The sequence below is a fragment of the Pelophylax lessonae genome (assembly GCF_965119305.1).
Source record: "Pelophylax lessonae genome assembly, chromosome: 1".
NCBI lineage: Eukaryota > Metazoa > Chordata > Amphibia > Anura > Ranidae > Pelophylax > Pelophylax lessonae.
The window spans coordinates 438819752-439396467 of record NC_138768.1 but is presented as its reverse complement, the minus strand read 5'-3'; the positions used below and the strand labels follow the sequence as shown (position 1 = coordinate 439396467).

The 576716-nt window shown below is 43.0% G+C and overlaps 1 protein-coding gene across 2 annotated transcripts; it reads right to left on the bottom strand.

Moving 5' to 3' along the window:
* Positions 1 to 99997: 99997 nt before the first annotated feature.
* Positions 99998 to 543028, bottom strand: RNF38 (ring finger protein 38). Of its 2 annotated transcripts, XM_082261799.1 has the most exons (12): positions 542617 to 543028; positions 305118 to 305188; positions 156093 to 156286; positions 135767 to 135980; positions 135457 to 135624; positions 133763 to 133933; positions 129430 to 129591; positions 127932 to 128038; positions 114619 to 114703; positions 112038 to 112159; positions 110228 to 110327; positions 99998 to 101016 (listed from the first exon to the last, which is right to left on the bottom strand). In XM_082261799.1, exons 1-12 carry the CDS (start codon positions 542900 to 542902, stop codon positions 100954 to 100956), a joined length of 1743 nt encoding a protein of 580 aa, XP_082117925.1. In that variant the 5' UTR covers positions 542903 to 543028; the 3' UTR covers positions 99998 to 100953. The 2 variants fall into 2 exon arrangements, with proteins under 2 accessions (XP_082117925.1, XP_082117926.1); XM_082261800.1 differs by lacking the exons at positions 305118 to 305188; positions 542617 to 543028 and adding an exon at positions 191042 to 191266.
* Positions 543029 to 576716: the final 33688 nt, after the last annotated feature.

Genomic DNA, 576716 nt, shown 5'->3' with positions numbered 1-576716 from the left:
AATGAAGAGTTGACAGTCATTGCATTGGTGAAAATGACACTACTAGAACCTGTTCTAACAACCTTGCCATATCTCCCCCTCTAAAGCAACAATATCTTTAGCCCATCCTTTCTTGCCAGGAAGCAGTAGATTACCAAGGAAACTATCTAGCAATGATCTATACAGGGAAGAAATAAGGCCATTTTTGTCTGCGTAAATATGATGGACCAGATCAGAGGTAGCCTTAACTAAACAGACAGCATAGTCAGTTTACACCTGGCCATTCATGGAGCACAGCGGGGTATGCCCGTGTCCACTCTGCATAGACTTAGCTGGCACGGTTGTGACATCTGTCCCACTCTGCTCTGATCAGTAGGAGATCTGCTCTTAGATCCCTTGCTGATAGGAGTAGGATCTGCTCTGTGTGGAAAAGGCCCTAAATTAGATCAATAATGGAAACCATCTAAGGGTTAAAGTCCTCAATCAAATCAAGAATTGGCATGCACAATCAGGATACACCAGGGATCTCCAAACTTCGGCCCTCCAGCTGTTGCGGAAAACTACGCGTCCCATGAGGCATTGCAAAACTCTGACATTCACAGACATGACTAGGCATGATGGGAATTGTAGTTCCTGAACAACTGAAGGACCATAGTTTGGAGACCCCCTGGGATAGACCATAAATAGTCAGGCACTCCCCACAAATTATGAATAAATAACTTCAAAAACAAGTGCATAAAAAATAAATCCAAAACACTTAAATTAAAACACCACCACACATGGTAAAAGTGCAAACTCACCAAATATGAATGACCTCTTAACATAAGAAGGTCAATCCTTGCTTTATAAATTCCAGCAATGTGGTGGTATTTGCCCCAGGATAGGAAGAACAATGAAATCTCAAGTATAATACTTCTGCATGTTGTTGGGCCTCCTTTGTCCAATTCATGGACTTTTAGTTTGAATTTAAGTGATTTGTATTTATTTTTTATGCATTTGCTTTTGAAGTTATTTATTCATAATTTTTAGGCATAGTGACTGACTTTTTTTATGGTTTATATAGTTTATAAGTGTTAATTGTTCATTTAAAGGGGCAGCCAAATCACATGTCACATTTCAGATTCACTTTTGATTACTCACATTTTAAAGTGAAACCCCTTTATGGATCACTGCCTTGCCGTAGCGAAGAGGCTTGCGTAAGTCAGTAAAGCTACGAGCTATGCTGTGTATGCTCAGCCAAGACTAACAGGTCATAGCGGAGAATTCTGACAAAACGTGATACACTGGAGAAGAAATTGGCAACCCACTCCAGTATCTTTGCCATAAAACCTCATGAACAGAGACAAAAGTCTAAAATGTGCAATGTTCAATGTGCTACTGGGGAAGAACAGAGGGCAATTTCAAGTAGCACAAGAACTGATGAAATGGCTGGGCGAGAGCCGCAACGACTCTCAACTGTGGATAGTAGGAGCGAAAGTAAAGTCTGATGCTGTAAAGAAGAATACTGCATAGGAACCTGGAATGTAAGATCAATGCATCAGGGTAAGCTGGATGTGGTCAAACATGAGATGGCTAGATGGAACTTCGATATCTTGGGAATTAGTGAACTAAAATTGACTGGAATGGGCAAATTAAATTCAGATGACTACTTTATTGACTACTGTGGACAAGAATCTCTCAGAATAAATGATGAAGCCCTCAGTCAACAAAAGAGTGAGGAAGTCAGTACTGGGGTACAATCCCAAAAACGATAGGATGATCTCAGTCCGTATCCAAGGGAAATCACTCAACATCACAATAATCCAAGTTTATGCACCAACCTCGAATGCTGAAGAAGCGGACGTTGACCGCTTTTATAAGGATCTACAACAACTTTTAGAACTAATTCCAAAAAAGATATCCTGGACATCACCGGATGGTCAATACAGAATCCAGATTGATTATATTCTCTGCTGTCAAAGATTTAGAAGCTCTATTCAGTCAGTCAAAACAAGACCTGGAGAGCACTGTGGCTCAGACCATGAGCTTTTTTTTTGGCAAAATTCAGGCTTAAATTGAAGTGGGTATACACCAGTAGACATTTCAGATGTGATCTAAATCTGATCCCTTTTGAATACTCAGTGGAGGTTATATGAATGTCCCATATAACCAAGATGATGCAGTCACTGACCTTGAACCAAAAATCCTGAAGAGTAAGTCAAGTGCACTTAATATGCCAACAAATTTGGAAAACTCAAAAATGGCATGAGGACTGGATGAAGTCTGTTTTCATTCTGAAACCAAAGAAGGGCAGTGCCAAAGAATGTTCAAACTACTGTAAAATCGCACTCATCTCACGCTAGCAAGGTTATGCGGAAAATTCTACAGCTAGGCTTCAGCAGCATGTGACCCGAGAGCTACCACAAATACAAGCTGTATTTTGAAGAGGCAGAGGAACTAGATATCAAATTGCAAACATTGGCTGGATCATGGAGAAAGCAAGAGAGTTCCAGAAGAACGTCTACTTCGGCTTTACTTCTGTTTACTTCTGCTTTATCTTCTGAAAAACCTGTATACAAGTCAAGAAGCTACAGTTAGAACAGGACATAGAACCAGAGTTGTATAAAGTACTCGAAACCCATACTTGAGTAAAGTACAAGTGCTCGATCAAAAAGGGACTTGAGTAGAAGTGGAAGTGCTTGATCAAAAAGTGACTTGAGTAGAAGTACTAAAGTATTCAACATTTTTTGTACTTAAGTATTGCAAGTAGTTTTTTAAAAAAAAAAATCTACTCAAGTACTGAAAGTAAAAGTATCAATAGTTTTGAAAAAAAAATTGCTACTCAAGTACTGAAAGTAAAAGTACAAGTACTGTGTTATGTCGTTATTAAAGAAAGAAGTCAAAAGTTTGAGCATCATATTGTTTTTTATTATTTCAAATGCAGCTTTTATTTATACATACAGTAGCATTTATTTTCATATGCGCTGATAATACACATGTTTTGAGCTTCATGAAACCTGCCATCTACTGTTCTGGCAGTGGTAATTTTTATAATAGTAACGAGTAACTATGCAGCACAAAAAAAAAATATCGGAGTAGAAGTATTGAAATCATCAAAAAAATGTAGTGAAGTAAAAGTGGAAGTAGGAGAAAAAAATTATACTCTAGGAAAGTACAGATACCGCCTTTCAGTACTTAAGTACAGTAGTGAAGTAGTTCTACTTAGTTACTATACATCTCTGCATAGAACAACTGACTGGTTCAAAATTGAGAAAGGAGTGCCGCAAGGATGTATATTGTCACTCTACTTATTTAACCTATATGCAGAGTACATTATGTGAAATGCCACGATTGACGAATCACAAGCCGAAATTAAGATCGCGGGGCGAAATATCATCAACCTGAGATATGCGGACAATACCACACTAATGGTAAGGAAGAACTAAAGAGTCTCTTGAAAGTGAAAGAGGAGAGTGCAAAAGCTGGCCTAAAATTGAACATTAAGAAAACTAAGATCATGGCAACTGGTCTCATCACTCCTTGGCAAATAGAAGGAGAAGAAATTAAAACATTGACCGATTTTTTTTTTTTTTTTTTTTCAATAAAAAGCTTTATTGCAAGAATTGTCAATTACAAACATTAGCTTTGCAAAGGAAATGACATTGATACATTTCAAATTGGAATGCTTGGCAAAAAAGTAACAAGAACATGTACATGGAATAGGTCAAAAAGTGCAAAAATGACGAAACAAATGAGGTAACACTCGCTGCATAGACCAAACCATGAAATTGAAATAACATAACTACTAGAATTAACTGCCACTTAACATGGCCACGGCAAGAGAGCCGTAAAAAAGGGGGAGAAAGGAGAAAAGTGACTGAAAAGAGGGAAAATACGAGGGAAAGGTGGGTATCGGGATAAGGACAGGTTGAGTGTGCAAAAACATGTAAATTATGGGAGGGAGGCATAGTAAGCAATCACATAATTATGTGACAAACAGTAACCTTGGACCAAAGATGACTAAATTCAGATTTAGTTGACATAAAATCTTTTGAAAGTATCAGAAAGAGTAAATTCTAGCCAGGGACGCCAGGTTTTGTGAAAGGCAGAATCGCATTCTTTTTTAATAGCAATTATCTCTTCCATCTCAAAGAAAGTTTTAACTCTATCAAGCCACTCCTTCACAGAAGGCCCAGACTGGGCATTCCAATGCAGAGGAATGACTGCCTTTGCAGCATTCAGCAAGTGCCTAGTGAGAGATCGTTTGTAAATCCTATAGGATACATTATGCACATGTAAGAGACAGCAGGCGGCATCTAACGGTAGATTAGTGTTGGTAATAAATTTAATCAGATGTATGATCTCAATCCAGAATTTTTGGATGATGGGACAATCCCACCACAAATGCAGGAAAGTACCTCTCTCCTTTAAGCATCTCCAACATCTGTCCGAGAGTTGCTCAGACCACATCTTAAGTTGCACAGGGGTAATGTACCAGCGTGTCAGGATTTTAAAGGAAGTCTCTTGCACCCTTGTGCTCAAGGAGCACTTATGTGTAAAGACACAAGCTTTTTCCCATTGTTTGACAGAAATAATACGATTTAAATCTTTTTCCCACAGTAGTTTGTTTTTGTCAGGGAGATCGCTACCAGACTGGGACAGCCATTGATATGCTTGTGAAGTGGTTTTGGTGCGAGGTGTCTGTCCGAGGCAGATCCCCTCAAGAGCTGTTAGAGGAATGCTCAATTGCAGTTTAGATTTCGCGTTTCGGAAAAAATTATGAAGCTGCAAGTAATTCCAAAAGGAAAGACAGAAACCTTTAGGTTGCAGAGAGTTAAACTCCTCGAGAGAGAGTAGCCTACTGCCAGACACACAATCACCAACTCGTAGCTGTGCTCCGTGATGATTCCCAGCCCTGTCCCCTAGCCTAAAGTCCAAACCCGGGATGAAATCTGGGTTATGTGAAATAGGTGTCATTGTCCCGAATTTGGTAATCAAATGATGTTTAGTAGCAACACGGTTAACCATGTCTAAGGTAGTGGATATTAATGGATGGTGTTTAATTTCTAAGGGGTAATTCTCCGGACTAGTCCAAAGTAAGTTTTGTGTTTGAAATTCGGTGCAGTCTCTTTCTAGTGCAACCCAATCTTTTTGTGAAAGATGACAATGCCAATCAACCACTCTCGTGATGTGAGTGGCCAGATGATATTTAGCAAAATTTGGTAAGCCAATACCTCCGTCCTGCTTAGCACGATGTAGGATCTGAAGGCTAATTCTCGGTCTCTTATACGCCCAAAGAAATTGTCGCTGGATAGAATTAAGTTTACGGAAAAAACTTGTAGGGATCTTAATCGGCAAAGCATGGAAAAGATAAAGTAGGCGGGGAAGAACTACCATCTTCAAGATGGCCGCCCTTCCAAACCAGGAAAAGTTCTTGGAGTTCCAACTCTTGAGATCTCTACCTATATCCGCCAACAATGGGGTGAAGTTGGCGTCAAAAATCATATCTGTTTTGGGTGTAAGTTGAATTCCTAAGTATTTAAGAGATTTAGGTACCCATCTATAGGGGCAATTGGCGCGGGTTAAAGCTTTCGTACTCTCAGAAAGTGAAATATCCAAGGCTTCAGACTTCGAGTGATTCACCTTGAAGTTTGATAAGAATCTAAATTTTTGGAAATGTAAATTAAGATTAGGGATAGAGACATGTGGTTGGGTGATATAGAACAGCAGGTCATCGGCGTACGCCGAGACCTTATATTCTTTACCTTTGACCCAAAACCCATGAACGGCCGTGTCCATTTTAATATGTCTAATTAACGGTTCTAGTGCTAGAATGAATAATATAGGTGACAAGGGGCAGCCCTGCCTCATCCCATTTTTCAAGTGTAGGGGCGTAGAAAAAACATTGTTAACCTTCACCCTAGCTGTCGGGTTAGCATAAAGCGATCCAATCCATCCCATCATGTTGTCTCCCAACCCGAGGTGTCGACAGGTAGCAAGTAGATAATCCCAAGCCACTCTGTCGAAAGCTTTCTCAGCATCGGTGGACAACATCAAACCCTGTATTCCATTAGTCCTTACAGCATGTAATAAATTAAGAGATTTGATAATGTTATCACGAGCCTCTCGTCCTGGCATAAAGCCAACCTGTTCCGGGCCTATGATGTATTGTAACAAAGGCTTAAGTCTATTAGCCAGGATTTTCGCCAGGAGTTTAACGTCTAAATTGAGCAACGAAATCGGTCTGTAGCTTGGACATAGAGTCGGATCCTTGTCTTTTTTGGGAATGACAGTTATATGGGCGGACAGGAATTCAGAAGAGGGACGCGTCAAATTGGAAAGGTCGTTCAATGCTTTGGTTAGGGGGCCAGTCAGCAGGGGATGTAATAATTGTAAAATAATATGTAAATAAAATGACCGATTTTATCTTCCTAGACTCCAAGATCACGGCAGATGGTGACTGTAGTTAAGAAATTAAGAGACGCTTGCTTCTTGGAAGGAAAGCAACTGCAAACCTAGACAACACTATAAAAAGCAGAGACTTCACCCAAAGACAAAGTGCCATACAGTCAAAGCTTTGGTATTCCCAGTAGTAACCTATGGCTGTGAAGTTGAACCATAAGAAAAGCTGAACGCCGAAGAATTAATGCGTTTGAATTATGGTGTTGGAGAAGACTCTTGAAAGTCCCTTGGATGGCAAGAAGATCAAACCAGTCAATCCTGAAGGAAATCAACCCTGAACATTCACTGGAAGGACAGATCCTGGAGCTGAAACACTTTGGCCACCTTATGCGAAGAGAGGACTCATTGGAAAAGACTGATGCTGGGAAACATGGAAAGAAAAAGGAGAAGAGGATGACAGAAAACAAGATGTATAGATAGCATCATCGAAACAATGAACATGAAGTTAAGCAAGCTAAGAGAGGCAGTGGAGGACAGAAAAGCCTGGTGCGCTATTGTTCATGAGGTCATGAAGAGTTGGACGCGACTAAACAAAGTAAATAGGGGTAGGAGCCTCAGTTCCTTTCTCCAACCTTGCTATGCATAATCAGGAATCATATCTATACACTTCCTTTTTGGCTGTACAGAGATTGCGACACAGCCCTTCTGAACAAGATGATAGAACAGTGACTTCTAAGTGTGCTACTTTCTGTTAACAGGACTTTTGAGCTAATCAGAGTGTCAAGAGTCAAGTCTCAGTACAGTCCAGGACTTTTTGAGCTAAAGTCAAGTTCAAGCACAGGTTCAGCAAGTCAGTGTATTACAAGCGCCAGCAAGCGTTGGTCGGCATTCAGCTGGCGTCAAGACAGTGCTGACAGGCATTTTTCTGCAAAGTGTCCCAGTTGTACCTAGTTGAGCCAGAGGAGTACCCCACTCATTCCCTTCTCTTATCCCCATTATCAAATAAACAAAACAAACCAAAGATGCCGGAATGGTTATTGTTTCCAATCTCACACTTGGGCATTCAGCTTAAATGGGCTGAAGGTGTCAACGGTAACAATGGCAGACCCACATCAGGCCCAATGCCTGGAAAACCTGCTACAGTAATTTTGTACCATCTTGATATGTTTGGACTAAAAATTCCAGTAGCAATGTGCAGTTCTCAAAGGATTAGCTTAAAAAATGGAGCTTGCACTGAGCCAGTCCACACTGCAGAATGTTATAGGGCTTCCAGGCCACTTGTATTCCTCAATAAAGAAGGTTTATAGAAGATCACAACATTAAATGTTTGTCAGCCTCCTGCCTATTTGTGGCACTGCTCCACATGCTTCAATATCAAGAACTGACTGCTTTATTCTCAGCCTGTGTGCTGAACTGATTCTCTGAATATCCAGACTGGACCTTTAGTCTGCTCAGTCACAGACTAAGTGCCAGTTCACACATATGCGATGCGGGAACCCTGCGAATCCGCTGCGGGTTCCCGCATCACACTCAACTCCCGGGAAGTTCACACTGCCATATGCGAATTGCTGGGGGGTTTTTAATACAAAGTTAACGACACCCCCAGATCAGTTTGAACTTTGCATATTGCAGTGCGAACTGTTAATTCGGACATGAATCGGATCGCATAGGTGTGAACACCCATGCGATCTGATTCTGGTGCGGACCAAATAAAGGGTCCTGTGCAACTTTGGTCTGAATGCGATGGATGCAAATTCAGCCATACAATCTGTATGGCTGAATTTGCAATGCACAGACATCGCATGAGATTTGCAGAGCAGTGCACTAAACTGGCACTAAAGCTGTACATACACTAGTAGAATTTCATCTTTTTGCTTTAAGAACGCTCGCTCAATTTTGTGATCATCAGTTGGGTCAAATTGGTGTTTATTTTCAATCGCAGTGACCAGAAAACGTGTTTTTTGTTTTGGAAATTATATTCATTCAAAAATCCAATGTTAAAAGGAAACAAAATCTTCCTTGCTATTGAACGGCATTTGTCAAGTCATCAAATGTAATGAGAATTTTTGTATGAATGTCAGCTAATTTTTGGCCAGCTTCCTCCACTCATACTTTACCAAAACAGTGTAAATCCGCGATAGCTAAGAACAAAACAATTTTTTAGAATATTTGAAAGACGGCTGCTGGCACAGGTCAACAGATACCAACCTAATCAATTATTACAAAAAGTGCAGCTCTTATAAAAAAAAAAATTATGAGACATGAATACAAAACAGAACGTGAAAAAAAGTCCTTAACAAGTCCATAAATAAAATAATTGTACAGAAGAATGAACAAGAAAAAAATATAACTAAAAAAGTCCAAATGTGTGACAAAGAAGATGATGCTTCCCAAAACGGCTCCAAGAGAGAAGACATGCAGACCCAATGACTCCCAACATGTCCAGTGAAGTAAAGGTAAGGAGTGGTTGCTTACCAGAAATCGTAGCCTTTCAAATGAATAAAAAGCCAAACATGCAGTAGAGAATAAACCCAAAGCAAATCCACACTTGCTGTAGTAGCTCCTGGCAACCTCAGATCCTCGACTCCACTCACCTTGCTGCAGTGGTTCTGCTAGATCTGTGATTTCATTCACATGTACGGCTGGCTTCTCTGTGCACCACACACGAGTCGAAAATTCGGCCGGGAATTTTCGTCCGACGACCGATCTGCCGATTTTCGGCTTGTTAGTACGATGCTTCCGACAACCGACTCCGACTTTTCGTCTGAAAAAATTCTGGTGTGCAGGCTATAAAATTTTTGTCCTCCGTCAAAACACATCTGATTTTCGTGCAGTCAGTACAGATTTCGACAGGGAAAAATCTTATGAACAAGACTGGGCATGCTCAGAGAAGAAAGAACACAAAGAAAGCAAACCAACACATGACATCACTTCTGAAGTAGAATTCTGTCGGGCGAGAAAATTCGTGTGCAGTCTAGAGCACATTCCAACCAACAGACACCACTCTGGACAAAAGACGAACGATCGGTCGGCGGAAATTCGTTGCATGTGTACGAGGCTTAACTCATACCTACTGGTTGCCTCTTTCTCTTAAGTCTCCAGGTCTCACTCTCAGACATCTCTCTAATTCAGGTGCATATAGACAAGTCCATCCAGCTCCTAACCCCCAACAGTGCTCATGGAGAGTGCATGGCTATCAGTGAAACTGTTTAATAACTAAAAAATTTAAAAAGTCAGCACCCACATATTGAGCATCCGTTGTTATTGAGGGCTCAAGAAAATGAATGACAAAAAAGTGTAAGAAAACATGTTCCTCCACAAAGCAAGCAAAGAACTATCATATATGAACCTTCCAATTGAGCAAGCTCTCCTTGAATCCATGCTTTTTGTAAACCAGATTGCCACTCATTATTAGCCATGAATTGTGGATAAAATAATACATCCCATATAAAGAAAAAAAAAAAAAAAAAAAAACATTCAATCCTGGTGGCATAACAGGCACTCTGTACCCCAGGTCTATTTTCTCAAACCTTGAGAAAAGGAGGAGCTCTGTGGGGCTGAAACGGTCTAGAAACATGTTTTTAGGCACTTCTTTATTATTCATTTAACAACCAAGGCTCATCATGGGGTGCTGACTTTTTCTATTTTATGGTTCAGGTGGCAATCCATATAGAACAACCTGACCTGGAAACAATCTTGTAGCACTGGTCTCACACACTGGTCCTGGCTGAGAGCAAACTAATCTTATTTATGGGAAATATCTACCTGTCTTTAATCAGCCTTCTCTCTTGGGATGCCTGTGTTGCTCATAGGTGTGAAAGGAGATCTGCTGGAGGAGTAGCCCTTAACCCTGAATAACAAATTATGGCAATTGGTTAGCTCAAAGTATGGAGGGGTTAAAATTACCTGTCCTTTAAAATAAGTAACCACAAGCCTGCTAGTAGTACAGGGCAGCAGACACAAGAATCTCAGATCTTGGTCTCAGTTAGGCCTGCAAAAGGCCTAATACGCAACTTGGGAAATCTGAACCCAAAGCAGCAATTGCACATTTACTCAGGAATCTGCCAAGTGGGACAATAACAGTAATTGTATGCAGTGGGACCCAGCTATTCATGGAATGCATAAATGGATGGCAAGCCTTTTGAGGAATGAAGGTGGAAGACGTGAGCATAGCGTTTTTGGTAAAATGTGCCGAAGCCTATTAGTGGCCTAAAGAGTAGACTTTAATGGCGCTGTCTTGCTTTTCCATAGTTGTGTCATTTATAGGGCCACAGCTACCTGTCAGCCCCTTGAATGTATAGGAATGTAGCAGGAAAACAGACTGATGGAAAGTAGAAGGAAGGAAGTACACAAAGTACCAGAAGATGGCACTTTGAAGATGCAAATGTCAAAAGCACAGAGGTAAGTGTAATTTACTTCATTATACAGTATATCTGCAAATCTTGAATCTTAAATAAGTTCCTTAAATAGAAAGTACCAAAACTGCTGATTAGATGCAACAACAGCACAACATAAAAGCAATTCCTACATTGCTTCATAGTGTTTTAAATTCCTACTATCTAACTTCATATGACAAAATTGCTGTAAATACATGATAAAATAATTTCTAATCTTCTATTTTGATGTAATTTATATATTAATTAAAGGTAAAAATTAAGCTAAACCATGCAGTAGTGTAAGGGATGAAAAACTTTAACCACTTCTGGACCGGAAGGTTTTACTCTTTTAATAACCAGGCCATTTCTGCGATACGGGGAGTATTGGAGTGGTTAGGGTACTGGGGGTGGTGGGTTGTAGACCTAATTCAGCCCACCTACTGGAGTTAGTGCCCACTAAATAAAAGGGGAACCCTAACTTACTCCAGGCTAAAAGGTGAAAATACAACTTAGTTCCAGGACCCATAGGCTGTTGGGGTGTCTAGCCCAGAGTGTGGGTTCCAATAGGAATCTCCCCCACCAGGTTTGCGCTGTTGTTGCCAGCTAACAGTGGGGGTCATGCCATGGCAGTACACCATTAATAACAAGACAGATATAACTTTATAAACAGCACAGTTCACATGAGAAGAGACAAAGCCCCACCCAGGACATCAGGTGGGAAGATCTGAGAATTGCCAACAAAAGAAGGGGCTTTCTCAGGCATCGGCAGTTAGAGTCAATTACTAGTAATGATTGGTGTAAGAAAAATGGTGTTTGTACTGTAACTGGCTGTAAAGCAACATGTGTCCTATGAATAAGGGGATATGGTGGGCCCCAGGTTGGCAGCCTGGATGGGGACTGACCTGTTCCACCCCACACTGTACTAGGAATGGGTGATCTCCCCAAAAGAAAGTGTCCACTTAATGGGGGGAAACATGCTCCTGCATGTAATGAAAACCATTATTAGAACAGTACAAAACACTATGTGGGGGATTTACTAAAACTGGAGCACTCAGAATCTCACCTGTTCATGGTAGCCAGTTAGCTTCAAACCTCAGCTTGCTCAATTAGGGTTTAACAATAAAACCTGCAAGGGGATTGGTTTCTATGCATAGCTGCACCAGATTTTGCATGCTCCAGTTTTAATAACCCCCCCCCCCCCCAATTTAAAAGTCATTAAATAGATACAGCTACTTAATGAAAGGAAGGCAAACCTGTTAAGTCCATCTGGTTTTAAGTTAGAAGAGGAACACTTGTGTACGTGATCATCGTCCCTCTTTCCTTAGAGTTCCATTCCCGGTAAGGGGGGTTTAGGAATAGCTTTTCAGGACATCAACCATCACCTGTCTCTGGCAGTATAGTGTAGGGAAGGCCAGTGAAAGTCTCCTCTATACACTCTGTTGTCAGATCTACTTCATGAAGGGAGGGATTTATAACATAAGGTGTTGCACATGGAGAGGAATAGGGCTCCATCAATTTCAAATTGCCCCCTTGTCCAGGATGTTCTCATTTCCTCTTTAACCATACAAAAATGCACCCGCCAGAGAACCTCTCTGAGAATGGCTAAACTGGCCTGTGCTGTGGTCCTGAGTATATGTCATAACCTCAGGTGTGCCCTTTCGGTGGTTCTCGCTATTGTCTATGCATAACTGCATGGAAATTAAACATTGTTGGTTGCGGGCATGTGAATTTTACAAAGTGGTTACCTGTTCTTGTAAGTCAGCTGTATTTGTTTCAGTGGTGGAGATTTCATTTTCTACTTGGGTCACCTGTTGCTTCACGTCTTACAATTCCTTGTTGCAAGTTCCTCTATTCCCATGGGTAGGACCTGTAGGTCCTGCTTCGTGGTAAGAACAAGAAGAATTTCTCAGAAGTGCCTGTCCTATTTGCATGTTGAAGTTGGTGAGGCTCAGGAGAACTCTGAGCTAGGTGAGGAATCTCCATGCAGGAGGAAAGGAGTTGGGATCCGTAAAGTCAACAGGCTTGAATTTTGAGCTGATGCCTGTTTCTGTGAGGAGTGCAACTTGCCTTGCTTTTTAGCAGGCGTAGGTCCCTGAGTAGTAATGCTTGTTGGCACCATATTGGCTGTTGGTTGTTCAGTCTGCTGTGTGCTTTGATGGGGAAAGGGCTTCTGTAGCAAGTGTCATTACTCATAACATGTACTTTTTAGAAAGTTTTAGGTCGCCAATTGTGTGAAATTTGCAGTAGTCTGAATTGCAATAGTCTTGGTAAAGATAAATGCGGTGCGAGCCTTTCAAGAAATAGAATTAATCAATTTCACCTTGCCACCTTCTGTTAGATCGTTTCTCCTACTGGTTGTGAGGGGAAGAACCAGAGACTGTTATCCAATTCAGTTCGCTGAGTCTGGCTCTATCACTCATGTTTATTTATCACTAAGTTAAGGGTTAATAATCATGTGACATTTTCGGAAGTGTGCATAGAGTATTTGGTAGAGTGTTAGAAAGAATATTAGTGGGCTAAAGAGTGGGCTTAAATGTTGCTATCTTGCTTTTCCCCCACAGCGGTGTCATTCATAGGGCCAGAATTACTTTACAACCCTTTGGATATGTAGTGATGCAGCAAGTAAGCAGACCAGTGTAATTTAAAAGGCACACAAAGTACCAGAAGATGGCAGCTTGAAGATGTAAATAACTTGATCAAAAGTATAAAAAGGTAAGTGTAATTTACTTTATTCTAAACTGCAGTACTGTACTGTGCAAAAGTTTTAGGCAGGTGTGAAGAAATGCTTTAAAGTAGGAATGCTTTTAAAAAGATATATATTTTAATTGTTTATTTTTATCAATTTGCAAAATGCAAAGTGAGCAAACAAAAGAAAAATCTAAATCAAAACAATATTTGGTGTGCCCATCCTATGGCTTCAAACCAGTATTCGTTCTTATGCCTCGTACACACGCAACGATTGTTGGCCGTGAATTTTCAGCCAACGTCCGATCGGCCGATTTTCGGCTTGTTAGTATGATGCTTCCGACAACCGACTGCGACTTTTCGGCCGAACAAAATCTGGTGTGCATGCTATAAAATTTTTGTTGGCCGTCAACAGAACGGCCGATTTTCCATCAGTCAGTACAGATTTCGGCAGACAAAAATCAGATGAGCAAGACTGGGCATGCTTCAGAGAAGAAAAAACACACGGAAAGTAAACCAGCACATGACATCACTTCTGAAGTTGGTTGTTGTTGGCCGAGAAAATTTGTGTGCAGTCTAGGCACATTCCAACCAACACAACAACACTGGACAAAAGACGGCCGATCATTCAGCCGATAATCGTTGCGTGTGTACGAGGCATTACACTTGCACAAAGTCAGGGATTTTGTAGGATTAGAATCAGGTGTATGATTAACCAATTATACCAAGCTGGTGCTAATGGATCATCAATTTCATATGTGGATTGAAACACAGTCATTAACTGCAACAGAAAAGGTTGTGTAGGAGACTTAAAACTAGGTGAGGAAGAGCCAAACTCTGCTACTAAGGTGAGGTTGTGGAAGACAGTTACATGTCACAGGTAATACACCACGGCAAGACTGAGCACAGCAACAAGACATAAGGTAGTTATATTGCATTAGCAAGGTCTCTCCCAGGCAACGTTTTTAAAGCAGACGGGGGTTTCACAGTTGTACTGTTGAAGCTCTTTTGAAAAAGCACAAATAAGCCGGCAACATTGATGACTGTAAATGCAGCGGTCAACCAAGGAAACAATGCAGCAGATGAAAGACACATCATGCTTACTTCCCTTCAACATAGGAAAATGTCCAGCAGTGTCATTAACACAGAGCTGGTGGAAACCAGTGAGATCCAGATACACTCCTCTACTGCCCAGAGAATTTTGACCAGAAGTAAAAAATGATAAATACTTATTATTACTTTCCCTCTGTTCTCAGCTGCATAGAAGCTGGGAGAGGAGAAGCAGCAGCACACTCAGCTTCCCATTAAAAGGTTATGCAGGGGGTGTGTGTCTGGACAAGTCTAATCATTGGAGAAGCGCACGCTGAGTTCCCAGCATAGCTAGAGAACTGACCCACAGTGTTTTCTCTTGTTTAATGTGGTCAGTTTTTAATAGGAAAGCAGAGGGACTGGCAGGAATACATGGGATTTCACACAAAGGAAGCAATACAAAAATAATAGGATACTTTTTCATGCAACTACATAGTACAACAGGCAAATATCAGGAATATGAAATGTTGGGTTTACAAACTCTTTATTTAACTGTCCCTTTTTAGTACATGAACACAGGCTGTTTGTCCCAGTGGTACAAATCTGCTCCCATTGCTATGGGGGACAGATCCCTGCAGAAGGAATGCTGGCAACGTCTCCCTCTCTGGAAGAGGCTATTGCACCTGCCACATGTACATTATTGCAAGTCTCAGCAATCTCCCTACATGTGGAAGGCTCTAGGACACAGGTGCCCGGCAGAAACAGGGACTTCCAGAGAGGGAGTGAGCTCTGGCAGAGGGTCTTTTCTTCTTCTTTTTCTTTCTGCCCCTCAGCAATTTCTCATATAGGCTCCTGTCCCTTCTTACCCACCTCAGATGGTTGCTTGGCTGAACAGATTACATCTTCAGCTGACAGCCTTTCCTTATTCCCATGTGGCTGGAACTAACTCGGGCAGAGCCTCCTTCCTGAATTTATGAGCACAGAGAGGGGGCAGGGCCCAACAGAAAGCCCGCCAAGAAAGATCTGGGAAACAAGCTAACGCTTTCCCTCCCGGTTTGGGCAGCATTCACCACTACCTGTCTATACATGTGAGTGGAACAAAATGTATTCTGCAAGTCTCCTGTTCTCTTTGTGTTGCTTGCTTTGTGTGAAATCCCTGGTATTCATGCCAGTCTCTCTGCTTTCCTATGAAAAACTGACCACATTAAGCAGGAGGGCACACCATGATCAGTACTCTATCTATGCTGGGAACTCAGCCTGCTCTCCTCCAATGATGGACATACTTGTCCTGACCCTCCCCCAACGCACAAACATTCAATGGGAAGGTCAGTGTGCTGCTGCTTCTCCTCACCAAGCTTTTATAAAACTAAGAACGGGAATGGGATCACTTTTAAAAAAAAGGTATTTATACAGTTTTTTATTTATTTTTTTTTATTTTCTTGCAAATATAACTTTATTAGAACACAGAGGCGGGTACAGCAGGGCGAGATGAAAAAATTCCAGAAATACAAACAGAGGAAACCCAACAATCGTACAAAGTATGCATCGTTGTGCCTGCACACTCCAAGAGGCCTATGCGTGAAAATCACAATGAAAGTACATGCAACCCAGCAATGACAGTTCAGTGCTGGCAGTATAGTATTTATATCAATTCAAAAAATGTTTTGCCTTTCATTTCTGTTTAACTGAATGGGTTGATTTACAAGGTGATTGTTTACAATCACTTTAACTTTAAATGCAATTTATATCTTTTTAACGGAAAAATGAAACTAAGCTGAGCAATATTTTAAATTATTGTAGGACTTTAAACAGCTTTCAATGAACATTATAAAGGTTTTCACACAACTTTCTCCAATGATTCTCACATTTTTTCCAGATGAATACAATTAGAAAAATTGTCAAACTGTGGTAGTCATGTGTGAAAACTTTTATTTACAGTAATCCATCAGCTAAAGCATGCCCCTAGAATTTGTATCTGTTATTGTTGACCTTTTCTTCTAAATGTGCCTGTTGCCTTGCTCCCCTGCTTAACCAGTGGCTTGAGTACATTTTGAGACACTGACTTGAAAAATGTATACAAGGAGTCCGAACTGCTCTCTTGCTTTATACTGTGTATTCTTGTTCCTGGTTAGTGATTCATATAATTTAGACCAGTAAAAGGAAGCTTATATTCTGAGGAGGTAGGCAGTGGATGCCCCGTATGTCTCTTAGGAGAAGTTTCCTTTAATACTGTACAGGGACTTGGACTGAACCCCCTGTAGAGTTTTAAATATAGTACTTTGTGAAAATAAGGGCAGAAGGGTGAGCTATGCCTGTACTTCCTCAGCATAGTCAACAGCAAAATACAAGAAGTCTATAGTGTTTAAAAGAAAGGACAAATAAAGAATAGTTTTGAAGCTAGAGTAACTGAAAGCAACAGGACAGCATGGCAGATCAATAAAATACCTTGCTGTTTGCCTTCACCTATGGCTTTTGCCCCACCTGTCATGGTTATAGATTTTAAGGAAAGGAAAGACTACTTATAAATATTGAGAAAAATGTTAAAAATCCTAAACAACATTTAGTAGTTGAAAGCTAAGAATGTCCAGTTTCCATTAGAACATTTTTTAATGTCTTATGATACCATAGACTGTGATTTTGATATGTCTGACAGGGCATGTACTACCGGGGCAACCAGTGAGCAGTAAGTAGTGGTGTAGCGGTCAGTGAGACGCATTATAAGGGCAGGACAGCCAGTGAGCAGTATGTAGTGGTGGAGCAGTCAGTGAGACGTATATAATGGCAGGACAGCCAATGAGCAGTATGTAGTGGTGGAGCAGTCAGTGAGACGTATATAATGGCAGGACAGCCAATGAGCAGTATGTAGTGGTGGAGCAGTCAGTGAGACGTATATAATGGCAGCACAGCCAGTGATCAGTATGTAGTGGTGGAGCAGTCAGTGAGATGTTTACAAGGGCAGGACAGCCAGTGAGCAGTATGTCGTGGTGGAGCAGTCAGTGAGAAGTATACAAGGGCAGGACAGCCAGTGAGCAGTATGTAGTGAAGGAGCAGTCGGAAAGCAGTATGTAGTGGCTGGGCAGTAAGTGAGCACTATGTAGTAGTGGAGCAGTCAGTGAGAAGTATGTAAGGGCAGGACAGCCAGTGAGCAGTATGTGGTGGTGGAGCAGTGAATGGGCAGTAAGTGAGCAGTATGTAGTGGTGGAGCAGTCAGTGAGACGTATATAAGGGCAGGACAGCCAGTGAGCAGTATGTAGTATAAACTGGGATTCTGATATGTCTGACAGGGCATTTAATACCAGGGCAGTAGGTGAGCAGTATGTAGTGGTAGAGCAGTCAGTGAGACATATTATAAGGGCAGGAAAGCTGGTGAGCAATATGTAGATGTGGAGCAGTCAGTGAGACGTATATAAGGGCAGGACAGCCAGTGAGCAGTATGTAGTGGTGGAGCAGTCAGTGAGACGTATACAAGGGCAAGACAGCCAGTGAGCAGTATGTAGTAGTGGAGCAGTCAGTGAGAAGTATGTAAGGGCAGGACAGCCAGTGAGCAGTATGTGGTGGTGGAGAAGTCAATGGGCAGTAAGTGAGCAGTATGTAGTGGTGGAGCAGTCAGTGAGAAGTATATAAGGGCAGGACAGCCAGTGAGCAGTATGTAGTGGTGAAGCAGTCAGTAGAGTTGAGCGAACACCTGGATGTCCGCGTTCGGCGGGTCCGGCTGAACTTGAAAAAAAAGTCCGGGTTCGTGACCCGGACTTAACCCGAACTTGACCCCGATCCTGAACCCCATTGAAGTCAATGGTGACCAGAACTTTTGAGCACTAAAATGGCTCTAAAACAAACATGGAAAGGGCTAGAGGGCTGCAAATGGCAAAAAAACGTCTTAAGAGCATGGCAAGTGCTCTGCAAACAAATGTGGATAGGGAAATAACTTAAAATAACATAAAATACAAAATAATAATGATGAATGATGTAGAAGGAGGACGAGGCCCATATGGAGTAGGAGGTTGAGGTGGCGGTGTAGGTGGAAGCGGCGGCGGTGGAGGAGGAGGACGGAGGTAGCCAACACTGGTTTTGGTTTTTAATTTAATTTTTTTTTAAATTAGGGTACACCCTAAAAGAGTAAGAAAGATCAAATACAACAATGGCTGGGTAAGGCCGGTATACATGTCTATTCTGCAGAAGGTACAGACAAGTCCTGTGGGATCCATGCCTGGTTCATTTTAACCGCTTGCCGACCACCGCAAGTACATATACTGCTGCGGTCAGCCCCGTGCAAGAAAAGTGACGTATGGGTACGTTACTCGCCTGTGAGCCAATAGGGGGCGAGCGCGCCGCCGGAGGCGCGCTCCCGCCCCCGCTCACTCACTGTGATCCCCGCGTGTGTAACCGGCGGACCCGATGTCTGCCGGTCACTCGCGATCGTCCGTTACAGAGGGAGAAAGGCAGGCGGCTAATGTAAACAAAGCCGCCTGTCATTCTCCCTTGTGTAAGTGCAGAGATCATACAGTCCTGCTATGCAGGATTGTATATCTCTGTAGTTACACAAACAGCCACATCCCATAACAGTTAGAAGCACGCCCCTAGGGACACACTTAACACCTCCTTCTCCAATAAAGTTAACCCCTTCCCTGCCAGTGTAATTTTTACAGTAACAGTGCATATGTATAGCACTGATTACTGTAGTAATGTCACTGGTACCCCCAAAAGTGTCAAAAATGTCAGTCAAGGGTCCAATCTGTCCGCCGCAATGTCGCAGTCCTGCAAAAAAAACGCAGATCGCCGCCATTACTAGTTAAAAAAAAAAACAATAAAAATGACAAAAATCTTTCCCTTAGTTAGTAAATGCAATAACTTTTGCGCAAACCAATCAAAATACGCTTATTGCGATTTTTTTTTTTTTTTTTTTGATTTTTACATTTTTTTGGGGGGAATTTCATATAAAAAATGTGAAAAATATTGTTATTTTTGCAAAATTGTCGCTCTTTTTTGTTTATAGCGCATTGTCAAAAAATCGCACAGGTGATCAAATACCACCAAAAGAAAGCTCTGTTTGTGGGAAAAAAAGGACATCAATTTCATTTGGGTACAGCGTCGCACGACAAATTGTCCGTTAAAGTCACGCAGTGCCGAATGGCAAAATACCCCCTGGTCAGGAAGGGGGTAAAATCTTCCAGGGCTTAAGTGACTTTAACGGACAATTGCGCGGTCACGCGACGCTGTACCTAAACGAATTTGGCGTCCTTTTTTTCCCATAAACAGAGCTTTGTTTTGGTGGTATTTGATCACCTGTGCGAATTTTTGATCACGCGCTATAAACAAAAAAAGAGCGTACAATTTGCAAAAATAGCAATATTTTTCACTTTTTTTTATATGAAATTCCCCCCAAAAAAAATGTAAAAATCACAATTTTTTAACATTTTCAGCCAATTTGTTTTATGCTACCTATGTTTGGTAAAAAAAATTGCAAAAAGCGTATTTTGATTGGTTTGCGTAAAAGTTATCTCGTTTACTAACAAAGGGAAAGATTTTTGTCATTTTTGTTGTTTTTTTTTTAACGCGTAATGGTGGCGATCTGCGATTTTTTTGCGGTATTGCGGCGGACAGATCGGACCCTTGACTGACATTTTTGACACTTTTGCGGTTACCAGTGACATTACTGCAGTAATCAGTGCTATACATATGCACTGTTACTGTAAAAGTACACTGGTAGTGAAGGGGTTAACTTTATTTGAGAGGGAGGGGCTGTGTGTGTCCCTAGGGGCGTGCTTTCTACTGTGATTGGCTGTGGCTTGAGCTGTAAGGACGCTGATCAACGGATCTACATAGTAGATCCGTGTGATCAGTGTTTTTACACCGAGGAGAATGACAGGTGGCTTGTTTACACAAGCCGCCTGACTTTCTCCCTCTCCCCCGCCGATCGCAGAGTGGCCGGCGGACATCGGGTCCGCCGGTCACACGTGCGGGGGGGTCCGTGACCACGCGGTAGCAGGAGCGCGCCTCCGGGGGCGCGCGCTCGCTGCCTAGACCCTCACAAGCAAGCGACGTAGCCCTACGTCACTTTGCCTGTGAGGGGCTGACCGCCGACGTAGATAGTCATGCGGCGGTCGGCAAGTGGTTAATGAACGTGAGCTTGTCCACATTGGCTCTGGACAGGCGGCTGCGCTTGTCTGTGATAACGCCCCAAGCTGTGCTAAATACCCGTTCAGATAATACACTGGCTGCAGGGCAGGCCAGCACCTCCAAGGCGTAAGTGGCAAGCTCAGGCCATGTGCCCAACTTGGAGACCCAGAAGTTGAAGGGGGCAGACACGTCATTCAGTCCCCTTTGGGGGCAGACACGTCATTCAGTCCCCTTTGATCCAGTACATGCTTGTTCCTGCAGTAACCAGGCTCAAAGCAATGTGGAATCTCTTCTGTGGCCCTGCTGCGACAAATGTGCACTAATACGGCTACAATGACCTCAAGCACTACTGTCTGTTTGAAAGACTGAACTTTCTACTACAATTTTGCTTCTGAGGTGCCTATCAAGGCTGAACTGTGGCAACACTTTGAACAGATGAAAAACTGGAGGTTCCTGAGATTGTCTGCTGTGTGTATAACGCTGGGGGAGCGCATAGAGCAAGACTACATCCTGAGCAACTGAATATTTCGGTCTGGTAAGGGGCTCAGAGTGTCATTGAGTGTCACTGTTGACGTTCGGGTGTACTCAGGATTCTTCTTATTTTGCTGAATATACTTTCCATCTGGTAAGAGGCTATACAATCGGTGGTGGTTCTCCTTCCTCCCTTAACACTGGGATTGTCATTTGTGTTTTTCCTATATATTTTTCTGGTAAGCAGTTTCACAACTGGTAACGGATATTCACACCTTCTATGTGGTGGAATTGTCTAAGGTTATCATTTAACACTTATTGTTATGTTATTACGCTATGGAGATATTTCTCTTTTTTTCATGATTTATGACACCATAAATTGAGTGTCCAACACAGAATCTTCACAATCAAGTCAGCCTGGCATGTGAATCCTGCAATTTTTAATTGCTTGTCTGGTAAGCATATTACCTAAGAGACTTCGGATTGCTTGTGTGCTGATCGAGTTTTACACCATCATTTTTTTCAACTATTCACGTTCACAATTTGGGAATTTATATGTTTTATGGACATTTATTTGTTCTAGATCACTTAGCGCGACTTATTTTATACATATTGATTTGAGGGTGTGGTCACACTTGAAGTTGCTGCTTCACTTATTTATATTTTTCACCTTTAGTGCAGTTATTATTCCTTTTCACTACGTCATTCAGTACATCTAGGCGTGTGCACACATACTGCTCGACCATGTTAGTGCTGGGTCGTGGTGCTGCTGGTGGAGCTTCTGTTGCAAGGAGAGGAGGTGGTCGATCTTTGCCAGCTACACGCACAAGTGAAACACCTTTCTCAGCTGCGAGTAGGCGACAGAACCTGCAGCAGTATTTGGCAGGGCCTAATGCGCCTCTACAAATGTTGAGGCCAGAACATAGGCGTGCGCAGCCTATTGCATTAGGGTGTGCACCCCAAAGCTCAAACACACATGCGTGTATATATATATATATATATATATATATATATATATATATATATATATATACACATACACATACACACACTATATATATATATATATATATATATATATATATACACACACACATAAACACTTGTCAAAAGTATTGGGACACTAAAAGGTTTTTGCACTTAAGTTAAATTGTATGGCAAATATCTGTAGAGGGGTTCCACCATCACTGCTAAGTTTTGAAAAAGATGTATGCCTTATTTTCCTTTTGATGTGTATTACAGGTGAAATTACATGTGAGGCACTGATATGGACTGATAGGCAGCACTAATAGGCACTTGTTCTCAGCACTGACTGGCACTGATGAGGCTGCACTGATGGGCACTGATTGGCACCACTGAGAGGTGGCACTTATTGGCAGCACTGATGGGTACTGATAGGTGGCACTGATAGGCAGCACTGATTGGCAGCACTGCTGGGCACTAATAGGCATCACTGATGGCTACTGATAGGCGGCATTGGTGGGCACTGATTGGTGGCACTGATAGGAAGCACTGATAGGCACTGTTAGATGTGTCTGATGGGCACTGATGAGGTGGCACTGGTGGGCACTGATAGGTGGCACTGATGAGGCGGCACTGCTGGGCACTGATAGGCACTATTAGGTGACACTGATGGGCACTGATGAGGTGGCACTGGTGGGCACTGATAGGTGGCACTGGTGGGCACTGATAGGTGGCACTACTGGGCACTGATAGGTGGCACTACTGGGCACCACTTATGGACACTAACAGGGGAGAGGGGGAGTTTCACATTCAGCAGACAGTGAGACTTGCAAGAGTCGCTCAGTGTGTGTGCAGTGGCGTACCTAGAGCATTTGGCACCCGGGGCGGATCCTATATCTGGCACCCCCCCCAACTTTAAAATGTAAAAACACCCACAAAAATTTGTAATGTTTTCAGGAATATTTATTGCACAAAATTCACAGCCCCCCCCATCACAGTGCCCCTTGCAGTCTGCCCCCTGTCTCTCTAATCACAGTTCCCCCTTTTGCACTCTCTGCCTCCCCTGCACAGTCCTACCTTCAGCATAAATAGATAGCTAATATTATTAGCAATGTGTTTAAGTTTGAGTAAGAGATTGGAGACTTGCAAAAGGAGATATTCAGAGACTGCAGACAGGATACAGGAGATGGTCAGAGACTGCAGACGTGATACAGGAGATGGTCAGAGACTGCAGACGTGATACAGGAGATGGTCAGAGACTGCAGACATGATAAAGGAGATGGTCAGAGACTGCAGACATGATACAGGAGATGGTCAGAGACTGCAGACAGGATACAGTAGATGGTCAGAGACTGCAGACATGATAAAGGAGATGGTCAGAGACTGCAGACATGATAAAGGAGATGGTCAGAGACTGCAGACGTGATAAAGGAGATGGTCAGAGACTGCAGACAGGATACAGTAGATGGTCAGAGACTGCAGACATGATAAAGGAGATGGTCAGAGACTGCAGACATGATACAGGAGATGGTCAGAGACTGCAGACGTGATACAGGAGATGGTCAGAGACTGCAGACATGATACAGGAGATGGTCAGAGACTACAGACATGATAAAGGAGATGGTCAGAGACTGCAGACAGGATACAGTAGATGGTCAGAGACTGCAGACATGATAAAGGAGATGGTCAGAGACTGCAGACGTGATACAGGAGATGGTCAGAGACTGCAGACATGATAAAGGAGATGGTCAGAGACTGCAGACATGATAAAGGAGATGGTCAGAGACTGCAGACATAATAAAGGAGATGGTCAGAGACTGCAGACGTGATACAGGAGATGGTCAGAGACTGCAGACATGATAAAGGAGATGGTCAGAGACTGCAGACGTGATACAGGAGATGGTCAGAGACTGCAGACATGATAAAGGAGATGGTCAGAGACTGCAGACATGATACAGGAGATGGTCAGAGACTGCAGACATGATACAGGAGATGGTCAGAGACTGCAGACATGATACAGGAGATGGTCAGAGACTGCAGACATGATATAGGAGATGGTTAGAGACTGCAGACATGATAAAGGAGATGGTCAGAGACTGCAGACATGATACAGGAGATGGTCAGAGACTGCAGACGTGATACAGTAGATGGTCAGAGACTGAGGACATGATAGAAGATAGAAGAGCACTAGGGGGGCCGGAAAGCACAGACAAAGCAGAGAGCACTGGAGGAGCTGAAGGGCACGGTGGGGGGGGACAGGAGAGAATAAAGAGGGGGTTTGGAAAGCATTGTAGGGGGGGTTGGAAGGCGCAGGGGGTGGAGAGCACTGGGGGGGCGAGCAGAGAAAACCAGGGGGGTGGAGAGCACTGGGGGGGGGGCAGGGAGCACTTAGGGGGCGGGCAAGGAAAACCAGGGGGTGGAGAGCACTGGGGGGGGGGGGACAGGGAGCACTTGGGGGGAGGGAGATGAAAAGCACTGTGGGGGGCTGAAGAGCATGGGGGTCTAGTGCATATAGATGAATTGATCTTTCCCTATTCTTCCTGCAGGAGGGAGAGGAGGAAAATCAGTTATTCAGCAGCTGCAGAAAGAATAGGGAAAGATGAATCCCTCTATATGCAGCTTCCCCATCCCCCTCCTATCCAGCACACACACTTGAGCAATGGGAACGCACTCACCTTCTTCCCGCCGAGGCTCCGCCCCCTTCTTCCCGCCGAGGCTCCGCCCCTCCCCACGAGGCTCCGCCCCTTCTTACCATCCAGGCTCCGCCCCCGCTAGCAGCACGGACTGAAGGAGCTGCCACTGCAGCTGCCTTCACACTGCTATGCGGGATCTCAGAGAACACCGGCTGACACCCCCCAGTGCGTGCCCCCCCCCATTGGTACCCCACTGTGTGTGTGACACTGTCATGTAATGTAGCTGCTTTCAGGGAGAAAGCCCAGCTGTAAAAAAAAGCAGTGATGTCGGGGGTGGGCGGGATCAAGCAGCTGTCAAACACCAGCCAATGATTGGGCTGCTTAAGAAAGGGGCGGAGCCATATAAAGGAAGCGGCCGCCCAGACCCCATCCCATTGGCTGGTGTTTGATAGCTGTTCGGTCCCGCCCACCCCCGACATCACCCCTGAGTTTTGACAGCTCGTCTTTCTCCCTGCAAGCAGTAACATTACCTGACAGTGTCACACACACTGAGCGGCTCTGACAAGCCTCACTATCTGCTGAAGCCAACAGCACAGCCGCCTCTCCACCAAGTATCTCACTACCCTCAGTGCCAGAGATGGAGATCTCGGGAGACAGCCGCCCCAACACTAACAGACACAGGGTGATTAGGGTGTGCCCAGGCACACCCCGTGCGCACGCCTATGGGCCAGAACAAGTACAGGTGATAGTAGATTAGGTTGCTGACAGTGCCTCCAGTTCCTTCACATTGTCTCCCACCCAGTCTTCTGCTGAAAGGTTAGAGTTGGCACCTGCAGCCGATGTCCATCAATCTTTCACCTCACCCCCTTGCAAATCAGCCAAGCAGTCTGAGCCCCAAGTCATGCAGCAGTCTCTTCTTCTTTTTGATGACTCTGTCAGCAGGGTTTCCCAGGGCCATCCACCTAGCCCTGCCCCAGAAGTGGAAGAGATTGAGTGCACCGATGCCCAACCACTTATGTCTCAAGATGAGTACATGGAAGGACCTTTGCAGCACGTCTCGGATGATGACGAAACACAGGTGCCAACTGCTGTGGAATTCCGAATTGTGGAGACCGACAAGTAGGGCAGGGGTGAAGACTGGGTGGAAGATAATGTGGAGGACGATGAGGTCCTCGACCCAGAGAGGTGTAGCCGCTCAGGTGTGTGTCTTAAACCTGGTGCAGGTCGGATCCGTAATCCAGGAACTTATGGAGGTAGAAAAAGTGAGACCGCACTCCGGTTGAATGGTTTGGTTGAAATCAAAAAATCTTTCCTTTATTCCTCAAGTAAAAGCAAAAAGACAGACAGTGTACAAGCAGACGTATAGGTTGACGCGTTTCACGACATTCCCAGTCGCTTACTCATAGCCACACTGTGAGATTGCAAGGGTCAGCCGAGTATTTGTAGGAAAATCAATCAATTAACATCAATCAAGTGGTATGATACACACATGTTGAACCACCTGAATAGATGATTATGCCGAACTGCTTGCAATAGCACAGTGAGGACATTTTAATTACACATAAGATCCCAATATGGAAAAGTGATAAGAAATTTAAACAAGCATTTACAAAAGAGTAAAACCATATGTGCACAACGGGTTCTCACAGAAAACAGGCTGCATAAATATATATATATATGGAAAAAATAATAAAGAAGTAAACATAAAGTTAAGTAAAATATCACCCGTATATATATATATATATATATATATATATATGTATATATATATATATATATAGGTGTATGAAAATAAAAATATATAAATCTCTTATTTGTGTGGTGAAGTAGTGAACTCCAAGGAAAAAATGGAAATGTATAATAAGACAAAAAAGAAGATTATGAAGAAAAAAGGCCTATATAAAAGGGGGGGGGGGGAAGCCAATATACAAAGTATGTGGTAATCACCGATGAGAATAAAGACTACATATATGTAAAAATGTACTTAAAGAGATACACATATATATAATATGCCTAAATCTTGAAATCCAAATCATTGGTGATACACACATACATAGCTCCAATATAGATGAATAGTGATGTTCAACTAGATACCCATAACGGGTGTGGGGAAGTGCTAAAGTGAAAATAAAATTATTCATATATAGATGTTTAAAGTGACACACGATAAAAGTGTACTAAACACCAGAGGTATTAATCCACAAAAGCTGCAGCCTGTGTAGGAGAGATTCCGTGTGCATAAACATGTCCAAATGTGGAAAAAGATCTCAGTTAGGAAAAGATACATGTTAAAAATTAATATCTAGTACTGGAAATAATCCAAGCAAGCTTAATAGACATGTGTAAACGAGCAGATGTACATATATACACGCATGCAAAAAAATAAAAGGGTCAGTTTCTCAGATCCAGAGACTTGTGTCACTGATACGTCTATGGTTCCCACATCGGACACGTCAATTGAATATCCACAGACGTCCCGATCTGACAACACTTCCAACACTTCAACAGTGTCAAAAAATGGGTCTACCAAGAGGGGCAGGAGATATACCAAAAAGACAAAAGATCACAAGGAGAGGAGGAAGGAAGCACCACAGGGCGCACAGAAAGCCAATACCGCCTCAGAACACATCGGAAATGATGATTGAAGATTTAAATATAAATTCGGCTACTACAGTTTCCAATGTTATCAATCTTTCCAAACGGATTTTGACAGCCGATGATATCAGCCTCCTCTCAAAAGGATTAAACTTCTGACCGCATACCCGTTTTGACCCATTTACAACCATTTTGAATGTCAATAAATTTGTTCGAAATCTGACCTTAAAGAGACATTTCTACAATTCTTCGGATACATTGTCGGGCGATCAAGATTACATTGTAAAGATGGTACAGCGCCACTAAATAGAATAACTAACTAAAGAAAAGGAGGTGAACCAAGATCAAGATTACATTACCCACAATGATTCCAATGACACCCCACTCACGTTCCGGGAGTCGTGTGCCGTCACGGAGCTTGAGGATTTAGCTATGGAAAATGAAGGGCCCACACGTGAATATGATGAGGAGGGTTGTAATAGGATATCTTTTTCCACATTTTCCAGTTTTTACCCTATACAATCGAGATCATCAAACATGGACTTGTTCCAGAAATCAGTGGAAAAGGATGTCTTTAAACTGGCAAACAATACACCATCTTTTGTATCCAGATCTTTGGACAATCTTACCTCCAAGGAGAGAGCCTCACTTAAAAGCTTGAAAGAAGATTCCTCATTTACAATTAGGAATGCTGATAAGGGGGGAGTGGTGGTTGTGCTTGACAGTGAGACCTATAGACAGAAAGCACTCAGACAACTGGGTGACCAATACACCTATCGACCATTAAAAAGTGATCCTGTAAACACCTTTAAAATGGAACTTTCACAGTTAGTCGATGAGGGAAAGGCTATAGGTGCTCTATCTCCTAAAGAAGCTGAAAAGCTCATCCCTGATTTCCCTATTACACCTATATTCCACCATCTCCCCAAGGTCCACAAGGGCCTTAATCCCATCTTGGGCCGACCCATTGTCTCCGGCATTGGGTCCCATTGTGAGAGGCTTGGGGAATGGTTGGATGGGCAACTTCAGGGATTGGTTCCACAACTCCCCAGTTATCTTAGGGACAAGAAACACCTTCTCAACATCATGGACACATTTGTATGGTCAGAGGATTTGGCTTGGATCACTTGCAATGTATCTAGCCTGTATTCTTCGATACCTCACGATCTTGCAATACAGGCTATTGAATCTAGTTTGAAACAATACACTAATTTGACTGATGACCTCCGATCTTACATCCTGAAAGTTTTACAATTTCTTTTGACACACAATTATTTTTCTTTTGATGGCAACTTTTACCTCCAAAGATGTGGGGCAGCGATGGGAGCCAAGTTTTCCCCCTCTCTCGCCAACCTATACATGGGTTGGTGGGAGAGACCCCACATCTTTGGAGGTAAAAATCCTTACAGAGACCAGATCGCTCTATTTTTTCGATATATTGACGATCTGATCTTTGTGTGCCATCGGGATGTTAATTTGGATGATTTTTTGCACTATCTTAACTGCAATTTGCTAAATTTAAAATTTACGGGCCAAAAAAGTCCGGATGACATAGAATTTATGTACGTTACACTGGGCCATTCAGGTAATAAAGTTACATCCAATCTGTATAGAAAACCTTTATCCGGCAATAGCCTCTTACATGCCAAATCCAGCCATCCTCTGCATACAATCAAGGGCATACCTGTTGGTCAGTTTTTAAGGTTACGCAGAATCTGTAGCAATTTGTCTGATTTTAAGATAGAAGCATCTGCACTTTATTCTAGGTTCCTCGAAAGAGGTTATCCACATTTGATGCTTGATAGAGCGTATTATATAGCTCTAGACAAGAATCGCACTGACCTTTTATGCTCAGGGGGCCCAAAAGAATATCCTGAGGTAGATGGTAATGTTGTTGGAAGTGCTGCCCAGGATGTGGACAATTGTGCTACAGCTACCGATAAACATGGCTATAAAAATAGAGTGACTCATAAGTATAGGAACAAAAACAGGAACAATAATATGAGTAAAGTAAAAACATTCTCGTCTGTCACTCTGTCTTTGCCTTACAGCCTAGAATTTAATGAGGTCAAAAAGATAATTCAAAGACATTTGCCCATTCTAAAATCTGATGAGATTTGTGCCGACATACTGAGTAAAGGGGTTAATATAGTTGCCAAAAGGGCAGTCACTCTAGGAAATTCCTTGTCACCCAGCTTGTATACCTCTAAAAAATGCAATACATCTAGCACTTGGCTACACTGTAAGGGCAATTTTAGGTGTGGCATGACGGATTGTGTAACCTGTCCTCACATCCTGCAGAGAAACAATTTTATTTCTACTTACAATAACAAAACATATGACATATGCAAATTTTTCAATTGCAATACTCAGTATTTGATTTACCTTATTACCTGTAAAGCATGCTCCGCACAATATGTCGGTAGAACTACGCGCAAACTCAAGGAACGATTCAGGGAACATCTTAGCGACATACGTACACTCAAATCTACAAATGTAGCGCGACATTTTAATAACAATCATGGGGGTGATTTAACATTGGTACAAGTACAAGTTATAGATCACATCACCAAACCCATCAGAGGTGGTGATGTGTTTCGTCTTCTCTGCAGGAAAAAAGTTTTGTGGATTTTTAGGCTCCACACCCGGATGCCACACGGCCTAAATTGGGAATGGGACGTCACCCATTTTTATGAGTGACGTCCCCTTCCCAGGTAGCTGTTTTTTGAGTCGTTCACATGCCTTGTATATATAGGTGGATGTCCTATGGGATTTTCCCGTATTTCTATCTCTTTTTACATCCACATAGCTGAACCATATCGGTCTGTATATGGCACCTTGAATAGCGTTTATCCAGAGAGAGTTGTGTGCAATAGTTTTGCTCTCCCTGGTAAATTCTCGTCTTTAGAGTTTCTTATGGAAATATTTACATTGTCATGCTTTTTATATAAGTTCAATATAACTCTAACTTTGTGGATTTGGATTTGATATACATTCGATGATATACTGTAATAGGTGGGAGGGTTTTTCTCCATCGTATATTTTTTTTGGTTTCGATCTCATTTAATATCCATGTGTCGACCTTTCTTTTGTTTTGGTCGATATATGTATATGGTATGGACACATTCTATTGTGTTACAGATACATCTTATTTAGATATGTGTATTATCTTCATACATGTGCATGTTCATTTTAAATCTACACATGTGTGGCTTTTGTCCTATATGCGCTTAATTGTAATGCTGTCTGTATTATATTCACTATCTACAAATTAACAGTGATTATATTTTTTTGCATGCGTGTATATATATACATCTGCTGGTTTACACATGTCTATTAAGCTTACTTGGATTAATTCCAGTACTAGATATTAATTTTTAACATGTATCTCTTCCTAACTGAGATCTTTTTCCACATTTGGACATGTTTATGCACACAGAATTTCTCCTACACAGGCTGAAGCTTTTGTGGATTAATACCTCTGGTGTTTAGTACACTTTTATCGTGTGTCACTTTAAACATCTATATATGAATAATTTTATTTTCACTTTAGCACTTCTCCACACCCGTTATGGGTATCTAGTTGAACATCACTATTCATCTATATTGGAGCTATGTATGTGTGTATCACCAATGATTTGGATTTCAAGATTTAGGCATATTATATATATGTGTATCTCTTTAAGTACATTTTTACATATATGTAGTCTTTATTCTCATCGGGGATTACCACATACTTTGTATATTGGCTTCCCCCCCCCCTTTTATATAGGCCTTTTTTCTTCATAATCTTCTTTTTTGTCTTATTATACATCTCCATTTTTTCCTTGGAGTTCACTACTTCACCACACAAATAAGAGATTTATATATTTTTATTTTCATACACCTATATATATATATATATATATACGGGTGATATTTTACTTAACTTTATGTTCACTTCTTTATTATTTTTTCCATATATATATATATTTATGCAGCCTGTTTTCTGTGAGAACCCGTTGTGCACATATGGTTTTACTCTTTTGTAAATGCTTGTTTAAATTTCTTATCACTTTTCCATATTGGGATCTTATGTGTAATTAAAATGTCCTCACTGTGCTATTGCAAGCAGTTCGGCATAATCATCTATTCAGGTGGTTCAACATGTGTGTATCATACCACTTGATTGATGTTAATTGATTGATTTTCCTACAAATACTTGGCCGACCCTTGCAATCTCACAGTGTGGTTATGAGTAAGTGACTGGGAATGTCGTGAAACGCGTCAACCTATACGTCTGCTTGTACACTGTCTGTCTTTTTGCTTTTACTTGAGGAATAAAGGAAAAGATTTTTTGATTTCAACCAAACCATTCAACCGGAGTGCGGTCTCACTTTTTCTACCTCCAGAGGTCCTCGACCCCACATGGAATGAACATCATGCAGGTGACCTGAGTAGTTTGGAGGAAGAGGCGGTGGTCGCACAGAGCCACCAGCACAGCAGAAGAGGGAGCAGGGTGCAAAAGCGGAGCGGCCGTGCCATAGACACTACGCCTGCTACTGCCCAACACAGCAAGGGACCGAGCACACCAAAGCCAGCTCAAAGGAGTTCCCTAGCCTTGCAGTTCTTCAGACAATGTGATGATGACAGGACACGAGTGGTTTGCACGCTGTGCAATCAGAGCCTGAAGCGAGGCATAAACCTTTTCAACCTGAGCACAACCTGCATGAACAGGCATCTAAGTGCAAAGCACAAGCTGCAGTGGAGTAGACACCTCAAAAACCAAGAAAGGTCTCTTCTCTTCTGCTGCTGTAGTCTCGGCCTCTTCACCCACCTCTGTAGTGACAATGGCACCTGCCACCCCGCAAACAGAGGATCTGCCAGCAACACAACCACCTGGGTCACCAACAACCATTTCCACAATGTCCCGTGGAAGCGTTCAGCTTTCTATCTCCCAAACACTGGAGCGGAAGAGGAAGTACCCCCCCCTACCCACCCGCGATCCCTGGCCCTGAATGCCAGCATTTCAAAATTCCGATGAGTGGTGCCAGTGAGCCTCAAGCCCAGCCTGGTGGTGTGCGATAATGGGCGAAATCTCGTAGCAGCTCTGGGCCTAGCGGGTTTGACGCACATCCCTTGCCTGGTGCATGTGCTGAATTTGGTGGTACAGAGCTTCCTTAAAAATTACTCCGATATGTCAGAGCTGCTGCAGAAAGTGCGGGCCATCTGTACGCACTTTCAGCATTCTCACCCTGCTGCTGCTCGTCTGTCAGTGCTGCAGCGTAACTACGGCCTTCCCGCTCACCGCCTCATATGTGACGTGCCCACCAGGTGGAACTCCACCTTGCACATGCTGGCCAGACTTCTTGATTGACTTCTTGATTGACTTATTGACTTATTTATTGATAAGCAGAATAGAACAACAGTATCCAATGGGTGTATCTCACTGTAACATATGCAGACTAGCCCGCAATTACATATTTTTCCCCTAAATGGGTTTTTATTGATAAGCGGAATACAACAGTATCCAATGGGTGTATCTCACTGTAACATATGCAGACTAGGCCACAATTTATTTATTTTCCCCTAAATGGGTTTTTATTGATAAGCGGAATAGAACAACAGTATCCAATGGGTGTATCTCACTGTAACATATGCAGACTAGCCCGCAATTACATATTTTTCCCCTAAATGGGTTTTTATTGATAAGCGGAATACAACAGTATCCAATGGGTGTATCTCACTGTAACATATGCAGACTAGGCCGCAATTTATTTATTTTCCCCTAAATGGGTTTTTATTGATAAGCGGAATAGAACAACAGTATTCAATGGGTGTATCTCACTGTAACATATGCAGACTAGCCCGCAATTCTATTTTTTTCCCCTAAATGGGTTTTTATTGATAAGCGGACAGTATCCAATGGGTGTATCTCACTGTAACATATGCAGACTAGGCTGCAATTTAGTTTTTTTCCCCTAAATGGGTTTTTATTGATAAGCAGAATACAACAACAGTATCCAATGGGTGTATCTCACTGTAACATATGCAGACTAGGCTGCAATTTAATTTTTTCCCCTAAATGGGTTTTTATTGATAAGCGGAATACAACAACAGTATCCAATGGGTGTATCTCACTGTAACATATGCAGACTAGGTCGCAATTTATTTTTTCCCCCACAAATGGGTTTTTATTGATAAGCGGAAAAGAACAACAGTATCCAATGGGTGTATCTCAATGTAACATATGCAGACTAGCCCGCAATTCAATTTTTTTCCCCTAAATGGGTTTTTTATTGATAAGCGGAATACAACAACACTATCCAACGGGTGTATTTCACTGTAACATATACAGACTAGGCTGCAATTTAATTTTTTTCCCCTAAATGGGTTTCTATTGCAAAGCGGAATACAACAGCAGTATCCAATGGGTGTATCTCACTGTAACGTATAAATGAAAAATTTTTATTTTTCCCTTTAATTGGTGATTTTTGAAGAGCAGATTTGAACAGCAGTGTCTAAACGCTGTATGACAGTGTCACAGTAAAGAATGAATGAAAAACTGAAAAATAATTGTCCCCTTAATTGGTGCTTGTTGAATAGCAGATTAGAACTGCAGTGTCTAAACGCTGTAAGTCACAGTAAAATATGAAGGAAAAAAGTTTTTATTTTTTTTAAATCCAGATTAAGCAGACACATATGCACTGAGCTTGCATTACATGACTGCTACACGCCGCACGCCTAACAGGTTGGATACTGTTGTTCTATTCCGCTATTGAATAAAAAAAAACATGAAAAACTGAAAAATATTTTTTTCCCCTAAAAACTGAAGAAAAATTATTTTCCCCTTAAATTGGTGCTTTTTGAAGAGCAGATTAGAAAAGCAGTGTCTAAACACTATATGTAAAAGTAAAATATAAAGGAACACAGGTCTCTGTGTTCATGCAGAAAGCCCATCCTCCCCCCCAGTTAAAAAGCACCGACTATAGGATACATTTAACCCTTTGATTGCCCCTGCTGTTAACCCCTTCCCTGCCAGTGTCATTAGTACTGTAACAGTGCATATTTTTAGCACTGATTACTGTAGTAATGTCACTGGTCCCCCCAAAAGTGTTAAAAATGTCAGTTAGGTGTCCGAACTGTCCTCCGCAAAAAATCGCTGATTGACGCCATTACTAGTAAAGAAAAAAATAAATTAAAATGACAAATCTTTCCCCTAGTTTGTAGACATGATAACTTTTGCGCAAACCCAACAATATACACGTATTGGGATTATTTTTTTTTTTTTACCAAAAATATGTGGCAGAATACAAAGTGGCCTAAAATGATGAAAACATTTGATTTATAATTTTTTTTTATATTGGGAATGTTATATAAACAGAAAGTAAAAAATATTGTTTTTTTTTTTTTTCAAAAATGTCGCTTTTTTTTTTTTATAGCGCAAAAAATTAAATTGCAGAGGTGATCAAATACTACCAAAAGAAAGCTCTATTTGTGGGGGGGGGGGGGGAGGACAAATTTAATTTGGGTACAGCGTCGCACGTTCGCCCAATCGTCAGTTAAAATAACGCAGTGCTGTGTCGCAAAAAATGGCCTGGTCATTAAGGGGGTAAATCCTTCTGGTCTAGAAGTGGTTAATTGACTTGATGCTATACATTTAAAAAGTGTTGCTTTCATTTTTTTTTTTAATTTTTTAGCAGTGTATATTGAATAGGTACCGGTAATCTCCATTTTTCCAGATATGTTAAAATGAAAATCAGTTCCAATTTCATAAATTTTAAAGATAATCTGTCTAGAAGCTAAAAACCCCACACTCACAACTTGCATACCAGTCATGAGACCATCACATCAACTGTGATGATCTGTACACACGATAAGAAAATCGGAAGGAAAATTGAATCAGACGAACGATCTGCCGATTTTCGGATCGTTCGTATAGTGCTTTTGACAGCTGATTACAAACTTTTGTACAGCAATAACTGGATGTGCAGGCTATAAAATTTTTATCGTACGTCAACACAACGTCCGATATTCATTTACAGTAAAACCCCGCTCCATCGCGGTTCAGTTTTTGCGGGCCCGGTATATTGCGTTTTTTTTTGTAATGTTATTTTACTATATAAATCATTAAAAATGAAATATTTTTGTGTTTTCCATAGCTCTTGCTATGTCTCTCAGTATCTTTTATGTGTTTAAATGAGTTTCTATTGTTTTAAAAGTGTGTTTAAAGTCCTTAAAATGCTTTTACACGTACAGTGACAGTAAAAAAAACATGCCTACAATGCATTTTAATAGGGTTTTTCTATTCACAGGATTTTCACTTTTCGCGGCTGGGTCCAGAACGTAACCCCCGCAATGGAGGGGGGTTTACTGTAATTAGTACAGTTTTCGTCCAAAAAAAAAAATCGTAAGAGCAAGACAAGGCATGCTTGGAAATGAAGAATACATACAAAACAATTCAACACATGACATCACTTCTGAAGTTAAATTCTGTTGTATGAGATTTTTCATATGAAAGTAACCTCTTCACTTTCCATATGAGACTAGCATGCACAAAAAAATTGTTCGATAATCTGATCGTGTGTAGAAGGCTTAATACTACAGAATAGGTGCTTCCCTGCCCCAGGATTAGCATGCATCTTGTGAGTCAAACCATGGCAACTTGCATCAAAAATTGAATCACCTTGACAGCACAATAATAACTCTTTATTCAAGAAGGCTAATAATTGTCTTCAACAAATATTTAATATTAGATAAAGGCCACAAGAGTAAACAACCCCTTTTATGTTATATCATTTTTGAATGAAATCATACAATACCAGCTAGCACTGTGTGCAAAATAAAATGCTGCCTTTAGCTGCAATCAGATGCTTCTTTAATTCCAGAGGCGTAACTAGAACCTTTAGGGCCCCGGTGCAAGAAACCATGAAGAGCCCCCCTGGACCCCTGGCCGGGGCCCTTCCCTTCAAGCCTGGGGCTCTTCCCACTGATCCTGGGGCCCTTTACTCTCATTGCGGGGCCCTTTATTATGGTCCTGCAGCGGAACCCTTTCATAAGTTCTGCTGTGGGCCCCCTTCCTGCCATCATGGGGTCTCCCCACGGTGGTGGAATGCCAGGACCCAGTCGCAAGTGTGACCTTTGCGATCCTGGAAGTTCACCCACTGGTGTCAGTAGTTTTTATTTTTTGGTATTTTAATTGTATTATTTTTTATCATTTTTTTTTTTTTTTTTTTTTTACAATGTCACTGACTATGACTCTGTCCATTCAGAAAAGGAAGGAGCTGGTAAATTACATATTTACCGACCCCTTCCTGGCTCTCTATTGTGACACATCCCCTGCAGCAGCCGGAAGGAGAGAGGAGGGAGCACAGTGGTGGGGGGGGGGGGGGGGCCCAGGGAGCACACAGGGGCCCAGAGACATCACAACACAAGTGAACTGGATAGGAAGAGTGGCGGGGGCAGCATACAGAGGAACCAATCTTCTCCATTTTCCTCCTGCAGCTACAGGAGGAAAAAGGAGGACGGTGATTTCTCTACATGTTGCCCCCGCCCCCCTCCTATCCAGGTGTACAGGGGAGCCATACGGGCCCCCTGGAGAATGAGGCCCGGTTGCAATTGCAACCCCTGCATCCCCTGTAGTTACGCCCCTGTTTAATTCAATATCTGCCTTAACGTTGAAGTGGAGAAGTTTTAGCATATTATTCCTTAATTCAGAGACACTGGTAGAAGTTATTGATATGAAAATTTGACAAATATGATCTCATATCTTAAAAAGAACGCATATAAACTGTTTTTTTTTTTTTTTTTCATTTTGATCAATGTAGGGAAGGGTTAGAACCCATGTAAGATATATATTGCTGCCTGTGTCCTTCATGGTGAGCTTCCACAGCTGTTTATCCTGTCGATCAGGAAAAAATCCCCAAATTCTTAACGGATTAACTGATAAATGAATTCCCATCACTTTCTAGATATTTCCTCTCACTTTTTGTTGCATCTCTTGGACAGGAGGTGAAAAGGAAATTCTTCAATGGAACCTAGGGAAAAAAAAAAAACCTGACAGGCATTTTAACCCTTCCCTAATCTACCCAAAACAAAAAAATAGAGTTTTGGAAATACTGTACATACACACTACTTTGGTGTCTGTTTATGAAACTGACATGAGCTGTGAGCCTGATGATCATAGCTCATCTGAAATCACTAGCGGTTTACGTAACTGAGATGATTGACGAAGAACATGTGGTCCTCTGATCATATTAGCACACAGAGAAGCTGTCATTCACAGTACAGCCCCTTTCACACACGGTCCATTTATCCTCTGTCCGTTGACAGAGGAAAAAATGGACACCCATGTATTCTTTGGCCAAGGGGATGTTAGCAGAAGATCATCCATTGACAACCTTTAACATCCTAAGAAGCCTTAAGCCCCGTACACACTTACTGATCGTCGGCCGAACGATCGGCCGTCTTTTTCCAGGGCTGTCGTGTCTGTTGAAAACTGCAAAAGACTGCACACGAATTTTGTCGGCCAACAACAGCCGACTGCAGAAGTGATGTCATGTGATGGTTAACTCTAAAGTCTTTTTTCTTTTCTGAGCATGCCCAGTCTTGCTAATCTGCTGTCTGTCGGCCGAAATCTGTACTGACTGGCGAACAATCGGCCGTTCTGGTGTTGGCCAACAAAAATTTTAATGCCTGCACGACAGATTCTGTTCAGCCGAAAATGCGCTGTCAGCTGTCGAAGCATCATACTAACAAGCCTACAATCGGTCGATCGGTCGTCGGCCGAATATTTACGGCCGACAATTGGTACGTGTGTACGGGGCTTTAGTCTTCTTCTGTTTAAAAACAGAAGCGGACTTAAATGGATGTCAACCGACAAACAGTCTGTTGTTGCATTTGTTGTTAGGAGCCAGCACTCGCCGGCGTCCTGACAACAGATGACTCATCAGCTGTCAGCGGGGTTCCCCCACTAACAGCTGAATGTAAAAACACTTGGCAGCAATAAAAAAAAAAAAAAAATTGTGAAAAAAAACCCAGCGTGGGGGTCCCCCAAAAATCTATACTAGACCCTAACCTGAGCATGCAGCCTGGTAAGTCAGGAAAGGGGGCGTGAGCAAGTGAGCGCGCCCCCCCTCGTGAACCATACCAGGCCACATGCTCTCAACATGGGGAGGGGTGCTTTGGGGCAGGAGCCTGTTAATTGGGACAAGGGCCTCTTCCCCACAACCCTAGCTGATGATTGTGGGGGTCGGGGGGCTTATCGAAATCTGGAAACCCCCTTTAAAATACCGTCCCCCCCTCCCTATGAGAATATGGGGTACATTGTACCCCTACTCTTTCACCAATAAAGTGCCAAAAATAAATAAAAACAGAAAAGGTATGACAATTCCTTCTAAAAAAAAAAAAACAATGTACCCAAAGTAAATCCAGTGTCAATCACGAACGCTGCCGGCCTTGTAAAAAAACAAAAAGGAAGGTCCACATCTGACGAAGGCTTCCGCAATAAGCCTGCTCCACCTAAGGGGCAGGGCCATCCAATTTCGTCCCTGGATGACCCTGTCCCAATTGTGACGTCATTAATCGGGGGCATGCTGAATCGAGGACATTACAAGGGGGCGGGGTCATCGTCCGGTGACGACACCCCTTAGTTATTTAAGGACTGTCAGACACCGGAGCAGACAGACGGGGGAGCCTTTGTCGTGAGTGGACACATTTTTTTTCTTTTTTCCGGTCAGCGGTAGCGGCAGTCGTCCTAATTAGTGATGGACGAACATCGGCCGGGGCAGTTCGCGAACGTTAGCCGCAAACTTTCTCAAATGTGCGCGAACCGCCAGTTTGCAGCAGGCCCCATTGACTTTAATAGGAGGCGAACTTTAAAAACCTTTAGGTCATATTTGCAGCCACAAAATACTTACTAGCTGTGCACAAATAGTCCCACCACATGGACAATGTCATAACAGAAGTATTGTTATTGGAAAAGTTGCCCTAAAAATTTTTTTTTTCCCTAAATCAGCCAGAATACATGTCAAATACATATAGGGTCCATTCACACGTCTGTAAAATGGGTCCACATCACTTCCACAATTTGGCGGAACGTTTACAGACCCATTGATTTTCAATTCCAGTCTGAAAAATTAGGCATTCACAGGATAAAGAAGTAATGCCCCGAACACGCGTGTAGATTGTCGGCCGATCATCCGTCTTTTGTCCCAGGGCTGTCGTGTCCGCTGAAAAGTGCAAAAGACTGCACAGGAATTTTGTCCGCCAACAACAGCCGACTGCAGAAGTGATGTCATGTGATGGTTAACTTTCCCTGTGTTTTTTCTTTTCTGAGCATGCCCAGTCTTGCAAATCTGTTGTCTGTCGGCCGAAATCTGTACTGACTGGCAAACAATCGGCCGTTCTGGTGTCGGCATACAAAAATTTTAATGCTTGCACGACAGATTCTGTTCGGCCGAAAGTGCGCTGTCGGCTGTCGGAAGCATCATACTAACAAGCCGAAAATCGGCCGATCGGTCGACAATCTGCACGTGCATACGGGCCTTTAGTGTCTGTCAGTACAGGCCCCAAAAATTAGCCCACATGCGTTTACCTGACAGCTAAGAACGTTGTATTCTGTGGCTGAAGGTACATTAAGCATTGACAGAAAAAATAATTGTCGGCCATGAAAGGCCCGAAAAATTAGGCATTCAATGGACATCAAATGCCTTTTATGCCACTGTATTTACCGAAGACAAGGACCATGAATTGTGGGTGGATGGCGGTCTGGCGGATATTTGTGGCCTGTCATGATGAATTGTAATCGAACATGGTCTACTGGTCACATGTGTTGAATTCCTCAGAGATCCATGCCTCATTCATTTTTATAAATGTGAGGTAGTCAACACTGTCATTAGCTAGGCGAGTGCGCTTATCGGTCACAATCCCCCCCTGCTGCACTGAACGTCCTTTCGGACAGGACACTGGACGGGGGGCAAGCAAACAGTTCCATTGCAAATTGTGCAAGCTCTGGCCAGAGGTCAAGCCTGCCCACCCAGTAGTCCAGGGGTTCATCACTCCTCAGAGCGTCCACATCGGCCGTTAGCCCGATGTAGTCGGACACCTGTCAGTCTAGGCGTTTCCTGATGCTGGATCCGGAGTACAGCTGTCGATGGGTTGGCTAAAAGAATGATTTCATATCTGAAGTGACCAACACATCTTCAAACCGCCCTCTTCTTGCAGGCGCTGTTGGATTGCTACCCGCAACTGTTTCTCTGTGAGTGGAAATTCCTCTGCCAGCGCACATAAAAGCAGAATGCAGCATTTCTCGAAGCAAGGCCTGGAAGTGCTGCATTCTGACCGCCCTCTGTGATGGTGGTAACATTTTCGCCATTTTTTGTTTGTACCGGGGGTCCAAGTACATTGCCACCCAGTACTGGCCCTTGCCCTTTATGCTTTTTATACGAGGGGGTCCCCCTTAAAACTCTGGAGCATTAGGGGCCCCAATTCACACTAAACTGTAAGCGGTGTAGTGGCCTGGCTCCAGCTCATCATCCAGGATAATGTCGTCCTCGTTCTCTACCCCCCATCCACAGACAACACCAGGGATCCCAGAAAGGTTTAAAGCATGCTCTTCTTGCTCCTCCTCATCCGCCCCGTCACCATTCTCCTCTGACTCCTCTTCAGACTCCTGTTGTTGACTTGTCTCAGATGGAGTAGCACCCCCTGCGAATTCATCCAACATTGCGAGTTCCTCATCTTCCTGCTCCTCGATTACATGATCAATGACACGACACAATGCACGCTCCAGAAAGAAGGCGTAAGGTACAATGTCACTGATGGCGCAATGCCCGTGACTGACCAGTTTGGTGATCTCATCAAATGGCCGCAGAAGTCTGCATGCATCGCGCATGAGCAGCCACTGGTGAGGTGAAAAAAACCTAGGCTGCCCAGAACCTGTCCTGCCGCAGATTTCGTACAGGTAGTCGTTAACTGCACGTTTCTGCTGGAGCAGCCTATCAAGCAAATACAAGGTTGAGTTCCATCACGTCGGGCAGGCACAAATAAGACGCCTGACGGGCAGGTTGTGTCGCCACTGAATGTCAGCAAGGCGAGCCATGGCTGTGTAAGATCTTCTGAAATGGCCCGAGATTTTCCTGGCCTGCCGCAAGATGTCCTGGACCCCAGGGTATTTGGCAACGAATCGCTGCACGACCAAGTTCAGGACGTGTGCAATGCATGGCACGTGTGTAATTTTGCCCTGTTTCAGCGCACTCAGCAGATTGGCACCGTTGTCCCACACCACTTTACCAACTGTCAAATTGAGCGGTGACAGCCACTGATCTGCCTGTGAACACAAAGCTGAAAGGAGTGCAGGACCAGTGTGGCTCTTGGCTTCCAGGCACAGCAGATGCAGCACAGCAAGGCAACGTCTCACCTGGCATGTTGAATAGGTTCTGGGGATCTTGGGCAGCGCAGCGGAAGAGACGGTAGCAGCGGAAAAGTAGGAGTCAGCTGAGGAGGAGAGGGAGGATGGAGTAGGAGGAGGAGGAGAAGAGGCAGGCCTGCATGCAATCCGTGGCGGTAAAACCAAATCTACACGGGTGCCACGGGTTACATGCTTGACGGCCGTCAGAAGGTTCACCCAGTGGGCAGTAAAAGTGATATACCTTCCCTGCCCGTGTATGCTAGACCATGTGTCTGTGGTCAAATGTATCTTGGCACCGACACTTGCCGCTGAACATGGCCATACAGCTCTGGAATGCCCTTCTGCAAGAAATATTTCCTGCCTGGGACCTTCCATTGTAGTGTTCCAATGGCAACAAATTTCCGAAAGGCCTCAGAGTCCACCAGCTGATATGGCAGTAGTTGGCAGGCTATCAGTTCCGACAAGCCAGCAGTCAACCGTTGGGCAAGAGGGTTATCTGGCATCATCATTTTTTTACGTTCCAACATTTGGATCACGGAAGCCTGCCTTTTTCCAGAACAACGTGAGGACGGCATGATGGAAGGTGGAGTGGAGGACAATTGTGAGGAGAGAGGAGAAGGAGAAGAGGCTGGACGGTGAGAGCCTGAAGTGTGGCTTTGTGGGTTCTGATGGCGTTGCTCCCACTGGGCTCGGTGATGGGAGTCCAGGTACCTTCTTAAGACGGTCGTCCCTAGGTGAGTGTTGGGCTTACCGCGACTTATGGGTTGACTGCAAAGGCTGCAGATGGAAACACTATTGTCAGCAGCGGACACATTAAAAAAAAGCCCACACTGCGGAGCCATGTGCCGGCGTCCTGGGAGCGCCAGATGTGTGACCGTACATGGTTGATGGCTCGCTCCTGATACATTAGCAGTCTGCTTTGTCCCTCCTGTGCAATGTAACTTCCGCCTGCTTCTCCTCCCTATCTTCTTGTCCGTCTCTCCCTCTGAACTCCCCTCCTCTTCCTCTCTTGTGGCCACCCACGTGACGTCCATAGACACGTCATCATCAACGTCACCTTCCCCACCACTAACATTAGAGATCTCGGAGTAAGGCGTGGCCTGGCGCAGCATGTGAGAGGACGTGTGTGAGAGGAGCTCCGCCGGACCGATATCCTTCACCGCTAATCCTGCAGCCCTTCGGGCACGATAATCCTTCCTTCACCTCCCGCACATCCGCGGCACTGACCTCCGCATGTCTCCGCCGAAGAAAGGCTCTGAAGCTGCGGCAAAACTGGCTGCATTCCGGAGGCTGGAGAAGGAGGCCCCGATCCAAGATGGCGCCGGCCCGTCGCTCGTGGTGGAGGAGCCTGAGAGCCCTGCTACATCCAAGGTTTTGGAAGCGATTGCTACTTGCCAGACCATGCTGACTACTAAAATCGAGGAGGTGAAGGTAGATATATCTTTGATGCGTCAGGATATGCAGAAGCTGAGGGACAGAGTTGGTGAGGCTGAACACAGAATTAGTGAGGTGGAAGACTCCCTCCCCCCATTGCAAAGCTCCTCAGACAGGCTGCAGCAACAAGTACACCTTATCCTCCAAAAACAAGATGACATGGAGAATAGGCTGCGCCGCTGTAACCTGCGGTTCATTGGCCTCCCGGAGGGCTCTGAGGGTGCTGACCCCTCATCATATTTGGAACAATTGCTCACTCAGACTTATGGCAGAGAATCCTTTTCACCCACTTTTGTTGTGGAACGTGCACATCGCCTCTCAGGGCGCCCCCCCCCTCAGGGTGCACCCCCCCGCACGTTCATCGCTAAATTCCTGAACTATCGGGACCGAGATGCCATATTGCGCCTGGCCAGGGTTAAGGGGAACATTCCATTTGGAAATCACAAAATAGCGATTTTCCCCGACTTCTCTGCTGAGGTCCAGAGGCGCCGCAAGAGCTTTTTGGAGGTCAAACGCAGACTGCGTATCAAGAATATCAAATACTCCATGTTGTATCCGGCCCGTCTTAGAGTGGAGGGCGAGGACCGAGCCCACTTCTTTGAGGATCCGGAAGCCGCCATCTCCTGGCTAGAAGGACTGGAAGCTAGAGCCTGACCACCTTGCCCTGGCGACTTCATGATACTTTCTCCCTGATGGCCTATACCTTAAGCTGCTGCAAGGGTGGAGGAGGGGTTTTGTAGATCCTGTGGAACTCAAGACTTTGCATCCCCCTTCCCCCCCCCCCTCCCCCCTCATTTTCCTGCACTATTGCTCCTGTGTTTGACCGGCGGAGCGCCCTAGCTCCACAGATGGAACTGATTTCTCTGTTCTCTTCCTATGGACTTCCACCTGCCCATAGGCCTTGCTACCCAGCGATACACCTGTTGGTTTTCGCCCCCTACACCCGCTAAGGCGTGTGTTTGTGCCCAACTCCCCTGTTGCCCCCTGCGACTTCTGCTGGACCTGGGCCCCCGGGCCCCCTTGTTTATTCTATTTGTATTTTGCTGTATTTTTGCTGCATACCTTGGGGGTCCCTGGCCTCCTGATCTTGCTCTTTCCCAGTCGCATGTGGGCCTGTTCTGGTTGAGGCACTTGTTTGGGAACATGCCCGCACAAGTTGGGGTTGGTGCAGGGCAGGGAGGGGGGATTGGGGTGTTACCATTGTTTATGGTTTATATTTGGTACAATCTCTATACTGTTTCTGTTTTATGCACATTGACCTCAAGTAATAATTATTTGCTCTTTTGCTGCCGTTTATCGCCGCTGGTGTGTGACCGTGGACTTGTTGGTTCCGCGGCCTTACTGCCTGAGATCCTGGGAGCCTCCGCTCCGCGCTCTGTACTACCCCTGCCATGGCCGCATTGAAATTGTTGACGTGGAATGTCAGGGGTATGCGTGATAAGATTAAACGAACGGCTGTCTTTAATGTCCTACGCCGTGTACGGGCTGATATTATAGTTCTGGTGGAGACACATTTGGAGGGCCGTGTACAACAATCCCTCAAACGTCCCTGGGTTGGTTGGGTGCAGCACTCTGCCTATAGCTCACACTCCAGGGGTGTGGCGCTACTGGTGGCCAAATCGGTACATTTCCAGCTCCTAGGATCTCAGGTCGACCCAATGGGTAGATATGTTTTTCTCAAAACGTCAGTCTATGGGGAATTGATGCTACTGATGGCTTTCTATGTGCCCCCCCCTTATTCTGCTGTGATTATTATGGAGGGACTGGCGTTTGTGGCACAGAGCCCAGGGGCCCCGGTGATCTGGATGGGTGACTTTAACAATGTGCTGGACTCGGGTCTGGATAGGTCCGGTGGCGCCTCCCAGGTGCCGCCGGGGTCGTCCCCGACCAGGTTCTCCCGATTGTTGGAGAGCTTTGGTTTGGCCGACTCTTGGCGCAGCAAATACCCCGCGCAGCGAGCGTACTCCTGTTTTTCGGCTGCACACCACTCTATGTCACGCATTGATCTGATATTGCTGTCTCGAACCCTGCTCCCCAGGTTACTGTCGGCAGGCTTCGCCCCACGGACTCTGTCTGATCACTGCCCTTATTGGATACTGTTGTCCTTGCCCTGCAATAGACCTCCCCCGGCCTGGCGCCTGAATCCTGCCTGGCTCCCCTTGGTGTCGGATGGGAACGACATTGAGGGGACCTGGACACAATTCTTTTCTGACAATGAGGGCACTGCCTCCCCGGCTGCGGTGTGGGAGGCGTTTAAACTGTTCGCCAGATCCACTATGATTTCCAAAATCAAGGCTGTTAGAGCGCGGGCTGCCGAGGAGATCTCCAGGGCAACGGCAAATCTAATTGAAGCTGAACAGGCCTTTATGGGGGACCCGACTCCGGCACATGAATCTCAGTATAAATTGACCTCTAAAGTCCTTTCCCAACTTGACTACGAGAGGGCGAAATCTAAGATGTTTTTTCAGAAGCAGAATCTGTTTGCACATGGTGAGCGGGCGGGGAAACTCCTCGCATACTTAGTTCATTGTGAGGATAGGCCCCCGGTAGTTATTACTTTGAAGGATGACCTGGGTAATGAGATCGCTGATCCTGCTGCGGTGACACAGTGTTTCCGCTCATTTTTTAGTACTCTTTACACCTCTAGGGCTCCCGCTGACTGCACTGACATGCATGACTTTTTGGACTCTATTGACTTTCCCACTTTGACACCCGACCAGTTGGCGACCCTCGAGGCACCCATCTCTGTGGAAGAGATTGCAGCAGCCGTGTCCAAGTTCCCTAGGTCTAAGGCCCCCGGCCTGGACGGCCTACCGATTGAATTTTTCTCCCAATATTCGGAACTCCTTTCTCCTAAATTATTGGCTTTGTTTCAATCTCTATTCAAAGATGCAACCCTACCCCCTTCTATGCGGGAGGCGCTAATTGTGCTCATTCCCAAGCCGGGCAAGGATGTACACACCCCAGAGTCTTACCGTCCCATCTCTTTGCTCCCAGTAGACACTAAAATCCTTGCGAAAATTTTATCCCTCCGCCTTAACAAGGTGATCCTTTCACTCATACACTCGGATCAGGCCGGGTTCATGCCTGGGAGGAACACCTCCTTTAACCTTCGCCGGTTATTTATGAATCTCCAGGCACGGCACGACGGAACGGGTGGCAGGGTGGTGGTCTCATTGGACACGGCTAAAGCATTTGACTCGGTAGAGTGGCCGTTTCTGTGGACCTGTCTGGACCGGTACGGCTTTGGACCTAATTTTATTAAGTGGGTCAAACTTCTATATAGCGCCCCGGTAGCTAGGGTCCTGGCAAATGGCTGGCAGTCGACCGCCTTCCCTTTATCCCGTGGCACTCGACAGGGGTGCCCCCTCTCCCCCCTGCTGTATGCCCTGGCCGCGGAACCTCTGGCGATGGCCATTAGAGCACATCCCGGGATTCGAGGCCTACGTAAGGGACCGTTGGAGGAGAAGATCAGCATGTATGCAGATGACACTTTGTTATATTTGGAAGACTCTCGGGAATCCCTACTCACGGCCCTTTCTTTAATTGAACGGTATGGACGATTCTCCGGTTTTCAGATAAACTGGGATAAGTCACAAATTCTCCCGCTTGACGAGAGCCCACAGGCAATCACCCCCGCAAGCCCAGCCCTACAATGTGTATCCCGCATTAAATACTTAGGGATTCAAGTGACAGCTAACTCAGCAGATTATGTCCCGGATAACGTTCAACCCCTGTTCCCTCTGCTTAAGGCTAAAATTCAGGTATGGTCCAAATTACCTCTGGGAGTGATGGGTAGAGTCAATTTAATTAAAATGATTCTCCTTCCCAAAATACTTTATGTTGTATGGCACTCTCCTATTTACCTGCCACTCAAGCTGTTTAAGCAGATGGAATCACTCCTCAAGACCTTTGTTTGGGGTGCTGACCGGCACAAGATCTCCTGGCGCAAACTCAAGAATCCTACAAACCTAGGGGGATTGGCCCTGCCGGATTTTAATCTGTACTATCTGGCAGCTCAGTTGTCCCAGTTCTTTCACATAGATAAAACGGATAGAGAACGTTTTTTGACCCTGCTCTGCCCTGGGTGGGCTCACCCCCTCGGGGACCCCCTCCTAGTTATCCTTAGGGGTGTCAGGGGCTCGCCGGAGCCCTTGTGCCCCAGATCTCTTCTATACCACTATTGTCGGATCTGGGAGGTGGTAGCGTCCAGGCTTCGGTGCCCTCCATTTCACACGTTCACCCCTCTGTGGCATAACAGCGCATTACGCGAGTTCCTTTCCATCCCTGACCTGTCGATATGGAGCGGGAGGGGTATTCTTCTCCTTAGCCATATCTCCACGACCACTGGTCTGCGGTCTTACGAGGCCTTGCAGGATCAGTTTGCGATCCAGGGCCCCATGCACTACAGATACTTACAGCTCTCCCATGCCTATAGATCTCAATTCCCTGATGGCCCTCCTGAGCTAGAATCGGTTACCACCCTTGAGATTGTTAAAAGTACAGCACCCAGTCACCTTATTTCCATGTTCTACTCTGAACTTCACACACCTTCCTCGACCACCTTGGCTTTTGCACTTAAGACCCGCTGGGAGCGTAGTGTGGGGGCCATGGAGGATGAGGAATGGGAGGATGCCCTGGAGACGTGCCGCAGAGTGTCGCCAAAACTGTCGGATCGCCTAACTCAGACCTTTATAATACACCAGGCTTATCTCACCCCACTTAGACTGTCCAAATATCACCCTGACTTGGTCCCTTCTTGTCCTATGTGTGGAGACCCTGACGCCTCCTTCTTTCATCTCTTGTGGAGCTGTCCCCAATTACAGACTCTATGGCAACAAGTAGTCACATTCCTCCATGACAAGATGGGGTCTCCTCTGCAACTCTCCCCTAAGGAGTGTCTCCTGGGGGTTTACCCAGATGGAGAGATGCCCAAATCCACTGTCATATTTCTTCAGGAAACTTTGTTTATAGTACGTAAACTGATAGCCAGGAGGTGGATGAGACCTACTCCTCCTACTCTAGGTTTGTGGATTAAGGAGGTTAATAGTGTCATCCCATTTCATAAACTTTTATATAAACATAGGGGGTGCCCTCAGAAGTTCAACAAGATTTGGGACAAATGGGTGCAGTGCCCTGATACGGCTCGGTAATGCAGTGGGTAACTATTCTATGTTGACCGCCCCTGGTAAATCAATATTTTCTGTTCGAGGGTTGGATCGACGGAGAGCCACTGACTACTGTTTTGTTTTTTACTATGTCTGTTCTGTCTCTCGGTGCTGATCATTTTGTATATTTGTATTTTTGTACCCCAATGTGTTATGAACCTGATTGCAGTTTCAATGCACGGTTTATTTTTGTATTGTACCAAAATTTCAATAAACCTCACTGTTTTGAAAAAAAAAAAAGAGATCTCGGAGTAGGCAGCAACAGCGGAGCACAACCTCCTTGGGCTGATCTGGGTACTGTCGTCAAGACTGCTGAGTGGTGGCTGTTGCTACCTCCTCTTCCTGATCCGATGCCAAGAATGGCTGCGCATTGCAAATGTCTTGTAATGGATCGGAAAATAATTCCAGTGACTCAAGCAGAGGGTATATGGTGGTGGTGGTGGTGGTGCTGTTGGTGTCGGTGTCTTTGGGGGTGCAAACAGCAGAGAGTGAAGAGGGTGCAGATAGAGAGGATGAGGAGGGTGCAGAAGAGGAAGGCTGAGTGAGCCACTCAACCAAGTCTGGTGCATCCTTTGACGTAATCGAACGCACCATCTGAAACTTCACACTTTGGCTCCGGCCTACTGCTCCTGCCCTACGACTAACCACCCCTGCGTAAGGGCCTGCCTCTTCCTCTGCCTGTCATTTTTTAAATTACCCTGTGACAAAAGTCTCTAGAGAAGCGCAGTATATGTAGAACAAGGTATATAACACGCCGCTTCAATCTGTGGTATTGGGGGGTCACTGGTCTATCACACCAGTTGTACAAAAAATTGGCCAGTAAGTTGCACTGTGTGTAACAGAGTTAACGCAGCAAAAGATGCAATATTTTTGCAGGACACAAATACACTTATAAAAGTATACTCAGATAACACCCCACTTCAATCTGTGGTATTGGGGGGCCACTGGTCTATCATACCAGTTGTATAAACAATTGGCCAGTAAGTTTGGCACTGTGTGTAGCAGAGTTAATGCAGCAAAAGAGGCAATATTGTTGCAGGACACAAATACACTTATAAAAGTATAGTCAGATAACACACATGACAAATCTGTCATTTAGGAGGGCCACTGGTCTATCACATCAGTTATAATACTTTTTAAAAAGTTCTTTTGTCACTGTTTGTAGTTGTAGTATTGCTGCAGAAACGCTCACCACACCAGTCACAATGCTGCACAGTGCACAATACAAATCCACTATAAGATGCTTTCTATATTAGAAACAGTGTTGGGGGTAACTAGTTACAAAGTAACTGATTACATTAACTACATTACTTTTTTTGGTAACTAAGTAAAGTAACTAGTTACAATACTAATATTGGTAACTACACTACTTTACTAGGCTATAGGAAGTAACTACTCTACTTTACTAGGCTATAGGAACGCGCTTTCCTGCGTTACCCAAGCCGTGCGATACAATCGTTATTTCGAAGAATAGAGAGGGATGAAATTTATGACTTTTTGTTGCACTTTATGTTTTATTCAGTTTTTTCAGGTTTTGTTCTCATGTTTCCCAAAGCCTGTGTTTATACAATAAACTCTATGCAGAAAGAGTGTCATGTATCTTCTTCTACACGGTCAATTAAGAAAGAGGAAAGTAAAGTAATAAGTAGTGAAGTTACTTTTCAAATGCAGTAACTAGTAAAGTAATCTCATTACAATTTACAGAAGTAACTAGTAACTAGTTAAATTTTTTGAGTAACTACCCCAACACTGATTAGAAAGTATATTATAAGTGTATTACACCCCTATATAGTGCACTGCACACCAAAGAATAGTATACCTATACCAAATACCAGCCCAGAGGCGTAACTAGAACCTTCAGGGCCCCGGTGCAAGAAACCAGGAAGGGCCCCCCGGACCTCTGGCAGACTGGGGGTCTTCCCACTGATCCTGGGGCCCTTTACTCTCATTGCTGGGCCCTTTATTACGGTCCCGCAACAAGTTCTGCAGGGGGCCCCCTTCCTGCCATCTTGGGGCCTCCCCACGGTGGTGGAAGGCCAGGGCCCGGGTGCAATTGTGACCTTTGCGATCCTGGAAGTTCACCCACTGGTGTCAGTTGTTTTTATTTTTTGGTATTTTAATTGTATTATTTTTTTATCATTTTATTTTATTTTTATACAATGTCACTGACTATGACTCTGTCCATTCAGAAAAGGAAGGAGCTGGTAAATTACATATTTACCGACCTCTTCCTGGTTCTCTATTGTGACACATCCCCTGCAGCAGCCGGCAGGAGAGGGGAGGGGAGGGTGCACAGTGGGGGGTGGAGGGGACCAGGAGAGCACACAGGGGCCCAGAGACAGCAGAACACAAGTGAACTGGATAGTAGGAGGGGCAGGGGCAGCATACAGAGAAACCAATCTCCTCCATTTTCCTCCTGCAGCTACAGGAGGAAAAAGGAGGACCGTGATTTCTCTACATGTTGCCCCCGCAGCCCCTTCTATCCAGGTATACAGGGGAGCCACACAGGCCCCTGGAGAATGGGGCCCGGTTGCAATTGCAACCCCTGCAACCCCTGTAGTTACGCCCCTGTACCAGCCCTTAAAAGGACTTTTGTGGACCTTAACAGAGCGATTTGTGTCACTGACAATCTGTCCCTGGTGCACACAGCAAACCTCTCCCTACACAGACAAAAAGCAGAATGTGAAATGGCCGCCAGGTCGGGTCTATTTATAAGGTAGGGGGTATGTCCATGTGCTGAAATGTCTCACTTGGCTGTCCTGTTCCATCTGATGGCTATGTCATTGGTCAAAGTTCACCCCAATGTAAACTAATATGGCCCCCGTGAACAACGCCATATGTTCGTAAAATCGGCAGGCAGCGAACGAGCAAAGTTCCCCCGAAAACCGACCGCCGGGCGAACCGCAAGGCCATCCCTAGTCCTAATTGATGATGGATCTAAACTGGGGGACTTTAGTTTTTTTTTTTTTTAAAGACTTGTCAAAAACTGCCTGTCTTTTTTTTTTGGTGTAGAGTACCCCTACTCATTTACATGGGGTGGAGATCTGGCTTCCAGATTTCAATAAGACCCCCTGCCTGCCAATGGCCAGGGTTGTGAGGAAGAGGCCATGGATTGGGTTGGGGGGGGGGGGCGCTTTTTTTTTTTTTACAATTTTGTTATTGTCGCCAATGTGTTTTTTTTTTTACATTCAGTTGTCAGCAGAGAACCCCACTGACCGCTAATGACTCATCTGTTGTAAAGAATCCTTCTACTTAGCAACCAGCTGTTCTATAAATAGAATTTGGATCGGTTGTTGCTGTTCTATAAATAGAATTTGGATCGGTTGATCAATTTTCGACCAGTAAGAATTCTAATCCTTTCAAAAATTAGAAATTTGTTAGACAATGTAAAAAATGGATGTACACAATGTGGATGTAAAAGCTTAAAGAGGTTGTAAACCCATATCATTTTTTTTTTTGGAACCTGTAAGAGAAACACATAATGAGCTAGTATGCATCGCATACTAGCTCATTATGAAATACTTACCTTAGAACGAGCCCCCGCAGTGCCGCCCGCTTACCTGTATGACGGGCGACATGTCCAGTCGCCCGTCTTCCGGGATCGCGGCATCCGGCCATCTGATTGGCCGGAGCCGCGGTGACGTCACGCACGCGCGTGGGAGCCGACAGTCACGGCACGGGGCTCTGAAGAAACGGAACGAGCGGCCATCCCTTCAGAGCGCATGCGCCAGTGACGTCACTGGCTGCATGTAAGGTAAATATCTCCTAAACGGTACATATTTACAGTACCTATAGGTAAGCCTTATCATAGGCTTACCTATAGGTACAAGTGTCACAGGAGGGTTTACTTCCTCTTTAAGTCCGCATCCCTTTTTCATCCAATTTCTAAAAAAGAAAAGTACCAGAACAGTTGAAGAAAACAGAACGCCCAAGTGAAAAGGCCATTTCGGAAAACAGAAATGGCCAGTTTATAAAGGTTCCCAGCTTCCCCAGGCCAGAGCTGGGGAATCAGGGAGAGAAGAGAGGATCAGAGAAATGAGGAGGAAGGAAATTCTACCTCCTTTAGAGCTACCACGACAACATTGAAAAATCAGTCTTCCCAATCACACACACCCAAAACCGGTAGAACAGGTTAGAAACCTAGTGTATACTGTGTGTTTGTGTGCAAATATACACTTCTGTGCAAGAGTTTTAGGCAGATATGAAAAAATGCTGTAAATTAACCACTTGACCTCCAAAAGGTTTCACCCCCTTCCTGACCAGAGCATTTTTTGCAATTTGGCACTGCACTACTTTAACTGGTAATTGCGCGGTCATGCAACGCTGTACCCAAACAAAATGTCTTTTTATCCCACAAATAAAACTTTCTTTTGGTGGTATTTGATTACCACTGGGATTTTTTTTTTTTTTTGCGATAAACAAAAAAAAAAAAAGATTAAAAATTTTGAAAAAAAAATATTTTCTACTTTTCGTAATAAAAAATATACAATAAACTCAATTTTTCTCATACATTTAGGCCAAAATGTATTCAGCTATAGGTCTTTATTAATCTCAATAAGCGTAAAATTAAAGTGTCTACAAACTATGGTATATATAATGGAATTTACGCAGCTTTTACTTTCTGACTGCCTATCTCATTTCTTGAGGTGCTAAAAAGGCAGGGCAGTACAATACCCCCTAAATTTCCCCTTTTTGGAAAGTAGACACCCCAAGGAAAATGCTAAAAGGCATGTTGAGCCCACTGAATATTGAATTTTTTTGTTACAAGTGTTTGTATAAAAAAAAATAATTCAAAGTAGTCAATCAAATGATATATTGCTCACACATAAATTACACCCCAAAATACATTCTGCTGCTTCTCCTGAGTACAGGGATACCAAATGTGAGAGACTTTTTGGGAGCCTAGCCATGTACAGGTGCTGAAAACCAATCACTGTCTTCAGAATCTCAAATGGCGTAAATTGCTTATTTCACTTCCTCACTACCTATCACAGTTTTGGAGGCCCTATAATGCAAAGATAGCACACCCCCCCCCCCCCCCAAATGACCCCTTTTTGGAAAGTAGACACCCCAAGCTATTTGCTGAGAGGCATGTTGAGTATATAGCAGATCTTACTTTTTGTCACAAGGTTTTGAAAATTGAAAAAAAATAAAAAGAAAAAACACATTTTTCTTTTCTTAATTTTTCAAAAAATTGTGGCAACAAATGAGATCTGCAAATACCCATGTCTACTTTTCGAAAATGGGTAATTTGGGGTGGTTGTTTTATATTGACATTACATGGCGTCCGAAACTGTAATAGATAGTGAGGAAGTGAAATGAGCAATTTTTGCCCTTAGAAGGGTTTTGTGCTGTCTTGGCATTTCATGGCCTCCGAAACTGTGATAGGTAGTGAGGAGCGAAATCAACATTTTATGCCCTTAAAAAGACTGATGGCAGTTATTGGTTTCGGGGTCCGCTACGTGGCTAAACTGCCAAAAAGTCTCACACATGTGGTATCCCCCTACTCAGGAAAAGTAGCAGAATGTGTTTTGGGGTGTCAGTTCACATATACCCATGGCATGTGTGAGCAATATATAATTTAAGTAACAACTTTGTGTAAAAAAAAAAACGTTTGTCATTTTCCAGAAACTTGTGGCAAAACCTAAAATAGTCCATGGACTCAACATGCCTCTCAGCAAATAGCTTTGGGTGTCTACTTTCCAAAAAGGGGTAATTTGGGAGGTGTTTGAACTGTCCTGGCATTTTATGCCCAGCATTAGAAGCTTAAAGCGGAGTTCCACCCAAAAGTGGAACTTCCGCTTTAGGGAGTCCTGACCCCCCGACATGCCACATTTGGCATGTCATTTTTTGGGGGGGGGAGCGGGTACCTAGTTTTGACAGGTACCCGCTCCCACTTCCGCTCGGAGCGCCGCGGCGCCCTGAGCGGAAGTTCTCCTCTACCCCTCCCTCCCTGCAATCTTCTGGGACACGTCAGAGGTCCCAGAAGATTGCCGGCCAATCACGGCGCGCAGCGCGACTTGCGCATGCGCAGTGGGCACCCGGCTGTGAAGCCGCAAACTGTAACAGCCGGGTGCCCACAGCAGTGATGCCGGCGCCGTGGGAGAGGATCGAGGCTTCCGGCGGCCGCATCGCTGGACCGTTGGACAGGTGAGTAAATGGCTGGAACTCCGCTTTAAGCCACACATCACCCACTCTTCTAACCACTTGAAGACCAAGCCTTGTCTGACACTTTTTGTTTACATGAAAAAAAATATTTTTTATAATGGAAAATTACTTTAAACCCCCAAACATTTTATATTTTAAAGCAGAGGCCCTACAGAATAAAATTATGGGTGTTGCAATTGTTTTTGTCACACAGTATTTGTGCATCGATTTTCCAAATGCAATTTTTTTGGAAAAAAAAATCACTTTCAATGTTGAATGCAAAAAAAACGCAAAATATTGCCCAGTTGTTTGGTAAAATATAAAAGATGATCTTATGTTGAGTACATAAACACAACATGCTTTAAAATTGTGCACACCCATGCAGCAGCAACAAACTACATATATTTTTATAGGTCTACTACTAGAATTACTGCCCTCAATCTGACGTTCGCTGTAAAACCTCACATGAATGGTGCAATTGCGGTTTACATACAACATGAGACTGATGCTTGCCTTAGCCTTTGCACGTGAGCATGGGGGACAGGGGTGCTTTAATTTTTTTTTAATTATTTATTTTGCTTTATTTTATTTTTATCACTTTTATTTTTATCACAGGGAATGTAAATATCCCATATGATGGCAATAAATAGATAGCAAAAACGTAAGGGTCTATTAGACTCTAGATCTCTCCTCTGCCCTTAAAGTGATGGTAAAGGGTTTTTTTTTTAAACAAGCATGTTATACTTGCCTACTCCCGGCACAGAGTGCCTCGGCGGCACTCCTGGCTCTTCCTCTTCATTTGGTGACCCCAGGGAGAGCTTGGGGGCACCAGTGCAGGCACGCTCACGAGTCCCGTTGCTGCGTCCTTTGACACAGACTGCAGGACTCAGCCCCGCCCCTGGCTCCCGTCACTGGATTTGATTGATAACAGCGGGAGCCAATGATGACCCGAGACAGGGGCAGGAGCCGCTGGGCTCGTGCTGGTCCCTGAAACGATCAGGTTCAGGTAATAAAAAGGGGGGTCTGGGGGGCAGCTAAAGCACAAAAGATTTTTCACCTTAATGCATAGAATGCGCTAAGGTGAAAATTCATGAGAATTTACAACTCTGACCAAACCAAGATTCCCAATTTAAAAATGGCATGATTGGGGGGGGGGGGGGGCGTGACGACCACCGAGCAAGATGGCCGCTTGACCCGGGAGCTCCAGCCAGTGCCCAGCTTTATACGGATCTACGGCCCTTCACAGCCATCCACTGACCTCTAAATCGCTGGAATCGTGCGGGGGAATTGCCGAGGCACGCCGCTGCGAGGACCAGAAGGAACAAGGGAGTCCCGCCAGTCCGAAAACTCTCTGAGTTCTTCGGGCCGCTGCCGCCTGGTCTCCGCCAACATAGCGGCGGAGACGTTCATCCATCCGGCCAGCCGCGCCCTCTACTGCCTGAGTCGCGGGTGAATGACGTCGCGTCAGCGCGAACACAGGAGCCGACACAGGTGCGGCTGGCGCGGTCCGCGGACTGCTCTCCCTCCACCCCATCAGCACAGAGCCCGGCGAAATCTCGCCCCAGGAGGGACTCATTTCAACACCTCTGGCGACTGCATCCATGGAGGTGAGCGATACCGATAATGCACCATGTACACCTTGGGCCTACTCCCCGCCACCGGACCCCTTCGCAAAGTTAGCCACTACTGGGCAACCAGTGTCTGACACAACCCTCAAAGAAATGTTGTCAATGCTGCATACATCCATGCAGGCAAATATCCAGGCGTCCATCTCCTATTGCCAGAGGGAACTGCATGGACTGGGGGACAGGGTCCACAATATAGAAAACAGGATGGAGGAATTCACAGTTTCCTATAACACTTTGGTGGATGCTCACACATCTCATCAGGAGGACATGCACCGCATGCAGGCAAAAACTGCTGACCTAGAGGACAGATCGAGGCGTAATAACCTCAAAATACGTGGCATCCCTGAGACAGTCCAACCTAACCAGCTCCCCACCTATGTTCGTGATCTGTTCCACAAAGTAGTGCCTGAACTCTCTAATGAGGACCTTACCATAGACCGCATCCACAGGATCCCCAAGCCCTCCTTCCTGCCACAAGAAATCCCTCAGGATGTCCTTTTGAGGGTACACTTTTTTCAGGCAAAAGAAAAAATCTTAGAAACATTTAGAAGGAGAGACCGCCTCCCAGATACAGTGGCGTCCCTTCAAATACTACCTGATTATTCTCAATACACCCTCCAGTTGAGAAGAAATCTGAATTCCATAACTAAGGCCCTAAGGAACAACAAAATTATTTTCAAATGGAAATACCCCGCTAAACTGTGCGTTACCCACATGGGGACGATGTCCCAAATCACTTCCATGGAGCAGGGCGTCCGACTACTCAAGCAGTGGCACATCCTCCCGGACACATCTGACCAACTCCCCAAACCCCCTGACCAGCCAGTACCACGTCTCCAACCAGAATGGCACACGGTGTCCAGACCCTCCAGATCCAGGTCCTCTCACCGTTCCAAATGAGCTGACATTTCTACCTGAAGCTGGGCACTCTGGCCCTCCCGCTCTTTGTAGCACCTACTAAAGTGCTAGAAACCCCACCGTTCATGCAGCTAAGCTGCTCTTATGGTCCGTCAGGGCCATGCCTTTTTTTACCGTTGTTTTTTTTTTTGTTGTTGTTTTGTACGACTCTTTTTCAGAACAGAACTCTGCTACGAATGTAGTAACACCCCTGGAACGTTGTTCCCCTCCTCTACAATATGTTCCGGACTTCCGTGTCATACTCTCCAACTCCGACCGTCGAATCTCCTATGCAAGAAGCACGATTGGAATCCACTACTCGTCTCTTTGTTGCACTTCTGTCCCACCACCAGGTACCTATGTACACCTTCTCATAACATGCACGATCCATGGACTGCCCTTATTCTTACGCCACAGCGCTACTGTGCACACCCTGAACTTCCACACGAACTGCCATGTCTTTGCAGGTATTGTCATTGAACGCTAAGGGGCTCAACCACCCCGTAAAACGCTTCTCAATGTGGAAGGAAGCCAAATCGCATAAAGCTGACATCCTGGCTATCCAGGAGACCCATTTTAAGCAAGGTTCCGCACCTCGCTGTACACACCAGGACTACCCTCACGTCTTCATGGCTAATTCCCCCGAAAAGAAACGAGGTGTCCTACTGGCGGTTAGCAACTCTGTGACTTTCACCTACTCTCGGGTGGTGGAAGATACAGACGGGAGATATATTATTTTGAATTGTTGTATTGATGATTGTCTGTATACCTTTGTGAACGTATATGCCCCTAACCGACATCAGCTTAAATTCCTGAAAAAATTATTCGCTAAAATTCGTTAACTCACAGTAGGCAAGTTGATTATATGCGGAGATTTTAACCTTGTAGCAGATCCAGCCATGGACACATCTTCCGGGGGCAAGGCCTCCTCCACTTCCATGGCGAATCTCCTACATGCGGAAAATCTACATGACATCTGGAGATACCAACATGCGGAGGAGAGGGACTACACCTTCTTCTCGGCTTGTCATCTAACTTACTCCAGAATTGACATGTTTGTAATTGACTCAGCGACTCTGCCTTTGGTGCTCAACACCTCCATTTCTCCCATCACGTGGTCTGACCACTCCGCCATCCACATGTCCATTTCCACCTCAGCTTCTCCGTCCTCTTCCTACATATGGAGATGCAACAACGCAATTCTATCCGACCCCGACTCCCTCAAACACCTCCAAACCCGACTCAGAGAATTCTTCCAACACAATGCCACCCCTGACGTGAACCCTTTCACGCTTTGGAATGCCCATAAGGCCTATATAAGAGGTATTCTCATTCAGCTAGCCTCCAAACTCAAAAAGAAATTCCAAAAATCCCTTCGGGACACTCTAGAGGAAATCAGAGTCCTAGAAGAGACCAACAAACAAAATCCCTCCCAGACACTGTCCTCCAAACTTTCCGTCTTATGGATGGAGCTTCGCAGGCTCCTGCTGGTTAATCATGATAGAATGTTGGCAAGGCTTCGCCTCCAATACTATTCGGCTCACAACAAGGCAGGAAAGTTCCTAGCCTCCAGGCTTAAAGCCAGGAGGATTAAATCAAAGATAGCGTTTGTAACTCACCCCCACACAGGCAAAAAACACACCCATCCTCAACAGATCGCGGATGCTTTCGCCGATTATTACGGATCCTTGTACAATCTGCGAGACGACACAACAACGCACAACCCAACGCCATCCGATATTCACACCTTCCTGAGCCGCATGAACTTACCCACTCTTACAAGTGAAGAACTCAAGGCCCTCAATGCCCCTTTTACTCCACTTGACAATCAAGTGCTTACCCTTAAACAAATCTCCAGGTCCAGACGGCCTCACCAATGAGTACCTCCGCTCACTCCATGACATTCTGTCACCCCATATGCTGTCGACATTTTCCTCTGCCATATCCCTGGGCACCTTCCTACAAGAGATGCTCCAGGCTAACATCATAATCCTACCTAAACCTGGCAAACCCCCAACCGCCCCAGCAAACTTTAGACCTATCTCCCTGTTAAATAATGATGTCAAGCTGTACGCTAAAATCATTGCCAACCGCATAGCACGGATTCTGCCTACATTGCTGGGGAGGGACCAGATGGGCTTCGTCCGAGGGAGACAAGCCCCTGACGCGACCAGGAGGGTGATCAATTTGATGCACCATGCCGAAATTTCCAAAACGCCTTCTTTGCTTCTTTCCATAGACGCAGAGAAGGCGTTTGATCGCATTCACTGGGGCTACATGGAGGAGGTTCTGGGTAAGTTTGGGTTCTCAGGACCGATCCTATCCGCCATATTGGCTCTTTATTCCTCCCCATCGGCCAAAGTGCTCTCAGCCGGCATGCTCTCAAAATCTTTTGATATCACAAATGGTACGCGTCAGGGTTGCCTGTTATCGCCACTCATCTTTAACCTGCTAATTGAGCCGCTGGCGGAACTGCTACGCACTTCCCCCATGGTTTCAGGCTTCAAATTTGGTTCCTCTGCACATGTTATCACCCTATTAGCGGACGACGTCATCCTGAGTTTGACGAATCCCATAGTGTCCCTCCCAGCAGCCCACCAAATTCTACAGGACTTTAGCAATGTGTCCTTTTACAAGGTAAATTTCGGAAAATCTGTAATCTTGGGCATGAACATACCTGAACACGCTCGGAAGCATCTCCAGACACAATTCCCTTATACATGGACATCTCAATTGCTTAAATATCTAGGGATCCAGTTGGCATTTCCAACGTCCAATCTACTCCCTTCAAATATGAAACCCCTACTCTCCACTATAGCAGCAGACACGAATAACATCAAATCATCCGAATTATCTTGGGCAGGACGGATCGCAGCATTTAAGATGATCTGCCTTCCAAAGATCTTATATACCTTCCGTACCCTCCCGATACATATTACAAAGGCCTACCTCGCATCCCTGTCTAAAATCCTACGCACGTTCACATGGCAGAAGAAGAGAGCCAGATGCTCACATTCACATATAGTACGTCACAAAAGGGTGGGTGGTCTAGGATTCCCGGACATAACAGACTACTACCACGCGACGAGGTTGACCCCCCTCCAATATTGGTTCTCCACAACACATCGCCTCCCCTGGATACCAATAGAAGCGGCGTTGACACACACATCAGACCTCAGTCTGCTGTTAATTGCTGATACCTGGAAACCTCTAGATCTGAGGACATTGCCTATCACCTCCCAAGCGTCGCTGCGTTCTTGGTGTCTCCTTGTCAATCAGAAGTCCACACTCTCAACAGTCATGACAATCCCTATACCCATGAAGGTACTTAATATTCCACTCCCGTATACGGCAACGACCATGTTCACGGCCGCTGGCATCCGGGAAGTATCCCAATTATACCAACACAACTCACTTAAATCCTTCCACACTCTTCAACTAGAATTCCAACTCCCTCGTAAAGCCATGTTCTCATATAACGCCATTGCCAGTTTTTTACGCAAATATCCCCTGCCCCACTTACAGCTCCCAAATCCCCTATGGAAATATCTTACGAATACAGAATCTCCAATGAAGGGTATTTCCCTTTTTTACAACTTCCTGGGGCACAAAACCTCTTTCCAGAAAACCCCAAACATGGTCAAATGGGAGGGAGAATTTCAGACACCCTACTCGGAAAACCACTGGAAAATAGCAATTCAAACCTCCTACACTGCATCTCGCTGCGTAAATCACTGGGAACAAACGCAAAAACTCCTAACTAGATGGTACCTTACGCCGTATCGCCTATCTAAAATCTTCCAATCTCAAAGCCCACTTTGCTGGCGAAATTGTGACCAGGTGGGCACGATCTCCCATGTCTTTTGGTCGTGCAAAAGCATAACCAGCTTCTGGAGGAGGGTGTTTGAGATTCTTTCTGAGACCACGGGTATACTCACCAAACCCACCATGGCCATGGCCCTGCTGAACCTGGGGCTACACAACATACCCCCTAATATGAGAACGGTTTGTTTTCATGTGCTAGTTGCTGCCAGGACACTTATTGCAAAACAATGGAAGCAGACCATAATTCCATCCCACCTAGAAGTGATCAGAATGGTTAACTTTCAGTTCTCCATGGAGAAGGCCCATGCCTACTCGACCCATAGTGGAACAAAATTCCACTCTGCTTGGCGCAGCTGGACCAATAGCAAATATTATACCCCGATCCCATGACCGGAATAGAACTCTTCTGATGTGTTAGCTATAACATGTGGAATGACACTGAACAGTTGTATACTTGTTTACGTTTACTTTTGAAATGTTTAATTTTCACGATGTTTGAGTTCTGAAGACTCTATCCTTGTATGTTTGTTCTGTAACGTTGAATCAACGAAAACTTCTGCAATTTGTTGTATTGTTTTAAAATAATAAAAATTTATTGCAAGTAAAAATGGCATGATTGGAACCATTCCGGTCTCAGATCAGCTCTATGGTCAGCTGGCGGAACCCCGGCTGCATTCTTGGGTTCCCTGTTGCTGTCAGAATAAACAGATCAGTGCTGCAGCTGAATAGCGTACCTCCAAAGCAAACAATAAAACACAGTAACAATAAAACTTTACAGTATAGTACAGTAAAAACAGAATAATAACTCAATAAAACTGCAACTAAGTTTGAATTTAATTTTTTTTAATTTATTTTACACTTTTTTTAACTATAAAAACATTTAAACTTTAAGCGTTCCAAGCTAGGGTCTCTTTCTAGACCCTGTGTAAATGTGTGTCCTAGACTGTGGCGTGCTGTACCCTATACTAATACTCCACTAGTGTGTGGTACTGCCAGAAACAGTTCTGGATACAGAGACCAGGTTGGCCAGGACAGGAGGGACACCTATATCCGCGTTTACTACAGACACAACATCGTTTTTGGGGTGCTCTTTGAGTAGAGGTACCAGGGAGGACATCTGGAAAATGCCTCTCATGCAGCTGGCTCAAAGCATCTGGATTGGGAAAAAAGCCAAGGGGAGTTAAATCTGCTGTTTCTACCTGAATTCCGAGTTGGACAGTGAATGGGGGAAGTATGGGTGCAGCAGAATCTGTGGGCTACCAAATGAGGATTTGCATGTGCATCAGGAAGGGCACTATGGGCTCTGTGGGCCTGTGTTTGAATTCTTTGTGGCTGTGGGACACTACTTGTGCTAGCCACTGCACCAGCTTGAACTGCACTTAAGGGACTCGATACGTCACCAAGTGTTACTGCAGTTTGTCTATGACCAGGATGTACTAGGCTGCTTGTGCTCGCCAGTTAACCAAGAGGTAGAGTGGCACTAGTACTGGCACTCTGCTGAATACAAGAATCATACGATTGCAGCACCTCTGCAACTGGGGAACGGGGTGGGGTACGCCTGACCTTAGCAGGGACCTCTACTCCATCATCCGAGCGATCTGTCAGGATGCCGCGGCTCTGTACAGGTTTGAATACTGAGCCTGATTCTGACAGTGAGAACTCCCTATCGCTCCCATCTGCCATGCTCAGTATCCTGTAGGCCTCTTCACTAGTGTACCTTTCATTTCACATTTTGGCCAGTAAATTTATAGGTACTTAGTGTGACTGACAGGTTAAAAAAAAAAAAAAAGCAACTGGTTGTCAAGGACTGTTTGAACCACCGCAAATAAACTTTACCTGCTAGCGCTAGCAGCAATCAGGCCTGCCTCGGTGCTGTTTTGTGTATTTTGTATCAGAAGTGACAGTGATTTACTGACACTGCACTTGCTGGCGTGTAAGGGGGAGGGGCTAAACGCAAGTGCTGGCAGGTATCAGGGGATCCTGCTAACTCTGCATTTTTGGGAACACTATACTATTGGGGACGCTAGTATAGTACTGATCTGATCAAAGATATTGATCTGTTCAGACTTTACTAGTAATGGAGGTGTATAGTGTGTGTGTGTTAGTGTTACTGGCAATCAAAGGCTTAAAATGTATTAGTGAATATGTGGCGGGCAATCTAACCCTGTCAGGGATTGACGCTAACACTATCTGGCGTCACCTGTGACACTAATAGTGATTAGAATAAAGATCTGTACACTGTACTAATGAAACTGTAAAAGGGCAGTGAAAGGGCTAATTGGGGTGATAAGGGGGGGTTAAAACTTTATTAGGGAATATATGGCAGCTACCCTGGCCCTATCTGGGACAGACGCTATCGCGATCTTGCGTTACCAGTGAAACTAATACAATGATCAGTAAAATATCTGTACACTGTACCTGACACCGACAGGGAGTGAAAGGGTTAACTGGGGGGGGGGGGGCAATCAATGGGTTAAAAAACCTAACAATGTGATATGGTGTCAATCTAGTGCTTGTACTCACAGTAGATGCTCTCTTCTCTCACGCTGCATCCGAAAAGGACTCCAGGAGAGAAGATGACATTTCCTGTGCCTGTGTTACATTACACTGGCACAGGAGTTCCTCCTCAAACTTACTCACCCATGTCTTTATGGAACTTGCTTTGTGCACTGGTCCATATCATTTGGTGGAGGGGAGAATATGGAGTAGGGTGGTCTTTCAGGGTTTGGGATTGGTCCCTTAGTTCCAATGAAGGGGACACTTATGGCATAAGCATAAAAAGACATTTTAGACAATTTCAGGCTCCAAACTTTGTGGGAATAGTTTGGGGATGGCCTCTTCCTATTCCAAAATGACTGCGCACCAGTGCACAAAGCAAGGTCCATAAAGACATGGGACATGGATGAGCAAATTTGGGGTGGAGGAACTTGACTGGCCCGCACAGAGCCCTGACCTCAACCCAATAGAATACCTTTGGGATGAATTAGAGCAGAGACTGCCAGCAAGGCCTTCTAATCCACATCAGTGCCTGACCTCACAAATGCGCTTCTGGAAAAATGGTCAAACATTCCCATAGAGCATAGACACACTCCTAAACCTTGTGGACAGCCTTCCCAGAAGAGTTGAAGCTGTTATATCTGCAAAGGGTGAGGCAACTCAATATTGAACCCTATGGACTAAGACTGGGATGCTATTAAAGTTCATATGTGTGTAAGGGCTGGCGTTACACATACTTTTGGTAATACAGTATCTCAAAAGAGTGAGTACACCCCTCTCATTTTTGTAAATATTTTATTATATCTTTTCTTGTGACAACACTGAAGAAGTGAGTGTACAGCTTGTATAAAAGTGTAAATTTGCTGCCCCCTCAAAATAACACAGATTAATGTCTAAACCGCTGGCAACAAAAGTGAGTAGACCCCTAAGTGAAAATGTCCAAATTGGGTGCAAATTGTCAATATTTTGTGTGGAAACCATTATTTTCCAGCACTGCCTTAACCCTCTTGGGCATTGCGTTCACCAGAGCTTCACAGGATGCCACTGGAGTCCTTTTCCACTCCATGAGGACATCATGGAGCTGGTGGATTTTTGAGACCTTGCACTCCTCCACCTTCCTTTGAAGATGCCCCACAGATGTTTAGGTCTGGAGACATGCTCGGCCAGTCCATTACTTTTACCCTCCGCTTCTTTAGCAAGGCAGTGGTCGTCTAAGAGGTGTGTTTTGGGTCGTTATGTTGGAATACAGCCCTGCGGCCTGGTCTCCGAAGGAAGGGGATCATGCTCTGCTTCAGTATGTCACAGTACATGTTGGCATTCATGGTTCCCTCAATGAACTGTTGCTCCCCAGTGCCGGCAGCATTCATGCAGCCCCAGACCATGACAGTCCCACCACCATGCTGGACTGTAGGCAAGACACACTTGTCTTTGTACTCCTTGTTGCCACCACACACGCTTGACACCATATGAACTAAATACATTTATCTTGCTTTCATCAGACCGCAGGACATGGTTCCAGTAATCCATGTCCTTAGTCTGCTTGTCTTCAGCAAACTGTTTGCGGGCTTTCTTTTGCATCATCTTTAGAAGAGACTTCCTTCTGCAGACCAATTTGATGCAGTGTGCGGCGTATGGTCTGAGCACTGACCATCTATTTCCAAAAGCAACCTCTGGATATGACGCTGAGCATGTGCAATCAACTTCTTTGGTCGACCATGGCGAGGCCTGTTCTGAGTGGAACCTGTCCTGTTAAACCGCTGTATGGTCTTGGCCACCGTGCTGCAGCTCAATTTCAGGGTCCTGGCAACCTTATAGCCTAGGCCATCTTTATGTAGAGCAATAATTCTTTTTTTCAGATCCTCAGAGTTCTTTGCCATGAGGTGCCATGTTGAACTTCCAGTGACCAGTATTAGAGAGTGAGAGGGATAACACCAAATTTAACACACCTGCTCCCCATTCACACCTGGGACCTTGTAACACTAATGAGTCACATGATACTGGGGAGGGAAAATGGCTAATTGGGCCCAATTTGGACATTTTCACCCATGGGTGTACTCCCTTTTGTTGCCAGCGGTTTAGACATTAATTGCGTGTGTAGAGTTACTTTGAGGGGACAGCAAATTTACAGGGTTATACAAGGTGTACGCTCACTACTTTACATTGTAGCAAAGTGTAATTTCTTCAGTGTGGTCACATGAAAAGATATAATAAAGTATTTACAAAAATGCGAGGGGTGTACTCACTTTTATGAGATACTGTATAGTGTATATAATGTACAGTCAGGTCCATAAATATTGCGACATCTACACAATTCTAATCTTTTTGGATCTATACACCACCACAATGGATTTGAAATGAAACGAACAAGATGTTCTTTCACTGCAGACTTTCCGCTTTAATTTGAGGGTATTTTACATCTAAAATCAGGTGAACGGTGTAGGAATTACAACAGTTTGTATATGTGCCTCCTACTTTTTAAGGGACCAAAAGTAATGGGACAGATTAACAATCATAAATCAAACTTTCACTTTTTAATACTTGGTTGCAAATCCTTTTCAGTCAATTACAGCCTGAAGTCTGGAACGCACAGACATCACCAGACGCTGGGTTTCATCCCTGGTGATGATCTGCCAGGCCTCTACTGCAACTGTCTTCAGTTCCTGATTGTTCTTGGGGCATTTTCCCTTCAGTTTTGTCTTTAGCAAGTGAAATGCATGTTCAATCGGATTCAGGTCAGGCGATTGACTTGGCCATTGCATAACATTCCACTTCTTTCCCTTAAACTCTTTGGTTGCTTTCGCAGTATGCTTCGGGTCATTGTCCATCTACACTGTGAAGCGCCGTCCAATGAGTTCTGAAGCATTTGGCTGAATATGAGCAGATGATATTGCCCGAAACACTTCAGAATTCATCCTGGTGCTTTTGTCAGCAGTCACATCATCAATAAATACAAGAGAACCAGTTCCATTGGCAGTCATACGTGCCCACGCCATGACACTACCATGCTTCGCTGATGAGGTGGTATGCTTTGGATTATGAGCAGTTCCTTTCCTTCTCCATACTCTTCTCTTCCCATCACTCTGGTACAAGTTGATCTTGGTCTCATCTGTCCATAGGATGTTGTTCCAGAACTGTGAAGGCTTTTTTAGATGTTGTTTAGCAAACTCTAATCTGGCCTTACGGTTTTTGAGGCTCACCAATGGTTTACATCTTGTGGTGAACCCTCTGTATTCACTCTGGTGAAGTCTTCTCTTGATTGTTGACTGACACACATACACCTACCTCCTGGAGAGTGTTCTTGATCTGGCCAACTGTTGTGAAGAGTGTTTTCTTCACCAGGGAAAGAATTCTTCGGTCATCCACCACAGTTCTTTCCTGTGGTCTTCCGGGTCTTTTGGTGTTGCTGAGCTCACCGGTGCGTTTTCTTTTTAAGGATGTTCCAAACAGTTGATTTGGCCACACCTAATGTTTTTGTTTTGTTTTTTCAGCCTAAAGATGGCTTGCTTCACTGATAGTGACCGCTCTTTTGGTCTCATATTGAGAGTTGACAGCAACAGATTAAAGATTCCAAATGCAAATAACACACTTGAAATGAACTCTGGACCTTTATCTGCTCCTTGTAAATGGGATGAGGGAATAACACACACCTGGCAACAGCTGAGCAGCCAATTGTCTTATTACTTTTGGCCCCTTAAAAAGCACATATACAAACTGTTGTAATTCCTACACCTTTCACCTGATTCAAATTAAAGCTGAAAGTCTGCAGTTAAAGCACATCGTGTTTGTTTCATTTCAAATCCATTACAGAGCCAAAAAGATTAGAATTGTTTCAATGTCCCAATATTTATGGACCTGACTGTGTATTGCCTATTGGGGACACTAGCTCCTCAATAGGAAAAATAGGGTTTTAAACGCTCCTTTATTCTTTGCAAAATGAAAATAAAAAAGTTTTGTCTTTAGTTCTACTTTAACCACTTCCCGGCCGCACTATAGCCAAAAGAGGAGTCCTTTGGAGCTGATCATAGATCTGGAAAAAGGACCTATCACAGCGGCCCTTTAATACATGATCAGCTGTGTCCAATGAAAGCTGATCATGATGTAAACAAAAGTCGGCTATCAGCCGAGGGAAGAGAACCCATAACCAGCTTGTGTTAAAGGAAGATCTACACTGATAATCAAGGCACGGACTATCAGTGCATCCCCAACAAGGCCACCTCATCAGCACACATCAGTGAAGGAGCAGAGTTACCCGTTTGCTAAATATTTATACAAAACTATATAATTTATTTTTTTGGTCTTTTTTTGTTTATCAAAAAATAAAAAACCCAGTGGTGATTAAATACCACCAAAAGAAAGCTCTATTTGTTTGAAAAAAATTATGATAATGTCATATGTGAACAGTTTTGCATGACCGGGCAAATGTCATTTAAATTGTGTCCGTGCTAAAAATTGCGCTGGGCAGGAAGGGGGTAAAAGTGCTCCGTAGTGGTTAAGGGAAATATGAAGGGTGCAATTGCTGACCTTCTCCAGAAAATCAATGCTCAAAAAGGTCACTTGTTTCAATACTTCTGAAATCTCTGCTCTAGAACAAGCATGCAGACAGTTAGGGCCAAACTCCAGATCCCCATACTTGTTGCAGGCCAACTGCTCAGATACTATCAGAGTTATTGAAACCCTAGAACAGCCAGGTAACTAGCATTTTCAGGTCAGCAATATCAACCCCTATTTTGCTTTGCACTGAATGTAAATATAGTAAACCAGCACCATTAAAATATATTTCAAGCACCTAAAGATGTTTTTAAATTTACTTATCTATACCATATATGACCTGTGCAATTTCTACATTTCCACTATAGGCAGATTTATTTGGGAATAACTATGCTATTTCCTAAGATACAGAATTTTTCTCTGCTTACTTACTTAGACAAGAAGACGGCAGAACCTACAGTATCTCACAAAAGGGAGTACACTCCTCACATTTTTGTAAATATTTTATTATATCTTTTCATGTGACAACACTGAAGAAATGACACTTTGCTACAATGTAAAGTAGTGAGTGTACAGCTTGTATAACAGTGTAAATTTTCTGTCCCCTCAAAATAACTCAACACAGCCATTAATGTCTAAACCACTAGCAACAAATGTAAGTACACCCCTAAGTCAAAATGTCCAAATTGGGCCCAATTAGCCATTTTCCCTCACCGGTGTCATGTGACTTGTTAGTGTTACAAGGTCCCAGGTGTGAATGGGGAGCAGGTGTGTTCAATTTGGTGTTATCGCTCTCACTCTCTCATACTGGGCACTGAAAGTTCAACATGGAACCTCATGGCAAAGAAAAAAAAAAAAAAAAAAACCTCAGAACAGGCCTCGCCATGGTCGACCAAAGAAGTTGAGTGCACGTGCTTAGCGTCATATCCAGAGGTTGTCTTTGGGAAATTGATGTGTAAGTGCTGCTAGCATTGCTGCAGAGGTTGAAGGGGTGAGGGGTCAGCCTGTCAGTGCTCAGACCATACGCTTCACACTGCATCAAACTGGTCTACATGGCTGTAATCCAAGAAGGAAGCCTCTTCTAAAGACGATGCAGAAGAAAGCCACAAACAGTTTGCTGAAGACAAGCAGACTAAGGACATGGATTATTGGAGCCATGTCCTGTGATCTGATTAAACCAAGATAAACCTATTTGGTTCAGATGGTGTCAAGTGTGTGTGATGGCAACCAGGTGAGGAGTACAAAGACAAGTGTGTCTTGCCTACAGTCAAGCATGGGGGTGGGAGTGTCATGGTCTGGGGCTGCATGAGGGCTGCCAGCACTGGGGAGCTACAGTTCATTGAGGGATCCATAAATGACATGTACTGTGACATACTGAAGCAAAGCATGATCCCCTCCCATCAGAGACTGGGCCGCAGGGCAGTATTCCAACATGATAACGACCCCAAATACACCAACAAGGCAACCACTGCCTTGCTAAAGAAACCGAGGGTAAAGGTGATGGACTGGCCAAGCATGCCTCCAGACCTAACCCTATTGAGCACCCTCAAACGAAGGTGGAGGAGCGCAAGGTCTCCAACAGCCACCAGCTCAGTAATGTAGTCATGGAGGAAAGTAAGAGGTCTCCAGTGGCAACCTGTGAAGCTCTGGTGAAATACATGCTCAAGAGGGTTAAAGGCACTGAAATTAATGGTGGCCACACAAAATATTGACACTTTGGGCCCAATTTGGACATTTTCACTTAGGGGTGTACTCACTTTTGTTGCCAGCAGTTTAGTTCAGTTATTTGGAGGGGACAGCAAATGTACACTGTTATACAAGCTGTACACTCACTACTTTACATTGAAGCAAAGTGTCATTTCTTCAGTGTTGTCGCATGAAAAGATGTAATAAAATACTTACAAAAATGTGAGGGGCGTACTCACTTTTGTGAGATACTGTAGATCCAGAAGAATATGGTAGTGAAGGTGTGGAGGAACACCTTCAGACACCAACTTAATATAAAGAATTTATTTAAATATTCACAAATGAATACAAAACACAGACATCTCATCCTATCCTAAACTTGGGGTCTCCTCCCATCTCCAGAGACTGGATGTTCAGTTAAAAAACTTTACCACTTGCAGCATAAAGCTGTAGTTGGAAGTATGCTAATGAACATCGAGGAACAAGCCTTTTTCTCAGAGCTAACCTGAGGTTAGAACTTTAGTTGCATCAGGTTGTGGGATATATTATATTAACAGGATGTAATTAAATAGTGTCTGCCAGAGGTGCAACTAGAACCTTCAATGGCCCAGGTGCAAGAAACCATGAACTGTGGCAGCGGTGATGGAGGGGGGGGGGGGGGGGGTGGGAACAGTGGCAGAGGTGGTGATGGAGAGGGGGGGGGGGGTGGGATCAGCATCAGTGGTGGCAGGGCCGGTGCTAGACTATTTTACGCCCTAAGCAAGAGCAGCTACTCGCGCCCCCCCCCCCCCAAAAAGATAAAACAAGAAGGGAAGGGTTTAAAAACTCCTCTGTCATATTCAGTGACCCTGATCTGATGGCTCCTCCATGTAATTCTTTCATATCCAGTGACCCCCATGTTCCTCCATGTCACACTCAGGGACCCTGATGTCCCCCTATGTCAGGGACCCTAATGTTTTTCCATGTCACATTCTGGGACCCCAATATTCCTCCATGTCGTACTGTCATACCCACTGACCCCGATGTTCCTCCATGTCACACCCAGGGACCCCTGTGTTCCTCCATGTCGTGCTGTCATACCCAGTGACCCCAATGTTCCTCTATGTTACGCCAGGGGCCCCTGATGCTCCTCCATGTCATACCCGGAGACCCTGATGTTTTTCCATGTCACACCTGGGGACCCTGATGTTCCTCCATGTCACACCTGGGGACCCTGATGTTCCTCCATGTCACACCTGGGGACCTCAAACCCCCATGGCATACCAAGGGGTCACAATTCCTCATTGCACACCTGGTGACCCCGAACCCCTGTTACACTCGTGACCCCTATTCCCCATGTCATACCTTTATGACTCTGATTCCCCATGGCACACCTGGTGACCCCAATTCTCTTTCACACAAGGGATCCTCCATGTCACACCCAGGGACCCTGATCCCCTGTTCTGGGGACACTCACTGGGCAGTATGAAGAGAGTGGCCCGCACTCTGCCCTCCTTCACTGGGATCCTGCTAAATTCCTTTTCCCAGGACGCTCTTCTCCTGGACCACAGTGCTCACCACAGCTCCAACTGGCTCCTGGTGGAGGGAGAAGCAGCAGTCAGAGAGCTCTGCACATCCTTCATCACCAACCTCCTCAGACCATTCCGGTACCTCGTCGCTTCTGCTCCAGTAAAGGTGCCACCCTCCAGTGCCGAGCTCCGGCTCAGGTTCAGCTCTCCTCCGCTCCCTGCTTAATACTGACCCAGCGAAATGAACAGCTGCCCACCAGAGAATCATGTCCTGCCCAGGGTTTAGGCCGCTCAGCTCCAGATGAAGAGGATCATTATGCAGGCAGCACTCCCTTCCTGCCTCTTGGGGCCCCCCCAACAATGGTGGAAATCAAGGTCCTAGTAGTTCCGCCATTGCCCCAAACACCTGGCATCTTCCTCTGTCCCTTCTTCCTCCCCCACTGCCGCACCTCCCCTCAGCTCCCAAGGATCATTCATGATGGAGAGAGATTGCTGACTCGTGGCTGCGCCCCTAAGTGGCAATGAGCCCTAGGCGGCTGCCTAGTTTGCCTAGTGGAAGCACCAGCCCTGAGTGGTGGTGGTGGTGGGGATTTGATGAACAGTTCAATGAGGGTGGTGGGGGGATGGGATCAGTGGCAGCTGTGGTGGTGTGGGATCAGTCGACTGATGATGGTTGGGGGGGGATGGGATCAGTGAAAGCAGTGGTGGTAGCGGGGGGGGGGGGGCAGTCCATTGAGGGTGTGGGGGGGGGGATCAGTCAAAGCGGTGGTGGTGGAATCAGCCCACTTGGGGTGGTGTGGGGGGATGGGATCAGTGGCAGTGGTTGGAATAAGGATGACGGCAGCGATGGTGGGGATAGGGATGACATCAGTGGCGGTGGTGGGAATAGGGATGACATCTGTGGCAGTGGGGATAGGGATGACATCAGTGGCGGTGGTGGGGATAGGGACCACATCGGTGGTGGTGGAAATAGGGATGACATCCGTGGTGGTGGGGATAGGGATGACATCCGTGGCGGTGGTGGGATAGGGATTTCATCCATATCCTCACCACTGCTACTGGAAGTCAGTCCTATCCCCCCCCACCACCACCACCACTGCCTGATGGGGGAGGATGAGATCAATGACACTGGCACTCATCTTCTCTTAGTGCGAGTCAATTCCCCCTCCTTGCTCAGTGTGTGTTTCTGCCTCTCTGCTCCCTTCACGTGCCTCCAGTGATGCCTGTCCTGACATGGGAGAGCTCCTCCCCCTTCACTCTACTGGCCGTTTATGCTCCAGTCTTCTCCCCCTTCCGACATCACTGGATTCCGCAGCAATAGGCGGCAGACGAGCACCGCCTCCCCTACACGGGTGACCCTTCCCCAGCAGGCAGCCACCCCCCCACCATAGTGGCGGAACATGCAGCCCCCCCCAGTGACGGAACAGGCAGGCAGGGCCCCCCATAGCGACGGAACTCCAGGGCCTGGTCGCACATGCAACTCTTGCGACTCTGGTAGTTCACCACTGGTGTCTGCTTAGCTCAGAGCAAAGGCACAATTTATCGAATTGCTAACACATGACGGACAATACAAATTTTTTGGGGGCTAAAACCAACATTTCAGAATGATAATTTACACAGACAACACTCAAATTATCATAAAAACCACTCAAATGATAGTAAAAACTGCCAAGGTGGGCCCATAGCAGCTATATTCTCACTTTTACAGTACGTAAAATGTAGGCCCTATGGAAATGTAAAGGTACCGCTTACCAGAGCCACTGGACCCCTTAATTATAGGGGGTCAAACACGCTTAGTGATCCACATCAATTCGAGCTTGTACATCCCACTCTCTCACAGGCATGAGTGCAAAAGCCAAAACGATGGAGCATTCAGGAACCAAGTCATAGATAGGGAAATGACAAGACAGGCTCTCATGGTGCAGTATTACTCATAGAGAATCATTTTATTGAAATAAAATGCACTTACTACAATCCAAGTAGATAAACGCCTTAAAAACTGAGTCGATAGCTGGGAATAGGAGACGCCGCTCCACGTCAGCGTTTTGTCAGTCAATGCTGACGTCATCAGACTTCCGGGTCTGAGGAGCGCAGGCGTGGAGCGGCGTCTAAAATGTAGGCCCTATGGAAACCTGGTGTGCAGTCTAAAGATCCACAGGGCTTCTTCCTCAACCAGTTTCCAATGTTGATTTTCTCCTCTAGGATTCAATGTCATCTTCTCTATATGGTGAAAAGAGAAAGAGGTCATATCTCTTACATGCACATCTCGAAAGTGACAAGACATGTTAGAGAACCTTGAGGTACCCTGATCTCCACAGTAGTGCCCACTGATCCTAGTGCAAAATTATCTCATAGTGCATCCATCATACAGGAGCAAGCTATAACAAATTGCATTCTTGGTTCCACAATAAATAGGAATAGGAAACCACTTGTCTGAAACTGACAAAATCACCTCCTTGGTTTTTGATGATAGCTGCAGTACCTACATGTAACCAAAACGTTTTCCATCCTTTTTAACACTATGATCCACAATTTAGGAGGGTGATAGAATGTAACTCAAGTTTGGAACTTTTCTACTAACAAATCTGCAACCTTCCCTAAAGCACTTCATATTACCTTGGAGCTGCATATAGGATAGGAAGGTTCCTTTGAATATAAGTATGTACACTTCAGGTATCCTGCTAAGGTTTTTATTTTTATTTTGGAGAACATTATATTGAATTGGTTCTGCTTTGGACTTTAATAAAGCTTATTTCTTAACCTGGTTAAGAAAACCTTTGGCATACCCTATCACTGTGATACAATGAACTCAGATTTCTGGAATAGGTCATCTGAGGAGCAATTTCAGAGCAGTCTGAGTTTCCTGAGAATAGACCTAATGTTATAATTTGGATGATAACTAATGTTACTAAGATGGTAAAGATCTAGATCAGGAGTTCCCAAAGTGTGGGTTGGGACCAACTGGTGGGTCGCGAGCTGCATTTGAGCGGGTCGCAATGAGCCAGAAATCACTAAGAGCGGACCCGCCTAAATTGTGCTGCTGCGAGCCCATGCAAATTACAGAGAGCTAGAGCAGTCAAATCGCAATGGATTCAGGACCCCGACCACGCAGTTTACGGAAGCTGGTCTGCATTTCCCGCGAGGAGGATACTTGCATCAGTGAATACGTATGTAGGTTGTTATGTAGATTATGTTCATGGGGTGCAGAGCCAGCTCCTCGGTCCTGCTGGCAGCAGCGGTGGTGGCTAGACTGGTGGCGGGATTCTTTCAGCTATAGAGGGAAGAGACAGCAGCCTCGGTGTCATAGGAGAACCAGGTGGCCCGGCGGTGTCAGGAGTTCATGGCAGCTTCTGTGACCCCAGAGGGTCTGAAGGAGAAGAGCCAGGACACCAAGACCAGCATAGAGTTCCTCATCATGGAGACTCTGGATGAGGTGTGCTGGGCCCTGGAGAGGGCAAACAGGGGCTTTACCTTTACTGTGGACCACTGGGAGAGGAAGGAGGGTGAGTGCCATATAGCCTTATATCTATTTATATATTAAGTGTATTCAATACGAAATTGAAAAGTAGTAAATTTATATTTTTAATTTAACACCCACCTCCCTTTAAAATATGCATCATCATTATTAATATTATTTGCATTTATATATAACCAACAAATTCTGTAGCGCTTTACAATATTTAACAACAAGCAAGTGAGTCCCGAAAAATAATTGTATTCAGAAGTGGGTCTCGGCCCAAAAAAGTTTGTGAAGCCCTGATCTAGATCATTAATTGTCATGTTATCCCAAAAACAAGTAAACAACAAGTTTAAATTATTATTATTGTGGGACAAAAAAGGCTGTAATGTAGCCATCTCTTTAATCAGCAAAATGTAATTTATTAAATTGAAATAAATTCAACCAAAGAACTGTCATCTGCAAAAATGTGGAGCTCTCCCACCAAGCCTTATAAAGATTGGCAAGATATATATATCAGAAACATAGACTTGATAGGAGTGATTCTTAAAAAAAGCCTTCACCTCCACACAATCACCCAGTGAAATGTAAAGGTACCGCTTACCAGAGCCACTGGACCCCTTAATTATAGGGGGTCAAACACGCTTAGTGATCCACATCAATTCGAGCTTGTACATCCCACTCTCTCACAGGCATGAGTGCAAAAGCCAAAACGATGGAGCATTCAGGAACCAAGTCATAGATAGGGAAATGACAAGACAGGCTCTCATGGTGCAGTATTACTCATAGAGAATCATTTTATTGAAATAAAATGCACTTACTACAATCCAAGTAGATAAACGCCTTAAAAACTGAGTCGATAGCTGGGAATAGGAGACGCCGCTCCACGTCAGCGTTTCGTCAGTCAATGCTGACGTCATCAGGGGATGATCCCCTGATGACGTCAGTGTTGACTGACGAAACGTACGTCGGGAACGTGAGACTGTACACTTCCGGGTCTGAGGAGCGCAGGCGTGGAGCGGCGTCTCCTATTCCCAGCTATCGACTCAGTTTTTAAGGCGTTTATCTACTTGGATTGTAGTAAGTGCATTTAATTTCAATAAAATGATTCTCTATGAGTAATACTGCACCATGAGAGCCTGTCTTGTCATTTCCCTATCTATGACTTGGTTCCTGAATGCTCCATCGTTTTGGCTTTTGCACTCATGCCTGTGAGAGAGTGGGATGTACAAGCTCGAATTGATGTGAATCACTAAGCGTGTCTGACCCCCTTATAATTAAGGGGTCCAGTGGCTCTGGTAAGCAGTACCTTTACATTTCACTGGGTGATCGTGTGGAGGTGAAGGCTTTTTTAAGAATCACTCCTATTCAAGTCTATGTTTCTGATATTGGCTGTTTGGTTGACCCAATTGATTTGGACACTAGAGACTTTATATACAATTTTTTTACACGATCGTTGCACATTGGAATTTATTGTGATTTATATTTGTTGAGCGCTACAATTTTCCACTTTTCATTAAGCACGTTTTTATGTTTATGTGGCAGCTTGCATAGTGGAAGAGATTTCACCTGAATCACGTTTATGAATAGTATTTTTTATATCACATTCATTTGTGCAGTTTTTAAAGATATATATATATATATATACACATACACACACACACACACACACACACACACACACACACACATATATATATATATATATATATATATATATATATATATATATATATACACACACACACACATAGTTAGGTTGCAAAAAGACAAGTCCATCTGGTTCTGGTCCAAAAAAAAAAAAAAACAGTATTGCAAAACCCAACCATACAATCCCATACACACAATCCTATACCCGCTATATATATATATATATATATAAATATATATAAATATATATATTTATTTTATTATATACACACACCATATTTCACAATACTATGTAAATATTTTATTATACCTTTTCATGTGACAACACTGAAGAAATAACACTTTGCTACAATGTAAAGTAGTGAGTGCACAGCTTGAACAACAGTGTAACAGCTTCTCAGCCGCTCAAGATTTTATTATATATGAGGGTTGTTTAATTTATATTTCTATAGTGCCTCTCTAAGTCTTTCACATAGTGTATCACTAAGGTTAACACTTGAGCAGCAGGCTGTGGGCTAATACATAGTTATTGAATGTCAAGAATCATTAGGTAGTTCACATGCACAGTTTGTGGTGCAGGTAGCATAGATTTATTGAAATCCAAAATATACTGTTTTATATGGTAACATAAAGCTTCTAAAGCAACATTGTGTGAAATTGAAGAATCAAGGACTTTTTGACCACTTCTTGCCCAGCCTATTGTCAAATGATGGCTGGGGGGACATTTGTCACTCCGGTGGATGTCATATGATGTTCTCCCAAATTGTTTCCCACGTGCTGAACTACAGCACGATCTGTAACCGGCTGTTACCACTGGACCCAGCCCATGAATGTTCAGTGTAGTGGACCACTGCTGTGACCAATCACAGCAGATTACATGACAATTGTAAACACTGAACGGCCTTTACTATTCAAAACAAAGCAAGGCACTGCTCTATTCTCCCAACCAAAAATGTATCAATAATAATGCACCTATTAGATTAAACTTTTGCTAAACAATATTTTAAATTAAACATTATGAATACACAGATGAAAAGAAACAAACAGTTCATAATAGTCATGATTTGTGAATGACGAACTCAAAAGGTTCAGAAACAGATGACCAATTACCGTGCTTGTCTGAAAAAAATATTAGTGCTCAAATCTTCAATATACTTTATAGTGCTTCACCAAGTGTGTGAAATAGATATACGCTCACCAGACCCCTTGGGCCAACAGAGTGACCATCAAGCAGATACTAACCAAATCCATCTCTCAGGGGACCAAGATAATATCTTCGGAACAATAAATAACCCCTGAGGATTGGGACTTTCAACGGCAAGAACCAGGACTTGAGTATGAAAATATATAAATTTTATTACACGTATTACAAAGATGAAACATACATAATCACAAATAAAATATATGATAAAAACATGGTCATAGATACGTCTTGGAACCAAGAGGGTCTGAGGTGTCTGGATCGGACTAGACGCGTTTCGGTCCAATTGCCTTTCTCGATAGTCCAGAAAACACCAGAGCTCAGACAGATATGTAAGACCTCCGTGGAATCCAGGACGTAAAACCAAAAGGATGGGCCTTGGTGGATGAAAAAAAGGCCTTCAATTGTCTATGGCCGCAAGTAGTATATGCCAATTTGGCTGGGTCTATGCAAGATAGGCCCAGAACAGTTTATTTATATTGTATGGGCTTCCAAAGGGGATTTGAATGGTTATAAGCCAAATACACAGTGGTTTGGCAAATGACAGTGAAAAGAGAGCTCCCCGATCAGAAATTCCCACGAGGATCTCCAAGGTGAGGTCAAAAACACACAGGTCATCTGTAAATTAGTAATAGAGTAGAGGTGTCCCCCGATGGATATATGGTGCTGGGACGTATCCAGCACTAGATCCCTGTACAGCCCTGTGTGTTTGAATAATGGCGCCGCCATTATTCAAACACACAGGGCTGTACAGGGATCTAGTGCTGGATACGTCCCAGCACCATATATCCATCGGGGGACACCTCTACTCTATTACTAATTTACAGATGACCTGTGTGTTTTTGACCTCACCTTGGAGATCCTCGTGGGAATTTCTGATCGGGGAGCTCTCTTTTCACTGTCATTTGCCAAACCACTGTGTATTTGGCTTATAACCATTCAAATCCCCTTTGGAAGCCCATACAATATAAACTGTTCTGGGCCTATCTTGCATAGACCCAGCCAAATTGGCATATACTACTTGCGGCCATAGACAATTGAAGGCCTTTTTTTCATCCACCAAGGCCCATCCTTTTGGTTTTACGTCCTGGATTCCACGGAGGTCTTACATATCTGTCTGAGCTCTGGTGTTTTCTGGACTATCGAGAAAGGCAATTGGACCGAAACGCGTCTAGTCCGATCCAGACACCTCAGACCCTCTTGGTTCCAAGACGTATCTATGACCATGTTTTTATCATATATTTTATTTGTGATTATGTACGTTTCATCTTTGTAATACGTGTAATAAAATTTATATATTTTCATACTCAAGTCCTGGTTCTTGCCGTTGAAAGTCCCAATCCTCAGGTGTTATTTATTGTTCCATATTTATCAGGGATGTTGGCAAGATTCCAGGTTTAAAACACAGAATCCGAATTTATCTTTTAAGATAATATCTTCAAGCATCAGCTTCCTTACCATGCCTACACTGCAACAAAATGCTCCAGAACGGAGCACAAGAGGAAAGTACAGTGCATTGCAAATGTATTCGGCCCCCCTTGAAATTTGACCTTTTGCCACATTTCAGGCTTCAAACAAAGATGTAAAACTGTAATTTTTTTGTGAAGAATCAACAACAAGTGGGACACAATCATGAAGTGGAACAAAATTTATTGGATATTTCAAACTTTAACAAATAAACTGAAAAATTGGGCGTGCAAAATTATTCAGCCCCCTTAAGTTAATACTTTGTAGCGCCACCTTTTGCTGCGATTACAGCTGTAAGTCGCTTGGGGTATGTCTCCATCAGTTTTGCAAATCGAGAGATTGAAATTTTTGCCCATTCCTCCTTGCAAAACAGCTCGAGCTCAGTGAGGTTGGATGGAGAGCATTTGTGAACAGCAGTTTTCAGTTCTTTCCACAGATTCTCAATTGGATTCAGGTCTGGACTTTGACTTGGCCATTCTAACACCTGGATAGGTTTATTTGTGAACCATTCCATTGTAGATTTTGCTTTATATTTTGGATCATTGTCTTGTTGGAAGACAAATCTCCATCCCAGTCTCAGGTCTTTAGCAGACTCCATCAGGTTTTCTTCCGGAATGGTCCTGTATTTGGCTCCATCCATCTTCCCATCAATTTTAACCCTCTTCCCTGTCTCTGCTGAAGAAAAGCAGGCCCAAACCATGATGCTGCCACCACCATGTTAGACAGTGGGGATGGTGTGTTCAGGGTGATGAGCTGTGTTGCTTTTACGCCAAACAACGTTTTACATTGTTGCCAAAAAGTTCAATTTTGGTTTCATCTGACCAGAGCACCTTCTTCCACATGTTTGGTGTGTCTCCCAGGTGGCTTGTGGCAAACTTTAAACAACACTTTTTATGGATATGTTTAAGAAATGGCTTTCTTCTTGCCACTCTTCCATAAAGGCCAGATTTGTGCAGTATACGACTGATTGTTGTCCTATGGACAGAGTCTCCCACCTCAGCTGTAGATCTCTGCAGTTCATCCAGAGTGATCATGGGCCTCTTGGCTGCATCTCTGATCAGTCTTCTCCTTGTATGAGCTGAAAGTTTAGAGGGACAGCCAGGTCTTCCTAGATTTGCAGTGGTCCGATACTCCTTCCATTTCAATATTATCGCTTGCACAGTGCTTCAATGCTCCTTGGGATGTTTAAAGCTTGGGAAATCTTTTTGTATCCAAATCCGGCTTTAAACTTCTCCACAACAGTATCTCGGACCTGCCTGGTGTGTTCCTTGTTCTTCATGATGCTCTCTGCGCTTTAAACGGACCTCTGAGACTATCACAGTGCAGGTGAATTTATACGGAGTCTTGATTACACACAGGTGGATTCTATTTATCATCATTAGTCATTTAGGTCAACATTGGATCATTCAGAGATCCTCACTGAACTTCTGAAGAGAGTTTGCTGCACTGAAAGGGGCTGAATAATTTTGCATGCCCAATTTTTCAGTTTTTTTTATTTGTTAAATTTTTAAATATCCAACAAATTTCTTTCCACTTCATGATTGTGTCCCACTTGTTGATTCTTCACAAGAAATTACAGTTTGATATCTTTATGTTTGAAGCCTGAAATGTGGCAAAAGGTCGAACAGTTCAAGGGGGCCGAATACTTTCGCAATGCACTGTATATAATGTAGTATTTTTTTTTTTTTTATTAGAAAATGGGGCTAAACAAGTTAAAATGTATGCACTCACATGCTTAAGGATAGGCATTCAACATCCTTCCTAGTTGGTGTATCCCATACAGTTGCTCGCTTCACCCAGGGTCAGCGTGCATTCCACCAGTTGGAAGCAGTAAGGGGATGGCTCTGGCAATAGCGTGTCAGGCTTGTGCTTTAATTGCTTTGATTCATGCCATTCATTGTATACAATTGTGTTGCTAGCTGTAATTAGTCACAGTAATCACACATGGTACAGACAGGGTCTATCACAGCCCATCTGTATCATGTGATTAGCTGTGGCCAATCACAGTTAATCACAACAATACACACTGTATGAATCAGTTTCATTCAGTAAAAATGGTTGCTTATACCAGTGAAATTCATTGGGATAAGCAATCATAAGGTGCTTAATTCCTGATCACTTCCATAGAGTAGTACAATGTTAGTATGGTAACACTGTATTGCTCTGGTCACAGTGTATTAAAAAATTGTAAAAAAAAAAAAAAAACCATAACAAAATTAAAAAAAAATTTTTTTTTTTTTTTTTTTTACATACGGCCACCAGTGTCCCTGATCACCAGCACACCAGTTATATGATGATACTGTCCCAGTGACAGTAGGTTAAAAATTTTTTTATAATTTATTGTCCAAACAATTGTGACCAAAAAATTACAACTTCAAAAAAAACTTGCCATGCCTCTTACTAAATACCTTGGACTGTCTACTTTCCAAATAGGGGTAATGTGGGGGATAGTTGTACTGTTTGGAGTTTTAGAAAGATGATAGAAGACTGGGACAGTGGGAAAGGATACCATTAAATACCCGGATTGCCTAAATTAATACTAAACACACACTGTTTAACCACTTGCCGAGCGCCGCAAGTACATATACTGCGGCAGTCAGCCCCGTGCAGGCAAAGTGACGTACCGATACATCACTCGCCCGCGAGCCAATAGGGGGCGAGCGTGCGCCACCGGAGGCGTGCTCCCGCCCGTTCACTGTCATCCCTGCGCGTGTGACCGGCGGCTCGGATGTCCGCCGGCCACTCACGATCGTCCACTGCAGAGGGAGAAAGGCAGGCGGCTGATGTAAACAAAGCTGCCTGTCATTCTCCCTGGTGTAACTGCAGAGATCATACCATCCTGCTATGTAGGATCGTATGTCTCTGTGGTTACATGAAAAGCCACACCCTTTTACAGTTAGACGCACGCCCTTAGGGACACATTTAACCCCTGCATCTCCAATAAAAGTTAACCCCTTCCCTGCCAGTGTCATTTTTACAGTAACAGTGCATATGTATAGCACTGATTACTGTAGTAATGTCACTGGTACCCCCAAAAGTGTCAAAAATGTCAGTCAAGGGTCCGATCTGTCCGCCGCAATGTCGCAGTCCCGCAAAAAAAAAAATATATTGCAGATCGCCGCCATTTCTCGTTAAAAAAAAAAAAACAATAAAAATGACAAAAATCTTTCCCTTAGTAAACACAATAACTTTTGCGCAAACCAATCAAAATATGCTTATTGCAATATTTTTTTACCAAACATATGTAGCAAATTGGCCTAAAATGTTAAAAAAAATTCGATTTTTACATTTTTTTTTTGGGGGGGGGGGGATTTCATATAAAAAAAAATGTGAAAAATATTTTTTCAAAATTGTCGCTCTTTTTTTGTTTATAGCGCAAAAAGTAAAAATCGTACAGGTGATCAAATACCACCACTCTGTGGGAAAAAAAGGATGTCAATATAATTTGGGTACAGCATCGTATGACCGCGCAATTGTCCGTTAAAGTCAAGCAGTGCCGAATCGCAAAATAGCCCCTGGTCTTTGAGCAGCCAAATCCTCCGGGGCTTAAGTGGTTAATTTACATTGTCTTTTCTATTTCTGTATAAATGATAGCACTGTAATTATTTTAATAAAGAAAAAAAAAAATCTGAGTACCCTTTTTCCTAATTGATATACATATGAGTCAGCTATTTCCCAGCCTACCTGCACGGAAACATAAGCAGGAGGAGCTTCTAGTCCTCTGCTACTAGTCACATTTTCAAAATTAAAAAAAAATATGTTTTATATATTTGAAATCAAATCTTTATTATGTTTTGGCAATAACATAGCGTGGCCCAATTTCTGCCAGTTCCAGGCTGTCACATCCCTCCAGCCTGTCTCTTATAATGAGGGAGATGAAGTTGGCTGCCATTTACCACTGTGTATACACCCCACATGTGTGACTCTATAGTCACATGGGCTGCTCAGATGTGATAGGGAGGAGATGCTCAGCAGAGAAACTCTGAGCATATGTAGAGCTACCAACACTGTTCTGCAAAAACCCCCAGCTGCATTGGGACTTGAACAGAAGGGGGAGATAGAGAACAGCAGGATCAACCAGGTTTTTTTGCAAACTACAGAAAACTAATCTCATAGCGACTGAGTATGCAGAGCATGTAATAAAATATTTGATAGTTTTTATGATGTGGGTTTAGTCACACGTTAAGACCTCCAGTTGGCAACCATATCACATTAAGGCACTAAGTTTACTTTGGAATAAAGGGGTGGGATCCAATTCCAGTTTGTGATAAGTGGCTACCTAGAGGCCTAAGGGCTTGAGCTTTATAGTGACAAGTGTTTATTACTACAACTGATTCCCCCTTATCAGCATTCCTTATCGTGATCTCACTCCTATTTTTCAAATCAACAATTAGCTGCTGATTCCACTGTAGTTAAATTATATTTTAACTGTACCAACTCCCTCTTCACTATAACCCTAATTCCAAAAAAGTTGGGAAGCTGTGTAACACATTATATATATATATATATATATATATATATACACACAGTGGGTACGGAAAGTATTCAGACCCCCTTAAATTTTTCACTCTTTGTTATATTGCAGCCATTTGCTAAAATCATTTAGGTTCATTCTTCTTCCTCATGAATGTACACATAGCACCCCATACTGACAGAAAAACACAGAATTGTTGACATTGTTGCAGATTTATTAAAAAAGAAAAACTGAAATATCACATGGTCCTAAGTATTCAGACCCTTTGCTGTGACACTCATATTTAACTCAGGTGCTTTCCATTTCTTCTGATCATCGAGTCCAGCTGTGTTTGATTATACTGATTGGACTTGATTAGGAAAGCCACACACCTGTCTATATAAGACCTTCCAGATCACAAAGCACGTCAGAGCAAATGAGAATCATGAGGTCAAAGGAACTGCCTGAAGAGCTCAGAGACAGAATTGTGGCAAGGCACAGATCTGGCCAAGGTTACAAAAAGATTTCTGCTGCACTTAAGGTTCCTAAGAGCACAGTGGCCTCCATAATCCTCAAATGGAAGACGTTTGGGACGACCAGAACCCTTCCTAGAGCTGGCCGTCTGGCCAAACTGAGCTATCGGGGGAGAAGAGCCTTGGTGAGAGAGGTAAAGAAGAACCCAAAGATCACTGTGGCTGAGCTCCAGAGATGCAGTCAGGAGATGGGAGAAAGTTATAGAAAGTCAACCATCACTGCAGCCTTCCACCAGTCGGGGCTTTATGGCAGAGTGGCCCGACGGAAGCCTCTCCTCAGTGTAAGACACATGAAAGCCCGCATGGAGTTTGCTAAAAAAAAACACCCGAAGGATTTCAAGATGGTGAGAAATAAGATTCTCTGGTCTGATGAGATCAAAATAGAACTTTTTGGCCTTAATTCTAAGCGGTATGTGTGGAGAAAACCAGGCACTGCTCATCACCTGTACAATACAGTCCCAACAGTGAAGCATGGTGGTGGCAGCATCATGCTGTGGGGGTGTTTTTCAGCTTCAGGGACAGGACGACTGGTTGCAATCGAGGGGAAAGATGAATGCGGCCAAGTACAGGGATATCCTGGACAAAAACCTTCTCCAGAGTGCTCTGGACCTCAGACTGGGCCGAAGGTTTACCTTCCAACAAGACAATGACCCTAAGCACACAGCTAAAATAACAAAGGAGTGGCTTCACAACAACTCCGTGACTGTTCTTGAATGGCCCAGCCAGAGCCCTGACTTATGCCCCATACACACGTGCAGATTATCTGCAGACTTACCAAAACCATATAATATGAGGTCAAACCTAAACACTTTCAATTTGTATGCAATCCGGCAGGCCCTTGCACTACATAGAAAAGGTAAGTCTGCAGACAAAAGTCTGCAGATAATCTGCACGTGTGTATGGGGCATTAAACCCAATTGAGCATCTCTGGAGAGACCTAAAAATGGCTGTCCACCAACGTTTACCATCCAACCTGACAGAACTGGAGAGGATCTGCAAGGAGGAATGGCAGAGGATCCCCAAATCCAGGTGTGAAAGACTTGTTGCATCTTTCCCAAAAAGACTCCTGGCTGTATTAGATCAAAAGGGGGCTTCTACTAAATACTGAGCAAAGGGTCTGAATACTTAGGACCATGTGATATTTCAGTTTTTCTTTTTTAATAAATCTGCAACAATGTCAACAATTCTGTGTTTTTCTGTCAGTATGGGGTGCTATGTGTACATTCATGAGGAAGAAGAATGAACTTAAATGATTTTAGCAAATGGCTGCAATATAACAGAGTGAAAATTTTAAGGGGGTCTGAATACTTTCCGTACCCACTGTATATATAACAGAATGCAATGATTTGTAAATCTCATAAATCCATATTTTATTCACAAAAAAAAACATCAGGATGTATAAATTAAGAAAATGTGCCCTTTTAGGGGAAAAAAATAAGGTAATCTTGAAATTTGATGGCAGCACCACATCTCAAAGCTAGGACAGGGCCACATCAGAGGAACATCCTCAGGATGAGGCAGAGGAGGAGGAAGTTGTTGAGCATCAGGAATCCTATGTAGAGAAATCCTCTCCAGAGACTCAAGATCTGGGAATGTCTCAGACACAGAAAACCACCAGTGGGTTTCCTGGTGGAAGTGGTGCAAACTAATTTGAAGTTTCCCCTTCTCCCAAAGCCACTGGATGGTTTGTGTCCTGGCTGACAGTTTAAAGGATAAGTTCACTTTTTGGAGAATATTACACTTTACATTTGTATATAGGGTGTAATGTCTAAAAATGCTATAACATGCCTGCCTTTTGGCAGTTGCTGGAAAATTTTCTGAGAGCTTAGAGTTTCTCAGTGGATGCCTTAGAAGACGCCATATGGCAACTTTCCCGATGTGGGCACCATGCCTGGCCACATGAGAAGGATCCTTGGGCTCAAATGCTTGATGGTGGAACTTCCCCTTATTAAGAACCTCTCAGTTCTAGGAACTTGGTTGTCAGGAGCAAAAGTTGCCAATCAACATCCTAGAGCTTTGGGCAGTGTGGCTGGCTCTCCTCCAAGAACATTGGTGGTTTATGCCAGTCATCAACAAGAGACAAGAAGTCACACTGCTCAAAAAGAAGTGGACCGGATCTGGTCTTAGGCAGAACTTCACATTCCAGCCCTAGTCATTGTGCGCAATCCCAGCATAGAAATTTGGCAGGTAGACTGAGCTGTCAACAACTGAATTCAGGAAAATGGGCCCTTCACCTGGAAGAGGTTTTGCAGAGATTGTCTGGGATGGGGAATGCTGAATATGGATGTCTTTGTGTCCAGTTTCAACAACCTGGACAGATATGTATCCAACCCCTGGGATCCTCAGGCATTTGTGGTGGATGCCCTGGTGACTCCTTGGATTTGGATCTATCCCTTCCCTCCACTACTTCGTCTTTACCCTGAACAACAGTCAAGGAATAGGAAGGTCATTCTGGCGATCTTGATCACACCTACTTGACCAAGATAAATGTGGTATACATACATCAGCCCTCAAAAATACCACTCACCTGCTCGCATTTTGCGAGTGGAATTTTGAGGATGGCGAGCTGTGCCTGCCGCCGCCATTCACAGCAGCCTGCGATTACTTTCTTCTTTAGAAACGGATGGGCTCAGGGAACAGAGCACTGTGCCCTGAGCCCACCTATTGTGTGACAATAGCGAATGAATATTCGCTATTGTCACAGGGATCCTCCTCCTGATCCTCTGACTGGCCAATCAGGAGGCAGGTGTTTCCTGATTGGCCAAAAGGCGAACAATTGTAACTGGCCGAGGAGGAGGACTCGGGAGACACGGAGGACGCGCAGGATTGATGAGAAGCCGCCCGCTGCAGGTAAGTGCACGTTGGTCTCTCTGCACACTGTGATTGCTCTGCAATGAAAGGGGACATGCTGTGAGCGCTCTGCAATGAAAGGGGACATGCTGTGGGCGCTCTGCAATGAAAGGGGACATGCTGTGATCGCTCTGCAATGAAAGGGGACATGCTGTGGGCGCTCTGCAATGAAAGGGGACATGCTGTGATCGCTCTGCAATGTAAGGGGACATGCTGTGGGCGCTCTGCAATGAAAGGGGACATGCTGTGGGCGCTCTGCAATTTAAAGGGACATGCTAAAGCATTTAACAGTGTAATTTTATGAGATATTTTACAAGGGCATGTTTAGGGGCGGAGCAGGGTAGGGTTTGGGTGGGGCAACAAGTGACCAGTAACTCTTAAGGCCTGGCTAGTAGCTCATGACTTGAAATTTTGAGCCCTGACATACATCATACATTTTTTGCAAGACAAGCTTTTAAGGATCAGTCAGATTTACCATGGCAGCGTTCGAGGTCATAGCTGTTGAAGCCAAGTCCCAAGGGATAAGGTTGTTTCTGATTCAGTTATCCCTACCCTCCTCAAGGCAAAAGTCGACAACCATGAAGGTAAACCACAGAAGATGGAAGGCTTTCTTCCAACTGGTGAGAGACTCATACCTTGCAACCCTGACAGCATGCTGTGAGAGGTGTTTTGGCCTCTCTAGTGTGGTGTGGAGAGGTCTCTTGCTTTAGGTACCAAATAGAGTAATCACCAAGCCCCAATCAAGGGACAGATCTAAGCATTAGTCATTTTGTTTCAAAGACCTATCTCATTCCTCAATCAAAGCCTCTGTACAGTGTTGCATGGATTGTTCCACCTGTGCATTTGTTTTACTGGGTAGATGTTCACACCCCTGAGTACCAATTTTGTGTGAAAGGTCATGCTGGCAGCTTTGTATTGGGGTTTCCCCTTTTCTGTTATGGGTGTGTAGGTCTTGTTGCTGTGTTGCCCACTCCCCATGTTCAGTGCTTTGTGACATCCCAAGTAGACAATAATATGAAGTGCCCTGTGGTGAACAATTAGGATTTTTGGTTTACTGGTAAATTTATTTTCTTGGGAGTACATCACAGGATACCGATATCCCTCCTCTCTTTGCTTGTGCTGCGTTCCCCATTGCTTTCTTCAAAACCAAGGCTTAGCTGAGCTAGGAGGGTTTATACTTAGTTTATTTTTTTTTGCCCAGTTCCCATTCACCTGAAGGTGCAACAAGTCATCAATATCAAGTGCACTGTGATGTACTCCAAGACAAGGATTTAAAAGAAAAACGAAAAATCCCTTTTTTTTTTTTTTTTAAATAAACACTGGTCAAAATAGCATAGAAAATAAAGATTTTTGCAAGAAAATCTAGCCAAAAAAAGCCTAGTATGTTCCCCAAGACATTTCTTGTTCTAAACCAACACCCTCACTGAAAAATTCCCCCACCCCAATCCAGTTCCGGTGACAACCCAAAATTTGGCATATTTTGCTTTCCCTCTTTCACGATGACCAAGTTAAAAAGTCTATACTGGAAATAAAACTGGTTATGTCCATAAGTGGGTAAAAATACAAGAGCTGAAGTGATTAAATATACACACACACACAATTACCAAAGTATTAGGACACTTGCGTTTACACCCACACGAACATTAATGGCATCGCAGTCTTAGGCCAATAGGCCAAAGGGTTCAATATTGAGTTAGCTCACCCTTTGCAGTTATAACAGCTTTAACTCTTCTGGGAAAGCTGTCCACAAGGTTTAGGCGTGTGTATATGGGAATGTTTGAGCATTCTTCCAGAGGCGCATTTGTGAGGCCAGGCACTGATGTGGGCGAGAAGGCCTGGCTCGCAGTCTCCGCTCTAATTCATCCCAAAGGTATTCCATCGGGTTGAGGTTGGGGCTCTATGCAGGACAGTCAAGTTCCTCCACCCCAAACTCGCTCATCCATCTTTATAGATCTTGCTTTGTGCACTGGTGCGCAGTCATGGGGCCAAGCCCAACCCCTGAAAAACAACCCCACACCACAATCTTCCCTCCACCAAATGATTTGGACCATAAAGACCTTGGGGTGGGGGTGGAGAAACCTGCCTGGCGTGCACCTCAAACCAATAGAACACCTTTGGGATGAATTAGAGCAGAGACTGCGAGCCAGGCCTTCTCATCCATCAGTGCTTGACCTCACAAATAGGCTTCTGGAAGAATGGTCAAACATTGCCATAAACACACTCCTAAACCTTGCGGACAGCCTTCCCAGAAGAGTTGAAGCTGTTATAGCTTTAAAGGGTGAGCAAACCCTACAGACTAAGACTGGAATGCCATTAAAGTTCATGTGCATGTATAAGGCAGGTGTCCCAATACTTTTAATATAAAATGTATATACAGTATCTCACAAAAGTACACCCCTCACATTTCTGTAAATATTTTATATCTTTTCATGTGACAACACTGAAGAAATTACACTTTGCTATAATGTAAAGTAGTGAGTGTACAGCTTGTATAACAGTGTAAATTTGCTGTCCCCTCAAAATAACAACACAGCCATTAATGTCTAAACCGCTGGCAACAAAAGTGAGTACACCCTTAAGTGAAATGTCCAAATGGGGCCCAATTAGCCATTTTCCCTCCCCGGTGTCATGTGACTTGTCAGTTTTACAAGGTCTCAGGTGTGAATGGGGAGCAGGTGTGTTAGGTTTGGTGTTAATCGCTCTCACTCTCTCATACTGGTCACTGGAAGTTCAACATGGTACCTCACAGCAAAGAACTCTGAGACTGCGCCATGGTCGACCAAAGAAGTTTAGTGCATGTGCAGATATCCAGAGGTTGTCTTTGGGAAATAGACACGAGTGCTGCCAGCATTGCTGCAGAAGTTGAAGGGGTGAGGGTGGGGGGGGGGGTAGCCTGTCAGTGCTCAGACCATGCGCCGCACACTGCATCAAATTGATCTGCATCACTGTCGTCCCAGAAGAAAGCCTCTTCTGCCTCATTTTCCACTTCTTGATTAGAGTTTGAACATTGCTGACTGGCATTCTCAATTCCTTTGATATCTTTTTATATCCCTTTTCTGTTTTATACAGTTCAACTACCTTTTCCCGCAGATCCTTTGACAATTCTTTTGCTTTCCCCATGAATCCAGAAACGTCAGTGCAGCACTGGATGAAAGATGCAAGGGTCTGTCAGGAGTCCAGAAACTCATTGACCTTTTATACACACACTAATTACAAGCAAACAGATCACAGGTGAGGATGGGTACCTTTAATAGCCATTCAAACCCCTTTGTGTCAACTTGTGTGCATGTTATCAGGCCAAAATAACCAGGGTATGTAAACTTTTGATCAGGGTCATTTGGGTAGTTTCTGTTGTCATTACTCTTTTTAAAATCATAAACACAGTTAATAAATGGCTTCAGCCAAACACTAACCATGAGTGAAAGAAATGTTTTTTGTGATATTCACATTCTTGGAAAAATGGCCAAGAAATAAAATTCTGCCAGAGTATGTAAACTTATGAGCACAACTATACATACATATACACACTCTAGATTATACATACAGTGCACACTGTAAAGAGGATGCTTTAAAAAATAATGGAATTATTATCAACAAATGCATAAACAGGAAAAAAGTAATTTGGACTTACCTGTAAATTTCCTGTTTTGGAATACAGTACACAGGCCCACACTCTCCTCTGTCCCTGTGTCAATCTGTAGTGGTTGCCAAATCATGTAATAATCATAATGCTACAGTACAAGACAAATATTGCATATTCTAGTTGGATATTAATAGACCCTGGGACATCCCCAAGCAAAGAAGGGTGATCGACAACAAGGCAAACAGAACTGTGCCAACAGACCCAAATCAGAGAGCTCCTGCAGGAACCTTGTGGCTGACAGTTGCATCCACAGAAGCTTGGACATCCACCTCGTAGGAGGATGGAGAAGGTATGAACCGAAGGGCAGGCGGCAGCCTTGCAAAGCTGGGCAACAGAAGCTTGATGCTAGAATGCCCAGAAAACACCCACCAATGTGATGGAGTGAATATGCAAGAACACTCAAGGCGTTTTACACTTTGGAATAAAAGCCGTGATGAGTTGTTTATCCACCTGGCAATATTGGATTTTAAAGTAGGGTGTCCTTTATGAGGTCCTGACAAGACAGAGTCCTTCTTTCTAACTGAAGCTGTGGCTTTCAGGCAAACTCTGATAGCTCTGACAACACAGGACAATCTGATTAGAAGCAGGACACAGAGGGAAGGACTACACCTTAAGGTGCAAGATAGATGCCACCTTATGCAGAATGGTACAGTAGGTCTTGCACACAAGACTTTTATCTTTGTGACCAAGTCAGAAAGGTCCTAGAATACAGGACACTGCTTGGTTGTTTATTTCCTTAGTTCAATAAGCTGCAGTCTGGCAAACAGAAATAGAAGAGATAGCTTATTGCAGAGCTAGCCTTTAAAACTGTCAACATTTCTGTACTCAAGTAGTAGTAGACAGAAATGGGGTAGGTGTATCCATGAAACAGTACACAGCAACCCAGATGTCATATAGCAAAGTCTTAGTGGCAGAAGGAACTGCCTTAGTACAACATCCCCCATGAAGAGCTCTAGGCAGAAGCGATGGTAATAGTGGGGCCTGTGGTGTGATGTAAAGCCTACTCGTGCACCTGAAATCAAGCTCTAAATGGTGGATTTTTTTACCACAAAGTTTGAAAGGTTTAATGCTTCATAAGTGAATAATTTTCAAACATGACACCAGGTTTTCCGCTATTTTTAATATAGAGATGAATACAATTCAGGAAACTTGTAATAAAAAAGGGGCTACATATCAGTCCAAACTGTCAATGTCACTGGTGCCCATTTAAAGGTACAGGCTTTGCGTGTCATGGTGGGCATACCCTTTGAGGGCCTGGGTTTTATAAGGATGAACCACAGCCCAGTACCTGTATAGTATCCTGCAGATAGCTACACATATTGTAATAAATGCTAGGCTGGGCTCTAAAGTAGGATCCAGTGCTTGAAGTAACATTATAGGCTGTCCCCACAGTTTGGGGTCCAAGTACAATTCCCAGGGTTTTCCTGAGGTTGCACCAATCTGGATGCACTGCTTCCACTGTCTAATCCAGTGTTTCGCAACTCTGGTCCTCAGGGCACACTAACAGGCCAGAATTTAATTACCTTGGAGAGATGCAGACTAGAATACTGCAATCCCTGAGCAGCAAATTATATCACCTGTGAAGTGTTTCAGTTTTCTTGCAAACCTGCCCTGTTAGTGGGCCCTGAGGACTGGAGTGGAGAAACACTGGTCTAACCCAAAATCAGAATAGTTTGCACCCACTCTCTGCCTTTAAAACAGAATAAACTCTCCTAGGTACACTTGCACACACAGTTTTTGAACTCGGCAGATAGGCAGTTTCAGATTTACTAACCACAGCTCTTTTATGCATTTACGCTGTCCCACGTTTGTTGTCAGGGCTCTGTGACAGCCATACCATCTCCTCTAGGACTCCTTCACACTGTATTCTGGGCAATCCACCCGCACACCTGTCCAATTACAATAAGCAGCTGCCTCAGTATAGAACCAGGATATGTCCCTATACACTTACATCGGCTGTCCACACACAGAATCTGGCAGCTCAAACCACATAAACAAAAGGCCCAGTCATGGTCTGCAGGCCTTTGCACCCATGTGAATGAGGTCTTGCAGAGATATATTTTAAATCTGTACTAGAGCACCTGCTGCTATTTTTATTGTACTCTAGATCATATCCGTTATTTTTCTGTGCACCAGATCTTATGTTTTTATTCATAGGCAAGAGTTGGATAATTTACCTTGTTTCTTTATTAGAGGCATGGTTTTTTATCCCCAAGTTCCCCATGGAAAAAACACATCTGGACCAGACTTTGCTAGACTGTCTGTCCATGGGTGTAACAGGGTCCCACTGGTTTTTGCCAGGCAAAAATATTCTCCAAAGGGAAGTGGGTATGTCTCATTTGCTGCACTTGGACTTCCTTGGCCTGCTACTGCATTTTCAGTCCCTCAAAGTTGCTTCTCTGTACTTCCACAGCACATCTGGAAACACCTGTCTTTTTTAATTTATGCCCATAGAGACCTTATTGCTGTAAGACCACCCTGTCTTTTTATTGTGCTGATCAGTCTCAAATTGTTAGAATATGGCTTTTCCTTATCCAGTTTTATTCCTCCTACACATCAGATTCTGTTTGTTTGTATTTAAACCTATAGGTTTAACCCAGGATTATTAGCAATTTTTTTTTTTTGCATAATTGTTTATTCATGCACTGGAACATATGCCTGCAAAAAAAAAAAAAAAGTAAAAAACCTGTTCCTGGAAGAATTGGTGCGCTTTTAAAAAAGGTATTACAGATAGAGGGCAGGGCAGTACAGCACAACCATGGCACAGTACTTCCTGGAGTTCATTTTCAAAGACAGTCAAATACATGATGGAAGTTGCCTGATTGAGCCAATTTGAGTGTATCCTACATACTAATGTCTATGGGTCAGACGCTTACTGACAGAATGCTCACGGGGGAATAAAATGATAGTATTTAAACTTGTATCAAACGACCTCTCCCCATTAAGCCAGTGAATGCACTGTATCAGCATTGCAGGAAATAAACACAAAAAATTACCATATAAGAAACATGCTAGAAGGCAGTCAGACGTTTCCACATTGTGCTGCCTTTGTGCTTTCAGCTTGTCTGATTTCAGTTAAGGCCAGAAATACCAAAAATTCTAAGACCGATAATTCATGATCAATCTGCTAATTAAAGACATCCTTCAGGCCTGCTTTACGTGTGTTCTGTTTTACAAACACCTTCGAAAAGCAATCTGTGATAGACCTCTACGCTTGGTTAAAACACTAAAAGCCAGCACTATGAGCCTCAACCTCCTGCATGACAAGCAATTGCATAGCAACTGCAGCGTGATCTTGTAAACTTGCTTAGGTTGCATTTGGTAGCCAGAAAAGACAGGTTGTACAATTTTCACAGCAGCAACGTGTACCAACATGGGCTTTGTTTACTTGTGGCTCAGTTGTAGGTAAAACTGCAACTCAACTATGTTTTAGCACCTATTGGCCACCTGTGTAAATGGGGCCTCAAAGCTTAAATGCAGCTTTTATTTTCACTCTTGAACAGTTGTACAGGCTCCTCTTCTGTGCAGAAACAGCTTACTCTGATTTCACTGCACACTACTCAAAGGGTGCATTAGAAGCTTCAGCAAGGCAGAGCCTGCTTCATATTGTGGTTAAAGCGGAGTTTCACCCAAAAGTGGAAGCCCTGCTTATCCACACCCCAGTGCCCCATTTGACACCTTTCAGGGGGGGTAACGTGTCCCCATTTTCTGTGAGACCCTGTCTCAAGGGTTCCTTGGAAGTTCGGCCCCCCTTCTTCCTCCGCCGCTGGGTCAGTTAGAAAGTGCAACAAGCTTCACGCAGGCACAGTAGGGAACCTGCTGTGAAGTTGAAAGGCTTCACTGCCAATTTCACTTACAAACAATAGCAGCGGCAGCACCCGAGAGCCGATCAGAAAATTGGCCGGAATGCCGATATTGTGGGATCTCTGTACAGGTAAGTGTCCTAATATTAAAAGTCAGCAGCTACAGTATTTGTAGTATTTGTAGCTGCTGACCAAATTTTTTCATGGGGGGCGGAACTCGCTTTAAGTATGTCTATAGGGGTGGGCTATAAGATGACAGTGTAATTTTGTCCAAATGGGCAACGCTTGTTTCTCTTCAACCTGTAGGCATATCACAGCCATTAAATACCTAAAGGCAGTAAAAAGCAAAAAATAGCTAAATCAAGGGGGGGGGGGGGGGTGAGAGAAGATGTAATTACCCATGTAGTCCTAGTTCAACTGTAGCAATGGTTTCAGCAATACAAGATGTAAAGATAATAATTTATTAGACAATTCAAGCACAACAAGATAGGTGTACATCATACATTTATTACTGAACAACCCTCTCTCAACTCCAAAATTGGACACAGGGATAAAAAAAAAAATAAAAATAAAAAATAAATCATTGCACTACTTAGTAAAGCATTACTAGTAACTCTCATAAAAAAATGTACAAATTTTGTTAAAAATTTATCAAGCCTTCAAATGATTTGGTTACAGATATTTATAATACATTTAAAACTACATGTCATGTTAAATGATACCATAGAGAATGATTTAAAGAAAAAAAAAATATGAATCCAATAAAATCCATTACGCTTTCATTGGCAAATCTGAAAACACATAAATAGCAAAATGAGGTAACTGTAAATGTACCAAAAGGGGGAGAACAAGCAAAAGGCTCCTTCCTGTAAGGCCTAAAGATCATTCAGTTGAAGCATTTCATTCAGGAAAAAATACTGTAACAGTGACAAAAGCATGTTATACAAACAAAACAAAAAAACTGAACATCTATAGGCCTTAACCAAAAAATATGCAAAAGGCTAAGATGTCATGCAAAAACTGAAAGAAAAAAAAATGCAAACAAAAATGCCAGATGCTGAAGCCAAAATTAGATAAAAGAATGAGGGAGTGGGAGATGACAACCAACATCTGTATTGATTCTTGTGCAGGTCAGGCACTACTGCAGGCTAGGGCTAGAGGCATCAGAAATAGAACATATGGCAGTAACAGCTGAAAGACATCCTCTGTCTCTTAAAATGTTGGCCTCAAAAGTGAGGGGGACATGACCAAAAAAAAAAAATAGTTTGTAGTTGGTCCGAGCTGGTTCAGAACACATGCATGTGTGCTTTTTATAGATTTAGAACATTAACCACAGGAAGCAAGTCAGCATATGTCTGCAAAAGATCCATGCAAGAAGCAAACGAAACAAAAAAAAAAAAAACAAAAAAAAAAAAACAAATCCAGAAGTTCCAGCCTCCAGAGTTCAGCTTGAAAACTGAACAAGTCTACTTGTAGTCCATAAAGCAAAAAGAAATTGCATTGTGTCTGAAAAGTGTGGGGGGAGGGGCTGGGGCAAAAAAACAAAACCAATCCAAAAAAAAAAAAAAAAAAAAAAAAAAAAAAACACAACAGGTGTGTACCCTAGACTTTAAATTTTCATCTCTCTTTTTTTGCATTTCGCTCAGTCTAAGCTAGAAAAAGTGCAATGCTTGCATGCTTTAATAAAGTGAATATTGAGTGTAGTAGTGTTATTAAGTCTATACAAGTAAAAACATTTTCTGCAGTATATAAAAAGTATTTGTAGCACTATAAGAGGAGTCTGATATACAATTTCTGCAATTACATGGTTTTGTTTATTAAAAATAGGTGACGACATCCAGTGGCTGGTTAGTATTAAGCAAAGTTTGATTTAAAATGATACCAAAAGCAAAACTTTTGTCCATTTGGTTTCAAGAAAATGTTGGTGTTTGCAGGTTCTGAGTTTACAGAGATTAAAAAACCAAGCTATTCTGAATTCACTTTTGGGCGATTGAGGCAACAGTGTGTAAAAAAAAACCATAGGCAAATTGTGCTTTTTGTTTTAGTCCACTGAACCACAAGCTCGGAGAAAGGGCAAGCAGCATGAAGTAACAGAATAACACTGTCTGAGACACAGAACTGTGACAAGCACAGGGACAGACATGCATCACAAATTATGACACACACTACTAATTTAAAGCTGGACTTGGCAGCAAAGTACATTATCATTGTGCTGCTTGTGCTATTGCAACCAAAGAAAGGTGAGAAAAAACAAAAGAAAAAAAACACAAAAAACACTACCCAAACAAAGGCAGCATTGCAGGGGATAAAGAAAAAAGTGCATTTAAAAATCTAACATATATTTCTAATGTGCATGCAAAATGAGCACTACAAGTTAGTAATCCTAATATACACAATCAAGACTTGCCAATGAACACTGGAGGTTTGTAATTTTGTAGTCACATATTGCCTCCCATTTCAATAGAATACGCATCGAGCCATGAATTTGCCTACCCCAAGATTCTAGATATGCTAAATATTGCTTTTACCTCCAGAACAGGACAAAAAAATCAATGATATACAGAATATCACAGGAGCCAACAATGAACAGCTTTAACAGTCTATATACTGACAACACATCTCATTGATTGTATGGCTACTCTACATTAATGCTTGTTGCACTAGATTACAGCCTAACTCCTGGTTTCTTGTGACTTTAAATAGTTCCATTGGACCGGGATGGTCCAAACAAAATATTTGCAGCACTTACAGATGTGCTCGCTGGGAGCACTCTATGTAGAATCATGCTACATACAGTATACAGGGCTGTGTTCTGGCTGGGAGATGGAGGGGGGGGGGTCTTCCCATCCTAGTCCAGGAACAAAATTGGAGTCAGGCTGGATGCTGCTAATCCATTCACAGGAAGCCTTGTATTATCAATGTATGCAAGGATTCCTCTGATTGTCTGAGGTGCAGAGGTGGGCAGATGATGTCATGATTTCCACCTCAGCCAGAGGAAGCTAAGCTTAGTCCAAACAGACTTAAGTAACAAGAAACCCACAGTTCGGTTTTAAAATAAATCTATTGTGTTTACTTAGTTGATTTAAAAAAATAAAAGCTTAGCTATAACTAGAATTCCTAATAAACTGACCTGTGACTGACTGAACAAACCACACGGGCCTCAAACCTCCAAGAAAGATTCTGACAAATTTCATGAACAGAAGCATAAAATGAGGAACGTTACAATGGCAGTTTGCGTGTAGGTGGAAACTGTTCACACGGCATCCATGCTTGACTTTTCACTTACTGAGTTTACCTTAATTGTCATAATTATCACTCTCTTTGAAAGTTCCTCAGGTTTTGTGTCCTGTGTACCTAGAACTAAAAAGCAGCTACGGAAATGCAAAATAATCAGTGCTGCAGTGATCAGTTTGACTTTTTTTCTTTAATACTCTACCAATCACATTTTAAATACAGTTTAATCAAGTTCATTATAGTAAAATATCAGAACACCAATGTTTTTATAAACTGGCAGCAGAAAAAAAAAAAAAAGCACCTATTAGATGCCTGAAAGAAAGCTTTAGCTGCTTTACAGAGCCCTGAAAACCGGGACACTAAGGTATGACAAGCCATACATTGATTTCTTTTGAGCAATTTTCTTGATTCCCCATTACACGGTGTTGATAGGGGAATTCCCTGAGACCAAACCATTGTGTACTCTGGAAGGGGGGGGGACAGACTGTATACCAGCCACTAGCGATAATCATATGTATAAACCGGCAGGCTGATTGTACCCAAGTGGATTGATCAACTTGGGTACATCATGCCAATAACATGATGATTCGAAACTCAGTTTTTGATTAAATTCAGTAGGAACCGGCCAAGTTTCGAATCGTCTATGGTAGGCCTCAGTTATCAAATATCAGCATGCACCTCCGATTTTAGAGCTCTGGCCTGCCCTTTAATGTCATATATGGCTTAACTGACCATTAGTGAGATGGGGCAGGCAAAAGGAATTAGGCAAGAGCTCCGATTTGAAATATGCATAATGAAACCCTGGGTTATGGGGGAGGAGGGCTGACACAGGATGACCTGGAGAAAAACAGCTTGTTCTGGTGCCAGTTTATAAAAGTTTGTTTATAGTGTGTACAAGATCACTGTCCTGAAAGGTTATACATTTTAAGCAAAAAATCAGTTTAACTATATTTCCTGTTGGTGGTTCGGATATCACAACAGGACAAAATGAGCCAGTGGGAGCAGGTATTCTGCATGGCTGGAAGGGTCAAATAACTGCAGCAGTCGGGTTGCAGCAAAGTGGTGGCATTTGAAAACAGTCTGCCAGAAGTGTCAGTATAGTTTTTTTTTTGTTTAACAGCCTGAAGTTAGTTTAGATTTAGAAGTTACCCCGTAGTGACAAGAGATTTTACCGATTGTATCACTAGTTACCACACATGGACCAAATTTAATTAATTTCCTGTTGAATCAGCCAAAATGTGATCAGTGGGGGGCCTGGGCAGAACCACCCAGCTTAAACTTTCATGTGAAAATCAAAAGGAGCTGGGCAGAAAATTGGGGGCCAAACAGCAACTGCAGCCAGTCACCTGCAGTTACTGTTCAGGTGTACTTTAAGGCGCAGGTGCCAGCTGTCAGAATACAACAGCCAGCAGGGAGATTCGTTCATCTATCCTGTTTAGTGAGGGTGGAAGAACAGAGGCTGAACAAAAGAAATCTATGAATGACAACCTTTAGAATTAACTGTACTCCAAAACTAAAATTCAGTAACTGTTTAAAGAAAAAGTGCACCCAAAACAAATATTTCAACATTGGGTGGGTTAATGATCCACTGGCTTCTTCTATGTTTTGTAGACTCCGGATAGATTTTTTCCATGCTAGTCTATGTCGCACTAGAATTCCAGTGTTCTATCCTGCTGTTGGAGTCCTTAAAGGTTTCAAGAAGTCAATGTGATAAAACTATTACTTTAAAGGGTAGCTCCACTTTTGTTGGGGAAAAAATAGCCAATAGCCAACTAAAAAAAAAAAAAAAAAAAAAAAAAAAAAAAAAGATATATATGAGCACAATCGTGCCAAGAGTCATATTGTAATTGAATGGTATTAAAAATGAGCTTTTCTTTTCAATCTGCAGCTCTGTAATTTTCTGTAAAATGTTATGCATACCTCGAGGTTTTCTGTAAACAATATGTGTACCGAGCGCCCACTAGAAATGTAATTTCCTGCTTGCGTGATTGGCCGATTTAACCAGAAGTCTGCACTAAAATTCAAATCCAATGCAACAAAAATGTCATTTTTGGTGGAATACTTCCGAAGGGAAATCATGTCTAAAAGGCATGAAGACCCTGCAGGTGCAGCAGCTGATAATTAAAAAAACACATGCACATTTATTTTGCATATGGACTATTTCTTCTGAATAATAAACAGGTAGGAATCTGCAAGAAAGTTTGTTAAAATCCCTGCAATGTCATGATCACACAGATGGGGAATGTTTGTTTTCTTAAAAAAAGAGGAGTTACTCTTTAAAATGAAAACAAAATGTCTGAATTGTGTGGAATGTGCCTTTTCGGATGAGGTGTAATGCCTCTAAATACAAGCTGCACTTTTCTTAGCATAAATGGACAGATTTATCGTAGCCAAGTACTATCATCTTAGAACAGAAATGAAAGGCAATCGCAGTACATGCCCTGTTTCTGCAAGTCTGTGGCTCGCTTACATGATCTGCAACGTGGGACAGCAATCTTCATTCACTACCATGATAGGCTGATACCACTTAGCAAAGAAGAGGATATTCTGTACTTTTATACAAACAACATCGTAGCATGTACTAAGTAAAGGTTTGCCTTGCAAATATGGATTGATTCTGGACCACAGTAAGGCCCTGCTTTCTAGACCTTTTAGGTATATCACAGCTGTATCAGTCAGTGACCAGTAAGAGTCTAAAAGCTTAACCGGTTATCCTAGAAGGCAAACTAGAAAAAAAAAAAAAAAATAGTCCTGTAAAAGCATTAAAGGACCAGTTTGGACAAGCTCCTGTAGTTACTATGATGTCTAGAAGCTCTTTGCTCTCTCAGACAGAAGTTCATATACAACACACTTTGCATGCACAAGAGGAATATGGAAATCATTTGACTAGAAACAAATTTTTTAAGCAACCGCAATGTTAATTTTACTCGTCTCTCTGCAAATGCACTTTTTCCCCTTTCCCAGCAGTGGCACAGAGAAGCACAACATAAAGAAGTCAGTGGTAAATATGTGAACAACAAAACAGAGGAGGCAGGGTAATGAAATGCCTATAGATTGCTACACCCTCAGCATTCAGTGTGCAACTGCAAACACAAGAAAAGAAACCAGTGTACAGTACTAGTACTGTTTAAATAACACACAAGATTATACATTGCAGCATAGGTAATACTACACACATTCATTCTTAGTACATGCTGGTATATAGGTTCTCAACCACACATATTCACGCTCTTGTGCTCGACACAAGTAACCACGCAAAGCATTGTCACAAACACACTCACACACATTCCACTCACCTGCTCTCACAGTATCTGAAGGCTCTATAACAAGGTAGATTGCTAAACTGTTTGGAGCTACCACTGTATCTTGTTTTTCTTTTTTTTTTTTTCTTTTTTTTTATCTTCGTTTAAATATAAAAGCACATGCTAAAAGATCACATCCACGGTAATCTTGCAGCAAAAAAAAAAAAAAAAAAACACTCGGAATGATCACACGAAAACCAGGGAATGTTAGTGCACACACAAAATAAGCTACAGAATATAAAAAATAATAATCTTTGGAGTCCCAATCACACGGTTAGTATAACAATCCCATAATTGTGAAGACTAATTAGAAGCTTTATAATTGATTAAATCACACAGTGCAAAAAGAGGTCCATTGACCCTTTTGTGTAAAGAATAGGCTGGAAGCCACACGGGTTAAGTTCAATGGATATTTTTTTTTCTGCGACTAGGAACACCCGAGCTGGAATTGTGCTCTGACATTGGTCATTCTGAATCACGATGTACTTCTGAAGCATCAGCTCGACATATTGGGCAGGTACGATTTGCCTAGAGGACAAAAACAGGACAAGAAGCCTTTAGTTAAGAGAAATAAACTTATGTGCAATTCAAAAAAACTTAAACATTCTAAAAATGGACGGATAACTAGCTTTCAACTCTCCAAGTCCTGTACCAGTTACGGTTAGTTACAACAAGTAAAAGTTTAACAGCAGAGTATAGAATTTTTAGATTAGGGTGAAGCAAGGGAAATGAAGTTCTTTCTTTCTGTTCCCTGAGACATCTCTGTGATCCTAGAATTTTCTAGCTCCAATAGAAAAGCATCAGAATACACTGATCAGTGCTGCAGCCAACTGGATAGCTACATGTACACAACTGAATGCTTGGGACAGATATCAGATACTGACACGCAAGTATAGTTGTTAAGAAGCAGTCAAGCAAGCAGACAACATTCCTAATTAAAACCCAGCATGTTCTGGGAACAAAAATGTCACGGAGTACCTTTATAATAAAATTGGATTTTTGTACTTACCGTAAAATCCATTTCTCAGAGTTCATCGACTGACACCAAGCTCCATAAATCATAACTAGTGGATTATATTGCCTGCTCCAGGAGTAGGACTGGGCAGAACAAAAAACACCTGGCTATGCCCATGGGCCGTCCTCAGCTGGTATATAAACCCCCTCTCTGCTCTAGGTAATCAGGTTAAAAGCAAGCAGTTTTAGAAATATCAGAACTCTACAGAGGGGTGAGTGCTGTGTGTCGATTAACTTAGAGAAATGGATTTTACGGTAAGTACAAAAATCCCATTTTCTCTTTGGTTCCATCGACCGACACCGCGCTCCATACATCATACCTAGTGGGACATCCAAAAGCAGTGCCAAAAGGAAAACGAGGGGTGGGAAAAATAACCCAAAGCTAAACACAGGAGACTTAAACCGGGTCACGGGAGCATCGTCTGAAAGGCCAATTTTCAGCGCTGTCATATTTTGAACCTCAATTGCGTGGTCATGCTATACTGAACCCATATAAAAAATGTTTTCATTTTTTTCACACAAATAGAGCTTTCCTTTGGTGGTATTTAATCACCGTTGGGTTTTTTCATTTCTTACAAAAAAAAAAAAAGAAAGCAAGACAGGCAGTTCTGGTGCGCCGTCATAGGACGGCATCCCAGAACAATAGCTGCACCGCTCCGCCGTCAATTGACGGTGGGCGGACAGTATGTGGTTAAAACAGCAGCCTGCAAGCCTTTGTGGCCGAAAGAAGCATCTGCAGATGCCGAAGTATCTACTTTATAGAATTGTGTGAAGGTGTGCACTAACGACCAAGTGGCCGCCTTGCAAACTTGCGATATTGAAGCTTGAAGACGGAAGGCCCAAGAAGCACTCAGCGCCCAAGTAGAATGCGCTGTGACAGGGAAAGGTGGAACCTGACCTTTAATGGAATAGGCCTGAGTCACCGTCTGTCTGATCCATCTGGAGATGGTAGCCGAATAAGCGGACAGCCCTTTCCTTGGTCCGTCCGTAACCACAAAAAGTGATAGAGTGTGACCTCCAAAAGGACTCAGCTAGCAGATACACCCAAATCGCATGAACCACATCCCAAGGTATGCAAAGAAAATTCCTTGGGATGAGCCGGCATGGGACACAAGGAAGGCAAAACACTGTTCTCATTCAAATGGAAGTCAGAGAAAGCTTTGGGCAGGATTGATGGACGGGGCGAAGAACCACATTATCCCCATCGACCACTAAATAGAGACTGCGACAGGATAATGCCGCCAATTCCGATACATTGCGGGCCGAGGTAATAGCCACCAAGGATGTCACCTTCTGGTTATCACGTAGGCAAGGGAATCTCCAGAATATTGTCAAATGGAGGTTTCTGGAGAACCAAAAACACTAAATTTAAATCCCATGGCGGCAAAAGAGACCGTAAAGGTGGAACCACATTTCAAACCCCCTGAATGAAGGTACAAACTAAAGAGTGCGTGGCTAGGGGTTGCTGAAAGATTGCCAAGGCAATCTGGCCCTTGATGGTACTTAAGGCCAAGTTCTGATCAACGCCCTGTTGAAGAAAGGTTAGGATCCGAGCAACAGAAAAGGATCGAGGATGAGCGTCAATCAACTCACACCAAGAAATGTACGCTTTCCTCATACGGTGATACATGTTGCTGGAAGACTACTTCCTCGCCTTCACTATAGTAGGGATCACTAATCCAGACAGACTTCTATCCCTCAGTACCTGGCTTTCAATAGCGAAGCCAATAAAACCAGCAACTATAAAGCAGGAAGGTAGATTAGCCCTTGGGACAACTGGTCTTCTCTGAGAGGAAGCCTCCAAGGGACGTTTACAGCCACCAGGATGATTGGAAGATCCTCACTCTTGATTCCTCGCAGGAACTGAGGCTTCTGCCGGCAGACACCGTGACCTCGTCACCAATTGCGGTATCCTCCTGAGGAACTGAACCTGCTAAAGGAGCAGCATGTAAGACTGCAAACAGAACTGTCTTGAAGGTGGATACCACCAGACTCAGAACCTGTATGCAAAATGGGAGAGAGAACGATCTGCGTAACAGCAGCTAGTGAATCACGGCCTGTGGTCCCTTAAATTTGTGCAGCAGAAGGACCACCCTGGTCAGAAATAGAATCAGACCTAGGTAAATCAATTCCCTGGACAGGGATAGGGGGGGACCTTAGGTAGTTCAGACATTACCTGAACCTTTGCAGGAATTAAATCCACACAAGGAGACTCAGGACCTAAAAAAAAAAAAACCTGAAAAAGGACAAGCTTTTTCCCCCCTTCCTGGGTACCCCCCAAAGGAAACATTTTGCAGATCTCTGATGCTCACCAAAGTCTTCCACGGGGCTGAAAACCAGCAAAGATTTACCCCCATCCCCATAATGGGTGAGGGCAGACCTTCATGCTGAAGGAGTCTGTCTGCTGGTCCGGAGAAGCTAGCTCTAGGCTTACCAGACCAAGGTTGCTTGGAATCTAATCGGGAAAGATTTAAAAGATCCATTTCCCTTATTTCCCATGCCAGAAGCACAAAATTATTTTCTATGGGCTGAGGAGGGCCACAGGCCCTGCTTTGTCAGCCGAGTCCTGGAATCATGGTTGCTTTATTCAACCTGGAAACAGGAGGGTTTAACACTGGTGGACTAGCCCACTTTTTTACGAATTGTCCAATGAGCCAGACAAGTCTTATTGCTCAGAGTTCCAGTACATTTTTCTGCAGTCTGGACTCTGTTGAAGTGCCAGAGAACGAAGCCACTTCTAGAGACTGTGGATCCTTGTCCCATTTCACCAGAATCTCTTGTGCAAACAGACCGCCTCAAAGGTGGACACCATCAGGCCCAGCACCTGCATGCAAGCCCGGAGGGATGACCATCTGCTAAAAAACAGAAGCTGAATTGTCTCCTGCAAATGTCTGGAGTTCCTACAGAGGAAGAAACACTCTGGCTGAGGCAGAATCCAGAGTAAGACCCAGATAGTCCATTTTTTTTTTAGGACATAACCAAAAGCAGACTTCTGAAGGTTTAGAATCCAACCAAACAATCCAACCCTCAGAGTTCGCATAGTAATCTCCAGATATCCATCAGAGCAGTCGGAGACTCCTCGCAGAAAATCGCCCAGGTACTCCAGTACCGCCATCCATTGCTGACTCAAACAATGCCAGCACCAGGACCAAACACTTTTGTGAAGACCCAAGGAGCGGAGACGAGACCAAAAGGTCAATGCCACAAACTGATACTGCTTTCCGCAAAAGGCATAACGGAGGAAGCGCTGGTGACCAGCGCATATTAGAATGTGCGCATAGGCGTCCTTGATGTTGATGAAAGTGAGAAGAAAACCCCCTGATGTAGGGATGCCACTACCGTGTAAATGGACTTCATGCAGAACTTCTGTACCCGCACAAAGAAGTTTAACGGCATGAGGTTAAGAATCGGACATACCTTGCCTTCCTTCCTGGGAACTGTAAAGAGGTTTGAGTAAAAACCCCTGAAAAAGTTCAGAAGTCAGGACCGGAAAAATCACCTCTTAAACAAGTCTTGCACTGCCCCAAAGAGACCCTGTAAGCGACCTGGGGACAAGCCCAGGACGGAAAGGAAGAACCTTTTCGGAGGATAAGACCGAACTCAATCTTGTAGCCTGACCGAAAAACTTTGTGGGCCCACTTGTCCTGTACCAGGGAGGTACATGGAAACAAGCTAAGACTCCCCACCCAGATACAGGGGACAAAAAAACATCATGAGCCAAGGAGAATGGGCTCCTTGCCCTTGGTGGGTGCGAAAGAAGGGTACACCCCCCCCCCCCCCCGTGAGATCCTTAACGATGTCATCCAAGAAAGCTCTAAACAGGCAAGGGAAAGATCAGATAAGGCCTTTTTAGAAGTATGGTCCGCAGACTAGCATTTCAGCCAGATAATACATCGAAGGACCACTGCTAATACAGACAGCCTAGAAATCAAAGGAGCCGCATCCAAAGAAGCATCACAGATAAACTGTAGCCCCTGGATCAACTGATCCGCCAGCTCTGCAAGACATGGGGGAAGCAGTTTCCCCTCCAGGTCCTGGTGTAAAAGTTTAGCGCACTCGGTCAGCGTTTGCGACACCAGGGCAATAGTAAATACTGGCCTAATTGCCGAACCTGCCACAGTGAACATATGGTGGGCCAGAGCCTCCGTCCTATCAGCTGGATCTGTAAAGGTGGGATGAAGGCAGCTTTATTCATCCTCGAACTCGATGAGTCCCCTACAGGTGGGACCGTCCACCTTTTAAGCAGTTAATCCTCATAAGGATACTGCAAGGCAAAAACGCAAAAAAAGCTTAGGAACCACTGCGTTTTGGACAACCCCACTGTTTTGTGACAATGTTGTCAAAGTAAGCGTGAAGAGGAACAACCGCGCTGCTTTGGAGGGCATGTGGGCGCAGAAAGGGACCGCCGCCTCCCAATGCAGCATCAGCCACAACCTCCCATTTTTAAAATGACACGCACTAACAGTGCATCAACCAGCGCCTTTTCATGTTGGGCTACAGGAGCAGAGGAACCATCCTTGCTATCTGAGCACAATTTCAGGATCTGATGTACCAATCAGGAGAGGGCTACCGACTGCGATCTCGCAAGGGGGACGTCAACCAAGGGCCCACCAATGGACCACCTACTGGACCTCGCAAAAAGGGGACAGGGGGGGTCGCCCTCCGAGCCCCCCCCCCCATAGACGCCCGCATAAAAAAAAAGCAGGCCCCCCGTCGTGACGCGACATGTAGGCAGGGTACCCTGATGGTCCCACAGCGCTAAAAAGGGGCAGGGTCCACATAATAAGGGGGGCAAGTCTGTCATCAAAAAATGAACCGCCCCCTGAGCGCCACCCACTTCCAAGGGATGCGCCAAGCTGACTGCATGGCCTAGCAGACTTCAGCCACCCTCACAAGGGCCGCCCCGCATAGTTTCCGACCAGTAGGCTGCAAAGCCGCAGCCTAAATTTATGGCCAGATTCGGCCGCATGAGGCATGGACCCGTGGATGCTAAACCATCCACTGCTCCCCCAGCCGAACAGCATCCCTGCCCTAGTCACCAACCCCCAGGGTGGCAGGGAACCCTGCTCAATCCCCCATTGAACCAGGAAAAACCCGGCCAGCACCAACTCCAACAAGCCCCCCTTTAGAGCATGTGGCAAAAGACAGCTCATAACCTCACCCAGGGATGGGGGCAAAGCCGAAAGACCCACAGCGACCACCGAAAGTTTAGAGGGGCTGGGGGGGGAAGGAAGGGAACCCGGGAGGGCCCACATCCACCCCAAAACATTCCAGGAGTAAAGGGGGACAGCTACTTATCATACGAGGAACAGAGTGGGCACCGCTCTGGACAGATCACCGTCAGAATGTAGGTTACTGTCAGCCAGGAGGAAAGATGCGACTCAGGCAGAGGCCAGGTTGTATGCGCATCCAGTTTGTCACCCAGCCTGGCAATTGATTGTGGATTTCCACAGGAACAAAACAACAAAGATAGGGAAAAAAAAATTCATTTAAAAAGAATAAAAAATTGCCAGGACCAGAGATCTCAAGGAACTAGGTAGGTCCTTACTCCTGACTAGGCAGAAAAAAAAACTAAGTGCCTTTAGCTGAGTGTAGGTGCATACCCCCTGGGACTGCCCATAGGTGTAGTCAAGCTTTTTCCTGCCTAATGTCCTACTCCTGTAGGGAGCAGTATAACCCAATGGTTCATAAGAATCAGGAGCGGTGTCCATAAATGAACAAAGAGAAATAAAGATGTTTTACAAATGGGAGAAACCGTTCTATAAAAGATCAGTTTCTAAAATTTGCAAAACATTTACAAGAATCCAAAATAAAATTGACCATAAATCATTAGGGTTCATGCACACTGAGCTTAAAAAAAGCCAGTTTCCTTGATAGAGCGTTTTTGTAAAGGCAGGGTTCATACACATTTTCACCAATAAAATTCCATGACTTTTCCATGACTTCACGTAAATATTCATGACCTAAAGTTTCATGAAATGTCTATGTATACATGTTAAATAAGAAGAAAATCCATGTCACACCCAGCATATTTTTACTAAAATAAATGACAATCTTTGTAGTGTACAGTACCTCTGCAGTTAGGGTTTCGTTTCTGGATACAGTGTGACTCAAAATGGTCCCTTGTTTTACAGTGGATGAGATGGAAGCACCACTGCCGCAGCTGGGAGCCAGTGTCCCTTCAGGCGCATGGGTGAAAAAGCCACCGATCGGATTGGAAGCTGTCAAGCACGCAGCTGCAGACTGGTGCTTTGCACCTTTAGCGTGGCTAGACAGCGCTGCCTCTCCCATGTTCGAAATGTCAAACGTTTTACGACACACACTGTACATTTAGCAGACATGATACAGGAGGTGGTCAAAGGCTGCGGACATGATACAGGAGGTGGTCAGAGACTGCGGACATGATACAGGAGGTGGTCAGAGACTGCAGACATGATACAGGAGGTGGTCAGAGACTGCAGACATGATACAGGAGGTGGTCAGAGGCTGCGGACATGATACAGGAGGTGGTCAGAGGCTGCGGACATGATACAGGAGGTGGTCAGAGGCTGCGGACATGATACAGGAGGTGGTCAGAGGCTGCGGACATGATACAGGAGGTGGTCAGAGGCTGCGGACATGATACAGGAGGTGGTCAGAAGCTGCGGACATGATACAGGAGGTGGTCAGAGGCTGCGGACATGATACAGGAGGTGGTCAGAGGCTGCGGACATGATACAGGAGGTGGTCAGAGGCTGCGGACATGATACAGGAGGTGGTCAGAGGCTGCGGACATGATACAGGAGGTGGTCAGAGGCTGCGGACATGATACAGGAGGTGGTCAGAGGCTGCGGACATGATACAGGAGGTGGTCAGAGGCTGCGGACATGATACAGGAGGTGGTCAGAGGCTGCGGACATGATACAGGAGGTGGTCAGAGGCTGCGGACATGATACAGGAGGTGGTCAGAGGCTGCGGACATGATACAGGAGGTGGTCAGAGGCTGCGGACATGATACAGGAGGTGGTCAGAGGCTGCGGACATGATACAGGAGGTAGTCAGAGGCTGCGGACATGATACAAGAGAAGGTCAGAGACTGCAGACATGATAGAAGAGCACAGGGGAAGCAGAGAGCACTGGAGGAGCTGAAGGGCACGGGGGGGGGGGACTGGAGAGAATTAAGGGGGGGTTTGGAAAGCATTGCAGGGGGGTTGGAAGGTGCGGGGGGGAGCATGGAAAAACAGGGGGATGGAAAGCACAAGGGGAGAGGGGGGAGGACTGGAGAGCACTGTCTGGGGGAACTGGAAATCACAGAGGGGGGGAGCCAGGGAGCTGGAGAGCACTGGGGGTGCCAGAAAGCATGAGGGGGGGGGGGATGAAGAGCACTGGGGGGACTAAGAGCACTGGGGGGGCTAAAGAACACTGGAGGGAGCTAAAGAACACTGAGGGGGGCTAAAGAGCACTGAGGGGGGCTAAAGAGCACTGAGGGGGGCTAAAGAGCACTGAGGGGGGGCTAAAGAGCACTGAGGGGGGGCTAAAGAGCACTGAGGGGGGGCTAAAGAGCACTGAGGGGGGGCTAAAGAGCACTGAGGGGGGGCTAAAGAGCACTGAGGGGGGGCTAAAGAGCACTGAGGGGGGGCTAAAGAGCACTGAGGGGGGGCTAAAGAGCACTGAGGGGGGACATTTTTACATTCAGCATATAGCACTGTTACAGGTAGGTGTCCTTCCGGGTCCGCAGTTTGCCCTTACTGTCAGTCACTGGCCAGCAGCAGTAACAGCCAGGAGATTATCAACCAATGAGGCAGCGGAAGCGTCACTGGAGGGTGGGCGGGCCGGCCGCATGAACGTGATGACGCGGGGGTGCTAACCGAAACGGTTACCACCCCCTTCCACGTCATCATCGCGTTCATGTGGCCGGCCCGCCCTCCAGTGACGCTTCCGCTGCCTCATTGGTTCTTAATCTTCCGGCTGTTACTGCTGCTGCTAGCCAGTCACAGTGTCTCCAGGCAAACCGCGGCCGGCCCTCCCCGCTGCCTGATTGGGTAATCTCTTCGGGTGCTGCTGGCCAATGACAGCACGCACATACCGCAGACCCGGAAGGACGCTAATACAGCGAAATGTAAATACAGTATGTGGCAATATAATTATCATAAAATAATTAAAATAATTAAGCATCCGCTCCCCCACAGTAATTTAATTCCATGACTTTTCCAAAACCTTAGTGTGTTTCCTAATTTTCCATGACCTTTCCAGGCCTGGAAAGTGTCATCTAAAAATTCCAAAACTTTTCCAGAACCGTATGAACCCTGTAAAGGGCAGTTAGGAGTGTTCCACATTTTTTTCTGCCTTTAAATGCTGAGCTTAAAATATGTCTCTAAATGTCCTAATGTGCCTTGGACACAGGATAACATTGAGCTGCTTCTACAAGCAAAAACACAAAGGTCCTGTAGAACCAATGATTATTAAAGCCAAGAGTTCCTGTTAAAATAGTAACTTGATCACTTACAAGGGAAATAGAGATAAGTATGTGTACGTTATCAGAGCTAAAAATATATTATGGATTACTGAATAAAAGAAAAATACTTTTCTAGAAACACTTGACTTAATGATCAGTAATTCAACTGAATAATGGAGCAGGTAAACTTTCGTAAGTCAACCTTGAACATAAATTGGCCAACATGGACACATTTAATTTCAGAAGTACAAAACTGAAAGCGTACGATATACATATCTGTAAATAACTCACTTTTAGCCACTTGTCGACGCACTTGGCGTGAAATTCATGATTACATGGTAAGACTCTTAGAAGCTGTCTTGACTCAAAATCACACATGCATACTACACATCTAGGAAACAAAAGAGTTCTATGTTAGGTTACAATTTCTACTGGTTTAACAAAAACAACAAAGACATAAATAAATAAAAATTGGCAAATTTAACAAAAAAACAAAGACATATTTAATCCAGTTAAACTGTACTTGTTAAAAACATCCTAAAAGTAAACAAAGCATGGTTCCATGGGTGGCCCTAGAACACAGCCATGGTTGAAAATCTCTTTGAAGATGCATATAAAAGAATGCTATCCCCAGCAGTTATTGGTGTTGAGCCTTCTAGGTGTATCTTGGGAGAATGACATCATCAAACTTCCTGCCTTGTGTTCTCCCTAGTACTATTACGTAAGGTGTGCGGTTTTCACTCACCACCTGGCTTTTACAGACATGTCAACTCCTGATTGAATTTTTCCTCTAGCGCCTGCTGCTGCATTGCCAAATCTGATCTAGGAGGAGGCGGCAGCTTACCCTGCAGACATAACATCTGTGGAGCATTCAAACAGTCATCTGTACATTTTCATGACTGGCTAAAAACTGCACTGAGGTTTCAACTTCAGTAAGTTTAGCAGATGTCCACCAGAATCAGCTTGATACAGGTGCTGGATATTGAAAAGTGCCTGGGAGATTGACAAAGCAGGTGCTTTCCTGGTCATAAGCATGGTTGGTGGGTCACTGATGCCAGTTGTGGAAGCACAATTAAAAAAGGGACTAAATTAGGTACAGTGCACTGGTACATCATGAACATATAGGACAGTTCTGAGAGTTCTAAATCAAGCTACATGAAGCACAGGAGATTGGCAGAATCAGGTAGAGGTAACCTCTTACAAAAAAAATAAATGTTATCTAATACACAACCGCACAGCCATGCTGACTTAACTCTTGCCCCATACTTTGTGGGTCACACATTCCCCTATAAAACTCATCTCCCAGGTTCTGTCCTTCCTGTCCTAGTAGATCTACAGCAGACGTGCTGCCATACAAAAATTCAGGGTTTTAACAAGCAGGTCTTCAAATATGGACTCTGACTGCCATATGCATAAGCCTGTGTACTAAAATAGAAATTCGGAGTTCCATATATCTGCAATTTTACACTGCTTTTTTTTGTTCTTTGTTCAAATTGGTCACCCATTTACTTCATCCTCCCTTACTAAGGAGAACACTGGTATAGCTAAATATTATGCATGATAGAGATGTGTGTATTTATGATATATACACACACACATATACACACACACACACACACACACACACACACACACACACACACACACACACACACACATACATATATATATTACACACACACATACATACATACACACACCTTTACATCCACATCGCTTTTTTTTTTTTTTTTTAAATCCTAATGAAATCGTTGTTCTATCTGAAATATGTGCAAAAAATAGCTGTTTATCCTGCTGATAACTTCCTGTGCTGAACTTCGCTTTGTATCAAGTTCTTTGTCAGAACACTTCCCCCTGTATTATGAGAAGAGGGGATGGTATTCTGTAGTCGTAACTCTTCCTATCCTATTGTGAAAACAATGCCCCTGTACAGATAAGTACAGTGAGTAAGCAATGTCACCCTATGACAAAAGTGTGTAACTAGAAGAATCACTAGGTGAAATCAAATGAAAAGCATCCGAAAATAAAACCTATTCAACCACCATGTTCTAAATGACATGCTAAAACATTTTTAATCTCCATTTGAAAACATTAAACTTACAAGGTCTGCTCTGACTGGTGATTGTTTGGGTTAAACCTGTATGACGGAAGTTGCTCAATATCCGCTTTCGTTAATCCCCGTGGTTTTGCTTCACCTAGCCTTTCAGCTAGATTTAGCAATGCCTACAATAAAAGAAGTTAAGGACAGTTAGGAAGAAATATGTATCTATGTATTTTCAATTATAGGGAGTAAAATATTAGGGGACCGTTGACCCTACCCACACACGCTTGGCACATGCATAGCATTATTTACAATTATATATATATAGGAAGTGTACATTCTATTCAGGTTCCTGCATAGCAGCTTGGTGCACTGCGCCGTGGAGCCATCCAGTGTACTGTGGAAAAATACTGTATTTTAATGAATTACTTTGTGGTCTGAACAGGGCACATAGAAAAACTGGATTTTTGACTTACCATAAAATCCTTTTCTCTTAAGTTCATTGACAGACGCAGCTCCATATTCCTCTTGACCATTGGGTTATGCTGCCCCCTACAGGAGTATGACACTAGGCAGGAAAAATCTTTACCACGCCTATGTGGCAGTCCCTGCAGGCACACACCCACTCACTCTGCTATAGGATTCAGTTTTGTTGCAAGCACTCCTGAGAAGGAACCGGCACAATCACCCCTTGCGGCAGCAGATCTTGTACCAACTCTTGCAGATCCCTAACCGATCTGGAGATAGGCATAGATTGGACGGGAAGAATCTTCTGTCCCGACGGTCGAGACCTGAATTCGATCTTGTAACCCGATTGGATCAGTTCGTGGACCCATTTGTCCTGAATCAAGGAGGTCCATGGTTCCGGAAAGAAGCAAAGACGTCCCCCTTCAGCCCAGTTACGGATGAGGGCGCCCCTTCATGCAGACGGGGATTTGTCTGGATTGGCCTGCTCTCGACTTACCCGAACATGTCTTCTTGGAACCCCCGGAAGACCTAAATTGCTTAGATAATTTCTCCTGCGTGCCGGAGGCACGAAAGGGCCGCCTGTGGGCTATAAAATAAGGCCCCCGTCTATTACGTGATGACTTGCCCTTCGGGGATTGAAGAAGAAGAGTACTCTTCCCATCTGTAAGACCCTTGATCAGTTCATCCAATAAAGATCCAAAACAAATGGTCCCCCATAAAGGGGAGCTCTGATAGAGTCTTTTTTGAAGCCTGATCCGCAGACCAGCTTTTTAGCCACACAATGCGTCTAATAGCTACCCCCACTGCGGATACTCTGGCTACAAGAGGGGCCCATCACATATAAATAGTAGGGCTTGGACCGTTAGGTCTGCCAGGCCCGGAGGGAGCTGTTCAGTTTCTAGGTCACTTTTTAGTAACTTTGCCCATTCCGTTATGGTCTGGGGTTTAAGTATTGAGCCCGCTATCACATGTAAGTGGCGGGACAGAGACTCAATCCTTCTATCCACAGGGTCTGTAAAGACCGGGGACTCCTCCACCTGAACCACAGTAGATTTGTTCAGTCTGGAGACTGGATGGTCCACCTTCAGTGGAAGGGTCCATTTTGCGGATACTGGATCCGCGAATGGATAGTGCCTCTTAAACGCTTCGGCACCCACTAACATCTGTATGAGGTGCCCCGATTAGTGGCATTGGGAGGTCGCCGGCACAAATCCGCTATAGCGGCATCGGCACGTACGTCCCCCCCCCCCCACCGGAGGACCCCCGTGGCTGACTGAGGTAGGGACCACTATGACGGTGGAGGGGGAGGCCTTGGGGGAGCCTGATACATACCAAGAGGCCAGGGGGAATGAGGGGTACCCGAAGGTCTGGCCTTCCCAGCGAGGGTCCCACATCCGCCCCGAGACCACCAGAGCTATGTGGGGACACTACTCACCATACCAACGACATCTGGTGGGCTGCACTCTGGACAGACTACCTCCCCACTCAGGGTGGGGGTGCTGGCGGTCAAGGGGTACGCTGCTACTCAGGGCGAACCAGGTTGTGTGCATCCCGGCAGGGAGTTTCACTCGCGGGTCAGCCCCCATCCATTGGGGCTCTGTCGTGGGGAGGCCTAGCGCTGGGCTATAACCTGCACACTGGGAGACCTTAGGAATCTAGGATATCCAGTCCGAAACGCAGTCCGGCTGTTGATTGCAGTTCTCTCAGGAGCATGACTAGCTAAAAAAAAATATTTTGTTTAACAAAGGTTCCCTTTAAAATAAAAAAAAGACAAGCTAAGACTGAAGTCCCAGCCGGGAACTAGGTCCTACTCCTAAACTAGGCAGAAAAACCGAATCCTAGAGCAGAGTGAGTGGGTGTATGCCTGCAGGGACTGCCCCATAGGCGTGGTAAAGCCTTTTCTTGCCTAGTGTTCTTCTCCTGTAGGGGTACACAACACAATGGTCAACAAGAAAATGGAGCTGCCTCCGTCAATGAACAATAGAGAAACACATTATTCTATGTGTCCTCATGGTTACTGGCGGTGATCCAGTGTGGAAAAATGCCAGTCTAAAAAACACCAATGTATAATGAGCCCTAAAGGGGGACTAACTAGTACATTGTTAGCGGCTGGCTAATTGTCACTTTAGCAAATAAAAAAAATAAAAACAGGTTTGTGAATACATACACCAACCTCATAGTTTTCCACTTCCCCATCTTCCACATCCAACTCAAAGCTAAAGGCTGGTCCTACGGTAGGAGGCACTGGAAGCATGGAACTAAAAGGACAAGAACAAAACAGATTAGTGACCATGTTATAAGACATCAAACAAGCTTCAGCCAAAAACCACAATATACACATGTTAAAAACCAGCAAAATACAGCAAGACTACTTTACTATAATGCCTCAGGCAAATGAAGACTTTTGTAAACGCTTAAGAAAAGCAGCTTAGAAAAAAGCAGCCGCAGTTTTGAGCACGTGTCTAGGCTCATCAAGCTCCTGGGTGTTTATTTGGCTAGCATATTTATTTATTCTGGCCATTTAAATGAATAAACTTTCAAATGATAAATGTACCGAGGTGCATTTACACTAATTACATGCATTTGAGTGTTTTTTCACCCAAAACGATCCTCTCTTGAACAAACAAGTGAATTTTTTTTTTTCCTCTAAAAACCCAGAACTTCCTTTAACCATAGGGTGCCCCCTTTCATAAATTTTCACTGTTTATTATGTGCATGTATAGGAGTAAATAAAAGACAATGATGTGATATAGAAATACTATTTTAAAGGCAGGTCAACATTAACACGCACACAGCCCACAAGCAGATTCACTTGTACCTAATCCACGTCGCAATGAATAATAAAAAAAAAAAAAAAAAAAAAAAAAAAAAAATACATTCATACATGTTCTAGACCGTGAATAAATCATTTTTAGTAGCAAGATACAAATAAAAATCCCACTCGCATTGTCAACATATTAATTTATACAATTATTGAAAACCATTTAATTAGTTCTGTTAAAGTTTTACCAAATACTTTAGGTAAAGACAAGCTGCAGCCTTTTTTAATCCTCACTCAAATCCTCAATGACTCAATTCATTGGCACTATGAAAGCCATACCCATGAGACTCCCAGGTACTGCTGAGTCTGCACTAATCAGAAGCATATAATGGATGGCTGCCCAGTATTTCATCTGTCTCTACCTGGTATCGAGAAGGCCAAACCTAACAAAAAAAAAAAAAAAAATAAAAAAAAAAAAACCGAAAAAAACAGAAAAATAAAAAAGCCAAACAAACCAAAAACCTACTTTTTTGTTCACAGGCGTATGACTAACATTGTCATTCACATTGTAAATCTTGCCAAAATAATGAAAGGCTAGTACTTTCATTATACCTATGATAAAAGCAAAGCTAAGTGCACATAAAATTCTGGAGTTGGAAGCTAGAGGGGTTAATACAGCTGAACTCAACACTTGACAAAAGTCAAAGTTTTGTGGTTCTATTCTGGCTGAGCTACAGCACGGCAAAGAAGTGCTATTTTGTGCAAGCTTGCCATGACCTGAATATGCAGAACTGAACAAACCGATATAAAAACAGCCAGCTGCCAGACTAGCTCACTGCAATTGGATGTAGCTAATTGCAAGACATACATGCTCTTATTACACACTCAGAGAGTATTAAAGTGGACACAAGCATCTTCTGTACCAGCAATGCAAAATGAAAGCTTAAATGTTAAGGGCGGTTTAGATTAAACACTGAGAAAAATTTACTCCAACCAAGCAAATGCTCTGAACTGCAGTATTATTAAATACGAACTCTAGGTAAAAAACAGTTTGTCTTGCCTGTAAAATCCTTTTTTTGGAGTACATTACAGGACACGGAAAACATTTAGTGTTAAGAGTGATGCGGGTGCCTTCAGAGGATTGAACACTGGCAAAAAAAAGCTGTAAGGACAGCCAGCCCAGTATAACCTCTTCCTACTCCCAACAAGCCTCAGTTTTGTTGTAGGTAATAGCAGTATACGAGATACAGGGGGGTTGTGTTCTGTATTGTACTCTCAAGAAAATTATTTTACAGGTTAAAGAGGAAGTAAACCCTCCTCTGACACTTGTACCTATAGGTAAGCCTATGATAAGGCTTACCTATAGGTACTGTAAATATCTCCTAAACATGTACCGTTTAGGAGATATTTACCTTACATGCCGCCAGGGACTTCACTGGCACATGCGTTTTGAAGGGACGGCCGTTCGTGCCGTTTCTTCAGAGCCCTGTGCCGTGACTGTCGGCTCCCGCGCGCGTGCGAGTGAAGTCACCGCGGCTCCGGCCAATCAGATGGCCAGATGCCGCGATCCCGGAAGACGGGCGACTGGACATGTCGCCCGTCATACAGGTAAGCGGGCGGCACGGCGGGGGCTCGTTCTAAGGTACGATGCATACTAGCTCATTATGTGCTTCTCTTACAGGTTCCAAAAAAAAAAAAAATGATATGGGTTTACAACCTCTTTAAAGAGGAAAATCCTATATTATGGGACAGCATTCAGGAACAGACATCAAAAAGCAGATTAACTGAGGGATGGGTAACCGTAACAAAGGCCAACAGGCCCACAGAAAAAAAATAGGTTAAAAAGGATAAATTTATCTTTAGGAGCACGTTAACTTGGTGCACTCAAAATTTGGGTGTAACAGGTAACATGCTCCTACGCACCTGCCTCTCCCTGCCAGCACGCCTTGCTCTGTGACAGTGTTCAGGGGATCTTCTGCTCTGCCCACTCTGGCCACACAATTAATTTACAGAGTTCTGTGTATGAAAAAAATACAAGTACTGTATGCCACAGTGGCAGATGTACTTACGGATCATGGGCACAATGCTCTGAAAAGTCAACTTCTCTTTTAACAGGTGGGTCAACAAGCCTGCAGGGCCACCTGATAATTTTAGGATGAATCCTGGCATCAGCAGAGGCCTAAATTTCCACCTGGTAAAACTTTGTGAACTTGTTAACAGAAGACTGTGGAAGCCATGTGAATCTAAAAAACAGAATCCTGATATTGAAAAGCCCAAGAAGCACCAACTGATCTGGTTGAATGAGCTTTCACAGGGAAATGAGGAGCCCTGCCCTTCAGGTCACAAGACTGATAGTGTGTCAAATCCACCAGGCAATAATGCAACAAGAGGCAGGCTGTCCCTTCTGGGGACCTACTAGTATGACTAAGAAAGAGGAAGATTGTCACGCTAGACACTACATCCAAACAATCGAGGGAGATCACCTTAGGAGGTTTTGAAACAGGGCAGAGAACTGGCAGAACAATGTCCTGGTTAAGATTGAAGGAAGAAAGCACCCTGGAAGCAAAGGAGGCCTCGAGCCCCAAAACAACCTCTGTGCAGAAGAAGAAAGGTTTCTTTACAACTTAAGGCTGTCAACACATACCACATATTGCAGAAGTGATGGCAAAGAGAAAGGCCATCTTAAGAGTGGTCCGAAAAATATTTTTAATGGGCCTAAATGAAGGTTTCTGGAAATCCAACAGAATCAGACTGAGATCCCACAGAATCACAGGGAAATGTAAAGGAGGGTTGAGATGAGCAACACCCTGCACAAAGGCCTTCACCAGAGTGTGCGAAGCAAGTGGTCTCTGAAAGAGAACCAAGGAGATTTGATGCTTGATGGTATTCAAGGCCAAGGAGGGAATTTCTAGTTTTTTTCTAGAATTTGCAACAAGCAAAATATGTCTTCCAGGTATGATGGTGGACTTTGTGAGAAGTCTATTATCTAGTTTCTGAAAGTAAAGAGATAACGAATTCTGGAAGGCTTCTGTCCCTTAGGACCTGGGCTTCAACAGCCAGGCCAATAAAGCCAGTGACAGGGAAGAGTGGCAAACTGGTCCCCGAGACGGAAGAAACTTGCTAAAGGAAAACAAAAAGATCTTGATCAAAAAGAAAAAGAAAAAAGGAGTAGCTTCGCTCAAAGAGAGAAAACTGTCCTCTTTACTTGCACACTAGAAAAACAAAATAAAAAAAAAATAAAAAAAGAAGGCTTACTGAATATTTTCCTGTGTCCTGTAGTAACTGGATTCCTAGTGGGAGTATTCTCCCACTTCCTGCTATAGCTCAGTTTTGTAAGAAGCAGTGTCAGAAGAACAAAAAACCCAACTGTTCTGCAGGACAATTTCATGGGTCAGATGGTGAATGCACCAACAAGAAACAATGCGGTACTTGACCTACTGATTACCAACAATACAGCAGACCTGCTCACAGATATAGAAATAGGGGGCAAATTAGGAAACAGTGACCATAGGTCAATTCGTTTCAGTATTAATCATAATAGCAGCAAACATAAGGGTAATATAAGAACACTGAATTTCAAAAGAGCCAATTTCCAAAAACTGCTCTCTGCTAGAAAATATCAAATGGGATAGAACCCTGGGAACAAAGAACACGGAGGAAAAATGGGAGTGCTTCAAGAGCATACTTAAAGGGATTGGCCAGTGCATTCCAAAGGGAAATAATATTTAAAAGGGCAAAACTAAACCCTGGGTGGCTAAACTCCAACATAAAAATGCATATAAATGCTAAAGAAAAGGCCTTCAAAAAATACAAGACTGAGGGGGTCATTGGCAGCATTCAAGCATTACAAAGAGTGTAATAAGAAATGTAGAGACAAAGTCAAGGCGGCTAAAATAGAACACGAGAGACATAGCGGAAGAGAGTAAAAAGGACCCCAAGAAATTCTTTAAGTATATTAACAGTAAGAAAGCGAGGCCAGAACACATTGGCCCCATAAAAGATGACAAAGGAGATTTGGCCACAGAGGACAGAGAAAAGGCGGTAGTGTTAAATAATTTCTTCTCTTCAGTTTTCACAAAAGAATTGGGGGGCTACACTAACCCAGCTTGTAAGGCCAAACTAAATAATACACCTCAGGAAGTACCGCCATGGATAACAGAAGACAGACTTAGAACTAAACTAGAGAAACTCAACACAAATAAATCACCGGGACCGGATGGCTTGCACCCGAGGGTTCTTAAAGAGCTCAGCCAGGTGATTGCCAGACCATTATTCTTGATCTTTAAGGATAGTTTACAGACGGGTATGGTGCCAGCTGATTGGAAAAAAAGCCAACGTGGTACCAATATGTAAAAAGGGCCGAGATATATCCCGGGTAACTATAGGCCGGTCAGCCTAACATCAGTAGTCTGCAAGACTTTGGAGGGGATGTTAAGGGACCACATACAAGACTTTAGTAATAAAAATGGTATTAGTAGTAATCAGCATGGATTCATGAAAAATCGTTCTTGCCAAACCCATCTATTAACCTTGTATGATGAAGTGAGCTGCCACCTAGGTAAGCCTGTGGATGTGGTGTATCTGGACTTTGCAAAGGCCTTTGACACTGTTCCCCACAAACGCTTACTGTTCAAACTAAGGAAGGTAGGCGAGTACCTGGATAGAGAACTGGCTCCAGGGGAGAGTGCAAAGGGTGGTGATTAATGGGGAGTACTCTGATTGGGCGGGTGTGGAAAGTGGGGTCCCCCAGGGTTCTGTCCTGGGGCCAATCCGGTTTAATTTATTCATAAATGATCTAGAGGAGGGGATATCTAGTACAATCTCAGTATTTGCGGATACTAAACTAAGCATGCCAATATCTTCTATGCAGGATGTGGAAACCTTACAAGCGGACCTGAACAAAATAATGGGGTGGGCAACTACATGGCAGATGAGGTTTAATGTTGAAAAATGTAAAGTAATGCACTTGGGTGCCAGAAACCAAGCTACTCAATAGGGGGGGGGGGACCTCTGGGTGAGTCTAGGATGGAAAAGGACCTGGGGGTACTGGTAGACAAAAGGCTTGGCAGTGGCATGCAATGCCAAGCCACTGCAAGCAAAGCCGACAATACTGGGATGTATAAAAAAAAGGGGATTCACTCCAGAAATAAAGGAGATTATTCTCCCTCTCTACAAGACTCTGGTCCGGCCACATCTTGAGTATGCTGTCCAGTTCTGGGCACCGGTGCTGGAACTGGAGAGAGTCCAGAGAAGGGCAACAAAAATAATTAGGGGAATGGAGGACATCAGCTATGAGGAAAGACTACAAGCACTGAACTTATTCTCTCTGGAGAAGAGACGATTGAGGGGGGATATGATATCAATGTACAAATACTGTACTGGCGACCCTACCATAAAGAACAAACTATTCAGGGAAAGGGAATACAATAAGACACGTGGCCACTCACTAAAACTAGAGGAAAGGTGGTTTAACCTTAAGATACGTAGGGGGTTCTTCACTGTAAGAGCAGTAAGGATGTGGAATTCTCTTCCGCAAACAGTCGTATCAGCAGGGAGCATCAATAGTTTCAAAAAACTATTAGATGGGCACCTTAAAGACCACAACATACAGGGGTATACAATGTACGGTTAACAACAAACACACACACACACATCATAGGTTGACCTGGATGGACTGATGTCTTTTTTTAACCTCACAAACTATGTAACTCATAGCTGGTGCTGTCTGTCAGTGAACAGGATGTTACGGTAAGACGAAAATCCAGTTTTCTCTTTCATTCACTGATGGACACAGCTCCAGATCTTTTTGATTCTTGGGACGTCCCAAAGCAGTGTCAATATGAGGGGTGGGAAGAACACAGCAAAAGATCAAGCTTCCCAAAGGCTAAACGTAGCCAACCAGGTAAAAACAGGAGCTCTCCTACCAAAAAAAATAAATAAAAAAATACACCCTCAAAGATGATTAATCCTCTCCAACACCGGCCTGCAAAACCAGCGGCCAAAAGAAGCAACAGCAGATGCGAACACATCCACCTTATAGAATTTTGTGAAAGTATGCACGGATGACCAGGTAACTTGCAAACCTGCACAACTGACACCTGATGATGGAAGGCCCAGGAGGCACTAAGTGCCCCCTCGTAGAATGTGCCTTAACAGGCAAAGGAGGCTCCTCACCCTTAATTGAATAGGCCTGCACCACCGTCTCCCTGACACATCTGGAAATGGTCGCAGCAGACGCAGACAGCCCCTTATGGGGACATCCATAAGGAAAAAGAATCCGATTTTCGGAACGACTCAGATCACCCTGATTGCCCGAACCACATCCAAAGAATGTAAGGCAATCTCCTTTAGGATGCTTAGGACACAAGGAAGGCAATATGTCTTCATTTAAATGGAAACCAGAGACGACCTTAGGCAGGAACGACTGACCGGGACAAAGCACCACTTTGTCTCTGTGAACCACCAGGTAAGGTGAATGACAAGACAGCACAGCCAACTCAGACACCCTGTGTGCAAGAGTAATAGCCAAAAAAGTCTACCTTCTGTGAGAGTAAGCAGAGGAACCTCCCAAATCTTTTCAAAAGGCGGTTTCTGAAGAATCGACCGCACCAAAAATTGAGGTCCTTTGGAGGTAATGGAGACCTCACTGGGGGAGCCAGGTGGGGAACCCCATTAACAAAAGGTGCGAACCAAGGAATTTATGGCCAACGGGCGCGGAAAGAAAATCGCCAAGGCCTAAATCTGGCCTTTAGCGGTACCCAAGGCCAAACGCTGATCTACGCCTCTGAAGAAACTCCAAGACACTGAAAAAAAAACAGGGGGGGGGCTATGCGTCCTCACATGGCTTTTAACTTCCCGTCCACCCCTCTGTCCAGTGGGGCTATGTCGTGGCCAACCCAGTGCGGAGCTAGGGTTGGGTAGTGCTCGCTGGCTGAACTGGGAAGACGGTAAGGATCTAGGATATCCAGTCTGGCAGTTGATTGTAGTTCTTACAGGAACAGAAAAACATAAAAAAGGAGGAAAAAAGTTCTGTTTAAAAGGGAAAAAATGCTAGGACCAGAGATCACAGCAAGGAACTAGGTCCTTACTCCTGACTAGGCAGAAGAAAACTGATGAGCTATAGCAGGAAGTGGGAGTATACCCCCTGGGATTGCCCTATATAGTCTTAGTTAAACTTTTTTACCCCTGGTGTCCTACTCCTGTAGGGGGCAGCATTAACCCAAGAGTCAATAAGATATGGAGCTGTGTCAGTCAGTGAACGAAAGAGAAATACAATATAATATTTCTTTTTTAAATTTTTAGTTTTGGATAGAGTAAGATTTAGAATCTGTTGGGTTTTCATTGCATTCTAAATTCCCACTGGGAAATTTCCCGTCACTGTTCTCCGGCAAAGAGTTACAAAAAGAGCAAGCTGTCACCAGAACAGGAAGACCAAAATCAGCAAGCTATAAAGATTGGTAATATGGGACTGTTAAACACATAATTTATTTCCAGCAATGACAGATGTTGGAAAATGAAAAATCACAAAGGGGAAATAATGACAACTTTGGCAAACAACATTGTGCCCCAGCATGTTTTTAATATGTGAAAGATGGTTGCTGGTCCTACCGGTAAACAGAATTGGGTACAGCATATGCAGTGGAATTTGGTCTCTTGGATACATTAGGGTCCCGAAGAACATTCAACGTATGGGCATTCACACATAGAATGTGGAGTGTGGTAATGAACACATAGGACTTGGCTGTACATCAGTTATTCAGGAGTTTCCTTGTCTTTGTAGAAAATCTGTGGTTTGACCGTGATGCCAATGTGGTTTTTAAACGAGATGACATTTTCCTAGTGTTACGAATGGATTAATTTACGGTATATGCGATAGGTGTAAATACTGAAGAAGCAATTTACTGAACCTAGATGCCACATAAGAGAAAATAATATACTCAATGCATTCATACCCACTGCCGGTCTTTAGTCCACACATGATTATTTATAATTTTTTTGTGTCTTTTTAATTTTATAATATATACATGTGTATATTCTCTTGGTGGCACACACTAAAGTCCCAATAGGAGTGGGGGGGGGGGGGGGGGTGTACAATTTGCACTGTATGAAGGGGTAGTGTCCATGGAGGAATAGAAGAAGGATAGGACATATTCCACCTATTGAGACTTTGAGAATCTGATGATTAGATCCTAGACAGATTCAGGAGATCCTGGTTGTCAGAGGACATGCACAATCACTGCTCGTTAACCACTTGCCGACCGCCCCATGCAGATTTATTGCTGCAGGGCGGCTCGGCTGCGCATAATCACCTAGATCTACGCGATTATACGCATGTGGTCTCGGCAGCACGCAAAGCCGGACACAGCGGGAAGCAGACCGCGGAGGTAGCGGGCGTGATCGTCGACAGCCTCCCGCAATCTTCAGGGAAACTGACAGGAGAGCCGCCTGTCTATGTAAACAAGGCAGGCGGCTCTCCTGTCAGACAGGCACAATGAGATTGTGTGTCTAAGCCAAGCTGAAACACCTATCTCTGTGTGCCTGTCACAGAGCCTTCCCCCCCACAGTTAGCAAGTACAATTTAGGAGCACACTTAACCCCTTGATCACCCCCAGTATTAACCCCTTCCTTGCCAGTGTCATTTATACAGTAACAGTGCATATTATTTAGCACTGATCACTGTATTGGTGTCACTGGTCCCCAAAAAAAAAAAGTGTCACTTAGTGTCAGATTTGTCTGCTGCAATGTTGTAGTCCCGCTAAAAATCGCTGATCCCCACCATTACTAATAAAAACAAACAAAAAAAAAAATTTAATAAAAAAGTCCAAAAATCTATCCCATAGTTTGTAAACGTTATAACTTTTGCGCAAACCAAACATACGCCTTTTGGGATTTTTTTTTAGCAAAAAAATATGTAGAATACAAATTGGCCTAAACTGATAAAAAAAATTTGATTTCTAAAAATTTTTTTTATTGGGAAGGTTTATAATTTTTGGTTAATTGCGCAAAATCTAAAAAAACTGAGGTGATCAAATACCACCAAAAGAAAGCTTTATTTGTGGGAAAAAAAGGACATAAACTGTATTTGGGTACAGCGTCACACGCAATTTTTAACGCAGCGCCGAATCGCAAAAAAATGGCCTGGTCATTAGGGGGTAAAACCTTCCGGGGCTGAAGTGATAAATATCAAGAAATCTTACCAAAAGCTCTTGCTAGTGGTAACAGCTTAACGATGCAGAAATAGCAAAAAAAAAAAAGAAAAATTTGCTTAAACCAATGCTTATTGTGCATGTACAAACAAACTATCTTAGCATTTAAAACGTTCAGTATAAAGCTACATATGAGTTGTTCAAAAACACCTTGCTTTAGGAGCTCACTGCACATTACTCCAGCATATTCTGAAGCTTGCACCCTTAGCACACATTCACATTGGGTCGATTTGGAATGTCAAATTGCATGCCAAACCAGAGCCTAATGCCGGCAATGGCACGGCCCAAATTTATGCGTAATTTCTGCACTACTTTTGACGACTTCGGGGGCGATTTCAATAGACATCTGTGCATGAACCCCCACAAATGTCTGTCAAATCACCCCCAAAGTTGGACTGAAATGCTGGTTTGAAATTGTGCAAGTTTAGCTAAACTCACACAATTTCAAACCCGCCCTCAGTATGAACCTAGGCTTAGAGTAACACCATACCCCCTTGATTGTCCTGTTAACCCCTTCCAGTGTCATTAGTACAGTGACAGGGCATAATATTACCACTGATCAGTGTATTAATGTCACTGGTGATGACAGTGGCAGTTAGTCTCTCTCCCCCCCCCCCCCCAGCATCAGACTGTCCGCCGCACTATCACAGTCCCGTTATAAGTTGCTGATCGCCGCCATTACTAGTGTAAAGAAAAAAAAAATAAAACATTTCAGTATATATCCCAAAGTTTGTAGATGCTATACCTTTCACACAAAACAATCAATAATATATAGGACATGTAGCAGAATACATTTTGGCCAAAATTTCGAGATTCAATTTGCATTATAGCAGGGAGTAAAAAATAGTTCGTTTTTTTCAAAAATTGTTGGTATTTTTTCATTTATAGAATAAAAACCCAGAGGTGATCAAATACCACTAAAACGCTATTTGTGTGGAAAAAAAATATAAATTTTGTTTGGGTACAGCATTGCATGACAACACAATTGTCAAAGTAGCACAGTGCCGCATAGCACAACACTGCCTGGTCATGAAGGGGATAAAAACCTTCCAAAGCTGAAGTGTTTAACCACTTGCCGACCGCCGCACGACTATCTACGGCGGCGGTCAGCCCCTCACAGGCAAAGTGACGTAGGTCTACGTCGCTCGCCTGTGAGGGTTTAGGGAGCGAGCGCGCGCCGCCGGAGGCGCGCTCCCGCTCCCGCGTGGTCACGGACCCCCCCGCGCGTGTGACCGGCGGACCCGATCGCCGCCGGCCACTCTGCGATCGGCGGGGGAGAGGGAGAAAGTCAGGCAGCTTGTGTAAACAAGCTGCCTGTCATTCTCCTCTCTGTATGAGAGCTGATCACATGGATCTACTATGTAGATCCATTGATCACTCTGCATACAGTTGAAGCCACAGCCAATCACAGTTAGAATCACGCCCCTAGGGACACACACAGCCCCTCCCTCTCAAATAAAGTTAACCCCTTCACTACCAGTGTATTTTTACAGTAACAGTGCATATATATAGCACTGATTACTGTAGAAATGTCACTGGTAACCCCAAAAGTGTCAAAAATGTCAGTCAAGGGTCCGATCTTTCCGCCGCAATGTCGCAGTACCGCAAAAAAAAAAAAATCGCAGATCGCCGCCATTACGCGTTAAAAAAAAAAACAACAAAAATGACAAAAATCTTTCCCTTTGTTAGTAAACGCAATAACTTTTGCGCAAACCAATCAAAATACGCTTTTTGCGATTTTTTTTAACAAACATAGGTAGCATAAAACAAATTGGCCGAAAATATTAAAAAATTTTGATTTTTACATTTTTTTTGGGGGAATTTCATATAAAAAAAAGGGAAAAATATTGCTATTTTTGCAAAATTTACGCTCTTTTTTTTGTTTATAGCGCGTGATCAAAAAAATCGCACAGGTGATCAAATACCGCCAAAAGAAAGCTCTGTTTGTGGGAAAAAAAGGACGCCAAATTCGTTTAGGTACAGCGTCGCACGACCGCGCAATTGTCCGTTAAAGTCACGCAGTGCCGAATCGCAAAATACCCTCTGGTCGTTTAGCAGCCAAATCCTCCGGGGCTTAAGTGGTTAAAAAAGGCAAACCTCTTTTTTAAACACTCCTTAAACAGTGCTATGGACTTGCAGGAAGGGAGGGTGCTGTGCTAGGGAATTGACTGTTCCTAAAGGGTCCTTTCACACGGTCCGTAGGCAGATCCGTGCTTCTCAGCAGGGGATCATAAACACAGATCCCCGCTGAGCAGGAAGGCGAAAGGTCCCTCTCCGCTCTGTGAGCAGAGAGGGAGGTGTAAGAGCCCCATGCATCTCTATGGGGGAATCAGATGAGAACAGATCGCCTGTCCACTCTCATCCGATCCGCTGGACGGATGGAAAATAGGGTCTCCATCCGTCCGGATTTCACAGACAGGATCGGATGCGGATGGCAGCGGACATGTCTCCGCTGACATCCGCTGCCCCATAGGGATGCATGGAGGATCCAATCAGATCCGCCTAAAAAACTGACAGGCGGATGTGATCGGAGCGGTCGTGTGAAAGGACCCAAACTTCCACAGATTTGCTAGCAAGGTCAAAGGCTCATTACAGCTTGATACAAAATTTATGGAAATTAAAAACCGCAAGTATTTAAAATACTTGATTTTACTTTTCCTTTATCAGCAATATTTTACGTTTGTGACAGGGTCTTTTTAAAACTAAATCTTTCCAAGGTGTTTAACGATCATTAAACACAGAAACATAAGAGCAAATAAGGATGCATCCATAACTTAAGAATGCACATAAACCTATCCCTTTAAATATGTGCAAATAAATCCCATGACATGACTATTCACTAAATACCTCAATTACACAAATACCTAAATTCTTCACAACAACAAACCGAAATGGCATCCACGTGCTAAAAAATAAATATTTATTTTTTAACATTTGGAGTGGCACTTGGCACATGTTTTTTGCTCCGACATGAGCAAAGAAGGGCTTTGACATCTGTCAATGTAGAATTTTCCCCTCACTACCTGGTTTAGAAAAACCTGTAATCAGGGAAAGTAGTGTATGTGGGTGGAGGGTCTAAATAAAAAAGTGTAACGCACTCAAATAATAAAAAGGTGCTGATTTTGTGTTCCACTGTAATGTAGAATTCCAGCCTAAACACAGCTAGTCTTGAAATGTTCCAGCACCACCCCCCATCCCCCATTTCTTGCACGTATGTTAACTAACTTGGCTGACAATGGCCAAGACCTGGGATCCAATGGGTAACATCACTGCTCCCAAGCATTCAGAGCCAGTGCCAATTGCGCTCTCCTCTGCAGCCCCTGCTGGCTGAGATAGGGGATCACCTTATCAGAAAGAAGCAGGCTTAAAATAGGCAAGTATACACATCATTTTTTTTTTTATACAGGTTAGTAAACATAGGTGTTAGGAGGGGGGAGAGGGAGCATTTTTAACACTAGTTAGATTAAGGCTGGAATTGTACTTTAAGGTATACTATTCTATATTTTACTGTACACTTACAGGACATAAGGTAAAAGGCTCGGATGGTAAGGTGGCGGTGGTATTGGCTGTTGTGATCGGTATCTGCTACGTCCGGTAATTCTTCTTGGCATAAATGGAGGATAAGGCTGCAAAGACAAACAAAACAAAAATAAATATTAGATTTCGGGTTAATAAGGTTGCCTGTTCTTCAAGTGGGACATTTAGGTAGTGATCTGAAAAAAAGTAAAAAAAAAAGTCAACTACACATTTTAAGAATTTTAGGGCATTTTATTGCAACTAATCTGTCACATGGGTAGAAGGGGAAACCTGTGGCAGGTATGAAATGCAGGCACCTAAAAGGTACACATACTTGCAGCATCCACCCAAACCTTGTCAAGGCCACGTTGCAAGCTGCTCTGCCAGGCAAAGCTCCAAAATCATGTGTACAATTAGAATACTGTTAGTGTAGTGGAAAGAGCAGTTGAACGTTTTGGCAATAGTGGATTCAGCATGATGAATAAATTTACATTTGACATATTTAGCCATGTTAAAAGTATCAGATCCTGGATGCACAGAATTATAGGTTTTTTAAAAAAATTTAATTTATCACACTCAAATGCGGGCAAAAAAAAAAAAAAAAGTGAAATGGCACCACTGAAAAAATAAAAAAAAGGACATGCTTGCATATTCATTTATAAAATGTCCTCTAAATGCGTATAAAAACACAGGTTTGACTGTGTCAGTGTGAAGGAGGAAACACTAGGGAACACACATTATGTTTGCAAAAAAATAAATAAAATAATAATCATAAGCTAACCTGAGTTTACTAGAGGACACTTATGTGTTGGCAAATGATCGTTTCCCCTTAATGGTCTTCTCAAATATGTACAAAACAAATTCTCTCATTTCATGTATCCATAATAATTAAAAAAAAAAAAAAAAAATGGACCTTCACAACCACTTTAACATTAGCATTTACTCACTAAAATTCTAATCTGCTGAAAGTATAAATAAAAAAAAAACACATTAAAAAAGCAGGTAAATATTGTGTTTTCACTGTGCCAATAAACCAAGCAATATATTTTTTTTGAACTGCAGAATTATGGGTCTCCCTTTACATAGAATTCCAATCTGATCGAAAACCAGGATATTCATTTTAAAAGAGAAACTGCTGAAATTACATAAATGTTACCTCCTTTTTTGCAAGGCAAGAACATCCAGTATATGGAATACATCATCTGCTATCTTGAAAAATGAGGTCAGTTCCCAACGCATGCATTATATCATGTTGACAGACAACATAGCTTATCAAGGGCTATTTATAATTGTAATCGGTATAATATTTGCCCTACCTAAAAGGAGGCATCATGAACTCTAAAGGGTAATTTAAAAAGAAACTGCGACAACCATCAAACAAACATTCACCTCAGGTGCATCTTTCTAGATCATGTGGTTTAAATTGCAGTGTCTAATTGTGGCAACACAAATATATGGCACAAGTTAGGATTGGCATTTATTTGGTAAATATGGTACTTACAACTCCAAAGGAAACCTCCTGGTGCAAAGGATCATGAGTTATGAACTGTAAAGGGGCAGAGGGCTGCAATGTTGGTGCATGAGCAGGTGGAGGGTAAGTAAATCCTCCAACAGGTAGATGCTCACTTAACAGCTCAACTTCATTCTCTATCCTTTGCAGAGGCTGCAGAAAAGAAACATACATTATTTCTCTGGTTTTACTGGTATAAACAATGAAGAATACCAACTACAGTGTTAAAAGAGAAGAGAAAACAATTTTACAGTTTAATTTGTTTGGAGCAAAAAAAAGATTTTTATACTAACTGTAAAATCAATTTCTTAAGATTTCACACTGGAATTCAGGTATAGCTGGGTTATTATACTGCTGCTCAGCAGTGGATTGGACACTGACAAACAAACACTTGGGGCCAGCCAGGTATAACGCTTCCTACTACCAGCACAAATCAAATTTGTGGCAAAGCAGTAAAAACAGCATGATCATAAATACACAGGGGTGGAAATGTGTCCCTTGAACTTCCAAGTACAAAAATCCCTGCTTTTCATTTATTGAGGACACAGGTATTCAAATACAGTCGGGGCACCCAAAAAACAGCCCAACTGATGGGTGGGCAATAGCAATACAAAAAAAAAAAAAAAAAAAACACAACTACAAAACTTGGGAACTTATAGAACCTGTTAACAGAAGAAGTTCAGGAGGCAGCCTTGAAAATCTGGGAAAGAGTTGCCTCTTAAAAAGCACTAAGCGATCTAGTAGTGTACAGCAGTAGGGGACCCGAAACCCGAAGGCTATTTGTTTTTAATAGTCTGTCTGAGCAACCAAGAAATTAAGGAACCATTTACTAGGGGCATCAGGAGTATCAAAGAGGGAGTTATGCATCTGCGAGGTAAATCCACACAGCACAAACTACATCTAGGCGGCAGAGGGAATTTTCAGATGAACTGAAGCTGCACAGAGGAACAATGTCCCAGTTGCTGTGAAAGCCTGAAACAACCTAAGGAAGTAAAGAAGTTCTGGGTCTCAACACCAGCTTGTTTTTGTGAAAGCCCAGAAAGGGTTCTTTACAGGATAGGTCTGCTCTCAAGACTCTACTCGCAGAGATGAGGACAGTAAGAAGTGCAACCTTGTAAGAGATGGAAGGGGAACTGATCGGTTTCAAGGATCATTTCTGAATTGCGTATGGAACCAAAATTAAGATCCCATGAATTCACATGCAAAACACACCGTACAAAAGGTTTGATCAAAAAACGTGGAGCCAGTGGACTTGGGAACAGGAACGCCCTGAGCCATGATGGCGTTAAGGGCCAAATGCTGATCCAGGCCAATTAAAATTAACTAGGTTTTCTCGCATTAAGGATTTTCTGAAAACAGTTACTTTTGCCTCGCAAGTATGCATTTTATGTACAATCAAAGAAATCTAGAATTAGCTGTAACACTTCATCTTTATTGATCCTTCATGCAAAAGACATCACGGACAGTGGACGGAACAGTAAAAGTTGACGCGTTTCTCGTTGCGACTAGCGCTTACTCACAACCTCATATGCATTTTATTTGCAATTGTAAACTTCCTAGTTTTTAGCATTGTGGGAATCACGAGATTCAGCGATGCCTCTCGCTCTCAGAATGTAGGCATCAACAGCAATGCTGTTAAAGACAGCACCAGGGAAGCAGGGTGACAAACCAGTCCTGGAAACAGAAGGTCCAGATGACTTGCAAGACCCACAGAGCTTCCGCCAGGAGTCTGACCAGGTCAGAGTACCACATCTGTATGGGTCAGTCCATGGCAATGAGGATCACCAAAATGTTCTCAATCACAATCTTGCAGAGCAGATGAGAAAGCAGGGAGAAAAAGGCATAGAACAGACCATTGATCTAACAGAGCCATCAGAGCATCCATTGCTTCAGCTAGAGAATCCCTGTATCTAGAGAAAAAACAATCCACTTTGTTGTTGAACCTGGAGGTCCCACATGTGACAAAGTTCCTGGAACACCAAGGAAGTTGCCTGCCAACTGTTCACACCTGGGACGTAAATGTCAGACAAGGCTGGAATGTGAATTTCTGCCCAGGACAGGATTCTACTTCTTTTACCATGGTGAGGACTTCAGGGTCCTCCCAAACAGATGATGTACACCACAGCCATGGAATTATCTAATTAAATCCTGACTGGGCGACCCTCCAGACAGGGTATACAGCATTGTAAGAACAACCAGATCTGAAGTTCCAGAACTTTGATCAGGAGACGAGATTCCTCTATTGGCGTAGTTCCTTGTACTGACAAGATATCAACAACAACAACTCACCTGACAGGCTGGTGTTCATTGTGAGGATTTTCAAAGAGATCAGAAGAAAGGATTCCTGAGCTACCAAACCAGGCACCACACTGTTCTTCAGTACCATACTAACCAGTCTTGTCCAAGGACTTAGCTGACAAATGTTGTGGTGTGGGAGCCTGGGGTGGAACTGGGTAAATTGGATCTCAAAAAAAGGCTACTAGCAGCCCCAGAACTCTAATGCAGAAGTGAAGAGTCACGGCCCTTTTAGAGTATAGAGTCTGGAAACAGTTTGAAGCTTCAGGTGAAAAACTCTGGCTTGAGCGGTGTCTAAAATTAGCTCCAGATATTACAAGCGATGAGTCGGTTCCAGTGCCAACTTCTGAAGGTTGCTTCCTCATGCTAAAAACATATCTGAGTATTTGGAAGAACAGAAGTCCTAACTACTGTAGGGTTTTTCTGCTGGGGGCGTAAATCGGTATGCTTACCCCCTGTGACATTCTTGATGAGGGTATCCAGAGCTGCTCCAAAAGAGACAAACGGCATGCGAAGCAATAGTTTTTTGCATGCAGGTTTACCAGCCCAACAGTGGCAACAGAGAGTTCCACGTGGCAAATGCAATCAGGAGAAGCAGCAGGAAAGTCCCTCAATGCTGAATGGCAGGGAAGACAGTGGTGAGCAAGTGACATTCCTCCCAGATGTCAGTGCTCAATTCTCCCAGCTGAATTCTTCCAAAAGTAGAAACAAAGTGGGAATTTTAAATGGTGCCTAGTGGTCTTTGTAACAAGGTAGCTCCCAGTTCTTGGCCCACTCACAAAATTAGTCTTCAGGGTCACCCCTGGGGCTGTGCCATGACTCTGGATCTGGAGAGCGATGTGCAACTAATGTAACCAGTACACTGTTCTGGTACACTCTGGTCTGGAAAAGTGCCACAATGCAGAGTCCAGTTCCCCAAAGCTACATTTCAGGGTAGCGCTGCAAAGTCTAGTCTTAGGGCTCTTTCACACAGAGCGGATCGCAATGGTGTTTTTTTTTTTTCACGGAGCGGATGACACTTGTGTCATCAGCTCCGTATGTCCGCATATCATCCCATCCGTTTGCGGATGATATACAGACATAATGTATGTCTATGGGCATTGCGGATGTCAGCGGATGACACCGCTGATATCCGATTTTGCTTCCATTCTGTTTTTTCAAACGGAACAAAAATAGGGTTCTGTTCCGTTCCAAAAAACGGAACAGAACTGAAAGGAAGAAAACCGGATGTCAGCGGATGGTCATCCGCAATGCCATTGACATACATTATGTCCGTAAATCATCCGCAAAAAAAAAAAAAAAAAAAAAAAAAAAAAATCGGATGATTTGCGAACATACGTGTGAAAGGGCCCTAAGGGTTATAACCATGCTTGTTCTGTTTGCTAGTGTCCAATCATCCTGTAGGCAGCAATAAATGAAAAAGTGTTTATTTGCATCACGAACCCCTTCTTCATTAATCAATTGGATTAGTACAGTACTTCAGGGTGAAATTCAAAAATAACTGAAAAAAGCATTACTGGCAGAACTTACCCTTGCACAGAAGTAGCCAAATAAGACCCACTACAAAATGTTTGGCTACGGTTGAAGAAGTGGCTACATAAGGGAATAGGACTAAAAAACTGTAAAGACATATTTTTTTAATGTTAGAGTAGGGAAGGGTTAGTACCTTTGTTAAGTGTCTATGGCTGTCTGTGTCCCCAATGGGGAAAATTACCCCTCTTATGTTCTGGAGACCAATGACACAGAGAAAAGGGTAAATCCAAAAATTGTTTAAAATCAGAGAAATAGGTGTGGGGGAAAATCTTCCAATGTAGACACTTGCTCCTATGACAACACTATAAAATGTGAATTCATTTTTTTTGGAGACATTTTCTTTTAATGTCTGCATAGTCGCCAAGGGAGGAGTAAACAGATCTCCACAGCAGGATACACTTGATAGGGGTTTTAACCTTTCCCTTCTCTAAAACAAAAAGTTTTTTTTGTTAACATAACATTAAGTGGAGTCAAATAACTGCAGAATGTTGCTTACCGATCGAGACTGTTGTGCCTGGAAAGGTACAAACTGTCCAGGAGGGGGCAGGTGAGCATGGTGATGTGGGGAAAGGTGGGGTGGATGTAATAAGAATGGGTCACTGGAAAGAATGGGTGGAAAAGCAGCATAGGGAACTGGTAAGTGTTGAACTGAACATGCTTGAAGCATCTGTAAAAATAAAAACACAAATCAAATTAATAAAAATATTTAGTAAAAAACAAAAACCAAAAAAAACCAAACATTTTAGATTCTTAGAGAAGTCCTAAGAGACGTCATACAAAATAGTTATTGTCCCATACAGGGTATAGATTAAACGTCTTTTTAAGACACCCGTTATAATTTTTTTTCCCTTCTTATCTGCCAGTTCAGCCTATAGCCCACAGTAGTTTTTCCACTTCATAGTTATACAGACTCACACATAAAAGCCTGCATTTGAATACATTTAAGGTTCTAAAGTCCCTAAAGTGATTCTAAACGCTCATCTTTTTTCTCCTAAAACAATAAATACGTCATACTTGCCTGCTCTGTGCAATGGTTTTGCACAGAGCAGTCCCGATCCTCCTCTCGGTGTGCCCCGATAGCAAGACACTTGCTAATGGGGCATACCTGCAGGCTCGCTCCTGAGCTGGGCTGTGCGCAGCTATAGACAGACAGTGCAGCTCACACGCCCCCCCCCCCCTCCTCCCCTACTCGCAGGATTTGACTGACGCATTGCTGCTTCTGTGTCCCTGTGAAAAGAGGAGGAAAGAAGACTGCAGTTGGGTACAGCGCTGGATCGCTGACAGGCGAGAGAGCAAAAAGGGGGGGGGGGGGGGGGAGTTCGAAGTTAGGGCTAATAGTGAATGCATTAAGGTAAAAATTGGCAAACCTACTGACAAAGCCCGAGAAGCCAAATTGCTTAAAGCTGAAATCCACATTTCCGGTCCCTTAATTGTTCGTTTTGGGCTAATATGGCCCAAACAAACAATTTTCATTAAAGAGGAAGTAAAAACTCTCTTTTTACTTATAAGGCTTACCTGTAGATAATGTGAAGATCTTTTAAACTTGCACAGTTTAGGAGATATTCAGAGTGCATGCAGCCAATGACGTCATTGGCACATGCGTTCTGAAGGTCCGGCTTCCTGTGCTGGACCTTCAGAGCTGGTGCTACAAACAAGTGGCTCCCACGCGCATTAACGAGAGTGACGTCATTGCGGCTCTGGCCACTCACAGCACCAGAGCCCACGAACCCTGAAGAAACACCAGGAAAGAGGTCAGCCGTCTCAGCAGAGACAACTTAGTTCCAAGGTAAGTATTATTTCAGAATGAGCTAGTATGCAATGCATACTAGCTCATTATTCCTTTGTCTTAACTTAAATTTTGGCAGACTGAGCAGCAATTGGCTAAAATTTAAAGTTGTATATGGTCAGCTTTACAACAATATGCAGTCCAATTTTCATTTAAAGTGTGCAAAGTTTTCAGAGCTTCTGGGGCTTAAGGAAGCCCAAAAAAAAAAAAATTGGTGTGAGCCATGTTTCAATAGACAAAGACTGCAGTTATTCTGTATTGGAAAATCGATTAACATCTTCAGTATGTCAATTTGCTATACTACTTGCAGATTTTGCAACTTTTGACAACATAAATTAATAGAAAAAAAAAAAAAAGAAAAAAGTAGTAGTAATTGAATCGGAGACCATCTTCTGACAACTTACTGGAGGAGGCACACTGCAGACGGGTAAGTGCTGTCCACTAAAGACCACAGAACAGCCTGGAACCTGCTGTGCGCTACAAGCAGGGATGTGTTGCCCAGTACACAGAGGGATTCCATGTGGTGCTACAGTTGTAACAGTGTAAGAAACCGGTACTGTACCCTGGTGAATCTGGAAGAAAGGGTTCAAATAAACCAATAGTTACATTTAATAACACACCCTATTACTTTTAACAATATGAATTCTTTAGCAGGTTAGCATTGCAAACGGAAGCAAAAACTAGAACAAAAAAAAAAAAAAAACTGTACCATACCTGCTCATGAATGTCAACCATAACGGTATTCTGCTGTTGTGGGTGTGCAGCTGGGTGTAGCAGGCGGGGAGATACATTCGGAGGGTGAAAGGCCCTGGGCTCCTCTACGGTCTGCTGCTGGCCATAGGAAATGTGATGATAATTTTCATCTTGGCTAACAGAATTATGGCGCGACAGCCTGTCCCTTCTTCCTCTTTGCCGTCTAACTGGAGGACTAAAGAAAAAAAAATAAATAAAAGGCCATAATTAAAGAACTTCAGGTACAGATATTTTTACAATTACATCAGTCTAGCTTGGACCAACTAAGCATATTCTATACCTGTGGGATCCCTTCAGAAGCTGGAAATTGTTAGAATACATACCAAAACTGCAGTGATTCCCTTACACTAGCTGCAGGGTCCTGTGCCAAGTAGCAGCCCTGCTGCATTGTGTACACCGGAGATTTATCACTCAGTATGAGTGCTGTTCAGAGACTACTATGCATTTTATCATTGAATGTAAATTCTCTAATTGGGAGATGGTGGAGAGGCAGCAATATCAATTTACTATATTTTGTGGTGTTGTGCTTCACTAAGCATATCTAACCCCTCAACAACCTGGGCTGTGAGTGGCCTGTTGGCAACACCTTTGCTTGACAAAGGTCAGATGAACAGTGAACTGCATCTTATCAGATGACATCACAGTGTGGGTTTTTAAGCAGCTACAGGTGCTACAGCTGCTTAAAAATGGACAAGTTCACCTTTTAGGAAAAAAAAAAAAAAAATTATGAAAATGCAATTTTTTTTGCATGTAAAAAAAAAAAAGTGCATTTGTTATTTTTCTTTTGGAGCCTGTAAAGAATTGCACCAGCGATCAGGAGATTGTTGGTGCCATGCAGGTCTTCTTCAGATCTGTCAGCATACAGTGCCTTGCGAAAGTATTTGGCCCCCTTGAATTTCGCGACCTTTTGCCACATTTCAGGCTTCAAACAAAGATATAAAACTATTTTTTTGTGAAGAATCAACAAGTGGGACACATTCATGAAGTGGAACGAAATTTATTGGATATTTCAAACTTTAACAAATAAAAAACTGAAAAATTGGGCGTGCAAAATTATTCAGCCCCTTTACTTTCAGTGCAGCAAACTCTCTCCAGAAGTTCAGTGAGGATCTCTGAATGATCTAATGTTGACCTAAATGACTAATGATGATAAATAGAATCCACCTGTGTGTAATCAAGTCTCCGTATAAATGCACCTGCACTGTGATAGTCTCAGGATGTCAGTTTAAAGCGCAGAGAACAAGGAACACCAGGCAGGTCCGAGATACTGTTGTGTAGAAGTTTAAAGCCGGATTTGGATACAAAAAGATTTCCCAAGCTTTAAACATCCCAAGGAGCACTGTGCAAGCGATAATATTGAAATGGAAGAAATATCAGACCACTGCAAATCTACGAAGACCTGGCCGTCCCTCTAAACTTTCAGCTCATACAAGGAGAAGACTGATCAGAGATGCAGCCAAGAGGCCCATGATTACTCTGGATGAACTACAGAGATCTACAGCTGAGGTGGGAGACTCTGTCCATAGGACAACAATCAGTCATATACTGCACAAATCTGGCCTTTATGGAAGAGTGGCAAGAAGAAAGCCATTTCTTAAAGATATCCATAAAAAGTGTCGTTTAAAGTTTGCCACAAGCCACCTGGGAGACACACCAAACATGTGGAAGAAGGTGCTCTGGTCAGATGAAACCAAAATCAAACTTTTTGGCAACAATGCAAAACATTATGTTTGGCGTAAAAGCAACGCAGCTCGTCACCCTGAACACACCATCCCCACTGTCAAACATGGTGGTGGCAGCATCATGGTTTGGGCCTGATTTTCTTCAGCAGGGACAGGGAAGATGGTTAAAATTGATGGGAAGGTGGATGGAGCCAAATACAGGACCATTCTGGGAGAAAACCTGATGGAGTCTGCAAAAGACCTGAGACTGGGATGGAGATTTGTCTTCCAACAAGACAATGATCCAAAGCAAAATCTACAATGGAATGGTTCACAAATAAACATATCCAGGTGTTAGAAATGCCAAGTCAAAGCCCAGACCTGAATCCAATCGAGAATCTGTGGAAAGAACTGAAAACTGCTGTTCGCAAACGCTCTCCATCCAACCTCACTGAGCTCGAGCTGTTTTGCAAGGAGGAATGGGCAAAAATTTCAGTCTCTCGATGTGCAAAACTGATAGAGACATACCCCAAGCGACTTACATCCAAGCGACTTACATCTGTAATCGCAGCAAAAGGTGGCTGAATAATTTTGCACGCCCAATTTTTCAGTTTTTTTTATTTGTTAAAAAGTTTTAAATATCCAATAAATTTCATTCCACTTCATGATTGTGTCCCACTTGTTGATTCTTCACAAAAAAAATACAGTTTTATATCTTTATGTTTGAAGCCTGAAATGTGGCAAAAGGTCGCAAAGTTCAAGGGGGCCGAATACTTTCGCAAGGCACTGTATCTGTGGGCCGTACATCCTGCAGATACACTGACAGGAAGAAATTTATGATCTACTGTGGTGCTCTACAGTGCCGTGGTAGTTCATTGAGAACTATAAGCCAACAGCTGTTAAGGACGTCGGGGCTTGTAGTTCATTCACACACAGAGCTGTGAGAATGAATGACACGGCTGTGTGGGCAGAGGTCCACACAGCCGCGCTGCTTTCAAAAAGTGACAGCTAGTTGGGGAACTTCTTCCCTTACTGCTACCACAGGGAGGACAGGTAGTGGGCAGTTTCTGCAGCATTGGGAATATGTTACATGTTCCACCCTAAAAACAGGTGGAACATGTAACATGTACCCAAAGTTGAACTTATCCTTTAAAGCTTAAGTGAAGCCAAAAAAAAAAAAAAAAAAGTTACCCCACTAAAACAGGATCTATGAATAGAGGACAAGCAGATGATTAATAGGTCCACCCCTCCATTCATGCTTCTAAGAATGGCAGAGCTGGGTGAAAAAGAGTGGGCATAGTCAGACTCTCTTGAAAGCCCACGACAGCCAGTTACTTCTATTTAAGTTATTGCAAACTCATTTTTTAACAAACATGCCCCCCTGCTGACGTTTCCGTCTCCTCCTCTCTTGCAAATTCCCCCATAGAAAGCCACTATCAATGAGGGCACTCATGTCTGCATCTAGACAGACAGCGGGACTCTGCCTATATTCTAAATTCCCTCAGAGCTTGGAAAGGAGAAACAACATTACACTGATCTTTCCCAGTGAATGGCTGAGCTGGGGGTGGGGTGTGTCAGCACAAGGAGAGAAGGCCGGGTTCTCAGCAGAGCTAGAAAACTGATCACGCTGTGCTTTAATGCCTAGCGTCAATTTTCAATAGGAAAGCAATACAAAGAACAGGATACTTTTTCATACAAGTACATGGTACACCAGGCACGTCAGGAATATGAAATGTTGGATTAACATTCTTTAATGCAAGGAATGCATTTACCACTTGACCTCTGAAAAGGTTGTACCAGGCTTTTTTTTCTGCTATTGAGCACTGCATTACTTTAAAAATGGCAATTGCTCGGTCATGTAACCCTTTTTTTTTTAACGTATAAATGAAAAAATACTAAAAGTTTGAAGAAAAAAAAAAAACCCAACAAAAAAATGTTATTGCCATCTTGCCAAAAAGGGAAAAGGGTGCCGATAACATAGCCAAAAATGTTACTGTGCTTTTTGTGTGTTTTCAAAATACCGTATGAAAAATATAACTCAGGTACGTGATTGATGAGCTTTCAATGCATTTCAAAGGGGAGGTGTGGTTTTTAACTGACCAAAAATGCACCAAGCATGATTTTTAACACCACAACGGAAGTTCAAAAGACCAGTGTGAAGACATAAAAAGAATTTAAAAGGATACATTTTTCTTGATCCTTTCTTGTGCTAAAGGTGCCAATAATGGCCTACAATGAACTCATATTTAAATTCATGATATTAAAAAGTTGAATACAATTACTGTATATATAAATATGATTTTTAAAAACCTGCATTTTCAGTTGCAGCACCAAAATTTACATTTGGTGAACCTCTACCTGCTGCAATTGAAGATTACAATGGCGGGGATCATGAACGAAGGAAGATTTCAACTACTAAGTTATAGTATGTCCCTCGTCCTGATTTTTCTGCTTTTCATTTAGTCTATATGAAGGCTTTAAATACAATAGATGGCAGTGCAGATTTCTCCATCATGTTTAGCGTGAACTGAGAATACTATTGATTTTTACAGGCTGAATAAAAGGGAAATCTATTTGTGTACAGCTAGTTTTAAGCTAAACACATTTTTACTAGTAGGCTGCAACATATTACATTTTGGTTATTGGTGTTGGGTGAATGTTAAACATTGTAAAAACCTTGTTTTTTATACTGTGAATGGTCCAAATAAATTATATGCAATCCTTTGCCAAACAGGCCTGCAGGGTGGCCAGTGATGTTGAAAAAAATTGGATTTTTGTTTTACCGTAAAATCCTTTTCACTGATGTTCATTGACGGACACAGCTCCATATCTATCTTTTTTGACCCTTGGGTTATGCTGCTCTCCATAGGAGTAGGACAGTAGATGGAAAATAGACTACGCCTATAGGGAAGTTCTAGGGGATATACTCAAAATTCCTGCTATAGGACTTCAGTTTTGTAACAAGCAGTGTCAGAAGAATACATAACCCAACTCAGAGGAGTGGGTGCTGTGTCAGTCAATGAACATCAGAGAAAAGGATTTTACAGTAAGACAAAAATCCAGTTCTCTCTCGTTCATTGATGGACACAGCTCCATATCTTCTTTGACCCTTAGGAAGTCCCAAAACAGTGTCAACATGCGGGTGGGGAAAAAATAAAAAACACATAGCAAAAACATATTTCCCAAAAAGGCTAAAACGTAGCCAACCTGGTAAACCAGGAGCTCACCTACCAAAAAAAATAAAAAAATACACCCTCAAGAGGCTTAAAAACAGTAGCATCGGCTACCAGCCTTACTAGGCCTGCGTACCAAGACCAGCGAGGCCAGTCTGGGGCCACCAGAATGACTGGAATTCCTTCTGCCTCAATTTTGCACAGAAGTTTCGGCAGAAGTTTTAGTGGCGGAAAGGCCTACATTAGCTGATACCAACCCCAAGGGGAGACCAGAGCGTCCAAGGCGTTGGCCAGAGGATCCCGAGACCTTGCCACAAACCTCTGAACCTTCCGGTTGAGACGAGAGGTTAACAGGTCTACATCGGGAGTCCCCCACCAGAGACACAGTTGAAACACCTCCAGGTGAAGAGACCATTCGCCCAGATAAAGCACCTGCCGACTGAGGTAGTCCGCCTGCCAATTTTCCACCCCTGGAATGTGCACTGCAGAGAGGGCTGGAACAAAGCGTTCTGCCCACCTTAGACTGCCGGCCACTTCTCTGGCCGCTAGGGCATTTTTGACACCCCCTTGGTGATTGACATGCCACAGCCATGGCGTGGTCTGATCGAATCCTTACCGCACATCCCCGCAGAGGATCCGTCCACAGGGACAGGCAAAGCCTGATCGCACGAATCTCCAGGACATTGATTGGCAGCCTGGACTGCTTCCGAGACCAAGCCCCCTGAGCCGGATCTGTGCCCAAGACACCTCCTCCCCAGGACAGATTGGCATTCGTGGTAACCACTGTCCAGTACAGGGGGAGAAAGGATTTTCCCTGTTGAAGCACCAGGAAGCGGAGCCACCATATCAAGAACCCCCTCAAGAACCCAGGCTCAACAAGATCAGCTTTTCTAGGAACCGTGGATTCTTGTCCCATTTGGCAAGAACCTTCTTTTGCAGAGGTCTGGTATGGAACTGAGCAAACAGAACCACCTAGAAGGTGGAGACCATCAAGCCTAGCACTTGAATGCAAGTCCTGAGGGATGACCGCCGGTGGGACAACAGGAGCCGAATCGCATTCTGCAACTTTAGAATTTTTATCTCCGGAAGAAACACCTGGGCTGAGGCTGAATCCAGTCAGGCCCAGGTAGTCCAGTTTGTTGGACGGAGTCAGAGCCGATTTCTGAAAATTCAGTTTCCAGTCAAACTCTTGCAAGGTTTGCACAGTGTTGTCCAAATCCTCTTTCGGGACAGTCGGAGACTCTGCACACAGAAGGAGATCGTCCAGGTACCCCAGAATCGAAATCCCCATCTGCCTGAGCAAAGCTAACACCAGGGGACAAAACTTTTGTGAACACCCGAGGAGCTGAGGCGAGACCAAAGGTTAATGCTTGCTCCTCGCCCACAGCAAAACGGAGAAAACGCTGGTGCCTGACATATATTGGGATATGAAGGTAAGCATCCTTGATGTCGCTAGAGGCCAGAAAATCCCCTCGATTAAGGGATGCCACTACCGTAGGAATGGACTCCATCTGAAATTGCGGTACCCACACAAAGCAGTTCAGGGATTTAAGACGGACCTTGCCTTCCTTCCTGGGAACAGTAAACAGGTTTGAATAAAATCCCTGAAAACGTTCTGACTCTGAACTGGTACAATGAATCCTTGTGAGAACAGATCCTGTACCGCCCCGAGAAGGCCTTACAGACAATCCCGGGATAGAAGCTAGTGGGAAAGGAAGAACGTTGCCGGGGGCAAGGACAGAAACTCGATCTTGTAACCGGGCCGAATCAACCCGTGGACCCATTTGTCTTGAATGAAAGAAGTCCACAGGTCTAGAAAGAAGTGAAGATGCCCCCCCCACCCCAGGTACTAGTGAGGGCGCCCCTTCATGCAGAGGTGTACTTGTCTGCAGGACGAGCGGAACTCGCTTTGGACTTACCAGAAAAAGTTACGGGCAGATTTTGATCCCTTATCCTGCGGTCCCGCAGGACGAAAGGGTCAATTGTGAGCCGAGAAGAAAGGTCCTCGCTTGCGACAAGGCTCTTTGCTCTTGGTGACCTGTGGAAGCAGAGTACTCTTACCTTCATTAAGACCTTTAATGATCTCTTCCATTAAAGCTCTGAACAGACGGTCTCCTACAAAGAGGAGATCGGTCAGCACCGTTTTGGAAGCCTGGTCCGCAGTACAGCATTTCAGCCAAATCATACGGCGAAGAGTCACAGCTGTCACAGATAATCTGCAGGCTAAAGGCTCAGAAAGGCATCACAGATATACTGTAACCCCTGTACCAACTGATCTGCCAGCTCAGGAGGATGCTGACCCCCTTCCAAACCCAGGCGCAGAAGCTTAGCCCATTCCGTTAATATCTGGGAGACCAAGGTTATGGCAAACACTGGACTCAAACTTTTTGACCATGGCCGGTTTAATTTTATCGGACCAGAGACTCAGCGCTCTTGTCCATCGGATCTTTAAAAAGGACAGAGAGTCCTCCACCGGCAATAGTGTGACTTTTTTTTAACCTGGAAACCTGAGAATCCACCACTGGCGGAACTGTCAGGTTCTTTAAAAGGAATTCTTGAAAAGAATACCTACTAGCGAAACGCTTAGGTATCCCGACCATGCGTTTTGGGGAACCCCACTGACTTGCGACAATATCGTCGAAATAGGCGGGATAAGGGAACACCTTAGTCCAGGGATGGCGAACCTTGGCACCCCAGATGTTTTGGAACTACATTTCCCATGATGCTCAACTACACTACAGAGTGCATGAGCATCATAGGAAATGTAGTTCCAAAACATCTGGGGTGCCAAGAATCCCCATCACTGCCTTAGTCGCCTTGGAAGGTCTATGGGTACCAAATTCCACCGGCGCAGCTGACCGCATTCGCTGTGTCCTCCAATTTTAAAGTTTCCAGCACTGATACAATCAATGCCTCAACAAGCGCATTTTCATGCGCGGCCACAGTGGAAGAGGATTCATCCTCACTGTCGTAGCATTCAGAGTGCATGGGACGCAGACTCAGTAGGGTGACTCACGTCCCTCAAATCAACCTCAGAATCTGAGGCAGAGGATGCAGGTGAAGGCGGGGGTGCTTTTTTGCTGTGCCTATTCTGAGGGACCATATCAACTTTGGACACCAGTGATTGCAGGACCGACATCATGGCCGCCAGGGCGGACTGAGACCCAGAGGGTCCTGCAGCTCCTGAGAGTGGGTCAAGTGGTGAAATGCTCCAGGGACTCTATAGTTAATCTTGGGACAAACTGGGGGGGGGGGGGGGGGGGGGGAGGCCAGGCCGGGGCCACTAAAATGACCAGAATCCCTTCTGCCTCGATCCTGCGTAGAAGTCTTGGCAGAAGCTTGAGAGGAGGGAAGATGTAAATCCGATGGATACTGATCCTACGGGGCCACCAGCGTGTCTGTGGCGTCCGCCAGAGGATCCTGTGACAGTGCCACGAACCTCTACACCTGATGAGCAGAGATGCCAACAGGTCCACCTTGGGGGTGCCCCACCAGAGAAAACTGATGAAACCACTTCGGATGTAGAGACCATTTTCCCTGGTCCAACGCCTGCCGACTTGAGGTAACCCGTTTGCCAGTTTTCCACTCCGGAATGTGTACAGCGGAAAGGGCTGAAACAAAATGTTCTGCCCACCTGAGAATGCCGACTACCTCCAGAGCCGCCAGGACACTTCTTGTGCCCCCTGGTGATTGACATAAGCCACGGCTTATGTCTTATTGATTGTTATTGGTTGAGCCAGATGGACTCGTGTCTTTTCAACCTAACTATTTAACTACGAATGCGCACTGGCCATCCTTGGAGATAATCCGTCTAATGTTCCAGGCACAGTCTAATCACTCCAGGATATCGATCGGTAGTCTGGACTCTTCCAGGGTTCAGACCCCCTAAGCAGAATTTCTGTAGAGAATACCTCCCTACCTCAACAGGCTGGCATCTGTGGTGACCACCGCCCAATACAAGGGGAGGAAGGATTAACCCTGAAGGAGCACTGGAGAACGAAGCCAACAGGACTGCAGAGTCTTGTCCCCTTTGATCAGAATCTCCCTTGCAGGGACCTCGTATGGAACCGTGCAAACGGGACCGTCTCAAAAGGTAGACACCATCAGGCCCACCACTCGCATGTAAGTCCGGAGGAATGACCATCTGATGGACAGCAGGAGGCGAATTGCAGCCCGCAGTTTCTGGAGTCCAGAGGAAGGCGTACTCTGGCTAAGGCCAAGTCCAGAGTCAGACCTAGATAGTCTAGTTTCATGGAAGGAACCAAGGCAGACTTCTGAAGATTCAGAATCTAGCCAAACTTCCTCGGGGTCCGTATGGAGATCTCCAGGTTTTCCACCAGCACAGTAGGAGACTGCTAGCCGAAGGTGGTCATCCGAGTAGCCCAGGACCATGATCCCCTGCTGACGTAACAATGCTAGCACTGGGGCCAACACTTTCGTAAAGACCTAAGGAGCAGAGGCGAGACCAAAGGGTAACGCTACAAACTGATAAATGCTCCTCTCCCACGGCAAAGCAGAGGAAGCGCTGGCGACAGACACCTATTGGATTGTGAAGGTAAGCATCATTGATGTCGATGGAGGCAAGAAAATTCCCCCCCCCCCCCCCCCCGATGCAGGGAAGCCACCACCATGCAAACAGACTCCATTCCGAACTTCTGCACCTGCACAAGCAGTTCAGAACATTGAGTTCCAGGATTGGATGCTCCTTGCATTCCTTACTGGGGACTGTGTTAAAAGGTTTGAGTAAAACCCCTGACAAACATTCTCAAATTCGGAACCGGGACAATCACCCCTTGAAGTAAAAACGTCTTGCACTGCCCGAAAGAGAGCCTGTAAGCGGACCAGGGACAGTCGCATGTTGGAAGGAAAGAACCTATCTGGAGGGTAAGAATGAAACTTGATCTTGTAGCTGGACCGTATGACTTTGTGGACCCACTTGTCTTGTACCGGGGAAGTCCAGGGATTCAGGAACCAGCGAAGAAGTCCCCCCACCCCAGATATGGGTGAGGGCGCACCTTCAAGCTGAAGGGGCTTGTCCTTGGGTATGAAGAAGCCCGCTCTTGACTTGCCAGAGAAAGTTCACTTGGATCCTCCAGAGGAGGCCCTGAAGGGCTTTGATCCCTTATAAGGGTATCACCCTAGCAAAACCCTTAGGAACACCAAGGGGACGCTTTAGTTGTCCCCACTCTGTAGTGACAATTCTGTCAAAAAAAAAAGGGGAAAGGTTACACCTTGGCCGCTCTGGGTGGCTTGTGAGTGCCAAAGAGGACCTGTGCCTCTGTCGCAGCTGCGTCCTCCATCGTTGAGGTCTCACACACAGATACAATCAGTGCGTCCAGCGCCTTTTCGTGCGCGGTTGCAGAAATGGAGGAATCTTCCTCACTACCTGAGGATAGAGGGCGTGTGATCGCAGACCCATGCAGGGTGACCACGTCCGCAGCAGCTGAATCAGATTCAGGATCTGAGGTGACAGATTAGGCAGGGGGCGCTTTTCTGCCAGCCCGTCGCCTAAAAAGCAACTCCACCCGGGACACAAAGGACTCCGGGACCGCCATCAGTGCGTTGATGCACAGTTGAGACCCGGAGGGCCCCGCAATCTCAGAAGGGATCAGGTGGGGAGATGTGCTCTAAAAAGACTCCATGAGTCACAAGGGGGACCCCACAAAAAAAAAAAGTGTAAAAAACACTAAGGGACACCCCCCACCACTCTGGCAGCACACCCCGTTGCCAGTCAGAGAGGCCCAATCATCATCAGCAGAGAGGGAGAGGTCCCCACCAGACTCACCACCCCGCAGAAACCAGGAGAATCTGTGCTGCACGTACGGCAATCAGGAAAGGATCCAGGAGTCAGCACCAGGGGATGTGGAGGGGCTCCCGCCGCTGAAATTGCATGGCCCATAGTGCTCCACTGCCATGGCTGCCGCTGTGTTCTATGGCAAACCACTGCAAAATGGCTTCTGGATTACACAAACACGGCCGCCGTGCACTGCAGCACGAAGGCTACAAGAGAATGGCGGCCCCATGAGGCTCCCAGGGACCAAGGAGGGATTGCCCAGGCCTCAGAATAGGCACAGGCAGGATGGGGGGGGGGTCCTGGCAGGAGCCCCCGCCAGATACAACCCCCCCTCTCCGCACAGCCGATCGCCCGGTTACCGGCGGTGCAACCCCCCTGCCCCCACCCTAGGAGGTGTACCGTAAAGCTACTCAACATACTAAGAACCAGGTGGGCACCGCTCCAGACAAAACCCCTCCCCTTAGAAATTAGGGGGCTGTCGGCCAGGAGGAACGCTGCGACTCAGGCTGAGACGTGGTCGTATGCAACCTCGTGAGGCATTTAACTCACAGGAAAGCCCCCATCCGGTGGGGCTAGGTCGCGACCGACCTAGCGCGGAGCTGGGGTCTGCACGCGCTCACTGGCCAAACTGGGTTGACCACCGGATCTAGATTATTCAGCCCGTCAGTGCATTGTAGATCTCATAGGAAAAACCAGGAGAAAAAAAAAAAATCTATCTAAAAGAAAAAAAAATTTGCCAGGACCAGAGATCCCAGCAAGAAACTAGGTCCTTACTCGTGACTAGGCAGAAAAAAAAAAAAAGTTCAACACCGTTTTGGGACGTCCCAATGGTTAAAAATATCAGAAGCCGTGTCAGTCAATGAACGAAAGAATATGGGATTTTTGACTTACCGTAAAAGCCATTTCTCTGATGTTCATTGACGGACACAGTACCCACCCCTCTATGGAGTTGCATTTTCTCAGAAACTGCTTGTAACAAAACGGAGCATCTATAGCAGAGAGAGGGAGTATACCCCTGGGACTGTCCATAGGCGTACCCAGACTTTTTCTGCCTAGTGTCCTACTCCTGTAGGGGGCAGTATAACCCAATGGTTAAGAATCTCAGGAGCTGTGTCCGTCAAACGAAAAAGAGAAACTTTTTTTTTTAGGTTGGAAAATGACTAAAGTTGTGAGCTTGCACAACTCAAGCTGACAGTTCTGGCTTGTGTACAGTGAATAGCATCGCTCGCTCTCCCAACTCAGCCAATCACAAAAAGCCTTTTAATCTGTTAATTTGCTTTTCTTTTAATGCAAATTTAAAGATTAAGTTAACCTTTTAGGTAAAAATAAATGCACATATTTTGCATAAAAAAGTGCATTTATTTCCCCCCCCAAAAGCATTGCACCCATGATCAATGGATCGCGGGCACAATGTCAGGCTCTAGCACACAAGCCCTACAACTTATGGCCTATACCTCTGTACAGGCTGTTAGTTTGAAAGCTGCAAAGCTTGTGAATGAACAAGGAGGGTGTTAATGGGGGACGAATCAGGCTTTAGTAGAACAAAATACAGGTGTAACACGCTCCAAAAAGGAGAACTTAACCTTTAGACAAAAAAATAGGATTTTTTCTACAGCTTACCAGTAAAATCCTTTTCTTGGAGTACATTACAGGACACAGAGCAGATAATAATGACTATCTGGGTTATACACTACCTTTAGGTGAATGGACACCGGCAAACAATAGACAGGAAGTTCCTCCCATATAACCCCTCCCATACAGGAAGAACCTCAGGTTTTTGAAGCAAGCAATGAAGATCCCAGAAAAAGAGGGGAGGGACCTCTGTGTCCTGTGATGTACTCCAAGAAAAGGATTTCACAGGTAAGCTGTAGAAAAAATCCTATTTTCTTTATCGTACATCACGGGACACAGAGCAGGTAATGACTTGACTATCTGGGATGTCCAAAAGCAATGCACTTGAGGGGAGGGGACACAGAATCCCATAATTGCCCCTGGGCAAAGAACAATAGGAATTTATAGAGCTGCTTGCAACACGATAATACCAAACTGAGCCCCTTCTCAGGCTCTAACAGCCAGCCACTTGATAAAACCTTGTGAGTGTATGAACTGAAGACCAAGTAGCAGCTTTGCAAACCTGAGCCATAGATACTTGATGATGCACTGCCCAAGAAGCACTCACCCTCCTGGTAGAATGCGCTTTTAACTTTAAGGCGGAACCTTACCTTTTAAGCCATAAGCTTGAACAATGACTTCACAAATCCACCTAGAGATAGTGGAAGTAGTTGCCGCTTGGTCTTTTCTAGGCCCTTCTGGCAACACAGAAAAAAGCATTGGTACTATGGATTAGTGCAGATGACTTCAGAAAGACTAACTGCATGAACCACATCTAGTGAACGCAACTATCTTTCCTCTGGAGTCTGAGGATTTGATAAAAAAACCTGGTTTAGGTGAAACCTTGATACTACTTTAGGCAAAAAAAGATGGATGAGGTCAAAAGTCCACTTTATCCTGATGAAGGATCAAAAATGGCTCCCTACAGGAAAGAACCACTTACTCTGAGACCCTCTTGGCCTCTGAGACCCTCCTGGCCGAGGTAATAGCAACCAAAAAATGTTTCCTTCCATACGACTATGTATGAGGCTGTTGGGCAAAATGGTGGCCTCTTTCGAGGCAGTCCCTTAAGCTCAATTCCACTTCAGATTGTTTCAGAACAGTATTCTATCTACTTGGAACAAGAAGGTCCAAACATTGGATTCCCCTATATCTCTTCCCCCGGGGGTCAGGCAGGATCTGTCTCGGTGGATGGTTTTCATCAACCTAAGCAAAGGAATATCTTTTTTTGCCAGTAACCTGGAAGGTTGTAACCACAGACACCAGCCTGATCAGCTAGGGGGCTGTCTTGGAGTGCCTTTCTGTTCAAGGGGCTTGATCTTGGGTGGAGAGATTCTTGCCCATGAACATCTTGGAAACCAGGGCGGCCCTTTGACACTGTCATTGGACAACCGGGTTGCAGGGGTGTCCTGTCAGGATTGAGTCAGACAATCTGACCCTTGTGGCTTATATAAACCATCAGGGGGCACCAGAAGCCAATTGTTTCAGAAAGAAGTGGACCACGTACTGACATGGGCAGAGAGGTATGTTCCCTGTCTGTCAGCAGTGTTCATCCCGGGTGTGGACAATTGGAAGGAAGACTTTCTAAGTTGCCAGCAATTGTGTCCAGGGGAATGGTCACTGCATCCCAAGGTGTTTAAGCTGATCGGTCAACGTTTGGGTACCCACAACGTAAATCTATTGGCATCCAGGTTCAACAACAAGCTAAACAATTTTGTGTCCAGAACCAAGGATCTGATCCCTATCGGAACAGATGCCTTAGTGACCCCTTTATCACATTTCAGCCTGATGTGTGCATTTCCTCCGATCCAACTTCTGCCACAGTTGTTGAGCAGAATTCAGGTGAAAGGGAAGCCGGTGGCTCCTGCGTTGCCCAGGAGGCCTTGGTTCCCAGAGGTTGTGAGGTTAGCTGTGGGGGAGCCATGGTTGTTTCCATGTCGACCAGATCTGCTCTTCCAAGGTCCCATATTGCATCCTGCTTTACGGTCGCTGAATTTGACGGCCTGGCTATTGAAACCAGAATCTTGAAGGATCGGGAAATCTCGGGGTTCAGTTTTGGCTACATTGATTAATGCCAGAAAACCCATCTCTAGGAGAATCTATTATAGAGTTTGGAAATCCTATCTATTGGTTCGAATCTAAGAAATGGCATCCTCGGAAGCATGTCATTGGAAGAATTCTTGCTTTTCTTCAGGTAGGGGTGCTCTTAAAATGTGGCATTAGGGACCATTAAATGTCAAATTTCAGCCTTTCTTTTTTACAAAGACCTTTAGCGACGCACTCTTTGGTGCGGACATTTATGCAAGGTGTGACTTGCATGGTTAAGCCAATTAATCCACCCTTGTGTCCTTGGGACCTGAATCTTGTACTCTTGGTGCTGCAGAGGCAGCCCTTTTAAACCTATCAGGCAGATTCCCTTGGTATTCCTGGAAGGGAAATTCGTTTTTTTCTCCCTACAAACCAAACCAGACTTCTTGGGGCCACAACCTTTTTTGATGGCAAAAAAACTTTTGCCTGAACTGTGTCTAGAACCAGACCCAGATATTCCAAGACTTGAACAGGCTTTAAGGTGGATTTCTCTAGATTGATAATCCAACCCAAACCCTCTAGAAACTGGAAAGTTCGGGACACGTCTTGACTTAGCCCTAAGCTTGAACATTTCTTTACAAGTAGGTCATCCAGGTAACCCATGACAGAGATGCCTTGGGACCTTAAGGCTAACACCGGGGCCAAGATTTCTGTAAACACCCGGGGAGCTGTAGCTAGATCGAACGGTAGAGCTATGAACTGGAAACAGCAATGCCCTACTGCAAACCATAGAAACCTCTGATGAGACTTGAAGATTGGCACATGGGAGGTATGCGTCCTTGACATCTATGGAGGCCAAAAAGGTCCTCTTTCTAGAGAGGTTACCACCGAGCAAACTGATTCCATCCGCAACGACCGGTCAGGTACTGGTTCAGTGCTTTGAGATCCAGAATGGGTCTTACCTCCCTATTTGGTTTTGCCACTGTAAAGAGGTTTGAGTAAAAACCTGTGAACCTTTTGCTGGTTGGAACCTCCACAATTACACCCTGTACCCGCAGGTGTTCCAGAGCCTGGAACAAGGGTTTTACTGGGCATGCAGGGACATTTGAACCCAGAAACTGAAAAGGAGGAAACTCCCTGAATTCGATCATGTAGCCCTGAGATACAGTAGATAAGACCCATCTGTCCTGAACCACCTTTTCCCAAGCTCTTAAGAGAAAAAGTCTACCCCCCCCCCCCCCAACCGAGTGAGTGGGGGCGCCTCTTCATAAAGGCATATTTGGAGCCTGTTTTACCAGGCTTTTGGACCCAGGGTCTTTTCTGACCTTGACCCTGAATTTGCCTGAAACCTGGCGGCTGAGGCCATGAAAACTGCTTAGAAACTGATACGTTAGAGGAAACAGTAACACTAGGAGCCTTAAAGGATGGACCTTTATTCCTCCTTTTTACCAGCAATAGGGTACCTCCCCCCGCTGAAATCTTTTGGATGTATTTATCCAGATCCTCTCCAAAGAGATGTTCCCCATGGAAGGGAAAGGATGTCAGCAGTTTTTTTACTCTGCTGACAAATTTTTAAGCCACAGAACTCTGCGCATATGGATAGAGAGAAGGGCTACCCAGGAAATCTGATGGATGGAATCTTTGAGGGCGTCAATCGCAAAACAGAAATCATGAGGAATTTCTGCCAATTCTTCCACGGATTCCTCCTGGAACCTTTAGTCAGTTTTTTAATATAGTCTTTAACCTCCCTGGCGGTATGATTATGTCAGGAATTACATACCAAAAGCGGTACAATTGTTTTCATGGAAATTTGGCGTTATGTATTATAGGCCTACAATTCTTAGTAATTACTGACTTAAACCTGACCAAAACAAGAGTCTAGTAGACATCCCAGATGTGATAAATTTGAAACACAAACGCGTGAATTATAATCGAATCAATAATATTTTATTATTTAATATATAATAAAATTATATTATTGATTAGATTATAATTCATGCATTATATATAGATATAAGTGTGTGTGTGGGCATTATTATATATATATATATATATATATATATATATATATATATATATATATATATATATACACACATACACAGTGGGTACGGAAAGTATTCAGACCCCCTTAAATTTTTCACTCTGTTATATTGCAGCCATTTGCTAAAATCATTTAGGTTCATTCTTCTTCCTCATGAATGTACACATAGCACCCCATACTGACAGAAAAACACAGAATTGTTGACATTGTTGCAGATTTATTAAAAAAGAAAAACTGAAATATCACATGGTCCTAAGTATTCAGACCCTTTGCTGTGACACTCATATATTTAACTCAGGTGCTTTCCATTTCTTCTGATCATCCTTGAGATGGTTCTACACCTTCATTTGAGTCCACCTGTGTTTGATTATACTGATTGGACTTGATTAGGAAAGCCACACACCTGTCAATATAAGACCTTCCAGATCACAATGCATGTCAGAGCAAATGAGAATCATGAGGTCAAAGGAACTGCCTGAAGAGCTCAGAGACAGAATTGTGGCAAGGCACAGATCTGGCCAAGGTTACAAAAAGATTTCTGCTGCACTTAAGGTTCCCAAGAGCACAGTGGCCTCCATAATCCTCAAATGGAAGACATTTGGGACGACCAGAACCCTTCCTAGAGCTGGCCGTCCGGCCAAACTGAGCTATCGGGGGAGAAGAGCCTTGGTGAGAGAGGTAAAGAAGAACCCAAAGATCACTGTGGCTGAGCTCCAGAGATGCAGTCAGGAGATGGGAGAAAGTTGTAGAAAGTCAACCATCACTGCAGCCCTCCACCAGTCGGGGCTTTATGGCAGAGTGGCCCGACGGAAGCCTCTCCTCAGTGTAAGACACATGAAAGCCCGCATGGAGTTTGCTAAAAAACACCCGAAGGACTCCAAGATGGTGAGAAATAAGATTCTCTGGTCTGATGAGACCAAAATAGAACTTTTTGGCCTTAATTCTAAGCGGTATGTGTGGAGAAAACCAGGCACTGCTCATCACCTGTCCAATACAGTCCCAACAGTGAAGCATGGTGGTGGCAGCATCATGCTGTGGGGGTGTTTTTCAGCTGCAAGGACAGGACGACTGGTTGCAATCGAGGGAAAGATGAATGCGGCCAAGTACAGGGATATCCTGGACAAAAACCTTCTCCAGAGTGCTCTGGACCTCAGACTGGGCCGAAGGTTTACCTTCCAACAAGACAATGACCCTAAGCACACAGCTAAAATAATAAAGGAGTGGCTTCACAACAACTCCGTGACTGTTCTTGAATGGCCCAGCCAGAGCCCTGATTTAAACCCAATTAAGCATCTCTGGAGAGACCTAAAAATGGCTGTCCACCAACGTTTACCATCCAACCTGACAGAACTGGAGAGGATCTGCAAGGAGGAATGGCAGAGGATCCCCAAATCCAGGTGTGAAAGACTTGTTGCATCTTTCCCAAAAAGATTCCTGGCTGTATTAGATCAAAAGGGGGCTTCTACTAAATACCGAGCAAAGGGTCTGAATACTTAGGACCATGTGATATTTCAGTTTTTCTTTTTTAATAAATCTGCAACAATGTCAACAATTCTGTGTTTTTCTGTCAGTATGGGCTGATATGTGTACATTCATGAGGAAGAAGAATGAACCTAAATGATTTTAGCAAATGGCTGCAATATAACAAAGAGTGAAAAATGTAAGGGGGTCTGAATACTTTCCGTACCCACTGTATATATATATATATATATATATATATATATATATATATATATATATATATATATATATATATATATATATATATATATATAGTGTTTTGTGTAACTTTTTTTTTTTTTGAATTTCCCTCCCTAGTTCCGCTCCCATGCAGCATTGCTGCTGCAGGGAACGGAACTAGGAAGTGATCACACCGACGGAGGAGCGGCGGGACTCTCGGCTGGCGATCTCAGCAATGAGAGATCATCGCTGGATCGCCAGGAGAAGGTAAGAGAACACCGCTGCGCTCTCTGCAGATCCACCCCGAGCGTGACTCGGGGTTACCGCTCCTGCAATTAAAAATCCACCCCGAGTCACGCTCGGGATTACCACCAAGGTGGTTAAGAACTGAGAGATTCCTATAGCTGCCACAGCTGGCTGAACAACAGACCCGGCAAAAGAAAAAGAAGCTTTAAGCAAGGATACCAGCTTTTTATCAGCTGGGTCCCTAAAGACTTGGGCATTGTCCACCGGACAGGTTACATTTTTATTCACAGAGGAAATAGCAGCATCAACAGACGCCATACCCCATTTCCTTTAGAATTTCTCTTCAATTGGATATAGCAAATAAAATCTCTTTGAAGGCATAAACAGCCTGTCAGGGTGATCCCAACATCAACTGCTCTAGTAGAGGGTGTAAGTGAAAAGCCCGGGAACTCTGCTGGGGAAGCAAAGATCCTAGAGAGGAAATATAGGCCTCTGATACCTCCAGGGGAAGGTAATTTAAACCAAGTCCGCACCATTTCAGTAAGGGACTAGATTAGTAACCTCTTAAGTAAGACGCCATAACCGGTACCTCAGAATCTGAATCTTCAGAAGAGGCACCATCTTCAGCCTGCTCCCCCTCCAAGTTACCCATAGCTACCTCCTCAATGCTTTCTGCCCAATCTAGAGGTCCTGGCAAGGTTTTGAGAGCACAGAAGACCTGCTGTATGCTTGCTGGGCCCGTACAGGAGAGGGATCTACCCCGCTTGTTCCCCACCCTGTGAAACAGAAGCAATTATGCCATCCATTCTACCTTCTAGGCCAGCTAAGGCAAATGCCAAATCGTCCTTAGTAACATAAGCCGATACAGAGGCATAGGAGGTAGCAACGATACCCGACAAGTGCAATGGCTCAGATTGGCCAGTAGCTTCAGGTCTATCAGGGAAGCAGACTACAGTGGGAATCAGACTAGGACTGGTCAATCCTTATGTGGGGGACACTAAGCCCCTTCCCTGCTGTGCCCCCCCCCCCACACTTCTCTTTCTGGAAGACAATACTTTTAGTAAAGTAAGACCCAGAAGTGAGGCTCTGTTGCATAAGGGTAGAGTATACTGTGATCAAGCACTAAACAGCTATCACAGAACTACCGTTCTAACCTGTCCCATGGTCATTCCCATGCCCAGACAGTCTGATCCCCTGCTCTGTGTCCCAAAAGATGCCAGTCAGCAGCCTGCTTAAAACGATGTGAGGGTGTCCATGTGCAGGTCCGGGACGTCATCAGCGAGCGCCGCTCTCATAGCCACGTGGAAAGCTGGCTGGGACTAGACTCTGAAACAGGTAAAAATCAAAACTGCAGAACTAGTGACCAAAAACGGAACTTCAGCTAGGAGAAAATGTGCTTATTCCTTCCCTTAACCTCTTTCTAAGAGAGAGAAAAGGAATAACCAGTCCCGCCGCAGGGTTCTGAGCAGGACCCAATCTTCAATCATCACAGCGAGCTTGGTCAATCCGACCTTCAAGGACCAGATCGCCCCTTTTTTTTTTTTTTTTTTTTTTTTTTTAAAATGAGGTCCACTCCCTTGAACCTGTAGAGAACCCTGCTGAAAACTCCTTGGGATAATAAAACCAGGGTTTCATTACTAGGATCCAGTGCCCAAACAGGTCACATTACAGGCAAAACCTTGGATCTTCTCTAGCCGAGGTTCAGGTACCATTCTTTTAGTGCTTAGCCATTTGAATGGATCCGATAGAACGCCCAATTATTGGGACATTTTTTTGAGATTTTGAAGAGCTTTAACAGCCATGACCATCACCTTCAAGACACTGGCGAAAAAAAAAAAAAAATGGGGAGGTTCTTCCTGTATGGGAGGGGTTATATGGGAGGAACTTACTGTCTATTGGTTGCCAGTGTCCATTCACCTAAAAAAGGTAACGTATAACTCAGTCATTATTGACTGCTGCTCTGTGTCTTGTGACGTACAATACAGAAATGTTATTTGGTCAATTTGGCACCATTTAGATATATTCAGGCAATACCAGCAATAGAGTTTACCTCCTTCTGTTACGAGCAGGAGTGTTGCATCTTTCCCCTGAGAAGTGGTGTTGATTGGGTCGAGCCGAAGGAGGCCGCCTATTTGACGTCATCTCCCATGGTCGCATTGGCGGCGATGGTGCAGGAGATGGTGCAGTGTAATCAAAAACTGAATTAGATAATCGCTGTCTTTTCGGGCTTGGACTATCTTCGTTCTGAAAGGCAAAGAACACATAATTGAAACAAGAATGCTACAAAAGGACAAGCCCAGCCTTACAAATTGCCGTTTCCTTCGTCCCAACCTGCACTGCCTATATATTACATTATTAGTTTCAATAAAGTAGGTTGATGGCCAAATTAAAGAGGTATTAAAAAACGCAAAAGCAAAACATATTGCAACTTACCAATTCTTAGCTGTGATGGCTGCATTTTATTTTATTTTTTTTTTAGGCACTCTTTACTTTGTTTTCACCTGGTGATTTGGCCATTAAGGCTCCATGTACACGGGACGTTGTTAAAAGTCCCTTTGAATGCTGGAATTTTTAGGACGTTTGAAACGTCCGTTAGGTCGCGTTTGTACCCGCGTTTAGCGGGCGTTTAGCAGCGTTTGCGTTTAGAAGCGTTCCTAGAGGTCAAAAAAATTATTCCCCTTTAAAATGGAAAAACGCGAATGCTAAACGCGGGTCATCGCGTTCGGACGCGTTTGAAACGCCGGGAAACACACGTTCGAACGCAAATAATTGCGTTCTAAAAACAGTCCCTGAACGCAACTGCCTGCAAATGACTGTAAACGACCTGGTGTACATGGACAGATAAGATAAAATGTAGATGGGTTCAGGGGCTTCTGAAAAAAACGCCCAACTGCTCCTAAACGGCCATTTCCAGCGTCCCGTGTACATGGAGCCTTAGTCTTTCAACAGAACAAGCTTTTTTTGCAGGTGTAGCAGTTACAGATTTGGAACAAACCATTTACCCCTGACAGAAGTGCCTACAGCGGTCAGCTTTTATGTAAAACCTTTATCTCAAAAAAAAAAAAAAAAGGAAAGAACTGTTTGCTGTAACTGATTATACAGTGTTAACTGAAGTTCAGCTTCAATTTAAGTGTATCTAAATCGGCTAGGACATCCAAACACTCCCCTTCAGCTAAACCGCACTGCTGTCCAAAAGTGCCCCTGTGCTTCTTCATCCAATCTGGAGACACCAATACAGCTGGTGTGCTACTGGCTATATCACCAGGTAAAAACAAAAAAAATGAATGCAGCTACCACATCCAATGACTGTTAAGCTGCAGTATATTTATTCTTGGGTTTAATACTTGTTTAACTATGTGAATCACAATGTGCTATTACACATTGTAGAACTTCACTTTAGTCCATTTCAAGTACAGCTTTAAAAAACACAATCCCATGCATGCCTTCTATTCTAGAGATCTAGTAGAAGTCACATGTCGACATTATGACGGCAAAAGAAAAAAACATCCCATCATTATTTACCTATTATACAATCTTGGTTAAAGTTGGGCTAAAAGATTAAAATAAACTAAACTAGATATGGAAATGTGAGGGTAGTAAACCTCAAATTTTATAAAAAACGTCAGGATTGGCATATTCAGCAGCCTGTATTTCTGTATTTACTGACGTTCCCAATGTGAGGTTTTCACAGAAGATACCTCTGAATATGCATTTTTCCCCAATTTGTTCAGACTGCATTTCCCAGGTTTGTGCGATGTACACGATATGAACATTTAAAATCTGTTAATCTGGTCATACACCAGTACAATAGGATTACTTTTTATATAATTAAAAAAAAAGAAGAAAAAAGAAAATTAAAAATATTTTTGAAACATTTGATTTTCTAGTCATAAGTGGAGGTAAGTTGATGTTTGTTTTCAACAGCATGATGAAAAAGAAATGTGAAATCATGAAAGAATGAATTTCTAATTGTGTATATGGTTATTGTTTGGGAAATCATATTCTTCCAAAATCAAAATGTTAAAAATAAAGTTCTGAACAACTTTTAAAAAACATTTGTTACGTTTCTGATGGAATTATCAAATGTACTGATAATTTTCATATGCACCTTTTGTAATGCAGAGCAAATGTGCATACAAAACATGCTTCCCCACCTATCTTGCACCAGGACATGCTGGGAGAAAACCGGTTACAAGACTGACAGGTCATGTGATAGGGCTCGTCTCCTGTCTGGGAGTGTTTGCTGCATAACACTTGACCCCTAAGGTTCCACACTAAGCTCTGAATTTTATGAATAAAACAATTGCGGTTCTATTCTTTGGTATTAAAAGAGCAGTAGCCACTCCTGCTTTAACCTCTTCCTGCACTGCTTTTTAATAAATGACAGCTGGGCGGGAGTCCTGTTATCCAGGGTGGGGGCCCTACAATGTCCTCCTAGGATCGTGCAGCACCCTGGCGTCACCTGTCAGCGGTGTCCACTGGACACAGCAGCTGACAGATCAGTGTACCGGCCCGCAGATCCCATGATAATGGTACACAATGAATGTCTTTGATTCATGCCATTAGCTGTATACTATTGTGTTGATCTCTGTGATTGGACACAGTGATCACATGGTACAGAGCAAATCACATGCAATTACCTGTGGCCAATCATAGCTAATCACAACAATACACATTCAATGAATCTATTTCTAGCAGTAAAAATTATTTATTTTTTCCTCAAAAAAAATTGTGACAAAAAATTACAAGTTCAAAAAACTTGCCATGCCTCTTACTAAATACCTTAGACCAGTGGTCTCTAAACTGCAGCTCAGGGGCTAGATGTGGCCTTTTGCTTACCTTTATCAGGCCCTTGGGACAACATTTCTCCCACTGATACAAGGCACTATTTCTTCCACACCAACAGTGGGTCATAATTCCCGCCACTGATACCAACAATAGGGAACTGTTCCTACAAGTAACCCCAACAATGGGGCACTATTCTTCCCACTGACACCAGTTATGGGGCCTTATTCCTTGCTCTGATATAAACAATGCTGCATTATTCCTCAAACTGACACCAATGATGGGGCAGTATTCCTTATGCCAACAATGGGGCACTATTCTTCCCAACAACACTAGTGATGGGGCAAAAAAAAAAAAAAAAAACCCTGCAGGGATTAAATACCACCAAAAAGAAAGCTCTAGTTGTGTAAAAAAATACAAAAAAAATAAACAAAAACAAACACTTTCATATGGGTACAGTTCTGCAATTGTCATTCAAAGTGTGAAGCACTGAAAGCTAAAAATTGGCATAGGCAGGAAGGGGGGGTCAAAGTGTCCAGTATTGAAGTGGTTAAAAAAAAGGGCCTCAATTTCCCACAGGGGGAAAAAGAAAAAAAACTGTGTAACTATACTGGGAGACACATATTAGATACAGTTTTGCTGATAGTGTATAAAGTATTTTGTGGCCCAAGTAGAAAAAAAATGCCATTTTAAAAAAGGAACAGACAAATATCTGAAAGCTTTTGCTTTCAAAAACAAAAAACATATTTGCTTGGGAAGATGGAAACTGAAAAGGTTATATCATCAACACGCATCGGCAAGATCCATTAGGTTATATCTGCTGCTGGGATTTTTTATTTTTAACTATTCTCAGTGCTGTATTATCGATATGAAATTGAAATAAAACAAATTTGGGTTGAAGTAAAACAAGCAGATATCTTCAGTTTAAGAGGCTGTTAAGGCAGCGTATCCTACGGTCATATCAACTAAGGTCAGCGCCATTTAACCACTTTATTACCGCTGGACATCCTGGGCTTTAGGGATATCTGACTGATGCCTGCAGCTGCAGGCATCAGATATTTTTTTCAGCTGGCAATTCCCTTCACTATAAGAACAATCATAGCTTGATCGTTCTTAAAGGCAGCGGGAGGGGACATCCCCCCCCTCCCTCCGATGCTTCTACCAGCTCGCCTGTGCGATCGGCGAGCCGGAGAAGGAATCGGCCACTGGCAAGTACACCATAGAGAATACTGAGGACCAGATGGTCCCCTGCAGTCTCTTGACTCTCGGAGGCCGGGCGCGACGTGAAGAGGTCACGCCCACCTGGCAGTTTTCAATACTGCACTGATCTCGGCTAAAGAACAGAGATAGTTTTTTTTTCGCCCCCCCCCCCCCCTTTTGGGATTTCAGGCTTTTTAGCCTGTAGGAGAGAGAGGAGAGATCAGGTCTTATTGACCCAAGATCTCCACATAAAGAGGACCCATCATTCACTATTCCTATTACAGGGGATGTTTACATTCCTTGTAATAGGAATAAAAGTGATTAAAAAAAAAAAAAAATAAATAAAAAAAAAAAAAAAAGTGACAGTGTAAAAAACACAGCGTTCAATCCATACATGTGAGATATCGCTACGAACGTTAGAGCGAGAGCAACAAGACCTCCACTGTAGCTCTAAACTGGAAACCTGTAAGAATTTGTAAATGGTCGCCTATAGAGATGTTTTAAGAGCTGAAGTTTGGCATCATTCCACGAGTGTGCGCGATTTTAAAGCCTGACAGGTTAGGTATTTATTTGGCGTAACATCATCTTTCACATTAATTAAAAAAACTGGGCTAACTTTAGTGTTTTTTTTTTTCTTTAATTCATAAAAGTTTTTTTTTTCCCCCCCAAAAAAAAATGCGTTTGAAAATTTTCTGCGCAAATACCATGTGACATAAAAGTTGCATTGACTGCCATTTTATTCCCTAGGGTCTCTGATAAAGAAAAAAAAAAAAAAAAAAAAATAATATATATATATATATATATATATATATATATATATATATATATATATATATATATATATATATATATATATATATATATATATATATATATATATATTTTTTTTTTTTTTTTTATTTATATTGTTAGGGGTTCCGAGTAATTTTCTAGCATGGATTTTTACATGTAGGAGCGGAGTGCCAGATATCGCCCGGTATGGAAGTGGTTAATGGTAGTGCAAGCAGAACACAAGCCATCTATGAGATACGCATTTCCTGTAAAATCTGACTGTTCAAAAGAAATGAAATCAGACTGTCTTCTCAACATAAACAGCTTCAACATGTATGAGCATATATAAAAAGCCTAGCATCTAACAGAACTGCTCTGAAAATGTACAGGCAACATGAAGAAATTACGCCAAGCACAGCAATCTCATCAAAGTTACTCAAATTGAATTTTAAACACCATTTGCATGTCAAAGCCAGAACACTACATGAACTCCTTTTAAATACAAATTGAGTTATGCAAACACCAATTCAGGCCCTTTGAATTCCAAAAAAACCTGTTTGCATTTCCCTCTTCCCTTCCTCTGAAAGAAAATGCATCAATCCAATTTAAATTCAGCTACCGTTGAAACAAAGAAGGGTAAGTGTGTGTTAGATGCTACATTTCATGAAGAGAAATTTTTCAATTAAAAGTAACCTCCCAAAACTGGACCAAATGGCAGAAGGTTCAAGAGCATGCATATAAATGAAGATGTCACAGAAAGCACTGGATTAGGATGCCATCTGCAGTCTATAGCAAAACAAATATGGTTTTGGAACAAGCAATGATGTGCAGTAAATAAACGCAGCACATGCATGCAGACAATGCACACGTTAAACCAAGCAAGCTGGATTGTAGGAGCCAAGGCTGGATTCAGTACACAAAGTCGAGATCCTTTGAAGCAATTCTTCCAACACCTATTCTAAAGCAATGTGTTTTTAGATATATTTCCAATCCAGCATACAGTGCCTTAAAAGTATTCATATTTTCCACCATTTGTCATTTTACAAACAAAAACGTAAATGTATTTTATTGGACTTGTATGTGATAGACCAACACAAAGTGGTAGAGAATTGTGAAGTGGAAGGAAAAATTATAAATGGTTTTCAATTGTTTTTACAAATAATTATCTGAAAAGCATGGTGTGCCTTTGTATTCAGCCCCCTTTACTCCAATACCCCTAACTAAAATCTAGTGGAACCAATTGCCCTCAGAAGTCACCTAATTAGTAAATAGAGTCTGTGTGGAATTTAATCTCAGTATTAATACAGCTTTTCTGTGAAGCCCTCAGAGGTTTGTTAGGGAACCTTAGTAAACAGCATCATGAAGGCCAATGAAAACACCAGACAGGTCAGGGAAAAAGTTGTGGAGAAGTTTAAAGCAGGATTAGGTTATGAAAAAAATATCCCAAGCTTTGAACATCTCATGGAGCACTGTTCAATCCATCATCCCAAAATGGAAATAGTATGGCACAACTGCAAACCTACCAAGACATAGCCGGGCAAGGAGAGCATTAAATCAGAGAAGCAGCACCATGGTAACTCTGAAGGAGTTACAGAGATCCTCAGTTTAGGTGGAAGAATCTGGCCCACAGGACAACTATTAGTCGTGCACTCCACAAATCTGCCCTTTATGGAAGAGAGGCAAGAAGAAAGCCATTGTTGAAAGAAAGCCATAAGAAGGCCTGTTTGCAGTTTGAGAGAAACCATGTAGGGGACACAGCAAACATGTGGAAGAAGGTGCTCTGGTCAGATGAGATCAAAATGGAACTTTTTGGCCTAAAAAGAAAACGCTATGTGTGGCAGAAAACAAACACTGCACATCACCCTGAACACACCATCCCCACCATGAAACATAGTGGTGGCAGCATCATGTTGTGGGGATGTTCTTCTTCTGTAGGGGCAGGGAAGCTGGTCAGAGTTGATAGGAAGATGGATAGAGCCAAACACAGGGCAATCTTAGAAGAAACCCTGTTAGTCTGCAAAAGACTTGAGACTGGGGTGGAGGTTAATTTTCCAGCAGGACAACAACCCTAAACATACAGCCAGAGCTACAATGGAATGGTTTAGATCAAAGCATATTCATGTGTTAGAATGGCCCAGTCAAAGTCTAGACCTAAATTAAATCGAGAATCTGTGGTAAGACTTGAAAATTGCTGTTCACAGATGCTCTCCATCCAATCTGACAGAGCTTGAGCTATTTTGCAAAGAAGAATATGCAAAAATGTATCTCTAGATGTGCATAGCTGGTAGAGACATACCCAAAAAGACTTGCCGCTGTAATTGCAGCGAAAGGTGGTGGTTCTACAAAGGGGGGGGGGGGGTCAAATATTAATGCACGCCACACTTTTTGTAAAAAAAAAAAAAAAAAAAAAAAAAAAAAAAAAAAAACTTTGAAAACCATTTATCATTTCCCTTCACAATTATGTGCCACTTTGTGATGGTCAACCACAAAATCCCAATAAAATACATTTACGTTTTTGGTAGTAACATAACAAAAATGTGGAAAATTCCAAGGGGTATGAATACTTTAAGGCACTGTAAACTCAGCATTTGATATTCCTGATAATATGTGTCTGCTGTACCATGTACTTGTATAAAAATGTATCCTGTTCTCTTTGTGTTGCTTTATGTGAAATCCCTGGTGTTCCTGTCAGTCCCTCTGCTTTCCTATTAAAAAATCTAGCTGTGCTGGGAATTCAGTGTGCTCTCCTCCAATGATCGGGCTTGTGCCACCTCTGCTCCCCCTGCACAGCCTTTAACTGTGAAGCTCAGTGTATAGTGGTTTCTCCTCCCCAGCTCTTATGCAGCTGAGAACAGAGGTTATGAAATAAAAAATAAATGATAGATATATCTATACATACATACACACACACACACACACACACATATATACGGTCACACATATACACACACATACAAATGCATACATCGAACAGTTGATGCAGCTGGAGAATCTGATGGCTCTACAGAAGGTGCAGCACACCAAACTGGTTAGGAGTCAATTGAAGAAACACATGGCACAGGCCCAGAGTTACCAGTGGTAGCTGGAAAAGTAAACAAACAATTATAAGAAGCAGAACATGCAGTGGTGCTAGGTAGTTAGGATATGGAGGGGTCCTGAATCAGTGTGTGTCACTGTATGGGAGAGAAGCCTGAATGATGAAATCAGAGACATCTGGACTGCTATTGCGTAGGCACACAATTTAAAGAAGACTGCATGTAAAATGTTTAAATATACATGAGGGCATGTGCTTCACATTATACTTGCAATGTCAACACAGTGATCACACTTTATTGTTCCAATAACTAAATTAAATTGGGGCAATGGAGGACCAAAAGAAAAAAAAAAAAAAAAAAAAAAAAAAAAAAAAACAGGGCTCAACACCAGTCTAAATTTACCCTACTCCTAATCCATCCAAAAGCTCACGGCAATTGACCAAACCAACAAACATAAAATAGATAAAAAGAAAAAAACAACAGCTATATGCTACATACAATCCTGAAGTTAATAAAGATTAAGTGAGGATCTAGCACAAGCATGAAAGAACATCATGTGGATAGCCCAAAAAACAAATATGCAATGACCTGAAAAAAAAAAAAAAATTATATATATATATATATATTCACTGAAAAACTAAAGACAAGAGTGCAAAACCACATAGTGTAGTATATTATGCAGAAATGTTTTTTAAATGGATAAAATTGCACTCACAAAAAAAAAAAAAAAAGGCATGGGCTAGGCATAACAGTCTGGGTCCCCTGGAAGCTGGGAGTAATGAAATGTAAACCAAGCATACTTCTGGTAAAATAAATCCACTGTTACCGATGCACAACCCCAGAAGTAGAGGCCGCCCAGTGTAGCTGATGTTCATATGTGCAGTAGGATAACAGGGTTGCATTTCCAAGCTTCAAGTTTCTTCCATGGCCATACCCTTGCAGGTGGCCAAGGCAGGGATCCTGGTTTACACTTCATCACTACCGGCATCCAGGGTGCCCACACTGTTTTGCCTAGCACATGACATTTTTTTGTGAATGGAAACTTTATCCATTTAATAAATGCTTTCACACTACGCGTGGTTTTGCGCTTGCTCCTGTTATGTAGACTTTATTGTTCCTCTATCTTACACTGGACCCCCCCGGTCCCACTGTACCAGTTTCTCACAATCCCCCCGATGGTCAGACACTGGGACGCAGCTTTACTGGTTTGGGGATTTAAAATGCTCCTAGCTTGCTTTCCTCTAGCGCTGTCAGGACAGGCTAGATGGATTCCGATTGGTCAGTGCCCTCCATCCATACTGGCTGAGTGGTACAGATAGGAGATTAAGCTGCAGAGATTTCATATCCTGGACTGGAGAATCGGCATCCAGGGATATGATCGTAGGACACGAACAGTTTTCAACTAAAAGATTTACTATGAATGTATTTTGGCCAATTCAACATACATGTGCATCTCAAAAAAATTAAAATATTAAAAAAAGTTAATTTCAGTAATTCAATTAAAGTGAAACTCATCTTATATAGATTCATTACTCACAGAGTGATATTTCGAGTATTTCTTTCAATTTTTGATTATTATGGCTTGCAGTTAGGGAAAACCCAAAATTTAGTATTTTATTTTAAAAATCGAATATTGTGAAAAATTTCAATTTTGTAGACTCATGGTGTCGCACATCAATGAGCTAATTAACTCAAAACACCTGTAAGTCTCCATTCACACTAGTGCGACTTGGTCAGCCTGACAAGTCACGCACCGTCGCAGTCCATAGTGTAGTACAGGAACGGTTCTAATAGGAGCGACACAAGTCGCTCCGACTTAGAAAAAGGGTCCTGTACTACTTAGGGGCGACCTGGAGCGACTTGCATAGACATTCATTTTATGAAGTCCCTGCAAGTCGTGCCGAAGTCGCGGTGCACGCGACTTCACAGGTCACCCCCGAAGTCGTGCCGCTTCAGTGTGAACCGGCACTAAGGGTTTTATGAACCTTTAATTGATCTCATACACAATCGCGGAGAAGACTGCTGTCATTGACACTCTCCTCAAGGAGGGAAAGTCACAAAAAGGTCATTGCCAAAGAAGCTGGCTGTTCACAGAGTGCTGTATCCAAGCATATTAATGGAAAGTTGAGTGGAAAGAAAAAGTCATGCCTGCATACTTAGATGTGCCTGTTTTAATCATCAACCATGCGAGTTGCTAAATGTTGTACCTTCATTAGATTTAACCCTACTGCAACACTTAAAAGGCGCCTCTCCTCTTTTATACTCAGTTGTGACGTGATGCTACTTGTATATCAAGACATTGCCTGTTTATAAAGTCAAAATTTTTATATATATATATATATATATATATATATATATATATATATATATATATATATATATATATATATATATATATATATATATATATATATATATATATATATATATATATATATATATATAAAAAACCTGTCTTGCAAAACGCTCTCAAACCAAATAGAGAACAGTTGTACGAGACAACTGTACATACGTGTGGACTTTATGGACGCATCATGCGACAGGTAACCATACACAAAATAATAAAATAGACATTAGTGCATAATTAAAATGGACCTTTGCACAAACGTATTTTCATACCCATGCAATTTTGAGAGAATATATATATTGTATTTCTACTGTGTTCCTGTCTTATACTCAGTAGTTATGCTCTTTTGTATACATGTTTGGTGAGCTGGACCCTTTTTTTGGTCAGCCTCATCATTTTAGTCTGTTATAGATTTTAATTATGAACCATTACGAACTAATAAATGTCTATTTTATTATTTTGTGTATGGTTACCTGTCTCATGATGTGCCCATAAAGTCCACACATACGTGCAGTTGTCTCATACAACTGTTGTCCTCTAAATTAGGATTATGGCATGCTCTTGATAGCTCCTTTCTTTATCGCTCTCAAACCAAGTTACTCTAAATCCAGGGCTTTAACCACTTTAAGACCAGAAGTATTTGCCCTCTTCCTGACCAGGCCCTATTTTTCGATTCGGCACTGCGTTACTTTAATTGCATGGTCGTGTGACGCTGTACCCAAATTAAAATTGATGTCCTTTTTTTCCCCACAAATAGAGCTTTTGGTGGTATTTGATCACCTGTGCGATTTAAATTTTTTGTGCTATAAACAAAAAAAGTGACAATTTTTGGGAAAAAAAAAAAAAAAACCACAACACACACAAAACAAAGTGATTTACTACCCATTTAAACACGGATTGTAGCCTTTTTTCATACCCATACCATTTTTTCACAGAATTACTACAGTGCAGAATAAAAAAAAAGAAAAAGCATTATATGAACTGTTTGTCACCCCCAGGTTTTTATAGAGCTAGGTGTATTTATGCAATTTTTATTCCCAAAGCAGGTTTTAGGTTTGTCATCTGTAGGGATTTAGGGTTCAGTGGAAATACCACCCAATCCTGAAATGCAAGGTTGTAGTGTTTTTGGAAAGGCTGTACTTAAAGCAGGGAGATCAGGTAATAGCTCCAGCTAAACTGCACAGAAATAGCAAAAGGATAGCATTACTGAAGCCACTAAGGTTTTCATGGAAAGAACAAAAACTGAAGGATTTAGGAGGGTCTCAGAGATTTAAAAAACACTAATCTGATATAATTTTCTAGCAGGGGGTCTGGACAGGAGAAAAAAAAAAAAAAAAATCTGACAGTTTCAAAAAATATGTTTTTCTATTTAGAGTGCATAAGGGAAAGCATATGAGCCAGCTACACACTGTATGCCTGTAATGTATCCAAGACTTTCAAGTAACATGTATAAATAATGAGCTAAAAGTAACTTATACTTCTCAGAAGGCACAGGAGAGAAAACTACAGGCCTGGACGAGAGTAAATAGCAAATAGTTAAAATGCAGATCTCTTTAAAATGCATCTAGGGCAAATCACTACTTTACGCTTAATGTCAAGAGTATGATTTACTTGAAGGGAAATAAAACAAAGCCACTGCAAACGCCAGCTGAGCAACCAATCACTAAGGAACAGTTTAAACATTTTAGGCAATTGTTAAACCGACAGGAAGACTATCTGAGAGCAATGTGAGTACTATTTTATAGTGGATCACCGAAAAGAAAATTTCAGCGAAGAAACTGAAAATTTAGGATGCACTTGGCTGAAACAGAAATTAAGGTTTTCAGTGTTGTACCAATAATGGCTGCCGAAAACGTCCACCATTTTTACATTGCTTATGGTGTGTGTTTGAAAGGCCATGTTACTCTAAAAATGCATCAAAAACAGAACACGGTGCATTTTCCATGTGTTCTTGCTGAGTTTTCAATGCATTGCAAAAGGGGAGGTGCGGTTTGCCAAATATGCACCAAGCAGGATTTTTAACACCGCTACAAAAAAAAGGTGTCAATAATGGCCAACAAATTCATATTCATTTAAATTCATGATAATAATCAAAAAGTTTAAAATACAAATATTCTTAAAAATATATAGAAAAAAAACATTTGTGGCTGATGATTTTCAGCTGCCAAAATGTCAGTGCATCATTACTATTTAATTAAATCAAATGAAGCTACTCTGCACATGAAAACTGGAAAAAAAAAAAAAAGAATTCTAATTATATGTCTGGCGTAGGAATACATTTTCATGGCTTGCAAAGTGACAAATTAAACCAACCAAAAAACTTGAGGCAAATTACAATCATGATACCAAAACAGAACAGAGCATAAGTGTACAAAACGCATCTGAAATGTATCAGTAAAACATACAGCCCAACAGCATGAATCACAGACAAGATTTCTACTCCCTTGTAGCAGCCAAACGAACGATAACAAAATCTACTGGGTGTAAATAGGCTGAAGCCTCAAAGTATATGCGTAGGCGCAAAAAAAGAAAGAATAAAAAAAAAAAAGGTTGCAATTGGCTTGGGTTTTTTTTATTGTAACCCAATTTTTTTAATAAAATTATACCTAATAATCCTTTTCACAAATCCTTTTATTTTGGATGGCAAGGCTATATCCCCCCTCCCGGGGTTGTGCTGGTGAAGATGGGGCTTGGTAAACATGCTACTGATGGCTCCCATACCCACTGACAGCCGATCATAGTAAACCAAGTGTTTACTATGTCAGTTTATGAATGGATAAGAAGTCTTTATATAGACTCCTTATTTCATTCATGTAAAATGGTGCAGAAAAAGGGACTCTAAGGCCTCTTTTTCACAAGGGCCCTCCGTATGTCCGTATATCACCCCATCCGTTTGCGGGTGATATACGGACATAATGCATGTCAATGGGATTGCGGATGACCATACGCTGACATCCGATTTGCGTCCTTTCAGTTCTGTTCCGTTTTTTGGAACGGAACAAAACCCCATTTTTCTTCCGTTTAAAAAACGGAAAGGAAGGAAAATCGGATGTCAGCGGTGTCATCCCCAATGCCCATAGACTTACATTATGTCCGCATATCATCCGCAAACGGATGGGATGATATGCGGACATACGGACCGGGTGACACGTGTCATCCGTGTCCATAAAAAAAAAAAAAAATGGTGCCGGAGCGGATCGAAATACGGTCCGCTCCGTGTGGAAGAGGCCTTAGTCCCTTTCTCGGTCAAAAAAATAAATAAAAAAAAAAAAAAAAATGATATGTGAGCCTGTTTAGACCATTTCACAAAAAGGTGCAATTTAAAATGCACAAATATTTATTAACTCAATATAGGTTTAACTTTTATAGTTAGTAGGAATTGTGTACATTTTGTCATGTATGAATCCATCCAATTCATGATTTTAGTGTATTTTTTGTGAAAATATTGGTTTGATAAACATTTGCAAAAATATTGCGGTGCCTTCAAAATCAGTAGCAACATGTTACTGGTCATGTGCTTTCAGAAAATATATGGTTTGGGGGGGGGGGGGGGGGAGGGTCTTTTACAAAGCTGTGTGAAAAAGGAAAACCTCCAGATTTTTAGAGAAATTTTTGTGCACATGCAATTTTTACCATTTCTCAAAAAGGCGCAATTTAAAATTTACAAGCATTTGTTATTTATTAACTCACTACACAGGTTAAGCTTTTATATTTAGCAGGAATTTTTTAATTTTGCTTTGTTTATATCTGTTAAAAATGATTTGAGAATTTTTAGCAAATATTGTTTTATAAAATATCTGCACAAATATCGCAGGGCATTAAAAATCAGTAGCACCTTCTTTTTATTCTACAAGTCATGTGCTTTCAGAAAATATATGGTTGGGAGGGGGGGGGGGGGTTCTTAAACTCTCAAAGCTGTAAAGGGAACAATGAAAACCTTTAGATTTTGAGAGAAATTTTTGATATTTCTATTTTTGCATATGTTTGATTTTTACCATTACGCAAAAAGGCGCAATCTAAAAATTTACAGATAGTGGTTCTTTATTAACTCAGTACAGGTTAGCTTTTATATTTAGTAGGCGTTTTTACCTGCTAATAATGATTTTAGTGTATTTTTAGTGAAAATATTGTTTTGCTAAACTTTTGCGCAAGTATTGTGCCCTTAAAATCAGTAGCATTTTATTTGTATTCTACTGGTCATGTGCTTTCAAAAAATATGGGTTTGGGGGGGGGGGGGGGGTCTTTAACAAACACTGAAGGCTGTAAGGGAAAAAAATAAAAAATGCAAAAATGGCCTGGCCAGCTAAGTTTAAAAGTGGAGCCCAGGGCCTGGCAGCGAAAGGGTTAAATCAGTTAAGGAGAAGAAAACCACACACACACACACCATGGTGGTTAATACTTCTTATCAAGCAGTTTTGACAAAAAGAGGGTTTAATATCCTTTAAAGCTAAATTCCAGGACAACCCAAAAACGGAATTTTTGTAAAATCTTACCTGTAAAATTCCTTTCTCTGAGTCCTCCGACAGTCGCCGCCTCTTCATATTCGTCACATATGGGGTATTAGACTTTGCTCCGAAGGAGTAGCTAGGCAACAGAATATGTTAACAATAAAGCTTTAACATATCCCACCCTCAAGGGGTGGTCCCCTCAGTCAATACCCTCCTACTTCCTGCAACCATATCTCAGTTTTAGTGGAATAGCAGTAGAGTATACATTCAAACCCCAAAAGAGGGGCGGGGGCGGCGACTGTCGGAGGACTCAGAGAAAGGAATTTTACAGGTAAGATTTTACAAAAATTCCGTTTTCTCTTACGTCCTCCGACAGTCGCCGCCTCTTCATATTCGTCACATATGGGGACGTCCCAAAGCAGTGCAAACATGAGGGGTGGGAAACGCATCCGCGCCGAAAGGCAACGCAGTCTCCACATCAAAGAAAGGAACCTTACCAAAGGAAGGAAACTAGCTGGGCAACAGCAAAAATAAGTGCTCAACAGGAGCAACAACCCAGGAAAAGACAAAAAACCAGGGGATACAAAACTTATCCCAACAGCCAGGAGTCCCCAACAAGGGACCCTAGGGAACAGCCGCACTAAGAACCTTGCGGCCAAAGGAAGCATCCGCCGATGCCTGAACATCTACTTTGTAGAATTTTGTGAAAGTGTGCACGGTCGACCAAGTCGCCGCCTTACACACCTGGGCTACAGAAGCCCCATGACGACAGGCCCAAGACGTACTCAGAGATCTAGTAGAGTGCGCCTTCACAGGCACAGGGGGAACCTTCCCCTGCAAGGCATAAGCCTGTTCAATGGTCTGCCTGATCCATTTGGCAATGGTAGAGGCGGAAGCCGCCATGCCCTTCCGAGGACCCTCTGGAAGAACAAACAAGGAGTCCGTCTTTCGAAAAGACTCAGTCGATTTAAGGTAAACCCTAATCGCTCGAACAACATCCAGAGAATGCAATCTCACCTCCTTAGGATGTTTAGGCTTCGTGCACAACGAAGGCAAAACAATATCCTCGTTAAGATGGAATTCCGAAACTCGTTTCGGCAGAAAAGAAGGATTAGGTCGCAAGACCACCTTATCCAAATGAACAACCAGGTACGGAGACTTGCAGGACAAAGCCGCCAGTTCCGACACTCTGCGAGCCGAAGTGATCGCCACCAAAAAGGCGACCTTTTTGGACAACATAGACAACGAGATCTCCCTGATCTGTTCAAAAGGAGCACGTTGTAACACAGACAGGACTAGATTCAAGTCCCAAGGGGGCAAGGGATCCCTCCTAGGAGGAACCAGATGCCGCACACCCTGAATAAAAGTGCCAACCAAGGAGTTGGAAGCTACGGGACGTTGAAACAGAACGGCCAGCGCAGACACCTGACCCTTTATCGTAGCCAGCGCCAAACGCTGATCGACACCCGTCTGAAGGAAAGACAGCACACGGGAAACCGAGTACGTGCGGGGTGAAAACCCCCTGGACTCACACCAGGCAAAATAGGCCTTCCAAGTACGGTAATAAACCTTTCCCGAGGAAGACTTCCTCGCGTTGATCAAGGTATGAACAACCTCTGGAGAGAGACCCTTCTCCTTCAGGACCTCGGTCTCAACAGCCAGGCCGTCAAAGCCAGCGACTGTAAAGCAGGATGGTAAATCGGTCCTTGAGACAGTAGATCGTCCCGAAGAGGCAGACGCCAGGGGGCGTCGACCGCCAGATTCACGAGGTCTGCGTACCAGGACCGGCGAGGCCAGTCCGGTGCCACAAGAATCACCGTGCTGCGTTCCGAGTGTAACCTGCGAAGGAACCGGGACAGCAACTGAATCGGTGGAAACGCGTACATCAGCCTGTACTGATGCCACGGGGCCACTAACGCGTCCGACGCGTCCGCCCGAGGGTCGCGCGTCCTTGCCACGAACCTCTTCACCTTGTAGTTGAGGCGAGACGCGAACAGGTCCACATCTGGAAGACCCCACTTCGCGCACAACATCTGGAAGACAGCCGGGTGGAGAGACCATTCCCCCTGATCCAGGGTCTGGCGACTCAGATAGTCCGCCTGCCAGTTCTCCACTCCCGGAATGTGAACCGCCGTTATCGCCGGGACATGAGTCTCGGCCCAAGACAGAATGTCGGCCACTTCTCGAGCCGCTCGGGCACTCCTGGTGCCCCCTTGGTGGTTGATGTAGGCCACCGCCGTGGCATTGTCCGTCTGCACCCGAACCGGGCAGCCCTGCAGCCGGTCCGTCCAGCGATGAAGACAGAGCCTTATCGCACGCAATTCCAGAATGTTGATCGGGAGGGAAGACTCCCCCTCCGACCAGGTCCCCTGGGCGGACAGAACGCCCAGAACACCACCCCAGCCCGACAGGCTGGCATCCGTGGTGATTATCGTCCACGAGATCGGACGAAACGACTTGCCCCCGGACACCAACGGGGACTGGAGCCACCACAGGAGGTTTTCCCTGGTGCGATGACTCAACGAGATCTGAAGATCCAGAGATTGAGGTCGCCCGTCCCACTTGGACAAGATCTCCGCTTGGAGACCCCGCGTGTGAAACTGCGCGAAAGGAATCGCCTCGAAAGCCGAGACCATCAATCCCAGACATCTCATACACGTCCGCAGAGACGAGTTCGGAACGTCCCTGAGGGACCTGACTTCCTCCTGAAGAGTCCTGAGTTTGTCTTCCGGCAGGAAGACCTTCGCCTGCACCGAGTCCAGTATCATTCCCAGATAGGGAAGACGAACCGACGGACTCAGAGTCGACTTTGGAACATTTATCGTCCAACCGAACTCCTGCAGAGTTTGCATCGTGACAGACAGGTCCTTCTCCAGACCCTGACTGGTCGCAGACCGAATCAGAATGTCGTCCAGATACCCCAGGACAGAAATGCCCTGGGCTCTCAATAATGCCAGAACCGGTGCAAGCACCTTGGTGAAGACCCGCGGAGCCGAGGCGAGCCCAAAGGGCAACGCCACGAACTGGTAGTGATCCTCCGCAATGGCAAATCGAAGGTATCTCTGATGACCCTCGAATATGGGGATGTGAAGATACGCATCCTTCAAATCGATGGAGGCCATGAATTCCCCCGGAACCAGGGCAGCCACCACCGAGCGCAGGGATTCCATGCGGAACTTGCGAACCCGCACAGAGCGGTTCAGAGCTTTCAAGTCCAGAATTGGACGAACCTTGCCCTCCTTTCTGGGCACAGTGAACAGATTGGAATAAAACCCCCGAAATCTGTCCCGATGAGGCACCGGAACCACCACTCCCTGAGCCCTCAGGTCCCGCACCGCCAGGCGCAGATCCCGCAGGCGCTCTGGAGACAGTTGTAGATTTGAGGGAAAAAATCTGCTCTCTGGCCGAGAGAGAAACTCGATCTTGTAACCAGATCGAACGATTTCCAGAACCCATCTGTCCCGCACACGGGCCAACCAGGGCTGAAGAAAACCGAGCAAGCGTCCCCCCACCCCAAAACTGGGTGAGGGCGCCCCTTCAGGCCGAACTGTTATGGGCCGCAGGTCCGGATTGGCCGGACTTCTGTTTTCCAGACCAGGGCTTCTTCTGAGAGCCCTGGCCCTTGAACGGTTTGCCCTTGTAGTGCGGCCGAAAGGCACGAAAGGACCCCTGAGGGGGCCGAAAATTAGCATGCTTCTTCCCAGAAGCCCCCTTAGCCTTGGGGAAATGGGGCAAGAGAGTGCTCTTACCCCCAGTAATCCCCTTAATCAACACATCCAGGGACTCCCCAAAAAGGCGAGACCCATCATAAGGCAGATTGGCTAAGGTTTTACGTGAAGATTGGTCCACCGACCAACATTTCAACCAAACCAGGCGGCGAGACAACACCGCCACGCTGTGCACACGCGCGGCCAACGGAATCAGGTCCAGGTCCGCATCACACAGATACATGACACCCTGGTGGATCTGATCCACCATATCCAGGGTCGCCGCTGAGGCCGAATCGGCCACTAGGACGCGCCTAAGCATCTGCGTCCAACTTGCGATCGCCTGGGCCGCCATGAGAGAAGCAAACAGAGCCTTAAGCATAGAACCCGTAACAGAATAAGTATGACGGGCAAGAGACTCCAGTCTCCTATCCGTGGCATCACGGAAAATAGGGGATCCCTCTGCCGGGATCGCAGTGGCTTTGTTCAAAACCGCAATAGCATGATCTACTGGCGGAGGCACACACCACCGTTCGTCAGTGGCAGGCGAGAAAGGATAACGCAGCTTAAATTTACTTGGTACCGCAAAAGGCTTGCGCAAATCGCGCCATTGGTCCTTAACAGCGCGCTGAAAATCAGCATTGCAGGGAAAGACCTGCGGCGTCCTGCGTTTTCTCTGCGTCCCATAAGCCGCCAAGGCAGCTGGGGGACACACCTCGTCCTGCAAACGTAGCGTCTGCTTAATGGAAGCAATCAACTCATCCATGATTGCAAGCTCTTCAGGCGAGCCAGGGGGAGAATTATCAACCCCCTCAACTTCAGCCTCTACCTCAGACCCCACTAGATCCAGAGAGGAGCGGGACCCCGATAGGGGGGTCCCCGCCAGAACAGCCCCATCACCTTCACCCTCAGATTCAGAGGACAGAGCAACTCTGGGCCGTTTAGTAGATTGAGCAGCCACCAGCATTTGCACCTGTGCAGCAAGGCCAGCCACAATAGTGGCCAAATCCCCCCCTGGGGGGGAAACAGCGGTCCCCTGGCTTTCCACCAAGACTGTGGGAAATTTGCCCTCCTGAGAATCCATTGCCCCTGTATGCCAGACAACCAAGGGTTAACTGCCCCCTTACAGCAAGCGCGGCAAGCGCAGCCCACCGCACCACACTCAGGCACAATGAGACCCCCACAGGGAATATACAGACTGAATACAGGCAATGGAACACAGGAATAGAAGGATAAAACCTGAGGAGACTCCGCTGCTGCTGCTGCCTCGATCGGCGCTTCCAGGAGAGAGGAAGTGATGCTGCCAGGGCGCTCTATGTAAGCCTATGGAGGCTACAAGAAAATGGCCGCCGTGCATGTAAACCATGCGGCCGGAGCGGGCGCCGGTAAAATGGCGCCGTTTGGCGCCGAAATCGCCGCTCCACAGTGCATAAAATCACACACAATATCATCCCATAATATGGATACATGTTAGATCGCCGCAGCGATCGCTGTATATGCCCCAACATGCCATTAAAAACATGCCCCACAGCACACAGCTCCTCACACTGCCCAGCCTGACATACTCAGTGTCATACAGCTCCCCCCCCCCCTTGCAGCCCACAGCATGCAGCCGAGAGATAGGGAGACAAGCAGTGTGATTAAAGGCAGGTTACACAGTCCCAGACTGAGACCCCCCCAGACAGACAGGTCCCCACATAGATACACTTACCTCACATGGCGTGGGGAACCCGCACAGGCGAACAAGCCACTGCACATGAGGCAGGGAGAGTCGCTACTCAAGACGCACACAATGGCGGTTCAGAAACCGCACAGCGTCCGGTGAGGTAGCCACCTCACCAATCATCCCTGCACCGAACAGGGATGGGTCGTTCACCGTGCCAGGAGCGTTACCTGGCTGAACGCTCGATGGCAGACTGGGAAGCCACTGACCCACGACCTGCGACCAGGGGGATCAGCCCGAGACCCAGTCCGCATGATCCTCTTCGTCCGAAGAACTAACTAATGCTGACAAAAATAACAGCTAAGTAAAGGTAGAGAGAAAACTCAAACAAAATATCAAAAAGAAGAAAGAGTCTGGGACAAAAAGTCCCAGCACAGAGAGAGCCAGCCACTCCTGACAAGCTAGACATTAAAACTGAGATATGGTTGCAGGAAGTAGGAGGGTATTGACTGAGGGGACCACCCCTTGAGGGTGGGATATGTTAAAGCTTTATTGTTAACATATTCTGTTGCCTAGCTACTCCTTCGGAGCAAAGTCTAATACCCCATATGTGACGAATATGAAGAGGCGGCGACTGTCGGAGGACGTAAGAGAAAAAGTAATCCTATAAATTGGTAAATCGATTTTAAAACACAGCTGGCAAAGAGTACCAGCATCTGTTGTGTTATCAGTGTCCTGTAATCCCATGCACTGTCTGATCAGGCTCTGCTGCATTGCACAATGCTGTCCATCTACTATAACCAGAGTTTCCTTCCAGGAGGAGAGAAAAGGGATGATCTCATCAATGAGCTGCCACTGCTGCTTCCTCATTACCCAATCATAGAAAATGTGTTCAGAAGACTGACTAAACAGAATCACAATGCATTGGCACTCAGTACAGATCACATGTATGCATTTCAACCTTGTCTTTAGCAGTCTGCCTGGAGGGAGTTTTAAACCAAGAAAACTTGTGGCCAAAGCAAAAAAGAATAGCAGTCATTAGAAGTCTCACCACAGCCTCCCCAAGCTTCCTGGTAGTGGAGAGTAGACATACCACCATCTTGCCCTCATCCCTCAATACCATACCTGGTGCCTATGGTATTCGGCTCGCTTTTGTACTGCTGGTACCACATGGTACGGTGTAGGAATGGTCCGGTCCGGTACAGTACGGCGGCGCTTTTCCACTACATGGAACCGAACGGTATGGCTCTCTAAAACAGTACCACCTCGATTGTGGTTCCAAGAGGTACCATACCGGTACCGTATCCCACAATCCTTTGCATGCAATCACTACTAGCCACTGATTGGTCAGAGAATCTTTGTTATCCCACCCACTTACTTTAGTACTACTTTAGTGGAAAAGCAAACCATACCAAACCGCACAGAACTGTTCCAACACCGTACCATGCGGTACCATGCAGTGGAAAACCAAACCCGGCCAAGAAGGGCCGATAGAGCCGAGCCGGTACTTGCAGTGGAAAAGTGCCATAAGCTACCGATCAGTAGATATCATCTTGGAAAAAGTTTCTATTTGCATATCAGTTTCAGGGGAATCCAGATAGCTCTGTGGCAATAGGTATGTGTGAATCCATCTGCTGCATTTAGATACCTATATTCATTTACAGCATTACTTTAATGAAAACTGTAAGTCAATTACAAAAGGATACTGTACATGGGTATATGAAATGGGTTTATGTCTGGAACCATGGGCCCATTTGATCCTGTCTGCTCTGATCCTCATCTTTTACTGTGCCTAATCCATCTGCTGATAGAACAGAGCCCTTTGAGGCACTCTGCACATGCTCAGTTTGGTGGGTATTGCTAGAGAGTTTTTTTTTTTTTTGTGGGAGGGTGCAGGTGATCAGCACAGGGCCAATCAGCACTGTGCAGACAAAGTCAGGAGTCATGCATACCTCATCCTACAAGCTTTGACCAGTGCTTGGCCGGACACTGATAGAAGTCACAAGACTGCTGATGAGAAAAGTTATTCAGCAGTTTATATTTACTAAAATAATTGCATTTCCATGTGCTGTGTACTGTGGGAGATCAAGTGTAGTGAATGCAGGCTCCAGGGTTTAGGAACACTTGCTTTACATTTAATGTATGACCAAATGCAGAAGAACCTTGAAAATCCATGGTTACTTCCTTGCACAATTCTGCTGCAGTGGACTGTCCTCAGAAAACAAATCGAATTTCTAAGCAGACAGTGGGTCACCGGGGACCCTAGATCTGCAGCTAAGGTTTAAACAGAAGGCATAACATCATTACAAAAAAAAGAATGCATTGTGCAAGTAATGTCAGAAACATACATTCATCCCACAAAAATAGAACCTCATCTAAAATCCACCTTTCCCACACACCAGCAGGACTTGGCTCAGTCTGTCTCACACAACACTGGCTGTCAATATAGTCACATCAGCTGCTGCGTTCTCACACTGTGCTAGCTTTACTGCGATTACCTGGTTGGCAGAGTTTTTTCAGTCACTATACTGACCAGCAATTCTTCAGTCCTTATACAAAATGTATAATAAAAAAGGACTGATTGTGGAGGGGGCATTCAAGTGCAAGCTCCTCTGGTGCAGACTAAGCTGAATGAGCCTGGGTCTCTCTGTACAGCACTGTGGAATACACGTCAGAGCTATATAAAAAAAAAAAAAAAAAAAAAAAAAAAAATGTACCATCACTGTTACACACAATTATTTTACAGTAGGTTCTGCTAGTGCACAGGCTGAAGTGAATGGCTTAGTGACATCACCGCACCACCTCGTCCAATCAGATCACAATTAAGGGAAAAAAAAATGTATATGGACAGCCACTTGGTACAGGAGCCGGAATAGTAAGGCTATCACTGTAGTAGTGATCATCAGCAACTTCCACAGAGATCTCTCAGGTATGATATGCACACTTACATTATTCCAAGCTGAAACAATGTAACATGCAATAAGTCATAACTAAACTTCAGCTTCAGGAATGTAAATCTGAAATATTGCATTATATTTTCAGCCAGACGTTAGTGCTCTGGACTCCTCAGGGGCTCTCCAGACTATCCTCATCTCCCTAGAATTTAGAGTTGTTTAGCAGGCTAGTGAGTGGAGCTGAAGGGTTTATACTTGGGTAAACCTGTCCTATAAAGGTGAACTCCAGGCATTAATCAAAATACACATAAGTAGTACATACGTAGGCGAGAACTTCTCTGCCAAAGAATGTGAATTTCTCTTTCCATCCAGTCCTGAGACTTATACAGCCTTGCCACACAATCCTGTCTGGCAGGGCAAGACTTCATTTTTTCTGCTGCAGGTAAAGCACATCCAAACCCAAAAAGGCATTTTATAAGCCCTTTATTTTCACTTGGTAATCTTGCAACAAATACTTCCTCTACCTGGGTGGCTATGCTCACTTCTCCACTGTATCTGTGAAAAGTGCCATGGTAGCCACCCGCCTGGCTTACAAACATTTCTGCCTTTGTTTATCTCCATTACATGGGCTGTGATGGGATTAGCAGTTTACACAAGAAATACTAAATTGTTTTTTTTGTATGAGATTCATCTCACAGGTAGTGACAAGAACACTGCAAATCTGGGAGAATCAACAGGTATTTTCTGTACTGGCTGAAAATTATTTTTCCATGAAAAGTAAAAACGAATGCAGCCATCTTATCCATGGACTACTAAGGTACAATACAGTTTTATTCCTATTACAAGGAATGTAATAAGGCCAAAATTACTGTGCACTGCAAGTGCACTTGCTCTAGATTTGAGGGGGACGATCTGCTGATTTCTATCATCGAAACATGTGCAAATAAAAAATGCTGTTTTTTTTTCCTTCCATGTGATTGAGTATTTTTTGCAAAGTGAAAGAAGGTTTTTAATCCTCAAGCATTAGGATGAAAAGCCTTCTGTGTGTAGCAGCCTCCCCAGCACCCCATCTCTGTCCAGCGATGCCCCCAAGTCCCTCGGCCGTCCGAGACTCTCCCTCCTGATTGGCTGAGACACAGCAGCGGGACCATTGGCTCCAGCAGCTGTCATAGTCAGTCAGCCAGCCAGCCAGCCAGCCAGCCAGCCAATCAGGACAGAGAGGGGTGGGGGGGTCAAACGGCAGCTCTGTGTCAGAATGGACACGGAGCTGCAGCTTGGCTGCCCCCATAGCAAGCTGCTTGCTGTGGTGGCACTCGACTGAAGGGAGGGGCAAAGAAGGAGGATCCAGGTAGCCCTGTGCAAAACCACTGTACAGAGCAGGGAAGTATACATTCTTTTTTTTTTTTAAAAAAACAAGACTTTACAATCACCTATAGGCTAACATTAAAGCGGTTGTAAACACTATAGAAAAAAAAAATTAAAAAAAAAAACCTGCAAGACAAAGGCATAATGAGCTAGTATGCATCGCATTCTAGCCCATTATGTGTAACTTACCTTAAAACGAAGCCCCGACACGGACCCCCGGACATCGATGCGGGCGCTGCCATGATCCCTCGTCGTCTCTTCCGGGTTCGGCGGCTCCGGCGCGCTGATTGGCCGGAAGAGACGGCTCCGGCGCGCTGATTGGCCGGAGCCGCGATGACGTCACTCCCGCGCATGCGCGCGGGAGGGATTTTTCCGGCAAGCTTCCGGCAAGTTAATTGAAGCGCGAGCGGCTGCATGCACTGTAAATATCTCCTAAACCGTGCCGGTTTAGGAGATATTATTTGTACCTACAGGTAAGCCTTATTATAGGCTTACCTGTAGGTAAAAGTGAAAAAAGCGGGATACTACCGCTTTAAGGGGCGTTTAGAGGTAGGAAAAAAACAAACATTAAAAAACACTTCTAACGCCCAGTGTACGTGAAAGCCTTATTGCCCGTGTCTCCCAGTGTTCAGTAGACAGCATGTTGTAGGCACTGCATTTTTCTTCAAAGTGTCCCTCCTCACCATTTTCAAATATTACAGGAGAAATCTCTGGTTTCCTGCAGGCCAGGGGGGCTTGAAACACAAAATTCAGTTTCTCTTCACAAAAATTGCAGCCACACTTACAGCTGCAGTTATCTACCCTCCACCAGCTAGTCCTATTCTCACCCACAAAATGTATGATGTTTTACATTTTTTTTTTCCAGAAAAAACACATTTTTATTATTTTTTTTTTTTTTTATGTATGATCTGCCGCAGGTGCCAGATGCACTAGGTATGCCACCAATTACTACAAAAAAAAAAAAAAAAAAAAAAAAAAAAAAAAAAAAAAAAAAAAAAAAAAAAAAAAAAAAAAAAAATCGGTATTTCCATCATGCTTGAAGTGCCTAAAGCAACATCATTTTATTTAAAAACATTACAACTATTGATAGAATAGCTGCTATAAATGTGTATGACATGACATACTTCTGTTTAGAGTTATGAGACATATAGGGGCCTATTGTTTGCACACAAGATTCAACATTTTACACTGAAATTTGTAAATTATTGAAATAGAATTTAAGAAAAAAGTGTGAATCTTAAAGTTGTACAAATCTTACTTAGACAAAAAAAAAAAACCAACACACAAGTGAAATAACTTCTCAAATAATGAAACTGACTCTGCAAAATTAATATATATTATGCATGAGTCCAAACATATTTATACACAGACAGAAATGACACATCAGGGATAACCCAAGACCCGGTTCACACTAGCGCAACTTGGTCGCCTGACAAGTCGCCTGCCATAGATTAGCACAGGACCCGTTCTAATAGGAGCGACACAAGTCACTCAGACTTAGAAAAAGGGTCCTGTACTACTTTGGGGCGACCTGGAGGCGACCTGCATTGACTTCAATGATATGAAGCCCGTGCATGCCGCTCCGAGGTCGCGGTGCGAGCTGCGCACCGTGACTTCACAGGTCGTCCCGGTAAGTCGGGTCGCATCTATGTGAACCGGCTCAAAAAGTTCTTGTTTACAAATAAAATTGTACCCTTCTGCATCCCAAAATCAAAACAGTGATATAAGATGAAGGGAGATGGTTCTACCTTTGGCAGAATATTCTCCCACAGCACTGTAGGAATATTCCATGATATCAGGAAAGACTCCATAGGTCACAAAGCTATTTTAATACAGCAAAACTAAAACCATTTTGCCAAACCTTAACATATACAGTTGTGCTCATAAGTTTACATACCCTGGCGGAATTTATGATTTCTTGGCCATTTTTCAGAGAATATGAATAACACCACAAAAGCTTTTTTTCACTCATGGTTAGTGTTTGGCTGAAGCCATTTTTTTTTTTTTTTTTTTTAAATCAACTGTGTTTACTCTTTTTAAATCATAATAACAGAAACTACCCAAATGACCCTGATCAAAAAAGTTTACATACCCCAGTTCCTAATACCGTGTATTGCCCCCTTTAACATCAATGACAGCTTGAAGTCTTTTGTGGTATTTGTGGATGAGGCTCTTTATCTTCTCAGATGGTAAAGCTGCCCATTCTTCCTGGCAAAAAACCTCCAGTTCATGTAAATTATTGGGCTGTCTTGCATGAGCTGCGTGTTTCAGATCTCCCCAGAGTGGCTCAATGATATTGAGGTCAGGAGACTGAGATGGCCACAACAGAACCTTCATTTTATTCTGCTGTAGCCAATGACAGGCCGACGTGGCCTTGTGTTTAGGATCATTGTCATGTTGGAATGTCCAAGTAAGTTCCATGTGCAGCTTCTGGGCTGATGAATGCAAATTTTCCTCCAGTATTTTTTGATAACACACTGCATTCATCTTGCCATCAATTCTGTCCAAATTTCCTGTGCCTTTGTAGCTCACACATCCCCAAAACCTCAGCGATCCACCTCTGTGTTTCACAGTAGGAATGGTATAACTTTCATCATAGGCCTTGTTGACTCCTCTCCAAATGTAGCGTTTGTGGTTGTGGCCAAAAAGCTACATTTTGGTCTCATCACTCCAAATGACTTTGTGCCGGAAGGTTTGAGGCTCGTCAGCGGGATACCTTGTGGTATTTGTGTAGTAATGGCTTTCTTCTGGCGACTCAACCATGCAGCCCATCTTTCTTCAAGTGCCTCCTTATTGTGCATCTTGAAACAGCCACACCACATGTTTTCAGAGAGTCCTGTATTTCCCCTGAAGTTATTTGTGGGTTTTTCTTTGCATCCCGAACAATTTTCCTGGCAGTTGTGGCTGAAATTTTACTTGGTCTACCTGACCGTGGTTTGGTTTCAACAGAACCCCTCATTTTCCACTTCTTGATTAGAGTTTGAACACTGCTGATTGGCTTTCTCAATTCCTTGGATATCTTTTTTATATCCCTTTCCTGTTTTATACAGTTCAACTACCTTTTTCACACAGATCCTTTGACAATTCTTTTGCTTTCCCCATGACTAAGAATCCAGAAACCTCAGTGCAGCACTGAATGAAAGATGCAAGGGTCTGTCAGGAATCCAGAAACTCATTGACAAACACTTATTACAAGCAAACAGATCACAGGTGAGGATGGGTACCTTTAATAGCCATTCAAACCACTTTGTGTCAACCTGGGTGCATGTTATCAGGCCAAAATCACCAGGGTATGTCAACTTTTGATCAGGGTCATTTGGGTAGTTTATGTTGTCATTATAATCTAAAAAGAGTAAACACAGTTGATTGATAATAAATGGATTCAGCCAAACACTAACCACGAGTGAAACAAACATTTTTGTGTTATCCATGTTCTCGGAAAAATTGCCAAAAATCATAAATTCTGCCAGGGTATGTAAACTTATGAGCACAACTGTATCTAAACACAATAAAAAAATGTATAGCATTGCAACTTATTGGTCCCTTAATGTGGAAGCTGCAACCACAACAACTGTATTGAGCAACATGTCACCCTAGAACTGGGAGTGTATTAGGACTTCATAACTCCTCCATCTCTTCTCCATAAGGGGGGGGGGGGGGGGAGGGGGGGGGGGTTATAATCCATGAAGATGGCAGGGACCAATGCTAAATAACAGGCCAAAGGCACAGCATACAGGAGGTTATCAGTTTATAGGATTTCTGGCTGGATGCACAGGTTTGTTTGTTTTTTTTGCACTTGTTGAACAAATATAATAAAACACATTCAAAGGGTATTTAGCATACCAAAAAAAAAAAATAGTGTTTGGGTCCTTTTACACAGGCCTTGTCCAGTCCATTTAGCAGGGGTTCATGAACAGATCCCTTACTGAATTGGAACAGGAAGGGATGGATTTTTTCCCCCTCACATTTTGACAGTGGACAAAAATAGACTTCCATTACGCTTCTGATCAAATCTGCACATGTGGTTTTGTGCCTAAAGTGTTACTAAACCCAGGACCCTACATTCATTATATAGCAATTATTTTAGTAAATATCAATTGCTAAATATCTTTTCTCATCAGCAGTATATAGCAGTCTTCGGACTTCTATCACTGTCCTGTAGAGTTTTAATTCTCCTCTGAGGCTGCACAACCCCTGACTGTCTGGACAGTGCTGATCATATGTACCCTCCCCAGATAAAACAACAACACACTCTCTAGCAATACACACCAAACTGAACATTTGCAGAATGCCTCCTAGGGCTCTGTACCATCAGGAGATAGATTGGGGACAGTAAAATAAGGGGAGGATCAGAAAAGACAGGATCAAACAGCCAATGCGGAGGATTAAAGTGATTGTAAAGTCTTTTTTTCCCCTATAAAAATAACAAACATGTTATACTTACCTGCTATGTGCAGTTGGATTTGCACAGAGCAGCCCGGATTCTCCTCTTCTCAGGTCCCTGTTCTGTGATCCTGGCCCCTCCCTCCTGTTGAGTGCCCCCACAGCAAGCAGCTTGCTATGGGTGCTCCCGGGCTGAGCCACAGCTCCCTTGTCCATACAGACATGGAGCCCCGACCTAGTTGGGAGCCAATGGCACTACTGTGTCTCAGCCAATCAGGAAGGAGAATCTCGGTCTGCTGAGATACTCATGGAAATGGCTGGATAGGGGACCTCAGGTAAGTGTTAGGGGGGCTGCTACACACAGAAGGCTTTTTTTACCTTAATGCAAAGAATGCATTAAGGTAAAAAAAACCTTCTGACTTTACAAATCCTTTAAACCCTTATCTTTCACAGCGAGTATAACAAGAATGCTTTACTGCATATACAGGACTTATTTTACTTTTGTGGGTTTAATAGCAGTTTAAAAATACAGTCCTAGCAACAATGATGTCACAGCACATATTGACAGTCATTGTTATGTTACAAAAACCCATTGGAAGAAGCACGATTATACAGCAACACTACAGTAAACCAAGGCTTAAGGTCCATGCACAAGAAAATATAGGACAAAAAAAAAAAAAAAAAAAAATCACATTTGGGGCGACCGCATGATAATCTGTTTGTTCGTACATAGCTTTCGAGAGTTGATTACCACAGTTCATGTGAAAATATCTGAAAGGACATACATGACAAGCAATGCCAATTTTCGTAACTTTAGTAACCCACTGGTTTTCACTATGAAACCAGCATGCAAAAAAAAAAAAAAAAAAAAAAAAAAAAAAAAAAAAAAAAGCCAAACAAACGGACGATCGTTCGTCCAATATTCTCATTATGTATACTAGGCTTTAAGCCCCGTACACACGATAAGAAAATCTGAAGGGAAATTTCATCCGATCTGCCGATTTTCGGCTTGTTAGTATGGTGCTTTCGACAGCCAACTCCCGACATTTCGGCTGACAAAATACCGATGTGCAGACTATAAAATTTTTGTCTGTCAAAACAAAGTCCGATTTTCGTCTCATTAGTACAGATTGACGGAAAAAAATCTTAAGAGCAAGACTAGGCATGCTCAGAGAGAAAGAACACATACAAAACAATCCAACACATGACATCACTTCTGAAGTAGAATTCTGTCGTACGGGAAAATTTGTATGAAAATAACCTCTTCACTTTCCACATCAGACTAGCATGCCACAAAAAACAGACGACAGATCGTTCGATAATCTAATTGTGTGTATGGGGCTTTAGAGTCTACAAGCACTTTAGCCAAAAATGGAAAGGCTTTTAAATGATTCTCTAGAAAATGGCTATTGGGAAATATATACATACACACTGATTAGCCAAATTTTAGACCAGCCACCTAATACTGAGTAGGTCCCCATTCAGCCATGACCCATAAAGGCATGGACTCAAATCTCTAGAAGAATGCCGTGGTATCTGGCACCAAGCTGTCAGTAGCAGGTCCTTTAGGTCTTGTAAGTAGCAAGGTTCCATGGATTGGATGTTTTTTCCAGTACATCCCACAGATGCTTGATTGAATTGAGATTTGCAGAATTTTGAGGCCAAGTCAACACCTCAAACTTGTTGTGTTCCTCAAACTATTCTTGAACCATCTTTGCAGTATGATAGGGCATATTCTGCTGAAAGAAGCCCTTGCCATCAGGGAATACCATTTCTAGGAAGGGTTGTACTTGGTCAGCAACAAGTTTTAGGTAGGTGTCAAAATAACATCCACGTGTATGGTAGGAACCAGAGGTTCCCAGTAGAACATTGCCCAAAGCATCAGACCTCCACTGGTTTGCCTTCTTTGCATAGTGTAGCCTGCTGTCATCTCTTCCCCAGGTTAGAGACACATGCATCCAACCATCCATATGATGTAAAAGAAAACACGATTCATCAGACCAGGCTGCCTTCTTCCACTGAATGCCCATATATCCATTGTAGGAGCTTGGGGCTGTGGGCACAGGTCAGCACGAGCACCCTGACCATTCTGCAGCTATGCAACACCATACACAACAAACCGCAATCAACTTCCGTGACAACATGTTACCTCGCTGCCAGATATATATCCTACCAACTCTGGTGCCATTGTAACCAAAAAAATTAATGCTATTCACCTAAAGCAAAACTAAACCCATTCATGCAGGGGCGTAACTACAGGGGTTGCAATCGCTACCGGGCCCCATGCTCCAGGGGGCCCGGTAGCAAACCAGTGGGTGAACTTCTAGGATCTCAAAGGTCACACTTGCGACCGGGCCCTGGCATTTCACCACTGTGGGGAGGCCCCAAGATTGCAGGAAGGGGGCCCACTGCAGAACTTGTGAATGGATCCTGATGCGGGACCATAATAAAAGGCCATGCAATGAGATTAAAGAGCCCCAGGATTAGTGGGAAGAGCCCCGGGCTTGAAGGGAAGGGCCCCGGCCAGGAGTGTGGGGGGCCCTTCATGGTTTCTTGCATCTGGGCCCTGAAGGTTCTAGTTACGCCTCTGCATTCATGTCAAAAAAAAAAAAAACACTTTCATATAAAATTCTCACATCGGTTGTACTCAACCAAACTGTCAAACCATAAAACGCTGGAGTCATAACTGATCACATGTGCAGCACCGCAGCAGTTTTAGATCAAACAGAGGCTAAAGCTGACCATACATTATACAATTTTAATATTCAATCTCCTTTAGATTCACCTTCAACTATGTAGCCCATATATACATTACACACAAACTGCATCTTTAGAAGTAATCCATAAAACTGCTACTAGAAAAAAAAAAAAATGTACCCCCCCCAAAAAAGAGAGAACAGCACTCACAGGTCTTGAAAGGTGAAGGCACAGTGAAGTTTTTATTTTGACGAGGCACAAGCTGTCTTCTTAGGCCCTGAGAAAGACGAGCTTGTGGCTTATCGAAACAAAATCTTCACTGTGCCTTCACCTTTCAAGACCTGTGAGTGCCGTTATCTTTTGGATATGTACTACAGACTTTGCTGCGCACTCGGCCCATTTTTATCTCAGATATATATATATATCTCAGGTATTTATACAGTGCTGTCAATTTACATAGCGCTTTACATATATATTATATATTCACATCAGTCCCTGCCCTCAAGGAGCTTACAATCTAAGGTCCCCAACTCTACAAAACACATACTAGGGCCAGTTTAGATGGCAAGCTCATGTGGGCACAGGGAGAACATGTAAACTCCAGGTAGTGTCATGGTTGGGATTCAAACCAATGACCCTAGTGCGGAAGTCCTAACCACTTAGCCAATGTGTGTATAATAATATATATATATATATATATATATATATATATATATATATATATATATATATATATATATACACATACATACATACATACATACATACATACATACACACACTATGTATGTATATATAGTAGAGCTGCACAATTAAAAAAAAAACAAAAAAAACAAAAAAAAAAAAAACACACACACATCTTGATTCAACCCCCCCCCCCGGTCTTAAAACTACATGTCCTCGATCTCTGCTCACTCACAGCTGTCAAAATATAAATAAAAACAGCCTCCGGCAAACGTTTATCAACATTGTTAGGCCCCTTTCACACAGGCGCTCCGATCCGCCTGTCAGTTTTTAAGGTGGACCTGATGGGATCCTCCATGCATACCTATGGTGCAGCGGGTGTCAGCGGAGACAAGTCTGCTGACACCCACTGCTACCCGATACTGTCCGTGAAATCCGGACGAATGGAAACGCTAATTTCCATCCGTCCAGCGGATCGGATGAGAACGGATAGGCGGTCCGTACTCATCTGATTCCCCCATAGAGGACAGCGGGGATCTGACAGTGCCATCTCTTCACACAGAGCGGAGATGGAGCTGTCATCTGCCTGCTCACCGGGGATCGGCGGATCCATCCCCCCACTGAGCAGAACGGACTCCGTTCCATGTGAAAGAGTCCTTAAGGCCCTGTTCACACTGGGGCGATCCGACTTGGGGGGGGCGACCTCCAAGGTCGCGGTGCGAGCAGCGCGCCGCGACCTCGGAGCAGCCGCCAGGAACTTCATAACATTGAAGTCTATGACAGTCGCTCCGGGTCGCCCCAAAGAAGCTCCGGACCCTTTTTCTAAGTCGGAGCAACTTGTGTCGCTCCTATTAGAACGGGTCCGCAGCTTCCCTATGGAAGGCGACCTACGGCGACCTGTGAGGCGACCAGGTCGCCTCACAGGTCGCCTTAGTGTGAACGGGGGCTAAGGCTGCTAGAGAAGTATAAACACAATGCTTTACAATGTATCATTTCGTTCTTTTAGATCAAAGGAATGAGTCAGTGAGGGCAGATTAAACTCTTAAAGACTAAAGCTGGATACACACTATACAACTTTTGTTGGTAGATTTCCTTTAGATTTACCTTCAAATATATAGCGCAAGGGCCTGCCTGATTGCATACAAACTGAAAGTGTTTAGGTTTGACCTCATATTATATGGTTTTGTATCCAGCTTAAGCCTTTTTCCAACACTTGTTGCTTAAAAGTCAAAATCCGTATTTTTTGCTAGAAAATAACTTAAGCTGGATTCATACTAAAACAACTTTTTGTTGGTAGATTTCCTTTAGATTCACCTTCAAACAATGTAGTGCAAGGGCCTGCCTGATCTGCATACAAATTAAAAGTGTTGGGTAAGTCTAAAGGAAAAAATCTAAAGAAAATTGCATAGTGTGTAGCCAGCCTTAGAACCCCCAAACATTGCACACACATTTTTTTTAGCAAAAACCCTAGAGAATAAAATGGTGATCATTGAAATCTTTCATGTCCCACTGTCTTTGCCCAGAAGTCTAACAAAACAGTGTTTTTTTGGCAAAAATACACTTAAAATAAATAAAACTACACAGTAAAGTTAGCTCAATTTTTTTTGTATAATATAAAAGATGATGTTACGCCAAGAATCCTGATCTTTATTCTAAGCAAAAAGATTGTGATTCTCATTTTATCCAGAACCATGCAGCTCTAATATATATATATATATATATATATATATATATATATATATATATATATATACACACACACATACATTTTTTTTTTTTTACACAGTTACATATATTGAGCAGGGTCCTGTATTAAATTGTATTGTATATTTACTGTCTGTCCTTATGTTGTAAAGTGCTGTGTAAACTGTTAGTGCTATATTAATCCTGAAACACACACACACACACTATATATAAATATATACACACACAATCTATCTATCTATCTATATATATATATATACACACACACACATATACACACACAATCTATATATATATATATATATATATATATATATACACATACATACATACACACACACACAATCATATATATATACACACACACACACACTATATCTCTCATATATATATATATATATATATATATATATATATATATATATATATATATATATATATACATACATACATACATACATACATACTATCTATATCTACACACACTAATATATATATATATATAGACACACACACACTATATCTCATATATATCTATCACACACACACCCACACACCATGTTTACAAGCAATCTATGAATAAAGAATAAACATAGAAAAGAATGACAAACACAACATTATATATATATATATATATATACACACACACACACACACACACACACACACACACACACATATACATACATTAAAAGTATGTTTACAAGTAATCCATAAACCATGTAGAGAAAAGGCTATAAACAAAGTAGATCCAGGCATTGTATAGTGGAATAATGTAATATGTATGAGTTATGTAAAGGTTGAGGATGATGTAAATAAAGAAGTAGAAAGTGTGGTGATGGGAGTGATGGGTGTAGAAGAAGATGATGATGTTCCGTGTGATGAGATAAAGGCAGATAGAGACAGCTGAGACAAAGGCAGGCAGGGAAGCAGGGAGGCCCTCCTTGGTCTCTAGGACTGGCTGACACAGCTCGCAGCCCAGTCACATACACTGATAGAGATACAAGGCTGGCCTTCCCAGCACAATAATAATAATAATAATAATGACACCTCTGATGGTAGCAAACGGGCCAAACTGAGATACTGTGTAGACAATAGATGGGGAATGGATGAGAGGCTTAGATATGTGACAAATAATAACAACACTACTGTATAGAGCCCTGGCTAGGTCCTAGTCCTGACTGTACTAGCCACCCCGCTCCGGTGTAGGAAGCCCCAGCCACCCCTCCCCCTCCGGAGAGACACATAAACAGGACACGGCATGACTGTACACAGAACCCCCACCCCGCCATAGACACTGAGAGAGATATACATACAGAGTACATAATGTTATATAGAACTCGCCTCCTCCGTGACCAAACCACGCTCTCCGCCGTCACAGAGGGGAACTCCCGTGAAGTGGGCTGTTACACGCGCCCGGGCCGTTGCTCCTCACTGCTCCACCGCCCGCCCCTCTCCATTCTCTTTATTTATCTCTCGCCCTTCTGCTGCTTCCTCCTTTTCCTCCTCAGTGTAATCAGGGCCTGAGCTCCCAGCAAGGCCCCGCCCAACTCAATGCCTGCCCGGGGCTGCGCTGACGTCAGCCACCCCGCCCCGTTCTCTGTCGCTTCGTATATAAAAGAATGGCCGAGCCGCGGACATCTTTGATGTGGGAAGCTTGCATGAGAACTAGGAGAGCGGACGTTGCTGCGACGGAAAGAGCGCATGGAGGGGGATTCACAGAGGAGGTTACGCACTTCGTACAGAGTAAGGGAGCCTGAATACGAGGATGGACCTACCTCCCTAACATACTGGGGCCAGCGTGGAATTGCTATCTGCAGCAATCAGCCAAGTCTGATTAATCAGTGTCTTGGAATGGGCACCATACACTTATCAATCTGATTCTACGTGGAATTAGACAATGTTATGGAAGAGACACAAACGATATCATCCATCAATTGTGAGAAAAAATGAAAACCGTTGAAATGATTCTGATCGGTCTGGATAGAAAAATCTGATTGTAGGAAGGGCGATAGACTGATCCAATCATTAAAGGGGAACTAAACCCTCCTAGCCTTTACAGCCATGGAAGCAGCCATCTTGGCTTCTATTTGATTTGTGGTTGCCATGGTGCTGAACATGTGATCCATTTTGAAACCAGTAGAGGTGCACAGAATGGAAATTTTGGCCCCGAAACTGAAAATTCAGGATGTCCTTGGCCGAAAATGACAGTTTAAAAAAAAAAAAAATATGTTTTTATATAGAAATGTAATATATTCTACTTTTGAATTAATATAAATTTAAATTAATATGAATTGTCAGCCATTAATGGCACCATAAACACAAGAAAAATGCATCCCTTTAAATTCTATGTATGTCCTCACACTGATAGGTTGCACATCCGTTGTGGTGTTAAAAATACTGCTTTCTGCATTTTTGGTCAGTTAAAAAAACCTCCCTGTTGAAATGTATTGTAAACGCATCAATAACTTGCCCGTGTTATGTTTTTGATGCGTTTTTTGAGTCATTGACCTATGAAAATAGAGCATGAGCACAGTAAATCACGTGGGTTTTTGGCACCATTATCGGCACCTTTTTCTCTATTGGCAAAATGCTGAAAACACAATTTTCGGGAAATATGTTTCAGCCACCAAAATGTTGGTGCATCTCTAGCCACCAGAAATGAGATGCTTTGACAGTTTGTTTGAAGGCATCAAGCTGCTTTGACCGTTATAAATGGCATGCCTTGAACAGAACTGTTTTAGGATACCATTAAATCGAAGGGTTTAATTCCACTTTAACCACTTCATTACAGGGCATTTTTTTTCTGACCAGGTCAATTTTCAGCTTTCATGAGTCACATTTTGAATGACAATTGCACAGTCATGCAACACTGTACCCATATAACGTTTTAATCATTTTTTTTTCACATAAGAGCTTTCTTTAGGTAGTATTTAACCCTTGGCGCCAACACCGCCCAGCCTTTTAAGGTGTTTCAGATGTCAGGAGGCAGGGTTTCTGATCATGTGACCAAGGTGATTGATTGCCATAGCAGTCACATGATTGGAAAGCTCCTCACTGCTAGAATGCATTGGAAGCTTTCCAGTACCTGTCAGCTATTGTGCAGGGGTAAGTTATGCCTCGTACACACGCATCGATTATTGGCCCGGGAATTTTCGGCCAACGTCCGATCGGCCGGTTTTCGGCTTGTTAGTATGATGCTTTCGACAACCAACTCCGACTTTTCGGCCGAACAAAATCTGGTGTGCAGGCTATAAAATTTTTGTTGGCCGTCAACAGAACGGCCGATTTTCCGTCAGTCAGTACAGATTTCGGCAGACAAAAATCTGATGAGCAAGACTGGGCATGCTCAGAGAAGAAAAAACACACGGAAAGTAAACCAGCACATGACATCACTTCTGAAGTTGGTTTTTGTTGGCCGAGAAAATTCGTGTGCAGTCTAGGCACATTCCAACCAACACAACAACACTGGACAAAAGATAGCCGATCGGTCGGCCGATAATCGTTGCATGTGTAGGAGGCATTACTGTTTTCAGCCCAGGAAGCTGCTATCTTGGCCTCCGTTTAATCTTCAACTGCCATGATGCTGAACATGTGATAAGGTATGATACCAGCCATTGGATGGTTTGACAGTTTGGTTTAGAGCACAAACAGTTGTGACAGTTACGTTTTTGCACCTGCTGTTTTTTAAAACCGTTAAATGGATGGGTTACATCCACTTTAACAGGGGCGTATATATGCGGCCGATTGGGGGTTGAGGCTCACTCGCCCAGCGGCCGCATAAATGCGTGCGGCTGGCATCAACAGGTTAATCACCACTGGGGTTTTTTTTTTCCCTAAATAAATAAAAAAAGACAACTTTTTGTTTTTAAAATGTTTTTTACATTTTTGTAATAAAAAAATTTAAGCAACTTATTCATTTTTCTTCACTGATGAGGCTGCACTGACCATCATTTTCCTGATTATCAGTGTAAATGCTGTACTCCATGCGCTCTGATAGATCGGCTCTCTTTTCCTCACGCTGTACTTGTGGGAAAAAGAGAGCTGATAACCGGCAAGTCTATTTACATGTGACCAGCTCTGATTGGACACAGCGGATCACATGGTAAAGGGCTGCTGTGACTGGCCCTTTACCCTTATCTGCGATCTGCTGTGTGATCAGACACTTGCCAATGCGCACCCCTGGGACGCCACCCCAATACTGGAGAGCAGTATTGTCGCCGTATATCCGCTATAGCGCAGTATTAAAATGATTAAGCGTATGGCGCATCAAATGCTCTTTTCGATCCTCCAGTTTTATTTTTCTTCCAGACACTAAATCGATCAACAATATAATTGTATATGATATTGTTCCATGCATGAGCTTCCTCTGGGTACACCGGTTTCCTCCCACACTCCAAAGACATGCTGGTAGGTTAACTGTCTCCTGTCTAAATTGGCCCTAATATGTATGAATGTGAGTTAGGGACGTTAGATTGTAAGCTTCTTGAGGGCAGGAACTGATGTAAATGTACAATATATACTGTATTTTCTGGCGTTTAAGACTACTTTTGAACCTCAAAAAAATCCCCCAAAAATGGGGGGCCGTCTTATACGCCGAGTATAATATCTCCAAGGTAACCTAAGTATTATGAGAGATTTCATGTATTACAGTACTTGGGGTACCTTGGAAATCTATGAGAAATCTGATGTTTTTCAATGGTGTTGCCTTGCTTCGGAAGGGGGGTAGTCTTATATGGCGAGTATAGCCCAAAACCTATGTTTTAACTTGAAAATTAGGGGGTCGTCTTATACGCCCAGTCGTCTTATACGGCGGAAAATACGGTATGTAAAGTGCCGTGCAAATTAACAGCGCTATATAAGTACATGAAATAAATAAATATATGACCATGCACACGTTAATAGGATCATGCAATCAATCATTTGATGCGTTTAAAACAATAAAAGAATTGTAAAATCTGTTAAATCAATATAATGAGCTTCCATTCAAATTAGCCTCTGGAGCGTTGATCAGCCATGGCAGGAATTCACAATCACCCTAACTTCTGATTGGTCAAACATCTGCATGTGCATCATAGAATCAATAATATTCTAGATCAACCGACTGATCATTTTTAATCATTTTTTCTGACAAATCATATTTTTAATAGATACTATATTATATATATATATTGCACAATGCTATACTTTTTTCAACGATGAATCAGTTGTATGCAATTGCTTCTACATAGACTAATTATAAATCTATATGTATAGCCACCATTACAGGCAACAGGTTCCAGGTTCAGCTCCACAGTCTTTACGTCATTATAAGATTACACATCCTAATGTGCCCTGGGATTCACTGAGGTCATCGTCCTCCATCGACTCTGCTCAGTGTTTCCTGCCTACAATGAGGTTGTGCATCACTCTTGGGAAATAAGAATCTAGTGAGCACAGCTCGTTATTGTTGATGAATCCTAGAAGTGACTCAAGCAGCGACCTATAAGAAAGGGAGGAGGAGCGGGCCCTTTTGTGTTATGGGAGGATGTGTGACGTAACAGGATGTGAATGGCCCAGCTGCCATGTTTGGTCTGGGCAGGCATCCAGTCACATTACTCATCACACATAAGAGCTGAGAGCACACAGTACTATATTGAACTACTGTCTTCCCTTACATTTCAGGCGTTGTGCAATGTTATCATTCTTTAAATGACCAGTTTTGTTTTTATTGAAATATAAAACCCAATGTAGAGTTAATAAAAAAAATCAAAGGGAATTCCTCATTCATTTCTAGATGATCTAACATCAGAGGATTTCATAAATGCCAACATTGTAAAGCAGATCTTTGAACACTACAAGACTCAAACAGTGTATGTTTAGGCAATACAAAAGCCCATCTCCAGTCAAAACTTTGTATTTCATTTTGAATTGAGCAGGGAGGGGTTTAAATAGTATGGGATAGCAGGCGGGATTTCTTAAACTTTATTGATAACAACTATAACTATAATAATGACACACCACACAATCTTAGGTTGGAAAATCTTTAAGGCCGCGGCCGTTTATTATTTGTCTATTATAAACAAACACAATAAAACCTTGACAACATTAAGGCTACATTCACACCTGAGCGTAGCGTTTTCACGCGTTTTTTACCGCTTTTTACAGGCGTTTATTGTGTAGGCATTTTTAGATTGAATAGAGGCCAATGGAAAACGCCTGTAATCTGCCCAAAAAGAAGCTCAAGTACTTTTTTGAGTGTTGGGCATTTTGCTCACAGCGTCAAAACGCTCAGATATGAACAGGGGCCATTGAAATGAATAGGATTTGTCTTGTTGGGCGTTTTGAGAGCTGATCCTAGAGAAGAAAAACGCCCCCAAAACGCCCCAAAATGCCTACATGTGAACGGAGCCTTAAATATAATGTACTGATACAACCCGGCCACTACGGCCCAGGTTGTGATAAACAAATTAAACGTAAATAAATTATCCAAATAAATTATAAACTCAACTCGCAATTGTACATAAATACATATTGTCCCCCTTTGCATCACACAAAGGTGACCCTACAAATAATAATACTGGCCACGACAAACAAGGGAGGGAGGGAGGGGAACACCACAGCTCTGTTCCAATGAGGCGGCTGAGCCCTAGTCACTGAGAGTCCCCCTTAAATAGCCCTGAAACCGGGGTTCTGGACAGAACTGGCTTGTGTTTAGGCGGGAACAGGGAATCTGACCTAATCTCCCCAGATACAGGGGCCAGATTTGTGCGGGAACAGGAGCCTGTTTCACCCCAGGAAAAAGGTCACCGACCTGGGAAAAAGGTCCGACCTTTTTCCCAGCAACAGCGTTCTACCTCATCCGGAACCTGCCAAAACTGACCCCATGAATTTTTTATTCCTGTCACTATCCCATGAAGAAAAGGGGGGATAAAATATGCCCCTTTTATTTTCATTTTATATAAGGGGCTTGAAGTATATCCCCTAACATCACCAAAGGTCTGTGCATAATATTCAGCCTATGTAATGCTAAGGAAGACTGTCCGAGACTGTAGGCATACTACAGGATATTGTCTGAGACATAAGATGGTAAGAGACTGTAGGCATGCTGTACTAGTGGTTGGAAACTGGAAACATATTGAAGACCATCAGAGACAGGGGACATGTTAGAGTGGACTAGAGGTGCTAACTGGGGCCTGAGGCCTGCAGCTCAGGCATCAGAGGATTAGAGCCTCTGCAAGTTTTTTATTGTCATCTGTTTCATTATTTAGATTTCCCAAGTCATCCTCCAATGCTGTTCACTAAAGAGATGACGCTGTCCACCTGCAATAAATACATGCCTAGATATATTATAAGCCCTCCTGGAGCAAGCAGATATATACATTTTTTTAGATGGTTGGTCTTCTGGTGGTGACAACTGTAGACCAGTGGCACTTGCAGGCCAGAGGTGAACATGCATTGAAATGCTGGCAGTGGTCTCATAATGCAATAATAAAATATGGCCTTATGTCAGCGGCAGCCAATGGAACATGAGCATGCAATTTCTTTTCAACAGATTTGTAAGTATGGCCCCTTGGTGGCCCCCTAGTGTTTTGTATTCATACACCATTATCTACTATCTTTATTACATGCCACAAACTGTTTTATGTCATAGAAATTATGTATCGCATCAACCCTTGAGGAAGTGAACAGTTGTTTATGAAACGCGTCGGGATATCAAGATGCACTTTCATTACTGTTTTACATTGTATGTACGAATAAACTTGCATTTTGTATCTCATCATTGGGCGTGTGGCACATAATTTAAAGTCCCAAGGGCAAACTGTTGCAACTTTTGTGGTCACATAATGCTACACTATTCACTCTGTTCCTTTTAAAACCCCAAGGACTCCTCTGGTCAAAGGAAGACCTATTCTTATTCCCCTACTGTATGTGGTCATTACCATGTCTCTGGCAGCCAGGCAGCGGAGTGAATATGGCTGCTGTTTTGGTTTGTCTGTGAGAGCTCTGCCCATAATCCAGCGGGTCACGGCGCTTGGTGAGCATGCTGCCATAGAAAGCAGTCCTCCTATTGATGGGGCCGACTTCTGTAATGCTGGGCATAGCATACATTGGGCCACAAGGATTGGCCAGCACCCAGAAAGGATGTGAAGGCTGCACACATCCCAGGTAGCTATGGGTGATGCATACTTCCTGCAACACAGGAAGCCATGAAGAGCGCAACCTCTTTTAAGGCTTTAACTACTTGACCCCCAGGTCTATCCTGACACTTCTTACATATGTGTAAAAATCAGCTTTTTTTTTTTGCTAGAAAATTACTTAGAAGGCAGAGGCCCTACAGAATAAAATGGTGGGTGTTGCAATTTTTTTTATGTCATACAGTATTTGCACAATGTTTTTTAAGGCAATTTTTTGGAAAAATATACTTTATTGAACATTAATGCACAAAAACACAAAATTATACACACTTGCTTGGTAAAAATGTAAAAGATGATGTTACACTGAGTAAATAGATACCTAACATGTCATGTTTTAATATTATTTATTTAATGTTATTATATACGCTTGTGAAACGGCGCCAAACTCCATAGGCAACGACATAAGCCTTTACAGGTTACTAGTTTAGAGTTACACAGGAGGTCTGGAGCTGGAATTATCACTCTCACCATAATGTTTGCAATGATACCTCTGTGTGGCATGAACAGTGTTTATATATGTGTGCGCTAAAAAATAATATCTTGATTATTGTTGCAGCTTCAGTGATGCCCGGGATATCACTCTTCCAATCCAGCGACGTACCGGTACATTGCTGGTCAGTAAGTGGTTAAATTTGGTGCCAGAAAGAGGGATGGAGCTTAGAGCATGGCAAACCATCTCAGGGGAGGAATAAAGTGAATTTGGCTTGCAAGGTGGCAGTCCCTGATCCATAATTTATAGAGGCAAAGCAGTCCCGCACCTAAGGAAAAAGACAAAGGCAGCAACTTCTAAAAAATAGGGCACTGACTCTGCAGTAAGAAGATCTCAGCCTCTTCTTTTACTAAATGTTTATTGAAAAATAGTTTTCAGACAGTGAGAATAGAAAACATACAACAGGTTCATGAATTGGCAAACTCTTTACGTAACAGTCAGGTAAATCACATGCAAAAAGAAAACAGAAGGTCGCTCCAGAGACAAAGTCCCAACAAAATGGTTTGCTCCATAGTAAGGTTGATACAAATTTACACAAAAATGTGTACATTTTTAGAAAGGGCATGCCGTAGAAAATAGAAGGCTTAAACCAAAATATTAGAAAGAGCAGCACCAGGATACACAGGGCCAAAGAGCTGAGCCAAAACTCTACGGAGCTACTATGGTGACCATCTCATTTAGGAGGCCACATTTAAGCCTGCATAGCAGAATATACTGTTTAGTGTGTGAGGAAATTAAAACTCAAGAGAACTGACAAATTACTTGGTGGTTTGGGTCAAAAACAGTAAATAGCGCCAAGGAGGGCACCAGAGAGAAAAAGAAAAAGGAGGGAGGAAACGACTAGGTAAGAAGAGAAAGGAAAGGAGGAGATAGTCAGTAGAGCACAAAGAGAATCCCTACCCGGGGGGTCCATGACTAGTTTTGGAATGCCCGAGTAGTACCTCAACAAGTCCAGAAAACACGCGGACCAGGGGCGTAACTACAGGGGTTGCAGGGGTTGCAATTGCTACCGGGCCCCATGCTCCAGGGGGCCCAGTAGCAAACCAGTGGGTGAACTTCCAGGATCTCAAAGGTCACACTTGCAACGGGCCCTGGCATTGCACCACTGTGGAGAGGCCCCAAGATTGCAGGAAGGGGGCCCACTGCAGAACTTGTGAAAGGATCCTGCTGCGGGACCATAATTAAAGGCCATGCAACGAGAGTAAAGAGCCCCAGGATTAGTGGGAAAAGCCCCGGGGCTTGAAGGGAAGGGCCCCGGCCAGGGTTTTGGGGGGCCCTTCAAGGTTTCTTGCATCGGGGCCCTGAAGGTTCTAGTTACGCCTCTGACGCGGACTGATCAAGCCAGGGCTGGCAAATACGCAAACATTTATCCTGCGTGTCCGTGGGGATCGCTGGTAATTCCTCATTCACTAGTGTACCTTGTACCCATCATTTTACTTCATCAAATGAAAGGAAGGGAGTCTTTCATGCCTTTGCAATGGTATGCTTTGTTGCCAAGATCTTGACTTTATCTTATGAGTACGTGGGATCACCTTGACCAGGTTGTCCTACACTCCATATTCAGCACTTCAGGGATCATACTATTGTGAGAGCAGAAAAAAGTAACTCTGAGGACTTCTCTAATTTAGACAAGGGGGAGGATTTATTTTCAAGGATTTTGGCCACAGAGGATATGGAAAAATCAATGTTATTAAAACCACTTGATGTGCAATGTCCAACAAAGCTATAGATATTTCCATGGATGAGATTCTACAAGCTATAATTATTAAAAGAAATACGCCAGCACCAATAATGTTTTTAAAACTTCCAAGAAAAAAAAAAATACAAATAATGTTATTTGTAATTTATTATGGATCTGTTATGCGCAAAAAATAATTATATACACAAAAATCATTCTAAACAAACTTCAACCTAGGGAGGCAGCATAAAGAACAAATGACACTGATGATAACCTAACAGGACAAAAACTGTTTACCTGTTTAGTTAATATTTATGGATCCTTTAACATCAGTCCTCTCTTTCTAAACCAGCATTTCTGCTTCACAGATTTGTAATGAGGTGCGTGGTAAGTGAGAGCATTGTGTGGGTAGCAATTGCTAAGTAATTGCAGGACCGGTCTTTGCTACCTGCTACATATCTGCAGTTATTTTACCACTACAGACTAAACATTGTCAGACAATATGAGTGAGCATCACAATAAAAATAAATCAAATTCCTAACAAAAACATTATATGACAACATACCCCTAGTGGTACTCTCGGCCAGATCCCTTTTTTTGCAGGCTAGCTTTAAAGAAGAAAAAAAAAAAAAACCTTGTGATCCTGCTCTAAATTGAGCTTCTGTTCCTAGGTTGTCCCTTTCAGGAACGTACTGGTCACAATACGGCAGTAACCCAGAGATGCACTGAGGTGCGCAGACGCGGACTTGCTGGTACCCATCCAGCTGTAAATAGATGTGCCCCAGTGGTAATGCCCTTGTGCAGAAGTGCGCACTCGCAATCACGTACAGATGTGCGCATGCACGCGCAGTAACTGTTTACATTGACGCCTTATGGCCTATATAAGTGCAAGCAGCTGCACTAGTCGTTTGCTGTTTGATCTGCAGCTGTTCATGTATCCTTGCATCTGAACCTGTTGATTCCTGTATTTAAACCGGCCTGTCCCTGACTTCGCTTAATGGCTACCTGCCCTGACTTAGGCCTGCTCTGGACTTTACTTTGCCTCCTGATGTCTGCCTGATCCTGTGTTGCCGATCTCTGCCTGTATCCTGGTTATCCCTTACCTGCTCTCTGTACCCGCATCTGCCCGTTCGTTACCGGCCCGGCTTGTCCGACCACGCTTCCAGTCGCTACTGCTGCTACCACCAACCTGGTATCCGCTGTCTGCTGTCCTCAGTTCCAGCTTACCATCGAGCTCTGGTGACAGATCTGGCATTCCCCTTTTCACCCAGTAAAGAAATCACGTGTACCTCACCGCACTCCTGTGACCACTATCGCAACATCAGTAGTTCTCAAGTCGGGGCTGTACGATAAGCCTCCTTCTGCGCGTCAGGCTCAGCCACAAGGTACGTGACAGTATTAAACAGCCATGTCTGAGTCTACAAGAGGGACCTCTCCTATGGACGAGATCAAGTCATTAAATTGCTACAAGATGGCTACGTCCAACTGGAAGAACGTATGCAGTCCTTGGCTACTTCTGCTAACCCTACCTTGGCTTCAGCTTCTTCCACCACCGTGGAACCAACAGAGGCTACTACTGTACCCACAGTAATGATGTTGCATCCTGAACCCAGGGTTCCCACGCCAGAACGGTTTTCGGGGGACCAAAGCAAATTTAGAGCGTTCCGCAACGCATGTGAACTGTATTTCTCGTTACAACCTCGGTCTTTCTCTCTGAAGGCCACTAAAGTGTGGTTCATCATTTCCTTGCTCCAAGGTGAACCTCAGTCCAGGGCCCACCGACTGCTTGAGGAACACAATGTAGTTAGACTTCATGTTGTCCTTCAACGCCATGGCCCAGCTGTACGACAACCTGCAAATAACCTCTACCGCAGAGGCTGCCCCCCCATGCACTCCAGCAAGGCCGCAGAGCGGTTGAGGACTTTGTTACATACTTTATGGGCTGGAGCACAGACACTCAATGGAACGATGCAGCTCTGCGACACCAGTTGCGCCTTGGTCTGTCAGAGAGCCTAAAGCACGAACTGGCTCGGGTCTGTGTACTGAATTTAGTGGAGGCACTAATTACTTTAGCCATCCAGATAGACCATCGGCTCCGAGAACACAGAGCATAAAGATCTACCCAGCAGCTTTGTCCAGTCTGGATAATGCTCCAGATTCCAGCTCCTGCTCACGTTGCTCCCACCAGTTCCGTTCCAGCCAGCCCTGTTCCTGTTAACTCAACACCAGATACTTCGGAGCCCATGTAGCTTGGACTGATGTGGCCTTCCTTGACAGCTGAAGAATGTTTACGTTGGCGACAGAATAACCTTTGCCTGTACTGTGCGGAAGCTGGCCATTATGTATGCTCATGTCCAGAAAAAATGCGTAAGTGTCTATCTTCCCTTCTAGTTACCCAGCACCTCCTGCTAATGCCCCTCACCCAGCTCTTTCCATCTTGTTTCAGCTTCCGGAAGGTGCAGTCCTGTCAGGAGAAACAGCATTTTACAATAAACCTGTGTGCCTTAAACTGATAAAAATATAGACACAACATGCAAATCAAATAAATATTGCACTTGCATGGGGATGAGCTGTAAAATCTAGAATTAAGTCAACTATAACTACTGCCATAGCAATTCTTCCAGTGCAGCCTACAGAACTAAAGTCAACATATGCTTGTTTGCCTTGGATAATGGCTCCAAAAAGCATATGTTAGCTATATTACCTACCCCGTTTATATCTATTACTTGTTACTGTGCTATAGGAGATGACACTTTATAAATATATATACATAATTATTAATAATAGAAAAGTACCAGCATATCCTACATCAGTTTGTCTGTATTTATACATGAAGTTTCCATCATTTAAGAGACACAAATATACAAGAATAATCATGTAGATGTGCAAAGCTAGATTCCTAGCATGAAACATGCTCAGAATGCTTTTAAGAAGTTTCTTGGCACTGGAAAAAAAATCTCAGCATGTGCCACAGACATTCAGCTGGCTCTGGTCACCACCAGTTAGAAAAACGGAATTTTTGTAAAATCTTACCTGTAAAATTCCTTTCTCTGAGTCCTCCGACAGTCGCCGCCTCACCATATTCGTCACTATGGGGTTATTGACCTTTGCTCCGTAGGAGTAGCTAGGCAACAGAATATGTCAATATTAAAAGCTTTTAGCATATCCCACCCCCAGGGGGTGGTCCCCTCAGTCAATACCCTCCTGCTTCCTGTATCCATACCTCAGTTTCAGTAGAATAGCAGTAGAGTACATAAACAAACCCCAAAAGAGGGGCGGCGACTGTCGGAGGACTCAGAGAAAGGAATTTTACAGGTAAGATTTTACAAAAATTCAGTTTTCTCTTACGTCCTCCGACAGTCGCCGCCTCACCATATTCGTCACTATGGGGACATCCCAAAGCAGTGCATACATGAGGGGTGGGAAACGCAGTCGCGCCTAAGGCAACACCGGACCCACAGCAGAGAAAGTAACCTTACCAAAGGAAGGAAAACCAGCTGGGCAGCATGAAAAAAACTTTGCTCAACAGGAGCAATAACCCAGGAAAAACAAATAACCCAGGGATAAAAACATCCCAACAGCCAAAGGCCCAAAAACAAGGGACCCTAAGGTACTGCCGCACTAAGAACCTTGCGGCCAAAGGAAGCATCTGCCGATGCCTGAACATCCACTTTGTAGAACTTTGAAAAAGTGTGAACGGACGACCAAGTCGCCACCTTACACACCTGGGCCACAGAGGCCCGATGATGACAGGCCCAAGACGTACTCAGAGATCTGGTAGAGTGCGCCTTCACAGGCATAGGGGGAACTTTTCCCCTCAAAGCATATGCCTGCTCAATAGTCTGTCTGATCCATTTGGCGATGGTAGAAGCCGACGCCGCCAAGCCCTTCTGAGGCCCCTCAGGAAGGACAAAGAGAGAATCCGTCTTGCGAAAAGATTTAGTCGCTGACAGGTAAACCCTGATCGCCCGAACAACATCCAAGGAATGTAAATCTACCTCCCTCGGATGCTTAGGCTTCGAGCAAAGCGAAGGCAAGACAATGTCCTCATTGAGATGAAATTCCGAGATCCTTTTCTGAAGAAAAGAAGGGTTAGGTCGCAAGACCACCTTATCTAAGTGAATCACCAGATACGGAGACCTGCAGGACAAGGCTGCCAGCTCCGACACTCTGCAAGCCGAAGTGATCGCCACCAAAAAGGCGACTTTTTTGGACAACAGAAGCAACGAGATCTCCCTGATCTTTTTAAAAGGAGCATGTTGCAACACGGACAGAACGAGGTTCAAGTCCCATGGAGGCAAAGGCTCCCTCCGAGGAGGGACCAGGTGTCGCACCCCTTGAACAAAGGTGCTAACCAGAGAATTAGACGCCACAGGGCGTTGAAAAAGAACGGCCAGCGCAGAAATCTGACCTTTAATCGTGGCCAACGCTAAAAAACGCTGGTCCACACCCGTTTGAAGGAAAGACAACACCCTAGACACCGAGTATGAGCGAGGGGAAAACCCCCTGGACTCACACCAGGCAAAATAGGCCTTCCAAGTACGGTAGTAAATCTTCCCCGAAGAGGCTTTTCTAGCGTTGATCAAAGTATGAATGACCTCCGGGGAGAGACCCCTATCCTTCAGGACCTCGGTTTCAACAGCCAGGCCGTCAAAGCCAGCGACTGTAAAGTAGGATGGAATATCGGTCCTTGAGACAGAAGATCTTCTCGAAGAGGCAGACGCCATGGAGCGTCGACCGCCAGATTCACGAGGTCTGCGTACCAAGACCGGCGAGGCCAGTCTGGCGCCACCAGAATCACCGTGAGCGGTTCCGAGGACAACCTGCGAAGGAACCGGGATAGCAACTGAATCGGTGGGAATGCATACATCAGTCGATACTGATGCCACAGAGCCACTAACGCGTCCGACGCGTCTGCCCGAGGATCGCGCGTCCTTGCCACGAACCTTCCCACCTTGTTGTTCAGACGAGACGCGAACAGGTCCACATCTGGGAGACCCCACTTCGCGCACAACATCTGGAAGACATCCGGGTGGAGCGACCATTCCCCCTGGTCCAGAGTCTGGCGACTCAGATAATCCGCCTGCCAGTTCTCCACCCCCGGAATGTGAACCGCCGTGATTGCAGGGACGTGCGTCTCGGCCCAAGACAGAATATCGGCCACCTCCCGAGCTGCTCATGCACTCCTGGTGCCCCCTTGGTGGTTGATGTAGGCCACCGCTGTGGCATTGTCCGTCTGCACCCGAACCGGACGGCCCTGAAGCCTGTCCGTCCAACGTCGAAGGCAGAGATTTATCGCCCGCAATTCCAGAATGTTTATCAGAAGGAAGGATTCCCCCTCCGACCAAGTACCCTGGGCGGACAGAACGCCCAGAACACCACCCCAGCCCGACAGGCTGGCATCCGTGGTGATCACCGTCCACGAAAGAGGACGAAAAGACTTGCCCCCCGACACTACCGGGGACTGTAGCCACCACAGAAGATCCCTTCTGGTGCGAGGACTCAACGAGATCTGAAGATCCAGAGATTGTGGTCGCCCGTCCCACCTGGACAGGATCTCCGCCTGGAGACCCCTCGTGTGAAACTGGGCAAAGGGAATCGCCTCGAAAGCCGAGACCATCAAACCTAGACACCTCATGCCCGTCCGGAGGGATGAGCACGGAACGTCCCGGAGGGACCTGACTTCTTCCTGAAGTGTCCTGAGCTTGTCTTCCGGCAGGAAGACCTTCGCATGAACAGAGTCCAGGATCATTCCCAGGTAGGGAAGACGAACCGACGGGCACAGCGTCGATTTTGGAAAGTTTATCGTCCAACCAAACTCCTGTAGAGTTTGCATCGTGACGGACAGGGCCTTCACCAGACCCTGACTGGTCGCAGACCGAACCAGAATGTCGTCCAGATACCCCAGGACCGAGATGCCCTGGGCTCTCAATAAAGCCAGAACCGGTGCAAGCACCTTGGTGAACACCCGCGGAGCCGAAGCGAGACCGAAGGGAAACGCCACGAATTGGTAATGATCCTCCGCAATGGCGAATCGAAGGTACCTCTGGTGACCCTCGAAAATGGGGATGTGAAGGTACGCATCCTTCAAGTCGATGGATGCCATGAATTCTCCCGGAACTAGAGCAGCCACCACCGAGCGCAGGGATTCCATGCGGAACTTGCGAACCCACACAAAGTGGTTCAGAGCTTTTAAGTCCAGAATTGGACGTACCTTGCCCTCCTTCCTGGGCACAGTGAACAGATTTGAATAAAACCCCCGAAATCTGTCCCGATGAGGCACCGGAAACAACACTCCCTGAGCCCGCAGGTCCTGCACCGCCAGGTGCAGATCCCGCAAACGCTCCGGAGACAGTTGAAGATTTGAGGGAAAAAATCTGCTCGCCGGCCGAGAGAGGAACTCGATCTTGTAACCGGACCGAACGATCTCCTGAACCCACCTGTCCCGAACGCGGGCCAGCCAGGGTTGAAGAAAACCGAGCAAACGTCCCCCCACCCCAGAACTGGGTAAGGGCGTCCCTTCAGGCCGCATTGTTATGGGCAGCGGACCTGGACTGGCCGGACTTCTGCTTACCTGTCCACGGCTTCTTTTGGGAGCCTTGACCTTTGAAGGGTTTGCCCTTATAGTGCGACCGAAAGGCACGAAAGGACTCCTGAGAGGGCCTAAAAGAAGCATGCTTCTTACCTTGAGCACCCTTAGCCTTGTGAGACTGGGGCAAGAGCGTGCTCTTACCCCCAGAGATCCCCTTTATCAGCGTATCCAGGGAGTCGCCAAAAAGACGAGATCCCGGCAGATTAGCTAAAGTTTTGCGAGAAGTTTGGTCCACAGACCAACATTTCAGCCAAAACAAACGGCGTGTCAACATAGCCACGCTGTGCACACGTGCAGCCAAAGGGATTACATCTAATTCCGCATCACACAAATACATGACACCCTGATGAATTTGATCCACCATAGCCAACGTTGTCGGCGGGGCAGAATCAGCCACCAGGACGCGCCTGAGCACCTGCGTCCAATCCGCGACAGCCTGAGCTGCCATAAGGGAAGCAAAAATAGCTTTCAGCATGGAACCGGTAACCGAGTAAGTATGGCGGGCAAGAGACTCCAGTCTCCTGTCCGTGGGGTCCCGGGAACACCGGGGTATCTTCCGCCGGAATCGCAGTAGATTTATTCAAAACCGCCACCGCGTGATCCACCGGAGGCAGCACACACCAGCGTTCATCAGTGGCGGGCGTGAAGGGATAACGCAGCTTGAACCTACTTGACATAGCAAAAGGCTTCTTTATATTGCGCCATTGTTCACTAACAGCGCGCTGAAAATCCTCAGTGCAAGGAAAAATCTGCGATGATTTGCGTCTTCGCTGCGTCCCAGAAGAGGCCAGGATGGCAGGAGGACATGGTTCATCCTACAAATGCAGTGTTTGTTTGATAGAAGCAACCAATTCATACATGAGTGCAAGCTCTTCAGACGAGCCAGGGGGGGAATTATCAACCCCTTCAACTTCTGCCTTCCCTTCAGACCCCACAAGGTACAGGGACGAGCGGGACCCCGATAAGGTGACCCCAGCCATAGCAGCCCCATCACCATCGCCCTCTGAATCAGAGGAGATTGAAACTCTGGGCCGTTTTGTGGATTGAGCAGCCACAAGCATCTGCACCTGAGCAGCCAGGTTAGCCACAATGGTAGCCAAATCGCCCCCATCAGGGGGAGCAGCAGCAGCCCCTTGGCCTCCCATTAAAGTGGGAGGAAATTTGCTTTCCTGAGAATCCATGCCCCCAAAAGTTTGCAGGAAAAAAAGGGTAACTGCCCCTTTAAAATCGCGGCGAGCGCAGCCCACCGCACACACACAGCACACACCGACCCCCACAGGGAGAAGTACAAACTTTAGGCAATGAATACAGGAATAAGAGAAGGTAAACCTGGAGAGATCACTTAGGCTGCTGCATCGATCGCTGTGCTCAGGGAAAAGGAAGTGATGCAATAACGACCGCTCCTATAAAGCCTATGGAAGGCTACAAAAAAATGGCCGCCAGAGGAGGATGCAAAGGCAGAGATCATGCAGCGCTGACATGAGGCTGGAGCGATCGCCGCCAAAAAGGCGGCGTTTGGTGCCAAAAACGCCGCTCCCTGTATATAGTAATCGCCATCACACACCTGCAGTATAATAAAACAATGGCGGACCGCAGCAGCGGCCGCCGCATGTATGCACAAACATGGTCACATCATGCCCCACAGCATACAGGCTGTCACACAGAAAAAAGCACCCAGTCTGAAACACAGAACAGTGCAGGATGGCCCCCCTCCTTGTAGCCCACAGGAAGCCCAATAGTGTGTACAGAAAAGCAGGGTTACACAGTCCCAGACTGACACCCACTAAACAGACAGGTCCCCACACAGATACACTTACCTTCGGAATGGCGTGGGGAGCCCGCCCAAGCGATCAAGCCGCTGCACAGAGGACAGGGAGAGTCGCAGCCAGGACGCAGCAGAACTGCGGTGCGAAACCGCATGGCGTCCAGTGAGGTAGCCACCTCACCGCAGCATCCCTGCAGCGAACAGGGATGGGTCGTTCACACATCCCAGGAAAAAAACCTGACTGAATGCTCGATGGCAGGCTGGGAAGCCACTGACCCACAACCTGCGACCAGGGGGGCCAGCCCGAGACCCAGCCCGCACGATCCTCTTCATCAGAAGAACTAACTAAAGCTGAAGAAATAAACAGCTAAGGGCTCTTTCACACGGTCCGCCTCCGCAGGCGGATCCGTGTTGCTCAGCGGGGATCGATCCGCGATCCCCGCTGAGCCGGGCGGATGACAGCTCCGTCTCCGCTTGCAGAGCGGAGAGGGAGGTGTCTCAGCACCCGCTGCCCTCTATGGGGGATCGGATGAGAGCGGACCGCTTGTCTTCTCTTATCAGATCCGCTCCGCTCCGATTACTGAACGGATGGAAAAATTGGGTTTCCATCCGTCCAGATTTCAGCACAGGATCGGATGCGGATGGCAGCGGGGGTCAGCGGAGGGGGCGCGCAGCGTGGTGATCGGTGGTGCGGTGTGTCACTCTGACACACTGCATCTCCGATCCTGTTAAAGAGCCTATGACGTAGGCTCTTTACCATGTGATCAGCTGTGTCCAATCAGGCACGAGTGAAGGAGAGCTGATGACAGGGGGGGGGGGGTCATGGCCACAAGGGATGCCCACCCATGGCCACCAGGGATGCCCACCCATGGTAACCAGGGATGTCAATCGGTGCTCAGGGAGCCTGTTAGTGCCCTCCTCATCAGTGCTACCCATCATTGCCATCTATCAGTGCCCATCATTGCCATCTATCAGTGCCGCCCATCATTGCCCATCAGTGCCACCTATTAGTGCCCATCAGTGCCGCCTATCAGTGTCCATCAATGCTGCATATCAGTGCTAAATATCAGTGCCCATCAGTGCTGCATATCAGTGCCGCCTATCAGTGCCCATCAGTGCTGCATATTAGTGTCTCGTCCATTAGTGCCACCCCATCAGTGCCACCCCATTAGTGCAAAATGTTTTCTTTTTTGTTTTCTATTTGTTTAGCAAAAAATGAAAAACTCATGATAAATGGGTTTTGTTGAGTACAACATTGCATGACTGCACAATTATCATTCAAAATGTGACAGTGCTGAAAGCTAAAAGTCGGCCTGGGCAGGAAAGGGGTATACGTGCCCAGTATTGAAGTGGTAAAAAAAATATTAAACAAAGATTGCCAAATGTTCCCAAGCTTCTGCATTGTGGTAGTTGTGCCTGTTTCACATCCTGGAGCTCACAAATGTTGACTTGAGAATGGCAAGGGTGCATATGAGCATGGGGTTTTCCCCAATATGCTGATATAGCTAAGGCCGGTAGGGAGGTGGGTGCTGAAATACCGTTGCTATTGTTAGGTAATGCTATCACTACATGAAAACATGGCAGCTAATGTGACTACATTGATAGACTGAGATAAGTTTGCTTTTCTCATACATCGAAAAGACAGTGAGCCAATGAGGGGAGAGAGGGGGCGGGGCCGAGTCGCAGCTCTGTGTCTGAATGGACACACAAAGCAGCGTCTCGGGTGCCCCCATAGCAAACTGTTTGATCTGGGGGCACTCAGCAGGAGAGAGGGGCAGGAGCACCGAAGAGGGACCCGAGAAGAGGTGGATCTGGGCTGCTCTGTGCAAAACCACTACACAGAGGAGGCAAGTATAACATGTTTGTTATTTTTAAACAAAAAAAAAAAGACTTTGTATCGCTTTAAATAGATAAAATCAAAAAGTCCCTGGCTGATACTGCTTGTTGGAAAGGAGGCTGACTCTGGAACAGGCTGGGATCCTGACCGTTGAATCAAGGAGAATGGATGGGGAGAAAGAAGAGCCAAGCCGCCAGTAGTGTAGCACTTTTTATTAAACAACAGACATCCAAGGCGACAGGCATTTATTCTCTTTAAACAAGTCTACTTGTGGGGGTTGTGTTTGTGCTAAGGCTGCCGTGAGGACGTATCCACCGCGGATGCAGGAAGCCGGGAAGATGCCGGGGATCCCCATCCTCAGCATGGACAAAACCCCCCAAGTGGACTTGTTTATAGAGAATACATGCCTGTCACCTGGGATGTTTATGAGTGCACCTTATTTTTTCACATTTGTTGTTTAATAAATAGTGCTACACTATTGGTGGCTTGGCGCACCTTTATCCCCATCACAAAGATTACACCACTCTTAGTTCCCCAGCTTTAACAAAAGCTTATGTGCACCCTGAACTGCTGTTGCTGACCATATCTAGTACAAACTCACTATATTGTCAAAAGTATTGTAACGCCTGCCTTTACACACACATAAACTTTAATGGCATCTCAGTTTTAGTCCGTAGGATTCAATAGTGAGCTGGCCTGCCATTTGCAGCTATAACAGCTTCAACTCTTCTGGGAAGGCTGTCCACAAGGTTCAGGAGTGTGGGAATGTTTGACCAGAAGCGTATTTGTGAGGCCAGGCACTGATGTTGGACGAGAAGACCTGGCTTTTGCAGTCTCCGCTCTAATTCATACCAAAGGTGTTCTATCGGGTTGAGGTCAGTCAAGTCAGCCAATTCAATTTCCTCCACCCCAAACTCTCTCATCCATGTCTTTATGGACCTTACTTTGTGCACTGGGGCGCAGTCATGTTGAAACAGGAAGGGGCCATCCCCAAACTGTTCCCACAAAGTTGGGAGCGTGAAATTGTCCAAAATGTCTTGGTATGCTGACGCCTTAAGAGTTCCCTTCACTGAGCTAAGGAGCCAAGCCCAACCCCTGAAAAACAACCCCACACCTTCATTCCCCCTCCACCAAATGATTTGAACCAGTGCACAAAGCAGGGTTCATAAAGACATGGATGAGTGAGTTCGGGGTGGAGTAACTTGACTGGCCTGCACATCAACCCGATAGTGGAGTGGAGACTGCGAGCCCGGCCTTCTTGGAAGAATGGCCAAACATTGCCATAGACACACTCCTAAACCTTGTGGACAGCCTTCCCAGAGGAGTTGAAGCTGTTATAGTTGCAAAGGGTGGGGCAACTCAATGTTGAACCCTAAAGACCAAGACTGGGATGCCATTAAAGTTCATGTGTGAAGAGACAGGCGTCCCAATACTTTTGACAATATAGTGTATAAAGATTGTGTTGTTGAGGGCCAATAGGCACTGAAAGTCATGCAGTGTCTCTGGGGTGCCATCTGAGCCATGGATTTGTATGGCTCAAATTGCATGGCATTCGCACAAAACTCATGCAGAACCCTTTTTTTTTGTACGCACAAGAATTGGATCGCATGGGTGTTCGCACCCATGCAATCCGAATATGCAATATGCAATTTGCGTTTGCAAACTGGATTACAGAGTGTGATTAACTTGACATAGACTCCGGAATCAGTTCGCATGAACGCGTTGCAATTTCGATGTGAAATCCACAGTGAATTTGCTGTGATTTCGCATCACATCTCGTGTAAACCGAGGCTTAAAAATAAAAAAACTAAACCCAAGAACAAAAAAGTAATATATTGCAGCTTACAGTCCCTAGATGTGGCGGCTGAATTTGTTTTCTATTGTTAGTGCTAACAACATTTTCAGCAAGTGCAGAAAATATTTGTGGATCTTGCCAGAATTGCAGTTTCCTTGTCAATTGCTGTTAGCTACACAGGAGATTATTATCTTTCTTTCTAGCTATTTTCTGTAAACTGCCTATTGCCCTTCCTTCCATGTAATGGAGATGAAGAGATACAGTACAGACTAAACATGTGTGGTTTGTTTCATTCCTAATCGAAATTAAGAAACATTTTCAATATTTGGAAATTTGGATGTATCGGAATTTCCGATTCACAATATAAACGAATGTAATGAATCCAAAATAAATTATACCGAAACTAAATGAAACAAATTACAAAAACAAATCATTCTAACATAACAAATGTAACTAAACTAAAATTTTTATTTTTATTATATTTGTATTACTAAAGGCAAAACTTTTTTTTTTTTTAGATAAAGTGGAGAGGGATTAGAACCCCTGTCAGTTGTTATTGCTGCCTGTGTTCCCATTAGGGAAATTCACCCTCTATATTTGTCCTGTTTACCATTATCAGTGAAAGTAAAAGTAAAAGAAAATCCCAAATTTTAGGTTTTCCCCAGAAAAGTAATAGTGGGGAAATCTTCCAATGGGGACACTAGTTCTGGTGACCTGGGCATCCCCAAAGGATTCCCTTAATTTGCATTGATTTTCCCACTTCCTTATTGGCTTAGGGACAGGAAGTGAAGGTAGATCGAAATGGGATACAGATGGCGAAAAATAATCTTACAGGGGTTATAACCCTGCCTTGCTCTATCCAAAATGAAAAAAAAAAGTTTTGCCTATAGTTCTACTTTAATCTATCGGAAACTAAACAATTTTTTTCATTCTGCACATGCCTAATACAGACATGTTTGTAGTCCATATCAGGAGAGAAGCGTAGAAGCATAGCCACGCAGGGACAGGAAGGTTGTATCTGCAGGCCTACCAGGTGAAAATAAAGAGAAACAAGTTTGAAAAAAGATACTTAATGCAGCCAATACATCAGGGCAAGTAAGGCCCCCTTTAACACGGGCGATCCAATCCGATCCGCCTGTCAGTTTTTTTAGGCGGACCTGATCGGATGCTCCATGCATCCCTATGGGGCAGCGGGTGTCAGTGGAGACATCTCCGCTGACACTCGCTGCTATCTGATCCGGTCCGTGAAATCCGCACAGATGGAAACCCTATTTTCCATCCGTCTGGAGGATCGGATCGGATGAGAATGGACAGGCAGTCCGTTCTCATCCGATCTCCCCATAGAGGACAGCGGGGATCTGACAGCTGTCTCTGCACACAGAGTGGAGACGGAGCTGTCATCTGCCTGCTCAGCAGGGATCGGCGGATCGATCTATCGCTGAGCAGAACGGACTCCGTCGGGCGGTGCGCCCGTGTGAAAGGGGCCTAAATGGCACTTTATTACATTTTTAGTTCAGGGTCTGTTCACATATTGGCACCTCAGATCCTGCCCGCGATTCGAATCATTGCAAATCACAGGACGCCCATGCAATTCCCATGACTTGCAATGGCACCCCAAACACGGCGCAATTTTGCCGCGATCATCCCCATACGAATTGCAGTAAAATCGCGCAAACACAACACAAATTCTGTTTTCACGATTTTACAGCGATTCATTGGGCGGCAATTGCAGCAAAATCACGCCAAGTTTGAGGTGCCGTTGCAAGTCACGGGAATAGCTCGGGCGTCCTGCATTTTGCAATGATTCGGGATCCAAGACATCAATATGTGAATGGAGCCTTGGGGTTTAACTACTTGCCGACTGCCCGCCGCACTTCTACGGTGGCAGTCTGGTGCTCCCAGGCAAAGCGTCGTACATGTACGGCGCTAGCCTGGGAGGAGCTAGGGGGCGATCGCGCGCCGCAGGAGGTGCGCTCCCACCCCGCTCGTTCCCTGGGGAGCCAGCGTGTGTGACCGGCGGGTCCGATGGCCGCCGGCCACTCGCAATCTCCCGCAGCAGAGGGAGAAAGACAGATGGCTGATGTAAACACACACAAACTCATTCTCCCTGAAGTAAGCACAGAGGCTATGTGATCCTGTTATATAGGATCGGATGTCTCTGTGGTTACTTCACTAGCCACGCCCCCTAACAGTTAGAATCACGCCCCTAAGGACACACTTAACCCCTTAATCACCAGTAAAGTTAACCCCTTCCCTGCCAGTGTCATTTTTACAGTAACAGTGCATATTTATAGCACTGATTACTGTAGTAATGTCACTGGTATCCCCAAAAGTGTCAAAAATATGAGTTAGGGGTCCGATCTGTCCGCCGCAATGTCGCAGTCCCGCAAAAAAAATCGCAGATCGGCGCCATTACTAAAAAAAAAAACAATAAAAATGACATAAATCTTTCCTGTAGTTAGTAAACGCAATAACTTTTGCGCATACCAATCAAAATACGCTTATTGCAATTTTTTTTTTTACCAAATATATGTAGCGGAAAACAAATTGGCCTAAAATGTTAAAAAAAAATTTGATTTTTACATTTTTTTTTGAGAATTTCATATTAAAAATGTGAAAAATATTGTTATTTTTTCAAAATTGTCGCTCTTCTTTTGTTTATAGCGCAAAAAATTAAAATTCCACAGGTGATCAAATACCACCAAAAGAAAGCTCTGTTTGTGGGAAAAAAAGGAAGTCAATTTTGTTTGGGTACAGCGCCGCACAACCGCGCAATAGTCCGTTCAAGTCACACAGTGCCAAATCGTAAACTAGGGCCTGGTCTTTGAGCAGCCAAATCCTCCGGGGCTAAAGTGGTTAAATACACTTTAACTTTCCCTACATTATCAAAAACTATGAATAAATTGCACAGAGCTGGGTTTTTAATAATTTATTCACAGCAAGCAGTCTGTTTATACAGTTTCCATTGAACTGAAGCACCAGGGGGTGGAAAGGGTGAGGTCACACCCAGGATCTAAAGGCCGTACACACGATCAAAAAATCTTACTAAAGATACAGCTTTCCAAGTGATCGCACGATAATCGAATGATTAGTACAGAGCTTTCAACAGCCGAACACGACAGTTCATCCGATATTATTAGATCGGACAAGCATGAAAATGTTTCCCGTATGATACCAGATCGTGTGATTTTCATTTAATCAGAACAGTTGTTCAAAAATAACACATTACATCACTTCCAAATTTTTATTTTGTCGTACGAGAATTTTTTATAACTTTAGTAACCTCTTCATTTTCGTTTTGAGATTAGCATGCAAAAAAAAAAAAGACTCTCTGTAATTTTTTTTTTGTAGCTGGTCCTGCAGCTACAGCAAAGATCGAATCGTAAACTACTGTAGTAAGGAAGTATAAGTTTAAGGTTAGAGAGAAAAAAAGACCCTTTTAACTTACACCTCCCTCCTGCTGAATATTTGTAGATCCACCTTTGTTCATAGCACCTATACAATTGCTTGTCAGAAGGTGACACACTCAGGTTCACAAGACCCGTTAGTGATTCAGTGGGGAGGTCACTGATGTCACATTGCCAAGCAACAGTTTAACAATGGTTAGGAATGAAGGACATGGGCACACGTGATGCAATATGTCATTGACTGTCCAGTGAGAATTCACAGAGCATTGCACAACAAAATAGGAGTACAAAGAAAAAGATGACACTGCTGAAACAGATCTCAAGCAAAATGGAGGCAGTTCATGGACCTTTACAAACCTTTATACTGGCCGCAAACAGTGTTTTTATTCTTTTGTGCATTGTCAAGGATTAAAAATCAATAAATAAATAAAGCCCCTGCACAAGAATTCACAATTACAGATATAAAAGTACTTTGAGAAACAGGATTGTACTTTACAGGAAAGTGTAATTAGCTGTTCCTATGATGCAACTTTGTATAACTCTATCTTGGCAGAGGAGTGCAGATACAATGTAGCAGAGTTGTTTCACAGTGGGTATAGAAAAGAATCACCCCCCTTTAGGCTCCGTTCACACTGGGGCGGCTTTGAAGTCGCCTGACTCTGAAGCCGCCCCGTGCAGCTTGAGTTCAGCGCGGCTTGCGAAGGACTTCTTTAATGAAAGTGAATGAAAGCAGCTCCGAAGTCACCCCCAAGCAGAGTTGTATAAAGTACTTGAGTAAAAGTACAAGTGCTCAATCAAAAAGTGACTTGAGTAGAAGTGGAAGTTCCTCGATCAAAAAGTGACTTGAGTAGAAGTACTAAAGTATTCAACATTTTATGTACTTAAGTATTGTAAGTAGCTTTTTAAAAAATGTTGCTACTCAAGTACTGAAAGTAAAAGTACCAGTACTTTTGAAAAAAAAATTGCTACTCAAGTACTGAAAGTAAAAGTACAAGTACTGTGTTATGTAGTTATTAAAGAAAGAAGTCAAAAGTTTGAACATCATATTGTTTTTTATTATTTCAAATGCAGCTTTTATTTATACATACAGTAGCATTTATTTTCATATGCGCTGATAATACATGTTTTGAGCTTCATGAAACCTGCCATCTACTGTTCTGGCAGTGGTAATTTTTATAATAGTAACGAGTAACTATGCAGCACAAAAAAAAATATCGGAGTAGAAGTATTGAAATCATTGAAAAAATGTAGTGAAGTAAAAGTGGAAGTAGGAGAAAAAAATTCTACTCCAGGAAAGTACAGATACCGCCTTTCGGTACTTAAGTACAGTAGTGAAGTAGTTCTACTTAGTTACTATACATCTCTGCCCCCAAGTAGCGCAGGAACCTTTTTTTAAGTCGGAGCAACTCAAATCTAGAACTGTTTGTTCCATTGCACTGAATGGATTGCAACTTGTCGGGCGACTAAGTCGCCTGATGTATCGCTCTGGTGTGAACCGAGCCTAAAAGTGGTTCCAAAGGCAGAAGGTTTTTTATCTTAACCACTTCTGGACCAGAAATGTTTTCCCCCTTAATGACCAGGCCATTTTTTGCGATTCGGCACTGCGTTAATTTAACTGACAAATGCGCAGTCGTGTCCTTTTTTCCCCACAAATAGAGTTTTCTTTTGGTGGTATTTGATCACCTGTGCGATTTTTTTTTGCGCTATAAACAAAAAAAGAGCGACAATTCTGAAAAAAAATGCTATAAAACATTCTCAATAAAAAAATTTAAAACAAAAACTAATTTTTTTTCATAATTTTAGGCCAATTTGTATTCTGCTACATATTTTTGGTTAAAAATCCCAATAAGTGTATATTGATTGGTTTGCACAAAAGTTATCACATCTTCAAACTAGGGGAAAGATGTATGTCATTTTCATTTATTTATTTATTTATTACTAGTATTCGCGGCGATCAGCGTTTTTTAGCGGAACTGCGACATTGCAGCGGGCAGATCAGACCCCTATCTGACATTTTTGACACTTTTAGGGGGACCAGTGACACTACTACAGTAATCAGTGCTAAAAATGTGCACTGTTACTGTACTAATGACACCGACAGGGAAGAGGTTAACACCAGGGGCGATCAAAGGGTTAAATGTGTCCCTAGGGGGTGCTTTCTAACTGTGTGGGGGATGTACTTATTGAATGAACACAGGGATCTGTTTTCCTAAATAGGAGGACCACAGGATCCCTGTGTTCATTGCTGACAGAACAGCGGTCTGCGGTGTTTACAACAGCAGACCGCCATTCTGTCTCCATGGGGGGCGATCTCGGGTGCCTGCTGGACCAGCAGATCAGCTTCCCCTGTAGCGAATTGGCGTGCATGCGCGCACCCCCACTCGCGGTATAGTTATGTTGTTTCACTGGACAAAGCTGACCTCCCGCAGTATATGTACTGCTGGCGGTGGGCTAGTGGTTAATGCATTTTATGCATTAAGATAAAAAACCTTCTGTGTGCAGCTTCCCCCTCATACTTACCTGAGGTCCATGTAGATCCAGCAATGTCGCACGAGAGACTCAGCTGTCCCTCCTCATTGGCTGAGACAGCAGCATGACACCATTGGCCCCTGCTGCTGTCAATCAAAGTCAGTAAGCTAATGAGGAGAGCAAGGGGGCAGAGCCGGGCCACGGCTCTGTGTCTGAATAGATACACTGAGCTGTGGGTCAGCTTGGCTGCCCCATAGCAAGCTGCTTGCTGTGTGGGCACTTAACTGGAGGGAGGGGTCAGGAGCACAGAAGAGGGACCAAGGAAGAGGAGGATCTGGATCACTCTGTGCAAAAACACTACACAGAGCAGGTAAGTATATCATGTTTGTTATTTTTGATGAAAAAAAAACAAGACTTTAGTATCACTTTAAAATAATCACAATTTGTTGCTTTGCAGCCAGAAATGAAGAAAGACACAGTTTTTTTTTTTTTTTTATCCAGCTGTATTTACTCAGTGCAACTTATAACATCCAAGTGAAAGATATAACACCAACATGTCAGAAAAAAATAAATAAATAAAAAACAGAATCACTGAGTTGGAAAAAGTATCACCCTCCTCCTAAAAATGGCTTGTAAACTCAATCAGGTGTAGCTAATCACCTTCTCAACAGCACACAAAGCCATTTGATTTTCAACTGTGATCAGCTGTGGTCATTTTAATTAGCATGAAAAGAGCTTTCCTGGAGCATTTCAGTCCCTGATAGTGCAACTGAAGCAATTAACTATGGGTGGCAAGGCACTTTCAAAAGATCTCCAGGATAAAGTTGTGGATAGGATACAAGTAAAGAGATGGATAAAAAAAATCAAAAAAATCAAAGGCTTTATCAATGTCTAGAAGCACAATGAAGTCTATTAACTAAAGGCACAACTTTTTTTTTAGTTTTGGATAGAGTCGAGGTGGATTAGAATACGTCAGTTTTTTTTTTTTTGCTGTCTGTGCCCCAGTTAGGAAGATTCACCATTTTTCCTGTTTACCATTATCATTGAAAGTGAAAGTAAAAGAAAATCTCAAATTTTGGGTTGTCCCCAGAAAAGTAATAGTGGGGAAATCTTCCAAGGAGGACACTAGTTCTGGTGACCTTGGGGTCTCCAAGAAATGCCCTAATTTGCAGGGATTTCCTTTCACTTCCTGTTATGCTATCGGACAGGAACTGAAAGGAAATCTCTGCAATGGGACAGAGATAGTGAAAAAAATAAATTTGACAGGGGTGGAACCTCCCTTCTTTTATTAATGAAAAAAATAGTTTTGCCTAAAGTTCTACTTTAAGGAGTGCAAAGTACCCACTGTAGATGCAGCTTTTCTGATAGAGTGCATATACATATGTGTAAAAATATTCACATTGTCAGCTAATTGCTGAGTCAGTTTTGGGTCATTTTTAGAAACTAGTGAAGTTTTACATCCATGTCTCATCCATGCTACACTGATGACTTATTTAGTAGAATTTGAGAAGTTTAATTTGTCTGAAAATTTGCAATCTGATCCAAAGGGAATCACACAACACTCAAATCCAGCCGCTCATGATTCACAAATAGTATGACTAATCTGTAAGCATATATCCGAGTCATAAATTTGTGAATCAGTTTGATGTTAGCCACTTAAGGCATCCAATCCTTCCATGTTCATCTTCCCTAGCCTGGATGTCTCCACAAAACTGACCTGTCTGCTTTGGAACACAGTCCTAAAGGGGACTGTAAAATTATTTTTTTCAAATGCAAGATAAAAAAAATAAATAAAATAAAATATGAGAAAATACACATATAAAGTATAAATACACACAGGCGGGATTTACAACTCTATACAACCTCCTAACAAAATAAACCGTATGCATACTTGCACATATTAGCCGTTTAAACACTTCACCTCTGGAGCAATTTTTTTTCTTTTGTGTATATGTTAAAAACTGCATTTTTGGAAAAAAAAATAAAAAATTAAAAACCCCTAAATATTATATATTTTCTGAAAGCAGAGGCCCTGTAGTATAAAAGATGTTAGTTGCAATTTTAATGCTATATATTTGCGCAACTGATTATCAAATCTAAATTTTCAAGAAAACAATACCCTAAAATGAATTTTCGTGCACACAAACACAATATGGTCACCAATTTGTCATTACGAAATAAAAGATTAGGCAGTGCTGAGGAAATAGATAATAAATGTGTCAGGCTCAAATCTGTGTGTGAAATATGATATCCAAAATTAGCAATAGACAATGCTTTAAATGCCCTTACAGCTTATCACTTAGAGCTACAGTATCTCACAAAAGTGAGTACACCCCTCACATGTTTGTAAATATTTTATTATATCTTTTCATGTGACAACACTGAAGAAATGACACTTTGCTACAAGGTTAAGCAGTGAGTGTACAGCTTGTATAACAGTGTAAATTTGCTGTTCCCTCAAAATAACACACAGCCATTAATGTCTAAACCGCTGGCAACAAAAGTGAGTACACCCCTAAGTAAAAAATGTCCAAATTGGGCCCCAATATTTTATGGGGCCACCAATATTTTCTATGCCCTCTTGGACATGGAGTTCATCAGAGCTTCACAGGTTGCCACTGGAGTCCTATTCCACTCCTCCATGATGACATCATGGAGCTGATCAATGTTAGAGACATTGAGCTCCTCCACCTTCCATTTGAGGTTGCCCCACAGATGGTCACTAGGGTTTAAGTCTGGAGACATGCTTGGCCAGTCCATTACATTTACCCTCAGTTTCTTTAGCAAGGCAGTGGTCATCTTGGAGGTGTGTTTGGGGTCATTATCATGTTGGAATACTGCCCTGTGCCCAGTCTCCAAAGAGAGGGGATCATGCTCTGCTTCAGTATGTCACTGTACATGTTGGCATTCATGGTTCCCTCAATGAACTGTAGCTCCCCAGTGCCCAAAGCAGTCATGCAGCCCCAGACCATGACAATCCCACCACCATGCTTGACTGTAGACAAGACACACTTGTCTTTGTATTCCTCTGGTTGCCGCCACACACACTTGACACATCTGAACCAAATAGGTTTATCTTGGTCTCATCAGACCACAGGACATGGCTCCAGTAATACATGTCCTTAGTCTGCTTGTCTTTAGCAAATTGTTTGCGGGCTTTCTTGTGCATCATCTTTAGTAGAGGCTTCCTTCTGGGACGACAGCCATGCAGACCAATTTGATGCAGTGTGCGGCATATGGTCTGAGCACTGACAGGCTGACCCCCCCACCCTTTCAACCTCTGGAACAATGCTAGCAGCACTCATATGTCTATTTTCCAAAGACAGCCTCTGGATATGATGCTGAGCACGTGCACTCGACTTCTTTGGTCGACCATGGCGAGACCTGTTCTGAGTGGATTACCCCAGATTTTCATCAATTGACGAAAACTAAGATGAAGATCAATTCCCATTTTCGTCAACAAACGAAAACTGAACAAAAATGTAAGGGAGGGACATTTACCCACGTGAACGTCTAGTTTCCACGGCGCTCTGCCTGTAAAGCCCATGAGTGTTCCCCTCCCAGCAAGCAAGGTAGCAACCATAGCGTGCTTAGTGGTGTGGTGTGCTTAGCACTGTGCAGCCTCCTCAGATAATCATCCAGAGCACTGTGTGCAATACAGGTCCTCCTCCTTAGACCACTGTCCAGAACACTGTGCAGCATTTATAGGCCTCCCCACCATCCAGAACACTGTGCGCATTACAGTCTTACACCCCTCGGACAATCTAGAGCACTGTGCAGCATTTACAGGCCTCCTCAAACCACCATCCAGAGTACTGTGCATTAAAGTCCTCCTCAGACCATCGTCCAGAGCACTGTGCATTACAGGCCTCCTCTGGCTACTGTCCAGAGCACTGTGTACATTACAAGCCTCAGACCATCCAGAGCACTGTGTGCACTACAAGCCTCCTCCTGAAGCTGTCTAGAGCACTGTGTGCATTACAGCTTCCTCCTCAAACTGTCCAGAGCAACGTGCATTAAAGCCCTCCTCAGACTGTCCAAAGCAGTGTGTGCATTACAGGCCTCCTCCTCAGACTGTCCAGAGTACTGTGTGCATTACAGCCACCTCCTCAGACCGTCTAGAGCACTGTGTGCATTACAGCCTCATCCTCAGACCATCCAAAGCACTGTGTGCATTACATGCCTCCTTAGACCATCCAGAGCACTGTGCATTACAGGCCTCCTCAGACGGTTTCATTGGCGAAATTAACACTGATTGGTTGAATTCAGTACAACCAGCCTGGTGGGTTTTTTTCATATAATATGACAATTTCTCTTATTTGCTCCCTTTTGGTCTCCTAAAAACACCATTTAAAGCATTTTATGTTCAATAAGTGAAAATAACATCGGTTTATCCTGCTCTTGATAACTTGAGGTGCTCTATGCCTCTGCTGATTGTTATCACTTAGCATTGTCCTCAGCTATTTATGAGGACTAAAAACCCCCCCATGTTACGGAGTAGAGTAGAGTAGAGTAGAGGGGGGCCATTCTGTAGTCCTGTCTGAGGGTAACATTGCTGCTTCTTCAAAGATACGGTACAGTGAATGATCACTGTCAACCCGGTAAAAAACAAAACTAAATTTAGAAAAAGAAGAGCAGCCATCCCAGCTAGGCTACAATATATTACTTTTTCATTCTTCGGCTTAGATACTCTAATCTGGTGAGTGGTTTATGGTCAGTAACTAAATGAACTGAAGCTCTCGACCAGAATGATAGCTTAGGAACTAGCATTTTTAGAAGGGGAGGTCAGAAATGGCAGCTTCCAGGTTTCCTCACTAAAGCTCTTCTTCACCACACAGCCCACTTATTCTTGCTTACATAGTGCTCCTGTGTAGACTGTAAGCCTTGACAAATATTTACAAGCCTAACTGGAGCAGCACTTTACAAATTCATCAACAATGTATAAATATATGGAAGGTTGCGTTTAATCAGCAGTATTAAAACTACTACTTAAAGCCTCATGAGCAAGTGCCATGAGAAGGTATAACAACCTACAAGTAAAAAGGTCAACTGTAACAGTAGGATATTTATAATGCAATCAAAGCTACGGGACTACCTCGGCTCAGAAAGCATTCTGCTTTGAAGCCCATTAGTGATATAATGTAAGCTTCTACTGCAAGTGGCATATAAGAAATCTATTTCAGCCTACAAATGTTCTGCTACGTAAACGCTAAAAACAGCTATCAATTTCCCTTGCTGTACAAAGGGATCTCCTAACTGGATAATAAACCCACAGTTTTCCCATCTAACTTTATTTGTACACAGTAAAAACCAATGTGGCATCGAAACACATTTCAGTCTACCCACTCCATCATAAATTCATGGCAAACCAAGCCACCTTTAAATCCAACATATGCCCAAACAGATGGAAGAACATATTTTTACTTTTGAGAGGTCAGGAGAAAAACAGTCAGAGAATGCCTTTATACGAGCCTCAAAAGGGTAAGATGCACAGGCACTGACAATGTTACACTGATCACATTCTTCTATATCTCTGGCTGTATGTATTTTTACTCTATTTTTCTGCATAAAATGGGTACATTCTATGCCATTTATTTTTACTTCTACATTGTTGCAACTTTCTTTTATTATTAATGTATTTACTGTATTTATCTGTCTAGCAATAAATGTATGACAAAAGCAGGCAATGCTCCCTATTTTCCAGCATCATTTGAAATAGCTGACCCATTTCTCATGAGCCAGATTGCATAATGTAACACTTATGGCACTTTTCCACTGCATGTACCGGCTCGGCTCTACTCGGCCCTGCTTGACCCGGTTTGCTTTTCCACTGCTGGTACCGCATGGTACAGTGTTGGAACGGTTCGGTACGGTACGGTATTGTTTGCTTTTCCATTAAAGTAGTACTAAAGTTAAGTGGGTGGGATAACAACGATTCTCTGACCAATCAGTGGCTAGTAGTGACTGCATGCAAAGAATTGTGGGATATGGTACTGGTATGGTACCTCTTGGAACCACAATCGAGGTGGTACTGTTTTTGAGAGCCATACCGTTTGGTTCCATGCAGTGGAAAAGCGCCGCCGTACCGTACCGAACCGTTCCTACACCGTACCATGCGGTACCAGCAGTGGAAAAGCACAAAAGCGAGCCGAACCGTTCGGTTCCATGCAGTGGAAAAGCGCCTTAAGGGATTTACTATGGCCCCTTTCACACAGGGGTGGACTTTGGCTGCGATCCGCTTGTTCAGCAGGCAATTTGTCCGGTGATTCCCGCTGAGCAGGCCGATGACAGGTCCGTGTCCGCTCAGCTTATGCAGAGCGGACACGGACACAGACGGCTCTCTTCTATGGGAGCTTGTCCATTTACACCTGAATGCCGAGCTTTCCAGGCATTAGTTAAATGCTGGGATAAGTGTATAAATGTAGCAGGGGAGTGTGTCGAAAAATAAATGCAATTCCCACTCCTTGCAATATGTTCTTTTATTATATAAACTCAAAAGTCCCAGTTTGACTTGAACAGCCCTCGTATATGTTTATCTATGACAAGCTTTTATAGAACCATTTATTATCAGTCCTGGCCTTGTGGACATTACAATCTAATATCCCTTCCACACTCATAAATACATAATCATCCTCTGGGGTCAATTTAATAAGATGACCATTAAGTTACAATGAGGGGTATTCATAAGGAATGTTTATTACACTCTTTAGAATGCCATTAGGGTATTACTAAAGGTAAATAGACTGTACACTCTGCAAGAGCAATTGCTCCAGAGGTTAATGAATGAAGTTTCACTTTGCAAAGACTACCCAATCACATGCAAGGAAACTAAAAAAACAAAAACAGCATTTTTGCTTGCACATGATTCGATGATAGAAGTCAGCAGAGCCTCCGGTCATTTATAAAGCTCTATCAACTGCACTTACAAAGAGCACATTCTTTTTGCCTTTAGTAAATTAACCCCATTGTGTCTCTGCAAGACATATGTCAGTGTGGGCAAAAGATTCATCTACCTGTTGTAAATCACATGGAGAGAGTGAACCTGATGGTCAACAAGTGTCTCAGCTTCCCCAGCAGGCTCTGCCTGCTGTTAGTGTCCCTGGCTGCTAGGAGGCTGTCAGCTGTAAACAACAAGAGAAAAGTGAGGGGAGCTGCAGTAAACCTACTACACAGCATGTATTCTGACAGCAAGACCCGCTGCAGTCAGAATATACTGATCAGTGGCTGCAGTTGATTGGCTGCAGTTGCTGATTGACAAAAGTTTTTTAACTTGTTTGTTCGACAGAAGTTGATCTAACAATAAATTTCTTTCAAACAGGGAAGGCCACACACTGATCAAAATTCAACAGGTACCCGCTGAACTGGTCAAATTTCAATCAGTCTATAGCCAGTTTAATAATCTTGCATTCAGAGCACAAAGTAGCCAGATTAGAAGGACTGGACCCTTGAGCTGAGAGATGTGAGTACCATCACTAGCAGCTTGAATCTGTTTTTTGATTTTTGGATTTAAAATGCTACTCCTAAATCAAAAGAACGCTGACCAGCTCTATATGATAGTACTTAGGCAGTGATAGGTACTCTTTATATAGACATCAGGCCAGAGGCGTAACTAGAATTTTCAGGGCCCCAGTGTAAGAAACCACAATGGGCCCCCCTGGCCCAGGCCCTTGCCACTGATTCCGGGGCTCTTTACTTCCATCATGGGGCCCTTTATTACGGTCGCGCAGTAGGACCCTTTCTCATGTTCTGCAGTGGACCCCCTTCTTTCCATCTTGGCACTCCCTACCTATGGTAGCAGAATGCCTGGGCCCAGTCACAAGAGCGACCTTTGAGACCCTGGTAGTTTTAGGCAATGGTGTCAGTTTTTTTTTTTATTTTTGTTTGTGCTTTATTCATGGTGTTCATTAAAAAAAAGGAAGTGACCGTTAAATTACATATTTACTATTCCCTTCCTCTGCTTTCCATTCTGACACATCCCCCGTAACAGCCAGCGGGAAAGGGGAAGTCAGCAGAGCTGCTGGGAAAGTAAACAAGGGCCCAGGGGCAGCAGGACCTGGATAAGGAGGGGTGGTGGTAAATGCAGGAACTGATCCCCTCCACTTTCCTTCTGCAGTCACTGAATGCCTGCGGGAGGGAGAGAAGGAGAAGCAGGCTTTCAGTGATTGCAGGAGGAAAATGGAAAGCATGGGTTCCTCCATATGCCTTGCCTGCCGTTCCTATTGTCTAGGTGTACAGGGGAGCCACATGGGCCCCCTGGAGCATGGCACCAGTTCGCAATTGGGACCCCTGTACTTATGCCCCTGCATCAGGCAATTGAGCAAGGTAATGTACTTTCAATTCCATTCACTTGCCGCCCTCTTTCCTAACTTGCTCAGTAGTGGATCAAAGGGGAACCAAGTAAATGCCAGAATTGGAAGAAGGGGGGTGGGGGGTGCTATTTTCCTATATGCTGGAATGTAAACGTGATCAGTTGACTATACACTTGCATTAACCACTTCTAGTCAATTGAGGAAAGTCAGCTAATTAATTTATTAAAGTGCAAGTATCGTCGCTTTTTTACCTTTAACCTACAGGTAAGCCTATAATAAGGCTTACCTGTAGGTAAAATTAATATCTCCTAAACCTGCGAGGTTTAGGAGATATTCGCCCTGCATGCAGCCGCTGAAACCAGTGGCGCATGCGCTCTGAAGGTCCGGCGGGAGTGACGTTATCGCGGCTCCGGCCACTCACAGCGCCAGAGCCGCCGAACCCGGAAGAGACGCAGAGGGAACATGACGGCTCCCTCAGCTGTGTCCGGGCGACAGTGTTGGGGCTTTGTTTTAAGGTAAGTATTTCATAATGAGCTAGAATGCGATGCATACTAGCTCATTATGCCTTTGTCCTGCAGGGTTTGTTTGTTTTTCGGTGAGGATACAACCGCTTTAACTAAGCTAGGGACTCATTTTGCATGCATGACCTTTTATTCAGCCTTTAACTGCCCCACTGTAATATTACTGCAATGGCAGCAAAAGGGTTAAACAATAACACATCCCAGGCTTTGGTCTGTGCATAGAAACCCAAAAAACCCTTCTTCAGAGCTGACTACTTAGCCCTCATTCAGCAACTCTAAATCTTAGGAATTGTTCACACAGGAACACGCATTATTACCCTTGCCATGACCTGTGCTATAATGCGCATTACTGCAACACATAGTAATGCATTGTAGAAATAAGGTGCAAACTTATTTGCACCCCAACACACATCTACAGTGCAATGCACTTGTGTTAAAGCGAAACACTCCGATACCTGTGCTATGTGCATTTCATTGTGCGGCACCTATTTTTTCAAGCGTTGGGGTGTGTTGACAGCCCAAATCATTTTGAATGGGTTACCTAAGTCAAGATGCCTCAAGGCCCAAAAACGCATGCGTTCCAGTGTGAATGAGCCCTTACCTTTGATTACCCCTGTTCTGGGTGACCTCTGTCAGTGGACCCAAGCGATATGTTCACACAAGGTCATAGTCCATATTGGAACATTTAGGAATGTCTTTAGTGTTAAGCAGACAGAAAAGAAATGCAGGCATAGTAAGTAATAAAAGTTGCACAGGCTTACTGGCTGCAAACGCTGACAGGCAAGCATATTTTAGAGTAGCTTGTATTAGAAAACCAATTTGGTGAAATACCTTTAATATGCAAATAACATTTTTTCTATTGCAGCAGCATTTTTTATTCTTTTAGATATCCACTGTAGTTCATTATTCCTCCTACTTGCTTCATTTGAAAGGTGAACATTTTCTCCCCCCACTACGGGCAGCTTCCTTCCTCTGAAATTTAGTAGCACTCTTTTTATTCTGCATGCAATAACCACAGTTTTAAAGTTCCAGTAAGCAGTCCTCTCCCTTCTGTTTCCAGTAGACTAGTGATAAATTCACTCTCTAACATTCCAGGCTTACTCCGGCCCTTGACTTGTAGAGCCGCCCAGCTGGTTTCCCTACTGCATACTTACGTCAAGGTTTCAGGAAAGCCTGGCAACAAATTATTACAGATAACTACAAATATGCTTTGTATGGAAAAAAAAGTAAAATTTACAGCAAGTGTAAAGCTGCCAAAGTCTAGTGTGCAGACAGTGATGGATGTCTCTGTGCAGGATCAAGTCTGAATTTTCTGTTCCTTTGCAGCAACTTAAGTTTTAGAAGTCTTGAATATACAATATGAGCGTCCTACATAAACAGGGTTGTGCATTTTCCTGGATACATGTACAATTACCTAGATAGAGCTAAGTGCAATTGAATGGAAATGTGATAGTAACAAGCAGCAGTGGAGTTCCTTGTTAGGACCAGGGAGCTGAACAATTCAGAGGTTGCAACCTGGGTAACGGAGCTGAGAAAAATAATGAAGGATTCATGGACAAAGTCAAAGTCAGACGTCACTAAATAGTCAGTTGAGTTATGCATCAATTAGAAAAGGCAATAAGAGATGAAGCAAAAAAAAAAAAAAAAAAAGAGGGCAACAGGGAAGCCTAACCAGTCATAGATTCAGTCTCAGCATTAAAAAAAAAAAAAAAAACTGTGGGAACTGCATTTACCCTAAAGCAGGACTCCAGAGAAAAATAAGTTAAAAATGAATAGTTTATTAAAAAATATCAAACTTGGCTTTTGCTGCAAGATTCACCTTCAATCCAGAGATTTCCTTTTCAGTACTTTTTTCTGCTGCTAGAACTGAATTCACTCAGATCCTTATGTAGCACCCTCCTAGGTAGGTGCTAGTGAGAGAGTATAGTTTTTGGCTCTGTCTGCCCATCAGAAGAGCACCAGGCAAATCTATATTGCTTTCTGTCTAGCAGAGAGCAGGATCTGTTAGTGAGGTCTGCTCTGTGTGCTCAGTATGTAATTAATTGGGTCTAGAGTAGTGTTTCACACTGGTCCAATAAGGAGGCATTTTGGACAGTGGGAGGAAACCAGGCCAAAGGATACATAGGCTTTGATACAGTCCTGGTGATTGGTAGAGACAGGCTGTCTCTGTGCATTCTGGGATACTGTATAAAAGCCAGGAGCACATGTGCTGTGGGGTCTTTGGCTGGTGAGCAGTGTCCCGGAGGGAGGGTGGCAGCTGTCTCCTCCTCTGTAGCAGTGGCATGTGGCATCAGGAGGTCGTCCTGAGGGCCAGAGGAACGGAGCTAAACCCAGAGGTCCAGGAGAGCTGACTAAGGGAGTACAGGGGATCGTGTCCAGGGGCCTGACCTGAGGGGGGGCCCCCCGGAGTAGGATAGTCAGAGGACGGGTGTCAGTGGTCAAGAAAGAGGATAATAGGAAAGTGTCCTGAAGAGAATTTAGTTCATCAAATCATCTGGATAAAGACTTAACTAGGGCTGAAACAACTAATCGATTATAAAAATAGTTGTCAACTATTTTCGTAATCGATTAATCGGTCAGCCGATTAGTTGTCCTGCATACAGAATGCATTATTTGTTTACATATCAGAAAATACAGTGCAACGCACATACAGCTCAGTACACCGTCCATACATGTATGTAGATGGCAGAGAACTTGTGAATGTGTGAGGAGCAATGCCTCGTGGGAAATGTAGTCCTGGGCAAGAGAAGGAACCAAGTGTTTTTAAAGGCAGAGGTTTTTTTTACCTTGCTACAGGGACACTCTGTACAGTACTATACTTTGCTGCTTCCTTTAGGGGCACTTTGAAGGCAGGAGGAGCCAGAAGTGCAGTGGGGGGGGGGGGGGTGGAGGGCAGAAGAGGGTACTCAGTGCTGCTCTGTGCAAAATCATTACGCAGAGAGGGTAAGTGTGACAAGATTGTTGTTAAAAAAAAAAAATTCCAATGTTTGCAATCACTTTAAGGCTCGGTTCACACTATTGCGATGCGGGAAGGCTGCGAATTCGCAGCCTGTTCCCGCATCGCACACGCACCCCCGGCAGTTCACACTGCCATATGCGATCCGCTGGGGGTGTCAATGTAATCTTAACGACACCCCCAGTTTGATCGCATATCGCAGTGCGATCGTGCAGTTCGCACAGGATCGGATCGCACAAGTGTGAACCGCTGTGCGATCCAATCCTGATGCGGCAGCAAAAATGCCTCCTGTGCGTCTTTGCTGCGGGTGCGGTGCGAATTTAGCCATACAAACTGTATGGCTAAACTCGCACCGCACAGCTGATCGCATGTCATGTCGGAGCAGTGCGCTCCGACATGACATGCGAACCCGGCACACGCAGTAGTGTGAACCGGGGCTAAGGGCTCTATGCAGGGAAGAGGAGCATCTGAACCCAGAGAAGGTGGAGGTCGATAGACTAGAGGTGATATAAGGCATTACAATTACATTTAAAGTACAAGTTTACTAGTATTGTGCATTATATTTAAAATTATTATATCCACGAAAAAAAGTCTCAGCTTTTAGTAGTACTTTAATATAAAAATGTTATTTTCCCCCCTCCACCCTTCATATAGCTTCATGTCTGACTCCCAGTTAAAACCTCCTGCATATCCGACTTCTGAGCATATTATTTTACATGCATACATACACACAATACAAGATATCATTTCTACTGTGAAACAGTCAAAGTATTATAACTATATTACAGTAGCGATATCTGCTGTTTTTTTTTTTTTTTTTACTGTAAAGGGCTATTTTTTTTTTAACCCCATCATCATGACAGGTAAAAAAAAAAAAGTATGCTGCTTCTGCTAAATTTCTTCTGCTGCCCATACATGTATTGGCTTTTTTGGACATAATATTTCCATCTATATTTGTACAAAAATATAATTGTATATTCGTTGAATGGATGAGTGTTGCTTGAAAATTCCACTTGCTTTTAACATACAATTTTGAAATAAATATAACTTCTGAGCAAAAACCACATACACTATTTGAAAATTTATTTAAATCGAGAAGTTTTCTATTCTGCTCCTTCAAATTTTCCTGTCACTGTGGTTGATACCGGACACCTAATACAGTAATGGTTAGAAAATCGAATGAATGTTTTTAAAAATTTTCTAAAAAAATGTAGTTTGTTTATGGCCAGCATAAGTGACAGCAGGTGCAGGGAGCTTGTATCAAACTACCTGCCTATTAATAAGGGAGTCTATCCTGAATATTATATACCAATCCGGTATGAAAATTTGCAAAACAGTGTTTTAGGTCTTTTAAAAATATTGATCTCTGAGTCTGATATGTACCACATTTAAACCTCTAATAATACATATATCAGTCTCAGAGTGGATTTAATATTCAACTATATAGCTGGATATTTATATTTACCACTGCATACAGATATTGAAGAATATTAACTAAATTACACCCCAACCTTTTTTTTGGAGGTTTTTATCCGATTAGTCTATTAATCGAAACAATAATCGGCCAACGAATCGATTATGAAAATAATCGTTAGTTGCAGCCCTAGACTTAACCCTAAATCCACCTAAGTGGCAAGGTGGATCAACAGCCTGGCTGTATCTACAGATAGATGTCCTCCCAACTTTGTGCATAGTTAATTTGGGGTAGCCCACTATTCCCTTCTCCCATCCCTATTTAACACCAAAAACAACTATAAACCCCTGGACAGAACATTGACTGAGCCAAGAAGTAAAGTGTTAAATTCCGAATGTCAGTGTTGCCAACGGTAACCCAGGGGGACCCAAAAGTGTAATATCCAGAAGTCCTCAAGGGGGCAGTGCTACACTTACAAAAGATTAAATACTTTAAAAAAATACAAAACATTTTTGTTTAAATAAAGAGTGCCTGAAATTAATTCTATGGTATGATTTATACAACCAAGTGCATGCACATCTTTGACAACTACGAACCAAACCTGAATCATCAACAAAACAGGTGAAATTGCGAAACATTATTATAAAAAGGAGCTGCGAATTTCTGGTATTTCTAGTCCTTTCTGCATGATCTACCAAGCATAGTGTTTTATTTTAATAGCATAATGCTATTGCTAGCATAAAAAAGCCAATTGTAGCATTACTTGTTCTAAGGGCTGCTATTAGAAATCACTGGGGGCCCAATACTGCCTACCTGACAGGGCCTTGCTCCCTCCCCTCAATCCCCTAAAAATATCAAATATTTTCGCTAAATCTACACTAAAATATTGAACATATTTTACCCTTCTCACCACCCTGAAACATCCCCTTGTATGCCAGCAGCAGCTGCCAGTGGAAGAGGAGAGGAGGGAAGGCATCAATGCTGTAGGGCAAAAAGGGCACACAGGGGGCCCAGAAAGCAGGGGTATGGGGGCGCTAATGCTAGAACTGATGCCCGTGCAGCAAAGCTGGAGTGGAGGAGTATCCAGCAGTGCTGCAGAGGAGGCAGATAAGGATCAGTGTCTGCAGTAAGCCAGTACAGCTGGTCCTCCTTCTCAGCAGGTGCCCGGGCCCCCCCTTTGAACTAATGATTCCCAGTACAGGAGGGCTAGCTGTACTGCCTTATCACCTGTTCTACTGTGATTTGAAGAAAATGTAAAGGCTTTTTTTTTTCTAAAATAACAAACATGTTATACTTACCTTCTCTGTGCAATGGTATTGCACAAAGTGACCCTTCTTCTGGGGTTCCCCACCAGCACTCTTGGCTCCTCTTTTTCTTTGTGTGCCCCCATAGCAAACCACTTGCCATAGAGGCACACCAGCGGGCTTGATCCCAAGCCAGGCTGTGTGTCTCTATTGACACACACAGCACAGCCCAGCCCTCACCTCGCTCTCTGCTCACATGATTTAATTGACAGCAACAGTAGCTAATGGCTCCTGCTGCTGCCTCTGGAAGCAGGGAGAGAGAGGAGAGAGCTGCTGAAGACGGGCACAGCCCTAGATCTTTACATTTTTAAAAAAATTTGATTTATTGTATTATCCTAGCACTAGGAAAAATGAAGGGCAATTTTCATTTTTCAGCTTTTTCTAGAAGTTATGTAACCTTAGCAATTCAGGAAAATGTACCCTGCAGCTATGTGGTCAAAATTTAGTTGCTATAAAAAGCTTTTGAATCCTTTGGAATCTTCTGAATAGCTGACTGAATGGTTCTTAAAATGTTATCCTTACGTAAGTAATAATAAAGGAGGTTTTATCATATGAGAACAGAACACTTGTATAATATTATTACTACATAATTAGTGCATATTAGCCAGATCTAAATATGAGCCATAAAATAGTTACATAATGATATTTAGATATGTGGGAAAATCTTTTATGCACAAATGTATATATAATATTTTGCTGTGCATCTAGGACTTAATCATTTAATTATTGCTTTGACATTCCTTTAACTTTATAACAATTTCAGTTAGGTATACTGACTTTTATGAAAATAATTATTTGAAGCAGGTTCTTCTTTAGCCACTTCAGCCCCAGAAGATTTACCCCCCTTCATGACCAGACCATTTTTTGCGATACGGCACTGTGTTACTTTAACTGACAATTGCACAGTTGTGCGATGCTGTGCCCAAATACAATTCATGTCCTTTTTTCCCACAAATAGAGCTTTCTTATGGTGGTATTTGATCACCTCTGCTTTTATTTTTTGCTCTACCGTATTTGCCGGCGTATAAGATGACTGGGCGTATACGTTGACCCCCTAATTTTCAAGTTAAAATGTAGGTTTTGGGCTATACTCACTGTATAAGACTACCCCCCCCCCCTTCCGAGGCAGCCCAAAAAATAAAGTATGTACCGTAGCGGAGTAAAAAATGTGAGGACTACCATACTTTACATGGCCCAAAACTAACGTCCCTATTAATCTCTCAACCCACTGGATGTGCGGTAATAATGTATGTACCGTAGCGGAGTAAAAAAATGTGAGGACTACCATACTTTACATGGCCCAAAACTAACGTCCCTATTAATCTCTCAACCCACTGGATGTGTGGTAATAATGTAAGTACCGTAGCGGAGTAAAAAATGTGAGGACTACCGTACTTTACATGGCCCAAAACTAACGTCCCTATTAATCTCTCAACTCGCTGGATGTGCTGTAATAATGGTATGTATTGTAGCGGAGTAAAAAATGAGAGGACTACGTTACTTTACATGGCCTTAAACTAACGTCCCTATTAATCTCTCAACCCGCTGGATGTGCTGTAATAATGGTATGTACCATAGCGGAGTAAAAAATGTGAGGACTACGTTACTTTACATGGCCTTAAACTAACGTCCCTATTAATCTCTCAACCCACTGGATGTGCGGTAATAATGTATGTACCGTAGCGGAGTAAAAGATGTGAGGACTACCCTACTTTACATGGCCCAAAACTAATGTCCCTATTAATCTCTCAACCCGCTGGATGTGCTGTAATAATGGTATGTACTGTAGCGGAGTATAAAATGTGAGGACTACTTTACATGGCCTTAAACTAACGTCCCTATTAATCTCTCAACCCGCTGGATGTGCTGTAATAATGGTATGTACCATAGCGGAGTAAAAGATGTGAGGACTACCCTACTTTACATGGGCCAAAACTAACATCCCCATTAATCTCTCAACCCACTGGATGTGCGGTAATAATGTATGTACCGTAGCGGAGTAAAAAATGTGAGGACTACCATACTTTACATGGCCCAAAACTAACGTCCCTATTAATCTCTCAACCCACTGGATGTGCGGTAATAATGTATGTACCGTAGCGGAGTAAAAAATGTGAGGACTACCGTACTTTACATGGCCCAAAACTAACGTCCCTATTAATCTCTCAACCCACTGGATGTGCGGTAATAATGTATGTACCGTAGCGGAGTAAAAAATGTGAGGACTACCATACTTTACTTGGCCCAAAACTAACGTCCCTATTAATCTCTCAACCCACTGGATGTGTGGTAATAATGTAAGTACCGTAGCGGAGTAAAAAATGTGAGGACTACCGTACTTTACATGGCCCAAAACTAACGTCCCTATTAATCTCTCAACTCGCTGGATGTGCTGTAATAATGGTATGTATTGTAGCGGAGTAAAAAATGAGAGGACTACGTTACTTTACATGGCCTTAAACTAACGTCCCTATTAATCTCTCAACCCGCTGGATGTGCTGTAATAATGGTATGTACTGTAGCGGAGTAAAAAATGTGAGGACTACGTTACTTTACATGGCCTTAAACTAACGTCCCTATTAATCTCTCAACCCACTGGATGTGCGGTAATAATGTATGTACCATAGCGGAGTAAAAGATGTGAGGACTACCCTACTTTACATGGCCCAAAACTAACGTCCCTATTAATCTCTCAACCCGCTGGATGTGCTGTAATAATGGTATGTACCGTAGCGGAGTATAAAATGTGAGGACTACTTTACATGGCCTTAAACTAACGTCCCTATTAATCTCTCAACCCGCTGGATGTGCTGTAATAATGGTATGTACCATAGCGGAGTAAAAGATGTGAGGACTACCCTACTTTACATGGGCCAAAACTAACATCCCCATTAATCTCTCAACCCACTGGATGTGCGGTAATAATGTATGTACCGTAGCGGAGTAAAAAATGTGAGGACTACCATACTTTACATGGCCCAAAACTAACGTCCCTATTAATCTCTCAACCCACTGGATGTGCGGTAATAATGTATGTACCGTAGCGGAGTAAAAAATGTGAGGACTACCCTACTTTACATGGCCCAAAAGTAATGTTCCTATTAATCTCTCAACCCACTGGATGTGCTGTAATAATGTATGTACCGTAGCGGAGTAAAAAATGTGAGGACTACCATACTTTACATGGCCCAAAACTAACGTCCCTATTAATCTCTCAACCTGCTGGATGTGTGGTAATAATGTAAGTACCGTAGCGGAGTAAAAAATGTGAGGACTACCGTACTTTACATGGCCCAAAACTAACGTCCCTATTAATCTCTCAACCCGCTGGATGTGCTGTAATAATGTATGTACCGTAGCCGAGTATAAAATGTGAGGACTACGTTACTTTACATGGCCCAAAACTAACGTCCCTATTAATCTCTCAACCCACTGGATGTGCGGTAATAATATAAGTACCGTAGCGGAGTATAAAATGTGAGGACTATTTTACATGGCCCAAAACTAATGTCCCCATTGATCTCTCAACCCACTGGATGTGTGGTAATAATGTATGTACCGTAGCGGAGTAAAAAATGTGAGGACTACCATACTTTACATGGCCCAAAACTAACGTCCCTATTAATCTCTCAACCCACTGGATGTGCGGTAATAATGTATGTACCGTAGCGGAGTAAAAAATGTGAGGACTACCGTACTTTACATGGCCCAAAACTAACGTCCCTATTAATCTCTCAACCCGCTGGATGTGCTGTAATAATGTATGTACCGTAGCCGAGTATAAAATGTGAGGACTACGTTACTTTACATGGCCCAAAACTAACGTCCCTATTAATCTCTCAACCCACTGGATGTGCGGTAATAATATAAGTACCGTAGCGGAGTATAAAATGTGAGGACTATTTTACATGGCCCAAAACTAATGTCCCCATTGATCTCTCAACCCACTGGATGTGTGGTAATAATGTATGTACCGTAGCGGAGTAAAAAATGTGAGGACTACCATACTTTACATGGCCCAAAACTAACGTCCCTATTAATCTCTCAACCCACTGGATGTGCGGTAATAATGTATGTACCGTAGCGGAGTAAAAAATGTGAGGACTACCCTACTTTACATGGCCCAAAAGTAATGTTCCTATTAATCTCTCAACCCACTGGATGTGCTGTAATAATGTATGTACCGTAGCGGAGTAAAAAATGTGAGGACTACCATACTTTACATGGCCCAAAACTAACGTCCCTATTAATCTCTCAACCTGCTGGATGTGTGGTAATAATGTAAGTACCGTAGCGGAGTAAAAAATGTGAGGACTACGGTACTTTACATGGCCCAAAACTAACGTCCCTATTAATCTCTCAACCCGCTGGATGTGCTGTAATAATGTATGTACCGTAGCCGAGTATAAAATGTGAGGACTACGTTACTTTACATGGCCCAAAACTAACGTCCCTATTAATCTCTCAACCCACTGGATGTGCGGTAATAATATAAGTACCGTAGCGGAGTATAAAATGTGAGGACTATTTTACATGGCCCAAAACTAATGTCCCCATTGATCTCTCAACCCACTGGATGTGTGGTAATAATGTATGTACCGTAGCGGAGTAAAAAATGTGAGGACTACCATACTTTACATGGCCTTAAACTAACGTCCCTATTAAGCCTGCTCGGATTGGCGGAGTCAGAGAGAGTAACATCATCAGCCCGCCTCTCTGACTCCGCCAATCCAAGCAGGCTTTGTATTCAATAATAGAATACATCGCTCACCGTGATTGGCTCAGCACGGTATACTGTATGTAGCGGAAGCTACGGTACATACAGTATTACCGCACATCCAGCGGGTTGAGAGATTAATAGGAACATTCCTTTTGGACCATGTAAAGTATGGTAGTCCTCACATTTTTTACCCCGCTACGGTACATACATTATTACCACACATCCAGTGGGTTGAGAGATTAATGGGGATGTTAGTTTTGGGCCATGTAAATTAGTCCTCACATTTTACACTCCACGTATAAGAAAACCCCCTATTTTTGGGGGATGTTTTTAAGGTTAAAAAGTAATTTTATATGCCGGCATATACAGTATATACAAAAAAAGACAGACAATTTTGAAAAGAAAAAAAAAATATATATATTTTTTATTTTATGCTATAAAACATACCCATTAAAAAAAATCAAATTTATTCATCAATTTAGGCCAAAACTGTATGTGTTCTTCTACATATTTTTGGTAAAAAAAAAAAATACAAAAAAGCGTATAATGATTGGCTTGCACAAAAGTTATAGCGTCTACAAAGTATGGGATATATTAATGGAATTTTCTTTTTTTTTTACTTTTACTAGTAGTGACCGCAATCAGCGATTTTTTGCAGAACTATGACATTGCGGCAGACAAATCGGACACCTAATTGACACTTTTTAGGGACTAGTCACATTATTACAGTGATCAGTGCTTAAAGAAAAATGCATGTCACGTTAGTAAAGACACTGGCAGGCAAGGGGTTAACATCAGGGGCGATCAAAGAGTTAAGTGTGCTCCTAGGGAGTGCTTTCTAACTGTGTGGGGAATGCTCTGACTGGAGGAAGACAGAGATCCATGTTTCAGCTTGCCAGAAGCAAAAGATCTCTGTCTTCCCCTCTCTCAGAACGGCGGTCTGCCTTGTTTACATAGGCAGACCGGCGTTCTGCCTCTTCTGAGACAAATCAGTGGGTCCTGGCAGACATCGCGTTCGCTGGACCCACTAATTATCTCCTGCTGTGTCCAATCACAGCAGGAGCAGGTCGCCAGTGGATACGTGATTTCGCGCAGGAAGGTTGCCCTGCTGCGTTTTATTTGCGTGGGTCGGTCTTTAACCACTTTACCACCGGAGGATTTTGCTGTCTTCCGTCCAGGCCACTTTTTGCGATTCGGCGCTGTGCGACTTTAACTGACAATTGCGCGGTCGTGCGATGCCGTACCCAAACGAAATTTACGTCCCTTTTTTCCCACAAACAGAGCTTTCTTTTGGTGGTATTTGATTTGCGATTTTTACTTTTTGCGCTATAAACAAAAAAAGAGCGTTTATTTTGAAAAAATAACAATATTTTTCACATTTTTTTATATGAAATTCCCCCCAAAAAAAATGTAAAAATCAAATTTTTTTTAAATTTTTTTAAATTTTTGGCCAATTTGTTTTATGCTACCTATGTTTAGTAAAAAAAAATCGCAATAAGCGTATTTTGATTGGTTTGCGCAAAAGTTATCGCGTTTACTAACTAAGGGAAAGATTTCTGTCATTTTTGGTGTTTTTTTTTTAACGCGTAATGGCGGTGATCTGCAATTTTTTTTGCGGGACTGCGACATTGCGGCGGACAGATCGGACCCTTGACTGACATTTTTGACACTTTTGGGGGTACCAGTGACATTACTGCAGTAATCAGTGCTATATATATGCACTGTTACTGTAAAAATGACACTGGCAGGGAAGGGGTTAATTTTATTGGAGAGGGAGGGGTTAATGTATGCCTGGTGCTTACTGACGTGTGTGGGGGGGGAGGTGACTGTGTGACAGAAGGACAGATCGGATGTCCAGCTATGCTGAACACTCCGATCTGTCAGTCCCTGTCACTATGGAGATCCGCCCGCTGTGTTTACACACAGCGGGCGGATCTCAAGACTCGATCCCCAATGATCGGGGCAGAGCAGCGGCAATCGCCGCTGCTCCTCCCCTGGCCCGACTCCCGCTGTGAATGAACACAGCGGGAGCGAGCCTCCGGCGGCGCGCGAGCGCCGCCCACAAGGGGCGGAGTCCAGCGACGTAGGTCTACGTCGCTGGACGGGATCGCGGCACTTTGCCGCAGTAGCCTCCATGTGAGCGGGGCTAAAGTGGTTAAAGCGTAACTCCACTTTTGTTGAGAAAAAAACATTCCCCTCTGGGTGATCTCTGTACATTACAAGGATTTTAACAAACTTTGTTGCAGATTCCTACCTTTTGTTATTCTGAAGAAATCATTGTTTGTTCCTCTGTGCCTCGGTGCTGAGTGGGTCTAATGGGAGTGGTTTCATAATTATCTATCAGCTGTGGCAGTTGCAGAGCACTAATGAGGAAAGCTGCTGGGCCTGCATCCCTTTAGACATGTTCCTATTGGGAGTATCTCACCGAAAATGACATTTTTGTTGCAGGGGATGCCAGAAATCTGACTTGTATCTTAGACAGACTTTGGAGAAAATTGGTGAGCCAATCACACAAGCAGGAAATGATGTTTCTGGGGGTGTGGTCAGTATACATTCTGTGTACAGAACAGCTCCAGGTAGCCATATTGCATTGCATTTTCAGAAAATTACAACAGCTGCAGATTGAAAAGGAAAGTTCATTTTTAATAACATTTTGTTACAATATGATTTGTGTCGCAATTGTATTCACTATATTATTTTTTCTTTATTTGCTGATTTTTTCCCCCATGAAAGTGGAGTTACCCTTTAAGCGGTAATGAAATTCTCTAAAAACATGAAACATGTTTTAAAGTATTTCTGTATAAAATTATTTTGCAAGTATAAAATGATTGCAAAAAAAAAATGCAAAAACAGCTCTGGCAGTGAAAAGATTAATGCATTACCTGCAATAATTAACCTTCCACTAGCTGTTCCCCCCTCCCCGAATACTTACCTGGCTCCTCTTTAGATCCAGCGGTGTGCTCGAGAGCAGCCCATTGCTGCACAGGCACACATGCAGCAACAGGAGCCTGTGAGACAAGAGAGGGGCCAAGCCATGCTGTGCATGTCTGTGGACACACACAGCCCGGCTCGGGAGCAAACTCGCATGTCTGCCTCCATAGCAAGTGTCTAAGCACCAGCAGGGGATCCCAGAAGAGGAGGTTCAGGGTTTCTCTATGCAATGTGCTTGCGCTGAGCAGGTAAGTATAACATCTTCTTTTATTTTAGGCAAAATAACTAGAGAAATAGTATCGCTTTAAATTATTTTTCTTTTGTTTTTCAAACTCATGGCATTAATTATAGTATGCAGTTGACAATTATGTTAATGTTACCTATTTGACATGACTACAAAGATACATAAAATGGGATTAGTTTATGTTTTTCTTTTTTTTTTTTTTGCTTTAATTATAGAACACTTATCCGATTTGACTAATATTCTCGGATAAATCACAATGCAAAACTTTATGCTCAATAATGAGGGAAAAGAACATTGTAATAAAAAAATATTACAAAACACACCAAATAATATAATTACAGTTTTGGATCCTTTTTTGCTGCTCATAAGTACTAGTCAAAGCAACCTCTAAAGTATAGTGAACACATGGGATTTGACATCACCTAAGTTCACCCAGACATATCAGATGACATTATTCTAATAACAGCATTTAAAACAAATTTGAACAACAAAAGCATAATGTGTCTGACACAAACATTTAAAGCATAAATCCACTAGACCACTATGATATTACAAATGGATTATTCTTCAAAAGTATTCTTTTGTCAGCGTGAATTGCAGGAAAAAAAGAAAATTGAAACAGTTCTGTAAACAGGTCATAAAAGATTATACGCAGCAAGCACAAAACACTAGAAAACACTAGCATTCCCAGTTTTATATAATAAGGATTCATAAATATACTCAAGGGCTTTAAGTTTGAAAAAAGCGCTAACCCACAAAAAAGGCAGAAAATGCACCATAACAAGGTGTTTATGATGTGCAATAAAATCTGCTACCTAACACATGAGATCCACATAATCTTAATTTACAAACATATTTTATTGGGAATTAGAATGTATAAAGCCTTGTGGATTATACAATTTTTTTTTTATTTTGTGATACTGGTTTATATTACCCGACCAGTACATTACATTTTTTTTTTTTTTTCGTGTAAAGTATAAAAAAAAAAAAAAAAAAAAAAAAAGATTTAAACTGACCCTTGAGAGCACATTATTAATTCCATAAAACTTCTATGCTATAGCGAGCCTCCACCTCTAGTCAAAGGGCTCTCAGCCACTAAAGCCCCGTACACACGCAACGATTATCGGCCGACCGATCGTCCATCTTTTGTCCAGAGTTGTGTTTTGTTGGTTGGAATATGCCTAGACTGCACACGAATTTTCTCGCCCAACAAAAATCTACTTCAGAAGTGATGTCATGTGTCGGTTTACTTTCTTTGTGTTCTTTCTTCTCTGAGCATGCCCAGACTTGCTCATCAGATTTTGCCCTGTCGAAATCTGTACTGACTGCACGAAAATCGGCCGTGTTTTGACAGCGGACAAACATTTTATAGCCTGCACACCAGATTTTTTTAGTCCGAAAAGTCGGAGTCGGTTGTCGGAAGCATCATACTAACAAGCCGAAAATCGGCAGATCGGTCGTCGGAAGAAAATTCCCTGCCGAATTTCGACGCGTGTGTACGAGGCTTAAGGGCGCATTTTACAACTTTTTTAAACTTCTGCAAAACTCAAAAAATCGTATGTTAATATTCATGATGCAAGTGTCCAGAGCACAGCAATGTGATATGTGATAATCCCAGACCATTTTTTAGGCTGGTCCAGGATTTGTTGTGCCACCAGAAAGGCTTAAAGCATGGGTGTCCAACCTGCGGCCCTCCAGCTGTTGCAGAACTACAAATCCCATCATGCCTCTGCCTTTGGGAGTCATGCTTGCAACTGTCAGCCTTGCAATGCTTCATGGGACTTGTAGTTCCGCAACAGCTGGAGGACCACAGGATTGACACCCATGGTAAAGCTTTATAGGCATTGACAAGTTTAACAAGCTTTTTTTTTTTTTTTTTTTTTTTTTAATGCCCCTAATTGTTAGCTTTTGGATGTTGTTCCTGTTGTGAATTCATGCTATGCGGTGGAATCATGAAATTTCTTTGCGTGGCCAGTAACAATATGCAGGGGAACTCAGCGTGATGGAATAATGAGTTACCTTAGCATCTAGGCTTTCAGGAAGTGAGGGCTCCGACAACTTCTACTTATTTACCTGTAAGTCAGATGTGGGCCAGAACAGTTTTTACATTTTACCTATGGGTTTTGTGATTCTGCAATATCTTTCTCATTATCTATGATGCATAAATATTACATATATCTGTTCTTTGGACAAACAAAGCTTTCTTTTGTCTGATTTTCATTTCTACGTAGGTTATTATAAAGAGAAAGAAAAAGGTATAAAATACAAAAACATAGTTATAAAGTTTTAGGCTACGTTCACATCTTGGCGTTGCTATTTACAGGCGTTTTTTAGGCTAAGTTCACATGTAGGCGTTTTGGGGCAGTTTTTCTGCTCTAGGATCAGCTCAAAAAACGCCCAACAAGACAAATCCTATTCATTTCAATGGCCCCTGTTCACATCTGAGCATTTTGAAGTTTTGAGTAAAACGCCCAACGCTCAAAAAAGTACATGAGCTTCTTTTTGGGCAGATTACAGGCGTTTTTATTTTTTTCCATTGGTTACTAGTCAACCTAAAAACGCCTGCACAAAAACGCCTGTAAAAACGCCTGTAAAACGCCTGAAAAAACGCCCATAAAAACGCCTGTAAATAGCAATGCCAAGATGTGAACGTAGCCTTAGGCGTTTTTTCAGGTGTTTTTATGGGCGTTTTTTCAGGCGTTTTACAGGCGTTTTTGTGCAGGCGTTTTTAGGTTGACTAGTAACCAATGGAAAAAAATAAAAAACGCCTGTAATCTGCCCAAAAAGAAGCTCATGTACTTTTTTGAGCGTTGGGCGTTTTGCTTAAAACGTCAAAACGCTCAGATGTGAACAGGGGCCATTGAAATAAATAGGATTTGTCTTGTTGGGCGTTTTTTGAGCTGATCCTAGAGCAGAAAAATGCCCCAAAATGCCTACATGTGAACTTAGCCTTATAGTTTGATAATGGTATTTTTAAAAAATGCAAATGTTACCCTCTGATCTACTAAGTCATGTTCCTGATACAAAGCATGTTTTTTTTTTTATTATGTGTATTTTTTTTCCAACTACAATGCTACAAAGCAGATCAAATATAAACAAACAAACATTTACATGATATGAAAAAAAAAAAAAGAAAGCGGAAAATTATAATACAGAAAAAAGTAAAAGGATTAAAAATTGCCATTCATCTAACTAAATTGTGGTACTGTACACACTATAAGAAAATCGGGCGAACGATTGTCCGATTTTCCTCATTGTTTCAAAGCAAATTGGAACTGATGAAAGAATATTCTTACGAAAATTCATACGAAGATTCTCATACGACAAAGGCTTTTGTTGTTGTTTATTGTTTCTGATCATGTGCAGCCTTTCTTTTCTGATTTTTCTTGTACAAAAATGGTACAAAAACAGTACACATTAAACGAAAATCGTTTTTTTTTTTCCCGTACAAGAAAAATTTTGGAGTTTGTCCCTTCAAGAATTTTCGTAAGAAAAAAGAAAATTCTGAATCGTCTGTAGAAAGTTCTGTACAAAATGTACGAAAATCGTACGAAAATTCTTTGGACGAAAATATTCGCCCGATTTCCTTATAGTGTGTACGAGCCATAAGGGGAGGAAAACAGTTACTGAGCACTAATTAGGGTTAAATAAAGGCAAAAAAAGGATAAAGATGGACAAGTTTTATTTTAAAAAAAAAGTTTGTATTTTACACTAGCAGATTTGCTGGAACTGTTATTATGTGCAAATCAAAAGCAGAGCAACAATTTACAGTATATTGTAGATATTTTGTTACAGTGTATTTATGAATCAAGTCTGCAACCACTGTCTGCAGACTTTGTTTACACAGGAGCTGCTGAAGCAGAAAGTGCAGCGGAGGGAAGAAGCTATGGGGTTTTGTGCTATGCCCAAGGTCTTTAGATGTAACCAGTTAATAAATAAGTGATGCACGGAAATGTGTATGCCATTTTCTTGTACATAACCTTTGTGGGCATATACTGCACATATACAACTATATTTGGCATTTGTAAAGAATTAAACAAATGATCTCTTTATATTTCAATAAAAAATTATCTATAGTGTATATCTCCAATCAGCCATAAATGTATGACCACCCACCTAATTCAGGTAAGTCCCTTTTTGCCACCAAAACAGCTCAGACCCCTCGAGGCATGGACGTCACTGGACCTCTGGAGGTATGCTGTGGTATCTAGCACCAAGTTGTCATTAAAGTCCTTTAAGTTGCGAGGTGGGGTCTCCATGGATCAGACTTGTTTTTATAGCACATCCCACAGATGCTAGATTGCATTTAGATCTGGATAATTTGGAGTCCAGCCAATACATCAAACAATTCTTGAACCATTTTTGCAGTCCGGTAGGGACACTGCCCTGAGGAAAGAAGCCACTGCCATTAGGGAATATCGTTTCCATAAATGGGTGTACTTGGTCAGCAACAATGTTTAGGTAGGTAGTACTTGTCAAAGTAAGATCCATATACAGTAACTCACAAAAGTGATTACAGCCCTTACATTTTTGTAAATATTTTTAATGTGACAACACTGAAGAAATGACACTTTGCTACAATGTAAAGTAGTGAGTGTACAGTTTGTATAACAGTGTAAATTTTCTGTCCCCTCAAAATAACTCAACACACAGCCATTAATGTCTAAACCGCTGGCAACAAAAGTCAGTACATCCTTAAGTGAAAATGTTCAAATTGGGCCCCATTAACCACTTTCCCTTTCTGGTGTCATGTGACTCAGTAGTGTTACAAGGTCTCAGGTGGGAATGTTAAGCAGTTGTGTTAAATTTGGTGTTATCGCTCTCTCTCATACTGGCCATTGGATGTTCAACATGGCACCTCATGGCAAAGAACTCTCTGAGGATCTGAAAAAAGAATGGTTGTTCTACATAAATATGGCCTAGGCTATAAGAAGATTGCCAAGCCCCTGAAACTGAGCTGCAGCACAGTGGCAAAGACCATACAGCGGTTTAACAGGACAGGTTCCACTCAGAACAGGCCTTGCCACGGTCAACCAAAGAAGTTGGGTGCACGTGCTCAGCGTCATATCCAGAGGTTGCCTTTGGGAAATAGACATATGAGTGCTGCCAGCATTGCTGCAGAGGTTGAAGGGGTGAGGGGTCAGCCTGTCAGTGCCCAGACGATATGCCGCACACTGCATCAAATTAGTCTGCATGGCTGTCATCCCAGAAGGAAGCCTCTTCTAAAGATGATGCACAAGAAAGCCCGCAAATAGTTTGCTGAAGACAAGTAGACTAAGGACATGGATTACTGGAACCATGTCCTGTGGTCTGATGAGACCAAGATAAGCATATTTGTTTCAGATGGTGTCACGCGTGTGTGGCGGCAGCCAGGTGAGGAATACAAAGACAAGAGTGTCTTGCCTACAGCCAAGAATGGTGGTGGCAGTGTCATGGTCTGGGGCTGCATGAGTGCTGCCGACACTGGGAAGATACAGTTCATTGACGGAACCATGATTGCCAACATGTACTGTGACATACTGAAGGAGAGCATGATCCCCTTCCTTCGGAGACTGGGCTGCAGGGCAGTATTCCAACATGATAACGACCCCAAACACACCTCCAAGACTACCACTGCCTTGCTAAAAAAGCTCAGGGTAAAGGTGATAGACTGGCCAAGCATGTCTCCAGACCTAAACCCTATTGAGCATCTGTGTGGCACCCTCAAATGGAAGGTGGAGGAGCGCAAGGTCTCTAACATCTACCAGCTCTGTGATGTCGTCATGGAGGAGTGGAAAAGAACTCCAGTGGCAACTTGTGAAGCTCTGATGAACTCCATGCCCAGGAGGGTTAACGCAGTACTGGAAATAACGGTGGCCACACAAAATATTGACACTTTGGGCCCAATTTGGACATTTCACTTAGGGGTGTTCTCGCTTTTGTTGGCAGTGGTTAAGACAATAATGGCTGTGTGTTGAGTTATTTTGAGAGGATAGCAAATTTACACTGTTATACAAGCTGTATACTCACTACTTTACATTGTAGCAAAGCGTCATTTCTTCAGTGTTGTCACATGAAAAGATAGAATAAAATATTTACAAAAATGTGAGGGGTGTACTCACTTTTTTGAGATACTGTAGCTGGAAAATAAGAAGCAGCAAACAGCCTGTATTTTAACTTTTCTCTGAGCTTTTGTAAAATTAGACTTCATTACATCCAAGGCCAGTATAGATGTGCTTGATATAATGATGGTTCAGCTTGAGTTCAGCCGAAAATCCAGTTAAAATGCAGTAGTGCTCAGCAAAGTACAACATACTTTTGAATACACTGAGGCACTTCTATTACTTTATGGTTAATGCTCCAGACAGTGAGTCATGTTTTAATGCAGCAAGGCCACACATGAAAGATCCTAGTCTCTCATTTCCTACTGATCTCACACAGTATGAATTCAGCACACTTGTGAATCAAGCTAAAAGCAGTTCCCATGTTCTTCCCTTTACACAGCAGCCAGCTTTTTTTATTATTATTTTTCACAATGTTGTCCAGAGACTAGAGAGGCTAGCTTTAGCTGATGTGTGGAATGCTGCTGTCTGTGTCTGTCTACCTTCCAGGAAACGGCCTTAACTCTATAAGTACTAGGAAGGACTCAGAAGCTTCCGGAGCTAAAAAGTTGTTCACAAGTTTGACAAGAAAGAAGCCTTGTGAAAACAAATGCAAACTGATATTTTTTTTCCCAGAGTAATTGCCACTCTAGCTCTAGTTTTTGTTGGGTCTACTGCCGGGGCAGGGCAAGCTATTCTGGGTTCAGATGCATGCTGTAAATCAGCTTTAATGGCTAATTTCACCCTTTGGTCACCTTTTTCCCCCTAAATTCCAGCTCCACTGTGTACAAATATAGCATTAATGTACTTATTTTGCAAAAATAAAACAGCTTTCCATTTATTCTACACATGCCTACCTCACTGTCTTCATGGATGTTTCCAAACACATATCCATTACTTCTGCCTTACTTCCTGGATAGACTAGAGGTCATGACACAGGAAGGAGTTGACCAAATGACCTCATTAGCACACACCCTGCATCATCTACCCTCCTACCTACCCACCCATTTCCCGTGCATGTTTTTAACCACTTAAGCCCCGGAGGATTTGGCTGCTAAAAGACCAGGGGGTTTTTTGCGATTTTTTACTGCGTGACTTTGACGGACAATTGCGCGGTCGTACGACGCTGTACCTAAACGAATTTCACGTCCTTTTTTTCCCACAAACAGAGCTTTCTTTTGGTGGTATTTGATCACCTGTGCGATTTTTTGATCATGCGCTATAAACAAAAAAAGAGCGTAATTTTTGCAAAAATAATATTTTTCACATTTTTTTATATGAAATTCCCCCCCAAAAAAATGTAAAAATCAAAATTTTTTAACATTTTCAGCCAAATTGTTTTACGCTACATATGTTTGGTAAAAAAAAATCGCAAAAAGCGTATTTTGATTGGTTTGCGCAAAAGTTATCGCGTTTACTAACTAAGGGAAAGATTTTTGTCATTTTTGGTGTTTTTTTTTTTTAACGAGTAATGGCGGAGATCTGCGATTTTTTTTGCGGTACTGCGACATTGCGGCGGACAGATCGGACCCTTGACTGACATTTTTGACACTTTTGGGGGTACCAGTGACATTACTGCAGTAATCAGTGCTATATATATGCACTGTTACTGCAAAAATGACACTGGCAGGGAAGGGGTTAACTTTATTGGACAGGGAGGGGTTAAGTGTGTCCTAGGGGCGTGTTTCTAACTGTGCAGGGACATGGCTATTGGTGTAAAAGCAAAGATCAACGGTTCTACATAGTAGAACCGTCTGATCTTCATTTTTACACCAGAGAGAATGACGGGCGGCTTGTTTACATAAGCCGCTCCGCCTTTCTCCCTTCACAGGAGCGATCGTAGTGTGACCGGCGGACATCGAGTCCGCCGGACACACGCACTGACTTGTCTGTGAACGAGCCGCGGCGCGCGCGCGCCCGCCCGCAATAGGCTCGCAAGTCAGTGACAGGCGAGTGACGTATCCATACGTCACTCTGCCTGGCCGGGGCTGACCGCCGCAGTATATAGTCGTGTGGCGGTCGGCAACCGGTTAACCAGTTGCCGACCGCTTACTTTATATTTACGTCAGCAAAGTGGCTCTCCCAGGCAGAATCACGTTAATAAACATCACCTGCCTGGGAGGAGCTAGGGGGCGAGTGTGCGCCGCTGGCAGCGCGCTCCCGTCCCCGATCGTCAGCGGGAATCCAGTGAGGGTGTCAGGCGGCTCCGATGGCCGCCGGCCACTCGCGATCTCCCCCCGCTGACAGAGAAGGACGGACGGCTGATGTAAACACAGCTGTCCGTCCTTCTCCCTCGGATGATCACAGAGGCTATGTGATCCTGCTATATAGGATCGCATGTCTCTGTGTTCATCTCACAAGCCCAACCCTCCCACAGTTAGAATCACTCCCCTAGGCTTACACTTAACCCCTTGATCACCTATACTGTTAACCCCTTCCCTGCCAGTGTCATTATTACAGTAACAGTGCACATTTTTAGCACTGATTACTTTAGTAATGTCACTGATCCCCCCAAAAATGTCAGTTAGGGGTCCGATCTGTCCGCCGCAATGTCACAGTCCCACAAAAAAATCGCAGATTGCCGCCATTACTAGTAAAAGAAAAAAAAAAACAATAAAAATGACATAAATCTTTCCCGTAGTTAGTAGGCACAATAACTTTTGTGCAAACCAATCAAAATAAGCTTATTGAGATTTTTTTTTTTTTTACCAAAAATATGTAGCAGAAAACAAATTGGCCTAAAATGTTAAAAAAATTTAGATTTTTAATTTTTTTTGGGAATGTTATATAGCAGAATGTGAAAAATATTGTTTCTTTTGCAAAATTGTCGCTCTTTTTTTGTTTATAGCGCAAAAAATAAAAAGCGCACAGGTGATCAAATACCACCAAAAGAAAGCTCTATTTGTGGGAAAAAAAGGACGCCAATTTTATTTAGGTACAGCGTCGCAATTGTCAGTTAAAGTAACGCAGTGCCGAATCGCAAAATAGGGCCTGGTCATTAAGGGGGGAAATTTTCCGGTCTGAAAGTGGTTAAATGAAATACAATCAATCAGTGATCACCCTTCTCAAAAAATACACAGGCATTGATTTTTTTTTTTTTTTTTTTACTTTATCCTGCATAAATCATTAATTTGGCATTTTGAAGTGTGCAGGAGATGAGACGTGAGATAACAGCCTATGCCCTAGGTGGAGCAGAACTGCAGTATTGAAAACAGGAGGAGTGTGCCCTGGGTTCTGTAAAGCTCAACATACACCCAGTGATGGCAAACCTTGGCACCCCAGATGTTTGGGAACTACATTTCCCATGATGCTCATGCACTCTGCAGTGTAGTTGAGCATCATGGGAAATGCAGTTCCCAAACATCTGGGGTGCCAAGGTTTGCCATCACTGCACTATACAATTAGATCTACCATCAACTCTGTAGTGCAAGGGCCTGTAATTGGATACAGAGTGAATGGATAGATAGGTGTGTTCTCCAAATCCATACATCTGGTAAATCTAAACAGAGATTGTACAATCAGATTGCATAGTGCATGGCCATCTTTATACAAGTACATAGGAGGGAGTGGACAGAAACACTGTCAAGCCCACACGCATTTTATTTTTTATTTTTTTGCCGGGGGGGGGGGGGGGGGTGGTGGTGGAAATGTTTTTAAAGCATTTTTACTTATCACGCATAGGGCAGCCCATCCACCTAAATGGGCTGCCCTAGATGTAACAATCGCCCCAAAGAAGCTTTCTGATGCAGCGCATTTCTGAAATGCAAGGAAACATGTGAATGGAGCCTCATTGTTCTTGTGTTAATGCACCATTCTCACTCTTAGGACCCATTCACATCTAGCATAGTAAGAGCGCACATCCTTTGGCTCGTTTTTCCAATGACACGCATAGGACAGCCAGTTGATTTCCATGGGCTGCGCTACATGTGGCTCATGGGACATTTTGATGCGTTGTGGTTTGCGTGTTTTTTTTGCAGCATTTGTCACTCATTTTTTCACATGGAAATATGTGTCTTTGCTTCTGCATTTGGTGTGCCGTTAACAAATAATGGTACTGAAAGCGCAAATAGTAATTTTAGGTGTATAAAGGTGGCCATACACTATACAATTTGATTGTACAATTTCCTTTAGGGTCCTTTCACACGGAACAGAGTCCGTTCTGCTCAGCGGGGGGATAAATCCGCCAATCCCCGCTGAGCAGGCGGATGACAGCTCCGTCTCCGCTCTGTGTGCTCTGTGTCCGCTGTCCTCTATGGGGAGATCGGATGAGGACGGACCACCTGTCCATTCTCATCCGATCCGATCCACCAGATGGATGGAAAATAGGGCTTCCATCCATCCGGATTTCACGGAAAGGATCGGAATTGGATAGCAGCGGGTGTCAGTGGAGGTGTCTCCGCTGACATCTGCTGCCCCACAGGGAATTAATGGAAAGCTCTGATATTTCTTCAAAATAAGTACATTATTGCTATATTGGCACATAGGGGAGCTAGAATTTAGAAAACAAAGGTGAACTTTGTTTTCTTAGCCCATTTAAAATCTTTTTTTTTATTATGTGTTTGTGTCCTATATAAAGTTCCTTTATAAATGATGCAGATTTCCTTTCTGTAGTGTTGATGCACTATAGTTAATGCCCACATATTTCATGCCTTAAGGATAGCTACAAAGGGCGCAGTGGGTGCAAATATTCTTAGGTTCTGAAAGCTGCAATAATTACTGTTAATCTCTTTTATTAACAGGCGCTGCATTTATTTTCACTTACATCCCAATGCATTCTGTCAAATCTTGTTTGAGTGTGTACTTCTAAAATTATTATTTAAAGTGGAACTACACTGCATATGAGCACCACAAACCAAAAATGCTATTTATTTAAATTGTATTATTCAAAGCAAACTCTCCCATCAATACATATCTTTATTCTTTGTTTTGCTGAGAAATAACTTTGAAAAACACCCTGCTAGCATTTCTGCTCATGGCCATCTTGAGTAAAGGCAGATGATTCGTGTAGCATTTACTTCCTGGAATCCATCTGTTCTTAGATCAGGCATGAAGGCAGGAGGGTGTGCTTAGCTGAGAAAACCTCTCCTCCCCTACCAAAGACTCCTGGGATATATGACTTCATTTGTCTAGGCCTGGAAACGAGTAAGTAACTGGAGAAATGTAAAAAAAACATGTTTCAGGGCTCATGCATATGCACATTGCATCTCAAAGAAGCTGCAGGCTTTTGAGCTTTTTTAAACTCTCATTTTTTTTTGCCTGGAAAGTCCCCTCTGTTAGATAATGTGTCCATGCAGACTATGACTTTTTCAGGAGTTTACAGGCATATGATCTTAAAGGCAGAAAAAACCCCCCACCAAATTCACATTTTTGAGCAGAAAATATGCCTTAGTGCCCAAAAACGTGGGAAAAGCGCAAAATAGTGTTAAAAAGCTCACAAAATCTCAAAGAAGCTCAAAAATGCACCAAGAAATAAATAAAATAAAAAAAGATAAAATGAGCTGAGGGGAGGGTTTGTGAAAAAAAAACGCTTATGCTCAATAAAGCTTGAAAAAGATCAATAAAAATGCGCAAAAGAGCACAAAAAAGCACAAGCTTCTTCAAGCTTTTAGTTGAAAAATAAAAGCTCAAATGTCTATAAAAGCAGCTCTTTTTTTTTTTTGTTTTTTTTTTTGAGCTGCAGTGTGCATGAGCCCCAAAACAAGTAAACCTGATATATTTTCATATCTATTTACTAGTGCTAGCAGCATAAGCATTAAAAATAGTCAATGTTGATTGAGAGAGTGAAGTTCTCCTTAACCGCTTGCTGACCGCCGCACGACTTATTTACTGCGGCGGTCAGCCCCTCACAGGTAAAGCGACGTAATACTATGTCGCTAGCCTGTGAGGGTCTCAGGAGCGAACGCGCGTGTGACCTGCGGAACCGATTGTCCACCGGTCACTCGCGATCGTCGGTGGAGAGGGAGAAAGGCAGGCGGCTAATGTAAACAAGCCGCCTGTCATTCTCCCCTGTGTAGGAATAGTGATCATACGGTTCTACTATGTAGGACTGTTGGAGGCAACATTCCTGACAAGGCTCACAGGATGTTCTCGCATAAACCTCCTATTGTGAGATATGGGTGTAGAGGAGCCTCAGATAAGATCTCCTGGGGAGGTTATTCCAACATCAAGGGCCAGCGGTGAATAAAGATGACCCAGGTCAAAAACAGTGATTCGTGGACAGATGGCGCCCCAAGTGGAAGAATATAACATGCTTCCTGGAAAGATGAGATATTTCCTGTTGAGTAGGAAGGGGGCATGGTATGAACTGTCATTGGACAAGAAGACAGTGGGTGGTGTCTGAGTGGACTTTTGTAAGAATTGCCAGCTAGAATTCTCTCTCTTACTCTTGGCTGCTGGCTGTGGGCCATCATGGCTCATGTGCTACCTCTCTTTTCTCCTTCCGGTGTGCTTGAGACCAGCTGAAAGATATCGGACCCCGAGGACTAATATGTAACGTATTATCTGTAATTGTTTTGTCTTATATGCTCTGTAATATTCCTTTAGTGTTTTATGTTAGCATTTCTACTTTCTTTATAATAAATTAGATCCTTGTTTATTTTATTTAAATTTTTATTATATTTTTTTTTTTGTTTTGTTCAGGTGGAAAAGTTCCAAATTGTTAGGTTTAGTCCACCTGAAAGGGGGTCATTCGCTATGCCCTAAGTCAACAGCTGAGTGCAGTTGGTTTAACGCAGGAGTTTGTAGAAAGCTATAGCCGCTGGAGTTATTGTATTTTTCCTTTTTATTTTTATTCAGGTGGAAAAAAAAAAAAACCCCAGATGTTTAGGTTTTGTCCACCTGAAAGGGGAGTTTTTGCATAGGTTAAGTTAACAGTTGCGCAGATTTTTACGGTTGAAGATAAGTTTTGGAATACAGCTCTTTCTCATTTTTTCTTTTTCTTATCATGGGGGAACCATTTTAAAGTGGGTTTATCCCAAAGAATCATGGTTTTTTTAGTAGTTTAGATTGTAGAAGCCAGGAAAACTAAGTTCCTGGGATCCAAGTGAGGCTCTGTAAGCAAACATAGCATGCTAATAGATATTGTGGATAAGAATTTGATTCTGCTCTTGATTTTCATTTCCAGAGTCCTGGTGGAGCGAGATATTGGAGAGATCTCTGGAACATGAATGAAAGATGTTCATCTGGTTGGCAGTGTGTCTATGCCATGCCACATCGCAAATTTGTTATGACAAACATTCAGGGGAGAAGGGATAAATGAAAAGATGCATATTAATATGTGCAATATAAGGTTTCTTTTCCCTATGGACAATTTAGTGCTAACGCTGCATTTGAAAGACTTTGCCCATCAACAAGACTTGTGAAACATTTTGCCGGAATCTTTGCTATCATTTACAAATGCAAGAGTACTGTAAATACACGTGCAATTGGTTGGAGGTTAGGGAAGGAATATCACCTATCCAATCCTTTAGAACAAGAGATGTAAACTATGAGATTTTTGGGAAGGAATTGAAAGAAAAAAATATGTTTTTAATGTGTGACATGTATTGGCATAACTGAATTAATATGTAGCAGGTACCCAGTAGGCTGGAACTTAGTTATCATAAAGTGTCTGTTGGCCAGAATAGGGAGCTCAAGCTGGCGCATCAATGGGGTGAAAATTTCCTTGAGGGGGCGGTGTCCTAAGTTTAGCAGTCCTATAGAGAGGGTAGCGGTTACAGGACATGTGGGACACCAGAGCTGGGTATAGGGGAGCTACGCCTGGTTGATATTTCCCTTTGTCGGTGGCATGACCATGATGTCCTTTGTACGCAAGGTCAATATGCAGTAGTGAATGAGAAATGCTGGGAAGATGTTTCACTCTGTGGTCTAGATGGGGAGATCATTGCTGGGAAGGAAGCACCTGGGTATTATTTGGGGCATAGACAAGTTTGTTGCCTAATCCCAACCCGTATACACAAGGAAGGGTTATAAGAGGTCGGAAGCGGGATGCTTAATTTGGTGGGTCGTATGGGTATATGTGTATATATTATGGAAATGGGTTGATGTGTGTGCTTTTATAAATTTGACGTACATGTATTACGTTAATAATATGGTTGAGTAAGAACCTCCTCGAGGCTCTGTATCTGAAAGCTGGTTAGTATGTGGCTCTGAGTGTATTTTGGTGAATGGTGAGTGAATGGACACCCCTTGCCTATATTGCACACCCCTTGCCTATATTGCGCTCCATCCTGAAAATACCAAATGGAGAAGACATGAACTGGTTCCATGGAAGCGGTCAGTGAAGAATGGTGGTGGTGTGTCACCCAGAGGCAAAGCGGCACATGTTGGGAAGCACAACATATCGTAAGGCCGGACATTGATGGACTGTTCTATGAAGGCTGCCTCTGAAGAATGGTGGTGTGTGCCCTTCAGGCACAAAGCGGCATATGTTGGAGGCAACATGTAGTTTTACGTGTTCTGATATCAGATGCTTCTGGATAGTTGAACCTAACCACACCTGGTCTGGAATGCAAAGTGCCCAGCAGGACATTCCTGACAAGGCTCACAGGATGTTCTCGCATAAACCTCCTATTGTGAGATATGGGTGTAGAGGAGCCTCAGATAAGATCTCCTGGGGAGGTTATTCCAACATCAAGGGCCAGCGGTGAATAAAGATGACCCAGGTCAAAAACAGTGATTCGTGGACAGATGGCGCCCCTAGTGGAAGAATATAACATGCTTCCTGGAAAGATGAGATATTTCCTGTTGAGTAGGAAGGGGGCATGGTATGAACTGTCATTGGACAAGAAGACAGTGGGTGGTGTCTGAGTGGACTTTTGTAAGAATTGCCAGCTAGAATTCTCTCTCTTACTCTTGGCTGCTGGCTGTGGGCCATCATGGCTCATGTGCTACCTCTCTTTTCTCCTTCCGGTGTGCTTGAGCCCAGCTGAAAGATATCGGACCCCGAGGACTAATATGTAACGTATTATCTGTAATTGCTTTGTCTTATATGCTCTGTAATATTCCTTTAGTGTTTTATGTTAGCATTTCTACTTTCTTTATAATAAATTAGATCCTTGTTTATTCAAGCAGTCTGTTTATTTTTATGGCTAGCATTGTTAGTATACCTTCCATCAACTTTATCAGAGCTTTGATGGACTATTATAGGAATAGACAATAGAATACAATATTTATAATAAATAGGGGAGGTACAAAACCACCCCACATTTATTTCAAGGACCGTTGATCACTGTTCCTACACCTCAAGCCACAGCCAATCACAGTTAGAATCACGCCCCTAGGGACACACATAACCCCTCCCTCTCAAAAAAAAGTTAACCCCTTCACTGCCAGTGTAATTTTACAGTAACAGTGCATATTTATAGCACTGATTACTGTAGTAATGTCACTGGTAACCCCAAAAGTGTCAAAAATGTCAGTCAAGGGTCCGATCTGTCCGCCGCAATGTCGCAGTACCGCAAAAAAAATCGCAGATCGCCGCCATTACGCGTTAAAAAAAAAACAACAAAAATTACAAAAATCTTTCCCTTTGTTAGTAAACGCGATAACTTTTGCGCAAACCAATCAAAATACACTTTTTGCGATGTTTTTTATTTTATTTTTTTTACCAAACATATGTAGCATAAAACAAATTGGCCGAAAATGTTAAAAAAGTTTGATTTTTACATTTTTTTTTGGGGAATTTCATATAAAAAAATTTGAAAGATATTGTTATTTTTGCAAAATTTACGCCTTTTTTTTGTTTATAGCGCATGATCAAAAAATCGCAGAGGTGATCAAATACCACCAAAAGAAAGCTCTGTTTGTGGGAAAAAAAGGACGTCAAATTCATTTTGGTACAGCGTCGCACGACCGCGCAATTGTCCGTTAAAGTCACGCAGTGCCGAATCGCAAAATAGGCCCTGGTCAGGAAGGGGGTAAAATCTTCCGGGGCTTAAGTGGTTAAAATCAGTTGCACTCATAAGTTTACATACCCCTGAAAGAATTTGTAAACTGTTAGCAGTTTTCACTCCAAGAAGACAACAAAACAGCCTACTTATTAAACAAAATTGTTGGAACAAAATCTTTTGAAATGATGAGCTCAAAATTGAGTTTTAGGGTCAAACATAATGCTGTGTTTGGAGAGAGTCAATGAGGTCTATTAGGAGAAGCACTACATCCCCAAAATGAAGCACGGGGGTTGATCTTTGCTGTTTTGGGGCGTATAAGCTACAACAGCACAGAAATGTTTGTCAAAATTGATGGCAAGATGAATGCAGAATTTAATCAGCCCAAAAGCTGCACTTGGACTTTTCAGCCTGACAGCAGTCTAAAACATAAGGCCAAGCCCACCCTTCAGTGGCCGCAATAGAAAACAGTAAAAGTTCCAATGTGGCAAATACACCTGACCACCTATCACCTGACCTCAAACATAACTGAGCAACTTTGTGGAGGTCTCAAACATATAGTTAAAGAGTTAAGCCGGCCATAGCTGGTTTGAATCTCAGGCTGTTCAGCAGGGACCAGTCCAGTTTTGAACTATCTATGGGCGGGCTGACTGTATCCAAGTTGATCCATCAACCAGCATGTTGGATTTTTACAACCAACTATAACCACTACAAATAATCACTATGTTCTCCCAGCAGAGATGGCTTTCCGTGCCTCCACCCCCCCTGGCAGAACACAATAGCTCAGCGGGAGGGATTCCTTCATGAACACTGACTGTATTGATAGGGAAATAGAGTAATATCAATGGCCGGCCTTAGTTTACCTTACAGAAGAACAGTAAATGTGATCTAACACTGGACACCCTCACCACCCCCCAGTCATCTTTATACTTACCCTTGGCGTCCCATGCTGTCAGGGCTCCTGCAGCCACTCCAGTGTTCCAGGGATTTGAAATCCCCACTCTTCCCTTGAATTCTCTCTTCTCGGTCAGCACTTCCAGGACGGACCTGATAGATTCTGGCATATGCGCAGCAAGGACGCAGGAACTGGTGGTGGGGAGGGTGTCCGGTGTAAGATCGCCTTTACATTTTTTTCTGTAAAGGTGAACTAACCCTTTAATGCTAGACAATACAATAATCTACAGGACCTTAGGACTTTGTATCACGAGGAATTGGCAGCTTTACAACATGAGAAAGGGCCTCCTTGACAGCTATCACAGAGGGACACATTTTTCATTGATTTTAAAGGAGGTAGTACGCATAATTGAAGTATAACTAAAGAAAATTTTTTTTATTTTTTGGATAGAGTGGAGAGGGATTTGAACACATATTAGGTTGTTATTGCTGTCTGTGTTCCCATAAGGGGATTCACCCTCTCTATTTGTGCGGTTTACCAATATCATTGAATGTGCAAGTAAAAGAAAATCCCAAATTTTGGACTGTCCCCAGAAAAGTAATAGAGGGGAAGTCTTCCAATAAGGACCTGGGTGCTCTCAAGAAATTCCCTTAATTTGCAGGGATTTCCTGTCACTTTCTGCTTTAGCCATGGGAGAGGAAGTGGAGGAAATCTCCACAATGGAACTCAGATGGCAAAAAAAAAAAAAACTGACAGGGGTCCTAATGCTTCCTTACTCTATCCAAAATTAAAAAAAAAAAAAAAAAAAATTCCTACAGTTCTACTTTAAGGGCATGAAAAAAATATTTGTATGTGTTGTCTGATACACTTGACTAAAAATTGTGCTATCCAGTGATGTTCAATATTTGAAATTAAAATTGAAATTACAATATAAATGAAAGAAAAATGATTTTGGTCTTATCGCTCATGTTTTGTTTGAAAAATTGGCTAAATCTTACAAATTCTGCTAGGGGTATGTAAACATACAAACACACCTATATATTAAAAATCATATTATGTACAAAAATATATCATGTTATAGTAAAAAGCTTTGAGGAGACCCCACCATGAGTCCTGCCGAGGGGCCCTGTGGCTTTAATTCGCACCTCTGGCAATGGCCTTAGATACTGAAGAATGCAGCTATAAGCATTGTTGCTATAGAGAGCATTGACCTGTATGATATATTGACTTGAACTTGATCACATATGAGGCTTTGATTGTTGATACAGCTGTGAAGACTTTATTAGCTGGCCCTTCATATTCAAAGCTGTTGAAAGGTTTTCAACCTACATTGTGTATCCAATTTAAATTGAAGTCAAAGCACCAAAATAAAGACTCAGCACCAATGCTGAAAATCTTGATTTATTTTTATATATATATATATATATATATATATATATAATTGCTAAAGGAGACATTATTGCAGAGGCTCACGCTGGTAACATGTTATGCAGGCATATGACAGCGGGAGGAGTTGTGCTCTGCAAAACACTCAGTAGGCATTAACAGAGAGGAAGTATTCTGTCAATAAGACTGTGGATGATGGAAGAGATGCCGTTGTCATTGGAGGATTTCACATTCAGTTCTCACTCTGATCCATGACGGCAGAATCACTACTATTTTATTGCAGTATCACCAATACAGCCCATAAGATTCAATATGTTACCCTGACCAGGATTAATCGTTAATTTCTGATATAGCAACAATGCTGTCTAATAGGCAATGATATAAAAAGTTTGTATAGCACGTTGATGAGGGGTAAGGATTACTAGAGATGAAAAAATGACCATAACTTAACAGTATTTATAAACATGACCCCATACATAAATACCCTAATGTAGAGCAATAAAAATATATATTTGATATTGCCTTAATTAAGTAAACCATCACAAAACCTGACAAAATATATGTTAACAAAAATAAAATGTCCATATATTTCAGTCCAATGAAGAAAGTTCTCCACCAATGTGCTGTAAACATTCTACATTTCTTTCGCTCACTGAGGCACAGACAGAGAACAGTAGCCAGCAAAGGAGCGGAGCTCCTTAGTATATTTTCTCCTGAAAATATGCATTTGATAAATAGTTGTGCAATATAAAAAATTGCAACTACTATACATGTATTCTACAGGGCCTCTGCTTTCAGCAAATAATTGCTTAGGGGTTTAACCACTTAAAGACCAGGCCTATTTCTGACATTTGTTGCTTACAAGTTAAACTTGTATAAACCATTATTTTTTGCTAGAAAATTACTTAAACCCTCAAACATTATGTAAGTGTAGCACCCTACAGGTAGGTGCTAGGTAAAGATATAGTGGAGCTTGTCTGCGTAACAGCAGGGCTGTGATTTAACCACTTTACCATCGGAGGATTTTGCTGTCTTACGTCTGGGCCACTTTTTGCGATTCGGCACTGTGCGACTTTAACTGACAATTGCGCAGTCGTGTGACGCTGTACCCAAATGAAGTTTACGTCCTTTTTCTCCCACAAACAGAGCTTTCTTTTGGTGGTATTTGATCACCTGTGCGATTTTTACTTATTGCGCTATAAACAAAAAAAGAGCGTAAATTTTGAAAAAATAACAATATTTTTCACATTTTTTTTATATGAAATCCCCCCCCAAAAAAATTAAAAAATCAAAATGTTTTAAAATTTTGGGCCAATTTGTTTTCTGCTACCTATGTTTGGTAAAAAAAAATCACAATAAGCGTATTTTGATTGGTTTGCACAAAAGTTATTGCGTTTACATTACATTTACATTTTTGGGTTTTTTTTTTTTTAACGAGTAATGGCAGCGATCTGCGATTTTTTTTTTTTGCGGGACTGCGACATTGCGGCGGACAGATCGGACCCTTGACTGACATTTTTGACACTTTTGGGGGTACCAGTGACATTACTACAGTAATCAGTGCTATAAATATGCACTGTTACTGTAAAAATGACACTGGCAGGGAAGGGGTTAATTTTATTGGAGAGGGAGGGGTTAATGTATGCCTGGTGCTTACTAACGTGTGTGGGGGGAGGTGACTGAGTGACACAGGGTCATATCGCATGTTCAGCTATGCTGAACCCTATCTGTCACTGTCTGTCACTTAGGAGATCCGCCGCTTTGTTTACACAAGCGGGCGGATCTCCAAACTTGATTCCCCGACGATCGCCGCTGCTCCTCCCCTGGCCCGACTCCCGCTGTGACTGAATACAGCGGGAGCGAGCCTCCTGCGGTGCGTGAGCGCCGCCTACAAGGGGAGGAGTCCAGCGTCGCTGGACGGGAACGAGCCACTGTGCCGCAGTAGAGGCACAGTGAGCAGGGCTAAAGTGGTTAATAGTCAGGGTGTCATGGTTTCCAAGTGTGCGTGCTGAATGGGGAGTCTCCCCACTGGCTCCTGTGAGAGGCTTCTCATAGGGCGGTGGAGGAAACCCAATCAGGGGACACAGCCAGGCTTGTAACTACCCCAGGAGGCAGATTTTGCTGCAAAGGATTCTGAGAGTGGGTATAAGTTTGGGGGTGGCACATGACACAATGTCTTTGGCGGGGGCAGAGTCCCAGGAAGGAGAGTGCGGCTGTCTCTCCTCCTGTCTGAGGAAGGTGGATGTCTCGGGGTGTCGCCTGAGTATCCAGAGCGTGCTGAGTGAGCTGAGGGGATCCGGTGTGCAGAGAGCCTGAGGAGAGAGAGAGAGAGAGATCCAGTCCCAGGAAAGCCTACATAGGTTGTGAGTACTGAGGATTGCCCCTGGGGTCCGCCTAAAGTTAGAGGGGACCACTCCGGAAGAGGTTCTAGGATACAGTGCCAGCTAGTTGTAAAGGGGTTACCTAGGTTGAGGACTTTGAAGCTACAGAGGGGGGTGCATAGTCAGTGGACTCTGAAGAGTTCAAGGACAAAGGGGGCACCTGCAGTTTGGGCCCTAAATTGTATAGAGTGTGCCAGTTAAAGTGACAGCTATACAAAGTTCTACTTCATACTACCTCAAGCTGTGTCCGGCGGGGGAAAATATTCAGTGACTTTCACAGTACAACAGTGTCAAGAATTCTACAGTTCTCTGTCTTGGATCTTCTGGACTGTAAGTCGAGGATTCAGCACTTCTTTGTTCAACAGAGTGTTCTCAGTGTCAGTGAGCGTTGGCTGGCGCCGGCTGGTGTCAAGGAAGCGCCAACGGGCATTTTGGAAGTAAAGTCCCAATTGTAATTAGTTAAGCCTCAAGGAGTATCCCACTCATTACCTTCTCTCATACCCTAATTCTAATAAAAACCACAAACAAAGATGCCGGAGTTGTCGCTGCTTCAGACACCCAGGGTCTCAGCTCACATGGGCTGGAGAGTGTTACGAACCTCAGCGTAAAAAGGGTTAAAACCGTGTAGGAGATCTTCCCCTTCCAGGGCTACAGGCACAGCTACTTGCAGGACACCAAACTCCCGAACTGGATATAAAATAGCACTCCAACCTGGAACCTCACGAATAGCTGCTAGTAGACAAACAGGAAAAGCATACATCAGCTTACACTCCTAGCAATCAGTCTCCAACAGCATACAGTGAATCCCCCCAAGAATGAGACAAAGCTCCGAGTTGAAAGTCAAGCAGTGGTCTGTTTATTGAGGGCTACCTGCCCCTGTATTTATGCAGGTCTCCCACCTGGTGGACACTCCCCTAGGGGACCAAATGGAAGACTGTGACACAGGCAGACATGTATCACATTACAGACTCACAGAAGCAAAACATCCCCAGATAGCTCAGGTCTGCTCATTAACATGTTTATCAATAGTTTCAGACCCAACCAACACACTGTCCCACTCTAGACAAAAGCACTCAGTTAATCAGTAGACATTCCTCAGGAGGGGGCTGCTGGAAACACCCCCCCCCTCTCTCTGCAGCTAAAGCTAGTTTTCACAGCGACCTCTATCCTGGAGACAATGGAATATATAATTAGGTTTAGCTTCCAGGATAGAGGCAAGACTCCATTACACACATGGGGACCCAAATACAGTATTATGCTTTAAAATATATAAAGTTACTTTTTATACATTAAACATAGACATGTTACATATCCCCAGATAGCTCAGGTCTGAGTGCACATTATTAGGTGAATGGCACTCAGACCCCACGAATACAGTTTAATCGCCATGGAGCCAAAGTCTTTTAAAGTCTGGTCCATAGTCCAAAGGCAGCAGGCGGGCAACCAGGCTCCTCCAATGCAATGGGGCGAGATTGGTCTCGTCACAGAGAGGATTCCGGTATTAACCGCTTTACCACTAGAGGATTTTGCTGTCTTACGTCTGGACCACTTTTTGCGATTCGGCGCTGTGCGACTTTAACTGACAATTGCGCGGTCTTGCAATGCTGTACCCAAACAAAATTTACGTCCTTTTTTTCCCACAAACAGAGCTTTCTTTTGGTGGTATTTGATCACCTGCTATAAACAAAAAAAGAGCGTTTATTTCGAAAAAATAACAATATTTTTCACATTTTTTTTATATGAAATTCCCCCCCAAAAAATGTAAAAATCTAAATTTTTTAAAATTTTTGGCCAATTTGTTTTCTGCTACCTATGTTTGGTAAAAAAAATCACAATAAGTGTATTTTGATTGGTTTGCGCAAAAGTTATTGCGTTTACTAACTAAGGGAAAGATTTTTGTCATTTTTGGTGTTTTTTTTAAACGAGTAATGACGGCGATCTGCAATTTTTTTTTTGTAGGACTGCGACATTGCGGCGGACAGATCGGACCCTTGACTGACATTTTTTACACTTTTGGGGGTACCAGTGACATTACTACAGTAATCAGTGCTATATATATGCACTGTTACTGTAAAAATGACACTGGCAGGGAAGGGGTTAATTTTATTGGAGAGGGAGGGGTTAATGTATGCCTGATGCTTACTGACGTGTGTGGGGGGAGGTGACTGAGTGAGTCAGGGACAGATCGGATGTTCAGCTATGCTGAACACTGCGATCTGTCACTCCCTGTCACTTAGGAGATCCGCCCGCTCTGTTTACACAGGCGGGCGGATCTCCAAACTAGATTCCCCGACGATCAGGGAAGAGCAGCGGCGATCGCCGCCGCTCCTCCCCTGGCCCGACTCCCGCTGTGACTGAAAACGCGAGCGCTAGCGACTTAGTCGCAGCAAGCAGCAACGTGAGCAGACGTTATGTGGTTAATGGGAGACCCACATCAGGCCACAGGTCTGGAAACCTAGCTATATATGTATATATGTATATATATATATATAATTATATATATATTGGGAAAAAATACACTACACTGGAAAAAAAAGACCCCAAACCCCTCCTCTGCACTTCAAAGTATTAAAAACGACAAAATTAGTGTTTTTGAACACTTTGGATTTTTTTAAATCGGCGTAGTTTCTGGGTTACCACATTGGAGACCCGGTCAAAGCTGATTCTGGCTTTGTTCAGGTCTTCAGCCAGCTGGTGGGACAGGAGACCCGGGCAGAGCAGCGGAAGGTGAGGAGTCCCCTCCCGCTGATTGTTATAACTGCTGAGCGGCTGCTTAGCGGCACCAGTTGTTTTCACATGAAAGCTGACGGTTCACTCTAAAAAAACGGTACTGAGGTGGTACCTCTAGCTGCAGGCAACAACCCAGTACAACCACTTCCTCAAAATGACGTACAGGTACATGATTTTGCGGGAAGTGGTTAAAGTACACTGATCCGCACTGTAGTGTCATGGTCTTACCTTCTTGCTGTTCTCCTTCGTTTGACATGTGCTGGCGGCCATCTTGGTTTCTGGGTTTCTTGTAGCCTCCCACCCTGCGGCTCCTCCTTCCCACTGGGAGGAGCTGGATGCCTAGCTCATATATATAGGAGGTCTGTGGCTTCAGTTCCCTGCTTGGTCCTCCTGTGTTCACATGCTACTAAGACTGCTGCTACTTCTGGTTCCTGTTCCTGGCTTCGTCTGACTACCCTGTTGGTTCCTGATCCTGGCTTCGTCTGACTACCCTGCTGGTTCCTGACCCCTGGCTTCGCAAAGACTCTGCATCGGTTTCGCCATCCGTTTGGACTTTTGCTTTATAGCTTGTTTTTCAATAAAGCTGTCTTATTTTCACTTATCTGTTGTTGTACGTCTGGTTCATGGTTCCGTGACATTAGGACCAAGCCATGAATTCTGACGGTACAGGGCCATCCTCGCTACCCACGCTGGTTGCCAGACTTGATCAGCAGGATCACCTGTTGGGTCGGTTCGCCGTGGCGTTGCAAACCCTGCTTGAACGCACGGTACCACAGGCCACGAATTCTGACGGTACAGGGCCATCCTCACTACCCACGCTGGTTGCCAGACTTGATCAGCAGGATCACCTGTTGGGTCAGTTCGCCGTGGCGTTGCAAACCCTGCTTGAACGCACGGTTCATTTCGCTCCCGTTGCCGATGGGTCGGTTGTCGCTCCTGGGTCCGCTCCTACTGCCGCTCCGGTTGTTGCGCCAGAGTCTACCCCGACACCTGTTGTTGCGCCCGCGGTGTTTCGGGGTATGTCCGGTTCTGCCCCCCTTCCACAGCGCTTTGGGGGAGAGCCAACTCAGTGCCAAGGTTTCCTTAACCAGGTGGGCATTTATTTCGAGTTGCTGCCACATGCCTTTCCTACTGAGAGATCAAAGGGCTTCTTAATCTCGCTGCTCTCGGACAAGGCCTTGGCCTGGGCCAGCCCTTTATGGGAGAACAACAATCCGGTGGTTGCCGAGTTTTCCGGTTTTGTTTCTTCTCTTCGGAAGGTATTCGATGTGCCGGCTCGTGCTGCCTCTGCTGCGAAGCTCCTTATGTCCATCAGACAGGGTTCACGATCCGTAGCTGAATACGCCATTGAGTTTCGTACCCTGGCAGCAGAGGTGGGCTGGAATAATGAGGCTCTGGTCGCTGCTTTCTCTCATGGTCTCTCGGATGCCTTGAAGGATGAGGTTGCAGCTAAGGACCTACCAGTGGAGCTCGAGTCTCTTATTTCTTTCCTGATTTTGATTGACACCAGACTCAGGGAGAGACCTTCCTTTAAGGAGAGTCTGCGGAGGCCTCCTAACAGATTGGCGCCTACCTTTGTTGTCCCACCCGTGCCTCCCTCTCCTCCCACGCCTCCTGGGGATGACTTGTCTGGGGGTGAACCCATGCAGCTGGGGTTTGCTCGCCTGTCCGAGGGGGAGAGGGTCCTCCGGAGACGCGAGGGCCGATGCATGTACTGTGGTCTCGGTGGGCATTTTCGGTTGGCATGTCCGAACCGTCCAGGGAAACGCTCGCACCTGAGATCCTGTCGGGGGCAGATCTTGGGTGGAGTCTCCTCGTCCCCGGTTTCCCGTGTTGACAAACCACTGATCACTGTTGTCCTTTCCTCGGTCAGGGGCTCGGTGACGACCCAGGCGTTGGTGGACTCTGGTGCTGGTGGTTTGTTCATTGATAGTGTGTTCGCTGCCGCCAATTCCATTCCTCTGCAGGCTCGAGGTTCTCCTCTGGCTCTTGAGGCGATAGACGGCAGACCCCTTCTGCCGCCACACGTGACTCATGAGACCCTTCCAGTGGGGTTAGCCATTGGTGCCGTCCACAGAGAGTCGGTCTGCTTCCAGGTTATTTCGTCTCCACACTACTCGGTGGTCTTGGGGTACCCCTGGCTCCAGAAGCATAATCCGATTTTCGATTGGAGATCAGCCGAGATCCTCTCGTGGTCACCGCAGTGTGGGACTAGTTGCATCCATGGGCCTGTCAAGTTGCTGTGTACTTCCTCGGACTCTCTGTTGCCCCCTGAATACGAGGAGTACCGGGATGTATTCGATAAGGTGCGCGCGGTTGCCCTACCTCCGCACCGCCCATACGATTGTGCCATCGAGTTACAATCTGGTGCCGTTCCTCCTCGTGGCAAAGTCTATCCACTGTCGGTAGCGGAGAATGAGGCCATGGAGGAGTACGTGAGGGAGGCGCTTTCACGTGGACACATTCGCAAATCCTCGTCCCCGGCAGGGGCTGGATTTTTCTTTGTGAAAAAGAGGGGCGGTGAGTTGAGGCCTTGCATCGATTACAGGGGTCTCAATCGCATCACGATCAAGAACGCTTACCCGATACCCTTGATTTCCGAGCTGTTCGATCGCCTTAAAGGGGCCACGGTCTTTACCAAACTCGACCTGAGGGCGGCATATAACCTCGTAAGGATCAAGGCGGGCGATGAGTGGAAGACCGCGTTTAACACCAGGACCGGTCATTATGAATCCTTGGTTATGCCCTTTGGGCTGTGCAATGCGCCCGCAGTCTTTCAGGAATTCATCAACGATGTTTTCCGTGACCTGTTGCAGCAGTGTGTTGTGGTCTACCTGGATGACATCTTGGTATATTCTGAGTCCATGGAGACCCACATTCTGGATGTCAAACGAGTGTTGCAACGGTTACGAGAGAACAAGCTGTTCGGTAAGCTTGAGAAATGCGAATTTCACCGATCCCAGGTAACCTTCTTAGGTTACATCATTTCCGCTGAGGGGTTCTCCATGGATCCTGAGAAGGTTTCGGCTGTCTTACAGTGGCCCCAGCCCAGTGGTCTTCGCTCCCTGCAGCGCTTTTTGGGCTTCGCCAATTATTATCGGAAGTTCATCAGGGACTTTTCCATGCTAGCCAAGCCTCTCACGGATCTGACCAGGAAGGGCAGTAATTCCCAGGTCTGGCCGCCCGAGGCCATCCGAGCTTTTGAGGCTCTAAAGTCCGCCTTTGTGTCGGCTCCGATTCTGTCGCATCCCAACCCTGGGTTGCCCTTTGTCCTCGAGGTGGACGCGTCTGAGACGGGAGTAGGCGCCCTTCTGTCTCAGCGTAGAACACCAGAGGGTCCTCTGCTTCCTTGTGGGTTTTACTCCCGGAAACTGTCTTCCGCGGAGTGCAACTACCAGATTGGTGACAGGGAGTTATTGGCCATCGTGCAGGCTCTTAAAGAATGGAGGCACTTGATCGAGGGTTCGGTGGTTCCGGTCCTCATCCTGACGGACCACAAGAATCTGACCTACCTCTCTGAGGCCAAGAGATTGACACCACGTCAGGCCAGATGGGCTCTGTTCTTGTCACGTTTTAATTACGTGGTCTCCTACCTACCCGGTTCCAAGAACATCAGGGCTGATGCCTTATCACGGCAGTACTCCGACCTGTCCAGGGAGGAGTCGATTCCGACTTCGGTCATACCTCCGAATCAGATCCTGGCTGCCATTCGCACCAGCCTGACCTCTCCCCTGGGTGAGCAGATTTTGGCGGCTCAATCTGGTGCTCCCTCTGGGAGACCCAACGGCAGATGTTTTGTGCCTGAGGAGTTGCGCACTCGGTTGTTGCGAACCTACCATAACTCCAAGACCGCGGGGCATCCTGGAAAGAATCAGCTGTCCTGGGCTGTTTCACGTCTGTCCTGGTGGCCTTCCCTACGTTCCGACATCGCCGCATATGTAGCGGCATGCTCCGTTTGTGCCCAGAGTAAGTCCCCTCGGCACCTTCCGTTGGGCCTTCTGCAACCCTTAGCCACCGGGGAGCGCCCATGGTCACACCTGGGGATGGATTTCATTGTGGACCTCCCTGCATCCCGAGGCCATTCGGTCATTCTCATGATTGTGGATCGGTTTTCCAAAATGTGTCACTGTGTTCCTCTCAAGAAGTTACCCTCTGCACAGGAGTTGGCCACGATTTTTGCCAGGGAGGTCTTCCGGTTGCACGGTTTGCCCAAGGAGATTGTGTCGGATCGGGGGAGTCAGTTTGTGTCCAGGTTCTGGCGCGCCTTTTGCTCCCAGTTGGGGATTCATCTCTCCTTCTCCTCGGCCTACCACCCTCAGTCCAATGGGGCCGCAGAACGATCCAATCAGGCCTTGGAGCAATTCCTTCGTTGCTATGTCTCCGATCACCAAGACAATTGGGTTGACCTCCTGCCTTGGGCTGAGTTTGCCAGGAACACGGCGGTGAACTCTTCCTCTGGGACGTCTCCCTTCATGGCCAACTATGGGTTCCAACCTGCCGTGTTACCGGAGGTATTCTCTCCCCAGGATATTCCGGCTGTGGAGGATCACCTTTCCGTCCTACGTGCTTCTTGGGTACAGATCCAGAAGTCCCTTGAGGTCTCTGCGCAGCGCCAGAGACTCCAGGCTGATCGCAGACGAGCGCCTGCTCCTTCCTACCAGGCCGGAGACCGTGTATGGTTGTCCACCCGCAACCTCAACCTTCGAGTGCCCACTCCCAAGCTGGCGCCTCGCTTTGTTGGTCCCTTCCGAGTGCTTCGCAGGGTAAACCCGGTAGCCTATGCCCTTGCGCTTCCTCCTGGCATGCGGATCTCCAACGTGTTTCATGTCTCCCTGTTGAAGCCTCTGGTGTGTAATCGTTTCACTTCCTCGGTTCCTCGGGCTCGTCCGGTCCGAGTGGGCAATCGTGAGGAGTATGAGGTGAGCAATATCCTGGACTCACGCCTGGTCCGCGGTCGGGTGCAGTTTTTGGTTCATTGGCGTGGTTATGGTCCAGAGGAGCGTTCCTGGGTTCCCTCCGCAGATGTCCATGCTCCTGCCTTGCTCCGAGCCTTCCACGCACGCTTCCCTCAGAAACCGTTCTTTACTCCGCGGAGGAGGGGCCCTTGAGGGGGAGGTACTGTCATGGTCTTACCTTCTTGCTGTTCTCCTTCGTTTGACATGTGCTGGCGGCCATCTTGGTTTCTGGGTTTCTTGTAGCCTCCCACCCTGCGGCTCCTCCTTCCCACTGGGAGGAGCTGGATGCCTAGCTCATATATATAGGAGGTCTGTGGCTTCAGTTCCCTGCTTGGTCCTCCTGTGTTCACATGCTACTAAGACTGCTGCTACTTCTGGTTCCTGTTCCTGGCTTCGTCTGACTACCCTGTTGGTTCCTGATCCTGGCTTCGTCTGACTACCCTGCTGGTTCCTGACCCCTGGCTTCGCAAAGACTCTGCATCGGTTTCGCCATCCGTTTGGACTTTTGCTTTATAGCTTGTTTTTCAATAAAGCTGTCTTATTTTCACTTATCTGTTGTTGTACGTCTGGTTCATGGTTCCGTGACATGTAGCGGATTGGCTGCAGCTGCTGATTGAACAAATTAATTTTAAACAGAAGTTGATCTACCAGTTGAATCTGTCGAATAGGGAGAAAACGACTGGAGCATGCACCCTAAGCATCTACCTACCTATCTCCCAGTTCAAGAGAGTCCTACGCAGCTGCTTCAGAGGTGACAAAAAAGAAAAACGTTAGCTAGAGATTATGTTTTATTGGAATGTGGGTATCCCACTTCAGTATTAGACCATGACCTGACTAGAGCTGCCACGGCCAGCTGTAGGACCTCTAAAACCAGAGGTAGACCGCTGTTCATGCACAGGTAAACTGAAATAGAAACAGACATGCAACCACACGGAACCTTAACATTCTTAAAGCTGATGATAACCTGATGACTGATCTGAAGAACCCGCCATTACTTGTTCACAGATGTGTAAAGTCTTTACGGAACTTATTAGTCCAGGCAGACCCCAAACTAAATTATGCTAAATCCGTCACCAGGTTGTCACAGAAAAGGGACTGTTACAGGTGTTTTAACTGTAATGTCTGCAACTCCTTAATATGCGGAGAAACTTTTGCACATCCACATAGCGGCAAGCCTTATCAGATAGGTAATTATATTAACTGTAACAATGAATATTGTGTATATGTTTTGAAATGTCCATGTTCACTGATATATGTTGGTAAGACTATTGACCCCTTTAAGTGGAGCTTTCAGAGACACAGGAGTGACATCAGGACAGCCTTGGCTAAGAAAGTGAATGATGCTTCTATTGACCTCACCAAACCAAAAAAACATCAGGTACATGAACTTAGGGGCATGGTAATTGAACATGTCAATCGTCCAGTAAGAGGCGGTGACCACAATTGCCTCCTCTTCCTCCTTGTAGGGAGACTTACTGGATTTACACGTTAAATACCATAAAACCCAGCGGCCTTAACTCTAATCTGTCCTTCACCTGCTTCCTTGATGAGAGATGATTTGTTATTGGATGATTTCAGGACTGAACTTTGAAAATAGTGTCTATTCTTCCTATTTTACATTTCTTAACCTTAGATCTTGTACTTTCCCCTTCATTCCTTTTGTTCCCTACTTTTTCTTTCTCTTCCAAGTTTTTCTGTTTTCTATCTGTTCATTTACCTGGTTCTGTTCACTCTCTGCCCCCCCCCCTTTTTTCTTATGTTTTTTTCCACTTACATTTTTCCCTTTCTTTTTTCTTTGGGCACCTGTCATCTTGCCATTTATATTCTGCTGTTTCAAATCTTTTATTGTTTATTTTTTATTTTATTTTTTTTCAGGTTCCTTTTTATTTTATTTTTTTTATTCAATATTTCTCCTTTTTTGTTCTTCCTTTTTTTCATTTTTGTTGTTAAATACTTGGTGATCTGTCGGACACTTTGTCACTTGCCTGACGAAGGGGCTCTGCGTGGCTCAGAAACGTTGCTGTATGGGTACCATGTTACCATGTGAATAAAGATTTGGACCCTTTTGAGGAATCCTTGGTGTGCTGATGACATTTCTACACTCTGTCGAACAGGGAGGGCCCCACATACAGTATATATCGAAATTTCTCTGCTCCCTGCTGAACAGGCAACATTTCGTTCCCTGTGTACCCACAATAAGAGAACACTTACTGCTGCAGCACATATTTTTTAATAGGAGACCATAGTTCTACTTTTAGGGCTTTATTTAGAAACATTCATTGGATGAATGTCACAAACATTCATCAAGGCTGCATGAATTTCCCCTATATTTTCTCTAATACTATGACTTCCTATTCTATTCAGCTCTATCTAGAGAGCCAAAATGCAGTATATTTTCCTAAATTAACTAAGCTGTATTAAACCCAAAACTCAAAATGTAATATATTGCAACTTACCAATCATTAGATGTGGTGGCTGCATTCGTTTTCTTTTTTAGGCTTTTCCCCTCTTTTTTTTACCTAGTGATTTGGCCAGTAACACACCTCCTGTATTAGGCCCCTTTCACACGGTCCGCATTCCGTTGCGGACCGTGCTCTGCTCAGGGGGGATCGATCCGCCGATCCCCGCTGAGCCGGCGGATAACAGCTCCGTCTCCGCACTGTGTGCGGAGAGGGAGGTGTCAGAGTCCCGCTGCTCTCTATGGGGACCGCCTGTCCGCTCTCATCCTATCCCATCCAATCCGATCTCCAGGACGGATGGAAAAACGGAATTTTTGTAAAATCTTACCTGTAAAATTCCTTTCTCTGAGTCCTCCGACAGTCGCCGCCTCTTCATATTCGTCACATATGGGGTATTAGACTTTGCTCCGAAGGAGTAGCTAGGCAACAGAATATGTTAACAATAAAGCTTTAACATATCCCACCCTCAAGGGGTGGTCCCCTCAGTCAATACCCTCCTACTTCCTGCAACCATATCTCAGTTTTAGTGGAATAGCAGTAGAGTATACAATCAAACCCCAAAAGAGGGGCGGGGGCGGCGACTGTCGGAGGACTCAGAGAAAGGAATTTTACAGGTAAGAATTTACAAAAATTCCGTTTTCTCTTACGTCCTCCGACAGTCGCCGCCTCTTCATATTCGTCACATATGGGGACGTCCCAAAGCAGTGCAAACATGAGGGGTGGGAAACGCATCCGCGCCGAAAGGCAACGCAGTCTCCACATCAAAGAAAGGAACCTTACCAAAGGAAGGAAACCAGCTGGGCAACAGCAAAAATAAGTGCTCAACAGGAGCAACAACCCAGGAAAAGACAAAAAAACCAGGGGATACAAAACTTATCCCAACAGCCAGGAGTCCCCAACAAGGGACCCTAGGGAACAGCCGCACTAAGAACCTTGCGGCCAAAGGAAGCATCCGCCGATGCCTGAACATCTACTTTGTAGAATTTTGTGAAAGTGTGCACGGTCGACCAAGTCGCCGCCTTACACACCTGGGCTACAGAAGCCCCATGACGACAGGCCCAAGACGTACTCAGAGATCTAGTAGAGTGCGCCTTCACAGGCACAGGGGGAACCCTCCCCTGCAAAGCATAGGCCTGTTCAATGGTCTGCCTGATCCATTTGGCGATGGTAGAGGCCGAAGCCGCCATGCCCTTCCGAGGACCCTCTGGAAGAACAAACAAGGAGTCCGTCTTTCGAAAAGACTCTGTCGATTTAAGGTAAACCCTTATCGCCCGAACAACATCCAGAGAGTGCAATCTCACCTCCTTTGGATGTTTAGGCTTCGTGCACAACGAAGGCAAGACAATATCCTCATTAAGATGGAAATCCGAAACTCGTTTCGGCAGAAAAGAAGGATTAGGTCGCAAGACCACCTTATCCAAATGAATAACCAGGTACGGAGACTTGCAGGACAAAGCCGCCAGTTCCGACACTTTTTGGACAACATAGACAACGAGATCTCCCTGATCTGTTCAAAAGGAGCACGTTGTAACACAGAGAGAACGAGATTCAAGTCCCAAGGGGGCAGAGGATCCCGCCTCGGGGGAACCAGATGCCGCACACCCTGAACAAAGGTGCCAACCAAAGGATTGGAAGCCACGGGACGTTGAAACAGAACGGCCAGAGCAGACACCTGACCCTTTATCGTAGCCAGCGCCAAACGCTGATCAACACCCGTTTGAAGGAAAGACAGCACACGGGACACCGAGTACGTGCGGGGTGAAAACCCCCTGGACTCACACCAGGCAAAATAGGCCTTCCAAGTACGGTAATAAACCTTCCCCGAGGAAGACTTCCTCGCGTTGATTAAAGTATGAACGACCTCCGGAGAGAGACCCCTCTCCTTCAGGACCTCGGTTTCAACAGCCAGGCCGTCAAAGCCAGCGACTGTAAAGCAGGATGGTATATCGGTCCTTGAGACAGTAGATCGTCTCGAAGCGGCAGACGCCACGGGGCGTCGACCGCCAGATTCACGAGGTCTGCGTACCAGGACCGGCGAGGCCAGTCCGGTGCCGCAAGAATTACCGTGTTGCGTTCCGAGTGTAACCTGCGAAGGAACCTGGACAGCAACTGAATCGGTGGAAACGCGTACATCAGCCTGTACTGATGCCACGGGGCCACTAACGCGTCCGACGCGTCTGCCCGAGGGTCGCGCGTCCTTGCCACGAACCTCTTCACCTTGTTGTTGAGGCGAGACGCGAACAGGTCCACTTCTGGAAGACCCCACTTCGCGCACAACGTCTGGAAGACAGCCGGATGGAGAGACCATTCCCCCTGATCCAGGGTCTGGCGACTCACATAGTCCGCCTGCCAGTTCTCCACTCCCGGAATGTGAACCGCCGTTATCGCCGGGACATGAGTCTCGGCCCAAGACAGAATGTCGGCCACTTCTCGAGCCGCTCGGGCACTCCTGGTGCCCCCTTGATGGTTGATGTAGGCCACCGCCGTGGCATTGTCCGTCTGCACCCGAACCGGGCAACCCTGCAGCCGGTCCGTCCAGCGATGAAGACAGAGCCTTATCGCACGCAATTCCAGAATGTTGATCGGAAGGGAAGACTCCCCCTCCGACCAAGTCCCCTGAGCGGACAGAACGCCCAGAACTCCACCCCAGCCCGACAGGCTGGCATCCGTGGTGATCACCGTCCACGAGATCGGACGAAACGACTTGCCCCCGGACACCAACGGGGACTGGAGCCACCACAGAAGGTTTTCCCTGGTGCGAAGACTCAACGAGATTTGAAGATCCAGAGATTGAGGTCGCCCGTCCCACCTGGACAGGATCTCCGCTTGGAGACCCCGCGTGTGAAACTGTGCGAAAGGAATCGCCTCGAAGGCCGAGACCATCAATCCCAGACATCTCATACACGTCCGCAGAGACGAGTTCGGAACGTCCCTGAGGGACCTGACTTCCTCCCGGAGAGTCCTGAGTTTGTCTTCCGGCAGGAAGACCTTCGCCTGCACCGAGTCCAGTATCATTCCCAGATAGGGGAGACGAACCGACGGACTCAGTGTCGATTTTGGAAAATTTATCGTCCAACCAAACTCCTGCAGAGTTTGCATTGTGACAGACAGGTCCTCCTCCAGACCTTGTCTGGTCGCAGACCGAACCAGAATGTCGTCCAGATACCCCAGGACAGAAATGCCCTGGGCCCTCAATAATGCCAGAACCGGTGCAAGCACCTTGGTGAAGACCCGCGGAGCCGAGGCGAGACCAAAGGGCAACGCCACGAACTGGTAGTGATCCTCCGCAATGGCAAAACGAAGGTACCTCTGATGACCCTCGAATATGGGGATGTGAAGGTACCCATCCTTCAAATCGATGGAGGCCATGAATTCCCCCGGAACCAGGGCAGCCACCACCGACCGCAGGGATTCCATGCGGAACTTGCGAACCCGCACAGAGCGGTTCAGAGCCTTCAAGTCCAGAATCGGACGAACCTTGCCCTCCTTTCTGGGCACGGTGAACAGATTGGAATAAAACCCCCGAAACCTGTCCCGATGAGGCACCGGGACCACCACTCCCTGAGCCCTCAGGTCCCGCACCGCCAGGTGCAGATCCCGCAGGCGCTCTGGAGACAGTTGAAGATTTGAGGGAAAAAATCTGCTCTCCGGCCGAGAGAGAAACTCGATCTTGTAACCAGATCGAACGATTTCCAGAACCCATCTGTCCCGCACACGGGCCAACCAGGGCTGAAGAAAACCGAGCAAGCGTCCCCCCACCCCAAAACTGGGTGAGGGCGCCCCTTCAGGCCGAACTGTTATGGGCTGCAGGTCCGGATTGGCCGGACTTCTGTTTCCCAGACCAGGGCTTCTTCTGAGAGCCTTGACCTTTGAACGGTTTGCCCTTGTAGTGCGGCCGAAAGGCACGAAAGGACCCCTGAGGGGGCCGAAAATTTGCATGCTTCTTCCCAGAAGCCCCCTTAGCCTTGGGGAAATGGGGCAAGAGAGTGCTCTTACCCCCGGTGATCCCCTTAATCAGCACATCCAGGGACTCCCCAAAAAGGCGAGACCCATCATAAGGCAGATTGGCTAAGGTCTTACGTGAAGATTGGTCCACCGACCAACATTTTAACCAAACCAGGCGGCGAGACAACACCGCCACGCTGTGCACACGTGCAGCCAACGGAATCAAGTCCAGGTCCGCATCACACAGATACATGACACCCTGGTGGATCTGATCCACCATATCCAGGGTCGCCGCCGAGGCCGAATCGGCCACTAGGACGCGCCTAAGCATCTGCGTCCAACTTGCGATCGCCTGGGCCGCCATGAGAGAAGCAAACAGAGCCTTAAGCATAGAACCCGTAACAGAATAAGTATGACAGGCAAGAGACTCCAGTCTCCTATCCGTGGCATCACGGAAAACAGGGGAACCCTCTGCAGGAATCGCAGTGGCTTTGTTCAAAACCGCAATTGCATGATCCACTGGTGGAGGCACACACCACCGTTCATCAGTGGCAGGTGAAAAAAGGATAACGCAGCTTGAATTTACTTGGTACCGCAAAAGGTTTGCGCAGATCGCGCCATTGATCCTTAACGGCGCGCTGAAAATCAGCATTGCAGGGAAAAACCTGCGGCGTCCTGCGTTTTCTCTGCGTCCCATAAGCTGCCAAGGCAGCGGGGGGACACACTTCGTCCTGCAAACGCAGCGTTTGCTTAATGGAAGCAATCAACTCATCCATGATTGCAAGCTCTTCAGGCGAGCCAGGGGGAGAATCATCGACCCCCTCAACTTCAGCCTCCACCTCAAACCCCACTAGATCAAGAGAGGAGCGGGACCCCGATAAGGAGGCCCCTGCCAGAACAGCCCCATCACCTACACCCTCAGAATCAGAGGACAGAGCAACTCTGGGCCGTTTAGTAGATTGAGCAGCCACCAGCATTTGCACCTGAGCAGCAAGGCCAGCCACAATAGTGGCTAAATCCCCCCCTGAGGGGGAAACAGCGGTCCCCTGGCTTTCCACCAATACTGTAGGAAATTTGCCCTCCTGAGAATCCATTGCCCCTGTAATGCCAGACAACCAAGGGTTAACTGCCCCTTTTTAGCAAGCGCGGCAAGCGCAGCCCACCGCACCACACTCAAGCACAATGAGACCCCCACAGGGAATATGCAAACTGAACACAGGCAATGGATAGCAAGAACAGAAGGATAAAACCTGAGGAGACCCTCGCCGCTGCTGCTGCCTCGATCGGTGTTCCTGGAAAGAGGAAGTGATGCTGCCAGGGCGCTCTATGTAAGCCTATGGAGGCTACAAGAAAATGGCCGCCATGCATGTAAACCATGCGGCCGGAGCGGGTGCAGGCAAAATGGCGTCGTTTGGCGCCGAAAACGCCGCTCCACAGTGCATTAAAACACATATTACAATCCAATATAAGGATACATGTTAGATCGCCGCAGCGATCGCTGTATATGCCCAAACATGCCAAGAAAAAACATGCCCCACAGCACACAGCTCTCACACTGCCCAGCCTGACACACACAGTGTCATACAGCTCCCCCCCCCCCCTTGCAGCCCACAGCATGCAGCCGAGAGATAGGGAGACAAGCAGTGTGAATAGAGGCAGGTTACACAGTCCCAGACTGACACCCCCCCAGACAGACAGGTCCCCACATAAATACACTTACCTCACATGGCGTGGGGGACCCGCACAGGCGAACAAGCCGCTGCACATGAGGCAGGGAGAGTCGCAATTCAAGACGCACAAAATGGGGGTTAAGAAACCGCACAGCGTCCAGTGAGGTAGCCACCTCACCAATCATCCCTGCACCGAACAGGGATGGGTCGTTCACTATGCCAGGAGCGTTACCTGGCTGAACGCTCGATGGCAGACTGGGAAGCCACTGACCCACGACCTGCGACCAGGGGGATCAGCCCGAGACCCAGTCCGCATGATCCTCTTCGTCCGAAGAACTAACTAACGCTGACAAAAAGAACAGCTAAGTAAAGGTAGAGAGAAAACTCAAACAAAATATTAAAAAGAAGAAAGAGTCTGGGACAGAAAGTCCCAGCACAGAGAGAGCCAGCCACTCCTGACAAGCTAGACATTAAAACTGAGATATGGTTGCAGGAAGTAGGAGGGTATTGACTGAGGGGACCACCCCTTGAGGGTGGGATATGTTAAAGCTTTATTGTTAACATATTCTGTTGCCTAGCTACTCCTTCGGAGCAAAGTCTAATACCCCATATGTGACGAATATGAAGAGGCGGCGACTGTCGGAGGACGTAAGAGAAATAGGGTTTCCATCCGTCCGGATTTCACAGACAGGATCGGATGCGGATGGCAGCGGGTGTCAGCAGACATGTCACCCCTGACATCCGCTGCTCCATAGGGCTGAATGGGGCATCCGATCAGATCCGCCTAAAAAAACTGACAGGCTGATCTGATCGGAATGCCTGTGTGAAAGAGCCCTTAGAGTGCCTACACTTTGCATGAAGGAGCACAGAGACATCTTAGCAACATTATCAGTCATGGTTTAACCGCTTAAGGACCGCCCCACATACATATACTGTGGCTGGGCGTCCCTTAAGCCCAAAATCACATACCTGTACGTAACTGTCTTCTTCTGTTCTGGGGGGCCCGTACGTGCCGACAGAGCCCCGCCCTCGCTGTGATTGAACACAGCAGGAGCCAATCAGCAGGTCCAGCAGACACAATGTCCACCGGGAGCCCGACAACCGTTCGGAGAGAGGCAGAACAGTGGTCTGCCTATGTAAACAAGGCAGACTACCATTCTGCTAGAGAGGAAAATGAAGATCTTGTGTTTCTGCTGAGCAGAAACACAGATCTCTGTTTTCCTTTAGTCAAAGCACTCCCCCTACATTTAGAAAGCACTATAGGGAACACATTTAACCCTTTGATTGCCAGTGATGTTAACCTCTTCCCTGCCAGTGTCATTTATACAGTGACCGTGCATTTTTTAACACTGATCCCTATATTGGTGTCACTGGTCCCCATTAAGTGTCACTTAGGGGTAAATTTACTAAAACTGAAACACTCAGAGTTTGATGCAGCTGTGCATAGTAGCCAATCCAGCTTCTAACTTCAGCCTGTTCAATTAGGCTTTGACAATAAAACCTAGAAGCTGATTGGTTTCTATGTAGAGCTAAATCAGATTTTGCATGCTGCAGTATTAGTAAATCCTCCCCTTAGTGTCAGATTTCTCCGCCACAATGTTGCAGCCCTGCTAAAAATCGCTGATTACCGCCATTACTAGTAAAAAATATAAAAAAAATAAAAAGTCCCTAAATCTATCTCAGTTTGTAGGCGCTATAACTTTTGCACAAACCAATCAAAATACGCTTATTGGGATCTTTTTTTACCAAAAATATATAGCAGAATACATATTGGTCTAAATTTATGAAGAAATTAGATTTTTTTTTTTACATTTTTTTTATTGGATGTGTTTTACAGCAGAAAGTAAAAGATTTTTTTTTTTTCTTTTTTTTTAATTGTCACTCTTATTTTTTTCTTTATAGCGCAAAAAAATAAAAACCGAAGAGGTGATCAAATACCACCAGAAGAAAGCTGTATTAGTGGAAATAAAAAGTACATCAATTTTTGGGGGTACAGTGTTGCACGATCATGCAATTGTCATTTAAAGTAACGCAGTGCCGCATTACAAAAAATGTACTGGTTAGGAAGTGGGTAAAACCTTCCGGAGCTAAAGTGGTTAATACCGCCTTGGTCTGAAAAAACTGCATGTTTAAAAAAAAAATGTGGCAGCATTATTTTAGTACATTTTACTCTGTAACGTGACCTCCTGTCACTACTGATCATATAATGCTACTTTCTCAAAACAGCAGGTATTTCATATCATAATTTCTATTAAAAAATTAGCAAACAAGGAGCTACAGTATTTAGAATCAAGTATACAGCCATGCCATTTTTCCCTGCATGCCCTTGTGAACAAGTGTGCATCAAGCACATCTCAATCCTAATAATCATTAATATGATATGAATGCCTACACTATCATTACCGACAGGTAAATAAAATACACCCTGTAAACAGCAGTTTGTTTTTTGGGGTGTCTATACCACAAAGAGCGCTGATAACACATGAGATTGGTTTTGTAGCAGATGCTGTAAGTGGTTGTTTGACCAATATATACCAGACTATAGAAATATACACAACATCATTTGGCAATGAGTATAGCCACGACAAACTGACCCTATTTATGGGAGAATTGATTTGCAGCACCTCCTTCCATAGACGTTCCGTTCCATGACATATTTTGTCTAGGTAGGGGAGGATTCTGATAAGCATCGCCACGTGCTGGAGTATGGTTATCAGCGGCAGAACAGAAGGCTGCAATTCCAAAATGATAGATGTAGCAGTTTACAGGTGCCATATGGTTTGAGCATTTCAATTCACTTCCCAAATGCTCATAAGCAGGTTTCACCCATAAAATACATTTCCTCTGCCTTTTACAAGAAGTGACTACACATATCAGGGAATGGCAGCAATTTCATGAAAAACTGTAGTAAACTTACATTCATTTCTAAAGTAGACCTATCATGAAAACTCACACTTCTTATAAATCAATAGGACACATGTCATTATTACTATATAACATTATTATTCTCAGTAATAAAAAGTAGCTCTTGCCATGTCTTAAGCTGTTATACACTGTTATTAGTGTGTTGAAAAAAAAAAGAACAAATTCCTCCATGGGATCATATGCAAAACCTTGTTCTAAAGTCTCGTTTTTTTTAAAATAAAAATAACAATTCAGTTATACTTACCAGCTCTGTGCAGTTGGTTTTGCACAGAGCAGCCTGGATCCTCCTCTTCTCGCATCCCTCTGCTGTGATCCTGGCCCCTCCCTTCCTTTGAGTGCCCCCATAGCACGCAGCTTGCTATGGGGGCACCCAAGCCAAGTCACAGCTCTGTGTATCGATTCAGACACAGGATTTTGGTTCAGCCCCCGCTCCCTCTCTCCCCTCATTGGCTAACTGACGTTGATTGACAGTGTAATGGATCAACCAGCACCCCGACTGGGTACCTCCATTGACAGATGCTCTCAGTGCTTCCCGAGGGCTCCAAGTACTCCACCAGACACCATAACCACCTCAGACCCCACGAACCACCGCAGCTTGGTTGGGGTCTCACCATCTCCTACCAACCCTGGACCTACGACAAGGCTCCAGGTTCCCATGGGTGACCCTCTCTTTCCCCAGAGAGTGAAGCAGGAACAAGCTCTTACAAGAGCATAGTGATTATCCAAGGGAGTATAAAAGAGCATAGCAATCCCTTGTAGCAGCTTCCCCCAATGAGAGACAGGACTCTAGATTGAGGGTGAAGTAGAACTCCAACTTTAATGGTGCAGCTGCTCTTTTATACAGTTTTCCCCCACACGGTTACTGCCCAGGTGGACCTTGTTGGGGAAAGGACATGACATTCACAATCCAATAGAAACAGGGTTTTACACTCATGTCTTACAGTCATTCCCATACAGTGTACATAATCCCTCCCGTCTGGCTGATTACAGTATCATATGCAGATGAAAGTGTATACAGGAACAGAATTAACCTAAACTAATTATCTAGCCATCTGGGCAGAACAATGTGAGGTCATTAACATTTAACAATGGGAAAGGCACAATCCACATTCCATTTCAATACACAAACAATAGGGAAGTCTACCAATGACAGTCTGTGTGTCTCTCAAGGACAAGCACACGGAATACACATTATCTAGGGTTCAGACTTCATGGCAATGGTTTATAACAGTCTAAGTCTCCCAGTGTAAAGTGGGAATAAATCTTCATATTTCTATATGAAGATATTGCTGACAAATATTACTGTCCCATCTGAAGCAATTCAAACCAATAAGTATCTGTTTTTTTATTCACTTCCAGTGACGGTGAATACCGTCACAGACAGCAGCCTGAGCCAATGGCTTATCGGAGTCCCAGAAGGCTGAGGCAGTCGTAGACATCGCTGGATGGAGAGGGGTCTCAGGTAAGTATTAGGAGGGGCTGATGCACAGAGAAGGTATTTTTATCCTAATGCATAGAATGCATTAAGATGAAAAAATTCAGATTTTACAATCCCTTTAAAGTGTTACTAAACCCACAACAGTAAAATCAGTGTGTATATGCAGTAAAGCATGTTCGTTATACTCACTCTGGAACCTGAAGGGTTAATCCTCTGCATTGTGTAAAAAGGCTGTTCGGATCCTACTCTTCTTGTATTGTCCCTATAACATGTTTGTATAAGACCAAGTTACTGGAGTCAGGTTGCGCATGCTCAGTTTGGTATGTTTTATCTAGAGAGTTTTTTTTGGGAGAGTGCATGTGATCAGCACAGGGCCAATCAGCACTGTCCAGACAGAGGGTCAGGGGTCCTGCATCCTGATAGGACAGCCAGTACAGAATAAAAACTCCTCCTACAACCATTAACCAGACACTGATAGAAATCACAAGACTGCTATATACTGCTGGTGAGAAAAGGTATTTAGCAGTTTATATTTACTAAAATAATTGCATTTCTATGTTCTGTGTACTGTGGGACAAATAGATAGATATAAAGAATGCAGGGGCCTGGGTTTAGTAACATTTTAAATAAGATAATCCACACAAACAAATTATTGGTTCAAAATGGACGCGGCCCTTTAATATTTGTGTAAAATCTTAATACCAAACCATAAATTATAACAAGTTGTTAAATATTAGAACATGAGATACACCATATAATGACCTTTTAAGCAAGTTCATAACCACAATTCGGCCACACAGCTCGAGTTAACAAAACTTTATAATTGTCTCTGAAGAAAGGGAGGAAGACCACATAAAAAGGAGCCACGACAAAAAAAAGGTACAGCACGAGCAGGACCAGTATTTCACAACATGTGGCCATCAAAACAGCCAATTATAGGTACAGTAAGTATGATAATTACTCCTAAATGTCAAACTTTATTTAATTTTAAGTGGCCTGCAATGATCCCATGGGTGGGCTTTGGTGGGCAAACATGTTTGCTCCACCTACTTCCATTTACACCAACAACAAGGAGGATGGAAGGATTCCCCCCCTTCAGCCAGGACATTGCATTCTGACAGCTGTATCCACCACTGTCAGAATACACTGATCAGCATGTATGGCAGCTGCTTTTCCAGCATTTCCCTTCAACAGAAGTCAATCAACTTTTGTTGAGCAGTGACTGCCATGCACTAGAGCTGCATGATTAATCGTTAAAAAATCGTGATCTCGATTCAACCCCCCTCATGATTCTAATTCGCCATTTCCATGATTCACACAGTGCAGAGCTGTTCTCTGCTTACTCACAGCTGTCAAAAAAATAAAATAAAAAGAGCCTCCGGCAAATGTTTATCAACATTGTACGGCTGGGAGATAACTATAAACACGTTTTACATTGTATCAATTCGTTCTTTTGGATCAAAGGGATGAACTTTGGTGTGTAAGTGCCGATTCACAAATATGCGATGCGGGAACCCTGGGAATCCACTGCGGGTTCCCGCATTGGATTCAAATCGCAGGCAGTTCACACTGCCATATGCTAATTGCTGGCAGTATCATTACAAAGTTAACGACACCCCCAGATCAGTTCGCATATCCCATGAACCACCATGCGATCCGACTATACTGCGGACCCAAAAAAGGGTCCTGTGCGAGTTGTGTCCGAATCCGATGCAAATGTAGCCATACAATCTGTATGGGTATATTCGCAGCGCACAGACATTGCGTGTGATTTTCATAGCAGTGTGCTCCGAATCAAATGCGATGTCTGTCAGTGCTATAGTGTGAACCGGGACGAAATGAGGGCATTTTAACCACTTAAAGACTAAGCCTTTTTCTGACACTTGTTGCTTACAAGTTAAAATCAGTATTTTTTTGCCAGAAAATTACTTAGAACCCCAAAATATTATCACATTTTTTTTAGCAGAGACCCTAAAAAATAAAATGGCAGCCCTTGCAATATTTTATATCACACTGTATTTGCACAGCGGTCTTTCAAACGCAATTTTTTGGGAAGAAATATGAATTAAAAAACAAAAAAGACTAAACAGTAAAGTTAGCCCAGTTTATTTGTATAATGTGAAAGACGTTACTCCAAGAAACGTGATCTTTATTCTAAAGAAAAAAAATCATAATTCTCATTTTATCCAGAATCGTGCAGCTCTACCATGCACAGAATAAAATTTGGTCGGTCCCTGCTGAACCGGTGGAATTTCAATTAGTATGTGGCTAGCTTAACCATTTAAGGTGTGAGCCTATTCCTGTTACATGTTGTTTACAAGTTAAAATCAGTATTTTTTGCTAGAAAATACCCGCAAACATTATATATATATTTTTTAGCAAAGACTCTGGAGAATAAAATGCAATATTTTTTGTCACACGGTATTTGCGCAGCGATCTTTCAAAGCAATTGTTTTGGAAAGAATACACTTCAATGAATTAAAAAAAAACTAAACAGTAAAGTTAGCCCAATTTTTTTGTATATTGTGAAAGATGAAGTAAATAGATACCTAACATGTTACGGTTTAAAATTGCGCACAGTCGTGGAATGGCGACAAACTACCATACTTAAAAATCTCCATAAGTGACGATTTAACATTTTTTAACGGCAACCAGTTTAGAGTTACAGAGGAGGTCTTTTGCTAGAATTATTGCTCTTGCTCTAATGATTAAGGCGATATCTCCCATGTGTGATTTGAACATCGTTTATATTTGCGGGCGCGACTTACGTATGTGTTTTCTATGCTGTGCAAGCACATGGGGACAGGGGCGCTTTTTTTTTTTAAAAAAAAATGTTCTATTTACTTTATTTTCTTTTTGCTTTTCTTCACTGTCCCATAAAAAAAAAAATCTGATCACTTTTATTGCTGTTATTGCTGCTTTATTGCATCCCTTGTGACAATAATAAGTAGTGACAGGTACTCTTTATGGAGGGATTGGGGGTCTAAAAGACCCCAAACCCACCCACTGCATTTAAAAGTATTCAAAATGCCAAAACCTGCATTTTTGAATACTGTCACTTTTTTAAAATTGGTGCCATTGGCAGCCTAGTAAACCGTAAGTGACGTTGTGACGTCACTTCCGGGTTACTTCATTGGAGACCCGTTAAAAGCCGATTCCAGCCTCAATTGGGACTCTGACCAGCGCTCGGGTCTCCCGGTGGGACGGGACAGCCGGGCAGAGAGGTGGAAGGCGGCAGGAGGGTGGGGGGACGACATCCCCTCCCACTCCCTATGATAACGGCCGAGTGGCTGCTGAGCTGCATCGATTGTTATCATTAGAAAGCCGACCGCCGGCTCTAAAAAACGGCCTCTAACTGCAGGCATCACCACGGTACAACCACTTCTTCAAGCCGACGTAAAGGGAAAATTGGTTTGCGGGAAGTGGTTAAAGTGATACTAAAATCGATCCCCCGCTGAGAAAAACTGAGTCTGTCCGACGGATGGAGTGTGTGAAAGGGGCCTAAAGCTTCCATGCTCCACTGTTGAAACGAATGCTGAGTATACCCGTGCATTTTTTTTTCTCTTCAAACGGTAGTGATAAATGTAAACTATATTTAAATTCCAGGATCTTTTAGTGAATGTCAACCAACCTAACCAGCGTAAAAAATAATAAACCTCTTACTGTTAAATGCTGATAAATTAGGAAAAATTAAGACAAAAATTAACGTTTGAAGGGCTAAGATTGGGTAAGTAGCATTTTTTTTTTTAGCATTCGAGCTAAGAATTTTTTAGGTACAAGCTGTACCTGTATCAAGCATTGACAGCTGTCAGTGTGCAGCAAAACAAATGCTCCAGTGGCGAAAAGCACACTACTACTCCAATTAAGCTTCTCAATCACAATGGAATAAGGTACCCTTCGAGGTCACGTTTTTTTATTATTGATTTTCTATTACTACAACAGTTCCTTTTTATATAAATGTACTTTTCTGTCTTTGTACTATGCAAATACTGAATTATTTTAAAATGATAGGTTCCTTTTAAATCACTAGGGCCCCATTCATATATACTGGATCAGGGTATGTCAAGGGAAAAAATGTGTTGTTTTAAACTCTTACAAATGTTTGATATGCACAAATGTTTAGCACATTTTATAGTATATCTAAAATATTTATCATTTGAATAGAATGCATTCTGTAAAGAATACTTTGCTTCTCTACATATTTATGTCTCTTAGCATTATCAACTTTACTGCGAGACAAAAATCTAATCAAAGCAGAGATGAGGCATTGCCAGAAAGTCAGTTGCCGTAGGCACAGCAGGGTTTAACAAAACTGCTCCAGCCTTAATTATACTGAATATGCTTTGTGGCAGATATATGTGTCAGAGAAAATACTTGCATTTATTGCTCTTTGTTGTATATTACAACGTGCTCCAATTTATTACAGAGTCATGGGCAAAATGTCTTAGTTTTCACTTCCAAACAGTGGCGGCTGGTGCTCAAAATTTTTGGGGGGGGGTGCAAAAAGAAAAATGTAATAGGTATTGCTTTGCGGCAAAAAACGCGGTAAAAAAATTGCGTGATTTTGAGGTCATGGTACAGGCATGGCACAGGTGATGGTATAGGCATGGCACAGGCATGGCACAGGTGATGGTATAGGCATGGCACAGGTGATGGTATAGGCATGGCACAGGTGATGGTATAGGCATGGCATAGGTGATGGTATAGGCATGGCACAGGTGATGGTATAGGCATGGCATAGGTGATGGTATAGGCATGGCACAGGTGATGGTATAGGCATGGCACAGGTGATGGTATAGGCATGGCACAGGTGATGGTATAGGCGGCATGGCACAGGTGATGGTATAGGAGGCATGGCACAGGTGATGGTATAGGCGGCATGGCACAGGTGATGGTATAGGCGGCATGGTACAGGTGATGGTATAGGGGGCATGGTACAGGTGATGGTATAGGCATGGTACAGGTGAGGGCACAGGTCGGCTTTAATCACTTACCTGCTCTCCTCCTGGGCTGCCTGCGAGACGTCCACGGCGCTGCTCCTCTCCTCGAGTCCTCTTCTTCTGACGGCGGCGGGATTCCGGGAACCGTCCACGGCGCTGCTCCTCTCGTCCTCTTCTGTCTTCTGGTCTTCCGATCGGTCCGGGCGGCGGGAAGGAGATCGGGCGGTGACGGTGCATGACTGGCGCACGCACCGGCACCGCCCCCATTGCAAAGTCAGCGTGATCAGCAATCGGATGTCCTGGATGATGATTGGTCCAGGCTGGAGACTGGACCAATCACAGCCAGGATATCACGAAAGTGGGGGTGTCCTATCGCTATGACCTGCGCCCAGGTTACGCCCCCAGAAGGCAGCCAATCTGCGCCTCTTCTGGGTCGTAAAACCCACCCCTCCCCCCATAGCCACCACATAGGCCGGCGAACGCGATTTTTTTTTTTCAAACTTTATTGTTCTTTTTGTCATTTTTTTTTCCTTTTTTTTAGGGGGTGCGGCGCCCTGGCGCCCCCTATGCACAGGCCGCCACTGCTTCCAAATATACGATTCCAGCATAAAATATACAGGTGCTATGTACAATCTACATCACATGTGTCAAACACAAGGCCTGCAGACTGAATCTGGCCCTCCATGTCATTTCATGTGGGCCTTGCACCTCTCTTGCAGCTGGGGCACCCCCTTTGTATCCACCTCCATCTTTGTCTCAGCACTAGACAGCGGAGAGGAGGACAGAACTCCTAAGCCAGATGCTGCTCTTCTAAGTGCAGCTGTGGAGAGGTTCCTTTCTGCAGCCCCCCCTCTCCCCGTCTCAGCATTCAGCAGCAGAAGAGGGGACATAACTCTTCTTACAGATCCTGCTCCTCTCTGTGCAGCTGCAGCACCCCCTCATCTCCGTCTCCCCTAGTCACAGCATTCAGCAGACTCTGGCAGGGCAGCTGACTCTAGCTGTCCTCTGGTCCTCCTCCAGACCCCGCACTTTCTGCTTTTCAGCTCTGCCCTCAACTTCTTCCTAGCAGCAGCACAAGGGAGGTGCACTGTGAAGTGAGGGTGGAGGATCCTTGACCTTTGATAGTGGGGGGGCTACTAAAATCTGATGTAAGGGGGGGGGGGTGTGCTGTAGACATCTGCTTATGACTATTGTGAGAATAATACTATTCTCTCCCAATTGAAAAGGGTCACACACCAATGGTATCATCCACAAGAAACTTTATTGGAGACTGCTAACACAGAATACCATGGTAGAACCATGTTCTGTCTGAGCAGTCTCCAATAAAGTTTCATGTGGATGATACCAGTGGTGTGTGACTCAACCTTTCATACTTGCATTATCTGCTACAGAAGTGTGAGTGGGCTCTGTGCCAGCCTGCACCAGCCCCTTCACAGCTTAAGACCCCCGTTCACCCTTGAGCATTTTCTAGCTTGAAGCTCAATGCTCAGAAACGCTCAACATGCAAAATCCTATTCATTTCAATGGCCCCTGTTCACATTTGAGCATTTTGCCGCCTGTAGCAAAATGCCTGTCACCCAAAAAAGTACATGTGCTATTTTTCAGGCAGACTTGAGCATTTTTGTCACCAAAGACTTCAATAGAAAACGTGTGAACAGCGAGAAATTAGCATTTTTTTCAGGCGTTTTCAGCTCAAACAAGAGCTCCCATCCCCTTTTCTTGCATCACTCCACACCTTACACAGGTTTCTATTGGCCAAAGCAAAAAAGCCTATATGAAAAAAAAGGCCTAAAATATTTGCAAATCTGCTCGAAAAAGCACTCAAAAACGCCTGGAAAAAAAAAAAAGCTTGAAAAAACACCTGAAAATGCTCTGCTCAAGTGTGAATGTAGCCTCAGTCTTAAAGCGATTGTAAACGATCACCTTGTAAAACAGCCCATTCAGTTTAAAATTAAACAAAAGACAAAACAATTATGTATAAATATAAAAAAATATATGTTATAGATTCCTTCTTTTTCTTAATAAACAATCACATTCCCTCTGTTCTCAGCTGCATAAGAGTTGAGAGGAGGAGAAGCAACAGTACACTGAGCTTCCCAGTGAATGATGTGCAGGGAGAGCATGTCAGGACAAGTCTGATCACTGAAGGAGAGTTCCCAGCACAGCTAAAGAACTGACCATGGTATGCTCTCCTACTTGGTGTGGTCAGTTTTTTTTTTTTAAATCAGGCAAAAACTTTATTAAAGATGTCAAACAGAACATCAACACACAAAAAAAAAAGAACAGAAATACAGAGTCCAGAACACGTACAATACTCAAGTGCATGAAAAAGCCCGCAGTAATAGCATACATGTTTACCAACATAAATCCCCATATGCGACAGGAAAATATACAATAGTCCGACCCAGCGGCCCCGCACCCCCACCAGATACACCAACCATAAGCAGAGCAGACATTGATCTCTCGTGTAACAATGGTCCCCGGGCCTCACCTCACCCCCGCCAGAAGATTGTTCAGGACCAACTCCACCGGGGAAAGCCCCGGCACAGCCAGCCAAGGAGCCCACAGGCGGTCAAATTTACCCACGCTGCCCCTATGTTGATATATATACTTCTCTAATCTAAGTGTGTCACCCATAGCCGCAACCCATTCCTTAACCAGTGGGGCTCTTGGTGAAATCCATCGCCTCAGTATCAATTTCCTTGCCTGAAACAGAGCTCGCCCGATGGCCTGCAGGGCCAGCTCCGGGGCCTGAACTCCACCAAGAACACCCAACAGACAAACCTTAGGGTCCTCCGGTATCGTAACCCCGAAGGCCCCCGAGAGCGTCGAGAGTACTCCCTTCCAATAGACATGAAGTTTGGGGCAGCGCCAAAGAAGATGCATTAAGTCTCTGTGGTCCCGCATACATCGACCACAGGTGGGAGAATCTCTCCTCCCCATCCTGAACAGCCGGGCTGGCGTGTAATGAGTCCTGTACAAAATGTAGAGTTGAGACAATCTCTGAGCCACATTCAGAGAGCTCAGCTGCACAGCCTGTAGAGCCTCCTCCCATTGTTCATCCTCAAATACCCCCACATCCACCTCCCACCGGGGAACCACTCGAAGGGGGTGCCGATCCATGAAGGAGCTCATTAGGAGGGAATTGCAATGGGAAATAAACCCCTTAAAATCAGAAACCGTAGACATAAAGTGAAATATCGGGGCGGGAAAGTGAGTCCAAAGATCATCCCCCCCCTGGGCCTTAACGGCATGCGCCAACTGTACATAATAAAAGTGCATGGACTTGGGAAGACGAAATTCCTCCCGAAGTGCAGCAAAAGATCTGAGCACCCCACCGTTGAATATATGGGTCATATGAGAGATGCCATGTCCCAGCCACTTAGCCCCGTACGGCAATCCAGCCAGCTCCGGGTATCTGGCATTCTTCCAGATAGGGCTATAGTCCGTATATCCCAATACCTGCTGCAGCTGACGAGCCTTGTTCCAGGTCTTTTGCATAAGGACATAGGTTGGATAGCGCTTACTAGACTTCCCGAATCGCAAGGATTCCAATTGGGCCGCCACATCTCCCCTGCCCACAATGTGGGCCACAAGGCCTGCAATTGACCCCTCTCCCTTCTCACTCATGACCCGTGCAATATGCTGAAGTTGGGAGGCTAAGTAGTACAGCCAGGGATTTGGAACTGCTAGACCCCCAAGCTCCTTAGGTCGCTGAAGGTGCTCCAACTTTATACGAGGGCTCTTGCTCAGCCACAGAAATGATCTAAAAATGGTGTTGACAATCTGGAACAGCCTTAGGGGGACCACGACCGGGGAGTTGTGAAGGGCGTAGAGCAGCTGGGGCATGAGAATCATTTTTATGAGGTTGGCCCTGCCCACCAGTGACATGCACAACCTCGACCAGACCTTTATCTTATCCCTAAAGCGGGCGAGGAGGGAAGGACGGGCAAAGTCTAAGGGCTGTGGGGTCACCTGCACCCCCAAGTAACGAAACTCAGTGGAGACAGGAATCCCCGTTACCCCCACTTCCTGGGAACCCTCGGGATCATCGAGCAGCATCAAGGAGGATTTGGACCAATTAATAAGCAGGCCCGAAAACGAGCCAAACGTAGTAATAACCTCCATAGCCTCCTTCAGAGAACCAGAGGTATCACCTAACAGAAGCATGGTATCATCCGCATATAGCATGATCTTTTCCTCCAAGGGGCCGTATCGGAATCCCACTATGTTCTGATTGGACCTAATCAGGGCAGCTAGAGGCTCTATCGCCAGGGCAAAGATTAAGGGGGACAGGGGGCACCCCTGCCTAGTTCCCCTAAACAGGGAGAAGGGATGGGACACCCTACCACCCTCCCGGATAGCGGCCACCGGGGCCTGGTACAACATGAAATAAAGTTCTCACCAAAGCCAAACTTGGACATGACCACCCACAAGTAGTCCCACTCTACACTGTCAAATGCCTTTTGCGCATCGAGTGAGAGCAATGCCCTACTGCCCCCATTGTCCGCCGGGGATTGTATGTTCAGGAATAAGCGGCGCAGGTTAATGGACGTCGACTTGTGCGGCATAAAGCCCGATTGATCAGCATGTACAATGGAAGCAACTACCCGGTTGAGTCGCAGTGCAAGAGCCTTCGCCAGGATCTTAATGTCACTCTGCAGGAGCGAGATAGGACGGTAGGACCCGGGGTCCAGACCGTCCTTCCCCGGGTTCAAGAGGAGGATAACATTAGCCCTACACATAGAAGGCGGCAACCTCATATTCCGCTTGGCCTCCAAAAAGGCCTCCAGAAGATGCGGCAACGTCTCCTCCGCATACTCCTTGTATACCTCCATTGGCAGCCCATCCTCCCCCGGAGCTTTACAGTTAGGGAAGGAAACCGACGCAGTCTGAAGCTCCTTCAGGGTAAGGGGAGCCTCCAGTTCAGCTCTCTCCAGATCTGACAAGCAGGGCAGGGAGATGGCATCTACATACTCCGAGAGTTCAGCAGCAGTGTGTCCCTGTCTGGACTGGTATAGGGTAGTGTAAAATGCCCTCAACACCTCCATAACCCGATCCGGGGTGTTCACGACCCGGCCCCCATCACCCATGAGTGCCCCAATGGACGGCGACGTTTGATGAGAGTGAGCAATCCTGGCCAACAACCTGCCCGTGGTTTCCCCCTCCTCATAGTAGGCCTGCCGTTGAAAGAACCTCCTACGTTCAGCCCCAGAGGAATTAATACGAACCAGAGCCTCCTGAGCAGCCAGCCAGCCCTCTCGGTTAGTCTCAGATGGGTCCGCAATATAGCGGGCCTCCAGCTGAGTCGCCAAACCCTCAGCCTGCTCCCCCAGAGCTGCCGTGTTCCTCTTGATGGCCTGTACCTCCCTGATGAATAAACCCCGTAGATAGGCCTTAAAAGCTTCCCACTGTACACCCCGCTCCCCCGCAGCATCATGTACCTGCCAGAACTCCCGCATAGCCTCTCTAAGCCTATCATGTGAGGGGAACAAGTGCAACCAGAAGGCATTAAGTTTCCACGGCGCCCTGTGCAGGGTAGCGGAGGGGCACACAGCTAGACACAGCACCAGAGGAGAATGATCTGAGACACCCCTGGGGGCCCCTGGGGGCATATTCAACCTTGTCAACATATCTAATGGCAGAGGAGGAGCAGAGGCACAAATCGATACGTGATAAAGAGGTGTGGGTTTTAGAAAAGCAGGAGAAGACCCTGGTCCCCGGGTTGCGGAGTCGCCAGATGTCCGTCCAACCCACTTCCTCAGCGAATTTCGCCAAGGCCGATCGGCCCATGCCCCCACTCCCCAGTGCAGAAGAATGTCGGTCCAGCTGAGCGTCCAACACACAATTAAAGTCCCCCAGTACATAGACCGGAACCTCCGGGTGGCTCAGAGTATAGGTTACAAGCTGGCGAAGGACCTCCCCATGGAACGGGGGCGGAATATAAATAAAGGCCAGAATACAGTGTAAGGTATACAGTTTACAGTATATAAATACAAACCATCCCTCCCTGTCCACTAGACTATGATGTTCCTGAAAGTCAAGGGACCGATGGACTAGCACACTCACCCCACGAGAGTAGGAGGTGTGCGTGGAGTGGTATTCCCAGCCCGCCCAGGCATAATGCAACCAGGATCGCGACTCAGCATCCAAGTGAGTCTCCTGTAACGAACAGATGGCTGGAAAATGCCTGCGCAGGGTCGAGGAAACCATGGAACGCTTAAGTGGGTCCCTCAGCCCCCTAACATTCCAGGAAATAACCGGGACAGCCGTCATGGTGGGCGACAGAGCAGCACAAGCCCCGGCGGGGCTGGGACACCGATTAGCGAACATCGCACAAAATAGGGTACAAAATAGGGGTCTTGGCTATCACCAGCTAAACATACAGTAAAGGTACAATTCGGACTCCAATTCAGGGAGGTCAACAGGACCTTCCAACTAAACAGTGCAAAAAACCGAGCACCGTGCCGAGGGCGCCCCAACCGGCCACACAGAGTCCAACCGCCAAGGCCCTCGGACACCGGTGTCGCAGACATAGTCCCTGGGGAGCACCCCAGCTCAGCCTCCCCTCCCGTGTAGAGGACAACAGGTCTCATCCACACTGGTGAGGAAGTCAAATACTGTCCAAGAGGGGATGAGAAAAATTACCCCCCACAGAAAAATAAAAAAGGGAGGTGAGGGAGAAGGAGAAAAAAAAAAAAAAAAAACATCCAAAAAGGGGGAAATAAGTCACAAGTACTTACAGGAACCCAAGTTTCTGCGGAATGGACAGAACCTTACAGCTCCAAGCTAGCAAACAGTAGTTCGAGTCCCAACGGTCTCCAGGATATTAGCACCTGCAAAACAGGGGTAGAGCAGGGGAAGGGAAAAACAAAAACAGGGGGTAGCAGGAGAGAGGAAAAAATCACAGGTACCTCCATCTCCAGCAAAGAAACAAAAAAGGGCGCACCGACCTAGCGCATTATCCTCAATAGAAGGCTTTATTGAAGTAACATTAAAAAATGGCTACTCACAGACGTAGATGAAATAAGTCATATCAAGCTCAATTGCTCAAACGTCCGGGTGTAGTCCATACAATCGTTCATAACTGATGAGTTGACGGCTGACGCGTTTCGAGGCCCAGCCTCTTCCTCAGAGCCCTGGTCGGTGCGCCCTTTTTTGTTTCTTTGCTTTCAGTACCGGTGGACTACCCCAGTCCGTTATGGGCAGCAAGACCTAAGCCATCTAAGAAGCCAGTTGTGAGTCCCGGGAGGAGTGTGGTCGAGGGGCCTGGATACCAAGCGCAGGAGGAGGGTGGTCACACCTTATTGTTTTTTGGAACCTCCATCTCCAGGCTGGGGGCAGGGCCCCCCAAACAGCATCCACCGGGTCATCATCGCAAAAGGGCACCGGAGAAGAATCTTCAGGCCACACCATCTTCCGGAGGCAGCTGACGAGGACGAAGGGAATGCTCATTGTGGTCAATCCACGAGGAAGCTTCCGACGGATCCTCAAAGAAATTATGTTGACCCCCAGCAATAATACAGAGCTTCGCAGGATACAGCATGGCATAAGAGGCATGTAGTTTCTGCAGACGCTGTTTGACCGCAAAGAATTTCGCCCTGCTCCTCTGCACTTCAGCGGAGAAATCCGGGTAAAACGAGACCCGCACCCCATTGTACTGTATATCCCGCCGCTCTCTCGCCAGTCTCAGGATAGTCTCTTTGTCTCTATAATTAAGCAAGCGGGCAAGCATGGTCCTTGGCGGGCGGCCCGGTTGCAGGGGACGAGGGGGAACCCTGTGGGCCCTCTCAACGGCATAAAGAGGGGAGAAGGCATCCCCACCAAAGGTTTCTTTGAGCCAAGAGTCCACAAAGTCCGTGGGGTCTCTCCCCTCCACTTATTCAGGCAGACCCACAATGCGAACATTGTTCCGCCGAAGGCGGTTCTCAACATCCTCAGCTCGCTGTTCTAGGGCCCTGGTCATGCCAGCAGTATGGCGGGACTCCCTGGTCAGGGGGGGTAGCTGGTCCTCCAAGTCACTCACTCTCCCCTCCACAGCCGTGGTGCGCTCCCTGACCTTCTGGAGGTCTTGCCGAAGAAGGGACACCGCTTCTGTCAGGCCCCCAAATTGCTTTTTGAGGTGGTCTACATTGGCGTTGCATCTGTTAACTGCCCGCAGGATATCTGCAAGGGTGGGCTGCTCCTCCACTTCCCCGTCACCCTGCTCCATCTCCTCCTCACCCTCAACAGCACAGTCTTCCACTCCAGGGCCACCCACACCCGGGCTGACAGGGCCAGAAGCACCCGCACTGGTACTGGCGTCTGGGGGTCTCCCTTTCCCCACCGAGCCAGGGAACTTCTGTGCATAGTAGCGCATATCGCGCTGCGGCTCTTTGGGTGGATTTTTCGGGGGCTTGGTGGACTTGCTGGAGCTGGCGGGCTTCTCGGAGCCTCTCGTCCGCTGCGGCAGGCCGTGCGCGGCGCCATCTTGGGGCCCAGACATCCCGGAGTTCTCCCGCAATTTGCGGCGGTGCATCGCCCGAAGGCCAGCCGGAGGGATCACAGGCGTGTGCCCGACGGTACAAGGATGCCGTCGGTACCCGGTGAGCAGCGTAGGAGACCGGGGAAAGGATCGGTGTACGGATCAGAGCGGGAGCTCAGTGAGATGCGTCCTCTCACATGCCGTTCCTGGCCACGCCCCGGTGTGGTCAGTTTTTAATAGGAAAGCAGAGGGACTGGCAGGAACACCAGGGATTTCACACAAAGGAAGCAATATAACGAGAACAGGATAATTTTTCATACAAGTATGATACAGCAGGCACATATCAGGAATATGAAATGCTGGGGTAAAAAACATTCCCCTCTGGGTGATCTCTGTACATTACACGGATTATAACAACCTTTGTTGCAGATTCCTACCTTTTGTTTTTCTGAAGAAATCATTTATTGTTCCTCTGTGCTGAGTGGGTCTAATGGGAGTGGTTTTATAATTATCTATCAGCTGTGGCAGCTGCAGAACACTAATGAGAAAAGCTGCTGGGCCTGCATGCCTTTAGACGTGTTCCTATTGGGCTTATTTCACCAAAAATTACATTTTTGTTGCAGGGAATGCCAGAAATCTGACTTGTATCTTAGTGCAGACTTCTGGGAAAATTGGTGAGCCAATCACACAAGCAGGAAATGTTTCTGGGGGTGTGGTCAGTACACATTCTGTGCACAGAACAGCTAAAGGTAGCCATATTGCATTGCATTTTCAGAAAAATACAATAGCTGCAGATTGAAAAGGAAAGGTCATTTTTAATAACATTCAATTACAATATGATTTGTGTCTCAATTGTATATGCTGTATTGTTTTTGTTTTGTTTTTTTGCTATTTTTTTCCCCATGAAAGTGGAGTCACCCTTAAAAATATTACTAAAACCAGTAATAATCTAATACAGAGGCAATTATTTAATATGATAAAGAGTAGATTCATTTATAGAGTTTTACAGATACAACTGGCTGTTTGAGGGCATCCATAATGCTGATGCAGGCCACAATGAAATTGATTTTGACACCCCATATTTACATACTAAAAAAAAAAAAAAAAAAAGCATCAAAAGCGTTAAAAAAATAATATTAATTAAATACAATATAACCAAAATCCAACTGAAATAGTGCTATTTAAATCAAGGAACCTGTCATAAATTAGGATACTAGAGATAAAGTTGTGATTATTCAGGGTTATCTAATACTCAGTCTTCCTCCAGCCTGAAATTACCAGTGAAGTAAAACACAAAAAAAAGTTGAATGCTTTAATTTAATTTAGTGCTGTCAATTACACAGAAACCTTTGCATATTTATACACAAATTGGGCAAAAGGCAATTGTAAAATGACATGCAATTTAGATTTAGCATCTCATTTAAACAAACAACAATGAAGGTGAATTACATAATTTTCATAGGAGGATGTGGGTTTGTGTGCACATAGAGTAAGATTTAAAAAAATCGTTAATAAATATTTATAGCACTTTCCATTCTTTGCCTTCTACCTTCTTTACCTATGCTTTGATAAGAAAGCACATGAATAAAAGAATAGACCATTGGTCTCCAAACTGCAGCCCGGGGGCAAGGATGTGGCCCTTTGCTTGCTTTTGCCTCACCAATGGAGCATTACTCCCCCCACTGTTAGCAACAGTAGGCCATAGTTCTTGCCACTCTATTTCTCCTACTGACACCAATGATGGGACAGTAGTCCTCTCACTGACATTAATTATGGGACACTATTCCTCCCACTGAAACCAATGATGGGCACTATTCTTCCCACTGATACCAAGATGGGACACTATTCCTCCCACTGTCACCAACATTAGGGCACTATAAAAAATACCACAAACAATCAGTTAATAAATGATACTGTGATCCTCTGCGCTCAAGGACTAGATCTAATGGTATAATAATTGCTGCTACTTCAAAAGAAAATAATATATAAATTAAAATTCATCACAGAGAAAACTGGTTTTTCTTCCTAGAATTTCAGTAGCGCAGGGATGGGGATAACCTCCTATCACATATAGTATAAATAGACCAAAATTGGTCTATTTATACTATATGTGATAGGAGGTTATCACCATCCCTGCACAACTGAAATTCTAAGAAGAAAAAACAGTTTTCTCTGTGATGAATTTTAATTTATATAACGATAGGGCACTGTTCCTCCCACTGACACCAACGATAGGGCACTGTTCCTCCCACTGACACCAACAATGGGGCACTATTCCACCCACTGACACTAACGATAGGGCACTGTTCCTCCCACTGACAACAACAATAGGTCACTATTACTCCCACTGACACCAACAATGGGGCACTATTCCTCCCACTGACACCAACAATAGGGCACTATTCCTCCCACTGACACCAACAATGGGGCACTATTCCTCCCACTGACACCAACAATAGGGCACTATTCCTCCCACTGACACCAACAATAGGGCACTATTACTCCCACTGACACCAACAATGGGGCACTATTCCTCCCACTGAAACCAACAATTGGATACTATTCCTCCCACTGACACCAACAATGGGGCACTATTCCTCCCACTAACACCAACAATGGGGCACTATTCCTCCCACTGACACCAACAATGGGGGCACTATTCCTCCCACTGACACCAACAATGGGGCACTATTCCTCCCACTGACACCAACAATGGGGCACTATTCCCCCCACTGACCCAAATGATGGGGCACTATTTCTCCCACTGACACTAATGATGGGGCACTATTTCTCCCACTGACACTAATGATGGGGCACTATTTCTCCCACTGACACTTATGATGGGGCACAATTCCTCCCACTGACACCAAAAATGGGCCACTATTACTCTCACTGACACAAGGTAATTTTGTACTCCGACTGGCCACAGTCCGGCCCTCCTAAAGTTTGAAGAACAGTAAACTGGCCCTTTGTTTAGAAAGTTTGGAGACCCCTGGAATAGACCTGGAAAATTAAAAGTGAACTGCGGCCAGGCGATGGACATTCACATACTTGCATATTCTTAACCACTTAAGCCCCGGAGGATTTGGCTGCTCAAAGACCAGGGCCTATTTTGCGATCCGGCACTGCGTGATTTTAATGGACAATTGCGCGGTCGTGCGACGCTGTACCCAAATGAAATTGACGTCCTTTTTTTCCCACAAACAGAGCTTTCTTTTGGTGGTATTTGATCACCTGTGCGGTTTTTACTTTTAGCGCTATAAACAAAAAAAGAGCGACAATTTTTAAAAAATAACAATATTTTTCACATTTTTTTTTATATGAAATCCCCCCCCCAAAAAAATGTAAAAATCTAAATTTTTTAACATTTTAGGCCAATTTGTTTTCTGCTACATATTTTTGGTGAAAAAAATTGCAATAAGCATATTTTGATTGGTTTGCGCAAAAGTTATTGCATTTACTAACTACGGGAAAGATTTATGTCATTTTTATTGTTTTTTTGTTTTAACTAGTAATGGCGGCATTTGCGATTTTTTTTTTTTTTTTTTTTGCGGGACTTCAACATTGCGGCCGACAGATCGGACCCTTGACTGACATTTTTGACACTTTTGGGGGTACCAGTGACATTACTACAGTAATCATTGCTATAAATATGCACTGTTACTGTAAAAATGACACTGGCAGGGAAGGGGTTAACTTTATTGGTGATCAGTGGGTTAAATGTATTCCTAGGGGCGTGATTCTAACTGTGGGGGGCGTGGCTTGTGATGTAACCACAAAGACATACGATCCTACATAGCAGGATTGTATGATCTCTGCTGTTACACCAGGGAGAATGACAGACGGCTTTGTTTACATTAGCCGCCTACCTTTCTCCCTATCCGTCTCCAGGACATCGGAGCCGCCTCTCACTCGCGCGGGGATGTTAGTGACCGAGCGGGGGTGGGAGCGTGCCTCCGGCGGCACGCGCTCGCCCCCTAGAGGCTCGTGGGCGAGCGACGTATTACTACGTCGCTTTGCCCACTAGGGGCTGACTGCCGCAGTAAATAGTCGTGCGGCGGTCGGCAAGTGGGTGGGAGCGGGGGTGGGAGCGTGCCTCCGGCGGCGCGCGCTCGCCCCCTAGAGGCTCGTGGGCGAGCGACGTATTACTACGTCGCTTTGCCCAGTAGGGGCTGACTGCCGCAGTAAATAGTCGTGCGGCGGTCGGCAAGTGGTTAACAAGCAGTAAATAAACTTTAAGAACAAGCTCTCATTGACCTTTGTAACTGGAGACACTCTGATATAGGGGAACAATGTGCATATGATAAAGAGTCTTCCTTGCATTTTCTGCCATGGTGTCTCTCATCACGGCAGTCCTTGGAACTGTATGCACCTATGTTCTTTGCACCATGTTGGCTTGAATGTACACCAGCCTTTCATTGTTGTCTTTTTACCGATTTTTGTAATAAAATTTGTACTGATTTTTTATACTCCCTTGATATCTTATACTCTATTATGATTGAATAATATGTTATAGGCCACTAAAGTTTCTCTATATCTGGGATATAGCCAAAGAAGAAGGCACAGTAAATAACATGGAATACATGCAACATAACACATTTTTTTTTTTTTTTTTTAAATGTGTCTTGTTGCAGTTTATGTTTCCAGTGGGGGGGATTTCCATCACTTCCTGTTTGAAAAAACATAATAGAAGTTCAAACTGTTTCTCCACTCTATCCAATAAAAAAAATGTTTAGACTGGAGCTAGGTTTTAAATTTTACACAACTGCAACGACCAACCAAAGCATGAACAGGGGGTAGCAGAAGCTAAAGTGACACAATTATAAGCAACTAAGAAAAGAAGATACTGCTCCAGGTCAGTAAGCCACACTTTGGTGTAGTTGAACTTGCAGGTGTCGGTTTGGATGAGTTGATGCAAAGGGAAGTCCGACCAGCCTTTTATAGAAGCATCACAAAAATCACCTTTTATAGAAGCATCACAGACAGGATAAAAACAGGGTAAAGACTGCTATGAGTAAGTGCTAGTGTATCACAAAATGCTTTAGCGCAGTGGTTCTCAACTCCTGTCCTCAGGGCACACTAATGCCTCGTACACACGCAACGATTGTTGGCCGTGAATTTTCGGCCAACGTCCGATCGGCCGATTTTCGGCTTGTTAGTATGATGCTTCCAACAACCGACTGCGACTTTTCGGCCGAACAAAATCTGGTGTGCATGCTATAAAATTTTTGTTGGCCGTCAACACAACGGCCGATTTTCCATCAGTCAGTACAGATTTCGGCAGACAAAAGTCAGATGAGCAAGACTGGGCATGCTCAGAGAAGAAAAGTAAACCAGCACATGACATCACTTCTGAAGTTGGTTGTTGTTGGCCGAGAAAATTTGTGTGCAGTCTAGAGCACATTTCAACCAACACAACAACACTGGACAAAAGACGGCCGATCGGTCAGCCGATAATCGTTGAGTTTGTACGAGGCTTTACAGGCCAGAGTTTAAGTATTACCTTGGGGAGATGCAGACTAGAATACTGCAATCACTGAGCAGCAAATGGTAACACCTGTGATGTATTTCAGTTATCTTGCAAACCTGGCCTGTTAGTGGGTCCTGAGGACCGGAGTTGAGAAACACTGCTTTAGTGGGTCACCTCCCTACTCCACTGCTGTTTTTCTAGATGTTATTACCCTATCTGTGATGTTTCCCATAAAGGTGATTTTTCAGTAGAGCAGCCACCTGGACTTCCCTTTCCATCTAATAAAATTATTATTAACGCTTTAAGAAAGGCAGACAAGGGTAAAGAGATTTTTCAAGAGGGATCGTGGCTTCACTCAACACATATTCCAGTTCGGGTTAAGCGGGGCAGTGTCTCATCCCTGATTCAGTATTTCCTGCTGTCTGGAAATAGGAATGGAGATCTAATCACTTCCTCAACACCACTGTATCATGGAAGGTGTTTATCACCCTAGCAATTCAACTGGATTCATTTCAAAGCTTTAATTTCATTTTACGGTACGGGGAGGTCTCTTTTTAAAGCTCTTGGACTGCTGGAAAAACCAGTTTGGGAATAAAGCTCTATTCCACTCAATTAATACTAGACATATCACTTTTATAGATGGACTTTTCATATCTGTGCAATCTTGGTGAGACATCTATTGTCTATGGCTAGTTTAAAAAAAAGAGTTTTACCGCTTTCCTGAATATCACCTTTAACAACAATTTTTATTTCAGTACTCCTAACATTTATTGGCATCTTTTACTTGGTGCAGGTAAAGGAAATGTTCCATTTACCGCTGTCTTCATGGTCCTCTGCATCTAAAGCAACAGGAGTGCTACCATATAAGGGAAAAAAAACAACACGATTTGTTGTCAGCAACAAACAGGGTACCTAGACAGCGAGGACCTGTTCTTGATTCTACATACAGCATTCTGAAGTAAGGGTCCATTTTGTTCATGTAGATAACCCTGTTATATACTTCCACTAAACTCAACTGGGTCTTTAAAAACACACAAGCTTGTAAGTGTGGAAAAACATGTGCACTGTACTAAATTACAGAGTCGTAACAAACTTTAGATCCAGGCACACCAAGACAGGGGGCTCACAAACAGAACTGCAATTAATAGAGCCTAGATTGTGATGCTATAGAAACCTTCTATATTGGCTTACTGGTGTTCCACGGAGCCAGAAAAAAAAACATTGTTTTACAGAAAAAAACATTTTATATCTTAGATAAATGCCTTTGTTAAGTTCTTATGTATTTTAGTTGTTTTACTATGGCTTTTACATTTTACAAAATCTTACTCCTCTATGGTTTTGTTATTGATATTTTGTTTTTTTAAATTGGCTACTAAAGGAAACTCTCAGTGGATCAGTGCAATTACTCTGCCTGTCCACAACTGTTGAAATCTGCCACAAAAAGCGCACTGTGAAAAAAGGCCGTAAAGCAAGGAAGCAGAACCTGTATATGTAATAAGCAATTGTCTTATCAAAAAAAAAGAATTTAATTAATATATATATATATATATATATATATTGATCTTTTTCACACATCTTAACTAAACAATAGAATAGACTTTTGGGTAGAGAATACAGTCGTTCTTGTCTTAAAAAGGCATACCATCGGATTGTAGAACAAAAAAGATACTTTGATCCACACCAAAAGAATTAAATCCAAGTACTCTAATGTCAGACTCAACACTCGCTATTCAGGTCAACATAGAAAAATGAAACATATATTTTTGAGAAATACTGGCATTTTCTTTTGCTGGATGACATTGTTTCTAAACATATTCAAACTTATTCTCAGATTACCTTTAGACAATCTCAGTCCCTAAAGAACCAATTGGTTCATAGTCATTACTCTGAACACAGTCATTCCCAACCAAAAAGAACTGGTACAGCCCCATGCTACAAGTGCAACTTCTGTAGATTCATTATGAAAACCCAACAAAATGTCTTGCCTAAGGGTCCTTTCACACGGCCGCTCCGTGTGTCCGCAAATCATCCCATCCGTTTGCGGATGATTTGCGGACATAATGTAAGTGAATGGCACTGCGGGTGTCAGCGGAATACCATCCGCTGACACCTGATTTTCCTCCTTTCAGTTCTGTTCCGTTTTTACAAATGGAACAGAACCCCATTTTTTTCTTCCGTGTAAAAAACGGAAAGGAAGGAAAATCGGATGTCAGCGGTGTCATCCGCTGACATCCGCAGTGCCATATACTTACATTATGTCCGCATATCATCCGCAAATGGATGGGATGATATGCGGGCACACGGAGCGGATGACAGAAATGTCATCCGCTCCGTGGAAAAAAAAAAAAAAAAGTCCCGCAGCGGACCTTTCACACGGAGCGGCCGTGTGAAAGGACCCTTATGGTTGTACATTTAGACCAATTTTTTTGCTGATTGCCAATCCATTAGAATAGTATACTATATGCAGTGCACCTGTGGTGCCTTCTATATTGGAAAGACCAAGAGACCTTTTTTTTCCCATAGAATTGGGGACCATGAGTCCCTTGTATCCAGGAAACTCCCATAAGTACACATATGGGCCGCCTCTATCATGGTTTTGATTTGAAAAAAATTCAGTTTTTTGCACTGGAGCATGCAGCTAAACATGAAAGAGGGGAGGACATAGACAAATTATATTACAATGTTAAACAAAATGGATTCTAACTTTAAAAGTGACTAGGATGCCTAGGCTCAATGAATCTTTAAGCCCTTTTTATAACACAGGTTGTTTCGCTTGCTTCCTATTTTGGCCATTTTGGAAACATTTTATTGGTTAATGTTTTTATTTGAACACTGATTTGATGAGTTTAGATACGTTTGATGTAATGGTTTTTTGGGGGTATCCCTATTTAAGCTAGGAAATAATTTGGGAACAACTCATCTTTATAAATATCATAATTGGTCACTGTGTACTTTTTTTTTTTTTTAGTCACTAAATGGCAGTTATCCAACTAAATACATGCACTAAGGATGGGTGATTATACAAATGCCTAAGGTGCCACTGGGGGGGAGCCAATCTATTTTGGTGTCTCTCTGCTGGCGCCTTTATTGTGCTGTCCCGAAAGCAGTGATTTCCCCCTTAGATTCCATCCCATGGTGCCAATTAGGATATTCCTCTTTTTGAGTGAACACTGAGTCATCTAGCATGAGTCACTTGCCCATTCCATTTATGGGCACTGTTCCCTGGTCCATCATGGCGCTGACTGACCAATCGCGTTTCTGCGATACATCAATTCCGACGGGGACTGCGTATGCGTGGCAGCATTTTTTTGGTGTCCACATCTACCATGTCGCAATTGGACGCCGGGGGAGGTGAAGGGGGATTTAAGGGAGGCCAGGACATGGCAGCTTTATGCTGCACCTTTACCGTCAGGTTTACACATCCTAATATACCATGAACATTAGTGGTAGATGTAATTTACTATTTTCTCTGATGGCATGTTAAGATGCAATTCCAAATGGCTATTTGGTTGGACATATTGTCAATCTTTTAGTTCTAGCACCACATGGAGACCTAAGGTTTGTCTCATATTTATGCCTTTATCCTTGGATCAACAAAACCTTATACTATTTGCAAATTTAGATATTGGAGACTCCTTGGAGCGTATTTTTGCACTGTCCTTCATCAGTTAGAGGTATGGTTTCTTCCCTTCCCTCTTATGGTTATATACAGGATATTTCAGTATATGTGGATTAATATAATCAATCAATTAATATATATAAAATAGGATGTGTTTCTAATCTCTCTAGGCAATTGGTATGTATCTGGGCCCTTATTTTCCTCTCTACAGTTACTGATATCCTGGTGGGGTATAGATGTTGGACTCCAAATAGGCATTTAGCAATAAGGTGAGGGGATTCTTACTACAGCTTACCCAAAAATATCTGTATTAATTTGAAGTAAGGGTGTTAATTACCCAATTTTATGAAGTGTTATATCCAATGTAAATGCTTAGCTGAAAAATAAGATCTGTGTTTTTTTTGTTTGATTTGTACTCTAATACATTACTCTTTTGTAGTGAACTGGTATGCATTTCTCCAAAAAGTCTCCTCAAGAAGCCATAGTTTGGTGAAACATGTAGAGATGATTACATTTGCAGCAGTATTATATTAATATTTTTTCTAATGTTTTTATCTAATAACATATTTTAATGTTTATAATAAAAATTTGATTTTTTTATATTATATTTTGTGTGTGGTAACTTTAAAATCCCATCTCCTACCTTCTTTATTTATCTATATAATTTGGGAATGTGGTGCCTAGGGTAATTGCAGACACCAGTTTCTCTTCTATTTAACTTAACAATTCTTTAAAAAATTATATATTCTTTTTAAATAAGTCTATCCTTGAAGAGGTCAATGTATTCTTGGCCAAGCTATATACACAATATAACCCTTAACTTTTATGCAACTCATCAACCTAAAACAAGTTTAAGAGTCCTAATAAAGTTGTGGTATTTTCTAGAAACACATACAAAAAATATATATACAGCTACTTTAATTAGTCTGATGTGTTAACCGTAAACACTATCTTACAAATGTGGCAGGGGCCCACCAGAGTTCTATTCCTCTTCTAAAATGATGTGTTCAAGTAGCCCTAAAATTACCCCCTCTAAAATTGTTTTTTTTTTCCAATGTGTATAACATGATATCTTTTTATTCACAATTATCTTATGTATTCCCTGGAAAAATGGACACTTGAAGCTCAAATGACAAAAACATTACACCAACACAAAACCTCCAGACATGCCCATATATTTGTTGAACTTTGGCTTCGGAAAATGTGATAACTTTTTATGCATCCACCCATTCCATATTTGCTCGTTTTATTTTCCTTAGCTGTTTGCTTTCTGATACTGCATGCATCCTCAGGCAGATATACACACATCAATAGATATACTGGGTTATATGTAGACACATATTTGAATTTCATGAGAAACATTCTTTAATAAAGGTTAAGCTTCCTCCTTAAGGCATTTGAGACTCCCAGCCTGAGTGCTGAAATGTTTAATGCACTTCTTTCCATGTGTTATTGCTTAAGTAATGAGCAATTATTGAATTTCTTTTTAACGTGTGAAAGGTTGTCATGCTATTTATGAGCTTTTAAGGGCACCCATACCTTTTCGCTGTCATCATTGCATATGTGGTCTTGATGTACTGGCTGACACTGAAACGTGGGGCCCAAATGACCTGCACAAGAAAACAAGAAAGGAGATTTATCATTCCTTGCAACAAATCAGTAGTGAAACCACATATACACCTCTAACCAGCCAAAATATAATGACCACTACCAAGATCCCAGATCGAACTTTACACTTTTTTTTCCAACGTGTTCCCATTAGGGATATTTGCCCTTCTTCTTGCATGTTCACCAAAACAGGAAGTGAGGGTGAAACTGCCCCCATTTAAACATGGACAGTACTTTAGATACAGAGATACAGTAAATATTACACTAATAGGTAATGTAACCTAGCTGAATTCCTTAGAATTAGAGGTGCACCGATCCAACTTTTCTAGTCCCGATACCGATGCCTGGCTTTGCGTATCTGTCAATACCGATCCGGTACTATTGTTTTGTGATAACAATTGTGCATTCAAAATCTAAAATATTATGTAATCAAAGTCAAACTCAAAACTAAAAATAATAAAATGTAGCCACAAGAAAAAAAAAACAGTTTATTGCTTGAACATACAATAGTAATCAAACAGTAAACCTGTAAAAAATATAAAGTGCAAAACCCTGACGTAGGTTCTGCTGCGACGAAACTGGATCGGCCTGTGGATCTGTTAATTTTCTGGATCCCAGATCCATCTGTTTTGCCAGTATCCAGGCCGATATCCAATCCTAATATCGGATCGGTGCATCCCTACTTATAATGTAATAAAGGATATATACATATATATGTGTGTGTGTGTGTGTGTGTGTGTGTATGTATATGTGTATATATATATATATATGTATGTATGTGTATTTTTTAATTCTTTATTTTAGAAAGGGTATATGCATATAAATCCACAGCCAGTATATACAGTAATTCGTACAAATACAATCCAGTCAGATATAATTTCAGCCAATACACATATAAAACACAAGGTATACCTGGCATGCGAGTACTCATATGTCGACTTACAAGATAACCAAAAAAGTAACCATAAATCCTGACTCAGCTGACCCATAAGTGTTCAAAAACATATGCACACATTGGAAAATGGTAATGTATAATATATCGCTGAAAAGACTACTGAGGCTATGTATCATACAACAAAGAAACATAAGAAAAGATTTTGGATATCGCCGTAATTGGTCTTTTACTTCCAAGAAACCTCTTTGGAGGAATGGATTTGATAGAGAGACCCCAAAAGGGGAGAATATGGGGTAAAGTCTTGTGATGAGATGGGAGTTTGTGCATAAGTATTGGAATGAAAGAAGGAAAGGGGGAGGGGGAGTGACTTTTATGATAGGAAGGTAAGGGGAAAATAAACGCCAAGAGCTCCATAGCCACCAGTGGTCCCCGTGCCTGAAAGTGCCATTACATTATTATTATATTTGTATTAACCCAAATGTGTCATAAACATTTTAGGCATTGGTGTTGAAGGCTCTTTTTTCATACCCAACAGATACATCTGGATAAAAATTGCACTTTATCAGCTGACCAGGCAGAAAAAAATGGATACGTTTTACTAGAAAGCCACATTTACATCAGAATATCCTAAAAAGAGGAACAAAGTTTTTTTTTTTAAACTTTTGATAAAGTGTGAAAAGGTTGAAATATCTGCTTGGATTTTTTTGCTGTCTATGTTCCTACTAAGGAAATTCTTATCACTTACTTTGTGGTCATTGGGATGGGAAAGGAAATAAGAATTTCTACAACAGAAAGCAACAGAAGCACTTTTATCAGTGCAGTAGAGAATGTTTATACACTGGGGTGATCATCATTGCCTGATTAAACTCTGTGGAACCCCCTAAGCAGTCAAAACCTTGGGGTCCCCCTCGAGAGGTTTCTGAAGGTTTCTTGTGCGTGTTCCCCAGTGGGATAACACTGAACTTAACAGTGTGCATAATCGCCACTAGAGCTTTTAAGAGACAAACTGTAATGTGAACCTGATGTCTATGGTTTATGCACTTTAAGTTGTTTTGGGGTACATTACATTAATACAGTCATTCCTCTAGAGACTTTAATGTAAAGTTTTAGTTTCTTTGAGTTGATTCATGTTTTTCTATCTTTTATAAGCTAGCTACAAAGCTTCATTGTGAATTTCTTTCAAGATCAAATAAATATTATTTTGATCCATAGTCGCAGGACCCCATAGGCTGGTGCCTATTCTATTTGGTAATCTGGAACTGGCGATCATCTCACCCTTTCTGTCTTGTTTATAGCAGATTCTTACTGATATAAAGGGGTAATTGAGATGAGTTGACTCATAGAAGTTTTAATAAACCTGAGAAACACTGCTCTACCTCATCTTGGTATATTTGGTTTTACCACTTGCATAATAATTGCCTTTAATTACTCTACTAGAAGTAAACCTAAACTGGCTGGCTACTAGTGAATGGAGGACAATACTAGAGTCTACACAGGCCAGAGAGCTAAGAACCCTTCCAAAACTCTGTGTTTATAAAAAGGATGAGGAAGGTGATTGGAGGTATTTGGGGATCAGTTCTATTTGACATGTTTCTCATGTGTGCTATGAAAATCATATGTTAATTTTCCACCTATTGGAGATCCCCAACCACCATATAAACACTAATTAAAGGCTAAATTATATCCAACAAGAATGCTTAGTTACATTGCTCTCTAGGAGGCAGCAGTGATGCATCAGCCTATTAAAAATCTGGGTCTGGGGTAGGTATTATGTTTATTTTTTAAGCCTTTAATTAGTGTTGTTTTATTTCGGGAGGGAAGGCTCCCAGATAAGTTGACCTTGCTGTTTCATTACTAGATGTTGCATTAGATGCTCCTGTATTTCTTGTATTTTATAAATCTCATTCATATATGACATGTAGTATGAGAGGACATATGGAGTACAAATATAAATATGGGTATTTCAAAATGTTTTTTTTTTTTTTCAGGCTTTAATAGTGATGGCCAGGCTATAGCAGTCTGACATGTGTCAACGCTCAGTGGAAATAACTATCAATTTCCTTTGACACTCACACTCATTTCCACTGGGGACTACGTCTCATGGCAAAGCCATAGCATTAGATTATCCCTGGAATAAATCATGTGTGCAACACTTCTTAGAACATCTGTTTAACCTCTACACAAGGGCCCACTACACAGAATACTAAGCAAAGCATAACTATGACCTTTTCTTTAGAATAGAGTTTGCTGGACAATCATCTGAGACCTGAACATTATGTTGAGCGACATTTGTGAATGTCACAGACTTTTACTACAACACACTTAGCTAGTTTACAACCCTTTGCACAAAAAAATACAATTCTACTTCCCAAAGTGACCCTGGCTATTCCTTCTGTTCAAAGTAAATATGCAAAGTATTAGTGGCATATAAATGCGGTAAATTGCCCAAAAAAAAATATCTTACATTGTGAAGAAATGCACAAAAAAAATTGTCACCTAGCATTTCATGGTCCGTTATAGCTTAGATACATCTTGCTTGAAGTCCTTTTTCTTGATTTATATGCCAGGTATATCTTGTGTTTTTATATTTGTACAGTAAATTTCGCCTAAACCTGCACCGTTTAGGAGATTTTTACTTTAGCAGCACTGGCGATGGCACCGTCGCATGTGCCCTGTCCATTGAGAGAGCCTTGCCTTTGGCCGTGACTGTGACGCATACCCTGGCCGCGATGCATATTAGCACATATGCTGTTAGGTTGCAGTTTTGTTTTTCTTTTTTTGCGGTTTACTATCACTTTAATCTTTTTAGTCTTCTCATTCCTAAGGGTATGATTTATCCTTACACTGACATTTTTTTTGCATAATATATTGAACTTTTGATAATGTTGTGGATCCCAAAGTCTTGGGACTTCTTATGTTTATTTTCAGACTTAGGCCACTTTCACACAGGCTTTCCGATCCGATCCGCCTGTCAGTTGTTCAGACGGACCGGATCAGATGCTCCATGCAGCCCTATGGAGAAGTGGCTGTCAGTAGACACATCTCCGCTGACACCCACTGCTATCCTATCCGATCCTGTCCGTGAAGTCCGGACGAATGGAAACCCTATTTTCCATACATCTGGAGGATCGGATCAGATGAGAACGGACAGAAGGTCCGTTCTCATCCGATCTCCCCATAAGGAGAGTGGGTATCTGGCAGCTCCATCTCTGCACACAGAGCGGAGACGGAGCTCTCATCTGCCTGCTCAGCGGGGATCGGCGGATCGATCCCCCGCTGAACAGAACAGACTCCGTCGGGTGCACCGCCCGTGTGAAAGGAGCCTTAGGCTTGCCATAGATGGATAAGGTTGTTTTTGATCAGCCAGGAGCTCAAAAAAAAAAAAACACATGAATTCCCCAAAAATTGTGGTGGATAAAGGAATCCTCCTCGTGGTGCTATTGTATTCTGATAGAGGGACTGGGTGAGAATACACTGATCAATGCTGCAGCTGATTGGCTGCATGCGCTGATCAAGTGGTAATTTCCAACATTCCCATTCTTGAGAAGCCAATTGCTAGATCAACTTCTATCTAGCAGGAATGCTCATAGATGAATATAAATCTATGTGGTCCCTGCTGAACCAGCTGAATTTCGATATATCTATGGCCATCTTAAAGGTCCACTTTAACAATAAATATAAATGACTAAAGAACTTTTGTCATCTCTCTTTATGGTACTATATAAGATGTATGCATCTGTGCTTACATCATCATTTAAATAAGTTCCTGAATAGCTAGTGAGCAGGCACATGTGAAGTCTCTTTGCAGGTGTACATTTAATCTGTAACATTCCAAAGGTCAATGGCAGAACTGTAGGGCTTGTGGATGGTAAAGATACAACTTGCTATTTAACTTGATAAGCACAAGGTATGCCCAGTGGCAGGACAGGATCGCCCAATGCCCAGGGCAAAGATGCCAAATTGCACCTACCCTTCATTATTTGCGAGTCTATGCTGAGGAGGGGAAGCACAGCCTGTTCCTCCTTATGGCTCTAGCCTCCTCTTTCTGCCACTTCAAGCGCTGGGCTGATAGAAGTATTGATGCCACTGTCACTACTCCTGTCAGGCTTATAGTAGAAAGAACTTGCAGGGCACCCATCCCTACAATATCTTCTGCACCCAAGTCAGCCCCCCCTTTTGCCCACCCTTGTCCCGGCCCTGGGTATGCCCCAAAGTGCCCATCATCCAGAGTGTTCTGGAGATTTCTGCTATTGAGATCGTAAAGTACTTCAATGGTCACTATTAACAGGCTTCATTAGAAGCTTGGACATACACAGTGAACATGTGTATATGCAGTGACGTATCCATAGTTAGTGTGATGATACTAATATGTTACAATTTTAAAATGGAGCTCCAAGGAAAATAAAACACATTCCAAATACATATACTGTCTGTAGTATATGTATATACAGCTGGATACCAAAAGTTTAACTTTCATGACCTCACTGTGAAAGCAATGGGGCACTCGATGAGTAAATACCAGCAAGAACAGACAAGAGAAGAGTCCAGAGCTAGCTTTATGCAATATACCCACAGGTCATTGGATCTTGGTAGTTGCAGTCACATGTCTGGAGATGGGCTTTAAAAAAAGAATTAGATCCAGTAAGTAACAATAGGCAACAGTTTACCTAGCGTAAAGTGATCCATGCCTTTTTTCTTGCTATCTCATCTAACTGTACCTGCACATAAAGGCTAATCTAATCTACCTACAGTTTCCTTTCTCATTAGACAGCTCTCCAGCACTGCAAGCATGACGGACAAGAATCGACTTTACCTCTTTTCACTTTACAATCTTTTATACCTCTTTTCCCTATTAGCTGAATTTTTTTTTCTATTTGCTGGCCTTAGAAGAAAAGAATAATTATCATTATAGAATAATTATAGAATTGATTTTGATTATTGTGATTTTTTTCTTCTGGTTGGGCCATTTTTCTTTGCAACCAAGATAAGGTGGTCCTGAGGAAGCTTATAGATGAAACACGTCGACCTTCTGGATCATTTGCAAAGTTTATCACTGATGATTACTAGTATGGCCTACACCGTATCTATAGCTATATTCTGATATTTGTAATGATTATTTTTTTTTATTTTTTTAATAAAAATTGTTAGATTTTTATAATCTTGTGTGATCATCCCTCTCTGTTACCAGTAAAGTCCAATATATTAAAAAATGTTTTTGTAGATAATGATTCAAATGGATGCGGTACTCGTACAATAATTTGCCAAAATATTCTTCCTTGTAGAGGAGGGAACCATGCATGTTTACAAAGGCATGAATCCCTCCTCTACAAGGAAAAATATTTTGGCAAATTACTGGTATGGAATGGTGCGACAATGAGATTATAACTTTGCCGGGTAACACTTCCCTCCTTTTTTTTTTTGTTACCCTTACAAAAGCCTAACACCCCTATTTTGTGAGAAAACAATAATGTAATTGTATGTCGGAAGACTGAACACAGACAGAGACTACAAACCGGGCATATGGTAGTCTGGTACTGTGACAAGGTACTGTTTAATGGGTTATTAAGATGAATGGTATGGGTCAGTTTAGATATTGCTACCCAAGGCCTGGACCTATGTACTCTTTACACAAATTAGGCCCTCGTTGTCTTATTTCATTTTGCTATTCTGTGGAGAAAATTAAAGAAAACTTTCATATAATGGTCAAAAGACTGAACTTAAAAAATGCAAGTAAATACTGGATATAATTTATGATCGCCAGGGGATCCTTAAGCCTAAAACGCTTCCCTAGTTGTTGAAATATAAAAGGCAACCATACTCAAAAACAAAAATGCTTATTTGCCATCATTAATTTCATGCTGGCATGGACAGAAATAATTTCGTAATATGCATTAAACAAAGTAATGCCACAGGGAAAAGCTTGATTACAGAGCTCAGCTGTATGGTTGCCAGTGTTTGGATACAAGTTCAGGGACACTGCTGTTGAGTGTATTCATCTCTCCACATCACACTGCAGACAAGGCAGACTTACGAACTACACCCCTGAAATTATAATGTTGTATTGTGCCTTCTAGTCTAACACTGAATCTTGAAATTGAAAAAACAGCTGGATAATAATTAGATTCACCAACTGTAGCAGTGTTTTTGTTATGTCGACGAATTCATGCAGTAGTTGTTAAACTCGGTGCGGTCAGCAAATGTGACTTAAAGCTGAACTCCGGGCGTTACAAAAAAGACAAATAATGCAGCTAATTCATTGATACATCACAATTTTTTTTTTCTTAATAAGCAAATAGCGTAAATATCTGAATTTTAATTGTCATCAGCCTCTTGCAGTCCCTGTACAACAGAGCTCAGGGTTGACACTCAGGGGACAAACAGTTCATTTGTGGACACTCAGAATGCTGAGAGGAGGAGAGAACAGAGTGATAATCTCTTTACTATGCTGCTTTTCCTCCAGTATCAAGTCACAGGTTGGAGACCTGTATTACCTAAAGAGGACCTGAACTATAAAAGTTGTGTTTGAAGAGGCAGGCGCAGGGCAAATGAGTACTCCCCGGTGTATGTAGACTCCCTACAGTTGATCTTTTCCCCATTACTGACTTTATCATTCCTTGTAGTTTACCGTGTCTTTATGTGGATGTGGCTATCTTGGTAGATCATTTATGTAAGAGCTGCATCCCCCCAATGACTGGTAATCAAATTACTGTTTTAATAACTGGTGAAAAAAAATTCAAGAAGGAATAAAAGAGGTGCAGAGAACAAACTGGATAATACAGCAGCAGGGAGATACACTGCAGCTTTCTATCTAGCAAGAACAGTAGGTAGCACATCACTAAATCTCACTCTAAGGGCTCGTATTTTCATGCAAATACTTTTATACTTGCATGAAAACCATGCAAATTTCACTTGCAGAGACATCAGTTTTCATGTGCATTTCAATGAGTTTTTATGCACGGTGACATCAGTTTTCATGGGTGCCAGTTATGTGCCCCATTCACACTAGTATTGATGTCCCACATTGCAGATTCCAGCACAGAACAAAATCCACACATGATACTAGTGTTGTGGTGTGAACAGGGCACATAGAGAACGACTGCTTTTTGTTTGCCCTTGCAGAACACGTGACGTCTCTGCACATAGTGTGATCGAGGCATAAATCTCCTGAGACTTACAGTAACGGGCACAGTGCCTTTGATTTTACACTGCAGATATACAGCTATGAGGCTGAAGGCACAGGTGTGCCTTGGGACACATGTAGTGCATTGCTATTTTTCAGGAGAAATTCAATCAAACGTTACATTTTCTGGGCACTGCCTAGGCAGACATAGGGTGCCAGCATACAGCCTTAGTGGGCTATATAATGCCCAGAGCCTGCATAACACTTTCCCAGGACCCTAAGATGCTGCCTACAGGCACCTATAGACATCAATTAGAAGATGTGACTGTATGAGGTATGCCCTGAATGCAGACTTTTAGTTGGGTATCTCAAGCATTAATTCGAAGTTCTGTTTCTTTTTTTTTTTTTTAATAGGAAAGGTCATTTTTAGTTACAAAAATACAAATAAGTACCGTAGTTACTATAAATACCATAAAAGTGTGTGTGCATTGTCCCTTAACTAGATTTTCTCTGGAAGAGTGTACTTACTTCTAATGTAAATAACATGTCTTGAGACCTCAGTGGCAGCACCAAAATGATGTGGCCCTTTGCTTACCTTTATCCAGGTCTTGGGGAACTATTTCACCTACTGAAAACAATGAAGCAGCACAATTCCTCCCACAGACACTAATGATGAGGCACTATTTCTCCCACAGACACCAATGACAGTGCATTATTCCCCCCACTAATACCAATGATGAGGCACTATTCCTCCCACTAATACCAATGATGGGGCACTATTCCTTCCACTAATACCAATGATGGGGCACTATACCTCCCATTATTAACAATGATAGGGCACTATTCCTTCCACTAACACCAATGAAGGGGAACTATTCCTCGCACTAATACCAAAGATGGGGCACTATACCTCCCACTAATAGCAATGATGGGGCACTATACCTCCCACTAATAGCAATGATGGGGCACTATTCCTCCCACTAATACCAATGATGAGGCACTACTCCTCCCACTAATACCAATGAAGGGGCACTATTCCTCCCACTAATACCAAAGATGGGGCACTATTCCTCCCACTAATACCAAAGATGGGGCACTATACCTCCCACTAATACCAATGATGGGGCACTATTCCTCCCACTGATACCAATGAAGGGGCACTATTCCTCCCACTAATACCAAAGATGGAGCACTATACCTCCCACTAATACCAATGATGGGGCACTATTCCTTCCACTAATACCAATGAAGGGGCACTATTCCTCGCACTGATACCAACAAAATGACTCAGTACTATTACTCCCACTAAGATCAATAATGGAGCATTATTTACTCCCACTGACGCCAGGGCATTTTCTACTCCTACTGGCCATAGTCTGGCTCCCCTAATGTCTGGAGGAGAGTAAACTGGCCCTTTGTTTAGAAATGATGGGGACCCCTGGCTTAGAGTGAACATGTCCACCTCACTGCCTCTTGCTGTCTGTCTAGTGAACTGGGAACTCTTTCTGCTCACCTGTTTATAATGCAGAAGAAATATTTCCAAATCCACCATTTTTAATGTCTCTGACATATAGAAAGCCTCTTGTACAATTCGTGAAGCTGTTTTCAAATTGCCAATAAGTTTAAAAGAGAAGTATGGGTTTCTCTTTTTTCCCCCGAGGTATACCTACCTAGGTGAATGCTGCATCTGTCCCCCGGCGCCTCTACACTGAGAGCCGAGCGATCCAACACCACTGATCGCTCGGTTCTGACACCTCCGTGAGCAGAGAACTGATGACTTTCAGTCAGCAACTCTCTGCTCTGCCTTCTCCTCGCTCACTGGAGCGCTGGACTGTGGAAGGGCTGGGAACGGCCGGCTCAGACTCTCAGTGACTCACTAAGAGGCTGAACTGAGTATCGGTCCAGGCACCTGGTGGATCCTGACTCCTTGGTCGTGATGACGCATTGCCTGGACAAACATCTGTGATGTCAGCAGAGAGCGGACTTCAGAAAATGGGTCACAGAACGAACTGCACTCCTGTGATCTATAGGAGATGTACAGCCAATCGAGCTTTGGCTGTACATCTCATTTAAAACCTGTCCTGCAAGGTTGACTGATTGGTTATGTATCAAGCAGAGAGAAAGGGCAAGTTTCAAAGCCCAGATTCAGGAAACTGACCCATGCAGCCAACATGCAAGAAGCCCTCTGAAATCTGCCGCAGTGGATAACTGACTACCTGGAAAAACATTGATGAGGATAGGGAACTTTGATCTGAGGTGTAGCCACATTAGAAGTTTATGTCACTATGGCTTTTAGTTTGAAAAGCGGAATAGTAGAATATAGAAGTGCTTCATATGCTAACTTTCATTTCCCCATTTCTCCATCTGGCCTAGAAAAATGACAGCTGGATTTTTACTAGCTATGATCGAGAACACAGACACCTTCCACCAATGTATCTAAAAATTGTCAAAGTATGAAAAATGCATAATTGCCAACAAATTTGGTCTAGTCCTCTGATGTTCAGGTGTTTCCCTATTATCCTTTCCAGTCAGCATTAAGACAACACAAAGAAGAAAAAAATGGGTTGGGTCATGTGGTTTCTTGTTGAATCCCACTTAATTGCTTAAAAATGTGAAGTATAAAGTACATGTCAACCTGTTATGCGTGTGACCCGCTGTAAAAGAACCTGACAAAAAGGGAAATCATCTATGTAGGTGCGTGCATGCTAAACACACAAAACAAGAAACGGAAATTTGATTTACTAGTTGAAATCGCTGACAAGGGCAACCGATGACAGAAGGAAACCTTTTCGCGCCATAACAATGTGTGTGGCACAAAATGGATGGATTATCCAGTTCACATTTCATGTAATTCACACATCCTTTGTATAACCCCACATCAGAAGCCGTTTGCTTTTATCTTTTGTAGTCTTCAAATAAATGGAGCACATGTTTTGAAGAAATGAATCTTGGGATATCAAAGGGTCAATGAGGTAGATAAAAAAAATAGCTTAAACTTGTCTTTATTAGTTCTGGTTAAAAATAACAAAACACACAAGCCTGGATTTGAGTTGAAAATAAGAAACATATTGTCTTTGAGGCAAAGCGCACAATTACACCCATAACGTTCTTGAAGGGACAGTAGCAGGTAAGATGTATTTCACAGTAGCTGGCTTCTAGGGAATAAGCCATCACCATTTATCTGACAAATTATATTACAATGCTATAAAACTCCTAAACAAAAAGAGAAGCCTGTGTCCAAGGCCAGAAGTACCTTCAAATATTACATCGGCCGTTTGTTTTTCTGGTATTTTGTTCAAAATAGTGTAGCACGCTGGCTTTTTCTGACATTTGTTGTTTACAAGTTTAAATAAGTATTTTTTTTTTGCTAGAAAATCACTTAGAACCCCCAAACATTATATATTTTTTGAGCAGAGATTCTAGAGAATAAAATGTCATTGCAATATTTTATGTCACGCGGTATTTGCGCAGCAGTCTTTTAAACGCGTTTTTTTTTTCGGGAAAAAATACACTTGGATGATTTAAAACAAAACCTTAAAGTTAGCCCAATTTTTTGTATAAAGTAAAAGATGATTTTACGCCAAGTAAATGGATACCTAACATGTCATGCTTTAAAGATGCACAGGCTTGAGGAATGGCGACAAACTGCGGCACCTATAAATCTCCATAGGCAATGCTTTAAACATTTTTACAGGTTACCTGTTTGGAGTTACAGAGGTGGTCTTGTGCTAGAATTATGCCTCCTGCCCTAACGATCGCGGCGATACTTCACATATGTGGTTTGAACAGCGTTTACATATGTGGGCACAACTTGCATATGCGTTCGATTCTGCGTGCAAGCTCAGAGGAATGGGGCGCTTACATTTTTTTTTTTCTATTTATTTTACTTTTTTTTTTTTTTTTTTACACTGTCGCTTTAATTTTTTTTGTTTTTGATAACTTTTATTTCTATTACAAGGAATGTAAACATCCCCTGTAATATAAATAAGCATGATAGGTCCTCTTTAATGAGAGATCTGGGGTCCAAAGACCCCAGATCTCTCATTTACCTTTTAAAAGCCAAACAATTTAATACATAAATTACATTTTGCCTTTAAAGGGAGAAAAAAATCCCTTGTTTATACAAGAGGTGGAAATTACATCAGTGGTTGCTCCGGTCCTCCAAAGGCATGGAGCTGAGTGGGGGCTATTTAGCCATCGACCGCACCGGATCGGTTTCCGAACGACTCCAGCAAGCTCGGGAACCACAAGGAAGCGGCAGAAGGGGCCTATTAAAATGATCCCATGGCGAATCTGCCGCTGGAACTACTTTTATCTGCCTGCCATAACCCCGGTATTTAATGTCAAAAACATGACGCATATTTAGTTAGGCGGTCGGCAAGTGGTTAATATCTGAGGATTTTATGGCTAGCCCAAGCTATGCTATGATTGCTGGAATTTATCAGATGTCTGAATCAAGAACTCTGTGCCCATAGCAACCAATCAGATTCTTTATTTAGTTCTCCCACATTGCAATCGAAACATTAAAGTGAGAATTATCTTAAGACCCTGTGATAAATTAGTCCAATTATTCTTCAATAAAAAACTCTACCGTTTTAACAAATGGGATATTGCAAGGCAGAGGGAGGGACGCGATCAGCAAAGTTGGCCTTATTTATGAAAGTGTCTGAGAAAAGAACACAGCAGAATGTAACAGACTAAGTCGATTCTTCCCTCAGACACTTTTAGTAATAAGACGCACTATAATTATGTTCTGATTAAACAAATCACGTTTCATGCAAGAAGATTTTACCTAACATCCTCTTAACTGATTTTGATTAGCTCTCAATAAATCAACGGTTCTTGTAGAATTTCCCCTGGGGTTCTTCTGCACATGTAATCTGTGTGAATCAAATGGGATTAAAAAAACCCAATGTCATTTAATGTTTAACCCCTCCATGACCAGAGGTCATTGAAGACCAGATGCCCAGACAAAATTTAGCATTGTTGATATACATTATTTAACTGGACGAAAATTCTGATCCTATTTTGTCTACCTAAATATTTTTTGAATGTTTTTAATAGACATATAAGGTTTTTTTTATAAGGTATTTATTTTAATAAATACATATTTTTTTCCGCTAAAAGTTGACAATGGGCCACAAATGTAAAAATGCATAATTGTGTTTATTAGAAAATGTAAAACTTCCTTTATTTATCATTTCGTTTTTACAATGTCTTCGTTTTAGCTGTCATAGCACCTATCCCTTGATGCCGACAGTATGCACATATGCGGTCTTACTGGATTGGCCTTTTTTTCCCTGGGGCAGCATATCTCTCTATCTGTCTATGTGTTTGGAGCACGCAGAACCGCATGCTCCCAGCACAGAGATCGGGATCTCACTGTGAGCCCCAGGTCCTGTACTAATGATCAACCACTTCAATACCAGGCACTTTTACCCCCTTCTTGCCCAGGCCAATTTTCAGCGCTGTTGCACTTTGAATGACAATTGCAAGGTCAGACAACACAGTACCCATATGAAATTTTTATATATTTTTTTCACACAAATAGAGCTTTCCTTTGGATGTATTTAATCACTACTGGGTTTTTAATTTTTTTTCCACTGTTTTTTTAAATTTTTTTGCTAAATAAACGCAAAAAAAAGGGCAAACATTTTTGAAACCCCCCCCCCCGTTTTTTCTTAGTTTTTTTATAAAATGTTGCAAATATACTTTCTTCATAAGTTTAGGCCAAAATGTATTCTGATACATTTCTTTGGTGAAAATAACCCAAATCAGTGTATATTATTCAGTCTGTAGGAAAGTTCTAGAGTCCACAAACTAATACTACTGTATATAGTATATACAGTATATCTGAAAATCAATCAATCCTGATGTACTGAGGCCTATCTCATTTCTTGAAACCCGAAAACACAGCGACAGTACATATCCCCCAAATTACCTTTTTGGAAAGTAGACAGTCTGAGGTCTTTGGTAAGAGGCATGACGCATTTTTTGAAGTTGTAATTTTTTTTCTCTTTTTTTTTTTTTTTTTTTACATCCTGTCACCAGTGCACAACAGTGTAATCATATACCTGGTGCTGCAGTGACCAAGGACACTGCCTGGTGACAGTATGTGAAAAAAAAAATGTCTTTTTTTCTTTATATATTTTTTTTTCTTTTTAGATTTTTTTACATACTGTGACCATAGCAATACAGTGTTTCCATAGTAACACTATACCACTCTAAGAAGTTGATCAGGATATATATATTATTTACATACTATTGATTGCTTATAGCAGTGAATTTCACTGCTATAAGCAAATATTTTTAATGAGTGACAGTGTGTAGACACTGTGTTTTGTTGTGATTAGCTGTGATTGGTTACCTCTAATCACATGGTACAAATGGGCTGTAATTGGCCCTGTCTGTACCATATGATCACTGTGACTAATCACAGCTAGCAACACAATTGTATACAATGAATAGCATGAATGGAAGCCATTCATTGTTTACAACTGTTATGTAATCTGCTGTGATTGGTCACAGTGATAACGTGGTACCAGCAGCAGGCTGGTACAGTGATCATCAGTCATGCGTTGTGCCCAGTGCACATAGTGGATTACAGGTCGTGTCAGAGGGGCTGCGCGAGGCGTGTTCTAGGCAGGATGTCATATGATGTCCTCCCAGAACAATAGAGTTATCAGCCAACGTCGTTTTACAATAGCCCTCGTTTTACAATAGCCCGGGCAGGAAGAAGTTAAAGTGATTGTAAAGTTTTTGTTTTCTTTCACTATAAAAATAATAAACATGTTATACTTACCTGCTCTGTTGCAGTGGATTTGCACAGAGCAGCCTGGATACACCTCTTCTTGGGTCCTTCTTCGGTGCTCCTGGCCCCTCTCTCCTTTTGAGTGACCCCACAGCAAGCAGCTTGCTATGGGGGCATCTGAGCTGAGTCACAGCTTCTTGTATCTCTTCAGACACGGAGCCCGTCCCTTCCCCGCCCCCTCTCTCTCCTGATTGGCTAGCTGACTTTTATTAACATACTACTAAAATCGGCTGAAATTCAGACATTTGGACAGTTCGTACATTTTTCGGCCAGTTAATGGGCACAAATCCGTAATCAGTTGTGACGTTTTTTTTTATCCCAAAAAAACCGAAGGACAAGTTTGGAAATTTTCTGCCGAACGAACGATAAATTGAAAGGTTAACCACTTGCCAACCAGCCAGTTATATGGCGGCAGGTTCTCCTGGAACGCACCTGTACGGCGCTTTGCAGGAGCGATCCTGAGGGCACGCACGCGCCAACTCGCCAGCAGGGAAGCCGATCCACGGAGCCAACGATTGCTGCCGGGCAACCACGATCCCTCCCCGTGAAGATAGAAGGGCGGTCTGCTATTGTAAACACAGCAGACCGTTGTTCTCTCAGCAATTAATGCAGAGCTCCTGTGTTCCTCCAATTAAGGAACACAGGTCTCGGTGTTTATTTCACAAGCCCATCCCCCCCACAGTTAGAAAACACCCCCTAGGCTCACATTTAACCCATTGATTGCCCCTGGGTTAACCCCTTCCCTGCCAGTGTCATTATTACAGTAACAGTGCATATTTTTAGCAGTGATTACTGTAGTAATGTCACTGGTCCCCCCCCCCCCAAAAGGGGTCCGATCTGTCTGCCGCAATGTCGGAGTCCCGCTAAAAATTGCTGATCGCCGCCATTACTAGTTAAATAAATAAATAAATAAAAATTACATAAATCTTTTCCCTAGTTTGTAGCAGAAAGTGAAAATGATTGTTTTTTTTTTTTTTTTTTTTTAGAATTGTCATTTTTCTTTTTTTGTTTATAGCAAAAAATAAAAATTGCACAGGTGATCAAATACCACCAAAAGACCACCAAACCACCAAAAGAAAGCTCTACTTGTGGAGGGAAAAATGGACACATCAATTTTATTTGGGTACAGCATCGCACGACCTGATCATTAAGGATCAAAATGGCCTGATCATTAAGGGGGAAAATCTTCTGGTCCAGAAGTAGATAATGTGTTTCTCGTCCAAACTGCTTTCACTGGGTATATGTGAGCAAACGAACAAAAAAATGTATTCATTTATGCCCATTGAATGATTTATCGGTCATCACATGATGGCACTATCGTTTGCTCTCACGGCCGAGTGTTCGATTTTCGAAAATTACTTTGAATGATTTCTAGTATATAGCATAACACTGCCGAACACTCGGTTCTCAGTGCTCCCCGAACAGAGAGCTGCTGACTGTCAGTTACAGCTCTCTGCTCTGCCCCCTCCTCGCTCACTGGAGCGCTGGGCTGTGGAGGGGGTGGGAGCAGCCGGCTCAGGCTCTCAGCGGCTCTTTGCTGGTCCAGGCATGTGGGCGGATCCTGACTCCAATGTCGCGATCTTGGACCGGCTCTGTGTTGTCAGCAGACAGCAGACTTCAGCCCATTGTCTGTTGAGAATGGGTCACAGGAGTGCACAGCAAACTGCACTGTTTTCCATAGGAGAAACACACCCAAATGAGCCTTGGCTGTACTTCCCCCTTAATGAATTGATCTCCACTATTCAATTAAACCGTTGCAGATTTTGTATACAATATTACATGCAGTGGAATCATCTTCCTACTATTAAGATTCCTGGAATAAACCTAACTATACGTTCTGCAGAGCAGTACATTCCAGTCCATACACCATCCTGTGAAGACAGCTGGAAAAGGTAACACATCCACACTGACATGTCATTATCGAGATTCCACTAGCAGCATCCTCACTTGGAAATGGATAGTAAAACTGAAAATAATATGTACTGAAATATTCTTTATGATGCGTATATTTTGAGTCTATGACGAGAGCTCCTAAGGGACATACTCACAAATGTATATCCATTAACATTTTTATTTGGATTTATCTAATCCATACATTTATTTATCCACATGATATGGTATAATTTTACAATTTTGTTAATAGTAGAATTTTTTGTATGGCTTTTTTTTTTTTAATTAGTAATGCAATAAATATATTTAGCCCTAATTGTTTATTTTAGTAAGCAAACCTCCCATACTGTATTATTGAACAAACTAGTTAATATAATGTTAGTAATTGAGTCAATAAAACAATGCATAGGTTGAAAAGACCTAATTTGTACAGTACTGCAGATAATGTTGGCACTTTATATAACAGCAATTAATACCAGGTACTTCTTTACACTTGGTGCTAGCTGGTACTGTCAGCCCTCTGATCTGAAGGCATTTTTTTGTACTTTTTTACTGATCATGCCCAGGATATGATTTTCACCCCAGTTCAGCACCTTTCTACTTCCCTTAACAGATCTAAAAGCGGAGGTGAACGCTAACACCAGTCACTCTGCTTCAAGCATCATTAGGAAAAGCTGAGTAGTGCCTGACTGGGGTAAAGATTCCGCTGCAAACATGATTAGAGGAGAATAAAATCTAAACCAGAAGGCTGACAAAGCACAGACGTTGCACACAGGTTTTCTAAGCCTTAATGATATTAATAATCATAATAATAATACTAGCATTCACATTTTTCAAGATTCGATTTTTTCAAAATTCAAGATTTTATTTCACCTCTAGCAGGCATATACACATGTGCTTAACCACTTCAGCTTTTACACATGTACACCCCTTAATTCAAGAGCAAATTTTACATTTCTGCAATGGGTCTGTGTATTCGGCAATGACTAAAGGCAAAACTTTTTTTTTTTCATATGGGATAGAGTAAGGGAGGGTTATAATAACCCCTGTCATATTTTTTTTTTCACCATCTGTGTCCCATTGCGAAGATTTCCCCTCACTTCCTGTCCCATAGCCACACAGGAAGTGAGGGGAAATCCCTACAAATAAAACGAAGTCCTTGGGGACCCCCAGCCGGAACTAGTGTCTTCATTTGGAAGATTTCGCCACTATTACTTTTCTGGGGACAACCCAAAATTTGGGATTTTCTTTTACTTTTAATGATAATGGTACACAGGACAAACAGCGGGGGTAATTCTCCTGAACAGAGGCACAGGCAGCAATAAAAACAGACAGGGGTTCTAATCCCTCTCCTCTCTTTCCATTTAATAATTACGCTAAAATATGCATGGTACAAAAAAATGCAAGGTATTTATAAATGAAAACAAGATTTTTTTTATTGTTGCACTTTTATAAAAACACTAAAAAAAATGAACAAAACAAATAAAAAAAAATGGAGAAGGGGAAGAAGGACTTAATTAGGGTAACCCAAGGGTTAATGCAGGGTTAAACAGAAACAAATTGTATTTAAAATAATCTACTTTTTTTCTTTTCTGGTTGAATGCATGGTAGTATGCAGTTAAAGTGGTTGTAAAGTCTTGTTTTGTTTTTTTTTGGAACAGCCTGTATCCTCCTCTTCTCAGGTCCCTCATTGCTGCTCCTGGCCCATCCCTCCTGTTGAGTGCCCCCACAGCAAGCAGCTTGCTATGGGGGCACCCGAGCTGAGATGCCGCTCCCTGTGTCCATTGCAGCCCCCTCTCTCTCCTGATTGGCTAACTGACTTTGTTTGAGAGCCGCAGGAGCAAATTGCCCTGTGGCTGTGTCTCAGCCAATCAGGAGGGAGCGTCCTGGACAGTTGAGGGAGAGAGATGGGGCTCGGGTAAGTATTAGGGGGCCGAGGAGGCCTGCTGTACACAAAAGGTTTTTTTATCTTAATGCATAGAATGCATTAACCACTTAAGCCCCGGAAGATTTTACCCCCATTCCGACCAGGACCTATTTTGCGATTCGGCACTGCGTGATTTTAACGGACAATTGCGCGGTCGTGCGACGCTGTACCTAAACGAATTTGACGTCCTTTTTTTCCCACAAACAGAGCTTTCTTTTGGTGGTATTTGATCACCTGTGCGATTTTTTGATCATGCGCTATAACCAAAAAAAGCGCGACAATTTTGCAAAAATAACATTATTTCTCACATTTTTTTATATGAAATTCCCCCCAAAAAAATGTAAATCAAAATTTTTTAACATTTTCGGCCAATTTGTTTTATGCTACATATGTTTGGTAAAAAAAATCGCAAAAAGCGTATTTTGATTGGTTTGCGCAAAAGTTATTGCGTTTACTAACTAAGGGAAAGATTTTTGTCATTTTTTTTTAACGTGTAATGGCGGTGATCTGCGATTTTTTTTTTTTGCAGTATTGCGACATTGCAGCGGACAGATCGGACCCTTGACTGACATTTTTGACACTTTTGGGGTTACCAGTGACATTTCTACAGTAATCAGTGCTATAAATATGCACTGTTACTGTAAAATTACACTGGCAGTGAAGGGGTTAACTTTTTTTGAGAGGGAGGGGTTGTGTGTGTCCCTAGGGGCGTGATTCTAACTGTGATTGGCTGTGGCTTGAGGTGTAGGAACGGCGGCGCGCGCTCGCTCCCCAGAGCCCTCACAGGCTAGCGACGTAGTACTACGTCGCTCTGCCTGTGAGGGGCTGACTGCCGCAGTAAATATACTGTGAGCAGTCGGCAAGTGGTTAAGATTAAAAACCTTCTGACTTTACAACTCCTTTAGGGTATTTACCCACCCAGCGGATCCAGTGTTGTCCTACTGAGATCTGCTTCTCTTCTGCCCCCCTGATTGGTCCTGCACTTGTTCTGGTGTGATATCATTCGGAAACTGCCGACTCTTCCGGGTTAGGCTGGCTGCTCTCCCGATTACGCGCTGCTAGGCCCGCTGCCTTTCTCTTTTCTCAATGAAGGACTATGCCTCCTGGGATATGTGACACACATATGCCAGAAAGCAGAGCAGGCAAAATTAAATTAATTTGCTTAGGCAAGTGATGTGCATGGGGGGGGGGGGGGGCAGAGAAGACCTTGCTTTGTGCACTGGTGGGCAGTCATGTTGGAACAAAAAGGGGCCATCCCCAAACTGTTTTCACAAAGTTGGGAGCATGAACTTGTCCAAAATGTATGCTGACACCTTAAGAGTTCCCTTCACTGGAACTAAGAGCCCAAGACCAACCCCTGAAAAACAACCCCACATCATAATCCCCTGTCCACCAAATGATTTGGACCAGTGCACAAAGCAAGGTCCATAAAGACATGGATGAGTGAGTTTGGGGTGGAGGAATTTGACTGGCCTGACCTCAACCCGATAGAATATCTTTGGGATCAATTATAGCGGAGAGTGAGAGCCAGGCCTTCTCTTCCACCATCAGTGCCTGACCTCACAAATGCGCTTCTGGAAGAATGGTCAAACATACCCATACACACACTCCTAAACCTTGTGGACAGCCTTCCTAGAAGAGTTGAAGCTGTTATAGCTGCAAAAGGTGGGCCAACTCAATATTGAACCCTACGGACTTAAGCCTCGTACACACGCAACGATTATCGGCCGACCGATCGACCGTCTTTTGTCCAGTGTTGTTGTGTTGGTTGGAATGTGCTCTAGACTGCACACGAATTTTCTCGGCCAACAAAAACCAACTTCAGAAGTGATGTCATGTGCTGGTTTCTTTCCGTGTGTTTTTTATTCTCTGAGCATGCCCAGTCTTGCTCATCAGATTTTTGTCTGCCGAAATCTGTACTGACTGACGGAAAATCGGCCGTTATGTTGACGGCCAACAAAAATTTTATAGCCTGCACACCAGATTTTATTCGGCCGAAAAGTCGCAGTCGGTTGTCGGAAGCATCATACTAACAAGCCGAAAATCGGCCGATCGGACGTTGGCCGAAAAATTCACGGCCAACTATCGATGCGTGTGTACGAGGCATAAGACTGGGATGCCATTAAAAATCGTATAAAGACAAGCGCCCCAATACTTTTGACAACATAATATAGGTACCCACTAGGGAGCACCCAGAAATCTATATATGAAACATTATGGCACAGGGAAAATGTAAAACCTAGAAAAATGTGTAAACAGGTTTTATTTTTGAATTTTGCAATAATAACCCAGTAGCTGAAACCGTGACAGTCTCCATTTAACACAGTGTTTAGTCTTCCAGCAGCATGTTTAGTTCTATTTGTGTTATTACCAGAAACAATGAGTGCAAGCACATTACCAAGGCGGCAAAGAAACATCCATATTCTGAAATTCAGATCTGTTTATGCCAACCAACCAGCAGAGCATTATTACTGTTTACATTAAATGTAATGCTTGAGAGCTTTCGATAAGCAGAGGGCTTCAGTGACCGGATTTCAGATGTGAATGGGTTATCCACACTCTGCAGATGCAAATGCAACAAGCATTGGAGACTGCTGTTCAGTCCTTATTAATAAACTCTGCTAAGCACAGTTCTTTTCACAGAAAAGAGTGGGAGAACTGTTTCTATCTTTGGCTGTAACCATATGCTTCAAGTCATGCTAACGTCTGTCATCCGACTTCTTAAACTGCAGGAAGAATTCTAATTCTAGAGCTGCAATGATTACAGGGCACTGGTAAATCCTTATTCTGCTCCTTTGCATCACAAGGCACTACCTGAGTCGTGATCAGGACAATGCTTCCCTTCTCTCATCTAAAACATGATAGTGCCTGAAGGAAAGAAGCATCTATTGGCCTCTGCTGAGCTGTCACCTCTATATCCACTAACAAGGGCTACAGCATTTCCAATGTAAGGACAATCCATACATGATTTATTTGGTCCTTCTATCTACCTGAACTGCCTGAAGTTCAAAAGATGTGCAACATCTGCTAGTAATATTTGGGTTACCGTAAAGCCAGAAGCCACTATATGATATCACATACAAGTCTATATACAGTTGTGCTCATAAGTTTACATACCCTGGCGGAATTTATGATTTCTTGGCCATTTTTCCGAGAATATGAATGATAACACAAAAACTTTTCTTTCCAACCTAATTTAGGCAGATGTGTTTTAAAGTTGAACTTTTTTTTATGTAGTGTTTCCTTTATGTTGTTCATCCATCCAAAACAAATTATTTTTCAGTGGACTTACCCTTTGATCTTTTGAGACCAATCTTGCAGGTGAATGTTCATGCTAACCATGCAACTGATCACTGGTGGTGATCATCATGGTGGTGGGAAATGTCAGTTCTGCAAGGCAGTGGTGTATTTTAGTTTTGTGCTGCCCTAGGCAAGACTAAAATTGGGCGCCCCCCTCCTATGTAAATGTGCCCCTCTCTTACCTTTTTTAATGGATGTGACTCCCTCCAAAATCGAAGGACTACAAGTCCCAGCATGAACCCCTGAGATCTCATGAGAGGGGGGGGGTGAGAGGGGGTGGGAGAGAGAGAGGGGGGGATGAGAGAGAGAGGGGGGTGAGAGAGAGAGGGGGATGAGAAAGAGAAATGGGGGGGTTGAGAGAGGTGGGGGTGAGAGAGGGGATTAGAGACAGAGAGAGGGGGGGTGAGAGAGAGGGGGGGGGGGGTGAGCGAGAGGGGGATGAGAGAGAGGGGGATGTGAGGGAGAGAGGGTGTGAGAGAGAGAGCGAGAGGGGGTGAGAGAGAGAGTGGGGATGAGAGAGAGAGTGGGGGGTAGGTGAGAGAGAGAGAGAGAGAGAGAGAGAGAGAGAGAGGGGGTGAGAGAGGCAGCTCTAGCAACTAGTGGCCAATAGAGTCTAAGGTGGAGGGGGGCTTTTTTGACGCCCCCCTGCAAAGTGCCGCCCTAGGCCTGGGCCTTGTTGGCCTAGGCCAAAATACAGCACTGCAAGGTCTGATCTACTTCTAAATCTGCCATGTGGTTCAGGTCTTACCAAAGCCGGCAATATATGGTTTGAATCTTGGCTGGTTCAGCAGGGACCAGCCAAGACTTTAACCATCTATGGCACATGTGGCCATTTAATGTGGTCCTCGCACTTCTGGAGCTGCGACATCCCCCTTGTCTCCCTCACCACCTTGTCTCAGCAGTCAGCAGCAGAGAGGAGGACAGATCATGTACCGCACCCCCAGGTCTCCGCCTCCCCTGGTCTCAGCATGCAGCTGACTCCAGACCTCCTCTGGTCTTCCGCCAGACCTCCTCTGGTCTTCCTCCAGACCCTGCACTTTTTGCTTCTCAGCTCTGCCCTCAGCTTCTTCCAAGCAGTAGCACAAGGTAAGGGTGCACTGTAATGTAGGGAGGGTGGGGGACTCTTCACTTCTGATGGTGGAGGGGATCTTAATATCTCACGTAAGAAAGGGTGGGGTGCTCTGAACATCTGCTTATAATTATTATGAGAATAAAACAATTCTATTGCAGTTAAAAAGTAGGGTCCCAAACTGTTGGTATCATCATTTTTTCAGACATACCGTATTTTAAATAAGAACAAATGTAAGATATTTCTACTGCAGAACAATTATGAAAAAATCTCAGTGATATTAGTGGGAAAATCATCAAACAGCTAGACATACACAACTGCTCTTTTTTCTTGCAAAATAATCTGATCTGCCGACACAATTTCCTTTTCTGATTCATAATTTCCTGTCCACATGTGAAAACTGATTTCCCTGCAATTTCACAAGGCTTACTCCAATATGCAGATTTATTAGAAAAAAATAATAAATGTCCAGTCCACACTTCTGTCCTTTTTATCCTTTAATAAGAAACAAACCCCTTACAGTGTAATAAACACTAAAAGCATGCTTTACGATTTTATTTATAACAAACAAATGTTTAGCCCCCCGTTCACATTGACTGCGGCTTTGAAATCGTGTGATTCACCTGAAATCACACTATTTCAAAGACATCTGTGCGGCTTCAGGCACAGACGTCTATTCAAGTTGCACCCGAAATCGCCAAAAGTAGTGTATGTACTACTTTTTTTAATAGATGCGGCACTGCAAAATTGGCACTGCACCAATTTGAACAGTGCGATTTCGGGCAATAGGATGTGACTTGTCATGCAATTTGACCTGTCGAAGCAGCAGACAGAAAAAAACACATAGTTCTCCTAAAGCAGTGTTCTGCCTCCAGCTCCAAAAATTAAAAGTCAGCACTGTAGCTGCTGACTTTTAATATTAGGACACTTACCTGTCCTGGAATCCAGTGGCTTCACGACTGGGTCCCTACTACAGAAGCGTGAAGCACGCTGCGCTCCTACTGGCCTGGCAGCAGGGTAAGGAGGAGGAAGGAGGAGGGGGCCGAACTTCTGATGTACCTCACCGCGGCACGGTCCGACGGAAGTGGGGACAGGGTACCTATAAAAAAAAACAAGTACCCACTCCCCTGAAAGGTGCCAAATGTGGCACCAGAGGGGGGGGGGGGGAGACAGATAAGCGGAAGTTCCACTTTTGGGTGGAACTCCGCTTTAATTGAGACAAGTACACACCATAGAGCGATAGGCTTTATTCATTTTTTATGTCGGAGGTTTACAACCACTTTAATTGGCTGCTGTCTGAATAGACTCCAATACGTGTGTACAAATTGGTTATGCACATGTGTTATCACATTCTGCATGCAAATCCTAAGCCCAAGCACTTGGGGAGGGTTAAGGAAAGACCTGGTGATCTATCTTATAGAAAAAAAAAATTTGCAAGAAAATTCTATAGAAAAGGCTTTCAAGTGTATCAGTCATGGTGCCAGAAAGCTGGCACATAGAATCATACATACAACGTCAAACTGTCCCATGCACACAATTTAATTCCATCAAAAATGTAAACTTTCCCAATTACAAATTTGAATTTTTAATGTGCTGGTTTTTCTGCTGCTCACAGTTCTTATGTGGGTTTATTAACTGTTGAATGCAATAAATGTAAAAAGGGGTGGAGCGCTTAAAACAATAGATGTAAGAATCACAATTGCTTTCACACACCTTTGTGTCTGTAATATTACCGAGGGCCCTTTCACACTAGGAGCTGCATGTGAATCGCACAAGTACGCTTAGCGTTTCCTGTGCAATTCCCATGCAGTTCTGTGCAGCGTGATTTCAGTCCATCATTTTGAATGGGCTGAAATTGCACCGCACCAAAAGTTGTGCATACACTACTTTTGGAAGCGCACTGGACCTGGATCGCGTGGTACTTTTGTACCTCGGGATCCAGTGTGGGCAAACGCACGGCGTTTGTGACCTGCATTTGGGGTGTCGTTATTTTTGCTCTGACACCCGCTGCAGATGCAATGGTAGTGTGATCGGAATGCAGTGTAGGAAACCAGCAAGGAACTTGGCTTTCCCTCACGGCATTCTAGTGTGAATGGGCCCTTAGTGCTGAAAGTTGTTATTCTTGCTAAGCGCTATAGGGGGAATATGTTGTTCCACATGTGCTGCTAAAGTTAATTACTGCTGCATTGTAAACAATTAATGTGCCTGCTTACATTTTTAATCGCAATATTCTCTTTGTATTTCTCTGAGACATCTGCCTCGCCATGCTCCTTTGACATGTAAGTACAATAACTGTTTGGTAAAATGTAGATTCCATAACACATGGCCATCAGGTAAGCATTTAATTGACTGATACATCATAATGGGTTTCTTCTGCACTTTAGCTGCACACATACCCCTTGTATATAGACACAGTTAACCCCAAAACAAAAAAGAGAAACTATGCGTAGGTGAGGGAAGAGTAACAATCAGTTGTATAAAATCATTAAACCGAGGTACATTCTGTATTTTATTTACGAAGCCCAGGAAGAAGCCAGCAGGTCGAAACTTGAACCAGGCTAAAGTAGCACAATGCTGTCATGTTTTCATTGATTATTTTATGCTTTCATTTTATTATTAGAAGTTTAACAATGATAGTGGACACAGTGGGGTTGATTTACTAGAGGCAAATACACTGTGCATGTTGCTCTCTGCAAGAGAAGTTGCTTCAGAGCTAAGTAAATGAGCAGAAGCTCTGCTGACTTCCATCATCCAATCACGTGCAAGCAAAAATGCAGTTTTCTTTATTTTCCTTGCACATGATTGGGTACTTTTTGCAAAGTGATGCTCTACCTCATTCACTAAGCTCTGGAGCAATTGCACTTGCAGAGTGCAATTACACTTTGCAAAGTGCACAGTCTATTTGCCTATAGTAAATCAACCCCAGTGTTTTAGTAGAAACATCTGTGGGATTGATTTACTAAAACTGGAGAGTGCCAAATCTGGTGCACCTCTGCATAGAAACCAATCAGCGTCAACAAGCTAAAGTTAGAAGCTGATTGGCTACAATGCAAAGCTGCACCAGATTTCGCACTCTCCAGTTTTAGTAAATCAACCCATGTATGTCTTCTTTTTGCAAAAAAAAAATCCTTGACATTATTACCAGCAAAAATGTTTCAGTGCATACTGACTGTGGCATTTGCACAGTGTGGTGCACACTCTAAGTATCTTTGAGATGCTGGAAAGCGGAGCCAAGTTCCGAGTTACTCTACCTCAATCACCACTGATTGCTTTACCACTGGCACCCTATGGCCAAGTAAAGAAGACACTGGTTTCATAAGAAGCTTTGAGAGAAGATGACAGCATCAGTGAGGACAGCATTGCTGTTGCAGCAGAGAACAATCACAGGTAAGTTTACCATAGTGTGCAAGTGTGCCTTGAATACTTACACATTATGGTAAGTGCTCTTACTTCCTGATACTGACAACAGTGGAACATGCCAACATGGTCAGCACAGATGAGCTCAGGTATGTTCGGATACTAGTCGGAACCCGCTTGAGCTTTCCCACCAGGAAGTTGTCACTGCAGATCGACAATCATAAGTGGCTAGGGCATTCTCTGCCCTACAGCTACTTGTATACATGCCCCTTGTATAGGTGCAGCTGTGGGGTGGGAAATGCCTTGGCCGATTATGACTGACAATTTGCAGTGACTGCTTCCTGGCGGGGTAGCTCAGGTGGTTTCAGACTAGTATCTGAACATACCCGAGCTTACCTCTAATGGTCAATGTGTGTTGGAATGGCCACTTGTATTTTTTACTTTTTTAAAAATATATATTTTTATTAAATGTTTGAAAAAACATTCTTCCCTGAGGGATGCCAGCCCAATACATAAGGCACAAAAATGTATATGGCCAAAGAATGGGCACCTTGGGTCAATCAACATTAACCACTTGATCGGCTCTCCTCGCCACACACTCTGACAGTGTGAGGCAAGGAGCGCCGATAAATGGCACTTCTGCATTTACATGAGACTGGCTGTGATTGGACACAGCCAATCACATGGGTAAAGAGCTGCGTCATCGGCTCTTTGATCAAATGACAGCGGAGTGATACGGCTCTAATTTTGGGACAACGTCATATGACGGTGGCCAAGAACAGCCTCTCGGATGCGCAGTGCAGCAATTGCGCTGGTCCTAGGACACGGCGCGACCCCAATCTTGATAAAGAGCCGATGACGCAGCTCTTTACCCATGTGATTGGCTGTGTCCAATCACAGCCGGTCTCATGTAAATGCAGAAGTGCCATTTATCGGCACTCCTTGCCTCACACTGTCAGAGTGCATGGTGAGGAGAGCCGATCAGCGGCTCCTCCTCGAAGGGGAGTCCAGGACAAGTAATCAGGGCACTGATCATCAGTGCCCTGATTACAGTAAAGCCAGAGCAGTGCCCATCAATGACACCAAACATTGCACATCAGTGACACCAATCAATGCTCATCAGTGACATCATTCAGTGACCATTAGTGACCCCAATCAGTGCCCATTCGTGATGCCAGTCAGTGCCTGCTCATCTGTGCTGCCCATCAATGTCATCCACTAGTGCTGCCTATCAGTACCCAGCAGTGCCACCTATCAGTGTGTATTAGTGCCACCTATCAGTGCTCATTAGCGCCGCATATCAGTGTCCATCAGTGCAGCATATTAGTGCTTTCGCATCAGTGCCACCCAGTGCCGCCTCATCAGTGCCCATCAGAGCCACTTCATCAGCGCACATCAGTGAAGGAGAAAAATTACTTATTTACAAAATTCACTGACAAAAATTTAAGAAAACCTTTTTTTTCAAAATTTTCGGTCTGTTTTCTTTCTTTTTTTGTAAAAAATAAAAAACCCAGCAGTGATTAAATACCACAAAAAGAAATCTCTATTTGTGTAAAAAAATGATAAAAACTGTCATTTGGGTACAACATTGCATGACCACGCAATTGTCATTCAAAGTGTGACAGCGCTGAAAGCTGAAAATTAGCCTGAGCAGGAAGGGGGTAAAGTGCCCAGTATTGAAGTGGTTAAGCAGATGCTTCAACAGCAGTACCTAGAAAAACTACTTATCTAAAGGAAAAGCAAACAGCTTACTGATTGTACTAATTAGAGAATAATTCAGGGGTGTCCACCGTACACAGCATGCGTGCTGCTTAAAAATGTACTTTCCCAAAATACTAGTTCAGCGCTAAAGGGCACATTGGGGTCGATTTACTAAAGGCAAATAGACTGTACACTTCGCAAAGTGCAGTTACACTCTGCAAACGCAGTTCCCCCAGAGCTTAGTAAATTAGGTAAACCTTAATTATGCAAAGAATACCCAATCACATGCAAGGAAAATTAAAAAAAACTGTATTTTCGTTTGCACATGATTGGATGATGGAAGTCAGCAGAGCTTCACCTCATTTACTAAGCTCTGGAGCAAGTCTATTTTCCTTTAGTAAATCCACCCTATTGACTCTTCCAAACCACCTTAAAAGGAGGAGGAGAAATCGCTATTCCTTTCATGGTCAACTAGACCTTTGTAATTACCAAAACTGTGAATATGGTACACCTAACTCCTGGTAATTAAATGCTATTTTAAATAAAGAGATTATCTTCCTTGTTAGATAAGCTATAAGAAAAAGAAAAATCACAGGGTTTTTACTTCTTCACTGTCCTGCCCCACTTGTCTTCTTTATTAAGTTATCTAGAGTAGCAAAGCTTCCACCTCACATCTTTACTTTAGGCCAGGGGTCTTCAAACTATGGCCCTCCAGTTGTTCAGGAACTACAATTCCCATCATGCCTAGTCATGTCTGGGCATGCCAGAATTTTACAATGCCTCATGGTATGTGTAGTTCCACAACAGCTGGAGGGCCGTCGTTTGAGGATCCCTGCTTTAGGCCATTAAACCAACTGCACATTAATTTATTATAGTACTGCAAAATCCCACATTCTAATTCCTAGCCTGTGATTACAAGGAACACTGAAGCGGGCCATTTACAATGAACTCCTAGATTGTAACAAGGCCCTCTGATTCCTCCTGTATTGAATTGTATTGTAACTATACTGTCTGCCCTCATGTTGTAAAGAGCTGCGCAAACCATTGGCACTATATAAATCCTGTATAATAATAATAATCAATCATGGATTTGTGTCTTTAGCACCCCCAATACTTGTAACATCTGGTGTTTTTAAGAATTTCACTTTAACAGTAATAAGGTTATTATATGTATAGGTTAATTCATTTGTGTACAGTGTTCAACATTTCTCAAAGCTAGATTTGTTTCAAACTAATCATCTAATTTGGTAGAATATTAATTTTTATCACGGACAGTGGAGTCCTGAGACTCATTATTAGCTTCAGTAGGGTGTCAAATGAGTTCTAATAAATGCACATATACTTGCAGCAGATTTCTGGTAATTAAATTCTTATTGTCTTAAAAGTAACAACCAAAGTAAATATGAAACGGTTCCATCTACAACTTTCAAGACTGGCTTTGGGTTTTTTTTTTTTTTGGTTTTACACTCATCCTGGAAAAGGGTACCATTTCACCACGGGAGTAAATAGCAACTTACCGTCATAAAACCCCCCAGTTAGCTGTACCTCATAGTAAGCATATCTAAGGTATAGAAATGCCTGGGTCTTTGTAGTGCTTTTAGGGGCACATTCTTTGAGTCTTGAAATAATAATTTGACTATCTGGTAGTAACATAGCAGGGGATCTGCCCATTCACATCCTTTTATTGCATGAGGAATCTCTCTAAACAGCTGGAAAAAGTATAGAAACTTAAACCTACAAAGTATTTAAAAAAAAAAAAAAAAAGAAATGCTACACAGGTAACATTAAATTATTATTATGTAAAGGCCACGTTGAGACAACATGTTGTTTTAGTATTTATCGGGCCCTTGGGGACTGAATCACAATTTGGCCTATTATACATCTTACTTCAGTACCAAGATTTTGCTAGTGGTTTGTGTTCCTACTCCTCACATTGGGCTTTATAATGAAAATGTTAAACTCTCAGTTAAAAATCCACATTATTCCACAAAATAAACGTGTCCATTCCACATTATGGAAAAATCATTAGCAAGCATGACACTATCATTTGGATTTACATGTACCACGATGGTTAGGAGGATGTACTGGAAAATAAACGTCCAGCATGTGATTTGGCTTACCAGCAACTATTTATTAATTATTTATCATAGGTACTTTTTTAGTGCTGACAATTTACGCAGCGCTTTACACATATATTGTACATTCACATTAGTCCCTGCCCTCAAGGAGCTCACAACTATTCATTAATAAAAACTTAAAATTCTGAGTGGACTTGGTCTTTAAATTATCCGCTTTAACACTGGCGTGATCAGAACCATTGCTATTGTATTACTGCATTGTTTGATTTATTCAGAAAAGCAATATTATGCAATTATGACCTATATCAACCAATGTCACTGAACTGACTAGAGTTAACAGAAATATGATTGGTTGCTAAAGGTTTATCTTGGGTTACTGTGCTTTATGTTCTTTACTGCATAAAAAATAGTATGTGTGATATCACGATCTTTACTGTATGGAGCATGCATCATTCCCATACTTATTCCAATGTGTTTCCAGGCCTTTTTGTAGATATTTCCCTCCAGGATTATCAGTGTTTGATTTGAAGCTTTTTAAAAAAATAAGTATGGTGCCAACATTATGAGAAGTAAAAAATATGTAAATGTGATTAAACGTGTGCAGCTGCCCCTTTAAGTGGGTAACCTACCTTTAAACCAGGGGTCTTAAAACTATGGCCCTCCAGTTGTTCGGGAACTACAATTCCCATCATGCCTGGTCATGTCTGTGAATGTCAGAGTTTTACAATGCCTCATGGGATGTGTAGTCCCGCAACAGCTGGAGGGCCGTAGTTTAAGGATCCCTGCTTTAAACAATAGTGTATAAAAAGTCAGGCACTACTAAACCACTTCAGTTTTTCATGAAAAATAAAAAGTAAAAAATCAATATAATAGATATAGTAAACATAAGTCCATAAAAAATATATATCAATTCACAAAAAGTGTAAATATTAAAAATTCATATAGAAGTGTAAATAGTCCCTCTTAAAGTCCTCCAACCACCGTGCTTAGAGATATAAAGTGCTTGAATCTCCTTCCATTAGTGCTCCACCACAGTGCGTACAAAATGCACACTCACCAACCATAAATGTTAAACACGCTTTAGATATTTAGGGGTACCACCTGATATCAGTCCTCAGATCACAGTTCTGATGATCCGCATATATTGCCGTATACAATCGCACCAACAACTGGCCCTCCAGATCTCCTTCTCTCATTTAAAACCACCGGGAGCCAGAAAAAAGTGTAATATTCCAAGATAGTGTAATATTGTTTAATAAAATTAAATAAGTATAAAAACAAATTTACATTGTAGGGTGCTTAGCACCAACATAAACAGCCTAGTGTGTACTGAAGGCTGCTCTGACTGAGCCGGCGTGCAAGCGATAGTTCCCCTGCACTCAGGTACAATGGTAGTATCAGAAACAAGATGCTCCAAACATAATCCACATTTGGAAGGTTCCCCAAACATAATCCACATTTGGAATGGTCTCCAAACATGATCCACATTTGGAATGGTCTCCAAACATGATCCACATTTGGAAGGTGCTCCAGACGTGATCCACATTTGGAAGGTCCTCCAAACATGATCCACATTTGGAAGGTGCTCCAAACGTGATCCACATTTGGAAGGTGCTCCAAAAATAATCCACATTTGGAAGGTGCTCCAAACATGATCCACATTTGGAAGGGGCTCCAAACATGATCCACATTTGGAAGGGGCTCCAAACATGATCCACATTTGGAAGGGGCTCCAAACATGATCCACATTTGGAAGGTGCTCCAGACGTGATCCACATTTTGAAGGTCCTCCAAACATGATCCACATTTGGAAGGTGCTCCAAACGTGATCCACATTTGGAAGGGGCTCCAAACATGATCCACATTTGGAAGGTGCTCCAGACGTGATCCACATTTTGAAGGTCCTCCAAACATGATCCACATTTGGAAGGTGCTCCAGACGTGATCCACATTTGGAAGGTCCTCCAAACATGATCCACATTTGGAAGGTGCTCCAAACATGATCCACATTTGGAAGGTGCTCCAAACGTGATCCACATTTGGAAGGGGCTCCAAACATGATCCACATTTGGGAAGACAGAACTATACCTGAGTATCCGTAAGTGGCCTTACCCTTGGTTCTTTGCCATCATAAACAAAAGAGCCTTGGGATAAGGAGACCCATCATTAAACTTCTCTTCTACCAGCAGTCTTCATGCAGTCACCATGCCACCAGTTTGCTAAAGCTCTAAAGGCTTCTCACCATGTATCTAACACATATAAATTCCCACTGGAATGTATAGTGTAACAACAAACATGCAATTTGTAAATTCACAATTTCTGGATCATTCAATTTTGTTACTTAAACAATATTATTTAATATAATGGTAACAGGTGGTTGTAAAGATTAGTATTCCAGTACTGAAGGACATATGGAGAGTGCAAAATCTGGTGCAGCTGTGCATGGTAGCCAATCAGCTTCTAACTTCAGCTTGTTCAATTAAACTTAAAAAAAAACTGGAAACTGATTATATTCTATGCAGAGCTGTACCCGTGGCAATACCATTCAATGGTGTTGTAATCTATGGAAAGTAGTATCCATTGGAGAACCTGTATTATAATTTGTCTTTTTACAAGATTGGGCCTGTGAGGTCCACTCCATGACTTGTGTATAATGCTATTTGTATAGATATAAAAGGGAAACGACAAAGCCTTGGGGATGGGAAAAAGAGAAGGAGATAAAACAGAAAACAAGGTGTTTGGGGGGGACAAGAGGAAAAACTGTGTGCTTAAAGTGTTACAAAACCCACGACCTTTGCTATATACGGTCTCCCACAGTACACAGAACATGGAAATGCAATTATTTTAGTAAATATAAACTGCTAAATACCTTTTCCTATCAGCAGTATATAGCGGTTTTATGACTTCTATCAGAGTCTAGTTAAAGCTTTGTAGGAGGAGTTTTCATTCTAGTCTCACTGTCCTAAGAGGCTGCAGGACCCCTAACCCTCCCAAGAAAAAAAAAAAGAAACTCTCTAGCAATACACACCAAACTGAACATGTGCAGAGTGACTCGAAAGACTCTGTACTATCAGGAGATGGATTGTGGACAGCAGAAGAAGGGGAGGATCAGAGTAGACAGGATCAAACAGTGTTTTAACACAATGTGGAGAATTACCCTTTAGGTTCCACATGTGCTTTACTGCATATACAGACTTATTTTACTGTTGTGCGTTTAGCAACACTTTAACCACTTGCCGACCGCCGCACGACTATCTACGTCGGCGGTCAGCCCCTCACAGGCAAACTAACGTAGGGCTACGTTGCTTGCTTGTGAGGGTCTAGGGAGCGAGCGCGCGCCCCCGGAGGCGCACTCCCGCGTGGTCACGGGCCCCCCCGCGCGTGTGACCAGCGGACCCGATGTCCGCCAGCCACTCGGCGATCGGCGGGGGAGAGGGAGAATGTCAGGCAGCTTGTGTAAACAAGCTGCCTGTCATTCTCCTCGCTGTAAAGACACTGATCACATGGATCTACTATGTAGATCCGTTGATCAGTGTCCTTACAGCTCAAGCCACAGCCAATCACAGTAGAAAGCACGCCCCTAGGGACACACACAGCCCCTCCCTCCCAAATAAAGTTAACCCCTTCACTACCAGTGTATTTTTACAGTAACAGTGCATATATATAGCACTGATTACTGTAGAAATGTCACTGGTAACCCCAAAAGTGTCAAAAATGTCAGTCAAGGGTCCGATCTGTCCGCCGCAATGTCGCAGTACCGCAAAAAAAATCACAGATCGCCGCCATTACGCGTTAAAAAAAAAAAACAACAAAAATGACATAAATCTTTCCCTTAATTAGTAAACGCGATAACTTTTGCGCAAACCAATCAAAATACGCTTTTTGCGATTTTTTTTTACCAAACATAGGTAGCATAAAACAAATTGGCTGAAAATGTTAAAAAATTTTGATTTTTACATTTTTTTGGGGGGAATTTCATATAAAAAATATTGCTATTTTTGCAAAATTGACGCTCTTTTTTTGTTTATAGCGCGTGATCAAAAAATCGCACAGGTGATCAAATACCACCAAAAGAAAGCTCTGTTTGTGGGAAAAAAAGGACGCCAAATTAATTTAGGTACAGCGTCGCACGACCGCGCAATTGTCCGTTAAATTCACGCAGTGACGAATCGCAAAATACCCCCTGGTCGGAATGGGGGTAAAATCTTCCGGGGCTTAAGTGGTTAAGCAAAAAATGGCTGTGAAGGCTTTGTTGTGCTCTATAGTTTTAATATTTGACAGGGTTAGATATCTGAAATCAAAAAACATATTTTTCTATAAACCTGGGCACAAGTGATAAAATCACTTTCTTTGCAAGTGATGAAACCAAAGTTATAAAAGCTTGTGATAATATTATTTAATTTCCTTTTGGAATAATTTCTGATATGTGCCAGTAATATAGAATTTCTGTGAATATATCCTGTTCTCTTGATGTGTTCAAGCTTGAAATAAGTTGTGTCCTTATTTATCACAAAAAAAAATTGTTGCGCATTCTCTATTGGTATTTTTATACAATTTCCCACAAAATGAGTACAGGATTTTTTAGGGTTACTCATCAAGAATTCTAAACCTACATAACTGTTATTTGGAAAAGCATGACAATTTTTAGGGCGGCTGCCAGGTTTGCTAACCTCAGCCAAATATAGGCAGCTGTTGCTGGATCAAAATATGAAACATTTTATAGATTTAAAAATATTCACATATTATTTTATTACAAACGTTTTATTTGGAAGATCACGTTACAAACAAGATAGTAAAGTATTCTAAATCAACAGTATATAAAGGATGACAAGTATAAGGAAACAGCACATAAATAAAAGCTGAATATGAAGGGCTGGTTGCATTTAGCTAGTAAATAGTATGTACCATATTGGGAGGACAGAGAAATAAAAAACGATGGGTTACAAAAAGGCCGTATCCCAGTTATCCCATTTCTTGTTGACGAGATGCATTGTATCATACAATGTATGGTGAATACGTTCAGATAATTTGATCATCTCCATCCTGGCTAACACCTGAGACCAAGAAATGGAGGAAGAACGCCAATTAGATGCGGTTACCCAGTGAATGGATACACAAAGAGTGTGTATCAATTTTTGACAAGGAATGGGAATGTCAGGTATTGGGGTGAAGAAGAGACATAATTGCTTCGTTAAAGTAATGGGGCGACCTGTTATTAAGGTAGTTTTCATACCTGCATGTTGCCAAATTGACTGAAGGTGCTCACAGCTCCAAAAAATATGGATAAAGGAGCCAAGGTCCGGGCAGCCACAAAAACAAGAGGGAGAGATTGACGGGTAAATAGTACGGAGCTTAGTTGGAGTAAGGTACCATCTTGTGCGTACTTTGATCTCAGTTTCCCAGATTGAAATAGATCTTGTGTTTTTAAGCATATTGTTAAGCATCTCTTCCCATTCAATAGGTGTAAAAGTGAGACCAGATTCTGCTTCCCATTGGGTCATTGGTTTGGTTTTCTCTGTGAGAAAACCTTCATTTAAGCCTTGTACACATGCACCAATTGTTGGCCGACCGATCGGCCGTCTTTTGTCCAGTGTTGTTTTGTTGGTTGAAAAGTGCTCTAGACTGCACACGAATTTTGTCAGCCAACAACAACCAACTTCAGAAGTGATATCATGTGATGGTTAACTTTCCGTGTGTTTTTTCTTCTCTGAGCATGCCCAGTCTTGCTCATCTGATTTTTGTCTGCTGAAATCTGTACTGACTGACGAACAATCGGCCGTTCTGTTGATGGCCAACAAAAATTTTATAGCCTGCACACCAGATTTTGTATTTAGCTTTAGGTAGCTGTAAATGCGTGATATTATACCTTTATCCCTATATAGGAATTCACAGATATGTGCAAACTGAGTGCGTTGCAGATGGGATGTTAGTGAGCAACTGCCATGAAAAAAATACTGGCTTTGAATATATCTAAACATTTCTGAGGAAGGTAAATACAGTATCTCACAAAAGTGTGCACACCTTCACATTTTTGTAAATAATTTGATATCTTTTTATGTGACAACACTGAAGAAATGACACTTTCCTACAAGGTAAAGTAGTAAGTGCACAGCTTATATAACAGTGTAAATTTGCTTTCCCCTCAAAATAACTCAACGCACAGCCATTACTGTCTAAACCACTGGCAACAAAAGTGAGTACACCCCTAAGTCAAAATGTCCAAACTGGCCCAAAGTGTCAATATTTTGTGTGGCCACCATTATTTTCCAGCATTGCCTAAACCCTCTTGGGCATGGAGATCACCAGAGCTTCACAGGTTGCCACAGGAGTCCTCCTTCACTTCTCCATGATGACATCACAGAGCTGCTGGATGTTAGAGACCTTGCGCTCCTCCACCTTCCGTTTGAGGATGTCCACAGATGCTCCATAGGGTTTAGGTCTGGAGACATGCTTGGCCAGTTCATCACCTTTACCCTCAGCTTTTTTAGCAAGGCAGTGGTCGTCTTGGAGGTGTGTTTGGGGTCGTTATCATGTTGGAATACTGCCCTGCGGCCCAGTCTCCGAAAGGAGAGGATCATGCTCTGCTTCAGAATGTCACAGTACATGTCGGCATTCACAGTTCCCTCAATGAATTGTAGCTCCCCAGTGTCAGCAGCACTCTTGCAGCCCCAGACCATGACACACCCACCAGCATGCTTGACTGTAGGCAAGACACACTTGTCTTTGTACTCCTCACCTGGTTGCCGCCACACATGCTTGACACCATCTGAACCAAATAAGTTTATCTTGATGTCATCAGACTACAGGACATGGTTACAGTAATCCATGTCTTTAGTCTGCTTGTCTTCAGCAAACTGTTTTCAGGCTTTTTTGTGCATCATCTTTAGAAGAGGCTTCCTTCTTGAAAGACAGCCCTGCAGACCAATTTGATGCAGTGTGTGGCGTATGGTCTGAGCACTGTCAGGCTGACCCCCCCACCCCTTCAACCTGTGCAGCAATGCTGACAACCTCTGGCTATGAGGCTGAGCACGTGCACTCAACAACTTTGGTTGATCATGGCGAGGCCTGTTCTGAGTGGAACCTGTCCTGTTAAACCGCTGTATGGTCTTGGCCACCATGCTGCAGCTCAGTTTCAGGGTCTTGGCAATCTTCTTATAGCCTAGGCCATCTTTTTGTTGTGCAACATTTCTTTTTTTCAGATCCTCAGAGAGTTCTTTGCCATGAGGTGCCATGTTGAACTTCCAGTGACCAGTATGAGAGAGTGAGAGCGATAACATGAAATTTAACACAACTGCTCCCTATTCACACCTGAGACCTTGTAAAACTAAGGAGTCACATGACAGCGGGGAGGGAAAATGGCTTATTGGGCCCAATTTGGACATTTTCACTTAAATAGGCTATATTTCTAAAATCCAAGCAAACTTGATTTCACTGGTCTAAAAGAAAAAGTCTTAAAAAATGAAATGACTATGTGGCTAAAGGTGTGATTGCCATCACCCCTAATAAATGAAAAAGCACTAAATCATCATAATGTGGGATTTTTAAGGCAATCCAAATAATTTTGTATAAAAATAGCAATTTTTATTCAAGATATTTCTTTTTTACAAAAAGACAAACAAATACACATGGTTAGAACATAAAGTGCACATATGCATATGTAGACATAAAAAAACTGCAGAGGAGTGGTCATAAGTTGGGTCAATAACAGAGTGGCATTCCCCAGCTGGTTGCTGTAAAATCCATAGGAGACAACAGCATGATTGTTACCACAGGAGGGGAAGATCCGACGCGTTTCAAAATATGTAACAGATTCTTCTTCAGGGCTATTTCTGCCACTTCTGTAATGTATAATAATTATATTCAGATTGAATGCTACAGAAATGTATTGAATACCATTTCATAAACATTTAAAGAAAAAAGCAGCTTACATATTGGGTATGACCCTTTGGTATGAGTGCATCCACTAATTAAAAGACCTCCTAGGTGGAATCAGTAAATTACGTTGCAAAGGCCATGCTTGGTTTTGGACCAGCCAGACCACATTTCGCCCCTCAAGACAGATGCTGTCAGTTCAGATGAGATCTGCTCTGCTATGATCAGCTGTTCACCTGTGACTGTTCCCAGTTGGGCTGCCTTCCACTTGTTGTGAATTGTTTTAATCTGACCACAATACAAGCTCTCTTTATTTGCAACTGGACTGTGTGTGAGGTAGTGCCGCCACACCACGCTGCACCCTTCCAAACATCCATAATGTGTGTTACCACAGCACATGTCAAAGCACTTGCTTTATCTGTGATTGTGAATGACAATAACGCAATTGGGTTGATTAAATAAAACCAGAGAGTGAAAAATCTGGTGCAGCTGTGCATGGTAACCAATCAGCTTCTAACTTCAGCTTGTTCGAATAAGCTTTGACAAAAAAAAAATGGAAGCTGATTGGTTTATATGCAGAGCTTCACCAGATTTTGCACTCTCCAGTTTTATTAAATCAATCCCATTGTATCAGAACCCTACACAGAATGCACAAAAGTGCATCACAATGCATAACCAATAAAAAAGGGTTGTGTACAGTCTTATGTTTGTGGTGCATTGGCAGCTTATTCATAACAAATGAGCTGCCTTAGTTAAAGTGTGCCATAATGCGCAATTACACACTTCAATGGAATGCTTAAAGGAGAAGTACGGTCAAAGCTCGTTTAGCTGTACTTTTCCTGTGGATCACAGTTTGTTCTGCACTCCTGTGACACATTTTCAGCAGACAGTGGGCTTTAGCCCGCTGTTGGCTGACATCACAGAGCCGGTACAGGCTCAGGAAGGATCGCAACCATGTGGTCGGGATTCGCCCACATGCCTAGACCAACTGGCACCCGGCTCAGCCTCTCAGTGAGCCACTGAGAGCCTAAGCTGGCTGCTCCTGCTCCAACCAACAGCCCAGCACTACAGTGAGTGAAATGAGGGGGGGGGGGGGTGGTTGCAGAGCAGACAGTCACCAGCTCTCTGCTCACAGAACTGTGAGACAGGAGTGATCAGCAGTGTTTGATCACTCGATTCTCAGTGTTAGAGCCGGCGGTGGACAGATGCAGCTAGGTAAGTATGATTCACAAAGAAACGCAAATCCCATACATCTCTTTTAAATGTGAATATGCCCTAAATATTCAAAATTGTATAAATAACGTATGTATGAAAAACAAAAAACAGTTCAAAGGCTCCAGCTAAAAAAAAAAATATATATATATATATATATATATATTATAAATATATTTATATATACAATATATATCATTGGTTTCTAAGGGATTTGTAAGGTGTATTAATACCCTTTAACTATACAAAGGCTACTACATTACATTTTTAAAGTGCAGAAATGAAAATCCCGTTTCAAATGTATCAACATGCACAATACGTTAACTGCATGTGACAAGCTATCCCGAATTTATCTGTCTTTAGTAAAAGAAAGGTCAATACAATCATTTCAGAAGGGAATATGCCAGCACATACAAGTATGAAAATAACTGAACAGCTTTAAAAAGGCGAAATTTGCCAGAACTGAGAAAAAAAAACGACTTCTTTTGAGTAATGCTTTCTAGAAAATGTTATAAAGGTTCTGCAGCAAAAAGAAAAGAATAGAAAATCTTTGATCACCACATGTGAATAATACTCTGGAAAACAGGATTATAGTGTACTTTACAGTCATACAGTTCATAGAATGATGATGGATTACGCCGCTCTGTGACATTTAATATCATGTGCGGAGTATTTTCACTGATCCATCAAAATGTTTTCCTTGCACGGCTACAAAAACAGTCAATGCACCCAAAGCAATACTGCGTTGCCATACTTTCTGCGGAGGATGTTAGATCACAATTTATCGAACGAGAACATAATTGCAGTCCTGCTATTGTAAATGTTAAAGAACACAGACAAACAGCGTCTCGCCATATGAAAGAGATATTTATCGCGCCTGAACCTTCTACTCAGGACACACTGTCACGACATGTGCTGAGAGTAATAAATGCATTACAAGAACACATATGATCTAATGGGAATAAACGATTAGTTGACTGTGCCTGCAGCAAAGCCCGATTGAGATGTACAGTGCAGACAGCAAGAAACGCTGGATTAGAGGTACATATATTTGCATATTATTAGCTTTTTCTGGAGTAAATGGCTTGTCATCAATTCTAATTCACAGTAGAAAAATATGAGCGACATTAATGAAACTGCATGAATAAGTAACAGCACGGAATGTTGCTTGGGCAACAAAAGAATATATTTTACTATAGCAGCTCAGCACAACCAATGGCTTTGCTGGTTTATATTTAAAAGGTAACTCCACTTTCGTGGGGAAAAAAATAGCAAATAAAGAAAAAATAATATAGCGTATACAATTGCGACACAAATCATATTGTAATTGAATGTTATTAGAAATTACCTTTACTTTTCAATTTGCAGCCGCTGTAATTTTCTGAAAATGCAATGCAATATGGCTACCTGGAGTTGTTCTGTACACAGTATGTATACTGACCACACCCCAGAAATTATTTCCTGCTTGTGAGATTGGCTCACCAATTTTCCCAGAAGTCTGCCTAAGATACAAGTCAGATTTCTGGTATCCCCTTCAATAAAAATGTCATCCCCTGCAATAAAAACATAATTTCCTGCTTGTGTGATTGGCTCACCAATTTTCCCAGAAGTCTGCCTAAGATACAAGTCAGATTTCTGGTATCCCCTTCAATAAAAATGTCATCCCCTGCAATAAAAATGTCATATTTGGTGAGATACTTCCAATGGGACCATGTCTAAAGGGATGCGGGCCTAGCAGCTTTCCTCATTAGTGCTCTGCAGCAGCACAGCTGGTTGATAATTATGAAGCCACTCCCATTAGACCTATTCAGCATAGAGGCACAGAGGAACAAACAGGGATTTATTCAGAATAACAAAAGGTAGGAATCTGTAACAAAGTTTATTATAATCCCTGCAATGTACAGAGATTACCCAGAGAGAAATGTTTTTTTCTCAACAAAAGTGGAGTTATGCTTTAAGAAAAAAAAAAAAAAATTGCTGCAAGCCACTACATGACTTTTTGGCATGTAATAAACTGCAGAACCTTTAATAATAAAACATTTAGGCATCATGCACACCGGACATTTTGAATGCTGCTGTTAGGGGTGTCTGCCTTTTATTTCTTTTTTTTTGTTGCCTCTAAACGCCCCTGCATGTTAGCCTATGTGTCCCTGCGCACAGGCTTTTAGAGGAGTTTAGAGGCAGGAAAAAAATCCACTGCCAGTGCAACCAAGAGAAGCATCGTTTTGGCAGAAAAAATGCTTGATACATGTAAACGTGTCTAAATGCGTGATAACGCTGGGCGTATTTAGTGCTTGTCAGGTACATCATTTCAATGGCCAGAATAAATTATTATTCTGTCCATTGAAATTAATTAATGTCCAATAGTTTGATGCACCTAAACACACGCATTGCACTACTGCCAGGAGGAAAGGCACCTAGAAGACGTAGCCAAACGTCTAGTGCGCATGGGGCCTTGGAATGCTTAAAGGTCATCATCAAGAAAAAGAAAAATGCACCTTCACAATGGGACTGCACCTACACTGCAAGGGTTAAATGCTCATTTAGGTCTAGGGAGCTGCGAAAAGTAGTTTTGATATTGGAACTGCCGTGTATCTAGCAGCTGATGCTCTCTTCTAGTCCTCCAACCTCTGGCAGTAGACTGTACTTCAGCGCCCTCTACTATGGGCTCTGTCTTGGATTTGATAAGGGCATTCAACCGCCGGAGTATAGGGAACCGGTCTTAAAGCGGAATTCCGGCCTATTATGCGACTTTAGCGATTCCTGGAGTGCTCGCTATGCTGATCAACAATTGGGCATTTTCAGTTTTTTTCAGGGGTCCCTTATCTTATTTCCAGGGCATTTTTGATTGTACTTCCTCCTTCCCCCCTCTGTAGCCACGGCCACCGACATCACTTCCGCCTTTGCATTGTATCCTGGGAGCTGTTTGTCATCACTCCCAGGAGGCTGGAATCAGGAAGAACTCCCAGAACACTCCCTGGAATCAGGAAGAAGGACACAGCAGATTACACTACAGCTTCAGATGCCCACATCTAAGATGGCCACGCCCAGACAGCGTTTTTAAAAGTAAGATTTTGACTAAAATCCAATACTGTACATCTTGTAGGTATGAGAATAGCGGTTCTGTAAAGGGCAATGGATTAGTATTATTTGTTTTTTTTTAGTTAAAAAACGTATTTGAGGCCGGAAATCCGCTTTAAGCCTAGTACACAAAAGCGATATGTCTGACGACATCGGCCTGTGTATATGGCAGCCGGTCTGACAGAAGCCGGCCATTCAGGTGGCTCCTGTTGAAGGGTCAAGAAAATGATCTGCCGACCGACTCCCAATAAGTGCTCTCAGCCAACGGCTCAAAGCGCTGACCGGAGTGTTCTGGTGGGGGCCGCCCCCCTGTCAGAACAAAATAGCTTAGCAAGGGAGATCGCTGTACTAAATTGGATTGTTAGTACAGCAGCTCTGACCTGAGCTGTCAGTCCAGAAGTAAGAATGCATTTGAGAGATGTAAAACAAAGGAAGATAAAGATGGAAGGTACATTCTAGTTACAGTATATTTAGACATATTACATTTATTATACTTTATAACAAAATATGAGTTTAATGTCACTCCAATGCCAGTTATTTTAACTATATCAATATTTCCAGAAGACAGGCTTTTACAATTTGACAAATCACAAATTATTGAACAGGGTGAAATTGTGAGTTGATAGACACCAAATATGATATAAATCCTGTGTACGTCTTCCTTAAAAGGTGTAATTTCTCCCATCGGCCTAGTGTTCCCCACAATGTAAGCATTTTTGATGTCTAACCGATTATTTTTTTAGTATATTAGTGTACCCATGTTTTATGAAGGCATCTCAGTTACAACTGTAATTATGGAATATAAACTTGAGTTGGGCTTTGGTAGTTAAAAACCTCAGACTAGAATGTGTATTTGCTTTCAGATGATTTCACAACAGGTTATTTACAACAGGGCTATGTTAAAAAGAATTGCAGACTCTGCAAAGTACTGTTTATGATACTGCTAGAGGTCAGTGTTAATTTTGGCAGCAAATTTCAATTTAGTTTTAGTCTTAGTCTTAGGACTAAAATGGCATTTTAGTTTTAGTCCTATTTTAGTCTTCTGCAAGTGTTTTAGTTTTAGTCGTTTTTAGTCGACTAAAACTCCAGTATATTTTAGTCGACTAAAACGCCCTACATTTTAGTCGACTAAAACTCATTTTAGTCATCTATAATCGAATGGGTGTAGTTCAATTGTAATTTGTAATGCATTATTTAAGCATTTCTCTACAATTTCCAAACTCATCATATACTACTGCTGGTCCTGGAGTGAAAAATCTAATATGTTATTATTTATGCTTTGAGCATGCACCAGTGTTAATTTTTGGCAGCAAATTTCGATTTAGTTTTAGTTATAGTCTTTTGACTAAAATGCCATTTTAGTTTTAGTCGTATTTTAGTCTTAAGACTAAAATGCCATTTTAGTTTTAGTCGTATTTTAGTCATCTGAATTGTGTTAGTCGACTAAAACGTTTTAGTCGGTTTTAGTCGACTAAATTAACACTGCTAGAGGTTTACAACATCCTGCATCTAAGGTTCTGTGCTTTGTTCCAATATGTCTTCGAACACATCTGTGTTCTAGTAGGGGGTTACATGAAATGTGTCACTTCTCCAAATTAAGATGTAATTTTTACCATTGCCGCTAGCCTGCGGACAAATTTGTCCATATTCGGAGATTTGGATGTATCTGAACCTCTTTATCACAATAATACCAGATTTCACTAAATCCAAAATAAATAATAGCGAAAAAATAATAATAATTTGTATTTATTCAGAAGACATGATGCAATAGTTTGGGCTTCTTGTTACTGTTTGAAACATCTGAAATAACATAACATAACAAATGATCTGAATTCAGATCTATTCGCTTATTTTCTAGTGTGCTGATTCTTTTTGCATTAACATTTTTCATTATTATGAAAAATGCACTACATATGAAATGGAAACAAATTCCAATAAATACAGCAAACTATAAAACTAAAATAAGATGATTCCTACTTATTGTGTTTGGTATTTCTGCACACTGGTATTTTAATGAAGGCTTTAGGTCCGCTTTAAATCCCCCTTCTCCTTCCTCCATTGAGAAAGGAAGGGGAGCGCTCAACAATGTAAACAGTACTTTGGCGATCACTGTGATTGGTCACCACAGCAATCATGTGGCAAAGATGCACTCCAAGCAACTATTTGCCTTAACCTGATGCATTCCACTGTCTAAAGTCAGTTGGAGAAGTGGTTTTGTGAGCTGTGTCCGGAGGACATGAAAGTAAATGGACGTTCACCTATCCTAACAAGGGCACTGTCTGGTCGCTTAGGCACGATAGCCCAACATAAAATGGTTAAAAAAGAATGCATGTAATAGCTTAATTTATTTCAAAGTCTGAGTCTTAAGGGCCATACACACTATATAAGATTTTCTGAAGACTTTTTCCTTCAGATGTACCTTTTCTATGTAGTGCAAGGGCCTGCCTGATTGCATACAAATTGAAAGTGTTTAGGTCTGACCTCATATTATATGGTTTTGGTAAATCTAAAGGAAAAAGTCTTCAGAAAATCTTATAGTGTGTATGGCCCATTAATCTTGCACTGTGAAAATATATTTATTGCCAAAATGAAATAAATAAATAAAAAAGCTATTTAAAACACCTTTATCCAGATGGAAGTAGCAGCAGGGAATACTACTCAAATTAATATATCATTTATTAATGTATGTATCACCTCCCAATGCTTGTACCATCTGTTTAAAAGGTGTTTTAGAGAAGTTGATTTTAAATGTGATAAGGTTATAATCTAGGTTATATATTGTTTGTATAGTGTCAACCATTTATCAGGACTAGAATTATTTGAAACGAATGATGGAAATTGGGAGCAGCAGCTGTGTCCCTGCGATACATTCAGTTAAATGTGGATTGGGATATGTCATTGGTTGCTAGGACGCCGGCGGTAGGGAAGCTATCATTCATGACAGGTGGGTGAACAGACCATTTAGTTCATTCATTCACCGAAATGTGAACAGCTAGAGTTGGAGACCACTGACAACTAGCGAATCCTGCATTGCCTTGTACTAGAATCTCATCCTCACTTACTAGGAGCTGTAGCTTATTTAAGGATTTAAATTGTAATGGCATCTACTGCTGAAATCTGGCACATCATTTAAAAACATCTCTCAATGCGTTACTAATGAGTCCCCTGTTTCTGTGTGTAATCTGTAGCTTGAGCTGCAGTGCTTGTAAACAAAACACTTTTTTAACAGGATGTGAATAGAGATACACATGTTAAAAGGAGCCTAAATCATAGGCAAACTAATCCTGGTGGCTTGAGATTTGACCTGGATTGGGTTGATTTATGAATATTGAATATCTCCAAATATCAATGGATCCACAAGAACTGGAACTATTTTCTTGGTTTTTCTTTTTTGTTTTTTTTTGTTTATTTTTAAATGTTAAGAGCAAGGGGCCCAAGAAGAAATTCAAACCCCAATGTACTAGAAAATTGGTCTTTTGATACCAAACTTTTTTAATAGGAGTAAAATGCATCTCATGAAAAAGTGTGTCTTCTGAAATTGTTAGTGTTATAATAAGCATGTCCAATTAAATGCAATGTTACAGTAGTATATGTGCATAAATCTTGTTAACACTAATACCCCACTGGCACTAAGAATAGGACTCAGGACTAGGCCATTTTCTTCACCACAAAGTGTATATTCTAACAAATGAGTTGATCTGACATCTGTGTGGGTGCACAGCGCTGCATGCCAACAGTGTGAGTTAAGGGACATGCACCCACACAGATGTCATATTGGGTGCAGCAGCTGCATCCCAATTGACATCAATGGGACTGCCTGCACGGGGATGCACAAACACCTGTGAATCCCCATGTGAGTAAGCACAGCCATGCACAGGTTTACATTGTACTATGTAAACAAGTCATTATTATGTTTTGTTTTATTTTTTTACAATTTTATTTTTAATATTCTTTTCCTTTTTGGAGGGGGGGGGGGGGTCTAAAGTCTAAACAGACCCCTGATATCTCTTTTGAGACAGAGAAAGGAATTGAGGACATAGAGTCCTTGTTACCTTTCTCAGCAGCCTCAGCTCTGTACAGAGGCTTCATATTCATTCACAAACGGAAGCACAGTAAACAGTTTACTATGCTTCAGTGATCAATGAACACGGGAGTGATTGGTACGGATCACTGACTGTGTTCATTCAGGAAGGGACTGGTAAACATAATATGTTTACCAGCTTTCCTCCCCATCTCCTGACACCGATCCCTGCCCCAGCAGCCAGTGGGAGGGGTAGGAGGGGAACCCAGCCAGCAACGCTGTAGAGGGGAGGGGGGCAGGGGATCTATGAGGGGGGCCCAGTACAGGGGGAGTGGACCAGCGGGGGCGATCTATTTTGATATTTAAATCCCCCGTGGTTCCCCTGCAGCACCCAAAGCTGAAGGGAGGGAATAGGAGGAGAAGCTGGCAGCTGTAGGGGAGCCACATGGGATTGATGCTGTAGGGGAAGGGGGTTGGTGCTGGGTTGGGGGAATCTGCAGGGCTGCAGGGGATTAGTGCTGGGGGGTACATAAGAGAGAAGGGGGGCTGTTAGAGAACACCTGAGCAGTGGGGATGTAGAACAGCAGAAAGTAAGGAAGACACAGGGCAGAGAAATGGTGGGGGGGGGGGGGCACATTTTAGGTGAATAGTTCTGATCACAGCTGTTAGTTTGTTCAGCAGAGCCTGCTAAACAGTTTTGGTCACTGAGCAGAAGGCAAAATGCCAGTCTGTATAGCATACTGACCTGAGCAGCTGGAAGTGGTTCTGTAGGTCTGTACACAGTACAGGCCTGGCAGCGAACAGGTTAAAACAAGTAATCCCTCACCTCTCTAGCTGCTTGTACTATGAAGTAATTTATTCTTAAAAATCCTTAAGTATCACAACAAAGACACTAAAGTGGGTTTTAGTTAGTTTTTAATAGCTTAGAGATATCTGCTGTGTGTTTACATTAGAAGGCTGCCAGGCTGCCAACATTTTCTGCATTGAAAGTAAGGCTGATGTCAGATGGGCGATTCTGCCACCAGATTGCTAGTGGCAAGATCATTAAATAGTCTGCCCGTCTGTCGCTATAGAATCTCTCCCTCTGTAACCAGATGCAGTGAGGTGTTACCTTGTCTCTGCCTCAAACGCTGCTGAATTCCAGTCGCTAGTGATGGCATCCATCTCTCATCTCAGCTACAGAATGTGGGATGCCTCTTAACAATCCAGTTCTTGACAATTTCGACAAATTGCCAGCCGTAGGATAGCTAGTCACCCATCTGACATCAGGGAAAATAAATGTGATTTCTTTGCCTCTGTTGTGACGTTTGTAGATGAATTTCCTCAAAATGCCTATAGCCACAGAGGTGAAAAAGGGCTGGTTGTAAAGTGCTTCTACTGCTTGTTCAGAATATGGGAAAACTTTGTTGTGCCTAGTTTAATCGTTTTAGTTTTTTTAAATGCAAACATCCTATGTTATTCTATGATACATCCATGATATTTTATATCACTTATCATAATATTAAAGTAGAGTTCCGGGTTCTAGCTAACTAATCTTAAAAATGATTTCCCCCCTCCTAACACCTATGCTGATTAACCTGTGTAAGAAAGTATAACATACCTTTCTATTTGTATAATTACTGTATACTTCTGCTAACTTACCTATTTTCAGGCTTCTCCGGTCTGGTCTTATGATCTAGTTCCCCTGTGTCAGCAAGCAGTGGCTGCAGGGGAGAAGAGGAAACACTGACAATGGATGGGCCAGAGAAAGCCTATAGGTGACATCAACGCTCCCAGGCATTGCCTGGGGAAGCACTCTCTTCTCTCCCTAAAGCTGGCGCTGAATGACACAGGGGAGATCCCATGACTGGGTCAGTGCAGCTTGAAAAATATAAGTATAAAGATCTTTCTTGCACAGATTAGTCAGAATAGGTGTTAGAAAAGAGATGGGAGGGGACATTGTTAAGATTAGTTAGGTATATCATGTATTTCTGCGTTTTTGATATTTTTTGCGCTATGAAAAAAACAAACGACAATTTTGAAAAAAAAAAAAAAAACAAAACAATATTTTTTACTTTCTGCCATAAAACATATCCAATAAAAAAATTAAAAAAATCAAATTTCTTCATAAATTTAGGCCAACATGAATCCTGCTACATATTTTTGGTATAAAAATCAGAATAAGTATATATTGATTGGTTTATGCAAAAGTTATAGCATCAACTATCTATGGTATATATACTGGAATTTTTATTTATTTATTTTTATCCTAGTTATTTATCAGCGACTTATAGCAGGACTACGATATTGTGGCGGTCAATCGGACACTAATGGACACTTTTGACACAGGAACCAGTGACATTAATTCAGTGATCAGTGCTAAAAATATGCACTTGCATTGTACTAATGACACTGGCTGGGAAGGGGTTAAACATCTAGGGCAATCAAAGGGTTAATTGTGTGCCTAGGCAGTGTTTTTGTGTACTGTGTTTAGTGTTTTTACTAAGGGAAGTGATGGATTTTATTTGCCTGCTTTGCAAGGAAAGAAAATCTATCACTTACCCCCTGTCAGAACAGCTTTCCCTTGCTTACATAGGCAGAGCTACATCCAGCCTCTCTTCCCAACGATCAGCAGGTGCCAGCGGACATCCATTCGCCTGGACCCGCTGATCGGCTTCTGCTGCACTTCCTAGGAAGAAGTGCAGAATCTCGTTTATATACGAGAACCCTGTAGCATTAAATATGCCATGGGGTGGCCGTTAAGTGGGTAAAAACACTGCAAGTACAGAAAAATCCCCTGCCAGAAATACCAGTATGCTAGTAACTTGTGTTTGAGTTTAGCAATGAAATCCTAAGCAGTGTCCGTATCCAATTATTTTCTCCATTGCTAAAGAACACCTCCCTTTCTCTTCATCACCACCCAATAAGGATCGGATCACACCTATGCATTTTTAGTGATTTTTGCATTTTTCAGAAATGCACTACAGTCCATTTAACATGGTTTCCTATGGAACACGTTCTGTAGTGCAAATCTCTGAAATGCAAAAAGCACTAAAAATGCATAGGTGTGAATCAGGCCTTGGGGGGGGGGGGGGGGTTGCTATAGTGCACAAAAGAGACCTGGGCAGGGTTAAAGAGGTTTTAATCCCTCTTATAACTTGTACCTATAGGTAAGCCTTTAATAAGGCCTACCTATAGGTACTGTAAATATCTCCTAAACATGCACCGTTTAGGAGATATTTACTTTTAATGCAGCCGATGACATCATTGGCGCATGCGCTCTGAAGGAACGGCCACCCATGCCGTTCCTTCAGAGCCCTGTGCCGTGAACGGCGGCTCCCCTGTGATGTCCCTGTGCCTCCGGCCAATCAGATGGCCGGAGGACGCGAACCAGGAAGCAGGATGGCAGAACATGTTGGCCGTCCTGTCGCTAAGCGGGCGGCACTGCGGAGGCTTCGTTCTAAGGTAAGTATTTCATAGTGAGCTATTTTGCAATGAATACTAGCTCATTATGCCTTTGTCTTACAGGGTTTTTTTTTTTTTTCTTTTTTTCATTTTTTTGGGGGGGTTTATGTCTACCTCTTTAATAATACTGCTTGCAATTTCAGATATGCACAGAATATTTATTTTTTTTTTTTTGCCCAGACATACAGATCTCAGTTGAAAAAAAAAAAAAACGCTATTGGTAATAAACAGTATAGTAACTGTTGGTAACTGTTACTAGTAACTGTTAGTTGTTGGTAATAAACAGTATAGTAACTGCAGCTTACAACATGTTAAGCCTCTGAATACAAACACTTCCTGAAGTATTAAGCTGCAAAATGATTTGAGGAAGTTTATCTATCCACTGGAAAACAGTTTGCAGCCTCATTTAGATCCAGGATGAGGGTTGCAAATAAGGAGTGAGAGGGCCGTATGCTACCCAATATACACCTGTTTGCCATGCCTTGTCTAGAGTATATTTGTCTTGTAAAATTATTTTCCATGCTGTAATCTTGCCAACATGTACAGTAACATTCCAGAATATTTAGAAATTACAATATTTTCATTACAGCTGACCCACTGCATTCTTGGCTCAATAAATAAAAAATACAGCCAACGCGTTTTTTTTTTTTTTTCTTTTACTGTTTCAAATGGTGACTTGGTACTGTATATGATGAATAAGTAATAACTGCTAGACTGTTTTTCATACCTCAGGCTGATGTATAAGCTTTATATTTATTATTAATAGGGAAACATTTTATAATCCCTTAAAACCAGCTAATAAGTGGACTCTGTGTACTCAAGTCTTGCCTTTACCCCCAGACCTACAAACCAACATGGTACTTCATATTCTCAGTGTCTACATCTATTGTGCATCTAAAATCCAGTCATTTGTCACCATTTATGTTTCTCCTGTATAATTTGGGTAACCTGAAATATCCATTGAGCAATAAAATCCCTGTTGCCACCAAACTCCTTTCACCCACCTCCTCCTTTGATCTCACACAAAGATCTTCTGCTCCAACTCACATTGGAGGACACACACTTGTGATTCACGTCTACTCCATATTATATTTACCAGACGCTCCTTTCCCATTTCATCACAATCCAATAATTTCCTCTCTCCCTGTCCTGCAACCCTTCCTCCAGACAAGTACCCTAACTTATGCAAAGTTGGTAAGTTTTTTGTGCAATGTACACCTCTGCCTTATGCAGGACATACACGGGATGAATTCCGAGGATCAGAAATTTCTTTCTTTTGTGATCCAATGGCGCCATCATTGATTTCGAAATTCGTCCCAACCAAGCCTTCAATTTCACCTCATGTTGCTACAGAAAATAGTTTTTGTGGCTGGGAATCTTCTTTTCTTTCTGGGAATTTTCTTTTCTTTCAGGGAATTTTTTTTTTGTGCTCATGCGCATTTATTTTTCAATTATATTCCGCACACGATTCTCCCATCATTGGTTAGAAAATCATTTGTTTTTCAAAAAATTTCCAACATGCCCAATCACTTATATTTGATGGTCGCACAAAAATCGGCTGTTGCTGCTGCTCAATAATGGTGCGAAATTCGAATGAAAATTCTTAGAAAAGATTTTCAAAAGAAAATTCTTTCAGAATTCGACCCATGTATTGCCGGCCTTAGACTTACTAAAAATGTTTTCATTGCTGTTCATTCCTTCCTGTCTCTCTGAACACGTAAGAAGCAATAACAGAGATAAAAACCTGAAATTAATTTTAATTTTCATCTACTCCATACAAAACTAAACAAAAACATTTTTGGCAACAGGGCTAGGCTAAGTGTCCATTCACACTGGTACGACTTGGTCAGCCTGACAAGTCACACACTGTCGCGTCCCATAGTGTAGTACAGGACCGGTTCTAATAGGAGGGACACAAGTCGCTCCGACTTAGAAAAAGGGTCCTGTACTACTTCGGGGCGACCTGCATAGACATTCATTTTATGAAGTCCATGCAAGTCACACCGAAGTCGTGCTGCACGCGACTTCACAGGTCGCCCCCTAAGTGGGAGCGACGTAGTGTGAACTGAGCCCTAGGCTTTACTCTGGTCATCTATTAACCACTCCCCGCAAACCGACGTACCTGTACGTCGGCTTGAAGAAGTGGTTGCACCGAGATGATGCCTGCAGCTGCAGGCATCAACCTGGTACTGTTTTTTAGAGACTTTTAGGCTTTTAGGGGATAACAACCGATGCGGCTTAGCAACCACTCTGCCATTATCCCAGTGAGCCAGAGGGGACGCCCCCCCCTCCCGTGTCTCTGGAGATTTTTAAGTACTGTAGTTTTTCACCATTCCACGAGTGTGCGCAATTTTAAACTATAACATGTTAGGTATCTATTTACTCGGCGTGACATCATCTTTCACAATATACAAAAGAATTGTGCTAACTTTACTGTTTAGTTTTTTTTAATTTAGTGAAATGTATTTTTTCCCAAAAAACTGCATTTGAAAGATCGCTGCGAAAATACCGCGTGCCAGAAAATATTGCAATGACCACCATTTTATTCTCCAGAGTCTTTGCTAAAAAATATATATAATGTTTGGGGGTTCTAAGTAATTTTTTAGCAAAAAATACTGAATTTAACTTGTAAACAACAAGTGTCAGAAATAGGCTTGGTCCAAAGTTAATAAACAAAGTTAATGTCACTCCCAGATCAGTTTGCATATCGCAGTGCGAACTGTCAGTTCAGACATGAATCAGATCACATAGGTGTGAACCGCCATGCAATCCAATTCTGGTGCAGACCCAAAAAAGGGTCCTGTGCAACTTTGGTCCAAATCTGATGCAAATTTAGCCATACAATCTGTATGGCTGAATTCATATCGCACAGACATTGCATGTGATTTGCAGAGCAGTGCGCTCCGAATCACATGCGATGTATGACATCATATATATACATGAACCAGGTCTTATGTTATAATTAAAACTCACCTGTCTCTGTGATTGACCTGCAATTGTGCAAACACAGTATGGTTCACATGCAAAATTATTCTTTAAAAAGGAATTTTGAGTCATTTTACGTATTTTTACTACACCAGCACACACTACAAACAGTGAGTCAGTGCCTCTTCAAAAAATGTTTCAAGAAAGAAGACAAGTCATTCAACAGACTTCTGTCTGCACATGTTCTGGCAGGTGCTTATTTATTTCCTTACTCTAAGTGAGCACAGCCTGCATAGGTAAGGTGCCAGTCATACTCATGATACCAAGTTACCAGCAGCGAAATTATATTTATTGTGAAGACAGAGTCACATAAGTCATAAGAAACCAAATATTTTGGAGCTTATTGAGTAATGCTCATGTGGCATGCTCAACTTATAATGCACACAGCCTGTTGGTGGCTCCCACAAGATGGTGCCACATCATTTTTCCTGCCTACTATTAACTTGTCAAATCCATTCATCACAATTAATTGCGGTATAGGATCTTACTACTTGCTCTACAAACACTGTGCTATTAAGATATAGCCAATTGCGAATTCTTTAAACAGATCACACAGTTCTAACAGTAAATAAAGTTTGCCCTGCAGCACCTCCTGAAAAAGAGAATACCAGTTTGAAAAAAGCTGGATATTGTAATTAAATAAGGAATTGTTGGGATAACAATATATAAATGGCTAACATGATTTTGTTGCACATGAAGACCAGCTAATTTGCCAATCAAAGGCTTTCTATTACATGGCACACATAAACCATACCCTCAAATTAGCAGAAAAAAATACCTTTTGCTTGTACCAAAAATTTTCAAAAGTACTGGTAAACATAACCACAAGTTCCTTTCTCATATTGGTGTTGATTTTTTAATAAAACGTTACCAGCCTGCCTAGATGGTATATTAAAGCCCAACTATTGGCCAAGTTTTTTTATTTAGTTTAGAATTGAGCAGGGAAAAGTTAAAACCTCTGCCAGGTTCTTGTTCGATAAGTTTTTAATTCATTTACTTATTTGAAGAATTTCCCAGGTCCTAGATGAGCAATGAAACAAACAAATGAAACAAGGTCATTAGGACAATAAGTGGGGTCGGCAACCTATCAATCGCGATCTACTCTTCAACTGCAGGCAGGTGCCAGGTTGATCACGATCTGGTCCCTGCCTTGCCAACCCCCAACTGGCAGAGCTGCGCAGCAAAGCAGAGACGTGCAATAGCTAATCCTAGCCAGCAAAGGCATTTCCCACCCCGCAGCACAACCTTTGCTTATGTGTTCGGGATGGGTACTGCCTCTGCCGCCTATGACAGCTGCAGGATAGCTTGGCGGGTTTGGGCTCTTATGCGAGCGTGCCTGAGCTCCTCCCAGTTGGCCCTCCTCTTCAGTTCATCTAGGCACTTGTGGATGACATCATGAAGAATGGACAATAGAGAAGGATCAGCTGGGATTAGCACTAGAACAGAGAACACAGTACAATGCACTGCCCCCCAGTGGTGTGCCTTCCTGACCCTCCCCCCAGTAGTCCGCATTCCTGACCCCCACAGTGGTGTACCCTCCTAACCCCCTCTAGTGGTGTACCTGCCTGACCCCCCTCCCAGTGGTGTACCCTCCTGACCCCCCAGTGGTGTACCCCCCTGACTCCCCCCTATTGTGCTCCCTTGACCCACCAGTGAGGTGCCCTCCTGAACCCATTGTACCATGCCCTCCTGACGCTCCCAGTGGTGTGCCCACCTGACCCTCCCTGTACCATGTCCCCCCTGACCACCCCCTGTACCATGCCCTCCTAACCCCCCCCAGTGGTGTGCCCTTCTGACCCCCCTGTGCCATGCCCTCCTGACCTCCCAGTGGTGTGCCTTCCTGACCCCCCTGAACTGTGTCACCCTGACCCCCATTACTGTGCCCTCCTGGCCCCCCAGGGGTGTTCCTTCCTGGGCCCCCAGTACCATCCCCTCCTATATCACTTTAACCTGTGAGAGTAGGAAGTTAAAGCAGAACTAAACTTTCTCAATCAACAATAAAGTGGATCTTTAACCCCCTTTCTGCCACAACTTTTAGACACATGTCTTTGGGGAGCGCCTAACTGATTTTGATAGGTGCACACTCTCACTTCTGCCCAGATCGCCTAAGTGATCCAAGCAGAAGTTCACCCCCCCCCCCCAGCCCCACCTGCAGCCTCTTGCAACACCTCTTGGAAGTCCCATGAGGCTGCAGGACCATTCACAGGGTGCATAAGAGGAGTATGAGAACAGCATTACAGGAGAGAGCAGAGAAAAAAAATCCTTCTTGTGCAGAGTATACAAGTATTTCTAAATACACACAGACACTAATATATCACTACAGCGCCATCTATAGTTTGGAGTGCATAGTACATGCTGTTGCACTTCCAACGGTGTGAAGCTATGTGTCAACCTTTTTTATGTGGTAGTGTGCCACAGCCTTTGTTAAACTCTCCTGTGTGGGCATCATGCAAGACATCTAGACTGGAACTCTCCCACAGCAGTCCAGATCCCCAGAGGGTATGTTGATTGGTTGCGTTCCATCAGAGCAGAAATGTGGATCTCCAGAAAATGTTGCAATGGCTTTAGCAAACCGACTCATAAAAAAAAAAAAAAAATGTACTTTACTTTATAGGCAGCCTTACTGAATTACAGTAATAAAAAACAAGGCTGCATTGGGTTTTACAAAAAAGTTAGGGCACATCTCCTCCTTAAGCAGGCATGCTATGCTTTTGTTATTAAGGTGACACGATGACGCTGTTCTGTGTGTTGGGGAATAGTAGATTATGTTACAGCTGGCAAGTAGCACATTCAGAGCTTGGTTTAGTGTGTATTAGGGTCAAGCATGGTCCCCTATGGGCAGTGCCATGTTTCACATAGCTGGGAGGCAGCCAGCTCCTGCAATGCTGACTGCTTCCTTGATTACAGACAGGTGTGACAAGCTGCAGAGCATTCCAGCCCACACAGGAAATGCTGAAGAGGCTCCACACAGCCAAAACTAACAGCAGAGAGTAAACACAGTACCGAGCACAAAGCCGGGCTGGGGAACATCATTTCAGCTTCATTTTACTGCAAAAAAAGTATGCTGTTCTATTCAGACACTATTGGCAACCATACAATGCCAGCTTTTAAAGTTTGCTTTCTACTGCAAGTACTGTGCCATGCCTTCTAAGATAAAGAAAGACGTACTATAATAGTTAGCAGGCTGCAAAAGAAACACTGGTTAGTCTCAGCTGCATGTACAGCTAACACCAGTAGAAGGAGAAAATTCTAACTTTTTGATGGAAGCCACAAAATACCATGCCACATATCTTCTAGGACCCAAGGCCAAAGCAAACATTTTTAAGGGTTACTTTTTTGCTCACATTCACCCTTTTAGCCTCAGCATTATTATTTGTCCAGTAAATTATACATTCGCCCTATTATACTAGTATATAGCGGGTAGTAAAAGGTTTTTTTGACACGGGAAATGCCCTGAGGGCTGTTCACACCATATGAATTGGACTGCGCTGTGCGGCCTTTTTCTTAACACAGTCCTAATACACTGATTTTTGTCCGGTAAATTCAGTTCACACCCCTGCGCTGCACTTTTTCTTCAGCGCATCATGTTGCAATGCAGAACACCACTGTGCAACCTGGTTTGGTAAGTAAAACTGAATGAAATGTTACTTTGTGACAGCTGGATTAAGTTAAAAAAAAAGGGCAAACAATATGGTCTCAGGCGGCTAAGAGCTCCAAGAAAACCAATATAAGATATTCTTCTACTGGTATCATATACCAGATAAATTATGCTCTATATACTTACTCTACTGCGGATGTTAGGGGCTGAAGATGTAGCAATAGTTTGGGTACACTCCAACATATCTACTGGCTGTGTCCACTCATCGAACTCTACTGGCTAGCAGTACATGTTCTTATCCACAAAGTCTTTGACGCCTGGATTCCATTTACTCCTAAAACATCCCCTTAGAGGTACCCCCTCCTAATTTTCTAAAACGTCTCCTATCACATCTTCTTATTATGGCGTGGTGCCTAGTGGCGCTTAAATGGAAAAAGCAAGAACCTCCCTCTTTGACGGGGCTTTACGCTAGAATTCTGGATGTCCAGAGGATAGAACTTCTCACAGCTACTTTAAATGACTCCTTGGATAGACATAACAAGATCTGAGAGCTATGGCACACAATGGAATATCCACCTTGGCTACATCCAGTCAATATTGTTTGTGCTTCCCCTATACTATTTTGGGGGTGGGATGGGAATGCGAGTTCCATTGGGTCACAGAGTACATCGGACATCTTTAACATTTTTATCCACTTTTATTTACATTAAAGGCCTAATGGTTGATGTCATTAGTAGGCCCGTGTGCTAGTAGAGTTCGATGAGTGGACACAGCCAGTAGATATGTTGGAGTGTACCCAAACTATTCCTACATCTTCAGCCCCTAACATCCGCAGTAGAGTAAGTATATAGAGCGTAATTTATTTGGTATATGATACCAGTAGAAGAATATATTATATTGGTTTTCTTTGTACAAGGTACAAATGGAGCTATTAGCCGCCTGAGACCATATTGTGTGCCCTTTTTTTTTTTTGTTAGTTTCTCCTCACAAGCCATGGTCGGTTAGCTACTCATAGTTATGACTTATGACTATTCATTTTCATATTGTCCTTTTTTTATTTTTATTTCATATGTGCAATTTGGTTACCCGATCTTGTTCTTCTGGCCAGGGCAATGTTGCAAGCCTATATTAATATTGAATACTTTATACAGTGGATTCTTCTGCTATGTTCCTTTTTTATGTTTCTTAAACAAATAAAAATACAGTTTTAAAAAAAGAAAAAAAGAAACAGTGATGCATCATTTATGATGCATCTGCACCACTCTCTTCACAGCACACACCAACAGCTGAGGTATAAAATGACCAATGGTGTGAACAAGCTTTTATACATTGCACTTTCACTTATAAAACCTTTACAAAATATATGTATTTTTTGTTCATTATAATAGCACTCAATAGCAACTGTACCTGTTGTTTTCAGGAACATTTTGACATTTGAAACAGGGTGCCCTGTATTTTTACATTTGAAGCAGATTTCCACCCAACCCCCTCCCCTTGTTTTTTTTTTTTTTTTCTTTTACCCCCGCTTCCTGGAAGGTGGGATTTGCATTTTTCTAGATTCTCACTCATCCAGAGGATCCAACATTATCCTGTTGAGATCCTATAATGCCCTACCACTGCTTGGTTCTGCACTGCCATGTTGTTTCTGACATCATCGAGAGGCTCACTTCCAGGTTCTGCCAGTAAGGCCTCCTGGGATATGTGACGTACATATCCCAGGAGGCACACCAGGCACAGTACACGTCATTCGCCTAGGCGAATGATGTGTAGTGGAGGTGGGATCAAACCCTCTTTAAGAAGGTAACCAAAAAAAAAAGCCACTATACAGGTAGGGGAGGAGCAGAGGAGAGGTGGACAGGAGGCATTTTCGATTTATGGGTGAATGAAGATCTGCTTTAAGCCCATAGGTAATTTGTTCTTTTTTTAAAGATACTCTTTATTGAGCATTTTGTGCTTAGGGTACAAAACAAGGCCTAGTGGGCATATCCAGGCTTAAGATAAACAGAAAGACAAAAAAAAAAAAAAAGAAAAAACACGAACGAAAACAAAAAACCAAAACAACAAAAACAATGACAAAACTATCCACTTGGCAACCAAGATGGCGCATTTGGATAAAACTCAATGGCATAGGCATAACCAAAAACGATACCTCCTAATCAGCCTCTACCCTGCAGATGCTCTCATTGGATCAGTAGAATGAAATCAGGGAGGTGGAGCAGATCTCATAGAGGTATCTCCAGAAGGGTTTGTTTCAACGGATGTAACCCAGATATCTTATGTTTTGGTGAATTTCCCAGGACAACCCCTAGACTCATAATTTAATTTAAGCTTTAGAACTCAGGCCAGATGGGATTGTACCATAGCGGGGTATGGGGGGACCACTGATTGGTGGCTCTAGGGTTTAGAAGAAGCCAGGCTTTAATAAGCGACTTCATTGACTGAGTAGTGTAAAGCGGTATCAAGGCTCCCTGGTGTAACAGGTTATGAAGTGCTTCACACAGCTTCCAGCACCACAGCAACATTAATTTCGTGGCCTAGGACATATACAAATGGAGGAAGCAGTTTCATTTTAATAATATTGATTTTCCCTATAAGTGATAAGGGAAGATCGCTCCACTTTTTCAATTTTTGTTTTGCTGATTGAAGTAGGGGCAGTAACTGAGCAGTAATCAGTAACATTAGGTTTTATCACTATGCTCAGATACTTTGCATCTGAGGTCCATTTAAAGGTATATTTATTCCTAAAGCTGACTTTCACCCAAGGATTGAACTTCCTCTCCTCTGCATCCTCTCCCTCTCCCTTAGGGCATTTGGCAGGCAGTGAAGACAGTTACAGTGCAACCCTGTTCACTTGAATAAGTCATGCTTGGTGAGCGGTATTAAAAAACATTGCAGGCATCCCTCGTGTACACCCCCTTTAACCCCCCAACCACAAGTGTAAGCAAGCCCTTTACCCCTTTGCACATAATTATGGTAAATACCTTATTTATTTTATTGCCTATCAATTCACGATTCCTTGCCTAGATGAGAATGATGTAGTACGGCTCCCCTGCATCCTCTGGGATGTCCACATTACATATCCAGGAGGTAGTGTTAAATGAATGATCACTGGAACAGTGATGGTTAACTTGAAAATTATACAGAGCCTCATTTGTGTCCCCCCAACACTACAACAGGGCTGCACCATAGCAGCACATTTTTGCACCTCAACGCCAAAAGATTTCAGCTGCAATATTTACCCACAGCATTGGTGTCAGTAAACACAATAATAGCCCCCAATGTTAGTATCAGTGGACGCAATAAAAACCCCCATCACTGGTGTTAGTGGATGCAATAATATCCCCCAGCACTGGTTTCAGTGGACGCAATAATAACCCTCAGCATTGATATCTGTGAACACAATAATAACATCCAACATTAGTATCAGTGGATGCAATAATAACCCCCAGCACTGGAGTCAGTGGATGCAATAACCCCTGGCAATGATATCAGAGGACATTGGAATTAGTGACTGAAATAATAGCAACCAGTGCTGGTGTCAGTACTATTAACCCCCACCCCCCACACACATAGGTCTGAAAAATATAACCACTCCCTTTCTGCATTGGTGGTCAATTGCCACTCTGACCTCCCTGTATTAGTGGTCAGTTGCAATGAATGTTAACCCCCACCCCCCATGCAATAGTGGCAATGGCAGAGAAAATTAGAAACCCCCCCCGCATTGGAGGTCATGGCACTAAAAGTTAACCCCCCCATCCCCACCCCCTGCATTGCTGGTTATAGCAGTGAAAGTTAACCCTCCCTGTATTGGTGGTAATGGCAGTGAACGTGGAAGCCCCCTTCTCCCCATTTTTTGTAGTCATGGCAGTGAGAATGTTAACCCTCTCATTCCTCCCTGTATTGGTAACTAACGCCCACATTACAGTTTTTCTTTCAATGCTGGGCGCTGGAACACAGCGTTCTAGCGCCTGGCACCCTGCTGCCAATTTGCTGCACCATATGCTGTCCGGGGCGCCAGGGATCTCGAAACTGGCAGAGGGACCTGCAGTATGTCTGCACATGCGCAAAATCCTGATGCACTTTATCAGGGGCCAGTTATGAAAATTAGAAAGAGACAGCTGGTTCCTGATAGCAAGACAGTGGCACCAAAGTAGAGCAGTACTACAGCTGCAAGAAAGACCACACTCCATGGTCTAGTAAGTAAGTTTTTTTTATGTCATTTTTATATACATACATTTATTAGAGGACACTTCTTAAGCATAGATAGGACGAAGTTCCTCTTTAATCTATAGTATCATATAATAATTGAGCACATTTTTCTTGTGACTTCTTCTGTGAATTCAGAAATATAAATGTGGATGTAATCATTGCATTTAACAACGCCTAGAGCAAAATGCAAATGACAGTACCCCACAGCACATATACTGTCTACTATGCCAAAACATATTTTCTAATTAACAAATCTGTCATTTGGAGCACAATTAGACATTCAGTAGCACAGTGTGGACAGAGCAAAACAACCAAAAACAAAAGCTGATGGGTTTTCACCCTTACCAACAGAAAAAAAATGGTGTTATAAATATACAGTAAGACCAATGGAAATGCAAAATGCAGTAACTCATGGCAGGAGCTTATATTTTAATTAATCGTTACCAACAGATTGTATAATCTATTAAGTCGACAGACCTAAGCAGACCTAGGTAGACAGAACTATGCAAGAATTTATATCTGCCCTTAGTAAGGTCTTTGGAGAATGGGGGACAATATCTACTGTCTTTGGGGCAACAGCAGATAAAACTGGCAAAGTCATGATGGGGCAAAAACAAATGAACAGGTTGACCAAGTGTTAATGATCCATAGGTTAGACACAAAGTGCAATAGTCCATGTTAAGGAACCTAGTAGATAGCCTTGATGCCTAGGGCTGGCCATACATAAGTCTGTTTTTTTTTTTTCATTTAACTAGGGGTTCGAACAAAAAAATTGATCCAATAACCCCATCCTCACATTTGAGGTGGATGTTGGAATTCTCCCTGCTATGTCTTCATATATACAGTACACAGAACAGTGCTGCAGTCTATTGCCTGTAGCACTGATCGAGTTAGAATATACTGACAAGGCAGTTGAATGGATGGTAGATTGACCCCTGTTCAAACACAGTGGCCACAAATGGATCAAAATACATATTTTTCTGATGAACTGGTCAAATTTTGATCCATGTATGACCAGCTTATGGCAGTCAGGTTGCACATTGCATGCCCAATCTCCAGCTACTGTTTGTTGCAAGCTTTTATGGTATGTAGACCGAATGCATTCATAAAAAAAAACTAGGCTCGGAAATATTTAAAACACTTTCTGTTTTTTCCTATCTGTGTTCAGTTGAGGATATTTCCCTTCACGTTTGCCCTGGAGAGACAATAGGACGTAAAAGGAAATCTTTCCAAAGTCAGTGGAAATTCCTAATTACATGATTCCAATAGATCAGGTGTCCTCAAAAGAAAGTGTTCTCCTTACCTTCTGTTCCTGTAAAAACTGTAACATTTTGGGTTTTCTGATTACTTTCTGACCCAGGGGCTTGGTCACCAGGACAAGAACTGAAGGTTAATCTCCCCAGTGAGTAAACAGACAGCAATAAGAAAACTTACAAAAGTTTGAGCTATAAACTTTATGTACGTGTGACATGAATAACAGAAACTCAAATCTCAGATGATATATTCATAGCATGGATTACCTATTATTGACCACAATCTTTTAAACATCTAAATCTGATTTATGTTTATTTCATCTTTAAATTATTTGTCTTCTTTTTTCTATTTCATCTGCGTTTCATTGATTTCTCAACGGCAAACAGTAATCCCTAGTCTCTAAACGAGACATCATAATTTTGCTGCTTAATTAATGAGCTCAAAGCTCAAATCTGACACCAGCAAAACCAAATAATCTGAATAACATTTCTTGCTTATATACAGAATGAAAATACAGGAATATTTATTAATACACCACTGCAAAAAAATATTTTCTTTGGAAATACAGTATAACATTACAGGTAGAACTCAAGCAACATTTAGCCTTTGGTTTACAAAAATTCTAATGGCAGAGTATTCTAAGGTACAGAACATTTTTTATTTTTGTTTTCTCTATTTCTGCATAAAATAATTGTAGGATAGCTGCATGTTACTTGCTTCCAGGCACTACATTAAAAGTACACATGATACAAAAAATGTATTGACAAGCCATGATAATAAGCTATTTACTTATGTCTGCATGCTGTATTTTGAGGCAGTGTTTGGTGACAAAGCTAAATAATTGCACTTTAAATCCAAAGGCCTGGATGCCACATGAGAGTTTTTGTACACAAACAATAGCCATGAGCATGAAGCTTCCAACACATAAATGATGCCACACTCACCTACTTAAAAGAAACTGGTTAATTTCAAATTTTACAATACATATATTGATTTATAAAAAGCAGACCTTTATTAAGGATCATTTTGACATATATCAAGACTACTTTGTATTCTAAATTTTATGAGGAAATTTGAGATATGAGCTAGATTGCTGATGTGAGTCATGCAAGTGTCTGGAGCATAGTCTATGCCAACAGCTTTGTGTGCAAGTGATGGTTTTTCCTGTAAATCCTTTGATATATTTCAGGCTGCAGTGTGCTAACACTTAAAGTTGGCCATACATGTATAGATTTCTTTAGATCAACCTGCGGGCGGAGCAAAAGAAATCCTACAGTTTTCTCCATCAATCCTACCAGTGCAGCTAAATCAACCACCCGGACAGGAGCCGGTGGTGCTGTCAGATATCCGAACAGTGCCTGCATCTGATTAGATGAAGGTGCTGTTCTGCTTCCAATTTCCGTTCAGGCTCCTTGGATGAAAACACAATTAAACATTGGACTGTTGTCAAACAGGATGGAGTCAGCCAAAATTCTAGCAGTGTATGGCTAGCTTACGTGTACATATGGACAATCCATACATATTTCTATAAATTGGAGATACATTTATTTTTAACTTAATTGTGTATACTATTTTTTTAGTGACAAAAATTTGGTGTTTATACTTAAAAAACCCCTCCAAAATACTATGGTAATACTGTAATGCTCGGGTCACGATGTATTAAAATTTTTCTTTATAAAAAAAGAGGAAAAAAATAATTATATATATATATATATATATATATATATATATATATATATATATACACACTCTGTATATATATCTATAGATATATATATATATATATATATATATATATATATATATACAATTTTTTTTACATACTTTCACCAGTCCGTATTCCTGGTCATTGTCACAAAAGTTATATGATGACGCTGTACTGCACTAGTTACAGTATGTAAATACGAAAAAAACATTTTTTATTTTATTTCTTCATTTTCCAAAACAATTGTGACAAAAAATTACATCTTCAAAAAACTTGCAATGCCTCTTACTAAATACCTTTAATTGTCTACTTTCCTAAAAGGGGTAATTTGGGGATATTTTTACTGTTCTGCCATTTTCGGGCCTGAAGAAATGAGATAGGTCATCAGTACATCAGGATTGATCAATTTTCATATATATATAGCATCGTTTGTGGACTCCACAACTTTTTAAAAAATTCAATTATAAACACATATTTATTTGCAAAATGTTATAACAGAAACTGAGAAAAAAATTATTTTTTTTCCCAAAATTTTTGGTCTTTCGTAGTTTAGTAAAAACAAAAAAACCCTGCGGGGATTAAATACTACCACAAGAAAGCTCTATTTGTGTGAAAAAAATTATAATTTCATATGGCCACAGATGCATGACTGCGCAATTGTCATTCAAATTGTGACAGCGCTAAAAACTGAAAATTGGCCTACGCAGGAAGGTGGTGAAAGTGCCCGTTATTGAAATGGGTAATATCTGAGCCAAAAGTCGGCCCACCAAAATGAAACTATGGTAATCAATTTAGTATTTGCAAACTGGAGGTGCTGGGTGTTTTAGGGCTCATTCATACTGGTTTTATTAACCTGAATTAAAAAAAAAAAAAAAAAAAAAACAGGCGTATTATATCGGGCAATAAAAAAGGTTCAAATAAAGTACCTTCTCGCATTTGTGCTGTGTTGCAGCATGTAGGTTAGAAAGTTTTCTATTTGAAAATCCAACATGGTGCATCTTTGGATGTGTTGCCCTGTGGGTCTCATTCACATTAACTGGATGGTAAGCACAGAGTATGCTTATGATTTGTGATGTGCCCAAATATGCCCACAGAAGCAAATAAATTCATTTAATTTATATACAAAGAATATGGGCTAAAATCAAAATAGAGGATCTTAATTTCTTCAGAGTATAAAGTAATGTCCTTCCTTCTAGTTGATTTAATTTTTTTGCAATTTATTTCAATCTCCTTTTTATGTCAACTCTAACAACTGTAATCTAAAGCTTTCGTCTCCTTGTACCATCACACATATATAACAATTTCCTGTATGTTTATGTTTCTGTTTTCATCCTTTCTATTTTGTCTTTTCTGCTTTACATTCCTTCTAAAATATACTGCCTAAAGCTATCGGAATTATATTTTTGTTTTATGGGCTATTTGATTTTGATATGACACTATACATTTATTATCCTCCTGTATCATTCACAACTTGTAAATAAGAATTGCATGGAATAAAAGAACAAATCTGTCAAAATTAAAATAAAAATGACTTGATGCACATTTCAAGGGCACAGAGAGCTAGATTCGAATATTTCAAGCATCCCATCTTTTCGGGACATTACCTGTTAACAAACACAGTTACCATTTTTTAACTTTGATAACCATGGGGCTATTTTGTCCCTGATGGAAAACGCAAAGTTAAACTTTGATAAATGTTCTCTCTGCACAAAATGTTTCTTGATAATAACTGAGCTGATAGCCTCAAGGTACAATAAATTATTCAACTGGAGAAACACACAAAGTGAGGCAAAATCTCGAAAGGTGATCAGCGTTATATACTAGAATGACAAGAAGACAATGGCAGTTGTGTTAATGAGGACCATACTAACTAGTTCATGAGCAAAGTCATTTAACATAAGCTCTTCCAATGTTATTATGTTTGAATTCATGCTTTCTTGCAAACTTCAAATGTTTGCCATGCATATCCCATAAATGGTTTCTAGCCCTTTATATGATATCTATATTAGCAGGCAATTAAAATATAGTTTAGATCAGTGATGGCGAACCTTAGCACCCCAGATGCTTTGAAACTACACTTCCCATGATGCTCATACACTCTGCAGTGTAGTTGTGCATCTTGGGAGATGTAGTTCGCAAACATCTTGGGTACCAAGGTTCACCATCACTGATTTAGATGAAAGAGCAATTAAAGTAATTGTAAAGTTAATTTTTTTTTTTAACCTCTTGGTGCCGGCGCCACCAGGCCCTTCACAGGGTTAAGGATGCTGGAAGACGAGGCGGGGTTTAAGATCATGTGACCATCGTAACTGCCTGTCACATGATCGGAAAACTCAATCGGGAGATTTCCGTTAGCCGCCGGTAACTGTGCTGGGAGCACGCACTCTCAGCACAGCTGTATTTACATAAATTCACGCAAATATGCAAATATGCTGCTCGGCGCCAAGGCCCACCCACCGAGAGGCTGCATATTTGCGTGTGCCTGGCGCCAAGGGGTTAAATACCAACATGTCATACTTACTTGCTCTGTGCAATGGTTTTGGCCTGCTCCTCTTCTCCATGTGCCACCAAAGAAAGCCAATTCCTATGGTGGCATACATGCAGACTTGATCCCGAGCTGTGCTTTGTGTGTCCATTGACACACACAGTTCGGCTCAGCCCCTCCACCCACTCCCTTGTCACTGAATTTGAGTGATAGCAGCAGAAATGGCTCCCACTGCTATCACTGAGCCCATTGAGGAAGGAGAGAAAGAGTAGTGTTGCTGGTCTCGGGCACAGCACTGGATTCAGATTGGCCTCAGGAAAGTGGGGGCTGGGGGAGGGGGAACCTGATAATAGAAGGTTTTTTACCTTAATGCAGATAATGCTTTCTTCTCCTTGTACCATCACACATTTATAACATATGCTGAACTCCAGCTAGATAGATCAGATGACCATTTCATCTAATGACGGTATTTTTTCAAAACCTTAGGTGTATTTTTACATAAAAATACATAAATCTGTTTTTATATTAGTTTACCAGATATCCACTGCACAGCAAGAAAATCGCTTAGGAAAGTGGGGCAACACTAGGCTTGTTTACGCTTGTGGTTGGAGCTAGACAGGGCTATTCTCATGCACCAAAAATGATCTCCACTGTCGTGCTCTGGGAGCAGTACCATCGCCAAATAGAATAGAATAGAGCTGCTCCGCAAATGTAAGCCTAGCGCTTGCTTTGTTGTTGCGCCAGGGTATTCAAATTTAAAAGCCTGTTTGCTCACCTCCTGTCCACCTTTCCACTCTACAAAAAGAGATCTGCGCAAGTGTAAGCAAGCCCTAAGACAGTGAAGCTCTGCTGTATTGCCCAGTGATGTCAATCTAACACTGGAAACAGAATAGTATAATGATCTGATCAGGGTGGTGATGCCACTAAACTGTCCAGTCAGCAGACAGAGGTAGGTTGATAACCATGCTGTATTGCTTAACTGTAGTGGACAAAAAAGGTCTTGTAATTCTGGCGGTGCTGCCTAGCGGAGGCACTTGGGTCATAAGACTGGCTGAAGAGAACAGGAAGACTCTTTAACGACCAATAGAGAGGTTTAGGGGACAGGAAAGGGAAGAGATACCTTTAGCTTTGATGAGAAAAATTAAGGTGTGCACATAATGTCAGAGCAGTGTTTCTAAATTTACTAATTATTTTGCGGTAACTCTTAAGCATTTTTTCATCACATGCCCTGCTTAAACTGCCAACTTTTGCAACACATTTTATTATACGTTGTATAGCCCTCTGTGTTTTTCAGTTTAACACATTGTGCACAATAAAATAAACAATCCCTAGTAAACTATTTGGTAAAATTCTTACCCCAGCACTTGCAAGTTACAGCTTTCAATGCTGTTGGCTTCTTCTCGCCAAGGGGTTGATTTACTAAAAGCAAATATACTGTGCACTTTGCAGTTGCTCCAATGCTCAGCAAATGAGCAGCTCTGCTGACTTCCATCATCCAATCGTGTGCAATCAAAAATGCTGTTTTTTTTTTCCTTGCATGTTATTGGGTATCCTTTCCAAAATGAAGCTTTTTCTCCTTTACTAAGTTCTGGAGCAACTGTAGTTGCAGTGTGGAACTGCACTTTGCAAAGTGCACAGTCTAATTGCCTTCAGTATATCAACCCTTTAGTGCTGCTTTCCTGAAATTCTGGTCTTCACAGTGGAGAGTGAAATCTCAAGCCAGTCTGTTAGCTTGGAGAAAAGGGGGGGGGAAGCAAGGGCTTGTGTTGATGGCATCAGTTTAAGATGCTTCTCACATCATTTAAAATTCAATAACCAAAGCATTTGACCTGCAGTTGACCTCCTTGTGACCTGCATTTGACCTCTTTCAAGCAGGTTTTGCATTCCCCTAGATAATTATAGGTCTATTATTATTAAAATGCATAAAAGCTTGTCAACGCAGGCAATTAGTTGGCAGCTACTGCCGCTAATAATGCACAAATACATTCATAGAGCAGCCTGTAGAACTTCCCTGTTTTGTTACTAGTCCAATAATCAATCTCATGCCACTGGGACTTGGGGGCCGGGGCCACATAGCACACAGGCATTGGTTTTCAGGAACAGTAAGAAAGTATACCTGTACAGTACCTGCCAAATGCCTGAACATCACTTTCCTAGAGCCGCTGGTCAGAAGTTTGATTTTAATGTTATGATCAGATACAAACATATATACTGTACATTGCATTTTAACCCATTTCTGTTGGCGTCCCATAAATGGGTTCTAAATGCTAGAATGTGGAGGTGGGTTTCCAGATCATGTGAGTGCTGTGATTGGCTGTCACAGTGGTCACATGATCAGATGTTGAAGATCATAAAAAACACATGGGAGCTGTCTCTGACAGCTCACAACAAAAGAGCACTTCCTCACGGATGTATATGTGTGGTGTCTCAGCGTTAAGGCACCACCTGCCCTGCATTCATATATATATATATATATATATATATATATATATATATATATATATATACACAGTATATCACAAAAGTGAGTACACCCCTCACATTTTTGTAAATGTTTTATTCTATTTTTTCATGTGACAACACTGAAGAAATGACACTTTGCTACAATGTAAAGTAGTGAGTGTACAGTTTGTATAACAGTGTAAATTTGCTGTCCCCTCAACATACCTCAACACACAGCCATTAATGTCTAAACAGCTGGCAACAAAAGTCAGTACACCCCCAAGTGAAAATGTCCAAATTGGGCCCAAAGTGTCAATATTTTGTGTGGCCAGCATTATTAAGTAATGTAGTTCTAAGCTATGCAATACACTAACATACAATATAGTCATGTTATACAAACTGGTACATGTGCTGAATAGTATTATACTTTTTGGTGCCAACAAAACAGCATAAAAATTACTATTATTATTACTATGAATATAGGATGCGCAATGTTCTCTCTACTACATCTATAGTATGTCTACTGCAGAGAATTATGTTCTGCATTTTGATGTATATATTGGAATTTAGGCTCTGCATTTTGCTGATTATTTTGGCACTGTAGCTGTAAATTACGCTGAGTGTATTACAACATGGGAACTGTGCTGTGCTATGTACGTATTTTGACATACAGGCTGCATTCAATACTATAGTTCTGCTTTCCACGTTCTGGTTTCTACTGTGTCTTTTGGAAGCAGCTAGTTCCATAAACTTGACTATACATGTGATAGAGTTTGTAAATGATTCACCTGGTAAGTCTTGTAATTTATTCTTTGCTGCAAACCTGTAATTTAATGCCAAGTATATTTACGTACTTTTAAATATGTAAGTATAGATTGTATAGGTTATTGATAGTGAAAAGGGTTTTTATATTTCATTTCAGGCAGCAGGTCAGCTATTCCTGGGAACACTCATCTTGTGCTAGAATATACATCCACTTTATTGGGTACACCTTGCTAGTACCGGGTTGGGTCCCCTTTTGCCTTCAGAACTGTCTTAATTCTTCATGGTATAGATTTAACAAGGTGTGCAACATTCCTCAGAGATTTTGGTCCATATTAACATGATAGCATCACGCAGTTGCTGCAGATTTGTCGGCTGCATGTCCATGGTGCGAATCCCCTGTTCCACCACATCCCAAAGGTGTTCTATTGGATGAGATCTGGTGACTGTAGAGGCCATTGGAGTACAGTGACTTCATTGTCATGTTGAAGAAACCAGTGGTGAGATGATTTGAGCTTTATGACATGGTGTATTATCCTGCTAGAAGTAGCCATCAGTAGATGGGTAAACTGTAGTCATAAAGAGATGGACATGGTCAGCAACAATACTCAGGTAGGCCGTGGGGTTTAAACAATGCTCAGGTAGGTTGTGGTGTTTAAATTATGCTCAATTGGTACTAAGGGGCCAAAGTGTGCCAAGAAGATATCCCAAACACTATTACACCACCAGCCTGAACTGTTGATACAAAATTTGGATTGGATTTAAAGTAAAATCTCCTGAATATATCATACATAAGGTTATTTTTTTGGAGTTTCATTTTAAAAGCTGCCTCACCTAAGGAGAAACACAAATTTAGGGCCTATGGAACATGCAAGTTAATTTAATAGGCAATTATGGAAAAACAGGGAGTTAGTAGTCACTCATGATGATCCAGCCATGTCCTCCTGCAGAGTAATCATTGCCCAGTGCTTCAACTTTTCCTCACGATGAGCCATTGTGGAAAAATGCATTTTTGCTGGTACAGGCTAAAAAAAATATATAGGGTCATCCAGCTCTGTTTGCTCCTCACTCTCTTGTTTTAAACAGTAAAGTGAAATCCTGCAGATGGAACATGGAGATCACCATAACTTCACATGTCAGGTACATATGGTGATAGGATAGAGTATTGGTTTCATTTCCATAAAGGACAGCAGCTGGAGAGTTCAGTTCCTGGCAGAGCTGCAAATTGTTAGCATATTAACATGTAAATAACATGCAGTATTGTGCAGATGTTTTGCGGCAGCATAATATGCAAATTTCTGCAGCCATTATGTTAATGTAAAATATATACATTTATTTATAATATACATACACACAAACTCATATATATAAAATATTATATTAAAAAAGATATGTATGCATCAACTACCTTTTCAAATGAGCAAATGCAAATACTGCTATTCCCATAACAGTAAATTTATGTATTTACGTTGGGTGTTGTCAACTACTGGCCTTCCTCTCTGTCTCCATTCAGCTGCTAGACTTGTCTCTGGTCCATGAACTTGTTGCATTGCTTTGTTTGGTGACTGTACACCAGCAGTTACAGCAGTTATCAAAGAGACTGAAGACGTTGCATATGATTGCTCTTAGGAGAGAAATGCTTTGCAAACAATAATTTTTCTCTTGGAGACCCACTGAATGATATTGATAAAGCAGTGGCGTCACTAAGGTTGATGTCATCTGGTGTGGTAAAACATGGTGTCACCCCCCCCAATAATTAAGGGGGCTCTGCAGACTGCGATGTAGGGGGGGCCCTGATGTGAGGGGGTCTCTAGTTACCTCTGGTCCACAGAGATACCACTTGCACCAGAGTTCCCCTTTACCCCAGAGTCTGCAGAGTTCCCCTATAAACCACTGTGCCAGACAATAAGTATTTCTAGAAGGGGGGCAGGTCAACCATGGCAGCCCCCTCACAGCACAGGGCCTTTTACCTTGTATGACTAGCCCCCCCCCCCCCCCCCCCCCAGTATGTGTTAGCATTTCCCTTCCCTCTATGGAACTACAAGCCCCAGCATAGCAGGCTGAGATCCCATTTTTCAGCTGCACCCCAGTGCTCCCCACACATTATGACTGCACTGCAGGAGAAGACACATAGGATAGGAGTTGGCGCATCACACATACCTATATAGCATAAAGGGGTATGCAGTTCATGTATAGTCATTAGTCTGGTGTAGTTGATGGCTGGAATGGATGACACTCAGGGCCAGCTCAGCTGCAAAGAGAAGTCAGCTCTGAAATATGGAAATAAAAGAAAAAAGCAGAGCGCCTCTAAGCGTTATCAGTTTATTAAAAAGGGGTAAGGCAGGTACAGGAAAACTGCTCACATTTAAAACAGTATAAAATAGCTCATGTTAGGTGGTCTGCTGGAACACAGAGGTCCATGGCTGGATGTTGTGGCTCCAAGAGGTGGAGCAGGGGATGGTGAAGGAGGGAGACGCATGGAGGGCCAAGTGACCTTGTAGTAGGATGGCCAGCCACCAAACAGATGAGCTATTTTATACTGTTTTAAATGTGAGCAGTTTTCCTGTACCTGCCTTACCCCTTTTTAATAAACTGATAACATGTAGAGGCGCTCTGCTTTTTGCCTTTATTTCCGCACTGCAGGAGAGAACACTCTCTCTATTTGGCTGCTGCAGTGCCGCACAAAAACTGCCACTGCCATTGCCAGAGTCTGTACCCCTCCTCTGCCACTCTCTCCTTACCAGACAGTGATATGTCTTCAATCCCAGTTCCCATCAGGCCCCCTTCCCCTTAGTTGGTTCTGTTGTCTGCAGGGAAGACACTGGTAGGTGGGGCACTGAGAGGTGGAGCAGGGAGGAGGAAGCTATATCCTTCTCCGCTGCTGGGGCCTGACCCAAGCCAAGCTGCAGCTATGTGTGTCCAATCAAGCATGGAGCTGCTGTTCGGCTCTGTCCCCTCTCTCTCCTGGTTGGCTAACTGACTTTGATTGACAGCCACGGGAGCCAATGGTCCCACTGCTGTGTCTCAGCCAATCAGAAGGGAGTGTCTCCGGCGGCTGAGGGACTTGTACACATCGCTGGACAGACATGGGGCTCAGGTAAGTAGTAGGGGGTGCTGGGGAGGCTGCTACACACAGGAGGCTTTTTATCCTAATGCATAGAATGCATTAAGATAGAAAACCTTCTGCCTTTACAACTCCTTTAACTCTTATGCAAGGGTTAGTAATGTCATGGTAATTGTTGTGCTATCTGGAGCTCAGCTTATTTGCTAAGGATTACTTGAAATGTATGTAGTAAGGACACATAAGGTACTGGGGGAATTTGGTAAACATTGGCCTAATACTAAAGAAATTACAATATTTTATATAGTAAAGGACACTGACTGAGTAATATGATGCATGGTCATAAGGTGTGTGAGCAAGAATCCTGCAGTTCTTCATTTGTTCTAATCTTGTTCATTAGTTCTTCATACTAAACTAGAGATTTAATCAATTCAAATCTATGAACCGTTTGCCGTTGAACATAGGTGAATCCTAATATCAGAGATCTGCTAAACAGTGATGACCAGATGTTCTCACCATCAGTTTTTAAATGAACAATTAACAGGCTTGCACGGGCCATTGGCCATAATCTATAACAATGTAGAATATTTGGCTCGAATCTGATTTACTGTAGGTAGCTATTTACCTGTAGCATACTTCACTGTACCTGCTCTAACAGTGCTTGTCATTTATAGTTATTACCTTGTGGCTAAGACTTAAACTCAGTAACAATTTTTTTTATACATGGCTCTAATAAGACATTTTGAACCAAAGGTTTGTTCCAGGTACCTTGCTCGTTACTCATACCATCATACATTGCACTTTCCTTCTTTCTCTCTATTAACCACTTTACCACCGGAGGATTTTGCTGTCTTCCGTCCAGGCCACTTTTTGCGATTCGGCGCTGTGCGACTTCAACTGACAATTGCGCAATCGTGCGACGCCGTACCCAAACGAAATTTACGTCCTTTTTTTCCCACAAACAGAGCTTTCTTTTGGTGGTATTTGATCACCTGTGCGATTTTTACTTTTTGCGCTATAAACAAAAAAAGAGCGTTTATTTTGAAAAAATAACAATATTTTTAACATTTTTTTATATGAAATTCCCCCCAAAAAAGATGTAAAAACCAATTTTTTTAAAAATTTTTGGCCAATTTGTTTTATGCTACATATGTTTGGTAAAAAAAATTGCAATAAGCGTATTTTGATTGGTTTGCGCAAAAGTTATTCCGTTTACTAACAAAGGGAAAGATTTCTGTCATTTTTGGTGTTTTTTTTTAACGCGTAATGGCGGCGATCTGCGATTTTTTTTGCGGGACTGCGACATTGCGGCGGACAGACCGGACCCCTGACTGACATTTTTGACACTTTTGGGGGTACCAGTGACATTACTGCAGTAATCAGTGCTATAAATATGCACTGTTACTGTAAAAATGACACTGGCAGGGAAGGGGTTAATTTTATTGGAGAGGGAGGGGTTAATGTATGCCTGGTGCTTACTGACGTGTAGGGGGGGAGGTGACTGTGTGAGTCATGGACAGATCGGATGTCCAGCTATGCTGAACAGTCTGATCTGTCACTCCCTGTCACTATGGAGATCCGCCCGCTGTGTTTACACACAGCGGGCGGATCTCCAGACTCGATCCCCGACGATCGGGTAAGAGCAGCGGCGATCGCCGCTGCTCCTCCCCTGGCCCGACTCCCGCTGTGAATGAAAACAGCGGGAGCGAGCCTCCGGCGGCGCGCAAGCGCCGCCCAGAAGGGGGAGTGTCCAATCACGTTAATACTACGTGGCTGGACGATAACGAACCACTCTGCCGCAGTAGTATTACTGTGAGCGGTTGTAGAGTGGTTAAACAACAATCTATTTACCACAGCATTTTCACTCTCTATCGCCTCCATACTGGTAATGGAATAGGTGTGTCCGTTAAGTGCAAATCGTTTTTTCCTTTTTACACTATAAACAAGTCTGTTTGATATCAGGTCTTGGTGTAGATCAGCCTTTCTCAACCTTTTTTCCCTAAGAGAAACACCTAAAATTTTCTCATGGACCTTTGCTAAAAAATATTTGTCTGGAGTCAATGGGAAAATGCCATTGATGAACAGTGGAAAGAACACAACTCTTCTGGTAGTCAGAATGCCACCTTTACAGATGGCTAAGAAGACCACTGATTTCATACTGCTGGCTCGAACCTGAAAATATAGAGGTACCATTAGATGGGGGGGGGCAATCAGCCATAGCTAGAGGAAGCCCTAGCAAGCTCTGGAGGAACCCTTGGGTTCCATTGAGCCCTGGTTGAGAATGGCCATTGTGATACTGTGCAAAAGTAAGTATAATGGTAAAAATACACCTCTAATTACCTGTAAAAAGATCAGTTAAGAAAAGTAATAAACTTGTTTTAGAAGTCTGTTTTTCATTCTGTTTTCCTTTGTTGAAAACACATACTGTAACCTCTGATGTGTGGTTAATAAAGTGTTTTGTAGCTGACAAACGCACACACTAGACACCTCTGACACAGAACTTTAAAATAACTGCAGTTTCCACCTCTATTTTTAACTATATAACCAAGTCCCAAGGCAGATTTATTAAAGGAACAAAAGGACCATGTGCCATATTCTCAACAATATTCTCAACCAAGGCAAATCGCCCAGCAATACATTTCTCAGCAATGGAACCTGAATTTGCTAGAATAAGTACTTCATATTTTAAGTCCATAATGCTCTAGGAACCAAACAATGCACACTTTTAGCTTATCAGATCAGTATGGTTTTATAGCACCCCCACCCCACCCAAAAAAATCAAACGGAATTTGCAATTTATAATTCCTGATTCAGATAGATCAAATGCAAAATCAAGCTCCTGTGGCTGACTAGGAATCCTGTTTTATGTGATGAGGACTTTTCTGTTGAGCAGAATTATCTCAGGGATTCTGCTAAAAAATAAAAATAGCAGGAGGTAAAGCACCTTCTCAAGTGCTAAAGAACAGTGCTAAACAAAACTACTACTTGTGGTCTCCACCAGAGGCTGTGACAGGGTGACAACGAAGGAGCACAATAGGGACAGTAGTGTCCCCCTAACAGAAAGCATCTTAATAAGGGCCCTAAAGTAGAACCTAACTGTATATAGGTACCATTAAAAATAATAAACATACTATTATATCATCTTTAACATTCAAAGCAAACTCACCCATTCATACATGTCTCCCCACATTATTTAGTTGAGAAATCACTTTGAATAAAAAAAACACCCCCCCTTAGCATTTCTTGCTGTAGCCATCTTAAATATGATACAGGTCGTGAGAAAATTGGGTGGGGGGCGCCTGTATAATAAATCCTGGCAAAATCGCCAGGAATTAGGAAGACCTGGAATTCATTTTTCGTCTTCATGATACAGGTAGCATTTACTTCCTGGAATCTATCTGCCCTTAGCTCAGGCATGCATCCAGAAGGGTGTGCTAGCGGGGGAAAAAAATGCCCATGAAGACTCCTAGGATGTATGACATCATTTTGGCCTAGGCCACGAAACCAGGAAGCAAATGTAAAAATGTAAAAAAAAAAAAGTTTTAAAACAAGTAAATTTAGTACTGTATTTTCTGGCGTATAAGACTACTTTTGAACTTCAAAAAAATCCTCCAAAAATGGGGAGTCGTCTTATACGCCGAGTATAATATCTCCAAGGTACCCTAAGTATAAGTATTACCGGTAGATGTATTCTCTCAAGACGCTGGCTATGTGGGAATCCTCTACCGGAATAACGTATGTACCGTAGCTTTGGCTACATACAGTATACCGCGCTGAGCCAATCACGGAGAGCGATGTATTCTATTATTGAATGCAAAGCCTGCTCGGATTGGCGGAGTAACATCAGCCCGCCTCTCTGACTCTGCCAATCTGAGCAGGCTTTGCATTAAATAATAGAATACACCGCTCACTGTGATTGGCTCAGCGCGGTATACTGTATTTAGCCAAAGCTACGGTACATACGGTATACCGGTACAGGATTCCCACACAGCCAGCGTCTTGAGAGATTACATCTACTGGTAATACTTAGGGTACCTTGGAGATATTATGAGAGATTACATGTATTACAGTACTTGGGGTACCTTGGAGATCTATGAGAAATCTGATGTTTTTCAATGGTGTTGCCTTGCTTCGGAAGGGAGGTAGTCTTATACAGCAAGTATAGCCCAAAACCTATGTTTTAACTTTAAAATTAGGGGGTCATCTTATACGCCGGAAAATACGGTATATCTTTCTTTCTATTTACTAATGTTAGCAGCATAAGGATTAAACATCGTTGATTGAGAGAGTCTAGTTCCGCTTTAATGGCAAGGAATTATTTTATTACAAAAAATTATGAAAATGTATTAAAAAGTTGTTGAAACTACATTAACATTTTAAAGCTTATATGAGATTTGTATGATCGGTTCCAGATCTACTTTACTAAAGCGTATTTAGGATTTACATTTCCCATTCGTTTATGCCAATCTTGGAAGGCTTTCTGATCATTGGTTTGCCTGGCTTATGGGCTATATTTACTTGTGTTTGAGCAGACAGGGGCTAACATAGTCCAAACAGATGCAATACTTACTAATTCTTAGTGAAACCGTTACTGCTATGATTTATGAACATATAAAGTGTTTCTTTCTCTCTGTCCGTTAAGAAATCATGCTCATTTTCCAAACGTACCAGTGTGACCTTTCGCTCTGTCTACATGCAGCGATATACTATGTTCCATCAAAATATTTTGTAAAATCATAATTACTGAAATGTACTTCTGAGACACACACTGTCTATGGACTGCACAACTGAGGAATGCTCAATTTCCAGTTTCTAAAATGGATGCCAGAAAATCAATCTGCGCCAACATTTGTTCTATTGCACGTCCAGTAGAAAACAGTAGAAACAGTGAAAAAGACATCTTCATGACACATCATCATGGTTGTAGTAGTCAGTATCAGATCAGATACACTTGCTTTTTTTTATCTTCAGATTTTCCATCTACATTTTAAAATGCTGCCGTTAGAATATTCAAATACTGTTCTTTAAATAAGTCAAATTAAAGATTACAGAGCACAAATATCTACAGCAGGGTCTTTTAAACTATGGCCCTCCAGTTGTTTAGGAACTACAATTCCCATCATGCCTATTCATGTCAGTGAAAGTCAGAGTTCTTCAATGCTTAATGGAACGTGTAGTTCCGCAAGAGCTGGAGGGCCGTAGTTTGAGGATCCCTGATCTACAGTGTAGTTGGTAGACCTATGTATCACACCTGGTAATAATGTCCATAGAAAATGCTTAGGATTGTTAGCTGAGAAAAAATGTATATAAGTGGGCTGCTCTTACCATCAACAGCATATGGTATATGGCAGTGATGGCAAACCTTGGCACCCCTACAAACAACATTCTCCATGATGCTCAACTTCACTGAGTGCATGAGCATCATGGGAAATGTAGTTCCAAGACATCTGGGGTGCCAAGGTTTGCCATCACTGGTATATGATGTGCAATATTAATTAGGCAGGCCTTCCGGTGTTAAATCCTGCATATCACACTGCATAGGATATGGTAGCAAATTTGATTTGTTTTCTCCTACAGCAGATGAGTACTTACCAACTGTACTGGTTTTGTTTCCTGTAAACTTTAAAGCTTTAGCTTGGACTCCACTTTAACAATTGTCTGCCCAATCAAAACACTGCACTTAGCAATATGTCACAACAGCAGCATAATAACAAACAGTGCATAATGTAGTCATTGTAAAGACACAGAGATAAGTGTGGCTTAGGCCGGCCATACATGGTTCAAATCTCGACCGGTTTATCAGGAACCGGCCAAGATTCAAACTGTTAATTGGCAGGCTAAATGTACCAGGTTGATAGATTGTTCAACTTAGGTACAACCAGCCTGCCGGATTCTCTTGTGATTATCGCTAACGACTGCTATAGTCACTAGCGATAATCACTGTCTGTCGGGTTGCAGGAAAGACTTTACACATCAGACAGTGTTGACAGGGCACTTCCCCCTGCCCATGGTTGCAAGAAAGAAATTTGGCCTGCCTTAGTTGTGGTATTGCCCACTTCTCTCTGCTAGTATAGCCTCCAAATGGACATATTTACATATTACAGCCCCAAGTTGGCTAGTTTTCAGTAAATTAATAATGAATTAAAGATGACAAACTCAAAAAAGCGAAGATCTGTTATGTTAAAGGGAACATTTAGAAATGTAAGTTGTGCTTAAGAACCACCCTAAAAATATACCTTTTGTCTAGAATGCCTCCTGAAAAATACCAGTAATTCCTGGTATGTGAATGTGCATTGGCACTCCCGTGCCTTCAGCCTCATTGCTGTATATTTGTTGATCTAAGGCACTGCGCTTGTGACTGATTGCCTCACTAGATTTGGAGTGAGATTTGGGGATGTCACTACTGTGCTACTCAGTTCTCCTTGCTGGAAGCTCTGACATGAGCAAACAAAACTTTGCCTCTACCAAGATGGCTTCCTCCACATGGATCCTAAGTGCAAATTAAGGTAAGTAATTTACGAAAAATGATCAGCTGCTGGAGACCAACAGGCAGAACTGGTGACTACCCATTTTGGGCACAACCTAAAGAGTTTGGTCCCGCTACAACATCTACAACTAATAATATCCATTTTGTTAGGGCCTTTAAAATATTCTGTATTGAGAAATATTTTGCTACTTTTGAATCCTATTGGGATGTGGTTTGGATTCCATCTGGCATTCTTGATACAGAAGATTTAGAAACCCTGGCTCCAACTTCCCACTTCATCAGTAATCTTGATGCCTACTGCTGGAAGCTCAATTTACCTAAAAAATGGAGAGGAGAGGGATTTCTATAAGGTCACCATGGCAGTGTTTCTACCTATAATTATAACAATATGCTGATGATATACAAAACAGTTCTTACTCAAAGACAAACTGTCTCTGGCAGCTGAAGCCAGTATATAAATCCAAGGACAGGAAAATTGCACATATCAGTTTTTAAGATTCCAGCAGCTGCTTTTCTTGTGATTTTCTGTAGACAACACATCCACCTGAGTTGTCTTCAGATTTTACATCAGTCCTTATTGGAAAGCTGCCAGCTAGATGTATCAAAGCAACGTTGTACACCAAGCTACCAGAGACTGTGTTCTAAGAAACAACTGCAATTATTTTCTTGCTCTATAATAATTAATTCCCAATAAACTCCAGAAATATAAACTTCAAACTTCCTCCTTCTGTTTTTGAGATTTCTTGTAAAATTGTAATTACAGGCACATTGGTCCCATGAGTTCCACACTTCCATAAGAAGGAGGTTTCAGACAATACTCCACTTGCAATTATGGTGTGTGAAGTGGATTAATGGCGAGAATCTAAGTGACTGAAAAATTATAGCATGCAATGCATCTTAAATGATCACCCTTCATTTGGGAGATGGAAATAAAAACAACGCTTAAAAGGAACCTTTGCAGAAATGATAATCATTATAATTTCAAACAATGTGTTGAAGTGGTTGTAAACCCTCACATATACCCAGTGAAGTGATTGGCATCAGGTGATATGCAGAGATGAAGCAAATCCTCCTACATAAGTTGTACGTGTTTATCTATAGCAATCTTTCCCCTATATACATTCAGAATTTACACTGGATATCTCAGATATGAAAAGAGGGGGGCAGAGAGATAAAGTTACATCAGTGAGGAGAGATCTGAGAACTAATTGGAGGGAAGTGACACGCCCCCCCCCCCCCCCCCCAGCTCATAGGAACAGAGCTGAGGCTGTCATTCAGCTGGAGCTCCCTTCCATCAGCATTTTATCTTGGGGTCAGTAAAATTGATCAGAAGTGACTTATGCTTATAGCTTATATGCTAACAGACAGAAACGACACCTAGGCCCCTTCCACGCGGGCTTTCCGATCCTGTCAATTTTTCAGGCGGACCTGATCGGATGCTCCATGCAGCCCTATAGAGCGGTGGATGTCAGTGGAGACATCTCCGATGACACCCGCTGCTATCCGATCCTGTCTGTGATATCCGGACGGATGGAAACCCTATTTTCCATCCGTTTGGAGGATCGGATCGGATGAGAATGGACAGGCGGTCCATTCTCATCCGACCTCCCCATAGAGGAGAGCGGGGATCTGACAGCTCTGTCTCTGCACACGGAGCTGTCATCCGCCTGCTCAGCAGATCCCCCGCTGAGCAGAACAGACTTCGTCGGGCGCACCGCCCGTGTGAAAGGAGCCTTAATGCTCTGGATTGAGACAAGTACAAACTATTGAGAGATATGCTTTGTTTATTTTCCATGTCTGAGGTTAACAAACACTTTAAAGTGCATTCTATACATTAAGATAAAACACTTTCTGTGTACAGCAGCCCCCCTACTTACCTGAGGCTATCGTGATACAGCGATGTTACACAAGAGACTGGACTGCCTGGGACTTTCCCTCCTCATTGGCTAAGACAGCAGTGAAGTGTCATTGGCTCACGCTGCTGTCACTCAGTCAGTGAGCCAATGAGGAGAGGGGGCAGGGCTGGGCCGAGGCTCTGTGTCTGAAAGGACACACAGAGCTAAGGCTCAACTCGGGTGACCCCATAGCAAGCTTCTTGCTGTGGGGGCACTCAACAAGAGGGAGAGGCCACGAGAGATGAAGAGGGACCTAAAAAGAGGAGGATCTGGGCTGCTCTGTGCTAAATCAACTGCACAGAGTAGGTAAGTATAACATGTTTGTTATTTTTACAAAAAAAAAAAAAAGAGAGATTTTAGTATCACTTTAAGCAGTAAGCCTGAGATCAATTGCAGTTTGCTTCAACATAGTTACATTTTTGCATGAAAGCGAATGTGTTAAAAAACCTTCCCAAAACGTTTCACAGGCTGCCCAGTTAGCCAGCAACAGGAAATATGTACAACTGTCAGTAAATGCACATTAAATTGCATACCTCATCCCAATGTGACAGTGCTGGGGTCTATGAAATGGCCGCATAACACACAGGGGACATTTCACACGCTTCTCTAAACCATAGTACAAGGAATTTTCTAGGGTGGCAGTGGCAATCTAAATGGTGGAATAGGTAAGTATAGGCCCTGCATGGTACCTAGGGCAGGAGGTGTAGGCTTGGGACTTTTTTTCCTTTTTCAGGTTGGCTTTAAAATGCTGGAGCCTAAAATGCCTACATGAGGAATAATGGGACTCTGGAAAACATTCTGTAAATGTAATATATATATATATTTGATCCCATAGATCCAAAGAGTCACCCGCAGTCTGATTGGAAGATGTCAACACATGGCTATGTAAGATTATTTAATAACCTGGGTGTAACTATTAATACCACCCAAATCCCAATTATATATTGATCAGAATAAGCAACACAGGCAGTTCCCGGGTTACAAACAAGATAGGGACTCAATGACAATTAGATTTTGAAAATTTTCGGTTGTTGTGGAAACAAGGATTGGTGATAAAGCTTCAATGGAGACATGATAACACTTACAGGCGTAAATTCCCTTTCCTAGGGATAGATTTCCTTTCACTTCCTATTGTCTCCCTCCGTTGTAAGGAGGAGGAGTCCTTTGTAAGTCGGAGGTGTGTAACCCGGGGACTGCCTGTATTCTGAAGCTCAATAACCCTTATTGCATGAAGCCAATTAAGCTTCGAAAAAGTTAATAAAGTGGTGGGTTATCTTTCTTTTCTTTTACCAAAGTGGTGGGTTATAGGAGTAGGTCTTCCTCATGCTAATACCAGGCTTAAAAACGAATGGCATCCATAGTGAGACAGCAGGGATTTATGTGACACAGAGTATCAAATCTTCAAAAGATTTGATAACTCAAATTGCAAATCACTTGATAAATGACTGGGGGAGTGATGTCATCGGTCTCCCTTGGTTATCAACACCTTTTATTTTAGCTGCTACAGAGAGAACAGCGAAGGAGTGAAGGCAAGGTGAGTATAAGAGGTTGGGAAGTGGGGGAAGCTTTTCAGAGACACCAGTCATTTTACATTTTAAATGTGACAGTGTCTCTTTAAATGATTATGGTTTTAGTAAATCCCTTTGAGTAATTTATCCCTAATAAAACTGGAAGGTGAAAAGAAATGAAACCTAAAAGTAAATTCCCAGTTGTACTTGTAGTTATCATTATTCAGTACACCATGCTCTTTTGGGAGACTTGCACAATCCTGTGCAAATGCAAACTATTCCTTTAAACTTGGCCTGAAAGACTTCTAAGGAATCTTGCTGACCCCGCTGAGCTACGGAACAACACACAGGCCTAGAATCTAAACCATGCATGCTTTGTTATTTTTGGCTACATTGATAAAAAAAAAAAAAAAAAAAGCTACGAAATAGCTAACAAGCATACTTCTTAGTTATTGTAGGGACATTAGAATTCTTTAGGATAAATTCCCTCACTGTATATCCTTAACAGATGCCCTAACTAAACTTTTGAAGTGGCCAAAGTTAGAAGTTGCTTAAAATACACAGAAAATGAACACATAATAGCTAGATTTACCTGTTTATCCAATATTGTGATCTACACAGCCCTGCCAGACAGCACAGCCAGGCAGACCACGCCACATACTCTGTCACAGTTAAAGACTGCAGAAGTAATACAGCAGTGACCTCCCTGTATATCAAGCAGGGCAACTGGACAGTGAAAGAGCAGCAGCAGACTGATAAAAGCAGAACTCCAGAAAAAAATAACAAGGTAACAATTTTCTTTAGAAAAGGCGTCAATATTCAGCTTCAATCCGGAGGTTTCTACTGCAGTCCTTTCTTTTCCCTGCCATTTAGGCCTCTTTCACGTCTTTGGAATCGCAGGCAGAATCGCATCGCATGGTGATCGCTGCACAACGCATAACACACAATTGAGTGCTATTATCTCTTTGTGGTTCGGCAATCGAGGGAACACTGCACCTTTCAAAATCGTGTGAAGCTTGTCGAATGAAAAGGAGCTTCTTTTTTGGTGACAAAAGCGAGAAGGGCAACTCATTCAAATGAAGGGGAGTTTTAGGGTATTTTAATAAATTTGAAGGAAAGAAGGTTTTATTTATTGCAGAAGAGGCATACTAAGATGTAAGCTATTCTTACGTTCCACCTCGCAAACCTAACAGGATCTGCTGGGTATTAAAATGAATGAACTGCCACGGAATAATTTAGCCAGCAGCTCCAGGCCCCTTCCTTAACCACTTGCCGACTATCTACGTCGGCGGTCAGCCCCTCACAGGCAAACTGACGTAGGTCTACGTCGCTTGCTTGTGAGGGTCTAGGGAGCGAGCGCGCGCCCCCGGAGGCGCGCTCCCGCTCCCGCGTGGTCACGGACCCCCCCCGCGCGTGTGACCGGCGGACCCGATGTCCGCCGGTCACTCTGCGATCGGCGGGGGAGAGGGAGAAAGTCAGGCGGCTTGTGTAAACAAGCTGCCTGTCATTCTCCCCTGTGTATGATTGATGATCATACGGTTCTACTATGTAGAACTGTTGATCACCGTTCATACAGCTGAAGCCACAGCCAATCACAGTAGAAAGCACGCCCCTAGGGACACACATAGCCTCTCCCTTTCAAAAAAAAGTTAACCCCTTCACTGCCAGTGTATTTTTACAGTAACAGTGCATATGTATAGCACTGATTACTGTAGAAATGTCACTGGTAACCCCAAAAGTGTCAAAAATGTCAGTCAAGGGTCCGATCTGTCCGCCGCAATGTCGCAGTACCGCAAAAAAATCGCAGATCGCCGCCATTACGCGTTAAAAAAAAAAGAACAAAAATCTTTCCCTTTGTTAGTAAACGCGATAACTTTTGCGCAAACCAATCAAAATACGCTTTTTGCGATTTTTTTTACCAAACATATGTAGCATAAAACAAATTGGCCGAAAATGTTAAAAAATTTTGATTTTTACATTTTTATGGGGGGAATTTCATATAAAAAAATGTGAAAAATATTGCTATTTTTGCAAATTTTACGCTTTTTTTTGTTTATAGCGCATGATCAAAAAATCGCACAGGTGATCAAATACCACCAAAAGAAAGCTCTGTTTGTGGGAAAAAAAGGACGCCAAATTCGTTTAGGTACAGCGTCGCACGACCACGCAATTGTCCGTTAAAGTCACGCAGTGCCGAATCGCAAAATACCCCCTGGTCGTTTAGCAGCCAAATCCTCCAGGGCTTAATTGGTTAAGATAGGCCCAGCCCAGTAAAACACGCCACAATACTACCCTACTAAAACTACCCAAATGCACCCTCTCTCTCTCAACCTCCTTCTCTTTCTCACTCTCTCTCATCCCCTTTCTCTCTCTCACACCCCCCTCTCTCTCTTTCCCCCCTCTCTCACCCCCCTCTCTCTCACCCCTCTACTCTCTTTTACTCCCATCCACCCTCTCTCTCTTACCCTTCCACTCTCTCGCCCCCTCATCCCCCTCTCTCTCTCACCCCCATCCCCTTCTCTCACCCTTCCTTTCTCTCTAACCATCCTCTCTCTCACCCTTCCTCTTTCTCTCACCCCCTCTCTCTCCCCCCCCCCATCCCCCTTTCTCTCTCATCCTCACTCTCTATTTAATTTAATTTTTTTTAACGAAAAAAAAATAGCATTTTAATTTTATTTATTTTCATACAAAGGCCCACCAAAATCCTCAGCATCAGGCCCATGATGCTCCTAATCCAGTCCTGTAAGCATGTGCAGGACTTACTTCATCCCGGTTAAGGCATGTGCTGCAGTTACAACAATCCAGGCCAGGCCAGGCCAGGCCAATCAAGATGGCCAAAGATCCCAAACCCAGAAGAAGCCAGTGAGAAAATGTTGGCGCCAACAAGAAAGCCCATCACTGGAGCAGAGGTGTGGATTAAGTAAGTAGCTTATCAGAAACCATCTTTCTTTTTAACTACAGTAAACAGCACACCAGGGGCGTTGCTAGGTGGGAAAAAGACCAGGGGCTTCAGCCCGAAGATAAATTTGATAACCCCCGCCCACATTTTAAAGTAAGCCCCGCCCAAGCTCCTCCCATATTTAAAAGTAAGTACCGCCCAAGCTCCACCCAATGGTCCCCTCAGTCAAGGGTCAGTCAAGGGGTGGTATGGAGAGGAGTACAGGGGGTGAGAAATTGGGTGGTATGGAGAAGAGAGAAGTAAAGGGGGTCAGTCATGTGGTGGTATGGAGAGGAGTACAGGAGGTCAGTCATGGGGTGGTATGGAGAGGAGAGGAGTACAGGGAGTCAGACATGGGGTGGTATGGAGAGGAGTACAGGGGGTCAGACATGGGGTGGTATGGAGAGGAGTACAGGGGGTCAGACATGGGGTGGTATGGAGAGGAGTACAGGGGGTCAGACATGGGGTGGTATGGAGAGGAGTACAGGAGGTCAGTCATGGGGTAGTATGGAGAGGAGAGGAGTACAGGGGGTCAGACATGGGGTGGTATGGAGAAGAGTACAGGGGGTAAGACATGGGTTGGTATGGAGAGGAGTACAGGGGGTCAGACATGGGGTGGTATGGAGAGGAGAGGAGTACAGGGGGGTCAGTCATGGGGTGGTATGGAGAGGAGAGGAGTACAGGGGGTCAGTCATGGGGTGGTATGGAGAGCAGAGAAGTACAGGGGGTCAGACATGGGGTGATATGGAGAGGAGAACAGGGGGGCAGATATAGGGTGGTATGGAGAGGAGCGGAGTACAGGGGGTCAGTCATGGGGTGGTATGGAGAGGAGAGAAGTACAGGGGTTCAGTCATGGGGTTGTATGAAGAGGAATACAGGGGGTCAGACATGGGGTGGTATGGAGAGGAGTACAGGGGGTCAGACATGGGGTGGAATGGAGAGGAGTACAGGGGGTCAGACATGGGGTGGTATGGAGAGGAGTACTGCCGGCATCAGATGGAACATAAATTAATGCAGCCTAAACTCAATCCTATTAAACTCCTTTGGTGTAAATGTAAACAGCCAGGTCTTCTTGTCCAACATCAGTACCTGACCTCAAAAATACACAAGTTCTCACAAGCTCAATACAAAATCTTGTGGAAAGCCTTCCCAGAAAAGTGGAAGCTGTTTACAGATGCAAAGGTGAGACCAACTCAATATACCACCCCATGACTGACCCCCTGTACTCGGCTCCTCTCCATACCACCCTATATCTGCCCCCCTGTACTCCTCTCCATATCACCCCATGTCTGACCCCCTGTACTTCTCTGCTCTCCATACCACCCCATGACTGACCCCCTGTACTCCGCTCCTCTCCATACCACCCTATATCTGCCCCCCTGTACTCCTCTCCATATCACCCCATGTCTGACCCCCTGTACTTCTCTGCTCTCCATACCACCCCATGACTGACCTCCTGTACTCCTCTCCATACCACCCCATGTCTGACCCCCTGTACTCCTCTTCATACCACCCCATGTCTGACCCCCTGTACTCCTCTCCTCTCCATACCACCCCATGACTGACCCCCTGTACTCCTCTCCTCTCCATACCACCCTATATCTGCCCCCCTGTACTCCTCTCCATATCACCCCATGTCTGACCCCCTGTACTTCTCTGCTCTCCATACCACCCCATGACTGACCTCCTGTGCTCCTCTCCATACCACCCCATGTCTGACCCCCTGTACTCCTCTTCATACCCCCCCTTGTCTGACCCCCTGTACTCCTCTCCTCTCCATACCACCCCATGACTGACCCCCTGTACTCCTCTCCTCTCCATACCACCCCATGTCTGACCCCCTGTACTCCTCTCCATACCAACCCATGTCTGACCCCCTGTACTCCTCTCCTCTCCATACCACCCCATAACTGATCCCCTGTACTCCTCTCCATACCACCCCATGCCTGACCCCCTGTACTCCTCTTCAGACTCCATACCACCCCATGTCTGACCCCCTGTACTCCTCTCCATACCACCCCATGTCTGACCATTGTCCCATCATTTTTTTTCCCTCCTCTTACATGTTATACGTGGGAACACTCACCTGCCCAACCCAACAGATCCAGCAAGCATTGTCCTGCTGTGATTTGCAGCACCTCTTCCACAGGCCTGTGAATGGAAAGCGAAGCATCCCGGTATATGTGGTGAACACATTTCAAAGTCTTAGAGACGTCATGGTACAGGAGATGGTCAGAGACTGCAGACATGGTACAGGAGATGGTCAGAGACTGCAGACATGATACAGGAGATGGTCAGAGACTGCAGACATGATACAAGAGACGGTCAGAGACTGCAGACATGATACAGGAGATGGTCGGAAGATGGAAGTTCTCACAAGCTCAATACAAAATCTTGTGGAAAGCCTTCCCAGAAAAGTGGAAGCTGTTTACAGATGCAAAGGTGAGACCAACTCAATATACCACCCCATGACTGACCCCCTGTACTCGGCTCCTCTCCATACCACCCTATATCTGCCCCCCTGTACTCCTCTCCATATCACCCCATGTCTGACCCCCTGTACTTCTCTGCTCTCCATACCACCCCATGACTGACCCCCTGTACTCCGCTCCTCTCCATACCACCCTATATCTGCCCCCCTGTACTCCTCTCCATATCACCCCATGTCTGACCCCCTGTACTTCTCTGCTCTCCATACCACCCCATGACTGACCTCCTGTACTCCTCTCCATACTACCCCATGTCTGACCCCCTGTACTCCTCTTCATACCACCCCATGTCTGACCCCCTGTACTCCTCTCCTCTCCATACCACCCCATGACTGACCCCCTGTACTCCTCTCCTCTCCATACCACCCTATATCTGCCCCCCTGTACTCCTCTCCATATCACCCCATGTCTGACCCCCTGTACTTCTCTGCTCTCCATACCACCCCATGACTGACCTCCTGTACTCCTCTCCATACCACCCCATGTCTGACCCCCTGTACTCCTCTTCATACCCCCCCTTGTCTGACCCCCTGTACTCCTCTCCTCTCCATACCACCCCATGACTGACCCCCTGTACTCCTCTCCTCTCCATACCACCCCATGTCTGACCCCCTGTACTCCTCTCCATACCAACCCATGTCTGACCCCCTGTACTCCTCTCCTTTCCATACCCCCCCATAACTGACCCCCTGTACTCCTCTCCATACCACCCCATGCCTGACCCCCTGTACTCCTCTTCAGACTCCATACCACCCCATGTCTGACCCCCTGTACACCTCTCCATACCACCCCATGTCTGACCATTGTCCCATCATTTTTTTTCCCTCCTCTTACATGTTATACGTGGGAACACTCACCTGCCCAACCCAACAGATCCAGCAAGCATTGTCCTGCTGTGATTTGCAGCACCTCTTCCACAGGCCTGTGAATGGAAAGCGAAGCATCCCGGTATATGTGGTGAACACATTTCAAAGTCTTAGAGACGTCATGGTACAGGAGATGGTCAGAGACTGCAGACATGGTACAGGAGATGGTCAGAGACTGCAGACATGATACAGGAGATGGTCAGAGACTGCAGACATGATACAAGAGACGGTCAGAGACTGCAGACATGATACAGGAGATGGTCAGAGACTGCAGACATGGTACAGGAGATGGTCAGAGACTACAGACATGATACAAGAGGTGGTCAAAGACTGCAGACATGATACAAGAGGTGGTCAAAGACTGCAGACATGATACAAGAGATGGTCAGAGACTGAGGATATGATACAAGAGACGGTCAGAGACTGAGGACATGATACAAGAGACGGTCAGAGACTGCAGACATAGTACAGGAGACGGTCAGAGACTGCAGACATGGTACAGGAGATGGTCAGAGACTACAGACATGATACAAGAGGTGGTCAGAGACTGCAGACATGATACAAGAGATGGTCAGAGACTGCAGACATTAAACAGGAGAGGGTCAGAGACTAAGGACATGATACAGGAGATGGTCAGAGACTGAGGACATGATACAGGAGATGGTCAGAGACTGAGGACATTAAACAGAAGATGGCCAGAGACTGAGGACATGTTACAGAAGATGGTCAGAGACTGAAGACATGGTACAGGAGATGGTCAGAGACTGCAGACATGATACAAGAGGTGGTCAGAGACTGCAGACATTAAACAGGAGAGGGTCAGAGACTGAGGGCATGATACAGGAGATGGTCAGAGACTGAGGACATGATACAGGAGATGGTCAGAGACTGAGGACATGATACAGGAGATGGTCAGAGACTACAGACATGATACAAGAGGTGGTCAGAGACTGAGGACATGATACAGGAGATGGTCAGAGACTGAGGACATGATACAGGAGATGGTCAAAGACTGCAGACATGATACAAGAGGTGGTCAAAGACTGCAGACATGATACAAGAGATGGTCAGAGACTGAGGACATGATACAGGAGATGGTCAGAGACTGAGGACATGATACAAGAGGTGGTCAGAGACTGAGGACATGATACAGGAGATGGTCAGAGACTGAGGACATGATACAGAAGATGGTCAGAGACTGCAGACATGATACAGGAGATGCTCAGAGACTGAGGACATGATAGAAGATAGAAGAGCACTAGGGGGGCTGGAGAGCACAGGCGAAGCAGAGAGCACTGGAGGAGCTGAAGGGCACGGTGGGGTGGGGGTGGGGGACTGGAGAGTATTAAGAGGGGGTTTGGAAAGCATTGCAGGGGGGTTGGAAGGCGCAGGGGGTGGAGAGCACGGGGGGGACAGGGAGCATAGGGGGGAGGGAGATAAAAAGCACCGGGGGAGGGCTAAAGAACAGGGGGCAGTCCAGTGCACTGGGTGGGGGGGGTTAAGAGCACTGAGGCGGGGATAAGAGCACTGAGGCGGGGATAAGTGCACTGAGGGTGGGGGGGGGGGGAATAAGAGCACCGAGGGGGGGGGAATAAGAGCACCGAGGGGGGATTAGAACACTGGAGGGGGGGGGGGTTAAGAGCACTGGTGAGCCAGCAAAAGAAGTTGTATAGGAGGGGGATGGGGCAGCTGCATATAGAGGAACTGATCTTCCCCTATTCTTCCTGCAGGAGGGAGAGGAGGAGAATCAGTTATTCAGCAGCTGCAGAAAGAATAGGGAAAGATGAATTCCTCTATATGCAGCTTCCCCATCCCTCTACTACCCAGCACACACACACTTGGGCAATGGGCACTCACCTTCTTCCCGCCGAGGCTCCGCCCCCTTCTTCCCGCCGAGGCCCCGCCCCCTTCCCGCCGCGGCTCCGCCCCCGCTAGTCCCCGGACTGAAGGAGCTGCCACTGCCTGCCCTTTACACAGTGCCCTTTACGCCACTGCATCCAGTGATTGGTGGGCGATCTGGGGCAGCCGCAGGGCAGGAGAGTGATTGCCGCTGTCAAGTAGCATTGATTTCGGGTGTGGGCGGGACCGGTATGCGGGGCTCCACCCCATTTTTCCGTGCATAGAGAAACAGAAGCTGTCTGGGGAGGAAGGTGGGCGTGGCATACCGGCCCCGCCCACACCCGACATCAATGCTGAAACTTGACAGCTGCATTCACTCTCCTTGCGGCTGCCCCGGATTGCCCACCAATCATTGGATGTGCTTTATAAATCTTACACTGCTGAGGTATGTAGCCCCGAGTTCTCGGCCAAACCCAGGCTTTGGGACTCGGGGCTAATCATTTTAAAAAAGCAACAGGAGACTCGGGGCTTTTGGGGAGCACACTCGGGGCTATAGCCCAGGTCAGCCCCCCCCTGCCGACGCCACTGCAGCACACTGCTTATATTAAACACTGCAAATTTGCATAATATTACTGCAGCTTAACATAAAGAATTCTATTGTCCGCACGTTGATTAAGAGTTTTGTTTGCTACCTTTTTTCATCAGTTTAGCCAAAAATAATAGATATTGAAAGGTTTAAATTCTGCTTTAAGTTTTGCATAGAGCAGAGAAGGGTTAGACTCTTCAGTTGCATGTGAAAATTTCAGCTTCAGGTAATTACCCTATTTGCATTTATGCTTGCATTAAATTACTCTTAAGACATGCATAACTGAGTCAAATTGTATTTCTTATATCTGCCTGGCCTTCATCTTTAAATTACACTTACAATCAGCAATTTCATATAGAAATATGGGCTTATTCTATAAGCCAGCATTCCGCACAATTATAATGTGTAAAGTGAATTTACTGAAAGTAGATGATCAGAAATCATCTTTCTTTATAACTACTGTAGACTGAATGCTGCCATGAATTACTGCAGTTTGAATATTATTGCTCTTCTTGCACCTCATTAGTTAATAACCTCAGTGATTTCAAGGACTTGCAAATCACCTAGAAGTAGTAATTTATACTGTATATATTTTTTCATTTTATGTTCTCTTAAAAAATACACATTTTAACATTTCAAAATCTAAGAGTAATTCAGTTCCTGCCACTAATAGCAACAAATAACAAATAACATATGTACAGTAGCTCACAAAAGTGAGTACACCCCCCACATTTTTGTAAATATTTTATTATCATCCATTTTATTCCAGTGACCAGCATGAGAGTGAGAGCGATGACACCAAATTTAACACACCTGAGACCTTGTAACACTAATGAGTCACATGACACTAGGGAGGGTAAATGGCTAATTGGGCCCAATTTGGACATTTTCACTTAGGGGTGTACTCACTTTTGTTGCCAACAGTTTAGACAATAATGTTGAGTTATTTTGAGGGGACAACAAATTTACACTGTTATACAAGCAGTACACTCACTACACTAGGGGTGTACTCACTTTTGTTGCCAGCGATTTAGACATTAATGGCTGTGTGTTGAGTTAATTTGAGGGGACAGCAAATTTACACTGTTATACAAGCTGTACACTCACTACTTTACATTGTAGCAAGTGTCATTTCTTCAGCGTTGTCACATGAAAAGATAGAATAAAATATTTAGAAAAAAGTGAGGGGTGTACTCACTTTTGTGAGATACTGTATTTAGTACCTTAAATACACAGATAACTGACCCCTACTTACTAAAGACTTCCTACTGCACCTGTGAAAAATGTTGAATATACAGTATTGGCCCCTAACAATTACCCCTACCTTATCTCTGGCTCCCTTGTGTTTGAAGGTGGGTTTGGAGTAAGAAGAGACCAGGACTCTGCAGACCATTCCATCTTGGACTTGCCGTGTCACATCTACATCACAAATTGCTTAAAATGAACTTATTAGCCAGTTTTTATACTCTTTTAGTTAAAGGAGAAGTTCAGCCAAAGCTCGTTTCACTGTACTTCTCCTGCAGTTCACATGAGTGCAGTTCGTTCTGCACTCCTGTGACCCGTTTTCAGCAGACAACGGGCTGAACTCCACTGTCTGCTGACGCCATAGAGCCTGTCCAGGTTCGGGCAAGATCTCAACAATGGAGTCAGGATCCACCCACATGCCAGGACCGGCATCAAGCTTAGCCTCTCAGTGAAAGCCTGAGCTGGCCGCTCCTGCCCCCTCCACAGCTCAGCGCTTCAGTGAGCGAGGAGGGGGGCAGAGCATAGAGCGGTGACTGACAGTCACCAGCTCTCTGCTCAGGGAGCCCAGAGAATCGAGAGATCGGCGGTGTTAGATCGCTCAGTTCTCAGAGTTAGAGCCGGAGGGGGACAAATCCAGCCTCGTACCAATGCTGTATCCACCTAGGTAAGTATTAATCTGCAAAAAATAATGTTTGATGATATGCATTTGCTCTTTTTTTTTTGTGGAATGCGATAGTATCTCCACAGGAAAGTTACAAATTACAAAACAACTCCTTGAAGCTAGCAATAAACTAATGGGGAAGGGTTTGCTGCTCAATGGGACTGCTTAGCTTATAATAGAGCATTCATTGTCTAGAACTCCAAGAAGCAGGATGTCATCTGAGACAGTTTATGGAACAGTACAGTTTCTTCCAAACCTATGCATCCAAACACAAAAAGACGACACAGGCAAACAGTTGTTTACTTTGCATACATATGAATATATGCAGTTTTACCTGTGGATTTCTCCACAAAAAAGAAAGGCAACCCTGAGCACCAAAACAGACACCATCTTTAACTAATTTGCCTACAGTAAGCTGTAAGACTAATGGCCCGTACACGCGATCAGAAAATCATACAAAAAATACAACTTTCGAAGAGATCATACAATAATCTGATTGTTAGTACAGAGCCTTCGAGAGCCAATCACGACAGTTCATCCAATATTATCCGATGGGACAAGCATGAACATTTTTCTTGCACGATACCAGATTTTGGTTTAAACAGTACAGTTGTCATTCAGAAATACAATACAAATACCCTACAACCCATTACATCACTTTTTCGTTTTTATTCTGATGTACGAGAACTTTTGTCACTTTATTAAACTCTTCATTTTCAATATGAAACTAGCATGCAAAAAAAAAAAAAAAAAACGGACGATCATTCGTCTGATAATCTCATTGTGTGTACCAGACCTAAAGTGGTTGTAAACCTTCCTTTTTTTTTTTTTAAAGCGTAACTCCACTTTTGTTGAGAAAAAAACATTCCCCTCCGGGTGATCTCTGTACATTGCAGGGATTATAACAATTTTTTGTGGCAGATTCCTATCTTTTGTTGCTCTGAAGGAATCATTGTTTGTTCCTCTGTGCTGAGTGGGTCAAATGGGAGTGTTTTTTTATAATTATCTTTCAGCTGTGGCAGCTGCAGGGCTCTAATGAGGAAATATGCTGGGCCTGCATCCCTTTAGATGTGTTCCTATTGGGAGTATCTCACCAAAAATTAAATTTTTGTTGCAGGGGATGACAGAAATCTGTCTTGTATCTTAGTGCAGAGTTCTGGGAAAATTGGTGAGCCAATCACACAAGCAGGAAATGATGTTTCTGGGGTGTGGTCAGTACACATTCTGTGTACAGAACACGTCCAGGTAGCCATATTGCATTACATTTTCAGAACATTACAACAGCTGCAGATTGAAAATGAAAGGTCATTTTTAATAACATTCAATTACAATATGTGTCGCAATTATATACGCTATATTGTTTTTTCTTTATCTGCTATTTTCTCTCCCTATGAAAGTGGAGTTACCCTTTAGATAAAAATAACAACGATGTCTATACTTACATACTCTATGCAATAGTTTTGCACAGCGTAGCCCCAAACTCCTCTTCTGGGGTCCCCCACTGGCACTCCAAGCCGCTTTCCCTAGGATCACCTGTGAGGGCTCGCTTCCGAATCCTGCTGCTGCATCCATTGACACAGACAGCAGGGCTTGGCACGGCCCCCTACGTCACAGGATTTGACTGACAGCAGCGGGAGCCAATGGCTCTCACTGCTATTAACCTGTCTAATGAGAAGAGAGACAGCGACTGGAGCCGTTTGGCTCCTGCACATCACTGGATGGGATTGGGGTCAGGTAAGAAAAACGGAGGGGGTCTGTGGGGGAGCTGCAGCACAGAAGGTTTTTCACCTTTTTTTTTAGTTTGGATAGAGCAAAGGAGGGTTATAACCCCTGTGAAAAAATATTTTTGTCATCTTTGTAACATTGCTGAGATTTCCCTTCACTTCCTGTGCCATAGCCATGCAGATTAAGGGAATACCTTGGGGACCCCAAGGTCACCAGAACTAGTGTCCCCCTCTGTTACTTTTCTCCCCCTCTGGGATTTTCTTTTAAGAAGTTGTAAAGGCAGAAGGTTTTATCTTAATGCATTCTAATCATTAGGATGAAAAGCCTTCTGTGTGCAGCAGCCCCACGCAGCTCCCCCAATACTTAGCGCTCCATCTCTATCCAACAATGTCCAGGAGTCCCTCAGCAGTCGGGTATTCTCCCTCCTGATTGGCTGAAACACAGCAGTGGTGCCATTTGCTCCCGTCGTTGTCATTCAAAGTCAGTTAGCCAATCAGGACAGAGAGGGAGCAGCTTTGTGTCTGAATGGACACATGGCTGCAGCTCGGCTCGGGTGCCCCCATAGGAAACTTCTTGCTGTGGGGGCAGTCAACAGGAGGGAGAGGCCAGGATCATAGAAGAGAGACCCGAGAAGAGGAGGATCTGGGCCACTCTGTGCGAAACCAACTGCATAGAGAAGGTAAGTATAACATGTTTGTTCTTTTTTTTTTTTTTTTTTAAATGAGACTTTACCATCCCTCTTAGGCCCCTTTCACACAGGTGGACTGTTCAGATCCGCCTGTCCGTTTTTCAGGCAGATATGAATGGATGCCCCATGCATCTCTATGGGGCATTGGATGTCAGCAGAGACATGTCCGCTGACATTCGATCCGATCCGTCAAATCTGGATGGATGGAAACCCTATTTTCCATCCGTCCAGCGGATCGGATGAGAATGGACAGATTGTCCGTTCCCATCCGATTCCTCCATAGAGAACAGCGGGGACCTGACAGCTCTGTCTCTGCACACAGCGCTGAGACAGAGGTGCCATCCGCCTGCTCAGCGATCCTCCGCTGAGAAAAACGGGGTCCGCCAACGGACTCCCCTGCGTGAAAGGGGCCTTACTTTCACGTTCAATGATAATGGTAAACAGGACTAATAGAGAGGGTGAATCTCCTTAATGGAGGCACAGACAGCAATAAAAACTGACAGGTGTTGTAATCCATCTAAATTGTGTCCAAAACTGAAAAAAAAAGTTTTGACTTCAGTTATACTTTAAGGCTTTAGAAGCACTTTAAGGCTAAGAGCTAGGATAATTGTAAGGCTAGGGATATTGCATTTTCCAGTGTGTCATTACTTATAACACTTAAAAGTCATCTGAAAAGTTTGTGCATATACTCAAGTTCAAAAGTCTGGGAGAATGCATTAAAAAGACAAAGACAAAGACATCCCTTTGGAATTCTGAAATAATGGTCCATATCCATAGAGGAACAATGAGAAGAAAGACAATGATGTTCTCCTCTGGACCTATAAAAAAGCTAAATGTAACACAACACTTAAGTAAACATATTTTGAATACACCCACATATAAAATGTCCCCAAGCACTCAGGGTTTTATTTGCAATTTAAGCTTGGAATTGAAAATGCATTATGAGGCATTAGAAAACTGAGCGCCTGCACTCATGCCTTTCCCCTATATTGTTCAAAAACTGCCTTGGAGAACATTCAAATAGCCTACGCATTAGATGCTGTCTACCAGTGTGTTAAAGTAGCCATAACCACTCTGATAAAGCAGGTGAGCAAAGAAAGAGAATATACATCTAAAAATACTTGACATTTGTAAATAACTTCGCCTTTCGTACTTTTCCTTCGTTTCATTAAAAAAAAAACAAAAAAAAAAAACGATTCCATAGCAAGCCTAGGTTCACTTCTGTTACACTTTTTACTATTATTATTGTTGTTAATGATTTTGATCAGCACACTTAGCTTCATACGGACTTACTTTCTCACCCTGGCAACGAGAAAAGCTTGTTTTTGTGCGTGAAATATGGCAGCAAGCAACACACAGATTTCTGACTCTTCCTAACCCTTTCATGTCTAGGAGTAATTACAACCAACTTTTGAAGTACTGGTATACTGTATACCGGTTTACTAAACAATAACTCTTTAACCATCAAAATTAATGTTACACTTTTTTTTTTTAGCATATATGAGGCTTTTATTCACTAGTTTACTTTTAAAAAGTAAACATTTTTGTATACATTTTGTATACCTCCTGAAGGTTTTACCCCCTTTATACCCCGGGCATTTTTTGCTATTCAGCACTGTGTTACTTAACCTTCCTAGCGGTATTCCCGAGTGTGGCTCGGGGTTAAATTTCAGTGCCAAAAGCGGTAACCCCCCGAGCCACACTCGGGGTACCGCTAGAAAGATCGCTGGATCCTGGTAGAGGGGTTACTTACCTTGTCACCGGGATCCAGCGATGTATCCCGGCAGTGTGCGGCGGCGGATCTTCCTCCCGATCCTCTGTAAGCCCCGGCTTCCGTCTCCTGCAACGTGACGTTCGCAGGGGGGTGGAACCAGGGGCAAATTCAAATGTAAACCACACCAAACACACTGATACAATTCAAAATAAAATATAGTCACATTAGTTTGCCCCCCCCCCAGTGCCCTTTCCTGCAGTTTTACTGTTTATGATTTTTTTGTTTCAAACTTTATCATACTCAAGATGTTATAAAGAAGAACGCACAGTAAAAAAAAATCATATGTAAATAGTTGGTTTGGGCTGCTCATTCTTAAGAACTACATGCAAAATAATGGTACCACTTTCAGCACCTAAAATCCGAAAGAATCATACCGCCAGGGAGGTTAAAGTTGAATATTGCAGAAACAGGGGAATGGGAAAACAGGGATCGGTTCCCCACAACAGCAGTCCCTGGGGATAGGGGATGGGGGAAGAGCAAGGGGACTTTCATGGTACCATGTTAAAAAGCATCACAAAAAAGGGTATTAAATCAAAATAAATTTTTATTTCAAAACAGGAAAGACATAATCATTAAAAGAGGACAAATGTCCAACAATAGTACATAGTTATCCAAACAATAATAAGTTGGTCAGTAAAAGAGTGTGCGGTGTAATATCCGAGCGTGCATTCCTCTACATGTTTTGCGGATGAACCGCTTCTTCAGGAGGATATAGGCGCACTCTAAGTGATAACAACAATGAAATGTAAGAAATAAACAGTGTCTATAACTTAAAAGACAGGCATACAAAAATTGCATACATCCAATATATATAGGCTTGTGGGGAGAAGGCTTGGGCTCACCTGGGGACAGTAGAAATTAGAGATCGACCGATAATCCACAACACCGATATATCGGGGGCCGATATGCACTTTCCCCGATATATATCGGAATCGGCCCCTGAGGTTACCGATATTTAGGGAAAGTGCATGTCCTGGGGTGATGCCTGCAGCTAGATGCATCACCCCGGCACTGGTGTCCATAGCCAACGGTCGGCTGTCTTGTAATGAAAACCGATGCGGCTGAGAAGCCGCTCAGCTGTCATTACAAGGAGAGGGAGGGGACGTCCCCCCCTCCCGCCACCTTCCACGGCTCACCCGGGTCTCCCGTCCCACCAGGAGACCCAGGCATCCTACCTCCGCCGCCGCTGCCGAAGAGAGGACCCGGGGTAGCATGAAGATGTGTCCCCGTGAAAGTCGGTATCCCTACCGCAAGTGCGCAGGTCTCCATGTAAAAAACACGGAAATGATGTCTCCCCCCTAAGGGGGGGACATGATAGCAATTTTAAAATTTTTACATTTCTCAATGGGGATCTCAGCTTAGAAAATAATCTGTTCAGTCGAAGGGATTGCATGAGGACTCGAGGGCATACAATGCGATTAGAGGAGAAGCGTTTTAACCTCAGGCAACATGGGGGGTTCTTTACTGTTAGGGCTACAAGATTGTGGAATTCTCTACCACAAGAGGTGGTTTCTGCGGGAAGTATGGTGGCTTAGACATACATCTCAAGGATCAGAACATTCAGGGCTATGTGAGATGATTACAGCCACACACACCTACACAAGTTGAACTGGATGGACTATTGTCTTTATTCAACCTCACCTACTATGTAACTATGTAATCACTTCCGGGTACTCGGCGCTGAATAAAAAAAACTGACAGTATTCAAAACAGCCAAACTTGGCGTTTTGAATGCTTTTCAGTGCCGAGGAGGGGTTTGGGGTCTTTTAGATTTTTTACATGTCCGAAAATATCGGCCAATATCGGCCGATACTGATATCCGATGACCAAATTATTGGTATCGGCATTAAAAAAACGATATCGGTCGATCACTAGTAGAAATCACTGGCTGCGCAACAGGGGTAGCCACCATTTTGTGATGCATTTTAACATGGTACCGTGAAAGTTCCCTTGCTCTTCTCCCATTCCCTATCCCCCTATTCCCAGGGACTGCTGTTGTGGGGAACCAATCCCTGTTTTCCTACTCCCCCGGTTCTGCTATATTGGTGTTGGGACGTTGGTACCTTTTACTTGATTGGTCATATAACTCAGGCGTAATATTTTCTTAAAGTTGAATATATTTCTATTAACAAGTTTTCAAAAATTATAAAAGTAGTGTAGAAAGAGAAAAAAAAAACACATTGAAACTGTGAATACAACTTGACATTGCTCACACAAGAGTCAATATCGACATCCAAATATAGACACATTAATCAATATCAATTACTAATATGGGAATGGGGATGTCTTCAGATAGCCACCCAGATCTAGGATAAAAAGTGTGAGCAACATTTATACCGTCAATTATGAAAATGAATAATCAATGCAATATCAATTGCTTGGTCATGCAACACTGTACCCAAATGACATTTATTTTCATAATTTTCACAGAAATAGAACTTTCTTTTGGTGGTATTTAACCACTTACCTACTGGGCACTTTTACCCCCTTCCTGCCCAGGCCAATATTCAGCTTTTAGCCCTGTAACACTTTGAATGACAATTGTACAATCATGCAACATTGTACCCATATGACATTTTTTTCTTAGAAATAGAGAGTAGTTATTCACCACTGCGTTTTTTATTTTTTCCTAGACAAACGAAAAAAGACCAAACATTTTGAAAAAAGAAAAAACATTTTTCATAGTTTGTTATAAAATTTCGCAAAGAGGTAATTTTTCTCCTTCAGTGATGTGAGGTGATGAGGCACTGATAGGCTGTACTGATGGGACCTGATGGGCTGCACTGATGGGCACTGATAGGCTGTACTGATGGGAACCGATTGGCTGCACTGATGGGCACTGGTGAGGCACCACTGATGGGCGCTGATAGGTGGCACTGATGAGGAGGCACTGGTGGGCACTAATAGGCTGCACTGATAGGTGGCACTGATGGGCTCTGATAGGTGGGACTGAAGGGCACTAATAGGCGGCACTGATGGACACTGACAGGCGGCACTGGTAGGCGGCACTGATAGGCAGAACTGATAGGCAGCACTGATAGGTGACACTGATGGGCACTGATTAGAAGCACTGATGGGCACTGATTGGCAGCAATGGTGGGCACTGTTGAGACTGCACTGATAATCAGGACACTGATAATCAGTGCCTTATTATTAGTGCCAATGTCCCTTTAACACAAGCCCGCTATCAGCTCTCTTTTTCTCCCCTCACCGGCTTGTGTTTACTTCTGTGATCAGCTGTCATTGGACACAGCTGATCACGTGGTAAAGGGCAGCTGTGATTGGCCCTTTACCCTGATCTGGGTTCGGTGTGCCCGAAGAGGTTAATCTTCACTGTTTATTTTTTTTGCTATATAAACAAAAAAAATACTGATTTTTATTTTTAAAAAACATGTTTTTCTTAGTTTCTGTCTTAAAATTTTGCAAACAAATAATCTTTCCTTCTAAATGCACACAAAAATGTAGTCTGCTACATTTCTTTGGCAACACTAACCCAAATAAGTATATATTATTTAGTCTATAGGACATTTAAAGAGTCTACAAACTATGGTATATACAGTATATTCGAAAATTGATCAGTCCTGATGTACTGACGGCCTATCTCATTTCTTCAGGCCCTAAAATGCCAGGACAGTCCAAATACCCCCCAAATGGCTCCTTTTTGGAAAGTAGACAGCCCAAGGTATTTAGTAAGAGGAACAACAAGTTTTCTGAAATTGTGATTTTTTTTTTGTCCACATTTTTTAGAAAAGGAAGAAAATAAATCAAATTTGTTTTTTTCACAATTTTTTTAACAACTACTGACTGATGGCAGTATATAAAAAAAGATAATTTTCTATTCAATTTTTCAAACATTTTTTTTACATACTGTCATAGTTAAGTGTCACCATAATTTTTATACATTCAGTCAAATTGTATGCTTATAGTGTTCTTCTTTTGTATGTTTTGATATTTGCCACCACACCTTTTTTGGGTCATGTGACCCTTGGGGTTTAGTCTACACTAATTAGGCTGTTTTGTGTCAATTATGTGTTAGCCATGATGGGCGAAACGCATTGGATTTTTATTTGACTGTTGTTCATATGCTAAAATAAATGATGTTATGGCCGACGTCCATAGTACCAGCCCTTACCCTTCTCCTTTTTTCCTTTTTTATATGGATTACATGGAGGTTACAGAGACCCCACAGGCTAGGTGCTGTGTGTTTGAGGCTCACCAGACATTGCATAGGAGGTAGTATCTCAGATGCACCTGTTTGACATTCTACTACTCTGAGTGGGTGATCAGGGATTTTTTTTTACACTGTGATTTGCCCACAGCTATCACATAGTACAGGGTGCTGTGATTGGCCTAGGTACCATGTGATCACTAGTGACCAATCACAGATCACACACAGTAATAAACAATGATGTCATGACTGGATTTCATTCATGACTCTTGTTTACTATGTGACGTGTGATTGCACAGTGATCACATGGTATCAGGGCTGCTCATGTACATGAAACCAGCCTGTTCAAATCAATGACAGGCAGACCGCTGCACAAATCTCCAAGTGCACCCCAGAGTGTATTACCATTCCAAATCCATGCACAGATCAGAACGCAGTCTTTGTTCTGATCTGTGCAAGTTCAAGCACAAAAGAGCACTCGGATGTACTGAACTGTGTGAATGAGATCTAAGACAGCAGCTGTGGGTAGCTCCCTAGAATAATACCACCAGATCTGGTATCACTATTCTACAGTAGTCCTCCTGTGTAGTTCTTGCCCCCAACCATGATGAATATAAAGCTGCCTTAATTACTGCGTTTGTGATTTTTGTTATCATACAGCCATTATAATTTGACTTTGCATGGCTTTTCTGATATACTGGTAAAAATTATTTCCTTGGATAACAGTATGGCGTATTGTAAAAAAGTTTTTTTTTTTTGGTCCTCAGATTAAAAGGTTTAAGAAACTCTTGCATAGCATACCCTTATGCAGTGCCAACTGTGAAAGGGGACGAGAATTGGATTTCATGGGTCTGAACACCAGTGCAGACCAAAAAAAAAAAAGGGTCCTGCACCATGTTGGTGCAAATGTGATGTGAAACTGTATGGCTGAATTCACATCGCACTGACATTGCATGTGATGTGCACAGGCATGCGGTACGAATTGCACCAGTGTGAACCCAGCCTTAATCTTAAAAACATATCCAGATGAGAATATCTTCATGTCCAGCAAGAAATACATCTATAACTTACTGATAACCATGTTTATGCAATGTCCTTAAGCACAAAAGATGCACTTTCAATAAGAACACTACAAATGCATCTGTCTTTCCACCACAGATACGATTGTGCTTTAGCTCTAGCAGCCTTTTAAAATTAGCATGTGTAGTTGATGAGGAGATGTATGTGAGATGACACTAGTATACATAAATCTTCTGGCATGCTGCTGCAAACTTATATGAGAAGCTAAATATAGCAAATATATTGTAACAAATCCACGTGACTTGCCACAAACCTGTACAAGCATGCTACAATATAGAGTATGTATGTTGTTAAATGCCAATTGACTTTGAAGAAGGAAAAAAAAAAAAGCTCTGGCCGTTTATCAAAATTATGTATTTTCCCAACATCAAAAGTAGCTTTACAGCTAGAATAAACTGTTCCTCTGGTTTTATGACTGTATTTCTGCTACCCAAGCTCATTCCATATCTTCCATACACATGATTTCAACACACATTTCTTTTTTTTCTATGGACAATGATTAGCTTACTCTTTAAAATCTGAGTGTACAATCTTCTAAGTTTAGATCGTAATATATAAGTATTATACGCTATAAATAGGAATAGGTTTAAAGTATTCGAATATTGACAAAGATGTATGTCACCACAGAGTGGCACTGTGGACATCAATAAAATAAACTGTGCCATGTCTTATCAATTCTTCTTAGGTATAAAGTATAATAACTGCTTTTATTCATTTATTTTATTATACAATAAACAGGATATTCAGGTAAAGGTTTGGTTAACGCGTTATCAACAAATCTCAAAAGCAATCCATTTTCCTTTGAAAGCACCTAAAAATATGTATTCTTGTAGTGACATCTACTGTAACTTGCTTCTGAGCCTGACATTCATGTGCCCTAATTACCCTTGGAGTGCATGTTTGTTAGCGTTCTTCACAGACTCTGGGAGATAATTGATGTTCTTATCTTACACAGGTTACTAATAATCGGCAGCTGTGCCCCAACCTGGCTGCATGAAAAACATACATTGCCAACAACATATTTAGATGCATCTCTCTCTATTTCCTCATCATCTAGAATTCTAGGTGAATTCTCTTACATAAATAGATGTCTACGTTCATCTCTATGGATGAATGGAGCTGTCTTTTAGACATAATGATACTGGGGTGTACAGGGATGCCTTAACGCACAGTTGTCTTACTGTGCAAGACTAAATGGATCCAGAGGAAGTGCACCGGAATGGGATGTGTCTACCAGATGCAAGTTGCTGCTCATCTGAACAAGCTCTTAGCTGCTGTTGAGCCGATCCAACTTGTTCTTTGGAGCGCCAATGATTGCATTCATTCCAGCTACAGGATAAGTGCATAAAAAAACAAAGTGCATCAAGTGTTAAAGTGCTTCAAATAAAGTTCATTGTGTCCTTAAGGCCCCTTTCACAAATGCGGACCATTCAGATCCGCCTGTCGGTTTATCAGGTGGATCTGAACAGATGCCCCATGCATCTCTATGGGGCATCGGATGTCAGTGGAGACATGTCTGCTGACATCCGATCTGTTCCTGTTCGTCAAATCCAGACGGATGGAAACCTTATTTTCCATCCATCCATCTATCAGATCGGATGAGAACGGACAGACGGTCCGTTCTCATCCGATTCCCCCATAGGGGACCGCGGGGATCTGACATCTCTGTCTCTGCACACAGAGCGGAGACGGAGCTGTCATCCGCCTGCTCAGCGGGGATCGGCGGATCAGAGCCGTGTGAAAGGGGCCTAAAGCTTAACTCCACTTTTGTTGAGAAAAAAACATTCCCCTCTGGGTGATCTCTGCACATTGCAAGGATTTTAGCAAACTTTGTTGCAGATTCTGTTATTCTGAAGAAATCACTGTTTGTTCCTCTGTGCTGAGTGGGTCTAATGAGAGGGGTTTCATAATTATCTATCAGCTGTGGCAATTGCAGAGCTCTAATGAGGAAATCTGCTGGGCCTGCATCCCTTTAGACGTGTTCCTATTGGGAGTATCTCACCAAAAAACGTAATTTTTGTAAAATCTTACCTGTAAAATTCCTTTCTCTGAGTCCTCCGACAGTCGCCGCCTCCTCTAAGTCATCACAATTGGGTATTGTCCACCTGTCCGTAGGACCAGCTAGGCATATAGACTTAGTCAAAAGACAAAAGGCATTAGCATATACACACCCACGGGGGCTGTCCCATCTGGCCAATACCCCCCCTGCATCACCACTCCCAACTCAGTTTGGTAGCATAGCAGTAGGTAATAAGAACCCCACAAAAGAGGGGCGGGGCGGCGACTGTCGGAGGACTCAGAGAAAGGAATTTTACAGGTAAGATTTTACAAAAATTCAGTTTTCTCTTACGTCCTCCGACAGTCGCCGCCTCCTCTAAGTCATCACAATTGGGATGTCCCAAAGCAGTATAGACATGAGGGGTGGGAGACGCAACCGTAGAAAAGGCAACGCAGTACCCACATCAGAGAAAGGAATCTTACATTCACTGTAAGAACCAACTGGGCAACAGAGAAAAAAACATGCTCAACAGGAGCAACAGCCCATGAAAGCAAATGCCAACAGCCAGGGACCCAGAGAAAAAAACTCAAGGGTCCATCATGGCACAGCCGCACTGAGAACTTTGCGGCCAAAAGAAGCATCAGCTGATGCCAGAACGTCTACTTGTAGAACTTGGAAAACGTGTGCACCGACGACCAAGTCGCCGCCTTGCACACCTGGGCCACCGAGGCACGATGCCAATAGGCCCAGGAAGTACTCAAAGACCTGGTAGAGTGCGCCTTAACAGGGAAGGGCGGAACCCGTTCCTTCAAGGCGTAAGCCTGTTTAATGGTCTGTCTGATCCATTTGGCAATAGTCGCTGCGGACGCAGCCATGCCCTTCCGAGGTCCCTCAGGAAGGACAAAGAGGGAATCCGTCTTCCGAAAGGATTCCGTAGACGACAGGTAAACCCTGATCGCCCTGACAACATCCAAGGAATGCAAGGCAATCTCCTTTGGATGTTTTGGCTTCGTACAAAGCGAAGGCAGGACAATGTCCTCATCAAGGTGATAATCCGAGATCACCTTGGGAAGGAAGGATGGGGGTGGTTGCAAAACCACCTTATCCCTGTGAATTATCAAGTAAGGGGAGCGGCAAGGCAACGTCGCCAGCTCCGACACTCTGCGAGCCGAAGTGATCGCCACAAGAAAAGCAACTTTCTTCAACAGCAGAGGCAACGATATCTCCCTGATATTTTCAAAGGGAGCCCGCTGCAACGCGGACAGGACCAAGTACAGGTCCCATGGAGGTAAAGGCTCCTTTCTGGGAGGAGCCAAATGTCGCACACCTTGAATGAATGTGCGCACCAAGGAATGAGACGCCACAGGGCGTTGGAAAAGGACCGCTAGTGCTGACACCTGGCCCTTTATTGTGGCCAGCGCCAGGCGCTGATCCACTCCAGACTGGAGGAAAGCCAAGATTCTCGACACCGAGTAAGAACGAGGGGAAAACCCCCTGGACTCACACCAGGTGAAGTAGGCCTTCCAGGTACGGTAATAGATCTTACCAGAGGAAGATTTCCTAGCCTTGATCAAGGTAGGGATAACCTCAGAGGATAGACCCTTGTCCTTCAAGACCTGGGTCTCAACAGCCAGGCACTTAAAGCCAGCGACTGTAAAGCAGGATGGAAGATCGGACCTTGAGACAGGAGATCTTCCCGCAGAGGCAGGCGCCACGAAGGTGCCACTGCCAGGCGAACAACGTCGGCGTACCAGGACCGGCGAGGCCAGTCCGGTGCCACCAGAATCACCATGTGCGTTTCCGAGGCCAATCTGCGAAGGAACCGGGATAGCAACTGAATCGGAGGAAAGGCGTACAGCAGACAATACTGATGCCAAGGGGCCACCAACGCATCCGAGGCGTCCGCCAACGGATCGCGCGTTCTTGCCACGAAGCTTTCCACCTTTCAGTTTGGCCGGGATGCGAACAGATCCACATCTGGGGATCCCCAATTCGCACACAGCATCTGAAAGACCTCCGGGTGAAGGGACCATTCCCCCTGGTCCAGGGTCTGGCGGCTCAGATAGTCGGCCTGCCAATTTTTCACACCCGGAATATATCGCTCTTAGTTCCAGTACATTTATCGGGAGGGAGGATTCCTCCTCCGACCAAGTGCCCTGGGCAGATAGGTTGCCCAGGACTCCACCCCAGCCCGACAGGCTGGCGTCCGTGGTAACCACTGTCCACACCACAGGGCGGAAGGACTTGCCTTCCGCCACCGCCGGGGACTGGATCCACCACAGAAGAGCCAATCTGGTCTGGCGACTCAAGGAGACATCCAGATCCAAGGACTGAGGAAGTCTGTCCCACCTGGCCAGGATCTCCGTCTGGAGAGCCCGCGTGTGGAACTGGGCAAAGGGAATCGCCTCGAAGGCCGACACCATCAACCCCAGGCCCCGCATGCAGGTCCTGAGTGACGAGGACGGATTGTCCCTGAGGGACCTGAGTTCGTCCCGCAAAGTCCGGAGCTTGTCCTCCGGCAAGAATACCTTTGCCTGAGCAGATTTCCTGGACCCGCCTGTCCGATATCCGGAGCAGCCAAGGTTGGAGGAAACCGCGCAAACGTCCCCCCACCCCAGAAACGGGTGAGGGCGCCCCTTCAGGCAGAGGCGGAGTGTCCCGCCGAGCCGGCATTGCCGGCCTTCTGCTTACCCGCCCAGGGCTTCTTCTGGTTGCCCTGGGCCTTGAAAGGCTTGCCCTTGGATTGGTTCCGAAAGGCACGAAAAGGACCCCTGATTAGACCTAGGCGCAGAACCCCGCTTGCCTCGGAAGGACTTGTTCTTCGGGTTCTGGGGCAGCATAGTGCTCTTGCCCCCCGAGACACCTTTTACCAGGGTATCCAACGCCTCGCCAAAAAGACGAGAGCCAACATAGGGAAAATCAGCAACAGTTTTCCGTGAGGACTGGTCGGCCGACCAGCTCTTCAGCCATATCAGTCGCCGGTTAAGCACCGCGACACTCGAGAGGCGAGCCACCAAGGGGGCCTCATTTAAGGCTGCATCACACAGATACATGACTCCTTGGTGGATCTGATCCACCATTTCCAGACGGGCAGGCGGCACGTCATCAGACACCAGGTTGCTACGACGCACCTTGATCCAATCAGCTACCGCCTGAGCCACCATAACGGACGCGAAAACGGGTTTGAGCAACGAACCCGCCACCGTATAGGAATGGCGGGCTAGAGACTCCAACCGCCGGTCCGTGGGATCCCGGAAAACCGGAGTATCCTCAATAGGAACTAAGGTAGCCTTGTTCAGCACGGCCACAGTGTGATCTACCTGTGGAGGCACACACCATCGCGAGTCCGTAGCCGGCGCACAAGGACAAAGCAATTTAAACCGACTAGGCACCACGAACGGACGTTTTAACGTGCGCCACATTTCATTAACAGTGTAATGAAATTCAGCTGGGCAGGGAAAAACCTGCGCAGACTTGCGGGTTCTGTGCGTCCCAAAAGAGGACACAACGCCCGGAGGATTGGGCTCATCCTCTAAATGCAGAGTTTCTTTTACAGAAACAATTAACTCATCCATGGTCGCCCGTTCATCAGGGGACCCCGGGGAGGATGTGTCAACACCCTCAATTTCAGCCTCCTCCTCAGACCCCGGGGGGTCCAGGGATGAGCGGGACCCTGAAAAGGGCACGCTCGCAGCAGCAGCAGCAGCAGCATCAGCCATATCCCCATCTGAATCAGAAGAGAGAGACAGCCTGGGCCGTTTTCTCGCAGCCCGTTCAGACATCAGCATTTCCATATTTGTTCAAAGAAAATCAAATAAAAGATCAGGAAGGCTGAGACTGAAGCCCCAGCATAAGGGAAGCCTAACTAGTCCTGATGCTAGGCAGATTAAAACTGAGTTGGGAGTGGTGATGCAGGGGGGGTATTGGCCAGATGGGACAGCCCCCGTGGGTGTGTATATGCTAATGCCTTTTGTCTTTTGACTAAGTCTATATGCCTAGCTGGTCCTACGAACAGGTGGACAATACCCAATTGTGATGACTTAGAGGAGGCGGCGAGGAGGACGTAAGAGAAATTACATTTTTGTTGCAGAGGATGCCAGAAATCTGACTTAGGCTGGGCATACATCAATTTCATTGTACAATTTTCTGTTAGATTTACCACTAAACACATAATATGAGGTCAAAGCTTAACAACACATTCAATTGTATCCAATTAGGCAGGCCTTCGTACTACATACTTGAAGGTAAATTTCAAGAAAATTGTATAGAAAATTGTAAGAAAGTTATATAATGTATGGCCAGCCTTAGGCAGACTTCTGGGAAAATCGTAAGCCAATCACACAAGCAGGAAATTATGTCTCTAAGGTGTGGTCAGTACTTCTGTGTACAGAACAGCTCCAGGTAGCCATATTGCATTGCATTTTCACAAAATTACAGTGACTGCAGATTGAAAAGGAAAGGTCATTTTTAATAACATTCAATTACAATATTGACTTGTGTCCCAATTGTATATGCTGTATTGTTTTTTTCTTTATTTGCTATTTTTCCCCACAAAAGTGGAGTTACCCTTTAAAGACAGAAATTCTTGACTCACTTGATGCACTTTATGTTTTGTATGCACTGTGATTAACATGTTATTTCGTTTTGCTTGTCATAAAATAATATAATAATATTTATTAAATATAGCAGTTTAACATCACTTAGGATTGTATACCTTCTTGAGTATAGCGCCCCCTCATTTCATTTTTATTTTCACATTTCACAATACATGATTGTGTTATACACATTTGGGGTAGCAGCTTTACAATACAATATTATTGATCAGTTTATTACCTCTATACATTAATTTGTTGACTGGAACGAGGTTGCATTTTTTACGTTTACAGCATAACATTAAATGGCTAACTTAAAGCCCAACAACATTCTCCCAAAAAACAAACCAGTCCTTTCTCCTCCTCTCCTCATACACCTCCTCTTACTTAAAGTGGGTTGGTTTACTAAAACTGGAAAGTGCAAAATCTGGTGCAGCTCTGCATAGAAACCAATCAACTTCCAGGTTATTTGTCAAAGCTTCATTGAATAAGCTGAAGTTAGAAGCTGATTGGCTACCATGCACAGCTCCACCAGATTTTGCACTCTCCAGTTTCAGTAAATCCACCCCAAAGTGTATCTAAGCCCGAGTATAAAAATATAATATATTCCAGCTTAGCAATCCTTAGATGCAGTAGTGATGTAGATGTGCATCAGGCTGTAGGTGGGCTTCAAGGGTGCTCTGAAAGCTGTGACCTGTGAGCGCCAATCTAGCTAAACAATCTAGGCTCTGTGATAATGAGCAGACCAGGGTGTGTGTATATGACACCTAGAGTTAACAGGAAAGGATTAAATGATGCTAGGAGATGGGGCGGTGACAATTGAACCCTCTTGAAGCTAATCTGCAATTTCTTTCTCTCCTATGTAAAGTCACATCAAATATTACTTCAACATAAACACTACAATATTATTTTATAGTATATTCTCATTAAAAATACATTATACCTTTCCTTTAATCATGATGTCAAACTATCTAGAACTGGTGTTTAAAGTGTATGTATAGCCAAACCCAATTTATTTCCTTGGCTTTGGATGGGATAGGAAAGGGTTAAAACCCCTTTCAGTTTATTTTTTGATGTTTTTGTCCAATTGGAGAGATTTTTGTTCACTTTGTATACTAGAGTCACACCACGAGTGGAAATCTCTACAAAGTAAGGGTATTCCCCATTTAAGCAACTGTCACCTGAACAAGTGTCCTCATGGGAAGATTTCCATTCTGTTCTTTTTCTGGTGACAATATTTTGGACAAACAGAGAGGGTGAACCTATCTAGTGGAGACATAGCATTAAAAACTTGATAATGGTTCTAATTCTATACTTTGTCCAAAACTACAATAAAAATGTTTTGGACATACAATGCATCCAGAAGCTATTCACAGCGCTTCACTTTTTCCACATTTTGTTATATTACAGCCTTATTACAAAATGGATTAAATTCATTATTTTGCTCAAAATTCTCCAAACTATACACTATAATGACAATGTGAAACAAGTTTGTTGGAAATCTTTGCAAACTTTAAAAAAATGTACATAAGTATTCACAGTCTTTGCCATGACACTGAAAATTGAGTTCAGGTGCATCCTGTTTCCACTGATCATCCATGAGATGTTTCTACAACTTGATTGGAGTCCACCTGTGGTAAATTCAGCTGATTGGACATGATTTGGAAAGGCACACACCTGTCTATATAAGGTCCCACAGTTAACAGTGCATGTCAGAGCTCAAACCAAGCCATGAAGTCCAAGGAACTGTCTCTAGACCTCCGAGACAGGAATGTATTGGGGCACAGATCTGGGAAAGGATACAGATAGATTTCTGCAGCATTGAAGGTCCCAATTAACACAGCGGCCTTCATCATGCGTCAATGGAAGAAGTTTGGAACCACCAGCACTCTTCCTAGAGCGGACTGTCTGGCCAAACTGAGGAATCGGAAAAAAAGGGGGCTTAGTCAGGGAGGTGACCAAGAACCCGATGGTGACTGAACTCCAGCATTTCTCTGTGGAGAGAGAAGAACCTTCCAGAAGAACAACCATCTCTGCAGCACTCCATCAATCAGGCCTGAATGGTAGAGTGGCCACTCCTCAGTAAAAGGTACATGACAGCATGCCTGGAGTTTGCACCTGAAGGAAACAAAATTCTCTGGTCTGATGAAACAAAGATTGAAAAATTGAGGAAACCAGGCACCGCTAATCACCTGGCCAATTCCATTCCTACAGTGAGGCATGGTGGTGGCAGCATCATGCTGTAGGGATGTTTTTCAGCGGCAGGAACTGGGAGACTAGTCAGGATTGAGGGAAAGATGAATACAGCAATGTACAGACACGTCCTTGATGAAAACTTGCTCCAAAACACTCTGGACTTCAGACTGGGGCAAAGGTTCATCTTCCAACAGGACAACAACCCTAAGCACACAGCAAAGATAACAAAGGAGTGGCCTTGGGACAACTCTGCTATGTCCTTGAGTGGCCCATCCAGAGTCCAGACTTGAACCTGATTAAACATCTCTGGAGCGATCTGAAAATGGCTGTGCACTGACGCTCCCCATCCAACCTAAATGAGCTTGAGAGGTCCTGCAAAGAACAATGGGAGAAACTTCCCAAAAAAAGCTTGTAGCATCATACTCAAAAAGACTTGAGGCTGTAGTTGGTGCCAAAGGTGCTTCAACAAAGTATTGAGCAAAGTCTGTGAATACTTATGTGTATGTGATTTTTATTCGTTTTTTATTTTTAATAAATTTGCAAAGATTTCAAACAAACTTTTTTCTTGTTGTCATTATGAGGTATTGCTTGTAGAATTTTGAGAAAAATAATGAATTGAATCTATTTTGCAATAAGGCTGTAACATAACAAAATATGGAAAAAATGAAGCGTTGTGAATACTTTCTGGATTCACAGTACATACACTTTAATGTTAAGAAAATACATATATTAATAAAGGAATGATAAATAAAATTTATACAGAAATACTGATTCTATGCAAGTGTTATAATCCACTAAGCATAATCTGTGCTTCTGGCCAATCTAAAAAGAAAAACTTAGTAGAAACTGTCATGGGCAAGTTGTGGCCTGTCTTTATATAAATAAAAAAAAAAAAAAAACAACCCAGAAACCAAACGTTTATACCCCGAGCTGTGAAATCATTGAGATGAAAAATGATTGATTTAATATAAAGGACATTATTAGCTTCTCCAGTGGCTCAGAACAATTTTAGCACTGATCTGGCATAGGCTAGAAGTGAAAAAAGGCAGAAGATATATGATGTCCTGTTCAGTCATATTAGACACATTTCAAGGTAGAAGAATATTTTTGAATTACTGATTGACTTGCCACTCTCCTGTGAATCAGAACAAGAATATAACTTATTTTTTTTTTTTAAATGCATTTGTTCAAGAGTCTCCAAAATAATCCTAGAGGGTTCTATAAGGTCCTTAGGCTATCCTTTGAGGACCATTGGTATTGAGTCCAACAGTTTTGGAGTTCACCCAAAACTTGAGAAGTGGCATAAATATGAAATCAACCATTTTCTGTATGCAGAAAATGCTGTTTTTTTTTTTTTTAAAAGAATCAGTTGCTATAGCTAAATTTCTGTAACTATCCTGCACAACAGTGGGAACCTGAAAAACAATGCATGTTACTCTGTTTTTCTTTGTTTTCTTGTTTTTTATGTTTTTAATTCTTACTATTACTGACTTGAAATGGATGTAGTCTTTTTTAAGGAAAAAAAAAAAAAAGATACTGAAGCTTAGCATCCATATCTGATTGATGCCTCCAGATATAATAAGAACATAAATTAAAAAGTCTCAAAAGACTTGCCAAAAGATATTGATCATTGTTAGTTTAGGTCCCTGGTGCCCAACCTGTTTATGATGTGCGACCCGCAGACTTCAACAGCTTTAAGTGGGAACATTAATTTGGGAAAAAGCACTAATCTCGACTAGCCCCGTGTAACATGTTCCCAGTTTCGTATTGTCATCTACAGCATACCCCCAACCAGTGGCTGCCCGTCCATGCACCCAGCCCCTAATTTCCACACAGGGTACCGGACGCATGGATTCCAATGGGTTTTTCATTTTTTTGGAAGCACATGATTAGAGCCTGAGGCTCTAATTTTCTTCAAAAAAGGATGGGCTCAGGGAGCAGAGCACTGCGCCCTGAGCCCACCCAGTTGTGTGACAATAGCGAATTAATAATTACTATTGTCTTCCTGGTTCTCCTTCTGGCCAATCAGGAAGCAGGCCCTGAGACCCGATTGGTTAGGGAGTCTTAGGACTCCCGGCCAATCAGGACCCACTTTTTGTTTGGCAGGGAGGAGAAGCCTGTCTGGTCGGCAGGGAGGAGAAGCCTGTCTGGTCGGCAGGGAGGAGAAGCCTGTCTGGTCGGCAGGGAGGAGAAGTCCCAGCTCTTCCCTCGGCTGGAACAATGAGCAGCAGTCCTACCCCTCCTCATCTCTTAAGGTAAGGCCTCCTTCCTGTCCGCCACCCGCGGGGGAGAGGGGCTAATGGTTGCGGCGGTGCAAGTGAGGCGGAGACGTTTGTTTACTTCCCCCCCAAAATATTGAGTACCAGCCGCCACTGCCCCCCAACCAAATCTGTAGCATTTGCACACTTTATGACCCTTTCATTTATTAAGTGTGCAGCCTGCAGTCCTCTCAAGCATTACATATATTGAACATTATGTGGGGCCCCTTGGTTATGTCAGAGGCTGTATTTGAGGCCCCCTTTAGCTTATAAGCTGATAGCCACTGGTCTAGGTAGCCTTGATCTAGCCTTAAGGGCTGTACACGCTGAATATTGGGTGGCATTGGTCGGTTCAATAGAAACTCTTCTGAAATTCCACCCGTGTGTATGGCTGCCGTTCTGATAGGGGCATGACCAAAAAAGGCCCGCCAATCGGCACCCGATCAGCGCTCTCAGACATTGACTGAGAGCGCTGATCAGTGTGTTCTGTTGGGGGGGGGGAGCATTCCCCTATCAGAACACAATAGCTCAGCAGGGGAGATTGTACTAACATAGGATTGTTGGTACAGTGGTTCAGCCTGAGTTCTTCAGTTTTTTTCGTTCAGCCCACTGGGTTGAATGAAAAAAAAAAAATTACTATTGAGTACCAGGCTTAAAGTGTTACTAAACCCAGGAGCATTAACTGTATCTGGTCTCCCACAGTACACAGAACATGGAAATGTAATTACTTTAGAAAATATAGATTAATAAATACCTTTTCTCATCAGCAGTCTTGTGACTTCTATCAGTGTCTGGCTGTGCATTAGTTAAAGCTTGTAGGAGGAGTTTTTTTATTTTACTCTGACTGTCTTACAAGGCTGCATGACCCCTGACCCTCTGTCTGGACAGTGCTGATTGGCCCTGCGTCGATCACATGCACCCTCCCAAAAAAAAAAAAAAATAAAAAACCCTCCAGCAACACACATCAAACTGAGCATGTACAGAGTACCCCCAAGGCTCTGTACTATCAGGAGATGGATTGGGGACTGTGGAAGAACGGAAGGATCAAAGACAAGCTCAAAAAGCCTTTTTAGACAATGCAGAGGATTACCCCTTAACTTCCAAAGTGAGCATACCAAGCAAGCCTTACTGCATATACACACTGATTTTTCTGTCGTGGGTTTAGTGACACTTTAAGTCTAGGTAGCTTACACTGTCTGTATGACAGAAGATACATTGTTTTTTTACACACTGTCTGAAGAACGAAGCAATGCATTTGTACTCTGTGTACCGTGCCTCCTACTAGGTCAAGGACAAACACATTTTAAATATTCAAAACTACATTTTTCAATGGCATACTCATTGTGGAAGGAACATGTTTTTACTTGCTGTTTGGCTTTTGAAACTAACACAAGATATTGAACTCTAAATTAGAAATAAAACAATTCTGATTACATTTGCTAAACACTTGCACATACTGGGGAAGATGTATGAATCGTGACGCACAGCAAGGCAGTTAAAACAGGAGCAGTGAGGCAGATTAAAAAAAAGATTTACTATGAGATCACAGCTTGATTCATTAAGCCCCCTCTTTGGTGCCGAAACGTAGCACTGTGCCAATCTAAAACCTGCCCCTACCCCTTCTTAATTGTGTGTGTGTGTGTGTTCTGATTAAAAACAATTCTCAGATCTTTGATTAGTGGTCTCAAATCTACCCCAGATTCATGCATAAATATGTGTCCAGGATTCCTTGATGCAAGGCTCACAAATACACACAATTCATAATGCTAATGCTTTGGTAAGTAACAGCCAACTGGATTTGTGCTAGAAATGCACCTGGTTTAAGCGGTGGTTTTCTACATAAATTTTCCACATTTTAGGTAAAGACATGCAATGAGACAATGCTATCTATCTATCTATCTATCTATCTATCTATCTATCTATCTATCTATCTATCTATCTATCTATCTATCTATCTATCTATCTATCTATCTATCTATCTATCTATCTATCTATCTATCACATTTACTAAGCTGCATGAGTTTTTTTTATCTTCAATACTCTTTTTTGGAAATACGGAGAGTGCAAAACAATAACAATCAAGTTCAAAACATATGGAAAAGATTTACTACAAATACGCCCTACTTGGCAGCTAAAACAGTTGTCAATGATCCATGCATGCTGAAATATATTCTAGATCAGGAGAGTCAATTAAATGAATGTCAGTGATCCTTAGAAGGGGAATAGTGACCGAAGAGAAGATGGGGGTTATTTACTAAAATTGCAAGGTGCAAAATTTGGTGCATCTCTGCATAGAAACCAACCATCTTCCAGGTTTTATTGTCAAAGCCAAATTGAACAAGCTGAAGTTAGAAGCTAATTGTCTACCATGTACAGCTCCACCAGATTCTGAGTGCACCAGTTTTAGGGTCCTTTCACACGGGCGTTCCGTTTTTTTCCTCCGATCAGTTCATCAGATGCTGCGGATGATAAACGGACACAATGCATGTCTATGTAAATACGGATGTCAGCGGATGACACCACTGACATCCGTTTTTGCGTCCGTTCCGTTTTTTAAACGGAAGAAAAAATAGGGTTCTCTTCCGTTCAAAAAAACGGAAATGAATGGAACGGACGGGAAAACGGATGTCAGCGGATGGTCATCCGCTGACATCTGTTTTTACATAGACATGCATTGTGTCCGTTTTTCATCCGCAAACGGATGGGATGAAAAACGGACATACGGAACGCCCGTGTGAAAGAGGCCTTAGTAAATTTCCTCCACTGTGTCTTGAATTTCACTGCCTCCTATGAAGAGTGGTAGAGGAATACAAGGAAGAAACAAAAGGCCTTCCTGATTGCATGCACATTAACGGTGGTTTGACTTCATATTATATGGTCTTGGTAAATCTAAAGGAAAATTGTACAAAAGAAGTATTGGCAAGAAATGTAGTTTTGTTGATCGTATTATACCGATAGTTCTAATAAAGTACCATTCGTACATGTATCCTGATCTCTATAATTTTTTAGCTTCAGTCTTCCAGTTGTGCAAACATTCATAGCACATGGAGCTGTCAATAGCACATATGGTAATTTCAGTCTATGGGTCTGAAAGTTGATAAGGCAAACAGTGTTGTGTCTTAGGGCAATGCCATATGAGCCTAGCTTTTTATTAACATGAACATCACCTGCATAATTTATTGGTAATTACAAGAGGGTTTTTGGCCTGTGATGGAGCACTTTGGTCCTTGCTAGCCAGGTGCTCCAGGGCAACACAATAATTAGAATATTGGGAGTGAAGGAAGAAGTAATCTTAATGAATCATTAATGCCTTATAACCTTTCAGAGTAGATTTGCTTTAGATGCACCAGGGTTATGAAGCACCTTCCAGTTATTTCAAACATTTCCTTAAGATGCTACATATGAAAATATATGCATGCTCTTTGTGAATATTCAGCTTGTTGAATATTCAGTTGGTAAGTGGCTTGCAGCACCATTCAGGTCAATGAAAACTGAGGATAATTTTACAAATTTTTTTCTATTACTTGTATTGTGATCTTCGTCAATTTGTTTTATGTTTGCAGGTATTTTTTTGATATTGCATTTAAAGTGTTAATAAACCTTTGTTTTTTAATTGTTTTAAAAAAAAATAACATACATGTTTATACTTACCTGCTCTGTGCAACGCTTTTGCACAGAGCAACCCCGATCCTCTTCTTCTGGGGTGCCCCACCTGTGCTCCAGGCCCTTCCTATTTGGTGGGTGCCCCCATGGAAAGCCGCTTTTCATGGGGGTACCCATGCTTACTTGCTACCGAGCTGCCCTGCCTTCATCTATTGACACAGAGCAGGCGACTCCCGTGTCACAGCATTTGATTGACAGCAGTGGGAGCCAACAGCTCCCGCTGCTATCAATCTGCCCAATGAGGTAGGAGACAGTGGTGAGGGTCGCTGCTCTTGTGCATGTTGCTGGATCTGATCGGGTTCAGGCTCAGGTAAGAAGAAGGGAGGGCTGGGGAGGAGCTGCAGCACAGAAGGTTTTTCACTTTAATGCATTCTAAAGGCATTAAAACCACTTTAAATTCACAAATGCCATGAAAATGTAAAATTAAAAATGATATAGTAATGTTCACAACGTTCTGCAGTTTGCTTTAGTAACTTCTTGTCTAAAAAAAAATCCTGCATGCTTACTCCCTCAGAAGACCTATGTTTCTGAGAATGCTAGCTGCCTGGCTGTCATGCTTATAAAAGGTCTTTAAAACATTCTCGATTACTGGCTTCAAACAAATATAAAGATCAGGAGTTCTGACTTCACTCTGATGTTTCTTACTGCATGCTTGTTGCAGAGCAGTGAGTAAAAAATATTGAAGGCAGAGAGAGTCAGACGACTAGAATTCTCAGGCGGTAGACAGCAATTGCAGCCCCCTTTGAAGTAAACTTGTCCTTACAGAAGTATTGGAGTTTTACTTGACTGAGGCCTCATTTACACGAGTGGCCACCTGCTGCTGCGGGTGGATTCTTGCCAAAAAATGAAAAGCAGCTTGTAAACAGTATGTGGCCACCTGTACAAATGAATGCTGGTTTAGTGACTACAGGCAAACAATAACTGTTACACAACCATGGTCATAGCAACCATTGCGGCACATAATTGGTGTTTTTATCACTTAACTTCCAATTGGGTTATCACCAATCTACCCCCTAAAAGAAGTAACAATACGCAGACCTAAATAGTTTGTTGAGCTATTTCAATACAAACATAAATTCAGTTGCACAAAAGGGGTGATGGAGGTGCCCTATTCTTTCCAAGGTTGTTTAATTTTCCAACTCCACACAAACTGGCCGCAGCTAATTGTCAGTTTGTATGTGGCCATACCACAGAGTGTTGCTGTATTCAAAGGCAGAGTTTAGCCACCTCTGAAAGCCACAGCCTATCCACCTTCACTCGGTTGTCTAAATAAGGCGTTAATGTTTTTAATTCTGTTCAGCCAGTCTTGTATTTTTTTATACCTCTATCATAGTGCATACACTGGAGGTAGAAATTCAAAGATTCCACTATCCACACTAAACAGCATGGATGGAGGAATCTGCCTGCTATTGTATTCTGACTGCCAGCAGAATACCTGAACAGTGATTTCAGTTGATTGGCTGCATTTACAGTTCAGCCAACATTTACCCACCCTGTTCCTTTGATTTTGCAGTCAAAGTATTTTGAGCTGGGTGGTGTCTGTAGGGCCACCTACTACTCGAATTTCTGGCGATTAGCCAGCGTATGCAACTTTCAGTGCCCCCTGCTTCCTCCTTGGTCTATAAAAGTCCATCACCACACTGCTGCTGGCCTCCTTGGGGTTCCCTCCTTTAAACTGCCTAATCATTCCATCTTATGGGCCATACACACTATAAGATTTTCTGAAGACTTTTTCCTTTACATTTACCAAAACCAGATAATATGAGGTCAAACCTAAACACTTACAATTTGTATGCAATCTGGCAGGCCCTTGCACTACATAGAAAAGGTAAATCTGAAGGAAAAAGTCTTCAGAAAATCTTATAGTGTGTATGGTCCTTTAGGTTCTCTATTGTGGATAATTGCATGTTTCTGTATGCATGCTAATCTGCATAGATCGTGTTTTCAGGTATTTTAACATGATATTTCAAATGGTTCCATTGATTTCAATGGGCCGCTCTACATGAAAAAAAAAAAATAAATAATATATACACAGTATCTCACAAAAGTGAGTACACCCCTCACATTTTGTAAATAGCTTACTATATCTTTTCATGTGACAACACTGAAGAAATGACACTTTGCTACAATGTAAAATAGTGAGTGCACAGCTCGTATAACAGTGTAAATTTGCTGTTCCCTCAAAATAACTCAACACACAGCCATTAATGTCTAAACCGCTGGCAACAAAAGCGAGTAGACCCCTAAGTGAAAATGTCGCAATTGGGCCCAATTAGCCATTTTCCCTCCTTGGTGTCATGTATCTTGTTCGTGTTACAAGGTCTCAGGTGTGAATGGGGAGCAGGTGTGCTACAGTTGGTGTTATCGCTCACACTCTTTCATACTGATCACTGGAAGTTCAACATGGCACCTCATGGCAAAGAACTTTCTGAGGATCTGAAAAAAAGAATTGTTGCTCTACATAAAGATGGCCTAGGCCAGGGGTCTTCAAACTATGGCCCTCCAGTTGTTCAGGAACTACAATTCCCATCATGCCTAGTCATGTCTGTGAATGTCATAATTTTACAATGCCTCATGGGATGTGTAATTCCTCAACAGCTGGAGGGCCGTAGTTTGAGGATCCCTGGCCTAGGCTATAAGAAGATTGCCAAGACCCTGAAACGGAGCTGCAGCACGGTGGCCAAGACCATACAGTGGTTTAACAGGATAGGTTCCACTCAGAACAGATCTCGCCATGGTGGACCAAAGAAGTTGAGTGCACATGCTCAGCGCATGGCAGCATTCCAACATGATAAGGACCCCAAACACACTTCCAAGACGATCACTGCCTTGCTAAAGAAGCTGAGGGTAAAGGTGATGGACTGGCCAAGCATGTCTCCAGACCTAAACCCCATTGAGCATCTGTGAGGCATCCTGGTGAACTCCATGCCCAAGAGGGTTAAGGCAGTGCCTATCAGTGATCTCTGTGTAGCTGATGATTTTACTGTTCAGCTACACACAGGTCACACAGACTGCAGCCATCCCACACCAGTGCACCAAGCACCACCTGTTTCTGTTCACAGTGCACATCAAAATCTGTACTAGTGTCCAATCAACATCTGTCACAGTGTACAGTGCACAAAAACATCTGTCACATTGTACCAAATTTTTTTTTTAAGGAAACAAATAAAACAAAAAAAAATATTAAAACAAATGTGAAGTACCCCCCCCCCCCCCTATGCTCGCCTGCAAGGAGAGAAGCACCTGACCTCCTCTGTAACTCTAAATGGGTAACCTATAAAGGCTTATAAAATGTTGCCTATGGGGATTTTTAAATACTGTAGTTTGGCGTAATTCCACAAGCGTGAGCAATTTTAAAGCATGACGTGTTTAGTATCTATTTACTCAGAGCAACAGCATATTTTATATTTTACCCAAAAAAAATGGGTATTGTGTTTGTGTGAATTAAAATTCATTAAAGTGTATTTTCTCCCATAAAGTTACATTTGAAAAACCACTACGCAACTATGTGTGACATAAAAAAAATTGCAAAACCCACAATTTTATTCTCTAGGACCTCTGCTAAAAAATATTTATTGTTTGCGAGTACGCATATGCCATGTGTGGGAAATAACTTGTTAAAATGTATTTTGTTTAATTTCTTTACTTTCCAAATAATTGTGGGAAAAAAATTACAACTCACTATGCCTCTTACTAAATATCTTGGACTGTCTGCTTTCCAAAAAAGTGTAATTTGGGGGTATTTTTATTGTCCTTACAAGCTAGTCCTCTTTCAGACCAAGCGGATCCGTCTGCTCTGCGGGGGGATCTCTTTGCTGATGCCCACTGAGCAGGCGGATGACAGCTCCGTGTCAGCTCCGTGACAGCTGACACTGCCCATTCTCCTCTATGGGGCGGTAGGATGGAAATGGACTGCATGTCTGTTTTCATCCGATTGTCATCCGATTCGCTGAACGTATCACTATACGTCTGTTTTTAGCGCTGACATCCACCGCCCCATAGAGAACAATGGGTGGTCCAATCATATCCACCTGAAAAACGGATGGGAGGTGAAAGTGTCCAGTATTGAGGTGTATATATATATATATATTACTATATATATTACTTCTTAACAATGCAAATCAGCACACCCCCTGTGACTAAATACCCAACTTTTTAAGGAATAGTGTTTTGTATATCATCAAATGCCGAATTCAAACTATGTATTTCTTTCACAGCGGGACCAATTGGGATGCTCCTTTGGACCAGGAAAATCAGCACACTCGGCCCAAATCCATGAAAAATAAAATGACAAATCCCATAGCATAATACTGTATAAAAAAAATTATAAATATGCACCCATGTGCAATTCCTCTAGAAAGGTGCTGACACAAAAACCTCCACCAAATCCAGGCTGGTGCCAAGAGAATTTCCAGGCAAAAAGAGAGGAAAGTATAAAGAAGAATTGTAAACCATCTCCCATAAGCCCTACCTGCTTACCAGATATATAAAGATTTGTGCAGGTGATAACATACGGTGACCGACAGGATAACAGTCTGAATCAACCACACTTGAAAGAGCCACCACCGACAACACTGCCGCTTACCGGAAGCATGTAAAAATGAGCCAAAGATCAGTCATCCGATTCCAATGTTGATCCGATGCCAGGTAGCTCCAAAAAGGCTCCCCACATAGGTCCAATTAAAAGTTATGTGGAAACTAGGGATGCACCGAAATGAAATTCTTGGCCGAAGCCGAATAATAATGAAATGTTTGGCCGAAGGCCGAATACCGAACGCGGTGTTTCGCATTTTTTCCATTTATTTTGCCAATTTTTTGTCCTCTCTCTTGTCCTCTCGTGTCTCTCTCTCTTGTCCTCTCACTCTCTCTCTCTTGTCCTCTCATGTCTCTCTCTCTCCCTAAATGTTACTGTAGGGAATGGGATTCAGTGCACACTGCAGCCTTGTACCATAGGGTTAATGTTAGTGACACTGTAGGGATTGGGAAGGATGCTGGGAATGGAAATCAGGAAGCATGCAGGAAGCATGCAGACAGCCTTGTAAATTTTAATTGCAGATACAGGGCACTGGGCAGGTCAGGGTTAATGTGGTAACATCAATTACTCAGTGACAGTCAGTCAGTGTCAGTGTGGACTCGATCAGATTATACAGTGACAGACAGTCTCTCATAGTGGTGGTAGTAGGAGGCTGGAGGTGGACTAGTAGGAGCCTGGAAAGGAGCACAGCCGCATACATACATTACTCACTCGTGCACTGCAGCCCCCCAATCAGGCACGCGTGATTGGTTCGCTGTGCAGCTAATCACGGCGTGAGTGGCTCCCTGAATGTGCCATTGAAAAAACTAGGGAGGAGAGTAAGACTCACTGAATGTGTGGGGCGGGCTGCAGTGCACGATTGAGTAATGTATGTATGCTCACCGCTGAAGTGTCCCGGCTTCACGGAAGTCTGTGAGTCCTCCTGTCCTCCTCCGAGTCCCTTCCCCCTGCCTATGTAAATATCGTGACCTCGGCGATATGAATATCGCCTACGGCCACAGAACGATAGTCGATATCAGCCCTATTGTTCGGCACAAAATTATTCGGCCTTTTGACTTATTCGGCCGAACACCGAAAGTGCTATTTTTTCTATTTTCGGCCGAATAATGTTCGGCCGCCGAACATTCGGTGCATCCCTAGTGGAAACAACAAAGGAATGCCCCATAGTGTAAAACCATCAAAACATTTTATTAGAAATAAAGAGAGCAACTTACACAAATAAAAGAATCAAGAGCGTCTGTGTTAATGAGCCGCTGGCCGGCCGACTCTTCCGCCCGTCCTCAACTCGTAGTGGTGACGTCAGCACGCCGCGACCGACGTACGTTTCGTCCAATCAGACGTTTTCAAGAAGTTTGCACAGCCAGTGGTCTTTTCCCAGATTTATATTTACCCAATGATTATTTATACAGGGATTTTTTGGACTTGCTGCTCTTAATATACAAGTTTCTATCATTGAACTATTGATACACGATTTATGAATAATTTATGTAGCACTATTTGTCACTGGTCACTAGGGTGATATGTAATAATTTAGCGCGACTTACTTTTATTATTTCTATTTTGTGTTTGTCACACTTTAAGTTGCTGCTCGTTTTAGGAGCCTAGCGCGATTTATATCCTTTTTCCCTATATAGTGTTTTGTATGCAACATATTTAAATGCATTATAATGCATAGGTGGGATTGGGATCTTCAGGCAGTTATTCTAGTGACATTTTAACCACTTGCCGACCAGTCACGTTGACTGTACTGCGGCAAAGTGGTTCGTTATCGTCTGGCGACGAAGACCTACGTCACCAGACATTCCCTTCTCTCTGTGGCGCGCGCTCGCCGCCGGAGGCTCGCTCCCGCTGTATTCAGTTACAGCGGGAGTCGGGCCAGGGGAGGAGCGGCGGTGATAACCGCTGCTCTTCCACGATCGTCGGGGATCTAGTGTGGAAATGCGCCCGCTTGTGTAAACAAAGCGGGCGGATCTCCTAAGTGACAGGCAGGGTCAGATTGCAGGGTTCAGCATAGCTGAACCTGCGATCTGTCCCTGTGTCACTCAGTCACCTCCCCCCACACGTCAGTAAGCACCAGGCATATATTAACCCCTCCCTCTCCAATAAAAATGAACCCCTTCACTGCCAGTGTCATTTTTACAGTAATAGTGCATATTTATAGCACTGATTACTGTAGTAATGTCACTGGTACCCCCAAAAGTGTCAAAAATGTCAGTCAAGGTGTCACGGAACCATGAACCAGACGTACAACAACAGATAAGTGAAAATAAGAAAGCTTTATTGAAAAACAAGCTATAAAGCAAAAGTCCAAACGGATGGCGAAACCGATGCAGAGTCTTTGCGAAGCCAGGGGTCAAGAACCAGCAGGGTAGTCAGACGAAGCCAGGATCAGGAACCAGCAGGGTAGTCAGACGAAGCCAGGATCAGGAACCAGCAGGGTAGTCAGACGAAGCCAGGATCAGGAACCAGCAGGGTAGTCAGACGAAGCCAGGAACAGGAACAAGCAGGGTAGTCAGACGAAGCCAGGATCAGGAACCAGCAGGGTAGTCAGACGAAGCCAGGAACAGGAACCAGAAGTAGCAGCAGTCTTAGTAGCGTGTGAACACAGGAGGACCAAGCAGGGAACTGAAGCCACAGACCTCCTATATATATGAGCTAGGTATCCAGCTCCTCCCAGTGGGAAGGAGGAGCCGCAGGGTGGGAGGCTACAAGAAACCCAGAAACCAAGATGGCCGCCAGCACATGTCAAACGAAGGAGAACAGCAAGAAGGTAAGACCATGACAGTACCTCCCCCTCAAGGGCCCCTCCTCCGCGGAGTAAAGAACGGTTTCTGAGGGAAGCGTGCGTGGAAGGCTCGGAGCAAGGCAGGAGCATGGACATCTGCGGAGGGAACCCAGGAACGCTCCTCTGGACCATAACCACGCCAATGAACCAAAAACTGCACCCGACCGCGGACCAGGCGTGAGTCCAGGATATTGCTCACCTCATACTCCTCACGATTGCCCACTCGGACCGGACGAGGCCGAGGAACCGAGGAAGTGAAACGATTACACACCAGAGGCTTCAACAGGGAGACATGAAACACGTTGGAGATCCGCATGCCAGGAGGAAGCGCAAGGGCATAGGCTACCGGGTTTACCCTGCGAAGCACTCGGAAGGGACCAACAAAGCGAGGCGCCAGCTTGGGAGTGGGCACTCGAAGGTTGAGGTTGCGGGTGGACAACCATACGCGGTCTCCGGCCTGGTAGGAAGGAGCAGGCGCTCGTCTGCGATCAGCCTGGAGTCTCTGGCGCTGCGCAGAGACCTCAAGGGACTTCTGGATCTGTACCCAAGAAGCACGTAGGACGGAAAGGTGATCCTCCACAGCCGGAATATCCTGGGGAGAGAATACCTCCGGTAACACGGCAGGTTGGAACCCATAGTTGGCCATGAAGGGAGACGTCCCAGAGGAAGAGTTCACCGCCGTGTTCCTGGCAAACTCAGCCCAAGGCAGGAGGTCAACCCAATTGTCTTGGTGATCGGAGACATAGCAACGAAGGAATTGCTCCAAGGCCTGATTGGAACGTTCTGCGGCCCCATTGGACTGAGGGTGGTAGGCCGAGGAGAAGGAGAGATGAATCCCCAACTGGGAGCAAAAGGCGCGCCAGAACCTGGACACAAACTGACTCCCCCGATCCGACACAATCTCCTTGGGCAAACCGTGCAACCGGAAGACCTCCCTGGCAAAAATCGTGGCCAACTCCTGTGCAGAGGGTAACTAAATTTTGGAAAACCGATCCACTATCATGAGAATGACCGTATGGCCTCGGGATGCAGGGAGGTCCACAATGAAATCCATCCCCAGGTGTGACCATGGGCGCTCCCCGGTGGCTAAGGGTTGCAGAAGGCCCAACGGAAGGTGCCGAGGGGACTTACTCTGGGCACAAACGGAGCATGCCGCTACATATGCGGCGATGTCGGAACGTAGGGAAGGCCACCAGAACAGACGTGAAACAGCCCAGGACAGCTGATTCTTTCCAGGATGCCCCGCGGTCTTGGAGTTATGGTAGGTTCGCAACAACCGAGTGCGCAACTCCTCAGGCACAAAACATCTGCCGTTGGGTCTCCCAGAGGGAGCACCAGATTGAGCCGCCAAAATCTGCTCACCCAGGGGAGAGGTCAGGCTGGTGCGAATGGCAGCCAGGATCTGATTCGGAGGTATGACCGAAGTCGGAATCGACTCCTCCCTGGACAGGTCGGAGTACTGCCGTGATAAGGCATCAGCCCTGATGTTCTTGGAACCGGGTAGGTAGGAGACCACGTAATTAAAACGTGACAAGAACAGAGCCCATCTGGCCTGACGTGGTGTCAATCTCTTGGCCTCAGAGAGGTAGGTCAGATTCTTGTGGTCCGTCAGGATGAGGACCGGAACCACCGAACCCTCGAGCAAGTGCCTCCATTCTTTAAGAGCCTGCACGATGGCCAATAACTCCCTGTCACCAATCTGGTAGTTGCACTCCGCGGAAGACAGTTTCCGGGAGTAAAACCCACAAGGAAGCAGAGGACCCTCTGGTGTTCTACGCTGAGACAGAAGGGCGCCTACTCCCATCTCAGACGCGTCCACCTCGAGGACAAAGGGCAACCCAGGGTTGGGATGCGACAGAATCGGAGCCGACACAAAGGCGGACTTTAGAGCCTCAAAAGCTCGGATGGCCTCGGGCGGCCAGACCTGGGAATTACTGCCCTTCCTGGTCAGATCCGTGAGAGGCTTGGCTAGCATGGAAAAGTCCCTGATGAACTTCCGATAATAATTGGCGAAGCCCAAAAAGCGCTGCAGGGAGCGAAGACCACTGGGCTGGGGCCACTGTAAGACAGCCGAAACCTTCTCAGGATCCATGGAGAACCCCTCAGCGGAAATGATGTAACCTAAGAAGGTTACCTGGGATCTGTGAAATTCGCATTTCTCAAGCTTACCGAACAGCTTGTTCTCTCGTAACCGTTGCAACACTCGTTTGACATCCAGAATGTGAGTCTCCATGGACTCAGAATATACCAAGATGTCATCCAGGTAGACCACCACACACTGCTGCAACAGGTCACGGAAAACATCGTTGATGAACTCCTGAAAGACTGCGGGCGCATTGCACAGCCCAAAGGGCATAACCAAGGATTCATAATGACCGGTCCTGGTGTTAAACGCGGTCTTCCACTCATCGCCCGCCTTGATCCTTACGAGGTTATATGCCGCCCTCAGGTCGAGTTTGGTAAAGACCGTGGCCCCTTTAAGGCGATCGAACAGCTCGGAAATCAAGGGTATCGGGTAAGCGTTCTTGATCGTGATGCGATTGAGACCCCTGTAATCGATGCAAGGCCTCAACTCACCGCCCTTCTTTTTCACAAAGAAAAATCCAGCCCCTGCCGGGGACGAGGATTTGCGAATGTGTCCACGTGAAAGCGCCTCCCTTACGTACTCCTCCATGGCCTCATTCTCCGCTACCGACAGTGGATAGATTTTGCCACGAGGAGGAACGGCACCAGATTGTAACTCGATGGCACAATCGTATGGGCGGTGCGGAGGTAGGGCAACCGCGCGCACCTTATCGAATACATCCCGGTACTCCTCGTATTCAGGGGGCAACAGAGAGTCCGAGGAAGTACACAGCAACTTGACAGGCCCATGGATGCAACTAGCCCCACACTGCGGTGACCACGAGAGGATCTCGGCCGATCTCCAATCGAAAATCGGATTATGCTTCTGGAGCCAGGGGTACCCCAAGACCACCGAGTAGTGTGGAGACGAAATAACCTGGAAGCAGACCGACTCTCTGTGGACGGCACCAATGGCTAACCCCACTGGAAGGGTCTCATGAGTCACGTGTGGCGGCAGAAGGGGTCTGCCGTCTATCGCCTCAAGAGCCAGAGGAGAACCTCGAGCCTGCAGAGGAATGGAATTGGCGGCAGCGAACACACTATCAATGAACAAACCACCAGCACCAGAGTCCACCAACGCCTGGGTCGTCACCGAGCCCCCGACCCAGGAGAGGACAACAGTGATCAGTGGTTTGTCAACACGGGAAACCGGGGACGGGGAGACTCCACCCAAGATCTGCCCCTGACAGGATCTCAGGTGCGAGCGTTTCCCTGGACGGTTCGGACATGTCAACCGAAAATGCCCACCGAGACCACAGTACATGCATCGGCCCTCGCGTCTCCGGAGTACCCTCTCCCCCTCGGACAGGCGAGCAAACCCCAGCTGCATGGGTTCACCCCCAGACAAGTCATCCCCAGGAGGCGTGGGAGGAGAGGGAGGCACGGGTGGGACAACAAAGGTAGGCGCCAATCTGTTAGGAGGCCTCCGCAGACTCTCCTTAAAGGAAGGTCTCTCCCTGAGTCTGGTGTCAATCAAAATCAGGAAAGAAATAAGAGACTCGAGCTCCACTGGTAGGTCCTTAGCTGCAACCTCATCCTTCAAGGCATCCGAGAGACCATGAGAGAAAGCAGCGACCAGAGCCTCATTATTCCAGCCCACCTCTGCTGCCAGGGTACGAAACTCAATGGCGTATTCAGCTACGGATCGTGAACCCTGTCTGATGGACATAAGGAGCTTCGCAGCAGAGGCAGCACGAGCCGGCACATCGAATACCTTCCGAAGAGAAGCAACAAAACCGGAAAACTCGGCAACCACCGGATTGTTGTTCTCCCATAAAGGGCTGGCCCAGGCCAAGGCCTTGTCCGAGAGCAGCGAGATTAAGAAGCCCACCTTTGATCTCTCAGTGGGAAAGGCATGTGGCAGCAACTCGAAATAAATGCCCACCTGGTTAAGGAAACCTCGGCACTGAGTTGGCTCTCCCCCAAAGCGCTGTGGAAGGGGGGCAGAACCGGACATACCCCGAAACACCGCAGGCGCAACAACAGGTGTCGGGGTAGACTCTGGCGCAACAACCGGAGCGGCAGTAGGAGCGGACCCAGGAGCGACAACCGACCCATCGGCAACGGGAGCGAAATGAACCGTGCGTTCAAGCAGGGTTTGCAACGCCACGGCGAACTGACCCAACAGGTGATCCTGCTGATCAAGTCTGGCAACCAGCGTGGGTAGTGAGGATGGCCCTGCACCGTCAGAATTCGTGGCTTGGTCCTAATGTCACGGAACCATGAACCAGACGTACAACAACAGATAAGTGAAAATAAGAAAGCTTTATTGAAAAACAAGCTATAAAGCAAAAGTCCAAACGGATGGCGAAACCGATGCAGAGTCTTTGCGAAGCCAGGGGTCAAGAACCAGCAGGGTAGTCAGACGAAGCCAGGATCAGGAACCAGCAGGGTAGTCAGACGAAGCCAGGATCAGGAACCAGCAGGGTAGTCAGACGAAGCCAGGATCAGGAACCAGCAGGGTAGTCAGACGAAGCCAGGAACAGGAACCAGCAGGGTAGTCAGACGAAGCCAGGATCAGGAACCAGCAGGGTAGTCAGACGAAGCCAGGAACAGGAACCAGAAGTAGCAGCAGTCTTAGTAGCGTGTGAACACAGGAGGACCAAGCAGGGAACTGAAGCCACAGACCTCCTATATATATGAGCTAGGTATCCAGCTCCTCCCAGTGGGAAGGAGGAGCCGCAGGGTGGGAGGCTACAAGAAACCCAGAAACCAAGATGGCCGCCAGCACATGTCAAACGAAGGAGAACAGCAAGAAGGTAAGACCATGACACAAGGGTCCAATCTGTCCGCCGCAATGTCGCAGTCCCACAAAAAAAATTGCAGATCGCCGCCATTACTCGTTAAAAAAAAACCACCAAAAATGACAGAAATCTATCCTTTAGTTAGTAAACGCAATAACTTTTGCGCAAACCAATCAAAATACGCTTATTGCGATTTTTTTTACCAAAAATATGTAGCAGAAAACAAATTGGCATAAAATGATAAAACATTTTGATTTTTACATTTTTTTGGGGGGGAATTTCATATAAAAAAATGTGAAAAATAGTTATTTTTTCAAAATTGTCGCTCTTTTTTTGTTTATAGCACAAAAAGTAAAAATCGCACAGGTGATCAAATACCACCAAAAGAAAGCTCTATTTGTGGGGAAAAAAAGGACATAAATTTAATTTGGGTACAGCATTGCACGACCTCGCAATTGTCCGTTAAAATAACACAGAGCCGAATCGCAAAATATGGCCTGGTCAGGAATGGGGTAAAACCTTTCGGTCATAAAGCGTTTAAAAATCCGCTCATTGAGAATTTTTTTGTCAAAGACATGTAGCTAAATACATTTTGGCCTGAATATATGACAAAAATTTAATATATTGGATATTTTTTAACTGTCAAAGAAGAAAAATATTGTTATTTTTTCAAAATTGTCACATTTTTAATTAATATTGCAAAAAATGAAAATTGCACAGGTGATCAAATACCACCAAAAGAAAGCTCTGTTTGTGGGAAAAAAAGGACGTAAATTTTGTTTGGGTATGGCGTTGCATGACCGCGCAATTGTCAGTTAAAGTCGCACAGTGCCGAATTGCAAAAAGTGGCCTGGGCGTAAGACAGCAAAATCCCCCGGTGGTAAAGTGGTTAAAATGTACATTATTCACACTAATCCTTAAACTGGGCTTTCAATCCCATTGCTGTGAATTTTATCAATTCTATTCTATATCAAAATAGACTTTAATAGTTTAGCTACAAAAACACACATACTGTACATATATAATATAAATTGGTATAATGATGTCAGCACAAGTGTTACATGTCACTGGTTGCAATTAACATTTAAAAAATGTGAATGTCAATTTTCAGTCTCATGCATGCTTTACTTGAGAAAGGACCATGAACGTTTGGAAACTGTTGTATAATAAGTAATTGATCCACCTAATCAAATGATTTATTACTGATATTTTAAAGTGGCTGTAAAGTCAGGAGGTTTTTTATCTTAATGCTTTCTATGCATTAAGGTAAGCCTTTTGCGTGCAGCAGCTCCCCCCAGACCCCCTGATACTTACCTGAGCCCCATCACTACTCAGCGATGTCCACGTGTGCCTCGGCCATCTGGGGCTCTCTCTCCTGATTGGCTGAGACACAGCAGTGGCGCCATTGGCTCCCACTGCTGTCAATCAAACTCGGTACGCCAATCAGGAGAGAGAGGGGATGGGGCCGAACAGCAGCCCTGTGTCTGAATGGATACATGCAGCTGCAGCTTGGCTCGGGTGCCCCTATAGTAAGTAAGCTGCCTGCTTAGGGGGCACTCAACGGGAAGGAGGGGCCAGGAGAGCCAAAGAGGGGCCCAAGAAGAGGAGGATACGGGCTGCCCTGTGCAAAACTAGCTGCACAGAGCAGGTAAGTAAAACATGTTTGTTATTTTAATAGAAAAAAAAACGAGAGTTTACAATCACATTAAGCATTATTTTTAGTACACATATATGTAAACACCAGAATTCTTATTTGAGTCCATCCATTCCTGATTGTCATCCTTTAAAGACAGGCAAAATACTTCTCGATCTTGGATGCATGGATAAAATTCCACTTTTGTTTGCCAGATTCCCTTCATAATAGTGGCCATATTCAAGCTCTGAAACCAGTATACAGATACAACAGGCACAGAGTTTATATGAAGTGAGATTAACACCACCAAGTGAATTTATGATTGAAAGATTGAATCTTACTGGTATGAACAAATTAGCATTGTGGAGATATGGCATCCAAGGAGTATAGACTTTTGGCATTGTCTATAATGAATGGCCCAAAGTGATATTTGATGGAACTTCTACCATAACCAAGTGGAATTTTTTTTTACATAAAGATGTCCAAGGAGGTCTAAGTGTAATCCCACAACCCAAAAGAATGGCCTGTGAATATGATGGACTGAAGAGTGGGTTGCATAAGCTTATATATAGTCAATATTGACTTTGAATAGGTAATGTTGATTTTGTGGAGAATTGTGTATGGGTTAATGTAGGTAATAATGTAAAATGAAAATGTAAAGCAATTTGTATGACTACGCAATGGGACAATAATATTATTAAAAAGAGAAAAATAAAAACATAATATTTTGAACTGTATATTCAAAATGCTCACAGCATTGACACTCAACTCAGTCCTAACATATGTCTCAAGCAAGTAACATAGTGGTATCACCAGTGCTCTCTGGTGTTTTTTGTTGATTATTGCATTACTGTTTGGAGCAGTTTCAGGGTCCCTTGAATTCCTTCAGAACTTATCTGCCTCTTTTAAATCCTTTATTGGGGTTCAGATGGTGATTATTAACTATTTTGAAAAGATTGAGAAGCGATTTCCCCTGTCCTTAAAGAATGACAACATTGAATGGAAGTGGATGGACTCGATGAGGGCGACTTTGGCGTTTATGTCTACTGAAATGGATACTTATAATATAAATTAGGTGCTGAGATATTAAGTAAATGTATATTAAGTGGCAATACTGTTAAAATATTGAGCCAAACAAACAAGTGGTGGTTATTTTTTATATGCTATTAATCCATGCTGGGAGCCTAAAATTAGTGTTTAAAATGTTTTTTGTATATATTTGTGTTTTAGTACCTAAAGTAATAAAATATGTATCTGACATAAGATATAAGATAGAAGTGGGTAAATTCATAATGCCCTTACTGTAAGGTCATAGTGTGAATAATGTCCATAAAACAAGAAGTTACAATTCACAACGCTGTTCCAGATAAATAGGTATTGATCTGGGCATTAGCCCCGATTTACTTTCAAGTTTACCTAAAGACAAAACTTTTCTTTATAGATTTGGATATAAAAGTTAGCGATTATTATTAATATTATAATATGATATCATTTTAAATAATACTATTATTATTTAGAATTTATATCGTGCAGACAGTTTGCACAATGCTTCACAAAATAGAGAGAGACAGTACAGTTATACAATTCGATAAAAGGGGAATCAGAGACATTTTCAGGTTTTTACTGCTATGTATGTGCCTGTTTCACTCTCTCTAATTGTCGGGATCAAGGAAATAAAAGTAAGGTCTCATGTACACTGGACGTTTGAAACCTCTTCTGGATGCTGCAACTTGACAGCTAGTGAATGAACTTAAAAAACGTCTGTTTGACCACATGCCATGTTTACCGGCGTTTACCAGCGTTCATCAGCGTTTTCATTTAGAAACGTTTTTGCAAGTAACATTGTTTACTGATCCCAAATGCCTCGCTCTCTCTCTCTCTCTCTCTCTCTCTCTCTCTCTCCTGTTTTTCCCTATTGCAAATAATCAGCAATGTTTTTCTGTTACAAACGCCTATAAACAAAAGCGCCTATAAACATATCTACTGCATTTAGACACATTTGGAAGCTATTAGAAGCATTTGGTGTTTCAAATTCCTATAAACTTCTGGCCTGAACACATTTTTTTTGCTTTCAAGATAATGCCTCTAAACGCAACTGCCTCTAAACAACAATAATAAACTCAGTGTACATGGACAGATAAGATAACATAGAGGAGAGTTCAGGGGCTGCTAAAAAAAATGCCCAACTGCTCCTAAACGTCCATTTATCAGCAGCAGTGTACATAAGGCCTAAGGGTAAGGGTCCATGTACACAGGACGTTGTAAATGGTCGTTTAGGAGCAGTTGGGCATTTTTTTCAGAAGCCCCTGAACGCAGCTCCATGTTATCTTATCTGTCCATGTACACATGGTCGTTTACAGTCATTTGCAGGCAGTTGCGTTCAGGGACTTTTTTTAGAACGCAATTATTTGCGTTCGAACGTGTGTTTCCCGGCGTTTCAAACGCAGAAACGCGGCCGAACGTGACTAAACGTGACTGAACGTGATGAACCTACGTTCAGCCACGTTATAAGTTTTTTTTCTTCCATTCAAAATCAATGGTTCCCTATGGGAGCCTATTGATTTGAATGGAAGTCGCACCGCAAGTCGGATCCGACTTGCGGCACGACCTGCACTGTGAGAATCTTGAGGGGGAACTCCACGCCAAAAATGGGAAAAAAACTGCGTGGGGGTCCCCCCCAGGTTCCAAACCAGGCCCTTCGGGTCCGGTATGGAATTTGAGTGTAGCCCCACGCCGAAAAAACAGCGCGGGGTTCCCCCCAAAATCCATACCAGACCCTTATCCGAGCATGCAGCCCGGCAGGCCAGGAAAGGGGAGGGGACGAGCGAGCGCCCCCACCCCCCCTGGACCACACCAGGCCACATGCCCTCAACATGGGGGGGTGTTGGGGCTTTGGGGCAGGGGAGCTCTGCACCCCCCACCTCAAAGCACCTTGCCCCCATGTTGATGAGGACAAGGGCCTCATCCCCACAACCCTGGCCGGTGGTTGTGGGGGTCTGCAGGCAGGGGGCTCATCGGAATCTGGAAGCCCCCTTTTACAAGGGGGCCCCCCAGATCCCGGAACCCTCCCTATGTGAATGGGTATGGGGTACACTGTACCCCTACTCATTCACCACATAAAAGGCAGTGTATGGAAATAACGACAGGAGACGTTTTGGAAAGTTTATTAAAAATCTTCATCCGGCTCTTCTTGCCTTCTCTCCGGGGTCTTCTGCTCTTTTGCTGTCCGCCCTTCTTGTGTTCTCCTCTCCGGGGTCTTCTGCTCTTTTGCTGTCCCCTCTTCTGCTGTCCTCTCTTCTTTTCTTCTCCTCTTCGGTCTTCTGTTCTTTTGCTTTCGGCTCTTGTTCTTCCTCCGGTCCTCCGACGACGACGTCTCCGGTGATTATGCTGGTCTCCGGTCTCTGCAGCTTATTATATCCATTGGGGGCGTGGCCTCCGATGACGTCTATGGGAGGCCCCGCCCCCTCATGTCACATATGACATCATCTGTGACATGAGGGGGCGGGGCCTCCCAATGACATCATCGGGGGCCACGCCCCTAATGGCTATATAATAAGCTGCAGAGACCGGAGACCGGCATAATCACCGGAGACGTCGTCGGAGGAGGACCGGAGGAAGAACAAGAGCCGACAGCAAAAGAGCAGAAGACCGGAGAGGAGAAGAAAAGAAGAGAGGAGCGGACAGCAGAATAGCGGACAGCAAAAGAGCAGAAGACCCCGGAGAGGAGAACACAAGAAGAGCGGACAGCAAAAGAGCAGAAGACCCCGGAGAGGAGAACACAAGAAGAGCGGACAGCAAAAGAGCAGAAGACCCCGGAGAGGAGAACACAAGAAGGGCGGACAGCAAAAGAGCAGAAGACCCCGGAGAGGAGAAGACAAGAAGAGCCGGATGAAGATTTTTAATAAACTTTCCAAAACGTCTCCTGTCGTTATTTCCATACACTGCCTTTTTTTTTTCTAACGTCCCGTGTACATGGAGCCTTAATCTAATATTTTGAGTTGCCTCCAGAACAGAAATAGAGGGGGAAAATTGAAATGGGGGTACATTCTCAGATGACAACTGTTTATAAGCTCTCATTCACATTGGAGCGATTTGCCATGCAATTTGACAAGTCGCACCCGATTGTCGGCAATGACCATGTTCAAATTGATGCAACGCCGACTTTGCCAATTTCAGGTGTCACTTGCATAGACATCTGTCTTCAAGCCGCAGCTGAAGTCGCACTGACATGCGGCTTTAATATTGTGTGATTTCAGATAAAGTTGCACAATTTCAAAGCCGCATTTAATGTGAACGAGGGCTAAGAGGATTTCCCTTGCATTGAAAAGATATCACATCATTTCCTGTTGAGTCATGAGACTTCCTAATAAAGCACTGAAGGCAAAAAAATATAAATTTTTAACCCTTTCCACGCTACCCAAAATTAAAAAACAGTTTAGACTTTAGATATATGGCATTTTAGAATACAAAGTGACAGTCTTCACAAAGGACCCCCACTATCCCCTTATACTCACCTTACATGTGTTGCGTTACCATTTGTTTCCTCCATCTGAGTTGGCAAAGCTACCCATCACTTTCAGGAAAGTGGATGCATGTTAGCTACCGTTCTTGGGCCTAGTAGCTAATTGTTAAAGTGATTGTAAAGTCTTGTTTAAAAAAAAAACTAAAATAAATAACAAACATGTTATACTTACCTCCTATTTTCAGTGGATTTGCACAGGGCAGTCTGCACCCTCCTCTTTGCTGCTCCTGGCTCCTCCCTCCTATCGAGTGCCCCCACAGCAAGCAGCTTGTTATGGGGGCACCCGAGTCGAGCTGCAGCTCCATGTGTCCATGCAGGCATGGAGCTGACGTTTGGCCCCACCCCTCTCTCTCCTGATTGGCTCACTGACTATGATTGAGAGCCGTGGGAGCCAATGGTGTCGCTGCTGTGCCTCAATCAGGAGGGAGAGTCCCAGTCGGCCAAGGGACTCCAGGACATCACTGGACAGAGATGGGGCTAAGGTAAGTATTAGGGGGTGCTGGGGAGGCTGCTATACACAGGCTTTTTATCCTAATGCAAAAAATGCATTAAGATAAAAAACCTTCTGACTTTACAACTTCTTTAAGCCCTAGTCCTGTCACACTGTTGTTGGAGTGATGTCACTGGCCCCCTAAGTAAGGTGGGTATAAGTATTGGAGAGGGACCCCTTTGCAAAGACACTGCCACTTTGCCCTGCACTAACAAGACAACACTATCTCTATGATATTTCAATGCAAAGATTAGTGGAAATATTTTTTTACATTGCATAGAGTCATGCTTTGCCATTATTTTCTTAAACAACCTTGGAAATACAAAGTCAATATAGAATTTCTCATACTCAATATTAAGTAGCTTGCTGCCAACATACTCTGGAATTGTTGATCAAGGAACTACAGAAAGACTCAAAGGAATTCAGACAACCTCTAGAGTCCAATAAAATAAGGACTTCGCAAATATGTACAAGTGAAGGCACTTGAAGAAAACATCTAAGTTTCATTACAAGAGCTATAAAGTTGTTTATGACCTATAAACTAATATCACAATCTGCTTCTTTTATAAAGAGGGATGAGCATTGAACAGCTGGATTCTTCTCATTTCACTTATAGCTTAACAATGATCTAATGTTTTTTTTTTTTTTTTTATCACGATAAAAAGTCTGAATAAGACTTATTAAATAACAAATGTATTGAATTTTATTTAAAAATTGACTGTGACACCTTCATAAAGTAACATGGAAGCAGAATCCCTCATAGCTCCCTTTACTGGGCCTGACTACAATTTCAGAATTTACCTGCAGTGCTGCCTTCTGGTAAAATCTGGTACAGAAACAACACCATACACTGAATTCCTGTTACTTTGGCCCCAAATGCAAGTACCTCTCAGGAGAGTGCCTAGATACTGCATATTTCAACCTCTCTTAGATATCTGGGCCTCTCGGGCACCCAAGTAAAAGAAGGCTTTAATGTATTTAACTGATGTTTTATGTTATTTACTATTTGTATAAAACCTTTATTTTACAAAAAAAACAAAAAACAAATTTAACAGGGCACTCTGAAACTGGTTTACAGTTTACTGGTTTCCTATGGTTAAAGAGCACATCAGTAGCTCCTTCCTTTCAGATGTTCTCTAATTGAAACTATGTACAAATCCCTGCAGAAAAAAAAGGGGGCTTGAGAGAGGACGGTGAGCCACTTTCGACACATTCAGATGTACATACAGGTGCATTTCATAAAATGAGAATATAATTAAAAAGTTAATTTTTTTCAGTAATTCAATTCAAAACGTGAAACTCATATATTTTATATAGATGTGTTACACAGACAGTGCTTACAGCTAGTGAAAACCCAAAATTCAGTATCTCAGAAAATTTGAATATTACATAAGAAAAAAAAAGTCAATACTTGGTCAGGGCTCCTTTTGCATGAATTACTGCCTCAATGCGGCATGGCATGGGGTCCCAGAGTCTGGAGGAAGAATGGAGAGGCACAGAATTCAAGTTGCATGAGGTCCAGTGTGAAGTTTCCAAAGTAAGTCAGGATTTAGGAAGCCATATCATCTGCTGATGTTGGTCCACTGCGTTTTTTTAAGTTCAAAGTCAGCGAAGCCCTCTACCAGTAAATTCCAGAGAGAGCACTTCATGCTTCCCTCCAGGACTTGGTACCTGTCCACACTGCCAAAAGTACCAATACCTGGATTAATGATCATGGTATCACTGTGCTTGATTGGCCCGCAAACTCACCTGACCTAAACCCCAAAGAGAATCTGTGGGTTATTGTCAAGTGGAAGATGAGAGACACTAGACCCAACAATGCAGATGAGTTGAAAGCCGCTATCAAAAGAAACCTGCCTCTGCTGACCAGCTTTATAGAGATGCTGATTTAATTTTCCAGCAGGACTTGGCACCTGCCCACACTGCCAAAAGTATCAATACCTGATTTAAAGATCATGATATCACTGTGCTTGATTGGCCAGCAAACACGCCTGACCTAAACCCCAAAGAGAATCTGTGGGTTATTGTCAAGTGGAAGATGAGAGACACTAGACCCAACAATGCAGATGAGTTGAAAGCCGCTATCAAAGAAACCTGGGCTTTCCGCAGTGCCACAGGCTGATTGCCCCCATGCCACACCGCGTTGATACAGTATTTCATGCAATGAGAGCCCCAACCAAGTATTAAGTGCATACTTTACTGTACATGGACATACTTTTCAGTAAGCCAACATTTCTGTATTAAAAATCCTTTTTTTTTATTGGTCTTATGTAATGTTCTAATTTTCTGAGATACTGAATTGTGGGTTTTCACTAGCTGTAAGCCATAAAAATCAAGATTAAATGAAAGCAACGCCTGAAATATATCACTCTGTGCGTAAAGCATGTATATACAATATATGCGTTTCACTTTTTGAATTGAATTACTGAAATAAATTAACTTTTTGATGATATTCTAATTTTATGAGATGCACCTGTATTATCTGAGTTTCAGCTATTGAGTTCTGTAAATAGTAGACTTTTTTTTTTTTTAACTATGCTGTCAGGTTTAGCCTAGTATGTGAAAAGAATCTTAAAGGTTTGCCTGCTAGATAAAATTGGTAACTATGATATGTACTGTTTCTATGAAAATAAGACTGGGTCTAATATTTATTGTGGCTACAAAAAACACACTCGGGGCCTATTTTCTTGGGATGTCTTATCTATGTCCCCTGTCTTCTCTCCCCCTGTCAGCTCAAAAATCATCATTAAGACATCTTTAATCCCAAAAATAAACCTTAGTTAAAGTCATTCTAAAAATATGTTATCCGTTTTGTAAAAAGATTATATAATGTCCAGTGTGTCTCCTTTTGTAACTTTACTGTCAAAAATGCCTTATTTACAACGCCACTGGGCGCTCACGTGATCTGCTGGAGCTCTTCTTCCCCACTCCAAACACTGCAGAGGGAAAGGCCGAGATCCCTGCTGACGTCAGCCGGGAGGAGAGGAGAAGATCTTTGGCAGGTCACATGAGCGCCTAGCGGTGCTGTAAATAAGGTATTTTCGACAATAAAGTTACAAAAAGCGACACGCTGGATATTATATAATCTTTTTACAAAACTGATTATGTATTTTTACAAGGACTTTACTAGGGCTTTTTTTTCGGGGTAGGGCTTATATTGCAGCAGCCCTCATGCTAGGTCTTATTTCCAGGTAGGGCTTATTTTTGGGGCAAATAGGGTATGTATGTAATATTCCATACTTATAATATAAAAAATGACTATTAAAATAATTAAAGAGAATATGATAAAAACACTATGCCATAACTTCAAAGCACAAGGGAAAAAGAAGCAGAAGTAAGAAAAACAAATGTGTTTTAAAGGGATAGTTATCCTTAGATTTTCATTTCGATTTCTAAGAATCAAAATTTGAAAAATATCCTGTTTCCACACAAATACTGCCATCTACTGTGCAGTACTCGTTGTGCAAACCCATCTAAAGCTTGATGTGGGCCATTTTTAATTTGCTCTTTTGCTGAAGAACAGTGGCCAATCAGACAAGATCATTACATTTTGTATTTTTACTAGCAATTATCTATTGGTTTAGGAGTTCCAAGATTTTCATTGATTAAGATTGTTGCAGAGTTAAAGGGTGCTTTCAGAATGCTGGAAATACTGTTGTGACTGATCTTCCACTGATTCATTGGGCACATATATATTTAAAAAAGTCATTAGCAATTCAATATTTAAAATATAACAAATACCATAATCTCCTAAGAGACAATTCCTGAAAGGTGGCAATACATGGGGTCAAATTGTTGCAAAGTCCAAATTTCTTTACAACCTGACTGTACAATCTCCTATAGATCTACCAGCAATTATGTAGAGCAAATGCCTGCTTGTTTGAATACAAATGAACTTGGTAGTTTAGATAGGCTCTCATATTTCATATTCTGGAAAATCTTAAGGAGGTTGAACAAAGATTGTACAGTCGGATTGTAAAATGTATTAATGCAACTCTAACTTTATAAAAAAATACCTGTGAAACAAAACTCTAAATAGTTCCAAGTCTAGAGGGAAACCAATATTCCCAGGATTGTTGATTTGCTGGATCCCCCTGCAGATCTTAATGGTTCCTCTTACTGACCTCTACTTATTACTGTACCCTGTCGTGACATAGAGGTCAACAGGAGGTGCCAGTGAGAACTAGAGGGACCCGGGATCCACTGCACAGAGCAGTGCTCAGTGGCATGGCAAGAAATGTAAGGCCTCATGCACACTGGACGTTTTTGCAGCCGCTTCTAGGGGCGTCATGAGTATTTTTTTTCCTGACTCTAAACTCCCCTGCATGTTAGCCCATGTGTCCAAGCACACATAAGCTTTTAGCAGCGTTTAGTGACAGGGGCATTTAGAGGCAGTGAACAAAGTTCACTGCCAGTGCGTACAGGAGCAGAAGAGTTTTGTCAGAAAAAACACTTGATGCTGCTGGACGAGTCTAAATGCACTTAAACACGCCTAAGCGCTTGGCACGTTTAGCACATGAGCATTTATCCATTTAACCACTTTACCACTAGAGCATTTTGCTGTCTTACGTCTGGGCCACTTTTTGCGATTCGGCGCTGTGCGACTTTAACTGACAATTGCGCGGTCATGTGACGCCGTACCCAAACGAAATTTACGTCCTTTTTTTCCCACAAACAGAGCTTTTTGGTATTTGATCACCTGTGCGATTTTTACTTTTTGCGCTATAAACAAAAAAAGAGAGAAAATTTTGAAAAAATAACAATATTTTTAACATTTTTTTATATGAAATTTCCCCCAAAAAAGATGTAAAAACCAATTTTTTTTTAAAATTTTTGGCCAATTTGTTTTCTGCTACCCATGTTTGGTAAAAAAAATCGCAATAAGCGTATTTTGATTGGTTTGCGCAAAAGTTATTGCGTTTACTAACTAAGGGAAAGATTTATGTCATTTTTGGTGTTTTTTTTTTTAACAAGTAATGGCGGCGATCTGCGATTTTTTTTGCGGTACTGCGACATTGCGGCAGACAGATTGGACCCTTGACTGACATTTTTGACACTTTTGGGGGTACCAGTGACATTACTGCAGTAATCAGTGCTATAAATATGCACTGTTACTGTAAAAATGACACTGGCAGAGAAGGGGTTAATTTTATTGGAGAGGGAGGGGTTAATGTATGCCTGGTGCTTACTAACGTGTGGGGGGGGAGGTGACTGAGTGAGCCAGGGACAGATCGGATGTCCAGCTATGCTGAACACTACGATCTGTCACTCTCTGTCACTTGGGAGATCCGCCCGCTCTGTTTGCACAGGCGGGCGGATCTCCAAACTGGATTCCCCGACGATCGGGGCAGAGCAGCGGCGATCGCCGCTGCTCCTCCCCTGGCCCGACTCCCGCTGTGAATGAAAACAGCGGGGGCGCGGCTCCGGCGGCGCGCGAGCGCCGCCTACAGGGGAGGAGTCTAGCGACGTAGGTCTACGTCGCTTGACGATAATGAGCCACTGTGCAGCAGTAGCAGCACAGTGGCTAGTGCTAAAGTGGTTAAATATCCAGAATATATTATTATTCTGACCAATGAAATGAATTAAGGCTTTTACAAGTGTCAGGCTTTTTTTTCTGCCATATAGCTGCTGCCAGGAGGAAAGGCGTCTAGGAGAGTTTGCAAAATGTCCTGTATGCATGGGGCCTAAGTATGGTCCATACCAAGTTGCATAAAATGTTCCCAGAGGAGCCTCCCAACTGTTGGAGATGCGGAAACAAAGGTACCCTGTTTCATATATACTGGAGGTGCCCAGGAATCTGCCCTTTTAGATAAAAAGTATGTACCTTAATTCACAACCTCACTGACTGGACTTTGACTGATGACTCAGCAGCCTACCTTCTACATTTAAGTTCTTCCTCAAAGCAGAAATGCAAAAAAATCTTTGACCTAAATGCTGCAAAGTCTTGCATTTTGTCCAACTGGAAGTTAACCCAGACTCTATCTATTAACCAATGGATAAATGCGGTAAATGAGATGCATATTATGTAAGACCTCACGCTGTCGTTGCGACAACAGGAGCCCTTTTGCAAGATGTGGTTCTACTGGCTCCAATTCCAATTTTCTACATCCTATAAGGACCTCCTGATGAAGCCCCCCCCCCACCCCAGGCAGCGGATAGCAAGCCTGTATCCTAATCACTTCCCCCTCTCTCTCTCTCTTTTCTTCCCCCCCCCCCTCCTCCTCCCCCATTCTCTATTTTTTCTCTTAACTCTTCTGGTATCTTTCTATTCTTTCTTGTACCATTAAAAATATCTCTTTTTAGCGGGGTTTTTGTTTGTTTACCCCAGAAGCATCGATTAACGCTTCAGCCATTGGAGCCATCCTTTTGGATCTATTTCATATTATGCCTTTAATGTTGACTACTAGTTTCAAACTTATTATGCCAGATTTACTGCATTGTCGTGAATATTACATGTAGTTCTCTGCGTACAGTAAACATTACTTTATTGTTTTGTCGCCTACCAAAAATTAAAAGAATTGAAAAAAAAAAAAGAAATGTTGGTATTTATAATCTTCTCTTACAAGTGTGCCTTACATTTGGTGGCAGCATCATTGCTTTAAGACGTTTTTTTGACACTATATGTATAGATAGGAAACTGCTGCATCAAATGAGCAATGACCACAAAGGTTGCAATAGGATGGGATGAAATATTTCTTGGTAGATTCCTTTGATAACTGCTGATTTTATAAGAATAAGCACGCACTGTGCATATTCTAGTATGGCTTGTCTTTTATGCACTAACCAGTAGTTAGGTTGATCAGATGAGAAACAAAATACAAACTCAGCAAAAGGATGAGTATTGGAAGGGGAAAGTTGCACTAATTAAAAAGCTTTGTTAGAGAACATAACTATTCATCTCAGCTGTAAATCTATGAAAACAGTTAAAAACAAGACAATTATGGGGCATTGTAGACCTAAGTACTGTGGCACAAAGCTGATCTTTGTCATTAGGTCACTAATATCTTGAAAAATGGATGTAGGTGTACAGCTGACTTAAAGTGGTTTTCACCTTTTCAACGAAAGTGGAAATCTATCCAGATATCCCCGTCACCCCCACCAGCATTGGTGGACCTTCCCACCTGAAGCTCCTACCAAAAGCAATGCTAAGCAGTTTGGAGACTTCAGCTAGTGGGAGCCGTGTGTTTGTTTTAGGACAATCTCAGAAATCCACAGTTTCATTGCAAATCCAAGGTGCCTATTCGTCTCTGCCCTCCTTGCAGAGCACTTGATTGTAAAAGACTAGCAGCATCAAGCACATCTCCTAGTGGTGGTAGCCTCAAAGCTTTTCTTTGGCATTGTCAAATCAACTGAAGGTTCTCTGCACACAGACCGCCTGCTGCTCATCCTGAAAGCAGAAAATCTTTTTAATGTTCTCAAAGCCAAAGATGTGTTTTCTTTTATTTTTTTGGAGCAATTTGCAAACATTGTAAATTTAGGTGACACTCTGATTACACAATTCTTTGCAGTTTTACTACAAAAGAAATGATTCTTCATATAAGACATCTCTGTGCACGCTCTTCCAGTCTATGTTTACACAGACTTGTTAAGAAAACCTGCACTACACAGAATCATTGTGAGCTCTTTGTAATTGAACAGAAAAGATTGCAATGCTGCAAAATAATATACACTCTGCCACAATGCAAAACAGATTTCTTGAAGATAATTAGGAATGGATTGTACTTTGAGCCTAGTTTCCATCCTTGATTTGCTTCAATTTTCCACATTACAGAAAATGAAACTGTTATAGACAGATCTTAAAGAAGCCGTGCTGCTCTCTCATTCTTTTATATATAAAACATGAAGGCGCCATTGCTGCACAAATACATTTAATTATATTGCCTCATGATTTGTTCACCATAAAAATAGCAAAAATAGATTTTTTTTCTTCACAAGTTACAATTAAACAAAAGTATGGCTTTATATGTGCTTGGTTATTTGAAAACAGGAAAAACAGTTAAAAAAAAACAAAAAAACAGCACCATAGTTAAAGCTTAAGATTTTTTGAAAATATAGAGCTTCAAATTTCTAAAATGGTCTTCAAAGACAAGTAATCTCTAGCATGCTATAACATTCACAAATGTTACTTTAATGCAAAAAATGCTATGTTTCCCACTAAATTAAACGCAAGTAGTTCACTCTTAGAGATACATTATCACTATTTTATCATCTATCCAATTGTAGCGTGGGCAGCCTATACAGTAAACCCCCGCTCCATCGCGGTTCAGTTTTCGCGGTCCTGATATTTTGCTTTTTTTTCTGTAAGACATATTTATATTATTTTACTAATTAAATCATTGTTAATTAAATATTTTTGTGTTTTCCATTGCTCTTGCTCTGTCTCTCAGTATCTTTTATGTGTTTAAATGTGATTCTATTGTTTTAAAAATGTGTTGAAAAACCTTAAAATACTTTTAAAAGTACAGTGACAGTTATAAAAACATGCCTACAGTGTATTTGAATAGGGTATTTCTATTTTGCGGATTTTCACTTTTCGCGGGTGGGTCCGGAACGTAACCCCCACGATGGAGGGGGTTTACTGTAGAATTATTTTACATTTGCAAAGCTAAATGCTATAGGGTCGTGGTCTCCAAACTAAACAAAAGGCCAGTTTACTTCAGATTTTGGGGGGCTGGTCTGTAGCCAGTGGGAATAGAAAATGCTCCAGGGTCAGTAGGAGGAAACAATGTAGCATCTGTGGTCAGTAGGAGAAAGAATAGTTTCCTTTCATTGGTATTATTATAAGGAATAGTGCCCCATCATTGGTATTATCGGGATGAATTAGTGGGAGGGATAATGCCACATTGTTGGTATTAGTTGGAGGAACAGTGCCCCATCACTAGTGACAATGCATGGAATTATGCTCCACTGTTGATGCCAGTGGAATGAATGGTGCCTCAGCATTGCTATCAGTGGGAGAAATAGTCCATAACCAATATTCCTCTTGCACACATTCCTGAAAATGGCTGTTCAATAATGCTGGGTGCTGAAATGATCACAGGCTGGAAACCATAGACAATCAGAGTAAAGAAATGTCACCAGCACACCAAGGATTCCTCAAAAGGGTCCAAAGCTTTATTTTCGTGGTCACATAGTAAACATATGGCAAGTGGGAGAAATAATGCTCCAAGGATAAAAGCAAGAAAAGGGCCCCAGTTTGGAGGCCACTGATATAGGGGGACTATGGTATGCATGACTGACTCTTTGGTGGGTTTGGCTCATGTAATACTGTGGCCCTACATGCGGATCATCATCAGAGGCTAAACTTTAGATGATCTGATCACTCCCGTCAAAGCTTTCACATGCTCCATCTCTTGGAAAAATTATTGTGCCTGCAGAGTCTAGCTGATTTGGTCTCAATCTGTTTTCACTGGCTACCACAGTGGCTAAAAGAGAAACTGCTGGGGGAAATGTCAAATGGCAATATAAACAAAGGAGTATTAAAGCGGAGTTCCGGCCACAAAATCGACATAATCGATTTTGTGGCTATCCGCTTGCTTTTCCTCACCTGAAAAGGAAATGGATAGTTACGATTTTTTTTTACTTACCTTGTTATCGTAGAAAAATATACTCACCTTTCTTCCACTTCCTCCCTCGGCGGCCGCGGCCCGCGCCGTCACTTTTGGTTTGCAATGATTCCTGGGAGCTGAACGTTATCGCTCCCAGGAATCAATGCGACGGCACCGGCCCCGCTCGTCACTTCCGGTGCGGCATGCCCAGAAGCTGTGGAGGAATGCGGCGCCACACAGAAGTGACGAGAGGGGCCGGTGCAGGCGCATTCTGGGAGAAGAGGACACAGAAGAGGACGCAGAAGAGGATCGCGCTGGCTTCAGCTGCCCACATTAGAGATAGCAACGCTGGAGAAGAAATTTTAAAAGTGAGTATCTCTTCTTGCAGGTAAGTGCGAACCGGGACAGATCAGAGGCTAGCCATTGTGGAATGTACTAGCCCTGACTGTCCCGGGGGTATTTTCATTGAAAATATTTTTTTGTGGCCGGAACTCCAATTTAAAGAAAGCACAAAATGGATAAATATGCCAGTGTTTTTATTTTAAATGTGCAAACCTTAGGAATGAAACTCCATTGTGTTGCTAGAGTGCTTTAGAAACTGAGCACATAATTCACTTTTTGCTATAAACATCTATTTATAAAACAATTCTAACATATGTCACTATTAAGGCCATCTGACCCCTTCCAGTGTTTTTCCACTCATTGTAATCAACAAAATTGCACAAGGATTATGCCAATTTCTAAATAATCTGGATAAACTGTGATGGTTATTATCCTGCCTAATACAGTCAGGTCCATAAATATTTGGGACATCAACACAATTCTAATCTTTTTGGCTCTATACACCACCACAATGGATTTAAAATGAAACAAACAAGATGTGCTTTAACTGCAGACTTGCAGCTTTAATTCGAAGTGTTCATTTCAAGTGTGCTATTTGCATTTGGAATCTGTTGCTGTCAACTCTCAATATGAGATCCAAAGAGCTGTCACTATCAGTGAAGCAAGCCATCATTAGGCTGAAAAAAAAACAAAACAAACCCATCAGGGAGATAGCAAAAACATTAGGTGTGGCCAAATCAACTGTTTGGAACATCCTTAAAAAGAAAGAATGCATGGGTTAGCTCAGCAACACCAAAAGACCCAGAAGACCACGGAAAACAACTGTGGTGGATGACCGAAGAATTCTTTCCCTGGTGAAGAAAACACCCTTCAAAAAAGTTGGCCAGATCAAGAACACTCTCCAGGAGGTAGGTGTGTCAAAGTCAACAATCAATAGAAGACTTCACCAGAGTGAATACAGAGGGTTCACCACAAGATTTAAACCATTGGTGAGCCTCAAAAACAGGATGGCCAGATTAGAGTTTGCCAAACAACATCTAAAAAAGCCTTCACAGTTCAGGAACAACATTTCATATCCATTGTGGTGGTGTATAGAGCCAAAAAGATTAGAATTGTGTCGATGTCCCAATATTTATGGACCTGACTGAATTATTTAAATGTTCACTAATCCTTTTACAAAAAGTGCTGGCTGGTGCATTATACAGTATGTATCAGTGCCTACATTGGTATTATATTACACATGTTACATATTTAGTAAAAGATATAAAAAATGTATCAATCTTCAATTATTTTCCTGTTGAGTTAGATGTACTGGTAAACTTTCTCATTTGGTTGATCCTATTGGCTTTACACACTTTACACCGCCTACATGAATACAATTCTTTCCAATCATTTAAAGTGTTTCTCTTTTTACAGGTGGTTGGTGAGATACCATAGGAGCTATTTGATTTTTTTTTTGTTGTAGGGGCCTTTTTTTGAGAAATTTTGAGTCCATCAGGCAAAAAAAGGTCTTAAAATGTTTTTTTTTTAAATGTCACAATATTATTTAAGCACGTTTTCAAAATAGTTGTGCTATCAATTAAAATAAGTGGTAGAAGAACATTTTAGTTTATTAACTTTTTAATTTTTGGTATCCTTCAACAAACTATCCCTATCTATCCCAGCTACTCCTTTTTTTAATTCCCTTCTCACTACCTCCTTTCAATCTTTTGTCGATGAACCTCTTAACAAGCATATTTCCCTGTTCAGAAAAATCATCTAAGGTGTCGCAGTTCCTTGTAAGTCTAGCATTTTTTTAAACTTAGAAGGAACTGCGACACCTTAGATGATTTTTTTTGAACAAGGAAGTATGCTTGTTAAGAGGTTTATCAACAAAGGGTATAAAGAGGAGGTACTGTGGAGGAAAATAAAAGAAGTAGCAGGGATAAATTGGGATAGTTTTTTGCCAAATCGAAAAAAAAAAAAAAAAAAAAAAGATTTTAGAATTTGCTTATATCGCTAATTTTAATTGACAGCAAAAGATTTTTTTTTTTTTTTTAAAGTTAATAAACATTGCTAAAATTGCTGAAAAAGTTTTGAGGCCTCTTTTGCCTGATAAGACTACAAATTGTTTAATGAAAGGCACCTAAAATAAAAAATTGGATAGCTCCAAGTGTGACTCCTAACAAAAAAGAAAAACACTTTATTTGATTGGAAAGGATTTTATGCATGCAGACATTGCGGGGCATGTAAAGCCAGTAGGAACAACTAAATCAAACTTAAAGGAAAGATAATTTAACATTGATTTATTTATTACATTTTGCAAAAAATATGTCTTAATATTGACATAGACATTGACATTACACCTGCAATGAGTGAATAACACTGTTGCAGGATTGTAAGAGTTAAACTTAAACTATGAAGAACTATGGTTAAACTATGAAGAAGGAAGGTTTCTGACCAGTGTCTAAAGATAAAGAGGAGCACAACATGACCTGGGGAATAAAAAGGGTTAATGGATCATGGGTACAAGGCTTGTGGTGGCATACATGTTTGAAAAAGTTGAATGAAATGCATTGAGGAGCTAATGGGTGACATCATTATGCTGGTATTGAGAAGCAAAGCTTCTTGCCCGGTAGGACGCAATCCAAAGAACTGCAAGATTGCCTTGATTGTGTATTGTGTCATCTTGTGCTAGTTATAGCCCACATGTGTGTGTGTGTGTGTTTTTTTTACTTTGATTTTTTTTTTTTTTTTTTAATAACGTGTTTTTATGAGTGAATGTGAGAGATCCATGTTAGTTTGCACCTGCCAATTGAGGAAGGTTGAACATTGTTTGAGTGAAAGAGAGGATCGATAGCCGACTTTTTACTTCATAAAGTGCTACTGACCTTCTATCGATTTAGGGGTCAATTCATTTTGGTAAGTTGCTCTGATCACATGTATAGAGGTGTTGGCTTTAAGAATATCATTGTTATATGCCATTTCTTAAGAAGATGACAGGTAGTTGGTGGATAACAAAATAATATTTATACAATATTTGAATTCTTTATTAGATTTACACCATTACATCTTTTGTATTCATTTGTGCACGTACTGTATATGTATTAACATTATTTGCCCATGTTGCCTTTTATAAGAACCACAATCAAAATAGTATTGGAATTTAAAGGTGGTTGATAGAGTGCTCTGCATGTTCACCTAGGTGTGATCACGTAATTTAATACAGTTTGTCACAGCAGCTGATTTTTATTAATCTGAGCTCAAAAAAGTGCATTTAGCACAATTTCTCTTGAAATGTCAAATAAAAGAGATCTATAAGGATCATACAGTGCCAACTGTGAAGAGAGAGTAGACAAAGTCATTCAGTCTACAAGAAGCTCTTTCTCTCTAAAAGAGGATGAATGTGCATGAAAAGTCATTAAAAGTGCATGAGAAATGCCAGGACAATGCAAATAGACATACAGTGTATGAAAAATATCCAAGCAAAGGAAAAGTCTAATAAAAATAAAAAAGTGGTGTGACGGTGGTGGATATCAGACCCCTAGCCTTCTCATCCACCTCGTGACCCAAGACCAGGCAATCCCACACCCTGCCGTCACTTGCGTAACAATGCCACTCTCAGCTTCACCCAGCACACAGATTGTCCAGCTTGCAGGACCACAATCTATATGCCAGCAGACTGAGAGCGATTGTCACCGGCCTAATTAAACAATTAACCCTTTCTCTGCCGCCACCTCTACGTTTATAATGAGCCCAGAGGATGCTCGTAATTTTAGAAATATCAATTATGACTTTAGGATAGTAACACGCTCTGTCACATGCAGACAGGAATGTCCGGAGGATTTATCCTAACAGTAGCGCTCTCAGGAGGCAGGTTCTTTGGGTCAGTTTGCGTTCAAGAGCTTAGAGACAAGTTAACACTTTTCAAAATAAGGTTTAATTATAAGAAAGGTTAAAATTGGTGCGAATAAAAAATTTACAGAAAAATGGGTTACAATGAAATAGAGACACAATACAGCAATTTAGAAGAATAGATAAGAATTAGAAATGAAAATATTTGCATTAAAACGGTCCTGGTATTACCTTAGTTTCAGAAGCTGAACAGGTATGATCGGTTCCCCTTGAGCGATGTTATGGCCTCGATGGTAGGATAAGAACTGCTCTCTATCAGTTCCTGTACTTTTTCTCTCACCCTCCAGGGGGTGTCACCAGAAGTACTTAGCCAATAGGCTCTGAGTCTTATAAACTGCTAAGGGACCTCCCCGTTTGACAGATTAATAAAAGCACTCATATCTTGAGTATAAAACGGTTACATGCTTGAAACCAATATTTTATGGTCCGGTTTTGAATGTCCTATCTTTAGACACTAAAAGTGGGTTATCTCGGAATAACCTCTGACCTGTAATGCATCTGATCGCTAGCTTGTCTTTACTAGGCAGGAGGGGGTTCATGTTTGATATTAATTTGATCGGTATTTTATGGGGCACCCAAATATCTACTTTCTAGAGACATATCCTGCTTGGGTATAAAGTTAGGAAGTTTTGTGGTTAACGGTGTCATTTTCGAATGACCTAGGAACCATATGCTGTGTTCAGATTACCAATTAACTCTAGAGCATGAGGAGACAGAATGTCTGCTTGGTCAATCTGCTTGTGTATAGTAAAGGTGTGAAAAATGTCAGCTGTGCAGGAACCTGGCATTCAGTGACCCAGGGGGTCATTACAGTGCCAAAAGGCTGGGGGATGAGGCTGGTAAGAATGACCATTTCCAGCACTGTCAACTAAGCTCGCAACACAAGATGGATGCTTGCGACAGCGTTTGAACGAAATGGCGGCCTGACAAACTAGTGTGCCAACACACAATACCATTACAAGTGGCATTACCTGTTGTTGTTAAAGAGGAGCTCTAGTCTGAAAAATAAATAAATAAAAGTCAGCAGCTACAAACACTGTGCCTGCTGACTTTCAATATAAGGACACACCTGTCCAGGGATCGCACAATGTCAGCATCCAGAACCGATTCATCCATCGGTTTCGGGTGCAGGCGCCCGCATTGTAAGTAAGGGAGACCAGCAGTGAAGCCTTTAGGATTCCTACTGTGCATGCGCTAGTCGTGCTGCATTTTCTGAATAGCCCAGCCGTTTTCTGGGACCTGTGTGTGTCCCAGAAGGCAGCAGGGGAGAAGGTGGAGGGGCCGGAAATGCACGTAGATCGCTGACCTTATCTGGAAGTGGGAACAGGAATCTGTTAAAACCCAGGTACCTGTTTCCCCCTTCCTCCCAAAAAGTGCTCAATGTGGAAGTGGAGAATGCGAACAAGCGGAGCTTCCCATTTTGGGTGGAACTCTGCTTTAATATTGCCTTTTTTGATAGTAGAAATCACATATATTATGCTGATATATCTCATAAACTTTCCTCATCTACATTATTATATAGTATTATTTTTACATTCTATTTATTCCCCTGTATTTAAAAAAAAAAAAACTGCATGTAGTCTTAAAGTGCCACAGTGGTCTTGTAGCTAAGCATATAGTATTGTATGTACAGGTTTGCTTATAAGTTTACATACCCTGGCAGAATTTATGATTTCTTGGCCATTTTCCCGAGAATATGAATAATAACACAAAAACTGTTCTTACACTCATGGTTAGTGTTTGGCTAAGGCCATTTATTATCAATCAACTGTGTTTACTCTTTTTAAATCATAATGACAACATAAACTAGCAAAATGACCCTGATCATAAGTTTACATACCCTAGTGATTTTGGCTGATAACATGCACACAAATTGACAAAAAGGGGTTTAAAGGGCTATTAAAGGTAACCATCCTCACTTGTGATCTGTTTGCTTGTAATTAGTGTGTGTGTATAAAAGGTCAATGAGTTTCTGGATTCTGAATCATGGGGAAAACAAAAGGATTGTCAAAGGATCTGTGGGAAAGGTAGTTAAACTGTATAAAACAGGAGAGGGATATAAAAAGATATCCAAGGAATTGAGAAGTGTGCAAACTCTAATCAAGAAGTGGAAAATGAGGGGTTCTGTTGAAATCAAACCACCGTCAGGTAGACCAACTAAAATTTCAGCCACAACTGCCAGGAAAATTGTTCGGGATGCAAAGAAAAACCCACAAATAACTTTAGGTGAAATACAGGACTCTCTGAAAACATGTGGTGTGGCTGTTTCAAGATGTACAATAAGGAGGCACTTGAAGAAAGATGGGTTGCATGGTCGAGTTGCCAGAAGAAAGCCATTACTACGCAAATGCCACAAAGTTTCCCGCTTACAATACGCCAAACAGCAAAGAGACAAGCCTCAAACCTTCTAGCACAAAGTTATTTGGAGTGATGAGTCCAAAATGTAGCTTTTTGGCCACAACCACAAACACTACATTTGGAGAAGAGTCAACAAGGCCCATGATGAAAGGTACACCATTCCTACTGTGAAACACGGAGGTGGATTGCTGAGGTTTTGGGGATGTGTGAGCTACAAAGGCCCAGGGAATCTGGTCACAATTGATGGCAAGATGAATGCAGTATGTTATCAAAAAATACTGGAGGAAAATTTGCATTCATCGGCCCGGAAGCTGCACATGGGACATACTTGGACATTCCAACATGACAATGATCATAAACACAAGGCCATGTCGGCCTGTCATTGGCTACAGCAGAATAAAGTGGAGTGGCCATCTCAGTCTCCTGGCTTCAATATCATTGAGCCACTCTGGGGAGATCTCAAACGTGCAGTTCATGCAAGACAGCCCAAGAATTTACAGGAACTGGAGGCTTTTTGCCAGGAAGAATGGGCAGCTTTACCATCTGAGAAGATAAAGAGCCTCATCAACAAATACCACAAAAGACTTCAAGTTGTCATTGATATTAAAGGGGGCAATACATGGTATTAAGAACTGGGGTATGTAAACTTTTGATCAGGGTCATTTGGGTAGTTTCTGTTATCATTATGATTTAAAAAGAGTAAACACAGTTGATTGATAATAAAAGGCTTCAGCCAAACACTAACCATGAGTGGAAGAAAAGTTTTTGTGTTATCATTCATATTCTTCCAGGATATGTAAACTTATGAGCACAACTGTATCTGTATCAAATTATCAATAAAACATAGACATTTAATAGAAAAAAACTCACTGTGGCATGCAAAAACTTTCATTTTTTTGTTATCCCTTGGAGATGTGTGTATGTGTGTGTGTGTGCCATAATGCTATAATCCCAGCATGTCTCAGATGCTGTTTTTAGAGGCTAAAACTACTGCTGATCTATGCAGATAATAACGCTGATATAGAAAACCACCTCCATGGCACACATGCTATCACCGCACGATGGACATGCTGCATGGTACCTGATATGCTAAATTACTCCTGATCCATTGGGAAAGAGAGAAGCTTGCTCTGGAAAGAAGGAAGCAGGATGTCTAACATTGTGGGACTTGCGGAACACCTTCAGACTTTGTTTTATGGCGGGGTCTTTTAAAATATAATTAATTCATGTTTCTTTGGTTTTTACAGAAAAGATACTGTTTCACTTTACCGGCCACACACTTTAAAAATGTCAGTGACCAAGGCTCTAATGGGATTTATCAGTTTGCTTTGGGTTTGACTAGCGATTCTTTCTATGCATTAATAAAATTCACATATTTTTCTACCCCAATAGTGAAAGAAGTATGTCTGCGTCTACAAAATATGCCAGCTCACGCTTGAACGATTTGATAATTCGTACAGTCAATGTCTCCAAATTTAAAAGGTACATTAGGGAATAAGAGATCATTACTGGCATGTGAATTTCTTAAAATTGAGAATTAAAATTGCAAATTTTCCTTCTGCTCCCAGGATAATCTTTTTTTTTTTCCTGCAAATATGACAGGGTAGCAAAAGAGGGTTGTACACTGGGTACCCTCTAAATTTGCCTTTGGACTATATGAACAGCAGCTGTTTTTATTTCTATTTTAAAACTAAAATAAAATCACATGCACAAAGAAACTATAATGTAAATGTTAACAGTTTAATGATATTTTAGCTGTCAGCCCTATGAACAGATAATTTCATAGACTGTTAAAGCTGCATTTTTAATAAGAGCTATATTAAAAATAAAAAAAGAACAGCTGAAGATCAGCCTGGAAGTTGTGCCATCAACAAGCTGTTCTGGTAAATACAGCTGGCATTGTACAGTAGGTATTGAAGATTTTTTTTCATATGAGCAGTTCCCTTCCTCCTCTGGTTGTCATGCTGTATTGCTTGCACCACTGCCAGTTTCCAAGTTGTCATTTCTGAGAATGCCTTGATCCCTTTCCATTTTAATATAGTGTGTTCTAGTTTTCTAAACAATGTGGATTCCTTAAAGTGTGTATTTCCAAATTGACATTATTCAAAACGTATGACTATTCAAAAAACAACACAGGATTAATTGATGAATTGTGGCAGAGCGAAATCTACTGTTTTCAGCTGTATATCTGCAAACTTATAGTGAACCTGTCAGCTGTGGTTAACACGAAAAAAAAATGTGCTAGCTAACAGCAAGCATATTGTGGTACTACTGTTGCCATATCGCCTCATTGGCCATAATGGGCTTAGTTGACAAAAGCTTTTAAACAAAGTTAAATATTTTCTTTCAACCATGTGACAGAAATTTTCAAATGTCATTGGACTTAATTGAAAACAATTGTTGCTTTTTGAAAATAATCATACTTCGCTTGGTGTGTTAAGCTTTGTGAATGGAACCTAATTTGTGACTGGTGGCTTCAAGGGTTCATAGGTAGGTAGGTAGGGAACTGGAAGGGGCAGGACATTATGAACATATTAAGTCCCGGTTCACACTTCTGCGATGCGGGAACGCTGCGGATATGCAGCATGTTCCCGCATCGCATCCGTACCCCTGGCAGTTCACACTGCCATATGCTACAAGAAGATACACCTTCGTTGAGATCGCATATCGCAGTGCGATCTGCAAGTTCGCACAGAATTGGATCGCACTAGTGTGAACCACCATGCGATCCGATTCTGCTGCAGATAAAAAAAAGGGTCATGTGCGTGTTTCAGTGCGATTGCAGTGCGAATTCAGCCATACAAACTGTATGGCTGAAATTTTCACCGCACAGAGATCGCATGTCATTTAGGAGCAGTGCGCTCCAAATTACATGTGATCTCTGTGATCGCACTAATGTGAACCGGCATTAAAGCCTGGTACACGCAATGTGATTATTGGACGAAAGATTGTCCATTTTTTTTGCATGCTAGTCTCCATATAAAAAAAAAAAAAGAAGAGGTTACTAAAATTTGAAAATCCTTGCACGACAGAATAAAAATTTGGAAATTATGTATTTTATTGTATTGTATATTTTCAGACGTAAACTGTACTGATTAAATGAAGATCATACAAGAAAAATGTTCTTGTTTGTCCCTTCAGATAATTTTGGATGAAAGCTGTGTATTAATGTTCAGATTATCGTGGCATCGCAAAGTCTGGCTACGCCTATGGGCAGTCCCTGGGGGTATACTCCCTCTCTCTGCTGTAGGTACTTAGTTTTGTTACAAGCAGTGTTAGAAGAATTACAACTCCACAGAGGGGGTGGGTGCTATGTCCATCAATGAACATCAGAGAAATGGATTTTACGGTAAGTCAAAAATCCCATTTTCTCTTTCGTTTATTGACGGAGACAACTCCTAATCTTCTTAACCATTGGGACGTCCCAAAGCAGTGTTAAACATGAGGAGTGGGAACAGCCAAAAAGAAACTCTCAAGGCCAACTATAGCCAACCAGGTAAACAGGGGCTCAACCAAAAAAACTGGAGCTCACCTGAAAAAAACAATTGACCCTCAAAGAGGACCAGGTCCTGTAAACAGCAGCCTGCAAACACCTTGCGGCCAAAGGAAGCATCCCCAGATGCCAACACATCCACTTTATAGAACTTCGTGAAAGTGTGCACCGACGACCAGGTGGCCGCCTTGCAAACCTGCGTCACTGATGCCTGACGACAGAAGGCCCACCCAGCCGAAGCGCCGGAAAAGAAGCCACCATATCAGGGACTCTTTCGTTCCCCAACTCAGCCGGATCTGATTTTCCAGAGACTGCAGAGTCTTGTCCCATTTGGCCAGAATCTCCCTTGCAGGGACCTCATATGGAACTGTGCAAATAGAACCACCTCAAAAAGTAGACACCATCATGTCCAGCACCCGCATGCAAGTCCGGAGGGATGACCATCTGCTGGAAAGCAGAAGATGAATTACAGCTTGCAGTTTTTGGAGTTTAGCCAGAGGAAGGAGCACTCTGGCTAAGACAGAGTCCAGAGTCAGACCCAGATAGTCAAGCTTTGTTGACGGAACCAGAGCAGACTTCTGAAAATGCAGAATCCAGCCAAACTTCCTAAAAGTTCATATGTTAATTTCCAGATTTTCAACCAGAGCAGTAGGAGAATCTGCTCGCAGAAGGAGGTCATCCAAGTAGCCCAGTACTGCGATCCCCCATTGGCATAACAATGCTAGCACAGGGGCCAACACTTTCATGAAGACCAATGGGTAACACCACAAACTACTAAAGCTCGTCTCCCGCAGTAAAGCGGAGGAAACGCTGGTGACCGACACATATTGGAATGTGAAGGTAAGCGTCCTTGATGTCGATGGAGGCAAAAAAATCCCCCTGATGCAGGGAAGCCAACACCATGCGAATGGACTCCGTTCTGAACTTCTGCACCCACACAAAGCAGTTCACCGCCTTGAGGTCCAAAATTGGACACACCTTGCCTTCCTTCCTGGGGTCTGTAAACAGGTTTGAGTAAAAACCCCTGAAAACATTAGAAAAGTCGGAGCCGAGACAATCATCCTTGGAAGAAAAAGGTCTCCACCGCGCTAAAAAGAGCCTGCGTGGACCGGGGACAGTTGCACGTTAAAAGGAAGAACCTTACCTTTAACAATGTCATCAAGGGTAGCACCAAACAGGCGATCTCCTGAAAGGGACGATCAGTCAGGCCTTTTTTTTTTTTTTAAACTTTATTTGTTTATTGCCACAAAAGGAACAAAGGAGAACCTAACAACATTATCCATACTATCCCGTTTTACAATATCCACATATACTTTCATTTTTCACCTGTACATAAATATAACTAAGATAAGCATTTTTCATGTTTAACCTGGACCTGAATATACTCTCCTTCAGAAATCTCCCATGTCTCAAATGTACATTTTTTACTTTATTACTAATAAATCCTAGAGTAGTAAGAAGCAAAAAGAGAGAAAAAGAGTAGAGAAAAAAAAGAAAAAAGAAAGAAAAAAAGGAAAAAGAAAAAAAAAAAAGGGGGGAACCCACAAGAGGGTACCAATGAATTATTCTATACCTGTTTATGTATCTATATTTTAGTTCATCACCCATTTGTCCTTCAGAGATGAGACACCACCACTCAGAAAATCTAGGACTCCCCCACACCCCCTACTCTACAAGTTCCGTTCTTTTATATCCTATCCCTCCCTCCGCCTTCTATTCTACGACCTCCCGTCGGAGTACATAGACCTCAGGAAGAGACAGTAAAATACCGGAGGGTGACCTCCAGTCCCACCTCCATCCATTCCCACACTCGTCAATACTAAAGGGCAACTAAGCCGTTCCCTCTATGGTATTCCCCCATTCCCCCCCCCCCCCCCCAGAAAAAAAAAAAAGAAAAAAAAAAGGGGGGGGGGATGGAAGGGGACAGGAAATAGGAAACAAGAAGAGAAATTTTCTCCTCTTTCTCTCCTCCCCCCCCTCCCACCCCCCACCGTGTATGTGTCATAATGTCATCATATTCTTATACCCTTACATTGCCTGTTAAATGTTTATCTGTGTCTATTTGTGTATTCTTATTTCCATTACTAACATCTTTAACCCTGTGATCTCAGTGCCCACCCTTCCAGTGATATGATCTTCCTTCGAGATTTAGTTTATGAATAAGTGCCTCAAACACAAGAAAAAAGAAAAAAAAAACTGGTGTGTTCTCTTCATACTTGTGTCCCACTGCCCCCTTCCCTTATGGCATTTATCCCTTTGTTCCCAGTGTCTGTTTCGTGTTCCCTTTCACCTTACTTAACATCTCCACCCTCCAATCTCGGTGCCCTTGGTGTCTGCCTAGTCCCTTCTAGTGGGTCGCTAGGCTTGTTTTAATATACCTTCTCTTACTAGTGTCATAGTCAGGCAAACAATTGTTGTTTGCAAATCCGTGCTACAAAAAAAAAAAAAAAGAAATTTTTAAAGGGGGGGGGGGGGGGAGAGGAGCGCAAACCACAAACCACGTTCTTTTTACGGGTCCCCAAACATTGCCCTTCCTTCCACTGATACCATAAACTGGTTCCATAATGCCCATTTCTTAATATATCTCTCATGACCATCTTGTGTTGAGAAGATCAGATCTTCAAATTTATTTATTTCCTCTACTTTATCCCTCCACATCTTAATGGTCGGGGGGTTGGAATCTCGCCATCTCAATGGGATGCATGCTTTAGCAGAATCCAGAAAATGATGTAAGATTGATCTTTTATATTGTCTACCCGAGACATCAGGAGCGTGAAAGAGTAGGAATATTGGATCATCTGGTATTATTTGTTCAACAAATCTCTGTGCCACCTCTCTTATTTGTCTCCAAAATCCCTCCAACCTAGGGCATTTCCAAAAGATGTGTAATAGGGTCCCTTTTTCTTCCTCACATCTCCAACATTTTTCCGACGTTTGTGACGAAATTGCATGGAGACGTGCTGGCGTATAATACCATCTGGACAGAAATTTATAGTTTGTCTCCTGAGTTCGTGTACAAATGGAGGATTTAAAAGTGAATTTTATTATATGTTGTAATTGTTTATTTGTAAATTTATGATTCAATTCTTTCTCCCATTTGTTAACATATTGGGGTCTATACTCTGAATTTGGTGTGACTATCAGTGAGTAGGTCTTTGAGAGTACATGGTTTACCGCGCCTGTTTGTTCACACATACTCTCAAAGGGGGTAGTTACTTTATCATACTCCTCAGGGAGGGGTAATGATTGTAAGAAATGTTTTAATTGAATTGCCCTCCACAGATCCAATCCATATTTCCCTCCCTGGGTAGTCAGAGTTTTTACTGATACCCAGGTTCCTGACTTCCTGACTATAAAATGAGACGCCTGAAATATTCCTGCTTTCCTCAAGCCGCAAAAATGCCTATCCTGGTGTCCCGGCGTGAACCTTGGATTCCCCAGTATAGGCGTTAATGGGGAATGTTTCGAAGAAAGAGCTGATTTAGAAAAGAGTTTAGCACATATCTGAATTGTTGTCCCCACTTTCGGATGTCGCATCATATCCCCGGGTAATGTTCCTATGCACCATGGTGATCTATTAAGTGGTATTTCATATTGTGCTTGTTCTATGTTAGGCCATATTTTTGTCTCTGTGTGGCGGCACCAATCTATAAGTCTGCTCAAATGAACCGCCTGGTAATACTTTGACAGATCCGGTACCGCTAATCCTCCTTTTTCCTTGGGCACAGACATAAGGTATTTCTGTATTCTTGGTCTCCGTTTGGCCCATATAAATCTTGAAAATGCTACCTGTATCTGTCTAAAATACCCAGGCGTAATCAAAATGGGCAGAGCCTGAAACAAGTACAGGAGTTTTGGAAGGACTGTCATTTTTAGTATATTACATCTTCCAAACCAGGAACTCAGTCCCGTTTGCCAACTTCGCATTTGCTCACAGATCTTATTCAAGAGAGGTGGAAAATTAAGTGTATATACCTGGGAAGGTTCCGGGGGCAGCCAGATCCCCAGGTATTTTAGAGCTACTTTTGTCCACTTTAAATTAAAGTTGGTGTGTAATAATGTTGTAAGCGATGGGGATGTCCTGATTCCCATAGCCTCAGATTTACCTAAGTTAATCTTTAGGTTTGATAGTACTCCATAATAACGAAATTCCTGTAATAGATTCAGGAGAGATATTAAAGGGTTTGTGATAGTAAACAACATATCATCAGCATATGCTGAGAGCTTCTGTTGGGTACCCGCTATTTTTATGCCACTGATATCTGGGTTGTTCCGGATGGTACAGAGGAAAGGCTCTAGCGTTAGTGTAAATAACAGGGGGGATAATGGGCAACCCTGTCTTGTTCCGTTTAGTATCTCAAACTCCCCAGACAATACCCCATTCGCCTTGACCCGGGCTGTAGGGGTAGAGTACAATTGTGCTATCCAATCTCTCATCTTATGACCAACCCCGATATATTGTAAAACAGAAAACATAAACTTCCAACTCACACGGTCGAAAGCCTTTTCTGCATCTGTTCCCACGAAGGCGCATGCCTGTTTAGATTCGTGGACCAGATGCAGAAGATTTAAAGCCTTCACCGTGTTGTCCCGTGCTTCTCGGGATGGTACAAAACCCACCTGGTCAAGATGTATTAAAGAGGGTAGATAAGTTTGTAATCTGGTGGCAATGATTTTTGAGAAAAGTTTCAAATCCACATTAAGTAACGATATGGGTCTGTAACTGGGGCATGCTGTTGGGTCTTTTCCTTCCTTTGGGAGTACTGAAATATGTGCTCGTAACATATCTCTATGTAACGGTAGTTTGGGCTTGATTCATTAAACAGATCAATCATTCTTTGGCCTAAAACGGGAAGAAAGGTCTTATAGTATAATATTGGAAATCCGTCTGGCCCCGGTGCCTTCCCTACTTTAGTATTTTTAATTGCTGTTTGTAGTTCCCCCAAAGATATTTTGGCTGATAAATCTTCCCTCGCCTCTTCCGGCAGGCGCTGCATGCCGGATTTGGCGAGGTAGTTAGCCATTTCCTCTGTTGTTAAAGACTGTTCTCTCAGGTTATAAAGTGCCTGATAGTAATTCCGGAATACTTTCACTATATCCTCAGGTCTTTCAGCTTTTTGGCCTGTCGGAGTTATGAGTTTGGGGATGTAAGCCCTCCTTCTTGTGTCTCCAATAGTACGTGCCAGCATCTTCCCGCATTTATCTCCCGATTCGTATACTGCCTTACGGCCTCTCTGAAGAGCTACTTCGGCTTTATATTGCATAAGATCTACTATCTGTTTACGTATACAAGTTAGTTCCCTTAAACATTCGTCATTGGGTGCGTGCTTATGTCTAGATTCCAACTTATGTAATGTTAGAAGTAGCTGTGTCATCTGCTGTGTCCGGAGTTTCTTGAGCCGAGCTCCATGTTTAATAAGAATTCCCCTGATCACAGCCTTATGGGCCTCCCATACCACTCCCATTCCTGTCTCTCCGTCTGCGTTAATGTGAAAGTAGGATTTGAGTTCCCTTTCTATCTCTGTAACCACATTTACATCCTGTAAAAGACTCTTATTCATCGTCCATGTTTGTGATCTAGTAAGTGGGGTCTCTTGTAATTTATATATAAGTGTCAATGGTGCGTGATCTGACCATGTTATGGACCCTATTTTCACTGACTGTACTGAATGTAATTGTGCATGTGGGATGAGAAAGTAGTCTAAACGGGAATATACTGCATGTGGAGGTGAGAAATATGTAAAATCCTTCTCCCCCGCATGTAATAACCGCCATATATCTATCAATTGTGCCCTATGTAATTGTGTCGCGATCTTTTTCCTAATTCTCGGTGGTACTGAGGAGGAACCTGATGATGTATCCTCTGATGGAATCAGGGGCAAGTTTAAATCCCCTCCTAAAATCAGTTGACCTTCCTTGAACTCTTGAAGTTGTTCTAAACAACTATTCAAAAAAATTTCTTGTTGGCTATTCGGAGCGTATATTGATCCCAAGGTTACTTTAATATTTCCTATATTTCCTTTTAAAAAAAGGAATCTACCTTCTGTATCTACCTTAGTCTCTAGACATGTCCACGGTACTTGTCCAAATATCATTATGGACACTCCTTTAGTTCTACTATTCGAACTTGTAGAATGGTAAATCCATGGGTAGAACCTATTTCTGAGTAATGGTGTTTTCACCTCTTTGAAATGGGTCTCTTGTATGTAAGCTATGTCAATGTGTGAGCTTTTTAAATCCGTAAACAACATCCGACGTTTCTCAGGGATATTTAACCCTTTAGCATTTAAGGAGCAAATTCTTATGGTATCCATATTGTGGGGAAGAAGAGAAAAAAAAAAAAAAAAGGGGGAGACAAAAAAAAGAAAGAAAAGAAAAAGAGAGAAAAAACTGGAAGAAAGGAAGGAGAAAGGAAAAGAAAAATGATTCCCTCTCCTTCTCTTTCTCCCCTAAAATGAGGCGTTTTAAGCGTCCGCTGGTCAAAGACCTTTAATCCGGTCGCGTGCCTCAAGGGAGCGAAGGTTGGAGACAGCCACAGAGGTGTCTCCGGTCTCTCCTCTCCCGACCCGACTTTCCCTTATCATTTTTTTTAATCAAAACTTGCGGTTTCTTTCCTTATTACTACTGCCCTTTTATTTTTGCAATATTTCACCCTATGCTACATTCTCCCCAGCCTCGTGTAAAACCCAGGTTGGGAGACCCCCGGGGGGGGGGGGCAGGGAGGGACGAGGGATAGAAAATCACACAACAAAAAAAAAAAAAAAAGGGGGGGGGAGCTAAAACAGGAAAGGGGGTAAGAACAGGGGGGAGGGAATGATGGGGTAGGGCCCATATCAGGGGCTAGGGTGATGCCATACGTATTCCTATAAAATGTCTGAGGGAGGTCAAGCCAAAAAGGCAGCATCTCCCCCTCCCCGGCCCCCCCCCTCCTCCCCACTCCCCCACATCTCCCCCCGTTCTCCCCCTCCCGCACTACAACAGAAGCACCCATTTACCTCCGCTTCTATTCCTAGGATATCCCTACTTCCAGAACCAAAGAGATAAGGGCGGAACCTCAGCTCCTCCCCTCCAGCCCCCTCCTACATCCCCCTCAACCATTATAACATTTCATTTCCATAGAAACTAATCCAAAAAAAAAAAAAAGGGGGAGATGAAACAGGGAAGGGGAGAGGAACGAGGGGGTGGGATGATGGGGCAGGGCCCATATCAAGGGCTAGAGTGGAGCCATACATATTCCTATAATATGTCAGAGAAAGGTCAGGGCAAAAAAGGCTGCATCCCTCCCCTCCCCCGGCCCCCCCCTCCTCCCCACCCCCCCACACCTCCCCCCGCTCCCCCCCTCCATCCCATCCAACCTCTTAGTTCTCTCCCAATCCCTCACATCTATTTATCTCTTTTCTCGTTTAACTCTCATCCACTGCCTCCTGGTTCCTAAGATGTAAAGATTCACAACAGGGGTTCCCATATACCTCCACTTCCCCTTCTAGGGTATCCCCAATTTCCAGAACCGGAGAGATAGGAAGGGAACCTCCTCTCCTCCCCTCCTCCTTTCCAACCCCCTCCTACATCCCCCTTAACCATCATACCATTTTATTTCATTTCCAAGAAATCCAAAAAAAAAAAAAAAAAAAATTATTTTTCCCTTTTCCTTTTTTTTTTCTCTTCCCCTTGTATCTCCGTCCCCTCCCCCCAGTCCACACATTGTCCATTCAGTAGACAATCCCTAATTTTCTACATTTCATTTTTCGCTGAAACTGTCTCATGTCCTTTTCATCCTCCATCACTCCCTCTTGTTATAGCAATATTCTTCCCATTTTATTATTCCTTTCAGTTATCAGTCCCACGTATCAGTCTAATTCCATATCAGAGGGCTTCTAACCAACCTCAAATCCCCCCACCTCCCTCCCTCCCTGGTCCCCCCAAATCTGTCGGTTTACTCCACCCAGTCTCGAGCTGCGTAATTACCATAGTCATTATAGCCCAAATGGTATTTTTACGTAAGATATAGTTTATCATGTTTAACATTATGACTCACGCGACCCGACCACCAACTCAGCTTGGGGTTCAGCCTGCGACCTTTGAGGATGGTTATTGTGACCTCCATACTGCAACTCTTCCCTCTGTCTTCTTTCTGTGCGAGGTATTATGGTCAGCCAATCCTGAATTTGGATTGGGTTCACTTCCAAAAAGGAAAAAAAAGCTGGTAACTCTGATGGCAACCTCAATGTAAACGTGAGGGTGCCTTTCCGTAGAAACACTGCCAAAGGGTATCCCCATCGGTACGTGCACCCTGCCCGGCGGGCAACGTCTAATGCTGGTCGAAGAATAGCTCTGCGTTGTAACGTTGCTTTTGATAAGTCTGGTAAAATTTTAATATCCGCGCCATCCAGATTGATTGTCTTCAGATCCCATGCTTTCCGCAGTATTCTTTCTTTTTGAGTGAAATGATGTACTCTGCATATCACGTCCCTCGGTCTATCTGGATTGATGGATCTTGGACCCAGGGCTCTATGGACTCTGTCCAACTCTACCGTCTCTGGAATATCCGAGCCCAAGGCTTTTTGGAAGATGGCCGCAACTGTCTCACGAATACCCTCGCTTCCTATGGTCTCTTATATACCTCTTATCCTTAGATTGCTTCGTCTGCTCTTATCCTCTATCTCCTCCAAATGGAGCTGGGTGGAGATAGCCATGCTGGCTGATTCCCTCTGTGCTTTCTCCAGTACTGTCACTCTTGCTTCCAATGCAGAGGTAAATAGCTCACCTGCCTGTATTCTCTCTGAGGCAGCCTGTACGTCCGCCTTCACCGCCTGCAGATCCCGCCGATGAGTTTCCTCAATGCGGAGCACAAGTGACTCTATCTCCGATCTAGTCGGGAGAGCTCTTAACATGGCCCAAATCTCTGGGTCTGTCTGCGGTTGCGGCATCTACCATTGAAGATCTGATCCTTCTGAGCCAGGTGAGGTGGCCATCTTGGATGGAGGTGCTTTGTTTGACATACGTGTCTCAGCGTGGCTCAACTCCCTTTCTCTGCTTTCCTCCTGTTTGCCGTGTCTCGCTGGGGTGTTGTCCGTTTCCACCGGCGTTGTTTGTTGCGGGGGCCGGAAGAATTGGGCTATCGCCTCCCCCTTCCTCTTCTTACTTGATGTGCGAGCAGTGGAGCGCGTCCAACGCTTTCCTCCTCTCTCTTTACCCGGGGACATGCCGAATTTCACCCGCTATACATGTCGGGTCCGGTGAGGAGAGGTCCGGAGCTCGTTGTTTTCAGAGCATCCTCACATGGCCATATTCAGACCCCGCCCCCTCCTCGATTGTCCAGTCAGGCCTTTTTAGAAGTCTGGTCTGCTGACCAGCATTTGAGCCAAAAGACACGCCAAAGGACCACTGCCGAAACAGAGAGCTGAGCGACTAGTGGAGCCACATCCAGAGGCAAGAGGCATCACAGATAAACTGCAGCCCCTGGACCAGCTGTTCCGCCAGCTCAGCAAAGGCAGTGGGAGCTACTCCCCCTCCAGGTCACGGCGCAAAAGCTTAGCCCATTCGGTCATAGTCTGTGACACCAGGGCAATGGTGAATATCGGCCTCAGTGCCGAACCAGCCAGGGTGTACATATTGGGGGCCACAGCCTAAGCCTTCCCATCAGCCAGGACCTTAAAGGCCAGGGACTCTTCAACCGGAATAATGGTTGCCTTGTTTAATTTGGGAACCTGAGGGTCCACCACCGGTGGAACAGTCCACTTCTTAAGAAGGGGCTCCTCATAGGGGTATTGCCTAGCAACTTGCTTAGGGACCCCATGGGGACGCTTCAGGTGTCCCCACATTTACCGAAAATTCTGTCAAAATAGGAGGGGAAAGGGAACAGGTTTGCAGCTCTGGATGGCTTGTGAGTGCCAAAGGGAACTTGCGCCTCCGTCACAGGCACAGCTGTGCCTCCAACTTTAAGTCTCAAGCACAGATACAATCAGTGCGTCCACCAGCGCCTTTTCGTATGCAGTTGCAGAAGTGGAGGAATCCTCCTCACTATCTGAGGATTTAGGGTGCATGGTCGAAGACCCAGCAGGGTGACCCACGTCCGCAGAGGCCAAATCAGATTCAGGATCTAATGAGACAGATAAGGCTGGGGAAGGCGGGGGGCGCCTTATGCCAGCCTGTCGCCCAAAAGCCACCTCCACCTGGGACACAAAGGACTCCAGGACCGCCATCAGTTTTACAAACCAATCCAAGATTCTCACTAAAATTAAAAGATAAACTACTGAATAAAAGATAAAACTTTGGACTACTTGCAGTGCCTTTTGTTGGCCTCATTTGTAATTTTCTACATTTGAAGATGCATTTAGAACCATGATATATGACTTTTTACATGTGTTTAGATACATTTTAGGCAGTGATGAGTTTTTGGCTTTTGCACATGTACATGTTCACAAAAATACACATCTAGGGGGTTACATCTAGGGGGTTTCCCACATCACTTCAACTGTCAAGATTTTGCACCATTCTCTAATGTAGGCAAAAGGCATGGGCACGAGATGATCTATTATTTCAGTAACATTTATTTTCACCAATGCATTCAGTGATGGTTTTTGGAGCAAAGTTGCATTTTGATACGTTACCCTGTATTCTGGAATTCAAGTCAACTAAACAAGATCTGTCAAAAAGGTCTTAAAACACACAGCGGTAACATATGTATTTCTTAGCATGACTAATAGCTCTAATATGCACCAACATATGTGTGTACTGCTTAAAAATTAACAAAATACTTGAGAAACATGTTTTCTCAATGAAGCCAAATGCTCTCTTCACACTTTGCCTTTCTGTTGCACTGCATTACTACACATCCACTTATTTTTTTTTTTTTACAAGGAAAGGCAAAAAAATTATAGCAGTGTACAATCAAAGATACAGACAACAAAACAATGACATTCAACCAAATTTCTGTAAATTAGTATATAGTATGTTTGTTGCTGTGGGCCATATAATTCAACAGGATTTGGTGAGAAAGAAAAAAAAAAGGAAGCATGGAAATGGTGCAGGTAAATTAAGAAAGAGAGAGGGAAATGAGTGGGAGGATGGGATACAGATTGTGGCAGTGGAGGGGGATGTATCCATTAAAAAGAACGTTGGATTCAGAGATGCAAGTGTGGTCAAATCCATCTAATTAAAAGGTATTCTATCTATAAGGCAAGAATGTAGATAATGGAAAAGAGAGGGCATCCCTGTCAGATTTCTTGATGTTTCTCAAAGGATTCAGAAGAAAAGTCACTATATTGAATGCTTACTGTGGCTAAGTGTGATAGGAGTGAGTCATTAAGCAGCCACCTGGATGGCCTGGGTTTGGGTACAAGAGAACTGACTAGGGAACAGCCAGTAGTTTGGTCATAGCAGGAAGGAAATTTCTGTAGACAACGATATGGTCAATCCTAGTAAAATTAATTTGTATTAAGTGTAGTTGTTTGCATTTGGATGCAAGTCTCTACCAGCATATCATGTGGAAATCATAACTGTTTGAACTGCTGCTTGCCTTGAATAAGAGAAGGCTGGGAGGATTCATCTAGTGCTGGGTTTAAGAATAAATTGGAATCTCCTTGTGTTGGTGAAGAGGTTCTAAAAGATAAGATATAAAGAGCATTTTTGAAGTATTATGTATGTAATAAGTCAATTTTATTTCTGAACCCTGAAGGGTGACTTGGTCCATGATTTGTTTGTTGCAAGAGCTGCGGTTTGGCCTCCGGTGTTTACTTCATTAAGATGGTAGCTTGTTGCAGACCGGATGTGATGTAGCAGTGGACCGGAAGTGGAAGGCATTTCCGGCCTGCACTTCCAGCCCCAGACAGTCTCTAGATGCCCCGGGCTATTGGTTTGGTGGTTTCCAGAAAGGCTATGCTGCTCTCTATTATTATACATGTAAATCGTTACAAAAAATATGGCTTTTCTATATCTATACTTAAAGATAGCTTTCTTATAAGACACTATATATATTTTTAATGCACTGGTTTTTAGGCTGATGTGTTTAGTACTCAGAGATTTATCTTATTCTCATTTTTAATTTTACATATTTATTTATTTTATTTGTATTTTTAGATAATGGTGTCAGTTTTCTTTCCTTGATAGCTAGACTCCTCCCATACATGGGGAGGGCCCCTCTGGTTGTCATGATGTGGGCTTATCAGAGTATATATATATATGTGTATATATATATATTAGGCTGAAAGATCATTTGCTGTTTGGTTCTGAGGAAGAAGGAAATCCTTTGAAATGCCTTAGAAAGCAGTGACTTTTTTAAAAGCTATAGAAACCTTTCTTTGTTTACTGGGAAGAACTGGGGATAGGCAGAGAATAAATACACTGCTAAAAAAACTGGATTTTTTGTACTTACCGTAAAATCCTTTTCTCTGAAGTTCATTGACAGAGGCAGCTCCACATCTACTTAAACCATTGGGCTATGCTCCTTCCATCAGGAATAGGACACTAGGCAGGAAAAAACTTTACCACGCCTATGGGGCTGTCCCTGTAGGCATAACCCCAAACACTCTGCTACAGCACTTAGTTTTGTTGCAAGCAGTGTTTAGAAGATAGAAAACCTAATTCCACTCACGAGTAGAGGGGTGGGTGCTGCGTCTGTCAATAAACTTCAGAGAAAAGGATTTTACGGTAAGTACAAAAATCCAGTTTGCTCTATCATTGACAGACGCAGCTCCATATCTTCTTAGACCATTGAGATGTCCCAAAGCAGTATATACATGAGGGGTGGGAAAAACAACGCAAAGAAGAACGTAATTCCTCAAAGGCAAAAATTAGCCAACCAGGTAACATGGAGCTCAACCAGGAACAACTGGACCTCACCTAGAAAAACATACACCCTCAAAGAGAACAAACAAAAAAGTTCTCTTTTAAACAGCAACCTTCAAAACCTTGCGGCCAAAAGAGGCCGCCTTGCAAACTTGCATCACTGACGCCTGATGGCTACAAGCCCAAGAGGCACTCAGCGCCCTAGTAGAATGTGCCTTCACAGGGAATGGAGGAACCTGAATCTTCAGTGAATAAGCCTGAACAACCATCTGCCTGATCCATCTGGATATGGTCACAGCAGACACAGCCAATCCTTTACAAGGTCCCTCGGTAAGGACAAAAACAGTATCTGATTTTCAGAAAGACTCAGTGGCCGCCAGATAAACCCTGATCGCCCGGACCACATCCAAAGAATGCAAGGCAATTTCCTTGGGATTCTTGGGTTTGGGACAAAGTGAAGGCAGCGCAATGTCTTCATTTAAATGAAAATCAGAAACAGCTTTAGGAAGAAAAAACTGATTAGGTCAGAGTACCACCTTATCTTTGTGGACCACCAAATAAGGTGAGCGGCAGGACAACGCCACCAATTCAGACACTCCGCGGGCAGAAGTGATAGCCACCAAAAAGGCAACCTTCTGGGACAATCAAAGCAGAGAAATCTCCTGAATGTTCTCAAAAGGAGGCTTTTGAAGAACAGATAATACCAAATTCAGATCCCTTCTGTAGCTAACAGGAGTTGGAAATATATAGCCAAAACCGACACTTGGCCCTTGATAGTGCCCAAAGCCAACCGCTGTTCAACCCCCTTTTTTGCAGAAAGGCCAAAACCCTAGCTACTGAAAACAAGCGAGGGTGCACCTTCAATGATTCATATCATGAAATGTACGATTTCCACGTACGATGATAGATCTGCCTGGAAATCGACTTCCTGGCTTTCAATAGTGTAGGAATCACAGAGTCAGAAAGACCTCTATCTCTCAACACATGGCTTTCAACAGCCATGCCGTTAAAGCCAGCGACTGTAAAGCAGGATGGAAGATCGGCCCTTGAGACAGCAGATCCTCCCTGAGGGGAAGTCTCCAAGGAGCACCCCCGACCAACCTTACCAGGTCTGCGTACCAAGACCGGCAAGGACAGTCTGGGGCCACCAGAACGACTGGAATCCCTTCCACCTCTATCCTGTGTAGAAGCCTCGGCAGGAGTTTCAGCGGAGGAAAGGCATAAATCAGCCGATACCGACCCCAAGGAGCCACCAGTGTCTGTGGCGTCGGCCGGAGGATCCCGAGACCTGGCTATGAACCTCTGAACCTTCCTGTTGAGACAAGAAGAAAACAGATCGACCTTGGAAGTCCCCCATCGGACACACAGGAGATGAAACACCTCCGGGTGTAGGAACCATTCCCCTTGATCCAACACCTGAAGACTCAGGTAATCCGCTTGCCAGTTCTCCACACCTGGGACGTGTACAGCAGAGAGGGCAGAAACAAACTTTTCCACCCAAACCATAATCTCGGCCACCTCCCTGGCCGCCAAGACACTCTCGGTGCCCCCCTGATGATTGATGTAAGCCACAGCCATGGCATTGTCCGATTGAATCCGAACCGGACAATCTCGCAGACGAGTCATCTATTGGCTCAGACAAAGCTTTTTTGCTCCGAGCTCCAAAATAAAACAACGGCAGGAAAGACTTGCCCTGGCATAGTGCTGGCGACCAAAGCCACCACAGCAGAGCAGACTTTGTGTTGTGGCTCAACCAAATCAAATTGTCCATCGAATTGACTTCAGATTCTTGTTCCATTTGACAAGAATCTTCCTTTGTAAAGGTATCGTGTGGAACTGAGCAAATGGAACCGCCTCGAAGGTTGATGCCATCAGACCCAAGGCCTGCATGCAAATCCGCAGAGTGGATAGATTGTTTGACAACAGCAACCGAATCGGCCCCTGCTACTTCTGCAGCTTGTCCAGGGGAAGGAAGACCCCCACCAAAGTGGAATCCAGAGTCAGGCCCAGAAAATACAGCCTTAATGAAGGTATCAGTGTGGATTTCTTGAAATGAATATTCCATCTAAGCTCTTGCAGGGTTCTGACAGTGATCCACAGATCACCCAACAGGGCTGAATGAGAGTCTGCTCTAAGTAGGAGATCGTCCAGATACCCCAGTACCACAATCTCCCGTTGGCACAGCAATGCCAACACTAGAGCCAGTACCTTGGTAAAAACCCTGGGGGCAGAGGCGAGACTGAAGAGTAACGCCATAAATTGATAATGCTCCCCTACTCTGGCAAAGCAAAGAAACCGCTGATATACAGCGTAGATAGGGATGTGTAGATATGCGTCCTTATTATCTATGGAGGCCAAGAAGTCTTCCTGGTGTAAGAACGCCCCTACTGTGCGGATGGATTCCATCCATAACTTCTGTACCCGCATCAAGCAGTTCAGAGCCTTGAGATCCAGGATTGGACGCACCTTGCCCTCTTTTCTGGCCACAATAAACAGGTTTGAATAAAATCCTTGAAAGCGTTCCTGAGAGGGAACCAGCACAATCCCCCTTTGTGCAAGCATATCTTTTACCGCCTTTCTTAGATCCCTTAACCGGTCTGGAGATAGATGACAATTGGACGGGAAAAACCTGTCCGACGGTCTAGACCGGAATTCGATCTTGTACCCTGATCGGATCAGTTCGTGAACCCATTTGTCCTGAATCAAGGAAGTCCATGGTTCCGGAAAAAAGCAAAAACGTCCCTACACCCCAGAAGCGGGTGAGGGCGCCCCTTTGTGCAGACGAGGACTTGTCTGCAGAAACGGACTGGCCGGTCTTTGATTTACCTGACCATGGCTTCTTGGAACCCCCAGAAGACCTGAAAGGCTTTCCTTTTTCTTGCAACCCGGAGGTAAGAAAAAGCCGCCTATGAGCAGTGAAGGAAGGCCCCTGTCTATGGTGTGGTGCCTTGCCCTTAGAGGATTGAGGGAGAAAAGTACTCTTCTCACCCGTAAGACCTTTGATCAGTTCATTCAGAGAGGATCTACACAACCTCTCTCCCGTAAAGGGAAGATCAGTCAAGGCCTTCCTGGAAGCCTGGTCCACCGACCAGCTTTTTAACCACACCATGCATCTAAAGGCAATCCCCACTGCAGACACCCTGGCCACTAGGGGGGCCGCATCCAAGGACGCACCACACATGAACACAAGGGCTTGAGCCATCTGGTCCAGGAGTTCAATCAGCGCCGGGGAGAGCTGTTCAGATTCTAAGTTCCCCTGAAGTAACTTCACCCATTCAGTGACCGTCTGTGACACCAGAATGTTCACAAAGATTGGTTTTAATATGGAACCCGCCAATAGGTGTAGATCGCAGGACAGAGACTCCACCTGTCTATCCATGGGTCTGTAAATGCCAGGGATTCCTCCACCGGAACCACAGTAGACTTATTCAATCTGGCAACTGGGTGATCCACCTTTGGTGGCACAATCCATTGAGTGGAAACCGCCTCAGTAAAAGGATAACGGCGTTTAAAACGCCTGGGCACTACTAGTATGTGCTTGGTGCGCCGCTATTGTTCATTAACAATATTGTCAAAAAGCTACGGACAAGAAACACCTTGCCTGACTTATGGATTTTGTGGGAGCCAAAAGACACCTGCGTACCCGACACTGTAGATTCATCTGCCATTGTTAAAGTTTCTCGCACGGAAACTGAGTGTTTTCACCAATGCACATTCCTGCGCGGCGGCTGAAGAAGACAGGTCCTCTTCACCATCAGAATGCGAGGACACCGATCCATCCAGATGGGGAGCATCTGGGGCGGCCATATCTGCCTCAGAATCTGAGGACACCACCGATGGAGGTGAAGGCAGTGGACGTTTGCGGCTATCAATACTTTTGAACACAAAATCTACTTTTGACACCAGGCTTTCCAAGATTGCTGTAAAAGCAAAGACTGCGACCCAGAGGGTACCGCAGCCACACTGAGGGGGTCTGTAGGTGAAACATTGTCCTGGGACTCCATTTTTCACTAAATTAAACAAATGCAGTGTCAGTGGCAAAATCGCGATCCCACCGCCACACTAGCAGTATCACAAATCCCAATCCAGTACAATCTGATAACAGAGTGAGTAAGGAAAACCCACAGGGGACCCCAAAAACATTGCCCAACCGCTCAGGAGGCTTCCTGGAACGTTCTGTGAATCAGAAAGAAAAAAGATCTGACACAGTAAATAGGATAGAAAAAAATGTATGGGTCATTCCTAGATCAAAAGTGCCATGCCTGCTGCCTGTCCAGCAATCTGGACTGCAAGAAAATGGCCTCCCCATGCATTCCTATGGGGAACTAACAGAAAATGGCTGCCCATACATTGTCAATGGAAAATAATGAGCACGAATCTACAGCAAAATGATGGCGCGCCAAGCGGTCTCCCGGACCCCGGAGGGGGGGTTCCAGACAAGTGGCATTGGAAGGTCCTCAACAAAAGACCCCACCCAGACAGTCACCTCCCCCCCTGCAGGAATGCCGCATTGGCCTAATATTAAGGAAGATATGATCCCACTGGGGAAGGGGGTAGGAAAAACTGGGGGGGGGGGCTGGTATGTCCAAGAGGCCAGGGGAACCGTGGGATCTCCCGAGAGTTCGACCACTCCCAGGAGGGGGCACACGTCTATCCCAAGACCGCCAGAGGATTGGGGGGACAGCATTACTCACCATACAATGGTACCAGGGGGGCGCCATGGGGGTATGCTGCGACTCCAGGTCGTTCCAGGTCCAGGTTGTTACATCCCAGCGAGACGGTCCACTCGCAGGCTCGTCTCCATCCATAGGCTTTCTGTCGTGGTGAGGCCTAGTGCTGGACTATAACCTGCTCACGCTCGCTGGCCAGGCTGGGAGACCTTAAGGATCTAGATTATCCTGTCCAAAACCCAGCCGGCTGCTGCTTGTAGTTCTCCAGGAACTCTAAACTAGTAAATAAAAATTACATATAACAAAAATGTCCCTTTTAAATAGCTAAGACTGAAGTCCCAGCAGGGAACTAGGTCCTAGTCCTAAACTAGGCAGAAACAAACTAAGTGCTTTAGCAGAGTGTGTGGGGTTATTCCTACAAGGACAGCCTCATAGGCGTGGTAAAGATTTTTCCTGCCTAGTGTCCTATTCCTGATGGTCTAAGAAGATATGGAGCTGCGTCTGTCAATGAATGATAGAGAAATTAAAGGAACACTTTTTAATCAGAGTATAGCATCAAGTCAATAAAACTCCTGGGATATTGATCTGGTCAGTTAAGTGGCAGAGGGGGTTGTTAATCAGTTTCAGCTGCTTTGGTGTTAATGAAATTAACAACAGGTGCACTAGATGGACAACAATGGGATGGCCTTCAAAACAGGAATGGTTTTACAGGTGGAGGCCACTGACATTTATTTCCCTACACGTCTTTTCTGACAGTTTTTCACTAGTTTTGCATTTAGCTAGGGTCCGTGTCACTACTGGTAGCATGAGGCTATACCTGGACCCTATAGAGGTTGCACAGGCAGTCCAACTCTTCCAGGATGGCACATCAATATGTGCCATTGCCAGAAGGTTTGCTGTATCTCCCAGCACAGTCTCAAGAGCATGGAGGAGATTCCAGGAGACTGACAGATACTCTAGGAGAGCTGGATAGGGCCGTAGAAGGTCCTAAACCCATCAGCAGGACCGATATCTGCTCCTTTGTGCAAGGAGGAACAGGATGAGCACTGCCAGAGCCCTACAAAATGACCTCCAGCATGCCACTGGTGTGATTGTGTCTCACCAAACAATCAGAAACAGAATTCATGAGGGTGGCCTTAGGGCCAAACGTCCTCTAGTGGGCCCAGTGCTCACAGCCCGGCACAGTGGAGCTCAAGTGGCATTTGCCATTGAACACCAGAATTGGCAGGTCTGCCTCTTGCGCCCTGTGCTTTTCACAGATGAGAGCAAGTTCCTCCAGAGCACATGTGACAAAAGTGAAAGGGTCTAGAGAAGCCGTAGAGAATGTTATGCTGCCTGTAATATTATTGAGCATGACCAGTTTGGTGGTGATGGTCTGGGAGGCATATCCATGGAAGGACGCACAGACCTCTACAGGCTAGACAATGGCACCCTGATTGCCATTAGGTATCGGGATAAAATTCTACGCTGGTGCAGTGGGTCCTGGGTTACTCCTGGTGCACAATGCCCATCCTCATTTGGTGAGAGTATGCAGCCAGTTCCTGGAGGATGAAGGAATTGATACCATTGAATGGCCCCCACGCTCGCCTGACCTAAATCCTATAGAACACCTCTGGGACATTATGTTTCGTTTCATCCAACGCAGCCAGGTTGCACCTCAGTCTGTTCAGGAGCTCAGTGATGCCCTGGTCTAGATCTGGGAGGAAATACCCCAGGACACCACCCATCATCTCATTAGGAGTATGCCCTGACATTGTCAGGCATGCATACAAGCATGTGGGGCTATACAAACTACTGAGTACCATTTTGAGTTGCTGCAATTAAATTTCAGCAAAATGGACTAGCCTGCTGCATCATTTTTCACTTTGATTTTTGGGGTCTCTTTCAATTCAGTCCTCTGTAATTTGATAATTTTTTATTTCCATCAAAGGATTTGGCATCCTTTTGTTCCTAACACATTACCCAGTCCATATCAGTATGGATATCCAGCATGATATTTTCCCCCATTCAGATCTGATGTGTTTTCAAAGTGTTCCTTTAATTTTTTTGAGCAGTGTATTTAGGGGCTGAAGACGATAAAACGTGCATCCTGGAGGCATCCTACATCAATATTTTTAGCTTCTAGAAAGTAAGAAACTATACTTTATTTTATTAAGGAATGTAAGCCTTGGGTGTTTAATATTAATAGGTTAAATCAGAACTTCACTCTCTCAATCAACATTGACTATTTGTAATCCTTATGCTGCTAGCATTAGTAAATAGATAGGAACATATCTAATGATCCTATGTTCATTAAATGACTACCCACTGGCACAGCAATAGGGAAAGGGAAAGAATTTGGTGATGGAGTAGAGCGGGGAAATAAAATCACAAATAAAAGCAATAGAAGAGAAAAAATTGGTACAGTGAGTAAACTAATATGGAAACAATGTAGAGACGTGACCCTGTATTATGTGGCACCAGATCCAATTAGTAAGTATGTAAAAGGAACTGTAGAAGTATATAGGACTTTAAAGATAGCCACCATTAATCCCATAAGGAAAAAGTCAGTGCTCAAAATTTACGTATATAAAAATACAAAATGTATTAACAACATAATGAAAGTGTTTAACCACTTAAGCCCCAGCCCTATTTCGGACACTTTTTGTTTACAAGTTAAAACCAGTATTTTTTCTTAGAAAACTACTTAGAACCCCCAAACATTATATATATATATATTTTTTTAGCAAAGACTCTGGAGAATAAAATGTCGGTCATTGCAATATTTTTTGTCACGGGGTATTTGCGCAGCGGTCTTTAAAACGCCATTTTTTTGCAAAAATTTAGAAAAATCACATTTCACTGCATTTAAAAAATACTAAACAGTAAAGTTAACCCATTTTTTTGTATATTGTCAAAGATGATGTCACGCCGAGTAAATAGATACCCAACATGTTACGGTTTTTTTTTGTGCGCGAGCTAACGGTGACGGGGGCGACTAAAAATTTTTTATTTTTTTTTTTCCTATTTATTTTATTTATTTTTTTTAACTTTATTACAGGTTTTTTTTTTTTTTAAATCTGATCACTTTTATTGCTGTCACAAGCAATGTAAACATCCCTTGTGACACCAATATGCAGTGACAGGTACTCTTTATGGAGGGATCGAGGGTCTAAAAGACCCTAGACCACTCCACTACACTTCCATGTATGCAAAACGCCGAAAACAGCGTTTTTGCATAAAGCCGTTTTTTAAATTTGCCGCCTTTTGCAGCACAGCAACTCGGAAGTGACGTCATGGACGCCGTCTTCGGGTTACGTCATTGGAGACCCGATCGAAGCCGTTTCCGGCTTTGATCAGGACTCCATCCAGCCGGCGGGAGCCCCGAGCAAAGTCACGGAAGGCGGAGGGAGGGGGGGACGTCCCCTCCCGCTCACCCGGGTAACGATCGAGCGCCCGAGCCGCATCGGACGTTACCGACGGAAAGCTGACCGTTGGCTCTAAACCACGGTACCGGGATGGTGCCTCTAGCTAGAGGCATCATCTCGGTATACTACCGCAAAGTTTGCCGATGTACCCCTACGTCACTTTGCGGTAAGTGGTTAAAACCAACACATTAATAGTGTATACAAAAAGTGCTGTAAGACATAGCCCTAGACCACAAGAACCTGTTACATGCCCATAGTGTGCCAGGATCTGGTGTATGTGAAAACACAGAAACGGCAACGACCTCTTGTGTTCGGGCCAAACTGGATTCTGGTGTGTGGATACCAATGGATTGCTACGCGTTTTGCTTTGCAGCTTCCTCAGGAGATCATATTAGTGTTATCCCTGCATCAGAAATGTCCACCATATAGCAACTTCTTTCTTCTTCTTTAGGAGCCTTGGCTCCTCTCTGTGCCGATCCTAACCGTGGGGGATGTGGAATATGTGGTATGCTGTGACTTCACTGGTGTGACATGCGCTCCATGTGCATTCTGAGAACACATGTTGCATAACAAGTTGCACCCCATTAAGTGCAATGAAACTGTTCTAATAGGAGCGACTTGAGAAAATGGCCCCTGCACTACTTTTGGTTCGACTTCGGCACAACTTGCATTCACTCCTGGTAAAGAAGTCATACGCAAGTTGTGCCAAAGTTGCACTGGGGTGTCGGCTTTGAAGTGAACCGGGCTATGGAAAATCATGTTATTTTATATTATGTTTTATTCTGTATCTAGCATTATAGGGTTATATTTTAGACTTGATCAACTGATGCACTGAGCTTCAAGCCAAACTCTAGGCTCAAGTACCCTCGCTTTGCCCCCCCCCCCCCCATTCTCCTCAAAGCAACCCCAGCACCATTTAAAAAAAAAATCTAGATAGCCCTGGCATCATCAACTGAGAAATGACTGTCCCTATCTATTTTCCCTAGTCTGTTTGGTGAAGCCTGGGAATCATCATTTGATCATCTTATCTGCAAGTGTACCATTTCTCTAACTGGTTACTGTGGTCATCATTTGTTCCTTTACACATGGCTGTAGTGTGTAAAATGTTTTAAAGTCATTTGTTTCAATGTTGTCTTAATAAAAACCCTCACTACAACAGCCCTAGATTTATCAGCATCATTTAAAAGAAGAAAATAGTCTCAATGGGGTTTGTTTACTAAAGCTGGAGAGTGCAAAATCAGGCTCACTTCTGCAGAGAAACCCATTAGCTTCCAGGTTTTATTGCCAAAGCCTAATTGGCCAAGCAGAGGTTAGCAGCTGATTGGTGTCTATGCAGAAATTAGCCTGGTTTTGCACTCTCCACCTTTAGTAAATAAACTCCAATGTGACCTGTAGCCTTTCATGCATCGTTCCCCAGAACCATGTGGAAAAATTTTGCTGGCTTGAGCCTGGTGACAGTTGAGCTGTTAATAACAATATTAAGAGTGTTAATGTGATGAGAAAGGATAGAGGGACTGCAGGCTGGTACAGAAATATCAAACTGACTTCATTTAGATATGTAATAGGCAGTGTCTTCTAATATGTGCATTCGATTTTGGAGTGATTTTAAAAAAAAAACCAAAGTTTTATGCCTACCTGGTACAAGATCTCAATGTTGAGCTACTGCCAACTATTTAACAAAGTATAGCATGCCACCGAGATGCCAGTGTCTGGCCCTGTTGCCAACTGTGTAGCTTTACAAAGAAAAAAAAAAAGACTATTTTTCAAGGTCACAGCCTGAACAATTGTACAATTGCACACCTTGTTCCCGTTCTAAGCTGTTTGAGCAAGGAGATTTTTATACACTTTGTTTGTAATGAAAAATATTGTACCTTCCCTGGCTGAGACCCAAGTCAATGGCACACACAGCCTGCAAAAAATATCCAATTTGTTTGGAAAAATAAAAACATTTATCATAGCACTCAAAAAAAAAATGCTACAATCCATATATCTTTGAAGCAATTCAAGTTTACATTTTACAGCTAACATTTTCAAGGCTTAATTTTTGCAAATAAGGCTGCCTTACAGCAATTACATTTGAAAGATAGCACCAAGCTGAATGATTTTTAACATGGTACAGCCAATATGTGAACAAAAAGAGACAAGATATGGAAAAATGAATACTAGTTATTTTTTTCATTTTTTTTATCTGCCTATGTGACTTTGGTACCAGCCCTCTGGTTCTTCTTCAAGTTATCTTTTAAGTGCTAACAGACTCCCTACAGCAGTTTTGTACATAAAGACTGAAAGATTTTTTGGGCCTGCCAAAACTGATTTGGTTGGAATTCCACTTGACTATAATGTAATGACAGAATCATTTAGAGCCAATGAAACGATAGTGTTGCAGCATGTGCCTGTGAGTTCATTTAGATGCTTCCTCTGTGCAGCTTTCCAGCACTGTTCAGCTTAAAAGAGCTGTTTTGCCCTCTGGCAACCTGTTACCAACCTCATTAGCTATGTCTCAATAATCCTGAATGTTTTTTTCTGTCATACTGTAGTGAACACTAAACCGACACTACATAAAATATATATTTACAAAAACTCAACCATGTCATTTTTATAGAAAAACAGAGTCATGCCCTTACAATTAATGTATAGGTGAAATTAATAAATGCAAAGTCTCTTTTAAACATTGTGTCTGCTGGGCTGCAAGCTTCTCTTTTTTTCTGACATCTGTGACTAAGTCCCCATTCACACTAGCGCGACTTGTCAGGCGACTTGGTCGCCTGACAAGTCGCGGTGGGTCGCCTGCCACTGATTAGCACAGGACCCGTTCTAATAGGAGTGACACAAGTCGCTCCGACTTAGAAAAAGGGTCCTGTACTACTTTGGGGCGACCTGCATTGACTTCAATGATATGAAGTCCGGAATATGGAATATGATCTCAAAGTCTCCTTCACCCCCCATACAAATCAAAAAAATCTTATCAATGGTACATAGGTCTTCCCTGGCCAGCAGATATCAGGGAACTAGTTACAAAATTCTCACTCGCTGGTACAGAGTCCCTGCACTCCTGCATAAAATGGATGGGTCGATTCCAGATTGTTGTTGGAGATGTGGTGCTGAGGGAGGCACAATGATGCATATTTTTTGGACATGTCCCTCTCTGAGGGATTTTTGGAGGGAGGTCGCTCTGGCGATTAAAGAACTTACCTCGGTGGAGGTGGGCGAGGATCCAGCACTGTGCCTAATTCATCTTACGAGGGGATCAATTAGGAAATATAGGAAGTCTTTGATAGCCCACTTACTCAATGCTGTGAAAGCTTGCATTCCAACAATGTGGAGACAGACATGTCCCCCTACGCGACAAATGTGGACTGCAAGAGTAAATGAAATACATTGCATGGAACTCCTAACCACAGCATTAAACAATTCTGAGGACCAAACCCAAATACGCTGGTCACCATAGTTACAATTCACAAGCTCCGATAAGTATATACAGCTAAATCTGTAATTCTAGGGATATCTCCTGTATGTGTATAAGGAGTGAGCCTCTAGATCCCCCTGACTCTGCCGGAGTCGATGGGGGTTTTTTCCTTATCTTTTCCCCCTTTTTTTTTCCTTCTCCCCTCTCTCTTTCTTTGCCTTTTTTCTTCCCTCTTTCGATCGGTCTGTAGGTGGAGCCCCCCAGGGGGGGACAAATGGGATACGTACGGTAGAAGGAATGATACATAAAATCTGTTATATATATATTTTTTTTATTCCTCTATAAAGTTAAATGAAACTTGTGATTGTCCTGACAATAACAGCTCTATTTGGTTCAGATGTTTTTTTTTTTTTTTTTTTTTTGGAAAAAACAGGAAAAATTTTCTCCTTGGGGTTTTTTTTTTTTTTTTTTCACTTCACAAATATAATGGACCTAAAGTTATACACCAAAAGATTTCACAATATTAGCCACATATGACACATATCACTAAAAATATTTACACTTTTTTTTTTTATTATCAAAGTATATTGGGGAATTATCCCCTCTTACCCCCCTGTTTTTTTTTTCTATTTTTCCCTTTTTTACTTCCCACTCTAAGTTTGGAGTTTGTGAGATCACTTTTCACGGATTGTTTTACACTTGTTGTGTTTAATTTTATTTTTCACGATTGGAATTGGATTATATTGAATTGTATTGAACGTGGTATTTTCCTGTTTTAAGAAACATCTGAAAAATGAAATGTACTGTATCCTTAAAGAAAAAAATGTAATAAAAATGTAAAAAAAAAAAAAAAATTAAACTACTGCCAGATCATTGGAACAGATAGAATTTGGAAGTTCAAAACTAGATCAGGGTTATTGCTATCAGTTGATTGATTGCCATGGCGACTGTACATTGTTATCGCACGCTTAAATTCAATTACTGAAGCTGAGCTCCAGGCAAACAGCTCATATGCAGATTATACCAATATAAGAGAGCTGTTTTACCTGCCAAAGGATGTGTATTTTTGTCCATCTCATCCTGAGATATACACAGATCTACCACATATCATAACCCTTTATGGCAGAGCAGGAAACCTGATTTTTCTCTGTTGCAGTTTAGGAACACTTAGGACCCTTTTACACAGGCTGGCCGATCAGGTCCACCTGTCAATTTTTCAGGTAGACTTGTTCGAATCCTCCATTCACCCCTATGGAGCGGGGGATGTCAGCGGTGACATGTCCACTAACATCTGTCGCTTTCCAATCCAATCCTGTCTGAAAAATCCTGACAAACGGTGGTCCTATTTTCCATCCATCTGACCGATCGGATCAGGTATGATCAGATAAAAACGGACATGCGATCCAGTTTAATCCGATCTCTCCATAGAGGAGAGAAGGACCGTGTCCATCTCTGCTTTGCACAGTGAGCAGAAACAGACCTGTCATCTGCCTGCTTAGCAGGGATAAGCAGAGTGATCCCCCGCTGAGTCTGCCAAAAGGAGGCGCCGATGATAAAGGGGTCTAACAGACCTTGCACCTACCCAGTCTGACAGCCTAGAATGAAGAAGCAGCAGATGGTTGAGCTCATCTCTCTGTCACTCTGGAGTTGATTTATTCAAACTGGAGAGGGTAAAATCTGGTTCAGCTGTCCATGGTAGCCAACCAGCTTCTAACTTCAGCTTGTTCAATTAAGCTGTGACAAAAAAAAAAAAACTGGAAGCTGATTGGTTACTATGCACAGCTGCACAAGATTTTGCACTCCAGATTTGTAAATCAACCCTGCTGTTCTCCTCGTATTAGCTGGTTCCTTGTTAGCACATAGGCACTGATGCAATACAGACTGGCAATGTGTGCAGCTGCTCTCCCTTCCAGGCTTAAGGCTGGACATACAGTAGATGGCACAATTTCTTCAATCAGCCAGCAGACTTCCCTATCCCCACATGCAAGATAGCTGGTGGAATTCTCATGGCTGTGTCAATGTATTCTGACAGTGGGACTCCTCCGCCTGTCAGAATACACTGATAAGCAGCTTCAAGTGGCTGATCACAAATTGTTTCTAACAAGCTGATTTAACAGAAGTCAATCATTAGAACTTCAGTCAAGGGGGAGCAGCATAGATGGATTGAAAGTCCCTGCGGAACTGGCCAAATTTCGATCCGTCTATGGCCGGCTTTACTCTGCTGTACAGGAATCTTCAGGAGCCTGATACCAAGACAAATTCACGTATCTAGAATCCATGAATTTAAAAGATATATGTTTTTTAATTTATCGATTGACTTTTTACTTAAGTACAAAACGTGAACTTAAAAGCAGAATAAAATTATGTGAGGTGAAAGAGGGAGAGGAATTCATAAAAAGATCATCAAAAACATCAGCGGATACAGAAATATATATAATGTTTTAATGAATACACAGCTGCATTATTGGTTTCCTTTGTATCTGCCTGGAGTTGTGTCTTTTGTTATCCCAAAAGCCTTAATCACAAACTTTCAATCGGAGAGTATTTACATATATTACCTTGCCTTGGATCTTTATTAATATCCAAATCAAAGAGCATCCCTCGTGCTTGTACCATAACCAGCAATTTAGGCTGTCTTGATTTGAATTGTGCCGGAAACAATAATTTACTGCTATACTAGCTCAATGTATGAGGTCAATTAATATAGAAAAAAAAAACTCTTGCCTCTAGACTAACAATCCGTATGCCAGCAACAATATTTGAATTTGTTTACCCTTGCGTTATAATGCTGCACATGCTTGTAAAAGTCTATGTACAAATGATGGAAATTAATCCTGAAAGGATCATGCACAGTGCTCTATTATCATACCTTTATATTACATTGGCAGTCAATTATTGTAGATGAGATGGCAGATGCAATATCTTCAGGCTAGACAGAGAGGGGAGGGATCACTGGAGATTATATTCAACTCCCACTCCAATGAAAAGCACTCGCTAATTACCACAATGCTCATTTATTTTGCATATCATTTGGAGAACTGAGAACGTGACAGGGAAAAAAAAAAAATCTGAAAAGACCGTCAACCGCATGCCTTCAGAGAAAAAAAAAAGGCCAAGAAATATATAGGGGAAGTCCGCTGAGTGAAAGCATTGTTTTCACTCTATGCTCATTTTGTGTTTATGTGTTACTTAATCATGACCAAAGCTGTGTTGAAAGTTTGATACATTTTCACACATTTTTAGTCAGTGATATTATCACCTGTCGGGACTGTTCATATTGGTGTAAAATAGGTGAAAAAAATGACGCACAGCTTACTGGAACATAACACGTTGTTCAGTTCATATTTTTCTAACGTTAACCCATTGCCATTTATGTGGGTGAAGGGCAAAAATCCAATCACATACAGTCATGCAAAGTAAAATGAACCTACGGTATTGACATCCCTGCAACATTCATTTTGAAAATTAAAGTATATTTTATTCGATAAGTTACAGTTCTTAGATGACTGTAAATGGGATAGTTTTCTTTACAGAAAAATAAAGTGAAAGTTGCTTATATCTTATTATTTTACAAAAGCAATGTGATCCCTATAAATCTTATTAAGGTAAAATGTAATGGTGGTCATGCAGAAGGTTATCTACAACAATTTAACCATTAGGATCTGTGTAGGGTTACCCTAGGGCAACCATTCTCAACCAGAGTTCTGTGAATTCCCAGGATTCCTCCAGAGTTGGCTAGGCCTTCCTGGAGCTTTGGGTGATTGACCTTTCATTTGATGTTGCATGAATAATTCCAAGACCAAGGCCACTTGGCATGACCAAGCATGCTACCAATGATCTCTTTAGCTGTGGTATTTTGATCAACACTGCAGACATTACATTCTTTCTATTGACCACTGATGTAAGGGGAATTTTTGCCGTTTTAATAAGGGTTCCCTGAGGCCCGAACAATTTTTTAGGGGTTCCTCTGGAGTTAAAAGATTGAAAAAGGCTACCCTAAGGAATTACATTATTAGTGTTTTACACATCAGGAAATAAGAATTATTCCCCTTAAAACTTACCAATTATTGAAAAATTGTGATGCAAGGGTCTTATGCATTAACTATAAATGCAGCTCTTTTAAACACTGAGTTCAGTGAGTTTACAAATGAGCAAATCATCATCACAAAAAGATCTTAATTCCAGCTTAAAATTCCCTAGCAGAGTTAGAATAACATATTAGGTAGAGGCCATCATTTGATACAGAATGTATATGAGCATAATAGGTAGGATAATGTAAGCATAATTTTAAATAGAATGTTATCATTACTATACCACTAGTTTACTGGAATTACTAAAACTGATGCAGATATAATCTGGTGCAGCTACGCATAGTCACCAATCAGCTTCTAGGTTTTATTGTCAAAGCTTAACCCCAGCTTGGCACCAGCCCCATGCAAATATGCGGACTCTCGGCAGCCGCATAGTTGCACTCATTAGTGTCAATACATCTGTGCCGAGAGCGCGCGCCTTGCATGCTCCTGGCACAGTTACTGGTGGCTACTGGAAAACTCACTCTTGCTAACTGCGATGAGGAGCTTTCCGAAAGCCAATTACGGTGCCCACATGATCATAAGCCCCGCTTCCCGGAATCCTAAACCCCTTAAGGGTCCTTTCACATGGACCATTCCGTTCTGCTCAGCGGGGGGGGGGATCGATCCGCCGATCCCCGCTGAGCAGGCGGATGACAGCTCCGTCTCCGCTTTGTGTGCGGAGACGGAGCTGTCAGATTCCCCGCTGTTCGCTATGGCGAGATCGGATGAGAACGGACCGCCTGTCCATACTCATCCGATCCCATCTGATACAATCCGCTGGACGGATGGAAAATAGGGTTTCCATCTGTCTGGATTTCACGGACAATATCAGATCGGATAGCAGCAGGTGTCAGCGGACATGTCTCCACTGACATCCGCTGCCCCATAGGGATGCATGGAGCATCTGATCAGGTCGGGCCTGAAAAACTGACAGGCGGATCGGATCAGAACGCCTGTGTGAAAGGGGCCTAAAGGGTCGGGAGACACAGACTCAAAGGTGTTAATTGAACAAGCTGAAGTTAGAAGCTGATTGGTTACTATGCACAGCTGCCCCAGATTTTGAGTGCACCAGTCTTAGTAAATCTCTCCCTCAGAGTCAGCACTGAAATTTATTTACTTTACTTGTTTGTTTTCCCTTTTGTTCTTTGTAAATTATATAAAAATCAGCATCAGTATAAATGACTCTTCTCCCTTTTACATAGTTAACTAGGATCTAAAATGCCTTACCATCAAAAGGAATGTACAATATTTTCAATATTTTGTATACATGTATAACATATGGACAAAATCTCCTAAAAATTTGTGGTGGTGTATTAAAAAAAAAAAAAAAACATTTGCTAACATATTATATGTGTTAATGCATTAAAATCACCCTAAAGCTAAACTCCAGACAGAGAAAAGAAGGGTACTATGCATAGCAGGTGCAATATTTACCAGGGAAATATGTTTCAGTGCTATCACTAAAAACAGCTTCTCTTAAAGTGTATGTCAGAGAAAAGTTTTTTGCAATACATGCACATTTTCCCACCTGCTTTCCAACATACATTAAAAAAACTTCCTGCCAGCAAGTGTTTATACCAGGATCATGGCTATAGCTGCAGCCATGATCCTGGTACCTTTTTTTTTTCAGCTGACAATCGGCTGTCAGGTAAAATTGAGCACCCGATCACTTTTACAATGTTGTAAAGAAACAACCCCCCCCCCCCTCGGCACTGTGGTGATTATCAGGCTCTCCCATGCGTCTGGGAAACCCAGGACTGCGATAAGTGGTTGGGATGGCTTCCCACAGAGAAGATAGAGGATAATCCATCCCTCAATCTCCCCTGTGACGATGGTTTCGTCACTTCTGGTCTCCTGGTTTTAGAGCTGTCATTCCCTACCTGGATTTACTTTTGCTATGACTGGCCAGGATCTCTGCCGGTTCTGGCGGACTGTTTGTGCTGCATGTGAAACTTTTCCTGCAGCTAAAGCCCTCAATCCTGGGACTTGCCATCCTGTGTAGCACTTCCGCCCTATATATTTTAAGGAAATCTCAGTGAAGTTCCACCTGTTAGCTGACCCATCCAAGTGTATTTTGGGGGGTGGTTATGAAAATTGGCCCTTGCTCTAAACTTGTAGGTAAATATGATAAACAGAACCTTCGCTAAGTAGAAGAATGGGTTTGATGATGAAGATAGCAGACCCTCCACCCAGGACCTCTGTAAACAGAGGGATTACTTTCCTGGGAAATTAACCAGCAAACTAATAAGAGTAATTGGGAAAGGAGGAACTACTGCAGCCAGCATATAACATTACCCATAAGCATATAGATGCACACCAGTATGAGTAATCTTCCAGCGTTTTCCACAAGCCTGGAAGGCAGCTTCTCACCAGCAGAAACCATTTTGTGGTACTGGTATTAAGAGTTAAGACTATTTACTCTGTGTCTTAATCCCTAGTAGCTTTTAATTTGCTATGCAACCAGCCTTTTAACTACCGTTAGAATACCTATGGGACACTGAATCCCTAACCAGGCTCTAGCCTATGTTATGTACAAAAAGACCTCCAGCAGGCAACTGGTGTAAATGTCTCTGGCCAATAAATCAGAAACAGAATTCAGGATGGTGGCCTGATTTTGTGGTAAAATGAGGTGCCTCGGCTTATATTCGGGTCGGCTTATACTCGAGTATATACAGTAATAAAATATTTACAAAAATGTGAGGGGTGTACTCACTTTTTAGAGATACTGTATATATATATATATATATATATACACACAGACGCTATGGAAAACAATAGTAACATATTTAATATAGTAACACTTGCCTAGTAATCTCTGATTGTGGCCTGGATAGGTAATAGCTCCTTCATAGCAGTACATGTGGCCCCAAAAACTCTCTACCTACTTCCTCTGGGGTTTACAAATCAGCCTTCCAGAGAAAGGAAGTCCCTACATAATTAACCAATATTAAGCAGCATAGGTATTCACAAATACAGATAATAGAGAGCAGAAGATTCCTACACAAGCAAACTCAGTCCTGTGCAAGTCTTGTCAGCTGATCTATGTGCCAAATCCTGATTGGCTCCTAGCTATATAAATAGAAATTTTGAAGAATAAAACACTGCCTGTTATAGAGGTCCGAACCCTTCATCTAGCCTCTTGTACTACAACTTGGATTATGTGGCATAGACTCTTAACCCTCTGATTTTACCTTGAATTTCTGAACTTTCTTACTGCCTGTTCCACTTCTGGCCTATCTACCAATGCTTTTTGGTTCCTGGACTCCCTGACATCCACCCATGGCTATCTTCTAACGCTTTTGCTCCTAAACTATCACTATGCAACACCTGCTGAGTTCCTTACACTAGAAATGCCAACTTTCACATTACTTTCTCCGGTTCCACAGGTGCATTTGAAACACTGTATACCTGCTTTGCCAAAAAGCATATTGTATGCAGAGCTCAATCAATCACAGTAACATTTACACAAAAATGTTAATGAGTGAGAGGAGTAACCCATCCCTTCTTTTTCTATCTGCCTGTACACAAAGCTCCATATAAAGTTTGAATCAGAGAGAGAGAGCCTGAAGGTAAACTGTTTTTGCAGGGCTCTCTCTTCAGCAAAATGCTTATGACTTTTAGAATCTAGTGTCACACATGAACCCTATATAAAATGTGTATTTGTAAAATATAAATTTTGTAGAAATAGTAACAAATAGATCATCAATTTAAAAAGTATACATTTCAAAAAATTACAATAACATTGACCTAAAACCATAAGAGTTTATCTTTAGGAAAAGAGGCAGACTGAGCTCCCTCTCCTCTAGTGGATAATCTACAAATGTCTAAGAGGGTAAGAAAGGGGTTGTAAAATTAAACATAACTTTTAGTTAAACTGTATGCATTGTTGCTCACCCAAAACTAAATAATTTATGTAACTTATCGTGTATCCTATAGACATTATGTACTTTATTTCACCAAAACACTACAAACATCAAAATGAGTCGGATAAAGTACCCATGTTTAATCAAACCAAAGGTACATAAAAAACACAACATACCAAACACTGTTTTCTCCTTTAATAACTTTGGGAGCTGGATAATGCTGGTCACACATGCATGTGTCTTGTACTATCTTGTACTAATATTTAGGAAAAAACTGTGATAAAGCTAATGTACAAATATATTTATTTATGACAACATTAAAATTATGAAGATTTACCATTAAAAACCACATAACTACTATGAAACTGAATCCTTAAAAATAAACAACAAAACCAATGCAAACCTGTAATGATGTCAAGCGAGTATATCGGCAGAAAAAGAAAGACACTTTGCAAAAGGTGGGTAGGGAATCTGATCTACTTGCAGAACTACACTGGCTGAAAAATCTTTAGCAACTGGCATACTTCTGGGTATGTGGGATGTCTGCACATTGTGGTTCTACCAGCCATCCATACGTCACTACAGCTCTGCATGGACACAATAGTAATGTAGCAGCTGGTGGGTGTAACCATACTGCATACTGGGAAACCCAGGCATCCGAGAAACCAAGAAGTGTGTTGGATGCTAAAGATTCTTAGGTTGGTGTATCTCTGCAATAGAAGGAAGATCAAATTTTCCTCCACTGCACTGGTTAGTATCATATCTCTTCTTTGGCATAGTGCCCTATTTTAACTATTTTCTGAAAACAGAGTCATGTGAATTGATCAATAAACCGTTCAAATACATTTTTTGTCAAAACTGCATACCAATCAAGGACATCAAATTTTACCTTTGACTGTCCCTATGGAGATGAGACAGAAATTGCCACATTTGAACCCAGCAATAAATGAAGATCTGTTTCGGTTAAATTGCAGTCATTTTTTTCTGTTTTCAATTTGATCTTTCAATAAATTGTATCAGCAGAATTCTAGTGGTCAACCAAACTCATAAGCGGTAAAGATTTTTGTTTCTGGCAAATACTTTTGATCGTATGCGCAATTCCTAGTTGATCAGAAGTGGTTGACCATGTGCAGGGCCAGTTTAAAGGCTAAGTTCACCATAAGAACATGTTACATGTTACACCATTTTTTGGGTGGAACATGCAACATGTTTCAGAACCCCCCTTCACTCCGTGACAGTGGACAAAGGTTCCTCTCCTCCGCATCCTCTGTCACATCTAAAATCAGCTCAGCTCTGCAGGTCTCCACCTCCACAGCTATTATATTTATTGCCAAGGATCTGTAAATGAGTAAACTACAAGTCCCGTCTTCCACCACAGCAGAGGGCTTATAGTTCTCAATGGATTATAATTGCAAAGTTCAGCATGCTTGTAGTCCACTGACACTTCCTCCAGCTTTCTAACTGAAAAAACATACCTCCAGAAAGCAGGCGGAAGAGTATGCAGGAACCTGACCTTGCACCCTTGATCCACTGATCACAGGTGCAATTCTCCGCAAGCTCCTGTGGGAAAAAATAACAAATGCATCCCCCTTAAAAAAATATGCTAAATTATAATTTTTTCCTTAAATGTGAGCTTATCCTTTAAGCTTTGGCAGATAGAGAAATGTGCTATCAGTCAGCCACAGGGCTGTTGGTGAAGCTAGGCATAGTTAATCACTTAGGGCCCCCGTTCACACCTGAGCGGCACTACTGCATTGCATTTTCTTGTGCTTTTTTGCATGTTTTTGTAGTGGCACCATTCAGTTTGAAAAAACACTGAAAAAACACAACAAAGAAGGTCATGTACCAAATTTTGGCACTAAGGCTCCGTTCACACTTGGAGCCTTAGTGCCAAATGGTCATGATTCTGCCCACGATTCAAAATCCTAGAAACATGGTGGTAAAATGCAGAAAGCCCATTTGGGTGCCATTCATTCCTAATAGCACCCCAAACACAATGTGATTTTGTCGCAATTGTCGTGCACCAAAGCGTGTGAAAATTGCAGCAAAAGTGTTAAAAACGCACCTGGCTCAAGGCTAAAATTTGGTACATAAGCTTGTGTCACTCCGAAAAGAAAAACGTGCTGCTCAGGTGTGAACAGGGGCTATGCCAGGTGCGCTTTGGGACATGCATTTTGCAGCAACTTTAGGGTAACAATCGTGGAAAAAATAATAATAAATCGCACTCCGTTTGGGGTACTTTTTAGAATGAATGGCACCCAAATGTGTGATGCGTGTTTTATCACAATTTTACTGCGATTTGGCTATGCTGGCAGAATCATGGCAATTCCGCTGGTGATTCCACATCATCAAGTGAGAACGGGGCCTTATAGACCTAGCAACGGTGCCAACATGTAAGCAGATACAGCAGCAAGGGTGGTTTCACTGCAGAAGACAAAGTGTTGTCACTGTTTTAAAGGAAGTAACAAAAAAATTGTTCTACTGGCAGGATCAATAGGTATTTAAAAATGTTCCAATGGTTACTTAGCAAAACAGAGATTAAAACTTTAATGGTATAGGGAGACTACGTAACATATGTGATTTTAAAGCTTAAAAATGTTTACAAAATGTAATAAAAATTTTAGGCACCATAAAGAAATTTAATACGGTATACAGCAAGATTCTTATTACCATACACTTTTATCAAGGTAAAAAAATATGTAACGCCTTACTACAAGCCAAGCACTTTGCTTTTCTACAAAAGGTACAATTCCAAAGGTGCTAATTTATTATTCTTTTTTGACAACTGGAGCAAAATCCCCGTATCAAAATGAAATAAAGCTGGCAGCAAACAGCCCTGCAATATCCCACAATCCTGCACTTAAATATCTCTGTCGTTTTTCTCAGAATTAACACAGTTAACTTGGTTATGAAAAAAGCTAAATTATTGTGCACACCAAAAACAACTTAATTGAAGACATTATGCATAATTTTCGGTTGCTATGTGACTAAAAATGGCACATGACTGACTAAGCAGCGTTCCTACCTCTATTTTATTTTGCACCGTTTTTTTTGTTTTTTTTTTTGAGTGACATTTTAAATGAAATAATTTACTAATATATAATGTAATTCTAAAGTAAAATACAGCTCTGGTGGAATATATACAAGAAGATTGTTTTTTTAATGGTTAAAAAAAGAAAGAAAGAAAAGAAAATGCAATACAGTCAAATAGGAAATAAACACAAACAGTTAAAATGTTGCAGAATACTAAAGGATATAAAAAAAAATGCCACCAAATCTCACAGGTACTGAGAACTGCTCAGAGGCTGCAATGTCAAATGTCTTAGCCTCTTATTGGTCCACTGGTAAAATGGTTGGCTGACACATGTCAACTACTGCAGATGAAAAGGACCCGGGTGTCACTATTTCAAGCCGCATGTCACTACTTCATGTAGCCAAGCATTACTAATAAGAAAAAAAATGCCAACAGGATGCTGGCCGGGGAAGGAAAAATATATTTGCAGCAGAGAGAATAAGACAGGTAAAAAAAAAAAATAGTTTAAAGGAAAATGCAATTTGTTTAACAGCCTTATTTTACCTTTGTCTTTTGTTCCACAACCATTTATTCATAAGTCCTTTAGTTTATAGTCTATATAAAAAGAATATAGCAATGTGATAGGTTGTGTAACCATAAAATGTCCATCCACAAATGGCGCCTCCACAAGGGGATTAGAAGCAAAATCCAGCAGGAGCTACAGAGTATGAAAGAGAAAAGAGGCGCCTCTAAGTGTAGCAGTATGGTTACATTTAATGAAGGTACAAAATTTTAGCAACTCACATGGTTGATGATTAAAAGAGGTATATCTAAGTATGCAGGTATCTGAGGCAAATCCATCCACATAGTTTTCACCCTACTTTTTAATCATTTGCTACTCATGATTACAAAAAGTAAAATCTGTCAGGAGCTCATGTTTAGGATGAGCTCTCAACGGATATAAAAAAAACACAAATGAATGCAGCTCAATGTCATCAACTTAAAGGAGTTGTAAAGGCAGAAGGTTTTTTATTTTATTGTATTCTATGCATTAGGATAAAAAGCCTTCTGTGTGAAGCAGCCTCCCCAGCACCCCCCAAATACTTACCTGAGCTACATCTGTATTCAGCAATGTCCACATGTCTCTCGGCCGTCCCTCCTGATTGGCTGAGACAAAGCCGCGGCGCCATCGGCTCCCACCACTGTCATTCAAAGTCAGTTAGCCAATCAGGAGAGAGAGGGGGCGGGACCTAATGGCAGCTCCGTGTCTAAATGGACACACAGAGTTGCAGCTTGGCCCGAGCTGCTTGCTGTGGGGGCACTCGATAGGAGGGAGGGGTCAGGAACAGCAAAGAGGGACCCGAGAAGAGGAGGATCGGGGCTGTTCTGTGCAAAACCCACTGCATAGAGGAGGCAAGTATAACATGTTTGTTATTTTATTTAATTTTTTTTTTTAAACGAGACTTTACAATCACTAAAATTTCAAAATTTCAAGTAAAAACATAAACAATTCTAAATGCTTCCATTTCTTTTTTCATAAACTATTTTTTATTTACTTATATTGTGCCTTTGAACTTGTGGAAAAGTCAAACATTCCAGTAAGACCCCGTTCACACTATGTCGGATCCGACTTCGGGGCGACCTGTGAAGTCGCGTGCAGCGCGACTTGCATGGACTTCATAAAATGAATGACTATGCAAGTCGCTGCAGGTCGCCCTGAAGTAGTACAGGACCCTTTTTCTAAGTCGGAGCGACTTGTGTCGCTCGTATTAGAACCGTTCCTGTACTACACTATGGGACGCGACGGACCGCGACTTGTCAGGCTGACAAGTCGTGGTCCAAGTCGGATCAGTGTGAATGGGCTGTAAGAGTTGATTCCCTGGCAATGCACAAGGGGAATACTTTAGAATGTCACTTGAGTGACAGCTCTGAGTCTGCTGGGGTTGCTGACATCACATCCAAGATGGTGGCACCCAGCCACCCAGCGAGGATATTACAAGTAAAAAATGTAATAGATGCACAAAAAATGGAAAGATTGATGTTAAAATGAATGTATATATATATATATATATATATATATATATATACACGTTTTTTACTGTATGAATGTGGGACATAAACATTGTTGGGAATCTAATACAATTAACAAACTTTCATTAATTAAAAGATATGAGGCTATGAAGATATTCAAAGACATTCATTAATGAATTAAAGCTGAACTCAAGGTCATATAAAAAAACCAAAAACTTTGAAGTGGTCCCCGTGGTCGATCCCCCAAGCATATAAGGATTATATGCTCATTTTGTTTAGGGGAAAAGAAAAAAGCAGTCAAACTTACCATATTCCTCACCCCCCTGGCAGGAGCTCTTCTCCACTCTCTGGTATCCTTATATATGGGTAGGCCTCACCCTTCCTCCTGTATAATGCTGGACTATTTGTCACATACTTCCCTCGCAACCTCAACCCATGCAGCGATTTTCCAGCTCATGGGACAACAATCCAAATGGCAGCATGTTTTAACTGAAACACACACTGTTCACAGCATTTGGTGTAGCAGTTCTGAATTGTAGCAGTTCTGAACTTGAAATGTCTGTGACACTTGCTGCCATGCCCAGACAGGGATGTAACAGAGTTTTAAAATGCAGTAACCTTAAGGCCCCTTTCACACAGGCGGACCGTTCAGATCCGCCTGTCAGTTTTTTTGGCGGATCTGAACAGGCGCCCCATGCATCTCAAATCTGGACGGATGGAAACCCTATTTTCCATTTGTCCAGATTTCCATCCAGCGGATCGAATCGGATGGGATCGGATGAGAACGGACAGACGGTCCGTTCCCAACCGATTCCCCCATAGAGAACAGCAGGGAATCTGACAGCTCCGTCTCCGCACAGCTCCGTGCGGAGACGGAGCAGTGTCTGCACGCTGCCATCCGCTTGCTCAGCAGGGGATCGGCGGATCGATCCCCCGCTGAGATAAACGGAGTACACCGATGGACCGGATTGTGAGAAAGGGGCCTTACAGAGGCAAGGATTGTTTATTTAACCACTTGCCGACCGCCGCACGACTATCTACGTGGGCGGTCAGCCCCTCACAGGCAAAGTGACGTAGGTCTACGTCGCTCGCCTGTGAGGGTTTAGGGAGCGAGCGCGCGCCGCCGGAGGCGCGCTCCCGCTCCCGCGTGGTCACGGACCCCCCCGCGCGCGTGACCGGCGGACCCGATCGCCGCCGGCCACTCTGCGATCGGCGGGGGAGAGGGAGATAGTCAGGCAGCTTGTGTAAACAAGCTGCCTGTCATTCTCCTCTCTGTATGAGAGCTGATCACATGGATCTACTATGTAGATCCATTGATCACTCCTCATACAGTTGAAGCCACAGCCAATCACAGTTAGAATCACGCCCCTAGGGACACACACAGCCCCTCCCTCTCAAATAAAGTTAACCCCTTCACTACCAGTGCATTTTTACAGTAACAGTGCATATGTATAGCACTGATTACTGTAGAAATGTCACTGGTAACCCCAAAAGTGTCAAAAATGTCAGTCAAGGGTCCGATCTGTCCGCCGCAATGTCGCAGTACCGCAAAAAAAATCGCAGATCGCCGCCATTACGCGTTAAAAAAAAAAACAACAAAAATGACAAAAATCTTTCCCTTTGTTAGTAAACGCAATAACTTTTGCGCAAACCAATCAAAATACGCTTTTTGCGATTTTTTTTACCAAACATAGGTAGCATAAAACAAATTGGCCGAAAATATTAAAAAATTTTGATTTTTACATTTTTTTTTGGGGGAATTTCATATAAAAAAAAGGGAAAAATATTGCTATTTTTGCAAAATTTACGCTCTTTTTTTGTTTATAGCGCGTGATCAAAAAATCGCACAGGTGATCAAATACCACCAAAAGAAAGCTCTGTTTGTGGGAAAAAAAGGACGCCAAATTCGTTTCGGTACAGCGTCGCACGACCGCGCAATTGTCCGTTAAAGTCACGCAGTGCCGAATCGCAAAATGCCCTCTGGTCGTTTAGCAGCCAAATCCTCCGGGGCTTAAGTGGTTAATTGTTTAATGACAGCTGAGTGGGACTTTCGTTGAAACAGGTCCTCCTGGATCACACCTTGCAAGCAGCTATGCTGCGCTGTGATCTGTCACTGGCTATGTCCGTCGGACACAGTCGATGTCTGATCAGTATACCAGTCGGCTGCTGGTACCATGTCACCACTGTAACCAATCACAGCAGATCACATGATAAATGTAAACAATGGATGGCTTCCTTTCATGCTCTCCTTTGTGTATAATTGTGTTGCTAGCTGTGATTGGGACAGACTGGGCAAATCACAGTCCATTTGTACCATTTGGCCACAGCTAATCACAACAAAACAAACTGAATGAATTGATTTAATTCAGTTAAATGCTTGCTTATAGCAATGAAATGAATTGCTATAAGCAATCATAATGCGTAAGAAAAAAAAAACTGACCACTTCCACAGAGAAGTACAATGTTAGTATGAGAACATTATATTGCTCTGGTCATAGTGTTAAAAAAAATGTAAAAAAAAAAAAAGAGAAAAAAAAATGTAAAAAAAAAAGAGAAAAAAAAATGTAAAAAAAAATTAACATTCTTTTTTTTTTTTGTACTGTCACAAGTCAGTGTCTCTGATCACCGCCACACGAGTTAAATGATGACCCTGTACTGCACTGGTGACAGTGATGTAATGAAAAAAATAAAGAAAGTTGTGAAAATTATTAATTAATTTCTCCATTTTTTAAAAAATTATGACAAAATAGTACAACTTAAAAAAACTCGCTATGCCTCTTACTAAATGCCATGGACTGTCTACATTCCAAAAAGGGGTCATTTGTAGGATATTTGTACTGTCCTGACATTTTTGGGCCTCAAGAAATGAGAGGCTATCAGTACTTTAGGATTGATCGATTTTCAGATATATACCATTGTTTGTGCACTCTATACCTTTCCTATAGACTAAATAATATACACTGATTTGGGTTATTTTCAGCAAAGAAATGTAGCCAAATACATTTTGGCCCACATTTTTGAAGAACAGAAAATTTTATAACAGAAACAAGGAAAATGCGTTTTTTTTTTTTTTTTGGGACAACTGGCTACTCTTTTATTACATTTTTTTCTTTTTTTCGAAAAATGTTTTAAACACACTGTGACCAGAGCAATATAATGTTCTCATAATAACATTGTACTTCTCTGGGGAAGTGATATTTTTTTTCTTTTTTTACACATTATGATTGCTTATAGCAATTAATTTAATTGCTATAAGTAAGAATTTTACTGAATGAAATCAATTCATTCAGTTTGTTTTGTTGTGATTAGCTGTGATTGGAAACAGCTAGTCATATGGTACATATGGGCTGTGATTGGCCCAATCTGTACAATGTGATCACTGTGACCTGCAGTGCAGGTTGGTCATTTTTTTCAGAAGTCCTAAGTTGGACTTTAAACAAACCTGCTAGGCAAAACCTGATGGAAAAGTATGAGCACCACTGTTACTCTTTCCACTAAAAAGTCTACTGTGAAGTACAGTATATTTAGGCTTATTCCACGAGGGTGTTATCATTATTACCTACTTTTCTCAGTCTGTCTGTCCTCTACAGTTGATACCCTATTCACTGGTTCTATTGTTTGGGTGTTTACCTCATAGAGGGTGAGACAGAGAGCATCATTAAAGTAAATACTCCCTACATGCCTGTGGTGCAGTATTAGATTTGTTCTAATGTTTTTGGGTTTACATATACCCGTTCTTAAAGGGAGTGATATCGTTATTGACTCTTCTTGGTCAAACCAAAACCTTCCAATAACAGATCTAACTATACATTTTTATATATTTTGTCTATGATCTGGTATGGCATATAAATTGGGAGACAATATTGATGCAGAAATTAGATCAGCATTTACAAAGGAGACTAATCAAACCCCAGATGACACAGGGGAAGCGATCAAAAGATTTAAAAATCATAAGAAATTAACCATCAAATTCTTTAAGCCTATTCTGCATAGGTGTTATCATTATTACCTACTGGAAGTCAGTCTGTCCTCTACAGCTAATACCCTATTTACAGAAGTAAAGTACATACATATGCTACTGGCAGTACTTACTGGTACTATTTCTTGGTGCTTAACTAGTTTGGAACAACTTGTATTTAGTGGGGATGCAGTTCACTTTGGAGCTAAACATAGCAGTGTTAAATTATATAATATTACCTGTTGTGTGGAATTCTGCAATCAGGGCACACAGTTGGGAGTTTTTAGGTAGACAGCTTTTTTTTCTATTTTTTTTTTTTAAGAGACCAGTTTTAGCCTGAAGCTAACAGAAATATCTAATTATATAAAAATACTGTCTTAAGTGTAATTGTCATTCTGTTTTGATGAAAGTTGATATGACCATATTTCAAAGGACAATTAGAAACTAAAAAAGAGTAAATTGTAAAACTTTAAACATCTATTAACACTGATGCTAAAGTATAATTTCTATCAAACACACTTTTTAGGACAAATTTCAGCTGTTCTCCCTCTCCTCCAAGGTATATCAACTGGCATGGCAAAGATGTCTCTGGTAACATTGCATATGGCAGCTTGAAAAAGATAAATTCCCATGCCGAGCAAAATAGCACATGTGCTTCTAGCATCATTTCTACTTGTAGCTAGCATTTATAAACCTTTAAATGAAAAGCAAAAATAAAATTAAAAGCAGTGTATACAGAAAAAGTGTTACCAAGTGTCCCCAGACATAATTTATGTAGCATCATCATGACACTGAACATCTACTATGTTATCATTGTTCCAGTCAATTATGGCACGAAAGCAGGAAGAAGGAAACCTGAAGAAAAACTGAAGCCTATGGCGACCTATTTCCTTGTTTTTTTTTTTTTTTTTTCAGTAAAGGGAAACTGAAACCCCAATGGCTCCAATGGACAACTTTCATAAATGAGCCAAACTGTTTTATATTTTGCGTTATTTTTCTATAAGCATAAAGATGTATGGTAGGAATTCCAAACATTTTTGTAACAGCAGAGATCTGCTTGAGAATATCTTGCCCTAGTTCATCACAGGTGCTAAGGTAAATATCAAAACTCCTGCATATCACGGTTTGGGTACACTGTACAGATTAATACATTGAGGAATCTTAAAAATATATATATAGATTTCAAAGGCACTGAGAGTCTCAATTTCTTCAAAAAATAAAATACATAAAAGTAAAAAAATAAACAGTCCAACTGGAAAATTGAAGTGTGATAAAAGTAGGTGTAAAAAAAAGTCCCACGTGCAGTTCAATCTCTTTATCAATTACCAACTAAAGTGCTCCACCAGTTCCCCTTTGTGTGTCAAACTCACCAGAGGGATCTACCTCACACAAATGTTTGGCAAATATTTCTTAGGTGTATGCCTCCTGCAATATAAAAACTCTACCATAGTACATTATCGTGATAAAAGTTTAGCATTTATTTAAAATGAATCCTACTCACAAGCGAGTTAGAAGTAAAAACTTGTCTTTTTACAAGATCATGTAACACTTCTTAAATTTAAACATCCCTGCACTTCCCCATGGGCCGGTCTCGCCGCTTCATCCAACACCAGATACCTTCGGGCTTATGGTCTCTGCCGGGATGGCGCATTATGTCACCGACAGTCGCAGTGCAGCTGCGCCCTGACACAGTGTTTCATCCACTGACTTCTTTAAAAGGGCAAAGCTGCGCGGATAGGCGACAGAGTATGATATAACCCTCCCCTCCAGCGTGTTAACCTCTAAGGTACTGAAAACTTAGCGATAAAGTGCAGTCACCCCTCACAGATCTTACAATGGGAGTGAACAAGCTTATCCTGCATACTATTGAAAACATGATAAGCAAGCCTTTTTGACAATACACTTGGGAAGCTTATAGTCAACACAATATATACTTCTAAAACAGCAAGCTCAGGTTTGAAAGCTAATTGTCATTATTCACTAGAAGACTATACTCATGACACATATGTCAAAAATCTACTCAGCTCACTAAAAGCTATTATTATATAAAAGTTACAATCTTTAAAATAATAATGTAATCAAAAATCATCAATAAAACAATTTTGATCTAGTTTAACATTGAGACCTTCCAGGGTAAGGGACCTCAAAGTGTAAATCCACTTTGTTTCCCTCCTGGAGAGGTCCCTGATGAGAGGTCTCTGATGAGATTGGAACCTCCCCAGGAAGGTTTAACAGTGTCAATACCCCTGAATTCCAGAACTGAAGGGTCCCTATTATGTATATTCTTGAAATGGAGTGATACACTATGCTGATAGAAACCAATTGTAATATTCTGTATGTGTTCTGCTATACGTTTTGTTAGGGGCCTTTTTGTGCATCCCGCATAGATAAAACCATATGAGCATGTTAAGCATAGATCACATGAGTGGTGTTGCATGTGATGCATTCAGTAATATTAAACTCACTATTCCTATAGTAAAAGGATTGGTGTTTAACCTGGTTATTGCATACAGTTTTACACGCTCTAAATTTCCAACAAGCAAAAAAAAAAAAAAAAAAAACTGTTAAAGGCTATACAGATTGCCTTGTAAGAATGCATTCAAGGACGCATTTTTACTGCATTATTGAAGGGTTTTGGCACAAAAGTATGAACGAAGTCTAATTTTCTACAAACAATACACAAAATGTTTTGCTTATGATACTGCAAAGGAAGAAGTTAAACATGTAGTGCTTGGGGTATTAGACAGGCTGTAAGATTTGAGAGCATTGGTGGCTGAACAGCCAGTTGCCAAGTAAAAGCAATGTCACATGGAAGGAAGGGAAGTGAGTCACTTGTTCCTCATAACCCTGAGGCACCAAATGTTTTTTTTGGAGTAATGGGGGCAAAGGGAAAACGCTTGTTAAAGTGTGGGTGCAAGTCAGCTCGACAACCAAGCATTTGACATTTCTAGAAGGAAAGGTCAGCTGTTGCAACCTTCCTAATTTTCCCATGACAGGACTACTAAGAATCAAGAATACAAGAGTTGCAGTTATGTGTTCAATGGTATTTACTAATTGGTCAAGGTGGACTGGCAGGGTAGTGACATGACAATCTCCTTCTTGTCCAATAGGAAAATTCCTTGTATTCATTGAAAAAAGCATTAGGCATTCTATAAATGGCAGTGGTGCAACTCCCAGTGGTCAGTGTGCAGAGGGGAAGCTGCTTGCACAGAACCCGAGCCAGACCTAAAATATTGCTCTATCACTCTATGTAGCGTGGGCCATTACAGTAATTTAACAGCATCCCCAGCGGCTCTCTAGATCAGTGTTTCTCAACTCCGGTCCTCAGGGCACACTAACAGGCCAGATTTTAAGTATTACCTTGGGGAGATGCAGACTGCAATCACTGAGCAGCAAATTATATCACCTGTGATATATTTCAGTTTTCTTGCAAACCTGGTCTGTTAGTGTGCCCTGAGGACCGGAGTTGAGAAACACTGCTCTAGATAACAGATATGCAAACTTACATCCAGCAAAGCTGGCCCAATTTAAGTATGCCAAAAAAAATTTCCTAGAGTTTAGCTTTGAGAACTTTCAAGAAAAGCCAAAGAGTTTAATATGCAGGGACAAATATGCATACATACCAGTGATAAAACTGTTCAACTAAGATAACAGGAAGTTTGTTATGTGTAGGAAAAAATCTTCCCATTATGTCCAATGGTATGTTATTGTTTTATGTTTATTCTTAATAATCTACTGAATTTAAATCTGTTTTGTGAGTGTTAATATTCTTCTCGTTCCAGGTCATGCAGTGTCCAATCTATGCATCCCCATTTTTCTGTGTTGCATTTCTGTGATTAAACCGAATATACAGTTTTCACTCACTAGACTCGGAGAACCAGGGATTGTGGAATATATAGTTTTTTCAAAGGAAGTTCACTTCTAAGACTACAGAGGTCATGCATTCACAAATGTATGAAAAATGTGCTTTCAAAAATAGTAAATAATGAAATTAAATTCTAAATCAGTTCATTAAATTGTAAATAGTCCACAATCCAAAATAAATGCTTCAAAGTGCTTTAGTGTGTAATCAATCTTTAACAAGGTATGAGGACAAACAGAAACTGCTGATAACAGAATGTGAAGATTATTCTACTACAGACTGCGTACACAGCAACAAATTATATCATGAAACTACATGATCAATGCACATCTTATGCAGGTGAAAAACAAAAGGTGCAGGTAGGAAGTACTGTAATGCCTTTCAAGAATTGGTCAGTTACAGGTTCATTCTGGTAAACACCTGGTATCTTGCATTTCTTGGTTTGCTGAATAGCAACAATATTGGCCTTAGTTCTTTCCCTTATTACTGCCCACAGCCTACTGTTTTATTTTCCATAATATAAAATTAAATAATATTTTTCATTTTTTAAGACACATCCCAATAAATATTAATTAAAACGGTGAGTCTTTTAATCACCCCTAAAATGTAATGGTTTGTTCCAAATCTTCATCTGAAACCTTTTGTGCACGCATATGAACATTCATTTTATTTTATTTGATTTGGGGGGGTCGTGTTTGTCACGTAGCAGCATAGGGAGCCGATACACTTGAATAAATGACAAACATGACAACGTAGCGCCTGCTCCTTTTTTGGGCAGGGAGTCTCATGCTGTTTTTTTACCAGAAATTGTAGCGTGAGTGCCGCGCAACAAAACGCTCACTGCAAACACGTTGTGCATTTTTCGTGCATTCTGGGATTGTGTGCAGAAACGTGGAAATGTGCAGGTATACAAGGGGCCCAAAAATAAAGTAAGTATGTCTTCATACATTTGCTACATAAAATTATAAGCATGAGCATAGAAAAATACGTACACCATGTGTAGAATTACATTTTTTGCAATTGCTAAAAAATAAAACCTATGTAAGTTAACCACTTTAAGACCGGAAGATTTTGCTGCTTAACCACTTACCGCCCGCCCGCCGTCATATGACGGCGGGACGGTGCGGCTATTATCCTGGGCGGACGTCATATGACGTCCGCCCATTCAAGCACGGCAGGCGCGCGATCGCGGGCGCGCCGCCGTGCACTGCCGGTGTCGGTGTGTCCCCGGGACACAGCCGGTCACCGGCAGGGGGGAAACAGCCAATAGGCATGGCTGTTTCCCACGTGATCGGCTGTGTTCCAATGACACAGCCGATCACAATGGAGGCGGCCGGGAGATGACCGCGCATGCGCGATCGGGAGCGCGCAGCGCGGTCATGTCGGTGGCACTGTGTTCCGTAGGAACACAGCTGTCACCGGCGGTAGTAAACAGTCACTGACAGTGACTGTTTACTATGTGATCGGCTGTGAATCCATTCACAGCCGATCACAAAATGTAAACACAGAGCAGTAACTCACTGTTACTAGCTCTTCTCTCCTCATACAGTTTCCAGTATGAGGGGAGAAGAGCTAGAAATAGTGAGTTACTGCTCTGTACACATGTCACAAAGTAAAATCACACTAAAATCACAGTAATAAAGGTCCCCCCACACAGTCCTCAGCCCCCCCCAATGTCACCTGTCACCCAACAGTCACCTCATCAGTGCCCAGAAATTGACACCCATAACGTTCACATGTGAGCGCAGCGATCGCGGGCAAAATCACCGCGATTCTGCCCGCGATCCGGAAATCATTGCAAATTGCGGGACGCCTGTGCGTTGCCCGTGATTTGCAATAGCACCCCAAACGCTGTGCGATGTTGCCGCCATTTCCGCCTGCCGAATCGCAGTAACATCGCGCAAACATCGCATGACGCCCAAAAAAGTACAAGAGTTTCTTTGGGGCGTCATGCGTTGTTTGCGTGATGTTACCGCGATTCGGCAGGCGGAAATCGCAGCAACATCGCACAGCGGGCAACGCACAGGCGTCCCGCCATTTGCAATGATTTCTGGATCACGGGCAGAATCGCAGTGATTCTGCCCGTGATCGCTACGCTCACATGTGAATGTAGCCTAAAGTTCACCGGTCACCAGAGACTGCCATCAGTACCGCCGTGCACCATCGCCCGTCACCTGTCACCCATCAGTGACCATCGCCCCGTCACCTGTCACCCCATCAATCACCGTCACCTGTCACCCCATCAGTCATCGTCATCTGTCACCCCATCAGTCATCGTAACCTGTCACCCCATCAGTCATCGTCACCTGTCACCCCATCAGTCACCGTCATCTGTCACCCTATCAATCATCGTCACTTGACACCCCATCAGTGATCGTCACTTGTCACCCCATCAATCATCGTCACATGTCACCCGGTCAGTGATTGTCATCTGTCACCTCATCAATCATCGTCACCTGTCACCTCATCAATCATCATCACCTGTCACCCCATCAGTCATCATCACCTGTCACCCCATCCGTCATCGTCACCTGTCACCCCATCAGTCATCGTCACCTGTCACCCCATCAGTCATCGTCACCTGTTTGCCATATACATGCAATCACTTACTGACCGCCTAACGACTATATGCGTCGGCCATTAAAAGCTAAATACTGGGGTTATGGCAGAAGATAGCCCCCATAACCCCGGTATTTTTTGAAACGGCGGGCGGTCGGCTTTCAGATAAGGGTGGTCCCAGTGGCGGATTCGCCGCGGAATTACCCTTACGGTGCAGGGGAAGAGGTGCCCCCCCCCCCTCCTGCCGCGTCCCAGACGTTTTCCCAGCTTACCGGACCCGCCGGCAGCGGGGAAAACTATCCGGTCCCGGATCCTCAGAGACAGGAAGTCGAGTGAGGGCAAGATGGCCCTCACTCAACTCTATGGTCTTGGAGGACCGGAGCTACGTCAAAAGACGTTGCCTAGCAACCGGTTTAAAGGGCCGCTTTTTTTTTTTGCTTTTTTTTTTTTCCTCTTTCAACAATTTTTTTTTTTTTTTTTCTTTTTTAGTGTAGTTGTGAGGTGTGAGGTCTTTTTGACCCCAGATCTCACAATAAAGAGGACCTGTCATGCCTATTTCTATTACAAGGGATGTTTACATTCCTTGTAATAGGAATAAAAATTATCAAAACATTTTTTTTTTTTAAACTGTGTAAAAATAAAAAAATAATAAATAAAATAAATAGGAAAAAAAAAAAAAAAATTAAAGCGCCCTGTCCCCGTTAGCTCGCGCGCAGAAGCAAACGCATACGCAAGTCCCGCCCACATATGTAAACGGTGTTCAAACCATACATGTGAGGTATCGCCGCGATCGTTAGAGCGAGAGCAATAATTTAAGCCCTAGACCTCTTCTGTAACTCTAAGCTAGTAACCTGCAGAAATTTTTAAAATGTTGCCTATGGGGATTTTTAAGTACCAATGTTTGGCGCCATTCTGTGAGCATGCGCAATTTTGAAGCATGACATGTTGGGTATCTAATTACTCGGCGTAACATTATCGTTCACATTATAGATCAAAAAAGTGATTTTTTTTCCAAAAAATCGCATTTGGAAGACTGCTGCGCAAATATGGTGTGATAAAAAATATTGCAACGATCTCCATTTTATTCTCTAGGGTCTCTGCTAAAAAAAAATATATAATGTTTGGGGGTTCCAAGTAGTTTTCTAGCAAAAAAATGATTTTAGCTTGTAAACACCAAGTGTCAAAAATAGGCCCAGTCTTAAAGTGGATAAATGGACAACTTTGTGTAAAGCGCTACTTGGATGTTAGGCCTATGTATGTGGCCAGGCTGTGAAAAAGTGTTACACATGTGGTATCGCCATACTCAGGAGGAATAGCAGAATGTATTTTGGGGTGCAATTTTTGCTATGTACATGCTATGTGTTAGAAATATTGCATAAATGGACAGCTTTGTGTAAAAAAAAATGTGTTTTCATTTTCTTTCCACATTTTCCAAAAACTTGTGGAAAAAAATGACATATTCAAAAGACTCATTATGCCTCAAAAATTATACGTTGGGGTGTTTGCTTTCCAAAATGGGGTCGTTTTATAGGGGTTTCCATTGTCCTGGTGCTCCAGGGCCTTCAAAAGTACGATAGGTTGTCAGGAAATTATATGTGAAATTTGTGCTCCTAGAATGCCGGACGGTGCTGGTTGGATGTTAGGCCTCTGTATGTGGCCAGGCTGTGAAAAAGTCTCACACATGTGGTATCGCCATACTCAGAAGGAGTAGTAGAATGTGTTTTGGGGTGTAGTTGCAAGTATACATGTGCTGTGTGAGAGAAATAACCTGTTAATACGGCAATTTGTAAAAAAAAATAAAAAAAAAAAAAAAAATCTTCATTTTGCAAAGCATTGTGGGAAAAAATGACAACTTCAAAAAACTCACCATGCCCCTTATTAAATACCTTGGAATGTCTACTTTCCAAAAAGGGGTCATTTGGGGGGTATTTGTACTTTCCTGACTTTTTAGTGTCTCAAGAAATGAGATAGGCCTTCAGTACATCAGGTGTGATCAAGTGTGATCAATTTTCAATGATTCGCACCATAGCTTGTGGACTCTATAACTTTCACAAAGACCAAATAATATACACTTACTTGGGTTATTTTTACCAAAGATAAGTAGCAGTATAAATTTTGGCCAAAATTTGTGAAGAAAAATTACTAATTTGCAAAATTTTATGACAGAAACAAAGAAAAATGCGTTTTTTCACAATATTTTCAGTCTTTTTTTATTTATAGCACAAAAAATAAAAAACCCAGTAGTGATTAAATACCATCAAAAGAAAGCTCTATTTGTGTGAAAAAAAGGACACAATTTTTGAATGGGTACAGTGTTGCATGACTGAGTAATTCTTAGTCAAAGTGTGAGAGCGCTGAAAGCTGAAAATCGGTCTGGGCAGGAAGGGGGTGAAAGTGCACTGTAGGTAAGTGGTTAATGACCAGGCCCTATTTTGCGATTCGGCACTGCGTGACTTTAACGGACAATTGCGCGGTCGTAGGACGCTGTACCCAATCGAAATTGACGTCTTTTTTTCCCACAAATAGAGATTTATTTTGGTGGTATTTGATCACCTGTGCGATTTTTATTTTTTGCGCTATAAACAAAAAAAGAGTGACAATTTTGAAAAAAAAAAAACAATATTTTTCACATTCTGATATATAACATTCCCAAATGTTTTAACATTTTAGGCCAATTTGTTTTCTGCTACATATTTTTGAAAAAAAAAAATCGCAATAAGCGTATTTTGATTGGTTTGCGCAAAAGTTATTGCGTTTACTAACTACGGGAAAGATTTATAGCATTTTTATTGATTTTTTTTTACTAGTAATGGCGGGGATCTGCGATTTATTGCGGGACTGCGACATTGCAGTGGACAGATCGGAACCCTGACATTTTTTGACACTTTTGGGGGTACCAGTGACATTACAAATATGCACTGTTACTGTAATAATGCCATTGGCAGGGAAGGAGTTAATACTATGGGTGATGAATGGGTTAAATGTAAGCCTAGGGAAGTGATTCTAACTGTGGGGGGGTTGGGCTTATGAGATGACCATAGAGACATACGATCCTATATAGCAGGATTGCATTGTCCCTGTGATCATGTCAGGCAGAAGGACAGACGGCTGTGTTTACATCAGCCGTCCATCCTTCTCTGTCAGCGGGGGGAGATCGCGGGTAGCCGGCAGCAATCAGAGCCGCCTGTCACATGCACTGGCTCCCCAGCTGACGAGCAGGTGGCGGGAGCATGCCGACGGCGGCGCGCGTTTGCCCCCAAGCTCCTCCCAGGCAAGCGCCGTACATGTACGGGACTTTGCCTGGGAGAGCCAGCCTGCCGGAGTACATCTGCGGCGGCTGGTCGTTATGTGGTTAATTTGAGATTCATTGTTTAAAGAACTACCTTCCATTTTAATCTCCAACCAGCCGTGATTTCCCTTTAAAAGGCTTAAACCAATTTGTTTCTTCTTCCTTAAATCCATTGCAGTATTTTATCATTTATATTCAGAATATCCTAAAATCCTTGAGCAATTCTTCTTGGATCATTGCCTTGCCCATTTGTTTTCACATAAGCTTGAGGTCAAATTAAAATTTATTGTTGTTACATGCAAGATAGCCAACAGCATCCTTAGCTTTGCATTTTGCAAGTATTTCACTTTGGTAAAATACTTTATATGTAACCTTTCTCATAACTGCACGGAGACTGATCACATGATTTTAGCACTGTACAGTAAACCCCCGTTATATCGCGGTTCAGTTTTCGCGGTCCCGGTGTTTCGCATTTTTTTCTGTAAGACCTATTAATATTATTATATTAATAAATTCATTATTAATTAAATATTTTTGTGTTTTCCATTGCTCTTGCTCTCTCTCTCAATATATTTTATGTGTTTAACCACTTCTGGACCGGAAGATTTTCCCCCTTAATGACCAGGCCATATTTTGCGATTCGGTCCTGCGTTATTTTAATGGACAATTGCGTGGTCCTGCAAAGCTGTACCCAAATAAAATTGATGTCCTTTTTTCCCCAAAAATAGAGCTTTCTTTTGGTGGTATTTGATCACCTCTGCTATTTTTATTTTTTGCGCTACAAACAAAAAATTCTGCAAAAAACAATATTTTTCACTTTCCGCTATACTGTATAACATTCTCCCCAAAAAATTTTTAAAAATCAAATTTTTTTAACATTTTAGGCCAATTTGTTTTCTGTTACATATTTTTGTTAAAAAAAATCGCAATAAGCGTATTTTGATTGGTTTGCGCAAAAGTTATCGCATCTACTAACTACAGGAAAGATTTATGTCATTTTTATTGTTTTTATTTTTTACTATGGCGGCGATCTGCAATTTTTTTTGCAGGACTGCGACATTGTGGCGGACAGATCGGACCCCTAACTGACATTTTTGACACTTTTGGGGGTACCAATGACATTGCTACAGTAATCAGTGCTAAACATATGCACTGTTACTGTAATAATGACACTGGCAGGGAAGGGGTTAACACTGTGGGTGATCAAGGGGTTAAATGTGAGCCTAGGGGAGTGATTCTAACTGTGGGGGGGTCGTGGCTTGTGAAATAACCATAGAGACCTGTGATCCTATATAGAAGGATCACAGAGGCTCTATGATCATTCCAGGGAGAAGGACGGTCGGCTGTGTTTACAACAGCTGACCATCCTTCTCTCTCAACGGGGAACGATCGCGGGTGTCAGGCAGCAATCTAAGCTGCCTGCCCCGTACATCGGAGTCTCCGCTGCTGAGCGCGCGCTCGCCCCCTAGCTGCAGGCATGCGACCGACATAGGTCTACGTCGGTTTGCGCAAGAGAGCCACACTGCCGCAGTAAATGGGAACAGGTTAAATGTGTTTCTATTTTTTTTAAAGTGTGTTTAAAGACCTTAAAATGCTTTTAAAAGTACCGTAAAAGTTCTAAAAACATGCCTAGGGTGTATTTGAATAGGGTATTTCTATTTGGCAAGTTTTCACTAATCGCGGGTGGGTCTGGAACGTAACCCCCAGGATGGAGGGGGGTTTGCTGTATATGCACATGGATTTGGCTATAGCAGTGTGATGTGCTGGAACATCACAATCCATGGGTAGGCCATGGCAGTGAAAAGCTAGATGAATCTGCATCTGATACTTGTCAGTGACACTCTGGGGTGGCCCATTATACTTAGTTGCTCTTGCAGGCACCAGTGCAAGGCAAAGTGCAGGCAGCTGCAGTGATATTGTCGTTTGTGTGCAGCTGTATGCGCATTTACATTTTAGATAAGGAAGACAATACGGGTGGACTGGGGGAGTATATTTAAAAGAAAATCTATCCTTTAACATGTGTGTTCCCAAGATATAATGCTATGAATCAGTAGAACTAATAATAATAATCAACACTGTCAGCTTTATAAATGACTTGGGGTGCTGTAATTGAGCTGTCGACTGCATTTGAAATCAACTCGTTCTATCCCTTGCTAAAATGACAACTCATCTATGTGGTGAGAGTTCGGAAATATATTTAGAAGCTGTGTTTGCTGCATGCAAAATTATAACTGCTTACACACTACACAACATCTCACATTACACATTCAATGAATACAAAAACGAAAGAGAAGGAAAAAAAACAAAAACAATCTAAAGACGGTATATCAGCAAATTTATGGAATTGCCTTTTTGTTTCAAAAGTCTATATAAATTTGAAATTGACTTAAAGCACAAATATAGGCAACATGCAAATCGATCTGTAAATGTCTATAGCTATCCAGCAAGCTTAGCAAATGCACTAAATTATTATTAAAATAACCGTGTATTGCTTGTAGCTGGTATTAACCACTTGACTACTGGGCCAATTCTGATATTTCTCACATACATGTAAAAATCTGTATTTTTTGCAGGAAAATTAGAACACTCAAACAAAATTTTTCTGAAAGCAAATGACTTGAAAAATAAAATAGTGCTTGTTGCAATTTTTTTATGTTGCATGATATTTGCACAGCAGTTTATCAAAGGCAAATTTTTAACAAAAATACACTTTAATGTGTTTTAGTTCACACAAACACAATATAATACCTACAAACTATGGTATATGAAATTATCCATAAGGTGACACTAAAAGCCTTCACGGGTTACATGTTTAGAGTTCAACAGAAGTTCTTGTGCTAGAATTCATGGCAATACCTCACATGTGTGGTGTGATCACTGTTTATATATGCGTGCGGGACCTACAGTCAGGTCCATAAATATTGGGACATCGACACAATTCTAATCTTTTTGGCTCTATACACCACCACAATGGATTTGAAATGAAACAAACAAGATGTGCATTAACTGCAGACTTTCAGCATTAATTTGAGGGTATTTACATCCAAATCAGGTGAACGGTGTAGGAATTATAACAGTTTGTATATGTGCCACCCACTTTTTAAGGGACAAAAAGTAATGGGACAGATTAACAATCATAAATCAAACTTTCACTTTTTAATACTTGGCTGCAAATCCTTTGCAGTCAATTACAGCCTGAAGTCTGGAACGCATAGACATCACCAGACGCTGGGCTTCATCACTGATGCTCTGCCAGGCCTCTCCTGCAACTGTCTTCAGTTCCTGATTGTTCTTGGGACATTTTCCCTTCAGTTTTGTCTTTAGCAAGTGAAATGCATGTTCAATCGGATTCAGGTCAGGTGATTGACTTGGCCATTGCATAACATTCCACTTCTTTCCCTTAAAAAACTCTTTGGTTGCTTTCGCAGTATGCTTCGGGTCATTGTCCATCTGCACTGTGAAGCGCCGTCCAATGAGTTCTGAAGCATTTGGCTGAATATGAGCAGATAATATTGCCCAAAACACTTCAGAATTCATCCTGCTGCTTTTGTTTTTTGTTTTTTTGACTGTTTGTTTATTTTTTATGAACTTTATTGCTATCCCAGGGGATACCCACAAAGGGATAACCAAATAGCTGGGGCAGTGACAGCTCCTCTTTAATGAGAGACCCTAGATCTTTCCTATGCCCTCAAAAGCATTTGATAAAACCAATATTGGTTTGATCCAATGCTTTACAAGCCTGTAACTGTGTTTCTTATGTCACAGAAACACGTCACAGAGGAGGTGTAGGTAAGGATCTACCATCTTCTCCTCTTTGTTCAGCAGGCCCCGCAGAGAGCAGCAGTCCCAGGTTCCTGGACTGCACTGGAGAACAAGGGCGCAGCGGCAGGCAGCCCTCTCTGTTACCTGTAGGAGTGATGGGCAGCTGTAGAGCTGCTTGGATCACTTCTATAGGAAAGCCCATCACCATTTGCAAATTTTAATACCGGGATCATGACTGCAGCTTGCATGCCAGTATTAAACTACTCCAACCCCAAGGATGTGTGGGTATGTCCTAAGGGTGTGAAAGGGTTTAACCACTTTAAGACCGGAAGGATTTACCCCCTTAATGACCAGGCCACTTTCCTCAACTTGGCACTGCGTGAATTTAACTGACAAGTTTAACCACTTGCCGTCTGCTCACTCGAGCACTACTGCGGCAAAGTGGTCTGTTATCCTCTGGCGACGTAGACCTACGTCGCCAGACACTCCCCTTTCTCGGTGGCGCGCGCGCGCCACCGGAGGCTTGCTCCCACTGTATTCAGTCACAGCGGGAGTCGGGCCAGGGGAGGAGCAGCGGCGATCACCGCTGTTCTTCCCCGATTGTCGGGGAATCGATTAACAGACAGGGTCAGATTGCAGGGTTCAGAATAGCTGAACCCTCGATCTGTCCTTGTGTCACACAGTCACCTCCCCCCCCCCCACACGTTAGTAAGCACCAGGCATACATTAACCCCTCCCTCTCCAATAAAATTAACCCCTTCCCTGCCAGTGTCATTTTTACAGTAACAGTGCATATGTATAGCACTGATTACTGCAGTAATGTCACTGGTACCCCCAAAAGTGTCAAAAATGTCAGTCAAGGGTCCGATCTGTCCGCCGCAATGTCGCAGTACCGCAAAAAAAATCGCAGATCGCCGCCATTACTCCTTAAAAAAAAAACCACCAAAAATTACAGAAATCTTTCCCTTAGTTAGTAAACGCAATAACTTTTGCGCAAACCAATCAAAATACGCTTGTGATTTTTTTTACCAAACATAGGTAGAAGAAAACAAATTGGCCAAAAATTTAAAAGAATTTAGATTTTTACATTTTTTTGGGGGGGAATTTCATATAAAAAAATGTGAAAAATATTGTTATTTTTTCAAAATTTACGCTCTTTTTTTGTTTATAGCGCAAAAAGTAAAAATCACGCCCAGACGAAGTCTTTTGATGACGAAACGTTGGCGACTCCAGATGCAAAGTCCACACGCCCCCTTACGGAGCCGGCTGCTTTACATTGCTTGATGCTGTTTTGGACAATTGCGGGACGCCGCACTGTTCTATGTACCTGTTTTTTACCTTCTCACTGTGAGTAGTATTCTTTTAAAAAATTGGATTTTATATGTTACGGAATTACGCTATGGGCTTTTATTCTTTTTATATACTCATGCTTATATGATGGAGTGATTATGAAGCATTGGAGCTTGACAACCGCTGGTGACATTGGTATAACATCTTGCTGGGAGAGGCTGTCTCATTAAATTGAGTAGCCAAGGAGTTCTGGTAAGCTGCTTGTGATACTTGTGCACAGAGGTGTCCCCATCCTTCACTTTTCCCTGGGTGTCACTGAAAAGGATTGTTCTCCTCAACACCTTGCATGCGGATTCATTTTCATTTGCATTTCTGTTTTGGGACTTTATTCAGTATTTTGGACACTATTTTGCTTATATTGTATATGTTTTTTTTGTGGTTCTCCACTTGCCACATTATTATTCAAATTACTTTAGCGCTGCACTTTTTGTAAAGATAAAAAGTAAAAATCGCACAGGTGATCAAATACCACCAAAAGAAAGCTCTGTTTGTGGGAAAAAAAGGACGTAAATTTCGTTTGGTTATGGCGTCGCACGACCACGCAATTGTCAGTTAAAGTCGCACAGCGCCGAATCGCAAAAAGTGGCCCAGACGTAAGACAGCAAAATCCTCTAATGGTAAAGTGGTTAATAAACATGATAAATGGGGAAAAAAAAGGATCCTCCAGAAGCCTAGGCTGCTATACTAACCCTATCTCTGGAGCTGCCCCCCACAGTCTCACCCAGTTCCTGAGAACCCAGAGCATCCTGGCTCCACCTTCCTATTTGGACTTACAAAAGTATGCTGTAGAGAGCAGTGCAACGTTATTATGTGGTTCTGTTCTCTGCAGGAGAGAGGAACAAGTTAATTAGTATTAATCCTGATTAACTAATGGTTAATAAATGATTAAGTACGTACAGTTTCTCATTTTTCATTGGCTAGGTTTCTTTAACTGACATATTATACATATGAAAGGTCACGATCTTGATCTGCACATCAAAACTATCATAAATATGTTGTAATAATAATTTATTACAGTGTGTTTATCAGTAATACCTGAAAACATTGTTAACAGGCATCATTCCACACAAGGATTGCAAAGCAAAATCTCTGGGCCTTGCCAAATTTATCAAGAAGGGTGGCACTGAAAGAATATCAGGGTGTAGGAAGTACAGCCTGACAACTTTATCATGTTTCCCGAAATTATTATACCTCTAACAGTAAAATATTACACATATTAGGATTCACCTTGGAGTTACATCATCTTTAGAAATTAATTATAGGAGGTATATGATCCCATAAATGTTTTTTATATTTATTTTATTTCTCTCATGCACAAATAAATTGTTAAATTAGAATTCTATCAAAAATCTTTAGTTTTAGACAGAGTATGTAAAAGTTCAAAACATTTGTCAGGTTTCTACTGCTGTCCATGTCTCTAGAATGGAGATTTGAACCCATTTCCTATCTCGGGTGGCACCACTGACTCTGGGGGCAGGAAGTGAGAGAAAAACACTCCATGGGGTCACAGAGACAGCAAAGAAACAGACCTTAGATCTAATCCTTTTCATTCTGCAAATAAAGCGTTTCCTTAATTGGTTTCTGTGTTCATTTCCCAGACGTTTTTAGCCATATCCCCTCTCTATCAACATGTAAGTAGAAGTAACTGCATGACTGGCAACAATTTGAAGTACAGCTATACAATAATGCCAGGAACAGCAAAGAACGTCCCATAGATTTGTTCTCTAGTAAAGAAAGTAATAAACTGTAGTTATCCTTTAACTGTAGCTAGGTATTTATTACATTTACAGATGTGTTTTCCCTGAAATTATTGGTTACCTGATATGATAATGCACACAACATGGACAATACAAAAAAATGCTTTCTTTTCTTTTAGTCTTCCTTTTTTTTCTATTACATACCCACCTAGCTAATAATAATAGATTCAGATAATTCAGAATAATGGATTCTATAATTCAGATTATAACAATAATAAAGATAAGTGTGCATGTACTGTACCACTATATTCAGTTCACCAAAGAGACCGCCTTACAAAACCCTTACAAATATAATCAGGTAAACTGGTTGAAAGCCAGTTTAACCGATTGTATGTACCGGTATGTACAGTATATAACTTACCATGGTCCTCAAAGCTCTATTATTTCCTGATAATTCTGTAAAAATGTTCTTACTAAAAAAATCCCTCTACAATGTTAACACTTGCTAGGGAATGTACACATTCACCCACTGTCACAGTTACATATTCCCTGTTCTCAGACCAATGCCCTGTCAAATCTTAATTTTCAAACTTTTCTATTAACCACTTCAGCTTCGGAAGGTTTTACCCCCTTAATGACCAGGCCATTTTTTTGTGATTCGGCACTGTGTTCCTTTAACTAAAATTGCGCGGTCGTGCGCCACTGTACCGAAATAAAATTGATCTCCTTTTTTTCCACAAATAGAGCTTTCTTTTGGTGGCATTTGATCACCTCTGCGGTTTTTAGATTTTGCGCTATAAACAAAAAAAAAAAAAGCGACAATTGTGAAATAAAAAACACAGTATTTTTTACTTTCTGCTATAAAACATTCCCAATTTAAAAAATGTATTAAAATTAATTAAATTTAAAAAAAAATGTAAAAATCTAATTTTTTAATCAGTTTAGGCCAATTTGTATTCTGCTACATAATTTTGGTTAAAAAAAAAATCCCAAAAAGCATATTTTAATTGGTTTGAGCAAAAGTTATTGGGTTTACAAATTACAGGATAGATTTTTGGACTTATTTTTATTTATTTTTTTTTTGTTTTTTATTAGTAATGGCGGCGTTTAGCAATTTTTAGCTGGACTGCAACATTGTGGCGGACAGATCGGACCCCCTAACATTTTTTACACTTTTTGGGGACCAGTGACATTAATACAGTAATTCGTGCTAAATAATATGCACTGTTACTGTATAAATGAAACTGGCAGAGAAGGGGTTAATACTGGGGGTGCTCAAGAGGTTAAATGTATGCCTAATTGTGCTTACTAACTGTGGGCGGGGCTCTGCGATAGACACACAGAGATCCGTGTTTTAGCTTAGCTGAGACACATGATCTTTCTGTGTCTGTGTGACAGGAGAACCGCCTGCTTTGTTTACATAGGCAGGTGGCTCTCCTGTCAGTTTCTCTGAAGACCGAGGGAGGCCAGTAGCGATCGTGCCCACTCCTCCCGCAGTCTGGCTCTCACTCTCACGGGAGCGCAACTCCAGGGGCGTGCGATTATGTGTCGCCGAGCCGCCCTGCCGTAGTAAATCTGCATGTGGCGTTCGGCAAGTGGTTAGACAGCATTCCTTAAAAGTACCTTGAATTGTGATTTTATTTTTTTGTTAGTTTTATAAATGGCTCATTGTTTAAAAAAATGCAGGAATCCCAAATTTAATTTGTATTGCCTCTTCAACCATCTCCATAGAAGTTTAAAGCAAAACTCCACTTTTGTTGAGAAAAAAAAAACATTCCCCTCTGGGTGATCTCTGTACATTACAAGGATTTTAACAAACTTTGTTGCAGATTTCTACCTTTTGTTTTTCTGAAGAAATCATTGTTTGTTCCTCTGTGCTGAGTGGGTCTAATGCGAGTGGTTTCATTAATATCTATCAGCTGTGGCAGCTGCAGGGCTCTAATGAGGAAAGCTGCTGGGCCTGCATCCCTTTAGACGTGTTCCTATTGGGAGTATCTCACCAAAAATGACATTTTTGTTGCAGGGGATGCCAGAAATCTGACTTGAATCTTAGGCAGACTTCTGGGAAAATTGGTAAGCCAATCACACAAGCAGGAAATTATTTCTGGGGTGTAGTCAGTATACATTATGTGTACAGAACACCTCCAGGTAGCCATATTGCATTGCATTTTCAGAAAAATACAACAGCTGCAGATTGAAAAGGAAAGGTCAATTTTATTAATATTCAATTACAATATGATTTGTGTCACAATTGTATACGCTGTATTGTTTTTTCTATATTTGCTGATTGTTTTTCACAACAAAAGTGTAGTTACCTCTTAGTTTTGTATAAACATTAAACCCACAGAATAAAAACAAATTACAATCAAGGAAATGTTCAGCATACTTTCTACTTATGCATGTACATGAAAACATGGCCACAATTATTTTTATTCTATTATTATTTTATTGTTATTTTAAGTGCATTTCTGTTTTTGCAGTCACATTTGAGAAATCCCCTCTATTTGTTTGTTATGTGTACGTACCCATTCACTCAGCATACCTAAAACCTTTTTTTTTTTTAAGCTATTTTTCTAGCTGCTTATTTGGAGCGGGCCATTGGGCAGGCTTCAAGCTACTTTGAACAATTCCAACGTGAAACTGAAAGAAGACAAAGAGGGGACAGACTCGGTTTCCCTTTATTAACACAGAATGCAGAAGACAGGCTTCTAGATCTTTAACCCTTTGTTATGACTGTTCAAATCTAGTTTTAAACTGATAATGAGATCTGCCAGCACAGGGTTAATTATGGTAAGCAGTGATTGTTGCATGACCGCGAAATTGCCATTTAACCACTTAAGCCCCAGAGGATTTGGCTGCTAAAAGACCAGGGGGTATTTTGCGATTCGGCACTGCGTTACTTTAACGGACAATTGCGCGGTCGTGCGACGCTGTAACTAAACAAATTTGACATCCTTTTTTTCCCACAAACAGAGCTTTCTTTTGGTGGTATTTGATCACCTGTGCGATTTTTTGATCATGCGCTATAAACAAAAAAAGAGCGTCAATTTTGCAAAAATAACAATATTTTTCACATTTTTTTATATGAAATTCCCCCAAAAAAAAGTAAAAATCAAAATTTTTTAACATTTTCGGCCAATTTGTTTTATGCTACATATGTTTGGTAAAAAAAAAATTGCAAAAAGCGTATTTTGATTGGTTTGCGCAAAAGTTATCGCGTATACTAACAAAGGGAAAGATTTTTGTCATTTTTGTTGTTTTTTTTTTTTAACGCGTAATGGCGGCGATCTGCGATTTTTTTTGCGGTACTGCGACATTGGGGCGGACAGATCGGACCCTTGACTGACATTTTTGACACTTTTGGGGTTACCAGTGACATTTCTACAGTAATCAGTGCTATATTTATGCACTGTTACTGTAAAATTACACTGGCAGTGAAGGGGTTAACTTTATTTGAGAGGGAGGGGCTGTGTGTGTCCCTAGGGGCGTGATTCTAACTGTGATTGGCTGTGGCTTGAGCTGTAGGAACACTAATCAACGGTCCTACATAGTAGAACCGTATGATCAGTGTTTCTACACAGGGAGAACTGACAGGCAGCTTGTTTACACAAGCTGCCTGCCTTTCTCCCTCGCCCCCGCCGATCGCCGAGTGACCGGCGGACACGCGCGCGGGGGGGGGGGGGGGGTCCGTGACCGCGCGGGAGTGGGACGGCGCCGCCGGCGCGCGCTCGCTCCCCAGAGCCTCACAGGCTAGTGACGTACCGATACGTCACTCTGCCTGTGAGGGGCTGACCGCCGCAGTATATGTACTTGCGGCGGTCGGCAAGCGGTTAAAGTGTGACAGCACTGAAAGCTTTCACTTGGCCTAGGCAGGAAGGGGGTGAAAGTGGTTAAAGGATGCATTCCAAAGCACTGAAACGCATGTGTCTAACTTCTCCATAATTAAAATTGTGTTGGTTTCTATCATTGTGCTGGCAATGCCTTTCTAAAATCAAGACATGTTTTTGCATTTTTGTTTGAGGCCTATAGAAGTTAGGGCCAGTGCACAGCACAATTTCTGTGTTCCGGATGCATTTCTGCATGCAGGTTTTTGTTGTGTTTTAGTACTTTTTTCCCTCTTTTTTTTCTTTATTTCAATTGAGGACATTGCATTCTGGTATGTTTTGATGCGTTTTGTCGCATTCCAGATACATTCCATAAAAAAAAAAGCAACATGTTCTACCTTTTGCTGACTACACTGGAACTGCACTGGTGTGAATCCATGTTAAACGTTGTCCATGAGTTTTTAAAGCAGAATAAACATGTACTGGACTGCATCTGGTGTGAACGAGCCCTTAAAGTATAACTAAAGGCAAAACTTTATTTTAGTTTTGGACGGAGTGAAGAGGGATTAGAACCCCTGTCAGGTTTTTATTGCTGCCTGTGCCCCCATTAGGGAGATTCACCCTATTTATTTGTCCTGTTTACCATTATCAATGAAAGTGAAAGTAAAAGAAAAGCCCAAATTTTGGTTTGTCCCCAGAAAAGTAAGAGGGGAAATCTTCAGATGGGGACACTAGTTCAGATGACCTGGGGGTCCCCAAGGAATTCCCTTAATTTGCCAGGATATCCCCTCACGTGCATACACACTAGATCCATGCACAAAAGAGCAACTTATTGCTGGCAGATTCTGTCAGTATTTCTTGCCAGTGTACCTCTACATTTTGTAAATTAGATCCTATGCTACATTTTGTAAATTAGATCCTATGCTACATTTTGTAAATTAGATCCTATGCTACTAAACAGACATGTGAGGATCTCTACATGTATCATAATGATTTGTTTCTAAATATTGTTCAACATGTATCTCTTTTTAACACATTGCAATACTAAACATACAGTAATTGCTGTGTTGTAGCAAGACCATCTATCCGATTTATACTCCGGTGTACTCAAAAATCAAAGGAGTTCTATGGAGTTATACTATGACATCAGCATTGTAATATCAATACACACAATAGTTACATTTGACAATCCAGTATAAGTTTACTTGAAAAATCTTCTTTCATATTGTGAGTTCTGCCTGTCTGCTGTTCATCTCTTTTCACAACTTCCTCTATTCCCTGCATGCTTTGTAGCTTCTCCTCTGCTGTTTACTTTCAATCTCTTAGGACTACATATCCCATGGTACCTTGCTGTCTGTACTGACTCCGCCTCCTGAAACTCCTCCTTTCAGCACCTCTGCCAGCTCTGTGAAATGTGTGACACAGCAGTGCAGGCACAGCTCCACACCAGGGAGTAATTTTTTAGTTGCAGTTGGGTTTTAACCACTTGCCGATCGCCCCATGCAGATATACTGAGGCAGGGCGGCTCAACTGCGCACAATCACGTACATATACATGATTATGTGCACACGGTCTCGGCGGCGCGCGTGATTAGACACAGCGGGAGTTAGGAGCGGGCTCAGGTCGCCGCCGGCCTCCTGCGATCTTCGGTTAGAATAACAGAAAAGCTGCCTGACTATGTAAAGAAAGCAGACGGCTTTTCTGTCAGAGAGGCAGGGAAAGATTGTGTGATTCAGCTAAGCTGAATCACCGATCTCTCTGCCTCTGTCCAACCCATCCCCCCACAGTCAGTAAGCACAAAAGGGAAGACATTTAACCCCTTGATCCCCCCCAGTGTTAACCCCCTTCCCTGCCAGTGTCATTTATACAGTAAGAGTGCATTTTACTTAGCACTGATCACTGTAGTAATGTCACTGGTCTCCAAAAAAATGTCAAAAATGTCAGTTAGGTGACCGATCTATCCGCCGTAATGCCGCAGTCCCAATAAAATTCGCTGATCGCTGCCATTACTACTAATAATTAAATAAATAAAAAGTCCTTAAATCTATCCCGTAGTTTGTAAACGCTATAACTTTTGCGCAAACCAATTAAAATACGCTTTTTGGTATTTTTTTCAAAAATATGTAGCAGAATACAAATTGGCCTAAATTGATAAAAACAAATAGATTTTTTAAATTTTTTTATTGGAATGTTTTATAGCAGAAAGTTTTTTTCAAAAGTGTCGCTTTTCTTTGTTTATAGTGCAAAATCTAAAAACCACAGAGGTGATCAAATACCAGCAAAAGAAAGCTCTATTTGTGGGTAAAAAAGGACATTAATTTTATTTGGGTACAGCGTCACACGACCGCACAATTGTTAGTTAAACTAACGCAGTGCCAAATCGCAAAAAATGGCCTGGTCATTAAGAGCGCAAACCAATCAATATACGCTTATTGGGATTTTTGTTACCAAAATATGTAGCAGAATACATATTGGCCTAAATTGATGAAAACAGTAGATTTCATCAATTTAGGTAATGATGGTACATTTTGTCTCAGTCCTACACCCCCTCTTTAACTCGCCAAAGCCCCATTCCAAGTTGATAAACATAAACATAAACCGGAAGGAAGAGAAAAATGAGACCAGTCAATCCTCAGTGCAGGGGAACTTTCCCAAACTTTCTTACGGCAAGAGTTGCTTTTAATCGTAGACAGGAGGGGGAAGGCTTACCGACTTTCAACTAGAATCGATCACCTGACCCGATGGTAAAGTTAGTAACAAGCCACCAGTATTACCGCTTGTGGAGGCCGTGCGGAGGGTGTGAGTGTGAGCGGAGACTAAATCGTTCAGCGGTGCCATGAGAGCTCTCTCGTCTTCCCTCATCTGCCGTCAGCATCTCCCCTTCCTCTGCTGACAGGGCGTTCCTTGAGCCCGTTGTTGAGTATCGGATAACTCAGCCTCTCTCTTGGGTCAATGCTGCGTAGAGAGCGGGGAAGTTCAACGGGGAAATCAGCATACCTGCTGGGCTTTACAGGGAGGGACCGGGAGCTCCTTCCAAGCATGTCCTCACCCGCCATGTCTAAACTCCTCCCGGTTTTTAACATTTTTTTATTGGATATGTTTTATAGCAGAAATTCAAATTTTTCCAAATTGTCTGTATTTTTCAAATTTTTCCAAATTGTCTGTATTTTTTGTTGCGTAAAGAGCGGGGAAGTTCAACGGGGAAATCAGCATACCTGCTGGGCTTTACAGGGAGGGACCGGGAGCTCCTTCCAAGCATGTCCTCACCCGCCATGGCTAAACTCCTCCCGGTTTTTAACATTTTTTTATTGGATATGTTTTATAGCAGAAATTCACATTTTTCCAAATTGTCTGTATTTTTTGTTTAACCACTTGCCGACCAGTCACGTTGACCCTACTGCGGCTCGATATCGTCCAGCGATGTAGACCTACGTCACTGGACTCCTCCCCTTGTGGGCGGCGCACGTGCGCCGCCGGAGGCTCGCTGCCGCTGTATTCAGTCACAGCGGGAGTCGGGCCAGGGGATGAGCGGCGGTGATCACCGCCGCTCTTCCCCGATCGTCGGGGATAGAGTGTGGAGTGTGGCGGATCTCCTAAGTGACAAACAGTGACAGATTGCAGGATTCAGCATAGCTGAACCTGCGATCTGTGCCTGTGTCACACAGTCCCCTCCTCCCACACACGTTAGTAAGCACCAGGCATACATTAACCCCTCTCTCTCCCCAATAAAGTTAACCCCTTCCCTGCCAGTGTCATTTTTACAGTAACAGTGCATATTTATAGCACTGATTACTGTAGTAATGTCACTGGTACCCCCAAAAGTGTCAAAAATGTCAGTCAAGGGTCCGATCTGTCCGCCACAATGTCGCAGTCCCGAAAAAAAAAATTGCAGATCGCCACCATTACTAGTTAAAAAAAAAACAATAAAAATTACATAAATTTCCCGTAGTTAGTAGCTACGATAACTTTTGCGCAAACCAATCAAAATACGCTTCTTGCGATTTTTTTTACCAAAAATATGTAGCAGAAAACAAATTGGCCTAAAATGATAAAAAATTTTGATTTTTACATTTTTGGGGGGGAATTTCATATAAAAAAATGTGAAAAATATTGTTATTTTTTTCAAAATTGTTGCTCTTTTTTTGTTTATAGCGCAAAAAGTAAAAATCGCACAGGTGATCAAATACCACCAAAAGAAAGCTCTATTTATGGGGGAAAAAATGACATAAATTTGGGTACAGCATCGCACGACCGTGCAATTGTCCATTAAAGTAATGCAGTGCCAAATCGCAAAATATGGCCTGGTCAGGAATGGGGTAAAATCTTCAGGTCTTAAAGCGGTTAAAAATAGGCTCATTGAGAATTTTTTTGTCAAAGTCATGTAGCTACATACATTTTGGCCTAAATATATGACAAAAATTGAATATATTGGATATTTATAAAGTAGAAAAATATTGTTATTTTTTCAAAATTGTCGCTTTTTTTTATTAATATCGCAAAAAATTAAAATTGCACAGGTGATCAAATACCACCAAAAGAAAGCTCTGTTTGTGGGAAAAAAAGGACGTAAATTTCTTTTGGGTACGGCGTTGCATGACCGTGCAATTGTCAGTTAAAGTCGCACAGTGCCGAATCGCAAAAAGTGGCCTGGACGTAGGACAGCAAAATCCTCCGGTGGTAAAGTGGTTAAAGCACAAACAAAAAAAATGCAGTGTGATCAAAAACCACCAAAGGTAAGCGCTATTTGTGGGGGAAAAAAAAAAAGACATACATTTTATTTGGGTACAGTGTCGCACGACCGCGGAATTGTCAGTTAAAGTAACGTAGTGCCGTATCGCAAAAATTTACCTGGTCGTGAAAAAGGGTAAATCTTCTGGAGCTGAATTGGTAAAGTTGCAATCATGATACATGTCAATGTGCATAAACCCAGCATACTGCTTGTCACTGTGCACTGGTGTACTGTATGTTATGACACACGTAGACATCCGATACACTCAGAGTTGTATAAAGTACTCGAAACCCATACTTTAGTAGAAGTGGAAGTGCTCAATCAAAAAGTGACTTGAGTAGAAGTACTAAAGTATTCAACTTTTTTTGTACTTAAGTATTGTAGTTTTTTTTTAATTTGCTACTCAAGTACTAAAAGTAAAAGTACCAGTAGTTTTGAAAAAAAAATTGCTACTCAAGTACTGAAAGTAAAAGTACAAGTACTGTGTTATGTAGTAATTAAAGAAAGAAGTCAAAAGTTTGAACATCATATTGTTTTTATTATTTCAAATGCAGCTTTTATTTATACATACAGTAGCTTTTATTTTCGTATGCGCTGATAATAAACATGTTTTGAGCTTCATGAAACCTGCCATCTACTGTTCTGGCAGTGGTAATTTTTATAATTGTAACGAGTAACTATGCAGCACAAAAAAAAATATCGGAGTAGAAGTATTGAAATCATTGAAAAAATGTAGTGAAGTAAAAGTGGAAGTAGGAGAAAAAAATTCTACGCTAGGAAAGTACAGATACCGCCTTTCGGTACTTAAGTACAGTAGTGAAGTAGTTCTACTTAGTTACTATACATCTCTGGATACACTGCATTGAAAACGTGCGACAATGTGCGTTAACGTGCGTCAGCGTGCTTTTCAGTTTTCACTGGAAGATATAATAAAAGGAAAATATAATAATAATAATAAATGTGAATCCTAAGGAAGCAGGGAGTGCACTGAAAACACAATATTCTGGGTGTCTGGTTTAGAAGAACAGCTATTAGCAGATATGAGATGAAACAGTTCAGAGTCTAAGATCTAAATAGTTCCGCCATTATAACCCACACAATCCATTATGTCTAGAGCAGACTTTGTTAAATATCTTCATTTGACAGGGAAGGATTGTAGCTTATATGTAAACAGAGAGAAGTATTTGTCAATGTCAGGCGATCCGTTGTTGCTCTATGTAGCGGAGTATATTTAGGTTACAGCAGGAGCTGTCAAGTCTGGAAGGGGCGTTGCATGCAAATTACTTATGATCAGCACAGCTATATACTCTCCAAGGTATATTATTTATAGAACAGAACATCGCAACTCTGGATAGCCTTCCATGGCATTTTGACAAAAATAAACAAAAACTTTTTCAGCTATAAATACAAAAAACATAGAAATATTATTTCATGAACCTTTGCACAGCACTAAGATAACTGACCCCCACCCCCAAAGTCTCTGTCACTGATTCCCATGCATTAGCCACTCTCATTAGCCAGCATATTATTTAGTGCAAACATGGCAGAAATGATCAGCATGGGGTCAGACAAGCGGAGAGGGACTGCCATGACAAAACTGCTCTATCTACTGTACTAGAAGCCCACAGTTGTTTATTAGGGAATGTCTCCAGCAAGCGTTTGTTACTAAGTTGCAGTCACGGTTTAGACTATTGATTGGTTAACCATCAGTCGTAGAGCTCTGCTTTTCTCCTAAACAGCCTGATATTAGAGATCCCTCTGGATGTGATCAGCACATCTACAGACAAGATCACAATACAGCAGCAGTAAAATCCATATAAGTTTCCCCTCCCCGCCCCAGCATGTGGCCAGCATTACAGGAATGTATGACAGGAGGTCGAGGAGGGGCTCTGTGTGTCCAGCGCTCCCAGCTTAACCCATCCTCTGCCATATCCATCCAACCCCTTCACACCCATCCTCCATTACCAGTCTCCTATGACTTTCCACACTTCTGTTCCCTAACACATCCCAAGATCTGTACTGTTCATTCTAAACACATCCAAATTTGCATCTTAATTCTTAAAGTCAGGACTGCAGAGAAGCTCAGTGACCATGTCAGTCCCCACAACAAAAAGACCCAATCTCATTTTTCTAGATGGCATGCTGCCTAGCCAGTGGTACCCAACCCAATGCCTAGCTATAATCAATACATCCAATAGTGATGATGGGGCAGACAGAGGTTAATGAATGCACCTCGTCTCCAGCTTAGATTACTATTTCAATTCATGTCATGGACTTTTTTTTGTAAAAATACATACATCCAATTCTGTGAGGCTAGAAAGAGGAAGACCCCTGCACATAAAATATGTACATACATGACACACCTCCAGCTATATGGATTGAAGAGAAATATGTCAAAGAGGGATTGCTGATACACATCTAAGTACCCTTTTTTACCATTATTTTTCTTTATACTTGCTTTACAAAAGATCAAATACATCTCATTAAAAAAAAGTAACAACTAATGAAAATAGAGAGTCAGGGATCTATACATTACACCAAAAGAGTGACAAATAAGCTGAAACAGATAGTCATAGGGATCTATACATTACACCAAAAGAGTGACAAATAAGCTGAAACAGATAGTCATAGGGATCTATACATTACACCAAAAAAGTGACAAATAAGCTGAAACAGATAGTCATATGGATCTATACATTACACCAAAAGAGTGACAAATAAGCTGAAATAAAGTCATAGGGATCTATACATTACACCAAAAGAGTGACAAATAAGCTGAAACAGATAGTCATAGGGATCTATACATTACACCAAAAAAGTGACAACTAAGCTGAAACAGATAGTCATATGGATCTATACATTACACCAAAAGAGTGACAAATAAGCTGAAATAAAGTCATAGGGATCTATACATTACACCAAAAGAGTGACAAATAAGCTGAAACAAATAGTCATAGGGATCTATACATTACACCAAAAAAGTGACAACTAAGCTGAAACAGATAGTCATATGGATCTATACATTACACCAAAAGAGTGACAAATAAGCTGAAATAAAGTCATAGGGATCTATACATTACACCAAAAGAGTGACAAATAAGCCGAAACAAATAGTCATAGGGATCTATACATTACACCAAAAGAGTGACAAATAAGCTGAAATAAAGTCAGAGGGATCTATACATTACACCAAAAGAGTGGCAAATAAGCTGAAACAGATAGTCAAAGGGATCTATACATTACACCAAAAGAGTGACAAATAAGCTGAAATAAAGTCATAGGGATCTATACATTACACCAAAAGAGTGACAAATAAGCTGAAACAAATAGTCATAGGGATCTATACATTACACCAAAAAAGTGACAACTAAGCTGAAACAGATAGTCATATGGATCTATACATTACACCAAAAGAGTGACAAATAAGCTGAAATAAAGTCAGAGGGATCTATACATTACACCAAAAGAGTGGCAAATAAGCTGAAACAGATAGATAGTCATAGGGATCTATACATTACACCAAAAGAGTGAAAATAAGCTGAAACAGATAGTCATAGGGATCTATACATTACACCAAAAGAGTGACAAATAAGCTGAAACAGATAGTCATAGGGATCTATACATTACACCAAAAGAGTGACAAATAAGCTGAAATAAAGTCAGAGGGATCTATACATTACACCAAAAGAGTGGCAAATAAGCTGAAACAGATAGTCATAGGGATCTATACATTACACCAAAAGAGTGACAAATAAGCTGAAATAAAGTCATAGGGAACTATACATTACACCAAAAGAGTGACAAATAAGCTGAAACAAATAGTCATAGGGATCTATACATTACACCAAAAAAGTGACAACTAAGCTGAAACAGATAGTCATAGGGATCTATACATTACACCAAAAAAGTGACAACTAAGCTGAAACAGATAGTCATATGGATCTATACATTACACCAAAAGAGTGACAAATAAGCTGAAATAAAGTCAGAGGGATCTATACATTACACCAAAAGAGTGGCAAATAAGCTGAAACAGATAGATAGTCATAGGGATCTATACATTACACCAAAAGAGTGAAAATAAGCTGAAACAGATAGTCATAGGGATCTATACATTACACCAAAAGAGTGACAAATAAGCTGAAACAGATAGTCATAGGGATCTATACATTATACCAAAAGAGTGACAAATAAGCTGAAATAAAGTCAGAGGGATCTATACATTACACCAAAAGAGTGGCAAATAAGCTGAAACAGATAGTCATAGGGATCTATACATTACACCAAAAGAGTGACAAATAAGCTGAAATAAAGTCATAGGGATCTATACATTACACCAAAAGAGTGACAAATAAGCTGAAACAAATAGTCATAGGGATCTATACATTACACCAAAAAAGTGACAACTAAGCTGAAACAGATAGTCATAGGGATCTATACATTACACCAAAAAAGTGACAACTAAGCTGAAACAGATAGTCATATGGATCTATACATTACACCAAAAGAGTGACAAATAAGCTGAAATAAAGTCATAGGGATCTATACATTACACCAAAAGAGTGACAAATAAGCCGAAACAAATAGTCATAGGGATCTATACATTACACCAAAAGAGTGACAAATAAGCTGAAATAAAGTCAGAGGGATCTATACATTACACCAAAAGAGTGGCAAATAAGCTGAAACAGATAGTCAAAGGGATCTATACATTACACCAAAAGAGTGACAAATAAGCTGAAATAAAGTCATAGGGATCTATACATTACACCAAAAGAGTGACAAATAAGCTGAAACAAATAGTCATAGGGATCTATACATTACACCAAAAAAGTGACAACTAAGCTGAAACAGATAGTCATATGGATCTATACATTACACCAAAAGAGTGACAAATAAGCTGAAATAAAGTCAGAGGGATCTATACATTACACCAAAAGAGTGGCAAATAAGCTGAAACAGATAGATAGTCATAGGGATCTATACATTACACCAAAAGAGTGAAAATAAGCTGAAACAGATAGTCATAGGGATCTATACATTACACCAAAAGAGTGACAAATAAGCTGAAACAGATAGTCATAGGGATCTATACATTACACCAAAAGAGTGACAAATAAGCTGAAATAAAGTTAGAGGGATCTATACATTACACCAAAAGAGTGGCAAATAAGCTGAAACAGATAGTCATAGGGATCTATACATTACACCAAAAGAGTGACAAATAAGCTGAAATAAAGTCATAGGGAACTATACATTACACCAAAAGAGTGACAAATAAGCTGAAACAAATAGTCATAGGGATCTATACATTACACCAAAAAAGTGACAACTAAGCTGAAACAGATAGTCATAGGGATCTATACATTACACCAAAAAAGTGACAACTAAGCTGAAACAGATAGTCATATGGATCTATACATTACACCAAAAGAGTGACAAATAAGCTGAAATAAAGTCAGAGGGATCTATACATTACACCAAAAGAGTGGCAAATAAGCTGAAACAGATAGATAGTCATAGGGATCTATACATTACACCAAAAGAGTGAAAATAAGCTGAAACAGATAGTCATAGGGATCTATACATTACACCAAAAGAGTGACAAATAAGCTGAAACAGATAGTCATAGGGATCTATACATTACACCAAAAGAGTGACAAATAAGCTGAAATAAAGTCAGAGGGATCTATACATTACACCAAAAGAGTGGCAAATAAGCTGAAACAGATAGTCATAGGGATCTATACATTACACCAAAAGAGTGACAAATAAGCTGAAATAAAGTCATAGGGATCTATACATTACACCAAAAGAGTGACAAATAAGCTGAAACAAATAGTCATAGGGATCTATACATTACACCAAAAAAGTGACAACTAAGCTGAAACAGATAGTCATAGGGATCTATACATTACACCAAAAAAGTGACAACTAAGCTGAAACAGATAGTCATATGGATCTATACATTACACCAAAAGATTGACAAATAAGCTGAAATAAAGTCATAGGGATCTATACATTACACCAAAAGAGTGACAAATAAGCCGAAACAAATAGTCATAGGGATCTATACATTACACCAAAAGAGTGACAAATAAGCTGAAATAAAGTCAGAGGGATCTATACATTACACCAAAAGAGTGACAAATAAGCTGAAACAAATAGTCATAGGGATCTATACATTACACCAAAAGAGTGACAAATAAGCTGAAATAAAGTCAGAGGGATCTATACATTACACCAAAAGAGTGGCAAATAAGCTGAAACAGATAGTCATAGGGATCTATACATTACACCAAAAGAGTGACAAATAAGCTGAAATAAAGTCATAGGGATCTATACATTACACCAAAAGAGTGACAAATAAGCTGAAACAAATAGTCATAGGGATCTATACATTACACCAAAAAAGTGACAACTAAGCTGAAACAGATAGTCATAGGGATCTATACATTACACCAAAAAAGTGACAACTAAGCTGAAACAGATAGTCATATGGATCTATACATTACACCAAAAGAGTGACAAATAAGCTGAAATAAAGTCAGAGGGATCTATACATTACACCAAAAGAGTGGCAAATAAGCTGAAACAGATAGATAGTCATAGGGATCTATACATTACACCAAAAGAGTGACAAATAAGCTGAAACAGATAGTCATAGGGATCTATACATTACACCAAAAGAGTGACAAATAAGCTGAAACAGATAGTCATAGGGATCTATACATTACACCAAAAGTAATAAAGAAATATGACCAGCGCTACGGACTAGATGTTTGGGAGAGAAATATATTAGATAGAGGTGTAAGCTGCCCCAATCAGACCTTGGGTGTAAGGTGCAAGTGTTATAAAGGAAGTGTGAAGATTGGTGGTGGCGCTACCTCTGTATGTTGATGTATGGAGATGTTCCTTTTCGAGATGAACGAGCAGTCAGAGAAGTCAGCGGCGGGTGCCGTTTCCGAGGGGAAGGAATTCGCTGCTACAGTTTCCGGCATTGGCCAATGCCGGAAACTGTAGCAGCGAATTCCTTCCCCTCGGAAACGGCACCCGCCGCTGACTTCTCTGACTGCTCGTTCATCTCGAAAAGGAACATCTCCATACATCAACATACAGAGGTAGCGCCACCACCAATCTTCACACTTCCTTTATTACACCAAAAGAGTGACAACTAAGCTGAATAGAGAATAAGAGGGATCTATATGTGACACCAAAAAGAGTGACAACTAAGCCGAAATAGAAAGCCAGAGGGTTCTATAAATTACACCAAAAAAATGACAACTAAGCCAAAATAGAGAATCAGAGGGATCTATACATGACATCAAAAAGAGTGACAACTAAGTCAAAATAGAGAGCCAGAGGGATCTATAGATTACACCACAAAGAGTGACAACTAGGCTGATATAGAGAGCCAAGGGCATCTATAAATTACACCAGAGTGACAACTAAGCTTCAATAGAGAATCAGATGGATATACATATATATTTAAAAAGGGTGACACTGAGATCTATGCATTGTACCAAAAAGAGTGACAACTAAGTAGAAATAGAATCTGAGATTTATACATTGTACCAAAAAGAGTGACAACCAGGCAGAAATGAAGAGTTAGGGAGATCTATACACTGCACCAAAAAGACTGACAACTACGTAGAAATAGAGAGTCAGAGGGATCTATCAATGACACCAAAAAAAGTGACAACAGTAGAAATAGAGTCAGAGTGATTTATATATCACACCAAAAAGATTGAAAAATAATAAGTAATATAGAGCCAAAGATGTATACATCAGACCAAAGAGAGTGACAACTAAGCAGGAATGAAGAGTTGGAGATTTATACATCACATCCAAAAGTGTGACAATCGAGTAGAAATAAAGTCAGAGGGATCTATATGTCACACCACAAATTCTGATAACTAAGTCAAAATAGAGGGTCAGAGGGATCTATACATCTCATAAAAGAAATAAAAGGTTTGTAGAAAAGACAGTCGGAGATCTACACATCATATTAAAATAAATGACAACTATGAAGAAATAGAGGGTCAGAGGAATCTCTACATCTCAAAATAAAAGAAAAAAAATGACAGGCATGTAAAAGAGTCAGAGATCTATATGTCACATCAGAAAAATGACAACTAGACAGAACTAGAGCCAGAGAAATCTGTACACATCACCAAAAAGATTGACAACTATGTAGAAATAGAGTCAGAGGGATCTATCTATGACAGCAAAAAAAAAAAAAAAATGACAGCTAAATAGAAATAAAGAGTCAGAGGGATCATCTATGCATGACATCAAAAAGGGGGATACAAAAAGCAAAACTAGATGGTCATATAGATCTAAACATCTCACCAAAAAGAGTGATACCTAGGTAGAAACAGAGAGCCAAAGAGTTCTATACATCTCACCAAACTCGGTGACAACTATGTAAAATAGAAAGTCAGAGGGATCTATAGATCTCACTATGCTGAGTGATAACTAGATGGAAATGGGCAGCCAGAGAGATCTGTACATCTTACCAAACTGTGTGATAACTAAGCCAAAATAGAAAGCCAGATGGATCTATACATGACACCACACTGAGTGACAACTATGTAGCAAAAGGAAGTTAGAGGTATCTATACATCATACCATCATACCAAAAGAGTGAAAACTAATAAGTAATATAGAGCCAAGGATCTATCCATCACAGCAAAGATAGTGAAAACTAAGTAGCTATAGAGGGTCAGGCAGATCTATACACCACAGCAAAAAGTGTGACAGCTAAGCAGAATTGAGCTTCAGAGGGATCTCTACATCCTACCAAAACACTGACAGCTATGTAGAATGGAGTGAGATCTATACTATTCCACCAAAACACTGACAGCTATGTAAAATGGAGTGAGATCTATACTATTCCACCAAAACACTGACAGCTATGTAGAATGGAGTGAGATCTATACTATTCCACCAAAACACTGACAGCTATGTAGAAAGGAGTGAGAGATCTATACATCCCACCAAAACACTGACAGCTATGTAGAATGGAGTGAGATCTATACATCCCACCAAAACACTGACAGCTATGTAGAATGGAGTGAGATCTATACATTCCACCAAAACACTGACAGCTATGTAGAATGGAGTGAGATCTATACATTCCACCAAAACACTGACAGCTATGTATAAAGGAGCTAGATCTATACATTCCACCAAAACACTGACAGCTATGTAGAATGGAGTGAGATCTATTCTATACTATTCCACCAAAACACTGACAGCTACGTGGAAAGGAGTGAGATCTATACATTCCACCAAAACACTGACAGCTATGTATAAAGGAGCTAGATCTATACATTCCACCAAAACACTGACAGCTATATAGAAAGGAGTGAGATCTACACATCCCACCAAAACACTGACAGGTATGTAGAAAGGAGCAAGATCTATACATCCCACCAAAACACTGACAGTTATGTAGAAAGGAGTGAGATCTATACATCCCACCAAAACACTGACAGGTATGTAGAAAGGAGCAAGATCCATACATCCCACCAAAACACTGACAGCTATGTAGAATGGAGTGAGATCTATTCTATACTATTCCACCAAAACACTGACAGCTACGTGGAAAGGAGTGAGATCTATACATTCCACCAAAACACTGACAGCTATGTATAAAGGAGCTAGATCTATACATTCCACCAAAACATTGACAGCTATATAGAAAGGAGTGAGATCTATACATCCCACCAAAACACTGACAGGTATGTAGAAAGGAGCGAGATCTATACATCCCACCAAAACACTGACAGCTATGTAGAAAGGAGTGAGATCTATACATCCCACCAAAACACTGACAGCTATGTAGAAAGGAGTAAGAGATCTATACATCCCACCAAAACACTGACAGCTATGTAGAAAGGCATGAGATCTATACATCCCACCAAAACACTGACAGCTATGTAGAAAGGAGCAAGATCTATACATCCCACCAAAACACTGACAGCTATGTAGAAAGGAGTGAGATCTACACTGTTCCACCAAAACACTGACAGCTATGTAGAAAGGAGTGAGATCTATACATTCCACCAAAACACTGACAGGCATGTAGAAAGGAGCGAGATCTATACATCCCACCAAAACACTGACAGCTATGTAGAAAGGAGTGAGATCTATACATTCCACCAAAACACTGACAGCTAAGTAGAAAGGAGCGAGAGCTATACATCCCACCAAAACACTGACAGCTATGTAGAAAGGAGTGAGATCTATACATCCCACCAAAACACTGACAGCTATGTAGAAAGGAGTGAGATCTACACTATTCCACCAAAACACTGACAGCTATGTAGAAAGGAGCGAGATCTATACATCCCACCAAAACACTGACAGCTATGTAAAAAGGAGCGAGATCTATACATCCCACCAAAACACTGACAGCTATGTAGAAAGGAGTGAGATCTACACTATTCCACCAAAACACTGACAGCTATGTAGAAAGGAGCGAGATCTATACATTCCACCAAAACACTGACAGGCATGTAGAAAGGAGCGAGATCTATACATCCCACCAAAACACTGACAGCTATGTAGAAAGGAGTGAGATCTACACTATTCCACCAAAACACTGACAGCTATGTAGAAAGGAGCAAGAGATCTATACATCCTACCAAAACACTGACAGCTATGTAGAATGGACTGAGATCTATACTATTCCACCAAAACACTGACAGCTATGTAGAAAGGAGTGAGAGATCTATACATCCCACCAAAAACTGACAGCTATGTAGAAAGGAGTGAGATCTATACTATTCCACCAAAACACTGACAGCTATGTAGAAAGGAGCAAGAGATCTATACATCCCACCCAAACACTGACAGCTATGTAGAATGGACTGAGATCTATACATCCCACCAAAACACTGACAGCTATGTAGAAAGGAGTGAGAGATCTATACATCCCATCAAAACACTGACAGCTATGTAGAAAGGAATGAGATCTATACATTCCACCAAAACACTGACAGGCATGTAGAAAGGAGCGAGATCTATACATCCCAACAAAACACTGACAGCTATGTAGAAAGGAGTGAGATCTATACATCCCACCTAAACACTGACAGCTATGTAGAAAGGAGTGAGATCTATACATCCCACCAAAAAACTGACAGCTATGTAGAAAGGAGTAAGATCTATACTATTCCTCCAAAACAGTGACAGCTATGTAGAAAGGAGTGAGATCTATACTATTCCACCAAAACACTGACAGCTATGTAGAAAGGAGTGAGAGATCTATACATCCCACCAAAAACTGACAGCTATGTAGAAAGGAGTGAGATCTATACTATTCCACCAAAACACTGACAGCTATGTAGAAAGGAGCAAGAGATCTATACATCCCACCCAAACACTGACAGCTATGTAGAATGGACTGAGATCTATACATCCCACCAAAACACTGACAGCTATGTAGAAAGGAGTGAGAGATCTATACATCCCATCAAAACACTGACAGCTATGTAGAAAGGAGTGAGATCTATACATCCCACCAAAACACTGACAGCTATGTAGAAAGGAGTGAGATCTACACTATTCCACCAAAACACTGACAGCTATGTAGAAAGGAGCGAGATCTATACATCCCACCAAAACACTGACAGCTATGTAAAAAGGAGCGAGATCTATACATCCCACCAAAACACTGACAGCTATGTAGAAAGGAGTGAGATCTACACTATTCCACCAAAACACTGACAGCTATGTAGAAAGGAGCGAGATCTATACATTCCACCAAAACACTGACAGGCATGTAGAAAGGAGCGAGATCTATACATCCCACCAAAACACTGACAGCTATGTAGAAAGGAGTGAGATCTACACTATTCCACCAAAACACTGACAGCTATGTAGAAAGGAGCAAGAGATCTATACATCCTACCAAAACACTGACAGCTATGTAGAATGGACTGAGATCTATACTATTCCACCAAAACACTGACAGCTATGTAGAAAGGATTGAGAGATCTATACATCCCACCAAAAACTGACAGCTATGTAGAAAGGAGTGAGATCTATACTATTCCACCAAAACACTGACAGCTATGTAGAAAGGAGCAAGAGATCTATACATCCCACCCAAACACTGACAGCTATGTAGAATGGACTGAGATCTATACATCCCACCAAAACACTGACAGCTATGTAGAAAGGAGTGAGAGATCTATACATCCCATCAAAACACTGACAGCTATGTAGAAAGGAATGAGATCTATACATTCCACCAAAACACTGACAGGCATGTAGAAAGGAGCGAGATCTATACATCCCAACAAAACACTGACAGCTATGTAGAAAGGAGTGAGATCTATACATCCCACCTAAACACTGACAGCTATGTAGAAAGGAGTGAGATCTATACATCCCACCAAAAAACTGACAGCTATGTAGAAAGGAGTAAGATCTATACTATTCCTCCAAAACAGTGACAGCTATGTAGAAAGGAGTGAGATCTATACTATTCCACCAAAACACTGACAGCTATGTAGAAAGGAGTGAGAGATCTATACATCCCACCAAAAACTGACAGCTATGTAGAAAGGAGTGAGATCTATACTATTCCACCAAAACACTGACAGCTATGTAGAAAGGAGCAAGAGATCTATACATCCCACCCAAACACTGACAGCTATGTAGAATGGACTGAGATCTATACATCCCACCAAAACACTGACAGCTATGTAGAAAGGAGTGAGAGATCTATACATCCCATCAAAACACTGACAGCTATGTAGAAAGGAGTGAGATCTATACATCCCACCAAAACACTGACAGCTATGTAGAAAGGAGTGAGATCTACACTATTCCACCAAAACACTGACAGCTATGTAGAAAGGAGCGAGATCTATACATCCCACCAAAACACTGACAGCTATGTAAAAAGGAGCGAGATCTATACATCCCACCAAAACACTGACAGCTATGTAGAAAGGAGTGAGATCTACACTATTCCACCAAAACACTGACAGCTATGTAGAAAGGAGCGAGATCTATACATTCCACCAAAACACTGACAGGCATGTAGAAAGGAGCGAGATCTATACATCCCACCAAAACACTGACAGCTATGTAGAAAGGAGTGAGATCTACACTATTCCACCAAAACACTGACAGCTATGTAGAAAGGAGCAAGAGATCTATACATCCTACCAAAACACTGACAGCTATGTAGAATGGACTGAGATCTATACTATTCCACCAAAACACTGACAGCTATGTAGAAAGGAGTGAGAGATCTATACATCCCACCAAAAACTGACAGCTATGTAGAAAGGAGTGAGATCTATACTATTCCACCAAAACACTGACAGCTATGTAGAAAGGAGCAAGAGATCTATACATCCCACCCAAACACTGACAGCTATGTAGAATGGACTGAGATCTATACATCCCACCAAAACACTGACAGCTATGTAGAAAGGAGTGAGAGATCTATACATCCCATCAAAACACTGACAGCTATGTAGAAAGGAGTGAGATCTATACATTCCACCAAAACACTGACAGGCATGTAGAAAGGAGCGAGATCTATACATCCCAACAAAACACTGACAGCTATGTAGAAAGGAGTGAGATCTATACATCCCACCTAAACACTGACAGCTATGTAGAAAGGAGTGAGATCTATACATCCCACCAAAAAACTGACAGCTATGTAGAAAGGAGTAAGATCTATACTATTCCTCCAAAACAGTGACAGCTATGTAGAAAGGAGTGAGATCTATACTATTCCACCAAAACACTGACAGCTATGTAGAAAGGAGCGAGATCTATACATCCCACCCAAACACTGACAGCTATGTAGAATGGACTGAGATCTATACATCCCACCAAAACACTGACAGCTATGTAGAAAGGAGTGAGAGATCTATACATCCCACCAAAACACTGACAGCTATGTAAAAAGGAGCGAGATCTATACATTCCACCAAAACACTGACAGCTATGTAGAAAGGAGCGAGATCTATACATCCCACCCAAACACTGACAGCTATGTAGAATGGACTGAGATCTATACATCCCACCAAAACACTGACAGCTATGTAGAAAGGAGTGAGATCTACACTATTCCACCAAAACACTGACAGCTATGTAGAAAGGAGCGAGATCTATACATTCCACCAAAACACTGACAGGCATGTAGAAAGGAGCGAGATCTATACATCCCACCAAAACACTGACAGCTATGTAGAAAGGAGTGAGATCTACACTATTCCACCAAAACACTGACAGCTATGTAGAAAGGAGCAAGAGATCTATACATCCTACCAAAACACTGACAGCTATGTAGAATGGACTGAGATCTATACTATTCCACCAAAACACTGACAGCTATGTAGAAAGGAGTGAGAGATCTATACATCCCACCAAAAACTGACAGCTATGTAGAAAGGAGTGAGATCTATACTATTCCACCAAAACACTGACAGCTATGTAGAAAGGAGCAAGAGATCTATACATCCCACCCAAACACTGACAGCTATGTAGAATGGACTGAGATCTATACATCCCACCAAAACACTGACAGCTATGTAGAAAGGAGTGAGAGATCTATACATCCCATCAAAACACTGACAGCTATGTAGAAAGGAGTGAGATCTATACATTCCACCAAAACACTGACAGGCATGTAGAAAGGAGCGAGATCTATACATCCCAACAAAACACTGACAGCTATGTAGAAAGGAGTGAGATCTATACATCCCACCTAAACACTGACAGCTATGTAGAAAGGAGTGAGATCTATACATCCCACCAAAAAACTGACAGCTATGTAGAAAGGAGTAAGATCTATACTATTCCTCCAAAACAGTGACAGCTATGTAGAAAGGAGTGAGATCTATACTATTCCACCAAAACACTGACAGCTATGTAGAAAGGAGCGAGATCTATACATCCCACCCAAACACTGACAGCTATGTAGAATGGACTGAGGTCTATACATCCCACCAAAACACTGACAGCTATGTAGAAAGGAGTGAGAGATCTATACATCCCACCAAAACACTGACAGCTATGTAAAAAGGAGCGAGATCTATACATTCCACCAAAACACTGACAGCTATGTAGAAAGGAGCGAGATCTATACATCCCACCCAAACACTGACAGCTATGTAGAATGGACTGAGATCTATACATCCCACCAAAACACTGACAGCTATGTAGAAAGGAGTGAGATCTATACATCCCACCCAAACACTGACAGCTATGTAGAAAGGAGTGAGATCTATACATCCCACCAAAACACTGACAGCTATGTAGAAAGGAGCGAGATCTATACATCCCATCAAAACACTGACAGCTATGTAGAAAGGAGTGAGATCTATACATCCCACCAAAACACTGACCGCTATGTAGAAAGGAGTGAGATCTATACATCCCATCAAAACACTGACAGCTATGTAGAATGGAGTGAGATCTATACTATTCCACCAAAACACTGACAGCTATGTAGAAAGGAGTGAGATCTATACTATTCCACCAAAACACTGACAGCTATGTAGAATGGATTGAGATTTATACATTCCACCAAAACACCGAAAGAAAGGAGTGAGAGGGATCCCAAAGAGGGCAGGCGATGGAAAAGTCGCTGAAAAGTCGGGCCCCGATGAGGAGTGGTTGCTGCTAGGTGGATGAGCTGTCAAAGTGACAGACAAGTTTGTAAACACAGAGCACGCCAAGTGGAGAATGTGAGGTTGGAAGGTCCTACCTGCTGGAGATCGGAGGTGGTGGAGATGATGGTGGTGGTAATCACTGGTGGTCGGACTGTTTCCTCTCCTTCTTGGAGGACTGCGGGGTTGCCTTGCTCCCTCCAGGAGGTTGTTGTCATTACTGTCCAAGCCTGGCCCTCTGAGGACAGCAGATAGGTGGTGATGATGATGATGGTGGTGAGGAGGGGGAGGAAGAGGTGGTGGTGGTGTCTGGAGTTGGTGGTGGTGAAAGTGAGGCACCCCGGGCATGCCGTGCAGCGCCTGCTGCTGTTGTTGTTGGTTCATACTGAATCCAGACCTAGATCTGGATCTAGTCCTTGGGGGCTCCAGGAACGCTGGGAATAGGAAGGAAGGAGGTGGAGGAGATGACGGGGGAGAGGAAGCTGAGGACAGGGGCTGGAGGAAGGAGAAAGACGGGGTGACCCGGAGAACAGGAGGCTGCTGGAGGAGAGGAGAGGAGGAGGAGGGAGAGGAGGAGGGGGAAGAGGGGAGGAGGCACTGAGTGATGTGAGCCCAGCTTCTCTGCTGGTGGCCGCTGCAGCCTCCTCGGCCCCTGCTTCAGCCTGCCTGGGATCGAGGCGAATCGGGAAAGGCAACAGCCCACCTCCTCCTCCTCCCCCGCTGTCTGTCACCGCCCCTTACTGCCGCTGCTTGGGGTCCCGGAGTGACTCCTGAGGGGAGGACTGGCATCACCAACCTCACCACACCGACCTAGCAGGAAGTCTTATGTAGAAGCCAACAAAGTCACTGTGCGAAGTCCTGTCCCAGCACCAGGCACCGACACCCCCCCTCCCCGAACGAGGGTTACCACAGTCCGCCTCCACACAGGCTCATTCCAAACCAAGGATACAGGGGCCACACAGCTCGCCTCAGCCTGGACACTACGCCTGTCTCTATACTCGGCTATACCAACTTCACTTCCGTCCCAGCCCCACACAGAGCACAGGCTGTCCTCTCAGGCCACTTCGCCTTTAGCTTAGTCAGTGTGCTGGAGGAGAGTCACCCCCATCATGTCACAGGGAACTCACATTGGAGTAGCAGCCAATCACATCGCTCACAGAGGCCTCATTCACACTGCCACACCTGCATCCGCAACACATACACATGGCATGCATTCACTGCTTTTTCTTTCTTTTTTTTTTTTTAAATGCTGCCAGTTGTCTGCGTTTAACCACTTGCCTACAGGGCACTGACTTAAACCCCCCTCCTGCCCAGGCTAATTTTCAGCTTTCAGTGCCATCACACTTTGAATGACAATTGTGCGGTCATGCAACACTGTAATCAAATTACATTTTTATCATTTTTTTTTTTTTCATGGTATTTAACCACTTTACCACCGGAGGATTTTGCTGTCCTACATCCAGGCCACTTTTTGCGATTCGGCGCTGTGCGACTTTAACTGGCAATCGCGCGGTCGTGCGACGCCCTACCCAAACGAAATTTACGTCGTTTTTTTCCCACAAACAGAGCTTTCTTTTGGTGGTGTTTGATCACCTGTGCGATTTTTACTTTTTGCGCTATAAACAAAAAAAAGAGCGTTTATTTTGAAAAAATAACAATATTTTTTATATTTTTTTATATGAAATTCCCCCCAAAAAAATGTAAAAATCAATTTTTTTTTTAATTTTTGGCCAATTTGTTTTCTGCTACCCATGTTTGGTAAAAAAAAATCACAATAAGCGTAATTTGATTGGTTTGCGCAAAAGTTATTGCGTTTACTAACTAAGGGAAAGATTTTTGTCATTTTTGGTGTTTTTTTTTTTAACGCGTAATGGCGGTGATCTGTGATTTTTTTTGCTGGACTGCGACATTGCGGCGGACAGATTGGACCCTTGACTGACATTTTTGACACTTTTGGGGGTACCAGTGACATTACTGCAGTAATCAGTGCTATAAATATGCACTTTTACTGTACAAATGACACTGGCAGTGAAGGGGTTAATTTTTATTGGAGAGGGAGGGGTTAATGTATGCCTGGTGCTTACTGACGTGTGGGGGGAGGTGACTGAGTGAGTCAGGGACAGATCGGATGTCCAGCTATGCTGAACACTCCGATCTGTCAGTCCCTGTCACTTAGGAGATCCGCCCGCTCTGTTTACACAGGTGGGCGGATCTCCTCACTCGATTCCCCAACGATCGGGGCAGAGCAGCGGCGATCGCCGCTGCTCATCCCCTGGCCCGACTCCCGCTGTGAATTAAAACAGCGGGAGCGCGCCTCCGGCGGCGCGCGGGCGCCGCCTACAGGGGGAGGAGTCCAGCGACGTAGGTCTACGTCGCTGGACGGGATCGTGCCACTTTGCCACAGTACGCTCAATGTGAGCAGTGGGCAAGTGGTTAACCACTTTGCCACTGCTCACTAGAGCTCTACTGCAGCAAAGTGGTTCATTATCGTCTGGTGACGTAGACCTACGTCGCCAGACATTCCCCTCTCTCGGCGGCGCGCGCGCGCCGCCGGAGGCCCGCTCCCGCTGTATTCAGTCACAGCGGGAGTCGGGCCAGGGGAGAAGCGGTTCTTCCCCGATCGTCGGGGAATCGAGTGTGGAGATCCGCCCGCTTGTGTAAACAAAGCGGGTGGATCTCCTAAGTGACAGGCAGGGTCAGATTGCAGGGTTCAGCATAGCTGAACCTGCGATCTGTCCCTGTGTCACTCAGTCACCTCCCCCCACACACGTTAGTAAGCACCAGGCATACATTAACCCCTCCCTCTCCAATAAAATTAACCCCTTCCCTGCCAGTGTCATTATTACAGTAACAGTGCATATATATAGCACTGATTACTGTAGAAATGTCACTGGTAACCCCAAAAGTGTCAAAAATGTCAGTCAAGGGTCCGATCTGTCCGCCGCAATCTCGCAGTCCCGCAAAAAAAAATCGCAGATCGCCACCATTACTCGTTAAAAAAAAACCCACCAAAAACGACAGAAATCTTTCCCTTAGTTAGTAAACGCAATAACTTTTGCGCAAAACCCATTAAAATACGCTTATTGTGATTTTTTTTTTACCAAACATATGTAGCTGAAAACAAATTGGCCAAAAATTTAAAACAATTTTGATTTTTACATTTTTTTTTGGGGGGGGGGGGGGATTTCATATAAAAAAAATGTGAAAAATATTGTTATTTTTTCAAAATTTACTCTCTTTTTTTGTTTATAGCGCAAAAAGTAAAAATCGCACAGGTGAAATACCACCAAAAGAAATCTCTGTGGGGAAAAAAAAGATGTTAATTTTGTTTGGGTACGGCATTGCATAACCGCGCAATTGTCAGTTAAATTCGCACAGTGCCGAATCGCAAAAAGTGGCCCAGACGTAAGACAGCAAAATCCTCCGGTGGTAAAGTGGTTAATCACTCCTGGGGTTTTTATTTTATGCTGAACAAACAAAAAAAGACCGAAAATTAAAAAAAAAAGAACAGTTTTTATAGTTTGTTTTAAAATTTTGCAAACAGGTTTTCTACTTCATTGATGTGGGCTGATGAGGTGGCACTGATAAGCCCTGGTAGGCACTGGTAGGCTGCACTGATGGGCACTCATTGGCTGCACTGGTGGGCACTGATAGGCGACACTAATCGGCACTGATAAGGTGGCACTGATGGGCACTGATAGGGTGGCACTGATAAGGCGGCACTGATGGTGGCACAGATGGTCACTGATGGACAGAACTAGTAGGTGGTGCTGAAGGGCACCAATAGGCGGCACTCATGGGCACTAATAGGTGGCACTGATGGGCAATGATAGGCACTGATATGTGACATTTATGATGGGGCACTGATAGGTGGCACTGGTGAGCACTGATAGGTGGCGCTGGTGGGCACTGGTAGGTGGCACTGGTGGGCACAAATAATCCCTCTCCTCTTCGGGACCGATGTCCCTCTGACAGCAGCAGGCGATCGTTTTTTTTTTTTCTCCTTACACTGACAGTGTGAGGAGAAAAAAACAGATGATCACCTGCTGCTGTTTACTTTAGATGATCAGCTGTCATTGGCTGACAGCTGATCAGGGGTAAGGGGGGGGGGGATCGCCCCCTTACTCCGATCTGTGATCAGGCGAGTCTTATGGACGCAGGCCGCTCGTTGCCGAGAGGATGTCAATGTTCTCTCTCCCAGCAATTTAGGTCCGCACTCTAGCCATCATTCCACTATAGCGCAGGCATCAACTAGTTAACCACTTGCCTACCGGGCACTTTTACCCCCTTCCTGCCCAGGCCTATTTTCAGCTTTCGGCACGGCCGCACTTGGAATGACATTTGCACGGTCACACAACACTGTACCCAAACTACAATTTTTACTATTTTTTTTCCACACAAATATAGCTTTCTTTTAGTGGTATTTAATAACCACTGCTAAATAAACGAAAGAAGACAGAAAAGTAAAAAAACAAAAACAAAAAAAAAACGTTTTTCTTTGTTTCTGTTATAAAAGTTTGCAAACAGGTAATTTTTCTCCTTCACTGATGTGCACTAATGAAGCTGCACTGATAGGAAGTACTGATGGGCACTGATAGATGGGCACTGATATGCAGCACTGATGATGTGGCACTGGTGGGCACTGATGAAGAGGCACTTATAGGCAGCACTGATGGGCACAGATAGTTTGCACTGATGAGGCAGCACCGGTGGGAACTGATGAGGAGGGAGACACTGATAGGCTTCACTGATGAGTCAGCATTGATAGGCTGCACTGATGGGCACTAATAGTGGGCACTGATAGACACTACTGTAGGGTATTGATAGCTGGCACTGATGGGCACTGATTGACAGCACTCATTTGCTTCACTGATAGTAGGCAGCACTGATGAGCATTGTTGGGACTGCACTGATCATCAGGACACTGATGATCAGTACCATGATTATCAGTGCAGATATCCTCTTCTCTCCTAACATTGTGACAGCAGGAGGAAAGGAATGCAGATTACCGGCAAGTGTGTTTATATTGTGATTGGACCCAGCTGATCATGTGTTAACAAGCTGCCGTGATTGGCTCTTTACCCCCATCTGTGATCAGCTGTGTCCGAAGGACAAAGTAATCACAGAGTACACCTGGTGCAAGCAGGCACGCGGGGGGCGCGATTACATGAGGACATCATATGACACCCTCCCAGAACAGGCCGACCACATTGTACCTGTCATTTTGCTATAGCATTGTCGGCAAGTGGTTATAGTGGTTCTAAAGGCTGAAGGTTTTTTACCTTCATGCATTCTCCACATTAGAGTAAAAAACCTGCAGTTTGCAGTTTACCAAAAACGTGTCTAAAGGTGATGTAGACCGCGCTCAGAAATCAATACAACGTAAATACGTGAATTAGTGTCCACAAAACTTGTGTCAAAACCAGCTCTTAAAAATGGTTAGGGTGGGTCCCTTTAGTGGCACTATTTCAAATGTGGGTTTGTGCGCTCCTCCACCGACACCACATGCACAGCCCACTTACTAGATGCAGCGCAATCCTAGTGGTAAAATTAATAAATCATATAATCATGCAGAGTCCCAGTGTTAATAGGTGTCCATATAAACAGATAAAAGTCTCCAGTGTAAAGTGGTCCTAGGGCAATTCCATAAGGTGCTTGTCTCCACGAGTGCTCATGCAATTCCACCACCTGTTCACACTGCCGCTCACCTTAACAAAGATGACAATATGATCATATTGTCATAAAAGACCGGTCCGCAGTATGGTACGTGACCCTCGCTGAAGAAGTCCCACTTACTTTTACGGACGCAACGCGTACGAGGGACGTCACGTGACCCGCGGCCGCCTCTCACTCTTCCGGGTTGGTGGACCTGATGCACGCCTGCTTGCAAACTCTGCAGATATGCGCTGTTATTTTCTTCAAAAATGTGAGTTGTTTACTTATATGGATTAAAGAGTGCTTGATTGCATACAGAGAGCATTAGATCGTTCTTTCTTTTCTCCTACACATATTGGTAACATTGTTTGAGGAGCTGACAGTGCATCGGAGGTGTAATCATTTACTACGCTTAAGGAAGAAAGTGGGAGGATGCTTTGATTTTGAGATGACATGCTGGTTGACCCTGTAGGGTCTCTTTGTTAAGGTGAGCGGCAGTGTGAACGGGTAGTGGGATTGCATGAGCACTCGTGGAGACAAGCACCTTATGGAATTGCCCTAGGACCACTTTACACTGGAGACTTTTATCTGTTTATATGGACACCTATTAACACTGGGACTCTGCATGATTATATGATTTATTAATTTTACCACTAGGATTGCGCTGCACTATTTTTCTATTATGTATTCAGAAGGTGTTTTGGAGATATTGCCCTTGAGTGCTTAGCTGCTGGTCCATTTATTAGTGGTGTGTACAAGAGTCCAGCGCTGAATATTTTTCTTTATTTCACTTACCAGATGCCTCAAGGGTAATAGCAATAGGTATATATCAATCTCCACAGCGATCTCCTTAGAACCAGATACTGAAGTGCCCCATGCTTAGTCTCATATGTTTAAGGTTATAGCGGTTCACTCAGTCCCAACATGGATTCGGGAAGGTATAAAGAGGAAGAGAGGAGGCTACATAGTGTAGTAGATTTGTAAATGTGTTTATTAAAATAGTATCACTTACATATCCATATCTTGTAATCAGCAAGGTTGAAAAACGGGCAGTGTATCAAACCGGAACCGGAACACACTTCAGGGTTCCGTCTGCATTCCACCGACCGAAAATGATGTAGCAGAGTTCCTAGACTCGATGCGTTTCATCAGCACGTCTGACGTCATCCTCGGGGTGACCCTGGATACGACCGGCTCCAAAAAATTCGGGCCCTCGTAAATCACTTCAACCAAAAGTTTGCAGCCTTGTATACTCCCCATCAAGCTGTCTGCGTTGATGAGTCCCTAATTACATTTTCTGGCCGCCTTGTTTCTAACAGTTTCTCCCCAGCAAGCGTGCCAGATACGTGGTCAAGATGTATAAGCTCTGTGACAGGGCAACAGGCTATACAGTTAGTTTCTGGATTTATGAGGGAAAAGATAGCAGTGTGGAGCCCCCCAACTGCCCAGACTACATGGAGAGCAGCGGCAAGATTGTTTGGGACTTGATGTCACTCTTATTCGGAAATGGGTACCATTTATACACAAGAGTGCCACTTTTTAGTCACCTTTCTGATTCTGGAATTGGCACATGTGGCACAGTGCGACCTAATCGCTGGGGCTTGCCCCAACGGCTTGTAGATTCATGACGGAGGAAGAGAGCCTGCTTGAAGTGTCATAAATTGCTTGCAGTGAAGTGGAAGGACACATGGAACGTTTTCGTTTTGTCTTCCATTCACGCAGATACGAAATTGCAATCCAAATTGCAAGGGCAACTGGTGTTGTTGAGAAGCCCCTATATGTCCACAAATACAACCTTAACATGGGAGAGGTGAACATCAATGACCAAATGATGGCGCTGTATTTAATTGCCTGTAAGGCCAGACGCTGATACAAAAAAGTGTCTGTATAGTTATTCCATCTGGCTCTGCTGAACGCTTAAGTGCAATACAAAGCGTTAGGAAGAAGTGGGTCCTTCCTTAAATTCCAGAAAAAGATCATAACAGCCCTTCTGTATCCAGAAGGTGCTGTGGCCCAAATTCCCAATCCAGATGCAGTAAACTGGCTGCATGAGAGGCAATTTCCCGATGTCGTGTCTGTAGAAAACGTGGATATAGGTATGAAACCCGCATTTTTTGTCCCTCCTGTCTCTGCATCGAGGACTGTTTATGTCGCTCCCACACACATGTAGAGTATTAGTATAGGGTACAGCATGGCACACTCTTGGGAACACTTTCACACGGGTTTTTGAAAGATGTTAGATGGTTAATTTGAGACATCGTGGGCTCTCTGGACAGGTAAGTGTCTATATATTAAAAGTCAGCAGCTACAGTATTTGTAGCTGCTGACTTTTAATTTTTTTTTTCCCCAGCTGAAACTCCTCTTTAACAAACGCTTTACCAATAAATTCTGCCATTTCCCCTTTAAAAATAAATACTCAAAATAAATATAATGACTAAGCCCCTCCCCTTCATGCCATTGTTGAAAAGGGGCGGGGCATGGTTGACCTTAAAATGATGCCCCCTTAAAAAAAAAATTCGGGGATGCCCATGCTGAAAGGCATAATTGTACCTATAGGTAAGCCTATAATAAGGCTTGGTAAAACAAAAATCAATACCGCCCCCCCCCCCCCCCCCGGTCGTTTAATTCCTCTGGAAACTCTTCACTATAACAAGGACTGGTGTGGTTTTTCTCCGGTACCTTCTGCTCTCATAGACAAACGTCTGATTTCCCAGGCTGAGAGAACCCTATAGCATATAATAAGGCTTACCTATAGCATACCTCCCAACCTTTTGAGATGGGAACAAGGGACACCTATTAGCAAAAGTATGTAGGCATAGGACACACCACTTCCCACGCCCCTTTAAAGGAGAATTCTACAAATAAAAAATTAGAGTAGTTAAACCCACAAGTGCTTTTTTTACCACTACTATTCCTTTATATTGGCTTTTAAAATTTACAAATGCAGCAATTTAGAAAGTGGATGAAAGGTTTAGCACTGGGAAACACTTTTTGATTGATAAGTACTGCATTTTATACACAACTTTATAGATCAGACCAAAATGAGGGACAAATGAGGAGAAAAGAGGGGCAGAGGGACAAATCAGGGAGAGTCCCTTAAAATCAGGGACAGTTGGAAATTATGCTATAGGTACTGTAAATATCTCCGAAACGTACACCGTTTAGGAGATATTTACATTACATGCAGCCAATGATGTCACAGATACCTGTGCCATGAATGACATCTCTCCCGCACATGCAGCTGTCACACAGCCTGAGTCTGCAGACCCGGAAAGAAGACTGAGTAAAGATGGACGCTTCCTTCAGCGATTACACCGCATCGCTGGAGTGCTTCATTTTCAGGTAAGTTTCACATGATGTGCTAGTATGCATTGCACATTAACACATTATGCCTTTACCTTGGAGGTCTTTTTTTGTCCTAAAAAAAAAACAAAAAGCGGTTTACAACCACTTTAACTTGATTATGTTACTATAATATTCTGTATATATTCTTTTTGTATTTAGTGAACTCCTGATGAAGTGGACTTTTGTGCAAGAAACACATTGAGTGTGTGGAGGAACTACATGTAAAATGTATACTGCCTAGATTAACATTGAACAGAAGTGAGTATGCGACAGCGTGGACACCAAACAAAAAACCTTTTGGGAAAGGTTTATGTGTTGATAAATGTGAACTTTTAATGTTTGTCATTTTTAAAGAAAATGTAATTATTTTACTTTTGTAATAAACTTTAGAATTTTAAATGAATTTTGGTTGTGCCATAAAAATCCTGCTATTTATATGTGTGTATACCCTCCTAGAATTTAAACATTATTGGGTAAAGTGACGCACGACAGCACAATTGTCTGTTAAAGTAACGCAGTGCCGTATCACAAAAAATAAAGGTCACGAAGGGGGTAAACCTTCCAGAGGTCAAGTGGTTAAATTTATTTTATTTATATATATATATATATATACTGTATATTAGGAATCCCAACTGGTGCAAAAAGATCTATCATTATGAGGACAGAAACCCATCCAAAAAGGGATTGTTCATTAATAAAATGATTTATGTATTTGCTTAGCTACAACTATTAGCACACTCTATTTATAGTGCAACAACCCACATCTCTTGCAGAAAATACAGAGACAAACATGAGGATGGATGGAGAGCATTTGTGAACAGCAGTTTTCAGTTCTTTCCAGAGATTCTCGATTGGATTCAGGTCTGGACTTTGACTTGGCAATTCTAATACCTGGTTTTGTTTATTTGTGAACCATTCCATTGTAGATTTTGCTTTATGTTTTGAATCATTGTCTTGTTGGAAGACAATTCTCGGTCCCAGTCTCAGGTCTTTTGCAGACTCCATCGGGTTTTCTTCCAGAATGGTCCTGTATTTGGCTTCATCCATCCTCCCATCAATTTTAACCATCTTCCCTGTCCCTGCTGAAGAAAAGCAGGCCCAAACCATGATGCTGCCACCACCATGTTTGACAGTGGGGATGGTGTGTTCAGGGTGATGAGCTGTGTTGCTTTTATGCCAAACAAAGTTTTGCATTGTTGCCAAAAAGTTTGATTTTGGTTTCATCTGACCAGAGCACCTTCTTCCACATGTTTGGTGTGTCTCCCAGGTGGCTTGTGGCAAACTTTAAATAACACTTTTTATGGATATCTTTAAGAAATGGCTTTCTTCTTGCCACTCTTCCATAAAGGCCAGATTTGTGCAGTATACGACTGATTGTTGTCCTATGGACAGAGTCTCCCACCTCAGCTGTAGATCTCTGCAGTTCATCCAGAGTGATCATGGGCCTCTTGGCTGCATCTCTGATCAGTCTTCTCCTTGTATGAGCTGAAAGTTTAGAGGGACGGCCAGGTCTTCGTAGATTTGCAGTGGTCTGATACTCCTTCCATTTCAATATTATCGCATGCACAGTGCTCCTTGGGATGTTTAAACCTTGGGAAATCTTTTTGTATCCAAACCTGGCTTTAAACTTCTCCACAACAGTATCTCGGACCTGCATTCTAAGCATAAAGGTAAAAAACCTTCAGTGTGCAGCTCCCCCCTCAGCCCCCCAAATACTTTCCTAAGCCTGGCCTCGATCCAGCGATGTGCATGAGACCTGAGGCTCTCCTAGGTCTCTCCCTCCCGATTGGCTCAGATACAGCAGCAGGAGCCATTGGCTTTTGCTGCTGTCAATTTCAGCTAGTGAGGAAGGAGTGGATGGCGGGGCTGAGCCACACTTTCTATGTTTTATGGACACAGAGAGCCAGTTCGGGAGTGACTATGCATGAGTGCCCCCACAGCAAGCGGATTGATATTGCTATGTGGTCATTTGGCAAGGGGGAGGGGCCCAGAGCACTGGTGAGGGACCCAAGAAGAAGAGGATCAGAGCTGCTTGTTATTTTTTTTAAATAAAAATGTTTCCTTTACAACTACTTTAATGATTGTGCTACAAGTGAGAGTGTAATAGACACGTACAAACATCAGCACACTCGTTTTTAAAAAATGAAACTGCTCCATTACATTTGCTTTTCTGCACACAGGCCTCCCCTAAAGAAGAACGTCAGGACTGTACAAAGAGTGCAGTGGTCAGGAATATGTTATATAAATATCAGTGTACAGAGTGCAGTGGTCAGGAGTATAGAATGTACAACATCCATCATGCAGGGCTCAGGAGTGCATAATGGCAAGAACATAGATAAGGGTGTCCTAGTTGGGTCCAAATCCCCCCAAAACGTCTGTGGTTCCGCAGCTGATAGTCACTGCATAACAGACGAGTACTTCAGCTACCACTCCTGCCACTTGTCAGCAAAACTCAGACTGAGAAAGCGGCAGTTTTAAAGGGAGGGAGGCTTTGTTTAGTCCCTCCTTGGCTCTTGTCACATGACACAGCCAAGTGAAGACTTCATCTCACTATGAAATGCCTGGTCTTGTGAATAGATTTCTTGGGGGGGGGGGGGGGGGCTGAACTAAGGAAGGAGGAGACTGTTCTAGAGGGAGCTGCACTGGTGGAGGGGGACTGTACTGTGGGGAGCTTTACTGGTGTGGGGGGGATCGGCAATGGGGGCGGAGCTTTACTGGTTTTGGAGCTGTACTGGGGGGATCTATATTTGGTGGAAGATCTATATTTTGGGGGATCTGTACTGGTGGGAATAAAATTGGGGGGTGGTGGAGATCGTTACTGGGCGGCTGTACTAGAGGGTTCATCTGTACTTGGGAAGATTTATATTGGGGGGGGAGTTGTACTGGGGGGGAGAGTTGTGCTGGGGAGGAAATCTGTACTGGAAGGAGCCGTACTGCAGGGATATCTGTACTGATGCAGGAGCTGTACTGGGGGAAGATCTGTACCATAGAGGAGATCTGTATTAAGTGAGGAAATCGCTACTGGGGGGGGGGGGTATCTTGGCTTGGGTTGGGATGTACAGTGCCTTGCGAAAGTATTCGGCCCCCTTGAACTTTGCGAACTTTTGCCACATTTCAGGCTTCAAACATAAAGATATAAAACTGTAATTTTTTGTGAAGAATCAAAAACAAGTGGGACACAATCATGAAGTGGAACGAAATTTATTGGATATTTCAAACTTTTTTAACAAATAAAAAACTGAAAAATTGGGCGTGCAAAATTATTCATCCCCTTTACTTTCATTGCAGCAAACTCTCTCCAGAAGTTCAGTGATGATCTCTGAATGATTCAATGTTGACCTAAATGACTAATGATGATAAATAGAATCCACCTGTGTGTAATCAAGTCTCTGTATAAATGCACCTGCACTGTGATAGTCTCAGAGGTCCGTTTAACCACTTAAGCCCCGGAAGATTTTACCCCCTTCCTGACCAGGGGGTATTTTGCGATTCGGCACTGCGTGACTTTAACGGACAATTGCGCGGTCGTGCGACGCTGTACCTAAACAAATTTGACGTCCTTTTTTTCCCACAAACAGAGCTTTCTTTTGGTGGTATTTGATCACCTGTGCGATTTTTTGATCACGCGCTATAAACAAAAAAAAGAGCGTCAATTTTACAAAAATAACAATATTTTTCACATTTTTTTATATGAAATTCCCCCCAAAAAAAAAGTAAAAATCAAAATTTTTTAAAATTTTCGGCCAATTTGTTTTATCCTACCTATGTTTGGTAAAAAAAATCGCAAAAAGCGTATTTTGATTGGTTTGCGCAAAAGTTATCGCGTTTACTAACAAAGGGAAAGATTTTTGTCATTTTTGTTGTTTTTTTTTTTTAATGCGTAATGGCGGCGATCTGCGATTTTTTTTGCGGTACTACGACATTGGGGCGGACAGATCGGACCCTTGACTGACATTTGTGACACTTTTGGGGTTACCAGTGACATTTCTACAGTAATCAGTGCTATACATATGCACTGTTACTGTAAAAATACACTGGTTGTGAAGGGGTTAACTTTATTTGGAAGGAAGGGGCTGTGTGTGTCCCTAGGGGCGTGCTTTCTACTGTGATTGGCTGTGGCTTGAGCTGTAAGGACACTGATCAACGGATCTACATACTAGATCCGTTTGATCAGTGTCTTTACAGCGAGGAGAATGACAGGCAGCTTGTTTACACAAGCTGCCTGACATTCTCCCTCTCCCCCGCCGATCGCCGAGTGACCGGCGGACATCGGGTCCGCTGGTCACACGCGCGGGGGGGTCCGTGACCACGCGGGAGCGCGCCTCCGGGGGCGCACGCTCGCTCCCTAGACCCTCACAAGCTAGTGACGTAGCCCTACGTCACTTTGCCTGTGAGGGGCTGACTGCCGTCGTAGATCGGCGTTAGGCAGTCGGCAAGTGGTTAAAGCGCAGAGAGCATCATGAAGAACAAGGAACACACCAGGCAGGTCCGAGATACTGTTGTGGAGAAGTTTAAAGCCGGATTTGGATACAAAAAGATTTCCCAAGCTTTAAACATCCCAAGGAGCACTGTGCAAGCGATAATATTGAAATGGAAGGAATATTAGACCACTGCAAATCTACGAAGACCTGGCCGTCCCTCTAAACTTTCAGCTCATACAAGGAGAAGACTGATCAGAGATGCAGCCAAGAGGCCCATGATCACTCTGGATGAACTGCAGAGATCTACAGCTGAGGTGGGAGACTCTGTCCATAGGACAACAATCAGTCGTATACTGCACAAATCTGGCCTTTATGGAAGAGTGGCAAGAAGAAAGCCATTTCTTAAAGATATCCATAAAAAGTGTCGTTTAAAGTTTGCCACAAGCCACCTGGGAGACACACTAAACATGTGGAAGAAGGTGCTCTGGTCAGATGAAACCAAAATCAAACTTTTTGGCAACAATGCAAAACGTTACGTTTGACGTAAAAGCAACACAGCTCATCACCCTGAACACAACATCCCCACTGTCAAACATGGTGGTGGCAGCATCATGGTTTGGGCTTGCTTTTCTTCAGCAGGGACAGGGAAGATGGTTAAAATTGATGGGAAGCTGAATACAGGACCATTCTGGAAGAATACCTGATGGAGTCTGCAAAAGACCTGAGACTGGGACGGAGATTTGTCTTCCAACAAGACAATGATACAAAACATAAAGCAAAATCTACAATAGAATGGTTCACAAATAAACATATCCAGGTGTTAGAATGGCCAAGTCAAAGTCCAGACCTGAATCCAATCGAGAATCTGTGGAAAGAACTGAAAACTGCTGTTCACAAACGCTCTCCATCAAACCTCACTGAGCTTGAGCTGTTTTGCAAGGAGGAATGGGCAAAAATGTCAGTTTTTCGACGTGCAAAACTGATAGAGACATACCCCAAGCGACTTACAGCTGTAATCGCAGCAAAAGGTGGCGCTACAAAGTATTAACTTAAGGGGGCTGAATAATTTTGCACGCCCAATTTTTCAGCTTTTTATTTGTTAAAAAAGTTTGAAATATCCAATAAATTTCGATCCACTTCATGATTGTGTCCCACTTGTTGATTCTTCACAAAAAATTACAGTTTTATATCTTTATGTTTGAAGCCTGAAATGTTGCAAAAGGTTGCAAAGTTCAAGGAGGCCGAATACTTTCGCAAGGCACTGTAGGTTTTTGTTTTACTATTGTATGTCTACTGACCTATGTTTCATGCACTCCTGACCCCTGAACTCTCGGCGTTACACACTCCTGACCCCATTTAGACTCTTGGCACAGGAATTATGGAATATTTTTCAGATACAAGGACTGTGTCACATGTTATTAAGCTAAAGTTTTTAGCCCCTCCCACTGCATACCACCTACTTTTTGTTCTCTAGGTGCCCGAGGCTGAAATCCCCCCCCTGGAACAACTTTCATCTGCATTTGCTATTGATCTTTGTTTGCACCATGTGCGCAGACGTGAGTTTTTCTGCACCTGTCTCTTCAATGGCACAAAGAAAACAATTGTTCTCTATGTGCCCTGTTTACACCACTGGTATACACTGGTATCGTGCGTGTTTTTTCCACTTACAAATCTGCAAAATGTATGCTGTTATGTGCACAGAAAAGAACTCACATGCCTTCAACATTGTGGTATAAACAATTGTTGTCCTCTATGTTAGAGAATAAACAAGTGTAAGCAGCGCTAAATCCACCTACCTACTGTGAACATAACAATATGTGCAAAAAATTACTGTGCAAAAATACTGTGAATATGTATATATCTATGTAAGAGACCTAAATTAGAATACACATCTCTGCACATGGTGTGCACAAGCCCAAACTATTCTATGCAAGTCAAATCTGCCCGTTATGTCTTTCCATCAACTTTTCTTTACATATGATGTAAACGAGTCCTAGAGATAAACTTGCTATAAATTGTTCTGCCACTGCATCTGATGCTTCTAAAGCCCCGTACACACGTACCGATCGTCGGCATACAAATGTTCGTCTTTTCTCCCCGGGATGTCGGTGTCTGTTGAAAAGTGCAAAGACAGCACAAGGACAGCACAAGAATTTTGTCTGCAGACTTCAGCTGACTGCAGAAGTGATGTCATGTAATGGTCAACTTTCCCTGTGTTTTTAATTTTCTGAGCATGCCCAGTCTTGCAAATCTGCGGTCTGTCGGCCGAATTCTGTACTGACAGGCGAACAATCGTCCGTTCTGGTGTCCGCAGACAAAAATTTTCATGTTTGCACGAAAGACTTTTGTCCGCGGATTGTGCGCAGACATCTGTCGGAGGCACCATACTAACACGCGTACAATCGGCAGATCTTTCGTCCGCCGACGTTTGTATGCCGACGATCGGTACGTGTGTACGGGCCTTTAGTGTGTCAGATGACTGGTGTTCAATTTTAATTGCACCTGGTGGATTAAACCATATGGTGTAGAGGGGGACCATATATCCAACACTTGTGAAAGTATTGGATTCTAAAGGCTTTTCAGCAAGTTTATATTTTGAAATCAATAAAAACTACCAGGATGGGCAGTAGGAAAGTTAAAGTAGAAGTAAAGGCAAAATGTTTTTCATTTTGGGTAGAGAAAGAGGGTTAGAACCTGCTTTTAGTATTTTTTGCCACCTGTGTCCCAATGGGGAGATTTTCCCCTTTTTCCTGTCTCCGTCTTAGCAAAAAATGGAAATGAGAGGAAATCCCTCCAAACTGAATCAATCTCTGGTTGTCACCAGGGACACCAGGAGTGTCCCCATTACTTTTCTGGGGGACAACCAAAAATTTGGGATTTTCTTTCACTTTTACAAATAGAGAGAGTAAATCTCCCTAATAGGGTCACAGACAGAGATAAAAACTTGGCAGGTATTTTAATCCCTCTCCACTCTATTCAAAATTAAAAATAAATTTTTGCCTTTAGTTATACTGCACAGGAAAGGGGTTATAGAGATGGGGGTTGGGAGATGAGGAGAGTCTCTTTTCCTTGTACTACTTCAGAAATTGGGCAGGCAGGGCTAATAACACAAGGTAAGAAATTAAGAGCTAAAAATACATAGGGGGGAATTGATTAAAGCTGCTGCACCACTTTTCTGGCGTTAATCTCTCTTGGTAATGTATTGCACCAAGTTCATGACACAATTACTACTCTTAAGGTTCTGACAGCAACTCGTGCACCATATTTAGGAAGTTCTGAAATGCTCCACTTTTACATTGCGGCACAATAAATGCACCAAATATAAAAAAAAATGGACAGTTAGTATTTTACCAAAGTGTAGATAAATAAGACCAACTCTTTTTTGGCGTACAGAGAAAAACTGGCGCAAATCAAGTTCAGCTTAACATATGAATTCGGGGCATGCTGCACCAGTTTTAGAATGCACAGAAGACACTTTTGCTAAATATGTTTGCGCCTGTTATTGGGAATTCCAGGGGCAGTGTTATCATATCAAAAAGGAAGATAGAAACACAACTACATTTATTTTTTTATACTTGTAAATGGATAAAACATGGGGAAATGTGCAAGAATTCCACAGATGTAGAAAATAAATATAATTACATTTTGTGTTCACATACAGTGTTTTTCAAACTTTTTGTAGTCAAGGCACCCTTTAGAATTGCGCGCAATCTTGGGGAACACCTTTTTGGGGGCTCATTCACACTAGGAGGGGCGTCTGAGCCCAAGCGCTTTTTTGTGCATGTTCTGTTTTTTATTAGGCTGCTCTATGAGCATGAAACACGCAAAAAAAGTGCTGGCATAATTTTTAAATTGAACCCCACCAAAATACATGGTACTACCATACCAAGCAATTAGGTGGGCGCAAGCAAACATGCTTGTGGATGCGTGGGGGTGCTATAAAGAATTAATGTGCAACTGCAAATGGCAACACATTTTTGTTTGGTGTGGAAAAACTTGCAATTTCATGCAATTTTTGTGTGGTATGGAAAAAGTTGCAATTTTGTGCAATTTTACCTGGTGTGTAAAAAGCCCTGAAGTGTCATTTGTAAGGCAGAGTTCAGTGGTCAGTAGGTTATAAATCTCCCCAATCCCCCCTACTAGCACAACCCCATCAAAAAAAATCCCCTGTCTGCACCGCACCCTTTCCAAAATCCCCCTCATAGCACAAATCCTCCCTCCTGACACAACCCCCCATCCCCCAACAACACAAATTCCCCCCTGCTAATCACAAACCCCCTTCCTAACCCCCCCCCCCTTCTTTGCCCTTTTTGCAAAATAAAACAAAGCACTGTATAGTCCGACCATGAAAGGGTTACTGTGTTAAGTTCTGTGTACAGAGAGGAGGGAGTGCACATCCCGTTCCTCCTCTGGGCTCTCCTTCTCTAAGCTGTTATCTGTACTTTTGTAAGTAAAACTGAAAGCTATGCCTGCCCTTAGCAACTGATGACATCATCGGCTGGTAGGACGCGGGCGGGCGGCTTAGACAGTGTTTGCCAGTAAAAGTACAGATAACAGCCCAGAGGTTGAAAGAGCCCAGAGGAGGAACAGGATGTTCTCTTCCTCCTCTTCTTACACAGAACTTAACACCCTTTCATGGTCAAAGTGTACTGGGCTTTGTGTCATTTTGCCCCAGCAGACCTGGGGACTCTTTGCGGCACTCCAGGGTGTGGCAGCACCCCGGTTGAAAAACCCTGCTCTAAAGTACTGTATATGTGATATTCAATCACCTATACCAATTGTTAAATAATAAAACACCGTTCTAAAAAAAGCTGCCATTACCTTTATTTCTTACTTTTATTTGGTGGTCACCTGATCGTAGTGGCTCTTCCCATCCCTCTTCCCAAGAAAGGGGGGTGTGGCTGCATTATTGAAGGGCTGGCAATGGCATAGCTATAAGGTCACCTGTTCGTTAAGCTGATCTGGTCCGGGGGCTCCCTTGCCAGCGCTGGCATCACCTACCCAGTTTATTGCGGGTTCAGAATCTTAGGCAGCCTATAAGATGATTCATATTTTTTCATTCAACCAATGGGTTGAATAAAAAAAAAAAAATGATTTGATTCCCCCACATACACATTCAGGGTGGATGGGGTAATCCTCCCGCTTAGCTTTTGTAGTCTGACAGCGGAGAGGCCATTATATTAGACTGATCAGTGCTGCCAGCTATAGCCTGTGGCGCTGATCGAGAAGAAATTTTCCAGCAGGTCAGTTGTACAGAAGTTGATTGGATGTTTGACGTCTGTACAACCAACCTGACCATACATGGATTGAAAATTTGGCTAGTCCCTGCTGAACCGGCTGAATTTCAATCCATGTACAGCTGGCTTTAGGTAATCTTGGTTGGCTGGCCTGGGATAACATAACACCCTGAGACTAATGCAGGATGCCTTGGATGTGATGTCAGCAGACTGAAAGCTGTCATTCAAGTGACACACTATAGTATTCACCTTTGCTTCTTTCCGAGCAGCTGCATAAAATGTAAAAGGCAGGTAAGGGAGATGAACCAGCAAAGTAATGGCGCTTTTCCACTGCATGGAACCGTACCGGTTCGGTACCCTTTTGTGCTTTTCCACTGCTGGTACCGCATGGTATAGGGTTGGAACGGTTCGGTACGGTACGGTACGGTATAGGTTTGCTTTTCCACTGCATGGAACCGAACGGTACGGTACGGTACAGCTCTGTAAAAACAGTACCTACTCGATTGTGGTTCCAACAGGTACCAAACTGGTACCATATCCCACAATCCTTTGCATGCAGTCACTACTAGCCACTGATTGGTCAGAGAATCCCACCCACCCCGTTGTTATCCCACCCACTTAACTTTAGTACTGCTTTAGTGGAAAAGCAAACCTATACCGTACCGTACCGAACCGTTCCGACCCTATACCATGCGGTACCAGCAGTGGAAAAGCAAACCAGGCCAAGCAGGGCCGAGTAGAGCCGAGCCGGTACTAGCCGGTACTTGCAGTGGAAAAGTGCCATAAGTAATTAAAGGGTGCACGTTTCAGTGCATTGCATTGTTTACTTTTTTACTTGATTTAAAATGTCACATTCATTAATGTCTTTGCACAACAGCATGGTTAGTTGCTCTGCAGTTCAATGACATTTAGTGCACTGCAGAAAAAGGCAGCATATCAACACTGCACTTCACCGCACATCACACCAGTGCTGTGGTGGGAACAGGGAACATAGAAAACAATTGTTTTCTATATACCCTTGTGATGACTGGCATTTACCCAGTGCTGTAAAATGCCAGTCACCACACAGTCTGAATGATTCCTAAGACTGAAAAAAGTTGGGGCTGGAGTTGAGCTTTAATTGGGGGCATTTCGTGTAAAAGCCAGGCTGTTTATTGACACCCTTAGAGCACCCTAGTGTTTAGTTATGAGGTAAGGTGTCCATAATTGTCTCATATCTGTATAACAAACCTTAAGCTGGCCATACACTAATGGATTCTTTTTGTTCAGTCTGCAGGCTGAATTATAGAAATCAGATTCCTCCATCCACACAATTGCTCCTTCGACAAAAGTAAATTGAGCATTTTACCTTTTTTCAATCTGGCATGGCCAGCCACTGTTAGATTTCTAGTCAATTCCTCTGAAAAGGCCACATTTCTAAAAGTGTATGGTAAGCTGAGAATAGAGCTCTGTAGAGGTTCCATAGGTGCCAATGATTGCTTCCAGCTCCTGAAAGTGCAAATTATTGCACCAACTTTCATACTTGTTTAAAATTACTACATCTTCCGTGCCAATTGTTTGATGTCTGAGTGCAAAGTGGGTGGTGGCCCATAAACTGGCAGTTTATTAACAGAGGTCCAAAATAAGCTTAACTTGCAGATAAGTCTGCATAGTTTAAAGAAAGTATGCATAATAGGAGAGGAGGATTTGAAGGGGTTAAGAAAAGCAAAGGTAAACTCTCCCTCTTGTAATACATTCCTGTAGTGCTGGACAAAGGATGTTTGGAGAGGTATGAATGAACTTGCTCAGGCATAATGGAAACTGTGATCCTGTATGTCCAATTTCATAGCTCCCATCTGTCTCTCACTTGGAGGGACTGTCCCTCTTTTGAAACCAAATTCCTCTGACTTGCTTTCCTTTTGAAATATCTCTCTTTTAGCTCAGGTTCTATATACTATTTAACTGCACAAGTTTATAGTGCACTAAACCTTTCAGCCATCTTTGAGATTATTGCATTATTTTTAACCAGCTGTGGACTGTGGGCATGCTAAACACACCAAAAAAACTTAATCTAAATACTGTGTGTGTGTGTGTGGTATGCCAGGGGCTTTGTTAGAGTCTGCCACGCAGGCAAGGCCACTGATAAGGCAGTATAGCCGACCCTCCTGTGCGGGGTCCGGCCCCATCAGTTCAAAAGGGAGGCCCAGGAATCTGCCAAGCAGGAAAGATGGCTGTACTTTAACCACTTAAGCCCCGGAGGATTTGGCTGCTGAAAGACCAGGGGGTATTTTGCAATTCGGCACTGCGTGACTTTAACGGACAATTGCGCGGTCGTGCGACGCTGTACCTAAACTAATTTGACGTCCTTTTTTTCCCACAAACAGAGCTTTCTTTTGGTGGTATTTGATCACCTGTGTGATTTTTTGATCATGCGCTATAAACAAAAAAAGCGTCAATTTTGCAAAAATAACAATATTTTTCACATTTTTTATATGAAATTCCCCCCCAAAAAATGTAAAAATCAAAATTTTTTAACATTTTCGGCCAATTTGTTTTATGCTACATATGTTTGGTAAAAAAAAAAATCGCAAAAAGTGTGTTTTGATTGGTTTGCGCAAAAGCTATCGCGTTTTACTAACAAAGGGAAAGATTTTTGTCATTTTTGTTGTTGTTTTTTTTAACACGTAATGACGGCGATCTGCGTTTTTTTTTGCGGTACTGCGACATTGCGGCGGACAGATTGGACCCTTGACTGACATTTTTGACACTTTTGGGGTTACCAGTGACATTTCTACAGTAATCAGTGCTATACATATGCACTGTTACTGTAAAATTACACTGGCAGTGAAGGGGTTAACTTTATTTGAGAGGGAGGGGCTGTGTGTGTCCCTAGGGGCGTGATTCTAACTGTGATTGGCTGTGGCTTGAGGTGTAGGAACAATGATCAACGGTCCTACATAGTAGAACCGTATGATCATTGTTTCTACACAGGGGAGAATGACAGGCGGCTTGTTTACACTAGCCGCCTGCCTTTCTCCCTCTCCCCCGACGATTGCTGAGTGACCAGTGGACATCGGGTCCGCCGGTCACACGCGCGGGGGGGGGGGTCCGTGACCACGCGGGAGAGGGAGCCTCACAGGCTAGTGGCGTACCGATACGTCACTCTGCCTGTGAGGGGCTGACCGCCGCAATATATGTACTTGCAGCGGTCGGCAAGTGGTTAAAGGAAATCTCTATTGAGGGTGACATGTTGGCTGCCACTGCTGACCTCTCCTTCTGTTAATGCTAGATGCCTGGTTGTTAAGCTGTTCCAGTAACCACAAAGCTTTCTAATATGAAACAAGAATGCATGTTGTTCCGGGTCAGTGTCCTAAGCCAAAAGAGAGTCAAACAGCTAGAATTTTTAGTGGTAGGCAACAGTAGTAGCCTCCTTGTCTCACTCGGTACAGTCTTCTGTTAAAGCGTACACAGTGAAACAAAGATGACGGCACATGCAGCATAAAATCTTCAGATTAATTGTAGATCCATTAAAAACCAGGATATGATTTGCACTCACAGCTCAAGAAACAATTCAGCAAACGCATTTGACGCACCTATGCTTAGTCCAGACTTCAGACCTTTCTTCTGCCCCCTTCTATTAAAGCGTACATATGGTCAAAATGTAAAATCATATACAGTTTTTGTTTCCACATTGTATTTCAATTATTTCTAGCCTAGTTCTGATAATCTGAACAATTATGAATTGTGTAAACTTACTTTGTGTAGATCCCCACACATTTACTTCCTTGAATTCTGGGACACTTTGTCACTATGCCCTGTGAGTAGGCCTTGCTGTGGCACTCATTTCATAGAGCCTTCCTTCTGAACTACAGAGGTGCTGAGAGGAGAAGTTTCAGGAAGAGGACTGAGTACAGGAATAACAGCTTGCAGACAGAAAAGTACCATGGGATATGTAGTCCTTAGAAATTGAAAGTAAACAGAAGATGAGAATGTCCAGTGAACCAGTAATGGTCAGGCTAGAAGGCAAAGCAATCCTGTGTCCGCCACTGTGAGTGCAGGCCAGGGAAGGAACTTGTTTCGGCTCCCAACAATTATTGAGTAAAGGATGGATCCTTTAAAGCCACACATTAATGCAGACCAACTGGTATTTGAATGAATGGCATGGCAGTCTGAGCCTGGGTTCCCGCCAGGCCATACTCCCAACACGTTTCACTCTGCCCCTCAGAGCTTAATCATTATTAAGCTCCGAGGGGCAGAGTGAAACGTGTTGGGGTGTGGCCTGGCAGGAGCCCAGGCTGAGACTGCCGTTCATTGCAATACCATTGGGTCTGCATTGATGTGTGGATGCAGGAAATCCAGGAAGTTGTAGAAAGAGTTTGCCAGCAGATAGGCAAAGCTCACAACAGGAGATTTTCCAGGTAAGCTTATATTGGGTTATCAAATATAACTATTGATGTATTACTTTTACAATGCTGATATTATACAAATGAAAGTATATGCTGTGATCATAGAACTCCTTTAAAACCTAACTGCGACTAAAAAAATATTTCCTGGAGTGGGGCTGTGCCTAAACTGCAAGGGTTAATTGCTTGTTTTGGTATAGGGCAGGGGTCTCCAAACTTTCTAAACAGGGGGCCAGTTTACTGTCCTTCATATTTTAGGAGGATTTGAACTGTGGCTATTGGGAGTAGAAAAGGCCCTGATGTCAGTGGAAAAAAAATAATACCCCATCATTTGTTTCTGTGGGAGTAATTGTGCCCCATCTTTGGTGTTAGTGGGAGGAATTATGCCCCATTGTTGGTGTCATTGGGAGGAGACGTGTCCCATTGTTTGTGTTTTTTGGAGAAATTGTGCCCCATTGTTGGCATCAGTGGATGAAATAGTGCCCCAAGGGCCAGAATAAAGCAAGCAAAGGGCTGCATCTGGTCCCCAGGCCACAGTTTGGGGACCCCTGGTCTAGGAGAACAAAAAAGAAGATTTACTTACCCCATCCTTGGCTTTTCCCACAGCTAGAACAGTCCCCGCGGCTTCTTTCCCCCAAGCTCCAGCGGTCTAGGGTCATGATATCATCAAGACCAATATTAAAAAAAGCTCAGATCAAGCTGGAGATATTCAGCACAGGTAACACCGTCCCAATATTTGAATATACAAAAGAGAACAGCAGGGGGCTAAGTGGACTTTAAGGGTACCTTCATGGACAAATAGTATACATGAATACAGTAGTTAGTAAAATATCCAAGGTTTATTGAACAAAACCACAATAATATTAAACGGTCCCTAACATAGCATAGACACTATAGGCAACCATTTACACAATAGGTCTGTAATGCCAGCTGTACTTTTATACTTGGTACATCAACTACAATAAATGGGGCTGATGTTGAAAATGCCCCAGGGGAGACCTACACCTGGCCGCTTCCACATTGCTGGGCTTGTGGGCCTCTCTTGGATGAGGTTAGTTGGCTCAGCCTTGGGAGATGTATCATGCGGTTATCATGCGGTTATCAGACATGCCTTTAAAGCTATAGTAACTGATACAATGTTTTTTTTGTCTAACTGTGATATTGATTTTGTCCTTTCTCTTACATGTAGCCACTTGTCTGCTATATCAACTGTACACTTTTTTTGCTCCCCTGAAGAAGCGCAACACGCGAAACATGTCGGGCATATGAGCACTCCAGTTATTCCTCATGTCTGCTCCACTGCAAGAGATCATTTTAGATTTCCCCGTAGTTGGGCTTTAAAGTTGAAACTCCAGTTTTATATAAAATAGGAGCAAATAAAACAGATGTATATTCATTAAAAATGAATAATTGTAATTTATTGTAGTACTTGAACATGTCTAGATGGCAGCCTCCTGTAACCCATCGTACAGCAGCACACAGACGGGTTAAGGGAGTGGCAGCACTTGAAGCCAATCAGTTGTTCTGCATGAAACTAAACTGACAAGGAGCACACTAATTGGAAGAAACAGCAAAAGAATGAACTCATCAATATGCTGCTACTCCTTTACTCTCCAATCACAGACTGGGAGCATGGGACTATACCTTTCTATATTTGTTAATTAAAGAATAGGAAAGTCAGGACTGTGTACAGTAAGTCTCAGGATGGGATGGACAGAAACGCAACCCTCTTGGAGGATAAAACAGATCGAATATATGCAACTGTGTATTCATCTGTTTACCCAGGGTTCAGCTTTAAGAAAATCCAAATGATCAAATTTATTTTTCAAATGTAATAATTTCTTGTATTTAGAATATTGTAATTTATTTAGTGTTTATTTGCATTTTTTATTATTATTATTATTATTACTATTATTATTAATAATAATAATTTCATTAATGCTGTAAAAAATAATTCCCATTCATACTTGTATGTCTATGTCTATGACAAGGTAATAGACAACTTTTTTTTTTTTTTTTTTTTGTGATGTAAATGACTGTGATGAGGGTTGATGTAAATAATACACACAAACAATCTGACTGAGTACTGTACTTTTAGCAAGAAAATATTCTGCGTGTTACACAATGTTGCTTCATTATGTTCTAGAAACAGACTACCCATAACACACAATGCAGATAACACACACACATGTAACCATAACACACACATAATCTTCAGATATACCGGCACATGGTAAACAGATGCAAAGGCTGCTTATTTCCCTATTACAACACTGAGACTGCTCATGTAGTAATAATAAAGTCAGACCTTCCAACTTAACAGACTCAGAGAGGATATCATAAGGCTTACTCTCGAGAAGGAAGTGGTAAGAATTTGCAAAATGTGCTAAATCCTTTTAATGTTTAGACAGGAGTTCATATAGAGGTTTTTTTTTTATCATCATAACTCAAGAACTTAACTTTAAGTAAAACTCCAGCTTTTATTTACAAAGTAAATTGCTCAGGATTTCTTAAAATTAAAAATGCAGCTTTCACGTACAACTCAACTTTCCAGTTGGGGTTCAGATTGAACTTAAGTTCGGTCCAAACTTTACATGCTCACCATGGAAATCAGTAATATTGGGCAGGTGCTTTTGTACATTAGCCAAGGAATAATGTACGAGTAAACAAAATTATTACACATGCAATTTCTGTGATGACAGAATAAGGTGTCGTTGACGCTATCCCAGACGATTGTAAAGTTATGCAAAACCACAAACAGCTTTAAGGCATTCACCAAGCATATTATTTTGAAGGATTTTTGTATTTTTATTGTTGTTCTTTAAAGTGGATGTAAACCTGATTCGTGAAATTTGACCTAGGCACATATATCTGCAGTGTTTTCTTATCTCTCTCCAAACCCTATGTCCCATAGCTTTCTCCTGCTCAGTTCTGTTATCAGCATGATAACTTCTGACAAGTTCTCTGTGAACTGAGATAAAACCAGGCTGAATTTTGTGTCAGGGTGAGTGCTATAAATAGTTTAGCAGAGAGCTGGTCTATTCATGGCACATTCTTTCCTTCCTTTGCATATGTGGAGTGGGAGTGTGTTCCTTTCCTCCAATCAGCTGTCACACAATGTATACCAGGGATATGCAAACTGTGGCCCTCCAGCTGTTGCAAAACTACAAGTCCCATCATGCCTCTGCCTCTGGGTGTCATGCTTGTGGCTGTCGGAGTCTTGCTATGCCTCATGGGACTTGTAGTTCCGCAACATCTGGAGGGCCACAGTTTGCATATCCCTGGTGTATACCAACACAACACTTCCAGTGCTGAACAGGAAAAGAACATTTGTAACACGATGTGCACTTTATAAAGAATAGATAAGGCCGAAGACAGCAGATATGCATGTAAAATCTATTTAGGGAGATTTGTGTTATCTCTGTGTATTATCTGAGGCTGTTCACTTCACTGGGTATATGTGAGGGTTTACATCCACTGTAAGCCAGGGGTCCCCAACCTCCTGGCCACAGACCAGTGCCAGTCCGTGGCCTGTTGATGAATGGGCCGCACAGCAGGAGATAAGCATTGACCGTGGTCCACACAGGGCAACAGGGAAGTTGCTGCTCAACTCCTGCTGTGCAGCCTTGCGTATTTGTCCTCTCCCGACTCCTCCACCCACTCGGCCGATTATGTCATTCAATCAGCAGGGCAGGGGGCGGGAGGAGATGCAGGTGAATGCCCTTTCCTACCCCCTGCCCTGCTGATAGAATGATATCGTCGGGCAGAAGAAGGAGCCAGAAAAGGACACACAGACTGACCACAGCCTCTGCTCTGCCAAAGATAAGAGTCCTGTGCAGGAGAGACAGACATTAGAATGGGGAAGTGTCATGTTAGAGAGGAAAAGGGGAGGGGGGAGGGCAGACTGCAGGGCAACTGTGATGGAGGAGGCTGTGATTGCTAGGGGCACTGTAATATGAAGAGGACTGCACTGTAAAGGGGCACTGTAATCATTACAGTGCCCCTTTACAGTGCACTCCCTTTTATATCACAGTTCTCCCTTTACAGTGCAGTCCCCTTTACATTACAGCCCCCTTTACATTATAGTGCCCTCCTTAGAATGCAGTCCCCATTACATTACAGTGCCCCTTATACATCACAGCCCCCCTTTACATTACAGTGACCCCTTTACAGAGCAGTCCCCGTTACATTAATGTAATAGGGCACTTTGATGTAAAGGGATCTGCACTGTAAAGGGGCACTTTAATGTAAAGGGGGGCTGTGATGTGAAGGGGAACTAAACCCCCTCCCCGGTTCTCTAGGAAAATTGGCTGTCTAGGTTGGGGACCGCTGCTTTAACCACTTCAGCCTCTGAAGGTTTTACCCCCTTAATGACCAGGCCATTTTTTGTGATTTGGCACTGGGTTGCTTTAACTGACAATTGCGCGGTCGTGCGACGCTGTACCCAAATTAATGTCCTTTTTTCCCCAAAAATAGAGCTTTCTTTTGGTGGTATTTGAGCACCTCTGCGATTTTTAGATTTTGTGCTATAAACAAAAAAATTGCGTCAATTTTGAAAAAAAAAAAAAAACAATATTTTTTACTTTCTGCTATATAACATTCCCAATAAAAAAATGTAAAAAATAAAATTTTTCTATCAGTTTAGAATATGTATTCTGCTACATATTTTTGGTAAAGAAAATCCCCAAAAGCGTATAATAATTAGTTTGTGCAAAAGTTATAGCGTTTACAAACTTTGGGATAGATTTTTGGACTTATTTTTTTGTTGTTGTTTTTATTAGTAATGGCAGCGATCAGCGATTTTTAGCGGGACTGCGACATTGCGGCGGACAATTCTGACACTACGTGACACTTTTTGGGGACCAGTGACAACAGTACAGTGATCAGTGCTAAATAATATGCACTGTTACTGTATAAATTACACTGGCAGGGAAGGGGTTAATACTGGGGGTGATCAAGTGGTTAGGTGTTAGCCTAAATTGTGCTTACTAACTGTGGGGGGGGGGGAAGGCTCTGTGAAAGGCACACAGAGATGGGTGTTTCAGCTTAGCTAAGACACACAAACTCATTGTGCCTGTCTGACAGGAGAGCCGCCTGCCTGTTTACATAGGCAGGCCGGCGGTGATTGAGCCCGCTCCTCCCGCGGCCTGCCTCCCACTGTGTCTAATCACAGCTCAGGCGTTGCGTGCGCCGACGAGATCACGTGCACATAATCACGTAGATCTACGTGATTATGCGCAGCCGAGCCACCCTGCTGCAGTAAATCTGCGTGGGGCAGTCAGCAAGTGGTTAAGCCACCTGAAAAGACCCTCACCCAGCTAAAGATTTTTTTTTTTGCATTGATATATAATTCTAAGGACAGCACCCAGTTCTCCATGCTCTTTGTTTGACAAACCCTAGCATAAAAACCCTGGCACATTGTCAGAACTGATTTTTAGGAATCGGCTTCCATTGATTTCAATGAGGTTTATATTATTATGTAAAATTTTGAACAGTTAGGCAAATGGTTGACAACCTGAATTTGGGTAGGTTCGGCTCATTTCTACTCAAGATCAAGAACAAGTCTTCTTCTGGGTCATCACATTGTCCTGGGCTCATGGGAGAATACTGTGCCATGTGAGCGCAATTCTTTGCAGCATTCAGGATCACCCCTGGGATGTCACATGACCAGCCAGAAGACAGCTTAAAAAATATATAGCTTTAAAAGTATATACAGTATATATATATATATATATATATATATATATATATATATATATATATATATATATATATATATATACTTATATATATATACAGTATCTCACAAAAGTGAGTACACCCCTCACATTTGTGTAAATATTTTATTATATTTTTTCATGTGACGACACTGAAGAAATGACACTTTGCTACAATATAAAGTAGTCAATGTGAAATGTAAAATGTATAACAGTGTTAATTTCGCTGTCCCCTCAAAATAACTCAACACACAGCCATTAAAGCGGTTGTATCCCCTGTGTAAAAAAACCCGAAAAAAACAAAACCCTGCAGGACAATGGCATAATGGGCTAGTATGCATTGCATACTAGCTCATTATGGAATACTTACCTTAAAACGAAGCCCCCATGTGGTCGCCCGGATACCGCTGAGGGAGCTGACATGTTCTCTCAGTGTCTCTTCCGGGTTTGGTGGCTGCGCCGCTGTAAGTGGTCAGAGCCGCAATGACGTCACTCCCGCCCATGCGCGCAGGAGTTCAATTTTCAGGAGGGAGCCGGCAAGCAGCTCAAGGTACGGCAAGATACGCGGCTGCATGCAGGGTGAATATCTTCTAAACTGTGCAGGTTTAGGTGATATTTATTTTACCTACAGGTAAGCCTTATTATAGCAGAGTATACTACAGCTTTAACCACTTGCCGATTGCCGCACGACTATATACGGCGGCAGTCAGCCCCTCATAGGCAAAGTGACGTAGGGGTACGTCACTAGCCTGTGAGGCTCTAGGGGGCGAGCGAGCGCCGCCGGTCACTCGCAATTGTCGGGTGGAGAGGGAGAAAGGCAGGCGGCTAATGTAAACAAAGCCGCCTGTCATTCTCCCCTGTGTAAGAACGGAGATCATACAATCCTGTTATTTAGGATCGTATTTCTCTGTTGTTACACAAACAGCCACATCCCTTCACAGTTAGAATCACACCCCTAGGGACACACTTAACCCCTCCTTCTCCAGTAAAGTTAACCCCTTCCCTGCCAATGTCATTTTTACAGTAACAGTGCATATTTTTAGCACTGATTACTGTACTGGTACTCCCAAAAGTGTCAAAAATGTCAGTCAAGGGTCCAATCTGTCTGCCGCAATGTCGCAGTCCCGCAAAAAAAAAAATCGCAGATCGCCGCCATTACTCGTTAAAAAAAAAATAATAAAAATTACAAAAATCTTTTCCTTAGATAGCAAACGCAATAACTTTTGCGCAAACCAATCAAAATACAATTATTTTTTTTACCAAACATATGTAGCAGAAAACAAATTGGCCTAAAATGTTAAAAAATTTTGATTTTTACATTTTTTTGGGGGGAATTTCATATAAAAAAATGTGAAAAATATTGTTATTTTTGCAAAATTGTCGCTCTATTTTTGTTTATAGCGCATGATCAAAAAATCGCACAGGTGATCAAATACCACCAAAAGAAATCTCTGTTTGTGGGAAAAAAAAGGACATCAAATTTGTTTAGGTACAGCGTCGCACGACCGCGCAATTGTCCATTAAAGTCACGCAGTGCCGAATCGCAAAATAGGGCCTAGTCAGGAAGGGGGTAAAATCTTCTGGGGCTTAAGTGGTTAATGTCTAAACTGCTGGCAACAAAAGTGAGCACACCCCTCAGTTAAAATGTCCAAATCAGGCCAAAAGTGTCAATATTTTGTGTGGCCACCATTATTTTCTAGCACTGCCTTAACCCATTCACCAGAGCTTCACAGGTTGCCACTGGAGCCCTCTCCCACTCCTGCATGATGACATAACGGAGCTGGTGGATGTTAGAGATCTTGCGCTCCTCCACCTTCTGTTTGAGGATGCCCTACAGATGCTCAATAGGGTTTAGGTCTGGAGACATGCTTGGCCAATCCATCACCTTTACCCTCAGCTTTTTTAGCAAGTCAGTGGTCGTCTTGGAGGTGTGTTTGGGGTCTTTATCATGTTTGAATACTGCCCTGCGGCACAGTCTCCGAAGAGAGGAGATCATGCTCTGCTTCAGTATGTCACACTACATGTTGGCATTCATTGTTCTCTCAATGATCTGTCGCTCCCCAGTGCCAACAGAAACCATGCAGCCCCAGACCATGACACTCCCACCACCATGCTTGACTGTACGCAATATACACTTGTCTTTGTACTCTATCCCTAGTTGCCGCCACACACGCTTGACACCATCTGAACCAAATGAGTTTATCTTGGTCCCATCACACCACAGGACATGGTTCCAGTAATCCATGTCCTTAGTCTGCTTGTCTTCAGCAAACTGTTTGTGGGGTTTCTTGTGCATCATCTTTAGAAGAGGCTTCCTTCTGGAACAACAGCCATGCAGACCAATTTGATGCAGTGTGCGGCGTATGGTCTAAGCACTGACAGGCTGACCCCCCACCACTTCACCTCTGCAGCAATGCTGGTAGCAGTCATACTTCTATTTCCCAAAGTCAACCTCTGAATATGACGCTGAGCACTCAACTTCTTTCGTCGACCATGGCGAGGCCTGTTGTGAGATGAACCTACCCTGTTAAACCGCTGTATGGTTTTGGCCACCGTGCTGCAGCTCAGTTTCAGGGTCTTGGCAATCTTCTTATAGCCTAGGCCAGGGATTCCAAAACTACGGCCCTCCAGCTGTTGCAGAACTACACATCCCATGAAGCATTGTAAAACTCTGACATTCATATACATGACTAGGCATGATGGGAATTGTAGTTCCTACACAACTGCAGGGCCGTAGTTTTGGAATCCCTGGCCTCGGCCATCTTTATGTAGAGCAACGGTTCTTTTTTTCAGATCCTCAGAGAGGTCTTTTGCCATGAGGTTCCATGTTGAACTTCCAGTGACCAGTATGAGAGAATGAGAGCGATAATACCAAATTTAACACACCTGCTTCCTATTCACACCTGAGACCTTGTAACACTAATGAGTTACATGACACTGGGGAGGGAAAATGGCTAATTGGGCCCAATTTGAAAATTTTTACTTAGGGGTGTACTCACTTTTGTTGCCAGTGGTTTAGACATTAATGGCTGTGTGTTGAGTTATTTTGAGGGGACAGCAAATTTACACTGTTAGAGCCCATTCACACTAGCGCGACTTGTGAGGCGACGTGTGTGCCCTCAAGTCGCCCCAAGTCGCTTGACATAACAAAAGCAATGTTAATCAATCAGTGCTGTCTTAATTGGCACTACTGAAGTCGCTCCGACTTCAGAAAAGGGTCCTGTACTACTTTGAGGCGACTTGTGATCCGACTTGTCCCATATACCTCAATGGGAGTCGCCTCCTTATCTTAATTGAAGCGACTTGTTATCAGACTTTCCAGGAAGAAGAAAGAGATTAGCCAGGCATTCCCCACATTGCAGCCATGCCTATATAGTATATATATATATTGTAATGTTTGGGGGGATCAGCTGGATCGCAGGACACAGGCGTTGCAACCAAAGAAATGTTTATTAACTTAAACAGGCTTCATAGCAGCAAAATAAACACAACAAGGAAAAGACAGTCTCACCGACTTGAAGAGTTCAGAGCTGCTTTTGCAGTCAAACAGTCCCAACTTTTGAAGAGGGTAGCTTCCCCTGGCAATAGGCTCCCAGTCAGCACACTGACATGCACCTTCTCGGCTGTACAAAAGTCCACATTCACCATCCACAGTCTCCTCTATGCTCCACCACACCCAATCTACAACTTCCTGTCCTTCTTAAACCCACTTCCTCTGATCAACGAGTTAACCCCTTTTGCTCTCTTAAAGGGCCCAGAGCCCAAACAGAGGGGAAATATAGCGTCCTTCAAGGACCCACCCTCTACGACCTGTACATATCCCCCCCTCTGCCCCAACGCCAAGGAGGTGGAGGCAACAGTGGAGCTAAGACAATGGGCTCGAGAGAGGGCATCTGCATTTTGATGCTGTCTCCCGGGCCTGTGCTCCACTACAAATTTAAATTCCTGGAGTGCCAGGAACCAACGGGTAATCCTGGCATTAGTCCCTTTACTTTGTCTCATCCATGTTAAAGGAGCATGGTCCGAAATCAGCCTAAATTTCCTCCCCAAGAGATAATACCTGAGGGATTCTAAGGCCCACTTAATGGCCAAACACTCTCGCTCAACTATCGCATAGTTTTTCTCCGCTGGTGTCAGCTTCCTACTGAGGAAGACTACCGGGTGCTCCTCACCCTGAACAACCTGTGACAGGACTGCTCCTAACCCTGTATCTGAAGCGTCAGTCTGGACAATGAATTCTCTTGAAAAGTTTGGCGCTATCAGGACAGGGTGTTGGCACAGTGCTGACTTAAGCTCCAAAAAAGCCCTTTCAGCGTCTGCATTCCACTCAATCATGACCGACTTCCGACCCTTAGTCAGATCGGTCAGTGGAGCCGCCAATGTGGCAAAGTTGGGTACAAACCTCCTGTAGTATCCCACTATGCCCAGGAATGCACGTACCTGCTTCTTTGTTAGGGGGCGGGGCCAGTTCTGTATCGCCTCTACCTTGTTGACCTGAGGTTTTACCAGCCCTCTACCTACGATATACCCCAGGTATTTCACCTCCTCCATTCCCAACGCACATTTTTCTGGATTCACTGTGAACCCCTCCTTCGAAAGGGAGTCCAGCACTGCCTGGACTTTAGGCAAGTGTGATTCCCAGTCTCTGCTAAAAATGACTATGTCATCCAAATATACGGAGGCATACTCTCGATGAGGTCGTAAAACCCTATCCATTGCTCGCTGGAAGGTGGCTGGAGCAGTTTGTAGTCCAAAAGGCATTCTTTTGTACTGAAAACTCCCCTCTGGGGTAGAAAAAGCAGTTTTCTCTCTGGCAGCCTTAGTCAGGGGGATTTGCCAATACCCCTTAGTAAGGTCTAAGGTGGTGATATACCTGGCTGGGCCTAGTCTCTCGATAAGCTCATCCACCCGGGGCATAGGGTAGGCATCAAACTTTGAAACTTCATTACGTTTACGGAAATCATTGCAGAACCGCAGAGTCCCATTGGGCTTTGGTACCAACACAATTGGGCTTGACCACTCACTCTGCGATTCTTCAATAACATCCAGGTCTAACATCTTCTTTACTTCCTCTGAAACGGCCTTTCTCTGAGCTTCCGGTATACGGTACGGCCGGACACAAACTTTGACCCCTGGTTCCGTGATAACATCATGCTCGATAACCGTAGTAGGACCTGGCAAGTCTGAAAATTTTTCTTTATTTCTCTGCAAGAACTCCTTTGCTTGCTGACTTTGGATTTTAGACAGTGTATTTGCTACTTGGACACTCTCCACACCAACCTGAGGTTCAAGTCTTACACCAGCCAGGGAGGTCACCGGTTCCCTGTCCATCCAGGGCTTTAACAAGTTTACGTGATATATTTGATACGGCTTCCTCTTGCCTGGTTGGTGGACTCTATAATTTACCTCCCCTATTTTTTCCACAATTTCAAAGGGACCTT

Excerpts from the sequence above, each read along its gene's own strand:
- RNF38 (XM_082261799.1), bottom strand. The coding sequence starts at position 542,902 with ATGAACCAACAACAACAGCAGCAGGCGCTGCACGGCATGCCCGGGGTG. Across the intron at positions 129,592-133,762 it reads AGGCACAACAGTCTCGATCG|CCTCTGCAAAGGATAGAGAA; the intron begins GTAAGCAACATT and ends TCTTTTCTGCAG. Across the intron at positions 128,039-129,429 it reads AGGAGGTTTCCTTTGGAGTT|CCTTATCCTCCATTTATGCC; the intron begins GTAAGTACCATA and ends TTGTCTTTGCAG.